The sequence below is a fragment of the Sturnira hondurensis genome, unplaced genomic scaffold (genome assembly GCF_014824575.4).
Source record: "Sturnira hondurensis isolate 20B ecotype Veracruz unplaced genomic scaffold, ASM1482457v3 Scaffold0003693, whole genome shotgun sequence".
NCBI classification, from domain to species: Eukaryota; Metazoa; Chordata; class Mammalia; order Chiroptera; family Phyllostomidae; genus Sturnira; species Sturnira hondurensis.
Window position 1 is genome coordinate 8840724 of NW_028076324.1, and position 529541 is coordinate 9370264.

A 529541-nucleotide genomic window follows, 5' to 3' on the forward strand; every position below is an offset into this window, starting at 1 on the left:
ACAGTAAAGAACATTCCAGATCATGCACTGCATCCTGGGGTCCTGTCTTTCTAGCCGTCTTTGCCTAGGAATCATTCCCCATCTTTCTCGCTCATGACCTTGACATCCGGTAGGAGTCCTGGCCAGGCTGTTGCAGGACGCCCCTTGCTTCGGGTTTCCTGATGTTTCCATATGATTGGGTTCGCTGATGCATTTTCCAGGGGAGGGGTGGGCCTATCCCAGAAGGAAGTAAAAGTGGGGAAGGAGTGTCTTCGCCAGGGCCTTCCTGGGCTGTGAGCCCTAGTTGCGTGGATAATGGGGTGTCTGCGGCTCTCTGCTGGAGTCGCTCTCTTCCCCCAGTGAGCAAGTTGTGGGGAGATCCTTTCAGATGGTGCAGACACCCTGTCACTCCTCAAACGTCACCCTCTGGTTTTCAAAGCCACTGGTGACCCCTGCGAAACCCTGATCGTGCCGGTGGTTGCTGCGTGAGGATGTTTTTCTCACTGTATCCCTGGTTGGAATTATTTAGTACGTGTCTGCTTTTATTTCCAACTTTCAGAGGACAAAAGGGACATGCAGACGGGTGAGCCATCTTGCCTTAGGGTCTCAAGGCAAAAAGGAGGTGCAGTTTGCACTCACACACAGTTGGGCTTTTTTTTAAACAGCTTTATTGGAATATTCACTCACTATAAAATTAACCGTTTTAGGCATACCATTCAGTGTTTTTTAGTGCATTCATAGAGTTGTGCAACCATTACCTCTCTCTAGTTTCAGAACATTCCATTGCTTCAAAAAGAAGCCCCATCCTTATCGGCAGTCATTCCCCAACCCCTCCCTGCCCCCGACGGCCACTGAGCCCCACTCTCTGTCTCTGTGGATTTGCCTGTTCTGGACACTTTACACAAACGGAATCCTACAGTGTAGGAACCCATGCAGTTTTGATAGCAAGTTATGAGAACACGCTGGGGCTGGCTCATTCAGGAGTAATGCGTTCCTCTCTTTCTCACCCTGATGTCGGAAAAAAAACCAAGTTCAATGTGGCACACGCTCAGCTCCAAGGATGGCGAGGCATTCACTCCTCTTATTCCCAGGGAAAGAATTCATTGGCCCTACTGGGCAAGTGTCCCCTTCTGGTCCCATGGGCTGTGACCAGAGGGGTGGAGCCACATCGAAGGAGGGATGTGGAGAAGGGACCAAAACCCCTGAGGATGGAGCATGGCCAGTTCTTGGCCCCTCTAGCCCCCTCCCTCCCTTCCCTCTACCTCCACACTGGCTTAGGGGTGGCCGAGCTGTGCCTCAGGACTCACACAACTCCATCCCATCTGGCGAGTCACGTTTGTTGGGAGCGAGCAACAAGGAGTTGGCTCAGTGAGGAATCCATTCCCTTTCCCTGAAGCCAAGTGGTGGGCCCAGAGACCTGGGACAGGCCGGGCAAAGACTGGGGTTTCCCACTGGAAGATGAATGGAGGGGAGGCGGTGGGATCAGGGTGTGGCAACCAGAGATCTCTGTCTGCTTTGTGTCTGTAGATGTGTGGAGGCGGGAGGCGTCTGGGGCAGGTGGGGACTATGGGCTAGAATTCCCAGGCAACACACCTCGATCCCCTAGGCGTTGGTAGGGTGGGGGTGCTTCGACTTCTGGGAATTCGCTAGAAGAGCTGCAGGCACCCTGGGCAAGGGACTGGGCAGCACAGAGAGGGCAGGGCCAAAGGGCCTCAGGGCTGAGGTGTCAGGGCGAGGCCGCCCATGTCACTCGGGAAGACAGTCAGCGGGCTGTGCAGACCACTAAGAAGCAGAGGCCCCGGTGATGACCCCTACCCCACCACTGACCCTGCCCTCCACCTCCACCCCCACCCCCAGAAGCAAAAAGCCCAGATGTGAGCAGAAGGAAGAGGGGGCTGGGAGGACTCAGAAAGGACCAGAAGCCATTTCTTGTTCCTCCCCTCAGGTCTCAGCCCCTTTTCACACCCACGACCTATGACATAAGAATCTTGCTGTGAAAAGTCAGAACGGGAACAGGCATCTCCCCAGAACCTGAAGACTTGTTAGGAAATGCAGGCCCAGCCCCACCTGGGACCTGCCGGATCAGGCTCTGCATTCTGAGCAGGATGCCCAGGAGGGCACGCGCACACCTGCAGGCGACTCCAACCTCTCTGCCCAGGTCAGCGCCTCGCCTGTCTATGCCAGCGGGTCTTACTCCGGGGGTTCTGCCCCACAAGGGACACTGGGAGATGTCTGGGGACAACTGTGCTTGTCACACCTGGGGATGCTCCTGGCACCAAGTGGGTGGGGCCAGAGATGCTGCTCAACCCCCCACCCAGATGGTGCCAGGGTGAGAATATACAAATGAACTCAGTTTTCCTTTAAGATAAATTTATTCAACTTTGTGTGTTTTGAGAAGCCCTGTTCTGCACTTCTAGCACAGGGACCAGGTTTCCTCTGGTAATAATATGTCAGAAAATTGGCCTCCTAGGCTCCGAATGCTTTCAGGCACACAGCCATGAAAGTTTGCTCGGCCTTGACCTTGAGTTGTGTCGGCTGGGTCAGTTAATCAACCCCAGAGACAAGCATCCTTCAGGAGGAGGGATGCTGAATTTACGTTCCTCAAGGCTACACTCAAGCTAGGCTGAGACCCTCCTCACCCGTTCTCCTCAGTTATTTTGGGTGTTACGTAAGAGTCTGGGGAAATTCATCTTTGGCTCACAGGAGGGCTGGTGGGTTTTAATTTTTATTCTTTTTAACGACTCTCTAGCACATCAGAAGCCCACAGGTCTTGGAGCAACCTGATTGGGTCTCCATGGAGACAGAGGCCATCTCCGGCCCAGCCCCACCATCCCAGCCTGGGGCTGCACACTGAGGGCCAGAGACCAGGGGTGGCTCTGCCCCTCATCTTACCCTGACACCCTGCTCCTGTCTGGGGCTGGGCTGCCTGCAACAGTCACGACAGCAGCCATGCACTGAGTACTAAGGACATCCCAGGTGCTGTGCTAAGCCTCACCTATTAGCTCACCAAGCTCACCTAACTCACCAATTCCACACCAAGGGCTTCATCCTATTCACTCTCTAGTCTCACTTGGCAAACAAGGAAACCAAGGCTTGGCTGCCTGAAGCATGGGGAAGAGGGTGTGAGCTGGTGGGAAGTGTGAGGGCTCCAATGTGAGTGCTGGGCTCAATCCCAGCATGCTCACTCTGTGACCTTGCAAAAGTGACTAGGGCCCCGGTGTGCCCCTCTGTAAAATGGGTATAAGAACAGTACTGACCTCTTAATGGTTGCTATGGGGAGTGGGCAGGGACCAGGGTGAGCACACCTGGGGAGCAAAGTGTAAGGGGGCACCAAAAAACTTCGTCATCAAGATAAAGAATGTTTTAATACAATATTTAAAAAAGATTTTATTTACTTATTTTTTGAGAGAAAGGGGAAGGGAGGGAGAAAGAGAGGGAGAGAAACAGCAATGTGTGGTTGTCTCTCACACGCCCCCACTAGGGACCCGGCCCGCAACCCAGGCATGCTCCCTGACTGGGAATCAAATCAGCAACCCTTCGGTCCGCCGCCCATGCTCAGTCCACTGAGCTACACCAGCCAGGCTTAATGCAATATTTTTTAAAAGTTAAAATGAAATACACCCCAAAGTCATGATGTATAAAATGTCAACATTTTAAATATAATCAGTATTACTGAGTTTTCCTTTGGCTCCACATGGCATTGTTACTGATCATGTCTTTGTTTTAAAATAAAGAAAATAGCCCTGGCTGATGTGGCTCAGTGGACTGAGCGCTGGCTTGTGAACCAAAGGGTCACGGGTTCAATTCCCAGTCAGGGCACATGCCTGGGTTGCAGGCCGGATACCCAGTAGGGGTTGTGTGAGAGGCAACCATACATTTATGTTTCTCTCCCTTGCTTTCTCCCTCCCTTCCCCCGTAAAATAAATAAATAAATAAAATCTTTAGAAAAATAAAGAAAATAAATTAAAAATAAATTCAGAATTGATAGACTGCTTCCCAGTCACTCAGGGAGTACACCACTCTCCCTGCTACAGTTTCCTTGCAGCTCCTCCACCCGTCAGAACTCTTCCTGCCACAGGGCCTTTGCACCTACCGACCCAGTCTTATCTCAGGTCTATGTCACTCTGTTATCAGTCTTCCCTGAATTGCCTCCTAATGCCTTCCTGCCACTCATTTAACTGTGTTTCTTTCATTGCATTTATCATAGTCTAAAAGTAGCTTGTTTCAAGATTTATTTATTTGTAACCACCTCAGGGGTTTGTTGTGTGGAATGAATGAGTTGTTCATGTGAAGAACTTAGCACAGCATATTAGAATTAAATTACATTAAAATAGGTATAAATATTATGGAGGGAAAAGAAAGCCTGAGAAAGGAGGTAATGGTGGCTGAATGATTTTAGATAGGATGGACCAAGTGTTGGGGATTGAGGGAGCAAGCCATGCACCATTGGAGGAAGGATATTCCAGGCAGAGGGCAGAGCTTGTGCAAAGGCCCTGGGGCATGACAGTGCCTGGTTTGTTGGAGGAAAGGCCAGGAGGCCTGTGTGGCTACAGTAGAGTGAGTAAGGGGGAGAGGGGGAGAAGTGAGGGCAGGGAGGGGACAGTGCAGGTGTCGTGGGCCCTTGGGGGCTGCACAAAGACTCAGCTTAATTTTAGGACATTTTTGGAGAGTTTTAAACAAGGTGACATGATGTCCAGAGTTCTTGCCCCAAATGCATCAATATCCTTTGAAATATTCTGAACACTGTGTGCACATATCAAGTGTGACCAAAAAAATGGTTACTTCTCATTGCTCTTGATATAACATGATGGCTATTTCTAAGTTTTAAACCTGGATGTGCTGAGCGCAGTGCCTGGCACGTGATGTAATCAAAAGTGTTTTTTCTCGTTGCTATTATTATTGTCATTATTATTTTGTTAATGCCACTTTATTCAACCTCCCATATGTCACTGCTGCTGTGAAATGCAGCATCAACAGCTACGCCATTTGTAGACAACTAACCAATGTCTCTCACAGACCCAAATATTCAGCCTGTACCTTCCCTCCCCTCACGTGCACTGGAAACCATCGACGAAAGATATATGATAGGCTTTAGATCTTTCTCTAAAATTCTTAGTTTACTATTTTTTAGGGGGGATGAGAATAATTTGAATTTCAATAAAACAAATAAATGACTGATTTCAGTCGTCTTCTTTCAGAGAATGTATTTAGAGTAGTTGAGAAAAGACTGAATTAATCATTGCTCTCAAATGCATCACAAGGGCGCATTGTGGGCCATGGCTTTACCGCTAGTTTACACGCTATGACCACTTTTTAAATTAAATTTGTTGGGGCGACATTGGTTCATATGGTCATATAGGCTTCAGGTGTGCATTTTGAAAAGTTTTTATCTATTTATTTTTAGAGAGAGAGGAAGGGAGAGAAGAAGAAAGGGAGAGAAACATCAGTGTGTTTCTGTTGTTTCAGTTGCCTCTTGTGTGCCCCCTACTGGGGACCTGGCCCGCAACCCAGGCATGTGCCCTGACCCAGAATAGAACTGGTGACCCTCTGCTTTGCAGTCCAACACTCAATCCACTGAGCCACACCAGCCAGGGCACTTGCCTTTTTATTTTGTTATCAGCTTGTTTTTGCTGTGCAGGAAGCTTTTTAGTTTAATACAGCTTCATTCGTTTATTTTTGCCTCTACTTCCCTTGCCTTTGGGGTCAAGTTCATGAAATGTTCTCTACGGCCAAGGTCCATAAGTTTAGTACTTATGTTTTCTTCTGTGTACTTTATTATTTCAGATCTTATATTTAGGTCTGTGATCCATTTTAGTTTAATTTTTATACATGGAGACAAACTATAATCTAGTTTCATTCTTTTGCATGTGGCTTTCCAATTCTCCCAGCACAGTTTATTGAAGAGACTTTATTTTCTCCATTTTTTTTAGCTCTTTTGTCAAAAAATATTTGACCTAGCCCTAGTTGGTATAGCTCAGTGGATTGAGCTCGGGCCTGCGAACCACACGATCGCAGTTCGATTCCCAGTCAGGGCACATGCCTGGGTTGCAGCCAGTTCCCAGCGGGGGACACATGAGAGGCAACCATACATTGATATTTCTCTCCCTCTCTCTTTCCCTTCCCCTCTAAAGATAAATGAATAAAATCTTTTAAAAAATATTTGACCATATGCCTGTGATTTTATTTCTGGCCTCTTAATTCTGTTCCATTGGTCTGTGGCTGTTTTTCTGCCAGTACCATGCTGTTTTCATTATCATAGCTCTGCAATATAATTTGAAGTCAGGTAGTGAGACGCCTCTGGCTTTTTCTTTTTTCTAAGGATTGCTTTGGCTATTCAATGTCTTTTGTGGTTCCATACAAATCCAACTTTTGTTTTGCTCTATTTCTTCAAAAAATGACATTGGGTCTTGGCTGGTGTGGCTCAGTGGATTGAGCATGGGTCCGTGAACTGAAAGGTCGATGGTTTGACTCCCAGTCAGGGCACATGCCTGGGCTGAGAATCAGGTCCCCAGCTGGGGGGTTTGAGAGAGGCAACCAATTGATGTTTATCTGGCACATCTTCTCCCTCTCATTTTTCCTCCCTTCTCCTCTCTCTAAAAATAAATAACTAAAAGCTTCAAACAATGATACTGAGACTTTGATGGGGATTGCATTAAATCTGCACGTTGCTTTGAGCAATATGGCCATTTGAAACTGTGTTGTTTCTTCTGATCCATGAGCACAGAACATCTTTCCATTATACTGTCTCTTTCTGCCTCTTTTAATAATCCATGTGGTTTTCAGTATATAGGTCCTTCACATCCTTTGTTTATTCCTAGGTATTTCATTATTTTGGTCGCAATTACAAAAAGAATGGTGTTGTTCTTTTCTTTTCCTGAAGTTTCGTTGTGCGCACACAGGACAGCGGTGGGTTTTGTGCAGTTGTGTCCTGCAGCTTGGCTGTGTTTGCCTGCTGTTTCTAGTAGTGTGGGCGGAGTCTTTAGGATTTTCTACATACGGAATCATGCCATCTACAAAAAGTGACACTTCTACCTCTTCCTTCCCAATTTGGGTGTCTTTTATTTCTTTCTCGTGCCTGAGTGCTCCGGCTGGGACTTCCAGAACTACATCAAACAAGAGTGGTGAGAGCGGGCGTCCTCATCTGGATCCTGGTTTCAAAGGGAGGCTTTCAGTGTTTCACCATTGAGCACAACATGAGCTGTGGGTTCGTCATACACGGCCTTCAGTATGTTGAGATACGTCCCTCTATACCCATTTCTTTGAGTGTTAATCATACATTGGTGCTATGTATCATTCAATGCTTATTCTGTATCTATCCATCGGAACATATGATCTTCATCCCCTGTTAATGTGGTGTATTACATTGACTGATTTGTGTCTGTTGAACCATCCTGTGCTCCTGGAATGAATCCCACTTGATCCTGGTATATTGTTTTATTTTAATATATTGTTGCATTCAATCTGCTAGGATTTCAGTTTTGTTTAGCATTTTTGCATCCATATTGATCAGAGATTTTGCTCTATGGTTTTATGTTGTAGTGTTGCCCTTGCCAGGTTTTGGTATCAGGGTTGTGTTGGCCTCACAACATGTGTTAGGGAGTGTTGCCTCTTCTTCAGTGTTTTTGGAAGAGTTTGAAAAGGACAGGTATCAAGTCTTCTTTGAATGCTTGGTAAGATTCACTAGTGAAGCCATCTGGTCCTGGACTTTTATTTTTGGGGAGATTTTTAAACTTGTTGCTATAATGATAATGATTATAATTATAGTAATAATGAGAATTGTTATTATTGCCCTGGCTGGTGTGGCTCAGTGAACTGAGTGCCCACCTGCGAACTTCAGGGTCACCTCTTGGATTCCCAGTTGGGGTGCATGTCCGGGTTGCGGGCCGGGTCCCCAGTTGGGGACTTTCAAGAGGCAGCCACATATTGATCTCCCTCACTCCCTCTCCCTCTCTCTCTTTTCCCCTCTCTCTAAAGAAAATTAATAAATAAAATACTTAAAATAATAATAATAATTATTATTATTGATGAGTTGTATTCTTAAAAGTGCCAAGTACAGCCCAGTAAATAGTAAATGCTGGGCTGTACTTTTAGTGATGAAATTTCCTGTTGTTAATCAGTGTGAGGAGCCAGTGACAAGTGAAAGTCAGGTTAGTCCTGCTTGAAGATTCAATGTCACCCACCTAGAAGGCGAGGTTTGCGACCCGCTGGCCTCAGTTTCCCCGCCTGGACTGGAGGCGGGGACGTGGCTGTAGAGTAAGGGATGAGAAGTGCGGGTTGCGCGCGGGAGGAGGGAGGCGGAATGGCTATGCGCGCGTAGGCCGCTAGGGGACGCTGCGGAGCCGCCCTTTTGTGGTCCTGATGCTGGAGCGAGCGGGAGCGGAGGAGGAGGAGGGAGCGGGGACCGGGCGGGAGGGAGGCGGGAGGCGGCGTCCGTCGCTCTAGCTGCGAGTCCGCCCGCTGCCCGCCGCCGCCGCCACCGGCTCGGTCCCGCGCCCGCCGCCCGCCTTCGCTCGCCATGGCCCGCCTCACGGAAAGCGAGGCGCGCCGGCAGCAGCAGCAGCTCCTGCAGCCGCGGCCCTCGCCCGTGGGCAGCAGCGGGCCCGAGCCCCCCGGCGGGCAGCCCGACGGCATGAAGGACCTGGACGCCATCAAGCTCTTCGTGGGCCAGATCCCGCGCAACCTGGACGAGAAGGACCTCAAGCCGCTATTCGAGCAGTTCGGCCGCATCTATGAGCTCACGGTGCTCAAAGACCCCTACACGGGCATGCACAAAGGTGGGCGCCCCGGCCCCCTCCTTCCCCTCCCCTCTCCTCCCCACCCCACCTTCCGGCATCTTCTCTCCCCCAACCCTCCTCTCCTAACCTCCTCCCTCCACTTGCTTCTGCCACGGCATCATTTCTCCCCCCTCCCACCCACCCTCTCCTCCCCCCTCTGGGGGTGCAGCTGACAGATACGATCTGGCCCCCTCCCCTCCTCCGCCCCCTCTCCCTCCCTCTCCACCTTCCGGCATTCATTCTCATTCTCTCTCTCTCTCTCTCTCCCTCTCTCTCCCTCTCTCTCTCTCCTTCTCTCTCCCTTTCTCTACTCTCCCATCTTCCTTTACCTCTCATTCTCCACCCCCTAGCATCTTTCTCTCTCTCTTCCCTCCCATTTTTCCAGACCCCCACCCCTTCCCCCTCACCCACTCTTTCCTGCCCCTTTTCTGGGGGAGCTGCCTGAACACTGCCACCCCTCTCTGCTCGCCCCCCATTCATTTGGCTTCCCCCGGCCCCGTCGGGGAACTTTGCACCTCTGGACTCCATTGCTTTGGTCATTTTCACAAAGCCAGGCCGGTGGGGCAGGTCCAGCTGGCCTCCGGGGACACACGGATGCCCAGGACCCTGGGCTAATCGGTAACTACAAAGAAAGCAGGAGGGGGGTTGGGGGGGTGCAGGGAGCTGAGCCAGGCTGAGGGGGGAGCACTAGCCTCGGGTGGCTCACATGCTACCGTTCATCCTCCCCCCTGCCCACCCTCTCTGTTTGGATCAGCATCCCCCCTCCATTTCTCTGCCCTTCCCCTCCCTGTCTCCACCTTTGGCTCAAGTTAAAACTGGCCGATTCTGTCAGCAGTGTGTTGAGGTCTGAGGCCAAACGATGAAGAGCCTGGGCTGTCCATCTGGCAGAGCCCAGATCCTGGGGTGGACAGAGGGAGGCGTGGGCGGCCTGAAAACCCAGCAGGGAGGCAGGTGGGGTGAGGAGGCCTGCCTGGCTCCCCGCAACCTGATTCTCTCTCTGATGGCATGCTGGGAGCAGGTGCCCAGGGACTGTGGCCCTGGCCCTGGGCTCTGATCCTGCACTGGGGTTGCTTTGACAGCTCTCCTGTTGGGTGTGGGGACTGGGGATGGAGATGGTGAAGGCTTTGTGCTGGACACCCATGGCAGACCTTAGGGGTGGACCAGGGCCCATGACCTATTTCAGACCCACTTACCCCCACGTCCCCTCAGTGTTGCAGGCATGGTGACCGTTAATACATGTTCGTTGAATGAATGAATGAGAGTGTGGTTGGACGGAGCCCAGGCCTGTCACTTCAGCTAGACCCTCAGCGGGCACCCTATGGAGGAAAGAAACCCCTCCCACCCTTGACCCTTTTTTAAATTCTTCCATCACCAAAAAAAGGGGGGTGCCTGGAAAATCTAATTCCTCCATTTGGCCTAGGAGGGCTGAGGGTTCACTCCTGCCAATGAATCCAGCTCAGGGGCCCACAGCTAATGGAGGGCTCTGTCCACACACCTCAACCCAGCCCCCTTGTATGTCTGAAGGGCCCATTTCTACAAGTATTCTGATGGGAGTCGGAGGTGTCCATGTGGCCCCCCAAATGTTGGATTGGAAGACTCCGTAGGGAGCTCCAGATTGGGGAAATGAGTGGGTTGCAGAGATGCCCCTTTTCTCATTTTTAAATGTCCAGTGGAAATCCCCCCAACCAAAAAGAGATGTGGGGGTGCTTGGCTGAGTATTGACCTGGACTAGAGCCTCAGTTTCCCCACTACTGATAAAGTGAGGCGCTGTGCATGTGGGGCTATTTTGTCTGGCTGGAGAATGTTGGGATCAGGGGGCTGTCTCAGGGCTTTCCCATTTCCCATCTTTCTCTGAGGCTTAAAATTAGCAAGCAGGGTGTCCATGACACAGTCCTCGCCCTTCTCTTTGCAGGGATCCTGGGCTGATCTGAGCCCTGGATGCAGGACCTGAGTGTAGCAAGAGGGTGTGTGTGTCAGGGGGGGGGGGGGGGGTGGCAGGTTCCCTTGTGTTCACCCTCGCCCAGTACCCGCAGGTCAAGAATGGATCCCTTTCCTGATCTCCCCTGTTAGGGCCTGAGGGACCTAACCTGTGGGAGGCAACCTAGAGGTGGGGGTGTCTCGAGGGCCAGCAGCTGGGATGGAGGCCTGTGTGACCTGTGGCCAGTGACTATCCCTCTCTGGGCCTCAAGTAAAGGGAGGTAAAATGATAAATGGGAAGTGGGGGGGTGGGTAGGGTATGTCCAGGAACCTCCCCAACAACACTTATCTGGTGTAATTTCTGGGGAGCCAATTAAACAGGGTGCCTGCTGGTGGTGCTGGGGGAGAGTGGGAAGGGTGGGAGGGCCAGGGTGCCCTGGTGGAGAGAACCCCCTCTCCCAGAGCCTTCTGGGCCTTTGGGTGCCGAGGGAGGCTGAGCACTAGGGCAGCTGAGACGGCAGGAAAGGGGTAAAGGTTGGAGTAAAGTCTTGCTGTGGTCCACATGCACCCACCCCAGGGCTATCTTATCCTCGTGACCATCTCACCCTTAATTCTTCCATTTTCACATCCAGGCGTCTGTTTGATTTCTCACCAAAGGGATCGCCACTGAGGGTGGCTTAAGAGCATCACCACCTGTCATACAGAAGGGACTCTGAGGCTCAGAGGGCCAACTAACTACTGGGTCCCGAGGACCAACCAGAACGGCCCTCCCATCGTCACTCACCTGTTTCCCTCCCAGGCCGGGGAAGCAGAAGTATGTGTGTGTGATGAAGGGGTGGCAGACCCCCCCCAGCTGAGAATAAGGTTCCCGAAAATGGCACGGGGGGGGGGGTGTCTGTGACATCTGACAGCCATAGCCAGTGGTGGGCAGGACTGTGCAGGGGGGTCTCCTGGGACCAAAAGAAAGGCAGAGGGTTGAGCAGGTCCTTGGGTCTCTGAGGGTGGGACAGCTATTGGGGGAGAGGGTGGGAAGGGAGGGGCTCTCAGAAAGAGGGCAGGCCCATGGGTGCTGGGGTTTTTTAAGAGAGGTGGAGGTAGAGACAGAGACCGAGAGAGAGGTGGGGGGAGAATGTGGAGAGGGAGTCCTTCCCCCTCCACGTACACAGGGAGAGGCAGAGAGAGGGTGGGAGCCAGGGAGACAGATGAAAGGGGGAGCTGGAGGCCGAAGTGCTGCCTTCTACCCCAACCTCCCAGATCTGGGCCTCGGTGTCCAGAGGAAGGGGACCTCCCCAGTGCCCCCAACCCAGCCAGGGGCTCTGGCCAGGACCTGAGGGCTGGGATGGGGCTCCCAGTGGCTGCTGTCCTGTTATTGCCCTCCTCCAGTCCACTGCTTGGAGTCAGGATCCCCCATGACCCTCGCTCCGAGCGGGCTGGGTGCCTGTAGGGGCCCTGAAGTGGCTCTCCCTTGGTCAGGGCTGAATATTAATGCACATTCTGGTGATAGGGTTCGCTGGCCGCTGCTGCCGCGTGACCCCCCATTTATGGTAATCACATATACATTTGCATGTTAATGACAATATTTATCTTAAAGCGGAGGTTTTGAGGGGGGCCATGCAGGTGGGGAGGGATCTGGGGGGGCCTGTGGTTTCCATGGGAGCACCAGCTGCTCCGCTCAGAGGCAGGAGGGGAGGCTGGAGCATGCTGAGCTCTGAGGCGTGAGATTCCGTGTGTGACGTGCCAGCCCCAGGGAGACAACAGGCTGGGCTGGGCTGGGCTGGGCTGGGCAGCCGGCAGGCAGAAGCTGCCCGGGGTGGGGGACTGTGGGAGGAGCTGCTCTCCCTGAGGCGTCTGAGGGGACAGCAGCTGGGGGCAGGGGCTGAGCAGGAGCCACCAGGGCTGGCTGTGTGGCTTTGAGCTAAGCACCCCACTCTGGGCCTCAGTTTCCCCAGCTTCTCATTCTTCATTGATTTAACAGGATTTTATGAGGCCTATGGGGCCATATAAGTGACTATAACACATTTTCTGCCCTCCTTCAGGCAGAGGACATTGTTTGAGCACCTACTGTGTGCCCCCATTTGAGTAGAGCTGGAATTTCATGAAAATAGGAATCTCTCTGAGAGTAAGCAATATGTGAATCCATCCACCCATATGAACAACATTTATTGAGCACTTGCTGCATACCAGGGCCTGGTCCAGACCTCTTAAACTAAAGAGATAGATGCCCCTCCCCAGACCCCTCTAAAGCCCAGAACCAGTCTGGTTGGGGACACAGTGAGAAACCAGGAGGTCATAAGGTGTTGACGTCAACACCTGGCAGGGACACACTCACTGGCAGGGACAACATGGGGGGGGGGTCTGTCTGCCCTTGTATGCATGGAGGCCAAGACTGCTTCCTGGAGGAGGCAGTCAGTGCGGGAGAGCATTTAAGAGCTTAGTGTTGAGAGGAGTCTGGTTTCTCTGCATCTTACCAGCTACGGGGCCTTGGGCAGGCTTCTTCGTCTCTCCGAGCCCGGTGTTGTCCTCTGTGGAGGAGCCTCCCGTCTCGGGGCTGGGGGAGGCGAGGGTGGGAATGGCAGTCAGAGTCTGAGGCACAGAGTGCGCGCTTGGTCAGCGGAGCGCACTACAGGACTCACCTGAAGGGTGCAGAGGACCTGTTGATGGGGAAAGGCGGTCCTGGTGTAGAGTGGCGTGTGTAAAGGCCCAGGGGAGCGCTGACTCTGGTAGCTTCAAGTGAGGGGAGGATGGCGCTTTCTCCCTGGTGGGAAGGGAGAAAGGGTCTTAGGGGCCCCAGAGCCCCTTGCGATGTGGGGCTAAGTGGGCAGGTCTCCTCTAAAAGGTTCTGGCGTAGGACTTGGGCCCAAGAGCTCTCACTGAAACAGGCTCCTGTCTCCCTCGTTCACCCTTGATATTGGCAGGTGAGAGCCTCGCCATAAGGAGCACTCAGTGGGACCAAGCTCATTCATCCAATCAGTCGGTGACTTAGTTAACGCTTCCTGAAAGCCTTTTGGGGACTCGCCTTTTACTGGGTAAGAGAGGCCCAAGGGTCCTCTATGGATAGCCAGAGGCAGACATTGGCTCCTGCAGCCACAGTGGTCATGTTGGGTCTCAGGGAGGGATATAGGGTTGAGGGAACTAGACAGAGGATCAGGGACTCTGCCTGGGAAATCCTGCTGCATAAAACAGGGGCATTAGAACTGGGGCTTTCAAGGATGAATAGGAGCTAGCCAGGTGGAGAACATGTTTCATTTACTTATTAAGAGAAGTACTGAATTGTGTTCTGGGCCCTATGATGGGTGTGAAACACAGCAGCGAGTCAGCTGGTCTCTGTGCTTACAGATGTGGGGTTTGCAAAGTCCTGAAGCGATGAAGGGGCACAGCTGGAATCAAGAAGGAATTAGGTGAGACATGGGAGATGGGGCCGGAGTGTCAGCATAGACTGGACCTCGAAGGGCCTCTGATGCTGGACTGAGCTTGGACTCTTTCCTGAGGGTACCTGGGAGCCATGGAAGAATCTAGAGCAGGGGCCGATGTCAGACCTGCGTGGAAAGGGAGCTTTACATCTCATTATCTGCCATTGCTACCACCCATTTCTTTCCTCCCAACCTTATTCAGAGTGTGCTCACTTCCTACACAACTGAATGAATGAAATGGAAGCTTCCCCTTGGAGTGAGGCCCCCCAAGGTGGGAAGAATGGAATGAAAAGGAGCAGACATGTGTTCAGGTTCCAGTGGTTCTTAGAAAACCGGGGTCCCCTGCACCACATGGATCAGGTGATAAATTGGGGCGCAGAGAGGGCACCACCCAGCCCCAGGTCACACAGCAATATAGCTAGGCACCGCACTTCCCAGCCCGAGTCTTGACCCACTTTACAAGGTGAACAGAGGAGCTCTAGCCAGTGTGGCTCAGTTGGTGGGGCGTCACCCTGCAAACCAAAAGGTCACCAGTCCGATCCCTGAATAGAGCATATGCCTGGGTTGTGTGTTCTGTCCCCAGTCCCTCGTCGGTTGGGGCACATATGGGAAGCAACCAATTGATGTTCTCTCTCACCTTGATGTTTCTCTGCCTTTCTCCCTGCCTCCCCCCTCTCTCTAAAAAAAAAAAAAAAAAAACCAGAGGAGTCAGAGAAAGAGATGAGATTATGAGGCACAGACTCAGGGTGAAAGACATTCAGGGAGGCTGGCCGCCCTTGGGCTGAAGGTGACCACGGCCAGAGGGAGGGGCTGCTGGGTTTGGGAGACACTGACCCAGCAATAGTCTCGTTGGTCTGGAGTCGTGGTGACCATCACCGAGACGTGAAGTCTGGGAGGGCAGGGACTGGGCTTGTTGGCTGTTTCGAAGTGGAGCACGTGGATAAAGACAAAGTGAGGGAATAAAGATGAATGGGGAGACCAGAGGATGGGAGTGGGGGGGAGGTGTGGGATGCGGGACCGGCTAACAGGTGGGTGGATGAGTGAGTAGATGAGTGTAGGTGGGAATGGATGGATGGGTGAAAAGGAACTCAGTGGACGTGCAAGTGGATTGATGGGTCAAAGAGTGGATAGATAGGTAGAATGCTGAATGGACCGGTGGATGAGTGGGTGGGTGAATGGGTGGATAAATACATAGACGGATGGAGGAATAGATGGATGATAGAGGAATGGGTACATAGATGGAGAGATGGATTAATGATGGATGGATGGATGGATGGATGGATGGACAGCTGAGTGGTGGCTGAATGAATAGATGGATGGGTGGATTGAAGGATGGAAGATGGACACCTCTCCAACATTTACCACCTTCCTCCTCACCTGGTGGGTGGGAATGGCCTTCAGGTTTGTAGGCCAACAGACTTGATTTCCATTTTTTTAAGATTTTATTTATTTGTTTTTAGAGAGAAGGAATGGAGAGAGAAAGAGAGGGAGAGAAACATCAATGTGTGGTTGCCTCTCACGTGGCCCCACTGGGAACCTGGCCCGCAACCCAGGCATGTGCCCTGACTGGGAATCGAACCGGCGACCCCCCCAGTTCACAGACCGCACTCAATCCACTGAGCCACACCAGCCAGGGCTGATTTCCATTTTTGTCTCTGCTTCTTATATTTGTGTGATGTTGGACGAGCCACTTCTTCTTTCCTTAGCACCTTCATTTATAAGAGAGAAAGAATATTGACAGCTGTCTTACACAGCAGTTATAAAAATTAGAATTCACTTATATAATGTGATTCATGTAATTACTTTGAGTAACGTCTGGCATGTGGTTGGTGTCAATAGATAGTCCGGCGGTCAGATAGTCAACAGCTGTCCCTCGCGTCTCTCTGGTCTCCAGGCACTGAGCAAGGCTCTGGGGACACAGAAATCCAGCAGGGCAGAGGGACTGAAAATAAACTTGTAAACCCAGAAATAAGGTTTAGATAGAAATGAGTTGCTATGAAGGGAATAAAACCAGATGTGTGGTAGGTGGTGACAGCTTACTTTGGGTGGCCAAAGATGGCCTCTCTAGAGAGATGGGATGGGGCCTGAATGACAGATGAGAAAACTGTTATTCCAAAGCCAAGGGAAAGGTATTCCAGGAGGAGGACGCAGCATGTGCAAAGGTCCTGAGGTCAGAATGAGTTTGTCATGTTGCAAGAACAGTGAGGAGGCCCGTGTGGCTGGAACAGAGTGAGAGAGGGAGCGAGAAGGAGGAGGGGAGGCAGGGAGATGATGGGGACAGGTTGTTCAGCTTTGGGAGGACTTGAGCTTTTACCCCAAAGGAGATGAGAGCCCTGGAGGGCTGTGGGCAGGGGAAAGACGGGGTCCCTTAAGGAGATTATTCTTCACAATCTGGAGAATGTGGGCCCTGGGTCTTCCATTTACTAAATGGAAAAATTGGAGTCCTAGATGTGGCTGGGTATTTGGGAGGGGTTAGAATTCTAGAGTCAGGCACTTAGAAGCACGAAGGGGCCTACATGTGTGTCTGGGAAATTACAAGAGGATTGATTTAAGGGCATTGGAGGGAAATGTTGAGAGAAGAGGTCATAAGGCAACAGTGATTAGGTTGGGAAGGGCTGTAAAGGCTGACAGTCTTGGCTTTGACCTGAAGGCACTGGGGAGCTACAGCAGGGTTTAGAGCTAGGGAGAGACATCGTTCATGGCTGAGTGCAGGGAAATTCCTTTGGTAGTTTGTGGAAGGGTGGGGACAGGATGAGGTCAGAGAGGCTGCCAAGCTGTGGTTCAGGTGGAAGAGGGTAAGGCCTGAGCTGGGCCTGGACTGTGGGCATGGAGAGGAGGGGATTGCTGGAGACATAGTTAAGATGTCAAATTATTAGCTCTAGGCAGGGGAGGTTTGGTGATGAGGAAGAGGGAGGGTTCTTGAGAAATGGGTATCAGCCAGGGTGACCCTGCTCCCAGAAGTGACTGGATGATGTTTGGAGACATCTGTGATCGTCAGGACTGGGGGTGTTCCTGGCACTGAGTGGGTGGAGCCAGGGATGCTGCTCAACACTCCACAGGGCTCAGGACGGCCCCACAGGGAGTGACCCAGCCCCAGCGTCAGCAGTGCCAAGGGGAGGGACCCTGCTCTAGGGGGAATGGATAAATGGATAGATGGATGGATAGATGTATGGATGTATGGATGTATGGATGGATAGGTGGGTTCAATGATGGGTGAATTACTTGTGGAGCAATGGTGACTAAAACCCTGGGAGGAGTCAAGATGGCTGTGGGCAGGAGATTGGGGAAGGGGGGTTCCAGAAGAGCCCTGAGAAGACTCCAACATGGAAGGTGGGGACAGAGGAGAAGTCTCAAAGAGGTTGGAGAATGGCAGCCAGGGGGGTAGGCAGTCAGCCCAGAAATGGTGCGCCCGATGGAGGGATCCAGGAGTGTGATCACTGAGCCCAAGGCCTTGCCCCTGGGACAGGAGCTGGTGAGTTATAAGCCTGGGGAGGGACAGTGAATATGGGAGAGGGCTGCTAGCTCCATTGTCCTTGGTGAAGCGGGTGACAGCCTCAGGTGGAGAGGAGGAAAGAGGGTGTGGAGAGGGTGACCAGGGACCAGTGAGTGATGAAGAGGTAGTCCCACAGCAGAGGAGAGTGTCTCCTATAATCTTTTTTTTAAGATTTTATTTATCTTTAGAGAGGAAGGGAAGGAGAGAAGGAGAGAAATATCAATGTATGGTTGCCTCTCATGAGTCCCCTGCTGGGAACTGGCCTGCAACCCAGGCATGTGCCCTGACTGGGAATCGAACCACAATCGTGTGGTTCACAGGCTCGAGCTCAATCCACTGAGCTACACCAGCCAGGGCTCTCCTATCATCTTTAATAGATAGCATTATGACTCCTATTTTATGGAGGAGAGAGTGGGAGCTCAGAGAAATTAGGTGGTAGGCCCAAGATCACACAGCAGAAAGGCATTGGCCCAGATTCGAGAGCTAAAGTTACAAATGAAGAATGTGCGGTACAGTGTGCAGGGAGTCTGGTATCAGAGGGGTTTGGAATGAGGGGTTCACATGGTTGGTTATGGCTGGGGCCCTGGCGGAGGAGAGAACGAGATGTTGGAAATCAAAGAGAAAGTCAACAAGATCATCTTTCCTGCATCTGTTGCCTCAGCGAAGCTGGCATTTGACAGGCGCTCAGAAAAATTGACTGGTGGGGGAAAGGCGAGGGCTAAAAATGAATCAAATAAGGTCGCTGCCCTCAAGGACGTGGTCTTCATATTAGCAGATCAGTTTGGAAACAAAATAAATTTATTCAGTCAACAAGCATGTATTGAGCACCTACTGCATGCCTGGCACTATTTAGGTTTAGGGGACCCAGCACTGAACAAAACTCCAGTCCTCATGGAAGGTGCATGTCAGTGGGGGACACAGAGATAAAAGAATATATGGTATGTGAGATGGTGATTAGGGCACTGGGGAAAAAGGACAGGGTAGGAGATGGTTGAAGGCTATAATTTTAAACAGGATGCTCAAAGTTAAGTTTTCACCAAGGGGGTGACATTGGAGCCATTACCTGAAGGAAATGAGAGTGAGCCATGCAAAGATCTGGGGGAAGCACATTTGAGAACACCATGTGCAAGGTCGTGGGGCAGGACCATGCCTGCTATGGTGGGGAAGTAGTGAGGAGGCTTGTGTGGCTGGAGCAGAGTTAGTGATGGAGCAAGGGAGCAGGTGAGGGTACGAAGTGAATGGGGGCAGGTTGTGCAAGGCCATGTGAGCTTCACAGAGAACTCTGGCTTTTACCCTGAAGGAGGTGGGAGCCCTGAAGGGTTGTGGACAGAAGTTGGACAGAACCTGACTCAGGTGCTCACAGTCACCCTCTAATGGCTCCTGAAGGGACAACAGACTAGGTGGCCAGGGTAGAAACTGGGGGACTAGAGTAGAAGCAACTGCCCTGGCCCAGGTGGGAAATGATGGGGCTGGACCAGGATGAAGGCCATGATTAGTGGCCAAATTCTTACTGAGCACATGCTGTGTGCTGGGACCAGTGCTGGGCAGTGGGGACATGTTGGTGACTGGGATGCAGCTCGGCCCTACCCTCAAGGTGCCCACAGTCCTATGGGGGCAAATGACACAGGACTATATAGTCACAGCATGAGTGAGCAGAGCTGTGATGAAAGACACGCAGGCACAGAAAAAGCCCATGAGGTGCCTCACACAACAGTGTTTGGGGTGGGGAGCTTCTCAGAGCAGGGGGTGACTCAGTTGGGACCTAAGCTTGAGAAGAAATGAACCAAAGATGAGCATCGGAGTGTGGACAAGGCAGCATGGCACCCAAAGACAGTCCGTGAGAGGCTGGGCATGGGTGTGGTGGGGGTCAGGGTGCAGCCAGGGACATGGCCAGCAGTCAGTCCCCAGACCTACCAAGCTCCGCAGGAAGTGACAAATCCCAGATTGGTGCATGAGAATAAGGATTATAAATAGTAAGAAGTAAAAACCATATTTTCTTTTTATTTTAAAACATGTTTTAGGCCCTTTGATCAGTGTTACAAACTTCGGCAACTTAATAGTCCTCATTGTGATGGGATTTTTGTGAAACTCAGAAGCCTCTGGTTCCTGTCACTCTGCGACATCGGGCAGATGACACAATGGCTGGTGTCTCAGTTTCCCCATCTATAAAATGGGGATAACAATAGAAACAGTAGTGCCATTCTTTTGGGCTAGTCTGAAGATGTGAAGATTGGCAAGGGTGGCATGCCCGCATAAGGTGCCTGGTGCTCAGTGCACGTCGACTATTATTGTTGTCACAATTTCAGTGTGAAATCCCAGACCAGATCTAAGAGCAGAGAGCAGAGGGTCTTGGCTCGTGGATGGACCCTAAGGATTCCCTGACAAAGAAGTTTCCTCTTTGAGGAAACACTGTGTTCTTACCTTTAGGGGTGGGGAACCCTCTCCTTATTAAGAGACTTGTAACGAGGCAGATCTAGTTACGAGGATACTTTCATACACGGAGGAAGTATCTTGCTCCCCAAGGATCCCCCAATGGTGCTGCTGTGCACTTGGGTCTTGAGAGATCTGTGGACACTGTCCCCCACAAGTTCAGCCCTGGTCCTGGCTTGGACAGTGGCGGTGGATGTAAAGAGAACCGTAGGATTGACGCGTGCTAAGCATTCTGTCTGCAGGTTCTTGCCGGTGGGATTGCCCTCTCTGCCTACCTACATCCCCCCTCAGTTAACCCCTCAGGGTTCAGTTAGTTCGAGGAGGGCTGCTGGATACCCAGCTTAAGCACTCATGTCACCATGGGGCTGGTCTGTGGGGTGAGGCCAACCAGGGCTGGAATCAGGGTGAGAGGCTCACCCAGTGTGGGTATTGGGTGGGCTGAGGTTTCCTTCAGAGGGACAAGTTCTGGAGGTTGGAAGGGTCAAGTTGGTTCCTTCTGAGACTGTGGGGGAGAATCTGATCTAGGCCCGTCTTCCAGCTTCCAGTGCTGCTGGCAATCCTTACTGTCCCTTGGCGTGATGATACATCACCCGGATTTCTGCCTTTGTGTTCACGTGGCCTCCTCCCTCTGTCAATGTCCGCATGCCCAGATTTCCTCCCTTTTATGAGGGCACCCGTTCCATTAGGGCTCACCCTGCTCCAGGAAGACCTCACCGTAACTGATTACATCTGCCCCAACTCTGTTTCTGACAAGGTCACACTCTGAGGTCCTGGGACTTAGGGTGGCAACTTACGAATTGGGAGAGGGTAAAACAATCCAACTCTTTTAGGAACTAAAAATCAAGGCTTTATTTATCCAGAAACAGGTAAATGTCACACATTTTCACCAACTAGAGAAGGAAAACTAAGAGTCCCAGGAGACATTGGGCAAAGAGAACTGGGAAACATTTCAGCACCAGGGACAGCGGCTTCCGATTTGGTCGTTCTCTCCTGGCTCAGCAAAACGCTCAGAGCCCATGGTGATGGTATCCAAGGCTGCTCTGGGGTCCCCCGCTGCCCTCCCGGGGTCATCAAACTTCGCATTCTGCAGGTAGGGCTCCACAGACAGGAAAGGACCCAAAGAGGAAAGGTTTTCCCTCTGTTTTACGTCCCGGTGGCCTTATTTCTTGCTAGCCACGCCCAATGTCTCTGAGGTCTTAGGGTTAGTTATCTTAGCACCTCTCATGTTCCTGAAGACTTTGGTGGATTAAATACACAGAAACACACAGAAAAAAATAGAATGACAGATCATGGACTGGGGGAAGATGTTTGTATCATACATAGCCCCAAATGGATAGATGGGTCTATCCATCTATATAAAGAACTTCTACAAAGCAACAAGGTGCCCAGCTTCATTAATAACTCTCGGAATGCATGTGAAAATCTTAGTAAAATACAATGGCACACTCATCACAATGACTAACATTTAAAAGTCTGGAAAAACTGAGTTGCTGAGGAAAAAAAGCACTAATAGGATTCTCAGACCTCATGGGAGGGAATGTACATGGGTGCAACCCACTTTGGAAGACTGAGAGAATCGATCAAAACTAAACATATACCAACATTCTAACCAGCAAGCCCATTCCTGGATATGCCTTTGTGCATCGAAATACATATGCAAGAATGTTCCACAGTGGCTTTATTCATGATAGCTGCTGACCAGTGAGTGGCTTAAATGCTATCCACTGGGCAATGGATATCCATTTGTAGCATATTTATAGAATAAAATGGTAGGCAGACACAAAAAGGAATTAATCCCAGAGACGTACATTCACCCATTGTTGGGTGGAAGAAACAAGACACAAATTGGACATACACTACAATTCCATTTATGTAAGTTCAACACAGGGAAGCACTCAGCCACATCGACTGGTGATGCCTGTGGTGTGGGCAGCCACAGTGAGAGCGATGACCTGGTTATCGCCAGGGCCAGGGTGGCTCACTTCTTGGGGTGGGAAGATTGTCGCAGTGTGGGAGGAACCTTGGGGCTTCTGGTGGCCGCCAGGTTCTATTTTGGGATCTGTGGAATGGTCACATGACTTTATAATTATTTGTTACATCATGCACTTTCATGTTCTGCACTTTTGAGGGGAGGTGATTTATAATATATTCTAACTATATCTTTTTATTGTGGTACGATGTACAGCTCAGGGCATTACGCACATTCACATTGTTCGGCGGCCGTCCCCACCGTCCGTCTGCAGGGCTGCCTCGTTTTCCCAAGCTGACACTCTGCGCCCATGAAACACTCTGCCCCCTATCCCCCCTCCCTCAGCCCCTGGCACCCACTTAATCTCTTTTTAGATTTGACTCCTCTAGGAACCTCATAAATTGAGAGCACCCAGGATTTGTCCTTTTGCGCCTGGCTTGTTTCCCTGAATATAATGTATATAGGTTCATCCGTGTCGTAGCAGGTGCCAGAATTTCCTTCTTTTCTAAGGCTGAATGATATCTCATTGTACATATACCCCACACTTCGTTTACCCATTCATCTGTGGTTGGATATTTGGGTTGTCTCCCTTTGGCTGTTGTGAGTAACGCTGCTGTGAGCATGGGTGTTCAGACATCTCTTTCAGCCCCTGCTTTCGATTCTTTTGGATATCTACTCAGAAGGGGAATTGCTGAATCATACAGTGATTCTACGTTTAACTTTACCGAGGAACCGCCAAACTGTTCTTCACAGCGGCTGCACCATTTTACATTTTACAAATGTTTTTTAAAATGCTAGAGACTGTCTTCCACTCTGCCTGGTGCCCCCCTCCCCAAAGTTCCAGGTGACCTCTCAGGTCCGCCGCAGCGACCCCTCCCCATCACCCAGCCCAGCTGCCGGGAGCAGCCACTGTAGCCCAGCAGAACTCAGCTTTTATCAGCTCCTGCCAGGGGCAGAGTCCCGGAGCTGTCCCCAAGAGCTCTGCACAGGAGGTCAGGAGTGAAGGGAGCAGAGAGACAGGGACCATGAGTGGGAGAAGGTGGGTGTGGGGGAACATAGGGTTCAGTAGCATCAGAACAGCCAGTGATGGTCTCATTTCACAGGTAGTGAAAATAAGGTCCCCAGAGGTTAGAAAGGCAAAGCCCAACTCTGGGCCCAGGCCTCTGTGTCTGTCCCAGGGGACCTGACACCAACCTCCTGGAAACATCTTTCAAAATGCCTTTGACCTCATTGGTCTTTCTCTGGGCATTTCTCTTTCCTTCTCTTTGTTTCCGTTTCAGCGTTTCTTGCTTCTGTGGCTCCTAACAAGTGGCTTTGGACCCCCTTCAGGGCCAGCCCTGTGCTCTGCCTCTCCTGATTGGCCCTGCTCTCTGCCTCTCCTGACTGGCCTGCCCTCTGCAGAATGACACACCCTCTAGCTCCGTGGACACTCCTTGGCTGGTCCATCTTGTGCCACTCTGGGACCTTCTCTCTGGTGGGGGAAACTGAGGCAAAGACAGGGCCGTGCCCCAATCAAGACCACAGAGCGAGAGGGCGTGAGGGCCCGCTGCTCCTCAGCCCAGTGCTGGGACCTCTTCTGGCTCCTTGGAGCTGCCGAGGCCCTCCCACTTTCCTCCCACACCCCCCCCCCCCCCCCCCNCCCCCCCCCCCCCCCCCCCCCCCCCCCCGGGGCAGCAGCTCTGCCCACCCCCTGACCCCACACAGCCCAGACCACAGTTCTGAGAATCTCTTCATCTGCTGCCAGCCACAGGCTTAATCGACAGCTGGGCTCCCCTCTTCCCTTCACTGTTTCACCATTTGGGAAGTGGTGGGGTGAGGGGCTGAACCAGTGCTACTGCCCCCCCAAAAAGGTGGCTTCCGGGTCCTCTTCTTATTGTTTTAATTACAGTAAAATGCACATAACATAAAACCTATCATTGTAATAATTTTTCTTCTTTTTCCCCAATTTTTTTGCGGTAGTGAATACACATAATATTAAATTTACAGTCTTAACCATTTTTAAGTGCATAGTTCAGCAGCATTCAGTCCACTCACATTGTCATGCAGCCATCCCCACCATCCGTCTCCAGGACTTTCTTTTTTTAATTTTATTTATTTATTTTTTAATTGTTCCGTCTCCAGGACTTTCACATCTTCCCGAGCTGACACTCTGTCCCCATTAAGCGTGGACTCCCCCTCCTCCTACCGGCCCCTGGCTCCCACCATCTTCTTTCTGTCTCTGTGGATTCAACTCCTGTGGGGACCTCCTATGAGCAGAATCATATAATATTTGTCCTTTTGTGTCTGGCTTCTTTCACAGAGCAAAACATCCTCAAAGTCCACCCATGTTGTAGCAGGTGTGAGAATTTCCCTTTTTCTAAGACTGGATAGTATCCCACTGTCTGGCTGGACCACACTGTGTTTGTCTGTTCATCCGTCCATGGACCCTTGGGTCTTTTCCACCTCTTGGCTGTTGTAAATTATGCTGCTGTGGACATGTGGGTACAGCATCCTTTTCTCCTAACACCCCCATTCTGTTCCTTCCAGGCTGTGCCTTTCTCACTTACTGTGCCAGGGACTCCGCCATCAAAGCTCAGACCGCTCTGCACGAACAGAAGACCTTGCCCGGGGTGAGTCTGGGTGCTGTCTGGGGAAGGGGTAGGGGATGGCGGGGGTGCCGTCAGCCCCGGGAAAGCAGAGGCCCTTCTGGGATCGGCTGTGAAACCCATATGTCTCTGGACTCAGAAAGAGGTGTAAGGTGCAGAGGGACAGAAAGGATCACCAGAGTGAGCATTTATTAAGCGCCTACTGCATATCAGGCCCTATGCAGCACACCAGAGTCGTTGCACAGGTGGCACCTTGCCCAGGGTGCGTCACTGGCCTGGGACCTGAAGATGAGGAAGCATTAGCAGGCAGAGGGAGCAGCATGTGCAAAGGCCCTGAGGCAGGACTGTGCCTGGTATGTTAGAGGAACGTTGAGGCAAATAGAGCTACAGTCCCTGGATGCAGGGGTTGCTTGGGCAGTGTTTCCATCCCCAGAGGAGGTGGGCCTGGGCTCTGTTCCTGCCAGGTCTCTCTTGTTGGCCCTGTGTGGGTGGGAGGTCCCTGCCCCCCTCAGTGAAGGATAGGGGACCTCTGAGCCAAGTGAGCCTGTATCCAGGCAGCACCTCCTGATGGAAAGTGAAGGAACCACATTGAGATTCGTGGCTCTGGCGGTGGGGTTTGCCTTTTCCTCTGGAATTCTCGGGGACCCTTCAGCATCAAAAGAATTCAGGGGCTGCTCAGAGCATCTGTAGCCCTCGATGCTAGGAACATGGGCATAGCACAGCCAACAGTAGGAAGTCTGGGGTATGCCTGCCAAGCAGGTTCTAGATAAGCCGGGTGGTTAGGGAAGGCCTCTCTGAGGAGGTGGGCTGATGGAGATGCAGGAGGGAGCAGTGCATTCTCTGCAGCCAGGGCGTTCCTAGCAGAGGACAGAGCCAGTGGAGAGGCTCTGAGGTTGCACGCAACTCAGTGCACTGAGGGGCACCAGTAAGGTCAGCAGAGTGAATCCATGGGAGTGAGGAGGAGGATGGAAGGAGGATGGGGCAGAGGAATGGGGCAGAACCACATACAGAGTTTGGATTTTATTCCAAGGGTGGCCAGGCCACGGGAGTGTGGCAAGCAGAGGAATGACCTGGTTTGATTTTTATTTCATTTTCAAAACCCTCTTCCACCCTCATTGGTGTGTCTCAGTTGGTTGGGCATTGTCCCACAAAGCAAAAGGTCGCCAGTTAGATTCCTGGTCAGGGCACATGGCTGGGTTGCGGGTTTGGTCCCTGCTCAAGGTGAGTACAAGAGGCAACTGATCAATGTTTCTTTTGGTCTCTTTCTCCCTCCCTTCCCCTCTCTCTAAAAATAAACAAATAAAACCTTTAAATAAAAACCCTGTTCTAACTACTGGAGTCCTGAGACTGCTTAACAAACCACCCCAAACTGGGGTTGGGCAGGCGGTGGGGGGCTTAAAGGGACAGAAACACCTGGTCCCCCAGTCCTGTAGGCCAGAAACCGGGAATCAAGGTGGCAGAGGGCTGCCTGCCCTCTGGGAGAATCCTTCCTCTGACTCTCCCAGCTTCTGGTGGCTGCCGGAGGTGCCTTGGTTGGTAGACCCATTGCTCCAGTGATTTCTGCCTCTTGTCACATGGCCTTCTCCTCTGTGTCTGCGTCTCTCCAATGTCCCTCTGCCTTTCTTTTACAAGGACACCTGTCATTCGATTTAGAACTCACCCTGAATCCAGGACGACCTCATCTCTAGGTCTGTCACTTAATTCCATCTATAAAGACCCATTTCCCCAACAAATTCCCAGGTTCCAGATGTTGGACTCGGACCTAACTTCCGGTTAGGATATTTTAGGGGGACTGCTATTCAACCCACACAGAGGGTTACTGCAAAGTGAATGGCTAGATGTAAGGGCAACTGGGTGCAGCATCACCAAGGAGAGCCAACTGACCTGCATGGAGGACCTAGTAGGGAACACACAGGATGGCTTCTTGGAGGAGGGAGCATGTGAGCTGAGTCTTGAGAGGTGGGGAGGACTGTGGCAGATGGAGATGAAGATGGGGGTGGTGCCAGGACGAAGTGTACAAGACTCGGAGGCAGGAATGTGCCTGGTGTGTGTGTTGAGAACTCACAAGAGCCTCTAGTCTAACGGAAGAATTTACATTAGGTTAGGAGGAGTTTTCAACACAGGTGATTCTTCTCTCAGGGGACACTGGGTGATGTCTGGGGACATTTGTCATTGTCAAGACTGGAAGATGCTGTGTGTAGAGGCCAGGAATGTTGCTCATCACCCTACAGGGCACAAGATGACCCCCCACAACAAAGAATTATCCACCCCAAATCAATAGATTCCAGGGGGATGAACCCTGGTTGGGAGAATGAGGAGCTGGTGAGCAGCGCTAACAGAAACATAATGCAAGCCACGTGCAGCATTTAAAATTTCTAGTAGCAACATTTAAAAAGGAGAAAGAGACAGGTAAAGTGAATTTTAATACTACATTTCATTTTCACCCAATATCTCTAAAAGCCCATTTCAACAAGCAGTCGATGCAGTTTATTAATTATAACTAAACAAAATTAGTCACACGAGCCACACTTCAAAGGCTCAGCAGCTGCGTGTGGCTGGTGGCTCCCATACAGGACGGTAGGGTTCTAAAATGTCTAAGCCCAGGGTCAGCAGACTCCTTATGCAGAGGGTCAGAGAGTACATGTTTCTGGCTTTGCTGGCCATACGGCCACTGTCGTAGTCACAGAAAAGCCTCAGACAAGATGTAAAAGAATGGATGTGGCTGTGTGCTAATAAAGCTTTATTTACAAAAACAGACAGGGGGTCAGAATAAGGCTGTAATTTGCCAAACCCTATGCGAGACCATTGCTGTCCAGTTGAAATTTCACCAGTGATGGGCATGTCCTGCCTGTGCTGTCCAATGTGGTGGCCACCAGGTCCGTGCAGCTACTGACCCTTTAAAATATGGCAGGTATGACTCAGGAACTGGATTTTTAATGTTATTTAATTTTAATAAATGTAAATTTAAGCTTAAATGATTGCATGTGGCTGGTGGCTACTATATTAGACAGTTAAAATCTAAAGTGTTCCCCATCAGGGTCAGCTACTGTGTCAGACAGCACAGATCTAGAATGTTCTGGACGGGGCCAGCCACTGTATGGAAGAGCGCAGACCCAGAATATACTAGCCTGGGGCCAGGGACCATACTGGACAGGATAGCACAGACCTAGAATGTGCTAGACCCGGCAGCATGATACGGTGTCACAGTGTGTGTAGACCGCGGGCTCCGAGGTCTCTCTTCGATACTAGCTCAGGGCTAAGTGATGAGGAGTCTCGGGCACCACCCTCTGGCCTCCGTTTCCCCAGCCTCCATGTGGGTCCTGGGGTGTGAATTATCACCACTGCCCACACTTCTGGAGCCCCCCATCTAAATGCCTTGTCCACCAGGGGGCCAGGGCTGCTGACCGCCCTCTTTGACAGAAGGGCAGACTGTGGTTCAGAGAGAAGGGACCCGTGCGAGGTCACCAGCAGGGGGAGGACTGCAGCTCTATCTACCCCACCCCACAGGCCTTGAACTCTGGCTTGTCTGGCTCAGTTTCCTGCAAGCCGGTCCCTGCCCTCATGGAAGTGAGGGCCCATGTTTCATAAATAAGGTAGAGGTGGCTCAGCGCTGGACCCTGGGGATGTAGGGACCCCTGGGGACCACCCCCCAGCTTGGGCAGCATCCTCTGAGAATACAGTCTGACTTAAATACTCATATATATTTCTTAAAGTTTGCAAAATACTATACACTTAGAGAAAAGTGCGTACAATGCAAGTGATTAGAAAGCAAGCACCCCATTATTACTACATAGTTGGCATCCTGGAAACCCCCATCCCACGTCCCCAAGTCCCAGCCTCTCGCTTCCTGTCGGAGGGGCCGCTGTTCTGACTTTCCTGGAACCTTACCCCTGCTTTTCCCCTTGGTCTCAACACTTCCTAAAATATGCTCCTAAAGTATCAGATGGCTTTTGCCTGTTTCTCTATATGATACTAATGGAATCATATTATATGTAGGCTTTTCTTTTAAAATTTTTAAAAAGATTTTATTTATTTTTAGAGGGGATGAGAGGGAGAAGGAGAGGGAGAGAAACATCAATGTGGGGTTGCCTTTCATACGCCCCCTACTGGAGACCTGGCCCATAACCCAGGCATGTGCCCTGACTGGAAGTTGAACCCGTGACCCTTTGGTTCACAGGCCAGCGCTCAGTGCACTGAACCACATCAGCCAGGGCTGTATTATAGGCTTGTCTAGATAGACAAGCCTCAGGGCCTTTGCACATTTTTTCCTGCTTGGTATGATGGTAATGAGAGTCAACATTGCATATATCCGTGATTGGCGCTTTTCACTGCCATATAGTATTCCACGGCATGAATACTCAATTTATTTGTTCATCCTCCTGTTGGGGGCCACTTGGATTGTTTCCAGGTTTTGCTGCTACAAGTGAAGATCCTTGTCTGTGTATTGGTCTGGCAGGCATGTGCCACGTTCCCATGGGGCACATACCCAGGAGTTCCGATGTCTCAGTCTGTATACTTTGGGCTTATGATTAGTGAAGGGGTTGACTTTCCAGGTGAGTGTGAGCCCCGCTCACCTGTGCCCTGAGGACACCCACAGACATGGGGTCAGCCCTTTGGAACCAGAGCTGGAGGCTTATTTGTAGACTGCGCGGCAGGGGAGGGTGGCTGCTCGCCCGTCAGCTACATCGGAGCACCCGCACCTGATCCCTGGCTCGTCCCCCACCGGAGGCGTCTCCACCAGAGGCGGGAGCCACGTATGATTTACCTCGTGCTGGGAAAGCCCTGGCTGCTGGCTCTCACGCCTGCATGGGTTTGCATGCACAGCCAGGGAGTGAGGGGCCAGAGCTGAGTCACTCTAGAGATCAAGTCCGCCACCATCTCTCCTGTCCCTGGCGTCCCCTGAGAAATCCCCATGTGTTTGTTGTGTATGTTGGGGAAGGCAGTATGGAGTGGGCACTTCTGTCTTTTTGTCTCCTGATAAACCAGGAAGAGAGTGACCCAGGTCACTGGCTTACCTTGTGTGCGGCCCCCATGGCACCACCGAGCTGCCTCTCCCCTAATGCTGCTTTCGGAAGTGTGAGTGCCGTCCCCCCCAGTTCCCTCCTTGAGTGTGCCAGCGAGGTCCGTGGGGGACACGGTTTAATCAAATCTCAGCGTTCTGGAATAGAATCCTAAATTGAATAACAGAATCCCAGAACAGAGCCCAGAATGGACCCTGGACCCTGAATCCAGGCTGGGCAGGTGCCTGAGATCCCAGTGGAGAGTCTCTGCTGAGCTGTAAAACCCCGGGGATGGGGCTCCTGGGAGCAGAACAGGTTCCACAGGGTCTGTGGGGGCCAGTGGGGCCAGCTGCTGTCTCTTGGCCAGCAGGGATCTGGACTGTGTAAGACTCACCAGCTCTCATCATGGAGGTCTTGGAGGCTGAGGGACACCCCAGATCTGGCAGCCACCCTGCTGCTCACCTGACCACCCCAGAAAGGGGTGTGTCCCTCTGTTCAGCTTCTTCCTGAAGACCCCTTCTGTGCCCACAAGGGTCTCTGAGGTGGGCTCATTGAAGGGCCCACGCCCACACTCCCACTTGGCTCAGTGTCAAGCAAATCCGCAAATGAGTGAGGGGCCCCAAGGTGTCAACATCCAATGATTCGACTTGCCTGGCCCTCCATTTCCTTACCTGTGAAGGGTATTTTAAGGATTCTGTGAGGCGGTGCGTGACAGGTGCTAAGCAGGCAACCGGGACCTTGGTAAATCTGTGCTGAGGGAATGAGTGAACCATCCAGGCAAGTCAGGCTTCAGGACTCCCAGCCAGCCGTGTTGTGCTACCGAGCCTGCTTGCTTCCAATGGAAGGGGGAAAGTGTAGACACGGCCTGGCACAAACTCTTGGGTTACCTCCTGTGCTCAGCACTCTGCCCAGCACATGTCCAGCTCGCTCTGTGCCCACAGGGACAGGGCCTGGGTCTCGCTTTCTGTGAAGACCATAGGTCTTGCCTCATTTCATTTGCTTGTTATTTGCAGTCCCTGTGCTGGTCCTTTCAGGTAAGGAGACACAGAGCCCCTCAGCTCCTGTCCCACAAGAGGGACAGTATGTGTGTGCATGTGTGTGTGCATGTGTGTGGGGGGCGTGCCGGGATCAAAGCATGGCCTGGGCAGAGCAACCAAAGCAGATGGATAGTGAGGAGAAGGCTTCAGGGGATGGTGGCACTTGAGGGGGCCTCTTCAAGGTGAGGATGGGAGGCAGAGGGGTGCATTCCAAGCCAGTTAGTGCAGCAGCAGTGCCCAGGACCTGGGGGAAGTCCTGGGGCTAAGTGATGGGGGGGGTGGCTCGAATGCTGGCATGAGGAGCTGACATGCTACATCTAATGGGGAGTCATGGCTGCACCTAGACCTGGAGAAGGTGGGAGAGGGGGAGGCTGGAATGGTGCCCTGGGCAGCCCAAATGGGGTGTCCACCTTGCTTCCTTCCTCTCCACACCTTCAGAAACAACCCCGTTGGGGCTTCCCTTGGGGTCCCTATATTTTCTAAAGTCACAACTTTGCAAATCCAGTAGACTCTTTGGGGCCCCGGCCTGACCACTAGAGACTCCTGCCGTCCCTCCCCCTCAGTTGCCTCAGTTTCTTTATCTGTAATATGCAGGTCAGCCTTAAGAGACCCTGTTTTCCCAATGGCGTATGGCTTGGTTGAAGTCACCCAGCAAAAGCTGCAGGGCAGAGCACGGGCTGAACCTCTGCTGCTGCATGCATGCCCACCCCAAAGACACAGGCGGTCCCAGTCCCAGCCCACAGGACCCTTGGCTGGAGGGGGCCTTGGTCCTCAGAGGACCTTGAGGAAATTGGCAGGAGATTGAACCTCTGAGTCTGATTCTTTCCCTTTCTGATGTGCTCTTCCATAAAACGGGAGTATTTACATCTCATAAATTTGTTTGGAGATTAAATGAGTCAGTGGATATACATATTGCTCCAACATGAGAGATCATCTCCCCTTCAAACTCCTATTCAAACTCTTATTCACTTCAAAACCCTCCACATATTTTCACCTTCACTGCAGCCCCAGGATTGCCTTTGGCTCTTCACCGTTCTTTACTCTGGGCTCTCCTAGCCCCTGATTCTGCCTGCTACTCCAACCCTGACCCTGTGTGCCTGGGGGTGTCTGTATCTGCCTCTGTCCCCACCCCCAGACCAGTGGGGTCCTCCCTGGGACTGCAGAATTACTCAGCATGGGACACACTGGGAATGCTGTTGAATAAATGAAAAGAGGAAGGGACAGGAAAGGGAGAGAAAAGGGACAGGAGATGCAGCATTGGGGAGCTAGAGAAGGTAGAGGAGAGAGGGAGGGCACTGGGCAGAGACCTTGGTGGGACAGATGGAGAGAAAGAGCTGGAAGGAGGTAGGCAGAGCCAGATGGGCAGGCAGGGTGAGTGGAGAGGTGGAGACGTGGTGAGGTGGCGTATGAGAGACTCAGCTCCCCCTTCCCTGCACACCTCTTCTGGGCTCCAGCGGGTGGGCAGGGCCTGGCCAGTAGCTGGGGAATTGCCTGGGTGGGAGGCACAGGGAGTGAGGCGCTGGGCCTCAGCTTGTGTATGACGTATGCCCCCCTGTGCACCCAGGACCACTGTGTGATCACAGCGCATGGATGCCAGCCTGGTGTGAGTCTCCAGGTTGGTGGGTAAGGTGGGGTGCGGGACTGTGGGGTGTGGACAGCTAGGCCTTCAAGCCTTCAAGCAGGGGCTGGAGAGGAGGGGACAGCCCACCTGGCTTTGGGGACCAGACCAGGACCTCCTCCCCCTGCCAATCTGACCCAGGATGAGGAAGGAGCCTTCCAGTACAAGGTGAAAGGTCCCAGACTCTGCAAATGGTGAGCAGGTAACCAGGCCATGAGAATGGGGTGAGGGTTTAGGGTGCTGTGATGAGGGCAGGTTCCCTCCCTGTGGCCCCCACCCTAGTTCCCTCTCTTGGCTCATCTATCTCCAGAAGATTATATTTAAATATCTCTTTTGTGCAAGGCAGGAGCTGGTCTCGCCCCTAAGAGGCAGTTTCCATGGCAACAACAATTGCCAGCTTCCAAGTGGTGAATCAGTGTTGCCATGGCAACTCCATCCTCATCTGCCCAAGGTGATGGGAGGAGGGAGGAGCTGAGGGCCAGTGGAGGTGAGGTGGGAAGGGTGGGGGAGCAGGAGGTTGATGCTCAGGTCCCCCCTACCCCCAACCTCCCTTCACCACCTCAATCCAGAATCTGGTCCCATCTGGTTGAAATAATCTACCCTCCTTCCTCCAGCTAGGAGGGTGTGGTACCCAGGTGGAGAAGACTCTGTGTGTGTGTGTGTGTGCGCGCGTGTGTTCGTGTTGTGGGGGAAGGGAGACATGGTTTCCCCTTTTCTCTGAGGGTAAGGTGGGGTGGCAGGAAGGTTGGGCCACAGGAACTGGGGACACTGGGTAAGGGAGACTAAGGCCTTTCTGGTTCTGGAGCTCCCAAGGCTGAGTTCAAATTGAGGCAGCTGGGCCCATATGTGTCTGGGACACACACTCCGAGAGGGGGATGGTATCTGAAGTGGGAAGGGCTCAGATGGGGAGGGGGACCAGAGAGAAGGAAAGAACTCAGAATGGGGTGCGGCTCAGAGCGGGGAGGGAAGCTAGAGAGGAGAACCCACTAGAGGAGGGTACTCAGGCGAAGAGGCTGCTGAGTGAGGGAGGGCATTCAGAACTGGGACAGAGTCTGAGAGAAGGGGAAGGAATTCTGAGGGGAGGAGACATGGGGCTTTCAAAGTTGGGGAGGGGTCTACACTGACGGGAGTGGGGGGAAAGATCTCTAAATTTGAGCTCTAGGAACCCTTAGTGCCTGGACTTATCTACCGTGACCTTGGCAGATACAGTAAGTGACTCCTCTCTGGACCTTGATTTTGAAATCTATAAAATGGGGTGAAAACTGGACCTCTCTGGAGCCTGGTGGGCAGCTGCATTGTGAGGAGAACACAGGCGTTTATCAAGCACCTTCTCTGGATCGGTGCAGAGATGGTGCCTTTCTGTGATGGTGGACTTGGCCACTTTCTTCTGGCCAGCTCAGTTGAGCAGGCTCATTGGATTCTCCCGCATCCTCTGCCCTGTGTGGGCGATGCTGTCATTCCCAGTCTGGAGGAAGAAGAGCAACACAGAGACACGTCTTGCCCTGAGGCAGAAGGAGGAGGGAACCTAGAGGGGTGAAAGGACTGCTCTTGTGGGCGCTTTTGAGTCGGGTTTTGAAAATTGAGTAGGAGTTCACCAAAGAGCAGGTTGGGAATACTCTGTCCTAGGACAAGTGGAGAAGCAAATGTCACCCCCATCCCATATTCCTCAAGTCTGTTGTCAAATATTCACATTAGCTCATATCATGCCAATAGCTGGGTAAGTTTGGGGCCAGAGGCTAGGGGAGGATTTCTTTCACTGAACCTCATTTTCAGTGCTAGGGGTGGAGGATAGAAGTGTTTAGAACACTGAGTCCGTATTGCAGGCTGGTCCACTCAGGTATGATAGTCCTCCCACCTAAGGCTCAGGGAGCTGACTAAATGTAGCAGCCTTGGTGTATTGGTCAGCTACTTCTGAATAACAAACCACTCCAACCATTGTATTTGGTCAGGGTTCTGTGAGTTAGTAATGCTGACCTGGCTCAGCTGGTGGTTCATCTGCTGGTCTCCCCAGGGGCATTCATGCAGCTGTAGTCAGCTGGGGCTTGACTGGGGCAAGCTGGGCCAGGACACCCTCACTCCTAAGTGCTGTGTGTCTGTGGGGCCTCTCTGTGCGTGAAGTCTACCACCCTCCAGCAGCTTGCCTGGGCATATCCACCTGGTCAACTCAGGGTTCCAAGAGCGGAAGCTACAAGGCCTCTTGAGGCCAAGGTTGGAACTCTCACAACTTCACTTCCACCACATTCTATTGGTCAGAGCAAGTCATACAGCCAAGTCCAGGTGCAAAAGGAAAATAGACTCCAGTCCTTGACGAGAAGAACCACAAAGTCATGTCACATACAGGGACTGGAGGAATTGGGCCATCTTTGTAAATAGTCAATCACACTTGGGGAGGCATGGAGGCCTCCTGGAGGAAGGGATGTTGTTACTGAGTTCTAAAGGCTCAGTAAGAGTTTCCCAGGCAGCCTGAGCAAAGCCCCGTAGGTGGGAGCATGTGTTGTTGGGTTTGAGGGGAATGTTAGTGGCTGCCAGGTGGTTGGTGGGATGCTGAGGCTGGTGAGGTAGGCAGGGTTGCCTGGCAGAGCTCAGGCCAAGCCCCTACCCCTACCCATGCTACTCCAGCTGCTGACCATGACCTCCCCATCCCTCCTTTCTCCACAGATGGCACGGCCAATCCAGGTGAAGCCTGCAGACAGCGAAAGCCGTGGAGGTAGTTGTCATCTCTCCCTGACCTCCAGGCTGTGGGTGGGCAGAGGGGGAAGGACGGAAGATCCTTTCACGGAAGGCTGCAATAGTCGCCTGCCTGCTCACACACCTAATGGGTTAGGGACAGGAGAGCACAGGGCCTGTGTCCCCTCTTCCCAACCAAAGAGCCACAGGCCAAGGGCAGCTGCTTCCCCTGGAGCTTACAATACCCTATTCCTCTCAGGGGGCAGTAATGGGACCTTCAGATGCAGAGGGGATGGTGTCTCTGAGGGGCTGTGGATTGATCTGTTCATGTGCATGTTTGCACATCTGAACAAGTGCATCTCTCTGTGTGTAAGCATGCATATTTGAGCACACCTGTGTGCAGGCATGTGAGAATATGTGCACGTGTGTTTGTGCAGCAAGTGTGATGGAGTGCATGCGCAACTACATTCCCAGCCTGTGTGCAGGCATGTATGTTCAAGTGTGTGTGCTTGATTGTAACAGGCTGGGTGATTAGGGGTGCAGGCTGGAGGCTTGGAGTCTGTGTGGGGCTGGACTGTGTGATGGGGGTGTGCCTATGGGAGTACTGGGCTGTCCCCAGTGGGAAACAAAAAGTCTTGGAGATTTTCTCCTCATTTCAGGTGGACTGGGGGCTGAGGGAGAATAGCCAGCCTTGGGGATGGTCTGTGGGGCAGGGCTGTTAGGCCTCCCATGTATGTGTAGGAGCCTAGTGAAGCCCACGTGGGCTGGGAGCCTGTTTTTATACTCTCCAACCTGACTGCCAGTGTGGGCCCTGGATCAGAGAGGTGGGGTCTGCGTGTCTCCATCTCTTCATCCTCTTGCTTTTTCCCCTCTCCCTCCATATCTGTTTCTCTGTCCTTATCTTTTTCTCTCCTGCCTCTCTGGTTCTCTCTCCGCTATTCTCTGTGTCTTTCTTTGCCCGTCTCCATTTCACTCTCATCTCTCTCCCTCCCTTCCTGATTCTCACTCTCTCTGTTTCTTCCTTCCTCCTACCCCCATGAGTGACAGCTGCCAGAAAACTGATCTCCATAGTAACCCAACTCACCATCTCAGGGAGAGGAAGCTACCACATTCCTGATTATAGGGGAGCAGCACAATTACCCCAAGGGCCAGGGCTCTGGGGCCTCACACAGGAGAGGCTGGCCCAAACTGACCCCTGGCCTCAGACTTCGGCAGGTCCCAGCCAGGCATCCAGCTAGGCACCCACTCCAAACCTACCTGAGGGGAACTGTAGGCTCCCCAGACACCTGGTCCTGTGCACACATGTGCTCTCATTCATTCAACAAACATTGATGCCTGGCCCCTCCTGTGCACTGGCAAGGCTGGGCAGGGAGCTCTGTTGGGCACCATGAGGCTGCAGAGGCCATCAACGCTGACCCCTCCCTGGAAAATCTAGATGGCAGGCAGACAGGCTGACAGGGACCTAGGCCAGGTACGGCAGTTCTTAACCCTGGTACTATGTGCAGAATCTCTGAGGCCACAGGGGAGAGAGACCGTCTTTGCCCAGAGAGTGGGAGCAGTGGAGCAGGGGTCCGAAAGGACTGGAGGGAGGGCATTCCAGATGGGGGAGGGGGACACCGCATGAGCAAAGGTGTGGAGATGGGTCTGAGCAGGAACATGGGAGGGTAAAGAGACCCAGGGCAGGGAAAGCACCAGGCTGTGACCTCCCTCGCACGCATGAAACAGGCGGGCTCAGTGGAGAAATTCCAAGGCTTTCAAGCCAGGACTCGGCTGAGGTGGTGTCTCCGCCCACAGGGGACCGGAAACTGTTTGTGGGGATGCTGAACAAGCAGCAATCGGAAGAGGACGTGTTGCGGCTGTTCCAGCCCTTCGGGGTTATAGATGAGTGCACGGTGCTCCGGGGACCTGATGGCAGCAGCAAAGGTGACAGACCAGGATCGAGGGGGCTCTGGGGGAGGGGCCTAAGGCACAGGGGCGGGGCATGCAGGGAGCAGGACTGGGGGTGGGGCCCTTGGTTGTTGTAGGGGCGGGTCCTGCCTATGAGCCTGTGACTACCTGGGAATACCTGTCTCCATCTGACTGTCCATGGGACTGTTTCCGCCTGCATTTGCCTGTGTCCTGTGGATTTTATTTCTGCCTATATAACTGTACCTTCCAGGAACGATTGTTTAATGACTTCCAAAGACTTGCTTTCCTGTCTGCCCACATGACTGAATGTGACTGGGTTTACATATCACTCTCTCTGTATCTCTGAGTCTCTCGCTCTTTCTGCCTGGGTGTCCAAGTGACTATTTCTGTCTGGGTGTTCATGTGTCTGGTGGTCTCTGGCTGTCTGTCCACTGATTCTGCCTGGACGAGTGCCCAGCTGGGTCTGCCCTTGTCTGGTGACTTTATCCCCATTTCTTCCATTCTGGTCACATGAGCCTATCCATCTGGGTCTGAGTTCATCTCTGCCTGAGTGTGCGCACAGGACTGTATCTCTCCAAATCTGTGTCTCATGGTTTGTTACTTTAATTCTGCACATCTAATTACAACTCTGGATCTCGCGGTGTTGGTGGCTAGTATGTGTCCTCTAAGCTTGTCCCCTTCACTTGACTGTGCATTTGACAAGCAGCTATCTGGCTGGCTGGCTTTATGATTGAATGGATGACTGATCGGCTGACTGTCCAACCCCATGGCTGGCTGTGTGTCCCTGTCACTGTCAGATTCTTTGTTGCCCAGCTCTCTGAGCAAACGGCTGGCTGGCTCTGTTGTCCAGATGTCTGGCTTTCTGGCTGCGTGTGTCTGATGCTGATTGGCCATCCAGGGCTCCCAGCCCCTTCTGGTGGCCCCTGCCTGTCCAGAAAGACCCCGTTGCCTCTCACCTGTTCTTCTCTTGGTGCAGGCTGTGCCTTCGTGAAGTTCTCCTCCCACACAGAGGCTCAGGCAGCTATCCATGCCCTGCATGGCAGCCAGACCATGCCGGTAAGTAGGGGCTGCCCTGGGCCATTGTGGTGGTGTGCATGGAAAAGAGGCAAGGGGCCCTCTCCCTTCCATCCCAGCTGCCTTCTAGTCCCTGGCTCTTCTTCAGAGAGGGCATAGGTGGAAAAGGGAACAGTTTCTGATGGTGGTATGAGTGGGTGTATGCATGTGTGTGAGTGTGTGTGTGAATGTATGTGGGTAAGGATGTACTGCTAGTGTGTCTGGCAGTGAACGTAGGAGGGCCTATATGTCTGAGTGCATGGTGCAAACACATTGAGTGCATGGTTGTGCCTGGGTAATGTGGGGGAACAAGTGCATGTGTGTGCCTCTGTAGGTGTGAGGGTGTGCGGATGTGTGTGCAGATGAGTGCATGTGTGTATGTGTGAGTGAGGGTTGTGATTATACGTGCAGTGACTTATGCTTATGTATGTATGTGTGGTTTTGTGCATGAGTATGTGAATGTATGTGTGCGAGTGTGTGTGCCCATGCATGGTGTGTGTGCTATTAATGAATGTGAGCATGCATGGTGAGTGTGTGTGTGTGAGAGAGAGTGTGTGTGTATATGTGTGAGTACACAGGAGGGGTGAGATGGGATTTGCCAAGGCCAGTGGAGGGACACCAGGGCTGGGGAGTGACAAGATCAAAGGCAGTGGTAGGAATGGGAGGCCCCAGAGCAGTTCAAGGCTGAGGCATGCAGATTCCTCCTCTGTCCATGAGAGCCACAGAGGGGTTCCACAGGGAAGGGAAGGAACCAGGCTGGTTTGAAATATCTCCTTGGGGCTAGAGTAGGGGTGGGCAGAAACAAGACTGGAGCCGGGAGCTTGTGGGTCAGCAGCAGAGTAAGGCTGGGCAGGACCACCCCGGCACTGGGTGACCTGCCCCCCTAGAAAGGAAGCTCCAGGAGTCACCTTCACTGAATGTAATGTCCAGATCTGCATGGGAAGATGAGCCTGGAGGAACCAGCTCTTCTCTCAGTTGTTCGTGAAAATGGGTGTGAAGTGCAGGGCAGTGGCAGAAGAGCAGTGCCAGTCTCAGTCCCTGGACAGGCAGGGTTGGCTCGTCGCCAGGCCAGGCTTCCTCCTACTCGGAGCTGTCCCATGATGGGGCTGGCAAGCCCAGTGGGGGGTGAGCTCGTCACCAAACGGGGCATGTCAACCTCTCTGATGGTCCGAGCCTCTGATGGTTCTCAGGTGCAAGGTGCCATTCGCAGGATGATCCACCTGTGCCCCATTATTACTCTCTGGCAACTGGATTCTCACCTGTTCTCAGCTGTGTGGGTGACAGTTATTCCTCCACCCAGGTTGCCATTGTTCCTCTCCAGTATTTGGATTCTCCTATTTTTGAAAGAAAATGTGCCTGAGAGTCAGGGACCTCCACTGTATCCTAAACACACCCCCTGGGCCAGATGCCTGACCCATGTGCAGGGCTGGCTGCACAGTCAAGCGTGAGATCCAGGACTCTGATCTTTAGGTGGTCTCGCTGTGGTGCCTGAGGTCTGCAGCTAGGGGCTCATGGACGGGGCCAGCAGCTGCTGCCATCTAGGCAACACAAGAACCTGAGCTGGTGTGGCTCTGGGGACCCCAGAGTCCTGGTTACCTCCCTCCTCTTTTCCCTCCCTGCCTGCTACTGCCCCTGCAGGGTGCCTCCTCCAGCCTGGTGGTGAAGTTTGCCGACACGGACAAGGAGCGAACGCTACGGCGCATGCAGCAGATGGTGGGCCAGCTGGGCATTCTGACGCCATCCCTCACCCTGCCCTTCAGCCCCTACAGTGCCTACGCCCAGGCTGTGAGTGACCCCAACAAACACACTTTTGTCTCCAGTGGGGTTCCCAAGACCACTCTGATGATCTGGTTCAGTCTCTCTCTCTCCATCTAGTATCTTTGAGATGTCTGTCACTGCCCATCTTTCTGTCTTTTGCCCAGTCTCTCTGACTTGGGGTCCTTTCCTGGCCATGGCTGATTTCTGAGCCCCAACCATGGCTGAGCCCCCAGCCTTAAACTGAGCCCAGAGCCCAAGCAGAACCCCAACTCTGGACTGGCGTGACCTCAGGATGAGACCCCAAATCCAGGCTGAGCCTCAACCCCAAACTGAGACCAAACCCAGAGTGAGCCTCTCAATCCAGGCTAATTCCGAACTGAGTCCCAACCCTGAACTCATGGCTGAGTTCAGTGTTGGCTGATCCCTGATCCCGGACCAAGACCAAATTCCTGACTGAATTCAGATCCCTGGATGAGCCCAGATTCCTATGAACCCTGACTCTAGACCGAGCCCTAACCCCAGGCAGAGCTCCGATTCGTTACAGATCTTTGACCTTAGCCTGAGCCAAGGTATCCAGCCTGACCCCCTCCTAGTTACTGGAGGGCCAGGCCTCCGCCCGGGGAGGCTGTGATCTCAGGGCAGGTGCCACCTTGACTATGCATGTTAACTCCCTCTCCACCCCCAGCTCATGCAGCAGCAGACAACAGTCCTGTCCACTTCGGGCAGCTACCTGAGCCCTGGCGTGGCCTTCTCACCCTGCCATATCCAGCAGATCGGCGCTGTCAGCCTTAATGGGCTGCCTGCCACACCCATCGCCCCTGCCTCTGGTGAGAGTCCCCCAGAGGCCCAAGAATGGGTGGGGAGGGCTGGGGCCAGGCCCAGGCTCCCCATGACGATCTTCTGCTCCACAGGACTGCACTCGCCCCCACTGCTCAGCACTGCCGCCGTACCCGGCCTCGTGGCTCCCATCACCAACAGCTTTGCAGGTGTTGTGCCCTTTCCTGGTGGGCACCCTGCCCTAGAGACTGTATATGCCAATGGCCTCATGCCCTACCCAGGTAACTCAGGTGGTTCCTCAGGGCCTAGGAGAGCGTCAGGGGGCAGGGACGGTATCTCTAGGACAAGCTTAATTTGCTGTGCCTTGGTGCCCACGCAACAGATGCAGAACAAAGGGAGTCTCAGCTGAGCAGATATGTTCTGTGGGCACAGAGAAAAAGGTTAAACATAGGAACTTTGGACCCAGACATTTCTGGGTTCATATTCAAGTTTGGTGGCCCTGGGTGATTCCTTTAAGTCTCTGAGTTTCCCTTTGCTCATCTGTAAAATGGATCAAACAGTCATCTCAGCAGGTTGCACTGACAGTGAATTTAGTGTGTAAAATGCTTAACATGTCACCTAGTACTAAGAATGGCACCATCAATCTTAGTTATTAATCATTACTATTTGGGAAGGTATCAGTGCCCGTATCCATTCATTCATTCATTGATTCATTCACTCAATACTTGCCATGAACTGATTTGAGCTGGGCTCTGCCTTCATGAAGCAGAGGTCCCTCCCACCTTTCCCTACCCTATACCATGAGTACAAGGCAAACATCTTCCAACACCTTGCTGAGGTGAAGTAAGTCATCTGGTGTTTCCACCATTGAAGAGAATTTATTTTTATTTTGAAATGATTGGAGGCTCACAGGGAGTTGCCAAAATAACACAGAGAAGTCCTGTGTACCTCTCACCCATCTTCCCCCATGCTAACATCTTACATGATCAGAGGACACTGTCAAAACCAGGGAACTGACACTGGTATGTACAATAAACTACTCTGTACAATAAACTCCACTGGAGTAGGAGAGCTTATTCACATTTCACTGCTCTCTTTACATGTACCTGAGGCAGGTGTGTGTGTGTGTGGCAGGGGGATTCTATACCATTTTATCACAGGTATAGATTCATGTAACCACCACCACAACCAAGACACAGAACTGTTCTGGCTGTATGAAGGATTCGTTCATGCAACCCTTTACAATCCTCCTCCCGTCTCCCCCCCCCACGCACCACCCTCCAGAGTCTTTTTATTTTTATTTTTTTTATCTTTAGAGGGAAGGGAAGGAGAGAATGAGAGAAATGTCAATGTATGGTTGTCTGTTGTGAGTCCCCTGCTGGGAACTGGCCTGCAACCCAGGCATGTGCCCTGACTGGGAATTGAACCGTGATCGTGTGGTTCACAGGCCTGCGCTCAATCCACTGAGCTACACCAGCCAGGGCTTCCAAGCAGAATATTTTGGCTGAATTTTCTCGATTCACCAGCTCTAGTGGCCTGGACAAACTCTCTCCTCCCTTACCTCCTCCACTAGGGGCAGTCAGGTCACAACCACATAGTGGGTCCATAGGGTGTCTGATGAACGAGGTTTGGGGAGTGAGAGAGGGGAAGGGATGGGGGTGAGTGGTGGTCTGGAGCAGAGGCCTGGAGTCCGGAGAATCTAGAGAATAAAGGGAACAAGTGAGTGGGCCAGGATGGAGAGAGAGATGGGGGTGATATTTCAGCCTCTCTGGAGTCCAAGAAACCTGGATTCCAGGTAGGCTTCTGCCATTTCCCAGTTACTTCACCTATTTGAGTCTTAGTTTCCCCACCTGTAAAATGGGAATCATACCTGTAAACCGTTTACACAGGGGTGAAGCTGGGGCGGATGTCTGTTGCTCTCCTTCCGGCTCTTAAGAATTGGGGGTGGAAAGAAGTCTTCTGCTGCCCCTGCCCCACTCAGCCCTTCCGTCTGCCCGCAGCTCAGAGCCCGACCATGGCTGAGACCCTTCATCCAGCCTTCTCTGGAGTCCAGCAGTACACAGGTAGGGAAGCTGGCCCGCACCGCGGGTGGCCCCACCCCACAAGAAGCCCCGCCCCCAAGGCTCGGCCCCCAACGTCTTTCTTTTTCTAGCCAAGCTTTCCTACTCTGGCCCTGGTCCAATCCCAGCTCTTAGCCCTAGTTCCCTCTTTAGCGTCTGATCCCGCCCCTCAGAACCCACCTTGGGTACCGTCTTGCCTCTACCAAGGCCCCACCCCATCGCTGGCTCTTCATGAGGCCAGCCTTGGCCCTCCCTTAACTCATGGCTCCTCCTCTCAAATCCTGGCCCCGCCCTCTTTCCCTGTTGCCTTGGCTCCACCCCTTAGGCTGGCTCCTCGCTGTGGCCACGCCCCTCCCCCTTCCCAAGACCCGGCATTGACCCCGCCCTTACCTCTGGCCCCTACCCCTGGAGTCAGTCCTGTCCCGCTCACGCCGGGCACCCACCCGCCTCACGCCCGCTTCCGCTCCGGGTCTCTACAGCCGTGTACCCCACTGCGGCCATCACGCCCATCGCGCACAGCGTCCCACAGCCGCCGCCCCTCCTGCAGCAGCAGCAGCAGCGAGAAGGTGAGGGGGCCGCGAACTCCCCCAGGCGCCAGCCCCGCCCTCTGACCGCCCCCTCCACCTCTAGGACTTATACCTGATCTTGCCTCTGGGAATCCGGGGCTAAGAACGCGACCCAGGGGCTAGGCAGGACTGAGTTCAGGTCCTGACGTAGCCCCTAGGTGTTGGGGGGAGCAACTGAATCTCCTCCGAGCCTCAGTTTCCTCCTCCGGAAAGGGAGCCGTTCTAGCTCAAACCCATTGGCATAGAGGAACCCTCTCCAAAATGGAATGATTCTGAATTTTTGGAGAGGAAATTCGTTTTGACTTTGGGGATGGGGTGGTGAGGTATTTCTAGTAAACTGAGTTCACCCCAATAAAGTAGAGGGATGCAAGGGTTAGATTCTTGAGTCGGACAACTGGAGTTCAGATCCACCTAGTTCTGACTTGGGACAAAAGGAAGATACCTCACTACCCTATGCCTCAGTTCTCCCATCTGTAACATAGACAGGTGTCTGTGCCAAGTGATGTTACTGGGAAGTAAGCAGTAGCTGTTCCTGACACACAGGGGGCGCTCATCACCAGGGGCTACCTTCTGTCTTTAATCCAGCTAGTAGGGGTGCAGGAGCTGGGGAGAGGCGGCCAACCAAAAAAGACCCAGGTCACCCCATAGCAAGGGAAGCTCAGAGCCTGGCCCGCAGCCATGTCAAACAAATGAAAAAAAGATAGGACCCTACTAAAAACTGTAGCAGTCTTATCAATGTTAGATGTCTAAGAAATACATGGATACTACAATAAATAGGGCACTTTATCTTGGAAAAGAGCTGAAGTTTACAAATGGGAGTGGCATCAAAGGGTTGCCGCATGTGAATTCCAGTGAAATAGAAACAGCGCTGTTTGAAATCAGAGAGTTGTAACCCCAGGTGGGGACAGGTGTGGCTTGTAACACATTTGCAAAACTGAGGAAGTTGATGGGTGTTAGAGTCTTGTGCGTGAGCAAGTATTTGGTTTTCTTATGAGGCTTGGTTCAGCTGGGTCTGGATTTTCTGCGTTCAGCTGGTGTTAGCCCATAAGCTAATACAGAATTTGTGTTATGCTCAAAATTGTTCTGTAACACATCAATCACATTGGAACACACTTGCATTTTAAAAACACACATTATAGCAGAATTGTGGTCCCAGTCAGAAAGGTGAGGGGTGGGTGTGACTGTGTGATCTTGAATTTTGTATTTTCTGTGATGGGAAATATTCACTCCTAGGGTGGGGGCCGTTCTCGGTGGTGTGGCCATTACCTTTGTTTTGGGAAGCATGGGAGAAGTTTTGGGAAATGTTCATAGCTTCAGATAATCAGGTTTTTATTTCTTATTTTTTTTGAATTTATAGGGATGACATTGGTTTATAAGATTGTAGGTTTCCAGTAAACAAGTTTGTAATACATCATCTGTATATTATATTGTGTATTCACCACCCCAAGTTAATCGGGTTTTTAAGTGGTATTATTTATAGTTTGCATATAAATGATGCACTGGGGATTATATAAGGAGGGGGTGATTTTGAGGGTTAGCCATGCTTTAAAAAAATATATTTCTCATTGGTATAGTCCACCATTTGAAAATGATCTCTGGTTTCAGGATATCTGGGATTTAGGACTGGAGAATTCCCTTTTTATTTTACTTTATTTTATTTTTGCATCATCTGAGTTTTGAAAATTATCCACAGTTAGAAGGATTACCCAAGGCTTTTGGAAAATATGTCTGGTTATTTGGTGTCTGAAGCCAGAGAATCACTTCTCTTGTATTTTGTGATCACCAGAGTTTTTAAAAAAAGATTTTATTTATTTATTTTTTTAGAGAGGGAAAGGGAGGGAGAAAGAGGGAAACACCAATGTGTGGTTGCCTCTCGCGTGCCCCCTACTGGGGACCTGGCCTACAACCCAGGCATGTGCCCTAAATGGGAATTGAACCAGTGATCCTTTGATTCACAGGCCTGTACTCAATCCACTGCGCTACACCAGCCAGGGCTGATCACCAAACTTTTTTAAAAAACAGATATTTTAATTTTATCTTATAACCAGTTCTAGATTTACAGAATAATTGCAAAGATAGGTTATAGTTTTCATATCTCTGTCACCTAGTTAACCTGACTTTTGCAAATAATTTGGAGTTTGAGGCTGAGGGATTTTCCGGGAGCTTGGGGTTCCTGGGATTTATCTTGGTTTGAGGGGAGGGGGAGGGATCATCTGAATTTTGTAAATTATCTGGAACCTGAGGATCACTAGAGGTTTAGAGTATCTGTGTGTGGGATTATATAGACCAGAGCTCAGGGCACCCTGCCTTCCCTATCCCCATTTCCATACCCCTTCTTTCTGGGTGTCACGGGGCACCCCTGTCTTGACAGCTGGAGGTGCCAGATGTGGGTCCGGACCCGCTCCTTCCTTGGGGGGTGGGTCCACCTCCTCTCCTTGGGGGCTTTATGTCTTTCTCTTCCCCACCTGCAGGTCCCGAAGGCTGTAACCTGTTTATCTACCACCTCCCCCAGGAGTTTGGAGACACGGAGCTGACGCAGATGTTCCTGCCCTTCGGCAATATCATCTCCTCCAAGGTGTTTATGGATCGGGCCACCAACCAGAGCAAATGTTTTGGTGAGTACCTGCAGAGGGCACCCCTTCCTGCTGGCCAGCCTGTCCTTCCCGCCTTGCATTGGAAATGGGGACCAGGGGAGTGGTGGGGGGAGGCATTGGTCAGCCATGAGACAGGCTTGGTCCAAAAGAATCACATTTTGCTTTTAAAAGAACCACATTCATAATCAGAGTAAGCACTTATTAGGTATCTAAGTACCTAGTGTGTTCCAGGCACTTGCTAGGGCACACATTCTTTCTAAGACCTGTTCGTTCATTCATTCATTCAACAAATAGATGTATTGTGTCCCTGCTGTGTGCCAGGCTCTGTACTTGGTGCTGGGATTACTGCGATGAAGGAGGCTGACAAACCCTTGCCCTCCGAAAGCTCACAGTCCTCCTGGACTGTTCTGCAGAGCTTTCTCTGATGGTGGAACTATTCTACACCCAGGCTGTCTGAGCCGTCGGCCCCGTGTGGCTACCAAGGACTCGAAATGTGGCCAGTGTGGCCAAAAGACTAGGTTTGAAATTTTATTTAATTTTAATTAACTTAAATTTAAATAACCACTGTAACTAGTGGCTACTGAACTGGAGAGCACAGGTTTAGGGGGAGGAGATGAAAATAAAGAAACATAGGATCTAGGCCAGGGAATTATAAATGATATGAAGAAAAATAGACTTGACTGATGAAGAGCCAGCATGGGGAAATCTGCAGGAACAGATTCCTAGAACAGTGTTCTAGGAAGAGGGAACAGCATGTGCAAAGGCCCTGGGGCTGGAGCAGGCATGTTGGAGGACGCGTGAGGAGGCCTGTGTGGCTGGAACAGAGTGAGAGATGGGGAGAGAGGAAGGAAACAAAGGCAGGTGGGAACAGGGACAGGCCATGCAGGGCCTTGTGGACCTTGAGAAGGACTTCTTTCTCCCCAGAAACAGGAAATTAGGGCTCAGAGAGGCACCAACACATTCAAAGTCACACAGCAGCAAAGGGGCAGAACCTAGATTAGAGCCAGTCTGTTTGACTACAAAATCTGTAATCCACCCTGTCTTCTTTGAAGGGCTAACTCTTGACTATTTATTAAGTGCCTTCTGTATGTACTTAGTATCCAACCATAAAAGGGAAGATTTGTCCCAATTTTCTAAGGGAGGAAAGAGAGGAATGGAATGGCCAAGCAACACACTTGAAGTCACACAGCAAGTAAGGGACTCCTGCCAGTTTTCAGGCCCCCTCTCCTGTATCCTGCTTCCAGAAGAGAGAGGAAATTTCTGGAGGAAAACCTATGCAATCACGTTCAACAATCAGCGGGTCATACATGTTCCGTGAGCCTCAGTTTGCTCATCTGTATAATGGGGGGATTAGAGAAGATAAATATGACATCAATCCCTTCAGCTCTAAATTCTTGCACGGTTCCCCATGGACCTCAGCAAGACCCTTCAGCCCTGTCCCCCTTTATCTCTCTGTTTGACCTTTCATCTACTTGGCCTCTTGGTCACAGAGCTCAGGTGACCCCACCTCCGAGTGTTTGCACATGTGGTCCCCTCCCCCTGGAGGACCCCTGGCCTCTGTGTCCTCCACATAGTCCCCTGTGGAGCCTGTGGGGACCAAGAGGTAAGGGGCAGGAGTAGGGCCAGGTGACCTTGAGGTGACAGATAAAGGGGGCTTGGGCTGATGGCAGTTTAAGGAGGGGGAGGCTTAAGTGTTTCTGATGATCTCAGGAGAGACTGGGAGTAGAAGGCTGAGAAAGACATGGAGAGAGAGACAGGGACACCGAGAAGAGAGACCGAGGGAGGGCGGGAGAGACAGCAAAGACAAGAGAAAGACGGGCAGAGATAGAGTCAGATGGACAAGATCCCACATGGATAAGGGTCTTGGAGGAGGCAGGCAGCCTGGTATGAGAGAGAACATGAACCTCCCAGGAGCCCAGAGATCCCACCTGTCCCCAACTCCACATGGGAAATCTCAGCATGCCCTGGTTAAGGCATAGATGCCCTGTCCCCAGATGCATGCAAACCCAGGGGTGTCGGACCCAGGCCAGGACTGCTGTGTGTCCTCTGGCAAGCCCTGCCACCTCTAGGGGCTGTCTGCCCCCGGCAAGCACAAGCCCCGCCCCTAGGACCCCAAGCTGGGAAGCCGAGTGGAAGACGCCCACGTTGCCCACCATCGCGGGTCCACCCCGGTCTCTGCAGGATTCGTGAGCTTTGACAACCCAGCCAGCGCGCAGACCGCCATCCAGGCCATGAATGGCTTTCAGATCGGCATGAAGAGACTGAAAGTGCAGCTGAAGCGGCCCAAAGACCCAGGACACCCCTACTGACCACACCCACAGCCACCCCAGGGCTGTGGGCTTGGCCCAGGTGAGCCGCCAGGCGGCCCCAACCCTGCCCTGCTCGGTGTTGTGGCTGGTCCCTCCTGGTTCTCCGAACTATCTCCAGTCCTGGTTGGGGGAGGGCTTGAGGAGCCCCCGGGTTGGATGGGCAGGGACAGAGCTAGGTAAAGACACCATTACTCCCGGTGCTGGACTGGAGAGCAGGGTTGGCATAGCGAGGGGGGGAAGCTGGCGCTCACCATGGGGAATCAGGGAAGCCTTTCCGAGGAAGGCTTTGAAGGATGAATAGAAATTTACCTGAGGGGCCAGGTTTGGTCTGGGGTGGCAAATGTGTGGAAGGGCTTCTATCCTATCCTCTGACTCTCCCAGATGACCCACATGCCCCCGGCAGCTCCCTTATTTGATATAATTCATACCAGTGGGTTGAAAGGAAAGTGGGATTTTGCCCCACCCGCTGGCGTGCCAGAAAAAACGTCCCCCCAAACAAACAAATCCCCAAGGGTATTCTGACATCAGAGGGAACAACTGTATCAACTAATCACCTTCTTTGGGGAACAAATAGTGAGCCTGAGGGGCCAATGAGGAAAGCTACTGATCTTAAGCTTCCATGAGACTCATCTGTAAAATGGGCTTATAAAAGTCACCTCCCCCAGAAGCAGTGCGGGGACTCACACGGGAGTGCAGCATTTCCCCCATTGAGCCCAGAACCTGCCACCTGTAAAGTTCTCGATGATCCCTTTTTTTCCCTTTAAAATCAGTTGCCATCATCATCGGGGAGCTTTGCCTGGGTCTGGCACAAAGTGGGTACTCAGTTAGGGAATGGTGGTGCCTTTCGGACCCACTGGGTCGGCCCCGCCAGATCTGAGGGTGTGCCGTCACAGAGTCCTGCGTCTCGGAGTGCGCGTTTGGAGACATCTCGGGGGATCTGCACACTTTTAATACGCTGGGGTAGCACATCCTGCCTGAGCACCTACTATGTGCTAGTCACTGTTTCCAGCACTTGGGGACGCGGCTGCGAATGAACAGAGACTTGGGAGTGGGTGGGGGGAGAAATTGCCTCCCAGGAGCTTCAGTGGCAGGCAGCAGGGGAGAGGGAACACTAACAAGAATATTTGTCCCCAGTTGCCAGATAAGGACATGGGCTTGGTGACACTAAATCCGTTCCAAGCTGAGTTTGTCAGCCTCTGAACCCCAAAATGGACTCTTTCTGAAAAGATTATGAGTGCTGGGGTCCCAGACCCCAACCTGGTCAGGGCAAAGGGGCGGACGGGAGGTGAGGTTGCCTGCCTGCGTGCCTGGCCCGGAGCTCTCTAACGCCCCTCCCTTCTCCGCCAGGTGAGGGGCCTTCCACCCCAGGAGGGTTTCCCCGCTTCCAACTGATCCAGGACTTTTCCGTAAATTACAACCAAGTTTGGACACCAGCCCTCCCTCTCCTCTCCTGTCTCCCCTTAGCCCCCTCCCCAAAATGTGAAACCCTACCCAAGGGGGCAGGGGGTGGGGAAGCTCCTGAGTTGGGGGCTGAGGAGTTCATCACTTCCTCCTGGGAGATTTCCTGGGCACCCCCAACAACCTGGGTGGCTTCCCCAAACGAAATCACAACTTTTCCTATATATATATATGCATATATATATAGAGTTATAGACATATATATTTTTTGAGTATAGATCATGGGACCAAACTTTTCTGACTTGCTTCCATCCAAGAGAAGGTGACCCTAGGCCGGTCACTCAGCAGGGACATAAGAAGGGCTGAGGCTGGCGGGGCAGCCTGGTGTCTCCCCACCCCCGGCTGTCATGTCAGCCCAGGGCACTGGAGAAGCACTGGGAGTCATCAGCCAACCAATATACCTCCAGGACTTTCGGCCGCTGCCACCAACAATTCTCTTGGGCCTACGGGCTCAGCCGGCTTGAGTGTCCCTGGTCCTAGCTGCAGCTTCCGGGACCCCCAAACCCCTTCCCTTGTCCCAGGGCCCTGCCTTCCTCAGCACAAAAGAGACCCCCCTTGCCTCCCCCAGCCCTTTCCCCCCAGTCATAGCCTTACTCATGTGACCAAGAGCCCTTAGCTTTCCGTCGGGGGTAGATGGGGTCTGTGGGAGCCCCCACTCCCCTTGCCCCCCCAAGGGCAGGCAGCCAACCCTCCCTGCCTTAGGATCACCAGCCTGGAATTCACAATCTCATAACCAAGACCGCCACGCTCGTTGGACAGGCCCAACCTGCACTGGCCAAGCACCCCTTTGCCGAAGATACCTCTTCAAAGAATTTTTTTTTTTTAATTTTGATCTTTCTGAGCAGGTACAAAGAAGAAAAGAGAAAAAATGGGGAAAAATCGAACAACAGTAGATTTTTGTTTCCTAGCTGGGGCTGGGAGGGAGACCCTGTGGGGTGCCTCTGTATACCTACCCACACCATGAAAACCCACCTTAAAGCACAGAGTCGAGTTCTTCTGGTCGTCCAGTGGGGGCTGTTGCCAGACGAAGTGCCAGAGAACTTAATAAGCTCAAGAAAAATAATTTTTTGGAAAGGAAAAAAGTGTTCCCTTTTGTTTCTACCAAATGTGTTGACTGACCCAGAAAAAGAAAAAAGAAGAAAAACACATAGTAAAAAAAAAAAAAAGAAAAAAAAATCTTCCGACCAACTTGTTTCGATATTCCAGAGTTTGATAATTGTTCCAAGACATTCTCTAGTGTGCCTGTGTCCCGTGCGTCTGCGTGTGCAAGCGTGTGCTCAGAGGCCGAGAGGGGGCCTCACCTGTGTCTCCGGCACCCACCAAGCTCCCGCCAGGCCTGGCGTGCAGTGGCGTGTGTCCTTCTGGTCCATGTTTACTGGCTGTAAATACCATTTTTATACTCCACACCGAAGATCTACATGATTTGTACAATGTACTTTATTTCTGCTACTAGTAATTTCATGAAGTTGCAACTTGCAAACTGACTTTTGGAAACAAACTGCTGCACACACACACACACACACACAAGAAAGACAAGAAAAGGACTTAGAAGAAACTCTGGGTTGATGAATTTCGTGGCTGGAGAGGTCCTTGTCACTGTGGCGTGTCTCAGGTGAGAAACTGCAAGCATCATCTTTATGTCCAAAACGCCTCTCTTTGGTCTGGAAAAACTGAAAGTTTATTTAATAAAAGTTTTACTTGCTAAAGGACTGAGTCCTTCCTTATTTGCCCTTTCACATTGATAAAGACCAAGTGCATCTGGCCCCATTGAGTTCCGGGGCTAGAGGAGAATCTCGATTTAGAGTTAGGTGATGTGGAGATGTCCCAAGGAAGTAAGTCGGAAGTTTCCATGACCAAAGTTTCATCTGATTCATCCAGAGTTTGAAGAAATGGAGTGTTCTTTCTCGGGAAGAGCAGGCATCTGTCTCTTGATTCCCACACCCATTTATTCATTCAGTCCGTAAATGTTTTTTTCTTAAAAAAATTATTTTTTTAGAGAAAGGGGAAGGGAGAAAGTGAGGGAGAGAAACATCAATGTGTGGTTGCCTTTCACGTGCATCTTGTGCTGGGGACCTGGTCTGCAACCCAGGCATGTGCCCTAACTGGGAATCGAACCAGCAACCCTTTGATTCACAGTCCGGCACTCAATCCACTGAACCACACCAGCCAGGGCCACAAATATTTCTTGAACACTTACTGCATATCTCTCTGCTGGCCACCATGGACACAGCAATGACCAAACGGCTTTGGTCTCCACCCTCATGGAGATAGCCCAGGAGAGGAGACTCTATACAATATGTATTTTTAAAATATATGTTATTGATTATACCATTACAGTTGTTCTATTCCTCCCCCTTCATTCCCCTCCACCCTGCACACCCCTCCCCCACCATTCCCCCCATTAGTTTATGACCACGTGTCTCAATGTCTCAAGTTCTTTAGATTCTATATTTCCCCTACTATTCTTGCCCTCCCTCTATCTATTTTCTACCTACTGTCTATGCTACTTATTTTCTGTACCTTCTCCCCCCTTCTCCTCCTCCCACTCCCCTGTTGCTAACCCTCCATGTGTTCTTCATTTCTATGGTTCCACTCCTGATCTAGCTGTCCTCTTGGTTTGCTTTTGTTTTAGGTGTGGTTGTTAATAACTGTGAGTTTGCTGTCCTTTCACTGTTCATATTTTTTATCTTCTTTTTCTTAGATAAGTCCCTTTAACATTTCATATAATAAGGACTTGGTGATGATGAATTCCTTGAATTTGACCTTATCTGAGAAGCACTATATCTGCCCTTCCATTCCAAATGAAAGCTTTGCTGAATAGAGCAATCTTGGGTGTAGGTCTTTGGATTTCATGACTTGGAATATTTCTTTCCAGCTCCTTCTTGCCTATAAGGTCTCTTTCGAGAAATACACTGACAGTCTGATGGGAACTCCTTTGTAGGTGACTGTCCCCTTATCTCTTGCTGCTTCTAGGATTCTCTCCTTCATTTTAGTCTTGGCTAATGTAATTATGATGTGGCTTGGTGTGTTCCTTCTTGGGTCCAACTTCTTTGGCACTCTCTGAGCTTCCTGGATTTCCTGGAAGTCTATTTCCTTTGCCAAATTGGGGAAGTTCTCCTTTATTATTTGTTCAAATAAGTTTTCCACTCGTGGCTGTTCCTCTTCCCCTTCTGGTACCCCTATAATTCAGATGTTGGAACGTTTAAAGATGTCCTGGAGGTTCCTAAGCCTCTGCTCATTTTTTTGAATTCTTGTTACTTCACATTTTTCTGTTTGGTCATTTCTGCCTTCCTTCTGGTCCACTCCCTTGATTTAGTCCCAGTTTCCTTTCCATCACTATTGGTTTCCTGTGCATCTCCCTTCATTTCAATTAGTTTAGCCTTCATATGTTCCTCCAATTTGTGACTAAAATCAACCAGTTCTTTGAGCATCCTGATCACCAGTATTTTGAACTGTGCATGAGAGGTTCACTATTTCTCTTTCGCTTAAAGTTATTGGCTCTGGAGCTTTGAGTTCTTCTTGAGCCATATTTTGGACTGTTTGTGCCTGTTATGTGTGAGGAGCTGAGCCCTAGGTGTTCCCAGGGCAGGGCAACTCAGTGGCTGGGTTGTGACGCTGTATGTGGGGGCGGGGTCAAAGACAAACAATGGCAATTCCCTCTGCTGCTTCCCACCACTGGGGGCAGCTCGGTCTGTCTCACTGCTCGCTCCTTTGCTGGTTTATCTGCGCGAGAATGTGTGACCGCGGTCAGCCTGCTACCTTGCGCCCTCACTGGGTCCGCCCGATGCTACCCTGGCTGCCTGGGCGCCTGGGGTCAGGGCATCTTTCCTGCCCGACCCTGCTCCACTGCTGGCTCTGCCCCTCTTACTGGTCCCAGTAGAACGGTTTGTTGTTGTTGGACTTCTGTATAGTTCAATTTTCTGTTCTTTGGCTGCGTCTTTATTTACTAAACCTTTGTTGTATTCAAACTTGGTTGTGGGAGAAGGCACAGTGTTTCCACCTGCACCTCCATCTTGGTGGAAGTCCTATACAATACATATTTTTAAAAATTGGCGTAAAACTCACCTAAAAATTACCATTTTTACCAATTTAAAGTGTACAATTCATTGACATTAAGTACATCCACAAGGGTGTGCAGCCATCACCTCTGTCTAATTCAAGATTATTCCATCACCCCCCGAGCAATCTCTTCCCTCTTAGCCATCACCCCCCATTCCCCTCCTCCCACCCCGGCAACCACTAACCCACTTTCTGTCTCCGTAGAGTTGCCTGTTCTGGACATTCCACATACATGGAGTCACACACTGTGGCTTTGTGTCTGGCTGCTCTCCCAGCGCACCACGTGTTCGAGGTCCATCCTTGCTGTGAATGTCAGAGCTTCGCTCCTTTTTGTGGCTGAGTGGTATTCCAGTGTGTGGATGGACCTTGTGTTCATCTACCAATGGGCAGTTTGTTGCCATCTTTGGGCTCTGGTGAATAGTTCCACCATTAACATTCATGAACAAGTGTTGGGTTCTCTTGGGTAGGTGTCTATGAGCAGAATTGCTGGGTCACGTGGTAGTTCTAGCTTTAGCTCTTTGGGGAACTGCCCAACCATTTTCCATAACAACTGCCCCATTTTACATTCCCACCAGCATGGCGCAGGGGCTCCAGTATTTCTGCACATTTTCACCAGCTCTCTTATACAATAGATTTTGAATTGGAATGTCAAGGGGAAAAGTCCCAAATTGGAGTTGTAGCCCAGGACCAAGAAATGTCCAGAGGAGGTGAGGCCTGAAGGAGGCGAGACCAGAGAGATGATGTGGCTTTGGCTCCTGCCCCATTGGCTCCTGCGGTGGCCGGCCAGGAGAGGCCTCAAAGCTCCTAAAAAAAAATCCTGAGACCCAGGGGTGGGAGACATGCTCCAGGGGAGGGCCTAGGATGAGGGTGTGAATAGAGGAGATGGCCACACCCAAGCTGAGCCTCTTGAAATTGATGGGAGTCATGCTAACCACTCAGTTTAATGAGCTACTTAGTATCCTGCCAGGTGCTTTGCAGACCTATGTCTTTTATTGATAGTTCGTCCTGTTTTATAGTCGAGGAAACCAAGGCTCCGAGGCATGCAGCGCCTTGCTCCAGCAACTGCAGAGAGAACAAGGACCCGCTGGGCTACCAGGTGGGACGATGAGTCTGAGTCTGCTTAGAAGGGTTTTCTGGATGGAAGAAATAGCCTCGGCAAAGGCCCAGAAGCTTGCACTGGTGTGGGGGCTGGACAGTTGGCTGAGACTGCAGCACTGCTCGGAGAAACAGACACACGCCCTGGGTGGTGTGGCTCAGTGGATTGGGTCCCAGCTGGTGAACCAAAGGGCCCCCAGTTCAACTCCCGGTCTAGGGTACACTGCTGGGTTTTGGGCCCAGTCTCCAGTAGGGGGTGCACAAGAGGCAACCACACATTGCTGTTTCCCTCTCTTTCTCCCTTCCTTCCCCTCTCTAAAAACAAATAAATAAAAATCTTTTTTTAAGAAAAGAAACAAATGCAGAGATAATAGGGGCTGGATTCCAGGGGTCCTTTCATGATGAAGCACCTACTGTGTGCTGGACTTTGTCCCTCTGGAGGCCTCAGTCAAGTAATTCCAGAGTACGCTGAAAGTTGTGGCCACAGTGAGATCCGCAAATCTGGGACATCACCTTTGGACAATGGGGAACGACAGAAGGGCTTTGAGCAGGGGAGGGGCACGGTCAGAGTGGGGTATGAGGCAGGTACCTGGGGCGGCCTCCAAGCTGGTGAGGTGTAAATATACTCTCTGGAGGATAATTTGGCAGGATACTATTTTTACCAAGCATTTATTAAGCACTTACTGTTTCCCAAGCATTGTTTCAAGCCTGTGTTGCCTAATACAGTACGCACTTTATACATCTGGCTATTTACATTTAAATCAGTTTTAATCAGCCCCGGCCTGTGTGGCTCAGTTGGTGGAGCATCATCCTATAAACCAAAAAGGTCGCAGGTTCGATCGCCTAGGATGCAGACTCGGTCCCCAGTTGGGAGGCAACCAATCCGTATTTCTCTCTCACATCGGTGTTTCGCTCTCCCTCTCCCGCTTCGTTCTTTAAAAGGCAGTAAAAATACAAAATAAATCAGCTTTAATTATTATGAATTCACTTCCTCAGTCATACTGAGCCACACTTTAAGGGCTCAATGACCAGATGCCCATCACTGCAGAAAGCTCTCACAAGCAGCACCGGCCTAGGTGTTCTATGTGATGACTCACGGAGCCTGCGGCTGCAGCCGCCCTGCGAGCATGTTCATTATTAGCCCGCATTGATGAGTGAGTGAGTGAGTGAGTGGGCGGGCCCACGGGCCCACTGAGGTGCGGTGGCCGGCCTGAGGCCACGCCTCGGGAGTCGAGCCTGGGCTCTCAGGCTCCTCTCTTTCCTGCTGCGCTATCCTGCTCCCCTGTGCTGTGGAGCGGCTGGGTTCCAATGTGAGATTACAGTTTAGTTACGTTTTGTAATCTCTCAGTTTAAGCCTTTAAAGTTAACTCAAAGGTGTTCAACATTTAGAACGTGCATCCTCACAGTATAGCCGTTCCCCCTCTCAGGCGGCAGGGATGTGCTTGGCCAGCTGAGTGCTGGCTGTGGTGTGGGCGTTGACCAGCAGGACCCGCTAAGTGACCTCCGGGGCAGGGCACAGCTATTGCTGCTTCCTATCACATTATCTCCCCACCCCCAACTTTAGCAGATTAAAGCAATACCCACTCATTCTCTCACAGTTTCTGTAGGTCAGGAATCCAGGAATGGCAGCAGGTGGAAATGGCTTGGGGTTTCTCATGAGGTCACATTCAGGACATCAGCCAGGGCTGCCTCTTCTGAAGTCTCAGTGGGGGGTGGAGGAGCCGCTCCTAGCTGGTTCCCTCCTGCGGCTGTTGGCAAGAGGCCTCCGTTCCTCTCCACATGGACCTCTTGACCCTGCCTTTTGTGACTTGTCTCCAGGTCACACCCCATCCCCTCCGCCTTATTCTATTTGTTAGAAGTGAGTCCCTAAATTTAGCCTAAGGTCACAGCAGGGACTATACATAGGCATGAACTCCAGGAGGGGCCCCTGCCGGGGGTCATGTGTATGCGGCTATTGGAGGATAGAATTGGCTCCAGGTCACATTGTTAGAGGAAGACAAGAGAGGTGTGGAAAAAACAGCTGGAAACAATCCATGAGGAATGTGTATGTGCATACATGTATGGTTTTTAAAAATACATACATCTTCTCTGGAGTCATATATATGATTGTAAGAATGAAAGGAAGGCCATGGCTCAGCTGGTTGGAACATCGTCCTGCAACAGACAGGTCTCCAGTTCAATTCATGGTCAGGGCATGTGCCTGGGTGGTGAGCTGGATCCCCAGTTCAGGTGCGTGCTGGGGGCAGCTGATTCGTGTTTCTCTCTCACGTCAATTTTTTCCTCTCCCTCTCCCTTCCCCTCTCTCTCAAATGAGAATAAAATAAACCTAAAAAAAAAAAGAATGAAGGGAAGGACCAGGAGTATATTTACCACAGTGATAAAGGTGGTGGCTTTGAGGGGTGAGGACCTGGGGGCCAGAGTTGAGCCTTAGCTACAATCTTTATAGAGTGCATATATTCTGGCATTATTCAGGAAATTAAGAATTTATTTTAAATGCATTTCCAAAAGATAAGTGTAAAAGGCAGGCATGAGAACTACTTGGGGGAAAGTGCCTGCGTTTAACACAACCACCCACTGTCCTGTGGAGAGGCCCATGACGCAAGGGCCAGGAACCAGCCAGGAGTGGAGTCTGGCCAACAACCATGAGCTTGGAAGTGGCCCCTTCCCCAATCAGGCCTTCACATGAGACCCCAGCCCAGTTGACACCTTGAGAAAACCTGTGAGAGACCCTGAAGAAGAGAACCAAGCTAGGCGCCCCAGATTCCCGACCCACAGACACAGTGAGGTAAATGTTTTAAGCCACTAAATTTTAAGATAATTCATTATGTAGCAACGATAACCAACACATTGGTAAAACCTCATCAATTACAGTGAAAAAAACTACAAAGTCCCTGAAATAAACCTCAGGAAAACCTGGAGAACATAGTAATGTTTTGTCGAAAGACCTAAAAGAAAAAGCGGTGAAGTGGATGGTGATGGCAACCAGGGCACCTCATGATTTTAAAGGGTCCGTTCTCTCCTGGATGAACCTTGAACTTCTTCCCAGTTCAAATTCCCACAGCAGTTTCCATGGAACTGGACAAAGTCTTTCTCAAATTTATGCGGATGATTGGATGATAAGGAAAACAGAACTGGAATGGGCTGAAATTCATAGCTGTTTATTAAGCACCTACCGTGTGCCAGACACAGTTCCCAGTGCATCTTATTCGTTTAATCGCCACAGCAGTCCTAGGAGGTAGGATCTAGTTCAGAAATGGGGAAGCACACAGATCAGCTGCTGGCCTGTATGCTCCGCTAACCTTATAAAACACTAAGACCCATTATAAAGCTGTAGTAACTAAAATGGCCTGTCGTCCGGTGCCTGCCAGGACTTACTTACTTTTCTATTCCCTAAAGTCCCGCACGTAGTAGCTACTTAATAAATGTAAAAGTATACTGGTTGAATCTGAGGCCGACTGCCCAGGGTGCGAATCCTGTTTATGAAGTTCATTAGACCAGTGGCTGATGTCTCTGAGGCTCAGTCCCTGCCCACCCCCCCAACACACACCTTCTGGGAGATGGGGCTAGTAGGGCACATGCTTCTGAGGATTGTTGTGGGGGTTGATACTTATAAAGCTTCAAAAGTGTCCAAATAATCCCTTTGAAAAGTGAAAAATGTACTTTCCGGAGACTTTGCCCCTGACCACCAGCAGGGGCCAGCAGAGACCCACACATTCGTTCAGTATTGGAGCCTTCATTTGAAATGCTCCAGGCCCATTTGGTGAGTACTAGACCCGTGCCACCTGCTGGCTGAGGTGGTGAGGGGGCCTCTAGGCTCTCTCTTGGGACACGAAAGCTACCCTATGCAAATTTCCTAGTTCATTTCTCAAAACCAGCCCCGCCTCTCTTCCCTCCCACCCTCTCTCCAGACTGAATGTGGTCTGAACACTCTCCTGCCTGCCCTCCAAGCCCCAACAGCTGGAGTTCTGAGCTGCTAAGCTGGGATGGAGGCACATATTACCTTTCAGGCACAGGGAACAGCACTGGCCCAGGTATAGAGGCAGAAATGATCTGGGTCCTAGTCAGAGAACAGGGGCCTTCAGCCTGGTGGGCTTCAGGGCTGCACAGAGGACAGAAGCAGGGTCTGTGGTGGTTAAACTGAGATTGAAATGGAACACGAGGGCTAGAAGCACAGAGACTGACGTGCTCACCTCTGGGTTCTCAATATTTGCTGAGCAATTCAAGGTTTGCATTGGCCTTGAGCAACCTCGATCTTTCTCCAAGTCTCAGTTTCCTCATCTGTAAAATGGAGCTCACGATAGCATGCACCATCCAGGTATGTTTAAAAGATCCAGGAGATTAATTGGTGCACACAGATAACAGCTTTGTCATTATATTTGATAAGGCAAAACAGGAACTGCTCCAAAATCAGAAAAGACATCACTCCTATTGGGTTCAAAGGGCAATGAACACTTACTGAGCTCCTGCCATGTGTCAGACCCTATGGTAAATATTGGAGAAACAGCAAGAAACAAAATGCACAAAATTCCCTGACCACGTCCCCAGAGCCCTGCCGCTTCCCACCCAGCTCTTCTTTGGTCCCCTCTTTGGAGCTTACCAGAGAAAGTTGGATGTGAGGGTGATCTACATATTCATGAGTCTATCGGCCAATCCACAGTCTGAAGGCTGGCTAGGCTTCAGAGCCTGGGTGATTGTGAAGTCAGCAGTGACGCACACAGTGGTTCTTAAAGGAGAAGTAAACTATAAGTCGGAGTTTGGAATCAACCTAGAGTGATTCCAAACCTAGAAAGACAGGCATACCTGCCTGTCTTTGAGGAGGTCTGTGCAGTGCAGTTTGGAGTGTGTGAGGCATACAAACCAGCGCAACCTAATGGCATCGAATAGCTTTGCCAGCTTGGGTGAAGTCCAGGCAAGCCTTTTGAGCATTTGCTCCTGCCAGCTTAGGGCGCCAGGTTGCAACAGAGAGCTGGAGTTTCAGCACCGGGGGGCGCGGACAGCTCCAGGGTCTAGACCAAAGATTGCTGTATGGGTGGGTGGATGGGTGTGTAGCCGGTCCTAGGAACAGGGTCCAGAAGGAACTCCAGGCCCTCAGCCTGCCCACGGGGGCAAGGACCTAATCTTTCTCTGTCTGTCTGCCCCCACCCCGCATCAAAGACTCCAATGGGCTCGGTCTTCAATCTCTGAACTCATTTGACATCTCCAAGCAGATGTTACTCAGGGTGAGACTGTTCCTGGTTCCCCACCCTGCTCCTTCGCATGGTCTTCATCTCAGCAGATGCCAGTCCCATCCTTCCAGGTGCTGGGGTCAAACAGTACCTTTCATCCTTGCTCACTCCATATCAAATCTATTAGCAAGTCCTGTTGCCTCTGCCTTCAAAATTCTGTCCGGGATCTGCTAACTTCTCCCCACTCCCCTGCCGCCACCTGGTCTAGCCCCATCATCTCCCAGCTTCACCTGTGCAGTTCTCCGTTCTAGTCCCCAGGCTCCCCTCCTTGCACCCACCTTGGTTTGTTCTCCCCAAAGCAACCACCAGAGGGCGCGTGTGAACAACATCTTCTGCCCTGGGCCTATAGCTCTCCAGGGCTCCCGCCTCCCTGGGGCTAAAAACCCAAGGCCTGGGCTCTCTCCACAACGCCCTGCACGACTTCACTCTTATGTCAGCCCTCATCTCCTCTTCCCCTCACTCACTCTGCTCCAGCCTTATGGGCCTCCTTGCTGTTCCTCCAACATGCCAGGCACAGTACTGCCTAAGGGCTTTTGCATGGGCTGTGCCCTTTGTCCGTAACCCTCTCCCCACAGATACTCACCTGCATACTTGTCTTCACCTACTTCTCACTCACATGCGCACCCTGGATGATGGGTGGAAGTGGAAGAATTTTGCAGGGGCTAGCTATGAAGGCATCAGAGGCCCCAGAGGATGGTGATCTCTATCCCAAAGACAACAGAGAGCCATGGAAGGGTAGAGCTCAGTCACATCTGCATTTTTAAGTCTCCCCCTAGCTGCTGAATGGAGAACATGTTGCAGAGGAGACAAGGGGAAAAGAAGAGGTTTGTGCCGGCTTCTAGGTAAGCAAGAGTGTGGTTTACATAAGGCCAGGGCCTCTCAGAATTCCCCCAGAATCTGTCACCTTTGTCATTTGAACATTAAGTATAAAGCTACCTACCTGATGTCCATCTCCTCCAGTATACTGTGGACTCCCAGAGGGCTGGATTGGGGTCTGCCTTAGTCCTGCTCTGTTCCTAGACCTCAGTACAGAACTGGCATGCAGCAGGTGCTCAGTAAAAGTCTGATGAATGAATGAATAAAGAAATGTCTCATGCCCAGAAGTCTGGCTTGGAGACATCTGACATCACATGAAATCTCAAACCAAAGCTGCAAAAGGCATAATTGGACCCAATGCACAGGTGGGAAATTTGAGCCTCAAAGAAGGGGAGGGATTTGCCTGAGCAAACCCAGGCCACATGACAGAGTCCACTTCTGGTCATGGAAGGTTTCCAGGGAAAAGTGGCATTGGGTGGGGGCTGGAAGGGTGAGGATGAAGGTCTAGGGTCAGAGGAGGTTACTCCTGGCTACTCTCGAGTGAGCGAGAGTCAAGTCATGCAATTGCAGGAGGATGAAATCCAGCTGGAAACCCAAGGGGCAGAACGTGTGGGGCTTGGGGGTCGGAGAGATGGTCCTGAGCTGGGAAGGTCTGCAGGGTGCGGAGCAGAGTGCTGGGGGCTACATCTGCCGTGACACCTGCCTGGCGCCGCCCCAGGTCGGCCCCTCAGCTTGAGTGTGGGCAGGGGTGTGACTTGCCCTAATGAACAGAATTTAGTAAAGGTGATAATGTCCCTCTCATGATCTGTTTACATCCCATTTCTCTTATGTTTTTGTCAATTATGATAAAATACATGAAACATGAAACTTACCATTTTAACCATTTTAGGTGTATGGCTCAATAGCATTAAAGTACATTCACATAATTTATCATATAAGCATGTGTATTATATTCCATATAAATAATATAAATGCTATAATATAAGCATTTATATAAAATATATAAAACTAAAAGCTGTAATTTTTCTCCTAGGCACTGCTTTAGCTGCATCTTCTCCCAAAGTTTAATATGTTGTCATTTTCATTTTCATTGAATTAAAAATATTTTCTCAGAAAAAAAGAATTTTCTCAGATCTCTTAAAGATTTCTTTTTTGATCTAGGTTATTAAGAAGCTTATTGTTTAATTTCCAAATATTTGGAGATTTTCTTCATGGATCTTTTTGTAATGAATATCTCATTTGTGTTTTTGTGCTCAGAGAACGTAATTTGGACTTGAATTTTTGAATATGTAATAAGGTTTGTGTTATGGCCTTTCTTGGTGAATATGACTAAAGAGTGTGGTCTGTCCCGGTGGACGTTCCGTGATTAACTTAAGAAATGCACGCACTCCAGTGCTGTTGGGCGGGGGATTTACAAATGTCGCTTCCAGTTGGTCCGTGGTGTCACTCTGTCTGCTCTGTCCTTGCAGGTTTTCTATTTTTCCCATCAATTTCTGAGAAAATAGTATTGAAATCGTCATGAATTCTCCTTTGAGCCCTATCAGTGTCGGCTCTGTGCATTTCAGTTGTATGTTGCTGGTGGGATGGTGTGTGGTTAGGTGCGCACGCACTCACGGTCGGTGGACTGACTCCTCTATCAGCAAATACCCCTTGACATACAATTGCTTTGTCTGACTTCAATATAGCCACTCCAGCATTTTTAAAATTAGTGTTTTCTTGGTATATTTCCCCTATTCTTTTACTTGTGAAAAGGTATCTTTCTGTGGTTCGATCCCTGGTCAGAGCACATACAAGAATCAACCAATGAACACATAAATAACTGGAACAAAAAAATCAATGTCTCACTCTCTCCCTCCCCCATTCTCTCTCTAAATTCAGCTTTAAAAAATAAAAATAAATAAATAAAGTGGATGTCTTGCTAATCATGAAATTTTTCAGCTTTTGTTTGCTGAAATAACCTTCATTTTCAAATGACACTTTCACTAGGTATAAAATTCTGGATTGAGTGTCTTCCTGCCAGCACTTTGAATATATCGCTCCATTGTCTCCTAGTCCACACAGTTTCTGATGACAAGTCTGCTGTTATTCTTGTCTTTGTTCTTCTGAGCAAGGTCTCCCTCCTCCCCGCCCTGGCTGCTTTCATTTTTTTTCTCCTTCTCTTTAATTTTCTGTATTTTGAATATTATGTGTCTGGGAATGTATTTGGGGTAATATTTTTCTGATAGGCATTTTCTGAAGTTCTTGAATCTGTGAGTTGATGTCTTTAATTTTGGAAAATTGTTGGCCATTCTCTCTTAAAATATTCTGCTCTCTCCTCTGTCTTCTCATTCAGGGATTCTCGTTACACATATTTTAGATCTTTTGATCTTGTCCCATAGCACTTGGGTTTTCCCTTAACCTGCCTGTGACACCTCTGGAATTCTTGAGTACCTTTTTAACAAAGGGAGAAGGCTTCCAGCTTGATCTCTGGGGAAAATTAAATAAGATTGACGTTTTTACTGCATTTAACTTTACAGCTGACCTTGACTCGTGACAGCCTGTAGTTGTCCTTTTCTCTTTAAATATGTCCAAGTCTCTTTATGTGAATGATTCAGTTGAAAGAAAAATGTTCAGTAATACCTGGACACAGACGAAATGGGGATGGTGCTCTGTGAGGAACAGACGGTTGAGAGAGGCCTCCCTGGCTAACGTTATCACTTTGAACCTGGGGAACAGGGTGCACCTGGGCCCTCTGCCCTTAGTATTGGGGGGTGGGAACTGGGGGAGGGGCTGGGGAGCCCTCACAGAGACCCAGGCCCTGGCCCAGCTCCACCTTTGCTGCAGGCGTGGGCATTGAGCTGTACCTCAGGGGGTCTCAGTGTCTGCGAGTGGAAAATGTCACTGATGCACAAGGCCTCTCTGTGTGGGAGCACGGCGGGTGTGACCCAGAAGCCCCAGGACCTGCATGATTGGATGGAGCACAGCTCGGTCTCTCTGTCTTTCTTGTTCGGTCTCTCTGTGTGTCTGCCTTGCCTGTGTCACTCTGTCCCTCTGGCTCTCCTTGCTCTGCCTCACCTCTGCCTCACTCCGTGTGCCTCGCTCCCCTCCATCTCCCTCGCGCTTTCTTTACATCTCTCTGTCCCTTCGTGTGTGTCTTTTTCTCTGTGTGCACTTCTCTATCTCTGGTTCTCTCTTTTGATGTATGTCTCTTTCCCTCCTTCCCTCTTCCTCCCACTCTCCTCTTTCTCTGTTTCTACTTGTCTTCTTTTATCTGCATGTAGTTTCTCTGTTCCTCTGTTTCTATCTGTGTGTCTCTGTCTTCTCTCTCTCTCTCTTTCCCCCCTTCCCATTTCTGCCCCCCCCCCACTGTTCTCTTTCTTTCTCTCTCAATATCTTTCTCCCCTGTCTCTACCTCTCTCGGGGTAGTTCTCTCTCCCTCTCCCTCTCTCTTTCTCTCCCTCTTCCTCCCTCCTTTCTCGTTTGAAGGCTGCCTCCCACATCTGCCTTCCGCCAAGGCCCAGGCTCTGACCCACCATCTGAATGCCTCACTCCAACCGCACATCTGTGGGGTAATTGTCTCCTAGACCACAAGGTACTGAGGCAAATTATAGTTACGGGGCGGGGGCCTCCATGTGGGCGAACCGCGTCCGCTGGGCTGGGCTCTGCTGGCCTCAGCTGGGTGAGATGGCCGGGGCGTGGCCCTACTCTGGCCTTGGGAGCAATGCCTGGCTTCTTGCCCCTCTCCACCCCCCTTACCAGACCTGCGTCTTTTATGCCAAGATGTAGATGCCTTTTGTGAAAGTCAGCAGGAAATGCCAGTGTTTGCAAAACCCTAGACCCGTTATTCATTCGTTCGTTCATTCACCCAACGGATACATTACTGAGCACCTACTCTGTGCTGGGTGCAGATCCTGTCCTGGGTACGGGGGCCAAAGCAGTTAATAAGATAGACAGAAGCCGACACTCACCTGGGGGACACTGATGAGAAATAAATAGTAGTAATAAAGACAGATAAAGGTAGAGGAGGTGAATGTATCAGGGGAGGGTGGGTGACGTCAAGCAGGGGTCAGAGCCGGCTTCCACGGGAAGGCCACGTCCGAGCAGAGACCTGGAGGGGGCGAGGCAGGGAGCGGGTGAACACTCGGCCCCCTGCATCCTAGGGGTGAGTTCTGCTCACTGCGTGTCCCCAGGCTCCTCACTAAATGTCTCTGAGCCTTGGTTTCCCTATTTTGATTGTAAAATAGAAACAATTGAAGTATCGACCTCATATGGCTCTCGGGAGGGCTGGGTGTGTGATTGTGCACCTGGCACATAGTAGGTGGTTGGCCAGTGGTTGCTGTTAATAACGATGATTCAAATGACTGGATCTAATCCACACGCTTGCCCTTTGTCAGTGACCATTGGAGCCTGTTGTGGGCACAGGCCTTCCCCGTGTGGTTGGGAGTCCCACTGAGGGCTCAGATCCAGGCCCGTCCGCTGGGAGCCTCGGGTGCTCAGGGCCGGGGCCTGGGGTGGGGAGGGTGGTGTCACACAGACATCTTTTCCCCAAGGGAAGCATGGCTGACAGTCCAGGCCTCTGGGCAGGAGTGTGTCGCCCAGACAGTGGGTGGGCGTGGCTGCGGGTCCCTCTAACTCTCTTGCCATCTCTATCTCTTCCTCTGTCTCTCCTTCTCTGTCTTTTTCTGTCTCTGTGCCTATTTCCCTTTCTCTCTGTCTGACTCTTTCTCACTCTGGGGGTGGGCGGGGATTGTTGGTCTGGGTTTTAAAGGGTGCATGGGTGACGGAAGAGGAAGGACATGCCTGGCAGAGGGATGAGGGGGATGCCAGCCCCAGTCCCAGGGGGGTGGTCAACCTGGAGACACTGGTGACCGAGCAGGGGAGGGAACTAATCAGAACTGTGTTTTTGGAGGACTCCTTCTGGTTGTGGTGGGACAGAGATGAAGGGGCAGGCTTGCGGCAGCCGCGTTCCCACATGCCACTCTGTCTCACTCCTGGTTCCGAGGGGATCAGCCTCAGTCCCCACTTATGTCCAGCACCTGCTGCTCAACATCCCCCACCCCCTCTGTCCACTCCTAATCCATAGCCTGCAAGGCCACAGCAAAAACGGGGGCTGGGTGCTTTCTAGCCATGTCAGAGTTTACGGGCAGGCCCTCACGGGAAGTTCTTCCTGCTGTCTATATTCAGTCCCTCCTGCTGCCTGGTGGGTCCAGGACATGCAACACACACAAAGCAGTGACCAGCCCCTCCACGTCTAGCTTGGACACACCCTCAGGGCTCCGTGTAGGCACAGTGATGATTAGATCATGGAAACAAAAGAATCTCAGCCCTGGTCGAGGAGCTCAGTTGGTTAGAGCATCATCCAAATACGCCAGGGTTTTGGGTTTCATCTTCTGTCAGGGCAACGAGAAACGACCAGTGAATGCACCAATAGGTGGAACAACAAATTGATCTCTCTCCCCTCCCTTCTTCTCTCTCTCTAAAATCAATCAATCAACTTAAAAAATAATAAAGAATCCCCCTGGCTTGCCTCTGCCCAGAAGGTAGGAGAAGGAAAGAAAGAAAATGAGTCCCGGTCAGTGCGACTCAGTCGGTTGGAGCATCAGCTTATAACCTAAAGGTTGCAGGTTTGATTCCCAGTCAGGGCACGTGCCTGGGTTGCGGGTCTGTTCCCTTGTCCGTGTGTGTGTGATCTGGGAGTGTGTGGAAGGCAACCTATTGGTGCTTCTCTCTCACATCAATATTTCTCTCTCTGCCTTCCTCTCTCTAAAAGCAATGAAAAAAATTTCCTCAGGTGAGGAAAAGAAAGAAAGAGAGAGAACATGAAATCATGACAATTACATCCCCTCCTATGAGCTCTGTACTTTGTCTCATCACCCCACCCCAACCTCTCCACTGTTCTCAGTGATTTTCTTCCATTTGTAAGGCAGAGTGAAGCCCAGAGCACAGAGACTTGTCCAAGATCACACAGCCAGAACACTGCACCCCATCTCTTTCCAAATCCAGGGCCCTCGCCCCCAACCGACTCTCTTCACACACTGAGAGCGCTTTTCCCAACTCTCAAGCTCTGTTCACTGTCCCATGGCTTCAGGGCCACACCTGGAGCTAACAAGGCCTCAGGGTGCCTTGCCCAGGTGGCATCCAGGACAGGGTGGTGGGTGGGTTGAGGTCCCAGGCTTTCTCCCCTGATGGAGCTGATGGGGAGGCAAATAGGTGAGGGTGGAGGTGGGGAGAGATGGGACAAGCCACACTCCTTCCGGGGCTGGAGTGAGGGGTATTTCCAATCAGAGCCTCATTCACAAATCCGTGCTCTCGTGTGATCATACTGACTGCCGACACACGCGCGCGCGCGCGCGCACACACACACACACACACACACGGCCTTTGACAGCCTCCTCGGGCTGTGGGTGGCCACTTGCATGAGACCGGTGGCCTGGTGCTGGTGTGTCTCAGATTAACGTGTCTCCATTCCTCCGCCTCTCTCCCTCTCTCTCTCTCTCTCCCCCTCTCTTCCTCCCTCCCTCTCGTCTATGATCTCCAGCTCTGAACGTCCCAGGCACCCTCTTCCGACTCCCAGAAGAAAGCCCCCTTGCCCAGGGCCATGGATGCTGGGTCCTTGCACCCCAGGCAGCCGGCACAGCACTCACTTTTATCTGAGTAAGCTGACACGGGGCCACCCTCCCCCTCTGTTCAAGCATGGAGGTGCCTGGGGCCTCGGTGTCCGGCAAACCAGGAGAGACCTCGGTCAAGTGGCAGCTCTGCTACGACATGACGGCCAAAATGTGGTGGATGGTGAGTGGGGAGGTGCCCACCGGCACCCGAGCGGGGGCTCAGGAGGCCATTCTGGAGGCAGGAGGGGGCGGCGGGCAGCAGGGGGCCTCTCAGATGCGTGGACACTTGAGCACCAGTACTAGGGTGTCAGGCGTGGCTGGCAGTGGCAGTGACCCTGCCCTGGGCATTTGAAAATGGGAAAGGCAGTCAGAAGTGGGGAAACCGAGACCAGACAATGGCAAGAAAGCCATTCCTGAGCCTTGAACTTGAAAGCATAGCTGAGACTCCCCAGATACAATCTGGGGTTGGAATATGCCAATTTCCACGGCCAGGGAGGGCGCCAAGGGCGGCTGCTGTCTTAGAATGTTGGCAGTGAGTTAGCTGGACCTGGAGATCCTGTCACGGCATCACAGGGACTCCTGTGACCCCAGGGCCTGTGAAGGGAAGCTGTGAGGGCAGCAAGGTCTAGAGGACCAGACGGGTCCCGGGGAGCACCCAGGTTAACTGTCCAGGAGGCAAGAGGCTCAGCATCTTAGTCCCCTGACCCCAGGGAGGGAGTGGGCACCCTGCAGCACCCACTCCCAAGACTTAGCACCCTTCCAGAAGCTTCTCAGACCCACCCACAGAGGGGAGAAGCCAGAAGTAGTGCAAGAAGCCGTGAAGTCTGAGGCCACGAGTCCATGTCTTCCGGGCCGGCATGAGGCCACCAGGCCAGTGTGGTGCTGTCTGCTCTGCTGTCTGCCCATCCGTCTATCTGGCCTGTCACCCACAGTGGAACTCTGAAACTTTCTGTCAGCATGGTTCTACAATAAGTCACACATACCCGGGTTTGAACTTGGGTGTGCTGTGTAACCTTGGGCCAGTGGCTTACCCTCCCTCGCCTTTGGTTTCCTCATTAGGGAAATGGTTTGGGGACTAAATGTCTCGGGCTTTGTGGCTAATGCTCTGTGGGTCTCCAAGGAGAGTCAGGCCTCAGGGTGAGAAACAGCTTCTTACGACCTTCTGTGACCCCCTTGTAGCTGTCTCAGGCACCTTGGGGACAGCGGGAGTTGTCCCTCCCAGTCTCAGGGTCCCCAAGGACAGGGGGTCTCCTCATATCCCTGGGGAGTGCCAGGAATTGCCTTCATTCTGCATTCTTCATTCGGTCAGCATCCACTGAACACCCGTTACGTCTCCTGTTCTCATGCTGGGGACACAGCAGTGACCCCGACAGACAAAGATCTCTTTCCTCTTGCGGCTGGTGTCCCAGTGGGAGTGACAGAAAATTAAAACATCAGTGCACAAAGTAGGAGTTAGTGACGCTTGTTTACAGGTTACAAGGAGTTGGGTGGGCTTTGAGACCGGGCAGTCAAGGAAGGCTTCACTGAGGAGGCAGCATCTGTTCTGAGACCTGGCAGATGACAGAATTCACTAGAAGAGAAGGGGGAAGTGTTCTCGTCAGAGGGAAGAGTAGGTGCAAAGGTCCTGAGGCAGGACCACACTAGGCACGGTGGAGGAACGGCAAGGAGGTCTGTGCTGCTGAAGCAGAGTGAGTGAGGGTGACAGAGCAGGGAAATGATGGCCGAAAGGAGAGGAAGGGACACGTGGGGCCTTGTGGGCTGTGGGGACTTGGGCTTTTATGCCAGTGTTTTGGGACCCTGGAGAGCTGTGGGAAGAGGAGGGACAGTACCCGTTTAACACTTGTTAAATCACTCTTGGGTTTCCATGAGGAAAAGGGACAGTCTGGGGCTGACATGGCAGCCAGAGACCAGGGGAAGGTGAGATGGTGTCCGAGTTGGCGATGATGGGGGCCTGGCGTTAGAAGGAAGTGGGTGGGTTTCAGCTGAAAAATGGTGGGGACTTAGTGATTTCACTGGAAGCCCAAATAACAGAGAGACTTGCTCGGAGTCGCACGGCAAGCGAAGGGCAGAGCTGAGAATGGAAGAAGAGGCCTGGGGTTGGTGCTGAGGGTAGCCATTCCCCACCCCACTCTCCAGGGTCCTTGGAGAGTCGAGCAGAACTGGCAATCTGAGCAAAGGAGAACGTTTCTGTGCACACCTGAGGTCTTATCAGTAGAGGAAAAGGCCAACATGGAGGAGGTTATGGATCCACTAATCAGCCGAGGGCGGTGCAAACTGAGGTCTATCCAGAAGAGGAAAGAGGATGGAGTCCGGCGGTCTGCAAGAAAGAACGAGAGACTCAGGCCTTCAGCCCATAAAAGAAGATGCTCCGGGGAGTTTGGTCCAATTCACCCTGCTCCTCCTGACCTTTCTCTGGGCTCAGCTCTGAGCTGTGTCACCTGGGTTCCCCACAGAGGCTCATTTCCAGTCCCACACACGAGGAGCCCCCAGTCACAAGAGCTGAAACTGCCAGACACAAGACAGGTCTTAAATCTTCCCAGCAGGGCTGCCCTTGGGCATAGGAAGCTGATGAGAGTGTGGTGGGGGAGGGGTGTGTTCAACCCCAGAGGCCAGCGCTCAGCCTCTGCAGTCAGTTCAACCTCAGAACAGGACTTCCTCCTAACTGGCTAAAAGGTAATGAGTTCTTCATTACAAGAGGCATCCAAGCTCCAAATGGCGAGAATTTCATTCTCTTACGTAGCATGAACCAGGTGATTCTGAAAAGGTCCCTTTTCGCTCAGAGCACCAAGGATCCCCAGGGGGCTCAGGGGTCCACACACCATTTCAAATGCGGGGCTGAGTCGGGGAGAGAGGGCAGAGGCCCGAGACTGCAGCCTCAGCCCTCAAATCCCAGACACACTCACCGCCTCCCGGAGCCAGAGGAGGCACGGGGCCGGGTCTGTGGGAATTTCAGGGTCCTCCTACATATTTTAACTTTTACTTCTTTTATAATCAGAAGAAAGCAGTGAATATGATATAATGAATACACAGGAATGAATCCAGCCTGGATCGTACTCATCTGTATACTGATGCAGCCCCGAAAGATAATGTTTAATCACTTCCTTTTCGTGGAGGAAGGCAAAAGCACATCAGGCCCTCAAAAGTCACGATGCGGCTGATTCATTCTATGTCCGTTCATTCGTTCAAAAAGAAGTCATGTCCCCTCTCTACGCCTCCGTCTCAGGATCTGTGAAGTGAGGGGTCATGAGCAATAGAACCTCCTGGAACAGGGTCTTGGTGGGAAACCCAGTGGGCTGATGGATGTGGAGGTGTCTTATAAACTGTTAAGGACCGTGTCCAGGTTGGAAACTGTGTGATGTTCATGCAGCTAAAGCAGAAGAGATTGTAGTCAGATTCCAGGAGGACTTTTGTGGCTGCTCCGTCTATTCAGTGAGTGCCTGTTACTTGTCTGTGGTGAACAAGGCCTACCCAGCCCTGCCCTTCCTGGGATCACGGCCCAGCATTGGGAACAGTAAGGGGAAAAGTGAATGAATGCGCAAGATAATTTCTAATTGGGAGAAAGGTTGCAGGGGCTTTAGAAGAGGGTGATGGGAGCTGGCTGGGCAGGGAAGGCCTTTCTGAGGAGGTGACATTGTAGCCTGTGTGATTTCAGTAGACCAAAAGGTCTGGGGGCAGAGAGAATAGCATGTGCAAAGGCCCCGGGGTAGGATGTGCCTGGCACATTGGAGGAACCTCCAGGAGGCCCATGTAGCTGGAGCAGAGTGAGCCAGGGGGAGAGGGAGGAGGTGAGGGTAGGTCGGACAGGGCTTCGTGGGCCACAAGGAGGGCTTGGGTTTTATTCAAGGGGCACTAGGGAGCCCTGGGAGGGCTGTAAGCAGGGGGGGGCCTCCCTGTCTGCCCAAGCAGGATCCTCTGCCCTTCTGAGAGTGCCATCCACCGCCTCCCCCATCGGGTGCCCAGTGTTGGAGTGGGGGGTCGGGGGTGTGCAGTCTCCCCAGCCCCCTCTGCGCCCGCCCATCCGCCGCCCACTCTGCCCACATCTGAGGCGCCAAGGAGCCGGACAGTCTGCTGCAAACCACGGAATGTTTCCCGGAGCGCCCGGGCCGGGAATGTCGGTGGTGAGGAGGGGAAGGGTGGGGAGCCCCGAGAAGAGAGTTGGGGAGACACAGAAAGCGGGCACGGGCAGCACCACAGGTCAACATGAAGTTATTGTCACTGTGATGCGCCCCCCCCTTTACAGATGGGGAGACTGAGGCACAGAGTGGCAAAGGGACTTGTGCACAGAGCTGGAAGAGGCAGCAGTGGGATTCAAATCCAGACCACCTGGCTGCAGAGTTTGGGGCTCAGCCGCTAACCCAGGAGCCAGTGCAGTTCCTTCAGTGAATGAATGGAGGGAGGGGCAGGTGATGGAAGTGAGCAGATGATGGCAGAAAACACCAACTAGCTCAGCCTCCCACTTCAGCCTGACACAACCCACAACCCTGATGGCACCCATCAGACTCCCATTCTCCAGTCCCCGGCACTTCTCCTGCCTTCTGGAAGTCCCTCCTTGTATCTGACCTCAGTCCCTCCTTGATCCTCTTTTCTCCAGGGCAGACAAGCGTGAGGGATTCAGACCCTCCCCTGGTGGCTCCTGTGGCTTTTTCTCCGGGAGAAGGGCAGAACTGGCTGCTGTTCGCTGTAGCAGTTGTCAGAGAAAGGGGAAGCCAGGGCCTAGCAAGCGACGGCCCGTTTTCCAAGATTACACAGCAAATGGTTGTATACGCACAGTCCTGGGCTGAGACCTCGAATAATAACCAAACGGAGTCATAGCTAGCTGAGCCTCCCATGTTATATTTTGCTCCATCCTAATCAGCTTCTGAAAGAGGAACTGCTATTACCACCATCTTGTGGGTGGGGAAACTGAGGCCCACAGAGGGGCAGTCACTGCACGAGGCTGCAGGGTAACATGATGGTTCGGGGCTTAACATGCTGGGTCCGAGCGAGCAGGGGTGTCAGTGTCTGGCTCTGCCCTCTGCGAGTGGATGATATTCTGGGAGGTTGTATCACCCAGGAAGCGTGTGTGTCGCACGCTAGTTTCACACTAAGCACTCATGGTTTTCGTGACATGGTGCCTTGTCCAGGTTTGCACCTGGTGGCCTTGCGAGCCCCCAGGAGCCTGAAGAGCAGAGCCACTGGCGGGGGGGAGGTACCTGGTCCTTGGACAGAAAGTCAGAAGCAGGGAGCTGCCAGCTTCGTGGAGAAGGAGCTACTCGAGAGCGTGGGGGTGGGAATGTGCTGGGTGTTTCAGCTGCAGACCCAGCCAGACCGTGAGGGTCCTTGGACCCCAGGCTGCGGAGCACGGGCTTTCTCCCCAGGGCACTAGGGAGCTGTGGGCGGTGTTTGAGCAGGGAATGGCGTGGGCGGTCTAAGGCAGGTGTGGGAACTCGAGTGGGGACCAGAAGGAGACAGAAGAGCTGTGATCCAGACAGAAAGCAAGGAAACAGGAGCCGAGACCTGGCTGGTCAGGGAGTGAGTGGGCAGAACGTGGACACTGACAGGCCATGGGGAGTGGCAGGCCGTGGGAAGGGACAAGGACGGAGGAAATGAGTCCAATGCTTGGTTCCCTGCCTCGGGGGTGGGGAGCAATGGTAAAATTGTCTGAGATGGGGACACAGGGAGGAGGGTTTGAGGAGGAAGATTGTGAATTCAGGGCTCCTGGGGGATGTTCTGGGGGGGCTGCTGAGTAAGTGTGGAGAAGGCCCCCAGGCCTAAGACAGTGCCTGGTACCTCCTATGTGACCAATAACTGCCTGTCTATGGAATGGGGGAGGAGTGGGTGGATAGTGGAGGGTTGGATGGATGGATGGATGGATGGACAGAGAGATGGAGGGATGGCTACATAAATGGATGGACCCATAGATGGGTGAGTGCATGGATGGTTGGATGGTAGGTGAAGGCTTAAGTGCTTGCTCTCAGTATGAAAGGCAAAGGGCCCAGCAAAGTCCCAGGAATCTCCCACTTCAGAGCTAGGCAGGGGAGATTTGGTGCCCCGGGACACCAGGCCAGCTACCCCCATAACTGTCTCTCAATGAGGTCTCCCCACCAAGTCCCTTCCTCTGCCCTCACTCCCCATGCACGGCACTGCAACTTGATGTTCCTCTGCACGCACACATGGCTCAGCTCTGGGGGGCCCACCGCAGACAAATCAGTGGAAAATTAAAATAGTCCCTGTGTGCTGGTGATCGGCGGCTTCAGCTGGGCCACTTAATGACCCCTTTCTGGGGATTGTTACCAGCTGGAGGTGGCTAGGGGAGGGGGTCAGAGCCAAGCCACCCAATCTGCAAGGGAGAGGGAGGGGAGCTGGAAAGGGTGCTGCCTTGCTGCTGGGGAGAACCATAGGGTGGTCGTGACTGCTGGGGAGGGGAAAGGGAAAAGGTGACCCTGGGCTCTTGGGGGTGGACCCACCCGTGCCCCTGCATGGGTCCACCCTCAGGTCCCTTGGCCATGCATTTTCTTCTTTCAGGGATGCTCCTTCAACCCTAATTTATCTGCCCTGATCACCTACAATCTTAACTTCCTAGATACATAGGAATTAAGAGCAAGAACCCAACTTTGCCACTCACCAGCTGTGTGTCTTTGGGCAAGTCACTTTTTCTCTCTGTGCCTTGTTTTTCTCCTCTGTAAGAAAAAGGGGGGGTGGTAATAATAATCCCTCCCTCCTAGAGCTGTTGGGGGGGTATTAAGTGAGCTATTCAGGGCAAACTGCTATTTGCTGAGCATTTACTATACTATAAGTCAGGCATAGGCCTGTCTGGTCACCAAACCCTTCCAGTCCTGTTTTAGGGATGGGCTCACTGATACCCTCAGGGATTAGAAAAATTGACCTGATAGCATCGTTGTCTGTCTGGACTGATACACATTCCTTCTGGCCTGGTCCCCCGATCCTATGCTGGTCCCCACAGTCTGTCCTCCCAGAAGGTGCCTCTGAGCACTGAATCAGGTCCTGCCCCTCCTCTGCCCACAGCCCGCTGGGGCTCCTGTCGCCCTGGGGTCAAGTCTCAAGTCTTCCCTCAGCTCCTAAGGCCCTGTATAGTGGGCCCTGCCCTAGGAGGTTCCTAGAAGAGTCAGACCGAGAGACAGAAAGCAGAATGGTGGGTACCAGAGGCAGGAGGAAGAGTTGGGGAGTCAGTATTTAATGGGTCAGAGTTTCCATTTGGGAAGACAAAAAAGTGTGCCAATGGATGTGGTGATGCCTGTACAGCAATGTGAATGTACTTCATGCGACAGAACTGTGCACTTAAAAATTGTTAATATGGCAAGTTTTAGGTTACATATATTTAATCACAATTTTAAAAAACAACCCGTGGTGCGTCTATGCAGTAGGCCAATACAGCCATTAACAGGCTTGAGTTTTAGCTTCTGTGATGGGCAAACCACCTGTAAAATAAATCGAGATAAAGGCTGCGATGCTCATGATCGCCACTAGAAGGCAGCACACGCGCGGGAGACCCGCCTGCCTGCTTTGATCTTCCTCTCTCCCGTTATTGAAGGTTTTGTTTTTCCTGTCCCTCCCTTTAAAAAAAATATTACCTAAAAATTTCTGTCCGTTTTTCTCATTACCTTCACTCCACAGACGAATGTTTCAGTGTTCAATGTGTGTCTTTTTTATTTCCATGTGTCCTTGAAAAATGTATTTTGTTGTAGGTTGCTCATGTTCCTAATATGCCTGAAAAGGTGACACATAGGAGAATGTGAGTGGCTGTGTGCCGAGAAAACTTTATTTATAAAAGCAGGTGATGGGCTGAGTATCAGTCAGCATTCTCCAGAGAAACAGAACCAATAGGCTTGTGTGTATATCGTGGATGTAGGTTGTATGTGTGGATGAATAAGCAAATGCAGAGAGATAGACAGAAACAGATTAAGACGAGGCTGGCAGGCCCAAAATTTGAAAGACGGCCAGTGTGTTGGAAATTCAAGTAAGAGTCGACGCTGTGGTTTTAAGTCTGACGTTGGTAGGGCGGGCAGGCTGGAAACTCAGGCAGCATTTTTGCATTATAGTCTTGAGACACAATTCCTTCTTCACTAGGAAATTTCGGTTTCTGCTCTTAAGCCCTTCGACCTGCCCACACGACCGAAGGCCATCTCCTTCACTTAAAGGAAACCCACTGCAGATGTGAATTTCACCTATAAAAAACCTGCATGGCAACATCTAGATGAGTATCAGACCAGATAGCTGGACGCCATGCCCTGGCCGAGTGGATGCTTAAAATGTGACCATCCCAGGCTGGACTTCACCCATGAGTCGTGACTTGCCTTACCTGGCTCGTCCCTTTCCTGGAGCTACTGTCACACAGGCCACATACTGGGTGGCTTCCACAACAGAAACCAACTGCAGCTCCGGAGGCTGGCGGTCTGAAGTCAAGGTGTGGGCATGGCTGCTGCCTTCTGAGGCCACGAGGGAGAAGCCGGCTCTGGCCTCTCTCCTTGGCTTGCAGATGGCCATCTCCATGCTCACACGACGTGCTCCCCGGGTGCACGCCTCTGTCCAAATGTTTCCTTTTTACACAGACACCAGCCACATTGGGTTGGGGCCACTCTCATGACCCCATTTTTAGCTTGCTCGCCACCTCTGTGAAGACCCCATCTCCAAATACAGTCATACCCTGAGGTCCTGGGGGTGAGGGCTGCAGTTTACAGATTTGGTGGGGGCACAGTTTGACTCATGACCCCCTGTTATAAATGTGGATGGTCCTTCCTCATTGCTGTATAATACTCTGTCACATGAATATAACCTTATCTTTTCATCCATTCTAGTATGGATGGGCATCGATGTTGTTTCTAGTTTGAGGTTTTCATGAATGAAGCTTCTGTGAACATTTCTGGACCTGCCTTCTGATGGGCAGATGCAGCTTTTCTGTCAGGTGTGCACCTCTCTGTGTCAACTAGTAGTGACAGACTGCCCTAGAGGGACCCGGAGGGACTGTCGCAGTCCAGACGCGCGCGCACACACGCTCCCACACTCACACAGGCACATGGACTCCTGGGTTTTCGTGTTCCTGCCACCCTTGCCATCACTGACCTTTCTCCTTTTTACCTCTCTGACGGGTGGAAAGCGACACCTGACTGTTGTGCATCACTCAGCAGGCCCCACGTTTGTTTTTGAGCCTGGTGGCCTTTAGGCTTCTGTCCTCTGAAAGTTGCCTGTTCATACGTGTTGTCCACTTCATTCTAGTGGTACCATCTTTTTGCGGTAGTTTTGAGGAGCAGGGTCATCATACAGCACACCCCCAAAGCAGACATTCCCACTGGGACTTCTTGCAACTCAATTACACTAGAGTGAGAATGACTTCCCATATAATACTCAATGCAGCAGCCCTGGGTAGGAGTTTCTAGTGTACTCCAGCTCTCATCTCTGCTATTTCTTTTATCCTGTCATCTCTCTGTTCACTCTGTTCACAGTGTCTTTCATTAGACAGAAATCTTTTTTATTATTGAAAATCAGCAAGAATAAATTTTAATTGTACAACTTACAAGAAAAGAGAAACATTCTTCGATTAACTGGCTTGACATAAAAGTTGAAATAATAGGCAAAGAAAAACAACAGAAATAAATACATTAAAAAGCAGAAACAAAACGCGGAATAAATTTGGGCATGGCAATAAAATGACTTGTAAAGAGAAATAGAGCCCCCAGTTTAAACATAATTAAAATACATATTTCAAACATCTTCAGAATAACTCCATCTGGCTACTACTAGGTTTGGCTAGGCGAGTAAATAAACAAGGAAAATAGTTAAGGGGCACAATTACCCAGGTAAAGATAAGTACGAAAGCCTCATAGGATTAGGGTCTCATATACATTCTTTTTCGATTTCAATTTTGTTTTTAAATTTTTTAAATTTATTCATTTTAGAAAGAGAGAGAGACATTGATTTGTTCTTCCACTTACTGACGCACGCCTTGGTTGCTTCTTGTATGTGCCCTGACTGGGGGACTGAACCCACAACCTCAGTCTCAGCCCCTGAGCTACCCAGCCAGGGTTTCAATTACAGTTGACATTCAATATTATTTTGTATTAGTTTCAGGCGCCTGGCATAGGAGTTAGACAAGCATATATTTTACAACGTGCCCCCACCCCGATATTTCCAGGACCCACCTGGCACCGTCCATAGTTATTACATAATATTACTGACTGTATTCCCTGTGCTATACTTTATTTACATCCCTGGGACTATTTGGTAACTGCCAATTTGTAGCTCCTAATCCCTTCAGGTTGTTCACCCCATCCCCCCACCCCCTCCCCTCTGGCAGCGCTCAGTCTGTTCTCTCACTGAACAGAAATCTTTAATTTTAACATCACTAATTTCACACATATTTGCCTGCTGGGTGTGCTTCAGAAGTTTTGTTTAAGAAGCCCCCCCTTACTCCCGGTCCTAAAGCTCTTCTATACTTTCTCCCGCCAATGATTCCGTTTGATCTTTCCCATTTAGGGCTTTAATCAGGACAGATGGCCTCCACCTCTATAGGCGGTTCTGTCAGGGAACCAGTTTGCGTTTTCTCGGGAAGCCAGCCAGTCTCCCCGACACCACTGACTCGACCACCACCTTTTCTCCATCAGCCTGTGTCCTCACCTCTACAGATGTTGAAGGGGCATCTCTGGGCTCTCGGAGCTCTCATGGGCCCCTCGGTTACTGTGAGCATGTTGCCCCCCAGGATGCTGTTTGTGGGGTTGAGATTGTTGCAAGCTCCACCGACAAGTGGGAAACTGAGGCTCGAGCAAGGAAAGAGTGCTCCCAAGTCACACGGGGCAGGGGGTTGACGTGTGTCAAGGGCCTGGTCAGAGCCCGTTGGAGGAGATGGGGGCGACTGGGGACTGGAGTGGGGGGAGAGCAGAAGATTGAAAGTCGAAAGGGCGGGAAGAGCCCAGGGAGCGGGAACCCTCCCGCCCACTGTCCCAGGGCCTGTGGCCTTCCTAGGAGACGCTGCAGGTCGAATTCAGTCCCGATCAGGAGGTATGAGTTCTGAAGGCTGGGGACAGGTGGCTAAGGTGGGACTGAGTGGATTGTGGAGTGGGTCACACAGGGGCCACCCGTGGGACAGACTGGGGCATATTGGGGGTCAGGAAGCCTGTTGCCTCTTTTCTGCCTCTGGGAACACCTGAAAGGAGCAGGGGGAAGCTAGGCGGGGTGGGGTGGGGTGGGGCTGGGGTTGGGGGGGAGGGAGCAGGGCAGTGGCAATTCCAGCCACTCCCTTGTCTAGTCCAGCTGCTGCCTGTTGGCCGAGGCCGTGACCTTTCTCCTAGATCCCAGAGCTGAGTAATCCTTACTGGAAAAGTAGCTCAGCCTGCTGAGCTGCCCCAGTGCATCCCGCCGTGTGCAAGGAGGGGAATCAGCTTGGTCCCCAGCCTGGTCGCTGGAGACAAGAGTGCCACAGCCACCACCGTGTGACAGGGCAGAGGTTCCTCCTTGGCTGTCTCAAGTGTTTCCTTGCACGTTGGTTCCAGAGGGCCAAGTGTGTCCAGAAGGAACAAGTTGGCAACTTGGTTGGGAGCCTGGACATCAGAAAGGGCTGGGTTCAAATGTCAGCTGTCGCTTTTTTTCAGGGTTACCTTAGGAAGGTAACTCCTCTTTCTGAGCTTCAGTTTTCTCCTCTGGAAAGTGAGAGTGATGGACCCCCCTTTCCGGGCATTGGGACATTCACAGGTGACCTGGGCGCTCTGAGCACAGAGCCCGGTCCTGGGTGGCTGTGCAGTACACGCCACAGCTCGGCCACCTGCGCTCGAAACACGGACAGAGCGCCTCCTCATGCCAGGCCCTGGCCTAGATGCTGGCAACACAGCGGTGACCCAAAGGTGCCTGTCCTGTAGAGCTGGCCTTCCAGGGAGACAGGCAGACAGTAAACGAGAAAACAGCAGGTCACGTGGTGGAGTGCTGAGCTCCATAAAGAAAACTGAAATGATCATGAGATTCTATTATTGCTATGATTGCTCTTGTTGACACGCCATCACTAGTGTGCATAGCCCACTTTCCAGCTTCTGGAAAGGGGTGCAGCCTTTCAAGGGGTGCAGCTATTTAGGGCCAATTGTATACCATGCCCCATATGCATAATCCCACTAGCCCTTTTCCGAAGGAGAAAGCAAGGTCTCTGGTTTGTCAAAGGTCACCAGCTGCTTGTGCAGGCAGAGTCAGGAGTGGGTCTGCCAGGTGTCATGGTTCCTGGACCCCACCCTCCTTCCCAGGCGGCCCTGGCACCCTCCCAGCTGTACCCGCCCCCTCACGTCAATCTTCCCCAAACCGGGGTCCATGAAGGCCGGGCCTCCGGAGGGAAGTGACTAAGGCAGGCGCTGGGCAGGGCAGGGCAAACCAAAGCGGGAGCAGGGCATCTGCCACCCACCCCCAGGGCTGCCTGGGAAACGCTGCTGCCTGATCCTGGCTCAGGAGGACACGTTGTCCTAGAGATTATATAAACCGACCTCTCCCTCTGTTTGTTTAATTCTTGCAGGCTTCCCCTCATCTGTCACTCCTAATCTCCCTGTTACCAGGGCTTGGGGTAGGGCTCTTGGGCCCAGGCACCTTCAAGCTATGGAGTCTGCAACCCAATCTTCCCTACCCTCTGTGCGCCAGCCACCCCCTTTACCTCTTTGAGAAGGCCCAGCGTGTCCAGCTGGGGAGAGGGTTTGGGGCTGGGTGTGGCTGACGGAGCGTGGCTTGGACAGTGGAGCTAGGGCCCAGACTGGCGACACCCAGGTCCCACTCTGGCTCTGCTCTAACCCTGGGCATGCCATCCTCCACTCTGCACCTCAGTGTCCTCCTCCACAAAACGGGGGCCGTAGTGGTCCCAGCTTCTAGGCTGTTGACAAGGCCATGCAAGGAATGAGTGTGGCATATAGTAAGCGCTCGCTTAATGTGGGTCATTTGCTGTTAAGATGAACCCTGCCAGGCATCAGTGCCCACTGCACACACATGGAGCCCTTGGGCACAGGCTAGCCCCAAGACTGGCCCCGGGACACCAGGGGGTGGCCCTCATCAAGATTAGGTGTGCACCTTCCCCCTCATCTGAGCCTCAGGGGTGCCCCCCCCCTCAGGGAGGCCTGGTTCAAATCCCAGCTCCTCTACCACCTGTGCCATCCCAGTCACCTCGCTGCTCTCTGCCCCAGTTTCCCTGTCTGTAAAGTGGGGATCAGATTAGTGTCCCCTCTTCCTCCAGGGTCTCTGAGAAGGTTAAGTTCATTCATTGGTATAAAGTGTTTAGAATGGGCTCTGGCACAGGTGAATAAATGTGTCTACTAAATAAGAGAAAATTAGAACTAAGAACAAAGTAAGCAGCCAAACCAGGCCCATTGCACAAATGAACAGAGCAGGGCTTGGTCCATGTGGCACGTCAGGGGTGGGGCTGGGTGTTGGGAAACCGAGCTGTCTGCCTCCCACCTCTCCATCCTCATGGTGCCCAGTGGACAGGCGCCTGGGTCGGATGATGAGGTGGAGTGAGACCACCGGTCCCAGGGGCCCGGGTCTGAATGCCCACCTGTCAGTCTGAAACTAGAGGCCTCCCTGCCCCGAGCCTCCACTCCCCTCAATCAGACGGACATGGCGGGCAGCGCGGCACTGCTACCCACCCGTCCCACCCTGCCACTCTGCTCCTTTGCATAACCCGGCAGCACAGCCGGAAATCACAGTGCCAACGACTCCCTCCCTCTGTAACCGACTTCCTGCCGTTACCCACCCACCTTGGGTACCAGCCACCCGCTCCCCACACCCCACCCTGGGCCCACAGGGGCAGAAAGGTTGCAATCTCTCACCTCGAGGCTTCTACCCCAGGAATGAACTCTGGCTCCTCCCCCAGCCTCCCCACAGTGGCGCATCTTCCTGGATGAGGCTGTGGGCTGCTGGTGGCCATTACCAAGCTCCCTTCTGCCACTTGGCTGGCAGATTGCTTGCTGCCTGCCCTCTGCTTGAAGGTTAGAGGGCAAAGGCCAGGGGCCAAGAAGCCCCTTTTTCAGATGGAGAGAAGTGGCCCCCCGAAACTTGCAGAAAGGAAACAAATCTCCAGTTCAGCGGGACTTCAGAGTAACTGGCAGGGACAAGGGCCGCCCTCGTGGTGTGCAGGGGGGTGAGCCCAGCCCTGGCCTGGAAGTGAATATGGAGGACATGCAAGGCCATCTCTGGGACACTCCCCCAGCCAGTGGCGCAGCTGACAAATAATTATAGTCACATTCATCATAGCACTGTGCTCATTTTGTAGATGGGGAAACTGAGGCATGGAGGAAGGATGCTACCTGCCAAGGCCATATGGCCTGTAAAAGGCAGAGCTGGGGTTTGAACCTCTGAAGGCCTGGCTAATAGGGAACTTTGGGGGGTTGGGGAAGGAGATCTGGGTGGGCTTTGTGGATGGAAATCAAATGCCCCCCATTTCCTCCCTGTGGCAGCCCCTGCCAGGTGTGGGGGGGTCCATGTGAGGAGGCCTTGGGTTCAGACAACAGTGGGAGACACCCAGCCTGGAAAGTGCCTGACGTGGACAGTAACGGGGACAAGTAGGCAGTGTCCCCATGACCCATATCTTTCAGCAGCTCCTACCCTATGGGATTCTGGTACCCTTGGGCCTCAGTTTCTCCATCTGAAGGGAGAGATTCTACAGAGAAGGGAGTGGGACTTGGGAGGCTGGCCTTGGGGACAGGCATGTGTGGGCAGGCTCCTGAGTTCTGGGTGGGGCCGAGCCCACACCCAGGTTCTCGAGCCAGGCCCTTGGGCAAGGGGCTGAGCAGAGGCCTCCCTATTACCCCCATGGAGTCTGGATTTGGCTCCGGCCATCTCACTGCATGGCCTAGAAGATGCCAAGTTTAGTCCCACCTCCAGACCTCTGCCCAAAGTCCCTCAAGCAAATGACATAACCAGAATTCCACCTCAGCTTAGCCCAGCTCCAAAGCCACGACACCCGGAGAACTGCAAAGGACTCAAGGGCACCAGCTTCCCTGCAAGCTGGGCATCCTCCTGCCCACAGGCAAGTGGCCGCAGCTTCCCGAGCCACAAGCTCCCCATCTCCTCCAAAAGAGCCTTCACTTGCCTTACTTTTGGCTCAGGTCCACTTTCAAGGACTTGAAAGGTATCACAGGGCGGAAAAAGACTAGGTAACTTTCCTGCTCCCCAGATCTGCAAACCTGGGGAGTACTACCAGGTCTCCTGCTGCTTTGCTTCTCCTCCTGACTGTTCAGAGGGTGCAGGAAGTACACCCCTCTTTCCAGGGGGGTGAGGTGAGAGATTGCAGGACACGACTCGGCAGAAACGTGGCAGCGGCCTCCAAGTGTGGGACTGGTTCCCACCAAGATGCCCAGGTGCAAGTCTGAGATGACCTGGGAACCTGTCATTGTACGAGGCCACAGAGCCCCGGAAGAGACATGTGCCTTTCTGTACATGGGCCTCGTTTCCCCACCTGTAAAGTGGGGACTGTAGTGCTACCCTCTCAGACAGCTTTGAGGATCCATGCATGGAGTGTATAAAGGGTTTAGCACAGGGTCTGGCACCCAGTAGGCTCTCCTCAATGTTGGCTATTACAGTACAAGTGGGTCTATCTATGTGTGCCATATGCTGGTGCCACCGAAGCACGTATGACAGTGGGTGGAATGACTGTGACCATAGATGCTGGTTTTAGACACTGAAAACAGCCTTGACTCTTCAACTCTTTGTCCCAGGCAAGTGTTAGGGGACTGGACCACAGGAGACCACCTACTGTGTGCTCTTGTCAAACCAGAGCAGGCTGCAGAGGTGGGTACAGTGGTCACTGGGCAGAAGTCACTAGCCAGCCAGTGGTCACTAGCCAGCTTGGGTAGGGTCAGGCATTGGGGTGGAGGGAGCCTGAGTGGACCTTGGGGTCAGTGTGTGACCAGGGTGCATGCCTCAGTTTGCACATCTGCGAAATGGGGCAAAGAGGGAGGACTGTGTCTGGGTTGCGATATACTCACATGTAGAAGAGGGGCAAGCAGTGCCTGGCACACAGTAGGCTCACAATAAACCTGTCATGTTTTCATTGTCCCTTCCTCCAAAGCTGTCGTGATGATAAATGAAGCTTGCTGGAGAAGGGCCTGGCCCATGACAGTAGCCTGCTAACTACTTGTTGAGTAAATAATAATAACTAGGCAGCCCCTTCCTTGTAGACAGTGTTCTTCAGTCTCCAAAATGGCCAGGCCTTTGTGCAGAGCTTCTCCCCCTCCTCACTGCTAACACTGGGGCCCTTCTGGACCCTGTGGGGTGTGGAACAGCATCCCTGGCCCCACCCACTCAAGGCCAGGAGCACCGCAGTGTGAAAACCACAGATGCCCCCAGATGTTGTCCAGTGTCCCCTAGGTGGCAGAAATGCCCCCCCTGAGAAGCCCTGCTTTATGGCCTCATTAACATCCCTGCAACAGGTCAAAGTTCTTTAGCGGAGGAGAGAATTAGGCTCAGAGAGGAGCAAGGACTTGCTGGAGCACACAGCACGTGGGGTGGAGCCAGCCCCTGCCCCAGGCTCCCTCGCTGCATATGACTCTGGACCCACGTGGGAAGGGGTGGGTAGTCCACATCTCCAGCCACGCCAGGGTTCCGGGAACTGGCAGAAGGAACCCAGAGCATGCCACAGTTGCAACATCCAAGGGCGGCATGCCTGAGCAGTGCCATCACCTCAGCCCCGTGTACACCCCCAGGGAAAGAGAAAGCAACTCAGAACTGGGCACCAGGACAAGTGGTGGGACTCCAGGCCTGGGGGTGGCCGCTGGACAAGGGCTGAGTTAGAGACTGGGCCTTGCTGCTTGGCCTCTTAGGGCACACCCAGGCATGCCCTGGCCAATGAAAAGGCCCCAGCCAGTCAGGCCACACCTCCAGATGAAGCCCATTGGCCTAATGAAGGGGTTGAGGGTGGGTCCCTCAGGTCCCCCAAATCCAGCGCTCCTAGTCCCTCACAAAGAATCCTCTGCTAGTGCTTCCTAATATGGGGATGCTAAGGGTTGGTTTGATGGGGCTCCCTGCTCAGATACATGCCCTTCAGCTTCTATTACCTCATCAAAGCAGTGTTATACTTAAAAGTTGAGTAGATCATGCACCGAACCTTCGTTGAGAATGTGAAGCTGATTTGAGGAAATGCCACATTGAAGGGACAGCTTTTCAGGCAGAAGGCACAGCCTATGCAAAGGCCCTGGGGCAGGACCAGGCCCTGGTGTGTTGAAGGAATGGCAAGGAGGCTCGTGAGGCTAGGGCAGAGTGAGCGAGGGGGAGAAAGGCAAGAAGTGAGGGCAGGGTGAGGATGGGGGCAGTTTGGGCAGGACCTTGTGGGCCACATGGAGGAGAATGGATTTTATCAAGGGCAGTGGGGAGCCCTGGAGAGCTTTAGACAGTGGGGAGATGTGAAGTGCCACGTAAAGGATAGGATTTGTGGCAAGGTCCTTTCTCTCTCCGAGCCATAATCTCCTCATCCATCAAATGGGGGAGTGATGACACCTATTTGGGGAGCTGATGTGAAAGTAAAGAAAAGGTCCAGCAAGGTGGTCGGCACAAAGCAGGTACACCTCCTTCACCTGATCTAGCCCCTGTCATTGCCCTCCTGGACCTGCATAGTCCCCCAGGCCTAGTCCCCTGGCTCAGACCCTCACCCCCCACAGTCTGTCCCCTCCACAGTGGCCAGAGGGCACCTATGAACACCAAAGTCAGGTCCCACCTTTCCCTCTGCACACAGACTTCCAGGGCTCCCACCTTTCTCTGGGTGAAAGCGGAATCCTCCTTGTGGTTCACAGCCTCTGCACTGCGTGACCTGTCTGTGTGACCTCCCCCCCTCGCCTCCTCCCTCTCTCCCCCTCACTCACTCTGCTGCAGTCACATGGGCCTCCTCCCTGTTCCTCCAACAAGGCAGGCCTGTTCCTGCCCCTGGGCCTTTGCATGTGCTGGTTCCCTCTGGAATACCCTTCCCCCAAATACCCACGTGGCTTCTCAGTCACCTCCTTCAGGTCATAGCTCCCTAAAATTGCACCCTCAACCCCGACCCACACTTCCCCTACTCCTCTCTCCTTTGCTTTATTTTTCTCAGCCATACTTACCTCCAGCAGCCCTCAGCCACCTTGTACCTGGACAGCCACTCCTATGTCCACCTTCTCTTTCTGAATTAGAAGGAAGTAAATGTTTGTGTTTCTGGGAAGGTTCCATGATCTGTCCAGGCCTTGCTAAGCTGTTGGCTGGGCCTCAGTTCTGGCCAGCACCTGGTTCCTAGGGGAACTGAGGAGACAGATCTGTGTGGATGTGTGAAAATGTGTGTAGGGGTCTTAACCCCCTACTCAGCCCAGAATCCCACCTTGATAATCAGGGGCTGCTGAGGTCCAGGCCAGCCCTTTCCTCATCCATTTCAAGCCCGGGGCCCTGCTATTAGCTCCAGAGTCTCTTTGCCAACAAAACCCCAGTGCTGAGGTTTTCCACGATGAACAAACAGATGGACTTGGGCCAAGGAGGGTGGGGTGTTGCACGGGTCCCTGGAGAGGACCAGAGGTCCCTGGAGCAGCCCTGCTGCCCTCCCAGAGGGGAAACTGAGGCTGGGGGCCCCTCTGAGCCTCTATGCCCAGGGCAGGGGGTACCACTCTCTCAGGGTCCCCAGGTTTGGCCACGTAGCACTTGGCAGAGGACAGCGTGGGGGAGGGCGGAAACCTGGGCCCGCTGCCATGTCAAATTCCTCCCAGCAGCGGTGGAGGCAGAGGGAGAGACTGTGGTTTTTTTTCCCCAACAGAATCAAAGAGAGAGAGAGGAAGAGAAAGAGGGGGAGAGAGAGAGAGAGAGACAGACAGACAGAGAGACAGAGAGAGAGAAGAGAAGAGAGAGAAAAAACTGTTGGCAGGGGGAAGGTACTGAGCCAAGCCTAGGCAGGTTCCCTCCTGGCCTTCTGCTCAGTGTTCAGCAGCTGGGAGTCAGGTGACGGGAAGAGAGGATGGAGAGACTCATCTTCCACCAACACCCCTGCATTTTGCAGAAAAGGGGTGACCTCCTCAAAGGCCACCAGGCACAGCCTTCACAGCCCCCTGGTGGCAGCTCCCGCCCCTCTCCCACCAGTCTCTCAGCAGTCTTCACTGCCTGTAGCCCTCTTTGTAGACTGCTCACCCTGCGTGGGACGCCATTCCCATCTATCTCAGCATCCCCAGGCCACTTTGGATCTGGGCTTCCATCCCCCTGGACCTACAGGGCCAATAGGAGCCAGGGTGGGGCCTAAGGCCAAAAAATTTTTTTTAGTAATACTGATTATGTCTTTATTTAAACATGATTTGTGTTCGTCATGGATTATCTACAGTCATTTGGATTCTTTAAAAGATGTGTTAAAAGATTGGCTGTCTTGATGACTGAGTTTTGGCATCATCCCCCTGCCCTTAAATGTCGCACCCCTCACAATACGTGCCTCACTTGCCTCCCCCTCATTTTGGCCCTAGGGATCTAGTTTGTGCTAGGGCCATCCCAACGCCTGAGGGAGGTCTGGCCCCCACCCCTGGAGACAGACCCTTGGGGAATCGACTGCAGCAGACCTGGCCACACCAACTCACTCAGTGTGTGACCCTGGCAAGCCATTTCCTCTCTGGGCCCCAGCCAGTGCCGTGTCTATCAAATGAGCTAATAAGGTTCTCCTGCCTGACTAGAGGCTGTGTGTCCATCAAATGGCACCAGAGCCCTAAACGGGTGCCTATGCAGTGCAAGGTATTATTAGGGCCTCAGGGCCACCTGCGGTCTTCCATTTCCTCATCTATCAAATGGGCATAATGATACCTGCTGCTGCTAACTTCCCAGAGCTCCAGAGAATTCAAAGAGTAATGATAATGCTTTGCAGAGGGAACTTCTGAAGGCTGAGAAAGTCCTGCAAAAGTGGGGATGGGACAGTGGCTTCTGTTGGGAAGTCTGGACCCTTCTGCCCCCACCCCAATTATAATGACACCTCCTAGCCCTGGCTGGTATAGCTCAGTGGATGGAGCACAGGCTGCAAAACAAAGGGTTGCCAGTTCGATTCCCAGTCAGGGCACATGCCTGGCCCGCAACCCAGGCCCCCAGTAGGCAGCACATGAGAGGAACCACACATTGATGTTTCTCTCCTTATCTTTCTCCCTCCCTTCCCCTCTGTCTAAAATAAATAAATAAAATCTAATAACACCCCCTGCAGAAACATTAAAAAGGAAAAATGGCCAACAGTATTATTACAATTTTTACTTCTTTCCTCCTTGTCCATCCCTCCCCACTCCCCATTTTTTAAAAATATTTTATTTATTTATTTTTAGAGAGAGGGGAATGGAAGGAGAAAGAGTGGGAGAGAAACATCACTGTGTGGTTGCCTCTCATGTGTCCCCCACTGGGGACCTGGCCTGCAACCCAGGCATGTGCCCTGACCGGGAATCGAACCGGAGACCCTTTGCTTCACAGGCCCGTGCTCAATCCACTGAGTTACACCAGCCAGGGCTCCCCATTTTTTTAAAAATTGATTTTGGGGTGAGGTGTGGAGAGGAAACATCAATTTGTTGTCCCACTTATTTATACATTCATTGGTTGATTCTTATATGTGCCCTGACCAGGGACTGAACCCTCAACCTTGGCAGTATCAGGACAGTGCTCTAACCAACTGAGCTAATTGGCCAGGCCCTGCCCTTTTTCTTACAGCTAAGAGCTAAAAGGTGGGGCCATCTGGGTTCAGAAAGATGAACCTTGTGAACCAGGCTGCCCAGGTTCAAATCTCAAGCTTATCACGTACTAGCTGTGTGACTTTGGGCAACTTCCTCAACCTCTCTGTGCCTCAGCTTCCTCATCTGTAAATGGGAATGATAACAGTAACTTTTATGTGGAGCTGTGGCAATGAGTTAACTTAGAGATCGGCAAACTGTGTTACAGGGGATGGATTTTTTCTTTGGTTTGCACATGAGTTAAGAATTGTTTCTACATTTTTATTTATTTATTTTTGTAATATTCTTTTTTTTTAGATTTTATTTTTTTATTTACCTTTAGAGGGGAAGGAGAAAGGGAGAGAAACATCAATGTATGGTTGCCTTTTGTGCGTCCTCTGCTGGGAGTTGGCCTGCAGGGAACTGGCCTGCAACCCAGGCATGTGCCCTGACTGGGAATCGAACCGAGATCCTCTGGTTCGCAGTCCTGTGCTCCATCCACTGAGCTACACCAGCCAGGGCTGTTTTTACATTTTTAAATGATTGCAAGAAATCAAAAGAATAGTATTTTGTGATATGTGAAAATTACGTGAAATTAAATAAAGTTTTATTGGCACGAGGCCCATTTGTTCACATGCCATTTTTAGTAGATTTTGGCTTTTGAGCTCTAAGGACAGAACTGAATAGGTGGGACAGAGACCATCTGGCTAGCAGCACTAAAATATATAATCTATGGCTCTTTATGGAAAAACAAAAAGTAAAACACCTGGAGCCCTGGCTGGTGTAGCTCAGTGGATTGAGCACAGGCCTGCGAACCAGAGGATCGCGGTTCGATCACGGTTCTCGGAAGCCTGTTTTATTCCCCAAATGTGAGATCTCCACAGTCCCATCCTTTTGGGCATTTAGGTCATTCCTAGGGGCTAAGGCAGAGCTGTGGTGAACGGCATCGCTTCTCCACCTGGATTTTTTAAATTTTATTTTCTTTTTAAAAAGATTTTGCTTATTTTATTATTAGACAGAGGGGAAGGAAGGGAGGCAGAGAGGGAAAGAAACTTCAATGTGTGGGTGCGTCTCACACACCCCCTATTGGGGACCTGGCCCGCAACCCAAGGATGAGCCCTGACTGGGAATGGAACCAGCGACCCTTTGGTTCACAGGCTGTTTCTAGATCCACTGAGCCACACCAGCCACTGCTGGACTTTTTAAAAATGTAACAAATACTGCTGTCACTCACTGGGTGATGGGTCCTGTTCTAAGCATTTTGCAAATAACTTATTTAATCCTCGTTATTACTACTGCGATCCCGCTGTGTTACAGATGGGCAAACTGAGGCTTAGAGAGTTGAAGTGATTTGTTCAAGGTCATGCTGTCACCCTGGGCCACTCTCCTCATTCCTTGAGGTAAAGATCAGAAAGGTGAATCCCTGTAGCAAATGACAAAGATTCAAGGATTTGACCACTGGACGTATATGGAGATCACTTTGTGCCAACCTGAAGTCTATTACTCACGACTCAACTATGGCCTCCTAAGGGCAAGTCCTGTATTCCGTCACCAGGAAGATCGGCCATCTTGCCAAGACGGGTAAGTGGCAACCTCTGGTTAGAATCCAGGTGTGGTGGCCCTGCCCCAGACCTGCAGCCCCTCCTTCCCACTAGGCCTGGGAGGTGTGGCCAGCAAGGCTCTTCTGTGTAATAATGCTCCTGCTGAATTTACTCCTCACTTGGTCCACGACCTCACCCCCACTGCCATCTGATTGGTGCACTTCCCATCACTCACCTGCAGGATTTCAGTCTCAGCCCCCGGAAGTGGGGCAGCTGGAACTCCTGGTCTCCGCTGGTGGGTGTGTCAGATGGTGCAACCACCTTGGAAAACAGTCTGACGGGTTCTTAAAAAGTTTAACACACACCTACCACGGGATCCAACCTTTTACTCCTAGGTCTTTACCCAAGAGGAATGAAAGGCTATAGTCACGCAGAGACTTTTGCATAAATGCACTTAGCATATGAGCCATTCCACTCCCAGACATTCACTTCCAAGGAAGGAGAGCAAGTGTTCCTACCAAAGTTGTGAAGGAGGCTCAGAACCGCTTTAGCTGTAGCAGTATGGCTGCCATTCTAGGCAGCCATAAAAAGACATGAACCATTGGAACATGTGGCAACGTGGATGAACCGCAAAACAATTATACTAAGTGGAAGAAACCAAACAGGAAAGAATGTGATGGACACACAGCCACACCCATCCCTTTACTTACTGTCCCTGTCAGCTTGTGTGCTCCAAAGGCAGAGTGGTGCAGCAAGTAACTCTGGGTAGTGAGTGAGTAACTCGGAGCCTCAGTTCCCCCATCCACTAATGGGGCTAGATGTCTGTCACTTTGTACTGCGCAGCTTTGTTTGTGTTCTTCTTACGCAAATGTTGGAAACATCTCTTTACTGTTCAGTGATTCAGGTTTTCTGTTTTCTTCCTTCTCCAAAACAAAACATGTTGGAGACCAGTTCATACCAGTGCTGCCTTTGAGGAAGCCTGGTGTGTGCATATGATTCTTTTACATGTGTTTATTTATATATGTAATATATGCAATACATCCACATATAGTATATATGAATGTAATATATAATACACGTTGTAGATCTAACATATGCACATTTATATATGTATATATCCTATATGTCATACTTAATACATACTTAATATGCATACACTTTATATGATACATTTTTATGTGTATACATAATACATTTGTACACATATGTGATTCTTTTAAAATGGTATTTACAAAGCCTTTGGTCCCTCTGAGATTTTCATTAATTCCACAAATATTTATTGAGCACCTACTATGTACCAGACACTGTTTTCAGTGTCCTGGGCCCAGCTGTGAACAAAACTGTCCCCCACCATCCCCCATCATGGAGCTGACAGTCCGCTCTCAGGAAATGAGTTAATGATTTCGCTATTTCTCTGGGCTTCAGATGCTGGAATGAATGTAACCCCAGCCTGATTCACAGCTGGCTTTTGTCATTGTTCCATTTATCAGTAAGTGTGAAAGTTTTCTAATAGAATAAGTACCCCCAAACTCAACACCACTGGCATAAACAGAAATTTAGCAATAACTGACACCCCAAAATCCTTTTTCCTCATTCTGCTCTCTGTGCTTCTCTCCCCAAAGTTAACTATGCTACTGAATCTATGCTACCCTTTCCTTGCTTGAAAACAATTGTATTTCAAATAGATTATTTCCCTCCAAAATGTTGTTTCATTTTGGTTACTATAACTTCATAAAAAGAGCATCGCGCTGTGTGAAATATTTGGGAGCTTCTTGTTCCACTCAATGTTATGTTGCTGAATCAATCCATCCATGCTATTTGCTGTAGCTGGGAACACCGCTGTGGCTGCTGATTAACAGACCCTTGAGTGAATTTCCCACAATGCATCTCCCCATTTTCTCAGCGATGGGCATTAGGATTGTTTCTGGGTTTTGGTCTTCCTCACAGTACAGTGATGAACATTCTGGGCACGTTTCCCAAGGCAACAAGCAAGGGTCTCATGACCATGTATCTGGGAGAGGAAAGGCCATGTTATGTGACACATGAATGTTCAGCATTGTGATTAATGTTAGTCTATTTTCCAAAGTGGTTGCAATGTGGAAAAGCCCTGTGTATTTGCAGTCCCTCCAACATTTGCTGTTGTTGGACATTTTAAATTTGGTGCAGTGGTATAGGGGTAAGATGGGGCCTTGTTGTGTCCTGGTTGTGCATTTGTTTGATCCTTAAAGACATCGGACATCTCTGCATGCACCTGTGGGCCGCCCAGGTTTCATTGTTCACAGTATGCCTGTTCCTGCTTTTTGCACATTTTCCTCTTGAGTAGTTGTCTTTTTCTTATTGGAACTTCATTCTTTTTAAGGAGTGTACCATTTCATCAGAAGGCTATACCATTATTCATAGCATGCATTTTCAACTGGGGAAAAAATTGTTCTTGCAGAAGAAAAATAAGTACCCCTTTTTAAAAAAGATTTTATTTATTTATCTTTAGAGGGGAAGGGAAGGAGAGAAATATCAATGTATGGTTGCCTCTCATGGGTCCCCTGCTGGGACCTGGCCTGCAACCCAAGCATGTGTCCTGACTGGGAATCGAACCACGATCAAGTGGTTTGCAGGCCCGTGCTCTGTCCACTGAGCTATGCCAGCTGGGGCTAAAAATAAGTACCCTTTTAATATACAAACACAGATAGACATACAATATGTTAACTGTATGCAGTGTACCTGTGGTATTAAAATTTCATAAGGGGTGATTAGGAAAAAAGTGTCTAAAACTGCTCTGGGAGGAATGATATGAAAAAAGGCTAAGAGACACTGATTTATAGCAATTTTCATAAGTATATGGCAATGAAGATGTTTAAGGGCATATATACCTTTTCCCAAGTTCAGGGTGGACTCCTAGAAGTTGAACTATATGGTCTGAACTTGTCTCAGACCTCCACCATACTTGCCAAACTGCTTTCCTAATCCATAAAGTTACCACCAAGCAATTTATGAAAATGCCTGTTTCACCACATTCTCGCCAGCACTGGGTTTTATTAATTTTTAACTCTTTACCCATTTTAGTAAGTGCCAGAGCATGGTATGTTCTTATTTTTTGTTATCATTTCTTTGCTCTCTGTAAGCCGAACTTTTAAAATATATGTTTGTTAACCAGTCTGTCTTTTGGGAATGTTCTAGAATGAAAGGTCTACAGGCCAACGCATCTGAAGGAAAGGGGATCCTTATTATAGAGGGGCAGAAAGTAAGCTGAGTTGTGTCCCATAGTTGTACCGGAAGCAGAACTTATAAGTAAGTGATAAAGTTGGATATTTAGCAGAGGGGGATTTCCTGGTTCCTTCTTGCTGCTCATAGTAAAATGTAGGCGGGAAGAACTGTTAAGCAAATAGGAAGCCAGATTTGATGATTTGGGATAGCAAAAGTAGCCAAAATCAGGAGATCCACTGTCAGGAAAATGTCTTCCAAACCATCATCACTTACCAGGTGAACTTGAGCAAGTGTCTATACCTTTCTGAGACTGTGTCCTTATTTGTGAAATGGGGGTGGAGGTAGCAGCAACACCTCATAGGAGTGTGAGGAGTGAATGAGGAGGCTTGTGTAAAGTACTATGCCTGCAAGCCCAGCAGCAGCCTCCAGGGGAAAGGATGGGTGGAGGGCTGCTTCTGTGCCCTCGCTCAGTTCGCTTTGGACCCCAATCACCGCCTGACTGCTATTCACTCATTCCTCCCCTCCCCTTCTCTCTTCCCAGGTACCTAATTCCCTGAGGCAGGGGGTGGGACAGAGGATTCCAGCTGGGGATTAACTGGGGCAGATTAGAGGTGCTCTGAGTTGGAGGGGGGGTCTCTATCCTTTTAACCCTTCCCATGACAGAGCCAGTGCTGGAGCACCCACCCGGCTTTCTTTGACTTCAGGTTTAGGAGAGGGGGAGGCTGCTTCCAGAACTTGTCCCACTCCCACCTGTGGAGGACCCTAAAGAAGGCCTGCTGGCTGACCCAAAGAAAATGAGTTTCCCTCTCTGGGCCTCACTTTTCTCTTCTGAAAAATGCCCAGAAGAATGTGCAGATGAAACAGAAAACCTCGTGTCAGAGCGAATGCCCCTGAAGGTTGAGATCAGCTACACGGAGTCCATGCTTAGTGAGCATCTACTATGTCGGCAAGGCTGTGGTCAGCCCATTAGCTTGTGATTTCCCCTTCCCAGGCGGGGGGTGGCAGGGGCAGGCAGCATCGCACACAGAATGGCAGAATCACCTATCAGAAGCCCCCAAAGTCAGCCATGGCTCCAGAAGGGTGGTCCAGTGTCCTATTTTCTTCTCTTGGGGTGCTACCTGCCCCCACCCTAAATCCTGGTGCCCTCCACAGGGGAGCTGTGAACCACTTCCCCAAAGGGGTCCCTAAATTCCTGGAGGGAACTGGGGTCGCAGGCCGGGAGAAACCCAGACAGAAATACTATACGGAATCTTCTCCATCCCACCAGGCCCGGGAAAGCTCCCCTCCTATCTTTCCCCCGCTGCGCCAGACGCAGAGCGGAGAGGGGGAAGGGGGCGGTGCCTACTCTGCGGCTGCCTGAGAAGGGAGGACTGCGGGAGAGCGCTGAGGTTGGGAGGGGGGGCGCTGCGGCACCGCCTCCTAGCCCGCAGCCGCCCAAGCGGCAGTGGTGGGGGCGCTGACCCTTCTCCGCCTGTACCCTCCCCCGCTGCGGGGACTTCGCCATTACTCCTGACTAGGGAGGGGGCTTCCGATTTCCTCCTCCACCTATGGAGCGGCCGAGAGCGCTCCCCGCCCCCCGACCCGCCTGAAGCCCCTGCGTGACCCCCAGGGGACCCCTGCCCCCAGGTCTGTCGCGCCTCCTCGGAGTCTGTCTGTGTCCCCTTATGTTCCGTCTCCCCACTGTACGTGTTTGTGGCTATGTGTATCCCATACACCTGCACTCAGGGACCAGAGTGCCTGGAGCAATGGCCTGGGGGAGGGGTCCTGGGGATCAGTTGTGGGTCAGTCCCAGGTCTGGAGTGTCTTTCCATGATTGTCAATCTCTGTTGTCGGCGTGACACCCTTCAGGCTGTGAGTCCAAGTCAGGCTCTGGGTGTATGGGTGACACCCCGAAGGCTGTGAGCATGTGGGCCCCCGTGTCTGTCTGAGTGACACTCGCAGGGTGTCATTGTGAATCTGTGTTGGTGGCATTCTGCAAGAGGTGTGCATCCTATACACCGTATAGGCTGTGCGCGTGGGTCCCCGTGTGTCTGGATGACACCCACAGGCTGTGTCTGTAACACGCTGCAAGCACCTAGTGTGCCGGTCTGCGCGCGTCAGTGTGCGTGGTAACCGAGTCGGAGCGAAGGAGGCCCGGGCCGCTAGTGTCCTCAGCCCTCTGCGTGTGTGTGTATGCGCCTGTGTGAGCGCGCGCGCGCCGCGGAGAAGGTGGATCCGCTCTGTCCGCCGGGAGCCCGCCCCGGGCCCCACGACCCGCCGCTGCGGCCACTGGCCCGGCCTCCGCTGGCGCGGGCCGGGCAGGGGATGGAGCTACCGCTGCCCGGGCCCGGGAGTCCAGCGGCCTGAGAAGCGGGCGGTGCGCGGGGCCGGGGAAGGCGGGCCGAGGGGAGGGTCCTACGGACCCGGGGGGCGGGCGCGGCGCGCCCCCTCCCTGGCGCGCTCGCTCCCTCCCACGAGCGCCCTCCCTCACAGCCTCCTCCCGCCGCCTCCGGCCCCCCCTCGCCGGGGACCGAGCGCGCTCGCTCCGGCGCCGGCCTCGCCTCCTCGCAGCAGCGCCATGGTACGTCGCCGCCCCCACTTTCGTTTTCGCCCGGGGAGTTTTTGGGGTGGTGCGTGGGCTCCGGGCGAAAGTTGCCAGGTCTTGGGGGGGGCGCCCCAAGGAAGGGTTCGATGCGGGGACACCCCCTTCCACCCGCCGCCGCAGGACCCCCGCCCGCCGGTGCCCCCCCTCGCGGCTGGGGGCGGAGCTGGCGCGCAGGGCGCAGCGGGGGATCCCAAGTGGGGGGCCCCTCGTGGGCGCCGCGGAATTGGCGGGGAGGGCGGGGCTCCCGGGAGAGGGTGCCCCTCAACCAGGCCGGGCCCCCGCCCCCTGTCCGGCACGGAGGGGAGGAGGGAGGACGAGGCCCTGGGCGCACGACCCCGAAGCGCGCAGCCCACGGGGGAGCGAAGCCGGGGAGGGGTCGCCCGGTTGGGCAGGGGTCGCGGTGGCCCCCGGGGGTGCCCCGGCCCGGGTGAGCGCGGCGCGCCAGCTAGCGGAAAATGGCCGCTGCGGAGAGGGGCGGAGAGCGCGCCACGGTCGCCGCCGGGCGCCTTGAACTTGGAGTCCGGCGGGCGGCGGCGCTTGGCGCCACGCAAGGGCAGCCCCCACGGCCTGCCCTCACGCCGTCTGAGCCCCGCCCACAGGCTGACCCTAGCCGGGCCGCGGCGCACGCCAGGTCTCACCCGGGAGGGGTCACCGGGTCTCGGCCCCGAGCGCCCCAGGCCGGCGAGCCTAGGTGCTTGCACTTGAGGATTCCGGTGTCTGGTCTCCGGGTATCGGTGGCATCCGCGCTCTAGGGGTGCATTTGGGGGCTCCAGAGCTCCCTAACGGGTCAGCATGGGAATCCGGGGATGCGTTCTCGGGTCTGTGCAGCTAGGTGGTCTCGTCCCTGTCCGTGGGTACGTGGGTTCCTATATGTCGGGTCCTCTCCTTTATGTGCCTGCGCATCCACGTGGCTGGGTGTGTTGTGTTGCGTGTGTAAGAGCATTGTGCTTCTCTGGGACAGTGTGCTTGTGTCTTTGGGTAACTGGGCAAGTGTGCCGTGTGTCACTGTGTAATGGTGCTGTGAAGCTGTGTGGCTGCGTTGTATATCCCTGGGGGCCGTGATGTCCCTGGGTGACCGTGTGGGGTGTTCCCGTGTGTGCGACGGTTATGGGGTTGTGGGTGAGTGAGGAACGGTGTCGTGTGTCTGCCTCCCAGGGGACAGTTAGGTGTCTCTCTGTGCAGGTGCCTGGTGCTGAGTGACTGTCTTGGGGATGGGTCTACACTTTCCCCCTGGCCCCTCCAGTTCTTTTTCCTGCCACGGGGCTTCTGGAGGGGGGTGGCTGGTATTTCCTCTACCTTGCCAAAACCCTGTTCCCTCATCTCATCCCAATCCATCCCCCCACTGCCTCCCTGCCTCGAGGTCCCCATGGGTGTGGACCCAGGTGGTCCTGGTTTGAGTTTTAGGCTCGAGGTTGCACTGGGATGCGATCATTGGGTGGCAGCAATGTCGCCTGCCAGGAACCGCGAGCGCACTGGGACCAGCCCCAGAGGCGGACAGGGCGACAGGGGTCCCCACCTCTCTTTTGGCCTAGGTTTTGAGGGAGGGTTGGTTACTGAAGCACAGGGGCTATCTGGGCCCAGGCGGTGGCCAAGGAGACCCTCTCACCTTCCAGGCTGGGGGCTGTCCCCTTCACTCCTGCCTCCCAGCTCTTGCTGAGGACCAGGCCAGGGGTGGGAGGTCCAGAGTGTTATTTTCTACCCTCCAGGGGAATCCCTGCTGTACCAACCACCCGCCCCACGGGCCTTTATATAATTTTCCAAATAGGAAAGCCCTAAGGCTAGGCCAAGTCTCTGCTTTTTACTTAAAACCTGCAAGCCATTTTGGGAGGGCTGTTTGGGAAGGGGAGGAAAAGGGACTCCACGTTGACACAGGGGTACATACACACAGTGCTCAGGGTTGCATGCTCCCATCAGCCCCTTCACCCTCACTGAGGCCGTTCCCCACACCAGCTGCCAGCACTAAGCCCTGTCCCAGCACACCCCTGTGCAGCCACATGTCCATGGTCTGCCCTGCACCACACTCCCCCATCCCCACTTTCTCCAGGGGTCCAGGGGTCCACAGTGTGTTCACAAGCATACACCCGAGAGACACCCTCAAGAAGTGCTTGGTCACAGCCACACATGTACATAAATCCCTGCACACACTGGTGCACACACAACCACATGGACCCACAGTGACACACACACAGACACCTACACTGGAGGGAGAGGGAGGATGGGGGGCGGGGACTGCCAGGAGGAAGGAATGGGGTGTGCTGTGCTGTGTGCCACTGTGTGCATGAGTGCTACATTCTGTTGTGGGTGTGTGTGCTGCTGGAAAGCCTGTGTCGTGTTTGGGTGTGATTATGTGATTGTGGGTGAGTGTACCTGTGTTGTATTTGGGACTGTGTGTGCACTTGTGTGGGTGTGTCAGTGTGTAGGTCTGTATGTGTGTACACATCTGTGTGTCTGAGTGTGTGTCTGTGGGTTGTCTTCATGTGTTTCTTTGTCACTCTGTGTGTGTCTGTGTGTGTCACGCCAGATCTGCATGTCGGTACCTGAGTCCATGTGTGTGAAAGTCTGTGTCTGTGCCGGCATGGTTGTGTGTGCACCTGAGACCTGTGTGTCGTATGTCACTCTGTGTGTGTGTGTGTGTGGCTGCACCCGCCCTAGTGTCATATCCCACCTTTACTTCCCACGAGGGAGGAGCCTCCGTTCCTCATCCGCAAAATGGAGACGCACAGACCCTCCCTGGAGTGCACGGGGACGGGGGGTGGGGCACGGTCAGGACGGAGCATTCGTGGCCTGGTTCTCTGGGTGTGGCCGCTGTGGTGTTGCCACTGGGGCTCCTATTACTTGGACTCTTGTCGTCCCTGACTGAGCTACTCTGAATGCCTCTCACCTTTTCAAAGTTTACTTTTTAATTACACAAGCCATTCATGAACATCTAAGAAGAGTACACAAGTGAAAATGGTACCTTCCTCATCACCCCCACCTTGGTGGGACTCCAGTCCAGGGGGGTCCTGTAGTCATCCAGCTTTGTCTTAGCAACTGCAGGTGGGACAGATAGACATTCTTGTAAAGGACACGTGTATATTATTATAAAGGGTAGTTTTTAATCTCATAGAGGATACACGAGTGTTCTTTTTTTTTCTTAATCTCAAATGAGATCTCGAGTCTTCTGGCTGAGTCTACAGCAGGGGTTCTCAACCAAGGGTGGTCCTGCCCCCAGGGGACACTGGGCAATGTTGGGGGACATTTGTGATTGTCTTCATGGGAGTGTTCCTGGAATGCAGTGGGAGGAGGAATCTGGTCCAGACCTTGCTCTTGGAGATGGCTCCATTGGGAGCCCGTGCCCATACCAGCCCCCACGATGCTGAACCAGCCCCGCAGAGATGGACACCTGGAGACTCGTTGGCATTAGTTTTGCAGGGTTGTGTCGACACTGCTGTGCATCTGTAGTTTGTCTACCATGTGTGTGGGACAGTTACAGAGAAGCCAAAGAGCAAGTTCTAGGGAGAATGCATTTTTAATTTTTAACAAATGAGCTCAATTGCGGTCCAAAATGCCAGGAGCTAAGTCATGCACCCCTTTTTAGGCCCTTCCACACACAGGTCCAAATCCACCAGTCACCATGTTGAGAGACCACGATGCACAGGTGCTGTCTGACCCGTCTGCACTCGCTGATCTGCTCACATGGGGCGGGGGAGACACCTTGATCGCCCCACTCCACATAGAGGGAAGCTAGGACACAGGTTAAGCTGCTGGCTGGAGGAGATGCAAATTCAGATGCAACCCTGCAGCCCAACAGGCCTGCTGTGGTCCTACTATGTGCACTCCAGGGGCCTCTCCTGCCTGAACTGTGGGGTGGGCAAAAGCAGGTTTGCAGTTCTGAGTACATGGAACACAGTTTATTCTTGCACTACTTATCAACTATTGCATTATAGCTGTAAGCCCGCTTTTGCCCACTCCTATGTGTGTGCATACATATGTGTGTGTGTACCGTTGCTGTTAGTGAACTTGTAGAAGGTTCTACCGTCCACTGCAACTGCTAACATTAACACAGTCCTCACACACATTACCTCAAGAACTCCGATCTCCCCAACCTTCCGAGATGAGTCCTCATGTTGCCATTTCACAGGTGTGGAAACTGAGTTCCAAGAGGTGCAGGCTGTGCTCTTCAAACTTGACCTTGAAAGGAACCTCACCTGCTCCATGAAGGTTGCAGGCAGGGCAGGGATGGGGGCAGTCTGAGGAGAATGCTCAGAAATACACTTTAACATTTAAATGTCTGAACTAGGGATTCCGCCATCTGCGTTCCTGGCATTTTCTTCAGTGATCAAGTACTGCTTTACGTTGTGTTGGTGTTTGGGCTCCTAGACCCCTGCCTCCCCGTTTCATCCTGGGGTTTGAAGTGCCCGCCGGAGCTGCACAGTGGGGGGTTTCAAAAACATTTTTGAAGTGCTCAGGATGCGCTAAGTGCCCTTCGAATGACTGTCAGACACACACAGTGAGGAGCACATGGGCACCGGGAACTGTGCCGCGGGTGGGTCCTGCTCCCTCCCAGTTGAGCAAGGGGCCCCCGAACAAGTGGCATTGCTTCCTGGGCCTCAGTTTTCTCCGCTGTAATACAGGGAAATATCAGGGCTGCTGGCATCGCCCCAGGCTTGGGACAGCCGCCCTCAGTTGGTGACAATGTCATTCGCCTCAGGATGATCAGAGAAACTAGTCAAAATGGCCAAGCCTTCTAACAGTGTGTTGGGGCACATTTGATAGGAAGTCAAAGCTCTGCTAAGTAACATTGTCCTTATGCTAGCAGACCCTACAGGGTGCGCACTGCTAGGCCACCTTACGGAGCAAAACACCGCCGGACAGAAGCAAGGGGCCACGTCCCCCTGGTCTGTGAGGTGGAAAGGAGAGCTTAGGTAGCCTCTGAGCCAGGCTGGGAGGGGGAGTGAGCCAACCTGGAGGGGGAGAGTTAAGGCCCGGTGTTGAGGCCAAGGTCGTCAGGCACTCTGGGGACTCAGAATGGGAGACAGCAGGTCTGTGCTTAATTCAAGAAGGAGAACCATGGAGCTTGAAGAAGTGGGCTTCTCTGCCAGATGGCCTGACTCCAAGCCATTCACTGTGCCTCAGTTTCCAGATCTTTGAAATGGGCACATGGCTGGGGTTGATAGGAATCTGTGGACAACCAGGATGAGGCTGCGAGGGTTTATCTAGCCAGCCTGAGGTTCTTTCTGGACAAATTCCTCTTGGGGTTCTGCGGAGACTTATGGGGGAGGCCAAAGCCACTCCCTCCCCCGTTCCCCTTTGGTGCTGGCCAACGAAGAACGAGCAGATTCTTGGACGCTCCTGGGTTAGCTGGGGTCCCTGTGGCCATTGGGGGCGTAGTTGTAGCCAAGTCCCTCTGCCTGGGCATTGCAGTCCCTGTCTGGCTCTCGGGGACCAGGGAGGAGAGGGTGCAGGAGACCCTTCTCCTGCCATACACCGCGGGACGTACATCTTTAAGGGCTTTCCGCGCGCTGCGCGGCCTCTGCACACGTCACTGCTTCATTCTCCACCCCGCTCCCCCCCCCCCCACCCCTTGGCTCGTTTCTCCAACTTCCCGGCCAGCTCCGGGCGGGTGGGGGGGTGTCATAATAATCCATCTCCGGCCCCCAAATGTCCAGCAACAGCCTAGCATCCCCTCCCCACCTGACTTGGGAAGCCGGTCCTGGGGGACCCTCTGCAGTCTCATTGAGTATGGCTGCGGGTCCCCATCCGGTGTCCCGAGCCCAGCGGCTAGAAATTCGTAATAATAGCAATAATGGGGTTCTCGAGGCATGAGGGGAGCGGCTCTCCTTCCTCGTTCGCGCTCTTTTTTTCCCTCTTTTCTTTGAAAGTTGGATGTTGAGAAGTGGGAGGTTCGGGTGGGAGGAGAGAAATTGGGGGGAGGGAGGGGAGAGAAATTGGGGGGAAGGGAGGGGGAGGTTGCCAGAGGGAGAAGAGACAGAGACACTGAGACGGAGGAGGGGAGAGGGAGAGAGAAGGTGGGGGGCAGGAAAAGAAGAGAGGGAGTGAGAGACGCAGGAGAGAGGGAGGGAGAGAGCGGGAGGGAGGGAGGGAGACCGAGGGAGGAGGCGGCTAGGAGCGCGCGCCGGCCGCGGCCGCGGGGGGGGGGGGGGTTGGAAAAATGACTCAGTAAGTTCAGCGCGCCCGCTCCGGCCGGCCCTGCGCCTCCCGCCGCGCCCGGGATGTATTCGTCCCCGCTCTGCCTGACCCAGGTACGCCCCCCGCCCACGCCGCCCGCGCACCGGGTCCCGCATTCCCCGCATCCCAGCCCCGGAGTTTTGAAGCCCGAGGAGGCGGGACGAAAAAGGCTGGCGTCCTCCGGCTGCCCAGGCCGGGACGCCCCCAACAGGGACCAGGGACCAGTGGGGGATGGGCTGGGCCAGGACCCCCCTCTTTCACCCCATACACTCACTCGAATTCCTGCCGTGCCACTCGACTCCCCTCCCCGCGACCAGGACCTCCCCCAGTCCCGGACGTTTGGGCGCGGGCTGCAGGTTCGCTTCCCCCAAAGCAGGATGAGCTCCCCCATCCACTCGGGAAGGTCTGAGGGGAGCCCCAAAGACAGGGCTCTGCGTGAATCCCGTGCCTGGACTGGGGACTACCTCTAAGAAGAATTGAGGGGGTCCTGGCTGGCTCCTGAGCTCCCCAGTACTCTTGATGTGTTCCTGGGACCCTCTCCTCACCAAGGCTGCGCCCCGTCACTTCCAGCCCCGGCTGCCTTTTCCCCCATTATTGGCCCACGTGTGCGTGGAGGGGGGAGGGGGCGCGCGAACTTGGAGGTGCCAGCGGTGGGGGGAGGGGTGCTCGACTTCCCGGCTTGGTCTCCTGCTCCCCCCCAACCCCGCGCCACCACCACCATCCCGATGTTTTCGCCGCATCGATTTAGGGGTTATTGAGCCGAAGCCAGGAGGAGCTGAGAGGCCTGCACTCCGGGGTCGGCTGGCACTGCGGTGCTGCTCACGCCCTTGCCCGCCAGCACCTGCCCCTGCCCCCGCTGTAGCCTCTCACCCTTGACCACACTCCCAGGCTGCCCAGGCTGAGCCCTGGTGCAGAGATGAGGTGGGGGGACGTCCCTGCCGCAGGCGGAACACGGGAACGTCCCAGCTCCCTCCCAGACAACACCCACCCTTCCCTTAGTTCTATCTTCCAGCTTCGGGGGGGCCCCCCCCAAGTCCGTGTGTGTCTGTAGACCAGTGGGGTTCCAGCCTCAGTTTCCCTTGAGGTGACATTGGGCTAAGGCAGTTTCTGGAGAGAGATGCAGCATGGCCTCCAAACTGTAAAGTGCAGTGCAGGCTGTCCTGAGGAGCACTGTGTGGGAGAGTGCAGATGCAGGTTTAGGCCCCAGAGACTCAGTCCCTGCCAGGGGTCCCCCGTGCAGGGTGGGATCTTTGTCACTGGCCTCCTCAAGCACCCGCTAAGAAGTTCCTGGCTTTAGGCAGAAACAGTGAGGGCTGGTGCTGACCGGGGGTCTCAGTCTTATCCTGCCCACGACCTCCTGGATGACCTTGGGCAGGTCCCTGCCCCTCTGCAGCCCTCCATTTCCCTCTCTGAGCAACTTTCGGAAGGGGTCCCTCAAAGAGTCATCACTGGCCCATCTCAGTTTCTCCGTCATCCTGAAATTCCTCATAACATCTAGGGTTCTAGTTCAGTAAGTGTGGGACTGTAGGCCTGCCCGACTCAGGCCTTAGCGGGGTGAGTGGCCTGTGTGGCTCTGGGTGCTGCTGCCCCCTCTGCCCTTCTTGCGCTCTCCCTAGATCCATGGTTGGGGGGGGGGCAGGCAGAGGAAGGCTATTCCAGGCGAGGAGGTTGGAAGGCCGCCTGTTGTCACTGCGCCCTGGAATTCCCCCATCAGGACGCTGGGAGACAGGCCTCTATCCACGTTGCAGAGAGGGGGTGGTGGGGAGAGCCAGAGCCCTGGCGTCACCCATGAACTTGGGCACTCACTGGGCCTGGCTTTCCCCAGGAGCAGGGCAAGGATCAGCCAGGTGACTCTTGTGAAGTCACAAAAATCAGGTTGCTGGGCGTGAGGGACCGGGAGACACAGGCAGAGAGAACCAGAGCGCTCCCTGCTGGGGTGGGGAAGGAGCGACCTGAGGGCAGGGGCTCCCCTCCTCTGTTTATTCTCCCCTGTGCCCCCCACCCCGGAAGGAAGCCCCACCCCCGCCAAGCCTCAGTTTAATCCCTGTAGCTCCTTGCAGGCCCAGCGCAGTCTGGCGTCTCAAGCTGGGAGACCTGGGAGGACCCTGACCACCCCTGCAGGACCCCCTCCCCGGTTGTCTGGTTCAGTCTCCCCAATCTGCCCCCACCCCATTTCTCTCTGTCCTTCTCTCTCCCTGCCTCCTTCTCTCCGTGTCTGTTCTCCCTATCTCTCTCTGCCCCTCTCTGTCCTCGTCATTTCATCTTTCTGTCTCTGTCGTCCCTCTCCCTCGCAACACCTCTGTTTCTCACCATCTTCCCCCTGTTTGTGTCTCTCTCTTTGCCCCGTCTGTCTCTCCCTGTGTCCCTCAGTCTCCAGGCCTCCATCTCCCCTCTTGACTTGACTAATTTTACAACCTGAGTCCGGCCTAAAATAGCTCCGTTTTAGCCGATGTGACTGATCTGACCCGGATCCTCCTAGGAGCTGAGACTGGTTTGGGGGCTGCACCTCTGGTGCGAGCTGTCCTGTGCTCCCAGCCCTGCCCACCAAGGGGTGGTGGTGGCCCTGAAGTATTCTGGGAGCCCTGTCCTTGTTTCAATGGCGGTGACTCAAGCGCTTTTTCACTTTTACTCTTAAGAGGAACTGTGTGGAGCAGCCGTTACTTCCATAAATCCTGCCGGCGGGAAGGCCGGCCTCCCTGCGCTTGCCCCACTCTGGGCCTCCCTCCCTGCCTCCCTTCTGCCTGCTGCCACCGCCACGTTAGTTATTCCGGGTTTGGGGCCAAATCTCTCTTGGCTGCAGTGCCCAGGATTCCCCGGGGCCACAGCCAGCGAGTGTAGCCGCCAGGGCCCCCTCCCTCATTCATTCATTCTTTCCTTCATTCCTTCACCTGGGTCCTTCTCAGGGAGGCACTCCCTTTACTGCCGTTTCTCCAGCAGGGAGACTGAGGCTGAGAGAGGGCCCTGACTTTTGTTTCTTTTAGTAGATCTTTATTAAGCACCTCCCATGGGAGTGAGGGGGAGGCAAAATGCAGTGAGGTCTAGGCCTGGTGTGAGGGTCAGGCTTCCCCAGTGCCTCTGGGCCGGGAAGGGGGCCAAGACCAGAAAGGGCCAGGGCCTGCCCAGAACAGCACAGCGTGGCCCGTGCCTCTGGTTGGGTAGCCAGACCTGGGCGGGTGGGGACTCTCTGTGTGCCCACTACGTCCTGTAGAAGGCACAGCCTCGCTCCAGGTCTTTGTGTCTCCCGTTCCCTCCCTCCGAGTCTGTATCTCTCCCCCTCCCTTCTCCGCAGTGGAGGTGCCTCAGCACCAGGGCCCAGTGCCTTGTAAATCTCGAAGCTGGGATTCTGGCCTAGTCAGCGTTCTCTCTCCCTCTCTCCCTTTCTCTCTCTCCCTCTCTCCCTCTCTCCCTCTCTCCCTCTCTCCCTCTCTCCCTCTCTCCCTCTCTCCCTCTCTCCCTCTCTCCCTCTCTCTCTCTCTCTCTCTCTCTCTCTCCCTCTCTCCCTCTCTCCTCCCACCCATCTATCTTTCCCTTCTCCCCCTCCCTCTCCCTCTCCTCCTCCCTCCCTCCTTCTGTCTTATCTGTCTGTCTCCCTCTGTCTCTCTGTCTCTTCATCTCTTCTCTCTCTCCACCTGAGCCTCCCTCCCTCCCTGTCTCAGGACAAAATGGATGGGAAATGCTGAGTCCTGGGGCCTCCTGCCCCAGGCAGCCCCTGCTCAGGTTCACACACCTAGGCGAGTGTTGATCTGCAGCCAGTGCACGGGCACCCCAACACTCCCATGCACACTCACACCACACCTGAGAGGACAGGACCCCCACAGATGGGGGGTGGGTAGCAGACACCTAGGATGCCTCAGATCTGCATGCAAATCTTGCTCAGGAGGCTCAGAATGGAGTCCCCTTTCCAGTTATATGACTCTGGGTGGTGACCAAGCCCTCCATGCCTCAGTACCCTCCCAGTGCAAGGAAGTGGCCAGTGACCCTCAAATCCTCAGGCTGCCTAAGCATTCAAGGAAGCAGGACACCTCTGAGGTGCTGGGCACAGGGTCTGGCACACAGTTGGTGCTCATAAATATTTGTTGCATGAATGGACGGATGGGCGGGGGAATGGATGGACGGTTCTGCCAGTTGAGAGAAGGCACTTGAATCTCTTTGGGCCTCAGCCTCTCTCCCTGTGTCCCCCAGTGGGAGATAATTATGCCTTCCTCCGACTCCTTGCCTTCAAACAGTGACTGGTATACAGTAGACAGCAAATAACTGTGGATAGCATTGACCCCAGAAAAACTGGAGCTTTGACCCATGAGGATTTTTCTGTTGACCATTCCTCCCAGGCCAGCCCTGTCCAGGGTCTCCCCAAGTTTGGCCAGACCAGCAGCCTTTGTCAGCTGGGGTGTGTGAACGGGGCCAACAGGCAAAGGATGAGATTGGTTTTTAAAAATATTTTATTTATTTATCTTTAGAGGGGATGGGAAGGAGAGAAATATCAGTGTATGGCTGCCTCTTGTGAGTCCCCTGCTGGGGACTGGCCTGCAACCCAGGCATGTGTCCTGACTGGGAATTGAACCGTAATCGTGTGGTTCGCAGGCCCACACTCAGTCCACTGAGCTACACCAGCCAGGGCAGGATGAGATTGTTCCTTCACTGCTCTGGACTCTGGGGACACCACAGTGAACGACACAGATCAAACCCCTCTCCTAGAGGGCTGCAGTCTAGATGTGGGGTGGGCAGGAAACATGGGGACAACACAGGACAGTGGGGCCCCCTCCCAGGAGGAGGAGGAGGTGGTGGCAGGTGGTCCAGGATGGAGCAGGGGAAGGGAGCCACACAGAGTTCAGAGGGATCATGGGGAGTGCAGAGTGGGCATCGCTGGGAGCTCCAAGGCTGGGGTCAGACTGCAGCCCCAGCAGTGGGGCTGAGGAGTCAGGAGGCCTGCAGGGGCTCAGGTGCACGTCCCAGCACTGCTCCTTCCTGGCTGTGTGACTTTGGACCAGTGGCTCCAATGCTCAGTGCCTCATTCTCTCCTTCCAGGCAGTGGGCACAGTAAATGCTCAGCCTCCAAAACACATGACCTCCTGGACACCATGCCTTTGGCTCAGCCCCCATCCTCTCCCTGGGATACCAGACAAGAAGTCAGAGTTCCCGGCTCACACTCACTTGCCAGTTTGTTGCAGGGGTTTCACTCTCTGGTCTGTTTATCAGATTCCTCCCAGTGGCCCGGCCAGTAAGTCCCTGCACAACCAGCCTCCGTCCCTTCCCTGCCCTCACCCCTCCACTCTCCCTCTTGTTCACTCTGCTGTAGCTTCACCTGCCTCCTCACTGTTCCCATAAAGCTCTGGGCATGGTCCTGCCTCCTGCCTTTGCACGTGCTGGTGTTGCTCTCTCCACCTGGAAAGCTGCTCTGATCGTCATCCTTCAGGTCTTTGTTCAAGCGTCCTCTCCTATGAGAGACCTCCCTATGAACCCCAAGAAACAGCCCCCAAGGGATTCCCTGGCCCCCTCAAACTCCTTTAACTTTCTTCAAACCACTTTGTTGGACCTGACATTTTATTACACACTTGGTTTGTTTCACATCTCTTTCTGCCCCAGATGCAGATCTGGGTGCCAGCCGAACCCAGGTCACTCCTGGGTCTCCAGCACCGGGCGTGGGGTTGGCACACAGCAGGCACTCCGTAAATGTTCGTTGAACTACAGAGTGACTCTCTCCCTCATTAGATAGAGCTGTTCATAAGCTCTGATGCTCCCAGCTTGTGGGGAGGAGATACCTTAGGTTGGGAACCCTAACCTGGTGCCAGATGAGTCTGCATTTGCATGTAAGCTCTGCTGTCTGCCACTTCACCTGGGCTTCACTTGAAGGGGACGTTGAAATCCGGGCCTTGAAGGATGCATAGGAGTTGAGAATGAGCACTTAGGAGGTGGGTAACATAGTGATTCCTGAATGAACAGAGGAGAAAGAAAATCCTTCCTAGAATACTTTTTTGGTGGAAATTGGAGTTCCATGTGATGGTTTGCTGTCCTGGACTCTGAGGGTGGTAGGGACACCAGAGGGGCCCAGCCCAATGCACAGTTGTCCTGCCCATAGGGCCCAGCAAGGGCTCGGACCCAGGGGCCTGCCTCCAGGCTGCTGCTGCCCTCTCTGGCTGGGAAGTCCCAGTGGGCCAAGTGCGGTTTCTGGGGAAGGCCTAGCCTTGTTCCCCTCCCTCTGCCCTCTGGTTACCAGAGCAGTAGGCAAGCCCCCCAACAGGCCACAGTGCCCCTTTCTGCCCATTTTACTAAATGAGAAACTGAGGCCCCAAGTGGAGCAGTGATTTGTTCCTGGGTCACACAGAAGGTGCAAATGGAGGCCAATATCACCCCGCCTCATTCCCCTCTAGGGTCTGCCTAGTGATGAGCACCTCAGCCCTGGGACTTAAGGTTGAAGGAGGAGGAACAGCTGGACCCAGACCCCACAGTTTGTGTGGTCCAAACCCGGTCTGAGGGAACCCCAAGGAGAGCAGGAAATGAAGGAACACCGGAGATAGGGCTTTGAGGGATGTGTAGGAGTTTGGGAGGATTCTCAGGGTCTAGCTTGCCTTGGCTGTCTCCTTTGCCCTGTCAGCCACTGAGGACATTGGGAGGCACCTGCAGAAGAGGCCTTGGTTGTTACAGGTCTTATGGGACAAAGAGAGTGACTGGCCTGACCTCCCGGGGAGGACAAGAGAGGACAGGGCAGCAGGTCCATGACCCAGTTACAGACTGTTTGTCTTCCTTCCTCCAGGACCAACTAGGGTCACTGGTGACGTGGGCTCCCACCCCTGCTCGCCTCCCTGGCACCTCTCCCCAGAGAGGGGATAGAGATCAGAGAGGGGGAGGAGGGGGGGAAAAAGGGAAGGAGCTGGGGAGGTGTGGGGGCTTAGGGAGGAGGAGCCCAGGCCAAGAAAAAAAACTGAGGGAAAGGGGCTCAAAAGTGGGGAGGTGCTCAGAGAGAAAGGCTGGCGGTCAAGGAGAGGAGGAGTCGGGGCTGTAGCCTGCCCCTGCTGGCTGACACCCCAGCTGCCTCTTCCCAGCTCCCTCTTATCAGGGCCCCAGGAACCACCAGAACTTGGGTGACAGCCACCGCCCAACGTCCACGCCGTTGCCCTGGCATTCCCTCCACAGGGACAGCGACCTGTGCCTCTATTGATTCCCTGCCCCCCACCCCCAGTTTCTCTAGCCAGACGGCCTGGGCGCCAGGCCCAGCTCTGCTGATGGGCTGTGTGACCCTGGACGCGTGGCCGCTTGTCTCTGGGCCTGGCGTGCCGCAGGGTATTCGAGCGCAGGACAGGCAACTCGGGTTGGACAGGGACTGGCAGGAGATGGGCCCCTTCGTCCTCCCTCTGCCTCAGCAGGTCAGCGGGGTGGGGGCCGAAGAAAAGGACCCAAGGTTCAGTCCCTGCCACAGTTGTTCCAGTGACTCATGCTTCAGAGCACATTGGAGTGGGGAACTGGGCGCACAAGCCGAGCCCCGTTCCACCCCACCCTGGTGAGGGCAGAAGGCTATTTTCAGAGACTCAGTAATAAGTGAAATCTGAGGTCATCCCCCTCCCCCCATGGCCGGAGATGGCTCAAAGGAAGATGAAGTACAGAGCAGCGAGGGCAAGCGGGTACCATGTGCGTCCAGGTCTGGAGGTGCGACTGCGCCCAGCCGCATCCACTTGGAAAGCCAACCACGAGTCCACAGCAGTTGCTTCTCTCTGTCTGAGACCCCAGCCTCACAGAGAGCAGGCTGTTCCGAGGAAGGGGCCTGAGGACCGTTGGAGGGGTAGGAGTCCTGGGTTCTTACCCTCACACAGGCCCTGAGAGTGAGACCTAAGCCAGGTCTCCACGCCTCCGTGAGCCTCGGTTTCCACATCATGCAATGTACAGCAAAGCCTCAGGCCTTTCCCTGACCCCCTGGAAGATCACAAGCAACCAAAGTAATCATAACCACATCAATAAGAATAGTGCAGTGGAACTTCGGTTCTTGAACTTAATTCTCTCCGGAAGGCTGTTGGAGAAGCGATTTGCTTGAAAACCGAATCATTTTTTCCCCATTAGAAATACAGTGTCAGCATGAAAGGGTTGTCGGATTGAGAACAGAAGTTCTGTTCCACAATCGAGACATTTTTGTGAAGAACTTGGTCGAGAACTGAATTGTTCAAGATGGGAGACATTCAAGAACCATGGTTTGACAGTCACAGCTAATACAGCCTTTTGAGGACTGGGCAGATAATGGGGTTCATAAGCCAGGAAGAGCTATCACCCCATTCAAGAAGCCTAGCACTGCCCAGGCAGGAGTAGGGAGGTGGGACCGATGTTTTTCTTCTGTCTTCCTTTCTCCTTGAGCGTCTCACTCTTGAGGCTAAGAAACCAGGTCCCGATGTTCTGTGGACTGTTTCCCTTGCTAGATAACGAAGAGAGTGACGCAGCCCTCCTGCCCTCTGAGAAGGGGATGGGGCCTCCCCTGTGGCTCTTCAAGGGGCCCTGCTGGGGCTGTTGCTTCCATGGGGGGAGTCAGATGGGTGTGGGGTCCAGTCAAAGCCCCTCATGACTGGGTCCCTTCTTACAACCTCTGTTTCCTTATTGGGGGCCCAGCAATGCCAATTAGGCATGATGGGAGGGAGATGTTGAAGTCACAGCTCTGGCTAGGTCCCACCCTCCCCAGGCCTCAGTTTCTCCATCAGCGGAATGGGTCTCTGGGGGACAGGGTGAGGTGAACTGGTCCTCAGGGGCTCCTCTCTCTGGCTCTGAACCTCCATGGATGAGCTCCCCAGTCTGCAGTGTATTCTGCCCTGGTGTCTAGAACCTCAGCTTTCCTGGCCCGTACAATGGGCCTGTGCCAGAGACCCCACGCTTCCATCAGCCTCTGACATCCAGGGGTCCTAGTCTCCGTCTGTGGGCCTCAGCCAGTCCTGTCCGTACATGTGATCTTTAGAAACAGCCCGTTGTCCTCATTTTTTTCCCATCAGGGGTGGCCCTGGACCCCCAGCTGGGTCAGCTTCCTCTGCTGAGCAGTGGGGTCTGAGAATGGAGCCCCAGGCACTATTCCCCACTCCTGGTTTCTCCTGCAGTCTCTGAGCACCCACTGTGTGCTCAGCCCTGCTCTCAACCTTGGAGCTCACACAGAGCCTTGGGAGCCCAGTGCTAGCCATCGGTTTTGTCAATAAAGTTTTATTGGAATATCTGGCTGTGCCAGTCATTAACAGCTCAGCTGTGTTGCACTTAACAGTGCAAAATGGAGTAGTGGCAACTGAAATATTCACTATCTGGTTCTTTATAGTACTTTCAAATCCCAGTTTTAGCAGGAAGAGAATGGATCCACCACATCCTCATTGTCTCAATCTGTTTCCCCGTCTGTGCACCCAGTCCTCATCCGCCTCCTCCAGGAACCCTCAGCATGTCCTGTCTCAGGGTTCAAGACAGTCCTCCATGAATGTGTTCCTTGGCCTGGGCTTTCCACCTAGTCCAAGCCTCAATTTCCCCATATGGGCAATGGGTTTTTGGCTGTCCCTCCTGAGCTGCTGGGTCCCTTCCACTTTCCTCAGGAGGTGGAGGGGTCCGCAGTGACCCCCTGCCTATTTCTGCCTGGCCTTTCCCCCACTTACTGAGTTGCCCCAGGGCTTCAGTCTTCTGGTCTGGGCAATGGGTCCCCTTCTCCAGCGCCTCCTGACTTCCCCCCTCTCCCACCTGCCCACAGGATGAGTTCCACCCGTTCATCGAGGCGCTGCTGCCTCACGTGCGCGCCTTCGCCTACACGTGGTTCAACCTGCAGGCACGGAAGCGCAAATACTTCAAGAAGCACGAGAAGCGGATGTCCAAGGATGAGGAGCGCGCAGTGAAGGACGAACTGCTGGGAGAGAAGGCCGAAGTGAAGCAGAAATGGGCATCGCGGCTGCTGGCCAAGCTGCGCAAGGACATCCGGCCCGAGTGCCGTGAGGACTTCGTGTTGGCCATCACCGGCAAGAAGGCACCAGGCTGCGTGCTCTCCAACCCTGACCAGAAGGGCAAGATGCGCCGCATCGACTGCCTGCGCCAGGCCGACAAGGTGTGGCGCCTGGACCTGGTCATGGTCATCCTCTTCAAGGGCATCCCCCTGGAGAGCACTGACGGCGAGCGCCTGGTCAAGGCGGCGCAGTGCGGCCACCCAGTGCTCTGTGTGCAGCCGCATCACATCGGGGTGGCGGTCAAGGAGCTCGACCTCTACCTGGCCTACTTCGTGCGGGAGAGAGGTAAGCTGGGGCAAAATGGGGGCCCCCGGTGTTCAAGGAGGAAAGTGGGCTCCTGCACAGTTGCAGGGTCCGAGGGAGGAGCCAGCATATGTGAAGTCTGATGTGGGAGGCGGGGCCTGGCGTTGTCCAAGGGAGGCGGCAGGCCAAGGGGAAGGGGAAGTCCCAGGGGTCGGTGGGAAGAGGGATGAGGACAGGAAAGAGACTGATGGGAGACAGGTGGGAGACGAACAGTCTGATCCCTCTGGGGAAAGCTGCTCGGGTACTGGAGTCGTATGCTGTGAGCAACCGTGGATTGACTCTCAGACTGCCAGCAGAGGCTTGATGGGGGCACACAGTTGTGTTGTGAGTGGGAAGCTGGGGTGCTGCATGACTCTGGCTAGGTCACCACCCTCTCTGGTCCCGTGTCCCCAGCTTCAGCCCTTCCACCTGGGTGTTTACTGGTTCTGTGGTTAAATGCCTGAGGTTGAGACCAACAGAGTTTCCATGTGTGTGTGGCAAGGGGATCCATGCCAGCTTCCTGGAAGAGGAGGTACGGCTGAACTGAGCTCTGCGGGATGGCTGGGCATTGACTGGTGTGGGGGTATCCCAGGTGGTCCACAGCCTACATGGAAATGTGGAGGCCAGATGTGTTATCCAGCCTTTCAAGGTCACAGGTGCTGGTGGGAAAAACCAGGGCCACTGTTTCCTGCTTGTGTGTCTGTGTTCCAAATGCAGCTTTGGACACATCACTGTACCGTGCCTCAGTTTCCTCCTTTGTACAAGAGGGATAATGGCCATGTTGACTCTTTGTACTAGTACCCTTAGATGAGGCTGTGGAGCTCCAGGTCTCCAGGGAGAAGAGCAGGGCAGAATTTCCCAGCCTTGACGTTGATTTTCGACCTTGACCCCACCTGCCCCCTGCCCCACCCCCAGCAATTCGCCACAAGCCCACTGGGGCTGGCAGTGAAGCAGTGCTGGGGGGTGTTGAGGCGCAGAAGTGGAGGAAGTGACTGTCTGGGGCAAGGGACAGGGGGCAGGGGGCAGGGGCTGCCTTGGCTCATTACCATGCAGGTCCAGGTCTCCCCCTCCGCATTCATTCTCTGCACCCAGCCCCACCCCCACCTCCTCCGAGCTGAGCTGATAAAATTTTGAAGCAGAGTTTTCTGCCAGCGTCAGCACAATCTCTGGGCGCCTCCCCTCCCCCACGTGCCCCCTCTCCCCCTCAGCTCAGCAGGCAAGCCAGGCCTCCAGGCCTCCCCAGACACCTTCGAGCCTCACCGCTGGCCTTTGACGGCCAGTCTGGTCAACCTCTTTGAATGAGGGCCAGGAAAGGTCAAGGCTGCACCCCGCCCCAGCTTCCAGCCCACTCCATCACCCCAGGGGAAGCCCTGCTCACGCTGGGCCCAGCTGACCCAGCCCCAGCTGGCCTGGAGCGAGGGCGCCAGGGCGGTGTGTGAGAGCGGGGCCTGGATTCCAGCCCTAACTCAGCTGTCTGCTGCGGCTGATCTGGACAATCGCTTAACTTCTCTGTGCCTGGTTTTCATGTCTGTGAATTGGGAAGCTCGGAAGTAGCTGCCTGTAGGGGCGTTGGGTGCGCATGGTTGGTGAACATAGATGCCAGGCGTGGGGCTAGGGCTCCGTGGATGGCTACCGTGCATCCATTCTCATTACGGTTACAGTTTCCCACCTCCAGGCTCTTGCCTGTGCTCTTCCCCCTGCCTGGAATGCCTTTCCCCTGCAGAAAACTCCTACTTGTGCTTCAAAACTCCACCTCCTAACTCCACTTTCTCTCTGTCAGGCATCTTTTCTGAGGGCTCAGCGATTTTTTCCCCATTCTCACAGCAGCCCTATGAGTCAGGAATCATTGTTGTGCCTATTTCATTTCACAGAAAAGGAAACAGTAGCCCAAAGAAGGGACTGCCCAAGGTTACACAGCCCAGAGAGGGCACAGGTGGGATCTGGACACAGGCAGCTGCCGAGCTGACACCCCCACCCTCTGCCCCACCACCAGCCTTCCATACTCAGGGGCAGAAAGGGGTGAAGGGAAATGGTCGTTTGCAGTGTGGGCAGCCGGTCGTCACGGCTCGGCCACCTCCGGGCTGTGTCTGTGCTCTGGGTGTCCGGCAGCCCAGGCTTCCTACAGGGTCCCTGGACCAAAGCTGCCCTCCAGGACCCTCCACTGAGCCCCAACTCCCTGCCACTTATCCCAGGACCCTTGTCCTCATTCTAGGCCAGAGTCAGGTCTATCCTGGGCCAGGTTGATGTCAGTCCGATGGCAGAAACAGCCACCAGCTCTGCACTCGTACCCTGTGGGTTTTGGGACTGGAGGGGGCGGGTCCCAGCCTAGGCCAGAGCACAGTGTCCACTTCACTCAGTCTTACTGGGAGGAGTGGATTTGAGTGGGAAAGGACGGGCCTCTTTTGGCCTCTAGAGGAGTGCAGGGTAGATGTTGAGGGGGACACCTGCTATACAGCTGAAAGGAGGGACCACCTTCAACATCAGGAGTGGGGCCTCAGAACTGATGGAAGGACAGACACACTCACAGAGATGCAAACAGAAACCTGGAGAGACAGAGGGACCCAGAGGCACCTTACACGCTGCCTTTTCACTGTCCTCGGGCAAGGCCTGGCTCCTCCCCACTACCCTCTCCACCTCTCCCAAGGGTGTCAGGTGGATTGGTGGGGCCACGTCCCAAAGGGGAACCCAAGGCCTTCACCCTTGGGCTTATTCTGAGGGGTGTAGAGATGAGACTAGCCAGGAGAGGGTCCCTTCAGCACTGGAGCTGTCAGAGCCCAGGGCACCTCTTGGAGCCCAATTTGGGTGCCCCAGGCATCTGTCCAGCGCCACTGCGGCCCTGGTTCCAGGCTTAGACACTGTGTGTGCCCCATGGCTGGCCTAAGGGACCTCTGGCAGTATTGTGATGAGGGGGTGATTCGAGCTTCCCCTCAGGGTGTTGGGGGCTGCCTGCTAAATGAGTGTACTTTTCAGGGAGGGGGGCCACTGTGAGCAGGAGATAAAGAGCCAAGAATTCGAAGTTAAGTGAATAAAGGTGATGTCAGGGAAACAAAGCGGGGGAGGGGTGTGGAGAGGGGCCAGGGGGTGTACTCTAGACTGGAAGGAACGCTTGGAGGAGGTGACTTTTAAGATGAGGCCTGAAGAAGATGAAGGAGGCATGGAGGGACCGAATAAGAATGCGCCAGGCAGGGCACAGACAGTGCAAAGGCCCCGGGGCTGCAGAGTGTATTGCAGAGGGAGGTGATGAGGGTGGTAGGGAGGCCAGGAGTGGGTGAGCCTGGCTCTCTTCAACCTGCCTTGCGTTTGGGAAGGTGCCTGGAGGAAACTGGGCCCAGAGAGGGAAGCCGCCTGCCCAGCCCTGAAGCCCAGCCAGGCTTCCCTGCCCCCTCTGGTGGCCTGAGAAACCTGAGGCTGGCGGGCACAGTGCCAGGGGTGGGCAGGGGAGGGGCTGCCTGGCCCGCCCGCTCCGGGCAGCTGCCAGCCCGCCCCAGCCACCAGCCCAGCTGGTGCCCATTTGCTGACGCTGCCGTGGGCCGGCCTTCTGCTCCCGCCTCATGCAGTGCCAGCCTCCCTGGATCGTGCTGTGGGCCAGCTCAGGAGGCTCAAAGTGGAGATGGGCTGCCCAGGGTGCCCCAAGAAGGAGGGCAGGAGAAACTGGAGGGCTCCCACCCCTCCTAGGTGGGACCAGGAAGCAATGATGACAACAAAGTGAACAGTAACTGTGAACACGAGTGCCCACCGAGCGCCCTGTCTGAGCCCACTCCACATCTCAACTGGTTCAGTTCTCTCCGCTGCCCTGGGAAGGAGGGGCCTTCTCCTATGTTTTCCATAAAGAAGCAGAGGTTCAGAAAGGGTCAGGCACTTGCCCAAAGTCACACAGATAGTAATAGGTAGAGCAGAAGTAGAACGCATGGATTGTGAGTCCTCAAAACTCCTAAAAGAGAAAAACTAAAAAACACTTTTGAGGTTATCGGGTGGGACTGTACCCCCAGTTGTATGGGTGATACAGAGGGCAGGTGCTGAGTACCCTGTAGACAAATGAATGAGGGGGGCTGAACCGTATTAAAGGGCCTGCTGTGCCCAGACCTGGGGCCAGGGTCTCCATAAAGGGCACCCTGGGCTGGGATGGCAGGAGACAGGGCCCATAGCCTGGAGTGAGGGGGCCTGGGTCGGCCACAGCTCTGCCCCTGGCTTGCTGTGTGACTTAAGGCAAAGACCTGCCCTCTCTGGTCTAGGGTTGGAGGTGGGTGGGAGCTGAGAGCAAGGAGATCAGCCTGTGAGCCACAGAGAGAAGCAAGCCAGGCCCCGACTGAGGGTCTCCCTGTCTTCTGGCCCCTGTTAACCTTCTTCCCAGGTTAACAGCACTGGGTGCTATGCTGGGGAGACAAAGGGGTAGACAAAAGGGTGCATGAGGGTGCCTATTTCTTTGTATAATGGACACAACTTGTGTCCATACTTGCTCCAGGCTGTGTGAGATACACCCCCTTTTCTGAGCCTCAGTTTTTCCATCTGTAAAATGGGGTGAATTCTAACTGTTCACTGAATGGAGGGCTCAGAGTCAGGGATCCCAGAAAAGCATGCAGGAGGCCCAGCCCGGAGTCTCTCCCAGCCACAGGACGCAGAGGGGAGACCTCAGTTCTGCTCTGAGACCCTGAACCTCATTCTGCCCACAGTGAACCCCCAGGGGCACCTAAGACCCAGGACAGGCACCCTGTCACCTCTCTGGGTCCCTGGGTGTGGAAGGGTGAGGGGCTCCTGGCAGTCTAGATTTTCCCAGGGCCAGGCAGCCAGGTGTGCCAGCCGTCTGCCTGTGCAAAGAAGGCAGCTGCGCGAGTCCAAGGCCCGGACGCCAGCTGACGACGTATTTATAGTGATGGCGAAAGGCCTCTGGGCTCACGGTCGGCAGCCAAGAGGGACTAACAGGTGAGGATGTTGCTAAGGCAGCAGGCCCCCCAGAGCCCATGGCGGGAGCTGCACAGCGTTGGGAAGTGAGGGGCTGTGAGTGGACTTAATGCTGCGGAACTGTGCACTTAAAAATGGTTAAAGCAGTAAATTTTATGTTACCGTGATTATAGCACAATTTAAAAAATTCTTTGGTTTTAATCAAAATACTAGATACTGGTGCCTCTGTATGTATATGATGATAAATAATTCATAAATGTGATATCAGTGGTGGTAATATAATAAATTATTACTATCACAGCCACTGGCATCATCATCCTGAGGTTCTAGGCCCAGCTATGCCTTCTTGCCCACTGGGCAGCCTTGGGCAAGTTAGTGCTCATCTCTGGGCTTCTACTTTTGCGAAATCAGCACAGGGAGTATCCGGAGAAGAGAATCCAGATAGCATCTAAGAGAAAGAAGCCTTTTAGCACGTGGCGAGTGCTCAGGTAGGAGAGCTCTCGGTGAGTAAGTCCTGCTGCAGACGCCCCTGCACATGTGCCGGGGTTACACGTGTGCAACCGAGTGCAGGGCACCGAGGCAGCCCACGAGGGTGCCTAGTTCGCACAGGCCGGGCCCAGCCCTTGGAGGAGCCAGCAGAAGTGGAAGGCATCACATTGCACCTGTGGCGGCCATCCCGGCGTGGTGGGGCTGCAGTTGGCACCCTGGCCCGTTGCCCAGGGAGTTAAGGGGCAGCCGAGGGCAGCTAGGGACATCTCTGGGCCCCCCCTCCTCAGGCAGCTGCCAGGCCAGCCCCCTCCCTCCAGCTGGGTGTGGGCAGGAAGTCACAGATGGTTAAGGTTGGCGAGGGATGAGGGAGGGGGCACTTGCGGACGTGGATGTCTTGTCCCATGGGAAACAGAGGCCCAGAGAGGGGCAGGGCACTGCCAAAGGTTACCCAATAAAGGCCGTTCCTTTGGTCCATTCTGACCCATCTTCTGTCCCAGGCCAACTTGTGGGGGGGCCAGGCAGGGAAAGGAGGGGCCCTCGTTCCTCAGAGTGGATGGAGCAAGGGGGAAGGAGTTTTGAGGCTGGGCAGGGGAGTCTGCCAAATGCCAAGAGCTGAGGCGGCTTCTAGACCTGCCAGGGTGCAGGTTCTAGAATTCACAAGGCCCGCTCTCTAGAATGTCCAGAGCTGGGGTCTTTGGCCTCCAGGTGATTCTAGAATTCTCGGTGAGTTTCAGAACAGCACTGTCCAGTAGAAATACAATGTGAGCCACATACTTGACCATTTTTTCTGATATCTATACTTCCAAGTGTGAACCTGCAGGGGAAATTCATTTTAACAACCTATTCTGTTTAACCCAGAACATCCCAAATAGTGCCATTTTGACACGTGGTCAACATGAAACAGTTGTGGAGATGTTTTGCATTCTTCGTCCGAAGGCCGAGGAATTCACTGTGCGTTTCGCACTCATGCCTCCATTCCTACTGACCACATGTTAGGCCCTTGGCTCCACGTGCACCAGTGGCTGCCATGTCGGGAAGCTCAGCCATAGAATGTCTGCGTTCTGGAGGATTCCGAGGCATATCTCAAATCTCTCACGATGAGCTATGAGAGTGCAAGGAGTGGATTCTAGAAGGTCTCGCCTTGGGGCTTTTGAATACAGAACGACAGGGTCTCAGCCTCAGCACTGCTGACACTGAGGCAGGGTCACCGGTGGTGGGGGAGGGGACTGACCGGGGGTGTTGAGCAGCATTCCTGGCTCAATGTCAGGAGCAGGTGACAACCAAAAAGGTCTCTGGACATCACCCATCACCCTTGGGGAGCAGAGTCACCCCAGCAAGAACAACCGTTCTAAGGGAAGCCTCAGAATTCTTTGAAGTTAGGTTATTTCGTTACCCAGGAAATGGTTCTAGAATCTTGAGAGCTGTGTCATTGATCTAGAATTCCTCGTGTGTATTCTTGACCATCCAGGAGCAGGATCAAGAATTTCCTGAGGTGGGTTTCTGGGTGTCCAGAAGCAAAGTCCAGAATTTTTTGCATTGGGTTTTTGCTCACCAGCAGACAAGCTCCAGAATTTTGTGAGTTGGGTTCTAGAACATCCTGGGGTGGGTTCTGTCATTCTTCAAGGTGAGTTTTTACAGCGTCTGGGAACAGCTTTCACATCTCCCAAGCCAGGTTCTCAAGAATGTGAGGGTAGATTCTCAAACGCCCAAATCTGTCATCAGTTACCTAATTCAATATGGCTTTAGCGATATCCAAGAAACCCTTGTATTCTGGACCATTAATGGCTGGTTGCAGAATTCCTCACACTGGGTTTTTGCATGCCCAAGGACCGGCTCTGGGATTTTCTGGAGCTGGTGTCTAGAACATCCAGGGGGCAGGTTCTAGAATTCTTGCAGTCAGGGATCCAGAAAGTTCAGGTCAGAGTCGAATAAGCCTGTCCTAAGACATTGGTGACTGAGTAGACTATTCCAGAAGAGATGCCTTCAAAGGGGAAGGAGGTCGATTTTAGTTCCTCTGAGGTCCGTCCAGACTGGCTGAGGCAGTAGCTGCCCTCTTGGGGGCAGCCAGGTGAATGCGGGCCCCTGCGTAGGGTGAGGTATTTGGGAGCAGGTGGTGGGAACATGTGGTTGTGAGAATGTGGGTAAGAGTCTAGACTTTATTTATGCCTGTTGTTTATTAGATTTGGGACACAGAACCCTGGCTGCATTTCCAGAGGTTGTTGTAGGGCCACGAGTGCTTAGTAGGTCCTCAGTCAAAGGCAGTAGCTGTAATAGGTGATGCTGACATCTGGCAGGAGGCAGGGGTTGTCTGCCTGAGTGTGTGGGTGCTGGGGGTGCTTACAGGGAATTGCAGGCACATCGAGGGCTTATCTAGTTAAACTCTCAGTAAGTGTCAGGAACTATTAGCACCATTTCATTTCACCATAATTTCACCAAGGTAGGGACGATTACTTAACTGCATTTAACCAGTGGAGAAACTGAGTCCCAGGGAGGCAAAGCCAGTGACCCAAGGTTGCACAGCTAAGAGGCAGAGTCAAGATTTGAACCCAGGTCTGATATCTCTGAGGGCACACAGTTCCCTGGAAAGGGGCATTTTGGGGTGCATCAGAGACCTGCCCAGAATGTCCCAGGAGTGCCCCTTGGAACTAGAGTTCAGCTGGATCAAGGAGTACCTTTGGGGGTTGCAGCTTGCCTAAGGGGTTGGGTGAGTCTCAAACCCTCAACCTGGGAGAACTGGGGAGGCTGAGGTACACCCTAGGCCAGCCATCTCCCCTTCTGTCTGGCTGTTTCTCTCCCAGTCCCTGTCTCTGGTCTGCCTACCCCTAGTCTCTCCCTGCCTTTGTCGGTCTCCTCCCAGCCTCCCACCCCAGCCTGTGGGCTGCCCGGAGGCAGCAGCAGTGCTGAATGGGCCCCTTGTTCCTGACCACACCCGCCCCTTGGGGTCACCCCGGGACAAGCCCTGGCAGCCTGCTGCCTTAAAGGGCCAGCTTCCAGAGAGAAGAGGGAGGAGAGGGACCGCCTCTACACCCAAGCCCCACCCCTCCCCAAGATGGAAGAACTGTTGTGCAGAGTGGGGTGGGAAGGCATCACGCCCAGACACCCCAACCCCATGTGGTCAGAGGGTTGGACCCTGGGCTGGGTAGGCCTACCTGGGGGAGAAGACAGCGCATGCATGGCAGGGCTTGGATTTGACCTTGGACATATCCCTTCTCCCCTCTGTGCCTTGATTTCCCCATCTGTATCTGAAGGTCCTTGTGCCCTCCCCCAGGGTTTGGGGGGCAGATGCAGTACAATCTGGTACACAGATTCGGTACACAGTCAGCATTCTCCCCTTGCGCATCGTGCCATTAATTATACAGCACTGGCTGGTGGGGCGTCTTGTGAGTGGGCATTCACTGTGGCCAGGGCAGTGACCGCTTTTCTCTGTGCCTCAGTTTCCTCAAATGTAGAATGAGTTCAACTAGCAAGGATGAAGCCAGTTAACAGAATTAAAAGGTTTAGAGCAAGGCCCAGTGCCAAGTGTAAGGCTTCATTTATGGAGCGCCTACTGTGGCACGTGTGGCCCCTGGATTCCGTGCCCCGCCCCACTGGTGCCTTGCTGAGGAAGGCCCCCTCTGAAGCCTTGCTGTAGAGGGAGGAACTGAGAGGTTAAGGCTAGGGCTGAGGCTACACACAGCCCGAATCTCACCCTGCTCCGCCACCTCCACCCTCCACTCCGGGCTGTGCAGCTCCAGGCTGCTCGCTTGCCCTCTCTGGGCCTCAGTTTCACCTTCAGAGTAATGGGAATAGCCCCTGTCCAATCGCAGGCTGGAAGCCTTTCACTTTCTCCCACCCAGAGGATGCTGTGTCTAGGAGTCAAGGCTTCCCCCAGGCCAGAGCTGCACCTAGTGGCCACTCTGGGTGGCCTCAGCTCTCCTGTGCCCCAGGCTAGCCCCACAGACAGCCTGGGACAGGTTGCTGCCGGATGGACAAGCCTGTTCCCTGCTTTCTTATGTAATCAGGTTATGCAAGGGCAGCTGGCCTGCTTACATAAAAGGAGGCGGGCCAGAGCCTAGCAGGGGAAGGGGAGGCTCTTAAAGGGACCCGACTCCCCCCACCAAGTCTCCCTTTCAGGACCTGACATGAACCCACAGAGGGAAACTTTATAGACCCTGGCCAATTCGGCACTCACCAGTGCCATCGTTGTCATCATTATTATTATTGTCACTGATTTTTGTTGTCACACTATTTTTTCCCAATGGCATTGAGATGGTCAAGTTGCTTCCCCTACTCTGCTTCTGGGGCTCAGTTAATCCCTTTTCTCCCTGAAGAGCAGTTTCCCATCTGAACCATGGGGGGCTGTCAGTGAAGAAAGGTGGGGGGTGTAATGGGGTCCTGCCTCTGCCATCTGCTTGCCACATGACTTCAGGCAAATGGTATCCCTTTGGGCCTCTGTTTCCCCACCTGAAAAATGTGCCCACCTCACGGGCTACTGATGGGAACATGAGTGGAACCACGCAAAAAAGTTAGGACAGCCCTGGGCACACACGCTCAGTGCTCAGCCAGTAGGACTGCTGTGTTGTCAATAAACATTAAGCACTTACTGTGTGCCAAGCACTTTTCTAGGTCCTGAGGACACCACAGTAAACACAGCAGACAAAAACCCAGCCCTCCTGGGGCTCACAGTTTGTTGAGGTAAATGAGCAAAGAGCAAGAAATAAATGAGTAAGAAACTAATATCAGTCCCTGATAAAGGCTATGGGGAATATAAAAGAAGGCAAGGGAATAGAGAACAATGGGCTCTTTGGGGGAGGTCTGTCTGCAAACTTCACATTGCAGCTGAGACTTAAGGGTTGAGGAGGAACCAGCTGTGTAAAGAATTAGGGGAAGGGCATTCCAGGCAGAGGGCACAGCCTGTGTAAATGTCCTGGGGCAGGACCCGACTTGGTGTGTAGGAGGAACAGCAAGGAAGTCCATGTGGCCGGAACAGAACGAGCGAGGGAGGGAGAGGGAGTTAGGTGAGGGCAGGAAGGTGATGGGGCCAGGAAGGACTCAGGCTCTTACCCAAGGGAGGTGGGAGCCCTGGGGGCTATGTGCAGAGAAGAGACTGGACTTGATTCAGGTGCTCACAGGCGCCCTCTGGCCATGGCAGAAAGGACAGACTCTGGGGGACATGGATGAGGGTTCAGAGGCTCAGGCCGGGGCCCCTGCACTGATGCAGGCCAGGGATTATGGGGGCCTGCGGGGAAGAGGCAGATTCCAGAGATGTGAGAATTTGGTGGCGATTGTTGATCTTGGCCTAGTGGGAGAGTGGAGATTAGTCACCCAAATCACATAACATAGCTCCTTCTGAGGCTGGCACTGGCCCTCCTGCCTCTTGCCCCCTGTCTCCTGCCTGGAGCAGCATCTGCCTGGAAATATGCAAGGAAGGAAGGGGCAAGGCAAGGGCATGGCACCCAGACACACCCGGGACACTCCTGGATCAGAACGTTGTTAGCGGGCAAGTTGGGATGTGGCTCTAGTGCCCAGGAGGCCCATGGGCTCTGGGCGGGCCTGGTGGGCAACTGCCAGCTGCCCAGCCCACAGCTGGGTGTTCCACCTGCACAGGTACTGTTATTTACATTTTTATTCCCAGTTTTACCAGGTGAGCTTGGGCTAGCTTCTGTCCCACCCTGCCATTCTGTTTCCCCATTGGTGAGGTGGGGGTGATAGTCTATAACTGTTCAGCACGTATAATGAGCATCTAGCAAACAGTAGGTGTCGATTCAGTGATTGGCAGCAGTAAAGCAGGAGGCTGCGGGGAGGGAGCCCCCTGGCATGGAAGGCATGCAGGCAGGAACCCAACATACTGGGATGGGCCACTGGGTGACTGACTTTGCCTCTCTGAGCCTGTTCTGATCCTATAAAATGCGACCACAACCACGGAACCCCCATGGTGTCAGGCCAAATTCCTGCTCAGAAAGGTGTCTAGGCTGACATTTTGCAGTTTCAGCCCCATGTGGCAGCTGGGGAAACTGAGACTTGGAGAGCTGGAGACTGGCCTGGAGTCACACAGCCAATCAGGGACAGAGGGAAGCCATGAGCAGTCTTGCCACTCACGAGCCAAGTCTTGCCACAGTGGTTCTTACACCCCAGGAACAAGAAGGTGGCCCTGAAACAGCTGGCCTGGCTCCAAGCTGTTCCTTGTGCCTCAGTTTCCGTGAAATGAGCACGTGGCTGGGATCAGTGGGAATTATGGGAACACCCAGGAAGAAGCTGCAAGGGTTTACCTGTCCAGCCTAGACGCCATCCTCTTAGGATATTGGGGAGACATTTGAGGGAGGCCACCCCCCAGTTTCCCTTTGGCATTGAGAGAGGAGAAAGCAGATTTTCGGGGGCTTTCAGGTTGGCTGGGCTCCTTCTGTAGCCAGGCCCCTCAGCGTGAGCACCGTGGCTCTGAACTGGCTCTGGGGAAGCAGGCCTGGCCTCACCTGCCCAGTAGAAGGGCTGGAGCCAAACACCTCAGACATTCGCTGCACAATCTTGTGTGCCAGCCCAGCCCCTGCCAGACCCGGACACATTTAGCGAGGCAGCAGGCAGTGCAGCTATCTCTCACACGCATGCCAACGAGTTGCCCAACTTCCCCAGGACTTGATCTACCCATCTGTACATCGGTATGCAACCTCTGCGATTGTGGGTAGCTCCTGGCATATAAACACTCAATAAATGAAAGTCATGATTATTGCTGTTATTTTCACACACTATTCTCTCTCCCCACAAGCTCATTCTGTGCCTGGCAAACTCCTACTTACATATCAATACCTCGATTCAAAATGTCCCCTCCTCCAGGAAGTCCTCCTTGTCCCCAGGCCAGGTTCCTGTTACTTTCTTGGGCTCTCCCTGCCATTCCCTCTGATATTCAGGACCTGGAGCAGTTAGTTTCGCTTCTCAAAAGGTGATTTGTGCTGATTATCAAAGGACCAAGGGGTTGGGAGATGGTCAGTGCTTAGGTTCCATTTCACACCTTGCCCTGCGCTTGTCAGAAATCCCTTGTGTCACCATTGGTTGCAGTCTACACCCCCCTAAACCTGGTCTTTCCCTCCGAATATCCCCCAGTTTTTACAGCGTTTCTCAGATGCCCTTGTCCAATAAGCATTTATTTTGCACATGTTGTATGTCAGCCTATGTAGGGATAAACCCAATTATTCATTCAGTGAGCATGTACTGGGTGCCTACTGTATGCCAGGCTCTGCTGAAGTAATCACACTGACTTGTCTCCGAGCATCTATTGAGTACCAGCTATGTGCAAGCATTTATTGAGCACTAACTGCATGCCAGCGTCCAGGAAGAGAGGCCACAGGGGCAGGGTCTCCCACTAGCCCCTCTTCCTTCAGGTTTGGGCCTTCTAGTGCCCAACCTCACCCTGCGTTTGAGGCAGCAGGTTAAAAATGTGGGCACTGGCACTATAGCAAGGACTCCAATCCATTTGTCCACGTGCTGCCCCTTCGGTCCCTGCCCCTTCATTCCTTCCTCTGTAAAAGGAGGCATCCAACAGTCTTACACGTGTGCAGTTCAGCATCTGCTTTCTGCAGAAAGGGAAACTGAGACACAGAGGGGGGGTCACAATGTACCTCTTCCCGCTGCCTCCTCAGCAAAACTGGGATGGGATCCCTTCTACTGACCCCACTCCAAGGTGGCTGGGCCCAGGGAGGGGCAGGGCTTGCCTGAGGCCACACAGTATGGAGCTGACTCTGCCCTGCCCTGGAGCCCTCTCCTCGGTGCCTGCCTCCCGTGACCAGACTGCCAGCCTCGGGTGTCCCAACTCCCTTGGGCTGCTGGGCCAGCAACACCGCCGCAGAAACGTCGGAAGGAAGGGGAAGCCGGGTGGGGCCGCAGCCACCCACCCAGCCGGGCCACCCCCACCCTGCGCCCGGACTTGGCAGACGTCCTCTGGCACTTCCGCCCGCTTTGTCCACCATGTGGCCACAGATGGCTTCCGGGGCTGGCCTGCCCCCTACCGTGGGCCCGCACATATGTGTTCAGCCTGCGGGCACATGTGGCTCCCGGAGATCCCCCCTCGGTTTGCCCCATCTCCCCCTCAGCAGCCGCGGCACCAGGCGGGCCTGCCAGGGAGGCGGGAGGAGGCCTTGGCTTAGCTGCCAGAGAAGCCAAGAATTTGCTCCAAATGTAAACAGCGAGTTATTTTAAGTCAGCCCCCCTCCTGGGGGGGGGGGTGTTGACACATTTGACATTGGGGGGGGCCAGGGTGCGCGTGTGGGTATTTTTAACCTTGTTTTTCACATCCTTGGTGCCACCCGGAGTTTGGTGTGCGCGAGTGGCAGTGGCTGGGGCAGCGGCGGCGTGGAGGCCCGGGCAGGCATGCGGGAGGCCCCGGCTGGCAGCGGGCGGGCGCCTGGGGCCGCCCTGTTGGCACACGCGTGTTTAACCCCTTGGAGGCCGCAGAGGACGACGGGGGAGGGGGAGGCGGGACACTCGGGCGGCGTGCGGGCAGGCCCCCCACGCACCCCACCCGGGAGGGGTGGGCCCGGCGCTCGGCCGTGCCAGCAGCATCCTGTGCGCACAAAATGGCCGCCGAGGCCGAAGAAGCGTCTGGAACCCGGGAGGAGGGCTGAGAAAATGGCCGCCGCAGCGATGATGTCATAAGGTGGTGTGGCCGCCAAGAGCGGGACGAGTCCATGCCTGCGGGCCTCCGACTGGGCCCTGCAGTCTCCAGGGGTCTCCCCACTGGCTTCTCGGGCCCAATATCCCCAAAACAGCCTTTGCAAAGGTCCCCGTGGAGCCTCCCAGACACCCCAAGTCCAGCCCAAAGCCACCAGTTGGCACAGCCCAAGCCCAGCGCTTGAGGACTCTGGGGACTGTGAAAAGCCATTACCCTGACCTGCTGGTCAGAACTGTCCACCAGCACCCAGCGGGGACCGCAGCCAGGCCAAGGAGCAGGCGGGGGCACAAGCCTGCTGGGTGGGAAGAAAAAAGAAACTTTTCTTTGAAAGTGACTCCCAAGCAGGTTGGCTCGGGCCCAGGCGGGGCCGGAGGCGGGGGAGAGGGAGATGGAAAGTGTGGTCCAGACTCGAGGAACGCAGCGGTCAGGAAGGACAAAGCGGGGGAGGCCCTGGTGGAGGCCCGCATCCAGGAGGTCACCTCGGCCACTCCCTCCTGCCTCTTGGGTTCACCACTTCTTGTCCAGATTTCCCAGAGCATTCCCCAGGGGCAGCTTGGTGCCGTGAACCTCTAGCGTCTGGCTTTTTTCCTTCGATGTGTCCAGACAGCCCCGGGAGAAGGGCTGTGGTCGGGTGTTGGGACCTCCGCACTAAGACCTTCGGGCCCAAAAAGGGAAGGGCATTTGTGGAGGTCACACACAGAGGGGGATACTTACAGCCACTTGTCATTGCTACTGGCCATGAGGGCCCAAGCTGTTGGGGCTCTGGGGGCAGAGTGGGGTGTCTGCAGAGAATGCCTGACGCCCAGGGCAGTTTTGGTTCTGGCCCTCCTGCCACACTAACAGGGAAGTTCAAGTTCAGTCTAGTCCAGTGCCTTTATGCTACAGCTCAACCCCTGGCCCTCCTCAGGGGCTAGGAGGAACCCCATGACTGTGAGCCTCATGGGGCAGGACTTGGTGTCTGCTTTGTTCATTGCTCTGTCTCTAGAGCCTAAGCACTCAGTACAAGTTGAATGAAAGAATTACAGTTTCCCCTTATGTTTGGCTTTGCGCTGACACTGGGGTTGCATGGGGGTGTAGGCTTCGGGACACAAAGCAGAAGCAGTTTGTAACATAACTGGACAGACATAGGCTCCGCTGTCACATTTCATGGGAGGAGCACATGGAGGTAAATTACCGAACTTCCCCAATGTTAAGCTCAGACCCGGTCAAACCTGGTCCTGCGGACGCATAAACCTTGTTTGAGCAGACACACATGAGTAAGTGAGGGAGTGAGCCAGGTAGGCATTTTCAGGAAGGCCATTTCAGCACATGCAAAGGCCCTGTGGTAGGACTGCGCCTGGTATGTTGCAGACACGGTGAGGAGGCCTGTGTGGTTGGAGCAGAGTGAGTGAGGGTGAGAAAGGGAGAAAGTGAGGGCAGGGAGGGGCCAGGGGCAGGTCACTCAGGGCCCTGTGGGCCTTGGGGAGGGGCTTGGACTTGCATGTAATTCTAGGTCCAGACTCAGTCCAGTGTCATGGGGGCTAGGACAGAGGTTCAGACAAGGGGCCAAAAGAGGGTTTTCCAGAAAATACGTTAAAGTGGACTGGGAAAGGTGGCTAGAGTTTGCCTGAAAGAGAGAGGAGCAAGGAAGGTGCCTGGGAGGAGTGTAGTGAGGAGGATGAAGGCCAGGGTCATGTGTACGGCAGGGCCTTCCAGTTGAACCTTAGCCTGCTAATGTTTAAAAATGGCTGGTGACACTGGGAGCTGGGAATTCCAGGGCCTGGCTTTGGGTCTCTCTCTAGCTGGCCAGTGCTGGGAGGCAGACGTGGCAGCCCAGCAAAGCCAGCGACATTTGGAAGGCCACTGAAGTGGGAAAAGGAACCAGGTGACCTCACTGTGGCAGCGGATGGGAATGCTAGGCTCCCCTGTATCCTGCCAGATTTTAAATAAGTGTAATTATGGTTTCAGCAAGTCCTGTCCTTTCGACATCCCAAAGATTAACTAAATGTGACCCCTCAGCCTGTCCCCAGGCCATCACCCTGGGCCAGGCTGCTGTGCCAGCTGGGATGCCTGCCCACACCTCCTCTCTGCCCTCCCAGCACCCGAGAGTCCAGAATTCACTCAACAGCCAGAGACTGTGTGTGTATATTTTGGTAAAATATATATAACATAAAGTTCACCAGTTTAGCCACTTTTAAGTGTTTAATTCAGTGACGTTAAGTACATTCACATGGTTGTGCGGCCACCCCCATCATGCATCCTCAGAATTTCCTCATCGCCCCAAACTGGTGGTCTCCGTTAAACTCTAACTGCCCATTCCCCCAGCCCCAGCCCCTGGCACCTACACTACCTTTCTGTCCCTGTGGACCTGGCTCTTCTAAGGGCCTCATGTAAGTGCTGTCACACTCTGTCTGTCCTTTTGTATCTGGCTCATGTGACTGTGCCTAATGCCCTCAAGGTTCAGTCACATTGTAGCATGTGTCAGAATGCCCTCACTCTCTAAGGCTGAGTACCAGTCCATTGTCTGGCTGGGCCACACTGTGTTTGCCCGTCCATCCATCGATGGACACTTGGGTTGTTTGCACCTTTTGGCTGTTGTGAATAATGCTGTGAGCACAAGTGTGCAAATATGTTTCAGCCCCCGCCTTCGGTTCTTTGGTGTATGTACACAGGTCTGGAATGGTTGGGTCATAGAAATTGTACGTTTAACTTTCTGCGCAACCCCCGGGCTGTTTTCCACAGTGGCTGCACCATTGTACATTCCCATCAATGGCACATGAGGGTTCTACTTCCTCCACGTCTTTATAGCCAGACATTGGAAAATATAACATGGGTCGAGTCATTTCACTCCTCTTCGTGCTTGAGAATAGCACCCGAGCTTCTTGCTGAAGCCCACGTGGCCCTGAGTGGTCCGGCTTCTCTCTCCTGATTCCCTTCGCCTTACCATGTTTGAGCCGCGTGGTCTGTCTGTTCTTCAAACATCCTGTGTTTATTCCTGCCCCAGGACCTTTGCACTTGTGGTGCCACCTCTCTCTCCCCATGGCTGGCTCCTTTCCATCCCTAAGTCCTCAGGGCTCATGTCACCTCCTCAGGGAGATTCTGCCTGCCTTCTGTGTTGAAAGTCTCACCCAGAGCCACTCTCTGTCCCCTCACCCAGTTCCATTGCCTCCACGGAACGTAGAACTACGTGGAATTATCTCAGGCTTCTCTGTTGGTTCTTTTCCTGTCTGTTGCTTCTCTCTGGCTCTCTGCCATTTCCCCCATCCCTGGCAAGTAGTAGGTGGCCAGTGAGCATCTGCTACATGAGTGTGAGGCGGCATGTTGATCTCCCAGTTGTGGATGGACAGTGGAAGTGGGGGCCACCAGGATGAAAGGGGCTGTCAGGCTCGGAGGGGTGGGTGCTCCAGGGCAGGAAGGCCAGCACTGGAGGCCACGGCAGCGCCTTTGTCATGGGCTGGGACAGACCAAATTTGGGCTCATGGCCACGGCCAGGAAAGAACAGTTTGTACACTCTTGTCAACGGAATCCAGGTTACATTTCTATTGTCTCCATGATCACGTGTTTGTTTGAGCAGAAGGCGACTGGGGGTGGTGACATTCCAGCTGCACGTGAACACCCCACGGGCCTGGGAAGTAGGGAGAACTGATCTCCAGCCAAACGAGGTCCTCGGTCACTCAAAATACAGCTGCTGTTGAGAACCAGACTTTCACTTATACTAGCAGGAGTGTGGCGTGCTACGTTTCATGCGTGGTGCTCAAGGGCCTTGTGTGTCTCTGAGATCACTGAGGAAGGTCCCAGAATGCGGGAAGAGTGGGAACTATGTAGAGAATCAGGGAACAGAGTTCCACACAGAGGGAACAACCAGGACTGAGGGGAACAGCAAGGTTCTCAGGCGGGCCTGTGCCAGGCATGTTGGAGACCAGTGAGGGGGCCCATGTGACTCTGGAGCAGAGTGAGTGAGAGGCAGAGAGGAAGAAGCAAGGGCAGGGAGGGGGTGAGGGCAGGCCGTGCAGGGCTTTGTGGGCCACGGGGAGGACTTGGGCTCTTACCCTGAGGGCAGTCGGAGCCCTGAAAGGCGGTGGACAGAGGAGGGACTGCGTTTGGCAAAATGCTCTCACCAAAACAGTTTTTATCCCCTAATCTTTGATTGTCCTCTCCCCTCCCTGACCTCTAAAAACCTCAGACCCATAGAGCCAGGAAACAGTTGAGAACACCCACTGGACAGATGGGGAAAACCAGGACTTAGAGGGGAGAGACACAAGTAGTCCAAGGTCCCCACGCCAGGCTGTGCCAGAGCTGGAACTCAAACCCAGGTTTGGGGATACGGCTGCAGCTTCCAGAAGATGCCCCAAGTGCAGGTGAATTTGGGGCCTACTGCCTCTTCTTCAACACCCCAGTGCATTTTACAGTTCCCACACTTGCCCTGAGAACTCCATGATGCCTTTTGACTGTGGAACCTCGTGCTCAGGTAGTGTGTTCACGTCTCCAAGCGTCCCCACAGGAACCCCCTGCTCAGCTGCTGCCCACATACACCTGGGTCCACCGGCCTCCACGGTCCCGCTTTAGTTTTCACAGTGTGACATTTTCCTCATGTTGAGAATACATGCTGAGCAGCACCGAGAGCCAAAATGAATGAGCTGGACTTCAGAAAACGGATTCGGGGTGGGGATGAAGTGGACAAAGTCAGGAGAAAACTCACGAATAAGCAAAGTGATGTTCAAGTTCAATGCAATGTTCGTTTTTATGTTTTTAAGAGAGGAGCAGATAAAACCAGGTCGGTGCACATTTTTTTGTTTTTGTTTTTGCTGTGTGGCTGTGGATAACTAACTTACTCTCTCTGGGTAAACCAGAATTGTCAGTCTGAGTCAAGGACTGCTGCAGGGCACATCAGTTTCCTCCTCTGGAAAATGGGCATGATAATGACATGCCTCTCCTGGGAAAGTTTTGAAGATTAAATGAGCTGATGGAGGCAAAACTTGCAGCCTCACATAGTCAAAGGAATGACTCAATAAGTGTTAACTATTGGATGTACTGTCTGAAAAGGAATGACCTTGTCAACCTTCCCAGGAGCCAGTCTCAGCCTCTCATGTGCCAGGAGCCGCCACTAGAATCTCAGGGTTGTGTGACGTCCCTTGCACGAGGCAAGGCCTGAAATTGTCCTCCTGGTGAACACGATTACTTGTTCATCACCTTTGTTCCCCCCATTAGGAGTTCAGTGCCCCGAGGGCAGGGATTTTTGTCCCTGCCCATCTTGGTCACCACTGTGTCCTCCAAGCAGCTGGTGCCCAGGAGACACTGAGTGATGACAGGAGGGAAGTGGCCAGTAGTGCGGCTCGGCTCCAGTCTGCGGTCAGGACACGGAGGCTCTCGAACATTAAAGAACCTGCCTGAGAACGCGCAGCTAAGGGCCGGGTAGAAAATGCAGTGTTTTGGACCTGGAGGGTCCCATACGGTTTCCATCTCATGTTCTTTCCTTCTTTTTACAGCCCTTTAAAAATGTGCATGGCCCTTTTTATATCATTATCCCATAACACTTTAATACCACGGTGTATTATGCACCTAGTTCTGTGGTGTGTATCTATACATAGGCTTTATACATTAAAAAAAGCAAAATTCTTTAGCCCCTTTACTACCTGGCAGAGAACCAATGTTTGCCCCATTGCTGAAATTTGGGCCAGGTCGTTCTCTGGGGCCATCCTGGACACTGGGGTGTTGAACAGCATCCCTGACCCCACCCACTTGATGCCAGGGGCAACCCCCATGTGACAAGTATAGATGTCCCTAGACATCATCTCAAGGGGCAGAATCATCCCAGTTAAGAACCTCTGTGAGCCCTGGCTGGTGTAGTTCAGTGGGCTGAGTGCTGGTCTGCAAACCAAAGGGTCACCAGTTCAATTCCCAGTCAGGGCACGTGCCTGGGTTGTGCCCTGACTGGGCACAGTAGGGGACACTTGAGAGGCAACCACGCACTGATGTTGCTCTCCCTCTCTTTCTCTCTCCCTTCCCCTCTAAAAATAAATAAATAAAATCTTTAAAAAAAACCCAATAGCAAAAAAACCCTCTGTACTAGGCAGACAACTTCTAATTGACATCAGCTTTGGGAAATAGACACTGAGCTGGACCTCAGTTTACCAATATCATCAGGTGGGAGGATTTCATCAGATGGTGTCACAAAGCTCTTAACAGAGTGAGAACTCAGCAACTGAAAGCCATCCACTTGGAGGCTGGGGCATCTTGGGCACTGGACACCAGCGACCTTTAGACATTATCTGCTGTGGGTGCACCTGTTCAGACTGAGGGAAGATTCGTTTTCAGTAAGATGGTAAGATGTCTGAGTACATGGGGGTAAGAATTAGCGGAGCCTTTTTTCCTGATTTTTCAGGAACTTCAGTTCAGCCCAGCAGAACTTTTGGGGATGATGGCAGTGTTCCGCACTGCCCACTTCAGTCGCCACCAGCCATGTATGGCAATTATTGAAAGGTGACCAGGGCAACGGGTGTCCTGAAAATTTAACTTAATTCCAGTTCAGCTCACTTCAATGCGAAGTGACATGTGGCCAGCCGCGCCCATACCAGACGACAAGCTCTAGAAGCTGGGGAGTTTTCAGGAGCCAAATGACAGGCAAGTGGTCAGCAGGTGGATGAGAAATGTTTTAAGGTCTTAGAGATGATGAAAAATAAGATGGCATAATAAAAAGGAAGAAAATTTGGACACATGCCACAATGTGGATGAACCTGGAGGATGTCATGTTCAGTGAAATAAGCCGGACACAGTAGGACAAACACTGTATGACCCCCCTCAGATGAGGTCCCCAGAGGAGTCAGAGTCGCAGAGACAGGAAGTAGATGGAGGGGGCCGGGGATGGGGGAGGAGGAGAGAGAGTTAGTGTTTAATGGAATTAGAGTGTCAGTTTGGGAAAGAGAAAGTTGTGGAGATGGACAGTGGGGAGGGTTGTACAAAACCTGTGAATTCACGTAATGCTGCTGAGCTGTGCACTTAAGGAATGGTTAAACAGTACATTTTATGTGATGTGTCTAACCACAATCTAAAAAATAAATTTTAAAAAAATTTAATGAGGGTGGGATGGGATGGGAGTAATAGACAGAAAACTGTACTTGAAAAATAATTAAATAAAGAAATTGAAAAAAAAATTTAATGAGGTGAGGGGTGGAGGTGAAAGAGGGTATAAGGGGAATAAATGGTAAGGGAACAAATACAGTAAAATAATTCCTTAGTGAAAATGAAGTAAAATAAGAAAAAAATAATGACATGGCAGGTAAGCACAGCATCGTATTATTTAGAAACTACTGATTTAAATGGAAAAATATTTCCTAGGACTATGGAAAAGGAAGAGGTCTTCTTTAACCCAATAAAGGGATCTGTAGAAACTCCCAGCTAACGTCAGACTTAGTGGTGAGAGATTGAAAGAGTTCCCTAAACTCAGAAGCAACGCAAGGACTCCTGCCCCCTTCCCGTCTCTTTAACATTGCTCCCGAAATCCTAGCCAGTGCAATAAGGTAAGAAAAGGAAATCAGAGGCATACATATTGGAAAGGAAGAAATAAAACTGTTCCTATTTTATTGCAAAGGACATCATGGTCTACATAAAAAAAATTCCAAGGAATCTGAAAAAAACAAAAACACAAAGCTTTTGGAACTAAGAAGTAAATTCATCAAGGTTGCAGAATACAAGTTTAATGCACAAAACCAATCACATTTCCAAATGCTAGCAATAGACAATTAGAAACAAAAATTAAGTTAAAAACATAGTATTGTTTATAATCTGTCCCCAAACTCACCATGTGTGGATTGTCAATTTGGTGCACTCCTTTACAATTAATCTTAGCTAAGTAGGAGTCTCAGCAAACCCTGAGAGGGGGAATTAATTATCCCCCCCCATTTTACAGATGAGGAAACTAAGGCCCAGAGAGTGGTTGTGCTGGCCCAAGGACATGGAGCGAATGAACAGTGAGAGAAGGGCTCCATCTAGGACCAGCTGTAGCCTAGTGCAGTTGCTTTTAATGGATCCGGAACAACTGAGGCACAAAAGACAACGGAGATGGTAATGACAGTAATAAGGTTCCTCCTCCAGGTGGTGAGGTACTTGACTACACTCCAGCCTTTGTTTCAAGTACTTTATTGCATGTATTACCACCTTTTCCCTGATGAGCAGCCTTCTAGGGAGGTGCTGTGCCCATTTCACAGATGAAGAGAGTGAGGCACAGAGAGAAACGAGGCATTGCACCTGAAGCCCTCAGCCTCGTCTGTCTGGTTCCAAAGCCACAAGCACAGAGGCAGTGCGCAAGAAGCGTGCCCTCTTCCCGAGTGCCAGCTGGGCACTGCTGCCTGCTCAGTCCATGTAGGCACCAGTTCCGGAAGAGGGTCCTGTGCCCGAGGCCCGGAGCCCAACGGATGACTGCCCAGGCTGGGTGCTTCCCAACGGAGTGGCCACCCGTGCCCAGCCGTGGAGCCATCCAAGCAGGACTGGCCGGCTCTGAGGGGCTGCTGGCTGCCCAACCTTGGAGTGGCCACAGGGCTCAGGGCCAAGCCGGGCACGCTACCCTCTGCTGCTGCCCAGTCGGCCACAGCTGGGGCTGCAAAGCCAAGTCAAGAAGCAACTGCCCCCATCCCACTCCTGGATGGGAAACTGAGGCACGGAGCCTTGCACAGGCCCCACCCCTGTGCTGTTTATGGTACCCTCAGTCTTGGCAGCCAGTAGGTGTGCAATGCACAGTGTGTGCGGAGCCACTAGCACAGCACCAGGCAAACAGCAAGGGCTCGTGACCGTTTTAGGAAGTATCATCATTATTATTATCTCCATGACAACACTGAGGGAACTGAGGCCCCCCAGAGGGGAAGTGACCTCCCCACAACCACACCTCCTCTGAAGCTCACAGACACTGGGAACTCAGGCATCTGATCCCAGAAGCCAGATGGCTCACGCACGCGCAGTGCTGGGTGTCTGGCTGCCTGCCCAGACACAGGAACGAAATACAGTTGACCCTTGGGCGACATGGGTTTGAACAGCGCAAATCCACTTATACGCAGATGTTTTTTCAGTAAATACTGTAAAAATATATTTTCTATTTCTTAGGCTTTCTTGAATAACCTTTTTTCCTCCCCAACTTACATTATTGTAAGAATACAGTATATAATACATAGAATATACAAAACATGTATTAGACTGTTTGTGTTAGTGGTGAGGCTTATGGTCAACAATAGGCTATCAGTTAAGGTTTTGGAGGATCTTTACCAGTGCTCCTGACCCCCACATTGTTCAAGGTTCAACTGTGACCCTCATAACAGTGCAAGTGGCATGGGGCAGGGACCTTTTCATCTCTCCAGTCCTGTTTTTTTTTGCCTATAAAATGGATACGACAACGGTGCCAGTTTTGTGGCTCCCTTTAAGGATTCAGGGGAACATAGAAAATGGGAACAGTAAAGTGCCACATGGGCGGTCATCTTAGGGATTTAAAAATAACAACAATAATAATGTGACGGATATCACCATGCGTACGCTGGAGCGCTTCATATGCGTTACCTTCTTGCCACCTTCTGGCAACCCCATCAGGCCTGGGTGATGCTCACACCCATTTGAAAGAAGAGAAGACTACAGCTCTCAACAGCCAAGTGACTTGCCTAAGGCCACACAGTGATCACTTCTGGCTCTGGGGTATGGCGGGGCTGGTGTGGGGATGCAGTTCTCTCTCTCTCTCTGGTATTCAGTGGTGATTCCCACTACCTGTCTGTTTGACCTGAGAGACAAAACGGGTGGGCCCTGGGCTCTGTCTAGTTGGACTTGGCCATGTGCCCCCCTTAGCCTGGTCCTGGGTGGATGTGAGGGCTGCAGAGGGAGCTGGCGTGATCACTCTCCATCCAGGCTCCTGGAGCCAATAAGAGCTGAGCTCAGCGTCTGTCTGCTACACTCGTCTGCCAAGGAGCCTGATTATTTTTAGATAAGATGGATGGGCGGGTGCTGGGGCAGAAGGGAGCCCTCAACCAGGCGGGCGGGGGGCATTGCAGCTGCAGAGAGACACCTCTTGGCCCTTTTTCTGGAGGTCTTGAGTGGCACCCCAAGACTGAGGCTGAACCCTCAGGACCTCAAGGGCAGAAGCCAAGGGGAGAGGGTCTGTGGACTAATTTCTCTTGCCCTCGGTTTCCCCATCTGTAAATTGGGCATGGCAGCCTCTACTTCCCAGGGCTGAGGCAGGACTGAATGAGCTACCCCATTTCACGGATGAGGAGACTGAGGCTCATAAGGGAGGAGCTCTAACCCTCTACTGAACCAGCCCCTGCACATAGCTTCTCGCCTTGTGTGTGAGACCACATTCCAGCACATGGGTGCACATGAGCCCTGGAAACCTGTGCTGATGTCTGCAGGTGCCCGGCCAGACAACCGTGACCTTCTGGGGCAGCAACCAAGGGAGGGGACCAAGCAGAGACGCCAGGGCCTCACGTGTTCAGGGGCTATCCTGCATCACCGCCTCTTCCCTCTCTTTGCAGACTCGGAGCAGAGCGGCAGTCCCCGGGCCGGGATGGGCTCCGACCAGGAGGACAGCAAGCCCATCACGCTGGGTGAGTCTGGGGAACGTGAGGGGTGGGGCGAAAGGCCCCTTCCCCATCTTTTATTTGGAAGCTAGAGCCTGAGCAGCCCTCATGCGCTCTGGCGGCTCTGTGCAGGCGCCTCACACACAGGAATGGTGCACTCCTCACAACCCTGCCATGGGGGAGCTGCTGTGCACCAATTTGCCAATGAGGAAGGTGAGATCAGAGAGGTTAAGGTGCCACCCAGGGAGCGTCAGGGCTCAAAGGTACACCTCACCAGAGAGGCCCTCTAGAGGGCCCTACGTCCCATGGGACATTTAACAATATGTGGGGCAAGTCCGTTCTATTTTGGGAGGTGGGAAGTGGGGGAATTTGCTTGAAGCAGGGCAGGGAGCAGAGCCCCCCAAAGAATGGGAAGGATTTGGAAGTTGCTTCTGCCCTGCCCTGTCCCCCATCCTGACCACTAGTCTGTCTCGCTCAAAGTGACTCTGTCTTGCTCAAAGTGACCAGGGGATGCCTGGGAACACCCAAGGTAGGTTACACCCCTCCTCTGCCCAAAGCCCTCCAGAGCTCCCACCTTCAGGTGAGGTATGAGCCCAAGTCCTTCCCACAAGGCTCCGCACAGCCTGCCCCCAACTCTGTCCTCCCTGCCCTCCTCTTCCTTCTCTCCCTCTTGCTCACTATGCTCCAGCTACATGGGTCTGCTTGTTCCTTAACATGCCAGGCACGGTCCTGACTCAGGGCCTTTGCATGTGCTATGACCTCTGCTTGGATGGGTATCTGCTGTCTCTCTCTCCAGATCTCCCAGGTCTTAGCTCAGACGTACCTCTCTCAAAGAGCTCTTCCCTGAGCCCCCTCAGCTCAAGCAGCCTCAGCCACTATCGACTGATCAGTGCCCTCTGTTTTTTATTTCCTTCAGAGACAGTTAGTGGTTGCATATGTATTTGCTTGCCTTCCCCAATGGAACATGACCTCCTTGAGGGCACAGGTTTTTGTCCGTCTTGATTATTAGTGTGTCCTCAGTGCCTAAAATAGAATCTAGTACACAGCAAGTGCTCCATAAATATTTGTAGAAAGAAAGAAAGGAGGGAGGGAAACATGAAGTGGAGAGAAAAAGAGAAACTAAAGAGATGGTACATCAGGGACAAGAAAGGAGGAGAGTTGCAGAGGAAGGAAGGAAGGAACGGCTGGTGTGTGAGGGCGTCCTGTTGGATGGGCTGGCACAGCCATGTCCAGGGAGGCTGGCTGGTTCCAGGAGATTCACAGGCCCCCAGGCCACTCCTCACTGGCCACCTCTGACCGGAGTCCTCCTTGGCCTCCTGAGATCCCTGGGAGCCTCCCTCTAAGCCAGATGTTCAAGGAAGGAGGGGTCAGCTGTACAGGGTTAGCCTGGTCCCCTGGGGAGCTCCAGTGTCTGGTGGAGGAAATCACTTCCTCCCTGGCCCGCCAGGGAGTCCCCTGGAGATGGAGCTGGGCGAGTGCTGCACAAACAGGAAACACCGGTGGGGGGAGGGCAGAGGGGCCTGCTGACACCAGCTGGTCAGTGGAGTCAGCAGGAAGCAGCCATGGCCACTTGCCTTGGATACTGGGGGTCCACCACCCTATCCTCCCTGGGATGTTGTAGCCTTGAGCCTCCCAGCATGAACCTGGGAAGATAGTAAGTGCTCAATAAATGGTGAGCACAAAGCTTGTAACCAGGAAGACGGGTTCCTGGACTGTCCAGGGTGTCGGACAGCTGGGGAAGTGAGCATTACGGAGTGCGCTCCCTGTGGCCAGTGCTGCCCCCTAGGGGCCGTAAGAACTGCTCCCAGCACACACTCCGGCCCAAGCCTAGAGATTCCCGCCTGCTGGTCCCCTCTCCTCTCTGACCACTCTCCCTGAAGCAGAGCTGGGAGCAGAGCCCGAAGAATGGAAAGGAATCAGAAGCTCTTTCCACTCCAGCCCTGTTGGCCTCCAACTTGCCAAATGTGTTCCAACCCCTGGGCCTTTGCACAGGCTGTTCTGGCCACCAGGAACTTTGTGGCCCCCAGGCCAAACATCACATTTATGATCATCCTAACTAGAGTAGCAACACTCACAGGGCCATTACCCTGTGCCACATGTTGTCCTCGGCACCTAACAAACGTTCACTCACGTATTCCTGCTGTCCACCAGAAGCAGCCTGAGGTCCTGGTGAAACGTTACTCTCTCAGTGGGGCTTTCTCTGAGCCCCGTGTGTAAGACAGGCCCCCTTCCCAGTAGGCTTCCCCAGCCCTGCCTGCTTCACCCCAGCCTGATACACCTCATGTTGGACTTCCCAAGATTGAAGTGGTTTTCTGTATTGTGATAAAATACACATAAGATAAATTGTATCACTTTAACCATATTAAAATTGAACATTCAGTGGTAGTAAGTACATCCACAATGTTGTGTGACCATCACCGCTATCTAGTTCCAGCACATTCCACCACCCCAAAAGAAACCTCATTCCCCCTTAGCAGTCACTTCCCAGCCCCTGGCAACCACAAACTAACTCTCCGTCTCTGTGGATTTGTCTGTTCTGGACATTTCACATAAATGGAATCACACACAGTGTGGTCTTTTGTGTCTGGCTTCTCTCCCTGAGCACCATGTGTTCAAGGTCCATCCACGCTGTAGTGAGTGTCAGTGCTCCATTCCTTTTTATGGCTGAGTAATATTCCACTGCCTGGAGAGACCACAGTGGGTTTGTGTATTCATTCATCCACGGACACGGGGTTGTTTCCAGTTTGGGCTTTTGTGAATCACGTTGCTGTGAACACTTGTGTACAAACCATCCCAGCCCAGAGAGGAGAGTCCCTCTTCCTTTGACATTAGGTGGGAATGGTTCTGGGAACACAGGATTTTAATTGCTACCTGTGAACCATCCATTCAGCCTGTGGTTCTAAGCCTTTCTGTCAGGCTTTGGTCTAGGCACTGAGGACAAGGCATGGCCTAGACGGAGACAGCCCTGCATCTGTGAAGCTCTGTCTGGATGGAGGACACTAAATGGCAGCATTGCCTAGGGTGATGATTGATGCGAGGAAAGCAAGCCTACCCCTCCTTGATATTTTGGTTTGTATCTCACAGCTGCTCAGACAACAAGGTATAGGTTCCCATTTTCGAGATTAGCATGGAGGGGAAGGGATTTGCCCAAGACCACTACCAAGTGGATGAACCAGGATCTGGCCTCTGCTTGCAGTCTGCTGCATCTTGGGGAGCCCCAAATCCCCAGAGAAAGGGAGGCTCATTGCAAATAATAGGAACATCTGCTTTAGAGGTGTAAGAGCACAGGGACCCCCATCCAAGTGGAGGGGCTTGGCTGGATAGCCCCACCATTGCAGGGCTTCAGGGGTCGGGAGGTGACTGCCCAGGCTGGGTCCCACTCCTGGATTCTGGGCAGCGCCAGGGTGTTGACTGAGGGAAACAGACCCACTGATCCCCATTCTTTCCCTGTTGCAGATACAACTGACTTCCAGGAGAGCTTCGTCACCTCTGGTGTGTTCAGTGTCACCGAGCTCATCCAAGTGTCTAGGAGTGAGTGCTCCCACACACCCTGGGCTGGGACCCAAGAGGGAAGGGGCTTGTTCAGGGGGAGGGGTGTTGGAGAGCAGAAGGAGCTTCAGGATGGAGGCTCCAGGAGGGAAAGGTTCTCAGGGAGAGAGGAGGGGCTCAGGGAGGAGGAAGAACCCATCACCCTCCACTTCTCCCCCTCGTTCTCTCCAACTACCCTGTCATCAAGCCAAGGTTTCTAGGAAGGGCAGTATCCAGGCCCTTCCCAGAACTCAGGGTCAGGGTAACATGCTTCCTCCCAATAGACTCCAAATGTTGGGTGGAGGGGCTGAAAAACCTTCCCAGAATCCCTCCTACCTGGGGTCTCCCCCTGCCCTGTCCCAGGAGGGGACCCCAGGAGGCCCTAACCCCCATTTTGCTTCCTGCCCCCTTGCCTTCCCTATAAACCTATTAGGAACTCACTTCATTCCCTCAGACAACCCCATTTGAATCTCATCCCAGGGAGTTCTGCTTAACCTTGACCATTGTCTTCCTGTCCAGATCAGCCTCTGGATGTGTTGGAAAACTTGGGCTCCAGCTGTGGCTATGCCTCTGCCTCATAGCATGACCTTGGCCTCTTTTGATGGCCTTGGTCTTTTGATCCATTGAATAAAACCAGTTTCAGCCAAATTAGGAACAAGGCCAATTTGAGAAGGGGTTCTCCCCACTGCTCCAGGGCAAATTGCAGCCCTGGACTTCACTCCTTCCTTCATTCTCCCTTCTCTCTCTGCAGCACCTGTGGTGACTGGAACAGGACCCAACTTCTCCCTGGGGGAGCTGCAGGGGCACCTGGCATATGACCTGAATCCAGCCAGCACCGGCATGAGAAGAACGCTACCCAGCACTTCCTCCAGTGGGTACGTGCCTGGGTCCTCATCTCTGGGCATTTCACGACCCCTTGCCTACCATCACCTGGCCACAGGTGATTGATCCCTCTCCCTGAAATGCTTGTTTTCATGGTCCACTTAGGAAACACTTACTCATCCTTCAAAACCAAGCCCCAAGTGAGCACTTCCCCAGCCCTGTCATCCCACTCTGGGCCCGAGTCCTGCAGGCCCAACCCTTGAGACTCCATGGGAATGAAGACACCAGTTTTTGCTGACACGTGCTGTGTGACCATGAGCTGGTCACATCATGTTTGCCTGTTTCCTCATCTGTAAAAAGGGATCATAATCCTACCAGTTGTTCCGGGGATTACAGTAGGTCAAGTGACCGGCCAGGCCTAAAGTCTTTAGTCAGCACTCCGCTCGCTCGTTGTGTGACCTCAGCTGAGTCCCTCCCCGCCTCTGGCCCCAGGTGTTCAGTCCAAGCAATCGGCAGGTTGAAGCAGGTGTTAACAGCACTAGAGAAAGTCTGTGGTTGCAGGATGTCTCGCGAGAGCACCCTTCTCGCCCCGCCCTGTAAGGATCGGAAGTTAGCAAAACCCGCCGCCTCCGCCCACGTCTCCGTGGTAACCGGCTTGCATTTTTCTTTCTTCGCCCCTCAGGAGCAAACGGCACAAATCGGGCTCGATGGAGGAAGACGTAGACACAAGCCCTGGCGGCGATTACTACACGTCGCCCAGCTCTCCCACGAGTAGCAGCCGAAACTGGACGGAAGACATGGAAGGAGGTGGGGCTGGCGGCGGGAGTGGAACCGGTTTTCCGGTCGGGGTAATGCGACCGGGACTACGTATCCCAGCAGGCACTGCGCGCACGCCAGAGAGCGGGAAGCGGGTCTGGATCCGTGAGGCCCCTTGGGAATTGTAGTCACGCGCTTGCGTCCGGGCTCAAGTTTTCAGAGCTTTTGGGTTCCGCTCTGGGCAGGGGGGCGGAGTCTCTTCCCCTTCCGACTTCCTGTCCTCTCCGTGGCAGGGGCTAATCTCAGTGGGGTTATTGATTTATAGAATTGACTTTATAGTGATTCCAGTCAGCAGGGTGCTTCTCTCTAGAGTCTACCATAGACTTCATCTAGAGGGTCCTGAGGTGTAGGATCCCATCTCAGTGGGGTCCTTCGTGAAGTTCCTGCGTTTACGAGATCCCCGTCTCCATGGGATGGATCCCCGTCTCCATGGGATGGATCCCCGTCTCCATGGGATGGATCCCCGTCTCCATGGGATGGATCCCCGTCTCCATGGGATGGATCCCCTTTGTGATTCCAGTTCTGTAGGAGCCGCGTTTTTCTCATAGCGGCCTTTTCCAGGAGAATTTTGTTCTATTGCTCTTCTGTCTTCACAGGGTCTTCTCCAGACTCTTTCTCATGGGCAGCAGTTCTGAAGTGTCTCTTTTCTGTTGAGTGCTGACTCCTGGGGATTCTTTGTTTGCGTATCATCTCCCCCAATCTCCACCACCGTTCTCATCTGAAAATTCCTTTTCGCCTTAAGGTTTTTTCTAGCGGGCCGGCATCCGTGACTAAAGAAATGGTGTGCAAAGTGGCCCTCAGGCATCATTCTATCTAGCCCCTTATCCCTTATCAAGGGCTCACCCAACAGGATAACCTAGGGGTTATGAACGTAGACTCTCAAGTCCACCAATCCTTATAGCTTCCTACTGACCCTGCCTCTCTGAACGTTGGTTTTCTCACTTGTGAAAAAGGGACGTTAATACCTGCAGTACTCAGCTTATAGTAGTGTTGTGGGGATTAAGTAAATCAGTACATCTGATGTCCCTAGAACTGGCCTGTCACATAAAAAGCACCCAGTAAACTTTAGGATCTGTTTTCTCCCCCTTTCCTCTCTCCCTCCCTATCCCTGTACATCCTGCTTTTTTACAAAGATCTGTCTGCACAAAATGCACTATCTACAGGATTCCTGAAAAGCAACATTACAATGAAGAGGGCAGGGTCAGGCATCAGAGGGACCTGGGTTCTACTCCCAGTTTTGCCCTTGACTCACTGTGTGGGCTGTGTAACCTTGGGCAGGTAACTTACCTGAGCCTCGGTTTTCTCATTCCAAAATGGGAATGATGAGACAACTCTTCTCTCAGAAAGCTGGAAGGACCAAGTGGTAGAATGTGGGTAGAGCATCTGTGTGGTGCATGATAACTACCCAGGAAACAGTAGTGTTTATTGTTGCTCATATCTTTATAAAATTCCCATCTCTCTGAATTGGTCTCTAATGCTTCTGGTTGTTACTTTTGAGGTCTCAGGGGTCCTCTCTCTTCCGTGGTGTGGACTCCCAAAGCAGCTACCTATTGTGGAGGACCTGTCTGTATTCATCACGTTCTAATTTATGGGTCAGAGGGTCTCTGTGGGTTCCCTGTCTCCGCCAGGCTTGTCTCTATAAAGACCCTGAATTCAGTCCTGACTGGTGTGGCTCAGTGGGCTGGGCATCATCCTGAGAAGCAAAAAGTCACGGGTTCGATTCCTGGTTGGGGCACATGCCTGGGTTGTGGGCCTGGCCCCTGGTTGGGGGCGTGTGAGCTGATGTTTCTCTTTCACTCTTTCTCCTTCCCTTTCTCTCTAAAAATAAATAAAATCTTTTTAAAAGTTTCCCTTTTGGGGAAAAAAAGACCCTGTATTCAGTAAGCCTTAAATTTGATTGTGAGAAACAAACTCAAAAGGACAATGTATTTCTCTTACAAGAAATGTCTACCCATCAGTAGCCCTGGCAAGTGTGATATAAGGGAGCTCCTACCTTTTATTTCATGGAATGAGGTTTTCATTTCCACCTCATGGTCCAAAGCAACTGTTTCTGCCTTCCGGCCAGCAGGAAAGAAGGACCAAGACTGGGCATGTCCTCTCCCTTTTTCGCAGAAGATGCACTTAACCACAACTGCTTCTCTCTCTCTCTCTCTCTCTCATCCCCCCCCCAGTCACATGACCATACTTTACTACAAGGGATACTGGGAGCTGTAGTCTTATTGTAGTCAATTATGTGCCGTTCTAACATTTAAGGGTTCTGTTACTGAGGGTAGAGCAGATATTGGAAGACTTCTGCCCTGTTATTTACTGATTGGGAACTCGGAAACACTTCTCAGTAACTCTGTGATTGAAGTATAAAATATATACTATTTAGACATGAAAGACAGCCTCTGTGATGTAGCTGTAGCAGCCCTGAGAGGTAAAATTATAGCCTTAAGTATTGATTAGAGCAAGGTCAGAAATAATGAACCTAGCTTTCAATTCAGGAAGCTCAAAAAAGAAAAGCAAAGTTTTAAAAGGAAGTAAATGTTAGAGCAAGTCACTGTGGCTTGGTCTGACCTTCCTGCCCTGAGAGCTGAGTGCAACCAGTGGAGGAACAAGAAGGAACCCTGTGCCAGCCTCTGGTGTGGAATGGAGGAATTAGGGAGCTGGAAGAGCACATCACTCCAGCTTCCATTGGTTGTCTCTGGTGATGGCAAACTCACTCCCTCCTATGGAGCCTCACTAAAAACCCTGCTGTGTGTCTGTCCCTGCCCTTCAGGTGCTCACAGCCTAGTAGGGAAGATGGATACGTATGTCCCCTTTCCCCCCTCCTCCTCTTTCTCTTCTCCTGGTTTCCTCCAGCTTCCTGTCTAGACAGCCCCCACTTAGCTGCTCATTAAGGGGATTAAGCTGATTGGAGCACTCTCTCCCTTGTTCTGTTGTGGCTGCCAAGGGCGGTGCTCAGCTAACCAACTCCAGGGGCCTCACTCTGGTCTGAAGGAGGTCATGCCAGCTCCGCCCAGCCAAGACCCCCCCCCCCCCGGCAGCCACATCNACCCCCCCCCCCCCCCCCCCCCCCCGGCAGCCACATCTTTCAGGCTCGTAAGTCAGCCTCCAGGCCATTGCCCTGTCTATGCTTGGGCCAGGAGTGCCCTTTCTCCTGGTCACCTCCTCCAGAGGCCTTCCCTGATTACTCATCCAAGTGGGGCAGAAAGAGGGCACTCTGCTCAGCTTGCAGGGTGCTTTGCTTTTGCTGCTTCTATGTCCCTTCTGGGGAGTTAGGCCCTTCACATAGGTGGTTATTACAGGGGTGAAGCAAGCAACACCCCCATCCTGGCTCTCTGGCTTTCTCCACTGCCCCCTACAAGGCAGAACATGGCCTATGGAGTTACAGAGTTGGGTTTGAATCCCCGCTCCACCACTTGTTGACCCTGTGGCCTTGGGCAAGTGACCTCCCACCAGGCCTTAATCACCACATCTGTGGAATGGGGATGACTCCTGGAAGCCTCACACAGGGTAGTTGAGAGGATGATGTGAGAGGAGGCTCAGAGTGCTCTGCCTGAGACCTCCGAAAGGGATGCTGGGCAGCGTCTGAGGATGTCTGTGGTTGTCCCCAGTGTCCACAGTGCCAAGAGAGAGAGGCCTTGATGCGTAGTAAATGCCCCTGAATGATGGCTGGTCTCAGCAGAATCAAGCACTCCATCCACCACATACTCTTGTTGACCACCCTGTGCGTTCTGAGGCCCTGGCAACCCCGCACTCAGCTAGAGTGGACGCCCCCACAGCCTGCTTCCCTTACATCACACTCCATTAACCCACAGTGGAGCTGGCAGTCTAGTGGGGGTGGCCTTGTTTGTTCTACAAACGGATGCTCGGATCGGAGATGTGCGGGTCTGCCTGCTCTTTGATGAGTGTGTGCTTCAATGGGACGGACGGGCACGTGTGTATCTTCAGTGGGGCATACAGGCTTCTCCAGTGGGGACTGGTAGCTGTGTGTACTGAGAGGAAGATGGCTGCTCAGATGAGGGAGCTATTACAGGTTAAAAGGATGGGCAGGAGCTTAGAAGGAGGATGTGTTAGCTGACTGCAGTAGCTCAAATGGGAGCATTGCAGGCCCGTTTGCTCAACAAATGGGGAATGCCCCAGCATGGGGATGCATGCTCAGGGCCCTCTGGAGCCTGCCCAGGAGCACGAATGGTTATTCTTGCAGCACCTGCTGGGCTCCCCCTCCCATGCCCTGCCCTGGCTTCCACAGGCCCTATCTCAGGAAGCTCAGGAGGGGCGGGTCCACGCCAAGCTATTTCCATCCAGGACAGGCTGTTCTAGGAAGTCCTCCTAAGTGAGCATCTGACAGCACTAACCTGGTTCTGCCACAGCCCTGCGCCAGCAGAAAGCACGCCACCGCTCCTACACACATACACACACACACACACAGCCTACAGAGCCAGCCTCCTGTCCTGTCCTCAGCCCTCCGTCCCACTAGCTGCAGGAGCATTCCCTGGGAAGGGCCAGGCTCTGGCTCCCAAGGCTCTACTGGCCCATGTGCCAGGATTTCCTCATTCAGACAGCATGGTGCGTCCTCAGGGCCATCAAGGGCAGGAGGGATTTGTAACAGCAAAAGCAGGTGACAGCCTGAGTGGCCATCCAGGGGCCTGGTTCCTATATCTGGTTCCCCCCAAGCTATGCTGTCAGAGAAGACAGGACTCTCCCTGCGTGGAAATGCCCCGGGGAAAGGGTGCAACAGCATTCTGGGCAGGGCAGGGCCAGGGAACATGTGCAGATGCCCACACCCTGAGCCCTGAGCAGCAGACCCCAGAAACAGTGACGGCATGCCTCAGGGGAAGACAGGGCCTCCGACTGGGTTGACTGTGCCCATGGGGGACACTGGGCGATGGCTAGGGACATACATGGCTGGCACATGGGGGTAGGGAGGACTCCTGGCATCAAGTGGGTGGCAGCCAGAGATGCCGCTCGGCACCCCGCAGTGCCCGGGACTGGTGCTGAGGAGCAGTTCTGGAATGGGCCCTTGTGCTGGGTGGCAGGAAAGTCAGACTGCATCATGCTCTCAACGGGTACATTTTACTCTAAGATACATTTTAAAAATAATTTCTAAACATGTCCATCTCCTGGCCCCACTTCTTTGAGATCCCAATGCCAGGGATGGGGCCGGGCCCAGGATGCTGCATTTTTTGAGGGGCACGCTACCACTCTTAGCTCTCACATTCGGAGGATGGCAGAGGGGGGAGTGCAGGAAGGAAAGAAAGCGAGAGGCACTCACATTTCTTCTAACATCTAAGACCACACGGGCTAACGTGAGCCCGGCCCTGGTGTGGTCTGTCCTATGTATCATGATGACAGCAGCTTCTTCCTGAGCCAGTATTTGCTCTGTGCCAGCATCTGCATGGATTCTCCATGTGCCTGTTTTACACCATTCATTCACTCATTCATTCATTCATCGAGAAAGTGCAAGGGGCTGGATTGTCAGGATTCCTGAGGGCCAGGGCAGGGGAGGTGGTGAGGCCTTCCGTCTTCAGGGGAATGACAATAAGCAAGTCATTCCTGAAAGTGGGTATGTGCCAGGCGCGAGTCTAATGGTTTCATACGTTGTATCTCATGTGATCCTTGCAATGACTCTGCAAGGAAGGGCCTTTTCTGTCCCCTGTAAGGATTAGAGAGCATAAGCACAGCAGCTCCGGTGCTTGTCCGTGTCCTCTCAGCTCACCAGGGATCCCCCCATTTGCTCACCCTGCTGCCTTCTCCAGGGCTCTGACGTCCCCTGGGAGGACCTATCTCTGGAAGGAGAGAAGGGGGGGGGCCGGGTTGGGATATCAGGGACCCACATTGGCATCAAAGCTGTGGACCCTGGGTGGCTCCCTTCTCTGCTCTGAGCCTTGCTTTGTTCCATCTGTAAAATAGCTCCCCCAGCCCCTTGCCCACAGACTGCTGGGAGAGAAGCAAGGGGTCCGGTAGAGAGGCTGGGGTCTTGGGAGTACCCTGCAGCCCTGTGACCCTCTGACTCCCCTCAACACAGGCATCTCATCCCCGGTGAAGAAAACAGAGATGGACAAATCACCTTTCAACAGCCCGTCTCCCCAGGACTCACCACGTCTCTCCAGCTTCACCCAGCACCACCGGCCCGTCATAGCAGTGCACAGTGGTGAGCTCCTGGGCCCTAGGTGGGGAGGGGGCACGGCACTCTCATCAGCCCCCTGGAGGCCTGGGAACCCCGACTAGGACCAGCCATCTGAGCAGGAGTCCGTTTGTTACAGCCCCCCTGCCAGGCAGGGGCGCCTGGAGCTGCCATTCGGAGAGCACCTGGGCCTGACTCTGTCTCCTTGGGCCTCAGTTTCCCCTTTTGCAAGAGAAGGAGGCACCAGCCTGTGGCTTGCCCCTCAACCTGCTTCCCTTACGATGCACTCAGCCCACGGACAGGTGATGGTGTTGGGTGGTCACAGGAGGTAGATGCTCCTGGCACGTGGCCAGGCACAGGCCATGCAGGCGATATGGGTGCGCTCCCGGCCACACAGACAGGAACTGTCACCCCGATAACAGAGGGAAACAGACTCCTGCAGTCCTGGGGGATAAGCTGGGCACTCTGCACTGGGCCCTCCCTAACATCACCTGTCAGCTGGGGCTCCCCCTCCCAGAGCTGTCGTTAGGGCTGAGTTAAACTGCGGTGAACTCTCAAACGTTGCCTGTCACTTTGCCGTTAGGATAACGGTTTAGCCCCGTATTAGGGCAGACACACACACAGGGAGGCGGGAAAAGTCCCGGCACAGCAGTTTGGACCAGCAGCTGGCAAACTGCGGCCATCAGAGCCTCTTCTTATGGGGAAAGTTTTATGGAGCCACAGCTGCGCTCATCCTGTGGCGGCTTTCGGGCCACAAGGGCAGTGTCGAGGAGCTGCAGCAGGGACAAAATGGTAAAAAGCCGAAAATATTTTGTCTGGCCACGGACTGGGGACAGAAGGGGAGTGACAGAGAAGGGGCACAGGGCTTCTTTTTGGGTGGTAGGAATGTTCTGGAATTAGAGTGAATATATGAAAAGTTGCCCAATTGTTTAAAAAAAGGAAAAAAAAGCAAACACTGCCATGAAATATTATTCAGTTATGGAAAGGAGCGAGGCTCTGATACCCGCTACTCATGGATGAACCTTGAACACGGGATGCCCGGTGAGAGGAGCCAGACACAAAGGCCACAGGGTGTGTGTGCGATTCCGTTTGTGCGAAATGTCCAGAACAGGCACAGCCACAGAGACAGAAAATGGTCTCCAGGGGAGGGTGATATTGTGGGTAACTGCTGATGGAACAGGGACTTCTTTGGGGGATGATGAGCATTTTCTACAAGAGAGTGTGGTGACGGATTTGCATAGGCTGAAAAGGTGAACTGGACAGGACTGGGCAGCAACAGGTCTGCAGTTGTTTGCATGAAAAAAGACATGCAGGTTATTATCATTACACGGTAGCCTTACTCACTCAACAGAATGTCACAGTGGTCCTAGCTGGTGTGGCTCAGTTGGTTGGAGCACTGTCCCGTAAACTGGAAAGTCACGAGTTCAACTCCCAGTTGAGGCAAATTCCTTAAGTTGCAGGTTTATCCCCAATCCAGGTGCTTATGACAGGCAATCTATCGATGTTCCTCTCTCACATCAGTGTTTCTTGCCCCCCTTAAAATCAATCACCATGTCCTCGGGTGAGGATTAAAAAGAATGTCACAGTAGCACAGTGCACTTAGGTGTAAAATCTTGTAAGTCCTCCAATTGCCAGCCTTCATTATTTACACATTCTTGTAGTCTTTGAAAATCAGTAAACAAACCCAAATTTCAGTGACCTGCTTGGGTTAGCACCACTGCCTCCTGAGGTAACTCTTGCCCACCCCTGTATAATATGCAAATTATATCTCAATTGAAAAAAAATATTGACCACTCAGCCCTTTACAGAAAGAGCTAGCTAAGCCCAGGGTTGGGTGTGGGCCAGAGGGGCCAGACGGCCTGGGCTCGAACCCGGGTCCACCGTCTGCCTGCTGTGTGGCCCGGGGCAGAGGACAGACCATCTGAGAACCACCGTGTCATTCTCTGTTTCAAACGAACAAACAAACAGAAAACAAGGATGACACCAGAACTCCAAGGGTTTTCCGTGAACGTCAGCAAGTTTGGGCTGGGAATGGACCCGAGGCCTGGCCCTCGAGGGTGCCGCTGGGTCCTGCTGCCCATTATCATCAAATGCAGGTACAGGTACCAGCGCAGCCAGAGCGCAGACCCCGTGAGCCGGGGCCCCAGTGACCGCCCCCTTCTGTCTCCGCAGGGATCGCCCGGAGCCCTCACCCGTCCTCAGCCCTGCACTTCCCCACCACCTCCATCCTGCCCCAGACGGCCTCCACCTACTTCCCTCACACAGCCATTCGCTACCCACCTCACCTCAACCCCCAGGACCCGCTCAAAGATCTCGTCTCACTGGCCTGTGACCCAGCCAGCCAACAGCCTGGACCGGTGAGTGTGGAGGGTGCAAACCGCCCCACTGGCGCTGGGCTCCAGGCAACCTCCCTGGGGCCCTGGGCTGTCTCAGGCAGCCTTCTGACGTGCATCTCCATGTCAAGTGGTTTTCTGACGATTGGAGGTCCACAGTTCTCTTCTGAAGCTCTTGGAGCTGGGCTGGTTCAGAATTCGGGCTTTCCAGGTGTTAGAGCTGACAGCATATATTTTATGAAGTGCTTCAAACCTGGTCCTGTGGCTGCAGCTCAGGGCTGCTCCTGCCAGACTTCCACAGAAAGCTTTTGTTGTTGAGCTTTTTGGATTTTGGAACTGCTGGCAGGTGGTGGATGGCTAGGTCCTGGTAGTGAATGAGGAAAAGTATAGGGACCACCCATGAGGTCAGCCCGTGTTGCTGAGGATGAGGCGGCATCTTGTAGAAGGAAAGCGAGTGGGTACAAAGTGGCTTAAGGAGGAGCCGAAGGGAGCGCAGTCTCAGGAGGCTGGAGGCCTGCGGGCCCACACCCACCAAACTCGTCCAGCCCTGATAGCCTTGTCCCCCAGCAGGACCGCGGACAGCAGCCTGAGGCAGAGGGGTGCCGCCACCGTAACCACCTGTCTCTCTGTTCCCCCCAGTTAAATGGAAGTGGTCAGCTCAAAATGTCCAGTCACTGCCTTTCTGCTCAGATGCTGGCACCCCCGCCCCCTGGGCTGCCGAGACTGGCGCTTCCCCCTGCCACCAAACCCACCCACGAGGGAGGAAGCACGTCACCGACCTCACCCTGTAAGCACTCGGGAAGTGGTGCCTGTGGCAGGGCGGGCGTCCCCAAGGGGCCCCCTCCACTCCCCTCCCCGACTGCTGGGGTTGGGGGCTCAGGCCCAGCCTGGCAGGTACTGGCAGGTTCTGTGGGTTCCCAGATACAAGCCTTAGGAGATGGCAGGGGCAAGTCTGTGGTCTGCCCCAAATGGCCAAATGGTCTGGGGTTCCCATGTGCCCACTCTGGACCCCTAAGCCTTCCTCCGTGCTATAAGCCACTGACAATAGACGAAGACCTCCAAATGGTGGCCGGAGTGCCAGACCTGGCCCCCAGCTGCCCTTCATGGAAAGTGAGGACCTGTTATCATTGTGTTAACATCAGGACATTTTACATAAAAATTCCAAAGTACCAAATTCCTGAGAGAGAAAAAACACAATGGACCCTGTTCTTGCCAATGATCTGGATGAGCCATATGCGTGGATGGGACAGTCCCCACCTACTTGCCTGACCCCCGAGAAGGCCCTGGGTGAGCCACTTTGCCTGTAGAACTTGCTGTTTTGGGTGTGGCCCCAGCTGGTAGGTAGCTTGGCAGAAGCCGCTGGGTTGGTCTCCTCACCTTCTAGAACTTTCTACCCTCTGGGTGTGTCTCCAGATTACAGGTCACTGGCCTCCCCTCACACATTCCCTTGTCCCATCTGGAGCTGCGCCAGGCCTGGAGGCCGCGCCCAGATTCCCCGACCTGGGTCTGCCCGTCAGCGGGGACCTGTCCAGATCCCAGAGCAGGCCTGGGTGGGCCGTGCACACTTCACCAGGCTGCCTCCCTCAGAGCCGCCGACCCCTCCATCCTCCCAGTGCCCCCAGAGCGTCTGACCTGCCTCCTCCTGGGCCGAGCAGCCCCAGTTGCCCAGGCAGTCGCAGAGCCCCAGGCTTCTCCCCGGTGTCTCATTCTGCCCCTCATCCCCCCTTTGAGTGTCTCTCTTCCTCACTCCCCAAATAAGACTCCTGACCTCACCCAAGCAAGAGGGGCCAGCAGTTCCATCTGGGCCCCATTGGCCCCCTTTCTTCCGTGAAGTGCCCCCTGCCCCCGGCAACCACTGCCTGCCAAGACCCAGGGCAACTTCAGGTACAGACAGGCTTTGTCTGAACGCCAGATGCGGTGCGGGACCTTGGGTTCAAATCCTGCCTCTGAAGCTCACTCCCTGTGTGACCTTGGGCAAATGTCCTCCCCTCTCTGAGCCTCAGTTTTCTCAGCCGCAAAATGAGTCAGTCACAATACTGGACTTGTAGGGCAGTGGGGAGCAAGTTAGTGAGAGACCAGGGAGAATGTCAAGTGCAACGTCAAGGGCAGGGTAGAGTCAGCATGTGGTGACGGTGGTCACCGGCTGCGTACTTTCTCATCTGTGAAATGGGGAAAATAATGTTGGTTTCATTGAGGCCACGGGGGGTTAAATGGGATTATTATGCCCAGTGTCTGGCATACAATAGACACTTAATAGTGGCGGAATAAACATGGAGTTCCTCTTCTTCCTAACACTGGGTTCTTAACCTCAAGTTTAGCCTGCTTCCCCCCAGAGCCTCCCAAACCTCACTGCCTCCCACTTACTTTCACCCTGGCCGAGACCATGCAGGGACCCTCCAGCACCCTAACCCCAGCCTGACTGAGGTCCCTGACCCACAGTGGTGCCCAGCCGTGAATTATTCACTCGCCCACAAAATGTGATGGGTGAAATTAAAATACAAATATATATATGCATGTGGATGCAGATACCCAGCCTTTCCCATGCCTCTCCAGGAGGAAAATTAATAAATACAGTAGCCTCAATAATTGATGGCGCCCGTGTGGGATGCAGGCTGCCGTTGCAGGATGGGCCAGGCAGCAGAACGCCCTGAATAATTCACAGGCGGTTTCTGAATTATGAGTCTTTCATCCTGCGCCTTTGTTCCCAGCAGACACCCCTCCCCAGCGACCCCAGGGGCCTGCAACTGTGGGCTTTTCTGGGTGCCCAGATTGGCCGAGGGAGGGCACTGGGTGCTCTGTGACCCTGGGCAGCGGCCACCCTCTCTGGGTGCTCCCGTGCGGCCCCCTTCGCTAACGGGCTCTCGGTCTCTCTCCTCCCCGCAGCCTACTCTACGCCCGGCACGTCCCCTGCAAACCGTTCCTTTGTGGGATTAGGACCAAGGGATCCAGCGGGCATTTATCAGGCACAGGTAGGGGCCAAGAGGCCGGCTGGTGGCGGGGAGGGAGGGCTAGGGCAGAAGGGCCAGCCTGGGTGTGCAGGGAGAGGCCAGCCTGCTGGATCCCATGCCACCCCTCCCTCGCTGTACCCGTGGCATAGTGGCCATTAAGCATGGCAGGGGGGACCAGCTTCCCATACCCTTCCAGGGCTTCCAGTATGGCTGGAGCCCCAAATGCTCCCTGCAGCTCCCTGCCGGGAGACCCTCCTGGGCTGCCACCACCCCAGGCTCATCGGTGTAGATGAGGAGACTGAGGCCACAGAGGTGAGGGATTTGCCCAGGATCACACAGCATGTCAGCCGGAGCTGGCAATCCCCCACTGTCGTCTTCACCCCTTCCATGTCATAGGCCAGAGGGACCAGGGGGGTAGAGGCAGGGGGTGGCAAGGACTCCAAAAAGCCAGGGACAGGTGGGAAACTGAGGCAGCCTGTGACAGGTGATGGGGCCTCCCAGTGAAGCCTGCACACATCCACCTCAGGCTACTGCCTGCAAGGTGGGGAGGGTGGCCGCCGAGGCAGAGTTGGCAGTACTGCAGCTGCAAGTGCATGGGGTTGGGGCGGGGGAGGCTGAGCACAAGACCAGGAGGCTCAGAGAGAAGGAGCAAGTTGCCTGAGGTTGCACAGCAGTGCAGGGCAGGGTGGGTCCCAGTGGATCCAAAACGGGGATTGGCTCCTGGCTTCTGGAGGAGTGGGGAGTGGCCTCAGCCCCACTCCCATGTATTCTGACTCCAGCCCTCGGGTCAGGGTTCAAGTCTGTGCTGTGTGCAGGCCAAGAGTGTGTTGGCAGAGTGTCCAAGAAAGGTGGCTAGACCCCAGAACCTCCAATTACTGGCGCCTGTTAGGGAGGGTGCCACAGAACGTGAAGTGGCCCAAGGACAGCGCCAGCTCCCACAGGCCCTCTGAGAAACCCGCCCAGGGTTCCCCAGCTGCTTCGGACCACCAGAACCACAGACAGTGGAGGTGTGGGGAGTCCTGCCAGTTTCAGACCCTCCAGCCTCTGTCGGGGGAGGGGGGGTTCTATTGCAACTAAGTCCACGAGCACAGGTGAGGGCAAGGTAGCCACATCTTCCATTCTCCACTGATATCAGAGCCATGCTAAGCAGGCCCAGGGAGCCACCCAGTGCAGCCTGGCCTCCTGGGGACTCCAAGGCTGGCTTGGTTATAGCTCAAAGGGTACGGGGAGGGGGAGGTGCTGTCCCCCCCTCCTCCGCACACCCAGCCCTGCTTCACCCCCCTCTGTCTCTCTTTCTGGCCTTGGGCACCTCCTGGGGAGCCTTTGAAGGGCCTGAAATGTCAGGGGACCAGTTTCATCCAGAAAGAGCCCCAGAAGGCCAAGGCCGTCCCCCATACACTTGCACACCCACATGTTAAGTGTTCTGTCTTGCAGAGCCCCAGCAGGGATCCAGACAGAGGACTCACTTGATTAGGGTCACTCAGCAAGCTGGGGTGATCCCAGGACTCCCTGCTTTGAGCTTGGGCCCCCCATGGCCACCCTCTCTTAAGTTCCAGCAGCGCGCATACCCCTCCCACAGAGTTCCGGCAGCCAGGCCTTTCCACTCCTGCCCCACCCCACACCTCTCCCCACAGGAGGCTGGGAATGTCTGATTGCTTCAGAAACCGAAGTTAAAAACAGCAGAGAAGGGGCCCTGCCTGCCTCACCCTTCCCCAGCCACCCCCCACCTCAGTTTCTGCACAGGGGAGCCCACCCCAGGCGGACAGCCTAAAACAGGAGGGAAACTGAGACAGGCGCCTTTGCTTCTACAAGCTTCTCATTGCACCCTCTTGGTCAGGGGGATGATGGGGGTGGGGATGATGGGGGTGGGGCTGGTGCAGCTCTGAGGAGAGGGCCTTTGGGATGCTGCCTTGGTCGTGGGGGCGGGGGGGGGGTGTCGCGAGATATTTGGATCCCAGTAACAAAGGCCAGCCAGGCAGAGAAGGACGAGGGCATCTCGGCCAGGGCTCAGCACTGACAAAGGCTGGAAGTAATGGAGAAATAGCTGGAATGTGGAAAACCCCAAACATGGGCTTTGGCTGGGGGCTGTGGGGAGCTATGGAAGGGTTTAGAGTGAGGGAGGAACACAGCCAGGTCTGGGAATGGGAAAGAATTTTCTGGGACTGATGTTGGTGGGGGGGAAGCACAGAAGCGAGATGGCAAATTGACTAGAGACTCCCTAGGGATCCTAGGTTATGGGGGAGACAAGGCCCCCAGTCTGAGTAAACAGGGAGTGCAGTTCTGGTGGGGGGCCCCCACTGGCACTGCATGGGCTGGACCCTGGGTCACTGGACTTAGGGCCCCCTGGGTGAGGTCAGGCTTCCCTTCCGCCATGGAAAGGAGGGAAGGGAGGAGGAGGAAGCCTGAGTGAGACCCTGCTCCCCCGTCTCGGAGCCCCTGTGCAGCGGCCTCGGAGCTTAGAGGCCTCTGGTTTCTGGCCCTGTCAGCATTTCTGCCTCCGCCTCCATTATTCCTGGCAGGTTGGCTGTCCTCGGCCCCCGCCCCATCCCCCCACCCCACCCCGTCTGCAGAGGCTTCTCTCCCTCCCTGTGCACCGTCCTGCCTTCCACCCCATAGTGTCCCCTCCCCGATCAATATTTCCTTCCCCATCAGTGCCCCTACCCCTTGATCGATATCCCCTCCCCTGATCAATATTCCCTCCCCTAGCCTCCATCAGTGCCCTCTTCCCCTGATCAATATTCTCTTCCCTATCAGTGCCCCCTCCTGAACAATGTCAGTCCATCTCCACCTGGTCGATTGCTCACCTTCTCCATACCCCCACACTCCCTGTGTTTCACCGTCAATCCCCCCAGTCCTGAGCCAGCCATCTGGCTCCCAGCGGGGGTTTCAAGGACTCTGACACCTCACTCCCTCTCCTGAGTGACAGGTGCCCCCTGGCTGAGCATTTTGCACCAGCCCCTTTCGGCTCTGCAGCCCATCACACTCCTTCAGCAGATGAGTAAACCGAGGACCAGAGGGGTTAAGTGACCACGTGCCCAAAACCATACTGGTGGCTCAGCCAGCCCAGGGGGGTGGCAGAGCCCAGACCTCACCCCTGGCACTGTACTGCCTCAGTCTCCCTCTCAGCTGAGGGGAAGGATGTTGAGTTGAGGGTGCCACCCCCTTTGCTGGGGCCAGAGCAGGGCAGCCAGCATGGGAAGGGAGGGAGGAGGGAGGAAGGGCCAAAGGGAGCCGGCCACCACTGAAGAGGGCCACGCCTAGAGTCTGTCTGGTTGCCAAGGGAAACCAGACATGAGGTAATGGCCAAGATGAACTTGAACTTGGTTGGAGGTTGGGGGCTGGGAGCCCCAGCGCCAGTTTGATGGGATGGCCCAGCCACTGCAGAGCGGTCTGGTTGAAGGGGTTGCAGTTGATTCACAGCAGGGGTGGGGGCCAGCACTGCCCTGATCTCGGGGAAGGGGCAGTTGTCCCCAGGCCCACCCCATGTAGGGAGGTTGCATTTCCAGGGGAAGGGTCTGTGTAGCAGCGCAGCCAAGCCGCCCTTCCAGGAGCCTCTGTCTCCCAGGTTGCCAGGTGGGGGTCTTGATTGGCTGCAGGGCCATGCTAAGGGGTCAGTCCGAGGCAGAGGGAGAACAGAGCACTGGAGCTTCCAGGCCTGAGTGTACATTCCAGCTTCCCGTTTCCCCGTGCTGGTGGTCTTAAACAAATTACTTGACTTCTGTGACCCCCAGTTTTCTCCACTGTGAAACAGGGTGGTCCCTCCTTCGTAGGAGTTGGGGGGAATCATTAAATGGAAGAATGTTTTTAAAAAAAGGAAGCACCCCTGGTCACAGTGCCCGGCGGTGGTGGAGTTGCATCAGAGTGATGCAGAGCGAAACGGCACGTCCCCCGTTTCTCACGGGGGGCACTGAGGGTCAGGGCATTTGTTGCCCGATTCAGTGGAAGGGAAAAAAACCCTGTGTGTTGCTCAGGTAGATTCGGATGCCAGATAAACAAAGAGTTAAAAGCGAGTCTATTTTGGAAGTTGCTCAGTAAATACTTACACTATAAGGTTTATAGGAAATTCCGATTTCACTGGGAGTATGGTGTTTTATCGAGCAGCCCTGCAGAGGGGAGAAGTCACTTGTCCAGGGTCACCCAGCAAGTGAGGACAGGTCCGGGTTGGGGGTAGACAGAGCTCTCAGGTGACAGGGAGGTGGGTGCAGCAGAGCCTGACGTCTGTCTCTTTCTCTCCCTCTGTCTCTGCGTCCCCCTGGGGCCGGCTAGTCCTGGTATCTGGGATAAGGAAGACCTCTCCCCACGCCCTGCTCCTTCGTCTGGGGTGCTGCACAGCCGGCCCCCAGCCCATGTTTTCGGTGGAAAGTTAGAGCGAGCAAGAACATCCCGCCGACTCCCAGCCCAGCTGAAAAGACAAAACACACAAACATATACACACAGGAGGAAGAAAAAAGAAAAAAAGGCCAAAAAAAAAAGACAAACGGGAAAAAAATCATAAAAATAAACCCACCCAAGCAAGAAGACAAAGGTAAAGAAGACTGCAGACTCCTGGGACGTCACAGCTGGACCTGCCGCCCGCCCCTCGGCGGACCTGCCGCCCCTCGGTGGAGGGCCTGAGGATGTAACAGTGCCACGGGGGTCTCCCTGAGTTACTCATCTCTCGCTGCTGCTCGGGAAGGGCAGGTGCCTGCCTCCACCTCCACCAGGACCAGGTGAGCACAGCCTGGTGTCCACGACAGTGCCCAGGCCCCATGGGGCAGGACACCCAGAAAGGCCACCTCTCCCCCTGTACCCCCATCGTCACCACCGCCAGGATGTCGGCCAGGCCTCCCACACTGGTGTTGGTGTTTCTAAGCAGGAAGGCAGGCACTGAGGAGGCCAGTGTGGGCAGGGAAGTGACAAGGGCAGAAGAGGGTTGTGGGAACCCCTGGTCATCACCAGGGGACGAGGACACGTGGCAAATTCTTTCTCAGGAGTGCCCTGCGGTCAGCCATGGGATGTCTGCCTGCCCCAGAGCGTGCATGTGCTGGGCTGGCTTGGGACTCGGCCTTCCATCCCCACGCCTGTCTGTTTGGGAGGAGAAGTCTCTATGCAATTGCCCCCCCGGCCCCACACCCAGCGGCACAGAAGGCCACCCCCCACTGCACCTGCCTGCGGCTCCACACCCCCAGGGTTGGGGTCCACGTTGCACACACTGTAAGAAATGCACTTTCCAAGGAAGGGGCTGTGGGGGCGGAATGGAAAGACCCAGAGGTCTTCAAGAAAGGGGGTCATCTGGAGTCTCCATCCACTGAGCCCTGGGAGGGGAGGACCCCCCCGTACTTACCCAGAGGAGGTGGGAGGTGACAGTGAGTGGATTAAGTGCCTGATTCCCACCGCCCGCCCCTCTTTGTCCAGCTGAGACGTGAGAGTGGCCGTGGGCAACCCCATCCCTCCCCCACAACCCTGCCACCTCCAGTCCCCAACCCCTCATTGCTATGCTCCCCTCAGAGAGATGGGGACCCCCAGTGGGCCCGAGGGGCAGAGCTGGGTGTCCCCCAAGCATCCTGCCATGCTGAGGCGCAGGGGGGCAGGGGCGAGGTCTGGGGAAACCGGTGTCCCCTCCCCCCCACGCCTCCTCTGCCAGTGCCTTACATCCTGGAGCGACACCCCCTCCCTGGTGCCTCTCAGCCCAAAGGGGGACTACAGTTTGCACTTTCATTGGCCCCCAGAGTGGGCACAGCCAGGGGGTGCATTGCAGCCGGGCCCCCAGAAGGACTGCAACTTGTGTGACCCTGGATGGGGCGGGAAGTTCTGGCGGAGGGGGCGCCAGTGCCTCTGGGCCCCTGCGCTGCACAGGGGGCCTCCCATCTGCTAAGCGTTTCCGTTGAGCCGCTCCAAAAACACTAAGCTGGGGACACCGGGTGACCCCTACCCCGGCTTCCCAGCCCCATTCCTGCCCCCACCCCAGGATGGCCATCTTGGGTGGGGGCCTGGGAGGGAGTGTTAGGTGTTCTAGGGTCACAAGACCCAAACACAGGGCCCCTCCCAGCCCGTCCATCTGAGCCCCCACTGGCCACCTCCAGCCTCCATGCCTGGCGCTGAGGAATATGCACCCCACCATGACCCCTACCCTGGGCCTAGGCCAAAGCTATTGCCCTGAGCAGGGCCTCCGCCTCATCTGCTCCCAGCCTGGCCCTCTGCTCCTTCTCTTGGTACCCCTGGGCCTGGCCAGCCTCCCCCCACCCCAACACTTCCAGAAACCAGACTTTCCTCCCAAACCAGCCCAAGGGGCTTGGTGAACCCATCTGATCATACAGGGAAAGGCCCAAGGCCCTTCCCCATTAACACCCCCCTCCCATTGTCCGCAGGGGTTCAAGAACCCTTGGTCTGTCCATGAATTCCCAGGGCCCCTCCAGGTGGCCACTGGGGACCAAAGCACGGGCCGCTCTTCAGGAGGGCAGGAAGGGAGGGCAGCTAGGGTATCCGGAAACTTCTCAGCCGGGACCCTCAGGGTGCAGGTAGGCGTGGTAGGGGAGGGGGCACCTGGCAGCCCCCCCCCGCGATCTAACTTTGCATGGTGCTTAGTCGAGGACTTTTGTGACCTGGCTCCTGCCGTCAGCTCACTGAAGCTGACACTGCATGGCAAATCGTACCCAGCTCTATCTCCTGTCCCCAGCCTCCCAGCCCCCCAGCCCCCACTACTGCCCCCTCCTCTTTAAAAAAAGATACAAAAAAATACCTTGAAAAAAGTCCATGTTTCCTAATTTGCACGAAATTTTTTACCACATGATGTGCCTTGCCTTCCGAAAGTAAGTATTACCTTTAAACAATATCAGCGCGAAGGCAGCTGCATGCCCTCTGCTCGTGTAGTTAAAAAGAAGACAAAACAATGACATGAAATAAAAAGTAAAAATGGAAAAGGGATGTATTTCTATTTGTAAAAATAAGAAGAAGAATAAGCAAGAAGAGCTTTGAAAAAATACATGCTAAAAGAGCAATTGCCCCATGATCGGTCCCACCACCCACGCCCCACCAGCCCTGGGCTCTGTCTCCACGGCCCTGCTGCATTGGGGTGCTCCCTGGTGCTCCGCCACCCCCAGCCCGGCCCCTGGGCTCCAAGGGGTCATTTCTGAAGCCCCCACCCACAGCAGCAGGCAGACCTCAGGCCTTTGGGCCCCTGGCCAGGCCCCTGATGGCAGGTGTGCGTGCGCCACCCCAGGCAGTGCCCTCAGGGCGGCTGCCCGGCTGCCCGCCGACAGCCAGACCCCCCCGTCCTGCCTTCCATGCAGGCTGGCACCCCTCTGGCTCAGGGTCCGATTGCTCTCCCACCCCAAAGAGGCTCCCTCTTCCCCAGTGCACCCCCCTCCTTCTTGCCAAAGGACCCACTTGTCCCCCACCCCTGGAGACCGGCATTGGGTATCCGTTCCCTCCTGCCCTCTCCTTACCCCCCAGCACCCACTTCTGTGTCTTCCAGCTGTGACTATGGAGGGTGTCTGGTATGAAACAAAAACAAAAAAACAAACTCGATATATGCAATGCCTGTCTGTCTGTACCTGTAGGCCTAGCCCAGCCAGCAGAGGCCCAGTTAGGGTGGCCAGAGGGGTCAGGGACAGTCGGGGACACCCTATCACAGGTCTCTGCCTGAGTGGCTGGCCATGCTGTTGTCTTTTTCTTGTTTTTTATTTTCTCTTATTTTCCTTTCTTTAAGTTCCAACTTCCTCTACCTTTAACTCAACCACAGGTGAGAGAATAGCAGGTGGTTAGTGGGCTGGCCCAGCGGGGGGACCAGAGGGCTGGTGTTCCACCCTCAGGCCCCAACCTGGGGGGCACTCCGGTTGGACAGTGGTCCCCATTTATTTGCTGCCACCCCCTTGGACTTCAAAATTGTCTCCAGAGCAGGGTGGGACTTTGTAGAAAGGTCCCAGCTTTCATCAGCCCTCATACTCTCATCCCACGTTTTCTGCCCAAAAGACACCCCAGCAAGCCCCAGGGGGTGGAGGAAAAGCCCAGAGCTCGGCCTCGGCTGCCGGGACGTGTCCTTCAGACCCGTCACTTGGCTGGAGAGCCCAGGGCCACGTGAGTCAGTTTTCATGTGGCAGATTTCTGCTTTTCATGCTCTCTGCCCCGCCCCCACCCAGCCCACCCTTCCTGCCCCCAGTTGTGCGATCTCACCCTTTTGGCACCATTGCTGAGTCCTGCAGGCAGTTCCTCCCCAGCCAGCGCGTCATCCTGGGGCTGTTTGTCCCCATTTCTCGGGAAAGCTGTAGGGTCCGTGTCGGGCAGCCTTCCCAGGCGCCGCCCTGCAGGCAGAGTAAGGCAGGAACACCAAGAACCAGAGCCCTGACCCCACTCAGCAGTTCGGATCTGTGTTAAGGGGCCTTTGTTGGGTTGGTCTTTGTAGGGTGTTTTTCTTACATATATGAAACTGACGTCTGCTCAGTCCCCTCCCAAACTCATGTCGCTCACCACCCGTCATCCATCCCCACCCATGCTGACCCCCCAGCCTGCCCCTGGGGTCCAGCTCATGCTGTAGAAAAGAACAGGGGGCCTCCCAAATATATGCAGACTGCCCCCATCCCGCTCTCAGTTGAGGGTACCGGACACCCACCAGGGTAGCGAGGGAGGTGTGAGAAGACCTGGCCTATCTGACTGGAGACAGGGCTCAGGGCCCTGGTGCTGGTCTGGAACCCAGGTTCTGACTGAGTTCTGAGTCCTACCCTGAGCTAGACAATCAGACTTGAAAGGAGCCCCAAAGGAGACTTGGGGGTGCCATAGCTCCCCAAGCAGCAGACAATTCCAGGCTCGGCCCCGCAGATCCCCTTCCTGCTCCAGAGCCTTCTGTCCGTCCCCAGTGACAGCAGCGTCCCAGGGGCAGGCAGACCTGACCGGACAGTAGCCACCTGTGTAGGACCCCAGGCCTCGAGCAGCCGTCCTGCCCACTTCGGAAAAGGCAGCACACAGGACCCTCCCCTCCTTGTTCCGGCCTCTCCCACGGTACTTTGGCCTTCAGTGGAGGGATATACACACATATATATATATATGAATTTTTTATTATACAGATTATACAGTGGCTACTTTTTGTTTTGGCCTGGAATCTGTCTCTGAGACTCTGGTCTTTACTCTCTTTCTGGAGGGTGTTGGGAAAGGGGTTCCAGAGATCCACCCTCAGATCTGGCTTTTTCCATGTCCTCCCATCTTCTCCATTTCTGCGCCACTGGGCACTTTTCTAAAGAGTCCCACCTCCAAGCTGACAGCCTCCCGCACCATCCACCCTTTCCTAAGTGTTTCACAGTGTGTGGGGCCCGAACTGACCTCAGAGGCCTGACCCTTGCCCCCAGCAAGGCAAGGAGACAGACCCAAAGCCATACCAGCAGGACTTGTTGCCAGAGATACCAAAACAGACTTTTCCCAAGCAGTGCCTCACATGTCTGCTGGTGTGGCTTTGGGGTTCTCCCCAGCTCCCCAGGGGTAGTGGGGGGAGCCAGGCCTCAGGAAAGAGGAGGCGTGATCTAACAGGAAGAACGGCTCCAGGAGGGGAAGGAAGTCACACCCCCAAGCTGCTGCCCTTCCCCACACCCCTCCATTCACACCTCCTGGCTAGAAGGGGACCCACTTGAAAGGGGACGGGAGCTTCCCCAACAGCCCTCTAGTTGGGAACCCCAAAGCCCATTCCCAAGCTGTATCAACACTTCTATTTGTTGATTCTCCTATCTAGGGTCCCAGCCAGGCCCCCCAAAACCAAAGCCCCTTCAAGTCCAGGGGTCCTGGCCCCTGCCTCCCACTTCCCGCCTTCCCACTCCCAGGACCCCACATGGGGAAAGGACAAGCAGAGTGTAGATTAAGGGACAGAGCCCACAGCATGGCAGGGCCAACAGGAAGGAGGGGAAGAGACCCCTTTTCCTCTGATTTTCCTCCCTCCCTCCCTCCCTCCCTCCCCTAAAGTTTTTGGTGGTGTTGCTGTTCATTTTCTTTTTCCTCCAAGATATTTTTGAGTTTTTTTTCTCATTTTATATTTTACTGATATTACCAGGATAGTTTACTCTGTTTCTTGCTTTCTGCTTCCTGCACACGCCGGGTGACACACCCACACCCCCCGCGCTCAGAACCCAGGTCAGGAGAGGCTCTGGCTGGGTCTGCTCCTCCTCCCCAGTGTGGGGACCAGATGGGGGACACGGGGACATCTGGGCAGACTGGGCCCAGCCTGACCCCTCTCCTGGCTCACCCACCCTTCTCCCTCACATCATACTCCAATCATAACCTTGTATATTATGCAGTCATTTCGGTTTTTGCAGACGCGCCTAAGTACCATTTACAGAAAGTGACTCTGGCTATTATTATTTTGTTTGTTTGTTTCCCTATGCAAAAAAAAAAAAGAAAAGAAAGAAAAAGAAAAAGGGGGATTCCATAAAAGATTCAATAAAAGGCAAAAAATAAAAAAGAAAAATGTATAAAAATTAAACAAGCTACGCTTCGACTCTTTCTGGCTGTCTTGGGTCCTTTCTGTGTTCAGTGCAGACTGTTTTGTGTTGTATCAAAGTGAAGGAAAGAGGCTGGAAGAGGGGAAGGTGGCCAGCGGAAACAAGGACCCCAACACTTTGGGTGAGCCGGCAGGTGTCCTGAGAACCTTATATCAAATGTCCCCAGGGGACTCTGCAATGGCTGCAGACATCTGTGGTCACGACTGGGGGAAGCCATTGGCATTGCATGGGTGGAGGCCTGGCTTCTCAACACCCCACCGTGCCCAGCACGGCCCCCCACAGAAGAGGATCCAACCCCAAATGTCAGCATTGCTGAGGGGGAGAGACCTGGTTTAGATGGTGGGTTTGGGTGAGCTCTTGGTTCTGGCCCTTCCCAGCTGTGCTGACAGCTCCAACCCTCTCCAGTCCAAGGAAGCAGGGCTGCTCCTGCCATCAGCAGTGAGGTTCTGGCGCCCCCTTGTGGGAAGACTGTGGACCTGGACCCAGAAACCAGGTTCTGGGCGGAGTGGTCAACAGGAGACCCTCACCCACCTCGGTCCCTATACCCACTCTCTGGCCCCTCCCTGCAGCAGGAAATGGGGCCACTAGCAGGAAATTCTTCTGTGGGGGACACATATGGGATCAGGGGCTCAGTAGAGGGTAGGGAGTCGGCTTGGGTAGGGGGCTCAATGGAGGGGGCTTAGTTGGGCTGAAAGGCCCAGGGGGCCTGGGGACTGGGTCTGTTCTTTAATCTCAAGAGAAGCCTCTGTTCTTCAGCAGCTGGCCCCTAGGATGAAGCGGTTGCTGGCTCTGGGGGACTGTCCCAGCACTGCAGACCGTTTACCACCCCTGGGTCCCCACGAAACGGTGTGAAAGGGAGGCAGACTCGTGAAAACCAAAAAAATGGACCCGCCAGTTGGTAGATGCCCCCTAGTGGGGAAGTTCTGCAACCTTCGGACAGCCCCTCCTTTCTCCCTTCCCTCCCTCCCCAGTACCCCACCCACTGTGAACCCCCAGACTGTGCACAGAGGAGACTGAAGCAGAAAACTCCTGCACTTCCAGGCTGCAGTCAGGAAACAGACCCCTGACCTTCAGAACGCCCCCTAGTCCGAGTGGGAAGTCTCATTTGCGCTGCCCTGTCATCACCGTGTCAGCGGAAGGAGCTGACATTTGTGAGATGCCCTTCGGGTTCTGGGCTCAGTGCTCAGGAGTTTTGAAGGCATTATTTCATTGAATCCTCACGAAGGCTTAGGAATGATCGAGGTATTTTCCTGCCCCTCACAGAGCGGGACACTTCAGCACAGGGACATAAAGTCACCGGCCTGGGGCTACACAACCAGAGTGTTGGGGCTCCAACTCTCTCCGTGGAACCAGACGGGAGGAGTGGGGTGACGGTGGTGTGCAGTCTCACACCCCAGCTCCTGGGTGTCACAGCTTCCAGGACAGGGCATATGGTGGGGAGGGGCCTCATCTCCCAGGAAACAGTCCATGTGCTGAGCCTGCTCAAAGTTCAGGTTCAGGAGCAGCAAAAGCAAGATTACAGGAGGAGGGTTGGCTCTGCCCTGGGTCATGCAAAGATAGTACCATCTGCACAGCTCCTTTTCACCCTCCCTTTTGCCAGAGAGAAGTAGACCTAGGCAGCTCGCATGTGGCAGAGATGAAAACGGAGGCCAGGGGAGGGACTGGAGCCAAGCGGCTTCTATGAACTCATGGGAGCAGGGCCTCAAGATCGTGGAGGAGGGAGGGCAGGAGGAAGAGCTGGCTTTGCTGATAAAATCCAAAGGGCAGCAGAAACCAGAGGTGAGAAAAGATCAGGCAGTGGGTAAAAAAGATTCCTGCGATGCGGATGGGGTAGAGGTATGAGATGGTGGGGGTCATGGGGATGTGGCAAGCTCCTTGTCCGGGGGTGCCCTCCGAGCTTAAGAAGAATTATCAGGTGGAGGCCAAGTTTGAGAAGGGTATGTGCAATGCCCAGGGGACTGCAAAGGGCCCTCTAGAAGGACTTTGGGTGCATCCTGAGCCCTCTTCTTTAAGGGACACTGCACCCTGATGGAGTTGTTTCCCTGGCCCCAGAACCAGGTCTTTTCTTACAGGATGCAGAGCAGGCATTTGAGCAACCTTGGGTGCTGCGTGGAGGAGGTGAGCAAGAAGCCTTCGTGAGGAAGAGTTCACCGTTATTCTGTGGGCTGGAGGCTCCGCCTTCTCCTCCAGCTCCAGTGCCACACTCCCTCTCCTTCCTTCTCTCCGTTGTTGTAGAGACAAGAAGGGCCCAGATAACCCAATTTAATACGGACTTACAGGCCTTGTTGGCCTCTTACAGTCCTCCCAGAGACCGAGCCCGGAACTCTTTTTGTTTCCATTGTCCAGAAGGGGATGCTGAGGCTCAGGCAGGTGAGGACATTTGCCCGGTTTGAGCAGGAAGGGAGTGCTAGAGCCCAGGCTGGCGCTACATGACCCCAAGTCTGGTCCCTCGGCTTCCTAGATCTCAAAATGGTGGGTGAGTGGATGGGCAAAGACCAGGAGGAACAGACCAACAATGGGTGCGTGACGAATGAGTGGGTGAATGGATGGATGAGCAGATGGACATGTGAATAGGTGGTAGGAAGGTAGATGGGTGAGCAAATGGTGAGTGGCTGGATGGGTGGATGGGTAGACAAAGGGGTGGACACAGAGGAATGGATGATGGAGGGGAGAAGGAAGGAAGAAGGGAGGGATAATGGATGACTGGAAGGAGAAAGGGTTGGATGAGTGGATGTGAATAAATAGGTGGGTGGATACATGAATGTGGTAGGAGGGAAGGCAATGAAAGACTGCAGATCCCCTTGGAAGTGCATCAAGGGGGGCGGTGCTCGGGAAGAAGCCACCTCACTTGGCAGGTGGATAGTCAGGAGGGAAGTCAGTGAGGTTATATGAGGCCCCCACGGATTCTGAATCGAAGAATTCCCCCCAAACCCCTTCCGGTCTCCTCAGAGGAGACTGAAAGGAGAAGGGCTTCAAGAGGGGTGGGGCTCAGAGGGGAGAGGGTTAGGGAGGGTGGAGCCAGGAGAGGGTGGGGCCCTCCTGTACCACATGACAGACCACAGCGGGGCTGAGGTGAGGAAGAAAAGGCCAGCGTGGCTCCCAGCCCCACCAGCTATGGTTTCCTCGGGGCCACTGTGGGCAGGGTCAGTGCAGGGTCAGCAGCCTGACCACCCGGTCAGGGGCCTACCCTTCTTACTTTTCCTTCCTGCTCCCCAAGGCCTTGCAGGGTTGGGCCTGAACCTGCAGTGGGACCAGAGCCGCCTGAAGAGTTTGCTGGGGGTCGTCCAGAATCTGTCCATGTGGTCTGTTCTTGCCTCTCTCCGGGGGGTTCTGGGGTGCAGCCCTAGCTGCAGGAGGAAGTGGACTGCCCAGGGCACCCCAGTGCCACAGGAAGTGGGAGGTGGTGCTCCCTTCCCTGGGTTCTGGGCTCCCTGTGGAAGGGACCAGGGTCCCAAGCATCCTGGCACCCTATCTCCCTTAAGTTCACCCTGACACCCTCATTCCCCACAGCCAGAGCCATGAGACGGGGAGGCTCAGGGAAGGTGGGGAACTCATTTTTTGAGAACCTACTACATGCCAGGCCTTGCAATGGCCCTTAAGCCCCGGTGCCTCCTTCAAGTCTCAGACTCTGGGGTCTGAGGGTCAGAACTTCTGCCTTCACGTTGCAGAGGAGTCGACTGGAGACTCAGGGAGGTCAGGCCATCTCCCCTGGGCCACACAGCACTGCAGAGAAAGTTCTCCCAGGTAGGAAACAGGGCAAAGAAAGAACACCCTCCCACCCCAAACCCCACCACCACCATCCTAGGACCCGAACCCCAAGATCTGACCTTAGCCACAGCCAAACACTCCCATATTTGGGGCAGCTCTGTCAACAACAGCCAGGGACACCTACCCCAGGGCCTCCCACTTTCAAAGCCTCAGTACTTTCAACTAGAAAATGGGCTAATTAGGTACAATGGAGACAAAGAGGATTAAGATGCCAAGTGTTCAGTAGGAGCACCTATTAGGGCATTTATTTCCTTCCTTCATTTACAGTTTTCCTGCCCACCTGGCGGGTAGTCCTGGCAGTACTCTTAGGAGCCTTTTGGGTGATCCTACCACCCCTGGGGTACAGGCCCCAAAACCGAGATCCAAATGCCATACTTTGTCAAAGTCCTCATTAGGAATGTCTAACCATGAAGAAATAGTTAACATCCTGGGCTGGTCCAGGGCCCAGAAAAAGTGAGAAGGGAAGACTGGAAACTATGAGGAGAAAACGCTTGTTCCATCCCTAGAAAATGCAGGGTCCTGGGCCCTCCTCTGAGACCCAGTTCTCAGAAATTGAGTTACAAAGTTATGTGACCCAAAACATGGGTGAGGAGGAAACAAGCACTACCCAGGAGACCCCCCCCGGGGGCTCAAGTCCAGGCCTCAGGGCAGCCAGACCACTGACCAGCCGGGGCACCTGTGCTGCCAGAGCTTCCCTATGTACCCGCCCATCGCCCCCAAACTAACAGCTGACTCTCCCAGAGGAAACAGTCCCAAGACACTACAGGAGCCCTTCTGAAGGGCTCTGATCGATTTTTTAATGCAGGTCCCCAACAGACAGCCCCTGGCCCATAATGGTTCTGAGAGAGATTCTGACCAAGAGATGTCAGGCGGAGGGAGGGGAAAGAACCAGGCGGTGGGTAGAAGCAGGGGAAGCCATTTGATTGTGGGGCTTTGGGGGTTTCTTCATAACCAAATGCAAGAAGAATCACAGGGCAGGGCCAGTCAGGAGGGGTACACAGAGGCTGCATGAGATGCAAAGAGCCCTCCTGGAGGGGAAGGCAGGTCCCAGGCCTCTTCGTTTGGGCCCTATATTTACAACCCAGATGGAGTTATTTTAGTGGTTTCAGGTCCGGGTCATTGGTTAGAGTGTGGAAGGGGGCATCTCTGGGGGTCTGACTAGAGGAGGTGAGCAAACAATCTTCACATGGTCGTGTCTTTGGCTTTCTCCTGGTCTCTGGGCTCCTCTTTCTCCTCCAGTTCCATCCCCAAGTTGCTCTCTCCTTCTTTTGCGGCTCTTTTCTTCTCTTTCTGCTTCTCTGTCTTCTCCCTCTTGCCTTCCCTTCTGTAGAAACACAAAGGCCCCGGGCCACAATAAGAAACACAGTTGCACCCATTCAAGGGACACTTTGAATGTGTCCAGGCCTCGTGATGAGTGTTTTACAGAAAGCACCTCCACCAAATCCTCAAAACAACCCTAATGAGGCAACATTGTTGTTTCCACTTCACAAAGGCAGAAACGAAAGCTCAGTTGTCCCACAGAGGAGCAGGTGGATGGGTGGGTGGGTGGCACATCTGGGGCTCAGCTGAGAGTCTTTCAGCCAGGCTGGCCTCCTCCCAGCTCCTACACTCCTGTCCCCAAGCCTTTACCCCCTAGTCCTGACCTTATGGCTGTGGCACAATGGGTTGGGGGTCAGGAGGGACTTCTGAGAGGAGAAAACATCCGAGCAGGGACTGAAGGAGAAGGAGCCAGCCAGGAGATATGGGGAAAGGGGTTCCCGTCAGAGCCCACAATAAGTGCAAAGGCCCTGGGGTAGGAAAATGCTTGAGGTGTTCAAGGACAGAACGAGGGCATTTGTGTACACCTATTTCCCCCAGGAAGGGGCTCGCATAGACCCCTGAAGCACACTCACACACACTCACACATCAATACACACTCACAGGCAGTACCTTGGGTCTGTGTCCTGGATCACACGGGGCTCCATTCCAAACGTGGATTCCTCATCGGCATTTCTGCAGGAGAGATGGAGACAGGAGGGGTGAGGGTGGGTGAAGGATGGGAAGTGCAGACGGCCGAACGCCAGTCTCCCCAGGGTTAGGGGTCGTGAACTCCAGGAAGCAGGGAGCGGTGGGCAGCGAGGCAATCCTGGTCTGCGGGTGGAGGCCTGAGCAGGGAAACAGGGAGAAGGGGAAAGGCACTGGAGAGGCTCAGGAAGTGGGAGGAGGCGGCCGGCACTCTAGGGAGGGATAAGGGCGAAGGGACGGGTGGTGTTGGGGGTTCCCACCTCCTTTTGGAGCACCAGACGTGGTTGACCAGCAAGAGGATGAAGACGATGAACAGAAACCCCACTACAGCAGCCAGGCCTATCAGCCACGGCTTCAGGCGACGTCCTGTGGCTGTTAGAAGGTAGGGAGGTGGGACTCAGAGATGGGCGAGGGTGAGGCCCCCACCAAAGATGAGCAGGAGAAAGGAGCCAGGGCTGCTTAGACACACGGGGTCTTGGAAAGGGACTGGGTGTCAGAGACGGGCCTGAGAGAAGGGAAGCAGGCTAGGGACTCGGCCTCGGGAGGGGCTCCAAGCCTGGCCCCTTTCCTCTTCTGCCTGTCCCTTCTTCCCAGGGGATGTGGTGAGCTCATCCCCGGGACCCCTCCTCACGCCACCCCCCAGGGTGGGACCCCTACCCTGCTGGGCTTCCGCGGGCAAGAAGAACAGGGCGCTGAGCACGAGAAGGGTCTCCAGGGTCTCCATGGTCGTGGAGGAGCCAGCAGCCAGAGTGCGCCGTCCAGGTGAGCACAGCCCTCTTTGGCTGGGCGAGGCCCTGCCCAGCCCCTGATAAGGCGCAGGTGGGTCCGGGGCAGGGGCCCTCCCTTCACCCCACCTGGTTGGCATCCCCCCGCCCCCAAGGAGGGCAGACTCTGGACCTGGTGTAACAATTAACCCGGGGAAGCTGGCACCTGTGCCCTATGCCCGCCCAGGACTGCCAACCCTGAGGTCACGCAGGCTCCCTGCCTCGGGGGTCAGGCAGAGGTGGCCCTGACCTTCCCTCCTGGACTGGGGCTCAGTGCTTGTATGTGTCACGTTGGTTCCTCCCGACACCCCACGAGTTGGCCGCCTCCATTTCATAGCAGCTCAGGGAGGCCGGGAGCTCAGAGATTGTGCAGAAATAGCCAGAGTTGGCATGCGACCTGGGGTCACCCTCACCACTGACTTATGCTGCCACATCTGGCCCCCTGACCCTTGGGGACCCACAGTTACTGACCGGGTGAGTACCTGGACTAGACAGGATAAGCAATGTGCCCACCAGCCACCACCAAACCCAGCCACTCCCACGTGACCAGAGAATAGGGCACCCCTGGCAGCTGATGACTCAGGCTCAGGGCTCTCCTGCCCATCAACCTTGGTCCCGGGTTGATCAGATACAGAGCCCTGCCTGGGTGGAGGCGGGCCCCACCCTGGCTGCCATGGGGCAGCCACAGCCCAGGCACGTGGCAGGAAGGCCAACGGGATGGGGGCCCCACACTTCTCAGGGCTCTGTGAGATATTCATGGGGTCCCTGGGGGGCTGGAGAATGCCAGCATCATTGCACATGCATTCATGGAGTGCCTACTGTATACCTGGAGCCTCCTCCTTTCCTGTGGTCTGAATAAAACCACCATGCAGATGAGTCACTCATGTGACATTGCTCAGACACCCCAGCCCTAGAACAGGCCCACTTCATCCAGCCAGCAGGCATATATGAAGCTCCTACTGTGCGTCCTGTCCTGTGCAGTTTGGAAGGGAAGGAAGCCTCAGGCACTGTCCCCCAGGAGTTCTCAGGCTTATTGGGAAGTTAGGACCCCCAGAGACAGGTCCAACAGCATAGCAGCAGAGCCGGGAGTGAGGGGTAGGGTGGGGGTGCAGGCGGAAAAGATTTGGAGGTAGGGGAGCCCAGCAGAGCGAGTGGGAGAAGAACCCTGACCAAGTCATTTCTGGGCTGTGTGCCTCTCTTTTTCCATCTGTTAAATGGGGACAACAAGTACCACTCAGGATTAAATAATACCTGGAAGGGGTTTAGCATAATAGCAGGCACATACGAAGCACTAGGTAAGGGCTAGCTACCATTATTGTTATTTTTAAAATCTCCCTGGCTTTCTTGATTTACAGGTCACCAGCAGCTTGTCAGAGGCTGGGTGGAGTTAAGCTCTGGGGGATTGGGGGAGCAGGAGTGCAGGAACGGTCAGCGTCCAGCCCCCAGAGCCTGCCGGCCAAGAAGAACGGTCTCTGCAGAGACAGGGCAGGCCACAGGGGTGGGCATCCGGCTCAGCTCAGCCTCCAGAAGGAGCTTCGAGTGGATGGTTCCTTGAAAGCAATGGAGGGACAGTGGGGGGCAGGGGCTACAGCAGGGCTCTCCTCGCCATGCCTGCCAGTGTCCTCGTCACCTCTCCAGGCCAGGGCCAGCTGCAGGTCTAGCTCCTCCAGATCCTCGCCCTCCAGGCTTGGGCACAGCTCCCGGGGGGCGTCCTCCTGGTCTGGCTTTGGGCCAAAGGCCCAGTCTGTGGCAGGAGGCAGGTGAGAAATCTCCCCAGACCCTGCCCACCTCCCACCCCCTTCCCTGAACCTATAGAGACCCTTAGCCCCCCAAGTCCCCTGTCACCCTCCTGGCTGGGTGGGACCCTTGGACCCCTTCCCCCAGTGGCCAGCACTAGCCTAAGCCAGGCTCATGGTGGGTTGGGGCTCACCGGCCAGGTCGTGGGCGAGGTCCTTGATGAGATGCCCAACAATGGCGTAGGCCACAGCCACCACCAGGAGCGCAGCCAGCAGCAGGTACAGCACATACCTGGGCAGGCGGATGGCATCCAGCGGTGGTGGGCGGTACTCCTCATACAGCGGTGGGGCCTGGCTCCCGCTCTCCGCCCCCTCCTCACCCACCAGTGCCGGCATGGCAGCCACCTGGCGCAGGAGAGGCCCAGAGGTGACCTGTGCATCGGAAGTATTAAGGGGCTTTGGGTAAGAAGATTGGGGCTTTCCTACAGCCACCATCTGCCTGGATGAATCACAGCGCAAATCACTTCCGCCCGCTGCCCCCTCCCTCACTGGTCTCCAGTCATACCTGCGGGAGGTACATCTGTCTCCATCTCAGGGCCTTTGCATGGGCTGTTCCCTCTCCTGGGAAAATCCCTGCCCTCCTGAAGGAAACATTCAAAGTGGGAAAATGGGGTGAGGAAAACATAACCTTAGAGTAAGTGATGGTGTTGGGGAGGGGCAGACAATGATCCAAGGGGCCAGTACTGCTAGGAGGGGAGTTAAAGTTTAAATAAGGTTTCCAAGGCCACACTGAGAAGACATTTGAGCAGAGACCCAGAGAAGGAATGTAACCAGCTATGGAAGTACCAGGGGGAACCAGGGGGTACCGTGGAACCAGGGGGAAGAGTGTTTCAGGCATAGAACAGCCTGTGTGAAAGTCCCAAGACTGGACTGTGCCTGGCATGTTGGAGGAACAGGGAGGAGGCCCTTGTGGTTGGAGCAGAGTGAGCAAGGGGGAGAGGGTGGAGATGAGGGCAGGGAGGGGCTGGGGCAGGTTGTGTAGGGCCTTGTGGACCTCCCGGGTACTTGGGCTTTTCCCAGGAGGGAGGTGGGAGCCCTGAAGACTGGGCAGAGAAGGGGCCGGCTTCAGTGCTCAATGGCGCCCTCTGGTGGCTGCTGTGGAGAGGATGGACTGGGGACCAGGGCTGAGGGAACTGAGCTTGGTCCAGGTGGGTCATGAGGGGGCTGGGCCCGGGTGGAGGTAGAGGAGAGGAGGAAGTGGGTGGATTTGCGATAGGTTTTAAACTGGTCACACCTGAATGTTTTTCGGCTGAGAACCTAGAATGATGGAGTTTCTATTTCCCGTGGGAGGAACAACTTCAGAGGTACTATGAGGAAATACAGGGACACACTGGGTTAGCGGTGCCTCATCGGTATCGAAGTGGAGATGTGGAAGGGCAGCTGGACCTCAAGTGTGGAGCTCAGGGGAGCCCAAGCTGGAAACAGAACTCGGCACAAACGAGGTTAGATCCCCTACAGACAGTGGACTTGGCTGCCCTTGAGGGATGCAGGCCCAGAAGGAAGCAGGCCCAGAGCATGCTGCCGGGATGGGAAGGGTTCCCAGGACCCAGCCACCAAGCCCTGGGCCATGAAAAGCCTGAGGTGGGGGGACTGAGGGGTCCAGAGCTGGGGAGAGAATCGGGGCAAATACAGGGCCTCTGAGGAGGTCCCAGGAAGAGGGGGTGCCCGTGATGCTGCGATAAGAAACTTCTACTTGGTCTTTGTCCACGTCCAGGTTCGGCACTGAGTGATGAGCGTGAGAGGGCCCCTCGGTGCTTCTTAATCGACCCCGCCCACTGTTCCTGAGCCAGGTTAATGAGGGTGAAGCTGAGATCCAAAAGCCAACCACAGGTGAGAGAAAACCTTTAGCCCCACCCTCGGCCCTGCCTGCAGCCACCAGCAAGGATTTCATCAAGGTGCCTCAGGCAGAGAAGACCTTCCATAAAACCCGAAACAAAGGGGCTCAGGGAGCCCCTATGTGCCAGGGCAGTGGTACACCTCAGTTCCACGGGGACAGAAGCTCCTGCGCTTGGGACCCTTCTGGACCTAGCCCTGTGTCTCTTCTTCCTCTGTGACCTTTGCAATGACTGGGCAAGTCGAGTCCTTTCCTGAGATAGTTCTGTGAACTGTTCTAGCAAGTCCTCCACTGTGAGGGGCTGGAAAGAACCCTGGTGGATCTAAAGCACAGGAGGCCCAGAAGCAGAACCTGTTTAGAGTGGGGGGCAGTGCCGAGCCTGGAACCTGTGGGGTCAGTGCTAACTCCGAGTCGTGCCAGGACCAAATTGCAGGACACCCGGCTGGTGTCCAGAGGAACGGAAAACCGCCTGCTGTGGAAAACCCATGCATTCAGGGTTGGACAAGTAGTGGGCAGAGATCCTTGAGGAAAACAGTCAGTCCTGCCCCAGGACCACACCTCCTGAGGCCCGTGCCCTTGGGGAGTCTCCACCACCCACAGTGGGGCTGTTGCTGGCCCACAGAGCAGTAAGCAGGCTGTTCAAGGTTGCACCTGGAAGGGCCAGATGGACGGGAAGCTGGATGAGGGTCTGGGGTGGGTAAGCTGGGGGGTGGGTAAGCTGGAGAGCGGTTTCCCCAGGCCCTCTCGAAGGGGGCCGAAGGAACAGACATTCTGCTGGGGAAGTGAGGGCACAGACCTGCACTGGCCACTCGCAGTCTGGCACGGGGCAGGTTGCAGGGCCGAGCTTTCCAAATGCCCTGCACCCTGCACCCCACACACCCTGAGATGCTCCTGAGAGTAGCCAACCTAACCCCTACAGCGCCCTCAACAGTCATCACTTGGCAAAATTTGTTTAATCCTCACCAGAGATTATGTTTATTTGAGAGAAAGAGAGGAAAGGGGGAGGGAGGAGGGAGAGAAACATGGACCTACTGGTTGCCTCCTGTACAACTGCCTCCTGTACATGCCCCAATCAGGGGGCAAACCCGAAATCTAAGTATGTGCCCTGACAGGGAATTTGAACCCGCAACCTTTTGGTGCACCGGATGATACTCAAACCAACTGAGCCAACCCAGACAAGACAAAAAAAATAATTTAATATTCCACTTGAGCAGTGACCTAGGGCCTGTTTGTCCCAGTCCCCAGCCTAGCCCACCCAGGGCCAGGGTGGGGAGTTAGAGACCCAGACCCTGCCCAGGCTCCCTGGGCACAGGTTTCCCCACAGTGCCTTTCCCTGCACCCCCACCCCACTCCTGAAGAAGCTGGGCCACCCAACCTCCCCAGAACACAGCCCCACCCCTGCCCCGCCCCCAGGTCCACCCTCCCACACTGACATCCTGCAGGGCACACCGAAGCCCTGAGCTAGGCCCCGAGATTGGAGGCAGCCTAGCTGGCAGGGGTGGTTACTCAAGATTCGAAAGTGGCTGGGATCTAGCCAAGCAAACAGGCTGAGGGAGCCAAGGAAGCAAGATCCAATTTGTACAAATTCAGTTTATATGCCGGGTCCTGCAGGGAAGAGACCCCAGCCAGTCCGGCAGTAGATCTAGGAGGCGTGGGGGCGCAGCTGCTCCAGCCCATCAGCATACTGGAAGGCCGGCCCCATCTCGTACTCATACATGTCCAGGGCCACCTCACAGCTCTCCCGCACCACACGCTCAGGGTCGGCCATGTGGGCCCGAAGGGCATCCAGGCAGGTGGGCCGGGCAATGGCTCCCAAGGCTTCAGCACACTCATGTCGCACCATGGGGCTCTCAGTCCGCTGAGCCAGGGCTGCCGCCAGCTGGGGCACAGCCGCCTCATGCTGCAGCTGGCCCAGAACATAGCCGATCTCGTGGCGAAAGAGGGCACTGCCACAGCTCAGGCCTGTGGGAGGGAGCAGGGGGGACAGAGGAATCACTGGCTGGGCGGTGCCATTGAGGCACATGAGGGCATGCAGGGACACCGGGCTGGGCACCCAAGGAACAGAGATGAGTAATAACAGGAAAAGGTTAAGGATGCTGGAGCCAGGCTGCTGAGGGTCAAATCCCAACTGTGTTACTGGCTGTGTGACCTCACCCAAGTCTCCTTGCCTCTCTGGGCCTGAGTAAACTCCGTGGATAATGGGGGTAATGAGAGTGCTCACCACCTCTGAGTATGAGTTAATTTGTGTAAAACCCACAGGGAAGTGCTGAGGGCCAGGCCCAAGATGCAGGTCCCCTCAGACAAGTTACTCCATGTCACAGATGAAGCCACTAGGCCTCACCCAGGTGCCCCTCCTTACCCTCGGCCAGTGCCAGGGCCGCCTCCTCGCCACCTGCATCTCGCAGGGCAAACATGGCTCGGTACCGGTCAAAGAGCGGCCGGGCCTCATCCAGCAGTGCTTCCCGTAGCCGACCCACATCATGTTCCTTGGCCGGCGGGGCGGGGTCCACCGAGAGGTAGGGCCCTGCTGCCACTGGCTCCCCGCTGTGCTGCTGCAGCCACTCCAGCCGACACACTGCCAGCTGGCACGTCTCGGCCACCTGAAGAGAAAGGGGTGACAGGCAACCACTGAGGACATGGTGGTGGGTTTGACGGGTCCCCTTCTCCATCCTCCGGGGGTAATTAGAAAGGGATAAAAGAGACAGAAGGCCAGGGAGCAGTTCAATGTGAAGGTGACATCAGAACCAAATGAGAGATGGAGTCAGGTGGAACCAGTCAAGGCAAAGGCCCCGAGACAGAGCCTGCTGGAGGGGGCAGGGCGGAGCTGAAGGGGAGCTGGCCACAGAGGGGACCTGACTACAGGTGGTCAGAACAGACTATTTAGGGCCTGTGGGTGCCAGTGAGGACTTGGGCTTTTATCCTAAAGGAGACGACAGGCCATGAGAGGGACAGATGCTGGAGGCACTGGAGAGGTGAAGACAGCTCCTCAGTGGCTCAGGGCCCAGGACAGGCTGGCTGAGCAGACTGGCTTTGATGGAAATGAAGCATTAAGTTTTGCCTGATTGGGCAGCAGCCCACACCCATCCTGACTGCTGCCTCTCTCCAGAATCCCTGGCCAAGTAGTCGCCATGGCAAAGAGACCCAGGGTTTAGGGTGGTCCAGGCAAAGGCAGGGAGGGGGAGGGCCAAGCCAAGTTACCTCGACAACCGGGTCGGTGGAGTACTGCTTCAGGATCTCCAGAACTTCTAGGTCACCAATGGCCCCCAAGGCCTCCCCTAAAAAGAACCAGACAGAGAGAGCTCAGTGCTGACTGGTGGAAAGGACCTGGGCACCCCAGGAGACACTCACAACAGGCACTCAAAAAAAGTTTACCCAGTGAATGAAATGAACAGGTGAAACAGGTGTTGGTAATATATAGCCCACTATTGTTTTCAAAATACGTGTGTGTGGGATAGTTTTTATAGTTAAAAACAAAACAAAACCTTTTTTAGTCAAAGGGATAATATTCCATGGCATGTGAAAATTATATGAAATCCAAATCTCAGCATTCACAAAGCTTTACCGGCATGTGGCTACACCCATGGCTGACTGGTTTATGGTGGCTTTTATGTTATGATGGCAGAGTTGCATTGTGGCAACAGCCTGGCTGGCCAGTGGGACTGAAAATACTACCCACCCCCTACAGAGAAGGTCTGCTGAGCCTGGGTTTGGACCATGCACGAGTGAGAGTGGACCCAAGTGGCAGAAGGGTGCCCATGCCCTCGCCTCGCCACTCACCTGCCTCGTGGCGCACCATGGGCTCCTGGCGGGTGTCACGCAGCACATCCACCAGCACAGGGACAGCCCTGCGGTCCTGCATCTGACCCAGGCAGTAGGCCAGCTCGTGCTTGAGCAGGGCGGAGTCATCGCTGAAGGCCCGGCTGATCCAGGCAATGGCACCCGGGCCACCGAGACCTCTAAGTGTGAAGAGCGCCCGGAAGCGGGCCTGCAGGGGCTGCTGAGGGTCTACCAGTGTCTGCCCAATGGCATCCACCTCCTGCTCTGTCACCATGGCACACGCCTTTTTCTTTCTGCGGCTCCTCTCAGGCACAAAAACCTTACCACAGAAAACCAAAAAGCCAGGTTAGAGGTGTCCTTCTGCTCACTGACTTATTTATTTAATTTAGAACCTGGTAAAGTGGTTTCCTACCCACTGTCCAGCCTGGGTATTCAGGGTGAAAGTCTGGCTCTGGCCCCATCCACTTACTGTGCGGACCTCCCTAAGACAGACTCCCTCTCTGGGCCTTTGGCCTATATATCACCAACAACCTCCGCTGGTCTGCTATCCACACAGTAGCCAGAGGGACTGGTCCCCAAGATAGCCTTCAATGACCCCCACCTCTTGGTATCTGTGCCCTGTGTGGCCCTTGACACAAGGAGGACTCACCTGTGTAAACAATATGAAGAAATGACAGTGTGACTTCTGAGGATAGGTCCTAAGAATCACTATACCGTATTTTTTCAGACCATAGATGCACATAGGTTTTAGAGGGGGAAATTTTGAAGCAAAAAATGTGGTAAAATACTTAATAACATAAAAAACATAATATTTCACAAATGTAAACAGAACTCAACAGCAGCATTAACAACCATTATTCCCCCCAAATGTGGGAGGGGGGTTGTCTTATAGTCCGAAAAATACAGCGATTTGTTGCACAGCACAGGTAACTGATACAGGAATTCTCTCAGCATAGAAACCTGCCATGTGGCTCCCTTGCAAAATCTACCTATGGTGTCTCATTACTCCGAACTCCTTGAGAGTCCCAAAGGCCCCGTGTGGCCTGCCCCTTCCCCTCCCCACCCTCACTTCCTCCCTCTCCCGTACTCATTCCATTCCACCAAACAGGCCCACCCCCTCACTGTCCCCAACACCAGGCACAGTCCTCGCCATCAGGAACACTCTCCCCAAAATGCCCCCATGCTCACTCTTTCACTTCCCTAAGTCTCAGATGTCACCTCCTCAGGGAAGCCTTCCCTGATCACAATCTTCAGTGTTACTCCTCCATCTCTTTTCCCTTGTTCTCCTTTATCTTTCTTTGAAGCGCTTACTACTACTAGATACCATATTGTATATATATATTGGTTTAGCTGATTCTGATCCCTCACCAGAAAAGGAGATCTCTGAAAGCAGGGATCGAGTTTCTTAGTCACTGCTGTGTGTATCCCTGGCACACAGGAGGTCCTCAATAAGAACAGTAACCCTAACAGGAACAGCAGCCGACATTTAGGGCATGTGCTGTGTGCCAAGCTCACTCAGTCACCACTCATTTAACTTTCACCATAACCAGGTGAGACAGCCACTAGGACTGTTACCATTTTATAGGAGAGGAAACCGAAGTGCAGAGAGATTAATGACTTGCTTAGAAATAACGTGAAGTTATAAATCCGGGGGACTGGTTTAGGGCACCAAGCTCTAAATCAAAGCTGTGTTGAACACGTGAAATAAGATGAAACGACAAAAAACCTGGTGGCCACGTCAGAAACATGACAAGCAGGCTGCAACATGCCAGTGGCCCTCTGGTTCCCAGCAGCATCAGCAGGGCCCACCCGGGGTTTAATGAGGGAGGCACACCTGCTTGGGCACAGGTGTCCATCAAAGGAAGTGACTCCTGAATCATCAGAATCCACAGAAGCCAGTAGTGAGCCACGGCGAGTCAAGGGCAGACAAGATCCAGGACTCCTGGGGCACTGGCACTTCATAAATATTTGTAGGATGAACTGAACATCTACTACCTGCCAGGCACGCTACTAAAACTTTACACACAGTAGAAGCCCTGTACAGTGCCAGGTACAAGCGCTGACACCCAGCACGAGGACAGCGAACCTAAGCTGGTATTAAGTATTTCAGCAGGAAGCAGCAGCGACCCCACGCCCGCCTCCGTACTCAGGAGATCGAAGGAGGGTCCACTAACACCTGGAAGCCCGCAGCGCACACCTGAGGCCCTTGTTTTGGTGGGAAAGGGGCCCCGGGTGTGGGCGTGGGCCTGAGGGGATCAGCCCCCAACGAAGGCGGAATGTGGAGATGCGCGCATCCCTGTGACGGTCTCTGAGACACAAGATGAATTAGTAAGGGATGGAAAGGAGAACCTGTATCCCTGAAATCCCTTCCCCTCCTGGAGACCTCTCTCATACCAAGAATTCTCAACAAAAAGATTTCCAGGACCTAGACTGTCCCCTCCCCCGAGGGATCGCCCCACACGGAATCCCTCACGGCTGCTCGCTGGATCCCTTTTCTTGGAAGAGACTCCTAGGAACCAGACGACTCAAGATCCGGCTACCCGGGTTCCTGACAAGTTCTCCACGGCCCCGAAGGAGTCGTCTCACATGGGACACCCCCAATACGCGCTGAGTTCCCAACAAAGGGCTCCCTGGACCCACAGGGTCCCCAGAACCCGAGGGCAGGAGCTCGCCGGGACTCGAGACCCCTCTGGAGAAGGGACCGCAAACCACCGGCCAATGGATCCCAGGGCCAGGAACCCCTCCAACGGGGCGTCCTCCCCGTGCCCGCCCGCCAGGTCCGGACCCCGTACCGTGCTCCCCGGCGCCGAACGACCCAGCGAGCTCCACGAACGTGGAACCCGCACAGCTGACCCGCTTCCGCAGCCGCGACCGCCTCACACACCGTGACGCTTGCAGTGTGCTCTAGGGGCCACCATCTTGGCGCCCACGTGACCTGAACGGACAGCACCAATGCAGCGCTGGGGGAGAGACTCAGTTAAACGCTCCGCGGCAGAAAGCGGCCCGGAAGCGCGCGTGGGCACCACTGCCAAAGGTCCCACTCCCACACCAGTCGGCCTTTAAAAAGCAGTCATCAGGAGTGGGGAGTGCAACGCCCATCATTTCTCCGAAAGAGTCTTACGGTCTACCCACCCGGTACGATAAGTGGAAATGGCTTGTGCCAATTCAACCCGGGGCAGGGTCGGAGGAACAGGTGGTTAGCTACAGAGTTTGCGCAGCGTCTGGGAGGCGCGGTTAAAAGGCGTGGCCAAGGGTTCCTTGGAGATTGGGAGCGCAGGGGATTAAGAAATGGCACAATTCTTTTACCGAACGGGCGCTGAAAACTAGACGTCCTGCAGGCTCTACCCTTGGGAAGACACTGAAGTGTCACAATCTGAGAAACGACATGCCCTGGCTTACCTGGGGTAACCCTCTTAACCCCAGGTGTGAACAGGGTCATTCAACCTGGTGTGGGGGGGTGGGAAACGCAACAGGCTTCTTCTGGGTTAATTTTGAATGTGGAACAAACAGGATTTGCATATGGATTGGTTATGAAATTTGGGAGAAAGAGTCTTACCCTGTCGAGGGTAAGTACGAGGATGTTGACATAGTACACAGTCTGTTGACTCTACCTGTGAAATGGTCTGAATCTAGCCACTCCGCTCATTTTTTCTGCCCCCGTAACCATCCAAGCCACCATTGGCTGTCGCCAGGATGCTGCTGTCCACACAAGAAAAAGAGTTTTTAAGCGACTATGTCAAATAAGTATGGTGGTTCCTCAAAAAAGTTAACATAGAGCTACCATAGGTATACACCCAAAGGAAACGAAGGCAGACATTCTTAACAGTTGTACACCCGTGTTCACGGCAGCGTTATTCGCAGTGGTCTCAGGTCCTGCAAATCTCCATTATACATTTTCCCCATCTCTATGATTTTGACACCCTAGGGGCCTCATGAAGTGGAATCACACAATATTGTCCTTTTGTGTCTGGCTTATTTCATTAAGCATAATGTCCACAGGGTTCATCCACATTAGTCAAAATTTGTGAGAATTTCCTTCCTTTTCAAAGCTGAATAATATTCTATTGTACTGGATGGGTTACATTTTGTTTACCTATTCATAGATACAGGTCATTCCCACCTTTTGGCTATTATGAACCATGCATCAGTTAACGGGCATGCAAGTATCTATTTGATTTCCTGTTTTTCAGATCTTGGGGGTAGATAACTAGGAGTAGAATTATTGGATCATACGGAAACTCTATGTTTAACTTTTTGAGAAACCGCCAAATTTTTCCACAGTGGCTGCACCATTTAACATTCCCACCAACAGTGCACAAAGGTTCCAACTTGTCCACATTCTTCACCAAGCGTGTTATTTTCCAATTTTTGATAGCCATCCTAATAAATGTGGCTTATGTTGAAATTAGTAAAAAATTGATATAGATAGGTATAAATGGAGCAAGTATAGAAAATGGCAATTGGAGAAAGTAGACTGTGAACATATGACAGTTCACTGTAAAATTATTTCAACTCCTATACATTTGGAAATTTTCATAAGAAACTGTTAGAAAAACTGGTAGTAGGAAAGGAGGGCCACTTCTATTCTCAGTATTTGAACATTTCAAACTTAAACATTTGACCTGTGTTTTAACTTTTAAGTGTGAAACCTTTGAATCTGAAAATCCATTTTGATCAATTCATGGCAGCAGTGTTTTTTTAAAAAGTAAAAGTGGCTCTTTGCTTCTTGCCCCTTGCTGTGAGAGCCTCATGGGCAGTATGTGGGGAACTGTGGGGTAACCTGAGGTGCCAGCCGCACACTGTCCAATGTGCCTTGTGCTTCATGGCCATGCTTTGAAAAACCGAGGAGCTCTGGCTGGTGTGGCTCAGTGGGTAGGAGCATTGTCCCGTAACAGAGTTGTGTGTTCAGTTCCCCATCAGGGCATATACCCAGGCTGCAGCTTCGATCCCCATTATGGACATCTATGGAAGGCAACCAATCGATGTTCCTCTCTCTCTTTCTCCAAAGGCTAAATAAATAAAGGAAATCAAGGACTTCCTGCTCACAGTAGCCAGTAGTCCTTGGATGCCAAGGACAGGCAAGATAGTTAAAGGTAAGATGCCAAATCTGTCAAGATAAGAAAAAATAAGGATAATGTGAAGTTTAAAGTCCAGGGCAGCAGATAACTTTCTACCTTGGTCATCACAGATGAAAAGAAGGCTGAGAAACTGAAGCAGTCCTTGCCCCCAGGTTTGGCAGTGAAAGAACTGAGATGGGACAGATATGCTCATCTGAACTGTATTAAAATGTTAAAAATTCATAAAAATAAAAATGTGAAAATTAAGCACTTGTTGCAACATTATTTGAAATGGCAAAAAAAATTTTTTTAAAACACTAACGGCCCCACCTCTGCCTCCACCAGGGTCCAGCCCCCAGCATCATTTACTTGAACCAGGGCAAATCTTCCTGCACCCCTGATCCTCGGCTCCTACCCCTCTCCTCTGTCTGTATGCTCTGCAGCAACCATCAGAGGGCGCCTGTGAGCACCCAAGTCAGGTCCCTGCTCTTCGCTGCCCACAGCCCTCCTGGGCTCCCAACTCCTTTAGGGTAAAGGTCCAAGTCCTCCCCACATGACCTTTCCAGCCCCTACCCCCACCTGCTCCCTGCTCTCAACTTCCCCTCTCTCCCTCACTCCCTCTGCTCCAGCCACACGAGCCTCCTGCTGTTTCTCCTTTGCCCAGGCCGTTCACTCTACAGGAAACGTTTTTTTCCTCCAAATATCACTCCTTCACTGAATCTTTGCTCCCTTGCTCAAATGTTACCTCTTCATTGAAGCCTTCCCCGAGCACTTTAATTCAAATTATAACCCCACCCCCAACATTCCTGTATCCAGTTCCCTGCTTTATTTTCCACATAGTGTCTATATTTTCTGGTATGTCCTTCTAATTATTTTGGTTACTGTCTATCTTTCCCACTGAAGTACCACAAGAGCAAGGATTTTTGTCTGCTTTGTTCTCCATGATATGATACAGTCTGATTGGAAAATAAAAATTGGCCCTGATTGCCATTTCCGGTGGTGGAAATAGTCCTACCGTGGTCCACTCATGAAATTTCTGACAGTGATTCTTTTTTTTTTTTTAATTTACCTTTAGAGGGGAAGGAGGGAGGGAGAGAAACATCAATGTATGGTTGCCTTTTGTGCGCCCCCTGCTGGGAGTTGGCCTGCCGGGAACTGGCCTGCAACCCAGGCATGTGCCCTGACTGGGAATTGAACCGTGATCCTCTGGTTCACAGGCCTGTGTTCAATCCACTGAGCTACGCCAGCCAGGGCCTCTGACAGTGATTCTTGGAAGTCAATACACATGGGCTCCAGTACCTCATTAAGTGGACCACCAGCAATTATGGCACACCTGGCACATAGTAGGTGCTGAATAAATACTTGAGGAAGGCATAAATGGATCATCCATCAATAGGGGGACTGATTTAAAAAATAATGGATTCAATATGCCATGCATAGCAACAAACTCACTTTGATAGGCTACCTAGTGGTTTAACATGTTCAGTCATTCATGTAACAAATATTTACTGAACACTGAGTGTGTAGCAGGCACTGTCCCTGTGGAAGACAGAATGGATCATTGTCTCCAGCTTCATGAAGCTAACCTTCTGATTATTAGGATTATTTCATTGTCTTCCTATGTATTCTAAAGCTAACCCTGGATAAGTAACTGGCTTTGTGGCCCACCTCTGCTGGCTTGCAAGAACACAATCCAAATTACGTTTTGTGGCTCAGGCCAATGGTCATGCCTGTTTTGACTCTGGAAGGCTACAAGGCATCGGGCCAGGGGTGATCAGCCCCAAGGCTGCTCGGGGGGAAGGAGATAGGCCAAGGGGTGCAGGACACAGATATGGAAGCCACACCCAAAAGCAAGGTCTGTGTCTGTCAGGGAACTTGGAACCTTGGACCTGCAGACCTGTGAGAACCTGATAACAGGAGGGAAAACTGCACCTTCCTGCACCTTCTATTCTGGGCCTCCCCTTCGCGTGAGCAAGGTCATGGAGGCCAGGAACCCAAACCCAAGTTACTGGCAGGGCTGTGCGCCCTCAGAGGGCCTCAGAGGAGGGTCCTTCCTGCTTTTTCCAGCTTTGGGTGACGGCTGGCAGTCCTTGGCTCATAGATGTTGCACTCTAGTGTCTGCCTCACATTCCTGTGGTTGTCCCCTTGTGCTTGTGCCTAAATCTCCCTCTTCCTATAAGGACACAAGTAGCTGGGCTGGGGGCCCACCCTATTCCAGTGTGACCTCACCTTAACTTGATTCTGTCTGCAAAGATCCAGGTCCCACTTCCAAACAAGGTCCCACTTCCAGGTATCAGATGTCTGGATATGGACATGTCATTTTGGGGAACACAGTAGAATCCGTAGCAGTTCTATTACTCACCTCAGCTTGGGTCTCCAGCCTGGCCTTCTGCCCAAGCCCAGATGGAATGAGAGACTTCCTCTAGGCTCTGGTCACCTGTTCTCTTTCTGCACCCAGTGCAAAACCCAGGAACAATATATCGAATGTTTACTGGGCTCTGTCACCCCTCTGGACTTCTAGTTTGTCAAAATGTGAACCTCTGCTTAAAAGGGGCAAAATAAATAAGAATCAAATGATACTCTCCACAAGTGAGACCAGAGAGAGGACATAGTTTTTGGCAGTGTGGGTAGGGGATGAGCACAAAATTGAAAATTGCCTACAAAATTCAGTAAATGAGATCAATAACATTTTAATACAATTTTTAAATCTTTTAAAAATTGACATTTACATTGAGATCGTTGTAAATTTATTTGCAGTTGCAAGAACTAACATGGAGCCCTGACTGGTGTGGCTGAGTGGACTGAGCGCCGGCCTGCAAACCAAAAGGTCACTGGTTTGATTCCTAGTCAGGGCACTTGCTTGGGTTGCAGGCCAGGTCCCCAGTAGGGGGTAACAAGAGGCAACCACACATTGATGTTTCTCTCCCTCTCTTTCTCCCTCCCTTCCCCTATCTCTAAAAATAAACAAATAAAACCGTTAAAAAAAGAAGAAGAAGAAGAACCAACATGGAAAATGCAGTGTACCCTTCACCCAGTTTTCCCCAATGCTAACTGGCACAAAACACAGGCAAAACATTAGTAAATATCCTGGCCAAGATACTAACTTTGACACAACACACCAATCTTATTCAGATAACTCCAGTTTTCCTTATACTCATTGTATGTGTGTGTGCATTAAATTCTGTACAATGTTGTTACTGTGTAAGTTCCTGTGCCCACACCGCAGCGATGATATAAAAATAGTGGCAACACCACGAATGTGGCAAGCTGTAGAATGCCCCCCAAAGGATGTCCGTGCCTGCATCCCGAGAACCTGCAAAAATGTTATTTTACACAGTATAAAAGGGACTTTGCAGGTGGGATTGAGTCAAGGATGTTAAAATGGAGATGGGGTGATCCTGGATTACTCAGGGGACCGAGTGTCATCACAGGGTCCCCATAAGAGGGAGGCAGGAGGGTCAGAGTCGGAGATGGAAGAGGTTACGCTGCTGGCTGTGACGATGGAGGAAGAGGCCACAGGTCAGGGCTGCGGCGCCTCTAGGAGCTGGAAGAGGCTGGAAATGGTTCTCCTTGAAGCCTCCAGAAGGACCAGCCCTACCCACACCTGGGTTTAGCTTCATGGGTCCCTTGTCTGATTCCTGACTTCCAGAGGAGAGTAAATCTATGTCATTTGAAGCTAAGTTTATGGTTATTCGTTATAGTGGCAATCAGAAACCAATGCACAATATCTCCTGTGCTGTTCTTGTATAACACATCTGTCCCTCATCAATGCAGTATTTTCAATAATTCAAAATTCACGCAAAAACCCCATACTTTCAAATAAAGACAGGATCCACTTTGGCCTGTGCATAACTCAACCCAGCCCTGTCCAATTCTGTTTCTTTTAAGGATAGAACAACCAAGTCAGATGGCAGAGGTGAGATTCTAATTCAGATCAAATTCACTCACTTTCTTTTGCTCCCTGGGTGTGCATTAAGTTTTGTTTGAAATGAAATGAAGAAGTATTATGGATTGGACACTTTTTCATCACCATCAGAATTTTTTTTAAGGTGCAGTGCATCTAAATCATTTTGTTTAGTTCTACATGTCACGTTTTAGCTGTTGATCTGAATGTTGATAATTTTGGTTTGGGGTGAGGAGCAGTAAATATTAGACAAGTGTTTATCGAGTCTGGTACTGAGCCTGAGGAAAGAGATCAATCAGACTTAGACTGGAGGAGCGGGTAGTCAGCAGTTTCTTCATCTGACATGTATTGATCTCCTAGTCTGTGCATGGCACTGCCCTGGACCTTGTTTGTCCAACAGGATTTTCTATAACAGACACATTCTGTATCTGCACCATCCAATGTGGTAACTACTGGCCAGCTGTGTCTACAGAGCATTTGAAATGTGGCCACTACAGAATCGAATCTTTAACTTTTAAAATTGTAAGTACTTTAAATGGAAATGGAAAAATCTGACATTCAGTTCAGTTTTGGGAAACTCTTAAGCATTCTTGGAACACCTAGGGTCTGTGAATCTAGGTTTCCAGTATAAAATTTTATAAAGCATAAATAGAGATCAAGTATTTCCGGTGAAAATTAGCACCCAAATTGCAATAAGCTGTAAACATACAACACACATTGGATTTTAAGACCCCATAGGAGAAAAATCATTGGTAATTGTTGGTTTTGATTTCATGTTGACATATTGAGTTGATAAAGTATGTTATTAAAATTAATGATTCTGGTTTCTTCATACTTTTTAAATGTGGTTACTAGCAAATTTTAAATTATTTATGTGGCTCATGTTATGCTTCTATTGGATGGCATTTTTCTAAATCCTACAGTGGTTGTGGGGTTCCCTGAAATCAGATAAATGAGTATTTATGTTATGTAATTTCATACCAAATGAACAGAAGTTATTCACCGCGGTGCGCTCTCTCCTCTCCAATCTTTGCCCAGAGGTCATCATTGCGGTGAGACCTTCCCCAATCACCGTATTTGAGACTATAACCCTTTACTCTCCACTTTCCTGTTTTTGTTATTCTCCATAATTCAGGTCCAGCATACAGGATTTTTTTTTACAACAGCTTCACTGAGATCTAATTCACATACTGTAAAATCCACTAATTTAAAGTATATAATAGAGGTATAGTATACAATGAGGTATAGTATATTCAGAGTTGTGTGACCATCACCACACAATTTTAGAACATTTCATCACCCCAACAAGGAGGTCCCTAAAAGCCACTCCCCTCCCCATCCCACTCCCCCTGACAACCACAAAGCCACTTCCTATCCTAGAACAAGATTTGTCTGTTTTTGACATTTCATGTAAATGGAATCACATACTGTGTGGGCTTTTGTGTGTGGCTTCTTTCACTGAGCATCGTGTTTTCAGGCTCATTCACTTTGTAGCAAGTGTCAGTGCTTCACTCCTTTTTAGTGCCAAACAATTTGCCATGATATGGACATGATATATTCTGTTTATCCATAATTCGTTCACTTGTTGATGGGCTGTTTGCAGTTTTGGGCTATTATGTATAATGCTGCTATGAACATCCGTGTACAAATATTTCTGTGGACACGTCTTTAATTTTCTTTGTTATATGCCTAGAAATGAAATTGCTAGGTCATATGGTCAGTCTATGTTTACCTTTTTTGAGGAACCACACCAGGCTGTTTTCCACAGTGGCTGCAGCATTTTCCATCCCTACCAGCCATGTGTAAGGGTTCCCGTTGCTCCACATCTTGCCCGACACTTGTTAATGCTTGGTATATTCTGGGGTGGGGGAAGGTCCTTTTTTTTTTATCATTGTCACTCTAATATGCATGAATTGGTATCGCACTGTGGTTTTCATTCGCGTTTCCCTAATGACTAATGATGGTGAGCAAGGAGCTTTTCATGTGCTTGTGGGCTATTCATTTATTTTCTTTGGAGAATTTCCTGTTGGGATCCTTTACACATTTTTGGAGCAGAGATTTTTATCTGTACTGGTTCCTGCTTGGCGGGACTGGCGGAGCACTCAGTAAGGAGCAATGTGTTTATTGAATGAAATATGAAACGTCCGTAGGCAGTAGGGTTTACTGTCCCGCGTATACACTTGTCATAGGGTCGCATTCCTGGTGTGACTGCTTCATCGCCGAGTAGGTTTAGTTTCCATCCACCCTATGGAGGGCCTGGCCTTGAGCGCCGCTTTCTGCGACCAACCCACTACTAAGAACCACGCCCTAAACTAAGCAGAGGCTTTTTTCTATATTCCAGGGAGCCAACTCCACCCCGCCCCAGGTCCTCTTCCGGCCGCGGTTGCCCTTGGCAACGCGTGGCCCCGCGCTTCCTGTATTGATTCGAATCGTCGGCTACGTCACGTCCTCCCGCGATGCCAATCGCACGCAGGCGCAGTCCTGTGAGGAGGGCGTGGCCCGAGCGCGCGGGGGCGTGGCGACGGCACGCAGCGCGCCGGCGCGGGGGCGTGGCCGGCCGCGGGAGCGCGCGCGGCTGTGGAGGGCGCGGGAGGCCGCGGAGCCGCGGTAGCCGCCATATTAAGGAGCGCGGAACCGGGGACCCCGTCAGTGGCGGCCGCAGCCGGACCCAGCGGGGCTGCGGACAGTGGAGGCGGCGTGGCGCGGTGCGGCACGGCGCCGGAAGAGGCGGGGCCGACGGAGCCAGCGGGTGACGGGAGCGAGCCAGGTGAGGTGGCCGGAATCTGGGGACCCGCCCCCACCCCCCAGGCCCGAGCCGCGTCCCCCGAGACGGGCAGACGGCGGCGCGGACCAACTCAGAGCCCCCTGGAACCGAGCCGACGGGCCATGCTGCGACCCCCCAACCTAGGGCCGTCCAGGAGGCGGCAGGACCCCCGAACGTCACCCCCTAAGCTAACCTAGGCCAAGGGTGATCTCAGCATCCTACTACCGTCTTGACTCCCAAATCCTAGCCTCACCCCCAAAAACCCGTCCCTGAATGACCTCCCCAACTCAGGCCATCTGCAGCTCTCTACTCCACAACCCTTTTATAAACATGGGACCGAGTCCTGCCCCCCAAAGCCAAAAATGAGGGAAAGCCTCCCATCCCACGCCTAGAACGAACAGTGGGATCTTGCCCTGATCTGTACTATTCATCTCTGGCTTGTCAAACCAGGGTCTTCCAAGTTCCCACCATCCCAGCCCAAATTTAAACAGTCTCCCATAGCTTTTGCGACTCATTCAGGTTCAAATCAGCCCTCGCCCCACTAAAATTCAATCTGAGTTTTGTGGACCCTGAGTTAAGCAGGCTGAGGTCTGGAGACCCTGTCTGTATGGGCGCCCGTTGTATTCACCGCACCGTCTCCGCTCCTGACACACACAAGCACTTGGGCAATGCGGTTTGAATGCATAAGTGCTCCTCGCACTCCCAGCTCCTCTGTTTTCTAATCCTCTACACTTCCAACTTGACCCATTGCAGCCACCCAGAATCAAGCTCTCCCATTTTGGCTCTGAAATCTAAGGTAACCTATCTGGGCCCAACTGCTCTGAGATCCAGACAGATCTGTCTCTTCCTGCAAGCACAAGTCAGCCACCCCAGGCCCCCCACAACCCCCAATCCTGCCCCAAGGGTGAACTGCTCTTCCCTGCTAGAGCTGTTTTCTCCTATTAAAAACTGTACCCCGCCTGACCCCTGCATTGGTCTTGCACCTTCTAGACCGGCCCCCAACCCAAAGCTTGAGATCACCACTGCAGATGTCCAGCCTAAGCCTGTTTTTCCCTGTTTTCCCTCCAAATCATCCTTTTGTTTGGGTACTTGGCAGGCTGGGAACTAGATCCCCTTATCCCAGTCCACCAAGAGATGTCCTCATGCCTCTTGCTGATGAGGCTGTATCTACCATTTACCACCCCCCCCCAATTTTAATATAGGGTTTTTTAAATAGTTGGCATACAGTATCATTACTAGTTTCAGATATACAACATAGTGATTAGACATTTAAATACCTTGTGATCTTCCCATATCTGAACCTCCTTCCCAAACCTGGCCCTGCATGATCTCCCTGACCTGAGCCACCTACAACTCATGACTTCCCCCCTCCTTCCCCTACTCACCCTCCACAAATGTTTAGCAAATACTGGGTTGGCCAAAAAATCTGTTATGTTTTTTTCCATATGATGAGCCTAAGGGAGTGCTTAGTTTTACTTCATTTGAAACTATTCTGTTAGATTGTATTGTGACAGCTGTCATATCATGTGCATTAAAAAAACAGCAAAATTGGTGAATTTTTGTGCAGCCATTTTAATATTGAATATGGAAGAAAATATGCAACATTTTCAGTGTATTATGCTTTATTGTTTCAAGAAAGGCAAAAATGCAACTGAAACACATAAAAAGATTTGTACAGTGTGTGGAGAAGGTGCTATGACTGATAGAACATGTCAGAAGTGGTTTGTGAAGTTTCTTAGTACCATTGACAACATTTTGGCTGGATAATTTTTTGCTGTGGGGCTATCTTATGCATTAAAAGATGTTTAGCAGCATCCCTGGTCTCTAACCACTAGAAGCCAATAGTGGAAGATAGCCAACATACTCAAATATCCAAATCAATAAAGTTATTGGTAAAAATGAAAAATGTGTTTTATTTTGAAGAAAAAACATAACAGACTTTTTGGCCCACCCAATAGCAGGTCTGGCTTTGCTTGCCAAAACCAGGCCCCACCCCATACCCTAACCTGTGATTTTTAGGAACTAGCCAAATCTAGTACCCATATGGCACCACCCATAGTTATTACAGTATTATTGACTATATTCCTTGTACTGTATGTTACACTCTGTTAGTATTTTTATAACTGCCAATTTGTGGTTCTTAATCTCTACCATTTTTTACCACACTTTAAATGAGGACTGTTCACCTAAAGAAAAACCATCCACCCATGGCATACCTAGCCCAGCCTCCCTGGAGTGGAGACAGGTGTGAGGAACTTTGAAAAGAAGGTGGTTGGGTGGTGTCCCCTGGAGGTGGGAGCAGGATTTGGATGGTGTAAGCTGATGAGATCCTGTGGGGACAGTCGCTAGAGTGGTACATTGTCCCCTAGAACACCTCCTAGACTGCTCATTGGACAGAATTTCTCCCGGACTGTTGGGGCCTTTGGTGTCGAGGGTCCCTTCTGTGTTGGCCCTAGTGTGCTGGTGTTTCCTTTTGAACGAAGAGTGAGCACGGGTATGCCGGCCACTGCCTTCTTTGTGTAACATGTGAAGCTGGATTGCCCCAGTAGGGTTTTGTTAAGGAGTCTGGCCCTTCCCCTCCAAAAACTAGGGCTCCAGGCTTTGGACAGCTTTTGGGTCAAAAGGACAGTCTGTGGTGGGGGCAGTGTTTCAGGTGTCTGTACTGGCCAGTTCCCCGCCCTGCCCTGCCTAAAACTCAGAGCCCATGGGCTGGCTGGTGGTGGTGGTGGTTTGGGGCTGGGGGAGGAGTACTTGGAAGTAAACAGGAAAACCTAATGAGTCTTCAGAAGTGGGTCTGCATTGATTTCACACCATCTCCTCTGTCTCAGCAGAACTCACCCACCAGTGCTAATTATTGGGATCTCTGTCAAGCAGGTTTTGTATACTTGGGACTACTGAGTTTGGGGAGATCCAAAGTGGGTTTAGTTGTGGGGACCTTTTGCTCAGTGTTATTGAGAAGAATGAAGATCCAAAGTCACTCTGTCTAGAGGGTCCACTTGGGGATTTCTGGTTGATATTGAGATCAAGGGACTTGGTTTTTTAGGAACCAGCCAAATTGCAGGTCCCCTGCAGTTTTTCTTGAGAGCAAAGGTTCTCAACTGGGAACATCTGTCATGCAGAGGGTGTTCCTCACAGTGAATGACCTGGCCTCAGTGTCAGCAGTGCTGAGCAGGGAGACCCTGGACTAGAATCCAGACTGTGAGTCCTGGGAAGGCAGAGACTTCGTCTCCAGAGCCTGCACAGTACCCCCTCGAGGCTGGAGCTGGAGCCGGAGCCCATGGCTTGAGCGGGTGCTGAGGGCCAGACCCATTCTGGGGTTAGTACAGGCAGCCTGCGGAGCTGGGAAAGGACTGTTTGGTGGCCGCTCTTCTGCCCTGAGAGCTCCTTGGGGTCTGGTTTCTGTCCAGTCACCAGCCCCAGTGGCCCCCTGCTCATCAGCTCCACTGGTAATGGTCCTGTCCACCCGTCACTCGATCTCTGAGGGTCTGGCCACTTCAGGGCTTGCCCATGCATGCAGACAGGAGCTGGGCAAGTCCCACAGTTCCTCATCCAGTGCAGACCTCTCTCGAGCACTGGGACTGAGCACATGGCCAAAGTTCCCCCTTATGTGGCACTCTCGCCAGAATGCTTGTGCCCTTGACTGACTTGGGCGAATGACCACTTTCTCCTGTCCCAGTTTCCTCACATGTGACTGGAATGACAGAACACAACTGTGCATTGCATCATTTAAGCATTACATATATATGGTAAGTGGTGCCCCTGCCCAGATAAAGTAGAGTGTGGAATCCACTCTCCTGGCTCTCTGTACGTTCTCTCTGCCCTCCTATCTCCTTCACCAGCCGTTTTTTATTGTGTTTTTAATTTTTGTTAGCAACAGCTTTATTCAGATATAATTCTCATGCCATACAACCCACTCACTTAAAGTGTACAATTCATGGTTTTCAGTATGTTCACAAAATTGTGTACTCATCACCACTATCTAGTCCCAGAAAATTTTATTATCCCAAAAAGAAACTCCTTCCCCACCAGCAGTCACTCCCCATCCCTTTCCCCCTGCCTCTGACAACCACAAACCCACTTTCTGTCTGTCGATTTGCCTATTCTAGATATATCACATAAATGGAATCACACGTGTCTGGCTCCTCTTACTGAACATCGTGTTTTCAGGGTTGTAATGAGTCAGCTCTTGGTCCCTTTTCATAGCTGAGTAATATTCCAGTGTGTGGCTGTGGTGTGTTTTGTTTAATACTTGAGCTTCTTCCACCTTTTGCCTGTTGTTCCTACAAACAGTCAGGAACGGGTTCTTGTGTGGTGGCTCTGACTGATCTGGACTCAGACACCTCTTTGCTCCTGGGCATGTGCTCATCAGTGGCCTGCCCCTCACCCTCAGCTTTCTGTCCGTGTTTGCTGCTAGTGCCCAAAGCTGACTCCTAAACTCTAGGTCCATGTAGACAGTGACCAGTTATCATCTCCTGAAGGTCCATCTCTCCTCTGCACCTCAGGTTGAGTGTGTCTGGAAGAGATCACTCTCTCTTCAAACCTGTCCAACCCCTCCTCCCTTACAATCCTAGCCTTACAAGACGCCCTTTCTCTCCATACCCTCCATCTTCTCAGGGCTACCTCCTTTTTCATGTGGACAGGCAGACTTCGGCTCCCTGGTCTTCACACTACACCACTCTCCCTGACCTCTACACTGCACCACAGCCAGCCTGTAAACCCGTATCTGATCGTGGCCGACCCCTGGTCCCTTTCCCACCTCCAGCCCCCAGCCCCAGGAGACTGCCCTTGTGGCCTTTCAACTTGTCCCTCTTCCAGCCCTGCATGCTCTGTGCACCCAGCCTCCCCAAACTGCTGCTACAGGGTTCTGTAAAGCTGCAGGCCACTCCTTCTGGACCCTTGTGCCTTTTTGTGCATGCTCTTCTCAGATTGGATTGGGGAACCTGCTTTGTGACTCGCAGGGAGGTCTTTTCCCTACAGGGCCTGTCAGCTGCTGCAGAAAGGACCAGGGTGCATTTGTGCTGTCTCTCCCAATAAGGAGAGGCCAGCTGGGTGGAGGAGAGAAGAATGGGGAGTGTAGGGGGGAGGGGTAGATGGCTGGATAGAGGGTATTTGTCTGTCCGCACTTTGGAAGGGCTGAACAACTGAGAGAGGTTAGCACTCATCTGTGGAGCCTGCTGGTGTGTGGAAGCAACTGTTTTTCCAAGGATTTCCCCTAAAGCGAGGGGTCTCCACCCGGGACCACATCTGGAGACTTTTGTGGTTATTACAATAGAGGGTGCTTCTAGCATTGAGTGGGGGCATTGAGTGAGGATTGAGTGAGGATACTACTCAACTCCCCACAGTGCCCAGGATGGCTCCACAGAGAATGACCCATCCCCGATGACAGCAGTGCTTGGCGGAGGAGAGTGGGGGAGATAACCCTGCCCTAAACATAGTAGGTTTTTTCTGCCACCCTCACCTTGGACTCATAGATGAGAATAGCAGTGAGACAGACTGAGGAAGGGCTTTCTGACATTCAGGCTGCTTGTTATGGGGTGAGCTCCCTGTCTGTGCAGGTGTACAAGCAGATGCAGAGTTGTGAGAGGGTTCCAGGAACCTGATGGGGCTTAGTTTGATCCCCTCTAAGGCCCCATCCAGCCTTGGGAGTCAGTCCTCTGACATCAATCACAGGATCACGTAAATGATCATAAATTAACAGGGTGTCATGTCCAAGTTGACATTCTTCCTTTATGTATTCTTCCTTATGTTTGCATCCTTGGGGCTATAGCAGACCCAAACAGCCTTTGGGTCTGAACATTTCACCAGACTAGACATGGGAGTGGGTGCCCTGCGGAGCGAGAGGTGGGAGACAGAAAGGTAAGGGCTTACTTTCAGGCATTGTTCCCAGGGCTTAGAACAGCAGTTTTCACCTGGGGTGGGTGCGGCCCCTCCGCCAGCAGTGTTACCGTGGGTCCAGAGAAGAGATGTCGATGGCATTCTCAGTCTCTGGCCTGTGGGCCCTGGGGGGTCAGCGACTGCAGGTCTCTACTTTCCAGCTCCGTGGTCAGCTCCTAGGACCACCTGCACATGAACACGTGCATGCTGGAATGTGCTCCTCAGGGGCCCCCACCACAGCATCCCAGAGTATCTGCCTTGTGGATTACATCAGCCACCCAGGGAAGGTGTGCCAGCTCCGCTCTGTGGGCTTTTTGCTTTTGTTAGAGGTAAGGGGCCTCTAGCTTGTGTTCTCTCAGGGTGGGGCCACTCCCCTCAGAAGTCTCAGTTTGTGCCTCATCTGTTGTGGGGCCAGGTACACTGGGTGCCGGTCCAGAGTCCACATCTATAAGGCCACAGATCAGGCAGCCCATTTCCTCCCATGTTCTTTATTTATTTTTTAAGATTTTATTTATTCATTTTTAGAGGCAGGGAAGGTAGGGAGAAAGAAAGGGAGACAAACATCGATGTGCAAGAGAAACGTCTATTGGTTGCCTCACACACACGCCCCAACTAGACAGGCTGGCAACCTAGGCATGTGCCCTACACCGAGAATCAAACCACCAACCCTTTGGTTCTCAGGCTGGCGCTGATTCCACTGAACCTCACCAGCCAGGGCTGAGGGCAGACTCCTAAGAGCAGTTGTCCTTTCCACCTTTGTCAACAGCATGGAAGGAGATAGGGCCCCGTTTGGCCACCTGGCCTGCAGCTGTGGCCAAGAAGTCATTGGGGCAGCAGCATCTGTGGCCACCAGGGCACCTCCCATGTCACACAGCCCAGGTGCACTGTGATGGAGGAGCAGGAAGCAGGCATGTCTGGGACCTACAGTGCACCTTTCACTGGGCCCATGGGAACTGTTCCCACTTCTAGCATCTCCTTTGAGCCAGGTACATGCTTCACAGAAGTTGCGCCTGGTTTCATAGCAACATAAGCAGTTTATCTCCTTATCCCCACTTTCTAGATGAAGAGGCAGGTTCAGAGAAGAGAACTTGCTTATCCAAAACTATGCAGCCAGTAAGGCGTAGAGCCAGGACTTACAGCCAGGTCTGTCTCTGCAAATCCTCCCCTTTCTCTGCTACACACTGTGTAACTGACTGACTGACTGGCTGTACAGTATTTTGGTTTGCTGTAGTGGAAATGAGGGGATCCTCAAGGGCTGCACACAGGCTTGCCTGAGCCAAGGCAAAAGAACAAGGCCAGAGACTCGTTTCCCAGCCTCCCAGATCCAAGGTGAGCAGAAAATTGGATAGCTTCCCTGTTTCTAATTGGGTTTTTATCATATGGGACTTCACCAGCCTCTTAGACAATGGCTGGGAATAAAACGATAGCTCCTGGGCTCCTGGCATGACCCCCCCCCCACTGCCACCTATCCCAAGAGGAAGGGCCTCATTCAAGGGCTATGGGTGGCCTGGGGGTGCCTAGAGCCACCTCCTGGCCTCCCAGTTCCTCCACCTGTGTGCCTGTCAGATGGGAACACTTCTCTGGAGGTTTCAGGGCTCTGAAAGCCTGCCCCTAGATGACAGACCCACAGGGAGCCCCTAGTCATTTGTCACAGTGACCTCCAGTTGGATGACTCCTGCAGGAAATGCCTGGTAGAGATTCACACGTGGTGTGGCGAGTCATCCAGGGCAGTCCTTTGAGCTTTAGGCTACTGGCATGTTCCCTGCCGAGCCTAGAGACCCCCAGCGGGGGGAGCACTGACCTGAGCAGTCACGTCAGGTGGGTCTCCAACCCCAGCTGCACCTGCTGCCGGCACCCCGAGTTCCTCAGTATGAGAAATGGAGAAGGTCACAGCTGGGGACAAAATTAAGTAAAGCCTGTTGAGTGCTTTGAGCTGTGCTGGTTCATGGAGGGGTACAGGTGGGGTTTGCCACTGTCATTGTCATTTGTGTTCTGGTGGTCTCCCTGTGTGGCCAGGACCAGTGTCCCATTCACCTGGGGCCCTCATGCCTGCAAAGGACGTGGCCAGGTGAGTTATCACAGGCTCCTGTTGGCAGGCTTTCCTCCCTCACCTTCTCTATATCCCTTGTGGATAGCAGGTGCCACCTGGCCACTCTCATTGTTGGCTGGTGTGTCTTCCTCCCCAGAGGGACAGTTATCCCACTTCCACCTGGGACAGTTCTGCCCCCAGGGGACAGTGGTGACGTGTGGGGCATTTGTGGCTGTCATGGGTGCTTCAGGTGTTAAGGGTAGGGCCAGGGATGCTATTCAACCCCCAATAGTGCCCCAGGTGACCCCCACAGAGAATGACTAGACCCCAGGGTCTGCGCTGCTGGATGGTAGACCATGGTATAACCCGTTTTGTAGTAGCACATCCGGACCACAGTCAGCCTGAAAATACCTGAGTCATGGAAGATGTGTCACGGGAATGTCTCATTTCCTTTGGCTCCTTTAAGAGCCTTACAAGCCCTGGCTGGTGTAGCTCAGTGGATTGAGCACGGGCCTGCGAACCAGACTATCGAGGTTCAATTCCCAGTCAGGGCACATTCCTGGGTTGCAGGCCAGTTCCCGGCAGGGGCCAGCTCCCAGTAGGGGATGCACGAGAAGCAACCATACATTGATGTTTCTATTCCTCTCTCCTTCCCTTCCCCTCTAAAGATAAATAAATAAAATAAAATAAAAAGAGCCTTACAAACTACGAAAACAGTGGGGACCAGTTTTTCAAGATAAGCGGCACCTCGAAGGCCTTGAAATCTGGCTTCAGGAAGTAAGAATGCTCTGACCCCAGGGGCCTCGGGCCTGCTGCAAGCTCACAGGGTGTGTGCTTGTGCCGTGCCTAGCCAGACTGGAGGCCCTGTGCTCCTGCTGTGCTGCCCTCCATGGCCAAGTCCAGCTTGAGGAAGCCTCAAAGACAGTTTGTGTCACACTGCGTGCTTTGTCATCAGTTGTGCCTAAACAGGCCCATCCATCTTTTCTCATCTGTAAAGGGGGGGGGTGGGGTAGTGGGTAACTTGGTGGCATTAAAGCTTGCTTGTCCTACTCTTCCTTACATGGGACCCAGCCCACCACTGGCTTCAGCTGGAACAGAGACGCACAGGTGTTGGCATAGGATTGCCATCAGGCCCCTGCCTGGGCTGACTCCAGGGTCAGCCCACATGTGTGCAGTTGTCTCAGCCAGCAAGTAGCCTCTGGGGCCTGGCTCTTGACAGGTGACACTGGGGCTGGGTCATCCTCTGTGAGGGCCATCGTGGGCACTGTGAGAGGCTTGAGCAGCACCCCTGTCCTCTACCTACTCCGTGCCAGGAGTATTACCCACCCTGAGACTGCAGATGTTCCCAGGCATTGTGCAGTGTCCTTTGAGGGCACAGTCACTCCATTGAGAACTGTTGATGTTATACTCAGAGCTATCTGTCTTCATTAAATATCTAGTGAGTGAGAACCACATCAGCCCTGCAGGACCTGTAAGGTCAGGGTGGCCAGGAGCAGCAGGGGCAGCCCCCTCAGGAGATCTCAGTGGGCCAGTGGGCAGCTGGGTTGAAAGCAAGACCCCTGCTCCATTGCCGCTTGAGTTGGCCCGGCCAGGGCGCACATGTGGTCTCGCAGGAGGGCAGCCCACAGGCTGTCGGGCAATCCCTGACATGTCGCCTTAGCCACATGGGGACCTCATTGCAACCTGTTCAGGTGAGAAAGATTGCGCCCCTTTTCCAGAGGAACAGATTGAGGCTTGTCTGAAGCAGTGGCAGAAGGCAGGCCTCCGTGCCCTTCATTCTAGGGTACCCAAGGGACAGAGGGGCTGTCCTCTTTAAGTCTGGCTCCGTGGGTGAATGATGCCCATTGACAGTATCCCGCAGAGGGGACAGTGGCAGTGGGAAACGGGGCAGCCAGGGCTTTGGACACTTCACCCAGCGAGGGTCACCAGTCTGCACTTGGCACCCTTTAGGGCACAGCCTCCCAGGTCAGCAAGGCAAGTACCTCTCCAAGGCCAGGATTCTTGTGCCGCCACGGGCCCCGTCCCCAGCCCCTTCTTCCCCAGTCATGGCCTTGCAGATTGTGCTCAGTGACTGACTACTCATTAACAGACAAATCATTACTTTCTCTAACATTCATACCGCAAAGGTAGCAGAATGCTCTGGTGCATAGCCAGTTGCTCTCTGACCACTGAGACTCTTCCTGTCACATCATGTGCTTATGCAGTCCCATCTTTTCCCAGCTGGTTTACATCTCTGAATTGCTGGCACGTTCTCATGACACAGAAAAACAAGACTTCCTCCATCCTCTGACCCTGTCCTCTAGTTCCTCTTCCTAGAGCAACCTCTGCTACAAGATTGTTCTCCAGCCTTCCAGAACTCTCCCTGCCTCACAGTGCTGCTCTCATAGGCAGTGGGTCCCCAAGACCCTGAGGCCTGTCCTTTGTGCTCCAGTGTCTCCTGCTCTCTAGGCAGCTGCCGAGGTCATTTCTCTTGGCCTGCTCTCACAAGCTGCATGGGGTAGCTCTGTGCATGGGGTTTTGCATGGGGTTTTGCATACACGCGCCTGGAGTTGCTGAGGGCAAATTCTTAGAAGTAGAAACATGACATTGAAAAGATGTGCCTTTTTTAGGTTTTGCAAGCAGTTGCCAAACTGCCTTCCTTAGAAGTTGTGCTAGTTTCAGCTCCTGCCAACAGCACAGGCTAGCAATCCAGCAATCCCCTTGCATTAGTGGCAAGGGCGTGTCCCCTAATCTCAGAATCACCGGAGGCTGGCAGGTGGAGCTCCCTTCTCCAACAGTGAGTGAGGGTGAGTGCTTTTTCCAGGAGCAGTTATTCATGTCTTGTGCCACTTTGGTCAGTCCTCCGGGGGATAGATATTTTTCCTAGTTGTCTTCTATTAAAACGTTGTATGTGGTGTCTTTGCCTTAGGGACACTTTTTATTTCTCTGGTGATTAAGTGACCAGCCTTTTCTCTTAACAGCTTTGGGGTCTTTTGTTCTTCTGTGATGCAGCAAGCAGCAATCTTAGAGGAAGTGGAAGGGGGTGGTCCCCAAGCTGATCCCGAGGTGTGGGTGTCCCCTGAGGTCCCAGTCCTTGGACTGGGATAGCCTTCAGTGCTCTGAAATTAGGTGGTCTGAAGAGTGGCGGAGCTCTAGGCCTTGGCTCCGCAGTCAGGCTGGAGCAGGGTCTCTGGGCTGCTGGGCAGGTCTGGTTGTGTGTGTCTGTTCCCCAGGGTTGTGTGGTGTGGGTGTGAGTCTGTGGCTGGTTGGACCTGCTAGTGTCGTTCTCATGAGATCTTGGTCTGTACTAATCTTGTCTGTGCCCTGCTGCACTTCCTTCCTCATCAAGAAAACCTGGTGAGGGGTGTTGGGGGCAGGGTGCTCCCGAGGGTGGAAGGAAGGCTCATTCTGTCAGAGATGTTACCTGCATTTACCAGGTCAGAGCCTGGGAAGAATTAGTTCTAGAGCCCCGCCACCATGCCTGAGACCCCAGGGGTACCTGGCCTTGGAGAGATCCTCCCAGGCTAGGTGTTGGGATCTAGTGCTCTATCCCCACCCTCTCCAACTTGGCCTTTCTTAGATAGCTGGATGTTAGAGCTACTTTTTAAGTGAGCTCCCCGGTAGCAGGTGCCACCACCTGAAATCATTCTCCACTTAGTTCCATGTTTCTGGCCTGCTGCCTCTGATTCAGAAAGAGCTCAGGAGGGTGGGACCATGTCCATCTCCTTGCCTGCTCAACCCTGGCTCTTGCCCTAGGCCTCTGGGCAGGCACTAAGAAAATATGTGTGTTGGTGAAATGAAGACCCAGTGCCTCTTCGATAGACACGGGGATCTTGGAAGTTGGGGGAGTGGGGGTTACAGAGGGAAAAGTGAGACAGAAGATTGGCTGGCCGGCCGCAGTGGGCCACACGTGGCCAGGCAGAGAGAAGGCCCTGAGGGCCTGTGTTAAGCACAGGCACCTCAGGAAGCCTCTGGGCAGCACCCCTAGAGAGAAATGGGAAGGAACTCCATAGTGTGGCCACTGCCTCCCTCTGCCCTACTCAGTGTGTGTCCTGCAGCTGCTGTAACAAGTCACCACATACTTGTTGGCTTAAAACAGCATGAACTTACCTCAGTAACGGAGGCCGGGGTCTGACGTGGGTCCCACAAGGCTGAGACCCCATCTCGGGTGTGAGAAGGGCAGGCCCTTCCTGAGGCTCCAGGGGAAGTTTCCAGCCGTTCCCAGTTCTAGAGGCGCTGCACCCCTGGCTCGTGGCCCCTTCCTCCATCCTCACAGCCTGCAGCGCTGCCTCTTCCGTCTCTGACCCTGACCCTCCTCCCTCTCTCTTACAAGGACCCTGTGAGGGCATGAATCCTTCGCCTAATCCAGGATCATCCCCCAGCTCAGGGATCTTGACTTAATTCCATCTGCAAAGTTCCTTTTGCCCTGTGAAGCAACATGTTCACAGGTCCCAGGGACTAAGACTCTATACATGTGGGCAAATTTCTGGAAACTCTCTGACCCTCTGCAGCCAAGTCTAAGTGGTGAGATGCTGCCCACTGCATGGGCTTCTGTAGGTAGCCACATCCAAATGTAGCAGGCAGGCAGGCAGAGGGGCAGCTGATGTGCTGGTAACAGGAGAGGACACCACGCTGGACATATGTTCTGGACTCAAACAGATGTAGTGTTCAGCTAGCTGTATGGCACTGAGCTTCTTAACTCGCCTTGGGAAGCCAGTCTCTTACTCTCTGTCTCTGAGGTGACTACAACATTTTAGACTCTGCCTAATTTCTGGTGTGCGGAGCGCGTCCCAGCCATAGTCTGGGGCCTGCTGTCCTTTTTGAAGCAGACCGGCCCCACTGGCCTCAGTGTGGTGCCCTTGGTCTGTGAATGGAGGTGGTCTCCATGGGAACGGAGCTCATCTGAGCCAAGAAGGTTAAATAACTGTCACCCATAGTGTAACCGGTCCCTGCACTGAGGCCCCTAGGTCATTTCCTGGGGAGGCCTCTCACTCCTTCAGACCCCACTGACCCTGAGCCTCCCTGCCTTGGGAAAACGAGCTGCTTGCTCTTTCTGGAACAATTCATTTTCAGTAGCAGTAGCTTGGTGGCTTGCACTGTGTTTGAAAGACATGGAGAGGAGTGGCTGCTGACCAGAGGGACCAAGGCATGATCGCCTCCAGCCTGTCTCCTGAGGGCTCACTGTATGGTGGGTGGCAGATGAGGTTCCAGGCAGTGCCAGCAGGGGAAGTTAGCCAGCCACTCTGAGCCTCATTTTTTAATCTGCAAGGCGGGGGGAAATCAACTGGCCCACCTCTGGGAGAGCGCCTGGCAATGGTCTGAACTTAGTAAAATAGGGCTGTGGCAGCTCCTTTTTGTGTCCAGCCCCTGTGGACCCCACTGAAAGGACACTTGGTCAAGGTGGACCTAAAGCTTGGCTCTGGTTTCCACACAGCCCGGTACAGTGGTCATCGAGGTGATTTGGGCCTGCCCTTGGGAAACTGTCCTTTGAACAGGTATTTCCACCTGGGACAGACACAGGCATCTCTGTATCCCACATATCCCTTCTGTGCTGCGACAGAAGCTGTCAGGTGTGGTTGAGGGCACACTTTGGGGAGTTGCTGGGCAAGGCCTAGGCATTTGGGGGAACATGTGGGGTGAAGGAGGAGGCAGGTACATCCTGGGGCAACCCAGTGGACTTTGAGCTACACAGAGCTGGGCTGGGCTGGGCTGGAAGGAGGAGGAGGAGGTTGGGAGTGTGGCCCCAGCCCCTGAAGAGGTAAGGAGGGCCCAAAGGAACGAGACAGCCATCAGCCCTTTCAGGAGACTTTGTTCTGTGGCCACAATGGACTGAAATGTGTCTGGGGACCTCTACCAGGGCAGGGTAGGTGAAAAGGATAGAAAGAATGTAGCCAAGAAGGGGTGGCTGCTCCCAAAAGTTTATCCAAGATGGAGGGGGGCTGAAGTGCCATGGTCCCACTTTTCTCACTAAAGCAGGAAGCCTGCTGTCTGCTGAGGTGGGGGACAATGGGACTTGGGGCTGCAGGCTAGTGCAGGCTCAGAAGGGCTCTAGACTGTGAAGGGAGGGCCGCAGGCACACTGGGGTGTTGCTGCCCCTCGGTCTTCACATCCTGATGTGCATGAGGGTGTGGGTACCCGGTTCACAATACCATGCAGGGGGAGCACGAAATAAAAGGTGCAAGCCCACTAACATGGGGTATGGCAGGCACAAACTATGATGACCTGTGGCTTTGTGCTGTGTTCTGACCAAGCATCTGGCTTCAGGATTGGGCCACATCAAGGCAGCCCCATGTGACCTTGTGTCCAGTGAAAGTGAGAGACAAGGACCTGGCAGGCTAGAGCTGGTATTTGGCCACACAGTATCCGTGGTCTCTGTGATGGGCCCAGGAATCCGTCAGACCTGCCTCAACATCTCACAGCCTTCAGGCTCCAGCTGGAAGAGCAAAGGAACAGTGACTGCGAGGGGATTCCGGGGTACAGAGCAGCCCACAGCAAGAGGCTGCAGTCTGCTGAGCCCCTTCTGTGCCAGGCTCTGTCCTGGAAACCTGCTTCACCCTCCAAGCTCTGCAGTGCCTTGAGGGGACTCCTCCCCTCCTGTTTGCTGAGGTCTCCACCACCTGGTGGAGGTCCTTCCAGACTGGCAAACATTTTCTTCTGAAAGCAGCCAGAGGTGTGGCTGTGGGTCTGGCTTATGCCTGGTTCCTGATTTGCCATCCTCGCTGTGGAGAACAGCCCTTCTCTCTGAGGCTGACACTCACCTCTGCCCCATCCTAGAATGCATACAGCCCTTCCTCACACCTGCTCTTTCCTCTCTAGAATGATGTTTTCCAGCCTCCTTTTGCTGGTGAGCCTTCCTCTTCTTCAGAGCTATCCCTGGTTTAGGTGGAGGTCAGCGGGAACTGGAGGCTGATTTCTTTGGTCTTCATCAGCCCGGCAAACTCTTGTGGCACATATTGACCCACATCTATTTTGTACGTCAAGACACACAGGCTGCCCTGCTGAGAAGGAACCCTCAGTGGTACTGCCCAGCCTTGTACCCCCGTCTCAGGCCACGCAGCCCTTGGGTGGCCCATAGCCTCAGAGGATCTGAAACAGGAAGGCAATGAGATGGGGAACCTGGGTTGGAGGAGGTGGGGACCTGGGGCAAGGCCTAGGGGGCAGGGATGGGGGAGCCTTGCCCTTATAGCCAGGACAAAAGTAAAGGGTCCTGTCAGGATGGCCCTGCAGGGGACACAAAGAGAAGTCCTTTTTGTCTCAGTTGCACCTTCCTGTGACTTCCAGGGCCTCTGGGGTAGTCAGGCCTGAGCTCTGGGCTCCTGGGAGGGAGGACCCTGTCACATGGTAGGGGGCCTCAGCTGTTCCAAAGGAGTACCCTGTGATTACCAGGTGGTGGTGGAGACCACTGCCCATGATGCTGAGCTGTCCTGTCCTTCCTGCCCCAGGCTGACTTTGACTGGCAGAACTTGGCAGGCTGACTTGGTCAGCAGCCATACCTGCCCTGCCTCGTCATGGACCAGGACTATGAGCGGCGTCTCCTCCGGCAGATTGTCATCCAGAATGAGAATACAATGCCCTGTGTGAGTACCTGGCAGTCAGCCCTACCAGTGCTGGCCTGGCCTGGCAGGAGATGGGGTGGGGGTGTGGTTAGCCCCTGAGCTTCAGCCCTTAGCAAACAGAAGGAGGTGCTGTGCAGGTGAAAAACATCCTCCCACTCTGGCCCTGACCCATGTAGCTCAGTTGGTTGGGTGTCATCCTGCAAAGTGAAAGGTCACTGGCTCAATTGTGAGTCAGTCCACATGCCTAGATTGTTGGCTTGGCCCCCAGAAGGGACACATACGAGAAGCAACCTATCGATGTTTCTCATGTGGATGTTTTTCTCCCTCCCTTCCCCTCTCTAAAAATAAATAATACCTTTTTAAAAATCCCCCCCAGAACTCCTCCATGATGATGCCACGGCCAGCCTCGGTGTGAATTTCCATCAGTGCTTCAGTGTACCTCCCTGGCTGCTTATTCTAATAGCGCCTGTGCCTCCCAGTCCTCAGGGGGTACTGGTGATTCCTGTGGGGCTATAGTTAGGACTGACTGGGGATGACAGAATGTGAACCACCTTCCCATTTTCCAGACTGGACATTGAAGGGCCCGGCATCGCAAAGCTGGGGTTTAGCTCCAGCCCCACAACTTGTGCAGGGGAGTTGGCCTGGGGGTAGCCAGGATGACATGGGAGGGGACAGGGTGCTGGAACATGGAGCCTATAGGGTGGGAGTGACAGGGCTGAGGAGCCTGGGGAGGATCCGTCCTATCTCTTCAAGCATCTGGTGTTGCTAGAAATCTTGACTTTTAATTTATTGGAAGAGAAAAAAAACATCGATTTATTGTTCCACTTATTGATGCATTCATTGGTTGCTTCTTGTATGTGCCCTGACTGGGGATCAAACCCACATCTTGGTGTATCGGGATGATACTGTAACCAACTGAGCCACCCAGCCAGGGCTAATCCTTGGCTTTTAGACCCACCACTTAGGTCTCTGCCTCATTTTCACATCCCTTCTCTGTGTCATGCCTCTGGCTCTCATAAGGACACCAGGCATTCATTTTAAGAGTGCACTCTGCTCCAGTGTGACCTCATCCTAATTTGATTCAGTCTGTAGACACTATTTCCAAATAAGATCTCATCCCAGGTACCAGGGGTTAGGACTTCAATATGCCCTTTTGGGAGAGACAGTTCAACCCACAGCAAGTCGATTATAGATTAAGAACATTCAGCCTGGCTGGTGTGGCTCAGTGAATGGAGCGTGGGCTGCAAACCAAGGGGTCACTCGTTCAATTCCCAGTCAGGGCACATGCCTGGGTTGCAGGCCAGGTCCCTAGTATGGGGCACATGAGAGGCAACCACACATTGATATCTCCCTCCCTTTCTTTCTCCTTGTCTTCCCCTGTCCCTAAAAATGTATAAATAAAATCTTAAAAAAAAAAAGAACATTCGCCAGCCAATTAAGTGGGATCAGAGGGTTGGCCAGAAGCAATGCATCACCTTCATGACTTGGTTCAGGTGGTTGGGTGATCATTCTGTGGAAGAAGATCCTCGTGTGGGAAATGGGGTGGTGGGGCAACATGCTCTTGGTGCTTGGGGAGTAAATGTTTAACTGTCTGTTCCCTGTGGTTGCTTAGAAACAAACAGAGCCACCTTGTGTGCTGATGTTTTGCTGTTGAGAAGCACCTGAGTACAGACTGACCTCTTCTGCCTCACGAACCTGCCAGCAGGGTCCTGCATATGAGTTATTTACCCAAATGTTTTGCTTCTGCCCCTTGGGTTTCTAAGAGTGAACCCTTCATTCAATAGCCAGAGGACAAGTGCAGCAGGCAGAGTGGGTCAGGCTGGAAGCTCCCATTCAGCCTCACCCTGCCTGCCATCCTTTCAGGTCTCGGAGATGCGGCGGACCCTGACACCTGCCAACTCCCCTGTGTCCTCCCCCAGCAAGCACGGGGACCGCTTCATCCCCTCAAGAGCCGGTGCCAACTGGAGTGTCAATTTCCACAGGATCAATGTGAGGGCAAAGGCTGGGGGGAGAAGTACCACTGACTCTGCCACCTGGGGCAGGGCCAGGCCGGTCCAGCTCAGTCCTCCCTCCTCTTCCTCCTTCTCCCACAGGAAAATGAGAAGTCTCCCAGCCAGAACCGGAAAGCCAAGGATGCCACCTCAGACAATGGCAAAGGTCAGGAGTCAGGGTCCCAAACCCTCTGTTTCACCCCTTACCTGGTCCCACCCAGCCTCTCAACGTGATTGGTACCTGCAGATGGTCTGGCCTACTCGGCCCTGCTGAAGAATGAGCTGCTAGGGGCTGGCATCGAGAAGGTGCAGGACCCACAGACAGAGGACCGCAGGCTGCAGCCATCCACGCCTGAGAAGAAGGGCCTCTTCACGGTGAGCCTGCCAGCTGTGCCCACACTGACCACAGCTTCCTGCTGGGGACAGAGATCCCTGTCCTCTGTGACTGACCTAATCTCAGCCCTCACCCCTAGCTGCCCGTGCTGTGTGGCAGCTCCTTCACACCGCACAGGCCCAGCCTCCCTTGGGCTTCTCCTCTTCGACCACCATCCCAGCTGGGGCCCTTAAACCCCAGAGAGGGCGGGAGAAGGCAACACTAAGCCCTTTTAACCCCAAGGTTTTCCCTGTGGCCCTCCTGGATGCCTGCTGAGACAAAGGTGACCCTGGGGCAGGTACCCAGGTGCAGGGTGAAGAGGCATTGGCCTCAGTAGAGCCGCCCCACAGAGCATGTTCATGCAATCCCAGGTCATGGGGGCCCCTGGCAGTGTTGGAAAAGGCCTGGCTTTGGTCCCTTGAGGTGGCTAAGGGGCTAGTGGCTTCAAGGGTGCAGGAGCATGCTGGCAGTCATTGCCAAGGGGAGGCCTGGTTTGCTTCTCTGAGTTCCTGGAACCTAGGACACCCCAATTAGAGGTCCTCCTGCTTAGGATGAGCACCAAGCCCCACTCTCCCACCCAACCACCAGGAACTCAGGGTACCTAAGCTTTGGGGTCTGAGGTTCCTGAGCTCTGGGACCAGGGTATCCACTCAGTAGGTATGTACCCCCCACCCAGTATTCCCTCAGTACCAAGCGCTCAAGCCCTGATGACGGCAATGACGTGTCTCCCTACTCTTTGTCCCCTGTCAGCAACAAAAGGTAAGTCTGGATCTTTGAGAGCTGGGGACAGGGCTGGGTGGGCAGCTGGGCAGTATGTGAGAGCTGCAGTTAGTCCTAAGACCCCTTTCTGGGGCACACTGTTGGCCCGAAGGCTTTAGGTCCAGATTGGGGAAGGGGGAGTCAGGGAGACCCCTCTGTTGGAGGTGCCAAGCAGAAGGGACAGTGTGGCTCTTTAGATTTGGGGTGGCCAAACACCTGAGGGTAAAGTGCTGTGTCCATGGGGGCACCCACAGTTTTGGGATCACGTGGACAGAGGAGCAGGATGAACAGGAGGAGATAAACTAAGGACTAATGTGAACCAGGGGTAATAACATTAGCCAAGGAGTATTGCTAACCATGTGGCTGATTGACATAAAATCACTGTCTTGGCTCTCCCTACAGTCAGAAGTTACTGCGGTCGCCCCGGAAACCCACCCGCAAAATCTCCAAGATCCCCTTCAAGGTTCTGGATGCACCTGAGCTTCAGGATGACTTCTACCTGAATCTGGTGGATTGGTCATCTCTCAATGTGCTCAGCGTGGGGCTGGGCACCTGTGTGTACCTGTGGAGTGCCTGTACCAGCCAGGTGGGTGCCCCGGTGCCTGCAAATGTGTGTACAAGTACTTGCATGTGTGTGCCTTGGGGTTGGGGGCACAGCTTCCAGTAGCTGAGCCAAGCTGGCCTATGTGAAGGATGAGTGTGGCTGGTGCTCCTGAGCCCAGAGAAGCACTGCACTGTCCTCTCATCCCTGAGGCCTGCCTCCAAGTACAGACGGGAACTCAGGAGTAGTCAGTCAGCAGGTGTGAGTGGAGCCCCCTCTGCCCCTCTTGCTGTGGGCAGTCTCCTGCGATGATGTGGAGCCCTTGCTCCCCCAGTTCGGCCTCTACCAGTGTCTGCAGAGGAGGGGAAGTGGGTGTTGGGGCCTGGCCGAGCCTTGGGGCTGCCCCACCCCACTCGCAGCACTAACTCTGAGCTGCTTGCTGCCAGGCCCACCATAGGCTCAGACCTATGAAAACACCCTGGGGCAGGGGGTGCATTTCCAGAGATTAATGCAAGTGAGTCAGGAGAAGGTGATTCCCCCTAGGGAGGACTGCCACCTGTTGGACACACCCCTGGGTGTTTGATGCGTCTGTGTGAAGCCCTCATCACCTGAGGATCCTTCCCTAGACTTGGCAGTCACTCATCCCTGTGCTGGCATGTGTCCCCTTGCAGCCTTCAGCTTCCTGGGCACCCCAGCTTCATTATCTCAAGTCCCAGCACTGACAACAGTGTCCATGGGCCTGAGGTGTGACTGAGTGAATGAATGAATGAACAGATGGATGAATGGACGAGTGGATGGTCAGGACCTTGAAGGATCAGCAGACAGCACAACAGCGCACACCAACTGCTCTCTTCTTCCCACAGGTGACCCGACTCTGTGACCTTTCTGTGGAAGGGGACTCGGTGACCTCCGTGGGCTGGTCTGAGCGGGTCAGTACACAGGGCTTGTGCCCTGGCTGGGCAGGGCCGGGCAGGGCCAGGCAGGGCCGGGCAGGGGAGGTCTGACTGAGCCTTGCTAGCAAGGGCCCTCCACAGTGTTTGGGGGTCTGGACCTAGAGTAGCCAGAACCCCGCCTGGAGGTCTTGTGTAAGCCCCAGGGTGATGTCTGTACGCCACCTGTCCCCAGCCTGGTAGAGAATGTTACAACAACATGGTTATTGGCAGGGCTGCCAGACGGAGAGACAGAGGGTTGGCCACAGCCCCCACAGAGCTCCATCCCCTCCACGCCAGTCAGCAGGCAGCCCGGGTTCGGGCAGGCGAGTCCACACATTGAAGTGCATGGGTCTTAAGTGTGTGTTGGCTGGATTTTGACAAATCCATGCTCTCTGTGACCATCTAACCAGGAGGTTGGGGGAGGGGAGAAGGCAAGGGCTGTCCCCTTGACACAAAGGGACATGTATTAAAAATCTTCTAAAGAAATGGCCCAAGGTCCTGCAGCAAGGAGGGAGGAGAGGACAACCCAGGGAGTCTGTCTCCACACCATGGGCTGATGCCTGCTCTCGCCTGGGTCCTTGGTCCTAGGGGAACCTGGTGGCTGTTGGCACGCATAAGGGCTTCGTGCAGATCTGGGATGCAGCTGCAGGGAAGAAGCTCTCCATGCTGGAAGGCCACACAGCACGTGTCGGTGAGGAGCATAGGGTCCTGATGGGTGGCTGTGATCCCAGGGGATGGGAGTAATGCTAGGCACAAGAAAGTGATGAGTATACTGTTCCCAAGAGGCCAGACCTTGGCCTCACCTCACCTTCCGCCTGGCCTCTAGGGGCACTGGCCTGGAACGCTGACCAGCTCTCGTCTGGGAGTCGGGATCGCATGATCCTGCAAAGGGACATCCGCACCCCACCCCTGCAGTCGGAGCGTCGACTGCAGGGCCACCGGCAGGAGGTGTGCGGGCTCAAGTGGTCCACAGACCACCAGCTCCTCGCCTCAGGAGGAAATGACAACAAGGTAGACTCCCTGAGCCCCTCACTGTCCCGGCCTCCAGATTGACCCACCCAGCTGGCCAGCCCCCATCCATAGAGCAGGGATGACAAGTGTATGCCCCCAAGGGAGGACCTTGATGGGTTGGGGTGAGGCCATTCATCTTCCCCTTGGGGGTTTGCCTACGGACCACAGCCGCTGGGGGCCTCACAGCTGCTGTACTCCCCCCCCCACCCCCCCACAGCTGCTGGTCTGGAACCACTCAAGCCTGAGTCCCGTGCAGCAGTACACAGAGCACCTGGCGGCCGTGAAGGCCATAGCCTGGTCCCCACACCAGCATGGGTTGCTGGCATCTGGCGGCGGCACAGCCGACCGCTGTATCCGCTTCTGGAACACACTCACAGGGCAGCCGTTGCAGTGCATCGACACAGGCTCCCAGGTGTGCAACCTGGCCTGGTCCAAGCATGCCAATGAGCTGGTGAGTATTGGGCACACCTTGTGGCATGCAGGAGAAAGTGTAGGGGCCCAGCAAGACCTCCCTGGGGTCCTGGGGTAAAGTCTGGCCCCTGCCACCCAGGTCATAGAACCAGACCACAGTCTGGAAGTGGCCGTCCCTGATCCAGGCACCCATGCGTGCTGACCACCAGGAGAGGCTGCCTGAGCTTTGGATGCAATGTAGCTTCCTGTCACCCTCCACTCATCAACCAGAGTCTGGGGGCAAGGGGCTGGTCTTTGCTTTTCAACAGGTGCATCAGGGGTAGTAGACAGGCTTTTGTGTGAGCCCTGGGGTCATGGGAGGCAAGCCCTAGGCTCTGACAGCGCCCTCTCCATCTCCCAGGTGAGCACACACGGCTATTCACAGAACCAGATCCTGGTCTGGAAGTACCCGTCCCTGACTCAGGTGGCCAAGTTGACTGGGCACTCCTACCGGGTTCTGTACCTGGTGAGTCTGCACTGGTGGGTCCCAGACTCGGCGCTAGACCCCGGGGAAGGCAGGGTGCAGACCTAACCGGCAGCCTCCCCGGCCTAGGTCTGTGAGGTAAGGGACAGGGTCATCTAGGCCAGCTCCTGTGTCTGGACCCAACAGCAGGACAAGTTCGTTCTGCTTTCAAACATTGGTTATATCTCATCACTTTTTGAGTCTCCCTTCCTGAACTTGCTGGCCCTGTGAGGAAGGGCAGCTCTGCCCTGCTGGCCTCCACACATTCATTTATTTTTACCAAATTATGTATTTGAGGAAGTGCAATTAATCCCCATTAAACTATTTTCTGAATGGTTGAAAATCTCTGAGAACAGTTCATCACGTACTTACTTGGATGTGCTGAGGAGGGGAGCTCCTCCTCAAACACAGTCCCTCCTCAAGGGTTTTTCTTTCTTTGTGGAAGAAACGTTATGTGCTTAACTTGTATCCTTTGCCTGAGTGCACAAACAGACTTGCCTTCCTGGGTTGGGGTGGGGGTGTCCTGTGTTTTGGCTTTGGTGGGAACCCAGCCCCCAGCACTCCCCTCCCGTCATTGATACCATCCCTGGGGCCAGTTGCAGGACACAAGTACACTGAGGGTCTCCTCCCACAGGCCATGTCCCCTGATGGAGAGGCCATCGTCACTGGTGCTGGCGACGAAACCCTGAGGTTCTGGAATGTCTTTAGCAAAACCCGTTCGACAAAGGTAAAGTGGGTCGGTATCAGTGCCAGGTGTTTTCCCCATGCACGTCCCCTCGGCCCTATCCTGGGGGCTGTCTCCACTGCCACCTGCGAAGCCTTGTTCACCACACTTTGCTAAAACTTCCCCCTGGGACCCCTGCACCTGTGTCTCCCCTCCTGCCCCACTCTGCACCCCAAGCCTGGTACTCAGGGCGCCAGGGAACAGTGGTGCCTACTCAGCTCCTCCTCTGGCCCGAAGCCTGCTTCCCGGAGCTGCACTCAGCTTTCCCTCCTGTGTGCCCTGCAGGAATCTGTGTCCGTTCTCAACCTCTTCACCAGAATCCGGTAAACCATGGGCCGAGCCATCAGGGCAGCGGAGCACCACCTGTCATCACATGCATGACTCTCCCTCCCCGCACATGTCCCCGGAGGACGCAGCCGGGGTGGGCGGGAAGCCGGGCCCAGAGAGACCCTGAAGATTCATTCTCATTAAAGCCTGATTGCGAACCCTGTCGGCGGTGTTTGGGGCGGGGATGTAGTCGGGCACCGGCAGGCACAAGCTCCAGCTGCCTCCAACTGGGTAGCTCCATGGCCCCGGCTCTGACACTAGGGTGGGGATGGACGCCTCTCTGGACACCCGCCTGCTTCCCTTCGTGTCCATCACCACCTTGTCAGGCTGCATGCTCTTCTCAGAAGCATGCGTTCGCCACTACTGCCACCACCCACGCCTGCGACAGGACAGACAGCTGGATGCCAAGCTGGTCAGCCAGGGAAGGGCCCAGCAGTAGGACAGTCCAGGTCAGCCCATGGATCAACAGGACACTCCTGCTAGGTCTCTCTGTGGCCACCTCTGCTGCCCCCGTGCTGGCAGCTGTCCCGGTGACTTTGCTAGGCGCCGGGTGTCAGGAGCAGGCCCCAGGAAGGCTGTGCACCAGAGCAGGTCAACTCGAGATGGACTCATTCAAGGAAAACTGAAGTTTGGTCCACTTGCCGTCACGTGCTTGCCCTGACCCTGTAATGTCCTCGTCGCTAATGAGGTCACAGCTGAGCTGTCACCAGCAGGACTGGAGTGCCGGTGCCTTGTTGAGTGTACAGATCCAGGCACCCTAAGGGTGGTGCCTCCCCCTCCTCCATCAAGCCGTCCCATCGTGTCCCATCTGTGTCCACAGCCATGGGGACGCCAGGGAGGGGGTGCTCGCTGGCTGCCAGAAGCTCCCAGATTTTCCCTGCCCCTCCCCCCACCCTGTTGTCCTCTGCCCAAGCTGTACCTGAACACCACCTCATTCCCAGACCTGGAGAAATTGGAGGGAGAGCAGTGGACCCAGTTATAGGGTGAGGTGGGGGTCACCCTGGCCCTGCTTCAAGGTCCCCCTCCTCCAGTGTCCCCTTCCCTGCAGTCAGCCACACGTGTGCATGTGTATATATGTATTTGTGACTTTGGTTTGTGTTTTGTAGATGGGTTTCAGAAATGTTTAAGGCTAGCTGGGGAGGGCACAGCCCACCCACTGTGCCTGGGGGTGACAGGTGTCTCAGCTTTTAAAACCTTCATTCAGGAGGGACCCCGCCTCTCCTGCCCCATCCCAACACCCATGTGCCACAGCCTCAAGCAAGGACATTGTACATAGATGTGTGTTTTGTTTCAATCGGTCGTCGTTTTTTGTTTTTTTTGTTTTTTTTTTTTTGTTACAAGAAAACGATCCTTTTTCTCCCACGCCCTCACCCTGTGCAGCTGCCGAAGATCTCGCCACTGGCTGAGTGAAGGGCCCATTGGCCTGGGGAGAGCTGTCTGAGGGATGCCAGTGTCCCTGACTTCGTGGTCCAGTGGGGGTGAGGATGGTGCGCACTCACACCAGTCCTTGCAGCCCAGCTAGGGAAGAGGTGCCACAGATCAGACGGGTGGTGGACACATGTTGTGAGGTGGGGGAAGGCCTACTTGGGGGCTGCAGGCTGTATGGGAGCTCTCATGCAGGGTAGGTGCCGGTACTGCCACCACCTAACAGGACCAAAGCCAGCAGTGGGGGTGTCCCATCCAGTGTCCTCCCCTGGGGGAGGTTGATGGGGGAGGCAAGTTTTCTTGTGTCCTTTGATCACTGAATGTAGCTTTTTTGGGAAAGTGGTAGGTGAGGCAGAGGCCAGCGCAGCAGTGAGAGACCAGTGGGCCTTGTGGCTGCTCAGAACTAACAAAGCGCCCTAGGCCCTTCCCTGCTGGTAAAGGTCTCTGTCCTAGGAACTAGGGACACAGAACAGACCGTATTCCAAAGCCTGCCCTGGTGGAGTCTGTTGGGTATGAGGGAGCTGTGTGCTGTGTGACAGAGGTAGGAGGCCTTGGGAAGGTGCACCTTTGACTCTGGGCTTGGAGCAAACCTGGCGCTGGAGCAAGGGCTTGAAAACGATTGGGAGACATCTGGGCAGAGGGCTTTCCAGGCAGTGGGCACAGCCTGTGCAAAGGTCCTGGGCAGGGCAGTTCCTGATATGTTGGAGGAACAGGGAGGAGGCGCACGTAGCTGAAGCAGAGTGAGTGAATGGGGGGAGCAAGTGAGGCAGGGAGGGGTCTGAGCAGGTCAAGCAGGCCCTCGTGGGCCATTGGAAGGGCCTGGGTCTCTACCTTGAGGGAGGTGAGAGCCCTGGTACTGTCAAGAAAAGATTGCTGTGTGGGGCCCGGAACCCTGGTACAGGGACACAGGCCATGGAGGAGGTTCTGCCAGGCTGGTGATGTGACTGGCCAGGACCAAGTGGTTAATGGAAGGCAGATTCTGGATTTTATTTTTTAAAATCATGGTAAAATGTGCATAACTTAGAGCTTACTGTCTTGAACTGAACAATTGGGTGATGTCTGGTGCATTCACAATGTGGTGCAAACAGCACTTTTTATTTCATTTTCTAAAAAGATGTTATTTACATTTTTTTAAAGATTGTATTTCTTTTTGGAGAGGGGAAAGGAGGGTGAAAGACATGAGAGAGAAACACCATTTGGCTGCCTTCTGTACACATCCCAACTGGGGACCAAACCTGCAACCTCCAACTGGGAATTGAGCCGCACTCAACCCACTGAGCTGCACCAGCCAGGGCACAGACAGTACTTGTAGTTCTAGGATGTTTCCATCCCCTCAAAAAGAAAACCCATCTCTGTCAGCAGTCACCCCCAGCCCCTGGCAACCATGAACCCACTTCCTGTTTCTGGAGGTGCCTGCTCTGGACATATCGCATAAGTGGAATCACACTCTCTGGTATTTTGTGTCTGGCTTCTTATTACTGAGTTCAAGGTCTCACAAGTTCTCATCATGTGTTCAAGGTCCATCCATCCACATTGAAGCATGTGTAAGCGCTTCACTCCCTGAAATGGCTCCGTAATATTCCAGTGTGTGGAGGGACTTCATTTTATCTAACCAGTTGAGGGGCATTTGGGTTTCCACTTCCTGGTTATTTTGAATTGTTGCTGGGAACATTTGCTTGCAGGTTTTTCCTCCAGTGTATTTTGGAAACAGGTGAGAACCGTTGAGGGTGAGGAGAAGTCTGAGCACCTGGAAAGGTGGAGCTGAGAATGCGGAAGTGAAATTCTGAAGCTTCATTTGGCTCCGAGGCCCCATGTGGAAATGCAGAAAGGGGGCCAGGGGAGCCCTGAGCCCCCAGCCACTCGGGTGTGGCCCCACCTCCTTCCTTCAGCCTCAGCTAGGGTGGGAGGGAGCGGGCTGGCCAGGAGCCAGGGCCACCAGCAGCATTGCCAGGACACAGAATGGCCTTTGTTGCTGTCAACAATGGCCTCACAGGCCTAGGCAGGAGCACCCAGGAACCCAGAGGCAGACATGCAGACCCTGAGGCGGGAGGCTACCCAGCACTGTATCCCCCAGGGGACCCTGGAGGTGGACTTCCCGGCACCTCTCTACGGGTGAGTACTGCCCTGTGCCAACATGGCCCCTCTGGGTTTGCCCTTGGCTTCTGCTGAGTGTCACTAATAATTCATTGAAGACACTGCTGCTGTCCCTTCAATTGTCTGCTCCCTGCATCTCCTCCCACCCACCTGCACCTGGGTACCCTCCTCCCCACTGGTACAACACACGCATGTAAGTGCAGCAAACGGAGAAATCAGGTGCCGAGGGACTTCCTGGGGCTGCTGTAACAGAAGGCGCGCTGGGCCCAGGAGTGTACTCGCTCCTAGTCTCGGAGGCCTGAAGGACGAGGTCAGGGTGTCAGCAGGGACAGTTCCTTCTGAGATTGAGAGGGAGAATCTGCCCCATGTTGTCCTAGCTTCTGGTGACTTACTGGTAATTCTTGGTGTCCTTTGGCTTGTAGACACATTGCTCCACCTATGCCTCCATCATCACGTGCCCTCTTCTGCATGTGTGTCCAGGTTCCCCGCTGCTTACAAGGACACCAGGGCCCACTCTACCCCACCATGACCTCATCTTAATGAATTCTCTCTGCCAAGATCCTCTTTCCAAGTGAAGTCATGTTCTGAGGTTTAAGGTTGACATGAGTTCCAGGGGACACAACCCAATCAAGTATCCATTAATAAGTGACTTTCAATAAGTTACTACTCTTAAGCTTAAAAAAAAAAAAGCATGAGTGACCTTTGTGCTGCTCCATTTCCAAGAAGATTTTAAAAGTACAGGGAGTCCCCACATTTCTGTGCCAGTAGGGACACGTGGGTACACCACCCACTTCTGGAGGACGGCAGAAGAGATATGGCTGGGGTAAGGCGGTACTCGGTGTTCATTACTTCAGAGCATTTTAATTGCCTTTCACAAGGCGTATGCATTTTGCAGTTCAAAAATCTTTGTTTTAAAAGCATTGGGCACCCCAGGTGATCTTGACGTACCCTTTGGATGGCAGTGCCAGTCTGTATCAGGTTCCTGAGACTGATGTCCCAGAACTGACCAAGCTGGTCCCACCTTGTACAAGACATGCGCTTCTACTTTTGATTCTCTGATTAGATCTACTGGAGTGAGAACTCTGAACCGGGTTGTCTGTGTATTGCAGGGATAAAAATGCTTTGTATGCTTTGTCGGTGGCCCTTCTGGGGCTGTCTTGGGCAGCCAGCCTCATTTATGGGTGAATTTCCAGGAGCCCAGGAGTGAGCTGACCATGTCAGAGCACATGCGTGCGTCTGTCAGGCAGCAGTGCTACTAGGGTACAGTCAGTCCAAAAGGAATCGCTGTTCGAGGGTTTGGCTTTAGCAAGTTTCCCTGCCGCTGCATGTGAACAGCTTCAGGTTTTTCTGTTTTTATTTGTAGGGTTTTGTTTTAAGATTTTATTTTTAGAGAGAGGGAAGGGAGGGAGACAGGAGAGAAACATTGACTGGTTGGTTGCCACTTGCACTCACCCAACTGGGGATCTGGCCTGCAACCCAGGCATGTGCCCTGATGAGGAATTGAACCGGTGATCGTTAGGTTTGCAGGCTGGTGCTCAATCCACTGAGCCACACCAGCCAAGGCTATTTTTAGTTTTAATGGTACCTCATTGCAACTTGACTTTCACTATTATTAGAATATTAGAATATTTTCACTAACTTCTCTGCACTGCAGCCTTTGTTCCTTAACTGTCTATGCTGCCCCAGGGCCTTTGCACATCACTCCCTTCACCTGGAGTGGGTCTCCTCCTCCCCCTCCCCCCCCCTCCGGGAAGCCCTCCCTGTGCTCTTAGCCTCAAGACTCTGGCATGAGAGATGACCCCTGGAACAGACATGAATGTGTAGCTACACAGTTTATTCTTTAAATGTAAGCTCATCATCACATCCGGCTGGTGACAACACAAAGGTCCCTCACCAAGGGTCTTCCCAGGAACCTGGGCACCCTCACCTGCTCTCCCTGGGCCACTCAGCCCACTTCATCCTGGTGTGCCTCCAAGCCAAGGGGCTTCCTAGGGGAAGGAGTCTGCATCTGGAAGGGTGGACAAGGACTTAAGACCCCAGAGAGGGCTAGAGATTTCAAATCCCACCTCCCTGGTGTCCCCTGAAGGGAGAGACCAAAAGTGAAAGGTTTAGTGAGGGTCCTGAGGAGGATGTGGCAGAAAGGAGGGAGCGTCTAGTGCTGAGACACAAGCCACCTGGAGATGAAGGCCCTTCACACTGTGGGCCAGGCCTTTGCCCCTCCTTGTTGCAACATGTGATGAGATGGCAGCTGTGGCCCAGGACAGGCCAGGGGACAGCCATAAGCTTAGCCTCTATCCCCAATCCTTAGTGATGACTACCTGTCCCTCATGGGGCCCTGCTGGCCACCAGCCATCAAGCAGGCGGCACGTTGGGCCTACACACCCATGGGATGTGACGCGGCCAGCCAGCTGTGGTATACTGGCCTAACCAACTCGGATTTCCGCGAAGCCTGGTATACGCTACCAAGGGCCCTGGACATCCCCTACCGGGAGGCTTATGCCCACTGGCTTGGATGCTACAGCCACCGGAAGCACAGCATGCCCTCAGGTGAGTGCCTGGCCACCTGCCTTGATGCAGGCCACCCCAAGAGGAGATCAAGGGCCAGAGATGACCTTCTCCCCCACTACACCCACTTCTCTCCCTGCAGCCTACACCCAGCACCTCCGGGAAACTGCCTGGTATGACCCCATCGTGCCTGCCCAGTACAGGGTCCGCAATCCGCGGTGGGGGACCATGCTGTGGAAAGACAGACCCATCTGGGGCAAGGAATATGGTAAGGCTGACATCATAGCAGCCGGGGGCTAGGGGTAAAACTGTCCGGGTCCAGGAAGCTGGACCCAGGCAGTGACCTGAGTCCTGCCCCACAGTGGTTAACAGGCACCAGTATGGGGTGGAGCCGCTGGGGCCAGCCTCAGACTACGTGCCCTACCTGTCGGCACTGCAGCGCCCATGCTACACGGCCCAGAACTACCGGCAGTGGGACCTGGAACCTTACTGCCCATCCACTGGCCAACGACCCCAACCCCTCTACACGTCTGCAGTCTGATAAAGACTGACCCTCTGTGGGGGTATTGCACTGTCCCTGGATGTCTGTTCACGTCTGGGGATCGGGGCGCTGGTCAGTCAGGGAAAGGGAGTCACTAGCCAGAGGCCCAGGCAGGGGTCCCTGCTGCCCTCAGCTTCCCGGGGCCAGGCAGACAGCTGGGGCGTGGCCTCCCCACGAATGGCTCTTTATTCACTGTCACCAGTGCCCTGGAAACCCCAGCTGTGCCAGGGGTGAGGTGGGGCTGGGGCTGAGTTCGGGGCAGCCCTGGGGCCCCAAGACCTTCACAATGCAATTTGGGGCACCTAAGTCATCCATTAGAGTTAGGCTTGGGCACCCCCAAACTCATGAGGACCCATAGGCCCCTGGATACCAGGGGGCCCAGCTAGGCGTCCCATCCCAACAGAGATGAGTCCAGCCCATCCTATCCTCACCCACCATCCCTGCAGCAAGGCAAGGAAGGGGAGGGGTGGGGACCGGAGGAGCAGGGGCTGGAGCTCTTTTGCATAGGGCAGGAGGCCATGGAGGAGTGGCAGGGCTGGACTCCAGGGGCTCCTGCAAGAGAGGGTAGGGGTGGGGTTAGTGAGAGTGGGGCCTGTCCCAGTGCCCCCACCCCACCCACGGCCAGGTTGGGAATGGCAGAGGTCGTGTGTAACTCACAGCTCCGCAGGCGGATGGGCCAGATGAGGAGACTGCACACAGAGAGGGTGGCGGCCACGCCTACGCCGCCTGTCACAGCCACCATCACCCAGTGGTAGAAACTCACGCAGGCCCTGCAGCAGAGCTCCGAGCTGGGGCAGCGGAGAACAGAGCAGCTGGAGTGGATACTTGTGCAGACCCTCCTTCCTCAGCTTGGACCTCCCACTCCTCCCACCTCAGCTTTGGGCAGCCCTGTCTTCCCCAGCATTCAGGCCAGAACCTATGGGTCACCCTCAACCCCTTTTCCTCCCGCATCTAACACTTCAGCCGACACTGCCAGCTCTGCCTTCAAAGTCTATCCTGCATCTGCCCACTGCTCCCTCCTCCCCTACCTCACCTGGTCCAGCCCATCATCACCCAGCTGAACCAGTGTAGATGCTTCCACCCTGGTCCCCACCTTCCCCATACTGTCCTGGGCACAGCCAGAAGAGGGCGCCTGTGAGCTCTGGAGTCAGGCCACCCCCTCCTCTGTCCACTGCCCTCCAGGGCTCCCAACACCGACCAGACCCCCCCTGCCCGAGGTAAAAGGCCAAGTCCTCCACAAAGCCCATCACAACTTGCCCTCAACCTCTCCTCACCCTCTTACGCCTTGGTAAATTAACTAACAAATGAGTCACACTCACGAACAGGGATGCAGGCTCTGAATGACCATGACCGCCAGCCCATTGGCCACCTTATCTGAAAAGCTCATGGCACCGTACACAAAGGCTCCACTGTGCTGGGAGGGACACAGGCAGGGGCATCAGCACCCATGGTCTGGGCCCTGGGCCCCGGGCCCCAACCCTCACCCAGTCCTGCCCACCAGTCCTACCGTGTGGGGACCGATGAGGTCGGCTGTCATGGCCAGTGAGGTGACGAGGATGGTGGCACAGCCCAAGCCCAGCAGCACCGCTGCGGCATACACGGCCATACCCAGCTCATGCGCCAGCGCCACCCAGGCCGCAAAGACCAGGATTACCAGCAGGCCAGCGAAGTAAGTCATCTGCAGAGGAGACCGGCGTCAGGCCCGCCTCACTGGGCAACTCCCAGCCTGGCACCTGCCCTCTCTGATCTTCAGTCCTCCGACCCCAGCCCCTAACCCCGGAGAGCGAGGGGGTCAAGCTGGACCATTGCTAAGGAATCCCCACCTCTGACTTCATCAGAGATCTGAAGTTCTAGAAACAGGTGGCTATTTACATCTTAAGTGCAAATCCATTAAAATTAAATAACATGAAACATTCAGCCCTGACTGGTATGGCTCTGTGGGTTGAGTGCCAGCCTGTGAACCAAAGGGTCACCAGTTCGATTCTCAGTCAGGACACATGCCTGGGTTGCGGGCCAGGTCCCTAGTCGGGGGTGTGCACGAGAAGCAACCACACATTGTTGTTTCTCTCCCTCTCTTTCTCCCTCCCTTCCCCTCTCTCTAAAAATAAACATCTTTTTAAAAAAATGAAACATTCAGTTCTTCAGTCGTGCCTGTCACATTTTAAGTATTCGGTGGACACCCTGGTTGGTGCACTGGCTGGCACAGAAATTTCTAGAGCTCTGTAGTCCCAACACTCAGAAACCAGGATTCCAGAACATGGGTTGGAGACACAGGGCAGCTACAAGGTATGGAGGCCAAGGTATGGAATCACCTGGGTTCTGTGCATCTGAGTTCTGAGGGTTCCCGCCTGTGGCATCCCCCACCCCTGTCCACCACTGATCCCCACACTCACATTCCTCCCAATCCACTTGTTGACGGGTTTCATGAGGAAGGAGGAGAAGAAACCACTGAGATACATCACCAGCGGGATGGTGGCGATGAACTTCTGTTGGGGCAGAGGACACAGGCACGTCAGGTAGGGCTCCTCAGGCTCAGGGCCCACCCCACAGCCCTGCCCGCCCTGCCCAGCTCACCTTGGGCAGGTTGAGGGAGTAGGTGAGGTACATGGCCATGTACGTCTGAGACAGGTTCACAATGAGCCTCGTGCTCATGTACAGCACGCCCACCTACGGGCAGACAGGGAATGACTCAGGAACCAGGCAGGGCCCTTCTCTACTGCCACCAGCAGGGGACACTGGGGGCCTAGCCACAGCTGTCGTCTGGTCCACTAGTAATGACCCTAGCTGGTCAGGTGGAGAAGAGCAGTAATTGATCAGCAGTGTCTGCGCTGCCTGCAGGATGGGAAATCCACTGTTGGCTTGTCTATTGGACATCCCCGCTCACCACCCCACGTAGCAGGGGCCAGGTGGGAGACGGGCATCCGCTCCAGCCTGCCGTGCCCCATGACATACCTGGTAAAACGCCGGCTGCCGAAGCCAGTGTTTCCAGAGCAGCAAGGGGCGGGCTGTGGTGGGGGCCAGCAGGGGGCTGTGTTCATCTGGCTCCTCCACCAGTGGCCGGCGCCCCTCCCTGGTGCCCAGGTGAAACAGCAGCGAGAAGACGGCTCCGACGCCCACCACCAACAGGGAGAGGTTCTGAGGACCCAGCAGGAGAGGCGTCAACAGTGGCTCTCACAGGCCAAGCCCCGAGTTCAGGACAGTGGTTGTGGAAAGATAGGACCCCAAGTAGGGGATGTCCCATCCTGCCAGCAGCATCCTTGCCCCCCATCCTGGCCCCAGCTCACCCGAAACACTGGAACATCCTGAACCCCCAGCTGATCACTGACATTCCCATGTGGAGAGGTCTGCAGGTGGAGCAGGAGCCAGGCGGCACCGTAGACGGCAATGTTGGCCACCACGGTGAAGGCGTACCTGGCAGGGGCAGGCGAGGCCTCAGCATGGCAGCCCGGGAAACAACGTGGCCACTTCCTCCCCAGGCAGCCACACAGAGCTGCTTGTAGAGTCTGGGGAACTTATGGCTAACGGGTAAGTTCAGCCAAACCTTGGGTGGCCCCAGGGAAGCCCTCGCCAGCCCTACTTCCCCAGCCTGCACGTTATCTGATAAGTTACGACTCTGACCACTGACCACCACGCCGGTGTGGGCTGGGATGCAGAGCCTCAGCAAAGCAGGGCCAGTCAGGACTGCGGTCCAAGTCTGAGAACTCCAGGGGTTCAGAAGCAGGACTTGGGAATTCTTGGCACCCAGATCCTGGGCTTCAGCAGGGCAAGGTCTAGAATCACCTGGTCTGCTCCTGCCTGCAGCCTGGGAGCCAGGCCTCTCCAGGGACTGGGAAGGGCGGGCGGGGGGCAGCCTCTGGATCTCACCAGGAGTCGGCTTCCCTTCTAAAAGTGAGAACCAGGCTAACCCAGAAGCCACAGTGGAGATGACATGAGGTTGGCAATAAAGTGCTTGCGGGCAGAAAGCACATCAGAGCTTGGCCTGACCTATCCTGTCCCTTGTCATCTAGGGCCCTCAGGGGCCCATGCATTGAGCAACCCCTGTCGTTAGTGCTTGTGGCTCTCAGTCATAATAGGGAACTCAAAGGCAGGGGTGTGGAGGAGGCCAGACTGGGGCCAGACAGGCTGCGCTGGAGATAGGCAGGTGCTACCCCCACAGCAAGAGTGACACCCACCCACCGGGTGCCAACTGCGAGCCAGGCTCTCTGAGCTCCAGCAACTGGTCCCCCTCACTTGTGCTCTCCCTCTGGGTGAAAAAGGTCGCCTCCTGGACCTTTTTCCTACCTCGCACGTCCCAGAAGTACATGGGTCTGGACCTGGGCACGTGACAATACGGGTTGGTTATGTGAAGGGCCAGGAACTGTGCCAAGCATACAGCAAGCTCTCCATAAACGCTCCTGTGACCTTTGAAACCAGAGTAACCTCCTCCAAGCAAGCTGGGTGCCAAGTGTACCCGCTTGCGGCAGGCGGGATTTTAAGATGGCCCTGGAGACTCCCATACCCTGGTCCTGCCCTGCCTAATCCCCTCCCCTCAGGGATGGGACCTATGAATATGGGGGACATCATTCCCATATTTAGGCAACTTCTTTGGCACAGGGAAGAATTTTGCAGATGTCATTAAATGAGCTTATCCTGGGCGGGTCTGACCTATTCAGGTAATTCTTGGAAAAAGGGCTTAAGCCATCTCTGGGATCTGACTCTCCTGCTAGTGTCAAAGAATCAGCAAGTCACCCGAGCTCTCCATCTGTAGGAAGGTGAATTCTGGCACCAACCACATGAGCAGGGAGGAGGGATTCTAAGCTTCGGATGAGACCAGCCCTAGCCAATGCCTTGACTGAAGCCTCAAGACTGATACTGAAGCCAAAAATCCAGCTAAACTGAGACAGAGTCTTTTTTAAAAAGATTTTATTTATTTATCTTTAGAGGCAAAGGGAAGGAGAAAGGGAGAGAAATATCAATGTATGGTTGCCTCTCATGCGTCCCCTGCTGGGAACTGGCCTGCAACCCAGGCATGTGCCTTGACTGGGAATGGGACTACAGTTGTTTAGTTCGCAGGCCCACGCTCAATCCACTGAACTACACCAGCCAGGGCTGAGACAGAGTCTCAACCCACCGAAACCATGACATGATAAACACGTGCTGTCTGAAGCTTCTCTGTGGTCATTCACACAAGCAGCAGCAGGTGGCTGACCCACCGCATTGCAGGAGTATAAGCCGGGGCTGAGAGACCCAGAGCCACACGACCAAGCAGAGACAACACAGAGTGGGGACCCAGGTCCCGTGCCCTCACCTGCTGTGCGTGTGCCCTCCCCATCCTGTCCCACCAAGGTGGTACCTGAGAGCCGTGAGCTCCACCTTCTCATGGTCATTGGTGACAAGCTCGGGGATAAGGCTGAGGTGGGCAATCTGCGTAGCGGCCCAGCCGAACTGGAAGATGACAATGAAGGGCGCGTAGTAGAGGAGGGCAGCCCACTCGGGCGTGGCTGCCCCACAGCCCAGGCAGGGGCTGAAGATGAAGGGGAAGGAGAGCAGGACGCAGGTAGTGCCTGTAGACGGGCAGAGCAGGGACAGGTCACATCGCCAGACCTTTCCACAGTGGCCCGGAGCTCCCGGGGGTGTGCCCCAGTGGGAAGAAAACAGAGACACAGAAAAGGCTAGATCCCTCCAAAGTCACACAGTGGGGTATGTGGGGTCAGCAGCTCTGGGTGCCCCAGGCTTATGGCACCTGTGACGAATGGGGTAACTGAGGCAGACAGGTCTGGGGCCCACCAGAAGTCACACAGCCAAACAGGACAGAGGGGCAAGGCCTCCACCCACCAGTCCAAGCTATATGTCCCTTTTGTCCAACTGAGACACAGAATAGGCTGCAGTGGTCCTGAGACCACACACCATAATAGGTGGGCAGGCAGGACCAGGACATAGGGCCGGGGAGTAAGAGGGAGCAAGAGCGTAGCCTCCCCATGCCAGTCCAGGGCCCCCTGAAGTTGCCCCTGACAGGTGGGGAAACTGAAGCACAAAGAGCCTGAGGTCACACAGCAGGTTTAGAGGGGGCTGTGGGGATCCCCTGAAAAAAGACCCACTACAGACACACCATTTACACCCCCACAACTTCCCTTTTTCGTCTTGCCCAGGGAGTGAGGCTTTTCCTCCCCAACTCCTATCAAGGATCTGGTGGAGCCAGCAGGACTCAGGAGGCCAAGTGATGATGCTGGACCCTGCCCTCCATGAACCCCAGGGTCCCCATCAGCCGACAAGAAAACCTCTCCCTGGCAAACATTCCAGTATCTCAGAATAAGCCCGAGTTCTCCCCAAGGCTCACAAGACCCTTCGTGACCTGCCCCATCCCCTCCCTACCCACACCTCCTCCTCTCCCCTCGTTCACTCTGCTCCAGCTACAGAAGGCTCCTGGCTGTCTCTCCAACACACCAGGCACAGTCCTGCCTCAGGGCCTTTGCACAGGCTATGGCCTCTGCCTGGAACGCTCATCTCCTTTCCATTCCTCAGGACTCAGCTCAAACACCACCTCCTCAAAGAACCCCTTTCTTACCAGCTCAGTCCCCAACAGTCCCCTTTTGCCTCCAAACATTCTATTCTGGACCCTGATTTCTTTGGGGAATTCTTGTTTGTCGGTTTGCTTATTTCCTGCCTGCCTACCCCACCAGGCTGTGGGCCCTGTTGGGGTGGATACCCAGTCTTTTCCTCCCATCCCTGCCCCTGGAAGGAGTCTGGCAGCTGGACTTCCCTCCTCCCCCAGGCTCCAGAGGTGACCTCATCTCCAGACCCTGGGCCCTCCCCTGAAGCTCTGGAATCAGGAAATGAAACCAAAACCAGCCAGCCAGTTTCCTTCTCTGGAACTGGGAGGGGCATCCTGAGCAGATGCCTGGGGGCCAGGCACCAATCAGAGACACTGGTCAGAAGAACATGCTGCCCTGGCCGGACTCCGCCCTGCCGTTGCCCAGGCTAGTTAACCATTACAGGTGCTCAGCTGTCTGGCTGGAGGATCTTGGGCATGTGACTTTGCCTTTTCGGGCCTCAGTTTCTAGGAAATGGAGAAAATGGAAATACCTGCTTCCTGGGGTATATGTGGGGATTGAGAGCTAATGTATGAAAGCGGGCGCTCCTGCTACTCCGAGCTACTCCTCATCTCAGCAGCTCAAAGCCATGATGGGTCACACTTTTGCATGAGCCTTTTCATCTTCTTGGAATGTCACCCCACCACACGCATGCTCCTATTCATCCATCGAAACCCCAAAGGCAATGTCTTGTCCTGAGCACCTGACAAACCTGAAATCCAGCCTGCAATGTAGTCACAGCAATGTCAGCCACCCTCAGGCTACTCAGAGATGTGCTGCAGCTGGCAAAAAAAGTCACTCACAAGGTTCCCAGGGGAAATCACTGCCTCCCCGATAATGTTTCCCAAGGACAGCAAAATACCAGACACCCCTTCCAGCCTTCTAGAAAGCTGCTGTCCAGAATTCCCTGAGTGGCAGGATTCCTGGCCCTGCCTCCTGAAATGCCAGGCAGGCCCCCAACGCCAGGGTGTAGGCACTCCTGCCAGGGTAGGAACAGCAGGGAATATGGCCAGGGCTAATCTCCAAGCCCAGGGCCTGGGCGGGAGAGAAGGGATACGTGGACGCAGGCCTTATCATCCGTGCTCACAGGGCAGGGCCCCCCGGCCCCCTAGGACCTGCCACCTACTCTCCTGACAGCCCTCTAGGCAGGTAAAGGTCCCAGGCCAGAGTGCAACCCCTTCATCTGCCCTCAGACTCCATCCCCATTCATCAGGCACAGACCCCCAGCCCTTCTGTCTCCCCCACCCCCAGCTGCCAGGGTAGCTCCTCCAAAACACCTAAGGTTGCCTGAGATGGGGGACAAGGGATACACAGAGGGGGCTCTAGACCAGGGGTGTCAAACTCATTTTCACCAGGGGCCACATCAGCCTCGAGGTTGTCTTCAAAAGGTGGAATGTAATTTCAACTCCTCAACAGTGAGGGAGTAGTTACATTTACACAGTCCTAAAATTATTTCAGCCCTTTGAAGGCAACCAGAGACTGATGTGGCCCCCGGTGAAAATGAGTTTGACACCCCTGCACTAGACAGTCTGACTCTCACTCACACAGAGTTGTCCTGATGGTCACCCTGATACAGAGATGGACAGGTCAAGCTAGACAAGTCAGATTGACAGACTAGCCACTGGCCAATCAGACCTAACCCGAAGGTGGTTCAGGGAACCCCCAGGGGTCAGAGAGACAAAGGGAAGCAAAACTGCAGAAAAAAACCAATAGTCAGACGAAGGGGGCTTGGCGGGTCAGTCAAGCAGCCATGAAGCAGACAGACTGAGGTGGGGAGACTCAGAACATGGGGGAGACAACGAGGGCAGGTTCAGGCCATGGAACAGAGAGACAGGAGGGGAGAAGGGCAGTTAAGCAGCGGGGGTTGGCTCAGGCCCTGGGGCAGACATAGAGGGGGAGGCTCAAGCCACAGGGAGCACTGGGCAGGCAGATGAATGAGGGCGGCTCGGCTGCGACTTACCAACCAGGTGCCAGGCCTTACGCGGCCCGTAGCCGGCGCAGCGGCCGGCGGCGCGATCGGTCTCGTAGCCCACCAGGGGCGTGCAGAGGCCGTCGGCCACCTGGCCAAGCAGTAGCAGCACCCCAGCGCCGCGAGAGCTGTAGGCGCGCACCGAGTGCAGGTAGAGCAGCAGGTAGGTGAACCACATGGACGCGCACAGGTCGTTGAGGAAGTGGCCCACGGCGTAGCTCAGCCGGGCCGCCAGGGATAGAGGCCGCGGGGGCACCCCCGCTCCGTTTGCCGGGGGCCCCGGGCCCATGACTGAGCTCCGGATTCGGGCTGGGCCGTCAGGCGCGTAGAAAATAGGATCCTGAAACCGGCTGTTGGCGCCCCTCTTTCCCTGACAGACTGGATCCAGCCTCTCCACCCCACCCGGCGCGCCAGCCGCCGCAGGGCTGGTGAACCCTTTGAACCCTAATCTACGGATTTAGAGGAGAGGGGCGGGGCATCCCAGGAGCAGCGGCCTCCTTCGCCAATCCGGGCTGCATGCCGGTGCAGAAAAGCCAATCCTCGGGGAAATAGGCGTGGCCTCGGGGTTAGCCTAGCATCCGCCCCAGGCGGCGACAGAGCCTCTCGGTCCTAGCACTCTACGGGCCTTTGGATTTGCTGGACCTTTCACCACAGAAGTTGGGGGTGCCGCAAAGGTTGCCCCCACCCAGACTCCGGCTGCCAGGTACTCCCCACAGCAGCCTTCTCGCAGCTTTACAAGGCCTAATGTGGGCTGAGGGGTACCGGGTGGGCAGAATCGTGCGTTACGGGGAGGTCTGAGCCCCAGCTCTCCTCTCCCCGGGGTCCGGTGACTTCTTGGCCCGGAGAGATTCAATCGGACGCGAAGAGGACGCATTAGTTCTAATTAATTAGTTATTGAGGATAATAATGGGGATAATCATCATAATAACACCAGCTGGCATTTAATGAGCTTTGAATGTGCCAAGCGCCCCAGGTGGAATTTCTCGCCCAGCTGGGAAGGAGGCACAGCAAGTTTCTTCTAACTCAGAGAGCAGAGAGCGGGCTCAGGAGCGCACTATGCTCACCTGACACGAGTCAGGTGTATGCACTTGGGTGGCCAGTGTCCTGGACGCTTCCCCACCCTCCTCCAACTGCCCTCCCAGACTAGCTGGGTTACCACACAAGCGGTTTCAAGTTTGAACAAGCGCTGGATGTAGTTCCCCCACCACCACCCCTGCCCTGGCCTCCGGGCCTCCTCCAGCAATGGTCTTAAACCTGCATGGCCAGAATCATGGGGGCTAGACCCGCACCCCTCCTAGCTGACCCAGCTGGGATAAGCCCATTAATTTCATGGGGCCTCAGTACCCCCAGCTCTAGAATGGGTATATTTTAACAGTGATAGAAGTGTTAGTTATTAATATTCTCAGCCAGAAAGTCTTCTCAGCACCCCCTGGGTCCCTGTCAGTTGTCACTCTGGACTCCCACAGTGCCCTGGTCTACCCCATCACAACCTTGATGTCTGCTCTCTCCCCCTTGGGGCTGTAACTGTCTGCCCTGCTCACCTGTGATCCACATGGAGGCAGGGATCAGGGCAGTCTTAGTCACTGCATTGTCCCCAGCAATGCCTGGCACATGGTAGGAGCTCAAGAGATATCTGAGAGAATAGAATGGTAGTTACCTGAGGGAAGGCTATTGGGGGAGGAGGAAGGAGGCAAAGAGAGTGAAATACATGGTGAGGGAAGGAGACTAGGCTTCGGTGACAAGTGCACAATGGAGTACATAGATGTCAGATTATGAAATTGTACACTTACTAGTTATATAATGTTATTAACCACTGTTACCCCAACACATTTAATTAGAATGAAAATAAATATCTGTCAAACACTTGAATGGTGGACATACAGGCAGAGAGTCAGAAATTCAGATAGAAACTGGGGAATAGACAGGACTTATAAACTTGAGGTTCAGGCAGCTGAAATGGTGCCAGCTCAGTCTCCACACTGACATAGACCACCCACCAAAACACACACTCTTTCTTGGAAAGAAGCCTGAAAACTGGGTATGGGGGGGCCCATGGGGGGAGAGAGAGAGAGAATGCAGCAAAAGAGCGGAGATAAGGCTAGACCGCTTTGGAGGAGATAAAGAGATAAGGACAGATAAGAACCTCAATTTTTTCCTCCCTGCGAGTCAGGCTCCCTTTAGATTTCGCCAAGGGAAATGAAAGATGACTTTTGAAAATACTCGCTTAAGCTTTTCATTTCCATTCCTCACCTCCTTTCATCTCATCACACCCTTAGGAGACTTAACATCACTTCATTGTTCATTTTCCAGAAGAGAACACTGAGGCTCAGACTGGTACTAGAGGGCTCAGCAACGTGTGACCATTATCTTTGAGTTACATGTATCCCCCAGCAGAGGAGTTGCCTGAAAAGGAAAAGGCGGCTCAGTATTCACTCTTCCATCAGCTTCCTGCCTGGGGCAGGAACCCAGGAAGAACATCCAGGGGAGCAGCCCTGGGGGGGGCAGACAAAGCACCAGCAAGAGGGGGTAGCCCAACACCTCTCTGGGTTCTGGTCCTGCTGGAGCCGGCTTCCTGGCCCTGACTGTGGGGAAGGCAAGAACAAGGCTTCCCGTGGTACTGGGGCCCAGCTGGGGAGCTGCCCCAGAGTCATGTCGTGTCATACATTCATTCATGGAGTCTTTCATTCAGTGGATCTGGCCTTATGCGAAGCAAAGCTGGGGCCCTAAAGATTCGAAGCCCCTAGTCTGAGGAACAAGAACAGAGCTAGACCCTCCCAGTCTCCCACAGTCAGGGGCTCAGCGAAAGAAATGAGACCTGGAAGGCTGATGAATGGCAGATGAGTCAGGACTTTAGAACCGAGGACCCAAAATAGGATTTTGAGAGAAAATAAGGTGGGGCGGGGTGGGGGCCATCAGATCAAAAGTCCTATGGAGGTGGGGATGGGGCAGTTTATTCCGAGGCAGGCCTCAGCTGCAGGTTGGGCAACCAGTGGAGGGCATATGTGCCCCAACTAAGAGGGGGTATCCGATTTGCTGAAAGATCAGACACGGCTCTGCCTAGAGCTCAGGTGGCAAACACAAGGCCTGCGGGCTGAATCTGGCCTCCACGTTGTTTTATCCGGCCTGGCACCTTCTAGCCAGTAGCAGCGCCGAGCTCTCGATTAACTTTAGGAGTAGTTACATTCACGCAGTCCTACAGTTACATTCGACCCTTTGAAGGCAACTGTGAGGCTGATGTGGCCCCGGTGAAAATGAGTTTGAACCTCCTGGAGAGGGAGGGAGGTTCGGAAGGAGAGATCCATGCCCAGCACTTGGAACAGGACAGACAGACAGGCTTGGAGTCAGGAGAGACGCAAACAGGCTCCCATATGCCCAGAGCATCCCCAGCTGCCCCTGACGCTAGACCAGCGTCCCCCGCTCCCCTGGCCAGAAATCTGATGTCCTGATGGCCCCAGTCCAGCCTCGGACCTGGGGAGGAGACAGAGGGAGGGGGTGGGGGTTTTCCCTTTAATCTTCTCTCTCTGACTCAAGCCCAGGATGACTAGGGCTTGGGTGTGGAAGGAGAAAGGGGAAGGAGGATTTTGAGGTTGAACACAAACGTCCTTAGACCACAGGGTGGCTGGGGGGCGGGCGCGTGACATTAGATCACTTTGTGTGAGAGGCAGCTGTCCTGTGCATTGTAACACTCCTAGCCTCCACCCACTCCATGCCAGGAGCATCTCTCTTTCCCAGTCATGACAACCAAAAAATATCTCCAGACATGGCCCAGTGTCCCTTGGGGGACTGAATTGTCCCATGTGGGAACCCGCTGCACTAGAAAATTCTTCGTTTGATTCTTAGGGAACAATAAGAGCTAAGGCTTCATGTAGCAGGGACCGGTCAGGTCTGGTTCTGAGCACCAAGCTTGAATTAAACTTACTCAGTCCTTCCAATGACCTCACTACTTTCATGAGGTCGTTACTCTCCCACTTCACAGAGATGCAAACTGAGGAACAGAAAGTTTTGGTAAGTTGCTCAAGCCACACAGCTGGGGCTCAGCACTACATCCCTGAGCATCTGGGAGTACCCTCTTCTCAGATACTTGAGGTCCCTGTCCCCACACCTTTTCATTTCAGCAGCTGCTACCCCTGGGCTTCTGTGCTTCCCCTTTCCACTCTCAGTCTTTCAACCTCATTAAAGGGACCCCCTGTATTGAATTCATTCTGCAATAAAGCCCCAGGAGCCCTGCCTACACCCTGACTCTTCCTGGGGGTGGAGAAGAGTTGAACCACCCATGTTGGCAAATAGGCATTAAAATTTTAAATGGCAAGGGCCACAACCCATCAATTTCATGACGTTCTCTTTACCCTGGCCCAGCAGTCCATGGGCCCCTGAAAGCAGGTCCAGGACGTGTGTAGCTGGAGCTGTGATGCTGGGAAGGACCCTAAGGTGCATCAGCCAGGACTCGCTAACACGGGCTGGGCCAGTTCCTTGATGAGACGTTACCCAGTGTCAGAGGGACTGAGGCAGGCACTGTTGCACACCAAACATATAAAGGCACTCGGAGAAAGGGTACTATGTGGAAGGAGCAGATATGCAAGCTGATGTTTACAGCAAGAGGGCAGTGTGATCACAAAAGCAAGATCTGCCCTCAGAGCTTTTAATATATTTCTATACACATGCACACGTGTAGGCATGTGTTGGGCTTTGTATTGTGTCCCTCTAAAGTTAATATGAGGAAGTCCTAACCCCCAGGACCTCAGATTTTGACCTTATTTGGAAACAGAGCAGTTGCAGATGGAATTAGCTGTCACACTGGAGTGGGCTGGGCTGTCACACACAAGATGACTGGTGATGTTATATGAAGGGGGAATTTGGACACAGACTCACATGCACAGGGAGAACGTCATGTGACTACAGAGGCAGAGACGAGGTGATGCTCCTACAAGCGGGAAATGCCGGAAACTGCCAGCAAACCACTGGCAGCTGGAAGAGAGAATGGAACAGCTTCTCCCTTACAATTCTCAGTAGGACCCAATCCAGACCAAGTCCTTGGTCTTGGAATTCCAGCCCCCCGGAGCTGCAGGACAATAAATTTCTGTCGTTTAAGGCACCCACGTGTGATGCTTTCTTCATGCAGCCGTAGGACACTGAAGCAACGTGTGCATGTGTTTAGTAAGAAATGTAACAAGCTGATGAAGGGGACTATAGTAGACTCAATACACTCCTTTATTTTATTTTTTAAATTTTATTTATTTATCTTTAGAGAAGAAGAGAAGGAGAGAGGGAGAGAAACATCAATGCATGGTTGCCTCTCGTGCATCCCCCACTGGAAACTGGCCTGCAACCGCGGCATGTGCCCTGACTGGGAATCGAACTGCGATCCTTTGGTTCGCAGGCCCGTGTGCAATCCACTGAGCTATGCCAGCCAGGGCTACACTATTTTAATTTTGTGTGAATTAAATTGATTTGGGCAATATTTGCATTAAAGGATTAATTTCAGAAATAGCCCTGGCTGGTGTGGCTCAGCGGATTGAGTGCAATACTGCGAACCAAAGCGTCATCAATTTGATTTCCAGTCAGGGCACATGCCTGGGTTGCAGGCCAGGTCCTCAGTTGGGGGCTCTCAAGAGGTAACCACATACTAATGTTTCTCTCCTTCTCTTTCTCCCTCTCTTCCCCTCTCTAAAAATAAATAAATAAAATCTGGAAAAGAAAAAGAAATAAGCCCTGGCTGGTGTGGCTCAGTGGGTTGAGCGCCAGCCTATGAACCAAGGGGTTACTGGTTCGATTCCCAGTCAGGGCACATGCCTGGGTTTCGAGCCAGGTCCCCAGCTGGGGGTGTGCAAGAGGTAATTGATCTCTCACCATCAATATTTCTTCCACTTTCTTTCTCCCTACCTTCCCCTCTCTCTAAAAATAAATAAATAACATTTTTAAATAAGATAAATACAAAGTTTACGCCATCCTGAATGGATCTCATATTTCTAGGGTTACAAATTGGGATATTCTTCCTGGTTGGACACCATAAAAATTTCCAAATGAAGCATAGAAATGAGGGCATAGAGACTAACACAAAATTATGTGCCTCAGACCCATAACAGTCATGTGCCTATGGTTACTGGTTATACTGAGAGGTACGAATTGAGAGAACTTTACAATGCCAGGAAAACCAATTTATAATTTGGGGGAAAAAGGATATGCTTTCAGATGAATGTGTGAACAATGTAAAGTCAAACACAATAAACTCTGCTTGTTGGGGATTGTGGTGTGTATGAATGGTATGAACGGGACTGAATACACCTGTTTCTCTAGAAAATATAGCAAGGCACTTTCTTTCCCCAGAAAAAACACAGGGTGGGGCAAAGGTAGGTTTACAGTTGTGAGTACTTGAAAAACAGTATTTATTTTCATATTACTATGTATTAACTATTGTACTATTTTTGCATATGAACAGCTGTAAACTTACTTTTGTTCCACCCTGTATTTATCTTTATCTGATGCATTTATGTTGTTAAGATATTATTAAACATAATGAAAAGGAGAGGTGCTTTTTTAAAGTAGTTTTTTTAAAGATTTTATTTACTTATTTTTAGAGAGAGGGGAAAGGGAGAGAAACATCAGTGTGTTGTTGCCTCTCATGCACCTACTACTGGGGACCTGGCCCACAACCCAGGCAATCGAACCAGTAACCCCTTGGTTCACAGGCCGGTGCTCAACCCACTAAGCCACACCAGCCAAGGCAAGAGGTGCTTTTTTTAAGACTACAGTTTACATTTAATATTAGTGTGTACTAGTTTCAGGTGTATAGCACAGTGGTTAGACAATATATATCTTACAAAGTGTTCCCCTGATATGTCCAGTACCCAGCTGGGACCACACGTAGTTATTACAGTATCATTGACTGTATTTCCTGTGCTGTACTTTATATCCCCGTGACTGTTCTATAACTACCAATCTGTACTTGTCAGTAACTTCACCTTTTCCACCCAGTCCCCCACCTCCCTCCCCTCTGGCAACCATGAGTCCGTTCTCTGCATTTAGGAGTCTGTTTCTGTTTTGTTTGTTCATTTATATTGTTCCTTAGATTCCACATACTAGTGAAATTGTATGGTATTTGCCTTTCTCTGACTGACTTGTTTCACTTAGCATGAGATTTCTTTCTTTTCTATGGCTGAGTAATATTCAATTGTATACATTCTTTACAGCTTTTTTATCCACTCGTCTGTTGTTGGGCACTTGGGCGGCTTTCACAGCTTGTGGATTGGAAATGACTCTTCAGTGAACATCGGGGCGCATACATTGGGTTGGCCAAAAGTTCACTTAGTTTTCTCCCCGAGATGACTCTAGTGGTGCTTAGTTGTCTTTAACTTCATTCAAAACAATGTTGTTAGATTGTGACAGCTGTCATATCAGCATTCATTTAAAAAACTTAGCAAGCCCTGGCTGGTGTGGCTCAGTGGCCCGAGTGCCAGCTTGCAAACCAAAAGGTCACCGGTTCCATTCCCAGTCAGGGCACATGCCTGGGTTGTGGGCCAGGTCCCCAGTTAGAGGCAACAGATCACACATCAATGTTTCTCTCCCTCTCTTTCTTCCTCCCTCCCTCTCTCTCTAAAAATAAAATTTTAAAAATCTTTAAAAAAATTTTGTAAAATTGATGAACTTTTGTGTAGCCATTGTACTACTGAAGATTGAAGAAGATACACATTTTCAGCAAATTATGCTTTATTATTTCAAGTAAGCTAAAAACACAGCTGAAACACACACACACACACACAGAGATTTGTGCAGTGTGTGGAGAAGGCTCTTCGACTGACTGTGTCAAAAGAAGGTGTCAGAAGTGGTTTGGGAAGGTTCTTGATGCTATTGACATTTTGGCCAAATAATTCTTTGCTGTGGGGCTGCCTTATGCGTTAGAAGATGTTTAGCAGCACCCCTGGCTTCTACCCACTAGAAGCCAAGAGCAGGAGATAGCCAACATACTCAAAATATCCAAATCAATAAAGTTACTGGTGAAAATGAAAAATGTGCTTTTATTTTAGGGAAAAAAACATATGGACTTTTTGGCCAACTCAATATATTCTTTCATATCAGTGTTTTTGGTTTCTTCATATATATATATATACCCAGAAGTGGGACTGCTGGGTCATAAGGCAGTTTGATTTTTAATTTTTTGAGGTAATCCCTACTCCTTTCCAAAGAGTGTGGCTGCAGGAGTCTTCATTCCTGCCAACAGTGCACCAGGGTTCCCTTTTCTCCACATCCTCGCCAAAACTTGTTCGTTGATTTCTTGATGATGGCCACTCTGACAGGTGCAAGATATTTTTCTTGATGCCAGGGAGCTACAAACTGCTTTCGAAATCGACCTTAAAACCCTTCATTTCTGAGCTCCTACCCTTTGCGATAGCATGGATGGAACTGGAGAGCATTACGCTAAGTGAAGTAAGCCAGGCAGTGAGGGACAAATACCATATGATCTCATCTTTAACTGGAACATAATAAACAAAAGAAAAAAGCAAACAAAATATAACCATAATCATTAAAATTAAGAAAAATCTAACAATAGCCAGAGGGGAGGGGGAGGGGACAGCAGGGAGAAGGGTTTTCAGGAACTACTATAAAGGACACGTGGACAAAACCAAGGGGGAGGGTGGAAGCAAGGGAGGGAGGTGGGTTTGGAAAGGGTGGGGGGAGGGGTGGGGAGAAAATACAGACAACTGTAATTGAACAACAATAAAATAATTTAAATTAAAACAACAACAAACCCTGGCTGGTGTAGCTCAGTGGATTGAGCCTGGGCCTGTGAATCACATGATTGTGGTTCGATTCCCAGTCAGGGCACATGCTTGGGTTGCAGGCCAGTTCCCGGTCCCCAGCAGGGGACCCATGAGAGGCAACCATACATTGATATTTCTCTCTCTCTCTCCTTCCCTTTCCCTCTAAGATAAATAAATAAAATCTTAAAAAACAAACAATAAAACCCTTCATTTCTCTTTGACGTGCAGGAAGAGTCCTGAATTCCTTGCCTGGACCTTGGGAGGGAAAAAACAGTTTCTATGGCAACACTGAACTTGTCCATGGAAGGAAAGAGGCCAGGCTCAGGGGGCGGATCTTCTCCTGTTTTCAGCTTGGAAATCTTACCTAGATTTTTTTTTAATATGCTGATTTATACTTTCAAAATTTTAATATTCAGGATAGACAACATATTTGTGTGAAATCTGCTGAATCTGGAACGATAAAAGCCACTTCTAACTGGTGACTATATTTCTGTGTGCAGTGTTTTGTCATCTTCATATTTTAGCAATAACGTTCGGAGATAAGAATGTATGGCCTGGCCTGCCGCTTTTTTTATGTCACATGTATCTCTCTAGCCAATGAGTACAAAGGAAGAAGAAGGGGGTTTGTGATAAGTGAACAAAGTGAAATATGTATGCTTAATCTTCTGGGAATTTTCACCTGACACATATTTAAAAATTGAATGAAAACCTCAGTTAGAACAATAACAACAAAAGAAATATTATAATGTGAAAAGCAACAAAAGATGTCATTCAATTGCTCGACGTCATTAAAAGTTGGGACGCACTTAAGAATGTGATTAGAATTCTGAATATTTGTGTTTGCTGTCACTCTCACCTGGATTGCTTCTGGTGGGGCAGAGAGCGGAAAGGGGGCCCGGGAGACCACAAGGCTGGTGAGGCAGCAGAGCAGGAATTTGGGTGTGTCAAGATTCTGGGGCACAGTTATCCTCTTAGTCAGATGTAAATCATATCATAAAATGTACTATTTAAATGTATAGTTGCATGGTTTTTAGTTCATTTCCAGAGTTACTAGAACATTTTGATTTCCCAAAAAGACACCTCATCCTATCAGCAGTCCCTCCTATCCCCCCGTCCATTAATTCTCCTTCTCCTCTCCTCTCCTCTTCCTCCTTCTTCCCCCGCCTCCCCCCTCCTTCTTATATGGTGCCAAAACCCAGGAACAAATTACCAAATTCTGCTGCTGTGAACACTGTTGCATACCTCCTAACTAATTCTTTATCTCCAGGCAGCCATGAATCCACTTCCTGTCTCTCTGGATTTGCCTGTTCTGGACATTTCATACAAATGGAATCTTACACTATGTGGCCTTTTGTGACTGGCATCTTTTACTGAGCATCATGTTTCAAAATTCACCACTTTTATAGCATGATTCAGCAATTTATTCCTTTTTTGTGGCCAATAATATTCTGTTGTTCGTATCATATTCTATTGGACGTTATTTTGGCTGTCTAGTAATCAATTGATGGGCACTTGAGTTGTTTCTACTTTTGGGGTATTGTGAATTCTGCTGCTGTGAACACTGTTGCATAGGTTTTTGTCTTCTCTTGGGCAGATACCTAGAAGTGGAATTGCTGGATTGAATGGTAACTCCACATTTATTTAACCTTTTGAGGAGCTGCCAGACTGTTTTACACGCCAGCTGTACCTGCTTGTTTGGAAATGTACAGGATTCATTCATTCATTTAGTTAATGAAAATGTATCAAGCAGCTCCTGTGGGCACTGTTCTATGTGCTGGGAATACAGCAATCAACAAACAGGCAAGTCATAAGGAGGAAATGGATATATGGAGGAAAATAAGACAGAGTGTATGGGGTGGGGTTCAAGCCTGGGAAAGCCTCACTCAGAAGGTGACATTTGAACGAAGACCTGAAGGAGGTCGAGCAGTGAGCCAGGCAGATAGCCATGGCAGGTGGAGAGATCAGCGAGTGCAAAGACCTAGAGATGGGAATGAATGAAATGGATGGATGTATTGGAGGAACGTGGAGGAAGCCATGTGTGGAGTAAGGACGGGGAGAGTGGAGAGAGTTGAAGGCAGAAGATGATGTCTGGCAGAATGTTAAGGATCTAATGGGCCTGTTGTGAGCACCCAGTGATTGCTACTGGCATTCTGGGAGCAACAGCAGCCCTAGCCCAGACCATGAGAAGACCAGGCTACTGCCTGGGGCTCCCCAAGATTCAAGGGCAGAGCCTCCTGCCCCTCTAGCTTCACGAGATCCTAGCAGCCTTCTTGTCCCACCACCTTTCCCCAAATGCTTCCGGCCCAGCTCCTAATCCCAGCCCCAGCCTGACCAGGCTCCTGGTCTCAACTTCACAGAATCCCAGACTCCTGGTCCTGGACATCGTCAACGTCTGCACTGTACAGCGGGGAGAGCAGCTCCAGCCCAGGCTCACAGTAGGACCAGGCACAGAGGGGCGTCCAGGGCGCCTAAATCCGGTCAAGAAAAGGGAAACTTCTCTGCCAGGTTTGCAGAGTGCTAAGAACCTGTTCCACCTTGCCCTGAGGCTCCGGGCTGCCCCTAAGGTCTTTAACCTATTCCTTAGCGACCTGCGCCCGTTCCTGTGGCAACTGGGGCGGGGCCAAAGTCTGTCAGACAGGAGCCAGGAACCTCTTCCTCGGCGGAGTCCGCGTCGTTCCTACTGGCCCTTTAAGAGGCTCCGCCCGGCGAGGCCTCAAAGCTCCCTGATTAGTCCCGAGAGCGGCCGAGTGCAGCCGAACTTGACGCACCGCCTGCAGCCTTCCCCGTCCACCTCCCACGCGGCTAAGGAGACGCCTCAGCCAATCGCAGACCGGCGCGCCGACCTTCATCTGCATGGTCACACCCCAGGGAAAGGATGCACCCCAATCCGACCGCTGATGGAGACCATCATTAGCTTGCCGGGGGCGGAGTGGGGCGGGGCGGATGGCAGGGGCGGGCTCCGGGCGGTTGGTTGGAGAGTCGCAGCAGCCGAGAGGTCCGGGAAAGTTTCTTTGGAGGTGAAAACAGCCGCGGAACTCGGGGCCCTGTGAGGGGCCGGGGGCGCGGGGGTCTCGGTGCTGGGACGGGGCTGCTTCCAAGCCAGCGGGGGAGGACCAGGGCTTCCTGGGGGCCGGTCGCCCAACAAAGGATCCCTGGGGCGCCCTCTCTGGAGGCCCTCCCAGCCCTGGGATCCGGCCCCCCCCAGCCGCTTCGGGCCCCGCATTCCTGGTCTCCCCAGCCGGGCCCCGCCGTAGGCGGCTCGGGCGCCCCTTACTCGGTCACATGTCTGCGTTCCAGGTGCGGCCGGGAGCGGCCATGTCCCACGGTCCTAGGCAGCCCGGCGCGGCCGTCGCGTGAGTGCGACTTCCCCTCCCATAGTCCACTCGGGATTGCAGCTCAGCCCCCGCCCACCCACTCGGAACTCCTCGAATCTGGCTCCCGTCTTCACTCCCTGCCACCAGGGCAGGCCCTCCCCTAGGGCCCCGTCTGGCTTCTCTTCCTCCCCCGGGCTCCAGTCCCTCGCAGGAGTCCCTACTGGCTGCCCCCATCAGGGGTCGAGCCTCCTCGCTTCTGCCGTATCTGCCGGCAGGGATGTGGGTGACCTGGGCGTCCTGTGTCTTCAGTCTCTCCCAGGAGTCCCTACTGGCTCCTTTAGTGCTCCTTATCCGACCCCCGGACCTTGACCCCGAGAGGCCCCTGCTCCCAGGACTCAGGCCCCCTCTCTGCCAGCTCCGCCGTCGGGGTTAGGGGTGAGGGTGACTTTGGCGTCCCGTGACTCCAGGCCGGCGGGTGGCAAGGCTCCTGGACAGCATGGAGGCTTCGTGGTGGCTGTCAAACAAGAGCGCGGGGAAGGCCCGCGAGCCGGCGAGAAGGGGTCCCACGAGGAGGAGGTGAGAATCCCTGCATTGTGATGGGGGAGGCTCTGGGTCTCATTCCCAGGCTCCAACCCTCACTTCAGACTAGGTTTGAATTCGCTATGACTCCGCCCACAGACCAGATTTCCCTCCTGAAGGTGAGACCCCGCCCCGTACTAGATGCCACGCCCCATAAGGTCCACAGCTACTCTAAACTCAGGCCCCACCCACCACCGAATGCCAGCTCCTCCCACTATTCCACTTCTCAGGTGAAAGCACCTTTTGGTGATCCTGTGGGCCCTTCCTCCGTGGCAAGGATGCCACGCTCATAATTACAGAGGCCACACCCAAAACGCTGCCCAGCCCTGAACATCTATTCCCAGTACTTCTGATACTCCTCACTTGGGTCCATGGTTCCTCTAACACTCCTTATAATCCTAACTCCTAACCTGGCCACAACTCCAGATCTTCCGGGTTCTACCTCCTAGATAGCCCCGCCCACGTCTTCCAAGACCCCGCCCCTCTGGCCCCGCCCCAGCCCTCCAGGCCTCTCCCAATGGAGTTGTTCTGGTTCCGCAGCCAGTGAAGAAACGTGGCTGGCCCAAAGGCAAGAAGCGGAAGAAGATCCTTCCAAATGGTCCCAAAGCACCTGTCACTGGCTATGTGCGCTTCCTGAATGAGCGGCGTGAGCAGATTCGCACGCGCCATCCGGACCTACCCTTTCCTGAGATCACCAAGATGCTGGGTGCAGAGTGGAGCAAATTGCAACCCACAGAGAAGCAGGTGGATGGCAGGGGGTGGCGGATGGGGCTGGCCTGAGACCACTGACCTCCCATCAGCCACTCAGATACCCCTGCAGCCACATCCCCAAAAGGACCTGTGTGGAAAGGCTGTCTTTCCTCCTGGAGAACTGTGGGGAGGATAGCAGTAGGGAGACTAGACATAAAACTTAATCAGTGTGGTCACCCAACATCTAAAGAAGCAGGGGTGGAGGCTGGTTTTTATTTATGTGAAACCCGATTTTCAAATCCTGGTGAAAAAACACCAAGTGTTTGCACCCTCATAAGTAGGATTTCAACGGGCAAAATAGGTGAAGAAGGGCAAGCATAGGTGTGAGAGCCTGCAGTCACTCAGACACCATGGGGTAATTTATAAAGGCTGAGGGTGGAGTGGGGAGCCAGGAGGTACCCTGTGCAGTAGGCTGAAGGACCAGCTTTTGTCTGGAGGGTAAGCACGTAACTCGGAATGTGCAGCAGTGAAATGAGTGATGGAGATGGGGGCCTTGGCCTTGGGGACCTCCCCTGCCCTAGGGCTGGGCCAAGCCTTCTCGTGCTGCCCTGCCAGCGGTACCTGGACGAGGCCGAACGGGAGAAGCAGCAGTACATGAAGGAGCTGCGGGCGTACCAGCAGTCAGAAGCTTACAAGATGTGCACTGAGAAGATCCAGGAAAAGAAGATCAAGAAAGGTGAGAAGGGTCCCAGCCCACAGGCAGCTAAGTGCATGCTCTGAGAAGGGTGACCCTGGAGACTGACCCACCCCCTCCATGGGGCTCCCATGGGGGGAGGGGAAGAAGGGTGTTCGGGCAGGGGGAACAACACATTCAAAGCAGAGCAGAGTCAGAGGAAACCTGGGAGGCTGACCCTGCCCTCCTCCCTCCCCCACCAGAGGACTCGGGCTCCGGGCTCATGAATACCCTCTTGAATGGACACAAGGTAAGTGCCCCTCCTCTAAGGAGAGCACCTAGGTGAGAAAGGTCTGGAAGTCTTGAGGTCCCTGGGTGAAGCCCCTGGGTGAGCCAGCTCCAGTGCTCACAGGAAGTGAGTAGCCCTCCTCCATCCTGTGTGAGCAGAGCAGGGGCAGCCACACTGTGGGAATGTTGTTAAATGGACTGTGATCTGAGTGGTTCAGTGGGGTCTTCCAAGCTTGGGGGATGGCCCAGAGGGTGTTTGCATGCTCCCTAAACATTGCCACCTGTCTTGTCCCAGGGTGGGGACTGCGATGGTTTCTCCACCTTCGATGTCCCCATTTTCACTGAAGAGTTCTTGGACCAAAACAAAGGTGAGCACCCACTAGGGGTTCCTGGGGAAACAAGTGTTGGGAGAGAAGGTGGGCCAAAAGAGGGCTTCAAGGCAGGAGGCAGTGAGTGGGCTGTGTTTACCCCTAAAAACCGAGCCATATTCCTTTCCTGCCCCTCAGCCCTGGGAGCTAAAGCGGGGGCGGGGGGGGGGGCTGGTAGCGGAGCACTGGCTGGCTCCGGCATTGTCCCCCGGCAGAGAGTAGGGGGAGGGAGCCCTAGGCTCTGACCTGTCTCCACACTGCATGCAGCACGGGAGGCGGAGCTGCGACGCCTGCGGAAGATGAACGTGGCCTTCGAGGAGCAGAACGCAGTGCTGCAGAGGCACACACAGAACATGAGCAGCGCGCGTGAGCGCCTGGAGCAGGAGCTGGCACTGGAGGAGCGGCGGACGCTGGCGCTGCAGCAGCAGCTCCAGGCGGTGCGCCAGGCGCTCACCGCTAGCTTCGCCTCGCTGCCTGTCCCGGGTGCGGAAGCCCCGACCCGCCCGCACAGTCTGGTCGCGCTAACCCAGCCATCTACTACCTCGAGCCCCACCCCCGGGTCACGGGGAGTCTTGCCCCTGGTGGCCCCACCTCCCTGCCTTGACCCGGGACACAGCGAACCCATCCTCCGTGAGCCTCTACCCCACTGACCCTGCTTCTTTTCACAAGTTGAGCCTGGCTCCGTTTGACCACTTCCCTGCCCCAGCATTGTGTACACCTGCCTCTGCCCCCCTCCCTGCCCTCGTTGACCTCTTCCCCAGTTACCCTAAGCTCTTCCAACCCCCCAGTCCTGCTCCACCTCTTGTCAGCAGCAACCCCCCCCACCCTCACTGACCCCAGCAACCCCATCCATCCCTGCCTTTAGTGATTGTCTTGCACCAGCTTTAATTTCCTCTCCCTCACTAGACCCCATGCCCCCCACCGCGACCTCCTCCTGACCTACTAACATCTTCTGACTCCACCTCCCCACCTTCTCCCTCAGCTGACCTTTACTCAAGTCCAGATGCCCTGACCCCTCACCCGACTCCTGACATGCGCCAAGGGCCCCTTCCCCAGGACCCTTCCTTTACAGACCCTGATCCTCTGACCTTTGCTCCCGTGGAACCCCAGTCACCGAGCCGACTCCACAATGGGCTAGACTGACTGGCCCCCTGCCATTCCCAGGCACAGGGGAGACGCCCACACTCAGCACTCTGGACTTCTACATGGCCCGGCTGCATGGAGCCATTGAACGCGATCCTGCCCAGCATGAGAAACTCATCATTCGCATCAAGGAGATCCTGGCCCAAGTCGCCAGGTGTGTGCCTGGGTGCCCCACCCCTCGCCCACCTGCTCAGCCCAGGTGGGGCAGCCCTGTATGGGCAACTGCCTCAGGCTAGGCCTGCTTTGGTCTACCTCTATGGAAATGTCTGCATTTCACCCTCCAGTGGGTTTCCCTGAGTCTGTAGGCACTGCCAGGGTGGGATCCAGCAGCTTAATCTTTCTCTGAGGGTTTGGTGCATTCGGGAGTTACCAGGTGGGACTTATCTGATGCATCGGGCATTAGCCAAGTGGTGGGGCCACTGGGAGGTGGGTGCCGAGCATGCTGGGTGCTGTATTAACGCTGCTGGGTGAGCTCTTCCAGCCCGCCTTGGCCAGTTAGATTCATTCTGGGGGGCTAGAACTTCTCCAAGGCTTGGCAGTTAATTCTGGGTGACTTCTGGCTGCCCAATATAGATGGGGTTAACTTCAGGCCCCCCATCCTGACACCCGTGTGGAGGAGCTGGGGTGGCCTCTAGAGCCCCCCAGGATCGTAGCGGGACTGAGATGATGGAGTCCGCCATCATAACTGCCCCCACTTCTGTTGCAGCGAGCATCTATGAGAGTGTTGGTCGCTTCAGCAGCAGATCGGGAGAAGACCAAGCTCTGGTGGTGCCCCTCCCCCACCCCTCCTCCAGGGAGCAGGGGTAGGGGTCCACCCTTTGGGGCCAGGCTCAGTTCTGCACCTTGGGAGCTCCAGGCCCCTAAAATTATTCTATACCACCCCTCTAGCTTTCAACCTCCCCAGTACTCCAAATCCAGAAGAGTCACCTGCCATGACACACACAGCCTCCCAGGGCATGTCATACTACAGGGATGTGGGGACACCATACATGGGCAGCACAACCTGGGACAAGGGGACCCACAGCAGTTCTCCCACTGGGGGAGGGAGAGTGCCACAGGCTACAGCGGCTCTCCGGGATTTGCCCCAGGACACAGGGCAGAGCAAACCCACACCTGTTACACCAGGGAGGACCCGAAGGTGCCGACCACAAGTGCCCACATCAACAGGCACTGGCAGGGCACGCTCATGCCTGGGCAAGGGCCCTCTACCCACAGCCCTCGAGTTCCTACACCCAGAATGGGGGGGCTGGTGCTGACTCCCTTGCCCTCATCCAGCTAAGGGACCCTCATGAAGGTGGCCCCTGTGCCACTGCTTAAATCTGGGCTTTTTAAATTAAAAAATAAAGTGGAATTTGAATTTCAAGCTTGTGTGTGTGTGTTTTATAGGGACTTGGGCCAGAAGATGCCAGGACCCCTCAAGATACCCCTACTGGGGGTCTCAGGCCTGTCCTCCCCCAGCCCCTGACAACCAAGAATCTACTTCCTGTCTCTCGGGATTTGCCTTTTCTGAACACTTCATATAAATGGAATCACACACTGTACCTTTTTGTATCTGGTTTCTCTCACTGAGCCTTTTGTTTTCAAGTTCCATCGGCATTGTAGCAAGTAGCAGTGCTTCACTCCTCACGGCTGAGTAATAGTCCAGTGTGTGGCTAAGCACACTGCGTTTCTCCACTGATGGACGTTTGGGCCGTGTTCCTCTCTTGGCTGCTGTGAACTGAGCTGCCACGAGCATGCGTGCACAGGTTCTTGTCTGAGCTCTTATTTTCAGTTTTCTTGGGTCATCCCCAGGAGTGGACTTGCTGGTTCATATGGTAATTCTACACTTAACTTATTGAGGAAACAGAGACTTCTGCATTTGATGGAATATTTAAAGTATCCTGAAACTCCTCAGGTACAGCCTCTGCCTGCCTTTCCGTCTGAGAGAAAGCTGTCCCTCAGGTCCTCCCTGTGTGCCACTGGTGCCTTTCAAGCTGCTACCCCAGTGGAAAAAATACATATATATGCTGAAACTTTCAGAAACAAATTTGACCAGCACCCATGTTACAGGTTGAATTATATCCCCTCAAAAGATATGTTGTCCTGATTGGTGTGGCTTAATTGGTTGGGCATTGTCCCACAAAGAGAAAGCTCACCGGTTCGATTCCTGGTCAGGGCACAGGTTGCCTAGTTTGCAGGGTCAGTCCCCAGCTGGGGACCCATACACAAGGCAACTGATCGACATTTCTCTCTCATATCAATGTTTCTCTCCCTCTCTTTCTCCCTCCCATCCCCCCCCTAAAAAAAAGTGTCGAAGTCCTAACCCCCAGAACTTCAGAATGTGACCTTATTTGGAAACGGAGTCATTGCAGACAGGAGTTAAGATGAGGTCAGCTTGGAGTAGGGCAGCCCCAACATGACTGGTGTTTCTATAAGAAGATGGAAATTTGGACATGGTCACAGAGGAGACAAGGAATGCTAAGGATTGCGGGCCACCACCCCAAGCCAGGAGAGGCAAAAAAGGATCCCATCCAGGGTCTTGCAGCGTGGTGTTGCTGCCAACCTGATCTTGGACTTCTGGCCTCCAGAACTGTGAGAGAATAACTCTGTTGCTTTAAGCCACCCAGTTTGCGGTACTTTGTTATGACAACCCCAGAAGACTGATACGATGGGACATTGTCACCACACCCCAAGGAATGAGCTTCCTAGTCCTGCCACCTCCCTGGTATCTCCAGGTTTTTGGAGGTTAGCAGGTCTCCTTTAAAGCTGTTGGGGTTTTTTAAAGATTTTATTTATTTATTTTTAGAGAAAGGGAGGGAGAGAGGGGGAGAAACATCAATGTGTGGTTGCCTCTTACACGCCCCCAACTGAGGCCCTGGCCCCCAACTGAGGCCCTGGCCTGCAACCCAGGCATGTGTCCTGACTGGGAATTGATCCCTTGATCCTTTGGTTCACAGGCTGGTGCTCAATCCACTGAGCCTCACCAGCCAGGGCTGTTGTTGTTTTTAATCCTCACCCAAGGATATGTTTATTGATTTTAGAGAGAGAGGAAAGGGGGGGTAGAGAGAGAGATCAGCGTTTGAGAGAGAAATATTGATGGGTTGCCTCCCGTACACACCCTGACTGGGTATCAGACTTGCAACCTCTCAGTGTACAGGACAATGCTCCAACCAAATGAGCTACCCAGCCAGGGCTCCTGTGCAGGTCTTTACATACTTTTAGCTCATGAATATGTCTTCTAAAAGACCATTTTGATCATTTTGGTTTCCCCCCCCCCAATTTTTTAATGTGCACATTTCTGTGGTTTCTAGTGTATTTACAAAGTTGTGCAATCATCGGCACAACCCAATTTCAGAACATTCCATCACTCCAAAAAGAAGCCCTGTCCCTCTTAGCGATCACCCCCAACCCCTTCTCCACAAATTCACTTACTGTAACTGAGGATTTCCCTGTGCTGGACATTTCATGTAAATAAACCACACACTGTGGCTCTTCGTGCCTGGCTCCTCTCAACGAGCACTCCATGTTGAAGGCTGGCCCACGTTGTGGTGTGTGGCGTGTTTTGCAGCCTTTAAACTTCACATCTATTTTCTTATACCTGCTTTTTCCATCAATGTCTGGCTTCTGAGTCTTCCAAAGTGGAGGCCCCTCTTACACACCGCTGCCTGGCATTCCATCGCTGTTTACTGAGCTGGGTTTCCCAGTGCCTGGTATTATATTCCCAGTGAATTCTCACAGAGCATTCTGGGTGCAGAAGCCTCCTTCTTCATCTGTAAGTTGGGGGATCCATTTATTCCCTCACCGAATATTGCCGGAGGGCCTCCTCACTGTGTGCCAGGCGCTGAGCACCCAAACACAGCAGGGGAACAGGAGACCAGGATCCCTGCCCTCCTGCAGCTGAGATTCCTGCTGGGGAGACGGGAACCAAGATGGATAAGTAAAAATACCTGATTTGTCAAGTGCTGCTCAATGCTAGAGAGAAAAAGAAAGCTGGGAAGAGAGATTGGCAGAGGGAGTGACATTTGGGCAAAGGGCTGAGAGGAAGTGAGGGAAGGAACCACCTAGAGAACTGGAAGAAGGTGTTCCAGGCAGAGGGCATAGCACATGCAAAGGCCCTGGGGCAGGAGTGTGTCTGGCATGTTAGAGGAATGACTGAGGCCCCTTTGGCTGGAAAGCAGAGCCAGTGAGGGGGAGAGAGAGGGAGGATGAGGGCAGAGTGGGATGGGGGTAGGTCTTACAGGGCCACGTGGGCAGCTGGGAAAGCTAAGGCTTTTACCCTGAGGGAGGTGGGAGCCCTGGAGGGCTGCGGGCAGAGGAGAGACAGGATGTGGCTCAGGTTATATCAGGTAACCTTACTCCTTCCTACCTGTTAAGGCTGTCGCAAGGATTAAATAAGAGCGTCTAGGCGAGAGAGCGCTCGGGCGCGCTTAGCTGCCCCAGTCCTTATTTGTGATCCACGTTTTTCCCGTGCTACAGCTCAGGACCCCGCAGACTGCCCAGCGTCCCTGGGGAGCGCGCAGCTGGCCCTGGCAGAGCCGGGACACCTGGGGCCGTCCTCCCCCCTCCGCACCCCGCGGTGTCGCCTTCCTAGGCGGCTCGGGTTCCTGGATCCCCTTACCCGGGCAGCTCGGCTGTCACGCCCTGGGCCGGGGGAGGGGAGGCCGCAGGAAGCAGCGGATCCGGCGGCAGCGGAGGAGGTGGCCCGGGTGGCCTAGCTCCTCTGGCCATGGAGAGCGCAGCGGCCCGCGAGACCCCGGGGGCAGAGGCCACGCGCCCGCCCGCGCCCCCTCCGTCGCCCTCTGAGCCCCCCGCGGCGCCCCGCGCCCGCCCGCGCTTAGTTTTCCGCACGCAGCTGGCGCACGGCAGCCCCACGGGCAAGATCGAGGGCTTCACCAACGTCCGCGAGCTCTACGCCAAGATCGCCGAGGCCTTCGGGATAGCACCCACGGAGGTGAGGACCCCGGACCCCCCACTCCTTGATGGGGAGCCCTATCTCCGTATCTCAGAGAAGCACTTCTCAGATCCAGTGGTGCCCGTACCCTGGGGACGCCCCCTTTGACCACGCTGCACAAAGATGAGCAGATCTTAGCGTGGTGAGTCCCCAGATGGTTCGCATCCAGCTGAGGTGGATACCAGACCTCAGGGAAGCGCATGCATGGTTCCCGGGCGCGGCTGTGGGGCTTGGGTTCCTGGCAGCTGCTTTCCAGGTGATACCTCGGAGGTGCCCTGAGTAATAGGCTGGGCTGCAGAGCGGTGCGTCTTGCAACTCCCAGGGGGCGCTAGCGGATGCAGAACAGCCTGAAAAAGATGGTGGGAGAAGGAGAGTGAGGGCGCCAAAGGATTCAAACTGAAAGGCTGGGGTCGGGGAAACGGTGGTTCTTCCGGCCCACAGCCTCCTTCTCACCCTGCTCCTCATTCTGGCGTTCTGTTTACTTGTCTCCCACCGTATTCTGAAGATCCTTCGGGCTGGATTCCTGGGCACCAGGTGACTGGGCCAGTTCCATGCCTCTTTGTGCCTCGGTTTCCCTATAAGCCGAGGGAGCCCATACCCCATGAGCCCATACCCCTGGGGATTCTGCGCAGACAGTGGGAAATAAGCGCTCTCATTAATTCTGGGCTCCCCCTCCCCTCGGGACAGATCTTGTTCTGCACCCTAAACAGCCACAAAGTGGACATGCAGAAACTCCTGGGCGGCCAGATAGGGTTGGAGGACTTTATCTTTGCACATGTGCGCGGCGAGACCAAGGAGGTGGAGGTCACTAAGACTGAGGATGCGCTGGGGCTGACCATCACGGACAACGGGGCCGGATATGCCTTTATCAAGGTGCTCGAGGTGGGGGATGGGGGCAACTTTCCGGGTGCTCAATGACCTGGGGTGAGTGACTGGTCTAAGTGGGTTCTGCGGAGGTGGCCCCTCCAGTGACTCTGGGTTCCTGCAGAGGATCAAGGAGGGCAGCATCATCAACAGGATCGAAGCCGTGTGTGTGGGCGACAGCATCGAGGCCATCAACGACCACTCTATTGTTGGCTGCCGCCACTACGAAGTCGCCAAGATGCTCCGTGAACTGCCCAAGGCCCAGCCCTTCACCCTGCGCCTGGTGCAGCCCAAGAGAGCCTTCGGTGAGGGCCACCTGTGGCCTCCGGGACATGAGTGGGGGTGGGCGGAGCTCTTGTGGAAATGGGTTCTCTGGATGCTGGGGACAGTGGAGAGTGGGGGGATGGAACAGGATAGAAGATTCTAGATGCCTCTGGTGGCATGACAGGAAACTTCCGGCACCGTGTCAGGAACGGGTAGGTGGTTTCTGTGTTGTTACCGTCTGTCTGGAGGTGGGGGAAGTACAGGAATATGGGGGAAGGATGAGGGGTGTGTAGATCTATTTTGTCACATGGCTGGGAGCTTTTAAAGTGCTGTTTTAAGGCCACTGACACAAGGAGGCCTTTAAAGGGTGAGAAAGTTCTATGTAGAAAGTCTCAGCTCAGGTTTTCCAGTGTTTACAAAGAATAGATCTTTCCAGAACACATGTCCCTCCACCACTCTGTCCCCTCCAGATATGATCAGCCAGAGGAGCCGTAGCAGCAAATGCCCCGTGGAAGCAAAAGTGACCAGCGGGCGGGAGACCCTGCGGCTTCGTTCTGGGGGGGCTGCCACTGTAGAGGAAGTGGTGAGTGAAAGGGAGGGGTGTCTTCAGGGACTCTTGTACCTAGAGCTCCACTGCTCAGTCAGTGTGACCTTGGGTAAGATCTCTCTTGCCCAGCCTCGGTTTTTCCACCTGAAAAATGGGTCTCCGTGGTGAGGCAGGCCAATAGTGGTCCGAAGAAGCATTGATACGTGAGGTCCCAGCCAGCTCTCACCCAAGGGGTGGTACTTTGGGAGGAGGCTGGACAATAGGGATCTGAGGTTCCCCTCTGTTTGTGCCCTGATGCCCCCAGCCCAGTGAATTTGAGGAGGAGGCCTCTCGGAGGGTGGATGACCTGCTGGAGAGCTACATGGGCATTCGGGACCCAGAGCTGGGTAAGGGGCCAGGGTAAGCCGGTCGACCCCGGGGGGAGGCCAGCCCACGGGGAGGAGGTGGGGGTCCCAAGGGGAAGTTGGGGTCCCAGAGCACCTTTACTCACTTTCCCTCCTGCTTTGGCAGCGTCCACCATGGTGGAGACGTCCAAGAAGACAGTGAGCGTTCAGGAGTTTGCACGCCATTTAGACTCCGTCTTGGGCGAGTTCGCCTTCCCGGACGAGTTTGTGGTGGAAGTGTGGGCCGCCATCGGCGAGGCCAAGGAGGTCTGTGGCTAGTCTGCCCTGGGGCTGAGCGCAGCCCCAGTCCAGAGCCCAGCCCCCCTCCCCAGCCCTGCCGACAGATTTCCGAAGCCCAGCCCTGCTCCAGAGCCCAGCTCAGATCTGAGACCCAGCGCCCCTCTAGAGCCCAGGTCATCTCTGAGACCGAGGTCACCTCTAGAACCCATACCAGTTCTGAGACCAAGCCTAGTTCTGAGACCAAGCCCTGCTCTAGAACTCAGCCCTCCTCTAGAACCCAGGCTAGCTCTGAGACCAAGTTCAACTCTAGAACCCATACCAGTTCCGAGACCAGGCCCAGCTCAGAGACCAAGTCCTGTTCTAAAACACAGCCCAGCTCTGAGGCCAAGCCCAGCTCTAAAACACAGCCCAGCTCTGAGGCCAAGCCCTGTTCAAAAACACAGTCCAGCTCTGAGGCCAAGCCCAGCTCTGAGGCCAAGCCCAGCCCTAAAACACAGCCCAGCTCTGAGGCCAAGCCCTGTTCAAAAACACGGTCCAGCTCTGAGGCCAAGCCCAGCTCTGAGGCCAAGCCCAGCCCTAAAACACAGCCCAGCTCTGAGGCCAAGCCCAGCTCTGAGGCCAAACCCAGCTCTAGAACCAAGCTCAATTCTGAGACTAAGCTCTGTTCTAGACCCCAGGCCAGCTCTGAAACTAAGTTCATCTCTAGAACACAATTCAGTTCAATGACCCAACCCAGTTCCAGAACCCAGCCCTTGTCTAGAATCCAGGACAACTCTGAGGCCAAGCCTAGCTCTGGCATTAAGTCAAGTTCTGGAACCCAGACAAGTTTTAAGACCCAGCCCAGCTCTGTGACTGATGCTAGTTTTGGAAGCCAGTCTAGCTCTGTGACCAAGCCCTGCCATAAAATTCGACCTGACTCTGGGCTGCAAGACAGCTCTGTGATACAGCGGTACCCAGACACCCAGCCTAGCTCAGGAACCCCAGTCAGTTCTGAAATCCAGATGAGACTCAAGAAGCAGCCCAGCTACAGAAGCCTCTCCAGCTCAGGATCCAAAGACAGCTCCCAAACCCAACCCCATTCACAAACCCAGACCAGCTCAGGAACTTGGGTGCACGCGGCAGCTCAATCCAGATCCAGACCCCAGCCCTCCTCTAAAACCCAGTTTTACTCAAGCACTCACCCCCACTCTGGGGCCCAGGCCAGCTCCAGTGATGAGTCCAGCTCAGACACTGAGCCCAGCTCTAGATCCTGGCCTAGTGGTGCAACTAGGCCCATCTCCAGAATTCAGGCAAGCCCTGGAACCTCATCCATTTCTGAGAGAAGGCCTGGCTCCACTGCTCAGCCTGACAACGGACCCCACTCTCACTGCAGTGCGCAGACCAGCATTAGAATGCCGTCCAGCTCAGGGATGCAGACCGACCTCAAGGATGGGCTGATTTCCAGAGCTTATTCCAGACCAGGGACCCAACCCAGCTCTAGAACTCAGCTCAGTTCTGGAGGACAGCCTGGCTCTGGAATGTCATCCAACTCCAAAACACAGTCAGTTGCTGAGACTCAGTTGGGTTCCAGAATACAGCTCAACTCTGGAATCCAATCTAGTCCTGGGACCCAGACCAGTGCAGCAACAGACCTAAGCTCCATGGCGCTGTCTAGCTCTAAGAGCAGACTGAGCTCCAAGACCCAGCCCTGCACTGCTCAATCAGCTTCTCGGACTCCACTCATCTTGGACACCTTGCCAAGTTCTAGATACCAGCTCCAGGCCACAACCCAAGGCAACTCTGGTATTGAGCCAGATTCCGTGAAGCAGACCAACTCCGCAACTCAGCTCACCTCTAGAGTCCAGTTCAGCTCTGAGACTCAACTCAACTCTGAATCCCAGACCAGTTCAAGAATACAGCCCAGCTCTGGAACCCACCTTAGTTCCAGAACCCAGCCTGTTTCTGGAGCTCAATCCAGCATCAGAACCCAGGCAAGCTCTGGAACCCAGCTTGTCTCTGAGACCCAGCCCAGCTCGGGGTCCCAGACCAGTGCAAGCATTGAACCCAGCTCTGAAACCCAGCTCAGTTCCAGAAGGCAGTTTAGTACCAAGATTCAATTTAGCTCTGAGACCCAGACCAGTTCAAGAACGCAGCCCAGCTCTGGAGCCCATATGAACTCCAGAACCCAGCCGAGCCCTAGGATTCAGTTTAGCTCTGAGATGCAACCCAGTTCTGACACTCAGACCAGTTCAAGAACACAGCCCAGCTTTGGAACCCACCTCAGGTCCAGAACCCAGCCTGTTCCGGGGACCCAAACCAGTTCCAGAACCCAGACTGGTTTTGGAATGCAGCTCAGATCTGAGACTCAGCCCAGCTCTGGAGCTCAGGACAATGCAAGAATGCAGCCTAGCTCTGGAGCTCGGCTCAGTTCCAGAACCCAGACCAGCTCCAAAATTCAGTTCAGCTCTGAGACCCAGCCCAGTTCTAAAAGCCAGACCAGTTTCAACACTGAGCCCCACTCTAGAATCCACCATAGTTCCAGAACTCAGCCTGCTTCTGAAACCCAATCCAGCTCCAGAACCCAGACCAGCTTAAGAATCCAGCTCAGCTCTAGAAATGGGCTTTGCCCACAGACCCCTGCCCTTGACCCTAGAACCCAGTCTGATTTCATTCCCCCAACTCGACCTCAGCCCCCAGGCCCACCACCCAGAGCCTCTGCTCCAGCCCCTAGCAAAATCTCTCAGCCTGAGCCCCAGCCCCATGATCTGGTACATGGAACCCAGGCCAGCACTGGCCAGGGCAGAAGCCCACCTCCTTCCCACCTGGCTCCACCATTACAGACCCCCTTGGCTCCCAAGAAACCAGCCCTTTTCCCCAAGCCCCAGCTGGGGCCCCATAAGTCCACTCCACCCACCGCATCTGTCATCCCTAGTTCTGCCTCTAGGGTGTCCCTCCTGCGGTCCCAGCCCCCTGCACCCCCAGGTCAGGAGCACGCCCCCTCCCCCATACATAGGGAGTCAGGAACTGCTCTGTGGGGGTCAGAGCCCCTTTCCCATGATAGGGAGCAGTAGTCTGGTGGTTACGTAGTTTTGGCCCCTGGTGGACCCCACCCACTCTCCATCCTCTCCCAGTTCAGGTCCCCCAGAAGCAGCAGGTGACCTCATTCCCCCACAGGTGGTGGGAGGGAGAATGGAAACGGGCTTCAGTTTCATTGGGCTTGGCTCTGGGAGGTGTAAGCAGATCCCAGGCCTGTGGAGGGGAAAGGGAGGGGGCAGGGAATGGTTTGCTCTTCATGTACCTCGAGGGCTCATGGGAATAAAGGCACATGCAGCCAGGTGTGTCATGTGGTGTGTGTTTTTTTTTTACTTTTAATCTTTTTAAAAAAGATTTTATTTATTTTTAGAGAAAGAAGGAGAGGGAGAGAAACGTTGATGTGAGAGAAACATCGATGGGTTGCCCCTGTACACGCTCCGACTGGGACCAAAAGCACAACCCAGGCATGTGCCCTGCCTGGGAATTGAACTGGCAAACTTTTGCTTCCTGGGACGGTTCCAACTGAGCTACATCAGGCAGGGCCAGGTGTGAGGTTTTTGAGAGAGTTTGGTGGAAAGCAGAGGAAGCAACAGGCATGAGGCTCTAGGGAGCTATGACAACACTGGCTACTTCTTAAGTACCTACTGTGTGCCAGGTGCTTTACAAGTACTCACTGTGCACATATTCATGTACTTGCACATACATGCTGCTCCTCAAAAGCTCCATTCATTTGTCCATTTAGTCAGTCTTTATTGAGCACCTACTGTGGGCCAGGTGCTGTTTGTTCAAGGCACTGGTAGTCTGAGTGTTAGGTGGATGAATGGCTGAACGATAAGCTTATGAGGGAATGATTCCATCCAGAGTGGAGGAAGCAGGCATCATCTCATGGTCTTGCGTGTGTCTCTCCCTTTCTTTCCTTTTTTCTTTTTTTTTTTTAAGATTTTGTTTATTTATTTTCTAGAGAGAGGAGAAGGGAGGGTGAAAGCAAGGGAGAGAAACAGCAATGTGTGGTTGCCTCTCGTGTGCCCCCTACTGGGAACCCAGCCTAAACCTAGGGGGAGAGAAACAGCAATGTGTGGTTGCCTCTCGTGTGCCCCCTACTGGGAACCCAGCCTAAACCTAGGCTTGTGTCCTGACTGGGAATTGAACCCTTTGGTTTGTAGGCCGGCACTCAATCCACTGGGCCACACCAGCCAGGGCTCTCCTTTTCTTTTCCTCATGTGCAAAATGGGTTTAAGACCAGGACCCTCTCTAGGGGCTTTAGGGAGGGTTCCAGGAGATCCGACGCAATAAAGGATACGGGGAGAGGAAACTGAGGCAGCCTCTGCCTCTCTGTCCAGTTCTCAGCTGCTGGACGGCCGGAGAGCAGCATGGTTCACCGAACTTCAACAAATGCCAACTGACTTCCAGACTCAAAGGAAAATAAAGCCGGGCTTCATTTTAGAGCTATATTTTGGCAAAAGACGGGGTGTCCTGCCCATTTACATTCAATCTTTTCTAGACAGAGCCTTCTTGGGTTGAGGTGTCAAAGGGGATCAACTGCTCCTCAGAGAATAGGTCATGTTTAGTGGTCAGAACCCCCAATTTCCTGAGGACTTCTGAAGGGAAGGCTTTCAAGTCTAATTGCCTCCAGACACTCTGTTACATCCCCCCCTCACCCTTCCTGGAGTTGGGAGGGGGCTGAGAGAAGGGAAGGGCCTTGGAAAAGGGGATCAGGGAAGAGCTGGGGGTCCTCAGGGCTGAAGGAACATAGCTCACAACCCTGCCACTCGATCCCTCTGTCCATCCTGCACTGCCAGCTCCTGGACTTCAGAATGGGCAGACATGACTGCCAGGGAGGATCGAGGTTGAATGGGGGATGCGCCGGCAGGGCACTCTGTCTGGCTGTCCTTCCAGAGCCACCACTGATGTCTGCCCCCGGCCCTATGCCACGGTGTGCCTCCGGTTGAGCTGGGGCTGCAATGACAGTGACCTGGCCTGGGCACCGAGGCCAGGGTGCAGGCGCCGGATCACAGCCCGGCGGAACAGGATGTATACCCAGGGGTCCAGGATCTGGTTCCAGGTGGCCACACGCAGGTAAATGAGGAGCTGTTTCTCCGTGGCTTCAGAGAGCTGTCCAGCTGTGTTCATGGCTGGCGGGCTCCGCAGCACCGTCTGGGCGATGAAGACCTGTCAAGGGCCAGAGCAGTTAGCCAGGCAGCAGGCCAGCCTCCGGCCCCGCCCCTCCACCAGCACAGAGTGAGTACTGATTCTGTCACTGCTTTGCTCTGTGGGGCTGAGGGTTTTTGGTTTTTTTTTAAGATTTTATTTATTCATTTTTACAGAGAGGGGAAGGCAAGGAGAGAAATATCAATGTGTGGTTGCCTCTTGTTCACTCCATCCTGGGGACCCTGCCCGCAACCCAGGCATGTACCCTGACTGGGAATCGAACCACCCTTTGGTTCCCAGTCTGTGCTCAATCCACTGAGCCACACCAGCCAGGGCTCTGAGCTTGTTGATGTGGCCACAAAATCGCACTCTTTTCCAGCTCCTCCCCTGGCACAACTAAATGTGGTGGGAAAAAAGGCTTGCAGGTGCGAATAGTTGGAGTTACCATCACAGCCAGCATTGTTCTAGTAAACATTTAACATTTTATAAACATTTCATAATATATTATGAAAGTATAGTATTAAAGTGTGTATGAAATTATTTAATTTTATATTATATATTTTACTTTAAGGGATCTACATACATTAAATTTTATATTTTATACATTTTATAAAAATAATTTTAGGCCCTGGCTGGTGTAGCTCAGTGGATTGAGCACAGGCCTGCAAACCAAAGGACTGCAGTTTGATTCCCAGTCAGGGCACATGCCTGGGTTGCAGGCCAGACATTGATGTTTCTCTCCCTCTCTCCTTCCCCTCTAAAGATAAATAAATAAAATTAAAAAAAAATAAAATAAAATACTTAAAAAAGAAATAATAATTTTATATTAATTTTATGTTAAATTCTTAGATTTAACTATTTTATTATATTTTTTATTATTTTTTTAATTGGGGATAATTCTTTTTTTTAAGATTTTATTTATTTATTTATCTTTAGAGGGGAAGGAGAGAGGGAGAGAAACATCAATGTATGGTTGCCTCTCGTGAGTCCCCTGCTGGGAACTGGCCTGCAACCCAGGCATGTGCCCTGACTGGGAATCAAACTGCAGTCCTTTGGTTTGCAGGCCTGTGCTCAATCCACTGAGCTACACCAGCCAGGGTTCTATTTTAATATAGTATATTAAATATTGAATTTTACACTTAATATTACGTGATATATCATTTAAGTTATGTATAAACAATTGTATAATACAATGTAATTATCTAATAATTAATATATTAATTCTTATATATAGTTAAAATTGTATGTGTAGTTATATAATATGTAATATACTTATGTAAATATTATATAATTGACATAACTATTAAGTGTTAATAATGTGTGATTATAATTATATATTAGATAGTGCTTAATTAGATAATATAAAATATGTAACCATATTATATGATAACTGATATAACTAAGTATTAATTATACTATAAGAATTAATGATAATGTATATATAACCATTATAATAAAAATTATGTTGCCCTGGCTGGTGTAGCTCAGTGGATTGAGCATGGGCCTGGGAACCAAAGGGTCACTGGTTCAATTCCCAGTCAGGGCACGTGCCTGGGTTGTAGGCCAGGTTCCCAGTGAGGGGCTTGCGAGAGGCAACCATGCATTGATGTTTCTCACCCTCTCTTTCTCCTCTCCTTCCCCTCTTTCTAAAAATAAATAGATAAAATCTTCAAAGAAAAAGAGAAAATCCTTTACAAAATAAATAAATTATAATAATATTGAAATTCTAGTAAAAATGGTTTCCCAAGTGCCGTTGTGTGTTGGACAAGGCTGGGGCGCTGCTGGGGACAAGCCGTCTGGCCCGGCCCCAGCTTAAGGGTTGCTGTGTCTGGCTCTTGAGCTCCTCCAGGGAGGTTGTCCCAGTGTGGGCCCTGGGACACATGTCCACGTTTTCTCCGATGGACAAGACTCTGAGGGTTGAAATTCATTCTGGATGGATGGAGGCCCAGTCACCATGCATGGTGGGAACCCAGGGCAGACCCTGCAGGGGCCACTCACCAGCAGCGGCATCCAGCAGACACTGGCTACCACCATGATGCCGGTGAGCTGAGCCATCATCTCAACCTCGCAGTCCCGTGGGCGCTGCTGGGCGGCCTCCTGCCCGTAGTACACGTGGCACAGAGTGGCTACACTGATGGTATTGAGCAGGAAGGACAGCCCCACAGAGAAGCTGCCAAGGAGCGCAAACAGCAAGCCGAAGGCCACGTCTCCGGGCTCGGGGCCCAGCGTGAGGAAGCACCAAGAGCCCGGGTACTGCACAGTGTAGCGGCCCACGCCCAGCAGGGGCAGCAGGCCCAGCGCCAGCGCCGCGGCCCACACCAGCCCTACGGTGGTCCAGGCACGGCGCTGCGAGGCAGCCGCAGGGCGAGAGAAGGGTCGCGTGATACCCAGGTAGCGCTCCGAGGCCATGGCAACCCCCAGCAGCAGCGGGCACAGGCCGAAGAAGACCATGACCACACCCATGAAGCGGCAGAGGTGGCAGCTAGGGTCCACGGAGTGCCAGTCAGAGAGGTTGGCATGCTGGGACACCACGATGGCACCGGTGATGAACAGCCCCATGAAGTCGGTGAGGACGAGGCCACAGAGGAAGGTGAGGAAGGAGGATCGCGTCTGGGAGCTGCCCTGCCGGGCGCCTGCCAGCACGGTCAGGGCCAGCAGGTTGGAGGCCAGGCCCACCAGGCAGAAGGAGGCGGCAAACCATGGAGAGGCGATAATGCGCCGCTCCTCCAGCGTGATGTTAATGGGCCGGAAACAGGGCCCCAGAGCACTGCTGTTGGGCCACATGGCGCTGGAGCAGAGTCGGGGGGTCACCACCCCATGGAGCCGAGGCTGCAGGAGGGCAGGTTGGCACTGCTTCTGGCACACCTGGTAGGGGCAGAGAGATGATTTGCTTGTGATTCATTCTGCATTTTTTAAGTTGATTTTTTTTAGAGACAGAGGAGGGAGAGAGAAAGAAAGAGAAACATCCAATTTGTTGTTCCACTTACTTATGCATTCAGTGGTTGCTTCTCGTATGTGCCTGGACTCGGGAATCGAACCCACAACCTTGGCACATGGGACGATGCTCTAACCAACTGAGCTACCCAGCCAGAGCTTCAGTCTGCATTTTAATCCGAGTGGCCCTGGTGATCTCCTATACAGCCTGCAATACCCCACCTCAAATAACCCCCTTTTTAAGGAAGCCTTTCCTGACTTATCTTACTCCCCACTCCTGAGTTTCACTGTTATTATAGTACTACCTCCTGCTCTGTCCTGCCCCTGAATCAATAATCTTCAAGGTTAGGACCAGTGCTGTCTCCCTGGAACCCCTGGAGGACATCAGTTAGCATCTGCTGAAGCGAAGGGCCAAGAAACTCCAGGGTGGAACTCGAGCCCTGGCGCCTGCTATGTGACCCCAAGCAAATGATTTATTCTCTCTGAGTTTCTGTTTCCCCACCGCCAGTCTCCATCCAAACCCATGGTGGACTACAGCATCCAGGACAGATTGCAGCCACAGTAAAGACAGGATGTGTCCAGGGAGACAGGGGGCTGGCTGCAAGCCAGAGGTCGCTGGCCCCCGTAAAGGCCCTGAGCTCAGTTTCGTAGGTCACAATTTCCTGTGGGTGCCTGAGGGTGAGGCCCCACCCACTGGTGTTTTAGGGAGACCCTTCCTCACATATGTTGAAATCATATTCTTGGTTTTAAATATTTCTTAATTTTCGGAAATCATGTGGATTCTTTTTTCCCTATTTCATGGCATTGCTTTTTTATTGTTTTTATTCCTCACCTGAGGATATGTTTTATTGACTATAGAAAAGAAGGAAGAGAACGCAAGAGAGAGACTTTGATTTGAGATAAAAACATCAAACGGTTGCCTCCCATAAGCACCCTGACCAGGGATCGAACCTGCAACCTTTTGGTGTGTGGGAGGGTGCTCCACTCAACTGAGCAGCCCCAGCCAGGGCTCAAGGCATTGCTTACAGAATGAGAAACAAACCCAGAAATCCAGTTTCATTCTAGGAACAAAAACAGCTCATTTGGAGTGACAGGTTCCCCAGGGACGGGCTATACAAAGGCAACAGCAGGGACCCACTACTCAGTGTGGGGCTGGTGGAGAAAACCAGAGAGACCTCTGGGCTTGGCTAATGCAAGTGTGGACAAATCGGCCATTGCAGAGGTGGGACGTTAAGTAGCAATAAAATGAGGACATTAAAAAACAGCTCCCAGTTCCCCAAATGGGCAAACCAGGGAAGGCGGAAAGCCACCCCGGGAAATGGGAGTAGCACCCAGCCCATAGCCTTCCACCCTAGGCACACCCCACAGGTCATCCTTGTGCTGGCCTCGAGGGTGCACCCAGGGGAGGGATCAGAGTGGGCAAGGGTGGGGAGGCGGGACCATGGGAGGAACAGGGATGGAGGGGCCAGGCAGTTAAAACTCACAAAGGCAGTTAAAGGTCCTATGATGATCTGGTTTTTGCAGAGTGAGCAAACTGAGGCACGGTGAGGTTAACTAACGGTTCAAGGTCACACAGCCCAGCCCAAGCTGACTGGAAATTTACACTCGGGGCTCATTACACATAATGGGTGTCAGTGATTTGAAATCCTGCCCTTTGGATGGAGGCCCACGCCAGGTGGGTGTGGGGTTCGCAATCATTGGAATTTTTTCTAAGGGAGGATAACATTTTTTAAAAAGTTCATCAGACCTGATTCAAATCCTGGCTGTGCCACATATCCTTTCAATAACCTTGGCTCCTCAAGTCCCCACTGTGAGCTTCAGTGTCCCTTCCTGTAAAATGGGGCTCATGGTAGAAGTGAGTTCATCTGCGTACAGGGCTTAGTGCATTAGTGCATTGTAGGTGCTCAATTCCTGCAAATGTGCTCAGCAGGTGGCCTCCAGCCCTTACTCCCCGCCCCCCACCCGGCCTTGCAATCCGCTCCTTGGCCCAGCCCCTTGGCTCCACAGCTCCTTATCTAGTCTCATAAATTATCGAGCTCCTGACGGCTGCCCTGAACTTCCATCCCAGGCTGAGTGCCAAGGCCACAGCCGCTTTGTGGTGGCAGGGCCTCGAGTGGGATAACTGAGGCGTGGGGAGATGGAGCGGGCAGAGGGAGTGCCTTCCATGGTGACCGGTGACCTTAGCCTTCCACTCCAGGCCTGGGTGCGCTCTTCGCCATCTCTGATTTGACCTGCACTTGAATTCCTCCTGGAACAGGGCGCTGCCTCCCTCGAGAGCTGGTATGTGCCGTTTTGGAACATTTCTGGGGACATTTCTGTGTCTGCAGCCACTTCCCTGGCCTCTGTCTGGAATGACCAGCCCCTCTTGTGTCTCATGGTCCCCTTGTCCCTGCCTTCCTGCGAGAGCTCCTGCATCATTTACTCACCCGAGACACACCCCCCTGAGATACCCTCATGTCTGGGAACAAACCTGTGACTCAGAGCCTGTGGCCTGGGGGAGGCTGGAAACTGGCAGGAATCCCTCTGGCCACAGCCTGCGGTTTCCAGTCCCCCCTCCCACGGGTTTAGGTGATAGGGGCTATCTCAGGTTTCCTAGGCAAGCCGGCCAGTAGAGGCACCTGGCAAAGCCTCCCTTCCCCTCCCACATTGGCCCTGAGAACAGGCAGGGCCCCTAACCTACAGGGGACCTGTTTGCATCCTAGCCACAGGTGGTAGAAGCAGCATATTGTGGCCTTTGGGGAAATCCATCTTTCTCTCTGTGCCTCATGGGAGGCATGGGCTTCAGATTCCCTGCCCAGATGTGCTGGACAAACCCGGGGTTCCATGGCTCAGAGTGAGGAGGTTTAGACTTTGAAGGGCCGGGGTTCTGGAATTTGAATAAGCTCCCAGTTCTGAAAACTGGAAGGCCTCCAGAGTCCAGAATCCCAAGGGGCTGAGGTTCCAGAACTTCAGCGAGAGTTTGGCTGGGTCCTTGGTTCCAGACATCTGTCTCTGCAACTGTCTCCTTACTGGAGGCTGAACAATGGACAGGACTCCCCACGACCCAGTGGGATGTGATTCTTCTTTGTTTCCCAGGTATCAGTCCTCGCCTCTGCCCCATCACCGTTACTGCCCTCCCCATGCTCCCCCCCCATCAAGCTACCCACCTCTCTACAGGCCCCTCGGCCACTCAACACCCCGCCCCCACCCCCCAGCCCCAGCCTGTCTGGTCTGCCTGTTCGCACACCCTGGGCCCACCCAGCCTTCACAAGGGGCGATGAGAGTCTCAGACAAGCTCAGCTGGAAGTCCCTGATCTGCCATTGCTGAGCGGGGGAGGGACACACACACACACACACACACACACACACACACACGCGCGCGCGTGCACGAGCTCGAGGGGGACTCCACATTGCTGAGCTTGTTTCCCCCTCTGTGAAATGGGAAGAACGAGGACACTAACTCACCCGCTGGCATTCTGCAGTTTTCCCAGGCCTGCTTTGCTCCAGCCGGCCGAGGAGCCTCTGCCTCAGCGGTGCCTAGGGTGCCCTTCCTGCCCCTGGCTGTGTTCACACGCGTACCTCCAGGTCAGGCACACAGGGCCCGATACTGCGTGTGACCTCGGCCAGCCCTGCCCCTCGGCCTGTTTCCCACATTTCCTGTCTTCTAATTGCTAGAGAGTCCAGGAGACCAAGGATGACACCCCTTGGCATGAAAGTGCAGGGGCCAAGCCAGTACCTGCATCAGTCAGTTCCAGCCCAGCCCTGAGGCACATCCAGCTGCCCGTGGACCCCCTCCACACCTCTGTGCGGCCACGGACAACCATACGCACACACGAAAAGGCGGAGCCCGCGGCAGACACCCACGCAGACACACATGTAAAGGCAGAGCCAGCTGCAGTCCCCAGGCCCATCCCCAACTCCCCTCACCACAAGGCTTAGTTTCCGGGAACTTTTCCTGTTTGCTACACTAACCAGGACCCCACCCAAGAGAGTACAGTGAGTGTAACTAGATAAGAGCTGAACCTGGGCCCAGGTGCATGGGGTTCCTCTGAACCTCAGTTTCTAATTTGTTCAATAGGTTTCTGAGAAGTGCTCACCGCTCAGGGCTGTCAGGAAGGCCAAAAGAGGGGGGGCGTGAGATGGGGGGCACCCAGCCCTCTGGCCAGTGGTTACTGATGGACACAAGAGTTATGGTGATCATATGAACCCATCACTGCATGCACACACACACTCACTCCCAGCCACACCCTCCCTGTGGCACCATAGGGCCCTAAATGTCCCCGTACAGACTCAGAAGAACCCACACCCAAGCACACGCTCGACCACACTCGGCTGCACACTGGCCAGGGCAGGCAGCAGAAGTGCAGGGCCACCCTCCAGACACAGACCTGGTCTCAACTCCCCAGGACACCCAGAACCTGGCTGCTGTCACCGCTCAGGGTGACACACCCACAACAGGGCAGGTCACCGCAGGAAACACTCCAGCAACACCTGCCCACTCTCGCGCCCCGCCCCTAAACTGGACAGCTGTGTCCTCACCTGGCGATGATGAATGGATGGGGCCGCTGGGGTCGCCGCGCTGTCGGGGAGCCCGAGCCGGGAGGACAGGCGTGCGGGCGCTAGTCCGGCCCGGGGTCGGGGAGGGATGGACCGAGCTGGGCGACCTGGCCTCCCGGGGAAACAGACTCACGGTGGGGACGGGCCCAAAGAGGCCTTGGGATTGCCACGTCTCCAGAGGCACAGGACGCCGGGGCAGAGGGTGCCGTGAAGCAGGAAGGGCTAGGTCCCCTCTGATGCTGGAGGGGGTGGTCCTTGGGGCTAAAAATAGTCGGTATCTGGCTCTGCTCCACAGACAGCAAGCACCCTGTGATCGCTAACCTCCTCTCTCACGTCTCCGTCCTTCCTTTCGCGTGCTTCTCATCAGACCCTCCCCCCTGCTGTGGCCACGCCCCTCAGGCCCGGGTTTGGCTGATGGGGGTCAGCGGGGCTTCCCCAGCACCGGAGGAGAATGCACAGCCTCCTGGGGAAGGGACATCCGAGGGACACCAGATCACAGAGGCAGGGGTGTAGTGGCCTGCCCCAGCTGGGCCCCCTCCAGGAGTTCTTGCGGCATTATTCATGGTCTGGGAAGCACCGGAGGCCCTGAGGGGGCGGGCATGTTCTGTGTAAGGCAGGATCAGCTTCCCAGGGTGCCCAGACCCCCACTCAGGCTGAGAGCTGGTGAACGTGCTGGGGTTGGGTCTGGCACAGAGTAGGTAGGTTTGAGGTCCCTGCTAGGGCTGGGGGTTGGGGGTGCAGGCTGTTTAGAGGGGAGGGGCGACAAGACTCTCCAGCCAGCAGCTTGGTGGGCAGCCTCCTGAGGTAGGCCTTCCTGGAGCAGTTGAGCGGAGAGGGCTGTGTTCGACTGAGGAAGAGGTGCTGCTGAGCCCGGCCAGTGGGACAAAGGCTGAGAGATGGTGCTGGGGCCAGGTGTAGGACAGCCTGCAGTCTGGGTGGGGAGGCTGCTTGCCCACCCCCGCCCCTTGCGGGCCCCCAGTGCAGAGAGGGGAAGGCCCGGAGTCTGTCACTGCAGGGATGATTCCAGGTTGAGGCTGGGGAGCAGGAACAGGGCTCCAGAATGGGCTTCCCAGGTCGGGTCGACTTCCTTGAAGGCCACAGACACACTTGGGGCTCTGGGTCTCATCGGCCCAAAGTGACCAGGCTGGGCCCAGCCACAGTACACGTGTGGTGGCTGGGCCATGCTGCAGGGAAGTGAGAGGCTTCTTGAAGGCCTTTCCTGCCCATAGTCCTGGGCCTTCGGTGGTTGAGAGGGTCCAGAGGCCTAGGCATGGAGGGGTGACCTTGGGCCTTGTTGACCCAGAGTTAGGGCCTAGAGTGGACCGAGACCAGCTAGCTTGGCCTTGAGCCCACCCCACCCAGTCCTTGGGGCAGGGAGGGGCATACAAGTGCAGGCTCCGAGTAAAGACTGACTCTAGCCCTGTAGTCCCCTAGGCACTGGCGGGAAGTCCCTTCCCCGGCTTTCCTGCCCACCAGGCTTTCCTGCCCACCCCCTAGGCACTGGCGGGAAGTCCCTTCCCCGGCTTTCCTGCCCACCAGGCTTTCCTGCCCACCAGGTTCCGGCCTACAGGCCTTGGCTCACACCCCTTTCCTCCAGGGAGCCCCTCCCCTGTTCCATCCTACTGACTGAGTCCCTGAGCCATTTAACCCTAACTTCTCTTGATTGGCAAATCTTCCAACTCCCAATGCATCTGGCAGAGCCCTAGTTCAAGGACCCCTCCTCTGTAAAGCTTGGATCTCCCAGGCAGTCTTGCTCCCCTTCAGTCCCCCCTCAAGGGCAACTCTCTGTCCAGCCCATTTGGTGGGACAATTATGAGCCCCAGGTAGGACTGGAAGCAAGACCTGCTCTCAGAGACCCCCAGGCTGGAGAAAGACAGGGCTGGACACAGTCCTAAACTCGTGCAGTCACGGGTGGGCCAGAGAAAGTAACGAGACATAGGGGATCCCAGAGGTGAGCCAGGAAAACGCCCTGTGGGGAGAAGGCCTGAGAACTGGTGCTTTGTGGGATGAGCAGGAGTTCCCCAGGTGCAAGAGACTGGCAGAAATCACACATGCAAGACTAGAGAGAGGAGATAGCGTGAGGCCTCGGGGAGCTGCAGTGAGGGTGTCGTGGTGGGGAGAGGATGTGGGGTTGGGGCTGCAGATGGCGGCGGGGGTGGGGAGAGATGGAGGGGGACTGTTTCATTCCCACTTCCTCTGCCCAGAGATAAGAAGGACAATGCTCCTTCTGGGAACAGCCAGGGCAGGGTTCAGAGATGCACACTTGACTCGACTTCAGTCTGGGCCTCACTGCAGCTCTGCACTGAATGAGGTCAAGATGCTCATTTTGTCAACAGGGAAACTGAGGCCCAGAGGGAGGAAATGACAAGTTCAAGGCCACATGTGGGTAGGATTCAAACCTGAATCCTGAATCCTGAATCCTCTGGGCTTCCTCCAGCCTCCAGGGCTGGTGACTGGAGATCTAACCTCTGTTTACCCCGCTCTTAGCTCAACCGGCACATGAGGCTTGAAAGGCACTTGGCCTGAAGGGGGGGGGAGCAGATGTCAGGAGCAGAGGCCAGGCTCAGGACGTGTCCCCCCCAGTGGCTGTGGTTTCCGGTGGGGGACCAGGCAGGGGGGCATCTATTTTTAGATTTGGATACAGCCAAAGGCAGGAAGAAGCTGGTGGGGGTTGGGGGCAGCTTAGGCCAGGGTGGAGGTAATGGGGCAGCTGGGTGGGTGTGGTGCCTCCAGTCTGCCTGAGGGGTCTCCTTGACAGCCAGCTCATGTCCCTGCTCAGCTCTCACCCCGTATGGTTCCACAGTGCCCTGGGGAGTCCAGCTCTGAGCTTGCATTCAGCTCTGCTGTGCCCCTGCTCTGGGCGAAGCTGCTCCTTTTCCCCCTGTAAGAGAGGCCCCGCCCTCCTCCTCTGCTCAGCAGCCCTGCCCCAGGAAGTTGTGTTTCTTCCCAGCCACCCCCCCTCGTCGGTGCCTTCCCCACCTGGGCTCCAGCCTGACTCCCTGGGCCCCTGGCATCTGAGCCCAGCTCTCCTCCCTCCTAACCAGGGGCTCCCGGCTAAACACATCCAGTAAGTCGGTGGACAGCCACCTTCTCCCTTGTGGTGAACACACTTCCTGGACCGCTGGGGGGACACTGGGGTTGGGAGGATTCTCCTGGGGGCAGGCAGGGAAACTGAGGCTGGGACATGGGCGGTGGTCTGGGAGGTGGGGTTCCCCAAGTTGGAGTCCAGGTTTGAACCCCATCTGCCACTTTCTAGGCTTGAACACATGGGCCTCCACAAGCCTGTTTCCCCCAGTGGACATTAATCCTGCCCCGTGGAGCTGGCACGAGGTCAGGGCTGGGCTGCAGCAGCCACACAGTCCATGCTGTGACAACAGAATGGGGCCTTGCCCATTTGAGGACCAACCCCTGAGCCAGGCACAAGAATGCCTCCACGGCCTGCCCTGCACTCAGTGACAGGAAGCAGGCTACAGGTCAATTGGTAGTGGCTGCTGCCACCAGGGATCCTGAGGTTGCTCTGGCAGTGATCGATTAGTGATGTCTGCCCAGGGCTCCAAAGGGAGCAGAAACTACCCCCTCGCTGCCTTAAGGATATTCTTCCTTCTGGATCGAGACCAGTGGGTCGGCCGGGGACTGTAGTGTGGAGAGGGTGCCCACTGTCTAGTGAGCCCTTGCCCGGAGGCCTAGATGAGCAGCTCCTTAGCGCCCAGCGCTCCTCACCCCATTATGTGAGACAGTAATGACGGGGCAGCTGAAAGTGGCTGCCAGCGGGGCAGGCACTTGGGGCTACCTTTACAGCGTTTCTGAAAATCTTAAGTTATTCTAAAATAAATTGTTTATTTTTAAAAACGTACTCTCACGAGTAGATCAGTTAAATGAAAATAAACAAGATTTTCCCCTCCCCACCTAAAAAAGTCTTTTCAGAGAAACCACCTGAAATGTTTCCAGATGAAACTGGGTGCTGGTGGGGGGGACTGTCCGAGGAGCTGGTGCTCTGGGGTTCGGGGTGGGCTTGTCCCCCTCTGGGCCAGAGCTGTCTCCATCCGGGAGCCTTGGTTCCTGGGCGTGGTGCTGGAGGGCAGCGTGCCCTTCACCCCTGCTCGAGGGGACTGACCCCACAGCTGGAACCAGGGTGAGGGGAGCGGGATGTCCCTCCAGAGATTTTGGAAATGGCACAGCAGGGTCCGGATTCCACTGGGGCAGACTCTGAGGGAGGCTGGCTTGGAGACAGCCAGGAGGGTGGGCCCTGTAGCAGCTGGCTGTGTCCAAGGGCCAATCAGGGCTCTGAATTTGGATTTCCTGCCCTCAAAAGCTTGGTATCCCATGTCTGGGCCTCATAATGCCCCCAGCCTAAGGGCCTGCACTATAGGGCTTGTCTAGGGCAGGCCTTGGGCCTTAGCATGTCCACACGGACAGTGAGGTTGTCTGATACCTGCTGGGTTCCCTGCACTCAAAGAGTCCTGCCATCAGCCCCCCAGGCATGTCAGAGCCCTGGACCAGCCTGTCCCAGTCATTCCCTCACTGCTCAGAGGCAGCTCCACTGTGAGTTGCTAGCTGTTCTCACAGAGAAAGTGAGGCTGGTGAGGGGGAGGCCCAGCCTGTGCACCGGCTGGGGAAGGCTGCTGGCCTTGCCACTCCTGTCAGGTGGTTGGGGGGGTACAGGGCCATCACCGCCGGTAACGGTAGCGCTTGAAGTGGAACCAGAGCTGGAAGATGCCATTGGCGAACTGGCAGCGGAAGCCATGGCGGTGTGAGTATTCCCACTCGCGGTTGACGATCTTGAAGGCGATGTCCTCGTAGGGCGGACCAGCGTGAAAGCGCAGGGTGGCAAAGTCCTTGTTGTCAGGGCAGGCCTCCAGGAAGTACTCAGGCGTGGAGCGCTTATCTATGAGGTCAGGGTAGAAGATGTTGAACTTGTAGCCCTGCACGATCTTAGGCGGTGGGTTGTCGAAGTCATAGTGTGTCTGGTTGTACTTGTTCCACTCGAACCCTGTGTGCACTCGGTTGAAGAAGCGTGGCTTTCGTGGCCGGTACTTGTCAGCCCACAGGTAGGCCTTGCCAGTCAGGGGCATCTCCACACTGAACTGTGCCTCGTCCTGGCCCATGCCCTCCTTGGCCCGCCGGAAGAAGATGTCCTCCGCGCTCTCGCTTGCGTCACCTGAGGGCGAGGCAGCTGTTCGCTGGGACTGAGGTACCCGTGGGCCTCGGTTTCCCCTGTCACTCCCAGGGTGGTGGGAAGGGCCCCCGAGCCTACTCCGCCCTGCCAGGCCTCTCCCAGAAGAACTGAGGCTCAGGGTAAAGGCACCAGGTGGGACAGGCCCCAGCTCCCAGCTTCCCTCACCTGCCTGGTACCCCATCCCTGGCCATCTATGCTCACTGTTCTCCCCGTGTGGGTACCAAACACCATGTGTCTCCTGCTGGGTGGCCAGAGAGCCTGCTGGTTAAAGATCTCCCACGGGACCCTGGGCAGGGGACTTTCTGACACCATTACCCATCTACACCCAGGACAACAGAGCCCAGGGAGGCCGAGGTGCATGCTTGTTCCCCAGCAAACAGCATGAGGAACGCACAGCAGGGCTGGGCACAGGAAGTGAAAACGACCCTCTATCCTTGGGGCCAGCCGGACACAGAACCCGACTGAATGAATGAGCAAGTGAAAAAGTGAATAGATGCCCAGAGACAGGGAGGGAAGGGACAGAGAGGTTCACCTTAAGCCCCTTGGCTGGCCCTGGACCCAGGAGCCTCCTGCCCCAACCCTTTTGCTGTCCACCCCCAAACAATGGCCTCATTCGCCCCAATGCTCACCTGTGACCTGGAGCTGCTGCCGTGACAACTGCAAACGCTGCAGGTCCTCATCAGGCTCCAGCACATGCGCATCCAGCGGCAACTCATGGGCTGTGAGCAGCCGGGGGCTGTACTTGCCAGCGTCGTAGTCGTCCAGGCTCTGCTGGATCAGGTCCTCCTCCATGAGCACAGCCTCCCCCTCTGCTTCGCCCTCTGCTGGTGTTTCCCCTTCCGCCTCAGCCTCCACAGGGCCGCCCTCCAAGGAGGGTCCAGGTGGGGTCAGGGCCGGGACCTCAGGCTCCAGGCTTTAAGGAGATAAGGCTGAGTGGGCGGCTGCCCTGACCCCTCCAGAGGTAGGTGGGGCCCTGTGGGGTGGGGGAACATCCTGGGCCTCGGGGTGAGGAAGGGGGGCTTTTGGGTTGGGCCTACCTGTGGCTGGGAGACTGGGGCTCCTGCTTGAGGATGGGGAACAGTGGCTCGCTCTCCACACCCTGCTCCTGCTTCAACTTGTAGAGCTTCTGCCGCAGCACGTCCTGGTGCCGCTCTCGGAGCCTAGAATGTGGCCAGAGGTCACCCTAACTGGGTGGGGCAAAGGGGCCCCATTTTCCCTCTGGCTTTCTCAGGACCACCCCCCCACCCCCCAGCTGCAAGAACACACAAGGCTGAGAGAGCAGTAAGTACAGCACAGGCTGGGCCTCTAGCCTAGCATAGTCATTCCAGGGTCAAGGCTTTGGCTATGAAAAAAATGGGACTTGGGGTCATAGGCCCCAGAGAACTATCTCTTGGCTGGGAGGGGCAGGTCCCAGTACCAGGATATTCACATGTGGTTGTAACCTAACGGCCATACTGGGCCAGAACAAGAGGCGGAGCAGGGAGGGAAGATAAATTTAGAGGCGAATAGTTAGTGGCCAGCAGACTGTATTTACACAGTGGTGCCAAGCATGCTGAGAATTTGTACACAAGGAGCGTGGGGCCAGCAGAAGGCTGGGGGAGGCAGCCTGAGGCTTCCTGTGATGCCTGCTGACCCTGTGGGAAGCAAAGGCCAGGTGGTCAGTACAGGCCATGAGGAAGGCGGCCACTACAGAGGCCCTGCCTAACTCCCAAGGCCCAACTGCACGTGGGAGCACAAAGAGCACGACAAGGGCCTTTGGCTAGGGCACTGGTCTATGGTCCCCAAGGTCTATTAGGGGCCAGCCTCGAGTAGCAGGAATGTTGGAGATGGCTCCTGGCTCCAGGCAAGATGCCAAGTGGGACAGGACCCACCCAGGACAGTTCCTGGGCTAAAGTGATTGAGGCCCGCTGCCCACTCACCTTGCACGTGCCATGTGGGCACGCAGCTGTTGCAGCAGGCTCTCCCAGTATCCCATGTCTAGGTTGGGGCCTCCGGCCCGGATCTTGCCCTCGATGCCCTGAAAGATGACCTGCAGCTGGCTGTACGTCTTCCCTTTGAAGACCGACTGCACATCGGAGCTGACCGAGGTGTTGACGCCCTCTCGCCGCTCGCCTGCAGGGAGGTGGGGGCCACTCAGCACCAGGCCGGGACCCAGGTGTCCGGCCTACCAATCTTGCCCACCACTGTCTTCCCCAAACCATGCAGGAGAGCCCGGAGGGGTGTCCCAGGAGTCACGCTCTTTGGAATTCAGCTCCTGCTCTGCCAATCCTAGCTGTGAGCCTTGGGCAAGTGGCTCACCCTCGTTGGGCCTCAGCTTTGCCCTCTAGGAAGCCCGATGACACCATGTACGTGAGCAGTGTGCTGTGCCTGGCACAGCAGAAAGAGCTGCTTACTTTCCAGGTGCTGTGGGAAGTTCTGACACCACCCTGAGACAAACAGGCCCCTCTGTCCTACAGAAAAGTCTATCCGAACACCTACCGTAGAATGGGGTCCCAAGAACACATTCCTATCCTCTAGAGTGAGAGGCCCCCAAGGACAGGGCCGAATACTGCTTACACCTACGTGCTTGGGTGCACCAGCCTCTCGGCTGCTCATCAAACATGCCAAGCCCACCCCATGCCCCAGGGCCTTTGCACATGCACTTTCTATCAGCAATACCCATTCTCAGCACTCAGCAAGAACATAACCTCTACCCGAAGTCTTCCCTGATCACCAGATTGGCCCCTTAGGCTGCACACCTGATACATGGCCTCCCAAGGCAGGGACCTCCCTGGCTTCTCACTGCTGTGTTCCCAGCACTGGCTGGTCCACAGGGAACTCTGTACGCAGCTGCTGGGTGAATGGGGGAGTGGGCGATCAGCTCACGCTCCCTGCTCAAAAGTAGGATTCAAGAACCCCTGCCGCTGGACATACGGTCACAGTTGACCGGACAGGAGGAAAGGGACCCAGGCCCTTGGCCCAGTGGTCAACCTACAGGCTAGTAGCCTGGCCCTGGTTTGTGACAGGTGCAGAAACATCCCAAGACCAAAACCAAATTCAGCAAGAATCCCCATTCCAGGCCAAGCAGAGGCGAGTCCTGCTCTCGCTCAAACAGATGGAGCCACCAAGCGAAAACTTCCAGCCCAGACAGACAGCCCCGTCAGTGCTGCTCCCAGAGAAGCCAAGAGCTGCTAAGACATGTGTTAAAGGAAGCCACACCTTAGGCCCGGACGCCACCCAAACGCCCACTGAGAGAGCTCTGGAAGTGGGCAGACACATGGGATGTCCCTTTAGCCACGGGGTCAGGGGCCTCAGCCTCTCAAGAAAACGCCCTACTCCCAAAGTCTGTATCTAGCCCCGCTGCCAGTAACCGGAGGGAGAGCGGAACGTCCCCAAAACACAGGACATCAGAGAACCGCCTGCCCTCCTCCACAAGTCACGGTGAATGTGCCCCACCAAGATGAGCACACAAACCACAAAAAAGAGATGTGGGGTCCCACAAAGGAGGGCTCCCTCACTGAAGAAAATGAAGGGAGACCCAGGAGGTGGCAGAGGCCAACTGGGAGAGAAAGGGCTCGGGCATAAGAAAAAGGAAGCCAGATGGGCTTTGGAAGGAAGCCTCAATGTGCTGAGCACCTCCACGGTCCAGCTGGGGGGCTGGGGGCGGTGGCAGACAGCAGTGTCGTATGTGCAGACACTGTCCCCAGCATCTATTTACTCGTTTCTTGTCACTAGACCCTCCTTGAGAGGTTTTATCATCCCTGTGCTACAAAAGGTACAACCGGGCACCAGGAGGTGGCCAGCCAGCCAAGGTCACTGAGCTGCCCGGTGGCCTGGAGGTGCACCCAGAGCCATGCTCATACCTGTTGCTCTGCCCATCAGCCCCACGACACCCTTCCGACCAGTTCTATACCCAGTCCTACTGCCACCAAAGGAGACTGCCCAGACACACATCTCTGGCAGCAAAGCTTCCCTTCCTCTCTCCGGAAGTTGCTCCAGGATGTAGCTGCTAAGAGGACGTGAGAAACAAAACTACACTTACAAAAACAAAAGACACTCGCCCTTTTCGTTGCGAGGAAGGAAGCTGTCCCGATCTGTGTCTGAGCTACAAATGACACTCATACAAGCCAGGAGGAAGGGAGGCTCACATCCTCAGCCACCGGGGTGGGTGCTGAAGGATGAAGCTTAGCAACAGGGACATGAGGCTCACAGAAGCTGAAATGATTAAAGCCGGTGGCTTCAGGGGACCGGAGGGGTGGGCATGTTGTGGCTGATCTGAGCGTTCAGAGCAGTGGTTCTCAACTGGAGCGATTCTGCCCCCGGGCGACTATGGCCTATGTCTGGGGAGTACCCGTCCCTTGCAAATGTATGCATGCAACCATTTGGATGAAAAGAAAATTGAGTTAAAAAAGAACACCAGGTTGAACACACTGAGGTTGCACAGGGTTTCTGACCAAGCAGACTGCACCCTGTTGTCACTCAGACAGGCTGAGCCTCTGGAGAAAACCTGAAATCCACACAAAAAAAGCCCTTGCTGGTGCTGCTACCAGGGAAGCCCAGCACTGCTGAGTGATTATTTAAAGGAAGGCCCTGCCATCCCATCAGGAGAGCCCCGGCCCAGGACCTGGGGCTCACACTGCCCAGTGCTGCCCCCTGGTGGCTCCCACAGACGTCTACAGAGGGCTGTTGAGAGCCCAAACCGAAGTCTGCAGAGCACCTGAGGCTAGCTTCCCGTGGAATCATCGGCAATTGACAATTCCCACCAATGCAGATATGTGTCCCCAAGAGCACACCCTGGTGTCTTTCTGTTCAGCGGGCTCAGGGTGGGGGCTGATCCTCTGTTACCTGGACCCTTGCCCGAGGCCTCCAGCTTGCGGAGCTTAGAGATCTCATCCTCAGTGATGATGGTCATGTCCCGCCAGAAGTCCACGTTCTTGCCCTGCTCGAGTTCCATGTATACCTGGAAGGAGAGGCACAAAGGTGTGCAGTGAAGGCATGTCTTGGGGAGGCCAGGGAGGTGGGTAGTGGGGCCTGGCAGTACCTGGATGTCCTCTAGCAGGTCCTCCATGTCAGCCACTGTGAGACCATTGAGGAAAGTGTAAGGCTCATGCATCTCCACAGCCAGGTCGTCATCCTCGGCACTGATATACTTGGCCAGCAGGTCAATGGGCTTGGCCCGTCCGTCCCGGATTCGAATCTTGGAGCTATTGGGAGGAGAGGGGTGGTGTCAGAGCTCAAGCTGTGACCTCCCTCCCAAACTCCCACCCATGTGGGTGACAGGCATGGGAGCCAGGAAGGAGCCTGGCCTGCAGGGGTTGGTGGTCAGGGAAGGCTTCCTGAGAGTAGAAGAATCAGGTGAAGACAGGCTGGCCAGGCGGCCCAGGCCCAGAAAGGGGCAGGGACCGGAGTGAGCATGGGGTCCGAAGAGCAGTGAGTGGGAGTGGGGCCAGAGGGTCAGAGAGAACTGCCTCTTCTCAGTGGACGGGCTGCCCAGACTGGAAGATCTGGAGCCTCAGTGCTATGCCCACAGGGACACATCAGTGGCTGACCCTAGTCTGACCCTAGGGGCCCATGACCAGGGAGGTCTGAGGTGCTGGCCAGAACCGGTGTGGCTGGCAGGAAGGAGGACCAAGAAGGGGCCCCGGGGTGGGCTCCAAGTGCACACATCTTTGGCTGCAGGCTCAGATGCCTGCGTGGCCTCACACAACTCACAATGCCCAGGGGCCTCATCTTCCTTGTCTATAAATGCAGCCGATGAGCAAACACCCCTATGGGTGAGGGGCTAGCAGAGTCAGCGCAGCCCAGGGCCCAGCAAACTCTACTCGGCCTGTGCAGTTCCACCACGTGGAGCTGGTGCATTGGGGTCTCCTTTGTATCCAGCCTACTGGGGGAGATGGGGACACCCCAGCAACAGGTCTAATGCCAGAAAGAGGGGAAAGGCAGAAACCCAAAGGGTGAGAGGGGTGCAGCTGAGACAGTAGGTTGTGGAAAGCATGAACAGAAAGCGCAAAGGCCCTGGGGCAGAAACAGGTTCCATGTGTTTGGGTCCAGAAGCAGGCTCGTGGGTGAAGGTGGGCAGATGTAGGGTGGTGGCGGGTGGCCCCATGCCCCGCTCCCCTTGCCCCTGCACGGCACCGAAGTTTGGCCTGCTGGAGATGGAAGTTGTCCTCTTGCTCCTCCCACGTCTTGAAGTGCTCTGCCTCCTTTTCCCGCTGCAGCATCTCCAGTTCCTGCTCACGCATGGCCTTCTCCCGCTCCCGCTCCAGCCTCAGTTGCTTCACCTGAGGAGTGCACAGAGAAGATGAAGGTGAGACAACTGGATGACGGGGGGCCTGTGGAGCCTGCCCTGTGCCCTCTCAGGCCACAGGGTCCCCTAGGGTCGGGGCTGGGACTACAACCCATGCCTGGCCCCAGCCCACCAGCCCTAGACACAGAGATTGGTCCAAGACTGCCTGAGATTTCAGACAGACCCTGGGGGAGTGTTTGAGAGTAAAGCCCAGGCCCTGGCTGGTATAGCTCAGTGGATTGAGCATGGGCCTGCAAACCAGACGATCGCGGTTCGATTCCCAGTCAGGGCACATGCCTGGATTGCAGGCCGGTTCCCTGCAGGCCAACTCCCAGCAGGGGACGCAGGAAAGGCAACCATACATTGATGTTTCTCTCCCTCTCTCCTTCCCCTCTAAAGATAAATAAATAGACTTCCGCCAAGATGGAGGCATAGGTGGAAACACTATGCCTTCTCCCACAACCAAGTTTGAATACAACAAAGGTCTGGAGAACAAAGACACAGCCAAAGAACAGAAAACTGAATTAAATGGAAGTCCGACAACAACTAACTGTTCAACTGGGACGGTAAGAGGGGCGGAGCCAGTAGCAGAGCAGGGTCGGGCAGAAAAGATCCCCAGACCTAGGTGCGAAGGCAGCCCGGAACCAGTCAGGGTGTGGGGCAGACTGACAGCGGTCGCACATTTGCGCACAGTGAGACGGACCACGCAGGCCCCAGGGGGCGAACCCAGTGGAGGGCTAACGGCGTTGGTGCACTCGCATGCAGTGGGATGAAACGCGTGGGCCTGGTGACGCTGGCAGCTGCGGCACCGGCCACCTGTGGGGACCGCAGTGGGAGGTGGCAGATGGGTCGCCATTGCTCCTCTTTGACCCCGCCCCCACATACAGCATCACAACCCAGCGACTGAGTTGCCCTGCTCTGGTGAACACCTAGGGCTCCGATCCTGCTACGTAACAGGCACGAACAGTCCNAAAATGAAGGAGAGAATCCTAGAAGCAGCAAGGGATAAGGGGACAGTCACCTACAAAGGAGTACCCATCAGACTGTCAGCGGATTTCTCAAAAGAGACCTTACAGGCAAGAAGGGGCTGGAAAGAAGTATTCCAAGTCATGAAATCCAAAGACCTACAGCCAAGATTGCTTTATCCAGCAAAGCTTTCATTTAGAATGGAAGGACAGATAAAGTGCTTCTCAGATAAGGTCAAGTTCAAGGAGTTCATCATCACCAAGCCCTTATTATATGAAATGCTAAAGGGTCTTATATAAGAAAAAGAAGATAAAAAATATGAACAGTGAAAGGACAGCAAACTCACAGTTATTAACAACCACACCTAAAACAAAAGCAAATCAAGAGGACAGCTAGATCAGGAGTGGAACCATAGAAATGAAGAACACATGGAGGGTTAGCAACAGGGGGGTGGGAGGAAGAGAAGGGGGGAGAAGGCACAGAAAATAGCATAGATGGTAGGTAGAAAATAGATAGGGGGGAGGACAAGAATAATGGGGGAAATATAGAATCTAAAGAACTTGAGACACGCTGTTATAAACTAAGGGGGGGAGAAGGGTGGGGGAGGGGGTGTGCGGGTGGAGGGGAATGAAGGGGGGGAATAGAACAACTGTAATGGTATAATCAATAAAACATATTTTTAAAAAAAGAAAGGGGAAGGGGAGAGAAAGGGACAGAGAGTTAGAGGAGAGCCTGAGTTCTGGAAAAAAAAAAGATAAATAAATAAATAAAATCTTAAAAAAAAAAAAAAGACCATGACCTTAATTTTAAAAAAAAAGAGAGAGAGAGAGAGAGTAAAGCCCAGAGGCCAGCAAAGCCAAGGTGGAGAGCAGCCGTTTACTGGAGACATTGCCCGAGTCCCCAAATCTGGCTGCACCTAAAGCCAGCATCCCCAGGACTTTCCACGAGAGCCAATCAGGTCCTGTTTGACTTAAATAAGGACAAATCAGCCTTGGGTCCCTATTAAAGGCCTTCTGACCCCATGTGGATAGGGCAATGGCACCCCGACCTTCTGCAGCTCCAGGCGATTGTCCTCCTGGATCCTCTTGTTCCGCTCCTTCAGCTCCTTCTCCTCCAGGTGGCTGATCCCCTTCTTCTCCAGGGCCTGGAAGATCAACCACAAGCCTGCTGAGCAGAGGTGCCTCCCTCCAGCTGCCCTCCCTGGAACCCACCATGAGGGAGCTTGGGGGCACTCGTGTATATGACTGAGATGACTGGACCACAGCATCTGCTTTGCAGGTGAGGAGAGTGAAGTTAAAAGCGACTTGCCCCTGGGTACACCTCAATGCCTTCCACTAGAAGACGCCCTCCACCCCTGCCTACAAAATCAGTTTGATACAATCCAAACTACGAAGCCCCCTCTGCTGTGAGTGAGATGAGTGCTGAAGCAGAGAGGAGGCAGCTGGGCCCACTCCTCTGAGGCTCCCAGGACAGTCTCATTGGGGACCTGCTGACTCGTCTCACAGACACCAGGCTGCGCCAGCTGCGTGTGTGGTGAAGCACTCCCATGGGGGGAATCCCCAAGGCCGGGCTAGGCTGAGAAAGACTGACTGGGAAATGCCTGAACACCCATGTGTACACACCAACCAGAATTCCCCCGCACTTAGGCAGTGCCTATTGTGTGCAGGCCTTGGGACAGAGCTTGCCTGTGAAGCTCACAGGTTGGCAGGACCTACACATTATAAATTAGGATGTGCATTTATTCATTCATTCATTCATTTCTATCCTCACCTGAGTACATTTTTTTCATTGCTTTCAGAGAGAAAAAGGGAGAGAGAGAGAAACCTCGATCAGTTGCCTCCCTATGTACCTGGACCAGGGATCACAGGTGCCTAGATGGGGGATTGAATGTGCAACCTTTCAGTTATGGGATGACGCTCCCACCGACTGAGCCACACCAGCCAGGGCAGGATGTGTATTTGGACACCACCTTTGCAAGGAGGCCTTTTCGGGCCTGCTTATTGCACTGTGGTCACCGCTGCATCCCAATGCCTGCCTTTTTTCTCTCCTCTACGAACTTTGCTAACTTACTTATTGCAGCTCCTCTACCCACAACACTGCTGGTCTCCCAGGGATAGGGATCTCTGCCTGTAGGTGTGTGCCCAGGGCCCACACAGAATCTAGCACCCAGCAGGTGCAGAATCAAGTTTGTTAGCAAAGTGCTAGGAAAGCAGGGGCTGTGTTCTGATAAAGAATACCAGGGGCCCTGGCCGCTGTGGCTCAGTGGATTGAGCACCAGCCTATGAACCAAAGGGCTGCCAGTTCAATTGCCAGTAAGGGCACAGGCTGGGTTGTAGGCCAGATTCCCAGTAGGGGGCACTCGAGAGGCAACCACACATTGATGTTTCCCTCTCTTTCTCCTTCCCTTTCTCTTGATCTAAAAATAAATAAATAAAATCTTTAAAAGGGGGAAAAAAAGAATACCAGGGGGACCAAGGGGGCCAGGAAGGCCTGTAAGAAGGGGAACCATGTCAGCTGAGATCAGAAGGACGAGAAAGTACCGGCCATGGAAGAGGCAGGGTGTGTTCTAAGGCAGAGGAATGGCGAGCACAAAGGCCGAGGTAGAATGGGCTTGGTGTGTTCCGGACAGTGGCAAGAAACCAGGCCTGAAGTGTGGGCGATGGGTGGACACCCAAGCTTCTGACTTTGCCCACCCATCCTCACCCTCCCTCACCATTGCTGGGAGCTGTGTTGCGTTTAGCTGTGCCCCCCCAAAAGAGATGCTCTTGTCCAAACACCTGGAGATTGTGAGTGTGACCTCGTTCAGAAACAGAGTCTCTGTAGAGGTAACCAGGACGAGGTCATATGGAGTCAGGCAGGGCCCCCCAATGACTGGTGTCCTTACAGGAAGAGAGAAACTCAGACACAGGCATGCAGAGGACAACGCCAAGTGAGGACAAAGACACAGAGGGAAGACGACACAGAGGCAGAAGCTGGAGTGACGTGGCCACAAGCCAGGGGTGCCAGCAACCAGAAGCTGGGATAGACAAGAAGGGCCCTTCCCCAGACCTTCCAAGGGAGGGCGGCCCTGCCAACACCTTGATTTCAGACTTCTGGCCTCTGGAGCTACAGGAGAAGATTCTGCTGTTTTCAGCCACGTGCAATAGGCCATGACTGCAGGGTAGGGGGTCAGCATGGAATTGTCATTTCAAGAGTGAAATGACAAAGTGTAACTGTGGAATCCCATCTGGTGTGTGAATCCAGGAACCTGTTCTCCAGTCTTGTTGAGGTTAGGCTGTTTTGTTTTTTGTTTTAATTGCCTTATTTTTTAAATCCTCACCTGAGCATATATTTGGTGATTTTTTAAAAAAAAATCCATTTTAGAGAAAGAGGAAAGAGAGAGAAATATTGATCCGCTGCCTCCTGTATGCACTCATATGCACCTTGGCTGGTGACCAAACCCGCAACCTAGGCACATGCTCTGACCGGGGATCAAGTCACACCCTTTTTGGTGAACAGGACAACGCTCCACCCAACTGAGCCACCTGGCCAGGACACAGAGCCTGGCTTCTGGGGCAAAGCATGCCCGAAATATTACACTGCCAGAGACAGTCACTACAATAAAAGCTGCCAGAACTGGTGTTTGTGCATGTGCACTCACGTGCTCACGTGTGTGTACTCCACATGGCAAGGTGCCGTCTGGGAAATGTGTGCTGTGAGTGCTAACTAACATCTCTTGAAATAAAAGTTGTAGAGAGTATATAAAATAAAATGATCAGAAAGTTCACGAAAGGAAGGAGAAATGTGCGAAGGACACAAACACGGAACTAATCACCAGGCGCTTCATAAGGCTGGCTCTCTCACCTTATTCCAGATGAAGGTACCCAAGAGGTTGTTGTCGCCAAAGGGGTTGTCGGTATTGGTGTAGCCCATGTACTCCTCCCCCCAGCCCATCTTCTCCCGCTTCTTCCTCTCCTTGGCCTCCTTCTTGGCCAGGCGCCGGGCCCGCTTCTCCTCGGGTGTCTCAAAGGCCTTCATCAGCTCCGCCTGCTGCTTCCGTTCCTCACGGAGCCGCAGCCGCTCCTGCAGGCTCTGTTGCTGGCTCAGGGCTGCAGCCACCTCCCGAGGGCTCTGGGAGCGGTCTGGGGATGTGGAGCTGGATGAGGAGGAGCCCCGGAACCAGGAGCGTGTTCCACGGTGGCGGTCCCGCTGCTGCCAATGCTGCTCGTTGCCTGAGTCAGACTGAGAGGACTGGTCCTGTGAGTGCCATTGGCGTGGCTGTGGGCTCCGGCTCTGCCGATCTCGCCGCTGCCAGTGGTCTTCCTCTGAATCTGACCTGGGGAGGGAATCCGAAAGGGTCTGTTCACCGCCTGCAGGCCAGTCATTCGTTTGGCCTTTGTTCAGTGAGCCCCTGTGTGCCACCCATTGCTGTAGGTACTGAGAACACAGCAGTGGCCAAAACACTGATGGTCCCTTTCTTTGTGGGGCTCGCACCAACAAGTAAACACACAGTGTGACACTGGATAATGCTTTGAGCCACAAAGAAATCACATAAAATTAGGGGACAGAAAGTCAGAGAGGGTCTCCCTGAGGCAGTAACTCTGGAGGAAGCTGGGGAAGAAGCCACAGAGAGATCTGGGTGGTGGGTGATCCAGGCAGAGGGCACAGCAAGAGCAAAGGCACCGGGGCAGCACTTTACCTGGCGTGTTCAAGGAGCATAAAGGAGGTCCACGTGGCTAGAGCAGAGGGAGCGTGAGGGGATGCGGGCACAGAGGTGGAGCTGGACGGTACAAGAGCTATACGGGTGTTCGAATCGGAGAATCTGAGCTCTCCAAGCTGTCAAGGGAGGGTGTACAGAAGAAGGTGGTGGGTTTTTTTTGTTTGTTTGTTTGTTTTAAAAATTTTTAAGGAATAAACTATAGACTTTTTAAGTATTTTTTTGAAGATTTTATTTATTTATCTTTAGAGAAGAAAGGAAGGAGAGAAGGAGAGAAACATCAATGTATGGTTGCCTCTTGTGAGTCCCCTGCTGGGAACTGGCCTGCAACCCAGGCATGTGGCCTGACTGGGAATCGAACCGCGATCGTCTGGTTTGCAGGCCCATGCTCAATCCACTGAGTTAAACCAGCCAGGGAAGGTGGTGTTTAAACTAGTCACACAGAATGGGCAGGAGTGAACTGGAGTAAAACTGGCAGCAATAAAGGGCCAGGGAAGGGCACTGGGAATAGGGAACAGAATGGCCAAGCCCCTAGGGATAGATTCTTTAGTGTCTAGAGGCCTTTGAACAAGGAAAGGAAAAACTATATTTGTCTTTAGTTTGTTAGATGTTCTACCTATTAAGCTCATGTCAACAAATCTGATCTATGAAATCCGATTATTTTGCAGCCCTTGAACATGGACAATGAATGTGATAAAATTTTTATAAATAACATTAATTACATATCTAGGGTGATTGACTCTTGTGCATAGTTCAAATATTAGAAAACAGTACACAAAAAAATACAAAGATGATAATAACAAAACATTTTGCTCCATGAGAGCTAAAGTATCAACATTAGGGCCTTAATCTAGGGTTAGTGACTTTTAAAAAAATTTTCTTTCTTTCTTTTTTTTAGAAAGAGAGGAAGGGAAGGAGAAACAGAGGGAGAGAAACACCATGTGGTTGCCTCTCACACGGCCCCCACTGGGGACCAGGCCCGCAACCCAGGCATGTGCCCTGACTTCGAACCATGACCCTTTGGTTCACAGCTCATGCTCAATCCACTGAGCTACAGCAGCCAGGGTGGTTAGTGATTTTTTTCAATGCAAAAAATCAGCTCTGCTCTTTAGTGCAAAGCAGCTGTGGAACGTATGTGAACAAATGGGCACGGCTGTGTGTCCAAGTAAAATCTTATTTTGGGACACCAACATTTGAATGTTATATAATTTTCACATGTCACAAAATACTTTTTTTTTAAGTTTTCCTTACTGTTTCCAAATGTAAAAACTATTCTTGCTCCTAGGCTGTAGTGACCAAGCCCTGGTTTAAATCGCCTCTGCGTTATTTCTTCTGCTCTTTGCAGCTTCCTGGAATTCCTGGGTGGCAGTGGTCCTAGGAGGCTCTACTGGGAAAGCCACTTTCTCAGCCTAGACGGCCATCAGTGGGTCTGACTACAGCTATTCTGGTTATGGTGTGGAGAACAGTCTGGAGCTGCAATTTGCAACCCATGTACTGCAAGAACTTTTTAAAAAATATTTCATTTATTTATCTTGAGAGGGGAAGGGAAGGAGAGAGGAAGAGAAACATCAATGTATGGTTGCTTCTCGTGCATCCCCTGCTGGGAACTGGCCCCTACGGGAATTGGCCTGCAACCCAGGAATGTGCCCTGACTGGGAATCGAACCTCGATCGTCTGGTCTGCAGGCCCGCGCTCAATCCACTGAGCTACACCAGCCAGGGCCTTGCAAGAATTTTTAAAACATGCAATACCTGACTATTTTGTCAGGGGCTCTGACCTCTTTTCCCTTAGAATGTCAAAGAAAAGAATGACGACAGCCCTGGCTGGTGTGGCTCAGTGGATTAAGCGCTGGTCTGTGAACCAAAAGGTTACAGGTTCAGTTCCCAGTTAGGGCACATGCCTGGGTTGCAGACCAGCCCCCCAGCTGGGGACTTGGGAGAAGCCACTATTCGATGTATCTCTTGCACATTGACGTTTCTCTCCCTCTCTTTCTTCCTCCCTCCCCCTCTCTCTAAAAATAAATAAATACAATCTTTAAAAAAACGACAAGAGCCAACACAATAGCCATCCAGTGTGAATGAACTCAAAATTATACCCATTTTTGGGGTCAGATCAGCAAAAAGTGTATTTTTTCCGGATGGTGCAGAATTTTCGTAGTTTGTGTGTGCCACGAGATGGAAAGGGTGAAAATCGCTGGGCCGGAGGAGTGGGGACAATGAATGTCTGGAGAGGCCCCATGGAAATCTTGAGGGCACAGATGGCCTGAGTGTCACTGTTAGAGGATGAGTCAGCACTGGGACCAGGTCTTGTAGTCAGTCCCCACCACTGTGCTGGTTCCTATGTGCTGAAACAGACTCCAGCCAAGTCTGGCAACGTGCCCCACATCCAGAAGTAAAGGACTACGGGCCATGGGGAAGCTGACACCTAGGTCCTAGGCAGGAGTCAGCTGAATCCTGTCGCCTGTCATCAACAGTTTTCCCCTCTCACACCCACCTCCCTGAGTCAGTGATGTCACCTCTACTTCTGACACCCCACTCGAATTTACCCACCTCTCATTGTGCCTCCCTCTCGTGAAAGCCACAATCATCTGTTGCCTGGACAACCGTAACCTCCACCTCCTCCTCTTCCCTGGTGTCACTACTGCTCATCCCCTCAGTCAGTCCCTTCTCCACGAAAGCCAGAGGGAGTTTTGCAAAGTCAGACCGCGTCACTCTCCCGTTCAAAATGCTCCCATGGCCTCCTACTTTCCTACGAATAACGGCCAAACCCTCACCACGATATGCAAGAATCTGCACGCTCTGGTTTTCCATTACTTTTGTCACCTGCCTCGCTCCCCTTGATGTCCCTCCAAACATCGGGTGCCCTGCCTGGAATACCTCTCGCTGTCCTTTCGCTATCTGACGACCCCTTATCTAGAACGCCCTGCCTAACTCCCCCTCCCCAGGGCAGGAGACGGATCTCAGGCGCTGCTCACGCAGTGATCCCACCTTCGCTCCCGGCTTCGCCGCCTCCGCCGCCCCTCGCCGTCTCGGCGCCGCCTGTTTCGCCGCCCATGGCTCCCGCTCCGATTTCGGCTCCGACTCCCGCTCCGGCTCCGCTGTCTCCGGCCCTTGCGACCCCTGCGACACGCTGAACGCGAGCGCGAGCGTGTATCTCGACCCATGGGCAGGGACGGTGGCGGCGGCGCAGACGCAAATATCCGGGGCTTGCTTCGGGGGCCTTCCTCAGTCACCGCGCGCGCCAGGCTGCCCCATCCAAGCCTGAGCCAGGGGGATACAAACCCATCCCGCCACCCTACCCGCAAGGACCCTGATGCCTCGTAAACCTCCCACCGCCTGCAAACGTGGTCTGCGTTATAGACTCCAGTCGGACTGTGGCCTCCAGGGTCTAGGACTCGCCCTTCAGGCATACTAGGGGCAGTTCCAAGTGGGTCCTCCTTTCTTAGGATAGGAAGCCCTACGAGATACGCGCGCGCGGAGAAAATACGAAACAGTAACTGTCAATGGGGCGGGGCCTGGGAAGGCGGTAGCAGGAAGGGGCGGGTTCAGGGAGAAGGTGGAGCCTTTCGAGCAGCAGAGGAGGCCTGTTCTGAGAGTGCGAGCCCTTCGCCTGAGTAGGCAGAGAAGCACCAAGATCGTAAGTTCGAGTCCCGACCTCTCAAGAGGGCGAAGAGTGGGAGCTGGGACGGAAACTGAAAAGCCTCACATGTTGGGCTGACCTTTTGTGAGACTATCATGCTCCACCACCCACCAAAGAATACCTATGTATTTCAGGGATTAAACTTCAAAAAAAAAAGATTTTATTTAGTTATCTTTAGAGGGGAAGGGAAGGAGAGAAGGAGAGAAATATCAATGTATGGTTGCCTCTTGTGGGTCCCCTGCTGGGAACTGGCCTGCAACCCAGGCATGTGCCCTGACTGGGAACCAAACCTCGATCATTTAGTTCCCAGGCCCATGCTCAATCCACTGAGCTACACCAGCCAGGGCTAGGGATTAATCTTTTTAAAAAATCTTGGATGACTCTCTTAGTTTCCTTTCAACCCATTCTACAAATGAATAAACAGGCTCAGAGTGGGAAAGTCTCTTAAACACCCATTCTTCCCCCCAAAGAGGCAGCTACGATTTGAACTGGGCGGTCCAAGCTTTGTTCTGTGGGAAGGATACACATGGGACTGGCCAGTAGGGGAGTCCCTCTGGGACTGGTTGAGAGGATAGACCACAGGGCACAGGACAGGAGGCCCAGAGACCTGGAGGATCCCGAAGACCTGCTCCGAGTTGCCCTAGTTCACCAGAGGATGGTACTTAATACTTTAAGCTGGCTATTTAAATCTGTTTTAAAATATTGCTTCATACCACCACCCTCAATGCTGGCTGTGTATGCTCTGCTTGTGCTTGGTACCAAGGTGCAGGGTGGGGCGGTGGCACAGAATGAGTCTTCCAAAGGAAACAGAAGACCACCTCCCTTCACCCTAATGACAACCCCACTACTCACGGGACGTGGGTTGTGCTGCTGAGCGGATGGCCCAACACATGAGTGGGCCTGGCCATCAGACCTTCAAAATGCAGGCGCCTCCATGACAGCATCTGCCTTGTAAAAAAGGCACCTTCCAGATCATCTGCGTGTCTAGTTTATACACAAGCAGAGGCGCCCTGCCTCTGCATCTGTGATTGTAACCGGGTTTCCGAGGCTTGCTTACAGACAGGATCTGACTTTCGACTCAGTTCTTAGATTGGGCATCTGGGAGAAGTACTTTCCCCTTACATGGGGTCCATGCATTACTCAACACACACCTTCTGGCAGAAAGAATACAAACTTTGGGGAGTGTTTGTTCCTTTGAGCTGGACTGCACTGATATCAGAACTTTTAAAAGTTTTTTGTGGCTGATCTGGAATCCAGGAGGCCACAGCTAGTGATCAAGGCAATGAAGACATTTGGGTCCTGTTATTTTAAACCTTTGAGGGTTTCTTTTTGTTCGTGTTCACAGCCAGTCCTCAAGCTCCCCACCAGACCACAGGCACACAGAGAGGCAAAGAGGTGGTGGGTGCTTATTACCCAATTTATTAGAGAGATCTTTCTACATAAAAAGAGGAAGGGGAGGCAGGGGCGGGGCCTGGGGCTGCATATGAGTGTCATCAGGGCCAGCAGCGGCTGCAAGGCTACAGAGGCACCCACAGGAGGCTGCACTCCGGATTGTCACATACCAGACCGGGGGCTGAGCACGCAGAAGCCCCGGTGACAATTAAGACACACAAGGTTTGCAGTCACATTGTGTTTCGAAATCAGTTCAGCCATAAAAACAAAGTTGGGATAGGGACCGAGGGGCTGCGGCGACAGTACCATGGCAAGAGACCCCATCAGGTATGGGAGTATTGCACTGAGCCAGGTGGTGGAGGCAAAGGGGTTGAGAGAAGGCTGGCAGGGGACTCACAGAAGGCTCCCCCTTGTCAGCCACGGGATATGCCTTTTGTTTTTACAGTACAGCAAATCAGACGCTGCTCACATTCTCAGCGACAGCGGCCATCAGAAATGAGCCTGGAGGGAAATGGGGAAATTTACAGATTTCCATCTGGAGGACCTCATGGGGGTGGGGGTGGGGCAGGATGACAGCTGGGTGAGTCCAGGGCCTTCCTGGTCAGGGGTGTGAGGAAGGCCATGGGTTCAGTACAGTTATAAATAAGGTCTTGCCTTCCTGCTCCCCTGCCCAGTCCTGGGACAAATAGTACAACACAAAATGGGTTTCCAAAGGGTCTTCCTGACTTAAAACAAAAACAGAAATGTTATATCCAGAAGGTTTTCAAATTACTCCTATGAGTCAGCATTTGACCAGCACATTTGTCCTGTGATTCACTCAGGAAAGCCCAAGGGACCCAGCAGGGACTAGGGAGTCGATGGGGCCATGCAGGCAGCTCCCCTCCTCGCTCCTATAGCTCCAGATACCCTGGCCAAGGATGCCCTGGATGCAGAGCCCGCCGCTCCAGAACTGGGCTGCTGCACTGCTCATCCCCACCAGGGCTCAGGATGTCTCTGGTCCTGGTCTCTGAGAGCCTGGGTGAGGACTCTCATGTTGGTATTTGGGTGACACAGCAGTCCCTGTTCATCTTCCAGGTCTGACGTGTGACTTTTGAGCTCTGCCTGCCTTCCCTCTTGGTGGAACTGGTCAGGGACAGACTGGTGACTCGTAGCATGTGGCCATGGCGCCTGCAGACAGGCAGCAGTCTGAGGCCCAGGTGAGGGTGCTCCCCAGGGCCTGGACAAGCACTCTTCAGGCAGCAGGGAGATGCTGTTTTTGCTTATTTGGGCCACCCACAAGCTTATTCTGACAGCTCCTCTGGGGGTACCTTTCCCCAGGCTGCATGGAGTGTCCCCCATGGCCCTGCTCAGAGCTGGGGTGCTGCCCCCATGCTGATGGTGAGAAGAGAGCCCTTGGGGTGCAGCCTCACCGTCCAGAGAAGAGCCAGACTAGCAGGTTCCCCCCCACTGGCTGTCCGAGGTGGGACAAAGGACCTGTATGGCAGGGAGGAGCAACAGCTTAGGCAGCTTGCAGGGACTGAGAAAATCAGACTCCCGGATCAGCGTTGTCTGGCTGACTCAGGCTCCACCAGGGAGGCAGAGTCTGGAGAGACTCTTCCAAAAGGTGTGGCTTCGCTCCCAGCCCATCCACAGCTCCTCCCATATGGGACCGAGGTGGTGTGGGTCTGCAGAGTGAAGAGGGGACAGCCAACACTGCTCACCTCAGGCGGTGGGAGTGTGTCCAGGTGGGGGAGGGAGAAACCCTGACAAACCATTGGTTCCAGCAGCCCCCTCTGGACACAGCAGGATGACCCGGTGGCCACTCACTGGAGCTCTGAGCCTAGGAATGGCTGCCTCTGCTGAAGATGACCCCCAAAAGTCTTGTTTTTCATAAAGAATGTCTTCCCCATCCTTTAGTCAGTGCAGGCATCATCATCTTTTAAAAATGAAAGAGGCTTCCCACCCAGTCAGGGGGAACTCTTACGGGACAGTCTGGCCCCCTAGGCCCTGTCCCTGCACGCAGGAGGGCCCTGCTCTGGGACACGAGCTCTCCAGGAGTCCTGTGGCTGAGGGCCGGTGCCTCCTCTCAGAGTCGGGTGTTCTGTAAAGCCTGCTTTGAAAGGCCGTCTCCATCACCTGGGCCCTATCTTCCAGATGCTGAGCAGTCCGTGTGGATGAGACGCCCGCAGTCCTGAGATCCACCAACAGGGGCAGTCACGTGTCTGCATTCTAGTCACTGCCTGGCTACTTCTGCCCCCGTCGCCTGGGAGGAGGGCATGGTGGGAAACAGATGCCAAGAGACTGAGGGGTCAGCAGGGTGTTGAGCCACCACTGGACCACCAGTTGCCCCCCACCCCCCGAGGACAGGTGTCCAGCTCACAGACCTGAGCCAAGAGCACCTGCTGAGTGGGTGGCCTCCAGAGGTGCCCTGGGTACCAGGGCGGGTCTGGTGGCTCTGCCCTCCTAGGCGCCCTATCCGAGGCAAAGGTGGAGCAGGGCAGCACCTGCGGACAGTCAGAGAGGGGTTGCAGCAGATGGGTCTTGTTCCCTCAGTGAGACACATGCAAGCGTAGCAAAGAACTAAAAAGTGCTTAGAATGGAGCTGCTTCTTTTTCCACTGTGGCCTTTTTTTTTCCTTGTTCCGAAAAAGCACTCATGTGCTGCCGTCTGTGTGCAAAGAGTAAGGACCCAAAATAAATATGTGTTTGGAGACTCAGGGAGGTTCACAGTATCACAGGCGCAGGTGGGTGACGGAGCCGGGGGCGATTGTGCTGCAGCCCGGAGCGTCAGTGACCATCGCCAAGGGGAGGACGTGGGCGAGCGACATCCAGTGGCGGCCAGGTGGCACCTCCTGTGCTCTGGGCCGAGCTGGGCTAGGAGCGTGTGCCCCATTCCTGTGGGTTGGTGACTGCATAGAAATTACTGCAGAAAGCAAAAGAGGCAGGTGAGGGCTAGATGGGTCAGGGCTGGACCCTTCTACCCCCTGGGCCTCCCATGGTGGGGCCTGGCCCCACCATTTGATGCCTCAGGCCAGGGACCCCATATGCCATGAGGGCCAGACAGAGGCCCCAAGATACTTACCCCACGGGTCACCACACAGCAAGGGCCCAGGCCTGCCCCTCCCATCCCAGATCTGTTTCCCCACCTGTCCTCGGGGCATCTGGGGTCTACACTCTTAGCCCCAAGCAGGCCAAACTGGAGGACTGTGGGCACACTTACTGTGTCGCTCTCGCCGTCGGAGGCTGAGTGGGCCTGTGCACTATAGTGGAGTGGGGAGTACACCCAGCTCCTCTCATCGGTGGGCTGGAGGGCAGGCAGGCGGCACGTGCAGGAAGGGCGAAGAGAGCAGGGTGTGAGGAGGCACGAGAGAGGTGAGAGGGAGGAAGGAAGAAACAGCAATAAAAGAGGCGGACCCCCAACACAGGACAGGTGGGCGGCTCAGCCCCTTGCTGCCATCTCCCTAATGGGGACCTGCCCCCGACCTGGATGGCCCTAGAGATGGGCAGGGCTGGGGCTGAGTGGCCGGAGCGGGTGGGGCAGCAGCAGGAAGCAGTGAGTGCAGTCAGGGAGGGCCGGGCATAGCAGGGTGGGGGGGAGAGTGGCAGGGGCTGGTGTCCTCTGCTGTCCTCTCTCCTCCTCCTCTGCCCATCCACGGCACCTGAAGCTCCGTCCTAGCCCAGCAGCACCCCACCCTCAGACCCTGCCTGTTCCATGGGTTCTGGGGGGCACTCGGCAGCACAGGGTGGTGGGGCGGATTGGTATCCTTCCAGCTATGTACGGGGAGGGTTCCCCATTCTGTCATATGATCAAGGGTGGGTGCACTTTCCTGCCAGGTCTGCTCCCATCTCAAGAACCTCCCTGGGCCCTGGAGGCCTCCTCTGGGTTCTCCCCACCTGCTTTCTCTTCCTCCTCCCTCCCAGGAGTCCCCCACCCCGGCCTTTAATGCCCTGAGGCTTGAGGACTTCTACCCCAGCTGAAGCCTCTGTGGTGAGCACCAGGCCGAAGTACACACCCACCCTGGCTGTCCCAGGGCCCCTAAACCTACCATAGCCACAACCAACAAGCCCCCAGACCCATCCCTCAGAGCCCACCTGCTTCGTCTCCCAACCTCTGTTCCTACTCAAGCCCACCCTCCTGGCAGCTCTGAGCATGATGCCTGCTCACAGAGGCCGGAACCCTGTGCTTGAGTGGGACACCCAGGCTGCTGGGCACCGTGCGCCTCATCCCAGAGGCCTATGTCCATCTGTGGACTGGCACAGAGGGGCGTGGGGCAGCAAGGCAAGGCACCGCTCTAGGCCCTGCTTATTCCTTCAGCCGGTTATGGCACAATAAAAACCCCTGCCCAGCTGGGAGCCCGGAGGCCCCGCCTGGCCATCTGGGGCCTCTCATGCCCAGTGCCCAGCACAAGGCAGCTGCAGGGGAGCTCAACGCTGAGGCAGCTGCCCTGCTTGGGCTCAGAACTTGGGACGACGGAGCCCCATCGGATCCTCTGGAGAGAGCTGGGTCTCAGGGAGAGACCCAGAAACGAGTGATTCCATTACTGTCAGGCCAAGGGCACATCTCTGCGGGTCTGACAGTTTCTCCTGCCACTCATCCAGCCTTCTTCTCTTCCCATCCAGCCCCCTTGCTCCATTTCCACTGTGTCCCCCATGGAGATACCCTTTCCTCTTCCTTTCAAAGTTCAGATCAACCCCCTCCAGGCATCTTTGCAAACTGCTCCCCCGGGGGGCTGCTGTGTATCCCCGGCTGTTGGATCATGCATCGCCTCTGGGTGACGGCAGCCCCATCTTGGGAGGACAGGGGACTGGGGAGGTGATCTTGACATGCAGTGATGGGGAGAGGGGCTTGCTGTTGGGGCCAGGGTGTGAGCCCCTGAGGGGCTTTCTCTTTAGAACAGAAACTCTCACTCCAGTTCTTCACCGTGTTCCACTGGTTTGCACTGTGCAGCTCTGGGCAGGTTACTTGGCCTCTCTGGGCCCTTCATTTATTGCTCATGATGGCAGTAACAGGACTGCTGCATGATATCCATGTAACGTCCCAAGCACACTGGATAGATGAGTGTCCACTCAGGGGCTGCTTGGGAGTCTGGCCTCAGGTTTTGTTTGAACTGTGTGCTCTTGTGGGCTCCTTTGGAGCTGAGGCCTTAGTTTCTCTGTCTGTGAAATGGGTATGAAGATACCAGCTCTTCTCTCTTTCAAGAGCCCAGCTTTGCAGTCAGTCCTTCACTGACCTATGTGACTATCCCCATCAGAGGGCAGATGTGCTTTTGGGGGGCCGTCAGCAGCAAGGTCTGAGCATACAAGGCGTGTCCACCCAACTTACCGCTTGCCTGGAAAGGCTGGGGAGGGGCAGAGGCAGACTGGGGCTGGGACTCAAATGGAAACTCTGCCACGACCAGGCCCGCTGAGTGCCAGCCATGTGCCTGCCGGCCACTGATGCTCACCTCACAGGGGACTAAGTGACATCCCTGCAGGACACACACAGCAGGGCACCCTGCACAGCTGTCGTGACTACTTTCCCCAGGTCCCTTCTCAGAGGAAGAGGGACGGCCAGGCCCTAGGGCTCCCGGCTGCCCCGGGTGGCAGCGGGGCAGGGACTCGGCTTCCTGGAGGCCTGCTGTGGTCACTTACAGTCCCCGAGGAGCTCAGCGTCATGGCCCGCAGTCGGTGATGCCGGGGAGAGTAAGTCCAGTACCTCCCATCCGCGAACTGGGTGGGCCAGGTGGGCGGAGGAGGCAAAGAGAGGACAGGGTGAGGGGCCAGGAAGGCGGGATTCCGCTGAGGTCAGGAAGGTCGGGTGGGGCGAGTGCTCGGAGGGGGCAGGTGAGCCGATGGCAAAGCAGCAGGAGGGTCTGGTGGTGTCAGGGTCACACGGTGGCCTCGACTGTCGCTGCTGCCCTTGTGGCCCAGCCACCCACTCACAGGACAGAGCCTGGTCGCCTCACACATGATGCGAGAGAACAGGACAAATCAAGCCTCTGAGGATGGGAGATAATGGCAGGTGGATGGGACACACACACAGTGTGCCCACTACGGTGCCTGGCAGGAGCCCCGCGACTCAGAAGCACTGGGTCGGGACAGCAGGGCAGTGGTGGTTACGGAGCAGCGGTGGCAGCAGAGGGCCAGGCTCACCCACACTGTCCTGAGGCCTGGAGATTTGGAGGGCAGGTGCCAGGACCAAGGCAGTGAGCAGCCCCGAGCTCCCCTTCCGCTGGGGGCAGAGATGAAAATGAAGGTCTAGGAAGAGGGCAGACAGCTGGGCTGCAGTCCAGCCCTTCCATTGCAATGGGGGCCATCTGGCTCAAGACCCTCTGTCAGGTGCCAGGGGACTAGACTTCGCAGGTTCCTTGGCCACCCAGCACCTACCTCAGCAGGCCCCTGGCTCATCTAATCTGCCTGCCTACAGGAGATGCAAGGGGGAAGGCGACCCCCAGCTTTGGGAGGGAGGCCCTGGCCCCCAGGACATCTTGTTCTGACAAACCCTTCCTTGTCCAGGGGTAGCCTAGTGTCCTCGGCCAGTGACATTGGCAGTGTGAGGCCCACATGTGCCTTGCCACAATTCCCTCGCCCCCTGAAGGCTGCAGCCCACCTGGCTGCACCCACCCCCAGTGTGAGGAGATCCCTAGCACTTCCAGTCCACCTCAACCAGCTCGGCACAGACCGAGGAGGACACAGGTGCCCATCAGAGCTCAGAGTGTGAGGATTCAGATGATTCCCAGGGGGACAGGGTGGCACACCTGGGGCCTTGGCTCATGCCAGGCAGTAGTCACAGGTCTGGGGAGAAGGGTCCAGAGCAGATTCCTGGCTTTGGAATGGCCTGGCCTGGGTGACACCAGGCGAGACACTCACATACCATGTGAGGGTGCATGTGATCGAGAGCATACCACGTGGGTATCTGCAAATATGCAAGAGCATATCGTGCTTGTGCCGGTGGGCATGCAAGAGCACGTGCAGGTGTGGGTACCTCTCAAGTGTGTGTCCATGTGTCAGTGTGAAAGTGCAAATGTGGGAACATGTCCATGTGAGCACATGTACACATGTGGACAGGCACACACACGCAGATGTGATATCGTGTGCCACGTGTGTCGATGTGTGGGGGCATGTCAGTGCATGTGCACATGTGAGCACACTTTGAGTTGAGGGTCTGGTGATGGGAGAGAGCCCCCCGAGGACTTACAAAGTAGATGTCAGCAGCGGGTACGTCCTCCTCATCTGAGGCCTGGCTGGCAGGCTCTGAGGCCTGGCTGGCAGTTTCTACTTCAACAACAGCAGCAGAGGAACAGGCTGGGGAAGCTTCCACCCTGGGGACAGGAAAGGACAGGGGAGTCCTGGGGCTCGGCTCTAGGCAGCACCTTCGTTTCCTAGCCCACGCCCTCCCACCCTCCTGTTCTCTCCTCCCTCCTCAGTGTATCACCATGGAAAAAAAAATCTCAGGAAGCCAAAAGAAACTAAACACCCCCAATTCTGTTGTGGCCCAGGTAATAACTGGCCCACCTGGACCCCTTCCCCAACACAGGCACACGCACTGTCCTGGCCTTGCCACTCGCTGCTGTGCAACCCTGAAGCCTCACTTTCCTTCCCTGAGCCTCTCGGTTCCTCATCCATAAAGTGGGAACCCACAGAACTGAGCACTTACTATGTGCCAGGCCTGCCCTTGTGTGAATGAACCCACTGAATCTCCCCTGGGGAGGGGTGCTGCTGTCTTGTGTTACAGAAGACATGAGACATCTTAGGAGACTAAGATGAAGAGATGGCAAGGGTCCCGAAGGCCTTGACTGATGGCTATGTGACGGCTGCACAGCTCTCATCTCACGAGAAAGACGCCGAGCTCGGAAGTGACAGGGCTGCCCTCTGGGAGGAGCTCTTCTCCAGTCACGCTCAGGTCGGGCTGCCTTGCTGGGCAAAGACTGAATGATGCCTTCCTTACACTGCAAGACTTGGCTCACAGCACAAAAGCACAGTGGCAGAAATGCGTGTGCACCCGTGTGTACAGCAAACACTTAATGGCCAAGTGCAGCCTGGGAATGCTGTAAATGCTAAGGAAGGTCCCTTGAAATAGAACAGAAATTCTAAATTACAGAATTAAATAGATGAAATAGACTAGAAATAAGTTAGAACATAAAGGAACTAAATGAAAGCAATCAATACCTTAGACAGTAGAGATTTCTAGAGAATGTTCCGTCCCCTGACAGAAAATGCACATTTCTCCTATACTTCCATGGACATTGGAAAAAAAAAAACAACACCTGACATTGTAATTGGCCATAAAGACTTACATCTGGCCCTGGCTGGCATAGCTCAGTGGATTGAGCACAGGCTGCGAACCAAAGGGTCGCCAGTTCGATTCCCAGTCAGGGCACACACCTGGGTTGCAGGCCAGGTCCCCAGTGACGGCCACATGAGAGGCAACCACACATTGATGTTTTTCTCCCTCTCTTTCTCCCTCCTTTCCCCTCTCTAAAAATAAATAAATAAGAATCTTTAAAAAAAAGACTTGTATCTGTGGAAAAATAGCATAGGTTTTTTTTTTTAGGCTACTTTCTTCAATTCAAAGCCTAGTAAAATTAGAGATGAGTACTAAAAGGGTAAAAAAAAATCCCTGGGCACCCAGAAGTGGGAGAAACTCCTAAAAAGCCTCAGAGAGGGTCTTTCCCCTCTGGGCACTGTGGACACCAGCCCTGCGCCACTCTCTGTGGGCTGTTGAGTGGCATCTCTGGCCCCCACCCACTCAATGCCAGGAGCACCCCAGTCCTGACAACCACAGATGTGTCCCCAGTCATGGCCCAGTGTCCTCAGAATGCAGGACCACCCCCAGATGTCTGAGAGCCTCACTGCCTTGGAGCAAAGAGGACATCAAAAGGAAATCATTAACCATCCAATAAAGAGCCAGCACAATAAGGAGTTGCTTCATGTCAAAACACATAGGACACAACAAAAGCAGTACTCAGAGGAAAATTCATAGCCTTAAGTACTGCTTATAGAAGAAAGCAAAAAGGAACTTAAGTACTCAACCTATGCTGGAGAAAAAGAAATAAGTGAAGAAAACAAACCAGAACTTAGAAAGAAGAAATATAACTGATGGGTTGAAGCACATGAAACAAGAACAAAACATGATGGGTAAAGGGTTACTCAGTCCAAAAGTGGTCCTTTGAAGAAACTGGCCAGCCCTGGCTGGTGTAGCTCAGTGGATTGAACGCAGGCCTGTGAAGCAAAGAAACTGGCCAGTCACCCTCTTGTAAGTGCAGGCAAGAGTGAGGGCAGGGAGGGGAAAAGGAACCACAGATCACCAGTGAGGTACAATCCCCGGACTCACACATGACCCGCACCGCTGCCAGTGAATCTGTGGTTCCCAACACCTCAGTGCCTGAAGTTTTATTCCCATGCCTCTGCTTCCAGGATTTTGGACTACATTTCCCAGCCTGCCTTGCTGCTGGGGGTGCACATGACCGTGCTTAGCTAATGGAATGGGGCAGAAGTTGATCACAGGAACCAGGCAACCATAAAGCATGGACAGAATGGACCGGATAATCACTCACCCCTCTTCCTCCTCCTTGGGGACTACTATTTCCACACTGCATGTGGGCTCCACCTGCACCGTGATCTGCTGCAGGTCCTCCTCCACTCGTGCCTCCTCCTGGGGCCTGGAGGCAACCAGATGCCATGCTCAATTTCCCTCCTCACCCCACCTCCACTTCCCAGGAACTCCTGCTGAGTTCCTCTGGGCAGGTGCTTAATTTCAGTCCACAGTGTGTATAGGGTGGGAGGCTGAGGTGCTGCTGTCTCTGGGCACCACCTGACCAGTACCCCACACTGGCCCAGCTCAGGCACGGTCCTTCTGGCTGCCATGCCTACCCGGGGGTTTTGAGGGGACAACTGACTGTCCACATAGGGGTTCTGGGCCTCTGGCACCAGCAGGGGCATAAGAAGTGAGTGGTGACCTGGGTCTTGTCCCTGTTCCTGGGGTGGCTGGCACTCCTCTGGGGCCTGAACTAGGAGTGGGTGGCTTGGGGGCCCAGAAGTTGAGGTCCCTGGTGTAGGTCACCTCCCTCCTGGCAGCTAGCAGGCAGCTGAAGAGGGAGGTGTATGTTTATCCAAATGTGCTTTGTACCATGACTGTCTTTTCAACTGGAAGGAATTACCACCCCAGAAACTAATTCTGGAGAGCAACCTCCATTCACTACAGTCATGTGACAAGAGCAAACAACTGAAATAACCCAAGTGCACCCCAAGGGCAGGAAGAGCCTGTTAAAAGGAAGAGAATCAGCAAAGGCTCACAGCGGCAACTTTCATTTGGAAAGTGACAAAGTAAGGCCCGGGGGCAGAGGGCCAGAGCGTGTGTCAAATGTAGGGGAAACACAGGCCAGAGTGCACGTTTGCTGGCATATTCATAAAATGTCTCCAGAGGCCTGGCTGGTGTAGCTCAGTGGATTGAGAACGGGCCTGTGAACCACACGATCACGGTTCGATTCCCAGTCAGGCCACATGCCTGAGTTGCAGGCCAGTTCCCAGCAGGGGACTCACAAGAAGCAACCATACATTGATATTTCTCTCCTTCTCTCCTTCCCTTCCTCTCTAAAGACAAATAAATAAAATCTTTAAAAAAATGTCTCCAGAGACAAAAATCCCACCCCGGTGGGGGGCTCCCAGGGAAGAGACCAGCATGGGGCAGGGCTGGGCATTTCCTGATGGTCCTTTTTGTAGCTCTTAGAATAGAAAAGAGAAAAAAAGGGTCAGCAGGTACAGGGGAGGGAGCCCCAGGTGGAAGAGAAACGCAATGTGACTTGAGATTCTGTGTGGTTGTAGGGCCTGAAGATTGGTCCTTACCATAAATCTACTCCCAGGAAAAAGGGGCCCTGGGCGGAACTGTGGAGGGGACAGCTGTGCGGAAGGAAAGGGGAAGGGGAGAGGGAGGGCTCTGCAGGGAGGAGCTGGAAAGGCCACAGAGCTGTGGGGACCACAGAGAAGACTGGAGAGGACAGGGCTGGGGTCGTATCTTACCGGCCATCCTGTCCTGAGGACTGCGTGCGCCGCCTTCCGAGAGAACACAAATAGGTGAGTGGGTGGAAGAAGTCCCGGAGGCCTTCTGTCTGCCCCGCCCCACCCCACCCAGGCCCTGCCCTGGGCCCTGCTCTTGGGAATGCAGCCCTACCCCTGAGGCCCCTTCGGGGAGATGCTCCCTTCTGCTCACCTGTACCTTGGCTGCTCTGAGGTCTCCGAGGGGGACCGCTCTGGGATGGAGAGGGACGTGGAAGACAGGGTCGTGGCGATAGATGCAGTGGTGGCCTCCTCAAAAGAGGGTGGGGTGCAAGGCAGGAGGTCGGGCCGACCTGCAGAGAGGAGGCAGGGGGAGCCTGTGGGAGCCAGGCTCCCGGCTCTACTGGGGCTGCCACTCATCATCCACACTGTTCTCCCCAGCACAAGGGACTCCAGTAGCTTCCTGATGCTCTCAAACGAAAATCCAGACTGCCTCCGGAGGTCCTGCCCTACCTGCCTTTGTCCCCTCCCTGCCACAAACCCCCCCCCCCACTCTGCTCCAGTCACATGGCTTCTTTGCTGTTCCTTCAACACCCCAAACACAGTGCTGCCCGGGTACCCTAGATACGCAGTTTCTCTCTCCTTTATGCTATTCCCCCAGCCCCTCCCTGCCTGGCACCTGTGATCCTAGTTGCCTGAAGGAACTCCCAGAAGGTCACGCCCAACCCCGCTGACCACTTCATCCTCTGTCTCTGTGCACTTCTAGCGACGTGAGAGGAGGTTGTGTCCGCCTCACATGGGGCTTTCTATGCTGTTCTCCCTGCAGCTCCTCCTAGGCCTCGTCTCGGCTGTTCCCCGCTCCCCAGGTGGCTGCACATCCCAGACTGAAGGCAGGGTGACTGTGACCCAGGCCCTCCCACCCAGGCCTGGTCCAGCTTCAGAGGTCCCCTTCGCCCACTACACTGATAGTATCGCTCCCTGCGCCTCACACCTACTAGCGCCCCAGGGACATCGTCTTTCCTCAGCAGTCCCCTCACTTCTCTCAGCACAAATGCACCACTCCCACTGCCCGGTCACCTTCGTCCTCCAGCGTGGGGTAGCTGCGGGCCCCCCGCAGGTCATACTGTGCGTCCTCCCTCTCACTGGGGATTTGGCTGGCTGAGAAGGCAGCTGTGGGCCCGAGGGGCTTGACTGCCAACAGGGCACCACGGCCCTTCTTGGATGGCGACGACTTCAGGGCTGGGGAGGGAGAGTGGTTGGCATGCTTGGGGTGGCGACAAGGCAGAGCCCCACAGACCCCCATCCTTCCTTTGCATAAGAGTGCGGTGGGCACCAAGGGGCCCACCACCTGCACGTATGGCCCACACTGCCCCAGCTCCAGCCTGTTCCTCAAGCCTGGGCAAGAAGTAATGCTCTTCTCAGACAAAGCCCTGCTCCGCTGTCCACCTGGCTCTGTCCACCAGCACAGATGGGACCTAGCGCCCCCACCCTGGGCCCTCGGGAAACAGTGGCTGAATCAGCAGCTGCCGGTGTTTACTGAGCTGGATGGGGCCCCATACCCTTTGTGGCAGCCCACTACAGCTGGGGCCCAATGGTCAAACAAGGAAATGGAAGGCCTCGGGGAATGCAGGGCTCAGCGCCAAGGGCCTGGCTCCCAGCCAGGCTACACAGCCTGGGGAACAGAGCTCAGCCTTTCTTGGCCCCAGCAACCTCGTCTGCAAACAAGGTCAAGTGAGGCAGGTGAACCCTGTGACACCCTGCGTACCAGACCTGGCCTGTCAGCACCTGCCACCACCCTCCCCTTGCTTCCCACTGCGACCTCTGCCCCCAGAGTGGCCAGCACAGCTCCTGGCACACACTAGGTGCTCAATGTTTCCCATGCGCCGCCATCCAGCCCGCAGTGGTCAGCAAAGTCCTCTGGACTGCAGTGGGAATAGCATCCTAAGAAGGTTCCAGGAAGTGGTGTGCTGCTAAAGGTAACAAGCATCTCTCTGGAGACAAAGCTGGGTTTGTGGTGTTTGCTGATTTCCATGCTGTCAATGTTCCCACCAGTGGGTTTCAAGCTACTGACTACACGTCACAGGATGTGGGGCTGTCATGGCTCTATAAGCCAGCTCCAGGTGACTGGGGCCGGCTAGCAGCCCATGGAGGCCTGGTCCAGGGTAGTAGAGCACCCCACAGGTTCAAGACCTGGGGAGTAGGGCACACACAGACTCTTACTAAGTCCCTACTACCTAACACAACCTCAAGCTGGACACTGGGGACAGTGACAAAGGCCAACAAGTACCTTACATTTTGGAGGAGGGGCCTGGGGAGCAAACACACAGACATGTTGGGAAGAAGACTCTTTCGGGTGGCACGTGGGATCCCAGCCTGGGGTATGCACTGGGTCTGGGACTCTGGAGGCCGATACACATCAGGGACCTCCCGAGACCACCCCCAGGGCAAGGGCCACTACGGTGCACCCACACCCTCCCTGACATGTCTGGTTAGGCGATGACTATCTCAGGGCCTGGCAAAGCCCACGTCCTTGGCGACAGAGCGAGGCTGTGGGCAGCCCCGCTGGTTGCTGGAGCTGGGCCAAGCCCGCCTGTCTTGTGTGAAGCAAACGTTGCCCTCACAGCTTCTGTCTAGTAGAGAGCTGAGGCCCACGTCCTCCACTGGCTCGAGGTCAAACAGGCAGGACGAAACAAAGCCAGGACTCAGATTTGGATGTGCTGTCCTGTGTGGCATGACCCAACTATCCTGTTCGTGAGACCAAGGCCCTGGCTGAGGCCCGAGGAGGACCAAGCCACAGAATGAGGTGTGCTAGGTTACCCCACTGGAGGCCACCCACCCCCTCTCCACACCCCAGGTCCTTCCCGCCCAAAAGGTCAGGGCAACTCACAGGAGTTCTTCCGAAAAACCGTGTTGCTCATGAACTTGAAGAAACGCTCCGCATAGAAGCTCGGCCGGTGGACAGAGACAGTGTCCTGGGAAGAAATGTGAAGGCCCAAGGGCAAGCAGAGGCATGAGCACGAGGGCTCCCTGTGTCCCAGAGGACAGCCCAGGACAGGCCACTGTGGGGGTGCAGTGCCGTCTCCTCTGTAGAGGGGGAGATGGGGTCACAGCACAGGGCTTCGTGGAGGGGACCCAGGGATCAGGGAACAGTGGCAGGGAGACTGTTACATTATAACCACATTTAACTCTTTGAGCCATGTGAATAAAATACCAATTCAAAGAAGTAAGCAAACAAACAAAAAGAAACTGTAGGGGTCCTATAAAGCAGGGCTGGCTAGCAGAGTGTGGCCCAGCACCTGTTCTGCAGGTCAAGTTTTATAGGCACGAGGCCGTGCCTGCTCGAAGGGCAGAGCCAGGCAGCTGGGACAAGGGAAGGCTGGCATTCCTCTGTGCCAGGCAGACCCAGCTGTCCTAGCTATACTGCCCCTCCTGGAGGTCACTTCCTTATGTGAGCAACAAGGTGGATGGGAGGCTGCTGTGCTGACCAGGATTTACGCAAGGCAAGGAGCCAGCACACACTAGGTGTTCAGTAAACATTGGGCCCTAAAGCAGAGACTCCTTGCTGCTCCCCAGGATCCAGTCCCCTGGCCTTCTACAGCAGTCTTCCCCTCAGCACTGGGGCCATTGGGGCTGGGTCACTCTCTGGGGCTTGGGGCCCTCCTGGGCACTGTGGGGTGTTGAACAGCATCCCTGACCCCCAACCAGTCCAGTGTTCTTCCCCTGTAGTAACAGAACAGAACCTGTCTAGACACATGGCCTCCTAGAATGAAAACTACATTTCCCATCCTCCCTGTGTTGAGCGGGGCCCTGTGACCATGGCAGAGGGTGAACTAGCCAAGACAGAAGTCTCTCAGCCCTTAGAGGGAAACGCCCCCTCCCCTAGCTGCTCCTCAGCGCCTCCTTCTGGCTAGAGTGTGACTTGGGACCAGCTGCCTGGGCCAGGTGCGGAGGGTAGGGGCTGGGAGTGTGCGGCAACAAACAGAAGGAATCTGGGCCCTTTTGCTCACAGCTGGATGGTTACTTTGACCAAGATCTGGAGTCCTCTTGGGCAGACACAATCTTATTCTGGGGTCACAGCCAGCCGGCCTCGATGGCTCTCCTGCCCACTATGGGTTGGTAACACCACAAAACAGCCTCCACTGGACAGCTCCTCCAGGAAGGGGAGACATGGCTCTTTTTAGCACCTGTGCCTGGCCCAGGGAGATGGCCACTGGGTTTGTGAACTGAGGGATAGGATGAATGAATGAACGAATGAGTGAATGACGCTCACCCCATCATGGACAAGAGCCTTCCAGGTATGTTCCAGCTTCTTAATGAACCTGCAGAGGAGAAGCATGCAGAATGTCAGCCAAATCTTCAGGCCCAGGAGCTCTCTCCCAGGGCAATCCTGTCCCCAGGAGACATCAGGGAATGTTTGGGGACATTTGTGGTCATCATGACTACAGGTGCTCCTGGAACTGAGCAGGTGAAGAAGCTCTGGTTTAGAAAAAGTGAGGCTGCCTGCTGCATCAGCCAGAGGCTACCTACCCTCTTTCCTGTCTTCCCTCCTTGTCTCCTGCTCAGCCTGCTGGCAGCTCCCACTACCCCTGGTGTGGAGGAAGAAGTGAAAGGCCGTGGTGGTTGGCCCTCTGTGAGGGAGAGACAGCTAGCGCCTCCTGGAGCCTGCCTTTACTCTCCTCCTGGCCTAGACTGAGCCTGGCTTCTCTCTGCCAGAGTCAGTGCCATGCGCAGTGGCCCTCAACCAGGACCCTGCAATATGCCTGGGCTGGGGACAAGGTCATCTCCCCCAGGTAGCCTTCCTGGACTCCTCTCATCTGTGGCAGGGAAGAATTCCTCCTTTGGCACACATCCCCTTATGACACCCCTACCCCCCGCTCGCTGCTGTCATGTATGGCCCCCTCTCAGCCCTGCCTGGGCCGAGGCAGAAACCATGGCTAGCTGCTCTGAGAGGTGCCTAACCCTGCTGCAGAGGGACCTGCAGGGACCAAGTCAGCCCTCTGGTGGAGAAAAACACAGCATGAAAAGTTGATGGGCAGGCGCCGATTTTTTATACAGTAAGTCCACACTTACGGAACAGAAACATTGTATCATGGAATCAGCTTTACTGTAGTCTGATACAAACAAGAGTTACGTTCCTAAACATCTCAGCAACTTTATAATGAAATAATTGTTCAAGGGCCTACTGTATTTAACAAAGAGAAACATGCAAAGAAGAGAAACCCCATGCCAGGTGGGTTTCCCGGAGGGGTGTGGACGGGAAACACGGGCTGCCGCTTCTACAACTTGTCCTGTTTAGATCACGTAAAACTGGCATACATTGTTCTTACAATAAACACCTAATGCCAGCCCTGGCTGGTGTGGCTCAGTGGATTGAGTGCCAGCCTGCGAACCAAAGGGCCGCTGGTTCAATCCCCAGTCAGGGCACATGACTGGGTTATGGGTCAGGTCCCCAGTAGGGGGTATACGAGAGGCAACCACACATTGATGTTTCTCTCCCTCTTTCTCCCCCACTTCCCCTCTCGCTAAAAATAAATAAAAATTAAAAAAAATTTAATGACAATTTTAAAGTGTTCACCGCAGAAAGCTCACAGAGAACAAGGCACAAACAATGGAGTTGCCTGGAACCCCAGCTTTAAGCGCCAAGTAAAGCCTGGGTGTCTGCTCCTTCAGGTTTTGCCACATTCATGTCCATGCTGGAAACCACAGGGTGGGTGGCACCGGCCACATGGATTTCTTCACACTGTGGGAACTTTCCAGAGATGTCGCTCTTCACAGCGATGGGGCATCTCTGTCTTGCTCTCATTAGCCCAGAACCTGACACGCTACGTTTTCAACAGGCAGGGCCGGGTGGGAGGCCAGCTCGCAACACCCCACTCACTCCCCATGCCTTGCGCCAGCCTTGACCTGTCTCCAACATCACTGGGTCCCTGGGATGAATCTAGATTCTGCGGGCGTATTCCCTGGGTTGGGGACCGAATGCCTCCTTTTAGGGATTGGGAGGGCAGCCGAGCAGGAGCCTTCCGGAAGGCTAAGAGAGACTTGCAAGCAGACAGCACCTGGCTTCCCTGGGCAAGTGCACCTGCGGGGCGAGGGGCCCACCTGTAGGACTGCAGGATGTCGATGATCCCAATGTGCAGAAGCAGACGCTCTCCTCGGCCATTCACAGCTGGGATCCCACCCATCCTGTAGACAGAAGAGTCCAGAGCGCCATCACCAAAACAGCCAGGCAGGGGACTGGGGACTGGCCCACCCTGCTGGGGGCCGATCCTGGTCTGGGACTCGGGAGGAGCGGACAGGACTGAAGGAGCCTGGGGCTCAAGAATCCACATGCCCCCTGTAGGTGGCAGCTTGGCTGGACCTTCAGCGTGGGTCCCAACATGGGATGGAGCAGCTTTCCCAGCTAGCTCACAAATTCAATGCTGGAGGCCCAAGAAGCTGAGGGGCCCAGGCGCACTCAGCACACTCACATGCACTCGTGCAACTTGCACACATATGCACACATAGTTGTGCACACACAGGTACACTCAGCACACACCCATACTTGCACACACATGTGTGTGCACACACATGCTCCCAGGCAGGGCCATGAGGCCTCTCGGGTGCAATCTGGGGAGTTAATTACCTCACACAGCCCCGGCCTGCACATGCCCAGCCCAGCTGGTTAATGAGGTTACACGATGCAGCAGCTGTCCCGAAGCCACCGTGACCCCAAACCCATGAACCCCAGGCCCTGTGCACTGCACTCCATGCACTGCTGAGCTCACCTGCATGCCCTGTCATCCCCCGCCAGGCCCTGTGCAGATCCTACAAATATGCCAGGACGGTCTGAGGTCAGGGTCTGCTGCACAGGGCCTTTGCACGTGCCGCCCCCTCCCATCTTGCTCTAGTCGTAGCCCTGCGCCTGGTTCCTCCTCTGCCTCCTGCGTCTGGGGGCCTAGTGCAGTGGCTGGGCTGGGGTCAAGCCTGGGCCCCATGACCAGCTGGCTGTGCACATAGGATACCTGACCTCTGAGCCTCTTTCCAGATGAAAATGGGGGGATGACACCCTCCTCCTCCAGGGCCCCCATTAAGACAGAACAGGGCAACATAAGTAGAGAGTCCAGCTGGTTCTAAGCATGGCCAGTGCATGGTGATGAGGGGCAATCCTGACCTATCTGTAGAAGCAATTCTCATCCAGGAGGACTCTGCCCCTAAGGGACACTGGGACATGTCTGGGGACATCTGTGGCTGTCACAACTGGGGTGTTCCTAGCATCAAGTGGGTAGGGGCCAGGGATGCTGCTCAGCACCCCAGAGTGCCCCCCACAGAGAATAAAGCCCCAGTGTTCCCAGTGCCGAGGGAGGGACACATGCCCTGAGTCCGTCTCCCCGGCCAAACCCTGCGCCGCCCCCCCTCCCCAGGGCAGGACTGGGTTGGGAGGCCAAGGCTCAGTGAGTGCAGTCAGGGGTGTGCTCCTCTCTCTGACCTCATTATTTGGCATGGCCGCCATTCACTTTTGAGGAAGCCACACTCTCAATCCCACCCCTTGGTGGGTTCTGGATTAGGTATCTTGCTGTAAAGGGCTCCCTCACCCCAGCCACCTCTATCTCCTGTGCCGCCTTTCAACTCCTGTCCAGCTCTGCTTCCTGCAGTGCAGCCTAGTGGGAGGGAGGGGACCTCTATTTCCCAGGTGGCTGGCCAACGCTTCTACCCACTGACTGATCACTCTGCCATAGCTGTGTGCCGTCCACTTGACCTTCGTGAGGCCCGGTGCACAGACACTGCTGTCCCCGTGACAAACCAGAAACTGGCCACATACAGGTTTCTGGCTTCATTTGCTTTGTCATTGCTTGCCTTCCATGCCAACTCCCCCTACCCATGTGCACGCCTGGCAAGAGGGTGTGGGCAGAAACAAGAGCCAGCAGCCCCAGCAGCCCCAGCACCTACGTGTCATCTGTCTCAATGGCCTCCCCACACGCGGCGCCGCCCTGGATGGATTCCATGGCTGTGGAGTAAAGTGCCTTCTGGCCCAGCGGCCGCTTCTCGTCCGCTGTGCTCTGGGCACCCTCGGCCTGCCGCTCCCGATCCTGCTGGTCGATGTTATGCACGCCCAGGAGCAGGCTGTAGTCCATGATCTTGAAGCTCTCTAGCACCTGCCCGGTGTAGGGCAGAGGGTGAGGAAGATGCAAGTCCTGTCCCCATCCTCCCGCCCTTAAACCTGGTGGTGGCTCCAAGCTGCACGCTCTGTACCTATGTCCACTCAGTCTCCACAGGCAAGCGGGGAGACCCCATTTCACAGATGAGGAGACTGAGGGATGAAAGGCCGGGCTGTGTGGCAGGGAGATGGGGGCAGAACTGGGACTGGCTCCTACGGGGTGGCCTAGGGTATGGTGTGTCACTCCAGACCAAGCTGCCTCTTGGTGACAGGACAAAAGGCTTCCTCCCGAGACGGAGCAGCTGGCTCTGCACTCCTACTTCCTGGTGCCAGCAGAGGAGCCTGGGTGCTGTGGATGTGATGCCCTCTCCACGCCCCACGGTGGAGCCCAGGCCCAAGACCACCTGGGTTCCGGGGATGAGCTCCCAGAAGCTGAAAGGCTCTGAGATATGTAAGTAGTTTTCTGGTGACACTGTGTCAGGTTTTTCAAGGAGTCTGTGAGCTGGGGGCAGTGGACTGAGGGGCCAGAGACGCAGACCAGCCCGACAGGCTGGGGACCCAGTGCGGGGACACCCCTGGCCAGGCCTCTGCTTCCTCATCGCTACAGAGGAGAGTGGCCCGAACTTCTAGGCTGCAGGGGCCAGACGGAGACTGCAAGGGCTAGTGAAGAGCCTGGTGAAACACTCTTTACCCCTAAACTCACCTATCCGTGGAGGAGGGCCACATGGAGCTAGTGTGTGCTGTGAGGGCGGGGCAAGGGGCTCGGAACCTGAGGCACCCTTTAGGTTCAGGGCCATGAGAGTGCTGGGCTGCCTCTGTGGGTTTGGGCTCTACGGCAGGAGCACAGCCACCGCAGGACACAGGGACAAGGGAGCAGGAGGGAACCCTGGGCTGGGCTGCACTAGCTTTCACCAGTGTCCCAGTTCACGGAGGGGAAAACTGAGGCTCAGAGAGGGGAGTGCCCCCAGCAGCCCCACCCTTAACTGGCCGCACTTGCCCAGGCAAGGGGGCCTGTCCGCCCGGAGCCCCTCTGAGCAGTGGGGCTGGCGCCAGAGGCTCACCAGACAGTCCCGCTGCAGTGTCTTGACCAGCGCGGAGAAGGTGTCCGCATCGAGCAGGAGCCCCTCCGGCATGTCCTGGATGAAGTCCAAGTCCTTGTAGGTGGGGCTGCTCTTTTCCCGTTCCTTCTTGCTGGCCCGCCGCTTGTACGTGGAGCCCTTGAGGTCGAACTTGAGGTGCATCTTGACCATGCGCGGCAGGATGTTGTTCATGACAACCACGCGGATGTTCTTGCCCCCAGACTGCACGCAGTACAGCCCGTAGAACTTGGGCAGCAGTGTCCGCGGGTTCTGGTTGAGGTTCTGGGGGGAGCAGGGAGTGGGTCAGCGGGCAGCAGCCAAAGCGCCAGGCTGTGCCTGAGAGCCACCCCCACACCTGTCGGCCTTGAATGCAGCCCCTCAGATCTCAGGCCAGAGGCCTTCTCCACAGGAGGGCCCCCTGACCATCCCCTCCCCAGAACCCCACTCGACACCAGCCAGTTTAATCCTGATTCTCCAGGAGGGTCTGTTTCTACAGAGTCAGGCCCAGAGTCATGGCCTTTCCATAAAGAACCCTGTGAGACACTCCCAAGGTGTCTGGGCCCAACTTCCCACCACGTCAGACCAGGTGTCCCTCTTCCCCAGCCCGCCTCGGGGGGACATGCAGGGCAGGGCCTCCGGGCATTTCCAGGGCAGGGGTTGGCAAACTCCAGCCTAAGCATCAACTCCTTCCAGCTGCTGTTCTCATACTAAGAATAGTTTTATGTTGAGGAAGTTAAAAAAAACAAAAGAAAAATAGCATGTGTGACATGTGAAAACTTTGTCAAATTCACATGTCAGCACCCACAGATGAAGCTCAGCTGGCCCCTGGCCCACCTGGCCCCGGTGCCATTTGTGCATCCGCTACAGTGGCGGGGCTGAGGTGCGCAGACGGCCTGTCCACTTGGAGCTGACTGGCTCCGTACAGGAAGTCTGCTGATCCCTGATCTAGGGGAGCCAGGTTCTCCCAAGATCACACACAGTGGATGAGGGACACCCTAAACAGAGACAGCCATAACCTGGGCAGAGCACCCAGAGGGGCCCAACCCCACGCCTACCAGGTGGGGCCCTGCGAGGCAGACGGAACTCAGGTGGGGCAGCTGAGTATAAAGGCCCCCACCCTCACCCCTGCCCAGGGGCCTGACGTGCCCTTTTGAGTCCCGAGTCACACCAGAATGGGGGTGCCCAAGCAGCCAGTCTTTTTTGAGGTGCCAGCTGGTGGTCTAGTCCCTCCTCTCCCGTACCTCCGAGTCACCAAGTGCCAAGACACTCAGCCCATAAGCCACAATTTCTAGACCCATGACTAAGGGACATCAGTGGGGTGGACGGTGGTGAGCCAGGGCCTAAACAGCAATTCCTGCTACAAGTGTGGGGGCACCGCCCAGAGAGGACTGTGGGGTGAGGCCCTATGGTCACAGGAAGGCTTCTCATGGCCACCTAGAGGGTGGGTGGTGCCCCGGGAATCTTGGGGACTTGTCTGCTGGGGCCCTGAAGCCTGTGCTCCTGCATGTCTGTGAAAAGCAGCAGAGCAAAATGTGCTGGGAGGAGGGGCATGAGGATGGGGGGGGGGGGTAGATGGGGGCTGGAGGGAAGCCCAGGGCACTGCCCCCCACCTCCGGAACCTTCTAGGAATCCATGACCCCTACCATGTAGTAGCCAGGCAGCAGCTTCTGCAGGAACTCTGCCTCCTTGTGCATCACGGTCTTGATGATGAACTCGTCATCGCTGGTGACGTAGAAGAGGGAGCCGCTGGCGCCGGGGTTGGAGAGCTCAATCAGTGGCTCATTGCACAGCGAGTACTGGAAGGGGGTGGTGAGTGGGTTGGGCAGGTCCCATCTGTGATGAGCTCACAGGAGACGGTGACATCTGCTTTGCTGGCAGGCTCTCCCCCTCCCTCCCATGTGGAAGGAAAGGAGGCCCCGACCTATAGCCAGCAAGGAACTGAGTCTGCCAATGACAACGGGAGCTTGGGTTTGGCCCCTTCCCCAGTCTAGTCTTATGTGAGACCCCGGCTGCTGCCCGCCTCTTGATTACAACCCTGAGTAAAGAACCTGACTAAACTATACCCAGTTCTTTTAAAATATTTTTAAAGATTTTATTTATTTATTTTTAGAGAGAGGGGAAGGGAAGGAGGAGAGGGAGAGAAACATCAGTTGGTTGCCTCTCGTACACACCCTGACCAGGACTGAACCCACAACACAGGCGAGTGCCCTGACTGGGAATCAAACCAGTGACCTTTCGCATTGTGGGATGACACCCAACCCACTGAGCCAAGCCAGGGCTGACCCAATTCTTGCTCCACAGAAACTGTGAGGTTACAGCCAGGTGGTGTTTGAGCCAGTGAGTCTGTGCTAACTTGTTATAAAGCAACAACTGACTAATACACTTACCAAGTAATCATCTGGCCGGATCCCAAAGAGTTCCCGGAAGTAGCGGAAGGCGACAGGTGCATAGGTCTTGAACCTGAAGTCCTGGAAGTGGTGGGCGGGAGTGAGGTTGCTGCCTTCGCTGTAGAGGAAGGAGGGAAGAAAGCCTGTAACGGATGGTGCCTCTTGGAGCTGAGCTCCAAAACCTTCCTTAAGTAGCTGATACGCAAGGCAACTTGAGATTCCCAATGGGACCAAAGGCTGTGGCTCCCAGTATCTACTCTCCCTTCCTTCGTTAGCAACAGAGTCCATAATGTTGACTGAGCACATGACCACCTGGAGTAAGACCTCTGCCCAGACTCTCTTGCAGCTAGGTATGGTCAAGTGATTGTACCCAACCAGTGAGCTGTGAGTGGAGTGACACAACATGTGTCATTTCCTGGTCGTGCCCCAAAGGAGAGGGGAGCAGACTCCCCTTCCCCTTCTCCTCCCTGTTATTGACATTCAGGTATGATAGCAGGAGCCTGGGCAACCTGGGACTGTTGTTAGAGCAGATGCACAGTGAGGGCAGTGGAACAACCAGAAGGAACCCAGGGCCCTGTGATCAGCCCAGGACTGCCTACCAGTTTTTCTGTGTGTGAGAGAAAGAGAGAAGAACAAACTTCTATCTTTTCTCCCATATTAAAAAAAAGCAACTCACTATTACATTGGCTCTCTCTGATTCAGCAGCAAACTAATATACTAATAGACCTTAAGTCAGGCCTCAAAGTCACATAGACACCAGCAAAGGCCTGTGCAGTTTGCTGCAGAGAAGGGAGTACAGAGAGGGGAAGGCTGTTCGGTAGGACAATAGTGTGCCTGTCAGGTGATGTGCCGGAGGCACGGGAGCCGGGCCTACCTGGGGAAGAAGATGCTCTCTACCACATAGAAGTCCTGCATGAGCACATCGCGCTCTGGCTTGGAGCTCAGGTTGCCCACGGTGTAGCCAATGCCCAGCTGGATGGCCCCCTTCAGGGTGGAAGACGTGGTCTGTGTGGAAATGCAAGACACTTCAAGACCTGCCCGTGGGCCAGCCCCTCCCCCACCCTGGGCCCCAGGGTGCCAACTAGCACTCAGCATGGATTTTCAGGCCTCAGCTGGGCGCTTGGCCTGCACAACCACACAGCAAAGTGGCGGCTTGTCCGAGAGTCCAGCACCACCTCGTGTGACTCCAAGGCCAATTTTCAATCAAGGTTCTAGAACATTCCAACATCTCGAAACCGCCCTGATGTAACAGGAGTCTGTCCGCCATCAGGGTTTTTTGGGGTGGGGGAGACACAACTTAGAGTGGCACCCGAATTTCATTTCCACAAACCTGGGTTCCTTCTACCCATCTTTGGAGGTGACTCACACTGTCATGGCCAGAGAACAACACTGCCCCCCTGTGCCTCAGTTTCCCCACCAGGAGCCAGGACTGGAGATGACAATGTGCCAGCTCATGCTGGCGGCCGGACCCAAGACTGCTCATGTCTGAGGAACACCTGCTGTTCACGCTCTTCCCATCGCGGCGGCGCGCACCATCACTGTGAGCTTTAAGTGGCGTGCGCCCCGCTGTGGGACGGTGCCTCAGCCCTCAGTCTCCAACTCTGGGCCCCAGCACCCCGTCTGGGTGCATGTAGCAGGGGGGCAGGAGCGAGCCTCTGCCCCGAGCAAGCCCGTGCTCCTGTGGGAGGGCCTCACAGCCTGCAGCCGCCTCTTCTACTGAACCCCTCCCTGGGAGGGCCTGTGCTGCCCACCCTCCACACTCAACTCCCTCACACCACTGAGCACACGGCTCTCCAGGGGAGACACACAAATGGCCAGGGAGCACAAGAGAAGGTGCTGACCACCATTAGCCATCAGGAAAATGCAAATCAAAGCCACACTGAGAGATACTACATCACTCACACCAGGATGGGTGTGATTAAAACCACAGACACGTGCTGGCAAGGACGGGAGAAGCTGGAATACTCGTGCATGGCTGGTGGAAACAGAAAATGGGGCAGCCACTGCAGGAAACAGTTCCTCAAATGGTCACAGAGAGAGTTTCCCTGTGACCCAGCAACTCCACTGCTGGGTGTGTGCCCCAAAGAGATAAGAGCATGTCTACAGAAACCTGCACACGAATTTTCACGGCAGCATGGTTCATACGAGCCCCAAAGTGGAAACAACCTGGGTGTCTACACGCCCACACATGGACCATCACTCAGCCACGAAAAGGAGCAAAGATCTGACACCCGCTACAGTGTGGATGGACCTCGGGCCATCCAGCGAGAGAAGCCAGACACAGAAGGCCACACCATGTGTGATTCCACTTATGTAAAACTTCTGGAACAGGCACATCCACAGAAATGGGAAGTAGGTCCATGTTGCCAGGACCAGGGAGGGGGACGGGGAGTGACTGCCGATGGGGGCAGGGCATCGTTTTGGGGAGATAAAAATAGTCTAAAGTTGACTGTGGGATGGCTGCACAACTTGGCAGACACCCTGGAAAGCGCCTGACTGTGCACTTCAGGCAGGGGAAATGACACGGTGTGTGTGCTCTCCCTCAGCAAAGCCACTGCACCGGGAAGCAGGACTGAGAAAGGCAGGACGAACAGCGGTTGGGTCAGGCGCCCTGTACACGCCCCTGGCTGGGCCTGCCTCATTTCAGCCCTACTTTCTGAGGAAGAGGAGGGGAGCTGTAATTTCCTCTGCCTTTAGAGGAGCCAGCAGAGCAGGGAACTGAGGGCTCATCCAAGGTCACAGGTGACTCCTAGAGCCAGGCAGGCCATGCAGCCTATGGGACCTCAGCACATGTCACTCCACTACCTAAGATGATGACATGCAGCAGGGACCTTGCTGGACCCAAGGGTCCTGCACACACAAGCCTATGCCCGGAGCGCGGCCATGGCCCATGCCTGGCCTTCGGTGAACACTGTGTGGCACATGGGGGTCAGAGAGGTCCCCGGCACTGCTGAAAGCCCCTTCCACTCTGTCCCAGCCAGTTAAGGGCGGAGAGAAACCTTTTTGTAAGTGGTTTCACCAGATGCGTCCACACCCCGATGGCCCAGCTTCCTCCCATGACCAGGACCCGGCTGTCCCGTCATCATTGAGGCCTAGAGAAAAGAAAACAGGAAGCATTAAAAGTCAGCAAGCAGGAGCCACCACGGCCATAACACACTTCAGAAATCCTGGCAAGAGAGGTGCTTAGTCACTGTGTCCAGCTGGAGCCCAGGGCTGGGCTGTATGGGGCAGGAGGGGGACAGAAAGCTGCGTGGGCAGGCCGCACATCCAGCGGACACCACCTGATACCTGTAAGGGCCCACACCTAGACCAGGACCCCCAGCTGCCCCAGCCACCCAGCCCCAGTTTTAGGGTCTTCCCTTCAGCACTGCTGACACTGGAGCCAGGTCATCCTCTGGGGGGCCTTTCTGCGCACTGTGGGGGGTTGAGCAGCATCCTTGGCCCCAACCCATTCCATGCCAGAAGCAACCGCAGTGGGACAAGTGAAGATGCGCCCAGATATGTCCCAGTGTCCCCTGGGAGCAGAATAGCCCTCTGGGCTGAAATGATTGCAAACAGCATCGCCTCCCAGGTCCCACTGGCCTGGGAGCCAGCCCATGTCCTACAAGCTCTAGGGAACAGCTGTGGCAGCTGTGACATGAACCATTCCAAGAAACCCATGTAAAAACCACTAGCCTTTATGTGTGACGTCACTAGAGGAGAATGGTAGGAGGGGCCATGGGAGCCTGGAGGGACACAAAAGCCAGCTTAGAACAGAGGGCCAAAGCCAGCCAGCACACAGGAACTGAGTGCTCCTCTGGTGGCTCCACCCATCGCTGATGTTTAAGAAGGACCCGCTGTGTATCTGCCACTATTCAAAATCCTACACAGCCCTCTGGCCACCAGCTGGACCTTCACTGCCTCCTCACAGGCTCCCAGGCAGGCCGTAAGTGGCCCTCATCTGCCTTCATTCCTCAGCTTGGCTCCCATGTGTTCTGCATACTGGCCACCAGGGGGCAGGGCCCCCTCAGTGAACTTTTCTTGCTGTCCTTTCTCCACACCTCTCACTGGCTCCCTATCGCCCTTGGTGTGCCTGGGCGCACCCACCTCCCTCCTACTGCCCTGTAGCCTGAGTGCCTGCAGGGCCCCAAGAGGTGGGCAAAGCCCTCCTTAGAAGGACCTACATGGCAGGTGGCATTCTGGGATCCGAGACGAGGCTCCAAGGGGACACAGGATGCCCAGGTGGGACTCCTGCAACCACTTGGGCTGCTCCTCCTATAAAACAGAGCTCAGACACGCCCCTCACAGGTCACCTTCAGGAGTGACAGGAAACTCTAACCAGGGACAGTAGTGACCCCACATGCATCAGCTTAGCTGAGGACAAGCAGCAGGGCCCACAGGGCAGCGGGGTGGCGGGCATGCATGAGAGTGACTGTTGCCAGGGGAAGACCTTTAGAAACATGACTGGGAGAAGGTAAAGACAGTGGGCTTGCAGGTGTGGGAATAAAAGGGACCTGGCGCTCCTAGGTGGGGTACCTAGGAACACCGCCCCCTGGTAGGACCCCTCCTCCTCAGGGACTGCACCTGCCCAACTTCCCTTCCCAGCTCCCTCACTGGCCCAGGGCTGGCTCCTTGGGCCTCTTCCTTCCCCCTCCTACACCCCTCCCTGACACTCCAGACACTGGCCTGGGGACGGGATTTTCACCCATCTCACATTTGCCATCATTTGGGGCCCAGAGAAGGACAGTGAGTTGCCTGATGCCACAGAGCAGGACCCAAGCAGGACTGGGTGCTTCCTTGTCTGTCTGCCGGAGGAGGCAGGTCAGGGAGAGTAAGATCCACAGGACACTCACCTCACTCACGGCCATCTTTTTCTGGGTCAAACCTGAGGGAGAGAAGGGAAACTTCAGACTGACAGCAAGGAGTGCAAACCACAGGGCCGAGCCCACCAACCTGCGCCGGCCCATGCCAGGGGCTCCAAGGTAGTTTGGGCTGCTGTCAGCAACTCCTTCCCTCACACGCGGGTACCTACCACCTCACTGGGTACCCTGTGTCCCTAGAAAGGGTCACAAGAATCTGTCATGGGAAATGGGAGCGTGCAGACGAGACAGAATGAAGATGGCAGGACTGGATACTGGCACCCCTCCAGGAGAGAGCAGCAGGGAGAGGCCAGCCTCCAACTCTGACCCACCATTTTCCCCAAAGGGACTTCGAATTCACAAAATGCCATCTTTCTCTGCTGGCAGGGGCAGGGATTAACCAGGACATGCTTAGGTCATGAAGAAATCAGGTGACCCAGAGGGTCGGGGTCGGGGTGGTGTTGGGGGAGGGCCCAGGGGAGCTGGCTAGCAGGCAGTGGCTGAGGACCCAGGCTAGAGCAACGCTGCCCCCTCTGGAAAACCTGCCAAGGACTTGGTCCCTTTCACCACAGCCCCAGGAGAGCTTCCCTGACATAGGGAAGGAGGGAGACATAGCTCATGGTGAGAAGGTGGGCAACCCTCCTCCTCAGGACCATCCTCTCAGCCCTGGCTCCCAGCAGGAGGCCTCAGGCCCACCACTGACCTCTCTGAGCCCCAGTGTCCTCACTGGGAAAGTGGCTTCTGCTGAGGATTATCTGTTCAATGAGGGTGGTCAGCAGATTTGCCCCCTCCTCCCAAGAGATGTCTACATTCTGATCTCAGAACTGGCTTTGCAGATGGAACTGAGTTAAGGGCACTGGGATGGGGGTGACCCTAGATTCCCTGCGGAGCCAGTGTCATCACAGGTCCTCATAAGAGGGAGGGAGGTGGGTCTGAGTCATAGATGGACAAGGCTGCAGTGCTGGTTGTGATGATGGAGGAAGGGAGCACAAATAAGGATGCAGTGCCTCTAGAAGCTGGAAAAGGCCGGAAATGGTTTTCCCTGGAGCTGTAGGAAGGACCAGTTCTGCCCACACATGGGTTTAGCCCAGTGGGACCCATGTTGGACTCCTGACCCCAAAACTGTCAGAGCGTAACTGTGTGCGGTTTTAAGCCAACTTTGCAGTGATGTTTCAGCTGCAACAAGAAACTCATTCACGAGGAGTCAACCTGCAGGGAAGCAAGTGATGACCATAACAGACCTGGCCCCTGACCTCAAGGGCTCAAAAGGAATGGGGGGGGGGCATGGCACAGAAGGGCCTGTACAGTAGGGTGAGTGTGAGAAGTACAAGTTGGGTGCAGATTATCGAGAGAGGTCTCAGCAGCCCTGGAGGGCTGTGGGCAGAGGGTGGACTTGGCCCTGACGTAGGTGCTCACAGGCGCCCTCTGGTGTTTTCTGCAGGGATGACAGATTGTGAAGGTGGGGGCAGGCAGGGCAGGTGCCAGGGACCAGGCTGGGCAAGAGGCCTGCCTGGTCTAAGTGGGCGTTAATGAGATGGACCAAGTTGGGGGTTTAGAAGTGGGGAGAAACGGTATGGAAAGATCTAAAGTTAGGACAGGCTGTGTTCACTGGAGGCGGAGTGAAGAACAGCAAAGAATCAGAAATGACTAAAGATTACGGCTAGAGCAATTAACAGAAAGAATGGCCAGCTGAGGTGGGGGATGGGCAGGAGCAGGTCTGGGGGAACAGTCAGGTGTGTTGTGACTGTGTTGACTGTGAGACCCCCATGAGTCCTCCGCAAGGAGATGTCCAAGGCAGCTGGACCCCAAGTCTGGAGTGCAGGGGAGCCCCGGCTGGGGACAGGACTGCAGATGTCATCATGCTGCAGACAGGGCTGGAACTCGGAGAGCAGACGGTCTGCCAGGAAGGGTGTGGGTCAGACAGAGGGAACCCCAGGGCCCCCGGAGACAGGCAGGCCCAGGTGAGCGGTCAGGGGTCCATCTTCCCCCACCGAGGCAGGACCTCTCTAGTCCAATAACTGACAGTTGCACAACATTCTGAAGATATGAAAAGGGCTGAACTGTACGCTTGAAGTGTGACTTTTATGGTATATGAATGATCTCTCAACAAGAAAAACCTAAGCCCTGGCCAGTACGGCTCAGGATGCTTAACTGAAGCATCACCTGGTAAACAGGTCACGGGTTCAATTCCAGTCGGGCACATGCCTGGGTTGCAGGTTCCATCCCTCATCTGGGCATGTACGAGAGGCAACTAATCAGTGGATGTTTCTAATCTCTCTAGTGGATGGCAACTAATCTCTCTCACACGTGGATGTTTCTCTCCCTCTCTCCCTCCCTTCCCCTCTCCGTAAAATCAATATGCATGTCCTCGGATGAGGACTTAAATATATACATAGGAAACAAACACGAGACAACACAGCCACAGGCACAACCAGGCCAGCAGGGGTGGGGACCCACGTTCTCTTTGGGCCTGACCACCACCCCAGCTACCAGCACAAGTGCCCGCCCGTGTGTGAACCAGGTGCTGAGCCCCCTGGGGGGCGGGCCAGGCCAGTGCCTGGGGCGATGAGAGCCCTGGGCAGGCAGGGCCCTGCTGCTGTGGGAGACACCACAGGAAGTGGAGCTGCAGACGGTAAGGACACTGACCCCTCTGGATCTGAGGAGGAGGAGGAAAGTGAAGAAGCGAAAAGGCTGAGAGAAGAACATCTTGCACAGTGTGAGTCAAAGAAAGCCAAAAACCCGCACTTGCTGCCACGTCTCCCCTCTTCCTGGGTGTGAAACCCGGGGACGGTGAGATGGACGTGGCGGAATCAGAGGAGTGTGTCAGGAGCATTCAAGAGGATGGCTTGGTCTGGGGTTCTTCTAACCTGGTTCCGGTGGGACATGGAATTAAAAAACTCCCGATACAGTGTGCAGTGGAAGACAGTAACGTTGGAACAGACATGCTGGGGGGGCAGGCCACCGCCTTTGAGGACTGTGTGCAGCCCTTGGACGTGGCTGCTTTCAACAAGATCTAAAGTCCGTCCTGGATCATTGCCCTTAAATAAAAGCTTGAAAGATTAAAAAAAAATCCCCTATAGGCCAGGGTCCAGATGGGGAAACTGAGGCTGGGTGGGGCAGCTGGCTGAGGCTAAGGTCATGGCTGCAGGGCCCACCAGAGGGGACCCTGGCTTGCAGGACTCAGCAAACAGACAGAGTCACCACCCAGGGCACCAGGAAGGGCAGCTGGACCAAGATACACCAGCCACGTGGGGACTACACCAGACCCTGGGTGCTCCCTGACAGGCGTCTGAGGCTCCCTGCCCCAGCATCCTAGCTCCAGGGACGAGTCTGGGCTTTGGCACACCCCAAGGCCCAGCCGGTGGCAAGCAGGGGCCAGAAGGTGCTGGAAAGCTGACATAATATTTTCATTGGCCGCCCAACAGCAGAACAATTCATGGTTTTGTGTTTGGGGTGTGGGGAAGGAAGAGGAGAGAAGGCAGGAAGCCAGTGGTGGACCAGGGAGGAACATTCCAGACCATGGCCTACCCAGTGGTGACCACCTGAGTCTTCTGCAGCTTTAGGCTTCATCCCAGGGCCACTGCCAGAGCAGGCCCAGCGTTGGGGTCCCAGCCTCCTCCACAAACCACACCCCCTACGTCCTCCTGCTCCCCACCAACCCAAGGTGTAGGCATTCTTGTGGGCCTATGGGGCCGGCCGGTGCAGGGAACAGACACACATACTCCCCTCAGGGCCTTGGCACGTGCCATTCCCTCTGCCCAAAACACTCTCCCCCCATCTTCTGAGGCCGGCCCCTCAGCTTTGCAGTCTCTCAGTCCAGCCTCCTCTCAGAGCAGTCACCCTAGTCACCCCCCTGTCCTGTCACTCGGGCTACACTCCCCAGTTCTGCCATCTGCATGCCCCCACCAGCGCTCTGAAACTCCTTTTTTAACCTCATCATCTGCCCCAGCGCAGCACGATGCCTGTGAGGGGCGGGCGGCCACCCTGACACTCAGCCTCCACGACCTTCAGAAAAGAGCTGCAGCCCAGGGGGCACGCGGCTACGGGAGGTGCCCAGCCCCGCCCCCCCGCCCCCGCCACTGGCTGGGCCAGGCTGGGGTGGCAGAGACCACACCAGATGTGGGGCTCCTCCCAGCCCAAGACAGGACCAGTCATATTCTGAAGGAGCCACCCCATTTTTTCAAAGAATTAATTTTTAAAACCAGCCTGGAGGAGGGGAAGAGCCTGACCTGGAGGGCGGGGAGGGCACCCCCTCACTGCCCAGTCTCCCTGGGGGCACAGCCTTGAAGCCTGAGGGTCCATTAGCAGACACCTTGATGCCCGTTGACCTTTGACAGATGGGGGGACAGACAGATGGAGGGACAGACGCAGTCCTCTCCCCTCTGCATACACACAAGCCTCAGCAGGAGCTGCTTCTCCACGTTCCTTTGGTGTGGAGACCAAGGCAGAGACAGCTGCCAAAGGACTGTGGACCCCTAGGACCCTGAGAGGGGACCTTAACATATGTCCTCAGCACTAGGTTCTACCTTTAGTCTGTCCAGAATGTGCTCCCCACTCCTCTCAACGCCATCATCACCCCCCTGGACCAACAGTCTCGCCTTAGCCCTTGCCCCCCCGGTCTGTTCTCACAGCAACCACCAGAGGGCGCCTGTGAGCATCTGAGTGGGGTCCCGCTCTGCTCTTCCCACAGCTGTCCTGGGCTCCCACGGGTAAGAAGCCATCCTCCCCTGGCCCACAACGCTCTTCTCAGCCTGCCCTGCTCCTCCCTCTCTCCTCCTCGCTCACTCTGCTCCAGCCACACGGGCCTCCTCTCTGTTCATCCAACACACCAGGCGTGGTCCTCTTTCAGAGCTTTACATGGGCTTTTACACCTAGGCTGCTGTATCCCACGGGCCTAGAACAAAAGCCGGCCCACAGGAGACACTCGAAAAACCATGGATATGACTGACTGAATGAATGAAGAAGGAATCAATGACTAAACTGGCACAGCCTGAGGGCAAGGCCAGTTTGGACTCTGCCATCAGACCAAAAGTAAGACTTCGAAGGAGAGGTGTGGCCTCACCAAAAAAAAAAAAAAAGAAAGGAAGGGAGAGAGGAAAGAAAGGAAGAAGGAAGAAATTAAAATTTATCAAAGGAATTTGCTAAACACAAGAAATTTGCTAAACACAGAAAACACAAGCCAGGCTGATGGGACTGGGGCTCTGCCTGTCGAACTCCCAGTGAGACCAAATTGAGTGCTGGGTGGAAGCTGGTGCCCGGTCCCCACCCTCAGGGAGGGAGCAGCCGGTCCACTGCAGTGAGTGTCTGCAGGGCACCAGGACGTCAGGGTGCACCAAGACGGCAGAGTTGAGCCTTCTCGCTCCAGACCTTGGCAGGCACAGGCCCCACCCCAGGGTGGTGGGCCCGGTCCAGGTGGCTTCTCGAGGAAGGGAGACCCACTGCCTTGGCTCAGAGTGTGGAAGGCCCAGCTCCGTGGGTTGGGAGGGAGCAGTCACCGTGGGAGGGTGTTCCGAGCAGAGGGGTGAGCAGGGCCCCAAATGAGGGAGCCCAGGAGTCAGCGGGAACCAGAGAGGAGCAGGTGAGGTTGAGGGGCGGGGGCACAGGCAGAGTGACCAGAAGGGGAACCCAACATGCCCTGTCCTGTGACAAGGTCTCACTCAGCCCTACTATGGCCCTGGGGAGCAGACATCATCACGTCCACTTACACCAAGAAATCCTACACAGATTGTGTCACCTACCCCCTGGCCCCCCATCCTCTCCCTCTCTCCCCCTCACTCTGCTCCAGCCACACAGGGCTCCTCGCTGTCGCTGTTCCTCCAACACACTAAGCCTGGTCCTGCCTCTGGACCTTTGTATGTGCTGTTCCCTACACCTGAATCACTCTTCTCAGACCCTTGCAGGGTGTGCTTTGCTCCCTTGCTCCATCTAAGAGCTGGCTCGAGTGTCACCCCCTAAGAGAGGCTGTCCCTCAACCACCTCCACCTCACCCCAAAGAGTCCCTCCCCCCACCTCCCCAGCATCCTCAGTCTTCCTGGAACTTGGGACCATGAGGCACTTTTGTTGTGCATTCCCCGTGACAGGCAGACCAGGTCTACTTTGCCATCTGCTGACAGACACCTTCAGAGATCCCTGAGAGCGGGAAGAGCTGCTCCTGGAAAGGGGTAGGAGGGGACGTGAGGCCTGTGGGATCAGTGCAGGGACTTCACCCCCAGGGTGGAGCCACCCCCCTCAATGGAGTCTGCAACCCTGCTGAGCGGGAAGCGGCCCGGAGCCAGCTACAGGCCCACCTCCTGATTGGCTGGAGTGGCCCAGCCAGCCTTTAGGCACAGGAGCAGAGGCCCAGGACAGCGTATGGGGGGTGGCACTGAGGCAGCACAATGGGCACAGCAGGGAGCAAAGCTGGGGCACTCAGCGCCTGAGCCAGAAACCACCTGACACAGTGATCTCATCTCACTACTGCATTTTACAGGCAGGAGAAACGCGGTTTGGGGGAAATTTAGGAAGTAACCCAAAGGTGAAAACCCAGATGATCACAGCTCAGGATCCAGAAAAGCCATCAACAAAATTCAACATGAATTTTATATTCAAAATATTACTAAGAAAATGGAGAAAGAAAAAAAAGGAGGGTCGAAGGAAGATGAATGCCTTTACTTCAAAACAAGCGCAAAACAAAACCTCATGGCACACAAATTAATTTCAACCACAGGACGAGGGGAGTGGCTGAGAGGGTGGGGGCACTCACCAATGCAGTAAGGCAAGACAGAAGAGAAGGAATGAAGATTGCAAAGGAAAAATACACAATTTTAGAAAACCCAAGAGAACCGACTGGTGAACTGTTAGAAAGAAATGGGGTGCAGCGAGGTGGCGGGCAACTTCCCCAAAGTCACAGAATGAGCGTGTGAGGAGAGTGCAACGTGGGGTTTCTGCCCTTTGCACCGACCCCTGCCCTTCACAGGCCCCCCTCCCTGGTTTAGTGTTCAGGTTAATTTTTATCTGTGAAATGCAGGTGCCTTCTCCCATTAAGACACAGATGCTGAGGCCCCAAGTGCTAGACACTCCTCACCGGGTTCATACCAGGTGTGACACTGAACAGGTGTGAACCTGCGGTCAACACGACGCCACGGCAGAAAAAAAGAACTTCCACGTTTTCCAGTATCTCGGACCTTTACCACCACTGTTAGGTCGGGAAAGGCTGAGCATTCTAGAGTTAACAGCTGATCAGAGTAGTTAAGGTTGAGAAAACAGGTTGAAATATATCAAACTATAGTTAATGATACACACACTGACGTGCTCACAGGTGGGGTGTGCTGATGTCTGCAGTCCTGAGGTGCATCCACCATACTGGCTGGAAAGACGGAAGGATAGAGGGGGCGTGGGAAGGGGAAGAGGAGGGCGAGGGACGAAGTAATCGGCAAAATGTCAGTTGTAGGTCCAGGTGGTAAGTAGTGAGTTTCCATTTTTTCAATTCTTTCACCTTCTCAATGCAGTTGAGAACTTTTATTAATAGAATCTTTTCCCTCCAGGTAAAAGGTAAATTGTGATCTTTGATGCAAGGTGCTTTCAAGCTTTGGAGAAACACGTTTTTATGAGAGTGGTCCCACAGGAAGCAGCGGGCATGGCCAGAGTGCCAGTGCGCCAGGCTCTGTGCCACAGGTCTCACACGCACTGGCATCACAGCCCTACCACAGGGCCTTTGCACGTGCCATGCGCTCTGTCTAGAACATGCTGTCCCTGCATCTTCACACGGATCAATCCTGTCCTCTGTCACTCGGGTCTCAGATATTCATGTCACTTCCCAGAAAGACCTTTCCTGACCACATGTACATTCATTCATTTATTCTAAACTCATAAAGTATTTCCTAGGTGCTGGGACGTCTTTTGGGGATAGAATGTATGGAGGGGACTAGCTATTTCTCTAGATGTAACATTAGTTTAATAAAAATATTTTAGCCCTGGCTGCTGTGGCTCAGGGGATTTAGTGCCAGACTGCAAACTGGAAGGTCCCAGGTTTGATTCCCAGTCAGGGCACACGCCTGGGTTGTGGGCCAGGTCCCCAGTTGGGCGTGAGCGAGAGGCAACCAGCTGATGTTATCTTGTATTTTGATGTTTCTCTCTCTTTCCCTCCCTTCCCATCTCTTTAAAATAAATAAATAAAATATTTAAAGAAAGATTTTAAACACTCAGAAAAGCACAGAATAATATAAAAGACACCAATATACCATCATGTAGGTTAGTCAGACCTTTTTTTGTTTACCCTTTAAGTCAGAGGTCAGCAGACATTTTCTGAGAGGGGCTGGAGGAGACCTGGTGGAGGCAGGTGATCTGCAGGGGGTTCTCGACTGGGGTGATTCTGCCCCAAGGGGACTCCAAGTGGTGTCTGGGGACACCTGTGGTTGTCATGACTGGGACTGCTCCTGGCATCAGGTCGGGGCCAGGGATGCTGCTTGGCACCCCACAGTGCCCTGGGCGGCCCCACCGGAGCAAAGAGCAACCCAGCATGACGTCAGCAGTGCTGAGGGAGGACCCTGACGCTCATGCAGCAACACAAAAATGGGGGGGCAGGAAGTATGAGGGGTTCCTTGTACTGTTCTCTGGGTATTTACAATGTTTCACAATAAAAACATATTCAATTGTGCTATCCTGTCTAGTTTTGTCTTCTGTTCCAAGTTTCCTGTAATAAAAAGCTATCTTTCCTGACAGCATGGATGGAACTGGAGAATGTTATTCTGTGTGAAATAAACCAGGCGGCGGAAGACAAATACCATATGATCTCACCTATAAGAGGAACCTAATGAACAAAACAAACGAATGAGCAAAATAGAACCAGAGCATGAAATAAGGAGCAGACTGACAGGGACTGGTGGCGGGGGGGGGGGGGGGGGGTGAAAGAAGGGGAAGGGGCCAGTCAGGAACGGGTGTAAAGGACCTGCTGACGCGGACAGCGGGTGGCGACTGGCCGTGGAGGGGGTGGGGTGGGAGAGGGCAACGGGGGAAATGGGGCGCTGTCACAGAAAACAATCATGGTTTTTTAAAAGCTACAACACATGCACATTCCCCACACAGCCTCGTGCCCCACCAGTCCTGTCTCCGACCCTCCCAAAACCCCCAGCGGGTAATCGCCCCTGGACCCACTTTATAGCTGGGGCGAGGGCGGCTGAGGGGCCTGGGGGTGTTCAAGGCTGAAGAGAGGCCGGTCAGGGTGAGGCCCTGGTTGCGGCAGAGTCCCCAGTTGGGGGCATTCGAGACTGATATTTCCTTCTTTCTCCTTCCTGTCCTGTCTCTCTAAAATAGATAAAATCTTATTTAAAAATATTTTAAACACCCAGAAAAGGCACAGAATAATATAAAAGACACCAATATACCACTATGGGGGTTAGTCAGACCTTTTTCTATCCTTTAAGTCAGTGATCAGCAAACCCCGCCACCAGCCCCCCCCCCCCCCCGCGCACCCCCACCCCCACACACACCCTGGCTCCCTACAGCCCCAGCTGACCTGTCTGAACAAGCAACCAGCCTCTCCCTCCAGAAGCCCCTCAGAGGTCACCCTGATACCCCAGGTGGAGCTGCTGCTCCCCGTGTGCTTCCAGGCACCTGGCCCAGCCTCCTGCAGCCACCTGGTCACCTGTCCCCATCTCAACTGGGCTCAAGGACAGGGTCCCTGATGGGCTCAGCACTGGCCCGGCATGGAGAGCTGCTGGCTTACTAAAGTTTGTTGATCAACTTTTGCTCCGTCCCAGGTAGAGACGTGCCCAGTTGTGCACTATCTCTGGGCCTGGGTGACCTTCTGCAGAGCCCTTGCCACACAGTGGACACTGCCCAGCGTCACCCACGGCATCACAGCCGGGGAGACTGGTATTCTCCTACAGTTTTGGACGCTGGGGTGAGGGGAGCCTGTATCCATTCACAAGGGAGCCCCGGGCACACTATCCTGGCCCCCACCGGGGAACTGCCAGGAGTCACTTGCCTACTGCTGACTGCCCCCAGGTACCCCCAACCTCCTCACTCCCCTTGCCCCCCAGCCCAGCCTGGCCCCCACCCACCCCTCCAGCCTGGCACCCCTCTCGGGACTCTTCCCTTAGGCCCTCCACTGTTCAGGCTACCTTGTACCCCTAGGCCCTGGGCCCTGCTGCTGACTGAACCCCTCCCTCCCCACCACCCCTTTACTTGGTGAATGCTCCCCACTGTCCTCGGACCTAGGGTGTAATCCTCCTCTGGCCGCCCTGGCCTCTCCCTCTGATACTCCCCCCTGACATCCTGCCCTCAGTGGAGCTCCACAGGGAAGGCCTTCTCTCCGGCCCCTCAGTGACTCTGCACCAGCCTAGTGCTGGGCCCAGGGCAGACCTCAGTGAGTATTCCCCGAGCAAGAAACCTGGAGGGCTGCATGGAGGAGGCTGTGGGTGAACGTCATTAGGAGCCTCAGGGGAAGCGCTCACCCACTCATCTTGCACACATTCCCCGGAGCTGGACGTTTGACCACGGGTGGAACGCACACCAAGGCCACAGCCCTCAGTGCCTCTGGCCTGCCCTGTCCCGTCCCAAGCAGTGCCTGTCTCCTCTCTTGTCAGAGGGGAAAAGCTCAGAGAAGCGGTATGAGGATGTTTTGTGTTGAACAGAAACTGACCCACGCTGCCTGAAGAACAAGGTATGTGTTGCGGGGATATTTGTTAACACAACTCAGGTCAGCAAACCTCCCTGTAGACCATACCCACTCACCACCTATTTTTATAAATAAAGTTTTATTAGAAAACAGCCATGCCCACTAACGTACAAATCTCCACCAGGGCAGGATTAAACAGATGTGACAGAGGTCAGCTGGCACTCCACATAGACGCTTGCCTAAGTGCCTAAGTGGAAAAGTCAGAGGTGGTGGGCTGCAAGCCTGGCTGGACCTGGGGGGCTTCCAAGTGCTCTGTCTTACAGCTGCTGCCCTCCCTGCTGGCTGCCTCCCCCAGGCAGATGCTTGAGTGCCCCCCACAAAGTCCAGGGCATAGCTTCACGGGTCACATATGGGGCATGTGCAGCTCTGGCTGCTAGGCCCGGGTCCCCCCATGCCAAGAGCTAACACCGCTCTGCCTGGCTGTGGGGAACGGGGGCTCCCCAAAGGGACTCTAGGTCCCAATGGCAGATAGGCAACTGCACATCACCACTGGGGAAGGGACAGCAGCCTGGAGCCAAGTCCCAGGATGGCCGGACAGAGCACATGAGGGAGAGGGCTCCCCCAGGAAGCGGCTCCCCCCCCCCCCCGCAGATGCCTGGCAAGGATCATGCGCTATCCCAGGACCCACGTGAGAGGTTTCTGGCCCAGTTTTCCTCCCAGATATATTTTTACTCTCCAGCAGCCGGGCTGGGCCGCAGACACTGCACCTGGATTCCAGAATGCCGAGGGCCCCAAGGGGCCACTTGGCTGGAGGGCCCCTAGGCCTGGCTCTTGTCATTCACAGGGTGGATGCCCACCAGTCAGACTACAGGTCAATGGGAGCCCGGGGCAGGCACTCCCTCAGCATTCCGGTCCCAGGCCCCAATTCCCAGCAGGGACTGCGGAACTTCAGGAAACCTAGGAGCCAAGCTGGCTCTGCTTCACCCCAAGGCTGAGGGGGCAGGGCTTGCTCAAAATCCCACAGAAAGTTGGTGGCTGAGAGGGGCTGGAACCAGGCCCCAGACACCCATCTGGGCCCTGGGGTTATTGTAGGACCACCTGCACACAGAGGGTTCTCCTGCGCCAGGCACGTAGGAACCCCGTAGCTCACGCCTCAGCCTGCCCATGAGGCGAGGACACAGCCACCCAATTGTACAGGTGAGAAAGGGAGGCTCTGGGGCCGAACGAGCTGTCTGATGCAGTGGCCCCTGGTATCCACATCCTGCTGCAATGGCCGGTGGGTATGACCCACTGAATATGGACGAAATGCCAGCGTGTGACTTCTGACACAGGGTCATAAAAGATGCTGCCACATTCACCTTGCTCTTGGACCTCTCATAGGGCAGAAGCTGCCACACTCAGTGCCCTGAGGAGCCCCGCCACCCCGACAGCCATGTGAGTAAGCCCCAGCCAGGCCTTTGGATGGGGCAGCCCCAGACCCCAGCTTGCCCGCAACCTCGTGAGAGACCCCAAGACAGAACCACCCAGCTCAGCCACCTCTGGATTTCTGAACCATAGAAACTATGAAATAATAAATGTTTATTCTTGTTTAAAGCCACCGTGTTTGGGGGCAACTTACTTTGCAGCAATTGCTACAACCTGACGTTTCAACATGGTGTCATCCACCTAGACATCTCTCCATCTGCTTCTCATCTGTGTCGACAGGGGCAAGGCCTGGACCACCTGGTGCTGACTGACCCCTACCCAGCCTCTGCCTGTGCTCTTTCCAGGCCCCACTACCTACGCTCTTCCCACTGGGCCGGGCACTCAGCAGGTGCCCCGTAAAGAGCTGGTGCACAAACTAAAGGAAGGGCTGGAATGCACAGAGAGGAATATTACACAGGTGCTTTAAAGGCGGCGGCAGTGCTGAGCTGCACTGATAGAGACCAAGAACCTGGCCAGACTTAACATACTAAAAGGCAAAATGCACAACAGAGTTGGGAGATGCATGCTTCCCCATTTCAAAACTTATGACAAAGCCACAGTCACTAAGACGGCACAGTGCTGGCACAGAAACAGGCACAGAGACTGGCAAAACAGCCCAGAATAGGTCAACTTAGAGCCCAGAACTAAACCTGCACATTTATAGTCAACTGATTTCAGCAGGTGCCAAGACAATACGGAGGAGAAAAACATCTCAACAAGGAGTGTGGGGACACCCGGATCTCCACACGCAGGGAATGGAGCTGGGCCCTACCTCACACCATGCACAACATTAACTCAAAGCACATCACATGGAAACTGGACTTTCCGTGGTGAGCATGCTATAGTAATACCACCAGTGAATAATAATGTTGTGCACCTGAAATGTATATATTATTAACTAACATTATGGCAATTTAAAGAAACACATAAAACAGCCCTGGTTGGTATAGCTCAGTGGATTGAGCACAGGCTACAAACCAAAAGGTCGCTGGTTTGATTCCCAGTCAGGGCACATGCTTGGGTTGCAGGCCAGGTCCCCAGGAGGTGGTGTGCGAGAGGCAACCACACACTGATGTTTCTCTCCCTCTCTTTCTCCTTCCCTTCCTCTCTCTTTAAAAATAAATAAACAGGCCCTGGCTGGTGTAGCTCAGTGGATTGAGCATGGGCCTGCGAACTACATGATCGTGGTTCAATTCCCAGTCAGGGCACATGCCTGGGTTGCAGGCCAGTTCCCAGCAGGGGACTCACTCGAGGCAACCATACATTGATATTTCTCTCCTTCCCTTCCCCTCTAAAGATAAATAAATAAAAAATATTTTTAAAAAAACATGATGTGCGGCATGGTGACTATAATACAAATGTTTAAAAAATAAATAAACAAAACCTTTTAAAAAACACATAGTAAATCTAAATGAATTTAAGAGCTGAAACCGTAAGACTCTCAGAAGAAAACAGAGGTACATCTTTATGACCACAGGGTCAACAGTGGTGTCCTAGATATGACAACTAAAGCACAGAAAACAGAAAAAAAATAAGATAAAGTGGACCTATCAAAACCGGAAACACCCATGCACCAAAGAACACCACCAAGGAAGTAAGGAGGCAGCTCACACAAGGGGAGAAATGTTGCGAATCACGTATCTGGTAAGGCACCTGTATCTAGGACATATAAAGAATGCTTATGATTCAATAACAAAAAGAAAAATAACCCCAATTGAAAAGCAACCAAAGATTCTGAACAGACATTTCTCCAAAGAGGATACACAGATGGCCAATAAGCCCATGAAAAGATGTTCAACATGATTACCATCAGGGAAATGCAAATTAAAACCACAGAGAGAGTCTACTTTACACCTGCCAGGACAGTTGGAATAAAAGAGATGGACAAAACATCACCTGGCTGATGTAGCTCAGTGGATTGAGCGCGAGCTGCAAAACAAAGGGTCATCAGTTCGATTCCCAGTCAGGGCACATGCCTGGGTTGAGGGCCAGGTCCCCAGTTGGGGCCACATGAGGGCAACCACACATTGATGTTTCTCTTCCTTTCTCCTTCCCTTCCCTTCTCCCTAAAAATAAATAAATAAAATCTTAAAAACAAAGAAGATGGACAAAACAAGTATAGTGAGGATATGGAAAAATCAAAGCCCTTGTGCAAGGCTTTTGGGAATGTATAATGGTGTGGCCATCAGAAAACAGCCTGGTGGGTCCTGACTGGTGTGGTTCAGTGGATTGAGCACCGGCCTGCAAACTGAAAGGTCGCCAGTTCGATTTCCAGTCAGGGCACAGGCCCGGGTTGCAGGCCAGGTCCCCAGTAGGGGGTGTGTGAGAGGCAATGGATTGATGTTTCTCTCCCTCTCTTTCTCCCTTCCTTCCCATCTCTCTAAAAGTAAATAAATAAAATCTTGAAAAAAGAAAGAAAATATTCTAATAGTTCCTCAAAATGTAAACACAGAGTTTCCATGTGACCCAGCATTCCGCTCTAGGGCATCCACCCAACAGAAAATAGAAACACACAACCACACAGAAAAGCCATATAAGCAGGTTCACAGTAGCTGAAGGCTGAAAACACCCACGTGCCCATCAACTGGTAAGTAGATAAACACAGTGTCCATACACGCACATAGTGGAATATTATGCAGCCCTGAAAAAGAATGAAGACCTGACACTCACTACAAAGTGGATGAACCTTGAAAACATGACTCACAATGAGAGAAGCCAGACAGAAAGGTCACACAGTGATTCTATTTCTATGACATGTGAACAGGCAAATCCAGAGACAGAGTGGGTTTAGTGGTTGTTGGGGGCTGGGGAGGGGACTGGGAAGTGACTATTATGACTGCTGACGGATGTGGCTTCTTTTCAGGGTGCCAAATGAAATAAGCCAGTCATAAAAGGCCAAATAGTGAGTATTCCACTCACATAGGAACCCCAGAGGAGTCAGATTCACAGAGACAGGAAGTGGATGGTGGGGAGGGAACTTGGGAGCGATGCTAACTGGGACAGACTTCCGTCAGAGTGGGTGCGAGGGTCTCAGAACTGACTGTGGCGATGGATGCACAGCGCTGTGAAAACAGTAAGAACCAACGAATTACACACTTTGGACAAACCGTGTGGCGTTTGAACTGTATCTCAATAAAGCTATAACCCCAAAAGCGTGTTTAGAAAAGAAGCCAAAGTGCAGAGTGACGTGTATTTTACAGACACAATGGGAGGAGGTGTGTGACCAGGGCACTGGTGCATGGCCCAGTACCTCGCAGGGAACGGAGAAGCTGGCGACAGATGTGCCTGGGGGTGGGGCCAGGCCTGCATTTTGTCCTGAACACGTGACATTGCTCCACAGGAAGGGAAAGAAAAATCTCAAGTGAGCGCTGAATTCTAAGTGGGAGGGCAGCCCCCCCAACACATGCAAGGGCCCTGTGGTGACAGGACAGGAGGCTTCCGGGAAACAGCAAAGGGCGTGGTGTGGCGGGAGGGAGGGTGCGCTAACGGACGGAGTAAGGGGTGGTCCCCGAGGGGCAGAGCCCTGACAGAAGCCCACCCTGCCCTTCCTGCTCCACACGGAGCTCTGCCCAACTCCTTCTGCCCCCTCTGCTCCTCACCCTCCCTTGACCCCCCTGCTCAGAATGAGCGCATTTCCAGAGTGGTAAACAGGAAGCCCTGCAGAGGACGTGGGGTGGGGGAAGGACTGCAGGCTTTAAGCTGCTAGCTGGACAGTTTTCCAAAGTCCCGGTGTTCAAGAAAAACAGAAAGAAGGTTCCAGAACATTCACCACTCATGGTACAAACACGGCCAAATACCTGTCTGTGCCCAGCACAGCCCTGCTGCCCAAGTCCAGGGCCCAAGGCCCTGGGCAAAGCCAGCCTACAGGCTGATAAACAACCACCACCATGAGGTCCATGAGGTCCATGAGGCAGGGGGGAAAGGCTGGGTGGGGCAGGCTTGATTGGGGGAATTGGGTGGGCTTCCTGGAGGAGAGGGCAGAGGTCCACAGGTGCACAAGGACAGATGAGGTGGGCAGAGTGAGTCATTGTCAATGGTGGGTCAATACCCAGGTGGAAGGGTTTGGGCAGTGGGGTCAAGGTCTGCATAAGACTTATCAGACCAGGAAGGAAGCCTGCCCAGTCACGGGTGCTCAGGTGGCCCCAGGGCCCCCAGGTCTCCAAGCACTGTGTGGTCCTGGACCACATCCCAGAGAGGGAACCAACCGCCCCAGCTCAAAATGACTCCGGATCACCCTCTGAGACAGTGACTCCCACCCCCACATCCCACCCCCTTCACTCGGCTGCACTGAGCCAGGCGAATGCCTTTGCTTATAAGTTACACAGACGATGCTCATTATTCACCAGTCCCACAGCTGCAACTCACCTTCTGGCTACAATTTACTTGTAAGCCCACATCAGCCCCCATGGGGCTTTCACCCTCATGCACCGACACAGGCAGGCAGTGAAAAATGTGTGCGCACCCACATGTACCTAGCCCGGTTCAACCGCACGATGCTCTGCCTTCTTGTCTCAGCTCTTGTAGTGTAAATATAAGTGTCCTTTTCACGGTCTAGGAAGTGCCACTTCTTTTGCATTTTTGTGCTTTCTCTTGGTGATTTTGCTGTTTAAAATGTCTCTCTAGCACAGAAATGGAGCGCTGTCTAGGATTCCTAAGCCGTGTCTCACAGAGCAGACGCATGTCAATGTCACAGAAGCTTGGCTCAGGCGCAATCAACAGGGCCGGGAGCACAGTGTTAATGAAGCAATGATGCATGCTAAGTAAGGTGTCTTTAAACAGAAACACACACAAGGTTACTTATTGATCAGCTGAGAACTGTGTGACCAGAGACGTGCAGGAACCGAAGCCCTGCATTTCCTCAGGAGCAGAGGTCAGTGCCTGTGGCAACGTCACAGAGCAGAACTGCAAGTAACGCCGGCCAGCTGCACTCACACAGGGACAGGGGCACCGTGTCCGACTTTCTAATGGCCCAGCAGGACAGCGCACACACACAGACAACACAATGAGGCAACCGGAACAGCTGGGGCACCTCAGTGAAGGATGTAGAGGTGTTCACCTTCACATTCTTGTAACTTTTCTGCAGGCTTGGAAGTTTTTGAAATAAAATATGTAAAAAATAATAATACAGGCAAAGACAGGCAGGTTCAGGCACAGAAGAAACGCCCGGAATGGCGGCCATCACCTCTGTAGAAACAGAGCAGGAGGGACAGAAACGTGCACGTCCCACTGTGCGCAGGTCCAGCAGTCGCTTTTTCACAGCAAGCTTGTGACTGCTTGTAGTTTAAGACACGCCCGTTGCATGAGACACAGGGAGACGTGCGGGACAGAGGGAAGGTCCAGAAACAGACCAGCTGCATGCAGGAGTCTGGTGTAGGGGTCGAGGCGGCATCTCAAAGGGTGTGGAGAGCGGACTCTCCAGGACGCGGGGCTCAGACGACACCGAGCCACCCGGAAAAGCCCGAACCAACTAAACCCTCACATGCCTTATGGCAGAATAAATTCCAAATGTAGTGAGACTTAAATGTTTTAAAAAAAGGTGAAACTATAGAGGTACTAGGAGAATTTAATTATAACCTCAGAACAGGGAAGAATTTTCCATCTATAATACTGAACTGGGAAACCATAAAAGGAAAGACTGATCAATCTGACCATGGAAAGACAAGACTACCTGCCTGGCATTAACAGGCATCTTAAGAGAAGGTAGGAAAAAACAACTTGCAACTTATACTGCAGATTAAAAGAAAAAACTCCCATAATATATAAAGAGTCCTACAAATCAATAAGATGGGTAATTCAATTGAATATGAGAAAGAAACAGTTATACAATTCCCAGAAGATGAATTAAGGGCACTCAGGAGTGTGTGATTAAATGCAGAAATGGGGTAAAGAGGGGTCTGTAAGTGCAGGACCAAGATGGCCGGGAACAGGACTCCCAGAACTTGCCTGAGCAGAGACAACAAGATGACTGCCTCCATGGTGGCCCTGACTCCTGATTCCCTAGGGGTGATGCTCCAACCCCCCAGCTCTGACAAAACGACAGAATACTGCAGGGGTGTGCTGTCCCCGTCCCGGTGTGACCCGGGGGGCAAGTAATTCTGTCTCAGGCTTGTCTTTGCTCCTTTTGCTGGAATACATTTTTAATAAAACAAAATTGACACAGAAAAAGGAAAAACTGTATGAAGAGCTTTCACTTCTATTCACAAGACAAACCCAAATCGCAACTATGCCAAGATGTCGCTTTGCACCCACAAACCCGGCAAAGATCGGAGAAGAGGATGGGCACAGGCACTCACCTACTGCCGAGGGACTCAGGTCGCTCCATGTCTCCAGGTTAATCGCCATTTTTTAGTTCCCATATTTGATGATGCTCTGGCATCTCGGGGCCGTGCACCTGGGAGACTGTTCTGTCCTGGCATTGGCCAGCTCGGAGATCACACTCAGCTCCCCGTGAGTGCACCTTCCATGTACAAACCAAGCAATCCATACACACATGCCCACCTCCTTATCTAACACACACACAAGCCCCCAATCCCCTGCCCCAGTCACCGAGGGCCAAGTACTGGCGCCCCCATCAGGCAAAGCAACTGAAATTATTCAAATTGGCCAATTATTCAAAGCTCATTCACAATGAGCTTGCTCAGTGTACCTCCCCTGCCTTGTCCACTGTGTCCTAACAAACTCCCCCAAAAGGCCCATGCTTTCCCCTCCCCCCTCTGCTTCCTGGCACTCCCCCACATGCCCTGCATGCCCCCCGCAACTGTGAGTGACACACCCTTCCCCAGCGGTGGTCATCTCCTGATCTGCGGGCCTCCCCACCCCTGACTGAGGTGCACCCCGGGCACACCAGAGTATAGGTGGCACCTTCTGAATGGCACAGGCATGGAGGGAGCCTTTACTTTTGGCAGTTCTGTCTCCTCCGGGAATTCAGCCAACAGAGACAACCCTGCAGGTGACACTTGCGGAATTATGACAGCATGAGACTGGCCATGACCAAAAGTCTTCATCTGTCCAGCACCTTCAGAACGTATTACCCAAGCCGGGCTCCTCTGAGCCTGACTGGAGGCCCTATCAATAATACCACCGAAACCGTAGCCGTGGCCTAGAGTTTGCACGTGCACGTCTGCCAGGTGACAGCACCTTCAGGGTGACAACAGCCCCCATCGCCTGCATCTCTGGGTGACTACAACGAGCTCACTTCCCTGCTGACCTGCCAGGGACACTGGGCCTTAAGTGAGAAACGAGCCTCGGAGACAGTCCACTGAGCTACAGCAATGTCTGTCACACAGTGGGTCCTAAGCCACCCTGACTGTGAGAGGCCCAGGGTCCCCGACAGAGACGTGGCCCGGTCACACAGCCGAATGGGCTCATACCAAGCCAGCAGGCCAAGGGGCCCTGGGGGCAGAGTCCGGGCTGACCACGCTGCCCTGCACGTGGAGGCAGACAGCGCTGGCCCGGGCTGCCCAGCCTAAGTCATGTGCCTTTGCTCCCCGCTTCCTAAGCGGCTGGGCTCCGTCCTGAGCATTTCCTGGTCACTGATGCATCTGATCTTCATGTGAGCCAGAGAGGAAGGCATGTCTAGGATGCTGCTTTGCGAATGAGGAAACTGAGGCACAGAATAGCTGAACAATTTCCTCCCATGGCCGCAGGGACCCATTTCTTGGCTCTCCTTCTGTGTCTCTTCCCTTCTCCATCTACTTCTGCCCGCCCCTTGGTCCCCACAGTGGCTCATACACTGTACCATCTCCAAAACACTTCATGCGCTTCCAGCTATGACAGCTCCCAGTAGGGGGCACATAAGGACATGTGTGGGGAACATCACCCACAGAATGAGACGAAGCCCAAACCCCTAAAGCTTCGACAGCAACCCCATGCCCCCCTATCCAGGATGAAGATCACCACACATGTGCGTAATTCATGGGCAAGAGAAGGCAGACAATTATGACAAAATGTTCAGATTCCTTTCTTCAGTCAAAGACAGAGGTCAGTTCTGAAAACTTTTCTTTTCCACTGGTTTGGGCACCTGGGGCCACTTGGGACAGCCCTGCTCCCTCTGGGCTGGAGGTGCAGAGCCAGCAGGCTGGCTGGCTAACCCCTGGGTCAGTAACCCACCGGATCAGTAATCCCCGGATCAGGGCGGCCCCGTGGTTGGGGCTGTGAGTCCAGCTGGCAGCAGAGGGAAAATCCCCAGCGGGGTCTCAGCCTGCCTTGTCACATGCAGTGACGTGCAACTCGGTCACAGTGGCAGGATTTAGAAACATAAGGCCTGGGGGCCCAGGACCCCCCCAGAGCCTGGCCCTCCCCCTCTGTAAATACCTAGGTCACATAGGTGTCACTTAAAGAGTGCCACCGGGGCCTGCGGGCCTCACCTGTTTCTGTCCCCCTAAATCCTCGGGACCTCACTGCCCTCATCTACAGAAGAAACACCAAGGTGGAAAGTGGGGACCTTAATGATCAGGGGAACACTGTCCCAGATCAAGGCAGCACCCCCCAGGCCAAGCCCCAGGCCACCATGCCGAGTCCGTAGGCTCCACAGGGCAGCAACCCCCTCACCACTCCTCCCACATCAGTGCAAGCTCAGCTCCCCAACCTGCTCCTTCCTGGGCCCTCTCCCCACCCCCCACCCTGCACCCACACTCCCACCCCCATCCTCTGACCAGCCACCACCAACTCCAGGGTACACAGACCAAAACCATCCTGGGTTCCTCCTCTCCCTCACCTCCCTCCACCCCCATGCCCCACCCCTGGCCCAGACCCACCCCACCCTACCCCGAAGCCCCTCTCCCACCAAGCAGCCAGAGCACACTCCATAAACCTGACTGTGCCCCCTGCCCCGCTTCAACCCACCAGTACCACCAACTGAATGCAGAACAAAACTGAGGCAGAGCCAGGGCCTCCAGGGCTGTGTCTCTGGCCCCGCCCATCTCAGTCCCTGCCCCACACTGAGTTTCTGTTGCACAAAGAAATCACATGCACTCAGGCCTCAGAGCCTTTGCACGTTCCCTCTGCCTGAAAGCTCCACCCTCAGCTGCTGTTTCTCACTCCAGTCGCCTCCTCTCCTGCCCACCTACAACAGGCCCTGGGAATCCGCACGCCCCTCTGTCCCGCACAGTCTTACTCAGGGGTCGGCAAACATTTTCCATAAAGGACCAGAGAGTGAATATTTTCCACACCGTGGCTATAAGGCCTGTCTTGAGACTCAGCTCTGCCATTGCAGCGTGACAGCAGTATGGACAACGTGTGAGTGAATGGGCGTGGCCATGTACCAATAAAACTTCAGTGACACAAGCCAGCACTGGCCAGGATTTGTCCAGGGGACCACAGACTGCAGCCCCTGGTCTAATCTGTGTGCCCCACCCCAGCCCCACCAATCTGAGAGGCCAGAGGGCAGCAAAGGAATCCCCTGGTCAAGGGATGTGACTGCCCCAGGCACCCAGAACCCCTGGGGCCCACAGCGGGCGCTCGATGAATGTCCAGTAAGTACTAGTGAAGGACTGCGAGGCAAGTACAAGCGCTCATGTGCTCACGTGCCCTGGGCCCCATGGCATACCCCAGCTTGTGTCAGGCTCCACAAGAAGCAGTTTATGGCGTGCAGCCCCTTTGCCTTGCGTGTGGACCCGGGGAGGGAAAGCCCCAGCACTCACATGGAGTGAGGAACCCTTCTAAGGGCTCTGCACCTCCATTTACTCAGTCCAGCTCACTAGGAGGGCACAATTATCAAGTCCACTTCACAGATGGAGACACTGAGGCAGACTGTCCCCGCTGGTAAAGATGGTCCAGCCCCAAGGCCTCTCCACAGGGCAGACCAATGCTGCCAGTCCAAGTGCCTTAGGTCACAATTCCTAGAAAGTGGCCAGGGCGAAACTCACACTGGGAGCTTCCTGTCCCGTAAGGCCACAACTCACTCTCAGTGAGGGTGTTGCAATCCCTGGCTACCGTTTGCCCACAGCTACAGAGGCGGCGTCTAGCGGGGCTGGCTGCCCCACCCCAGGCATGCTAGCCCTCACTGTTCTTCAAGTATACCAGGCCCTTGCTTGCACTGTGCTGTCATCCTACCCCTCTCCCAGGCCTCCTTCAAATATCCCCATGCAGGAGGAGGTATTTCAGCAAAAACTTGAAAGAGCTAAGGAAGCAAATGACACAGATGTGAAGGACGAGTGTTCCAGGCAGCGGGAACAGACCATGCAAAGGCCCTGGGGCAGGACTCTGTCTGGTGTGTTGGAGAAGTGGTGTGCCATGTGTGGCTGGGGCAGAGGACGTGATCAGGAGAGAGGGAGGAGGTGAGGGCGGGAAGAGGATGGCAGCATGTCATGCAGGGCCATCTGAACCATATGGCTGTGAGCAGAGAAGGGATGGGATCTGAGTCACTTTTTAAGGGGAGCCTTCTAAAGTGAGCTGCCAGGAGCATGTGAAGTGATGGGGACCAGGCCAGCAACAGATGATGGGGCCGGACCAGGTGGACGCAGAGGAGGGGGAGAAGTAGGCAGATTCTGGGTCCATGCTGAAGGCAAAGCAGACATAACCAGCTACCACATTAGATGTAGGAGGGTTTGGGAGGCCTGAGAAGAAGCTGACTGTTCCGAGATACCACGGGAACAGGAAGAACAGGCGGGAAATGGCTCTGAAATGGAAGACCACAACTCAGCCCCAAAGTCCACAGTTTGGCCCCATAAAAGTGTCCAAGCCCCCAGGAACGAGGCACCCACACAACCCCCAAAAGCCAATGAAGAATCCCATCAGGCCTTCTCTGGACCAGGGCTCGGGAGCCCAGGCATTTAAAGTAACCAGATTCTAAACACCAACGAGATATCCGTTTCACCTCCCATCAGATCAGCCAAAATGATTGAGCTGATAACACCTGAGGCTGGCAAAGCCATGAGAAGACAGACAGTCTCTCTAGGCCCCTGCTGCACCTTCCTGGGAAGCCATCGGGTATCTGTGAGTCATTTTTCAATCTGCTGGCCCCTGACCCAGCCACTCCAAGTTGAGACTCCAACTTGTAGGGACTGAAGCACCCACATTCAAAGACAAGCCATTTACTGCCTGTAGCAGCAAAAGGCGACTCCAGAAACAGCCTGAATGTCCCTCAGCAGGAGGCTGGTGAATCAGCGATGGCTGGTGCCTAGGGCAGCTGTCGCTGACGTTCACCAAGCTCTCTCACCCCATGTCACAGATGGAGACACTGAGGGCTCAGAGAGGCTCAGGCATTTGATCTTCAGGGGAACCCAGGCAGTGCGACTCTGGGGTTCCCGCCCTCCGAGCCACAGTGCAGTATTCTGTCTCTGAAAAACTAATTGATACCAGCATGGGGGGAAAATCCAGACTATTACTGATTAAAAGCAAGCAAGTTACAAAATAACAGGTAAGTGCAGTGGCTCTCCCTCAGGGTGACTATCTCCAGGGGACACCGAGCCATACCTGGGATGCTCAGTCACAACTGGGGGAAGAAACTCCTAGCATCGAGTGTGTCAGGACCAGGGATGCTGCTCAACACCCTCCAGTGTCCAGTGCAGCTCCTTAAAACAAAAACTTTTCTGCCCGAAAAAGTCAACAGCGCTGAGAGGAAAGACCAGGGTGCAGCATGAGCCATCCCAGCGAAGGACGTGCAGACCCGTTTACATGTTGACACATTTATACGACAGTAGGAAGAGCATGGACAGCTATTACCCAAACGTCACAGAACTTAAGTCAAGAGAAGTGGGATTGGAGGGGGAGAGGCAGCTCTTTAAGGAAAGTAAAATAAGTAATTTGCTGGGGAAGGCAGATTTCTGTGGCTTTCAGTGACAGGCAGGGAGGGCCAGCCAATATCTTCCAGGCTGCATGTTCAGACCCAGCAAGAGCCAGGGGCTGGGACTTGATCTGTCCCAAATCAGCTCCCCTGGCCCTTGATAAGACAAATGTTTGCTCTGCAGCCTTCCAGTGGTCACTTAGTCTGCGGCTATTTTGTCTCTAACCAGCCAGACCAGAGGGCGGATGATGGAGGTTAGCAGGCTGAGAAAGAACCTCGCTGGGGCCTTCAACCATACGCGGTGCTAGTCTGGCAAAGGCAACAGCTGAAAGAAGGCGAGGAGACTGGATGGTCGGAAGGAAACAGGTCATCTACCAGACGGTTCCAAATGGCAGTGGGAAAGGAAGCAGTGGGAGTCTTCCGAAGCACAGGATTTATATCCTCTCTCTCTCCCTCCCTCTCCCCCCACCCCCTTCTCCCAACTCCCAGGCAGCAGAGCATCTCCCTGACTGCCAAGAAAGCTTCTGGAGGCCTGGGGGAGAAGGGGGATGGATGCCCATGTGGGTGTCTACAGGGCTCCACCCACAAGGGCTGCTTGGGAGGAGCACAGGGTTCTTTAGATCAGGAAACTTCCTATTTGGAGAGCTTGTGACCTCAACTGAGAAGGAACCGCAGTGGCTCTGAACTCCACCCCAGGGAAAGGCACGACGGGAGCTGGTGGGTATAGGCAAGGCTCGCTTGCTCCCCATACCAGCTCTGCTGGAGGGCAAGAAAAACAGGCCAAGAAGAGGGACACCACGAAGCAACCGCCCTACATGGCTACAGTAGACCCCCGTGTCCAGGGAGAAGGATTAGAAGGGCCTACTCTTCCCAGGTCTGCTTAAAAAGCCCCAACATGAAAGGTGCCTTGAGATGACATGCCCTTAGCCCCCTCCTGAGAGAGGAAGGTAAACTAAAACTCAGATAGGGAAGAAAACGACAGCACCCCAGAAACTGGGTCTAGTGACTTCCACAAAGAGAGATGAGACAGTCAGGAGGCTGACCCAGATGCCACAAAGACCCTCCCTCCTCCAACCCACTTGCCCCTGGCCTTCCTAGCCAATAAGATGTGCCCATAGGGCCCATTTATGAAGGGAAGGGGTGAGGCCAGGAAGCTGACACCAGCAAGGTGTGTGGCCCAGAGAATGTGTCCAGGCAAGAGGGCACATTTGAAACAGTGTCACCCCGTCATGCCCCACCTTGGAGACACGGCCCCCTCAATGGAACGGGAGTACTTCACCATTCCACACTCTCAGAGCAACGCAGCCACACCAAGACTGAAGGGACGTCGTCCCCAAACGCCCTCAGCAGGAGGCGGAACACTCACCCACCATGCGTCCTAAGTGAGGGGGGGGGGTCTTCCCCGCACGCTTTCAAAGCAGGATGCTCCACCTATAGCCTCTCAGAATAGGGCCCTGCACCCACTCCTGCCCCCAGGCCAGCGCCCCCAACCAAGGGATGTCCGAAATAGGCGGTGCCACTCCAAGCCACCAGGTGGAGCGTTCCAGCCTCCCTCCCGCCCCGGGCTGCGAGGCCCCCAACCCGGGAGTAGGGTGTTCCATCCCCCCGCGAGCACCCTGAGTGGAACGTTCCGGTGTCCCCGTAGCGGGTCTCGACTAGCCCCCAGCAAATGGACGGGACCACAGGGCCCCAGCAGGGGGGGCAGGCGGGTCCATTCCGTGAGAACTAAGGGACGCGAGGTCCGAAACCGTTACCTGACGCCGCGCTGCTCTCCGCAGCCCAGGTCACCTCCGAGGTCACGGTCCCCTCCTCGGCGCTCTCCGCCTCGTCCGGCACTTCCAGCTCCATAGCCACGCGCGCGGACCGACTAGCGAGCGGGCGGCCGGAGGTTACGACCCAAGCAGCGGCCGCCGCCGCTGAACAACAACCGCCGCCGGCTGCAGGGCGGAGGGAGGGAGCCAAGCCCAGGGACCAGGGGGAGGGCTGGGGACGCGGCCAGTCGCTGCGCCACGGCGCACCGCGCCTGCAGCCTATTGGAGCTCGGGGGCGGGGCCTAAGTGCGCCCGCGGGAGTGCCTCGAGCGCCCCCACGCGCCCATGGTGTGGAAGGGCAGCGCCATTCCAGTAACATTGCAATAGTACTATTATTATACATGAGATAGAAATACTTACAACTAATACATTATTTACCACTACATTATAAGCAACACAAACTACTGTTAAATGTTTTAATATGAGCAGTAATTGTAATATAATAGCGTTTGGTTTTCATTGTGCACAATATATAAATTATATGTGATATTATTGATAAAAATATTGTTAAATAAAATGAATGTATTATTATATAAATCATATTGATACTTAGTCCTGGCCGGTGTGGCTCAGTGGATTGAGCGCCGGCCTGCAAACCAAAGGGTCACTGGTTCGATTCCCAGTCAGGGCACATGCCTGGGTTTCAGGCCAGGTACCCAGTAGGGGGTGTATGAGAGGCAACCACACCTTGATGTTTCTCCCCCTTTTTCTCCCACCCTTCCCCTCTGTCTAAAACTAAACTAATAAAATCTTTAGAATATATAATGTACTAATATTATATATAATGTTATTTATAGTATAATGATAAGTATACATAATAATAATATTATTAAGTGCTAGCCTCAGAGCTAAAACCTTTGCATGGGATATCTCCATAAGTTAGGGATCTGTTTTCTTACCACTACTATATTTCCAGCACCTGACACAGAACCTTACACCTAGAAAACAATAAATATTTGATAATATTAATCAAGCAGATGAAAACTATTATCATCCCCAACAGGAGCTTAGAGAATCATGCAAAGAACCATGCTGTGAGTCAGTGTTGTTTATATGAAGAATAATTGTGTTACTACTGTTATTAAAGTCTACTGGTGAATTTATTAATGGCATGATTGGGTAGTTATTAATTGTGAAGTCATGATTTGGGAAGTAATAGATGCTGCTAATTGTAGTTTTACTCATAACTAATGATCTCCTGTGTGGGGGTGCTGGGCACCCCCCTAGTGAGGGACAGAGCTGGGAGGTTTTTCACCCAGGCCTGTCTAGTTCCAGAGACATGGCTCCTCATCACTGTCTAGGGTGCTGGGGAGGTGTCGCCTGGGAGTTTGGTAGAGATGCAGAATCTCGTGCCCTACCCCAGACCTCCTGCATCAGCAACTCTGAGTGAGGCCCCATCATCTGGGTCTCAGTGAGCCCCTAAGACAATCTGATGCCTGGGAGAGTCTGAGAAGCACCAGTTCAGACAACCAGAGAAGGACTGGGGGTTGGGTCAGTGATACGGGTCACAAAAACGAAAGAATTTTTTTTAAAAATCAACTTCAGCATTGATTAAATCTCTCCTGGTGGGAAGTCAATATAAAACTGAAAAATCAAGAAGTGGCAACACAGGCATTATTTGGAGATGAGGAAGTGAATGTCAACATGATTTAGCTTAAAAGAAGTTAAGGGGACAGAGCCTCCAGGAAGGGAGAAATTGGGAGGTAACAATGCCACTTGGCTGATTTTAATAAACCTGAATTAGAAGTCGACTTTTTATTTTTTATTTATTTTTAAAAATATTTTATTTATTTATTTTCTGAGAGAGGGGAAGGGAAGGAGAGAGGGTGAGAAATATCAATGTGTGGTTGCCTCTCATGTGTCCCCCACTGGGAACTGGCCTGCAACCCAGGCATGTGCCCTGACTGGGAATCGAACCACGATACTCTGGTTCACAGTCCCGCGCTCAATCCACTGAGCTATGCCAGCCAGGGCTAGAAGTCGACTTTTTAAAGTGCATGTGTGCAAAAATTTTACTTGAAAAATGAAAATGTAAAAAAGACCAAACCAAACCAGTACCAGAGTGTGAAACAGGAATGTATAGGCAGAGAATGGGGAGGAGAGGATGGGGCCTGAGTGGAGCCCCGGCTTCTGGATCTCTCTCTTTTTGTTTTTTAAGATTTTATTTATTTATCTTTAGAGGGAAAGGAAGGAGAAAGGGAGAGAAATATCAATGTATGGTTACCTTTCATGCATCCCCTGCTGGGAACTGGCCTGCAACCCAGTCATGTACCCTGACTGGGAATTGAACCGCGATCCTTTGGTTTGCAGGTCCGGCTCAATCCACTGAGCTATACCAACCAGGGCCAGATCTCTTGATTCATCCTCCCACTGCTCCTTTGTTCCAATTTTACAGGGTGCAAAGCTGAGGCTGCCTGGCTGGAGCAGGTTGCCTGGTTTCTGGCGCCCTCTCGTGGGTCTAGAGGCTGTTACCATCATCACTAGGTACCAAGTACAAGAGACCCAAGTGTCTTCCATCCCCTTTCCTACATTCCTTTTGTTCATTCATTCATTGATTCATTCATGCCACAAATATTTATTGAGGACCTACTGTGTACTAGACACTGTTCTAGGTCATGGGGATACAAGAGTGAGCAAGACAAAATCCCTGACCTCAATAAGGTGACATTCTAGAAGAGACAGATAAAGGAGCACCACACAGCAGGTAATTTCAGCTGCTCATAAACACTTTGAAAATAACACAGATGTGTTCAAAAAAGACAGGCTCGATATCTACCATGCATTAAGCACCTATTCCAGCACTGCCCAAGAGCACTACAATGCAAGGCAATTTAAATTTAAAATCCAAAATGTTATTTAAAATTTTCCAGTAACCACAATTTAAAAAGCAAAATAGAAACAGATGAGACTACTTTAACAATATACTTCATGTAACCTGACATATCCAAAATATTATCATTTCAACCTAGAGTGGAGATTCAAAATAACAAGCTGTCTTTTGGGGGGGCGGGTACTGCATCTTGCAAGCCCAGCATGTATTTTACACTTAAACACATCTCATTCATTGGAACCAGCCACCTGAGGGTAGCAGCTAGAAGCTAGAAGGTGCAGACCTACTGTGTGCCCTGTCCTGTTCTAAGCACTTTATGGACCTTCACTCATTTACTCAACTCTTCAAACCTTCCCCCCACCTAGGAGGTAGACACTAGTGTTTCCTCCATTTTTTAGGTGAGGAAACGGAGGAGACCCAAAGCTACCCAGCTGGGAAATGATTGAAGATTCTCCACATAGGAATCTGTCTGGTCACTCTGTAGCACAGAAACAGAATTTGCTCTCAGATCTGCAGAGCAAGAAGAGGCCAGCCCTGCCGCAACCTACCAGATAGCACTCCTGGTGGAAGGCACGGCAAAAGGCTTGGCAGTTCTGGCTATAATAGGAGCAGAGGGGAGAGGGGGGGGCTAGCTAGGAGGAGCTTCATTTATTTATTCCTTAATTTACTCAACAAATCTTTCTTAAGGACCTGCTTCCATGTGCTGGTTCCACTGTGGACGTCAAGGGCCCGGGGGTGAATGGCACACGCAGGGCAGGACCCAGCGTCCCTGGCCTCTGGGTGAGCAGGGGTTAAGGCCAGCTGCTGCCACGTGAGAGCACCTTACGACAGAGCCACACACCCAACCAGCCTCCCTGCCTCTCTCACACTGCCAGTTCGCCTGTGCTTGTCGTGCGTTGCATGTTGCCGCGCTGGTTCCACCTGGCAGGGGACCTGCTAGCCTGTTGCTACCACAAGAGAGGAAAAGTTGAGCAAACAGGTGGGGAGGCCGGAGCTCAAACCTCAGGTTCCCTCCCCACCCCCATGACAGGCGAGCACCCAGGCCTCGACTCCTGCTGCCTGCCCAGAGGCAACTCAGCCTCCTAGACAGGTAAGTCCCTGCTCTGCTCACCATCCCGAGGCCCTGGCTGGGACCAGAGTCCCCTCTGTGGGCACCCAGGATCCCAGATCACCTCCCCCCAGCTCCCCGGAAAGCAGGAAACTGACCCTCCTGTGTGGGCATTTGACATAGTTTCTAAAGGATTATCTGGCTGGCAGTTACGGCCTTTGGCAACCAGCCCAGGATGCCAGAGCCAGGACCTAAAAGGGTCATTGTTGGCCCAGGTGGTGCCAGGGGGCCGAAGGGGCACAGGCTGGCCTCTTTGATTCTCCAAACCAAGGACAGGAAGTCGGGCAGGGAGGTGGCAGGTGGGCAGCCTGGCATTTGGTCAATGTGGGGGCTCCCTGGAACTTTTGAAGAGGCCCCGATTCTTCTGACAACTGCATGGGCTTCCCACCACCACCTGAACCTGCAGGAGCTGGGGAAGCGGTCAGGGAAGTGGGTCCTGGGGTCAGCCGCCTTACCTTGTTTCCCTAGATTCCTTCTCTGGGTAAAATCTCTGGCACTGAAGTGCAGGAGAGGGTGGGGCGGGGTCGAGCCAAAGGTTGTCACAACAGTCCCCAGAGTTGTCCGCAGGCAAGGAGCCAGGATGGTCTCTGGGCGTAGGAAGCCTAGAACTGGAGAGGAGAGGGGTCAGTGGCAAGACATTTTTCTGGGTCATTTGCTCTCAGAAGTACAGGACAAAGGGAGCTTCCTGGGAGCAGTGTCTGATTGCACCTCAAGTCTCTTTGTCGGGGACCAAGTGGGTCCCTGGAGGCTGGGGCTGGGAAGGCATGGGCACCTGAGGTGAGGGGCCCTGGGCAGGCCTGGCATTTGGGATCACCCCAGGGCACCATGGTCATGGAGCTCTCAGGGAGGAGAGAAGGTTGTGATTTGGAGGGTTGTGGGGTTGAGGGGAACACATCTCAACTGAGACAGCCTCTGGCCATTTCTCCTGCCTGGACCTCAGTTTTCTGCTCTGTAAAATGGGTGTAAGACCCCCACCGTGTAGCAGGGCTGCTGAGAACAGTATATGATAGGGCTGGTAATAGATGCTCAGTCCTGTGAGGGTCACGGGGAAAGGCGTCCCACTCAAAATCAGGTCTCAAAATGTCGAGCCAGCTGCTTCCCTATTTTACAGAGGTCAAACCCTGGCTCAGAGAGGGTCAACCACTTGCCCAGGGCTGCACAGTAAAGTAGGGCCGTGGGGAGGTAGACATCAAATGTAGACAGCAGGGAGGTCTGGGTGCTGCCCATGCCCCCTGACCAAAGCCCCAGGCTCAGCATCTTGTAAAAGTCCTTCCTGCCTCCCTGGTTCAGTGCTCAGTGAGGCCCTCTGAGTTCTGGGGAAAGTTCACAGTGGAGAGTGTGGGTGCTGTTCTTCCTTCTTGGCCTGGCCTGGTGCCAGGGGAGTGGTGTTTGCTCAGAGTGGAGCCTGACACCCTTTGGAATGGACTGAGATTGGTGGGAGATGTGACTGGGAGGAGGAACTGCCCAGGGCCTGAACCTGCGTTAATGGAGCAACTACTGTGTACCTGTTCTGGGCTTTGGGGATTCAGCAAAGGTCCCTGATCTTGTGGTGGAGGAAGATAGAGAAGAAGCAAGAGACATAATAAGGACAAACTATATTCTAAATTGTATCCTGGGTCAGAGGAAGGTCACTCTGAGAGGAAAAAAGAAGTAAAAGAGGCACAAGTAGTAGAGATGAAACAGGCGGGAAGGTATTTTACAATTTTTTTTAATCCTCGCCTGAGGATATGTTCATTGATTTTCAGAGAGAGAAGACAGGCAGGGGTTGGGAGAGAGGGAGAGAGGAAGAGAGAGAGGGAGAGAGAAAGAGAAAAAGAGAGAGGGAGAGGGAGAGAGAGAGAGAGAGACACCGACATGGCGCCTCCTGCAGGCACTCCAACCGGGATCCAACACTTTAGGGCTTGGAATGACACTCCAACTTATTGAACCACCCGGCCAGGGTTTTCTTTACAATCTTAAAGATTCGGGAGAATTCATTTGAGCAGACTCAAAGGCAGCACTTGGGGCTTTCCAAGCAGAGGTAACATCCTGTGTAAAGGCCCCGGGGCAGGACCTTGCCTGGAACAGCGAGGAGGAACAGTGGCTGGAGCAGAGTGAGTGACCCAGGGAGGAAGTGAGGGCAGGGAAGGGGTGGGGGCAAGACAGGGCCCTGTGGGCCTTGGGGAGAACCTGGGCTTTTACCCCCAAGAGGAGGTGGGAGCCCTGGAGGGCTGAGATCAGAGGAGGGACTGGGTTCGTCTCAGGTGTTCACAGGTGTCCTCTGGTGGCCGTAGGGAGGACAGACTGTGGAAACAGAGGGCAGGAGCCCCGGGACCAGGGCTGAGTTGACTGCGAGGGTCCAGGTGGGGAATGATGAGACTGGACCAGGTGGAGGCAGAGGAGAGGGGAGAACTGGGCAGATTCCGTAAAGGTTTGGGTAGAACCACAGCCTTTGCTGATGTGTAAGAAATAGACTGGGGTCTCAGGGTGATTAGTAAGAAAAGTGGGAGGAGTGTTCTGGGGCTTGAAGACTTCAATGGGTGAGTAGAACAAGTAACTGGGAGGGAGGGAGGACTCTGAGGGGGGAGCCTTGGGTGCCAGTATGGAGCCTTTGGGTGTTACAGTGTTAAAGGATTTTTTTCAAAAAGTTAAAACATGACTTTCACACTAATATAAAACAAAGAGGTGACCTTGGTCAGATAGCTCATTTGGTTAGAACGCCGTCTGATACGCCTCGGTTGTGAGTTCGATCCCCGAGTCAGGGCACAGACAAGAATCAACCAATGACTGCATCGATAAGCAGAACAGCACATCAGTGTTTCTCTCTCTCAACCTCTCTTTCTCTCCCTTCCTCTCTCTCTCAAAAACCAATTAAAAACAAGGTGCTTTATGAGTTTACTTAACTCATCAATTAATGTGGGAACCAGTCAGCTTTTACAGCTGGTTCAAGGAAAAGTGTAAAGAAACATTCCTGACGCAGGGCATCGAGAGTGCTGAAATGAATTTACAGATAAATTCAAAACTGGTCAGTAGTCACAGGGCAGTCATCTGTGGTCTCCACGGGGCAATGTTAATTTGCATTTCCATGGACAAGAACCGTCTGCAATACCACTGGTCTCCTACCATTTACAGGGCTGTGAAATAGTTTGTAGTGATAACAAGCACAGAGGACTTGGGAGGGTAGCCGGAGTCTGGCATTAATAAATTTCTCAATAAACATGCTTTGAACGGATGCCAGGGAGCCGTGGAAGGTTTTTGAGCTAAAGCCACAGCTCATTCACTGCACATTCGTCGGTGGGGCTATTTGTTGCATGTCTGCTCTCCCTGCTGGTCTGTGAGCTCTATCGCTGTAGCATCCCTAGTGCCTAGAACAGTGCCTGGTATGCAGCAGGCACTCAATAAATGAATATCGTGAGCAGAGTCACCTAATATTCTGGACAGTGTAGACAGGCAAGTGCTGTGTGCTCTAAGAGGACAGGTTCCCAGGGTGTCAGGTTCAGCCACAGAGCAGATAAAGACTGTCACCGTGGGGGCCACGGGAGACCTTTAATGGGAGAGGTCAGAGGGAAGCTGTCCTGGGGTAGCAGTGTGGAGGCCAGACTGAAAACACAGACTGTAACAAAGTTGTCAGGGGCCAGGGTCCTTCCTCCGGCAACTGCACNACAGGCAAGTGCTGTGTGCTCTAAGAGGACAGGTTCCCAGGGTGTCAGGTTCAGCCACAGAGCAGATAAAGACTGTCACCGTGGGGGCCACGGGAGACCTTTAATGGGAGAGGTCAGAGGGAAGCTGGCCTGGGGTAGCAGTGTGGAGGCCAGACTGAAAACACAGACTGTAACAAAGTTGTCAGGGGCCAGGGTCCTTCCTCCGGCAACTGCACAGGACAAGTCTTGCTATAGACAGTTTCAGGGGCTCTCCCTCCAGCCCCGGGGACCCCATAATTCACCTTTGTGTTTTCCCACTGGGGCTGCGTCCCTCCTCCTGGTCCACAGTGGGGAAGGAGGCACGAGGAGCGCCCAGGCAGACCTCACCGGGCGCCGGCTGCATGCCGGACGCATGAGCATCCGAAACTTCCTAAGGACACCACTCAAAGTCGGAGCCAGGCTGCCATTATACACATGGGGAAACTGAGGCAGGAATCAGAAGGGCTGGAATTCATGCCAAGCTTAGCAGCTCCCTCTCCTCAGAGCTTCCTCCTAGAGCCTCAGCACCCTCCCTGAGCTCCGTCTCGCTGTGTACTCTATTTCAAGCTTCTGGAAAGGTCTACGGGCACTCCTCGCTTTCCCTTTCCTCCTACATCAAAGTGCTGTCACTAAGGCACACCAGGACCCCGAGTTACCAGCCTCTAGGGCATTGCTCAATCCTCTCGGGCTGCGGCGCTGCCTTGGGGAAGTCCACCACACCCAGAATCTGCCCTTCCTGAGACCCCAGCACCCTCCTTCTCTTCCACACTCTCCTCAGACCCAAGACCCAGTCCAACCACGAGGAAAACATCAGAGCAACCCCGTGAGGGCGTTCTGCTGAGTCTCCGGCCATTCTCACCCAGACAGCGAAGGTCGTGGGACAGGGGGATGGAGCTGGAGGACACATGCTGGCCAAACGCAGTGGGGCACCCTGGAGGGGGTCCGGGGCGGCAAAGGGACTTTAGCAGAATCTGGTTACAATCTGGAGTTTACTTAATGGTGAACTTAAAGTAGCAATGCTGCTTTCTTAATTTTCACAAGTATGCCAAGGTCATGTACAACGTTAGCATTGGGGAAACCGAGTGAGGAGCATATGGGGACTCTCCGAATTATATCTACAACTTTTCTGTAAATTTAAAATGGTTCCAAAATAAAATGTTTATTCTTTAAAAAAAGAGGCGACATCTTACTGGGCCTGCTGGTCTGACCTTCCTGGTCCTCCAGCTTCCGACTCCCCCAACTAGTTTGTTTTCCCTCCCAGAAGTCACCAGAGGGCGCCTTCGAGCACCCGAGTCAGGTCCCACCCTGGCCCCCTGAGATATATCTCACCCGCAGCAGCAATCAGACAGTGCCTGTGAGCACCAGAGTCCCATCCCTCCTCCATCCACAGCCCTCCAGGGCTCCCTACAAGGGAGCCTCCTTACAAGGCCCACAAGGCCTTGCATGACCTACTCTGTCCCCTCCCTGCCCACACCTCCTCCTCTCCCCTTCACTGACTGCTCCAGCCACACAGGCCTCCTCTCTGTACCTCCAACATGTCAGGCATGGTCCTACCCAGGACCTTTGCATGCACCATTCGCTTCACCTAGAACACCTTCCCCCAAATCTCCCCATGGCTTCTCCCTCACCCCCTTCAGGTCTAACTGTTTCTCTGTTCTCACCTAGGTTCCTCCTACTAAATTCAGTTCTCATCTCAAAGGCCACCTCCTCAGAGAAGCCTCCCGGTGCCGCTAGCCTAGGTCATGTCTCCCTGCCAATGCTCTCAGAAGTCTACATTGTACTTTTTACTCAGGATTTGTGATGATTCCATTGCTATCTACCTCCCCTGAGGATCCTGGGCTTCCTTTAGAGCAGGGACTGGGTCTGTGTTGTCAGTCTTGTGTGTATACAGTGGGCACTCAACGAATGCTGGTGATTGAGCCATAGCCCAGACAGGCTGCAGAGCTGCTTCAGGACATTCTTGGGTTCTGGTTTGACCTGTTAGGCCACAGATGACCTCAGCCTCCTATAGCACAGCAAAGCAGCCTCCACCAGGGAAATCCCAAGCCTGGGAGTAACGACTTCTACCCCTCTGGGCAGCTGACATCCGGAGAACCTCAGCCCAGCCTCTGCCCTCTCTAGGACTCAGTTTCCCCACAGGTGCTCAGAAGGGGCCACGCAGTTTCAACCTGCTGGCACTTCCAGGACCTTGCCTGTCCCTGCATCCTTCCCCCACTCCTCACGCCACACCTGCACTGCCCTTTTCTGGTTGAAGTTGGCACTGCAGTTTCAGGTGGGAAGTTAGTCCCCATCACTGCTTCATACACTTAGTGTAGTAGGGGCTTGAAACATTTTTGTAGCAGGAATGACTGAATGAATGGGAAAATGAAGACCTGGCTGAGGTGAATTGATGAAAAATGGGAATGGGGGCCTCAGTGTCAGTGCCCTTCTCCCATTTGAGCACAGGGTCATCTGATGGGTGCTAGGGAGCTATTGAGGGCTCTTGAGCAGGACACAAAGATGTGAGATCAGAGTGGTGGGTGGCTGGAGGAAGATCATGTGTCCTGAGATTGTTGTCCTCTCTTGAAGAGGGGTTTAGAGTGGAGTTTCTTTACTCCAGTGCTATTGACATTTGGGTTCAGTTCATCCTCTGTCGGGGGGGCATCCTTGGAACTGTGGGGTGTGGAGCAGCACCTCTGGCTTCCACCCACTTGATTTCAGGAACACCCCCGATTGTGACAACCATAGCTATCCCCAGACATTGTCCAGTATCTCCTGAAGGCAGAATCACTCTACAGTGAGAAGCATTGACAGTGAAGGGTGTGGGTCAGACAGCCAAATCCAGCTCTTGCTGGTCAGGCTGCCACTTGACCCATCTGGCCTCAGTTTTCTCAGCTGCAAAATGGGCACATGAATATCACGCATAGTAGTGGCTGGAGTAGAGCAAGCACTCAATAAATGTGAGCCAACCATCTCATTTCCATGAATTCAACCCATTCATTCTATAAATAATGGCACTGAGACCTGGCAGCACTGAGATCTGGTGGCACTGAGTGCAGGAATTCAGGATGTCCCCCCCACAGCTTCAGTCACCTCCAGGCCACTTCTCTGATTTGCCAAACTTGTGTACCAATCAATAAGTCCTCCCAAGTAATTGCAGTCACAAACTCTTATGTGTGTGTGCCAGTGGGTAACTTATTTATAATTTTCCTATGACTCATTAAAACAAATACACAGCCACTTTAGAAATGTTTGACTTCATTCTACCTAAAATCATTTTGTTTCTGTGCCCTGTGTGCTAGTCTCTGAAAGTAACATTGAGAAAGGCTGGGCTTTCCTCTCCAGCCCTGAGGTACCAAGTAGGTCTTCAGAGGGGACTTCTGCTAAGGTTTATTGCTTCGGTGGCATATGGGACCCTTGAGGGGCCAATTCTGGCTGACTGGGGTCTCCAGACTAGTGTTTTTCGAGAGAACTGAAGTTGGGAAGTGTGAGAAGTCAGGCTTGGAAGCCTCAAAGATTTTAATTTTGTTGTCTGTCTTTTTCACTTGACAAACTCTTATCCAACATTCAAAACCCCAGCTGCAATGCCCCTCTTCCAGGAAATCTTCCTTGATCTCCCAATTTCTTCCGTGCCTTCCCCTTCCCAAAGTCTGGTGTTTCTTTCTACACAGTCTTGAGTGGATGAGGCTGGGAGGGGGCCCTTATACCTAGATCTGCCTTTTCAGCCTTGGAATGAGGTGGTGTTCAGGATGAGCTAAGCTTCAGGGCCTCAGGAAGTTGCTTTTTTTTTTTTTTTAAATCAGAAAGGAATGTGGGTGGAGCCACTGCCAGCTCCACCCTTCCAAGTGATTTCCTCCCTTACTCTCCCCTGGATGGAGGATTTCGTGCCTTGGGGAGGTCCTTCCTAGACCTTACCTTAGGCCCCTGGGCCCCTGAGGGTGAGGCATATCTAGGAGAGAAGGAGGAAGTCCGACCTTTACACCCTGGAGCCTGAGGAATTTCCTCCCGCCCCGCCCTTTTCTCTTGGGGGCCCAGCCCAGTGTTGGGTGTGAAGACAGAGCCAGGCCCCAGTGGGGGCAGCTTTGCATCTTCAGAAAGTCCATGCTGATGCCCTCTCTGGGCCTCAGTTTCTTTCCCCTCTGTGAAATTGAGTAAGCCTCCCAGAGATGGGGTGACTCGAGAAGGAACAGCCCTATGCTCTGGGGGTCTCTAGTTCTCAACTAGCTTCGGATCTATTAGGCCTCCCAACTGAACCTCAATAAGTGTCCCTTCCTCTGGTAGAAAACCTACAGAATTGCAGCACCATTCCGAACACGGCCATCATTCTTGCCGGGTCTTCCCTGCAGCCTTGCCAGGCCTGTCTTTGGCGTCGACCGCTGGCTTGTGCTAGGCTGGATGGAAAACCCGTTCCGGTATTCTCACATAGGGCCTGGATTCTGTGATAAAGCGGCAGGGGTGTGGGCGGGGGAGAGGGTCGGGGAAAAGGCGGCCTCAGAGGCGTCCAGGAGGCGTGTCGGGGCGGAGGCGGGGCAGGTAGAGGACGCGGAGCAGGAAGGCCGGCAGGTGCAGCCCGGAGCGGCGAAGCGGGCGGGAGCCCGTGGAGTGCCGGACACCTGCTCCACTGTGACCCTCCCAGCCTTCTCCCTCACCCCAGGGTGGGGACTGACTCGTGTTTCCCGGCTCCCCTGGGACAGGGGCTCGGGAGAGCCCCGGAGTGGACCATGGCGGTGAGATTCCAGGCGAGTAGCCCGCCGAGAGTGGGAGGGGGAGGGAATCGAGTTGAGGTGGGGCTGGGGCTTGGACCCAGGAGCCCTGATCACCCTCTGCCTGTGTAACAAATGGGGAAACTGAGGCCCAGAGGCCTACGTTGGCTAGCCCGAGGCTGCTCTGCGAGGCGCGTCTGCACCCCTCCACCCCAAAAGCTGCCTTCATTACCCAGTAGACCTGAGTTCAAATTACTACTTTTCTGTGTAACTTTGGGCCAGTGAGCAAACTGCTCTCTGTACCTCATCTATGGAAGTGGTGATCGTCATTTTAAAGAAAGGTGGAGAGGATTCTAAGAGGAAAATGTGTTTTAAGCTCCTGGCATGTAGTAGGTGTTCAGTAAAAATGTTTACTACATTCACAGTAGAACTGTTGGCAGTGACTTCATGTGGGCTTGTGGGTTTGGTGAATGCAGCCAGGCTGCTGGACAGGGAACCACCATTTGTTGCTTGCTTACTGTACACAGAGCTGGCAACCTGCGTGACCCTGTGGAGACAGAGGTCAGGGATTGAGAGCCCTCTTACACTGGAGCAAATTGATGGGGTTGTGGGGAGGGGATCCCCGTGTCTCTCTTTTAGGGAACTTTGCCTTCGAGGATGGAGCTTGAATTGAGTCCCACACAGTGTTGGGTTTTAGATTGGCCTGGAGGCGTAAGCTGAGGCTTAAGGAGCTACAAGGCTTCGAGGCCACACTACCGGAAGCTTTAGGGTGGGGCAGTTCTGGTTCTCTGCACCGCCTTGCAGCCTTGGGTAGCCTGAATCCCCTCACCCACTTGAGTACCACCCCCCTACACTCTCCCCAACCCCCTGCACCACTGCCCTACCATTGTTCCTGGAGGTGGGGACTGAGAGGGAAAGAGGACCTCAGCCTGGGAGCCGCTTGCCTGGGGCTGTTTGACTTGATAGGACCTGTCCCTCCGGTTGTCTCCCCTCTCAGGTATTTGCAGTGTTTGTGTCCAGCAGCAGCATGTAGCTGGAGTGGGGAGGGAAGGACAAGATGAGAAGAAGGCCCAGGCCCCACCCTCTTCTGAGCTGGGGCACTGAGGACTTATTTCCTAGAGGAAGAGGCCGTGGCAATAGGGATGTGAAGGATGAGTAGGAGTTTGCTGGGGAGTCCAGCATGTGCAAAGGCCTCAAAAGGAGGGCGTAGGAGGTGCTCACGACCACTGCCATGGTACCCAGAGAGACAGCCGGAGAGGAGAGACCAGACACTCCCAAACTGATGCTCAAATAGGATAATTTCAGATGGTTTTGGATGCCATGAATAAAACATTATAAATAAAACGGGGAGGAATGACAGGGTGCTAGGGAAGATTGGCCGGGGCCCTTCTTTATCCAAGACCCAGGTGGCAGAGGCCGAGGGTATGCTAGTCCTGAGAGGGTGTCCCAGGCATAGGTGACAGGCAGGGCAAAGGTTTGGAGGTGGACCAAGCTGTGGCGGGCTGAGGGGTTAGGCTTGACCCCCCGAAGGCCTCCAGTATCCACGGTGAACCCACACGACAAGATGGGGCAAGGCCAGCCACCTGCACCTGCCTCCCTCCAGGGGCTCTGGTTCCCTGGGGGCTGTTTCTCCAAATAAGGCCGAGAAATACAAATTCTGGGGGGAATTGAATAACACAAAGTATAAAATCAAAGCAAGTAAAAAGATTCTCTGTTTTGAAAAATAAGTTCAGAAGAAAAAAGTCTAAGAATGCTGCAGCCAGGTAGTTAAGAGCCAGGGTGTGGGCAGGCTGCCCAGGTTCGCCGGTAGGTTACTGAACCTCTCTGGACCTGTCTTTCACCCCCTGCAAGGTAGGAAGTGCAGCAGTACCACTTCCTAAGGTTATTCAAGATGAAATGGGTGGGCAAATGGACAGTACTCGGTGGCAGCCATTACTGGATAGTGTTGCTTATTAAAATGATACAGAGGACTTCCAGCCAAGATGGAGGCGTAGGTGGAAACACTGTGCTTCCTCGTACAACGAAGTTTAAAGACAACGAACTTTTAGTAACAAAAACACAGCCAAAACATTGAAAATTGAACTGTATGGAAGTCCGACAACACAACAAACCACTCAGCCAGACAGGTAAGAGGGGTGGAGTCAGCGGCGGAGCGGGGTTGGGCTGGAAAGACCCTTCAACCAACCAACTCAGGAGCAGAGGCGGTTGGCGGATCCCAGGCATGGGGTGGCAACAGGCGGACCCAGTGAGGGCACAGGGTGGCTGGCTGGCTGACTGCAGTCACACATTCGCACGCAGGTAAACCAAGTGAAGGAGTGAACAGTGAGACAGATGGCTCAGGCTAGGGCCCCAGTGGGAATTAGAGCCTGAAAGCATCAACTGGAAAGACTTTCTCGGGGTTGAGGGGCCGGGAGAGGCTCCCAGGCCCACAGAGAGTTTGTTAGAGAAACCCACAGGGTCCTGGAGAGTACACAGGCCCACACACCCGGGAACCAGCACCAGAGGGGCCCAATTTGCTTGTGGGAAGCCGCAGAGGGGACAGAAATCTGAGAGAGAGCGAAGCAGAGCAGAGCGCCATTTTTTTCCCCTCTCTGACCCCGCCCCCACATAAGCGTCACAACCCAGCGACTGGGTCGCCCGGCCCTGGTGAACACCTAAGGCTCCACCCCTCACACATAACAGGTGCCAACAAACCAAACGTTATGACTCAAGAACAGCTCAAAGCCCCAGAGCCTATAATTCTAAGTGACCAAGAAATAGCCAGCCTTTCAGATGCACAGTTCAAAATACTGGTGATCAGGATGCTCACAGAATTGGTTGATTTTAGTCACAAATTAGAGGAACAAATGAAGGCTAAACTAATTGAAATGAAGGGAAATGCACAGGGAACCAATAGTGATGGAAAGGAAACTGGGACTCAAATCAAGGGAGTAGACCAGAAGGAAGAAAAAAATGACCAAACATAAAAGAATGAAGAAACAAGAATTCAAAAAAATGAGGAGAGGCTTAGGAACCTCCAGGACATCGTTAAACGTTCGCTCCAACATCCAAATTATAGGGGTACCAGAAGGGGAAGAGGAATAGCCACGAGTGGAAAACTTATTTGAACAAATAATAAAGGAGAACTTCCCCAATCTGGCAAAGGAAATAGACTTCCAGGAAATCCAGGAAGCTCAGAGAGTCCCAAAGAAGTTGGACCCAAGAAGGAACACACCAAGGCACATCATAATTACATTAGCCAAGATTAAAATGAAGGAGAGAATCCTAGAAGCAGCAAGAGATAAGGGGATAATTACCTACAAAGGAGTTCCCATCAGACTGTCAGCTGACTTCTCAAAAGAGACCTTACAGGCAAGAAGGGGCTGGAAAGAAGTATTCAAAGTCATGAAAAGCAAGGACCTATATCCAAGACTATATCCAAGACTATTCTATCCAGCAAAGCTACCATTTAGAATGGAAGAGCAGATAAAGTGCTTCTCAGACAAGGTCAAGTTCAAGGAGTTCACCATCACCAAGCCCTTATTGTATGAAATGTTATAGGGACTTATCTAAGAAAAAGAAGATAAAAAATATGAACAGTGAAAGGACAGCAAACTCACAGTTATTAACAACCACACCTAAAACAAAAGCAAACCAAGAGGACAGCTAGATCAGGAGCAGAACCATAGAAATGGAGATCACATGGAGGGTCAACAGGGGAATGGGAGGAAGAGAAGGGGGGAGAAGGTACAGAGAATAAGTAGCATAGGCAGTGGGTAGAAAATAGACAGGGGGAGGGCAAGAATACTATGGGAAATACAGAATCTAAAGAACTTGTGACACATGGACATAAACAAAAGGGGGTGATGGTGGGGGAGGGGTGTGCAGGGTGGAGGGGAATGAAGGGGGGGAATAGGACAACTGTAATGGCATAATCAATAAAATATATTTAAAAATAATAATAAAATGATGCAGAGAAAGGCCATGGTATTATTACGCCTCACAATAACTGCCAACTCCTGAGTCTCTCAGCTCCCTCTGACTTGGTACTCCCCTCCTGCACCTCAGCCCCGAGCGATGCTGGCGGGGGCCCAGGCACCCATTTTGCAGATAAGGAAGGTGAAGCCAGGAGAGGCAGCACAGCAGCCAGCAGAGGGCAGACAAGGGATGGGAGCCTTGGCTGTGAATGGTGACCTGGTGCTGCAGGCCAAGAGTGAGGCCCCTTTCTTGTCTTCATTGCTGTCTCCTCTGGCCTGTTTCCCACTCTCGAGAGCCAGGAAGGCTGCTTTCCTGGGAACCTATAAGAAAAGTCACTGGAGTGCACACGTGGAGGGGGTCATGACCTGCGCTGTGCCAGACTGGGGAGTAATTTTTACAAGACCCCCCAGAGAGCAGGGCTGCCTGGCAGAAGGTAAGGGATGGGTGGGGGCTGGCTTCTGGTCAGGTTCCATGTCCCCTCTTTTCCCAGGGTCCTACAGCCTGGGAACTTGCTCTCCAAGAGCCCCACTCTCCATCAGCTCTGTTTTGACAGGTGACATCACCTCTACGTGCCTCGGTTTCCCCATCTGTGATACGGGATAAAAGCAATTCCCCTTCAAAGAATGGATTAAATGAGATAGTACATGTAAACTGCTTGGCACAAAGGGAGCACTTCATTCATTCACTAAATACATTCATTCACTGAATCTCTGCTGTGATCTAGGCACTTGGGACACCATCGTAAGCAAGACAACAATCTCTGTCCTTGGAGCCGGTATTCTAGAGGGGGGCGATGGACAGTGAACAGATAAAAATAAACCTAGGAATCACAAGTTATGGCACAGAACAATGTATCAGAGAAAGTGGTCTGCTCTGGGGCGGTGGGGTCACAGTTCCACACAGGGTGGTGGGGAGGCCTCCCGAAGGAGGTGACATTGAGCTGAGACCTGAAGGAGCTGAGGGAGGGAGTCAGGCGAAGAGCTGTAGGAAGAAAATTCCGGGGGAGAGAACAGCAGGTGCAAAGTCCAGGGGCAGGGGTGTGCCTGGCGTGTTGCAGGAACGCAAGGAGGCCTGAGTGGCTGGAGCAGAGTGAGCTCCCTTTGTCTGACAGGTCTTGTTAGATCCCCTCAGGGACGGAGCCAAACCTTCCTCGGGGAAAGAGGCCAAGAATTCACCTTTTTTTGTTTCCAATACAATTTGGTTCACTTAACCTGGGGTTTCTCGGTTTTGGCACTATCGGCATTTGGGTCTGGACCGTTCTCTATGGTGGGGCTGCCCTGCGAACTCTGGGGGTGTTGAGCAGCATCTTTGGCCTCCGTGCACTTGGTGTCAGGGGCATCTCCAGTTGTGACAGACACTGATGTCTCCAGGCATTGCCAAATGTCCTCTGGAGAGAAGAATTATTTCCAGTTGAGAACCACTGACTTAAATCCATTTTGCAGATGGAAAAACTGAGTTCTCAAGAGACATAGCAACTTGTCCACAGGCTTAAATCATGGGGGTGTCAGATTGGGGCTCCCCACTGAAGGCCGGGCACCCCCAGATGCTCCGGTGAATGTGCCATGACCTCACATCCACCACCCCTGTCCCCTTCCTGCCAGGTGTTGGACATGGAGGAGCTGACCATCTGGGAACAGCACACAGCCACGGTCTGCAAGGTGAGGCCTTCTCTCCCTGAGGGGCTGGTTGCTCATGGAAATGGCAGTTGGTCCCCATGGGAGAACTTCTGTCCTGGAGGGAAGCAAAAGCTCATTCTGCCTCTGACTCCCCCGCAGGACCCCCACCGGGGCTTCGGCATTGCAATCTCTGGTGGCCATGACCGACCTGGTGGGTCCGTGTTTGTGTCCGATGTGGTGCCCGGAGGGCCCGCTGACGGCAGGCTGCAGTGAGTATCGTGCAGCCTGGATTTGGGCACATGGAACGAGGGACCTACATGGGCCAAAGCTAGGGGCCTGGGAAGTGCCTGGTGCCTTCCAGCTCTGCCAGCACAGGGCTTGGGGCTGGCAGCGGGACAGGGCCACTGATTCGGGCTTCCAACACAGTTTCTGGGCCAGAGTGGCCCCAGCGAGCTCCTGGACCAAAAAGTCCTGGAAACCACTTTTTAGTGTTTAAATTACAGTTGACATTCCATATTATATTAGTTTCAAGTGTACAGCATAGTGGTTATACAGTTGTATCACTTACGAAGTAATTCCCCCAATAAGTCTAGTACCCGCCTGACAACGTACATAGACATTCAATACTATTGATTGTAATCCCCGTGCTGTGCTTTCCATCCCTGTGACCTGGAAACCTCTTTTTGGCCAGAAGGGAGGAGAACCAGTGTTCTGAGCCTGTGGGGGCAAAAGGCTCTGGGAGGTGTTTGGGGGAAATGGTTCTGGGCCTTGAGTGGCTGATGGGTGATAATGGTTCAGCCCAGAATCACGGACCAACTTTGGAGAAAGAAAGCTATGAGGCATAGGTGGGGAGAGAGAAAAGTGAGGGAGTGACAGAGGTGCCAGTTTTAACCCCAACTTCCCTTCCGTGGTTGCATTGCTATGATTATAGTGCATTCTGTGAGCAGCAGCCCCATTTTACAGATGAGGAGACTGAGGCCCAGAGGGCTAACTCTCTTGTGAGCCTAGGGGCACTAGGGAATTAGACCAGGCGGTGCCTTCCCTGAAGGTGGGCACTGGGAGGTGCCAGGGGTCCTGAGGGCAGGCCTGGGGAAAGGGGCTTCTGTGTGGGTCCTTGTCCTGGAGACCTGGCCTCTTCCCTCAGGGTGGGGGACCAGATTGCCATGGTGAATGGTGTGTCCATGGAGAGCGTCAACTCCGCCTTTGCGATTCAGATACTGAAGACCTGCACCAAGATGGCCAACATTGTGAGTGGGGCCGGGCGGGAGGGGCAGCCCTGGCTCGGGGGCACCTGTGTTCCTGGCTGAGCCCCACTGGCCCCGCGGTGCAGGGATGATATGAGTGTGAGCAGTGGGATCTTTTTCCCGATTCCCAGCTTGGATGTTGAGCCCAGAGTGGCTGGGGTTCCCCAGGGCCACCCAGTGGACGGGACAGAGCAGTGAGCTGGTTGCCCCTCCAACTCCCCTAATAGACAGTGAAGCGTCCCCGGAAGGTCCAGCTGCCCACCACCAAGGCAAGCCCCCATGGCCCAGGACACCAGGACTCAGATGAGGACCGGCCTTGGCAGCATGAGGAGGCTGACCACGGCCGGGGCTACGAGGGCGACACATCCAGCGGCTCTGGCTGCTCCTTGGGCAGGCGCTCCCACCGGCCCAGAACAGGCTGCCGGAGCCGGGCTGGCAACCATTCGAGTAGGAGCCTGGATGGGGGCTCCGAGGTCAACGGGCTGGCCCTGGTGTCCGGCTTCAAGCGGCTGCCACGGCAGGATGTGCAGATGAAGCCAGTGAAGTCGGTGCTGGTGCGGAGGAGGGAGAGTGAAGGTGGGCCAGCGGGTGTGTTGGTGGCAGTGGGGCTTGGCATCCCCACAAAAAAGGGCAGTCCATTACTGGGTGTGGTCAACCAGATGACGTCCCCAAAGACGTCCCCATCCTGGTCCCAGGACCTGTGAACATGTCAGCTCATGTGGCAAAGTGACCTGGTAGATGGACTGTCAAGGCCCCTGAGGTGGTGGTGACTTTGGATTACCCAGGGGGCCCCATGTCCTCACAGCGTACTCATAAGAGGGTGGCTGGAGGGTCAGAGTCAGAGATGGGAGAGGCTGCGCTGCTGGCCGTGAGGACGGAGGAAGGGGCCACGAGCCAGGGATGTGGCGCCTCTAGAAGCTGGAAAAGCGAAAACAGTTCTCCCCGCAGCACCCATGGAATGACAGCAGAATCCCTGCAGTGATACTTGTGTCCCTTTGAGTTGTCAGTATCGGAACAGCCCCTGCGTGACAGGGAGGGAGCCGAGCCTGACCCCTCCCTGTGGCACAGCGGACTGGACAGTGGGAAAGGCTGCGAGCTCGGAGAGGATCCGGCAGCCCCGATCCCAGGCCTTGCCTCCCGTTCCCTTCTCTCCCCACAGAGTTTGGGGTCAAACTGGGCAGCCAGATCTTCATCAAACACATCACAGATTCGGGCCTGGCTGCCCGCAACAGTGGGCTGCAGGAAGGAGACCTCATCCTACAGGTGAGCCCAGGCTTCCTGTCAGGGGCGGGACAGGAAGATTGAGGCCAGAGGTAATGAGTGCCACTGAGTCATAGGTCAAAGTCGGCAGAGCTGGTCCTGACCCGTTTGACTTCTGCATTGTTGCCGGTTCCCACAGGGTTAGAAGTGGCTTTCCCCTCTTCTCCCTCATCCCCTCCTCTGCTGCTAATCCACTGCCAAATGTCAGTTTCTAGTACCCCCTTTGGGTTGTCTGTTTCTAGTATCAGAATCACTGGTCAGCTGGCTTCAGGTCTTGTTCGAGGACCTGCCCGAGATGGATGGTGCTGATGGGAGATGAGGTGTGGAGGAGCAGCTCTGCCTCAAGAGCTGGTCTCTGTCTAGATTCCGCTCCTGAGAATTTGTAGTGACTCCCAGTGTTTGATTTCTCAACTCTTTCCAGTTGATTACTTCTAGAGCTTCCTCAGAATAATCTATTTCTAGTGACCCTGAGGACTTGTCTGTTTCTAGTAGTTTGGGGCCAACACTAGAAACAGCTGGGTGGGGGACTGGAACTCACAATTTCCAGGGCTACCGAGAACAGAATGTTAGAGGGTTCCTGGTGTGAGTGGAAGTGATGTAAGTCCTTCCTAGAAATTCAGTTTCTGATCTGCCTCTTAATGCTTTTTCCCCAGTATTTCCTAGTTTCTGGTATATTTAAGTATCCTTTCCCTCTAGTTTAATTAGGCCCATTTCTAATATTTGTTCCTAATATCTCATGAGAAATTTCCCCTCCTAGGGAGATAAGTCAATTTGTTTCTAATTCCCCCTAGTGTTCCCCTCCTTAGAGAAGTGTCTGTTTCTAGAATCCTTGTAAAAGTTAGTTCTTGGTATAGTTTCCTCTCACAGCAGGAATCCAGTTCTATTGTTTTCTTTTTAGATGTCTGTTTTTAGTAACCCCAGGGGATTGTGTGTTTCTAGTCCCCCCACCAAGTGATGTTTCTAGTGTTCCCCTATATTTCATTAACTCATGTCCTCTCTTCCTTTCTGTTTCCTTTGTAGATCAATGGTGTGTCCAGTGAGAATCTGTCGCTGAGTGACACAAAGCGACTGATTGAGAAGTCAGAAGGGAAGCTGACTCTACTGGTGCTCAGGGACCGAGGACAGTTTTTGGTGAACATCCCACCAGCCGTCAGTGACAGTGACAGCTCCCTCCTGGAGGGTGAGGGAGGGGCCAGGAGGCAGGCCCTGGGGAGGGAGTTGAATGAAGGGAAGGGGAGGTGGTAGTACTAGGCAGGGCCAAGTCAGAGTTGGTGACCCTGTCCCCAAGAGGTTCAGAGGAGGACATAAATTTGCTGAACACTACACAGCAAATCAGGGTTGGAGTTACCTGGCTGAACCCGACTCTGGTCTAGGTACCTTTGCTTAGAGGGGCCTTGATGTTCCCCACTGTGAAATGTGTCCAGTCTGGAAGACAGGACTGTGGCTGATGGGATGCCCTCTCCCCTGCAGACATCTCAGACCTCGGCTCAGAACTATCTCAGGCGCCACCATCCCATGTCCCACCACCACCCCAGCATAGGGAGTGGAGTCCCGATGCCAGCCGAACTGACTCCCCCGCGTACGTACCACCATTGATCAGAATGGTTGAGCAAGAGGGGAACCAACTGGGGGTCGCCTTGAGGGTGCAGTCCTGGTGGCCTACCTGGAAGAGGCTTCCCCATTCATATATAGTCTTTCTTGCCCACAGCATGTGGCTTTTGGTTCTTGGGTACTGGGAGGACCAGATATGGATTGACAAAGCAGAAAGAACTGAATTTCATAATGCATCCCAGAAGACTTTAAAATACATATGCCCTTTGACCCGGCAAGGCCCTTTTAGGGATTTCTCTTGGGGGCAAAATAGGCATGGATGTTTGCTGGGACTGGAGGCTGCTGGTTCATTATGATGATGTTTTATAAAAGGAAAACATTGGAATTACTTTGTATTAGTTTCCTGTGCCTGCTGTAACAAAGTGCCACAAATTTGGTGGCTTAGAACAATAGAAATTGTCTTGGTTTTGGAGGCCGAAGTCCCAAATCAGGCTGTTGGCAGGGCTGTGCTCCCTCTGAAGGCTCCAGGGGAGAATCGGCTCTGGGCCTGTCACCTGGTTTCTGATGGCTCTGGCACTCCTTGGCCCCTGCACAGTTGTCTCCTTCCTAAGTGTCATCACGCTGTCTTCCCCCGATGTGTCTGTCTCTCTGTGCAAATTTTCCTGTTCTCTAAGGACACCAGTCACGTTGGGTTAGTGGCCCACACTGCTCCAGTACGACCCTTCTTTACTAATTGATCTACAACAGTCTTATTGCCAAATACCATCACATTTTGGGATATAGGGGGCTAGGACTTTGGCAGATGAATTTTAAGGGGACAGAATTCAATGCCTACAAGACATAAGTTGTTCAGTACTTGGGGTTTGTTTAGATAACGGGCACATCACTTAAGCTTTCAGCATCCTGAGAAGCGGAGTTTGTATCTGTTATCTACGTAAATTATCCCCAAACCTAGTGGCTTGAAACAACAGTAAATATTTGGTAACTCCCATCATTTCTGAGACTTGGGAATTGGCGGCGGCTTAGCTGAGTGGCTCTGATTTGCAATCTCATGAGGTCACAGTCGAAAGTTGTCTGGGGCTGTAGGCTTTGGGGGCAGACGACCCACTTCCACGCTCACTGCCATGGCTGCTGGCAGGAGATCTCAGATCCTCACCAGGTGGGCCTGTCCTTCTGGTTCCATAAAATGAACGGTGAGAGAGTAAAGGTGAACCCAATCTCAGATGTGTCGCACCTGCACTGCCTCTGTAGTCTTTCGGTCACACAGGCCACCCTCGGTTCACTGTGGGAGGGGCACCGCAGCGTCGTAACCACCAGAAGGTGGGGGTCTCTGGGGCTATCTTGGAGGCCAGAGGAGAGCTCACCCCAAGGCCCCAGCCTTACTCCCTTGTTGCCTCTTTAGGGCGCTAATTAATGCTGACAAAAGGAGATGATGTGTGTGCTTAGCCCATAGTGAATGCTCACGGTGTGAGTGTCTCTTCCGTTCATTTTTTCAAAGATTTTATTTATTCACTTTCCAGAGGGGATGGAAGGGAGAAAGAGAGGAGAGAAACATTAATGTGTGAGGGAAACAGCAATCAGTTGCCCCTTGTACACACCCTGACCGTGGAATGCATCAACAACCCAGGCATGTGTCCTGACTGGGAATTGAACCCGTGACCTTTTGCTGTGTGGTTCGATGGCCAAACAACTGAGCCACACTAGTCAGGGCTCTTTTTTTTTTAAGATTTTATTTATTTATCTTTAGAGGGGAAGGGAAGGAGAAAAGGAGAGAAATATCAGTGTATGGTTGCTTCTGGTGTGTCCCCTGCCAGGAACTGGTCCGCAACCCAGGCATGTGCCCTGACTGGGAATCAAACCTTGATCATCTGGTTCGCAGGCCCACACTCAATCCACTGAGCTACACCAGCCAGGACTAGTCAGGGATCTTGTGTTTCTTAGAAGGGCCCTAACCCTGTGGTGGGGCCCCACCCTGATGACCTCATCTAAGCCTATTCGCCTCCTAAAGGCCCCCACCTCCTAACTCAATCCCACTGGGGGTTGGGCTTCAACATACCAATTTGCTGGGACTCGAACATTTAGTTCAAGGCAACCACTAGAACTTTTCACTAATATTAAAACAGTGAAATGACTATTTGCCCAAGCTTATTTCATCTCAGTCCAGCCCTGACTGAAGCCTTGACTCCACCCAGTCACCCCCAGGGCTCAGAGGGAACCTGGGGCTCAGAGAGGGAGAGCGATGGGCTTGCTATCCCATGGCTGCAGAGGGCAGAACCAAGACTTGAATCTGAGTCCAGATAAATGAAAAGTTTAAAAATCACCCCACCTCAAATCTCTTCCCCACCAGGGAGAGCGCCCAGCTTCGGCAGGAAAGTTCCATGGATTCCAGACCCATCTCGGAACCAGGTGAACAGAGAGTGGGGGTGGGGGTGACTCTGAGCTCCTCTTCTGATAGTTCTAATCCCAGCCCGTGTAGCTGTGCCAGGCAGAGGGGGAGAAGTTGGCATGGGCCTGAGAGGTCAGAGACAGCTCCCTGGGAAGGGCTAAGGGCTGGGTGACGGCATCCACAGGGTAGGGACACCCCATAGCAAAGGTTTGGTGGGTGGACTGGCCAGTGTGCTTCATAAACAGACCAGCCGATCCCTCTCAGACACCCCCAGGCAAGGCAGCTATGACATCTACAGGGTGCCGAGCACTCAGAGCCTGGAGGACCGTGGGTATGTGCCCCAGGGCGAATGCCCACCAACTGGAAACCCCCCACATCTCTGGGCTATCTTCCCAGTCACCGGACTCCCGCCTTCCTGCACCAGTGTGTTGATGGGACCATCACGGGTCCCATGTGGCTCTTTGGGAAACCAAGGCCCAGAGTGGGTGGGGCTCACCTCTTCGCCCTCAGTGGACTGCCCTGCCTCTGCCTTCCCTCAGGTACAGCCCTGACTCGCGGGTGGTCCGCTTCTGCAAGGGCACCAGCATTGGGCTGCGGCTAGTTGGAGGCAACGATGTGGGCATCTTCGTGTCAGGGGTGCAGGAGGGCAGCCCGGCGGAGGAACAGGGCATCCAGGAGGGAGATCAGATTCTGCAGGTAACCTGGGGACGGCTGGCCGTGGGTGTGTGGGCATGCAAGGTGGCACTCCCGGGTCTGTTACAGCCTGTGTCCCCCACCCCACTGGGTCTGCTGAGAGCAGGTGTGACTCACTGTCCATGTCTGTTGTCCCTCTTATGACCCTGAAGGCTGGTGTCTCTGACCTGCTGTCTGTGTCTATATATTGTTGTCCCTGTCACAACCCTGTGACAAGCCTTGACTTGGAGTGTCACATGACACTTGTTGGAGTGTCAGGATCTTGTTACCGCTGTGACCCCCACTCCCAGGCCTTGATGATGACAGCCCGCCAAGTCTCGGTTATTCATGTACTTATGGCAGGTCCTGTGCCTGGGTTCTGTCTGGGCCAAGATCTTCATGTATCTGTGATGCCCGTGTTGCCACAGGCTGATGCCCCTGTTCTGTCCCCAGTCACTGGGGCCCTTGAAAGCAGATCTGGCAGCAGTTGTGGGTGGCCTTTGTCCAGAGGGAGAGCTGGGATCTCGTGACCAGAGCTTCATCCATCCCCTCCCCCTTCTCCGGCAGGTGAATGATATGCCCTTCCAGAACCTGACTCGGGAGGAGGCCGTGCAGGTCCTGCTGGGGCTGCCACTGGGCGAGGAGGTAGAGCTGGTGATGCAGCGGAAGCAGGACAGTGAGTCGGGGAAGGAAGAGGGAGCCGTGCGTGGCCTAGCAGTGAGGCCCACTCCCTGGGGACGGGTAAGGTCTAGGCGGCAGCCGTCTGGTTTAGAGCCTCTCCCTGTCCACAGTCTTCCAGAAAATGGTGCAGTCCCGCGTGGGCGACTCCTTCTACATCCGCACACACTTTGAGCTGGAGCCCAGCCCACCTTATGGCCTGGGCTTCACCCGTGGCGACGTCTTCCATGTGCTGGACACGCTGTATTCAGGCCCTGGGCAGAGCCACACCCGTGGGGGCCACTGGCTGGTGGTACGCATGGGTCGTGACCTTCGGGAGCAGGAGCGCGGCATCATTCCCAACCAGAAGAGGTGGGGACCACTCCCCACCCTCAGTGGGGCTGCCCCGTGGCCTCAGTTTTCCCGTGATGTCACTTCTTAGAAATGTTGAAGGTCCAGCCTGAGGAAATGTGCAAAGACTTGGGTGGTGCAGCTGCACCTGCGTGGGTTTCCCGAGGCTGCTGCAACAAATCACCCCCGGCCGAGTGGGTTCAGTCTGCACACATTCTGGAGGTCAGAGGTCCAAAAGGAACCTTTCAGGGCTATAGTCCAGGTGTGGGCAGGGCTGGTCCTTCAAGAGGCTCCAGAGGAGAACATTTTCAGCCTTTTTGAGCTTCTAGAGGTGCTGCATCCCTGCCTTGTGGCCCCTCCCTCTGTCCTCACAGCCAGCAGTGCAGCCTCTTCCATCTCCGACTGACCCTCCCGCCTCCTCTTATGGGGACTCTGTAATGACACCAGGTTCCCTGGGCAATCTTGGGACATCTCCATCTCAGGGGCCTTAACTTAATCCCATCTGCAGAGTCCCTTTACCATGGGAGGTGACAAGTACACAGGCCCCGAGACTGGGATGTGGTCATCTTTGGGGCTGTGACTGTGCTGACCTCGGGGTCACTAACCTCCCTTCTTCCCAGGGCAGAGCAGCTGGCCAGTCTGGAGGCCGTCCAGCGAGCTGTGGGGCCCGGGCCTGGCGCCTCCGTGGGCTCTGGTCGGCGGGCAGAGTTCTGGCGACTGCGAGGTTTTCGTCGAGGTGCCAAGAAGACGACCCATCGGAGCCGAGAGGACCTGTCAGATCTGACCAGGCAGGGTCACTACCCACCGTATGAACGTGTGGTGCTGCGAGAAGGTGGGACCCAGGCCGAGGGGGCTGTGGAACCTCAACTAAGAGCTAGGACTGTCTAGTATAGCCTTCAGAAGCCACAATGCCTATCTCTTTCCTTCCATAAAAATACTTACTTTTGGTTATTTTAGGGCACAGAGGGGACAGGAAAGGGCTTCATTCCTTAAAAAATAATTCCTAGCCCTGGCTGGTGTGGCTTAGTTGGTTGGTGCATCGTCTGCTAACCAAAAGGCTGTGGTCTCGATTCTGGTCCTGGTGCGTTTCACCCTCCGTGTGTATGGGAGGCCACCAATCGATGTCTCTCTCTCGCTCTTCCTCTGTAAAAGCAATGAAAAAAGTGTCCTTGGGTGAGGATTAAAAACAATTAATTCCTATATCCAATAGAAATATGTAGCCACATGTAAAATCTATAAAAAGAAATGGTTGAAAATAATTTTAATAACATGTTTTTTATTTTTACTTAATCCTCACCCAAGAATAGGTTTATTGATTTTATGGAGAGAGGGGGAGAGGAAAAGAGAGACAGAGAAGAGAGAGAGAGAGAGAGATGTCAATTGGTTGCTTCCTGTACACGTTCCTTCCAGGGATAGAACCTGCAACCTAAGCATGTGCCCTGACGGGATTGGACCTCAACTGTTTCGGTGTATGGGACAACACTCCACTTGAGTCACCTGGCCAGGGCGATGATTTATTTTTAACATGCTCTATCCAAAGTACTATTTCAAGAGATAATTCATATAAAATTATTTTTAAAAAAGATTTTAGTTATTTATTTTAGAGAGATGGGGAGGGGAGGGAGAAAGAGAGGGAGTGAGACATCAATGTGTGGTTGCCTCTAGCACACCCGATACTGGGGATATGGCCTGTAACCCAGGCATGCGCCCTGACTGGGAATCAAACCAGCCATGCTTTGGTTCGCAGGCCTGTACTCAATCCACTGAGCTACACCAGCCAGGGCCTCATATAAAATTATTAATGAGTTTTCTCACAACTATTTTTTTTGCACTAAGTCTTAGAGATCTGGCATATGTTTTGACTTAGCACATCTTGGTTTAGTCAAGCCCCATTTCAGATGTTCAACAGCCACACATAGCCAGAGGCTGCTGCACAGCAAAGGGGCGTTAGTCATTTAATAGGTGGTGCTGACTTAAAGGTGTCAGCTGGAAGTAAATAACACCCTAAAAATATGTGCCTACTGTGAACAGGTATTCAGACCAAAATGTGTCCATACACACTCACAGCAGAATTATTCCTAACAGCCAAAAGGTGGAAATAACCCAAGTGCCCATCAGCTAGCAATGGATAAACACAGTGTGGTCCATTCAAACACTGGAATATTACTCAGCCATGAAAAAGGTGTGGAGTGCCAACACTCGCTACAATGTGGATGGACCTCGAAAACATGAGGCTCAGGGAGAGAAGCCAGACACTAAAGGCTTTGCAGTGTTTCCATTTATGTGAAGTGTCCAGATCAGAAAGATCCACAGAGGCAGAAAATGGGGAAGGGGAATGGGGAGTGATTGCTCAGGTAAACAGGGTGGACATGCGAATGTTCTAGAACTAGATGGCAGTGCTGGTTACATCAAACAAAATACACACGTCTCCCTAGGAGACCAAAGATGAACAGCTTCAGAAACAAGCTAGAATTGGGGTCAGCAAATTACATCTCCCAGGCCAAATCTGGCTCACCAGCTATTTTTTGTACAGCCTACTAACTAAGAATGGTATTTACATATTTTATTAAAGATTCTTTTTTTTTAAAGAGAGAGGGGAAGGGAGGGAGAAATACAGGGAAAGAAACATTGATGTGAGAGAGAGAGAGATTGATCGGCTGCCTCTTGCATGTCTCTGCTTGGGGACCTCGCCTGCAACCCAGGCGTGTGATCTGACTGGAATTGAACTAATGACCTTTAGGTTCCCACGCAGGTCACCACTCAATCCACTGAGTCACACCAGCCAGGGTGGTTATTTGCATATTTTAAATGGTTGAAAAGAAGTTATAAAATATTTTGACATGTGAAAGAACGGAAAGCTGCAACTTGAAAATGAAAGTTCACAGCAGTGTTATTCACAAAAGCAAAGAGGCGGAAACAACCGAGTGCCCATGAATGGATGGAGGGAGAAACACAATGTGGTCCACCCAGACAATGGAATGTTATTCAGCCTAAAAAAGGAACAAAATTCTGCCCCGTGCTCAACATAGATGAAACTTGAGGACATTACACTCAGTGAAATAAGTCAGACACAGGACAAATGCAATTCCACTCATAGGAGGTCCCCCTACATTGTGCACGTGCTAAATGCCACTGAATTATACACTCTACGATGCACAGGTGAAAACATTAAATTTCATGTTATCTATGTTTTATCCCAATTAAAAATAAACACACGGGCACAAAACCAGCACATAGAGCCTTTCCCTGCTTGAGAAGGGGGGAGGGGGAACAGCCTTATCCAGAGGTCAGGAAGGGAAGAGATTAAGCTCTTCCCCAGTCTCAGGGGAGAAGGGATTAAAACCAGGTGCAGAGGCCTATAGAAATAAATTCTGCAGGAGGATGGGAAGAGCTGCTTGCTCAGGATAAGAAAAGGCTGAGCTGCGGTCAGCGGCTGCACCAACATCCGGACAAAAAAAAAGAAGAAAAAAACCCTTAAAAATCAGAGGCAGTCAGCTTCATTTCTACACCCAGGCAGTGAAAGTTTAGAAGTATGAATGTATTGAGCTTTTAAGAGACAGAGACCTGGCAGGAGAAAAGGAGAAGGCATACAGAGGGGATTGGCTACTCCCTTTCCTCCCACCGAGATGTCTCCTGCGCCCGTTTCTACATTGGTGAAAGCGTCTATCAGTTTAGTCCAGAGGTCTGCAAATTCTTGCTGCAAAGGGCTGGAGAGTAACAGTTTTAGAGTTTGTGGGCCAGTTTCTTTCAAAACTACTCTACTCTGCAGGAAGGCAGCCAGAGATAGTGCGTAGGTAAATGGACATGACTGTATGCCTCCCAATAAAACTCTAAAGAAACAAGCAGCAGGCCAAATGTGGCCCTAGAGTTGCATCGATAGTTGTGTTGACCACTGAGTTAGCTAGGTTCAGCTGCTGCAACAGAGACCCCAAGTGACAGCTGCATTAAAAGTTTCTTTTTTAAGTAACAGCTCCAGTGTAAGCAGTTGAGTGTGGCCTGGCTCCTTCAGTTTCAGGGATCCAGGTGCCTGGTCTTGTTTTTCTGCCTGTGTAGTCCAAGATGGTGCACTGGTACCCACATTCCAGCCAGCAGGAAAGGGGAAAAAAAGACAGGGACAGTTCACCCCTTTCCTTGAAGGATATAACCCAAACTGCACACATTAATTCTGCTTGTACCTCATTGGCCAGAACTTAGTCACATGGCCATCCCTAGCTGCAAGGGAAGCTGGGAGATGTAGTCTTTAGCTGAGCAGCATGGGCCTGGCTAGCTATGAAACTGTAAGGGAAGTGGAGAGTGGTTGTGGGAGAACCTAGCTAGCAGTGTTTGCCACAAATGGGATCCTGATTCTTGTCATTATTTCTTGGTCCCTCAGCCAATTTCAAGCGCCCAGTGGTGATCCTGGGACCCGTGGCAGACATTGCTATGCAGAAGTTGACTGCTGAGATGCCTGACCAGTTTGAAATTGCAGGTGAGAAACCAGGTTCCTTGGCAATCCTGTTGGTGAATCATTTCATAACCCTTTCCCAGCCCCTGGGACTGAGGCAGCTTGAGAGGAGCTGCTAATGATGTTGTTTGGGGTAAGAGTTTGAACTTGAATCACTAGCACTCATTCTAATGCACAGGCCAGACATCCTCAATCAGTCTTAGTGTCTGGCCAGATAGGGCTGAGTTTTTCTTAACACAGTTCGCCAGTCAATGCCCAATGAGCCAATGTGCTTGCTGTTCCTTCCTTCATTCAAGAGACTTGTTTACTGAGCTGTGGACACAGCGTCCAACAACATACACAAGTCCCCCAGGGAGACCAAAGATGAAAAGCTTCAGAAACAAGCTAGAACTGGGGTCAACAAATTACATCTCCCAGGCCAAATCTGGCCCACCAGCTATTTTTGTACAGCCTACTGAGAATGGTATTTACATATTTTAAATGGTTGAAATTAAAAAACTTTTTGACACAAAGAACTGAAAGCTGCAAGCTGAACATGAAGGTTCACAGCAGCACTATCCACAACAGCCCAGAGGTGGGTACCACCAAGTGTCCATGGACAGATGGAGGGAAAACACAATGTGGTCCATCCAAACAATGGAATGTTATTCAGCTTTAAAAAGAAAGAAAATTCTGACCCATGCCACATTATGCTCAATGAAACTTCAGACACAGGACAATACTGTGTGATCCCACTCACAGGAGGCCCCCAGAGGAGTCAGATCCACAGAGACAGGAAGTGGTTGGTGGGGCTGGGGAAGGAGGAGGGGGAGTTAGTGTGTAATGGGGCAGAGTGTCAGTTTGGGAAGATTAGAAAGTTCTGGAGATGGATGGAGGTGATGGTGACACAGTAATAAGAATTCTACAGCCCAGGCAAAGGCCCAGAGTCGGGACCAGGCCTGGGAGAACAAATGTCTGGAGCACAGACTCTGCATCAGGCTCCTGACCCTGTTGGTTGTTGGTTCCGTGACTCTGAGCTGGTGACCTTATGATCCTGAGGCTGTTTCCCCATCTGACAGATGGGACGTAACAGCCTCGCCTCCTCAGTAGGAGTTGAGGGCTAATGTCAGGAAGGGACACAAATCAGCAGCATTGGGCACAAGTCCAACGGGAGCTCCTCCTGCTGCTGTTAGGATGCCTCTCAAGGGCAATGGGGAGCCATGGTGGGATCTTGAGTAGGGGAGGGACAGGTAGACATGAATTTGAGGGGCCAGGAGACTGCCCACCTAAAAGCTGCTGGTTGCCTCTCCCCTCCACAGAGAGCATGTTGAGGACCAACAGCCCATCTAAGATCATCAAATTGGACACTGTGAGGGTGATTGCGGAGAAAGTAAGTGGGGCTCTGCTGTGGGTCCCATTTCATAGATCAGGAAACTGAGGCCCAGGCATCCAACCTGTCCTCTCCCCATGGCCTGCAAGTGTGGTCTCCCATGGAGCCCCCTTTGGAGGCTTTGTGATATTGGGGCTTGAGGGGGACAGAGGCTGCCGAGTCACACAGCAGCACACCAGGCTGCAGCACACCAGGTCCTCAGAAAAGGCAAGGAGACTCAAACTGGGGCTCTGGGGCTCAAGACGCCGTGGCCTGGGTTATCACCAGCCCTCACTCCACATGCTGGCCTGTGGATGTGCCAGGCTGGGGTCCACTCCAACCTGAGTCCTTCTCTCCAATTCCTTGTCTCTTTTGGCCTGTCCTGGGTGTGTTTCTCTCTCCACCCTCTCCCTCCCCGACTACCCCCTGCCCAGGACAAGCACGCGCTCCTAGATGTGACACCCTCAGCAGTCGAGCGCCTCAACTACGTGCAATACTACCCCATTGTGGTCTTCTGCGCCCCTGAGAGCCGCAAGGCCCTTAAGGCTCTGCGCCAGTGGCTGGTGCCGGCGTCCCGCCGCAGCACCCGCCGTCTCTATGCTCAAGCCCAGAAGCTGTGGAAGCACAGTGACCACCTCTTCACAGGTAGGGCAGGAGTGAGGGCCAGGGGAAGCAATGGTTCTGCCGGAGTCTCTCAGCCCACACCGATGCCCCCGCCCCCCTCCCCCAGCCACCATTCACCTGCAGGGCACAAGTGACAGCTGGTACCAGGAGCTCAAGGCCATTATCCGAGAGCAGCAGATTCGGCCCATCTGGACAGCTGAGGACCAGGTACCTGGCCAGGGTTTGGAGACTCTATCTGGATTTAGGGCTAGGTCAGGGGTCAGGGGCATGGCCAAGACCAAGATTTAACCGGAGATTAGGGCCTGACTCGGGTACCTGAGGTGAGATGAGATTGGGGGATAAGGGGTAGATCCAAGGTTTGGGGCTCAACTCAGACTTTGGGGTCTCAGCCTTGAGTCAAGAAAGGCTGAGTCAATGTTCCAAACTCATCCTGAGGGTCAATGGTCTTACCTAGTTTGGGACCGGAGTTTGAAGGTGGTATTCTGGGCTGGGGTTTGGTCTGAGGTCCAGGAGGCTCATCCAGGCCACCCTGCCCCACAGCTAGATGGCTCCCTAAAGGACAACCTGGACCTCCCTCACCGTGGCCTGGCCGACAGCTCTGCGGATCTGAGCTGTGACAGCCGGGTCAACAGTGACTACGAGACAGATGGCGAGGGCTACACAGACGGTGAGGGCTACACAGACGGTGAGGGTGGGCCCTACACAGATGTGGATGAGGGGCCCCCCATGCCAGCCCTGGTCCGGTCCTCGGAGCCTGTGCTAGTGGACAAACCCCAGAGCCTGCAGGATCATGGCAGATCCCCGGATCACGGAGGGCCCCAGGTGAGCAGGGTATGAGATGGGGCAGATATCCAGGGACCCTATTTTCTGCCAGGATGGCAACAAACTTCTTGCTCAGACCTGTCTCTGGGACCCGGATCTAGACTATATGAACCACTGAATCACTTCTAACAAGTATTTTAGCCTATGTGCCCGACGTTTCCTTATCTGGGGCACAGGGCAGGTGCTGAAAGTCTTGACATCATAGGGTGGTTGTTTAAAATGAGCACACTTGACCCAAGTTTTGGCTTATAGTAGTTGGACATTTAAAAATAATGTGTGTGTGTGTGTACTAGTTCTTATTCTATTTGGGGCTACATTAGCCCCTGTAGTACCTGTCTGTTAATTCGACACAGACACCCCTTCCTCCAAACCCTCTCTATAAATGTGAAATGTGCAAACCTGTGCTGCCTCTGGTTGGAGTGATGCTCCGTGGGGCTGTGCAGCACCCCGCCTGCTCGGCCCTCACAGTAGCCTACTTACCGGGCAGGCTCTATCCTAAGCACTTCACATATGTGAACTCAAGAACGCCTGACAGCAGTTCTCTGAGAAGTTTTACAGACAGGAAACCTGGGTCCCCCTTTGCTAATAGGCTAGGAGATAGCCAAGGCCTTCCCCTGTCCCAGCCTATTTTCTCACTTAAAATTGGAGATGAACCCTGGCTAGTGTGGCTCAGTGAACTGAGTGCGGGCCTGTGAACCAAGAGGTCACCAGTTCAATTCCCAGTCAGGGCATATGCCTGGGTTGCAGACCAGGGTCCTGGTTGGGGGGAGGTGTGAGAAGCAACTGAATCTCTCACACACTGATGTTTCTCTCCCTTTCCCCCTGCTTTCCTCTCTCTCTAAAAGTTAAAAAAAAAACTAAAAAATAAAAATAAAAAGGAAAGTGAGGATGAGCCGCAGTCTGGCCATGGGGGCAAGGAGACGGCCTGAGGGTAGCGCTGCTTGGGCAAAGGTGGGGAAGTGGGGTGGGGGTGGTACCTTACCCTAACTTATTGTACTTCTGGGGGACAAATCTGCTTTCTCCCTCTCCAAGGCGGACAGCCACCACCCACGCGGTCAGTCAAGACAGGACAGCATGAGGTAAGAGCTCCTGTACTCCAGGTTGGGGCCCCTCAACCCTTTCCCTGGGACTCGGGTTGGATGGGGCGAGGAGACCTAGAACCAAGCCGTCCTTCTGTGGTGCTACTCTGGTAGGTAAGATGGAGCCAGGAGAGGCCATCTAAGCCCCGTGTAGTCAGGCCATGGGAGTGGGAATCCTCTTCCTGGTAATACTGGTAATACTGGGAAGGCTTCCTGAAGGAGGGGACATTGGAACTAGGGCGTGGAAGACTATGAAGGAGTTCACTAATAAACCCAACCCCCTAATGCCCAGTCTTGCACCTCTCTGCCCACACCCAGTGTGCCTAGCACAGAGCCAGCCTCAGTGAGTGGGGATCCACACCCTCCCCTCTAACATCTTCCATTCTATTTCCCAATCCCCAGGACATATGCGCGGGAAGCTGTGAGGAAAAAGTTTACACAAGCCCGAGATGTGGGGTCCTCTGACGAAGACGGCTACGACTGGGGCCCAGCCACTGACCTGTGACCACCTCCCACGTGGCCAGCGAGCCCCTCCCTTCTCCTCCCTGGAGCTGGGTCTCCATTTCTCATACAGAACCCCAAACCCTGCCTCCTTTGCCTGGCCTTTAATAAACATTTTCACGGCACTGCTTCTAGGGGCTTTCAGGAAGGCCAGGGTTAACTCCTGTTTTTCCTGTTAGTCCCCACCACGCCCTGATCCAAGGCCCATTTGATAAGCTTTTAATTTTTCACATCAGAAAATATAGAACCTAGAATCCTCTGGGGCCCGGCCAGCCAAGGGGGCACCTCTGACAGGAGTTCCAGGGCCAGCGGGGCTAAGGCACCATGGTGGGGTGGTGGCCAGTCACAAGTACACAGGTTGCTCCTGGCCCGTGAGCAGGCGATAGGTGGTGGCCGGCATGGTCTTGATGTGGACCTGGGGGGTGGAAAGGAGATGGGGGCTCAGGGTGGGCTTGGGCTAGTGGGAGGGCACCCCCAACCCCATCCACTGCCCACGTACCTCAGTGTGGGCCTCGGTGAGCAGCTCAATGACACGGGCATGTGGTGTGGCCACCACACTGTGCCCATTGATCTCAATGATTCGGTGTCCCACGCGAACGCCCCCACGCTCGGCGATGCCACCACGGAGGAGACTGCAGATCTGATGGGACAGGAAGGAGCCGTGCTGCTCAGGGGTGCGTGCTCAAAGCTGCCCACCCCCAACACGGTGCTCGGGGCTGGGGCCTCACGATGCCGTCCTCCACGCAGAAGCCCAGCTGCTCCCGGGCGTGCGGCCGGTGGATGATGGCTGTGGTGACTGGTGGGCAGTGGACGATGCTGAGGGTCACCAATGTCTGTGACTTTACCTCCTGTGCAGGACAAGGGCTGTTTGCCTAAGTGGGCCTTCAGGAGGCTGCTGGACCTCTTGGCAAGCTGCAGCCTCCTCTGGGCCCCAGTTTATCCACCCGCAAAATGGAGATTTGGAGTCAAGGCTCTAGACTCCAGAAGATCTCTCAAGAAGCAGTTAAGGACACAGGTGGGAGTTGCACAGCCTCAAGTTTGGAGCTGTGTGACCTCTCACCTCCCTGACTCCCTGGGCCTCAGTTTCCCATGGTCAAAAGCAAGTCTCTAGCAGTGTCTGCCAGGCAGGGTCATAAACACTCAGTAACATGCTGTGCGGACTGTGTCAGAACCACTCTTCTGACCCGACTGGGTCCCTCCTCATCCCTGGGCCTCACTTTCCCTATGTGGGCAACAAGGGTCAAGTCTCAAGAACACACTGCTGAGGTCACCCTGGATGGGTGGCATCCCCTCTCCTGGCCTCAGTTTCCCTAAGTATATAGGAGCTGGTAGGATTCTAACATGTCCCTTATGGGCTGGGTCTCACAGACTTGTCCAAAGAAGGTGTTTCTGTGGCCTTGGGCACCCCTTCCCAGCTCTGTGGAGAGGCAGGCCTACCACCTGGGGACCCTCAGGCCAGCCCCTCTGACCCCTGCCACCCCAGGACTCACGCGGATGGCAGCCTGGACAGTGGCCAGGGGCAGCCCCACGAGGCTGGTCCCGTTGATGGCAGTAAGGCGGTCCCCGATGCTGAGGGCCCCCGAGCGCTCCGCCGGACCCCCATGCAGCAGGTTGGCAATGACAGCTGTGGGCAGCAAGGAGCCCCAGCCCGACTCCACCAGGGCCACGCCCAAGCCCTCACCCCGGCGCTTCTCAATGACCACCTGGAAGAGGACATGGGTGGGGCATGAGGGGCACTTGGTGGGGGGCTGGCAGGGGGTGACCCACCCACCTGCTCACCTCCCTGCAGTTCTCGCTGTTGGAGAAGTGGTCGAGGTCTGCATTGTGGAGGTAGCCAGAGCCTGTAGCCCCCTCGCTTGGCTGGGTGCCCACCTGGCGGGGGTCAATGCCGCTTTCCTGCAGGAATTGGCTATATGCCACAGTGAAGGCCTGGCCAATGGCCTGAGCAATGAGCTGGGCCTGTGGAGGACAGGCAGCATCTTCCTGGGGGTGTCACACCCTCTTCCTCTGGTCCCCCAAATCTTCTGACATCTCAGAGCCCAGCCCTCCCGCCCCACCCGCAGCAAGAGTCCCAGGGGGTAAGATTTTGGGAAAACAGTCACTGTCTTGGGGAATCTGTGGAGAGAGGCAGGACCGGGACAGGGAAGGTTTTGGGGATCTGGTGCCAGTCTCACAGTCTTATGGAAAAAACTGGAATGTGTGGGACCCATTGGAGGGATGGAGACAGCTGCCATCACTGAAGACCAATGGAGGACAGTGAGGCCAGGGAAGTTTTAGAGGAGGGTGGGGGCTGGTCCATGTCCCCCTTAGCCGCAGGACACCCAGAGCCCAGCTGCTCACGTCATCTGAGTGGAAAACATGGCAGATCATCTTGTAGAGCCGCTGGCCGTGGGCCTGGGATGTGGGCCGCCGGGCCACCCGCCGGCGGGCCATGATCACCAGCACACTGCCAATGTCGGCAATGTAGGAGATGGTCTGCAGGGCATGGTCCATCATGGCCTCCTGGAGGAGGTGGAGATCAGGCCTGGGTGGGCTGCAGAAACCTCAGCAGAGCCTCCCATACCCCAGAGACCAGGCCTGGATCTCATACCTGGGAGTCAACCATCAGAACCTTAATCCTCTTGGTGGAGATAAAGAGGTCCACCTCTGTCATGGGCTGGGTCTCCCCATCAGGGGCCTGTAGGGGTGGGGTGGCAAGTGGAGGAACCCAAAGACCTGGGAGGCCTGGGAGCCTTTGCCCTATCAGGCTCCCAGGCCTTAGAGGGCCCAGTCTATAGCTTGCCTGCCCGCCAACCCACCTGCCAGCCCCTGGCTTCACCTTGATGCGGTCCACAGCCTCCTGGGCCTGCGCCATTCGAGTGCTGGGGGGTGGGTTCCGCTCGGACACCAGCTGGGTGGAGCCCAGGTATTTGGCCCCAAATATGACACCATCACGGAGGTCTTCATGGTCACAGGGACCTGATACTGAGGGCAACAACGGGGTCAGGTCAGCCCCCAAGAGCCACGGCCAGGCTTGTCCACCCCCATGGGTTCGGTCCAGGATCTTGGCTGCCTGAAGTCTGGAAACACAGAGAGATCTACCCTCTCATGACTTGATCCTGTTGACCCACATGCGTTTGCCCACGTTCCCAGGACTATCCCACCAGCAGGAGAAACAGCCCAGCAGCTCGGCCCTGTCTAAACCCATCTGTTCTGGCACTCTAGAGTGAACTCTGTCCCTGACTCGAGGTTCCCAGGCAGAGGAACGAGTTAGTTCCAGGGGCTTTTGTGAGTCCAGAAGCACAGCTAGATCCAAAAACAGCACTAGTGCTAACAGACACCTCCACCCTGTGTTTCTAGGGTTCCACGACTAGGTTAGAGCAGATGGTCACTCCCATTTCTAAAACTGCGACACTACGGAACTGCAGTCAATTACACCCAATGGTTCTAGAATTCCCCCTGAATCAGTCTAGAGGCAATTAGTTCTGCCCACTGTTCTAGAATTCTCCCCTATCCAACCAGGGAGAGACAACTGTCCACGTATCTAAAAGTCTCACGCTATCCACAACCCCAAATGGCTCTGAATTACGTCTCTAGAACGCCCTGGCAAGTTTCAAATCACAGAATTCTGTCAGGGGTTCTAGAAATCTACATGACTCCAGAATCAGACTTTCCTGCTCCGTGATTCCAGAATTTCTTAATCATAAGAGCATCAGCCAGCTCTTCCTATGGTTCTAGAATTCCCTCAGTAATTCATGACCACAGAATCACCCAGTGAATCACTTGAACATTTGGAAACAAACAACTCTGGTCATGGCTCTAGACACAAGCTGGCCCAGAACCACATAAAGCTTTGTCTGCATGGCTCCAGAATCCCCTGAACAACAAACCAGACAGCTCTGCCAGCAGCTCTAGAGTGTTCTAATCAATTGCTATTGCTTTTTGGTTTAGAACCACAAGTATAGGCCCCAGTGGAATAAACCATACTCCTGTCTGTGAACTTAAACCACAGGCATCTCTGCCCTTTTCCTTCGTGATCTAAGCACTCTGGACCAACAGACAACTCTGCTCTGGGGTTCTGGAACTGTGCCACCCAATATGGCAGCCACCAGGCCCATGTGGCTGGTCTAGATTGAGATGTGCTGTAAGTACAAAATACACTCTGGATTTTGAAGCTCTAATATGAATAAAAACTAAAATAATTGTAAAATCTTAATTAGATGTTAACATATTCCTTTTAAACATATTAGGTTAATTAAAATGTGTTATTAATGGTTCAAACTGTATCCTCTTCTCACAATCATAGAATTTGCTATTTGACATATAGCCTCAGATACTTTTGGGGAAAATTCTAGACCATTCCAGGTGACCAGAACTGGTTCTTCCAATGCCTTTAGAGCACAGCTTGGCAAACTTCCATGCAAAAGGCCAAACAGTAAATTATTTTTTATTTGGTGAGCCAGGTGGTCCCTGTCACAACACAAGAGCCACCATAGGCAATATGTAAATGAATGGACATGATGGTGTCCAATAAAACTTTATTTGTAGACACTGAAATTTGAGTTGCATATTATTTTCAAATGTCAAGAAATATTTTTTCTTTTGCTTTTTTTCTGACCACTTACAAATAAAAAAGTCATCATAGTTCACAAGACATACCAGGACAGGTGGTAGGCCAGAGTTAACCCGTGGATGATAATTTGCCAATACCTGCTAGAATGGCGTGCTACAAATACCTAAGCCTCCCTTACTGCCCTTTACTCATTCTAGAACATTCCCAAGGCTGTCTCTCTTTTTCCAGGGTATCAGGAATCCACCTGAAACCATTCTTCTAGAGCCTCTCTAGAAGCAACCCCTTACTGGCAAACTTTGACTCAGACTTCGGGAGCCTGATTCAGAAATCCCTAGGTTCCTGGGGCCAGGGTGGGCAGGACACTCACCCTCCTGGAGGGCAGGGTATGAAGCCACAGTCTTGGGGCTCTAGGAAAAGACAGAAGAGGGACAGGACTGAGTCCCCCTGGTGTGGCTCCTGGCAGCAGAGCAGCTCTGGAGGTTGGGGCAGGCGCTACCTGGGCACTGGCAGGCCGCTCTTCAGGAGCAATCAGGGGGACTGTCTCCAACCAGGGTTCTGGGGAGCTGCTCGAGCTCTTGCTGTCACGCTGCTCAGCAGAGGCTCCCTCTTCCCATTCTGAGGGGCCAATATCCCCATTTGGGTCCTCAGGGGGCTGCAACAGGCGAGGAGCAGGGTCTGGAGGCTCCTTGGGACAAGACTGGGAAGAAGGGCACTCCTCGAGGTGCAAAAGGCTTAGCAGGTCGTCCCTCCCAGCCTCAGCAGACAAGAGCCCATGGGCATCTGCCACGTCCTGGGGAGCCAGGCCGTGACCGGTGGCAATGTGCAGGGGGCAGGGGAGTCCATCTGGGGATGGACCCACCAGATCACCCGGCAAAGCCTCAAACTGTTGCACCAGGTCTGGAATATTTGGCTGGTCAAATTCCATTTGATTCAGGCTGCATGGGTCTCCTGGCACCGGGTCCCACTGGCAGTCAGGGGTGAGGTCCTGAGAGGGCACAAGTGTGTCCCTGGGCTCTTCCAAGTCCATGGCTAGAGGCCCTAGAAGGGGTTGGGGGGTTGTCAGGAATTCAGTGCCTGGACCCCAGGCTCAGGACAGCATATGAAAGACATTCAAAGATTCCCTGTACCAACTTGGTGCCAGATCCTAGCTGGGAGCTGTTCATACAGAGCACACAATTTAATCCCACCATATCCTGCAATAAAGGGTCTGCTGTGATCCCCATTTTACAGATGACAGAACAAAGGCACAGAATAAGCAGTTTTAAGTCTGTGGCATTCTGAGCTCCAAACACGCAGGGATTCCCCGTGCACCTGTCGCCCCAGACCTCTCCCCACTATGGATCCTGTTCACCACCGTCCTTACTATTCCAAGCCTTCTTCCCCCGCGACGTGGTACCCAGGCTGCAGATACATCCTTACAAACAGACCCAACAGGTGCAGGTCCTCAAGACGTCGGACTTAAGAACCCAGCCTTAAACTTTAGACCCAAGACCTCAGACTTAATGCTAGAGATCCAAGACACCAGAAAGCCCACCATAATCTTATAACCTCAATGCCACGCTCAAAATGGACCCCGTACTCAGACCCGACGTGAAAATACAACTCAAGCCTAAAGCTACGAGTTAAGAGCCCAATAACTCAGGCAGACCCAAGACTCAAGACTTCAGACCCGTAGCCTCAGGCGCCGGTCCCAGATCCCGCTCTACCCTGCCAGGACACTCACTCCCCAAACCGAGGTGGCCTCACCGCGCGACCTCCAGGACCCCACATCCAGGGCCAGCAGGATCTCTCCAGCAGGGTTCGACCACCATTCCCTGGCCGGCCAACTTATCCTCCCCGGCAAAACTATCGGCACTGCGCTCTCGGCCTACTGAGCATGCGCACTCTTGCGGAGCCTGCTGGGAAATGTAGTTCTCCCCAGCCGCCTCAACCAGCGGGGCCTCTAGGTGTGGAAGCCGTAAGTTCGAATCCCAAGCCTCTCTACGCTGCGTGGGAGTCTGGACTGACCTCTGGGCATGTTTCCTTAACTGCAAAATGGGACTAATAATCACTTCCGGTCTCCGAAGGCTGTGGTAGTTATTCCAAGGAATGGGAAATGGAAGGATATGGGACTGGGAAATATTAAGGGAGAATGATAGATGGTTTGTTTCCACTGCGGAATAACAGAAGCAGAGCAAGGACACGGACTTCCAGTTTGAATTATTGTAGGGATGTTGAATGGCGCGTCTTGGCTTAACGTTTCCTCCCTGAGCCTTGGTTCCTTCAATTATAAACTTAGAATTGGAGGGATATACTAGGAATAATAGGAGGGATAATACCTCATAATTGTGAGAATTAAGCAAAATCAAGCCACTTAAGGGTTTAGCAATTGGGGTGGAATATAAGTCTAAGTGTTAGCTTTCTAATAACTTTTAGGTTTGAGTAACTAAAAGGTTTGAGGTTCTATTAACTTCTAGGCTTTGAGTAATTGCATATTGGATCAAATCAGGAATGTATAATATGTGATCTTTAAAGTAAATAACTGGCCCTGGCTGGTGTGGCTCAGTGGACTGAGCACCAGCCTGTGAACCAAAGGGTCACCGGTTCGATTCCCAGTCAGGGCACATGCCTGGGTTGCGGGCCAGGTCCCCAGTTGGGGCCAAGAGAGCCGCAACCACATACTGATGTTTTTCGCTCTGTCTTTCTCCCTCCCTTTCTCCCTGTTAATAAATAAATAAATAATCTTAAAAAATAAATAACTCACCGAAGTCAAGAAGTCAATGATATACCCTTGTAAAATCTCTTCTTACAGTAACTGTTATACCTATAAAGGCTTTATATATCACAATGTAAGCCTAAGCCTGGAGTACTACATTTCCCAGGAATCCCTAGGAGCCTCTGTCTCTCAAGAACCCTTAGGCCCCTTAGGCCCCTTAGGCCCCTGGCGCCGAAAACGTGTACGTGTAGGCAGCCGGCGTACGTCATGGCGGCCAGAAGCTTATTCGGGGCTATCCGGACCTGGGCCGGCTGGAGGGCTCGGAAGCTCCCGGACCCTGCAGTTCGAGGAAGACTCTTTCTACGGAATTATGCCAAGAAACCGGGTGAGCTGGGCTAAGAGGGATCAGGATGGGAAGAGTGAAGACATTCGGTAGTTTGTATTGCGCAGGCGCTGACAGGCGCTGCTTGGGGAGGAGATTCTTAGAATCGAGGCGCAGGCGTAAAGAGGCATACTGTTAGGTTTTACATGCAGGCGCAGTTTGAGGGACCTAACTTCGGGCGCGATCGGAGTCAGTGCGCAGGCGTCAGCCTCAAGCTGAGTGACCAGTGACGTGTGTAGGTTACGTGAAGCAAACGCACTTCACTGCGCAGGCGTGGGTTTGTTTTGGGGTGGGTGAGAGGAGTTCAGGAGCTTGTGTCCAGATCCTATTTCTGCCCTTAGGTCACCGCGCAACTTTGGCAAGTCACCAGAAATTTAAGGATGTCGTGGGGCACATCTAAGTATTAACCACTTAAGCAAAACCAAGAGAAGGTTATTTGAATTTTAGCTGGCTACAGCCTTGCCTGTTCTTTATTGAAAAGAGAATTAACAAATAAATGTTAGGTCTTGGAGACATAGCACCTTCTCTGTGAGGTAAACAGAAAGAAAATAGAATTGAAAAGGAGTGACTCGGTCACTCAGCATCAGTGGTGTTTAATGCAGTAGTCACCTCCAACTTAAAGTCTTTCGAGTGCAGTAGATAGAGGCCAGCCAGGGCCTGGGGCCACCCTGAGAGGGCAGGAAAGGAAGGTTGGCTTCTCAAAGGCTAAACCAAGCTGAACTGACTTTATCCCTGCTCCCCAGTCATTAAGGGGGGCAAAGGCGGCAAAGGCGGTGTGGTCAGTGATGCACTGAAAGACCCAGAGGTGTGTACAGACCCTGTTCGGCTTACTACCCATGCCATGGGCGTCAACATATACAAGGAGGGCCAGGACGTAGTCCTGAAGCCGGATGCTGAGTACCCTGAGTGGTGAGTGGGCCAGGCTGGAGAGGGGGGGAAATCAGTGATGGGGCGAGGAAGAGCCTGGTGGATCAAATCTGAGGTTTCTGGGAGGACTTCTCTGGGGAGGTGATGCATGAGCGAAGACCTGAATGGGTGAAAGGAGCTTCAGTTGAAGAGGGAATAGCCAGTGCAAAGGCCCTGGGGTAGGACTAAATCCAGTTTTTAGGGAATGAGGTGAAGAGTAGGAGTAGATAAGATAGGAAGGTCATAGAGCCCAGTCCTGGTAAAGCCTGGGGGCTGCAGGGATTTGGATTTTGCTTTTAGCCCTGAGAGCATGAGCAGGCCATGGAAGCCATTGACTTGTGCTGATCCTTAAAGCTGGGGAAGATGCAAAAGGTTGAATGGGAGGGGAGGGGTTACAGGCCCACAGCATGGACAGTGGCCAGGAGGCAGAAGAAGGCTTGGTGTGTGCCCACCTCAGACATCAGCACTACTGAGATGGGAGTGTTCCCTTGCTCCATAGCCAGATACCTGGCCCGGGGAAGGTGAAGGACCACCCCGAGATCACTCAGCCCCCCAGACCCAGTCCTGCCAGTGCCTCTGCCTGCCTCTGCCTGCCTCTGCCCGAAGTACCTGGCAGTTATGGAGGACTGATGGGAAGCCCTGATTCCTGCCCATGTCCCATCAGGCTGTTCCAGATGAATGTGGGCCCCCCTAAGAAGCTGGAGGAGCTGGACCCTGAGACCCGAGAGTACTGGCGTCTGCTGCGAAAACAAAACATCTGGCGCTACAACCGGCTGAGCAAGAACCGAAAGTTTTAGTAGAGGCTGGGCCAGAGCACCCTGACCTGCCAAGGACTTTGACAAGCTCCAGAGGACCCCAGAGGGGCATGACACCCCCCTGCATCCTTCCCCACAGAAGACTTTATTTTCCTGGAGAAAACAGACTTTTCCTTACCTGCATTTTGTGTGGCCTTCATAGTGAGGCTGGATCAGGGTCCTGGGAACCAATAAAGACCTGTTAGGGTTGTCACTGGCAAGTCCTGGGTGTCATTGGGTGTTGTCTGATGTTGGGCCAGAGTGAGGTGGGGCAGGTGGCAGGGAGGTAGGCACCTCCTCGGACACAGTTGTTCCTGGTGATTAGCTGGGCTCCTGTAGGTCCATCTTCACCCCCAGGCCTCAATGGGGTTCTTGCCCTGATTCCTGGAATTCCTCCTAGCACTGCCCAAGAGGCCTCAAGTTCTCAAGTGGGAAGTTTTTCTAGCAAAACCCTTGGTCAGAAGGGACTCGAATCTGACTGAAGCTGTGTGAAACAGAACAGAATCTGCAAGCTTTAGGAACTGAAGTATCTAATGGTAGGGCTTCTTCCAGGCATGGCGGGATCCAGATGCTTCAGTATTCAGCTCTGTGGCTCTCTCCATCTCTGAGTCCTTTTGGCTTCCAGTAGGTAGTTCTCTAGGGCAGGAGTTGTCTGCAGGGCTCCTGGCTGACACCTCCTGCACCAGCAAGCCGAGCCAGATGGAAGGGACTTCCCTTTCCTTCTTCCTAAGGTCATAGGAGTTATCCTCATTGAGCCCGGGGACATGGGCCTACCAACCATCCTGTCCCCCCCGAGGTCTGACCAGAAAACATACCCTGGAGCGTACGTGGGGCAGCATGAACATGATCTGCAGCCCCAGGGAGAACCCCAGCTCCAGGTGGTCCTGACACCTGCCCTGCCTGGCTGTGAGGGAGGGGTCTTGAGGATCCCAGGAACAAGGCCAGTGCCTACCACTGGAGGAGGCTGGGGTGGGGCACCAACTGAAGAGGTTGGGGTAGGGGTTGGGCACCACCCTCCAGGCCCCTGGGTCCATATGCTCGCTGGCTGGCCAGGGTGGGGTCCCCAGAGCTAATTCTGTCTGGTCCCAGGAAAACAAGGGTCTTTGTCAGCTTAGGAGGGGTCTGCCTAGGGATTATGGAAAACCTGCCCTCCCAGGTGGCCAGCCCTGGGCAGGTGTCACCTCTCAGCCCTCCCACAACGCTCAGGGTGAAAACCAAAGTTGTAAGCACCACAGGCCCTGCCTGACCTGCCCCCGTGCCCTTCCTGCGCTCCCCTCCTTCCTCGCTCTACCCAGGAGTGCCCAACCTTTTGGCTTCTCTGGACTACACTGGAATAAGAAGAGTTGTCTTGGGCCACACATTAAATACACAAACACTAATGAAAACTGATGAGCAAGCAAAAAATTTTTTAAGTAAATTTATGCTTTTGTGTTGGGCCACTTTCATAGCCATCCTGGGTCACATGTGGCCCACGGACTCCTCAATGTCCCTCCAACTCCGCTGGCAGGGTCCTCCCCAGGGCCTTTGTACCTGCTACGCCTGTTGCCTGGCTGCCCCTCCTCAGGTGCCCCACGGCTCCCTCCGCCTCCTCCAGGTCTCCAAGGTCACCTCCACGAGGCCTCCCTGACCACCACATTGAACTGCATTGCCTGCCACACACTCACAGTTGCTCTCCCCTGTGTCATTCTCCCTGGCATTTACCACCAGCTGGTATTTTATATTTTATTTATTTTTTTAAATTTGCATCATGTCTCTCCCACTGCAGTGGCAGCTCCATTAGGGCAGGGATTTTTGTCTGTTTTGTTTACTGTTGTGTCCGTATTGCTTACTGGCTAGACGGATGGATGAATGAATGGATTGGGTTGGACAGAACAAATGCTGGCCTTGCCACCAAAGGCCCCGTACCACCCTCTCTGGGCTGGAGATGTGACAGTCTCTGGTCAGTGGGGACATAAGCCACGCTTTGAAACATGGAGGGAGCAGGGACAGACAGCATTCACCTAGCGTCTGCCTGGTCCCCCATTAGCCCTGGCCTGGGTCCAACTGCTGCCAGAGCCAGCAGGGACCCGGCTGCGCCTGGCGTCACAGAGTCAGGCGGTGAGTGTGAGAAACAGCTCCACGCCGGAGCTGGCTTTTTGGCCTCCGGAAACTGGCTTTCCACCTCTGGGCCTCGGTTACCTCCCTGTAAAATGGGGCTGGTGGCTTTGCCTGCCTCACCTGATGGGCTCTGGCTGGAAGCACAGCTTGAGAGGAAGCAGCTGGGCTGGAGCTGCTCTGCGGTTATTTCTCAGGGAGGGAGGCCCTGAGAGCTGGGCAGCTCTGCTGGTGAAAGATTAGCAGGGATTTAGACTTCCTGACTCCCAGACTTAAGTTCCTGGTGGCTCCCAGTTACAGTCTTACAGTCTTACAGTCCCAGAGCCTACGAATCTACCCAACCACCTACCCCCATTTGACAGATGGGGGCACTGAGGTCCCAGGATGGCAGAAACCTCCAAGGCCACCAAGGGCCCTGCACCCCTTGGTCTGGGAATCCTATGGCCACCTCCTTTCCAAGACTGGGTCCCAGTCTCCCTGCAAGGCAGGGTGAGGTGGGGTGGGGACCTGCCATGGGTGGCCACGGACAGGGAGAGTGGGGATGGGTAGTCTCTTTCGGTGTCAATAGTCTGGCCTTTATCTATCATCCCAGGCCCTTGGGACAGGCCAAAGAGGGAAGCCGTGTAGGCACCGGGCTCAGGCTGGCGGCCAGGCCCTGTCCAGGGCCTGTGCGTGCTCCCTGGCCAGCAGCCGGAAAGACGCCTCCTCCAGGGTGAAGCCTTCCATGAAAGCTGAGCCCAGGGCATGAGGCCCAAAGGACGCCTGCAGCCCTGGGGTCGGGCCCAGGAGGTGAGTGAGGCCTGGCCTGGCAGGTGGCCCGGGGCCCAGCCAGGACTCTAGGGGCAGTGGCATGGCTGGAGGGCAGGTGAACGGCAGTGCTGGGGCATCAGGAAGCCTTGGGGCTGCCACAGCCCCTGAGCCAGTCTCCAGACGCTCCTGACGCCGCCACTTGGCCCGACGGTTCTGGAACCACACCTGGAAGTAGCAAGAGGGTGCTCTCAGCTCAGAGCTGGGGGGTGGGGGAGAGCAGCGCTTCCTCACTCCACTGCACCCCTCTGTGGGCCTCCCGGCCTCCCCGCCTCAGGGCTCTGCCTGCGGTCGGAGCTGCCTCCCGCCTGCTGCAATGCCAGCGTGTTTTGTTATTCCACCTCAAGGCCCTTTTGGGAGAAGAACCCCTGCCTCATGGCCCCCATCACATCAGCCTCTAAGTCTTTCCTGAATCTAATTCACCTCATCATTTTCTTTATCCAGGCCCCTCAGCCTCCTCAGCCTCCTCAGCCTCCTCCCTGGTCTTTGCTGGCCTTCATCATGAAGTGCAAGCTGCTCAGCGTGGCTGTCGAGTCCTCTCACAGGTTCCTTCTCCCCTTCACTTTCTGCCTCTCCTTCCACCCATCTCTCACCCAGCTCAGTGGAAGCCCCTCTCCTGTGACCCTGCACACCCTTGCACGTGCTGTTTGGATCCCTAGAAACATACCCTTTCTTGCTGGGAGAAGTTTTCCTATTCAGAAGTCGCAGTCCCAGCTCCCCATCCCCTCCTCCAGGTGGCCTTCCCAGTTTCTCTTCTCCCCATGCACTGGGAAGGTCCCTATCTAGCTCTGGATTCCTGCCTAAGTCATTGAGGGGTGCCCTTACCTGCACACGCACCTCTGGCAGGTGCACCTTGGCTGCCAGCTCCTCACGGCTGTAAATGTCAGGGTAGTGGGAGGCCTCGAACGCCCGCTCCAGCTGGTGCAGCTGGTAGGTGGTGAAGGTGGTACGGTTCCTGCGGTGCTTCTTCTTGGGGGCCTCCTCACAGGGTGCTGGCCCCCCACCCTCAGCCACGGGCCCCTCGCCAGGGCTCAGGAACATGGCTCCCCTCACCTTCACCTGGCAGCACAGCAGCAGGACGGATGGTGGTAGGACAGCAGGAGGGACTGTCAGCTGGGGCGGGCAGGGGAGCCTGCTGGGTCCAGAGTAAGATGTGAAGGGGCTTTTCCCTCGTAACATCCTGCATTCATTCTGCCTCCCCCACTCTCTCTCTGATGATCTCAGATTATCTCATTTCTATCTCCCTGTCTCCACCTCCTTCTCTGATTCTTTTGTGTGTGTCTCTGTCCCCCAGCCTCTATTTTCTCTTTCCCTCTGGAGCTCTCCCTGACTGCCGCTCTCTCCCCACATCTCCGTCTTTCTGGTTGTCTCCCTCTGGGTCTAGGACCCTCAGGAAAGCAGGCTGGGACCCTGCTCCCATGTAATGCTTCCTTGCCACCGAGTCCTCTGCCCTAGTGGGCTCTCTGCACCTGCAGCCCCCACCCAAGGCTCGTTTCGCCCACTTGCCCAACGCTTACCGCCCCTAGCAGCCCCTCGTCAGCCCAGGTAGCTGGCCCAGTGGCCTGGCCCAGCCAGCCCCGAGGGGGTGGTGTCAGATGGGGGAGGATTAACACAAGGTGATTAATTGAGCTGGCCTCTCTCAAGTGGCTGCCCTGAGCCACTGAGGGAGGGCCAAGCAGGCTGAGTGCTGGGGGTTAAGGGGGTACTGTCTGCCTGAGTCCTCCCCCAGTACCCCCGCCCCTCAGTAGGACGCCAACAAGGGCTTCCCCGTCTCTGGGCCTATGTCCCTGGCTGTAAAACAGGGATACCGGGACCTGCCCCGTGGGGCTCTCACTGGGGCTCAGTGAGGTGACGAAAGGAAGGCACTGCTCAGTGGTGGGTGCTGAGAGTTCTCGGTGAAGGCCCGCAGTTGCTTTCATTGGTGAGGGGCACCAAAGGCCCTCTCAGGGTCACAGATGTCAGCGGGGCTGGGTGTCAGCCTGAGAGGTAAAGGCAATCTTAGTTGGCTCCTCTGGACACCGAACAGGGCATGGCAGAGGGGGCATTTTCGCTGAGTTTTGAGGTATGAATGAACATTTACTGAGCACTTAACATGCACCAGTGAACAAAACACACAGATCTGGGAGTTCATGTCCTGGCTGGGGGGGACAGTCAGCAGCCATGTGGGTGAAATGCAGTGTCCGGTGATCAGAGGTCCAGTAAGAAAACCTGGAGCGGGGAGGGAAGGGAACCCAAGGTGGAGCTGCTGGTTTGAGGAAAGTGATCGGAATGAGGGACAGAGGGTGAGGCTGCAAGTTCTGGACAAGATTCGGGTAAGAAGGGGAAGGTGCTGGGGAACCATGGGAGACTATGGGGCAGGGAAGGGGCACAGTCAGGTGGTATTTTGGATGAGCACCTGTTGTGAGTGAGATGGGAGGCGGGGAGGAGGAAAGAGCTAGGGCAGTGGGCATGGTGAGGAGTGGGGGCAGGAAATCAACTGGGGGGGATTCAGGGAGGAGGGAGGAGTTGTCCCTGTTTGGGGGACAGGTGGATGACGGGACTGTCACAGAGGAGGTGGCCCAAGAGCTGGAGCAGGATCTAGGGGAAGACTCAGACTGGTTTGCCAACCCCCCAATCCAAGAACTCGATGGCTCGGTCAGGGGGTGCTCTGAAAACCAAGAGGAAGGGGCTAGGGATGGGGGGCCAAGGTGAGGCCTGAAAACCGGTTGCTGGATTTAGTGCAGGGAGATTGTCCAGGTGGGGAAGACCCAGGTCCTCAGATGGCCTGGGGAGCGAGTCCAAGAGAAAGTAGAGATAGATCCTTCTTGAAGGTTGGCTTTGCAGGGAGAGAGACACACATGGAGAAAGAGAGAGAGAGTGGCAGGCACACGCACACACACACACACACACACCCAGAGAAGGCGTACCCAGGCCCCTGAGGAATTGGCCCGCTGTAGAGGAGGGGCCAGCTGGGGCCCCACTGTCCTGTGAGGGTGGGCTGGGGTCAGGAGGCTGGGGAGGCCGCAGATGTCCTGATCACAGGTTGGAGGGGCAGCTAGTGCTTCCTGGTTCCTGGCAGACAGCAGCTGCCCCAACTATAAGGCAGGCTTTGGGCTCTGTGGCCAGGGGGAGCCAGCCAGGCCTATGGGCCAGGCAGGTAATTCCCCTAATTACTTCATCACTTCAAAATGTTAAAAAGCTGCTCAATTTCTCAAGCCCCAATTAGCTAATTGACCCCACTGTTTAAGAAGCCGCAGAGGGATCCGGGTCAAGTGTAGGGGGCTTTCAAGATTTAGCAGGATGTGGCTGAAGGTGCAGACGCTGTGTCAGCTTAGAGGGCTGGATTAGGGGCAGGGTGAGGCCGGACCCAGGGAGAGGCGGCCCCTCCAGCTGGATCAGTCAGCGGGGCGGCTGTGTGTGCATGCACACATGCAGGAGGAATTTCTGCCCCAGGAGGAATCACTGAACCCCTTCAGGTGCTGTGGGGAAACAGGCCAGGAGGTGGGCCAGGCTTCAGGAGGCACTCCAGGTCACTCTGACCTTTGGGCGTTTGTCTAGCTCAGGGCCAGTTTAGGCAGGGTGGGTCAGCAGAGGTGATAGGGTGTGTCGGGCCTGGTGTCCCCTCCCCAGCTTGGGAGGCCCTAGGGTGGGACAGCATCCAGCCTGGCCCAAGCCCCCCTCCAGACACCCTGGAGGCTGCCCGGAGAACACCATGGACGGAGATGGGGTGGCTGAGTACCAGCACCAGCTCTGCGCTTGGCTCCTCACTTCCTCCCCTCTCTGGGCCCTTCCACCCCCCATCCCACCTCACCAAGGTCCCTGATAGTAGAGGAGACTGGTGACCCAGGTAGGGGAACCAGCCCCACTGGTTCGCCTGAGGCTGTCCCCGTGCCACACAGCTAGGGGGCAAGTGGGAATTCAAACCTGGCAGCATGCCTGGAGCCCAGCCCCCGTCACCTGATTGGACAAGAGGGGAGGAGCCTTGGAACAGGCTGTTCAGGGGGCTTTTATTTTTTTAATCCTCACTGGAAGATATGTGCATTGACTTTTTTGAGAGAGAAAGGCAGATGGAAACACCAATGTGAGAAACACCCATTGGCTGCTTCCCATATGCTGACCAAAAATTGAACCCATAAGCTTTTGGTGCAGATGATGCTCCAACCAAGTGAATCACTCAGTCAGAGCTCAGCTGGCTTTTCCTGAGTCTCCTCTGGAGTCACTGGGTCAGGCTGTTGGGCTGTGTGACAGCTGGAGAATGTGGGTGGCCACACTGGAACATCCTTCACAGGGACACAGCTGCAGCGGCAGAGCCTCCCTGGCTCCAGTGCACCTGCTCCGAGGGACAAGTCTCCCATAATCCTTTGTGTCTGGGACCCCAAGGGTTGGGTACCCACCCAGAAGTTGCAACTTTGAGGACTGAATGTGGCACCCACAGAGGACCAAAGTGGGCACCTGTGGGTGATGGCAATGGGTGCACGGATGGCTGTGGCCCCTGGCCTGGAGTCTCCGCTCCATCCCACGGGTCTGCATCCCCACAGTGGCTGCCACTGGGTCACGGCTGGGCAGACGACTGGCAGGTGGACTGTCCAGAACTGGATGATGGGGGACAGTGTGCACCCCCTGGGCTGAGAGGGTATTGGGGGTCGCAGAGAGAGACTCAGATGCCCACAGTTCTTGGGACCAGTCTTTATCAATGTACCAATCCTTCTCCCCAGATCTGTGGTGGCCAGGGACTGCCCTGAGCCCCCCAGGAGGGCCTGCTTTGTGCTGTGAGCCAGATGGGCAGCTTGCTGGCCCTGACCCTCCTTAGGCCTGCCTGTGTCCCCACCCTGAGCCCCCTACTCTCTCCATCTTCTGGGGCCTGTGGCCCACCAGGCAGTGTCAAGGCTCTTGGCCACAGGGCAAAGTGGGGCCATCAGCATCCTGCCTTTCAACATGGCCAGTGGCCCCCACGCTGCGCAGCTCCCGGGCCAGCTTCTCGGCCAGTTTTCGAAAAGGTGGCCGGCGGGTGGGCTCTGCCTCCCAGCAGCTGTTCATGAGCGTGTGGACAGCGCCCGGGCAGTCCTCCGGGGGTTCCATGCGATACCCCTTCTCCACAGCCTCTGTCACCTCCTTCAGTGACTGCGGGCAGAGGATACACCAGTGTGGGCTGGGGCTCAGCACCACCATCCCAGACTCAGTGCCTCCCCCACCCAGACCACGCTCACCATCTTGGGGTATGGAGCACGGCCATACGAGAAGACCTCCCACAGCAGCACCCCGAAACTCCAGACATCGGACTTGCTGGAGAATTTCTGTGGGCCCAAGACCAGGGTGAGGAGAAACCCTTCAGGGTTTCAGCTCCAGTCTCTGATTCCTCCAAAGAGTCCCCCTGGCTTGTCCTTCCCTCTGGTCCCTTCCTACCAGACTCCAGTCCCCGAGTCCACGCCCCCTCGACTGAGTGGAGCTCAGGCTCAGTGCAGGGAGGAGGTCGGCTATTCTTGCCCTTAGCACTGAGCCCAGAAATGGGGAAACTGAGGCCCAGACAGGGTCACACACAGGAGAGAGAAGACGGGCACCAAAAAGAACAACTACAGGCCAAGAACTCACTGGGGAGGCAGAGCCATTTCCTTTGGAGGTTCAGAGAGGCCAAGACACGTGCCCAGGATCACAGAGTGGAGCTGAGGCTCCAAGGTCTCTGGGGACAGAGAGTAACTCACCCCATGTTTGAGCGCCTCGGGCGCCGTCCACTTGACTGGCAGCCGGCTGGAGTCTAGCCCCTTCCGCTCAGCTTTGGCCAGGCCAAAGTCGCTGACCTTGGCCACCAGGTCCTCAGAAATGAGGATGTTACGGGCAGCAAGGTCTCGATGCACCAGCTTCTTGCTCTCCAGGTACTCCATGCCCTCAGCCACGTGCCTGGGGGGGGGAGGGGCACAGGGGCTCCAGTGGCCAGGTAAAAAACTCCCAAGGCCAGGCTCCTTTCTGCTCTGTGCCTTGGTTTCCCCTTGACCTTGGAAAGTTTCCTCCCTGCCCTCCAAGGGCCCTACTCACAGGGAAAACTGCAGGAGCTGTGGGGTGTTCACAAGGGCCCGGCCCCGAGTCCGTAGAAAATTCACCAGGTTGCCCTGCGGCAGCGGGGAACATGGGACTAGGGTGTGAGGCTTCTTGGCTGCCTCCCCACGCCCTGCCTGCACCCCGGCCCCACCGTACCTTGCTCACGTGCTCCATGACGATGTAGAGCCCCTGGTGCAGAATCACACCCAGCAGGCGCACCAGGTTCTTATGCTGCATCTTCCTGTGGGGGACAGTGGGAGTGAAGGCACAGCCAGAACCCCCGCCCCCAGTGCTACTGGCCCCTACCAAGGACTCACGTCATGACTGCTGTCTCATCCAGGAAGGCCTGGGCCGTCACGTCGCACTTGATGTTCTTCACGGCCACCTTCTGGCCCAGGTACTCGCCCTGCAGGACCGCTGCGGGGTGGGATGGAGACCAGGACGCAGCAGAGATGGGGACAGTCACAGGGACATACCCACTCACACGAACCCCCATGTACACCAACTCCAGGCCTGTGTCCCCCAGCCCTGGACACCCCCTGCCCACACAAGCTCCAAACCCCTGATCAAAGAAAATCTAGGGGTCTGTAAACTCTGGTCCTAGGGCCAAATCCAGTCCACTCATGTTTTTTGGCAAGGTCCATGAGCTCAGAGTGATTTTTACATTCTTTTTTTTTTTTTTTAATTCTCACCTGAGGGTTTAAGGGAGAGAGGAAGGGAGAGAAACATCAATTGGCTGCCCCCCATATGTGCCCCAACCAAGGCTTGAACCTGTGACCTAGGTATGTGCCCTGACTGGGAATGGAATCTGCAGCCCTTTGGTGTATAGTACGATGCTCCAAAAAAATGAGCTACCCAGCAGGGTGGTTTTTATATTCTTAAATGGTTAAAAAAATCAAAAGCTCCCTGGCTGGTGTGGCTCAGTGGATGGAATGCTGTCCTATGAACCCAGGGGTTGCCAGTTCGATTCCCAGTCAGGGCACATGCCTGGGTTGTGGGCCAGGTTCCCAGTGGGGGCACCTGGGAACCTGGTGAGAGGCAGGTTCCAAGTGAGAGGCAACCACACACTGATGCTTCTCTCCTTTTCTTTCTCCCTCCCTTCCCCTCTCTCTAAAAATAAATAAATAAAATCTAAAAAAAATCAAAAGAATGTTATTTCACAACACATGAAAATTATAGAAAATACAAAATTTGGTGTCCACTAATAAAGTTCTGTTGCCACGTAGCCACGCCCATTGGTTTACCTATTGCCTGTGGCTGCTTTTCTGTTGCACACACAGAACTGAGCGATGTGACTGACTGGCCTGTAAGGCCAAAAATATTTGCACTTTGGCCCCTTACAGAGAAAGACAGCAGATCTGAGCCCCAGAGCCTTCCAGAATTACCATTTTAGGAAATGGCATTCCAAGCAGAGACCAGCATGTGTAAGAGCCTGAAGTGTGAGGGACTCACGTCTGCTGGACGCCCACCTGAGTTACTTCGCTCCTCACGACAGCTGTTGTCAACCCCTTTCCCAGAGCAGGAAACTGAGGCTCAGAGAGTGGAACGGTTTGTCTTCAGCCGCCCAGCAAGTAGGTATTAAATATGGATGTGAATTCATCTCAATGATTCCAAATCCTGAACAATGCCCCACCTCCTTCAGCCGACCCCAGCGTACGCCCCCACTTACCTCCAAACTCCCCCTCTCCGATCTGCGCTCCCAAGGTCAAATACTGCAGGTTCAGTAACCAGCCAGCTGTGAGGCAAAGACCTAGTCAGAGGGGTAACAGGCTCTCCCAGCCCCTCCCATCCAGGGCGCCACCTGGAGAGACACCAGGTGGTGTCTCCCACAGCACCCAGCTGTGGGCACACATTTGGTGGCTGCTGTTCCCAGCCACGATCCAAGGGCATGTCTGAGGCACCCCACTCCTCACACCGGTTATCATCTGGTCGAAGGCAACACAGCCTGCCCTTCGGGGCTGCCCATCTCTTCTACCTGGAGACTGTGTCCCTCCAATACCCCAAGGGCTCTTCCTTTTCCAGTGCTTTACCTCTGGCCTCCCAGGGACACACACACACACACACACACAAAATACAAGACATAGAGGCCAGTAAAGCTTCTGGAACCTTTAGAAAGTTTCCAGTACTCTACGTCATAATCTGCTCTGGCCTCCCAGACCCCCCGTCTCAAGCCGGTGTTCTCCCCCACCTTCCCCTCTAGCAGCTTCTGGAGGCCTCTTCCCGTTCTAAGTCAGGAGCCCTTAGGCACAGCCCTCAGGCAAGGGGACATTGGCCTCCACCCAGGTGTCATTCCCAAGGTGTCCAGGTTTTCCCAGGACAGACACATGCTTCCACAGAGACAGCCAGAATCATCAGGTTCAAAAGACTGTGGGGGTGGCTAAGGTTGGGGACCTTTGCCTCAGGACTTCAGTCCTGATGATTTCACTACACGGAGGTTGGAAAGGCCTTTCGGGTGAAAGGAACAGAATGCACAATAGACTGGACACATGAGAAGAAATGAGTCACAACCAGGGGGACTTGTGAATGAAGGAGGGGCCGTGTAGATGAGGCAGGAAAGAAGTTCTCAGCCACAAGGGGAAGTTCTGGAAGGCAGTGGAGCTGCAGGGTAGCAATGCGGGGGGCGGGGGGGGGGGCTTTCATGTAGCAGGTTGCCTCTGGGGGCACAGGAGCAGGGGTCAGGAGGAAGAGGAACTGCCCCCCTGGAAGGAGGTGGTCTGACGGGAGGGTCTGAGGCCAGGCTGGAAGGCGGTGTGAAGGGGATGTGGGAGGTGGGGGGGTTGAGGTTGGGCCAGGTTTCTAGCTCAGGTGACAGGGCAGATGGTGGGGACAAGGAAGAAGCAGCAGGTGTGGCAATCCACTCAATTTGGTACTGATTGGCATCTATGGGTGTCCCCTGCCTGACCCAGGGGCAGCCTGGGCCTTCCACTACAGTGCCAGGTACAGTGCCAGGCACAGGTGCTCTGGCCTCGGCCGTGTGCCAAGCCCTGGGGCACTCCCTCCCCAGGTGGGGCAAACATGGGCAGAGAGGGCACAGACTCCTACCCTTGGCCAGCTCCTCCTCTGCCGATTTGGTCCCCTGCTTCCTCTTGGGTTTCCCGAGTTTCGTGCAGATGGCCCCCTTGTCCTTGCTGTAATGCTGCAGGGTAGGGTGGGCAGAGGTGGCTGTGAGTCAGACCCCTTTAAGCAGGGGCACCCTCGCATCTTGTCCCCTTCCTGGGGGTGGGCTCTGGATGAGATGGACATGAGCTCGTAAGGAGAGGGGTTTGGTTCCCCCAGGATGTACTGGGCTGGTTTCCATGAGAATGGGAAAGGATGGGGGCCGTGTCTGGATTGCTGTCAACTTGGGGGTCCCTGAAGGAGCCACCTAGTCCTTGCAGGTGGGACCCGGAGGGTTCTGACCAGCTCTATGGTGGGTGGTCCATGGGGACCAGCTCCTTTTCCACACTGGGGAGCCTGTGGCCCTGTGGGTCCCTATGTCATTACAGCTGGGATGGAGCGGGGCCTGGGGAACATGCAGCTCCAGAGTCCAGGGTCCAGGGTCCAGGTGCACCTCCACCATATCCATGAGGTTGCAAAAGCAGATGGCCTCATCTATGGTCAGGTGGCCGTCTCGGTGCAGCACGCGGTAGTGGAACACTTCTTGCAGGAAGCTCACGCACAGCACGTAGTCACCAGGATGCCGCACTGACTCACGCACCAGGAACAGCCCATCCTCCGGCGGCTGCAGCAGCTGCACCGCCTCGTGGCCCGAGATCTTCCCATGGAACCACCTGCAGTGGCAAGAGGGTGGGTTGGGCCCAGCTGGCCAAGCCCCCCTGAACCCCCATCTCAGTGCTCACCCACAACTCACGGCATGAGGCTGAGTTTGGAGTCAGCTGAGAGGGCTTCACGTTCCCGAAGAGCGCCAGCAGCCAGCAGCCCCTCCTGCCCACTGGCGTGGTGCTTGGCTCTATACCAGCTCTTGCTCTGCCAGGGAGGGAACCAGGGGTCAGTATGGTGGGGGGGGGGCGCGGGTTACTCCTGGCAGAGTCCCATCCCCAAACATACCCAGGCCCTCAGGTCACAGCTCACCTCACAAGCCTCCAGGATGGTGACCACGTCGCCCTTGTGGAAGGCCAGCTCACCAGGCTTTGGGCGCGTGTGCTCACATTTGGTGATGCATTGGGTGCCTGGGGCCCAGCGCCTCTGGGTGTGAGGCATGGGGGAGAGGGCCAAAGGAGGCATGAAGGAGGTGCCCTCCCCCAGAGAGAGATTGGACAGACAGAGAAAATACAAGAAATGGAGAGAAGAGGAGAGAAGACAAAGAAGGGAGCAGCCAGCAGGGACACATTAGTCACAAACAGCGCACTCAGAACAGGTCAGGAAAAAAAGGCGAAGGAGATCCAACACCAAGTGACAGAGGAAGACTAGAAGACACCAGCTAAAGGGGGCCTGGGTCGGAGTATTACACCCCCCCCACCCATGGAGCCCAGGCCCTGTGGGTGTGGACTGAGCTGAGGAAGGGCCAAGGACCCAGGAATTCATGCCGGGGGTACTCACTGTGGGCATCCTGGCTGGACGGGCAGGGGTGCCCAGTGTGGAGAACACGAGGGTTCACCTGGGGAGGGGGCAGAGACCAGCTGGAGAGCACAGATTCAGGCCAGGCCAGAGCTCTGGGGCCATCACTACCACCACCAGCCCAGGCCGGGTAAAGGCAACAGCCAGGGGCATCCCCAGGGGGAGTCCCAGACATCGGTTCTCCAAGCCCTTTGAGAAGGTGGCCTTTCCCCAGGGGAGTTCCTTCAAAGCCATGAAACATCAGTGAGAAAACCACGGAGCCTAGCCCCACCGTTGTTCCCAAAGGGAAACTGAGGACAGAAATGGACACAGAGCAAATGGTCACAGGCTGGGGAGGGGGACACCTGGCTCAGGCCCCAGTAGCCCACACGGCACATGGGGAGCTTGGTGCCACCTAATCTAGCCTTGTTCTTCCTCTTTTTGATGAGTAGGCAGCGGCCAGACAAATACAGAATGACTCAAGGTCATTCCCAAGAAACTCTGACCCTCCAGTGGGACGGTGCCGCCCTGCTGTGCTCATCTGGCTGGCTAGCTGAACCTTTCCAATCCCCCCACCCCACCCCGCCCCACCAGAGGATGGACACACAAGACCCCCACTGCTGCCTGGGTGGGGACTTTTTCACACACCCCCACCTCCCCCACTGACCCCACCACAGGTGGCTGGGCAGTGGGACTTGTTCGGGGTGAGTGCACCCTCATAAATTCCCACCCCTACATGTACTCACACGCATACTGATCCACGTACACATGAGCACACAGAAAAACACATGGGACTCGGACACAGGTAGCCACAGGCACGCAGGTATGCAAGCAAAGGCACCTAGAGACAGGTGTGCACACGTGTCTACGAGTGTGTACACACACACAGATGCTCAGACATCTGGAAACCTATCTGTCCACCCCCTTCCCAACACATACAGAACCACATTTGAACACCTGGGCGCCATACGCTGGGCCCCCCGGGCACTAAGAGCTACACGCAGGGCCGCGCACACGCATCTCGGTCACACGCGCACATCCCTCCACGTGTACGCGCGGGTACACACACCCAGGCACTCGCAGACGCGCACACCTCCTATCCAGGAAAATACCCCCCACCCGCGCCTGAAAGCCTCTAACCGTCCCCACCCTAGCCTCGTACCCGCCGCCACGCGTTCCGGACGCATATACTTCTGCGCACACCAGCTCCTCTCACACACGCCTGAGCCTCCCCGGAGCCCTCCGGTTCTCCACGCCCTGCGATCTCTCCCCATAGCCCCGCTGCCCGCTCACCTGTTCAGGGGGCGTCACCGGGCCACGCTCCGCACCCGCCCCCAGGAGGGCCCCCGCGCGCTGGCTGCGCACCCCGAGGCTGCCCCGGCTGCACAACTTGGAGCAAGTTCCTCCGTTTCCTCATTTTGGGCGGGGGGTGGGGTGGGGGGAGGTGGTTTGGGGTGGGGGAAGCAGGAGACGCTGCGGCCTGAAGGCCCTCGCGGGTCCTAGCGCCGGTCGCACTGCGGTCTGCTCTGCGCGCTGCCGCTAGCCCCTCCCTGCCCCGCCTCCGCGGTTCCAGGCTCTCTCCTGTAGCCCGGGTGGGGAACTGGAGGTTCTCAGGGGTTTCTTGCCGCTCCCTGGCCTGGAGCCTCGGGGCGAGCACACCGCCCCCTGCGCATCCTGGAAGGCAGAGGCCTTGGAGCGTGGAGCAGGTGCCGCAGGATGCGAGGAAAGGGGGGTGCTTGAGTGAGCTGCCTGTCGGGGAGGTAAGCAAGCCGCAGAGCCCAGACAACACAGTGGACCCTCTGGTTCGGCATTCCAACGCCCTGGTTCAGCTTCTCTGCCAACGGGGACTCATTTAACGAATCACCTGTTGCAGTAGGGGGCTGTTGGTGCCTGATGCAGAGAAACCACCTCCAAAATGTTCACCGCTATGTCAGTATCATCATCATCATTAAGGGAAAACTGGGGCTCCCAGGGACAAATCATGTGGACCTGGAGGTCTCCAGGTGGAGCAGCCTTCCGTTAGAAAATAAATGTGGGGCCTGACCCAGCTGTGCCCGAGGCAGGACCACCCCTCACTTGGCCTCCCTTTCATCCGCTGTAGGGCCAGGCAGCGCTGTCCTCCTTCTCAGAGGACAGCTGGGTGAGCCCTGGATGGCCAGGGCACTGGGCACCAGCCCCCAGCCCTAGCCCCAGCCCCAGGAACAAATCATGTGGAACTGGAGGTCTCCACATGAGACCTCCGTGGCCTCCCTCACTGATCCTTCTAATGCAGGAATGCACTTGATCAACGAGGAAGCTGACCTGGGAGGGTAATGAACCAAGGTGCCCGGACAGCATCGGTCCTGAATTGATCTTCTGCTACCCCAAAAGGTTTAGGGGCTGTGATTCCAAAGCACCATGGGATTTCGGGGAACAGTGGCCCAGTTCTTAGAATCACAGAATATCCATATTGTGGAATATGATATGACAAAAACTAGAAAACTGTGTGTTAAGGTGATGAAATCTACAGCTGTTGAAAAGCACCACCACCAGGGTGGGACACAGTGCTCATGGCATGATCCCATTTTTGTTATATAGGAGAGGAGGAGAAAGTACATTGGTGGGGAAAGTTCCAGAAGGGAACCCTCCAATGGGCAGCGAGGTTGTCTCCAGCAAGGGAGGTGGGCTGGAGAGAGAGGGTGGGAGAGTACCCCTTTCCTGCCTGGCGGTGGGATTTATCAGTGGTGGTAGTGTGTGCACAGAGGGTCCTCTGGGGACATTCCTGCTGAGCAAGGGCCCCCTGAGAGTCCCAAAAGTCTCAGAACAGCTCCTCCAGGGACCTGTGGGACAGCCCCCGCCCCTCCCCACAGTCACCAGCATGGGGCTGGGATTCTGCAGCTGGCATTCCATCAGGTGATGAAGGCCCACCATACATGGCAAACCATGTTCGCTTGTCAGAAATAGGAATTGGGCCTGAAGATAGCCAAAGCGGAAGCCCACAGCATCGTTAGGTTCTCTCCAGAGACCCCTGTGGCCTCAGCCCCAGCAGGAGCTGACGTCTAAGCATTTAAGATGCCCTGGCACCTGGCGGAGACTCTCTTGGATGCAGTCAGAGACAGGAAGACAGGGCTGGCTTTCTCCCTCTGTGGATGGGTACTCAGTGTCTGAGTACCTACATCCTGCCCAGGACCTGCGGGGGTCCTTGTCCCATGATCAGAGGAAGCAAAGGTGGTGAGACAGGGAAAGGACAGACTTAAGGAGACAGCATCAAGTGCTGAGTTTCAAAGGGCTGGCCCAGTGTACAGGAAGCCCTCCAGGGTGTGGGCACAGGGCACCGAGCGGTGCCTAATTCTAAAGGGGTAGATCTGAGTTCATGGTTTATTTGGGTCAGAACTATGGAAGAGGCAAGCTGCCCATCCCTGAGGCAACCAAGAATTGGCTGCTTTGAATTACAAAGACTTGATGGGTCTTCCAGTCCCCAGAGGTGGCAACACGAGTTTCTCCTGCCTGCTGCCAAGAGCCGGGGGACTCACTAGCTCTTGCTTGAAGCCACATCACTGGATCAGGTGCCAGAAATCCCTAGTCCCAGGCTCCTCACCCTCCACATTTCAATCCTGTCTATTTGATTCCAGAAATTCTTTGACCTTCCCTGGGCCACACATCTGGTGCAGGATGGTGACACAGTAGCCCCCTCCCTCATCTGCAGGCTGCCTCCAGTTTTTCTCCTTGCTACCATTCACCTTCCACTTCGTCACTAAGAGAGGAAAATGTGACTATGGTCCCTCCATGCTCTAAATCCTCCCATAGCTCCCGCTGCCTGCAGGACAGAGCCCAAAACACTCAGTCTGACATCCAGAGCTCTTCATGTTCAGGCTCCAGCTACCTCTGTGGCCTCGTCTGCTTCTGCTCCCACCAAGCACCAATAGCCTGGCAGCTCCGAACGGCAGGAGTTTGTGTGCTTTTGCACTGTGGTCCTCTGCCTGGAATGCACTTCCCCCACCGGCCAGCATCTTCATCTCACCCTCCTGTGCCCCTCTCAACTGGCCTCACTTTTCAGACACCTCACTAAGCCTTTTCAGACACCCCTACCCTTCTCGGAGCCAGACCTCATTTCTATGCCCTGAAAGGGTCCCTCACTGGAGGTACTACCTGTCTTGTCTCACTGTGTGATGGGGCAGGGGCCTGGCCTTGGTGACTGAACCCATCAGCCTACCTGAGAAGGAGCCAGCCTGGAGGAAGCAGAGCTGAGAAACACAGAGACTGAATCTTGAGGGAAGAATTCAAATCCCTGGATTTAGCCACCCCTGGAGTTCACTCCAGGCCTAATGTAGGAAGCCGGTCATTGCTTTCTGATTGCTCAGGAGGGGGTTTCTGCCACTTGCAACCAAAAGAATTCCTAAAATGGGACCGGAGTCGGGTGCTGAAATGGACAGTCTCTGTGATGTAGAATCTGGGAGTCAGATGAGGGAGATGAATTTCTTGGATGTCCCTTCTATGATCGGATAAATCTGCCTTCTGTGCACTAGATCAGGTGGCTTCTGACACTTGCAACAAAGGGACTGGGAGGGACCCACCTTGTCCTTCCCCTGAAGGCCTTTCTTTTGCTCACCCAAGTCTCCCTGTTCTTCATGCTTTATCTCCTATTTTGACTTTTGTGATGTGCCTAACCCTCTGCTCTTCAAACTCCTGGAGATATGGGGAGCAGGGTGCGGGCAATCCTCTCATTCTGAAAACTTTTAGAGAAATTTTATTGATTTGAGAAACACTGATTTGTTGTTGCATTTATTTATGCACTGATTGATTGATTATTGTATGTGCCCCAACCAGAGATTGAACCCGCAACCTTAGCACATTGGGACAACGCTGCAACCAACTGAGCTACCTGGCCAGGGCCCAATTCTCTCCTTTCAGAACTGGAGCAGCTGACATTCAGAGAGGCAAGGCTGCTTGATTACAGCTGACTGGGACTAGATGTACAGGCCTGCGGGCTCCTCCAATGGGATAGTAAACTTCTCAAAGGCAGGACATATTTCTTTTTTTTCTTTAAGACTTTATTTATTTATTTTTAGAGAGACGGGAAGGGAAGGAGAAAGAGAGGGAAAGAAACATCAGTGTGTGGTTGTCTCTCTCATGCCCCCTACTGGGGACCTGGCCTGTGACCCTGGCATGTGCCCTGACTGGGAATGGAACTGGCGACGCTTTGGTTCACAGGACCGTGCTCAATCCACTGAGCTACCCCGGCCAAGGTAGCAGGACATATTCCTTATTCTTCTTTACAAATGTGGATGAAAATCACTGTAGGCAATTAACAAAGGGAGTCATGTCACAGGCACTTTACATTAATGCATCAGTTAAGATTAGGATTGGCTACAGGGCATGGAAGACAACAAGTGCTGGAGGCTTCAATTAGACAGAAACCAATGCTCTCTGAGAAAGGCAATCCTGGGAGTGTCAGGGACCTGGCAGGTGCTGCTCTGCCTGGCTCACCACTCGAACCTCCACCTCATGATCAAAGATAGCTGCTGGGGCTCCAGCCACCCCACCTCCATTCAGCCAATAGAAAACAGGAAGTTGGCAGAGAAGGGTACATCTCTTCATTTAAAGACTTTTCTAGTCAAATACAGAAGCAAAGAAAGCTGTGGTCTTTGCAACAGAAGCTAAAGAAGACAGGGAAGCAGGACCCTGGCTTCCACTTTTTCAGAACTCTCAGGCTCATTCCCACCTCAAGGCCTTTGCATTAGCTCTGCCTTCTGCCTGGGACACTTACCCAGCAACTGCAGCAACCCTACAGAATGTTCCAACCTGCTGATACTTCACATCCCCTCTCCTGTAGCTCCATAGAGCTGCCATGGTCTGACAGAACATATATCGTACTTGTTTATCTTGTTTCCTGGCTGTGTGCTCTGTAGAACATCAGCCCCCCAGTGTAGGGACTTTGGATGGTATTGTTCACTGCTATGTCTCAGTACCTGGCACATAATAGATGTGCAGAACATATTTTTTAAGCCAATGATTATTGGAGGGGAAAGAATGAGCAGTGTCTGTCACCTGTGAGGCAAGCACTCTCATCCCCATTTCACAGATGGGAAAGCTGAGGCTCAGAGAGTGCTGAGGCTCACCCTAGGTCACAGGACGTAAGTGGGCTGGGCTTTGAACCCAGGCCTATCCAGCTCCACGGCCCATGTGCTGGTGCATCATAAGGTGTGGAGCACATGATAAACTTCCAAAGAGAATGTGTCCATCATCTTGTTTTCTGGATCTGGAAGGCAAGCAGGGCAGGGCAGCTGCAGCCAGATGTGGGGATGGCTCAGCTGGAGCACACGGCCAGATCAGACTGTCCCAATTAGCACATCTTTAAATTTAGCTTTCCCCATTCTGCCAGGGGACTCAGGGATTCGGAGGAACTCTCTGCTCTTTCTAGGAAAAATGCTGCATTACTAGCTTTGCAACCAGAGCAGGCTGGATCATTCTCAACTTGTGGAACAAAGGGGGCCTGCAGGCATCCTGCAAAGGGTGCCGGAGGTGATCTGCTTTTGATGTGGAAGGCTGTCTGCTCTCCCCCCACACCCCTCAGCCAGCCTTCCTGGTATTGCTGGTGGACCCAGGCGCACCATTTCCCAGACACGCTTGCAGGTGCACGCTTGTGTGAGCTGAGTCCATGTCACTTTCTGGCATACAACCTTCCCGTGGCACTGCCGCTGTGCTTAGGATGAAATCCAAGCTCCTCACTGTGGCCACTGCCTGCCTGGTGCGGCCATAGCCACTATCACCTGTCAGCTCCCTTCACTTCCCTGGCTCACTTGTGGTCCTCAACTGCTCTAGGCACAGTCCAGCCTCCGGCCCTTCACAGGTACTGTTTTCTCTGGTTACATCCTTTCCTCAGCTCCTCTCAAGGCTGGCCCCTTCTCAGCATTTCCGCTCCACCAGGAGACCATTTCTGAGCACCCCTAGTGACCACCTGCCACCCAAGCCCAAACCACCGCTGCCCTGCCTCGCTCCCCTTGAAGAACGCGTGCTCCGTGAGGGAGGGCAGGGCCGCCCTGGCTTGGACAATTTATCTCTAGAGCCTGGCACACAGTAGACCCTCACAGAGCAAATGCATAGAATCCCATGAAAGAGCAAAGGCCTAGGAAGGAGAGTGGAGGACCCACAAGGTGCCACAGGCAAGATGTGTCTGCCAGAAGACGTCCCCAGGCCCTCCCTGGTCCTCTCCATCCTCTGTCTCCTGACCCTTGCCCTCTGACTCAAGAGCTGGCAGATGCTCCCTGGGAAGGCCCAGTGCTCTCTCGCTGGGCAGCTCAACTCTGCTTTTGTAGTGCAAAAGCTTCCACAGATAACATGCATGTGACAGGCGTGCTGTTACAATCACACTTTGTTATGGGTGCTCAAATTCGAACTTCATGTACTTTTCACATGCCATCCAATATCATGGCTCTTGATTTTTTCCAGCCATTTACAAATGTGAAGAACCATTTTTAGCTCACAGAATGCATAAAAACAGATGGTAAGTGGGCTGTAGTTTACTAACCTCTAGTCTCTCTAACTTTATTTTCTTCTGAATAGGCACACTTGAAAGTTTACTTGACCTCCCAGGTGCACCTCTCCATCTGAGCGTGCTGGTATCCACGGCATGTGGCAAGCTCTCTAGTGCTCTTATAACTGTGGTCTATAAAGCTCCCTGACTTGGCAGTGAGCCCCTCAAGTGTATGTGTTTTCTTATCAAAATTAATAATAGCAATATTTGTAGTGTTTTGCTGTGTACTTAAGACTGTGCTAAGCTGCCCTGGCTGGTGTAGCTCAGTGGGTTGAGCTCAGGCTTGCAAACCGGAGTATCGCTGTTCGATTCCTAGTCAGGGCACATGCCTAGGTTGCAGGCCAGCTTCCAGCAGGGGACTCATGAGAGGCAACCATATATTGATATTTCTCTCCCTCTCTCCTTCCCTTCCCCTCTAAAGATAAATAAATTTTTAAAAATTAAAAAAAAAGACTGTGCTAAGCTTATAGAGCTGGTTTTTAAATATTTATTTATTTAGAGAGAGGAGAAGGGAGCGTGAAAGAAAGGGACAGAAACACCGATGTGTAAAAGATACACCGACTGGTCGCCTCTTGCACACCCCCAGCTGGGGACCTGGCCCACAACCCAGGCCTGTGCCCTGGACTGGGAATCGAACCGGCGACTTTTTGGTTTGCAGACCAGTGCCTAATCCACTGAGCCACACCAGCCAGTGATAGAACTGTTTTTAAACAAAGCATGTCTGCTCCACTCCCAAAGGGCTTCTATTGCTGCTTCTTTTGGATATTTCTTTGGCATTTGCTTCCATATTTCAAACAATTTGTTTACAAATCTCTTGTCAGTTGGACGTTGCCCATTGACTTCTCACTCCTGAAGGCAAAGTATTCGCTTTAAATAAATATTTAGTGCTTATATGAAAGTATTGTTCACGCGGAGCAACGTACACTAAGAAACACTTATGTTCTAGGATTTAGTTTTTTTCTCTGGAGTTACTTTATTCTGTGTGTCTGTGGCTCTTTCACCCCGAGCCTCCCCAGTGGAAACGACTTCTCCACTCTGGACTGGCTGTGCCCCGTGGGGGCCCTGGCCTCTCCCTCACTATGCAAGGATTCCTGGGCTGGAGCACCTATTTCTTGAGTTCAGGTCCCCGTTTCTCGGTTTGTGCCCTTGTTTTGAGAGGTGCACCCCTTGAGCCTTCCCAGAGAAAGCGTCTCCTTCCACCCTCCTGTGAGATAGGCTGCTTGGCTGAGGACAGCGTGCTGGGTGCTGGGTGGTCTCTCTCACCTCACATACTCCAGCTTCCAGTCTCAGGCAGCTAGACACCCGAAACTGTCCTGCTCCCTCATCCTCTGCTTCACACACGTTTGTGCTTCCTTCTCTCTCTCTCTCTCTGAAAGCTTGCAGAGTCTTCTCATTCTCCACATCCTGCACGTGGGCAGTGTGGTTTGGGGGGGGGGTCTCTTTGCACGCATTGTGCTGAAGCCAGTGGGCTCTGTTGTGTCTTCCACTCCCAGAGAACTTTCTCGAAGGACGTCATCGACGCCTTCTTCCACTTCATTGTCTCTGTTCTCTCTTTGTGGGACTCTCCTTTGTCACATACAGGCACTTCCTGGATTGCTCTTTTAATGTCCTTGCCTGCATTTTTTTTTCTTTTTGTCTTCTCATTCTTTTTCATCCAACCCTTCTGTTGACATTTTGACTTTCAGGTTTTTAATTTCCAGGGGCTCCCTTTGGTTTCTTTGAATGTTCCTGTTCAAAAGGCAGCCTAAAACACGTTTCCTGGCTTCTGTGTCTTCTGTCAGCTCTCGGAGGTTAAATAATATGCACAAGGGCTTTCCTGGAATTGTTTTCTGTTGTCTCTTTCCTCCTTGTTACTTCTCTCTTTGGGTTGTAGTCTCCTCACTGGCTAGTATGTATGTATGTATTTTTAACAATTTAATTTATTTATTTTTAGAGAGAAGGGAAGGGAGGCAGAGAAAGAAGCGTGAGAGAGAAACACCATTTGGCTGCCTTCTGTGCACGTCCCAACTGGGGACCAAACCCGCAAGTGGGCTTGTGCCCCTACGAGCAATCGAACCAGAGACCTTTCACTTTGTGGGGCAATGTCCGACCAACTGAGCCACACTGCTCAGGGGTCACTGACTAGCATGTATGCGGAGAGTGCTACAGAGCGACAGGAAGCTCCTTGCCATGGGGGCGGCTTCCCCCAGGTGACGTTGTGGGGGTTGGCCACTGTAGGGGATCCTCCCAAACGACAGCTGCATCTGCAGGGCTTTTCTCACGGCCTGACGGCCATAGTGCTAGAAACTGAGACGGGGAAGGCATCTGGGGTCACTGTTCCACGTGTGACTTTTCCTTCAGTCACTGGTTCTCGCCTGCACGACTGCCCTCCATCACGTCCATGACCCTGAGGCTGAGCCTTTCTCTGCAGCAAGAGTTGAAAATGCATTTTATTACTAAGTTCTCCCCACTGCTCTGTAAGGTTGGTGCTACTAATTTTAATCTGCTTTGACAGAGTCTCAAGGAGGCAAAGTGAGCTGTCCTGACACCCCACAGCTAATACGTGCAAGGGCTAACCTGGGCCCGGGGCCCAAAGTTCCCCTCACTGCACGAAGTAACAACTTCTGGTTCATCTTTGGCTTCCCCAGGGAGGATGGTGTTTGCTGACTGCACAGGGAACAATTCCCCACATCCCTATGGGGAAGACACGAATGCCCACAGCATATAGCAGGTGTCCCACAAACACGGGCTGAGTAAGAGAATGGAGGAAATGTAAATGTCACAGAAGAAAACCGGTTAAACTTATGTCCATGTGCAGGAAAAAAACTTTGAAAGTGAGAAGGCACAGCGTTGGGGGCAGTGCATGGGGCGCCTTCCTTTGCAGCATGGAACCGGGCAGAGCTCTCACGGGGCATCAGCTTCCACCCAGGGGCCTCAGATGCCTTCCGAAGTCATGCCTTCGACCAGAAACTCCATGCTTGGGAGGGACGGAATCCCCGCTGTTCAGAAACATTTTGCCACATTATAATTGATAACTTTTGGAAACAATCTAAATGTCTGATAGGAGGGGAATGTTAAACAAATCAGCATGTATTCATTTGGTGGAATATTATGCAGCTATTAAAAATTACATCTCTTCATAGTAGCCAAAATAAGTCTGGCTTATTTTACGGAGCACGATGTCCTCCAGGTTCATCCTCGGTGTAGCACAGGTCGGAACTTCCTCCTGTTTAAAGGCTGAGTGTTCCACTGTCTGGATGGACCGCCTTTTGTTGATCTGCTCATCTGTCAGTAGAGGCTTGGGCTGTTTCTACCTCTAAGCTTTTGTGAATAATGCTGCTGGGAACATGGGTGAGCAAGGGTCTGTTTCCCAACACGTTTTATTTCTCCATGCTTGGGCAGGTATCAACAGGGTGCTACTCCCCCCCCGACAAGCCCCCGGGGCTGCCCTTCCCACCTTGAGGAGAATCATAGGTCCTCAGCGTGTCTCCTCAGCAGAGCTTTAGTCTACTTACCCACAACATCTTCTCAGCCCTGGAAGCCAAGCTAATGGAGAACCAAGGAGAAGATGGAGCCAACATTTTCCTAAACAAGCCACTGGGACCAGCCGAGCCTTGGAGATGCTCCCGCTAACCAAGTGTGACTTATTTTTGGACCAGGGTACATGGTGCATTTTCCTGGCTATCTTTCTGTATTATCTGTGACTTTGCAGATGAAGCCAACAGATGTGCCCTTCCTTTTTTTGTCTTCCCAGGACTGCCTGCCAGGTTCAGCTCCAGCCCTGCCCACACACCTCACGTCATCTCGCCCACACGCAGGCTGCAGTCTCCTAGCAACCAGGCTCACAGCTAGCATCCTGAAGCCCAAAGTCCTGCTCGCTGTCTCAGGCTGCTTCTCCCCTCGAGGCAGTCAGGCTTCTCAGGAGCTCGGCACAGTGCCTTCTCGCCGGCCTGTCCCGGAGTCCTCTGACAAGCGGAAAGAGGGCTGGAGAGATTAGGAAAGCCCACTCTTCAGGCCTCAAGTGAGCTTATCGCCCAGACGTTTCATCCATCTGGACTGAATACACAGCTAACCCACCACTTGATTTGCTGTCACGTAGCCTAATTTCATTTATTTATTTTTGGAGTTACTGTGGGGGCAGATTTAATTTTCTGTCAACAGAACTGGTGTTAAACTACCTAGTGGCAAAGACAATATCCATCTTCCCCGGGAGCTAGGGAGGGACTGGTGAACGGTGGTGGGTGGTGTGTTTTCCAGGAGCTGCCCCTGGCAGGATGTAAGGGAGGAAGTGAATCTGAGGGTGCTCGTGTGGTGCACAGCGGCAGGACGCAGGGCTCCGCACACAGGTGCAGCTGTGACGCACGCCTGCCAAGTCTTATCTGGAAGACAGAGCCATTCTCCCATGCCCTCATCACACCACCACTGCCCTAATTGAAGACTCTCACCCGGGCTGTCACAGTAATTTCTTGGGATGAGACAGAAACAAATGGTGTCTTCCTAACTGCCAGGAGGCAAATTCCTTTTATGAGACCTGTGTTTGGGCATGGCTTCAAGCCTTTATCGTATTTACTGAGCTACTATGTACTTGGTGTGTTCTAAACCTGGGGACAGCATGGTGAGTGAGGTAGATACATTTCCTGTCCACAGAAAACTCACATCCTGGGGGGCAGATAACAAATGATTTTTTTACATTCTTTTTTTTAACTTTAAAAATGTTTATTGATTTTAGAGAGAAAAAGGGATAGAAACATCAGTCTGTTGTTCCACTTATTGATGCATTCACTGGTTAACTCCTATACATGCCCTGACCGGGGATGGAAGCTACAACTTTGGTGCATTGGGACGATGCTCTAACCAACTGAACTATGGGCCAGATGTAGATAACGGGTGACTTTAGTCAGTGATGTGGCAGGCTGAAGTGGTCAAGGAGGCCTCTCTGAGGAGGCAGTATGTGAGCTGAGACCTGAAGGCAGGGGGGAGTTGATGGCCACACAGGTCAGGGGAAGAGCTTACTACCCAGTGGGAACAGCATGTACAAAGGCCCTGGGGGCGGGAACAAGATGGGCTGGCCTGATGACAAGCAGCGACTGATGAGTCTGCAGTGGAGTTATTGAGGCAGAAAGCGGCAGAGTGACAGTGTGGATGGAGCGTAGAGGCGGGAGTTCCCCAGCACAAAGGAACCCAGGTGTGGTGGTGGACAGCTTGCGCAGCTGGGTCAATGGCAGAGTCGCCTGCCAGGATCAAAGGGAGAAAGCGGGTGTAGGGGGTGAAGCTCCTCCCCCTGTGAGGTGAAGGATGCCTGGACCCTGTCCCTGTGCTTCATCTGTGGGAGAAGTGCAGCAACTGGAACACCCCTGCCCAGAGACCTGAGAGCCCAGCAGGGTCCCCTGAGCAAAGGACTGAATGGTCCCCATGAAAAGAAGCATTTATTTCCCTGACCTCCAAGTTTCCAGGTAGCTCTACACAGACATCAGATGTGAAGCTGCACAGAGACCATCCCTTAAACACAGACACAAAATCAAAGGAATCAAGTGACTCTAGACCGAGTTGGCATAAAGATGAGCTTTTCTCCTTTAATGCCAGCCAAGAAAACTGGTTGCCAAAAAGGGAGGTTTGGACAGAGCAGGACAGGGGCTCCGTAGGGGCCCCGCCCATGCCCACCAGTGCCAGGGCACTGCACTAGGTACAGCCCCCAGACCTGCTCCTAAGAAGCGAGCCCTGGACTCACAAAGGCTGGACCTACGCAGGGAGCACGGAAGACAATGGGTAACGCCTGGCCCCAAATGAGGTGTTACAGAGCAACCCCCCTGCAGGCAGAAGGCACTCGGTGGTCGGGGTGGGGCGGGAGTCCCGAAGTCAGGGCAGATTCAGGTCACAGCTGCTCCAGGGCAGGGGGGGCGGGGGTCCAGGAGCACTTAGCCCTGTTGCCCTCCCCACAGCAGGGATGGCAGAGGAGTCCAGCTGAGGCTCAGCAGACCCCGGGATGAGGGGCCATTTCCAGGATGGTGAGTGGGAGGGGTGCTGTGTTTGGAGCAGGCTGGGCCCAGGTGTGCCCCTGAGATTGGCCCCCACCCCCGACTCTCCCTAGCCTGCCTCCCGGGCTAGCTTTCAGGATGACGGGTCGCAGGTGGGCATGCCCTGGTGACTTTAAGTCCATGCATGTCTGGGGCAGCCACAGGAAGCAGTTTATAAACCCATACCCGTAGTATCCCCAGGTGAGGTTAAAGTCAGCAAGAGAGCCAGGCCTCAAGGTCACTGTGCTAGAGCGTCAATACTTTCCATTCAGCACTGGGGACACCAAGCAGCTGCCCCACCCAGAGGTTTTCATCCCCGCGTGATGCAATTTCACTGCTGGTCAAAGCACAAGCACTTTCAAAGAAACCCGTGTGTGAGACATTACTGGGAAGAAGAACACAACTGTCCAACATCGGGGATACAGTGTCCACTCAGTGGCACGTCAGGACCCGTTGTGGGGGCGAGGCCACTCACACAGCCCCTCTCCACCGGGCTGGCCTGCTTCCTTGGGCCTCCCTCGGCCTTGTCTGCCTCTTGCAGCCTCTTCCTGAAGCGCAGCCCTGGCCTGCTTTTGGGTGGTGGCAGGGGCTCCACGCCCAGGACCTTGTGGATCTGCCTAAAGGCCAACATGCGCAGGGCGTGCTGGGGACAGACAGCCGGTCAGAACCCTCCTGCTTGTGCTTGGCTCACCCAGCCCCATGGCGTGGTGGCACGCCGGTCCTCCTGTCCCTGACAATATGCTTCTCACCTGACGGTGAGCTCAGTCACCATCAGGCCTGAAGGACTGCATGGGGAACTGCTCGGCCACTAAGGGCAGGACTTCCCCAGGATGGCCCCCGGAACGCCAGAGCTCTCCTGCCTCACTGCAGGTACCCCCAATCCTGCATTGCCCAGTTTGGCTCTGATCATAAGAAATTTGATTCTTTCCATTCAGATAATTTCTGAATGTCGGGCCCAATGTAATTTTTGTACCCCTGGGAGACTTTCTTTTACACTTACAAACCAAAGGGAAACCACAGATTGGGGCTGTTTTTTCGCTTGAGGCTGGCCAGCCACAAGCTGGTATATTTATGGAACATGGGGTGGCAGGGGGTGGCGGGGGGAGGTGGGGGCACCATACCAAGGGCCGGTGAGGCCCCAGGTCTGTGCCTTATCACTGTGGTGGCTTCAACTCAGCCAGGCTGGGTGTGCCCCCAGAAACAGTCCTGCCACCCATGACCACCCTCCCGCAGGCCACCTATCTCTGCAGGGACAGGGAAAGGGAAGCCCAGAACATTTCCTGGGATGCTACGTTGCTGGAAATGGACTGGGACCAGCGCGCTGTCCACTGTGTGGCTGAGCTGGACCCAAGTTGGGGAGCCACAGGGGCCGGTGACCCTACCTGGGCGCTGGCTGTGATGTCTTCCCGCTCCTGGAGGGTCATGGGCATGAGCACGTCCGTCTGGTCTCTTTCACAGGGATCCTGGAGCCCAGGCCCATCTTTGTGAAGTGAGATGGGGGTGGCAAAGAAGACAGAGCACCCTCATGAAAGATTGCCACCACCAGAGGCCTCAGAGGATTAAAGAATGGGGTCTGTGACTGTACCCCTCAGTACCCACAGCCACATGCCCCAGGCTGGCGCAGGCTCTCCCCTGGGGGCTTCTCCCCTGGGCCACCCCTCCTATACCCCCCAAAGCACACTCAGCAGAGCCCCTTTCTGCTGCTGTGGGTGTGTGCCTGAGCACGTAGCTATGTCACACCCAGGGTGTCTGTTCAACTTTCACTCAACATGAGTGACATGACATACCATCCCATGTCACTAAACTGGCCAGAAAACACTGTCTCTGTCCCTGCCACCTCCTGAGCGTACATGATTTCTCTTCCCTTCTGCTACTGGGAGCCACGCCGTGGTGAACCTCTCCATACGTAGGCCATTTTCTGAGTGTCTGCTGGTTTCCCGGTGAAATACTCCCACCAAGGCCATCACCTAGTGACAGCCAGGGCCTCTAGACAAGGAGGGTTGCCATCACAGAATGAGTGCCAGGCCTACAGACGGGGCAGGGGGGGCTCCCCCCACCTGCTCTATCTGCACTGGACCCTTCCTCTCCTTTGCAGGTGAGTGAGTTCCACTCGCCACTGAGCCATTCCCTTCTTCCCCCTGGGGATGTGTGCGCATGTCTGGGCCCCTCCTTCCCCGCCCGACCCCCGGGTTGGACGATGTTCTCGAGTGTTGGTAAGAGGCTCCCCCTGTACCTCAGTCTGCTGCATGCCCAGTGGTGTGGGCTCCCTGCCGACGGGGACTGACCTGTCAGGAGCATCCCAGAGGCCACACACTCCAGCACCCGCCGCACAGCACCCCCCGGGCTCAAGGGCCCCTTGGCGCTGCTCACAGCCTTCTCCACCAGCAGCTCCATGGCCTGGGCCGGGCAGGGGCAGAAAGGGAAACGCTGTGCTGGGGAGGAGAGTGCCTGGGCCAGCTTACCTCCTGCTGGAGGGGCTCTGGTGGGCTTGGCTAGAGGTCTCCGGGGGACCCCAGAATAGGTGCCCCTCCCAGCTCTTTCTCTAACTCCCATCCACCTCTGAGTTCTACAGAAGGTGATGGTCAGTGAGGCTTTACCACCTCCTGGTATGGCCACGGGCAGGTTTCTTCAATCTCTAACCCTCAGTTTCCCCATTGGCAAAATCCCATCAATCGTAACACTAAAAACTAGCGCTTCAAGGGTTAAAAGAAACTTGTTTTCTGTGACCCATGGTGCATTTAGCCTGGGTCACAATGATTCCACAAGGGTCACAATGACTCTGAGGCTTGCTCAGGTGTGCCTCCTCCTTCAAGGAGCCACCCAGTCCGGAGGGGGTGGTGTTCAAGGGCAGGGAATGTGTGCTAGTAACTCAGCACGAGGCTGACCCCTATGCTGTCCACGGTGCAGGGGTGCTAAGAGCCACGGCCCCTGGACACTGGGCAGGAGGCAGAGGTCCTGGTGGGTACTGGAACCCTTGGTTTTGGAGATGGCCCTCATGAATAAGGCCAAGGGTGACCCAGGGGCCTGGCTTTGGGAGCAGGAGGAGATGGCAGGCAGCATTAGGCTATGCACAGAATGCAAATGGCTCCCAGAGTTCAGGGGGCTCTGGCTCTTTCCTGAGAACGTGAACAACTAAAACCCCTACAGGTTGTTCCACCCAGCCCTGGCCAGGGGGTTGGCAGTTGGGTATGTGAAACAGGAGCGGAACATTCTGAGGCAGACCTACCGAGGGACAAGGTGTAATCCCACAGAAAGACAGGATGGGGGATCCCAGAGACGGTGGAGGCTAGGGGTCTCACAACTCAGCAGTCTGGATGTTCAGGAGGCATGGGGAAAGCTTGCACTCTCTCTTCTCTGCTCTTCCCCTCACCCCATGGGCTCTGGGGCCTACAGGTGGTAGGGGGATGTGGTGTCAGAGCTGCAGGGAGTCTCCCCTCCAGAGGAGGTAGGGGTGGTCCAGAGACCAGGGTGGAGCCAGGGTGGACAGTGGGCCCCTGACCTGGCCGGGCTGTCTGTGCTGATAGCGCACCTTTCCCTGGCACCCTCGTGCTGATGATACGGAAAGCCTTTGTTCACCTGACCCCCAAGCACCCTGGGGAAGAGCTAGCCGGCTGTTTAAGAAAGCAAGTAACAGGATGTTCCCAAGGACTAAGATAAGCCCCGTAGCCAGAACTAACTTCTGCATTCCGCTTCTGTATCCCGCTTTGCCACGTAGACAGGAAGACCCTGAAGACTATATAAACCCCAAGAACCCTTTGTTCAGGGCTCAGAATTTGGAGGCTGACTCCTCTGGGCCCGTGCACATAATAAACTTCTCATGTTTTCCGCTATCTCCTCTCAGTGTGAGTTTCTTTTCACAACACTGGCAGGCTACCTAGTTCTGTCTGTGAGGTGGAAGGTTTAAATATGGACAAGTGAGGCTGTATCCAGAGCAGGCCTCTTCCTAGTGCCAAGAGACCCCAAGACACCCTACCATAATCTATTGCTCCTGCACACGCAGGCTGATGCCAGCCCTTTCTGGGAATGCCAAGTGCTGGGAGGGGGAACGCCTGCCCAGGAGGAAATAAGGCCCTCGTGGGCCTCCCAGAGCAGGGCTGGCTGTCGGGCGCTGCCTTACCCAGTCTGGCAGAGCTCCCCAGGGGGCCACACGCCGGCAGAGGTCTCGAAAAATCCTGATGACAATTACACAGGGATGTAGGCCACTGGCTCGTGCCTTTGGGGGAAGAAGCACCAATTAGCTCTGGAAGCTACATGCACATGGGTGTGTGTGAGGCCAAGGGAACAAGGGCAGACCTTGGGGACGGTGAGCTGGGCCAGGCAGGGGTCCTGTAGAGGCGAGGGAGCGCAGCTGGCCAGCCTGGAGGGAGGTAGCTACGGGCAGGTTCCACTCCCAGATGGGCATGAGCCACACAGCTAGCCAAGGAGGTGGCTAAGGGCGTATCAGACAGGACAGACACGTGTGAACCCCCTCCCAATCCCACGCCTCCTAACCTGGAACCACTTGGCATGGCGGAGGGCGGCCAGTGACTGGAGACACTTATCCAGGTCCAAGACATCTCTCCGGTCAGGCACTTTCATTCCTTCTAGAAGAAAAGGGCGTGTGGGCAATGCCCTGTCCCACTTCACTTCCTCCCTGGCCCACATGGGCTATGCCTGTCAGTTCTCCAGAACTCATTTACTTATCTGGAAGACACACGCTTCCTCCCAGATCTTCTTTCCTCTGGGGGACTACAAGGATTAGAGAAACCATCTCTGTGAAAATCCCACCATCTCTGTGAAAATCCCACCTCCTCTGAAGTTTGTGCCCACAAGGAAAGCATTAGAGCACCTTCCGCACCAGCTCCCTCGGTTAGCAAACTACAGAGCAGACGGAAACCTAGGAACTAAGCCAGATTTCCAGAAACTTCCAAATGTATAATTAAAAGGGAGGAAGTGGGTCCGATTTGAACCCATCCCATCGTTGATGACAAAGGCCTCCGCGTCTGAGAGAAACGCAGAGCCGTTTTTTCGTTCTTACTGTCAGTGCTTCAAGAATATTCTCATCTCATTCGAGGACACCTGGCTTCCTTGGGTGGCACGGTGAGTCTCAGGTTTCGCTTTCACCCAGAAATATCCCCAGGGATCTCGTGCCTCCCATGGTGGCAGGGGTGTGTCTTTGAAGAGGGGTTAGAAGCCACCCTCCCAGCAACCGCCAGGCTGGGGTATGGACCCCTGAGTGAGGCTGACAGGTTCCTGGTGGTCACCGTCACAAAGGGGGTTTGTGTCTCTCAACCTTTCCGGTCGGCCTGCATCTAGCGGCCACAGATGTTCAACACTGTCTAACACTCCCAACCGCCACTGTCCGTGTGTCTGAGCAAACTCTAACCAGGCCTTCAGCTAGAATTTAATGGTGCTGTTCTTCGCCCCCATATCGATTTTTTTAGCTAACTATTTGTAACAACTGACAATGGCTTTCCATTAATAGTCAAAGGTCTCTTCTTTAAAAATGTGTGTTAAATGAACTGATTCAAAGAAAAATGTTGGTAGTTGGTGGCTCTCAGACAGCAATCATGAAGGGAGTTCAAGGATGAATGGAGTCCTGACACATGTGGCTCGGTTGGTTATTGGTCTGCAGAGGAAAGGTCGCTGGTTCGACTCCCAGTCACAGTACGTGCCTGGGTTGTGGGTTCAGTTCCTGGTTGGGGCATGTAGGAGAGACAACCAATGTTTCTCCCTCACATGGATATTTCTCTCCCTCTCTTTCTACCCCTTCCCCTCTCTCTAAAAATAAATAAAACCTCTATTTAAAAAAAAAAGAATGAGTTAATGGAATTTGAAAACTCGTCCTACGGGGGTTTCCAGAAGGTTCCATGGCTCAGTGAGCCACAGGGTGCCTCCCTGTTGGCTGGCCTTCACTGTGTGGTGGTGAGTGGAGGCCCTTGCTGCCCTCTGGCCTGGCCCAGCACCCCTTCCCACTCTCTCAGGCAATGCCAAAATGCTTTATGCCCCCTGACCCCCCACACCCCGCACAAGCAGTGTCGGGACCAGCAGGGTCTGCTGTGACCTCTGCTGTGGCCTCTGCCATGGTCTGATGGACAATGTGAGCTTCTGGGCCCATGGCTCAGCCAGTTTCCCTCAGGTAGGGCGCAGGCGTCTGCACGAGCCTGGAGGCAAGGGTGGGGCATGGTGCTGTACAGGGAAGGCCCAGGAGCATACACACAGCCCAGTTCTGAGCCCACCTGACATTGTCACCAGTTTTCCTCCTCCACTGCTACAGGCCCAGCTCTTACCTGACCAGTGGCATCCAGGGCTAACAAAAGTGCCAGAAGGCCTCACCCCCAACCCTCTGCACCTGCCCAGAGCAGAGTCAGATGCTTCCCTAAGACCCTGGAGTATGTATGGAGGGGGGCTGGACCGAAGGGCCTGGCTGCACCTCTATCCGTGGAGGGGTCCTCCCGCATTAGGGACGAGGTGACAGACACAGTGACCCGTATTCTGGGCTCCTCACAAGATGAAATGATGATGTTGGCTTCCAGGTCAGAGGAGACCTCGTACTTGTCCTCTGTCACCATCTGTGGGTGCAAACACAACACAAGGCCATTTTACTCCAGCTGAAAGACAGGTGCAGACAGCAAGGACATGTCAAGTTGCAGGCCCTGTACCAGACGTCTGGAGCCTCCATGGAACTGAGACATAGGCCCACCTTCCAGAAGCACACACACACAGAAATGCCTATATTCAGGACTGGCTGAGTAGCTCATTTGGTTAGAGCATCACCCCAGTATACCAAGGTTGTGGGTTCAATTCCCGGTTGGGGCACATCTAAGAATCAACCAAGGAATGCATACAGAAGTGGAACAACGAATCAATGTTTCTCCCTCTTTCTTGTCCTTCTTCTCTCTAAAATCAATAAATAAAAATTCAAGCCCTGGCTGGTGTAGCTCAGTGGATTGAGTGCAGGTTGTACACCAAAGGGTCACCAGTTTGGTTCCCAGTCAGAGCACATGCCTGGGTTGTGGGCTAGGTCCCCAGTAGGGGGCGTATGAGAGGCAACCACACATTGAAGTTTCTCTCCCTCTCTTTCTCCTTCCCTTCCCCCTCTCCAAAAATTAATAATTCTTTTAAGAAATGTAAAAAACAAATACATATAGGTGACAAACCTGGCATATAAGGTGCCTTCATATGTAAAGAATGCCCTTAACAGATAGTAGTAATAATAATAATAATAAACAGCCACTAACAGAAGAGACAGTTGGAAGAAAAGGAAACAGAAGTGTCCCTTTTTCACAATGACACAGATGACCCGCACAGTAAGAGAGAAGCAAATTAAACCTATAATGAGGTCCCATCATCACCTGTGAGAAGGACCCAACTCGAAGCCTGAGGCGCAGCTGGGCTGGCGAATCCAGGCATCTTAGAAACTGCTGGTGGAAGCTGACCTGGCAACACTTACCTGGAGCCGCAGGCTCATGCCTCCGACCCCGTGACTCTGCCCTAGGATGAGCTCCCACACGTGTGGAGTGGCGTGTGCGCAAGGTTACTTATTCTGTGTAGCCTCAGTGGTGACGCAGAGCACTGGAAACAACCCGAATGTCCTCAGAGGGACACACACCTCCCCCTGTCCTGCTGGACCTGACTCACTCCTCCCTGGTGCTCTTGCCTGGCATCAGGCTTTAACTTCCTCTCAGGACATAAACTAGCGCTAGCTTGCTCTGCGTTTGTTTGCTCCTGACCGGGGCAAGAGGGTGGCCCGGGTCTGTGCCCTGAGCTCACTAAGCCAGTAGTAGGAGGAACAATCCAGAATTTTCACAGGGACAGGGCCAGACCCATCAGGAAGAAACCGCCCTGGGGACCGAATGCTTTAACCAAGATGATCAACTTAAACTGTGACATGGTCTCACTGTTCCCTAGCCGTCATGAGAAGAGCGCCATGACAACAGAAGAAACGCTCTCCGAGAAAACCCAGCTGATCTCCCACAATCCATCTTGCCTCACAGCTGGTGAGGCTCCCTCCTCTCTGCACCACCTCTCCCGTGCTGCCCTCTCACCACAAAGCCTTTTAAACGGCGGGTTCGGCGGGTTCACATTCTCCTGGTGGGACATTTACATTTTCCCAGGTTGCCCCGAACTCACTTCATGCAGGAACTCCGAAGTTCCCACTTCTTTCTCCCTGCAACTGTTTACAAAACAAACAACTGGTTTGTATCTAATAATGACAACCTCTCTTGTTTCTTTATTTTTAAAGATTTTATTTATTTATCTTCAGAGGGGAGGGGAAGGAGAGAAGGAGAGAAGTATCAATGTATGGTTGCCTCTCCTGAGTCCCCTGCTGGGAACTGGCCTGCAACCCAGGCATGTGCCCTGACTGGGAATCGAACCGCGACCGTGTGGTTCTCAGGCCCGAGCTCAATCCACTGAGCTATGCCAGCCAGGGCTCTTGTTTCTTAAAATCCTGTGGAAGCAAAGTCAACCCTGTCAGGGAGGGAGGGCGGGCAGTTCCACTGCGCCCCCCCCTCTGGGAGGGAGCCGCCCTTACCAGGAGTTGCTGGGGCAGCTGCTCAGTGACCCTCTGCAGCAGGGCGCGGGTGGGCTTCTGGGAGCAGAGCAGGGTCAGCTGCACATCCCTGTCTCCCCGAAGGAGGAGGCCTTTCCCCAGGAGGCCGACCCGCACCACGCCTTTCAGGACCCGGGCAGAGGGGCTGGCACCGCTGTGGAGACAAACCCGAAAACGCATGTGTGAGAAGAGGGGTCAGGGAAAAGGGAGCCTGCGGCTCTGCCTTGGGTCTGGGCTGTCAGCAGCTTGCTGGGCCCTCTGTGCCTCAGCTTCCTCATCTGTGAAAGGGCCCTTTCTGAGCCCCATTTCTCAGAATGCACTTGACGAAAGGAGACATAAGATATATTTGAGAAAAGCACTGGGAACCACAACGGGTATATTATATGTGGTCAGTAAGGGCTGGTGGTTACTACTTCCTGCTAACTTGCATTCTGAAAAAGGCCAATGATGGCATCCCCCTGGCCCCTGGTCCACAGCCAGTTGGTGCCACCCTGGTCAGCCCGTGGGTTTGGGCATCTTCTAGGCTGTCCCTGGAGTTGTTTCACCCCAACCTGGACATTCTACAAGCAAGCCCATTGGAGGACTCAGGCCATGGCACCCTAAGGGAGACCCCTGCTGCAGTCTTGCCTCTGCAGGTCAGGGCCAGCTTTCTGCGGTGCATCCGCCCCACGCCTCACCTCCTGGCCCTGGCCCTCTGCAGGACAAGGACACCCAAGTTCACTCCCTGGCCCGACGCCCAGCCCAACCCACCGGGCCTCCTTGCCGCCATCCTCTTCCACCACTGCCTCTTGGGCCGTGTGCTCTAGCCCAGCGATTCTCAACCCTTTTCATCTCATGGCACACATGAACTAATTATTAAAATTCTGTGACACATCAAAAAAATTTTTGGCCAGTCTGACAAAAATAGGTATAATTTTGATCACTCTGTTTGCTCCAAAGTGACTTTAAAAAAAATCAGGTGCCTACACTTGTATATAAGGATTTCTGGTACCAAAAATTACCAATCAGATACAACCTTATTACATGACATGACCAGTCAGATGCAACTCTGTTGTATGACCTATTCATATGTATTTATGGTTCAAGACAGGGCATCCCCACCGGGTAGGCGGCTACCCCTATGTTGGCTGCTGTCTTTTCTTTATTTGACACTGAGGGAGAAGTCAGTGTTCTGACTAAACAGCCATGTTCTGCACGTTTGACAAATTCTTGCAGCATAGCAGTTGAAAATCACCGCTTTGGCCCAAGCCCCTTCCTATTTCCTCCAGCCCCAAGAGGCTCAGCCCTCCGCCCGAGTTCCCGGGACTGGGGCGTGGGTGCCCTCACACGAGGGCCCACACAGATGTCCCAGCCCCTGCTCCAGAAGCTGCCCCCTCTCCTGTTATTCTCTAATCACCACTTTGTTTTCTTTGGGACTTTTTTTACATTAAAAACATTTTATCATATAATAATACATTATCACTGGCATATCCCAGAGATGTTTGTACATCTTAAGTTGTATATTTGCAATGATGAATGTCATTGACAACTAAGAGGACCAATACATTGTTATTATATCTTTTAATGGGGGAAACCATCACTTTTTTTCCCTGAAGAGAAAGGAGGAAGAGAGGGACAGAATACTTGTGACATTTCTAAGGATAGGAGATAACTTTTTTTTAAACATTTTTTATTGATTGATTTTTGAGAGAGAGAGGAAGGGGGAAGAGAGAAACATCAATTTGCTGTTCCCCTTATTTATACATTCATTGGTTGCTTCCTGTATGTGTCCTGACCAGGGACTGAACTGACAACCCTGGCGCATTAGGACAATGCTCCAACTAACTGAGCTGGCTGGCCAGGGCAGGAGATAACCTTTTTATAAAAACCATGTTGACATATTCTTACCCATTTGGGGACCACAGAGCTCTAAAGCCCAAGGCCTGAGGGGACCTGACTCTGGAGGCCACTGGAAAAATCCAGAGCAGGGACATCTGGATTAGGGGGCAAGGACCAGAGTCTGCAAGCGAGACTCATGAAGGCAGAGAAAGCAGAAAATAGAGGATGGGGGAACCTGCAGATACACAGACTCAGAAGTCTGCCAGCCAATCTGAACCCCAATTCACACAGCCCATAAAACAGGAACACCAACCCTAGGACACCAAGAAAGCACATTGTGGCGTCTGCGGGGCGGCCGGGAATTTCAACACTGACTGGACATTAGATGGTGTTAAAGAATTCCTGTTAATTTTTTTCCTAAAGATTTTATTTATTTATCTTTAGAGGGGAAGGGAAGGAGAGAGGGAGAGAAATATCAATGTATGGTTGCCTCTCTTGTGTCCCCTTCTGGGAACTGGCCTACAACCCAGGCATGTGCCTGGCCTGGGAATCGAACCGCGATCATCTGGTTCACAGGCCCATGCTCAATCCACTGAGCTACACTAGCCAGGGCTCCTGTTAATTTTTTTAGAGAGAGGGGAAGAGAGGGAGGAAGAGAGGGAGAGAAACCCATGTGTGAGAGAGACATCAGTCGGTTGCCTCTCCTACTTCCCCAACCAGGGACCTGGCCTGCAAGCCAGGCATGTGCTCTGATGGGGAACCGAACTGGAAACCTTTCAGTTCACAGGCCGGTGCTCCATCCACTGAGCCACCCCAGCCACGGCTGTTGATTTTTTTATGATAATGGCACTATAGTTTGTTAAATAAAACATCCTTAATACTTAGAGATAGGTACCCACTAAACACTCAGTAAAGAAACACTGTGATGTCTGATAGGATCTCCTTTTAACCTCCAAGGAGCGGGCAGGGGGGAAGGGCCAAGAGATCAAGTGCAATTGCGGGAGCTGGTCGTGGTATAGTAATGCTCACATGATGTTCATCGTAATTTTACTGTTCCACCCACGTTTGTGTATGCTAGAGGATTTCCATATTCAAGGTTTTAAAACCCAAACATTAAAATGCTCTTTCCAATGGTTCCATAAATAATGGAACACCCACGGGATGGTTTATTGTGTTGCAATTTAAAAAAAACACACTTCCATGTTTTTCAAAAATAATGTAAAGGCATGTTGACTTCCTGCCCTGACACATGTGAAGACTGCTTCCACGTCCACAACGTGGGGAGCTGGGGGCTGTTCTGTGGACCCTCTCTGTGCTCTTTTGTTATGAGTCCATAATTATTTCAAAATGAAAAGTTAAAAAACAAATAAAAAGAAAAACAAGTGTACAAGGAAAATACTAGAGGGAACTTCAAGGCATTAAGAGAGGGGAAGGTTTCTGTTCAGAAAACCTGAATGCAGGTTTTGAGGGTGTGGCACCCCTTTCTGTCTGCAGTGAGACGCCTCCGCGTAGCTTCCATGCAATCGGCCCCTCTGCACGAGGCTCAGAGGCTCAGAGGCTGCGGCGAGTAAGCCTGCAGGCACTGTCACGGCTCATGGCCAGACCATCTTTCCCACTCATGAGCAAGCACAAAGCCCCAGGTAAACCTCAGAGCTGGAATGGCTCCATCTTTCAAAGACTTCTCCCATCAGACTTTGCAATCCTGTGGTTTGGATTCATGAGGGTGCCAGGGGAGAGCTGAGAAAAACGTCTTCTTGGCACCCTTGTTTTCCCTTCCAGGTGGGTGAAGAAGGCTTACTTTCCCAAGCAGATGCAGCCTATTGGGAAGTTTGCACGCTTAAGCTGAGGGGCTAGTTCATTTAATCGTGTCATTTTATTGTGAAACTTTGTAACTCACAGTGGTATATGTTCTTTTCTTAGGACCAAACACTATACTGAAAAGAAACTAAAGTGGCATCAGCCAGACACAAAAGGACAAATACTGCATAATTCCACTTACATGAAACGGCCAGAACAGGCTAAGCCATAGAGAGAGGAAGTGCAGTGACGGTGCCTGAGGCTGGGGCAGGGGCGGGGCGTTAATGAGGATACATTTCTGTTTAGATGATGCACAAGTTCTGGAAATGGATAAGCAGTGGGCGATGGTTGCACAACCTTGTGAGTGTACTTAGTGCCACTGGACTATACACATCAGAATGGTTAAGATGGTCAACTTCGTGCTGTATTTCGCCATAATGAAAATTAAAAAAGGAAATAAAAAAGAAGCCACCCAGAGAGAAAGGACGTGGAAGAGCTAACTACCTCTGGAATTATTCCAGTTGGGTAGTGACTCCTCACAGGGCCCAGGGGCTTTTCTGCCTCCCCGTAAGCACAGGGCCTTGAGCAACGACTCGGGCCGGCACTACAGCACTACGTGGCAGCCTCCGCTCCGTGAGGTGGAGGGATCGGGGTAGAATCACACTGTCTCCGTTCTGCAGATGAGCAAACAGAGGTGGCTCATGTTTCATGAACTATGTTTCCTGGTGCACCTTTTGTGAGAAAATAAATTCTGGTATTGGAACAGCAGCTCTCACCAGCTGGGACTAAAACTCCCTTTGAACCTCGGGGCTCCAGCCCTGACACTAGACTCAGTGAGCACGCCACCCACGGCCTGGAAAGCCCCTGCTACTGCAGGGGCTCAAAGTCAGTGAGAGGAGGAGCCGCCTCCACCCCTCCCAGCAGCCACATCCTGTGAGAACACCTGCCTCCTCCAAGCCATCCTCTGGGCCTAGGGAAATGACGATGACCTCCATTACCTGTGCTCCCCGCCCTCCTGTTCTGGACTTCTGGACTTGCCCTCCTCCAGTGTGTCGGACACCAGCTTGAGGGCACGCTCCGAGTGGGACACAGCCCTCTGGACAGCCAGGAGCTCCTCCTCTGTGGGGTAGATGGTGGCGTGCTTACACAAGACGTGGCGGTCGTCACTGGATTCTGGCCTCTGTGTAGGCTGCAAGGAAAGGTGCACACGTTACAGTGGGCTAAGAGGCCCCGGGGACCCAGTGGCAGGGGACAGGAGCAGTGTCACCTCTGCAGAGCTGCAGCACAGGCGCAGGAGGACACGAGGAGTGGAGCCAGGCTGAGGAATGACGTGTACCCACGGATGGTGACCCAGTGAGGACCCCAGGGCCTCCTGAGGGCTATAGGAAGCTCAGGGCTGAGGGGGCTGGGTAGTGACACCCTTACATTTTCCAAGTCAGAGGTTTTTCTGCCAACTCAGTGGGCCTGCTCCCCAGCAAGGTGCAGGTCAGAGGTTCCCATCCAACCACGGCCTGTGCAGACGGACGAACACCTGAGGATCCCTGAGAAATGTGACAACTTGGGTCTCAGGAAACTAAAGGGACTGCTGTGGTGGGTGGAGGGGCCAGGGCCGGGAGCTCCCACTGGTGACCAGCAATGAGAAGTGGGCACCTGTTAGGGGTCTTGATACAAAGTCTTACTCCTCATTCCTGGAAGATCCCGGTCTTTCAAGTACAATGTGAGAAAATCACCCACCCCATGGTGCCAGTGACATGGGAGGCATTTCAGCGCAAGACCACCACCTACCAGAGGTGTGGCAGCAGGCGCCCCTGGCCTGCTCCCAAGGGGAGGAGAGTGCTGGTCCGATGGGGAGTGTCCCGGGTGCTCATCCTGGGCCTGTGGCTTCTCCTCCAGCTGCCTCCTGCACAGATCATAGCGCCTGTGGGAAGCAAGAAAATAAGGAGCTGTCAGCAGCTGCAGGACCCTGGGCTTGTCGCATCGGAGCCAGCAGCATGTAACAGCCATGTAGCCCCTCTGCCTGGTCCTCGGGCTGAGCCAGGCTGAGGCTGCAGGACCACTACAGAGTTGCAGCAGCTGAGTGGAACCTCATAAGAGCCCATGAAGAGCTTCTGTGCAAACACTTGCCATATGCCAGGGAGACCAAGGTTCCAAGGCCAGGAGGACGCAGGCTCAGAGAAACTGCTAGGGAGGGAGAAGCCAGCTGCAGTGGCCACCGCCCCCAAGCCTGCCCCAGGCCTCACTCCCAGCTCAGAGGCTGCTTTGGATCTTCTGTGAACTGGACACCATGTCATGAAGTGCTTGGGAACAGCTCTAGAGGGTGAAGGAGGATAATGACAAATCATCCTTGCAGTCAGGAGACACCTGACTGCAGATTGGGGCCCAGGGCCACAGGAGGCGAGAGGACACCAGGGATTGGGTGACATGGGGACAACAGGGTGTCCCTGTGAATCAGGCCTGAGAGTGCCAGCCCCTTGGTTGTCAGGACCATGCCATCCCTCATTTGTTATGTAACCCGTGCTGACTGAAGCAGATCTAGAGAGTGACGTGTGCACAGGGGCTGGGCTGGCTAGCTCTAAAATGCTCCACATCCCCACAAGTGCCACGTCCCCTGCCAACTATGCAGCTCATGAGCATCTGGGTTCCGAGGCCTAGAAGACAGAGCTGATGTCCCCCCCAACTCAAGTGAATATGCGAGTGAGCAAAGAGACATTTGGTTCTCAGAGCTGCCCTCTGGGCAGGGGGTAGTCAGCAGGGGGAGAGGAAGGGACCCCGCGCCTCATCTCTGCGTGCCAGCGCCGCAGCGCCTCCAGCCGCTTCCTGGTCAGCTGCTTCTGCTTCCTCTTCCTCGCTTCCAGGAGCTTCCAGACTCTGTTGCTGAGCTTGATGGAGATGGGGAGGTCAGGATCGACTTTTCTCTGGAGAAGAAAGGAAGGGTTGTAACACGGGAGATCATCTCTGGGGTGTCTCGGGGACACAGGGATAGGCCCCCTCTGCTATATTTAGACAGCAGTGAGTTTCGGTCTCCCAGAGTCTTAACACTCCTTGTCCCCAAAAGCACTGGCAGGAAATGAAACTAGCAGGAGGGACGAAACACGACTGACATGCAGAGTAACAAACGTGACAGTGAAAGCAAAACCCTGTCTGCGTATCCGACAGAGGAGCCAAACAGAGGAGCCAAACGTGTTGTTGCTACAGCATCGGCGAATAACTGTTGGCCATCACAGAACAGTCACCAAAAAGGTCCAATGACAAATACTCATTCCCAATCAAAATAACTCAGGGGAAACAATATTTGTGTGAAATCCAGCAATATATATTTCAAACAACATGGCTAATTCATTTGCTGACCTTGGTTTTTAGCACTTAATACCTTCACTCAGAGTGTAGTGGTGCTTGGGGTGGTGAACACACAGTACTATATACAGATGCTGTATTATGGAATTCTACCTGGAATTATACCTGAAACCTATATAATTTTGTTAACCAATGTCACCCCAAAAATTCATTTAAAAAAAAGTTTAGTGTTGTCTAAGGATTTTTCATTGGCAGAAACAACCCAGATGTCCATCAACAGGTGAATGGATACACAAGATATGTCCACCCACACACCGGAATATTACTCAGCCATAAAAAGGAAGGAAGCTTTGACACTCACTACGACATGGATGAACCTTGTAAACATGATGCTCAGTGAGAGAAGCCAGACCCAAAAGGCCATACTGTATGCAATTCATTTATGTGAATTGTCTAGAACAGCCAAGCCACAGAAACAAAGTGCATTCGTGGTTTTTAAAAAGAGATTGAGGGGTTGGAATGAGGACTGACTGCTAATAGGGTTGAGCTCTTTTTTGGGGTGATGTGGACGTTCTGGAATTAGGGAAAGGTAGAGGTTATACAACTGTGTGAATACAGTAAGAACCATTCACTGCACAGTTTGTGTGGGCTGACTGAGATGTGTGAATGACATCTCAATGAAATTGCTAAAAAGAGAGGAACTATCTGGAAGCCACTGCTTACTGCCCCGAGGAGAGTTACATGTGGGCTCTGCACAAGCATACTGGAGGCCCAGAGCCAGGTGTGTTTAAACACACACATGTGCACAGGTGTGCTCAGGTTGAGCCCAGGGTGTTGAAGGGCCACCGGAGCACCTTGGCCACACAAAACCTCCCCTTGGGTGGGAGAAGGAGCCCCCACTGGTGCTGGAAGGCTCTTAGCATTGGAGGCCCCGGGATCCCTAGGGATGGCTCAGCCTGGACAGCCCAACACCCCCTGCAGCAGCAGTCCCTCAAGTCAGAACCTCTCAGCACCAGGGCCCCGGCCTCACTCCAGCTCAGACTCAGTCCTATGCTGGTGCTCATATGCCTCCCCATGGGGACACAGTTCAGACAGAGTATGGTATCTAAATCACAGTGTCCATCTCAGTTAGCACACGCCAGCCTGGAACACAAGCAGAGGCCCCAGAAAAGAAAAACGTGTGTCAGATGTGAACAAAACAATACCGAATGTCTGGGGAAAGAGGCAGTATCTGTGAGTCTTATTTTGTGCACACATCTACAACCTGACCATGTACCTGAGCACCTCCTCTGGCAACAGGTGGGTGCAGTTGTACAACTAAACATCCATCTGCAACAGACAAAATCGACTGGCAAATGCAAGCCCATGGTTTCTGCCCTGGCCCTCCAGGCAGTGGCAAATGCAGGTCTGGATGCGCTTGAGAGGCTTAGGGGTTGGGAAGCTCCTGTCAAAGCTCTGTCTCCCACAGGGAGAAAAATGTGTTTTGAGACATGGAGCAAGATGTAGAAATCATGGAAGTTCTTACACACACACACACCCCCCAACCCTGAACTAATCGGGATCCTACGAGGCGTACCTTGTACTGCAGCCGATGCCGCCGCCCTCTGACATGCATGTCCCTGGCGTTGGGGTCGTTGAAGCTGCACTCACAGAGCTTGCAGTGGAACTGGATCACTTTGCCTTCGCTGTCACACACCTAAGACACAAAGCCCAGGTGAGTGCTGTCCCTTGAGGAAGGCTGCCGCCCTCCACCCTGCAAGGGCACTGGGCCTTCCTGGGGGGCCCAAAGGAGTGACAGCAAAGCCTCTGAGGCCAGTGTGCTGGCTTCCTGTTAGCTGAGCTCTTCTGAAGGGTGGATTTCAGGAGTCTCCCACGCTGAGCTCACCTCTGCCACCATCCAGAGCTCTCTCCTCCCAGCTCAGCCACTGCTGGCCCATGCCCTGCCCTGTGGTGATCCCGCCTCGCCTTCTCGATTTTTGGCCACTGTGTGCCCTTCTCTTTTTTTTTGCTGCAGCTTCTATGGATCTTATTGCCTTAATTCTTAAATGATCAGGTCTGTAGCCCAGGAGTTCTATCCGGTGGAGTATTTTGCACAGGAGGAAACAAGATGCTAAACTGGTTGAAAACATAAAAATGAAAAGAAATGCTGATGCTCACATTTCCTTTTAGCCACATGAAGTCTTTAAACAAACTCCGGAAGGCTGGGGACTAAGGAGCAGCCAGAAGAAGCTCCAGAACTTGAGTTCTAAAAGGCTGTTTGAGAGAAACCCGCAGGGCCTCCTCTCAGGCTCTGGGTGATGACCCTGAGGAGCGCACCCTGGCTCCTAATGCCCTGGAATCACATGCCCTGGGGTGATGCTCAGCAAGAAATGCCTCTTGCCTTCTTCAGGCCTTCCTTCTAAGGTCTGAAACCCAACACCTGCCCCTACCAGCAAGTTCTGGAAAACTCGCTGAGGTCTGCCTGGGATGGGTGTGTACATGTGAAACGGAGAACTGGACTGAGGACACAAAACTTGACCCTGGCAAGGTCCTTCCCCACCAGAACCTGGAGATGAAGCAGGGCACGCACCGAGGGCCCGAGGAGGAGGTGGAGTTACCGGAGGAGTTACCTCTTCCACGTAGCCTGGGCCCACTGGTTGCAAGTCACAGCAGCTCCCAGAAGCTTCCACAGAGTCCCCTTGGGTGGGTGGTTGTCCTGACCTCTTTGACTTTGGGTGTGCCAGTTTGCTCCCTGTGGGTCTGCAGCCTGCTGCCTTCGGCTCAGGAGGCCCTGGAAGAACTGCAGCACTTACACAAGCTACTCCACCCAGAAACCGTGGCCGGCTCTCCCTCAGCCCCTTTCACCTCTGCATGACATCAGCCAGTCGGATACAGAGTCCTGCTAGACCACGGTCAGTCAGTTTGGGGCATGGCTGAGAGAAACCCACACAGAGCTTGGTGCCAATCCGCATGCATCCACAGAGGGCCTGGCCATAGGCCCCCACCTGAGGAGGCCCCCACCTGAGGAGGCCCCCACCTGAGGAAACCCCCAGCACAGACTCTGCTGCCCTTCCTTAATCGACAGGGAGCCATCAGCTGGACGAAGGCTCACGGGCAGGCCAGCCCCATTGGACAAATCCATGGGGATTTGGAGGGCAAACCCATGGAGGGCGCTGTTTCTTTATTGTCAAAAACTGCTTTATGATTTTGTCTTCAGTATCATGTGATTATTCAAAACATAGTACTGCTGATGCTAAAAATAAAATAAAATAAGCCCCCTCTCACAAAAAGCAGGGGAGGGAAGAGCAGAGATGGTCAGAGACCTGGCTTTGAACCCTGCCCCCCACCACTCATGGAGTGGCCTAGGTCAGGTACCTCCCCACCCCTCACCTCAGTCCTCCCATCTGCAAACTGGGACCAATGATAAAACCTATTGTAAAGACTCACACCAGGCAACGCGTGTGCAGTAGGTGTGGGGTGCATGCCTGACATCCAGCCCCGGTTGTGACCCACTCAGCATGTGTCATGTGGCAACCATTACTTCCCTCAGGTACCAGCCGGTGTGTCCCACCCTCGACCCCGAGGGAAGCAGGAACAGACATGGGGCTGCAAGGAGCCCACCGTGACCTCCCAGGACCCATGCAACTGTGAGAGCCCGCACGAGCACCAGGGTGCACAGGAGTCTGCTCCCAGAGTGTGGGAGGACGCAGGCTGGGAAACTCTCCAGGCCTTCAATGGCACTTCAGGGAACCCACAGCATCTCAGTCTGTCCCGACCTCCATGGGAAGAAATGGTGCTGTTGTCCCATTGGTTCTACCAAGGTTTCAGGGCAATGGTCTCCTGTCAAAGGTTTAGAAGGTGTGGACCAGAGGTAGTGGGGCACCTGCTGCCTGGCAGGAATATGGGAGAGAAGGCATGCTCCCTTCACACCCCTAGCCCCAGGCACAGCTTAGTCCCTCCTGAGACGATACGCACGCACGCACGCACACACACACACACACACACACACACACACAAAGTTAACTGGCCAAACACTTCTCTGAACCTGGAGTCTGTTGAGTTAGGGCATGGCGAGAGGGCTGTGAACCACAGTCAACACATACCTGTGCATGTGGCCTTGGAGACCACCAGCCTCTTGGGCGGCTCTAGTCCGCCAGGGGTGTGCATGCTGGAGCCAGCAGGTTCCACGGGCTTGGCTGAGGTCACAGGAGGACTCTCAGTGTTGAGGGGGGCTGGCTTGCTGGTGCAGGTGGTCGGAGCTGAGCTGGAGTTCCCTGGCACGGGTTCTATGGTGGGGATGGGCTTCCCCAATTTGGCATGCAGCTTGAAGACCTGGAATGGCCCCAGGTTCCCCCGTCAAAATCAACTGCAGGCCTGACTGACCTTCTTCATAAGGAAGGGAGAGCACCTTGGTGAGTGTGGGAGGGCTGGCAACCCGTGGAAGTGAGAGTCGGTGGTCTTGTCCCAGGCCCTGGGGACCCTGCCCACTCCCCAGCAACCAAGCTCTCTCAGGCACCACTGCCTCTGGAAGGCCTGCCTACATGGTCTCCGGCTTCTAGGCCCTTACTAGACATGCACACACGGGCCCTACTAATACAAAAGTACCATGTGCTGGCTAACACTGACCGCATACCTCCGAACTCCACTGCTTTGCACTAAGAGACAGGGATGTTCTCTGCATCCCAAGCACCAGTTCGGTGCCCACCCGATGGGGACACAGAATGTGTGCATGGATTCATAGATACAGGCCACCTGCTAAGACGTACGTGTGTATTTGTCCATAGACACATGTCTACTTTCTGTAGGACCACATGTACACTAGGGTCCAGTAATACCCCATCCGTGATATCCTCCACGTTAAAACTTACTATTTTAATTTTATTTAATTTGGTTTTTAAAAAGCATGACCCCACATGGACTATATTGCCTGATCTTATCAATGTTCAAATTCTTGTTCATGTAAACATCTAAACATGCCTAATGCCAAGAACAGTTCCTCAGGGGCCTGGGTACAACCCTGCATGGCTTCATGCTTTTGTCCAAAGGCAGACGGGACTTTTATAACTGGGACAAGGTTGGCTTCTAAGGACACACAGGCCCTAGAGGGAAAGCTCCTCTCACCGGTGCCCCCTCTGATACACTGGATGCCCCTCTGGGGCCTGAGTGTGGGAAGCCTGGCTATTCGCAGGGCTGCCTTGCCTAAGCCCATGTGGGCATCCTACCTTCTGGTGCTTGGCACCCTGGATGTGGGCGGCATAGGCCTCTGCCCCAGTGCAGGACACGTCACAAAGGCCGCAGTGCAGCTGCGCCCGCACCCCACACGGGCTGCTGTTGGGCTGGATGCCCATCTTCTCAGCTGCCTCCTTCTTTTTGTGCTTTTGCCCTTCCAGGTGCTCGCGGTAGGTCTGCTGGCAGAGAGTGAGGGCGGCCTGAGGGGGGGGCGTGTGCTCATGGGCACCACATTGTCCCCCGAAGCTCACCAGCAGGGTGTGCGTGAACCTGAGCAGAAAACACAGGCCCACCAGCCCCAGCCCTCCACTCTCAGGCACCTCTTTATTTAAACCCGGTCAACAGACTGAGATGCTTGACTCGAAAAACATCAGGCTTCCCTGGCTGGTGTAGCTCAGTGGTGGATTGAGCGCGGGCTTGCGAACCAGAGGATTGCAGTTTGATTCCAGTCAGGGCACATGCCTGGGTTGCAGGCCAGTTCCCTGCAGGCCAACTCCCAGCAGGGGACGCACGAAAGGCAACCATACATTGATGTTTCCCTCCCTCTCTCCATCCCCTCTAAAGATAAAGAAATAAATAAAATAAAAAAAGAGAGGAAAACATCAGGCTTCTTTTTTTTTTCCTTTTTCTTCTTTTTTTTCTAAAAATCAATGAGTTTCTTAAGCCAACATTCTCAAAGGATCACACATTTGGTTTTGAGGGTTACTCTGAAAAAAATTCTGACTTTTCAGAATCTGACCTCAGAAACTAAGCAAGGACACATGCTACACTTCTTGTTAGAAAACTGCTAATACTGAGGGGCTCCACAAGAGAGAGGCTGCAGGGTCACAGACCTACCTGTTACGTGCCACTGAGCCTAAAATATCTGACTGCATCTGGCAAATGACCAAGCTCTTAGGTGGCCTCCCAGACTCCTCTCCTGGAACCTGGAGACGAGGTACTCAACAGCAAACACACAATAAGTGGGCCCTAAACAGCACCCTCTGCCCATGCTGAGAGTCAACATTCATGGAATAAAAATACCTCTGGAAAATACACAAGGTGGCACAGGCTGGGCCTGGGGACAGATGGGAGGCAGGGGCAGGAGTCTGAGGGAAACTTGTTGGAAGGCAGGAATCTTGTGAACATTGTACCTAAGTCACAGAGCACACCGCCCTTGACCCCCCACCCCAATGTACAAATCGGTCTGAGTAAAGGGTGTATATGAGTAAGAGCAGACCACGTCAATCCAACACCCTGACTGCAATTCGCAAACCGTTACCTCTGGGGGAAGCTGGGGGAAGGGCACATGGGACCAACCTACATTATTTGTTTCTACTACATGTGAACCTATAACCATCTCAATAAAAATTCTAATTAAAAATGCTAATAAATATTAGCAAAACTGGGAATAATAAGAATTGACCTTTCCAAGCCACATGGAGGACGTGTCACATGCTATGCTGAGTGTGGTGCTCAGGCAAATTCTGCCCCACAGGGAGCCTGAGGCTCAGGAGAGGCTATGACACCTGCTGGGGGGACAGTGTGGCAGGGCCGGGCTATGAGCCCGGGAGGTCAGCTCTGGAGCCCACACTCCTTCCACTGAGACGGCACACATGCTCATCCGTGCCCCTTGTCACCCCTGGGGCCCTGCCAAAGCAGCCCTGCAGCAGAGGCGCGCCACAACTAGCTGTGTCTGCCTAGGTCCTTGCTGCACAAGGAGAGAGCACTGACTGCCTCCCCTACCCCAAACCAAGAGAAGCCCCACTTGCCTTGGAGTTCAAGACCACCCTTTGGTGGCCAACAGTCAGTGCCATGCTGCTCTCATTTATTCCACTCAACCACCAACAGGGCAATCAACAGGGTAATTCTGACCCACACTTGACATTGCAAGTTTAATAACATGTTGACTTCTTTTGGGCAGGCCATGATCCTGACCTCTAGTAGGCCACAGGGCACAAGGGAGGGGCAGGAAGGTGGCGAAGCCTGCCAGGCATTGCGTGTGGGGTGCTGACCTGGGCACCAGCACAGCTGATCTTGCAGAGGTCGCAGTAGTGAAGCGGGGGCTGCCTGGGCCTGTCTTTGGGTTTCAGCAGCCCGGTGGGAACCTGTGGCTTCTTGGTGAAGCTGCCAGAACTGGCACTGGAGCTGTTCCCTGAGGCACCCCATGGGGACAAGTCCTCAGGCTTTGGGGGTGGAAGATGGTAAGGACCAGCTGCTGGGTACACCGATGTGTAACAGCCCGGATAGCTTGGTCCTAAGAAGCAGAGAGAAGAATGAGAGGGAAATGGGTTGGTCTTGAGGGCAATACTTATTTTGGCTGCAAACAGAGTAACAGGCTTCACGTGCATTCACGCTCAGGGAAACCACTGCCTCACCTGTGTACGGGGTGGAGGCGAAGCTGTAGGAGGATGAGGACGAGGTGTAGGAAGGCAGAGTGGACATGAATACTGAGGCCTGCTGGATGCTGGACGCTGGAGAGTAGGTGTAACTGGAGGATGGGACGCTGGCTGGCTGTGCTGCCTTAGTGGTGGGCGCCGGTTGTAGGGGCTGCGTTTGGTTGTATCCACTGCTAGACTGACAGTAAGCTCCTTTGGCCTCTGGAGAGCAAACACAGTCCCTCTGAAGTCACACTTCACCTGTCCCCTGGGAGCACAGAGCGAGAGCCACACTCCCTATTCCCATTGGAACCAGCCTCCCCAGCTGCCAGAGCAAACACAGGACCCCACTTGCAGATGAGCTCAAAGCGCAGTTGGCCACGGACCACCCCCAGCCCCAAAGGCTGGAACCCCACAGGCCTCCGATCCTGAGCTCTGATCTGGCTGGGAGTCATTTGTGACCTGTGCCCACCACTCCTTTCCAAACGCCTCTTCCTCTGTGTCATGAGTGTAACGGGTATATACTCAGTGTGTTCCTTCTCCCTTCTACTTCTAAGACACAAATCCTCAGTAGCACTTAATGCCCTCCCACCCTGGGAAGGCTTCCTTGGAAAACTGTTAGCTTCATTTTTACCTTTCTCTCTCTCTCACACACAGGCCCCTCATTGAAAAGATAGCCCTGACAGCCACATTACTCCAGGCTCTCCTATGAATCTGGAGTGTTCAAGTGCGACTTTAATGGGGTGACTCCGTGCCCTTACTCCCACCTGCAGACCCTGCAGAGACCCACCTGGCTGGCAGAGCAAAGCCCTGGTGGGGAGCTGAGGTTGGCCCACTGCAGGCAGCTGATGCTGTTTGTTCTCATAGCTGCTGACGGCCGTCAGTGGTTCGTAGCCATAACTGTCCTATGGGAGGGTTTCCGCAGGAGAGACACAGAGAGCAAGCACAGAGGAAGGGTGAGGTGTGTCCTCAGTAGCCCCATACACGGGCAGGGGGCTCTCAAGGATCTGGGTGCTGTGCCAAGGGCGGCAGGGAGTACAGCTGGATTTTGGCTCACAGTAGGGTTTGGGCTGCTGGTAGATCAGGGACTACGTGGAGGCGAGGACAGAAACACAAGGCTTTGGGAGGAGGCAGAAGCATGGGAGAAGTATGGAGGGAGAAGTCCAAGGCCTTGGAGAAACAATGGCAAGAGAGGGAGAGAGGGAGGAAGGGAACAGAGCAGAAGTGTGAAGCTTGGCTACCCAGGTGGCCTGTGGTGTCACAGGACTGACCCAACCAAGGACAATTTGTGGGTGGCAGAGGCTGGAGAGTTGGGGGATGGACCACGTGCAGCCTGGGGGGCTTTGGCAACTCCAAGTGGAAATGCAGCGGCCAGATCTATGACCTAGAGCTCCGAGGTGGGGAAAGTGGCATCATCCACAATAGAAGGGCCCAGGAAGGAGAAGCCCATCCCCAATCACCTCTAGGGACAGGGGCATAAGGAGGGTGAAGGTGTATCCTGGACTGTCTGCTAGTACAGGCTGCCCACATCACTCTTCCATTCAATGCCATCCATGTTTTCGAAGAGGGACAGGTGCGAGATAGATGGGCAGAGAAAGGTGGGCAGATACCTGGCAGGAGGAAGCAGTGGTGAGTGCGGGGGTGGTCTCCGGGAGTCGGCTGCTGTAGTCAAAGTCCTGGATGGAGTGGGGCTGGTACCCGCCATATCCTGCTGGGCTGCCAGACCCGGGTGGCCAGGTGGCCGTGGAAGTAAATGGCAGGGTCACGGCAGGGCCCATTCCAGGCATGGGGCGGGAGGTGAAGTTGGCTCCAGAGGCAGGGAGGGGAAAAGCCATGGGAGGCTGAGCACTAGAAGCACAACACACACAAAAGCCCCGCTGCGTCAGATGGAGCTCTATGCAGAAGTTGAGTTGGGCGCATAAACCACTGGACCAGGGGCTTCAGGTGCCTGCGTCCACATGGTACCTTTTGATGATGAGTTCTAAGTGCTCTTCAGGAACAAACGCAATGCCCCAACAACCCTGTGAGGTAGGGACCATCGTTGCCCCATGTTACATAGAGGAAACTGAGGCGTGGTACGTGGTGAAGTCAGGCCTGGATCATCTGAAGACTTCTCAGCTCATTCACCTAAGTTGTAGTCTTTTTTCCAACATCAAGATTCCACAAAAAAAGTTGAACTTTAGTGGTATTTTTAAACCAAAGGACAAGTGGATCCACCCGGTTGTTAAAATACGGAAGACTGGTTACCACTAAACTAAAAACTTCACGAACGGCAATGAGCCTGCACTGACGCCCTGCTCTGCGGGGAGCGCGGCTCTGAGGCTTTGCCCACAGCATCCCCTTCATGCCTTACCACCTGCAGAGGTGCCAGCGCCACACGTCCATCCGTTTCGTCTGCCCGTCTGTCCACGTTGTCTAGCTGAGGAGACCATCTGAGGGTCACTGACACATGTCAGGTGCTTGATTTGAACCCCCATCTTTCCGACCCCAGTGCCCCAGGCTCTGCCAAGTGTTGTCAGCCACCAGTAGGTGGGCCTCACATTTAAAAGCCCATTTAAGGGGGAAGTGGGATATAAAAAATAATAATAAAATTAAAAAATAAGTAAAAGCCCATTTGTTGGGAAGGGCACCATCAAAGATGTTAGCCCAATACTGATAAGGGTCATGTAAGAAAATTCTGAAACATATCCCTTACAAATAAGGGGGCTACTGTACTGTATTTAACTTTTTGCCATCTTAATTTATAATGTTAAAATATTTAGAAATATAGTATATAGGCTTCCATTTGTACTTTTACCCTGAGCCTCCCAAACTTAAAGGCTGATTATTTATTTGCTTGAATGTATCACAATTCACTGGCCTAGGTTCCTAATGGTAGACATTTATATATTAGTAAACTACCCCCAACTCTGGCCAGGTGGGTCAGCTGACTGGAGCATCACACCATACACCAAAAATGTTGGGGGTTCGATTCCTAGTCAGAGAGAAACTGGGTCTGCTCACATACCTAGGTTTTGGGTTTGGTCCCTGGTTGAGGTGCACACAGGAGGCAACTGATAAATGTTTTTCTCTCCCCCTCCCTTTCCCCTTCTCTCTCCCTCTCTGCTTTTCTACCTCTCCCCCACTGCCATCTCTCCCTTCTTCTAAAAAATCAATGAACATCTAGTCCTCAGGTAAGAACTAAAAAAAATATCCTCGCCTTAGCTCAGTGGATTGAGCACAGTCTGCGAACCAAAAGGTCACCAGTTTGGTTCCCAGTCAGCGCACATGCCTGGGTCGCAGGCCAGGTCCTTGGTTGGGGGTGTGCAAGAGGTAATCGATCAATATTTCTCCCACACATTGATGCTTCTCTCCCTCTCTTTCTCCCTCTCTGTAAAAAATAAATAAAATCTTTTAAAAAATCATCCTCAATGAAAAGGCTTCAGACAACAATAACCATTTCTCATCTCCACAGTTTCCATTTCTGGAAGTCAGGAATTCAGGACTGCTGTGGTTGGGCTCTGCCTCAGGATCTTTAAGAGGCTGCAATCAAGCTGTTGGTGGGCTCCGTCACCTGAAATCTCAACTGGGTGGGGTGGGAAGCACTTCCAAGATGTTCCTTCCCAAGCAAGAGCACATCAGGGAGAAGCTGTCCTTGATATGACCCAGCCTCAGGCATCACATGGCATAAATTCTGCCACATCCCATTACAAGTGAATCACTAAATCCAACCTACACTCAAGAGGAGAGGATTAGGCCCCACCTTTTAAAGGGAGGAGCGTCAAAGAATTTGCATGAGCTTTGTGCAATGGCAGTATTGCAGCCAATGAGGTTTATCTGAGGTGTGATTACTACTAATTGAAGAGAAAAAAGAATTTGTGGACTTATTTTTAAACCACTGCATGTTATTTCCAACATTCCAGTGTTAAAGCCATACTGCGAGGTATGTTCCGTGTAAGTTCTACATGTGCCTTCTCGTGCCAGCTTCCCCTCGGGGCTTCTTGTCCAGCCTCGGTCCCACACCACCCGCTCCAAATGGGCACAGATGAGAGGAATGGGGCTAAGCCGGATGGCTTAGATCCCTCTGCATTTACCTGGGAGCTGGGACCATCCTCTCCTAAATCACACAGAAGTGTGAACCCAACCCAAATTGGCAAGGGAAGGGATGGACACTGGGCAGACACCAAAGGCATGCCACTACAGCCACTGGAAGGCTCAGCAAAGGAGTCTAGTCTGCCCAAGCTGCAAGGGTAGGGGCACTCAGTCCAAGGGTGAGCACAGACCTGGGGCTCTCTGGACTGAGACCTGCTGCTGCTGCTGCATGAGCCACCAGAACTGCCAGCGACGCTGAGTAGCTAGCTCCGTGGAGGCTCCCTTCTGCCCCGGCTTCCTCCCATGCTGACGGCCTCTACCTCCAGCAGGGTTTCCCATCTATTCCTGAAGCCCTGGCCCACAGTGGTGTCCACTGAGGGCGCAGAAGCAAGTATCTCTTGGGGTGGAAGGGTGTCTTGTCCTTCAGCCAATGAGGGCTCTGAGGAAGTAGAGGCAGCCTATGGAGCTTTCCCCACCTTGCTCCCACGGTGACCTGCCTCAGGTCAAAAGCATTGTCTTCACCTGGAGCAGGGCCCCACTTGAGAAAACCCATGGAGGTGGATGGTTAATGACCTTGTTCCACACCAGAAAGAACATGTATGTGTACATGTACACACACACACATGGTGTATTTAGTCTAGGGCAGGGGCAGGGTTTCTTGATCTAGGCACTGCTGCCATTGGGCCAGATCAATCTCTGCGGTGGAGCCATCCTGGGCACTGTGGAGTGTTGAGCAGCGCCAGTGGCCTCTACCCACTCGATACCAGGGGCATCCCCACAGATGTCCCCACTGTCCATTTGAAAAGGCTACTGTAGGACAAGCTCAGTCCCAGGACACCAGCTGGGCAGCATCACAGGATGGTTTATGCTTGGTCCAGATCCTAATCCGGAAGGATCACAAGGACACTGTGAGCTGCCTGACAGCACGTTTCCAAGTGTAAATGTAAAAGGATATGTTTTTGTGGTACATGACCCTGAAGTTTGAAGACCACTGAGCTAGATTAGAGCGAGGGATGGAAGGAGATGCAGATGGCTAGGCATCCAAGCCGCTATGCTCTGACATAATTCCGATGCTGCGGTGTAGCATCTTGGGTGTTCTGCATGCCTGCAGGATGACGCCTACTGGTGTTTATTTGTTTAGGGCACAGAGGACAAGCTGATTTGGTGAATGCTGATGGCAAACATCATTCAAGAGATACAAGCTGGGGAAAGTGCTGTGACAAAAGACCTAGGAAGCCCGCAGGGCGACGTGCAATCTCCCACTGGGGAAGGCACAGGGCAAGGGGCACACTGGGGGCAATGTCCAGCCATTCGGAACCGTGCAGATGAGCTCTTCGGAGCTGATACAACCATTGCTGGATTTGTACTCTGCCCCCAGCACCTCTGCTTCTTCCTGTCATGTTCTCAGCCAGTGTGATGGAACATGTTAGATGTCAGCACCCATGATGGAGGTGTTCCCTTCCTTGTCAAATACCACCCTAAGACCTTTGACACACTCCTCACAGGTGCCCTGTCCTTGCTCTTGGTCGGTCTGCAGCATGGGCAGGAATGCTCAAAGTGCCCACCTTCACATTCATCTCATCACTCTTGGGGTTCCCCAGGACTTTTGAGCACCTCAGTGTGGGTGGGGTTCTGACCCAGGGATCTGACCACATCTCCACACTGGCTGTACAGGATCTTGTCCTCTCCGGTTTGGTCAAATAGCTGGAAGGCCTCCTTGAACTCTGAAGGTCTGGTCCTCAGTGAAGTCACATATCTTGACTGCTTGGCTCTACCAAAACTTCCTGTAGTAATGGCCCCTACTGGTTTTATGAAAAGTCACAGCTATGAGCAGAGGCTGTGAGGAGTACAGGGTCACAGTCAACATCAGTTTTCAATTCAGTGTGAGATAGGGAAATGCCCTTGACCTCACTGTAGTTCACCCCTGGAGCACCTCTCCACTGCAAACAGTGAGATATGCCACCTGGTGGAAGAATGGATGCACTGACAGCCCAGCAGGTAACAGCGGGGGACCCCTGTCCCTGAGGCTGAGGATGACTGAGACTCCAAAGGGTTAGGGCTCAAACCAAGCAGAGGAAAGGGCCTGGCACAGACACTGGGGTGGGAGAAAGGCACGAGGCAGGCAGGGAAACTGCCCTGTGTGCTGGGGGACAGAGGATGAGTGGGATAACAAAAAGGCAGAGGGTGGGCTTGGGGCTCTCAGATGCTAGGCTGAATCAGGTTTTATCTAGTAGCAACAGCGAGTCACCAAGAAGACCCTTGGCAAGTTCTGAGCTGTTTTAGGATGCTAAGATGGGGCTATGGACTAAGTTGTGCCACCCTCAATTCACTGAAGCCCTATTCCCAACGTATTTGGAGATGGGAGCTTTAAAGAGGCATAGTTAAACGAGGTCATGGGGTGGGGTCCGTATCCTATAGGATGGGCATCTTTGGAGGTGCACACAGTGGGAAGACCACATGAGGACATAGGGAGAAGGCACCCATCTGCAAGTCAAGGAGAGAGGCCACAAGAAAAACCAACCCTGCCAGAGCCTTGAACCTTGATCTTGGGCTTCCAGCCTCCAGATCAAGGAGGCTGGGAGAAATTTATTTCTCCCATAACTGGGAAAAATAAATTTGTTGTTTAAGCCACCCAGACTGTGATATTTAGTCATGAAAACCCATGCTAACCAATACATATAATGGCTGTTGAGGGCAGAAGCTGAGGGCAAGAACTGCTAGCAGACATGAGACGCGCAGGGGCCTCAAACGAAATGGCAGACACGAGAGAACATGAGACATCACATCTGCTGCAGAGTCTGGCCAAAGCTGGCTCCCTGCAGTCTAGAGCTGTGCAGAGCAGTCAACTGTCGTGAATGTTCGATAACAATGATCGAAGTGGTGGTCATGACCCAGAAAAGGAGCACTTAGGCTCACCTTACCCTAATTGCTCATGACCCCACAAAGCCACCAACACACAGCTGTTTGTGGTCTGGGAGGAGAGTGTTCCTCACTTCTATTGAGCTAAACAAGCTCTCCGAGGTAGTGGAATGTGGAGTGTCCCTCGAACTGAGGGAGTGCATGTACTGAGTCTCATGCCCATTCTCAAGAGAGAGCTTGGCATGAAGGAGTCCAGATGGAAGAGATGAAGGGAGAAATGGTTTTTAAACATGGCTTGGCAAAATTTGGCCACGTACTTCGTCTTCTCCAGCGGTATCCTTGTCTGCCTGAAGGGGCAAGGAAGCCCCCTGGAGTCTCCCTTATAAAGGCACTAATCCCATTCATGGGGACTCCACCCTTATGACCTAATTACCTCCCAAGTTTCCACCTCTTACAATACCACTGCTTTGGGATTACGTTTCAACATACGAATTTTGGGGGAGACGCAAACCTTCAGTGTATGGCAGAATCAGTTCCACTGCAGTCCAGTGGCCAAGGCAAGGTCCAAGGGCCAGTTCAAGGGCCAGAGAAATAGATTTCATTTTTAGATGGGAGGAGCTGCAAGATTTCAGTGGAAGGGTATGGAAATAAGGAGTAAAGGTCAGACATCTGGAGTCTGTCCTTTATCAACCCACCATATCCTGGTTTTAGGAGCTGAGCTACCCAAAAATGGCTCATGGGAAAGATTTTCTGCAGGCATTGCCCACATAGTTGTCACAACCTAGATAGTCTAGAGCAGGGGTTCTCCCCAGGGGGGTTCTGCCCCAGGGGACACTGGGCAGTGTCTGTCTGGGGACATCTGTGGTTGTCACAGCGGTGGTGGGGTACTCCTGGTATTCAGTGGGTGGGGCCAGGAATGCTGCTCAATACCACAGAGTGCTCAGGAGGGGCTCACCTCAGACAGTGACTCCGCCCGCAAGTCAGCAGTGCAGCTGCTGAGGAACTCAGATCCACACGGAGATAGTTGGGGTCCCTGCGGCTGGGGATCTGGGATTAGAGTCCAGAATGGGGGTGGGAGGGAAGCAGCCGAATTGGCAGCAGACCAGGCTCCTGCCCCAGGTCTGAAGGGAGAGCACCTCACACACTTCTTGGCCTCCCTGTGGTGGGAGGTCACTGGTTACTTTGCCTTTTCTCAATTTCTAATAGCTTTTTCTGAGTCCTTTTAACTATCAGAGGAAAGCTGTTGACTCCCTGCGCTCTCTTTATTCCTGCAGACAGTTTTGCCTGTAATTCCCTGGGGCTTCACAGGCCCCAAGTTAAGAATCCCTGCTGGAATGGGGGCATCAAAAAGAAATCATTTAAGTTAAACGCCCTGAAGATAAATCAGTTGGTTAGAGTATTGTCTCTTACACCGAAAGGCTGCAGGTTCAATTCCTGGTCAGGGCACATATCTACGTTTTGAGTTCGGTCCCTGACAAGGGCGCATATGGGAAGCAGCTGATCGATGTTTCTCTCTCCCCCTTCCTCTAAAACCAATAAATCATATCCCCAGGTAAAGATTTTTAAAAATCACTCTGGCTGGCGTAGCTCAGTGGATTGAGCGCGGGCCTGCAAACCAAAGGATCGCAGTTCGATTCCCAGTCAGGGCACATGCCTGTGTTGCAGGCCAGTTCCCAGCAGGGAGGGAACCATAAGAGACAACCATACATTGATGTTTCTCTCCCTCTCTCCTTCCCTTCCCCTCTAAAGACAAATAAATAAAATCTTTTTAAAAATTTACGTTTAAAAAAAAAGATTTTTAAAAATCATTGAGGTTAAAGGGCAAACTTTATGCGGCCTAGCCTTGTATGAAGACACATGTCCTCCTCTCTCAGGAAATGTAATCAATTCTTTCAAAGGCGTTGACTTCTCTGTGTCATCATTTAGGCACCTCTACAGACTAAAATCCTGTGGATATAAATGAGACACTCTCTTAAGAGCAAGAAGATGGAGAAAGGTTGAGGATGAGAGTGAGCATTTTGCACGAGGACAGACTTGGAGTTCAGAAGGGACTGAAGCTTAGGAACTGAGTGGAGAGCTATGGCCAGTGGGATGGGCCGTGGGGTAGGCAGCCAGACCACCTGACTTCCAATCCCAGCTCTGCTCACCAGGGACCCTGGATGAGTCGAGTATTCTTCCCTAGCCTCAGTTTGCTCACCTGTAAAATGAATGCACCTTACTTCTTGGGATGGTATGATAACTAAACAAGAACTGACGTGTTCCAGTGCCTCACACGTAGCAGGAACTTAAAATGTAGTCCAGGGTTGCCAGATCTTCCGATTTTAAGCAATGATAGAAATTGGGGTTTTGTAAAGTCTCCCAATCTTTAAATGCTTGCAATTAATTCCAATAAAGCAAAAACAAAACAAAACAAAAAAACGCTGCACAGGCCAAAGAAAGCTGGTGTGAGAAGCAAACACGGTCTGCAGGGCAGACTGCCTGTCAGAGGTTGGCTCTCGGTAAAGTCTCCCCTTAAGCACCGAGCTCTTTGCCTACTTGTCACTTCTCCTCCCAACACTCCCCCAGGTGGTGTAAACCAGGCCAGACTGAGATCAAATGTGAGTGCCAAGCAGTTCAAAATCACAACACAGACCACCGGCTACCCCGCAGTGCTGAGACAAAGGCTCTGCTCAGCATCCTGACCTCAGCTCAATTTTCCAGGAGCGTCTGTGACCACTCTCGGGTCAAGTAACACTCGTAACTAGGATGGCTCACTGTGAAGTGCGACACCCATTGCTAAGTATGGTCACTAAGGACATACATCAGGGAGGATGTTGTCAAATACATTTTATCGGCTGTAAAATGTTTAATTATTTCAAATGCACACACACATACACACCAACAAATTATTTCATTTTCTGGTTCACAAGGGTTTTATATTCAAAACATTTACATATTATACATTCATAACCATAATACTTCTGTTTTTTTAAGAGCAGATTTTTATTTTTTAACCACGAAAGCCCATGTGCATTCTCCACATGAAATGCCCATTTCAGATCCAGAGAGCCCAGAAAACACCCCGACATACTGGAAAGGGGTTCAGTGAACTAAATCCTTGGGCTCTTGAGAAGATGACAGGATTTTATTCCCACCCACACCCATTCACGACCTTATTTAAAATGCAGTCAGGAGTCTCCAGCTCCAAATCAGGACCACCCGGCTCCTCAAGACAGGGCCACTGGGCTGCCTGGTGTTCCTGAGGCAGGGATTCCAGAGACTGGTGACAGGACTTTCCTGAGCCTTAAGGGTGAGCCGGATCCTGTCTGGCAGTGAAATCCCTAGAATTCTCTTCCATCTTTCTAAACAGAAATATGGTCCCCATGTGGAGGGTGGCTATATATGAGCCCCACTGGTCAGGTGCTTAAGAACTCTGTCTTGACGGTATTATGCTGGTTAAACTAAAGAGAAGGCATTATAATACACACGCCCTCCTAGAAGCAGGGAAAGCGCTCCCAACCAGGAACGATGTGGCCATGCCCCTTCACCACCATGAACCTCAGCCAGCTGACGGAAGGCCAATGTTTCGGAATGGTAAGGGGTCATCTGGGGATCTCCTGCTGCTTGAAGGGGGAAAAAACCTCCACAGTCACATACGTCCGCACTGGTCGACCATGTGCCTCTCTAGTGTCAACAGAGGGAGGCAGGACTAGATAGGCAATGGGAAGTTCTCACAAGCAAGTACAACAGACATCGAATCGCCACCACAGATTCAAACATTGACATGCAAAAGTAGAAAGAAGCTGCTGGCTTTTTAAAAACAATCATCCCAAGGGTCTTAGATATTATAAGCTTAGTCTGCTCCCAGAGAGCAAAACTCATCAAAGAGTAAATCCTCAATCAACGGAACTGACTTTCTGAAGTATAAAAGGCCACAGAATCAAATTGAAGCAATTCTCAATTTTCAGTCAACAATGTCAAATGAGGAACTCGGGATACATTAATTTAAAAGCCAAATGGACAGTGATATACCACAAATGCAACTTACCTGTAGGAGAAAAAGCCTGCCAAAGCAAAATATCTACCAAAAAAAAAAAGAAGTCCAGTTCCCCAAAATATTTACAAATGAAGTTTCCAGCTAAAAGAAATCTAGCAACCTTAACTAACATAACACAAGTCCAACAGAAAAGAACAGGCAGAGAATTTCTGGCTGATATCTCGGTATAAGAGACAAAACAAGAAAACAATTCCCAACCAATGAAGCCTTGGGTGGTGCCAAAACCTTTTCCTACCAAGATTCTAAATACTGTATGAGTAAACAGTACACTTTAAATGTGAGATCTCATAAACAAAGAAAAACACATGCAGAAAGAAAGAAAGAAAAAAAGAAAGAAAGAAGCAAAAACTCTCTGATTTGTCAAAGCTCTCTAATTTTGTTCTGAATTAGGCAACATTACTTGGTTTTAATGATTAAGCTGTCTTACTGATACAAATAAAAGCTAGTATTAATACAATAAAAATACCCAAACCATCTTTAAAAAAATATGTTATTTATTTATTTTTAGAGAGGGGAAAGGAAGGGAGAAAGAGGGAGGGACACATCGATTGGTGGCCTCTCGGATGTGCCCAACTGGGACTAAGCCCACAACCCAGGTGTGTGCCCCAACAGGGAATCCTACCAGAGACCTTCCGCTTTTCGAGGCGATGCTCAACCAATGAGCCACGCAGGGCCTGGGCCTCAGAACTACTTTAATCGACTAAAGCCAGTCAAAATGGAGGGCTCCTCGAACTAGTTGGGAAATGTAATATACCTTTTAATTATCAAATGCATCTACACTATCTTGTGCAGTATTCTTTCATGATTAAACTTTTTTTAAAATTTAATTCTTATTCAAGTACAGTTTTCTGTTTTATATTCCCTGCCCTGCCCCCCCCCCCGGTGCCATGATTGAACTTTAAAAAACACGAAGCACCCTGGCTGGCGTAGCTCAGTGGATTGAGCACGGGCCTGCGAACCAGATGACTGTGGTTCGATTCCCAGTCAGGGCACATGTCTGGGTTGCAGGCTGGTTCCTTGCAGGCTAACTACCAGCAGGGGATGCACAAAAGGCAACCATACATTGATGTTTCTCTCCCTCTCTCCTTCCCCTCTAAAGATAAATAAATAAATAAAATCTTTAAAAAAAAAAGAGTATTTAGTCCAACCTTTAAAAAAAATAAAAAATAAAATAAATAAATAAAAAACACGAAGCAGAAATCATAAAGTGGAGCCAGGCATAATTTGATCTACAGTCTGAATTTGGTGCTGGTACTTAAAACCTGGAGAATTCACATAGAAAAGGGATACAGGTTCTTTAGGGAGATGGGAAGACCCCCCCTACTGGGTTCCGAACCCCACGTCAGTGGCAGGTAGGGTGTGTGTATGGGGGTGCAAGCTCTGTCTTGGTTCCCTCCACCCCATACACCACGTTAGATCTGATTCATTTATGTAGAGAGATCTGGCTCTTAGANCTGGCTGGCGTAGCTCAGTGGATTGAGCACGGGCCTGCGAACCAGATGACTGTGGTTCGATTCCCAGTCAGGGCACATGTCTGGGTTGCAGGCTGGTTCCTTGCAGGCTAACTACCAGCAGGGGATGCACAAAAGGCAACCATACATTGATGTTTCCCTCCCTCTCTCCTTCCCCTCTAAAGATAAATAAATAAATAAAATCTTTAAAAAGAAAAAGAGTATTTAGTCCAACCTTTAAAAAAAAAAATAAATAAAATAAATAAATAAAAAACACGAAGCAGAAATCATAAAGTGGAGCCAGGCATAATTTGATCTACAGCCTGAATTTGGTGCTGGTACTTAAAACCTGGAGAATTCACATAGAAAAGGGATACAGGTTCTTTAGGGAGATGGGAAGACCCCCCCCTACTGGGTTCCGAACCCCACGTCAGTGGCAGGTAGGGTGTGTGTATGGGGGTGCAAGCTCTGTCTTGGTTTCCTCCACCCCATACACCACGTTAGATCTGATTCATTTATGTAGAGAAATCTGGCTCTTAGAGGGACATCCACGATCCCTGATCTGAAGTTTCACAAACTTTAATTTACTAATATAAGACAAAAAGAGAACAAATACATGTTTACAAATACCCTTTCTACACTCTTTCCTTATTTTTCCAGGACTACTCAGTTACTTATCCAGATCAACAGTTGTTGGCCCCTTACCTCTCTCTATAAGCACACAAAAGAACAATTACACTATGTGATAAAATAATTTTAAAAATCATTTGCAAATGCTTTTAAATTTGATTTATTTGTTCTGATAATTCCAAATATACACATTGGTAGATATACACAAAAGACCAAATGTTAAAAATTCAGGAAAAAAAACAGAGTATGTTTGGGGGGGAAATCTCTATTAGAAATTTACTTATCTTCCAAAGTTACTTTGACTTTTGGTTCTAAAACAGAAAAAAAAAAGAAGATTTAAATTCCAAACTTCAGACATTTGCAATGTATCAAATATATTTGTAATAGGGTCTAAGACAGCATAGTTCTGCCATCTGAAAGGTTTTCCTTAAAATACACTTAGCATACTAAAATACACTTAAGCCAAGTTTCTAGCGGCAGTCCGGAGCTGCCTCTCAAAGCTACCTGCCAAGAAGTTCCCTCATTCAAGCCCTAACATGCTGTTTTCGCCTCACTGAGGTGGGGCTTTAGAGAAGCAACTACAACCACATTCTAACAGGAAGACTTGTATGCCTTACTCTTCAGGGTCAACTTCCTGCCAGTCTGGAATAAATGAGGTGCTGCTTAGACGCTTACTTACCAGGACCACTTCAAACTCAGCTAGAGGTTCCCACAGGCCCAACCTTCCTGGATGTCTAGTGCAACATTGCTTTTGGGTGAGGTAGTGGGAGTCCATTTAGAGGTGTGCACTTGGCTCCTGAGAGGGACACTTCTTCTCAGCAGCCCGTGCTCATCCCACCTGAGCTCAGGGGACAGAAGGGCCTTGGCAGGTGATGTTCCCTCTGGAAGGATCTGAAGACCTGGTGGGGGGTGGGGGAGGTGTGTGGCAGGCAAGGGAGGCTGGCCTGGGTGCACCAGGACCACTCTGACTCTGGTTGCAGCCACACCTGACAGGACAGGGCAGGGGGCTCCCAGTCAAGGGTGTTACAGGCAGCCTCACGTCTGCTAGCACTCCCCGCTGTCGGTGTGGGCTCCAATGCCTTTCCCAAGCTATCCGTTGCCTCTGGCAGAGGTTTTTGACTTAAGGATTGCAATGTAAGAAATATTCCTATCCAGAGCCATGGTTATCAACGTAAAAGACAAGAAAACCTACTCAAAGTCCTATAAGAAACAAACTGTTGTCTACGCTTTGGCAATTCATGAAACGAGCTTTGTAAATACTGTTGTCCAAATACTCCCATAAAGTTAGTACTTCAAAACCACGTTACCTAACCAGTTTTTCCATGGCACATCATATGAGAAACGTGCACTTTAAAAAGCTGCTGAAGGTTCCAAGCAAAAGTCACTTCCCTCAAAAGAGAATGTCTAGTTAACTTAAAATCACTCAGATAATCTCACTTCAAGGTTTTGTGAGACTGGAATTTATTATGCTATGATTCTCATATTTTAGTTTTAGTTAAATCTACTCTTAAAGAACAAGACACACTCCCCTGGTCAAGACTAAAGACCAGACTAATGCGGCATTCAGTGAATGGCAGTTTGACAGTTAGTTACATGTGTGTATACTATATCACCTAAGTTATCAGAACACAGACAGCAGCTGCACTAAAATGTATAGGTTCAGTAAGACAAATTAACAAAAACATCTACCAAAACCCAGCTTACAGGCATACTTTGTTTTTACTGTGTTTCCCAGACATTGTATTTTACAAATTGAAGGTTTGTGGCAACCCTGCATCAAGTAAGTCTATCAGTAACATTTTAGCATTTTTTTAGCAATAAAGTATTTTTAATTAAGACATACATTGTTTTTATATATGTTTTAAAAGATTTTATTTACTTTTTAGAGAGAGGGGGAGGGAAGGAGAAAAAGAGGGAGAAAAACATCGATGTGGGAGGGAAACATGGATCAGCAGCCTCTTACACACCCCCAATTGGACACCTGGTCTGCAACCCAGGCATGTGCCCTGACTGGGAATAGAACAGGCCACTTTTCTTCTCAGACCAGCACTCAATCCACTGAGCCACACCAGCCGGGGCTTATATTGTTTTTAGATACAATGTTACTACACACTTAATAGATTATAATATAGTAAAAACATAACTTTTATATGCAATGGGAAACCAAAGAAATCATATGACTAGCTTTATTGCAATATTTGCTTTATTGCAGCAGTGTAGAATCAAACCTGCACTATCTCTGAGGCATACCTATACCTTTCTTAATATTGTAAATGCTCAGTTTCTCTTCTGGAACATAATCTTAATAGAAAGCATAACATTAAAGTCATTTCCCATTGATTTTTATGACCGAAGAATGCACTGGAGAAAGAAAAAGAGAGAAAGTAAAAAGAGAAAGAAAAGCCCTCAAGCAGGCAGAAGGGTGGAGCATTTCCAAAAGTGCATGGTCTCAAAGCCTAGAAGACTAGAAGACCAGCCGAGTTCTGCTTCTTGAAGCACTGACAATCAGAAATCCACCGAGGACAATGGAAACAAGGCAGGATAAAATAAAAACCTAACACTCTGTTCCAGAAAACAGCAAGCTATACATTCTGTCCCTAATGGGAAATCCATTACTAGACAAATGCTACTACACTCTGGGACCACACTGAGGGCAGGAAACACTGGTTAGCACTCCTAACGTCCACAACCCTTGTTACAAAGCCCTGGTCTTGTATCACAGCCAGGATGAGGGGCTGGCCGGAACTTCCCACGAGCCTCATCTATTTGCAACATGCTGAAACAGAGTATAAACACCACATGCAGCAAAGGCCTCTAGTGCAACAGACACATATCTCAGCTGCCTAAGGGATGGCTGGCCCCAAGGTTGGCTCCTCAGCGTCTGTGAAAACTGGCCCAAGAGGTTCTGCCAGGCTACCAGTTCGAAACTTACGCAAGGCTGATAAATGACAATGATGGGGAGAGGACACTTCCTCCTAGGGATGCTGGTCCTGCACCTGTGCCTGGGACTTGGTCTTGATTGCTAAAGGAGACAGCAGAGATACTCCAAGAATGGTGTGTGTGTGTGTGTGTGGGGGGGGGTTGTACATTTGAGGTATAAGATACCCATGCGTCCCTACCCATGGATCCCTCCTTCCCCTGAGGCTTCCTATGCCTGCCCCTACCCTCTGCCATCTCTTCTCTAGATTCCTTTCTCTCCTTCCCCTCCAAAACACCTGGGTCCCTGTCCTTTACTAGATCTTAAATATCCAAACACCTACTCCATTGAGTTGCAAGGTTCCAAGTCCCTCTACCCCTCCTGTCCCAGCTGTACCCTTTCTGACTATTCCCCAACCCCTAGAAACCCCAGGTGCCACCCTCCTACTGGCTCTCGGGACTTTTCCCCAAGTCTCTGCCCAACCCCCCAGTCAGGTTCAATCCCCCTCCCCCTCGCCCTCTGGTAGCCTCCCAAGTCTCTGTGTTCTCTCACGGCCCCCCTACACCGACCTTCAGGAGTCGGTACCCCGCATACCCCTGTCTGGCCAGGTACGCTCCCAGATAGGACTTCCCTCCCAATCTGGGCAGGTCCCCACCTCCACTCCTCTCTCCCCGCCCCCGCCAAGGTACTACTTCACCTTCTGCCTTGCCAGGAACGTTCCGAGCGCAGCGCTGGGTCCATCCCCACCTCGGGCCCAGGGCCCTCTCCCACGCCAGGAGGCCCCCAGTTCTCCCCTGGACAGACACAACCTGGCACCTCGGCCTCCGCGGCTCCGCTGCCATCTTAGCCGGAGCAGGGCCCCAGCCCGCGCGTCTCGCCGGGTTCCGACCAAGACGCCGACCCGCGGGTACCCGCGGCGCGATCTCCCCGGGGCTGCGTAGAGCGGAGGTCGTTACCTGTACTTCGGGCCGGCGCCCTGAGCGAAGCCGTAAGAGCCTCCCGCCGCCATCCTCGCATCTCAACAGAGCGCCAGTCCAGCGAGAGGTGAGAAGGGGCAGGGCCTCCGGCGCGTGACGTCCCTGAGCTACGCTTCGCTCGCGCGGGGCCACGCGACTCAGGCTCCGCCCCCCGCTCGAGGCTCAAGCCTCCTCGCTTTCTATTGGTCTGGCCCGCTCGGCCTGGAGTCCCGCCTCCTCATCAAGCCCCTCCCCGTACTCGGAGCCCTGCCTTCCCTTCGACTTCTCTGCATCCTCTGCATCAGAGGGCTCCGGCTCGATCCCTCCCCGCGCCCAGGCCCACTCCCAGACCGAGAGACCCTCATATCCTGCTCCACATCTGGAGTCTTTGTTTGAGCTCAGCTCTGTGTCCCAGACCTGAGCCCTTATTTAGAGACCCGCCTAGCGTTTTACGACCCCAATGTGGGGAGTCGGGGCTCAAACATCGCACCTTGCTTCAAGTCCTGATCGTTCTCTGAGTCCCGCCCTCCCTTTAACCACTCAGCTTTGGGTGTTCTCTTGCACACGCCCCCTCGGCCTCTCATGTTTTAGGATGAGAGGACACCGGCCTGGAAGTGCCTTTTTGTCCCAGTTGGGTGGGTTTGGGAGCCCCGCTGACAGCACCTAGCTGGGTAAATGTGACCCTACTGATCCAACCAAGTCCTGCTTGTTCCTTCAGCATCACCCTAGGTGCCAGCCTTTAACTGGGGCCTTCTAAGGGCCCACTCAGCACCTACAATTCTATGGTTCTAAATTAGTGGTTCTCAAATGGAGTGATTTGCCTCCAGGGGACATTGGGTGGTATCTGGGGACATTGGTCGTTGTCATGACTGAAGCATGGAGGGAGTAGGGGCCAGGGATGCTGTTTAACACCTGACAACGTCCAGAGTGGCTCCCTAGAATGGGGAACAAGGTGGCATCAAATGTCACTAGTGCCAGTGTGGAGAAATCTACTTAGAGTGGATTTCTTGACCCACCTATTACAGGTATGGACCCTGAGAAAGAAGGTACCTACAAAGAAGGGCTCCTGGTAGGTAACTGAGCTCAATTCAACAAACATACATAAACAAAAAAGAAAACTGAACCTGCAGCCTTTTCTTCAAAAGGGCTTCTCACGAAAACTCCACTTCAGGGAGAGGCCTGGACCTACTCCATGCTGAACAACCTTCCTGCATTATTTCTGTCAGCTGAGTGAGCCCTTATCAAGGAGTTCCTGGAATCCTACATTAACCAATAGGACTGAGGCTTTCCCCATCCAATTGGAGCTGCCCAGCTCTGACCAAACAGAATGGCTCTATTCAGACCAATTAAGACAGTGTCTTTTGGACCAATTAAACTGAGGATTTGGAGTCTCATTAGCATGAGGACAGACCAATTGGGAATCTGGGGTGGGAACATCTGTCCATATAACCCACCTGCCTTCTAGCTCAGAGAATGTACCTTTCCTTTCTTCAAAAGGTGGTGTCTGGCTGGGCTAAAAACGTAGACGGTGTCTCACTGGGCACCCCAGTAAGCACAGCAGAACTTTCTAGCTAGAGAGAGGCCTGGCTCTAGGGCTGTCTCACAGCTGTGCTGTTTTCACAGCCCCATTGTGTAACAACTGAGCTGTTTTGCACCAAATAGTTTTCTTCTTCACTGCACCCTAATTGGGGATTCCTGTTGCTGTTGGATTGGTGCCAGCAACCATTGGCAGATGCAAGCCAGGCCATCTTGGGGTGCGCAGCAATTAGCCAAACTGACATGGTACCAGTCCCCGGGAACTTAGAATCAGGAAAGCAGATCATAACCAAACTATTAATTGCAAGTATGGTAATTTTTGGTGAATAACAAATTTATTGAGATGTAATACACATACCATACAATTCATCCATTTAAGGTGTGCAATTCAATGATGTTTAGTGCTTTTACAGGGTTGTGCCACCATCACCACTAACTCCAGAACATTTTGATCACCCCAAGAAGGGACCCCATACCCATTAGCAGTCACTTCCCATTCCCCTCCCCTAGCCTCTGGCAATCACTAGTTTGCTTTGTTTACTGTGTATGGATTTGCCTGTTCTAGACATTTCATAACAATGGAATACTTGGCAGTTAAAAGAAAGGAACTCTTGATATGTACAACCATTTGGTTAAAGTTCTAAAGGATTATGCTGAGTGAAAAATGCCAGTGCTAAATGGCTACACTCTATTGTTCCATTTACATACAATTCTTGAAAGGTCAAAATTATTTTTAAAAATGAAGACCATATTTGTGATTTCCAGGGGTTAAGGACATGAGGAATGGAAGTGGCTATAAAATGGCAACATGAGGGATCCTGGGGTGAGGGAAATGTTTTTAATCTTGACTATGAAAAGCAATAGTGATATTGTACTATTGTATAATTTTGTAAGATGTTACCACTGGGTAGAAAGGATACACAGGATCTCTCTGTGTTATTACTTTCAACCACATGTGATTCTAAAATTAGTCCAAATTTTTTTCCCTGGCTGGTGTGGCTCAGTGGATTGAGTGCTGGCCAGCAAACCAAAGGACTGCCAGTTCAATTCCCAGTCAGGGCACATGCCTGGGTTGCAGGCCAGGTCTTCAGTTGGGGGTGCATAAGAGGCAACCACACACTGATGGTTTGTCTCCCTCTCTTTCTCCTTTCCTTCCCCTTTATCTAAAAATAAATAAATAAACAAAGCACTTAAAGACCAAAATAAAATTAGTCCAAATTTTTTAAATTTAACTTTTAAAAGGACCCCCAAAAGCACACCTACTGACTGTGATGGAGTGGTGTTCTTTTGCCCCTTAACTTAAGCAGTCAGGAGGCGAGTTAATTCTTGGACATAAACATGGCTAACCCAGGGTACCAAGGAAATCCGTATGGGTGATTTAGTGGATGGCATTCTTCCATTTGTGTTTTTATGACCATGTGTGGCCTCAGGCAATAATCTACGGAGTCTGCCAAACACAGCTCACCTGCCATGAACTGGCTAAAGTCCAGCGTGGTAATTACCCATGGCCTCCCTCCAGTTCTCTGCAGCTCTGACTAGATTACATGGGCTAAATGCTTACTTGCACAATCTCACCTAGTCCTCACAATAGTCCTTGGAAATAAATACAGTCAGTTCTCATTGTCGACGGCAGTTCTGTTCTCTAAAATTGGTGCAGACACTGAACATCAAACACTGAAGCACTGCTCCTAGGGGAAATACAAGGTTGGGTTCCTGTGTGCCTCTGGTCACATTTTTATCAACTGGTCAATACATCACCTTGTTTTATGTGTATGTTTTGCTTAAAGAGATCTTGTTAAATGTACATCGTGATGCCTTAACACGAATTCACAGCCCACAACACCATGACCCATGCCATAAAAAAGCTTATCTAATACTCATATCTTTTTTGTGAGGTACACCCCAGTCTGCTTGTGCTTGGAAATGTTAGACAGCACTTCAACACCATGCGTGCGGGCCATTATAAACAGCGAAATCACCAACAAGAACAAAAATGCAAAAGCATAGCACTAAATAAACCCTGAAAAGGAAACAGTCTGGGTGGATTGTTAACAGTCTGGACTGTGCACTGTAGGGTGTTGAGCAGCATCTCTGGTCTCTATTCACTCAATGCCGGTATCACTCACATCCCCCAAGTTGTGATAATAAAAAATGTCCCCAGACATCACCAAATGTCCTAGGGGTGAGGGGTGAAAGCCGAATTGCTTTCCAGTAATAAACACTGGTCTAGGAATTAGAGATTCAATAGTAACAAAATGCAATGTCTCTGATTTCAAGAAGCTTGCATTATGGAGGACTGGGGAGTGAAACGGGATTAGTATTTAACAGAAACAGAGTTTCAGTTTGGAAAGATGAAAATGTTCGAGAGATGGATGGTGGGGATGGTTGTACATTGTGAATGTAATAATGCCACTTCTCATTATGCTTTAAATGATCAGAATGGTAAGTTTCATAGTATGCATATTTTAACTGCGATTTAAAATACACCAGGCAAGCGCCAAGCTCGGTTCTCCCGCGGGGCTCCGGGGCGGTGGTGCAGCACCACGGACAGCTCCCAGTTCCCTCTCCGGAGAGAAAGACCTGGATTTTCAAACAGCCCTCCGTCCAGAATGCCTCCCTCCCGCTTCTCCATCCACCCAACTCGTACTCAATCCTCAGTGTCTAACTCACATCACCACACCACGGAAAATCTTCCCATTCTTCCCCCCAGCCATTCTGCTTCAAAGATGTCTCCAAACCAGCCCAGAGTCCTTTGCCCATCTGTTTTTCACAATGGAAGTCCTATGAAAGCAAAATCTTATTTGCGTTTTGAACCCCAGTGGCCAGCAGAGAACTGGTCTGGATTTCCTATTTAGTTAACACAAAGGTCTCTTTCCAGAGCTACACTTCTGCTATCCAGGAAGTGCGAAGTCCGGATCTTGTGCTGCAGGCTCTGAGGCTTCCCCGCCTCGGCTGTGGGGCGGCGCCTTTGTGCCTTTGGCTTGGAGGGGTGCATATCCTGATGCTGTGATGGAGGGCAGCCACACAATCAGAGCCACACAATCTGGTTGTGTAGTATCCACAACCAGAACCAGCGTTCAGTGCATTCTGCCTGCACTCCCCAAACACTGCTTTGTGCCAGGTGTGGCTGTCCTCTGCAGAGAACATTGACGTGAATAAGACCAACTAAGTCTCATTTCCCTTGAAGTTTATAGTCTAATAAGGGGCAGGGGAGGCACACAAAGAAACAAATAAGTCATTTCAAATAGTGGGAAGTACTGTGAAAAAATTACTGTGTTTTCCAATAAGTCCATATACACCCATATGGATAGTAGCACTATTCACAATACCCAAAAAGGTAGAAACAGCCCAAGTGTCCAATCACTGGTGAGTGGATAAACACGACGCAGTTGATCCACGTGCTGGAATATTACTCAGCCCTGAAAAGGAGTGAACCTCTGAAATATGTTATGTATGGATGAAACTTGAAAACATCATGCTCAGTGAGAGGAGCCAGACTCAAAAGGCCGTAGAGTGTGTAATTCCATTTATATGAAATGTCCAGAACAGGCAAATCCACAGAGACAGAGAGTGGATTTGTGGGTGCCAGGGGCTGAGGAAGGGGCTTGAGGGAGAGCATCATGGGGATGGGATTTCCATTTAGGGTGCTTTAAAAAGTTCTGGAACTACATAATGGGGGTGGTTGCACAACAGTGTGAATGTACTTAACGCCATTGAACTGTATCCTTGCAAATGGTTAAAATGGCAAATTTTATGTGTATTGTACCACAATTTAAAAATATATACTTAAAATATCAGACTGAATCCTGGCTAGTGTAGCTCAGTGGATTGAGCGCAGGCCTGTGAACCAAAAGATCGCGGTTCGATTCCCAGTCAGGGCACAGGCCTGGGTTGCAGGCCAGTTCCCAGTGGAGGACGCTCGAGAGACAACGATACATTGATGTTTCTCTCCCTCTCTCCTTCCCTTCCCCTCTAAAGATAAATAAATAAAATCTTTAAGAAAATATCAGACTGAGCAATGGGATAGAGGGTGATGGAATGAGAGGCAAATGGGTGATAAGGTGAGGCCTCTCCGAGGAGATTTCTTTTATTCAGAGCTGACACCTGAATAAAGCGAACATTTGTGGGAAGAGCGTTCCTGGCAGAAGGCACAACACATGCAACGCACCTGTGCTGGGAATAAACTTGATGTGTCCACAGAAGAGGCAAGAAACCACCAGAGTGATGAAGGGGCTAGAGAGAAGAATAAGCATCAGTTCCTATTTAGGGCCATGTATTAGTTTCTTGGGGTTTCATAACAAAGTACCACACACTAGGGGGCTCAAAACCATAGAAATGTACTCTCTCACAGTTTTGGAGACCAGAAGTCCAAAATCAAGGCGCTGGCCGGGCTGGCTTCTCCTGGAAGCTGTGAGGGAGAATCCACGCCAGGTCCCTCTCCCAGCTTCTGACTAGCAATTCTTGGCTTGTAGATGCATCATCTCAGTCTCAGCCTCCACTGGCACAAGGCGTGCTCCTCTCAGGTCTTCTCCCCTTCTCTTCCCTTGTAGACATTTACCATCGGATTTAGGGCTCATCCTAAATCCAGGATGATCCCATCTGGAGATCCTTAACTTAATTCCATCTCAAAGACTCTTTTTACAAATAAGCCTACATTCAGAGGTTAGGACATGGCCATATCTTTTTTGGGGGGAGGGGCACGCAGGACACTAGTCAACCTACAGGTCTAAAAATAAAAACAGTAAGCAAGAAATATGTACAGAGCCTTTCTCCTGCTCCTGCTCCAAGTGAAGCGCTCTCAGTGCGTTATCTCATTTACTGCCAGAACACAAGAACCATGTTCCCATTTCACAGATGAAGAAACTGAGGCTGAGCCAAGGCTCAAACCTACTTCTGGTCTGATTTCAGAGGCTTCACTGTCAACTCCGCACCATTCTACTGCCCTCCCGGAGTCCTCCAGGGCAGGGTCGCCGAAGGGCACAACGGCAAGCAGCGCCTTTCCCTCGGCAGCTCTGAGCAAGTGTACCCGGGGAGACTCTCCCCGGCATCCATCCCGGTCGTGGGCCCACGGCCTCATCAGCAGGGAGCGGCCGGCTGAGGGACCGGTGAAGCGGGGTCCTGAGGTTATCGTTTCCTCCCTCCTTCCCTCTTAATCGCAGAAATGAGGCCATCGCCACCATTTATTTATTTATTTATTTGTTCCTTGTTTTGTTTTTTAAATCTGTGATGCGCCATCAGAAAATCATTTCCGCTTCTGTCGCTGGTAAGGCGCTTGGAAATGCTCCCTCCCAGCCAATGGAGAGGCCCGGATTCTGGCAGGGGGCTGTGCTTTTTGGTCAGCCCTGCCCCCACCGACCCACCCCGCACACAAAAGCAGCGTAATTAACCATCTTAAGGAAGCCGAGCCTCTGACAGCTGCGAGCTGGAAAGAGGAAAATACCTAAGAGGCACAGGCTGCGACAATGACAGGGGACGCAGCTGCCACGGAGCGAGAGGGAGCCGACAGCTAGCTGCAAACCGCTCCCCACCCTCAGACAAAAGCGCCCCTCTGCGCCGGCCACGTTGCTCTGGGTGACCTTGCTTGGATGCAGAGTCCACCCCTGCGCGCATTTTCTTCTGTTACCCCGAAGGCCCGGAGACCCGCTCGGAACACCGGGGATGCCGGGCAGCAGCCGCGCGGGGCTCGCCTTTGTCTGCGCCTAATCAGGAGAGGCCGCGGAGGTAACCAGCACTCACCGCGGAGGTGAGTCCACCTTCCCTTCTCCCTCCCCTGCCCAGGAAGGGTGCCCCAGGCATCTGCCGCTGCAAACCCCCTCCTGGCTGACGGGGCTGGTGGCGGCAGAGAACCCCAGCCCTGTGCCTCTCTGGGTGGGAACCCACCCATTTTTGCGTTCACTGGCATTCACACCTACTCTTCCCCTCTCATGCCCACCGCTCACCTGGAAGCAGAGAATCGCACGATTTTCAGGACGTGTTTGGAGATTAAGCAGATAAAACCCTGAGCCCTTCTCTGGGACGCTTCCTAAGAGACAAAATGTCCACGTCCCACCTCCGTGCCTTTCCTATTTATAACAGCGGGAGCGATCCGGAAAGAGGGTTTGAGAGATGTGTACATAAAGGCTTGCCTTTGGGTTGGGAGGAAGGGAGATGATGGTTGAAGACAGATTCTTCCTTCTCTATCTGAACTTGGATGTGATGTGCTGATGATCCAGCATCTCAGTGCAAAGGAACACTTAGCTGTCCCATCCTTTGCCTTAGCTGCCATTCTTAAATGTGAAGTCGGGGCGGGAGAATGGGAGTGGACCGGGCACATGGGGAGCCTATCCACACCCACATCTAGAGGATCTTGGGGTGACATGTGTGGCTCCGAGGTTTAGGCTGTCTGTGATGTGTGTGTGGGGTGGGGGGGGTCCTTCCTGGGGGCTGAGTTCACACCCAACTCAGGATAAAGAAAACAGACACAAAAGACCACTCCCTTTGATAGGAAAGGAATTTTCATTGATGTGAACTTCCACTTGCTGTAAGGTTCTGGGTGGTGGCAGTTGCCTGTGCTGTCAGGAAGGGATTTTTTTTTTTTTTTTGGCATATTGCGTCTCACTGTCCCTCCTCCATGAATGAATGACGACATTGAGGACAGTGAAAAGAAGCAAGTGAGAAACTCTCACAGCAGTAGGGCAGGGGTTCTAATCCTAGCCACCCCCTCCCTCCCTGCCTGGCCTCCTCACCTGTCTCTGCTCCTTCTGGGCCCTCCCTCTCTGAGCCAGGGTCCCAAATGCAGACCTGTCCTCTCCAGGGCCTGTGGCCCAGTGCAGGCAGGGCTTTGGCTATCACACCCGAACTGCTGGCCATGCACCAGCTCTACAGAGGGACAGCTGGTATCAGGGAAGGCGGAGGGCTGGCTGGAGGCAGGGAACTTAGATGCTGGCGGTGAAGGTTAACACCACAGGACCCGTGTGGAGGACGGGAGGATGGGGTGCAGTGACACAGTAGGCCTTCTATAAGGACAGCCAAACCCATGCCTGAAGGCCTGTCAAAAACCTGCAGATTAAGGCGGGGTTGGTCAGTCTCAGATCTACAGATGTCTGGAGCCAGGTCGTAGCACCCCGGGCACTGTGGAGTGTTGAGAATCATCCCTGGCTCCCACCCTTTTACTCCCACTCCAGTTGTGACCATCATAATGCCTCCAAACACTGACTCTAAGTGTCCCCTGGGGATGGGGTTTGTGTGGGGGTGCAGGGTTGCCCCCAGTGGAGAGCCGCTGGTTTAAAACCACAGAACCTGTGCTGTCAGTCGAGTCATAAAATCCTGGAATGTTATACCCAAAAGGTATCACGGAGATTATTTCTAGCACAACTCTTTCATTTACAGATGGGGAAGCTGAGGCCTGGAGGGATGAGTGGCCTGAGAGTCTGTTCTGCGCTGGGGTTTACCCAAACTTAATCTCACTCAACAGCTGACTCTGCCCCCAGACAGCCCAGTGCTTAAGCCATCATCTAGAGCGCCACGACCACCCCACCCCTGCCCCTAGCCAGCTTCTAGGACAGTAAAAACAAAACTAACATTTTTTGGTTGGTAATAATTATGATCCTGACTTCCAACCCCAAACACTTTCCATAGTGCCTCCATTAGCCCTCAGGTCAGCAAGTTGTTGGGAGTTGCTTCTTTGGGGTGGGGGTGGGGGGACAAGATAAAGGTGCAGAGCAGGTGGCCTGGAGCAGACAGAGGTGGGGTGGGATTGACCAGGTCAATTCCAGCAAGGAAACTTAAGTATATCAGTCATTGACACTTTAGTATAAATGAGTTTAATAGCTTTATGGCTTCCCAGTTGAAGCCCACGATAATAGAGGGATGGGGAGCCCTGGAGAAGATGTATTTCAGAACTTTAGTGGGGAGGGCTTATAGCTGGAGCTTCAGCTTCTCACGTGGGTTCACACTCCAGACCCACATGGGTGTTCTTAGTTCTCTCTGCCTGTTTTCTCACCTGTGAAATGGGAAGCCTCCTAGAGCTGAACAATGATTCAGTAAAACAATGGCTGCGAAAGCTCTTTGCAGATGGATCTGAAATGCTGCACGTGGGTGAAAGATTGTTATTATGATGATTGTTCAGTAAAACCTCCATCCATTGCTCTCCTTCAGAAATCATCCTTGTTTCAAGGCTGGTGCCTCTTCCCAGATCCCATGGGAACAACAGAAGCCACACTCCGGATGGAAAACGTGGATGTGAAGGACGAATGGCAGGATGAAGATCTTCCCAGGTACAGGCCCCCAGGTCTCCAAGTGAGCCGTGCAGGGAGTGGCACTTCTCCAAGGCGGGGAGCAGGAGACACTGCCAGTTGAACAGGCCAGGCCCATAATGGATATTTGCTGCATTATTTAAGATTGATTTCTACCTTACCCCCTGCCCTCCCCCCAAACTCTCATTTCCACACTATTTTAAGAATTCTAAATATTCTTGAAAACTCATCTCATGGACTATTACAATAGTTTTACCTGGGTTCCCACAAATTTAGGTGACAGCATATTTTTACCTGCAGCAACCAGAGGGACTGTGTCATACCCTGCTTAACCCCCTGGGGCAAATGCCTGTTGCACAGGGAAGCCGAGTTCAACCTCCACCTGCTTCTTTGAGCTCACTCTCATCACTCTCTGTCTGCTTCATGCCCTTCCAACTGCTGTAGCTTCCTTTCCCACGCCCAGCTGCTTCTGACTTTCTGGCTTTTCACTGCTTGCTCCTTCTGCCTGGAACACTTTTCCCCAAAGATTGATGCCTCCTTCACCTCCTTTAGGTCTGTCCAGAGGGCACCCGCTCAGAGAGGGCCTCTGGGCCAGTTCATTACCACTCCCCTAGTTCCTGAATAATGGCACCCAAAGGTATTCACATCCTCACTACTGGAACCTGAGGATGTTCCCTTAATGGTGAAGGGCACTTTGCACAAGTGATTAATTTAAGATTCTTTTTTTTAAAACCTTACTCAAAGATATGTTTTTATTGATTTTTATATGTTTTTATTAATGGAGAAAACTGCCTGTTTTCTCCCTCAATTCATTCCAATGATCTGCAAGAGAGAGGATGGGGGCGAGAGAGACATTGATCAGTTGCCTCACACACACACCCCAACCAGGGATTGAACCTGCAACCTCCATATGTGCCCTGACCAGAAATCAAACCTGCAGCCTTTCAGTGCACGGGATGATGCTCCAACCAACCGATCCATCCAGCCAGGCCTAGGTTAAGGATCTTAAAATGAGGCAATGGTCCTGAATTATTCGAGTGGGTCCTCAGGGTTATCATGGCGGGGGGGGGCGCTTATAAGAGGGTGACAGAAGAAGTCTTAACTACAGAAGTAGGAGCTATGGTGATGGAAGTAACAGGTTGGAGTCATGGGAGAAAGAGGTCGTGAGCCAAGGGATGCAAGCGCCTCTGGAAAAGCAGAGAACAGATTCTCCCCTGGGGCCTCCAAAAAAAACCCAGCCCTGCCCACACCTTGCTTTCAGCCTAGTGAAACTGATTTTAGACTTACTTGTGGCTTCTGGAATCATAAAAGAATACATTTGGGTTGGGGTGAGCCACTAAGTTTGTGATCATTTGTTACAGCAGCTGTAGGAGACTCATACTATCTACTTTGCTAATGTATACATATTTTAAGATTTTATTTATTTATTTTTAGACAGAGGGGAAGGGAAGGGGAAAGAGGGAGAGAATCATTAATGTATGGTTGCCTCTTGCACAACCCCACGAGGGACCTGGCCCCCAATCCAGGCATGCACCCTGACTGGAAATGGAACCGGTGACCGTTTGGTTCACAGGCCGGCCCTCAATCCACTGAGCCACACCAGCCAGAGAATAAGTATTTTTATATTTATCTTGTTTAAAGTCTATGTTCTCCCAAAGGGAGCCCCACAAGAGCGAGGGCCTTTGGTTTGACCACCGCTGCATGCCAGCGTGAGGACAGAGCCTGGCATACAGTTGGTGCTCAATAGACAGAGTGAATGAATGACAGTCACTGGAAGGAGTAAAAACTTAAGCAGGAAGAAAGCCCTGAGCATCCACAGCTGATATGAGTGAGCCACCGGGTCTCTCCCTCCCTCTTCTCCTCCAGTGAGGCGTTGCTTGCTTGCGTAAGAGAAAATGTCTTCAGCACAGGCTCTCCTCATTTATTGGTTGCATACAACCACTCGTCTCCTTCCTCCTTTAACGCAAGGACTTTACCCCTGGGAGATGATGCCCGAGAGTTCCTTACATAACCATCTGGGAAGGAACAGTCAGAGGGACGGAACATGTTCACCCTTGAAAAGAGACTTTGAAGACGATCCCTACCTCCAGAAATCCCAGCTGGAGAGGGCACTGAGGGCAGAGACTAGGTTGATAAACACCAGGCATGAAAGGGACGCAGGTCTGAGTGCAGCATAAAATATGTAGACTCAAATAATCCAATATATGCTTTATACAAGCAGTGCCGGTCAAAAGCTAAGTGGGCTGGTGGGAGAGGTCCCAGGCTTCGTATCAACTGCGTCCAAGTAGAAGCTGCCGGTGGAGGGAGTCAGCCCCGTTAGGATTTGAACTTAGCTCTCTCCCGAAGCTAGTCATTTTCAGTCACGCTTCGCACACGTATGTGTGCTTCTTTATAGCAAGAGGTGCTGATTCTCAGAAGAGCTGGGAAGTTCTTGTCTACCCAGTACCATCGTCTTCCAGTGATACAATGGCTGCTGCGTTGGGGCCAACCTCCTGTCCTTTCACCTTTAGAATGTTCTTTTTTTTTTTTTTTTTAAGATTTTTTTTTATTATTTATATTTAGAGGGGAAGGAGAGAGGGAGAGAAACATCAATGTATGGTTGCCTTTCGTGCATCCCCTGCTGGTAGTTGGCCTGCAAGGAACCAGCCTGCAACCCAGGCATGTGCCCTGACTGGGAATCGAACCGCAATCCTCTGGTTCGCAGGCCCGCGCTCAATTAGAGTGTTCTTTTATCTCCACATTCCCGCTATAAATCTTTCCCTTCAACTCTGTAAGACAGGGAGTGCTAATGCCTGGCTAAGGGGTCTTGCAGCACCCAGACTTAGCAGCTTAGGCAATAAAGGATCGTTTTCCAGCAAGGAAGTCCTGGGAGTCAAAGATGCTCTAAAATGGACAAGACCTGGCTTTGAGTACAGTCACTTGCTCCTGGTGTTGGGGGAGGGGGAGGGGCATTGTTTCCTCCTATGTAAAAGGTAGAACGTGAGGGGGTGATTTTGGCAGGTTCCTTCCAGCACTGAACACCCAGAGTTCCAAGGGGTCTTCTCTGGCCTCTGCTGAGCCCAAAGCAGTCCTGGGTCTGGCCTTTGAGAACCTTCTGACTCAAACCCCAACAGGCTTGGTTGGCCACCTTGGGCAACTCTTTGAGTATCTTCGTACCTCAGCTTTCCTTTCTGTAAAATAGGAGCAATCATCCCTGGCTCATGAAGTTGTGAGAACTCAAGGAGGCACGTGGGACTGTGTAAATGATGAAGGCTGCCCAAAGTCATTGTCATTCTCAGTATTGTTCCTTGTATCTTATTCACTGCAGTTTCTTTATCTGTGTGCACCCCCCACAAGCATTTTAAAAGATAGCCCCTCTCTCAAGCACCCTGGAGACAAAAGCGGGGCTGGCAGCAGCTGCAAATGTGAATTCCAAGTGAGTTTCCCCCAGCTGCACAGGATCCCACTCCCTTTTTAGTAGCTCAGTGTTTGCAAGATAGTGGCCTTGCTGTGCAGCCCCGGGTTGTGTGCGCGGCTTTGCCAAGGCTTCTGTCTTCCTCATTCCGGAAGAGACGAGTGCAGCTCCTTGATGCCACGTCCAGCTGCATCTCAACATAAGCGCCTCTGTCTGGTGCCAGACAACCCACAATTCTATTCCCTCCAGCTCGGCGAGCCCTTCCTGGGGGCATCTTCAGGTTTCTTGCTGGGCGTTGGAGCACTTGCCCTGTGTCCACAACCCCCTCCTGCCGCCATTATCTTGCAACCTCTTCCTTCACTTCCTGCCCTTCTGTAGATGCCTATGGGGCCTGAGCTGAGGGCAGCCTGGAGAAAACGGCCTGGTTTCTCCATCAATTCATTCTAATGATCTGCACTGACTGTATGCCAGATCCTGCGCAAGATGCTGGGGACATATGGAGAACAAGACAGCTGCCCTCATGGGACACTCCCAGTCTGGGGCAGAGATAGGCTGTCCCCTTTGACCTTACAAGCCAGCGTGCAATTGCAGGTGGGTTCTTGGCACTTGGAGAGTTCCTGGGTGAGGTCTGACCAAGCAAAGGCCAAGCATTCCAAGCTGAGAGAGCGACCCATGTAAAGGCCCTGAGGCCAGCAGGAGCAGGGGGAAGGACTGAAGGAAGATTGAGTGCAGAAACTGAGAAAGGGCTTGACCAGTGTCTCATAGCTAAGGAGACACAGGTTCAAGATTAGATATCCGACTTCTAACCAGCCAAGTGGTTCAGCCGAGTGACTTGGATTTTGTTTCCTTGTTTGTTTGTAAGTTTTTTTTTCTACCATAGTCCCAAACTTAACAGAATATCTAAGAGCAGGAAGTAATGCTCTAGGCAGAGGGAACAGGATGTGCAAAGGCACTGGGGCAAAGATTTTGGCATGGTAGGGAATGCAATAGGAGAGCCCAACCACATCCTCGGTATGGGGTTGGAGGGTTCACAGATGCCACATCCCGAGGGATGCCCAGGGGGGAGATTTCAATTTCATGCTGAGAGAGTGCGTGAGATTCCAAGAGCTGCCATAGCAAAGCACCACAAATTGGGTGGCTTAAGACAACAGAAATGCGTTCCTTCACACTTCCAGCGGCTAGAGGTCTAAAATCAAGGTGTCTGCTGGGACATATTCCTTCCAATGCCTCGAAGGGAAGGTTTCTTCCTGCCTCTTTCAGCTCCTGGTGCCTGCTGGCAGTCCTTGGCATCATCTGGCTTGTGGACACATCACTTTAACCTCTGCCTCTGTCTTCGCATGGCCTTCTCTTGAGTGTCCGTGTCCAAATTTTCTTGTCCTTCTAAGTACACCACTCATTGGATTCAGGGCCCCCATATTTCAATATGAGCTCAACTTGATCACATCTGCAAAGGCCCTCTTTCCACATTCCCAGGCATCGGCAGTTAGTCATGGAATTACCTTCCTGCGAGGACACAGTCCAACCCACTACAGAAGGGTAAAGCCACGGTGTATGCCTCGCATATGAAGGGGAGCCCCACCTTTTCCATGGGATGCCCATTGCTGAGAGTAAGCTCTACAGAGAGCTGTCAGGACCCACCTCAAGTTCATGGCAAGGCTTTTTAGCTCTGCATAATTTGAGGTTGTCCTGGGACTTGGGGAAATAACAAGGTCTCACTTGGACTTGAAAGCCACAGCCCTGTGGACTGGCAAGGTAGGCAGGTATTTGCTCTGCCTTTGTCAGGAAGCTGTGGGCTTTCCTCCAAGGAGCCTGGAGTCCTGCTGAGTCGGCGTCTCCAGTTCTCCAGCATCATCTGGAGCATTGATTGAATATCCATTGCATTCTGGGGGCTGTGCCAGGTGCCTCAGCCTCTAGACTTCCTCCCGCTCCCACAGCAGCACCTCCCCCTGGCCCCAGCTCCCTCCCCACCCATAACCTCCATCCAATACCCCTCCCCCATTGCTCCCTCTGCTCCTGGCTCCCTGGTTTGCTTTCTGATCTGTTCCTAGAACTCATCAAGTTTATTTGGCCTCAGTGTCTTTGTGCCTGCTTTTCCCTCAGTCTTCCCATGATGCCAGCCACTTGCTTTTCAGTCTCCACTCAAAAGTCACCTCCTCAAAGAGGCCTTCCCTGTTCCCTGCCCGCCATGTAATTGCACCCTGCCCCCTTCCTCCTTCACCTTGCTTATTTTCTTTGTTGTAAATATCACCATCTGCTTTGCTCATCCACTTGTTCACTTGATTATCATCTTCCTCCCTTCCTGTGTTAATCAGGGGTTAACAAAATTTAGAACCAGTTGGTTTTCATTATATATTATAGGTATTTGCATTATTGTATTTATCATTGTATATATCATTAACTAATATATAGCATTATTGTGCTTATTTATATTATTCATATACAGTTATACAAATAAGTATGTATAGTTTATTTCTAATATAGATATATTATATTTTAATATATTATTTTGCATATGTGATTGTGTATATTTTGTGTCTACATATATATGTTCCAAAGAATTGTCTCACTCATTTGTAAGGGCTGTCCAGCCTAAAACCCGTAGTGCAGGCTCGAAACTCAGGCTGGATTCAGTGCTGCAGCCTTGAGACAGAATTCCTTCGTCCTCAGGCAAACCTTCAGGCCTTTGTGTGAGGTTCACCACATTGTCAAGGACAGTCTCCTACTTAATGTCCATAAATTTTAGGTTTGGACTACATCTACCCCATACCTTCCTAGCAATGCCTGGGCTAGTATTTGATTGGATAACTAGGTCCGAGAGCCTGGCCAGGTGGCCAGAAATCTGCCCACAACCCCCTCCAAACTGTGTGTTGTATCTCTCTCATTTGGCCCTATATGTTTCCCAGTACCCAGACATCTAGTATACTTGTGAAATTAATGAAATCTAGGTTCCACCTCTATTTCCATTTTACCGATGAGGAAAACTGAGACTCAGAGAGGGAAGGCACCACCTAGATACAGCGCTGCACAGCGGCAGAGCGGACGTTCGCTTCCAGATCTCAGACATTTGAGCTGTTGTACTCAGCTCCTTGGCTTCCCAGTCTGTGCTGCTGAGCAGTTGTCCGCTTTCCCCACCTGGATGGTTAGGCAGCAGTCTGCTGGACTGGCAGCCAAGTAGGATCTTCATGCTCCATCCAAGGTTGGGAGGCTGAATCACCTCCTGATGAGAACTGAAGACAGTGCTGGCTTCCTCTGGCAGAAGGAGTTGGTGACAGAAGAGGACACCCAGCTCCCCCAGTGAGAGGTGCTCCTCAGGCGGAAGGGTTTCTTCACCATGTTGTCCCCACTGGGATTGGTGCACATGCGTTGACTGGGCACAAGGGGGCAGTAGAGAGCAATAATTGAATCAGCTCTGCCAGCTTGTCCATTTCTATACTGGAGTGGTCCCCTAACCCAGCCTCAGTTTTCTCCTCTGTGAAATGGGCTTCTGTTTGCCTCATAGGGCTGATGTGAGGAACAATGACATAGTACCATAGACATTCCAACCTGGCACACAGCGATGCCCTGCCCACAGGATAAACTATGCTTCTAACTGATTTTAGAATAGGAATTGCAACCTCAGATATTGAAGGGCGCCAGGCAGGCAGCATAGATGAGAGAGGGAGCTGGAAGAATATCCCAACACCCACATGAACAAGTGTGGTGGACAGTCAGCTCCTGGTGGTGGTTGCCACAGGTGAAGGGCAGATATGACTCAAGAAAAAACAGAAAGCTGAAATTTTTGTGTCAGATCTGCAATTTAACAGCAAATTTGAAGTTTTAAATGCCGTGGGGGCAGGACAGAACCAGGGGTGGTGCATCAGCCATTAGTCTGCAATTTGGGGTAATCTGCACACGGGCAGTGTATATCCTGGACCCTGGACCTACCTATTCATGAGTCACCAGCACTGCCCCCACCCCTGGTTGAGAGCAGGTGTGGCAACTACAGAGAAGAGGGACAGAGCAGTGTGTGTATAAAGTGAGCATGTGAGTTCACTCTTCAGCCCCCTGTGCCTCTTTAAAACCTTCTCCTGACTTTATTAGACACTTGCCTTTATAAAAAAAATTGAGGTGAAATTCACATAAGATTAACCATTTCAAATACACAACTCAGTGGCATTTGGTGCGTTCACATGTTGTGCAATCATCACTTCTGTCTAGTTGCAAAACATCTCTATCACTCCAAAACGGAGCCCTGTCCCCCTTAGCAGTCACTCCCCCACTCTTCCCCAGCTCCTAGCAACCACTAACCCACTTCCTGTCTCTGAATCTGCCTATTCTGGACGTTCTACATAAATGGAATCATAAGTAGGTGGCCTTTTGTGTCTGGCTTCTTTAACTTAACATAATGTTTTCAAGGTTCATCCACGTTATAGTGTAAGTCAATGTTTCACTTCTTTTCACGACTGCATAATATTCCAGCACATGACTGGGCCACGCTTTGTTTATCCATTCATTGATCGATGGATATCTGGGTTGTTCCCCCTTTTTGCCTCTTGTGAATCATGCTACTGTGGACATTTGAGCGTGAGTTTTTGTGTGGATGTATGTTCTCATTTCCTGGAGGCCTCTGCTCTAGCTGGACCTCCTTGAGAACAGGGCAACATCTGAGTCAGCCTTTACCTCCAAGACCCATCAAAGCACCTGGAAGGGAGTAGTTGCTCAAAGAACACTTGGTGCGTGGTAAATAGGAAAAGGTGGGAAGGAGGAAAAGGAAGAAACATGGATAAGTTCCACCCTGTCAAGGGTACCAGCTCATCCCCTCTGAGGAACAGAGGCAAGGGAATAAAGAGTTTTTGAAAAGGAAGGAGAGAGCATCCTACCGTCCTTCCCAGTCTAACTAGCGCCCTTTCGGCTGAACCGGCACTGATGAGTGGCGGAAGTGAATTAACGCTGGAGTGCTTCCCTGAGTCAGCATGCGCGGCTGGAGCCTCCGGCAGCCCCAGGCACTCTGCAAACTCTCCGGCCTGGAATTGAATATTCCCCCAGGGAGCAAAGAACTTGGAGCTCATGGGTGGAGCTCAGGCAGTGGGAGCTGTTACTTCAAATAACAGTCTGGTCATTACCAGAGAGACAGGTCTTACCCTGCAAATTTGTGCCTAACAAAGCATAAAGTGGCACAAATGCACAGTTGGCAGCATTTTAAATTTTTTTATTTATTAATCCTCATCTGAGAGGACATGCTCATTGATTTTAGAGACAGAGACACATCGATGTGAGAGAAAAACACAGACCGGCTGCCTCCAAGTGAACACCCCAGCTGGAGATGGAACCTGCGACCCGTCGGTGTATAGGGCAACCGCGAGCCACCCAGCCGGGCGGCAGCGTTTGGGTTTTTTTTTTTTTGTATACAGAGAACCCTAAAGATTCCACCAGAACAAAAACTGCTAGAACTAATTAATACATTCAGTAAAATAGCAGGATACAAAATAAATATCCAGAAATTGGTTGTGTTCTTACATACAAATAATGAACTATCAGAAAGGGAAATTAAGAAAACAACCCCATTTATAATTACATTAAAAAATACCTGGGAATACATTTAACCAAGGAAGTAAAAGTTCTGTTTTCAGACAATTATAAGACATGAAGAAAGAAATTAAAGAAAATACAAATAAATGGAAGCACACGCTGTGCTTGTGAACAGAAAGAATTAACATCATTAAAATATCCATACTATTCAAAAGCAATCTATATGTTCAACTCAAGTCCTATGAAAATACCAATGACATATTTCATAGAACTAGAACAGATAATCCAAAAATTTATACAGAATGACAAAAGACCCTGAATAGCCACAGCAATCTTGAAAAAGAAGAACAACATTGGAGGAGTCATGCTACCTGATCTCAAACTATACTACAAGGCCACAGTAATCAAAACAGCATGGCACTAGCATACAAAACACACACACAAGAACATGAATAGAGAGCCCAGAAATAAACCCATACCTACATGGTCAATTAGTAATATTTTAAAATGAAGGCAAGCACATACAATGAAGTAAAGGTAGTCTGTTCAATAAATAATGTTGGGGCCCTGGCTAGTTTGGCTCAGTGGATTGAGCACCAACCTGTGAACCAGAAGGTTGTCAGTTCAATTCCCAGTCAGGGCACATGCCTGGGTTGCGGACCAGGTCCCCACTTTGGGTGTGCAAGAGGCAACCAATCATTGTTTCTCTTGCACATCAGTATTTCTTTCCCTGTCTTTCTTTCTCCTTTCCCCTCTCTCTAAAAATAAATAAATAGAATATTTTCAAATAAATAATATTGGGAAAATTAGACGGATACACACATATACAAAAAGAAACTAAACCACCTTCTTCTATACCATATATAAGAATAAACTAAAAATGGCCCTGGCTGGCGTAGCTCAGTGGATTGAGCGTGGGCCTGCGGGCCAGACGATCACGGTTCGATTCCCAGTCAGGGCACATGCCTGGGTTGCAGGCTGGTTCCTTGCAGGCTAACTCCCAGCAGGGGGCGCACGAAAGGCAACCATACATTGATGTTTCTCTCCTTCTCTCCTTCCCCTCTAAAGATAAATAAATAAATAAAATCTTTAAAAAAAAAAAGAATAAACTAAAAATGGATTACAGAGTTAAATGCAAGGCTCAAAACCATAAAACTCCTGGAAGAAAACATAGGCAGTAAAATCTCACACATTTCTTTTTTTTCTTTCATTTCAACATTTCTCATAGTAATATTTTTTCTGATATATCACCCCAGGCAAGGGAAACAAAAGAAAAATAAACAAATGGGACTATATCAAACTAAAAAAAAAACTGCATTGCAAAAGAAACCATCAACAAAACGAAAGACAATCCACTGAATGGGAGAACATATTTGCCAATGATATATCTGACAAGGGGTTAAGATCCAAAATTTATAAAGAACTCATACAACTCAACACCCCCCAAAAAATCTAATTTAAAAATGGGCAAGGGACATGATAGATACTTCTCCAAAAAGGACATACAGATGGCTAATAGACATATGAAAAGATGCTCAAAATCACCAGCCGTCACAGAAATGCAAATTAAAGCCACAAAGAGACATCACCTCACACCTGTCAGAATGGCTGTCATCAGCAGAACAACAAACAAGTGTTAGTGAGGATGTGGAGAAAAGGAAATCCTTGCAGACTGTTGGTGGGAATGCAGACTGGTGCAGCCACTGTGGAAACCAGTGTGGAGGGTCCTCAAAAAATTAAAAATGGAACTACTTTATGATCCAGTGAATCCACATCTGGGATGTATCCAAAGAAACCCAAAATACTAATTTAAAAGAATATATGCACTTCTGTGTTCATTGCAGCATTATTGACGATAGCCAGGTATGAACGCAACCAACTCCATCAACAGACGAGTGGATAATGGTTCATATACGGCATGTACAATGAAATATTAGTTGGCCATAAAAAAGGATGAAATTTTACCATTTGCAGCAGCAAATGGACCTAGGATGGTCCATCCTCTAGGATGGACCTAGGGGGTATTATGCTAAGTGAAATAGGTCAGTCAGAGAAAGACAAATATGGTATGATCTCAGTTACATATGGGATCTAAAGAACAGTATAAACAAACAAAACGGGAACAGACTGACAGTTGCCAGAGGGGAGGAGGCTGGGGAACTGGAGGAAAAGGCGAAGGGATTGAGAAGTACAGACAGGTATTAACAAAACAGTCATGGGGATGTAAAGTACAGCATAGGGAATATAGTCAGCAATATTGTAATAACTCTGGGGTACTGGAAATATCAGGGGGACACTTTGTCAAGTATGACTGTCTCACCACTGTGCCACACACCTGAAACTAGTGCACAATGATATCGAATGTAACTGCACTTGACAAAAATACTTTTGAGAAGTTTTATATGTACAGAAAAGCTGCACGCATATTACAGAAAGTTTCCATACTCGGCACCCAGTTTCTCCTATGATTAATATTTTAAATTAGACTGGCACACAGGTTACAATTAATGGACCAATATTAGTACATTATTAATGACTTAAGTTCACAGTTTATTTAGATTTTTACAGTCTTTTTCTCCTGATACCATTCGGCCCCAGGATGCTGCCCCCCCCCCACACACTGAGGACCCCGTGTATCATTTAGTCCTTGCGTCCCCATGGGCTCCTCTGAGCTACGAGTTACTCACACTTTCCTTGTTTTTGGTCATTTTGACAGTTTTGAGGAGGACTGGTCAGGGATTTTGTAGAACATTCCTAAACTGGGAGTTTGTCTGGTGTTTTTCTCCTGGTTAGACCGGGGAGGGGTGGGGGGAGGCGGGCTCTGGAGGAAGATGCCTCAGTGAAGGGCCCTTCTCGTCCCACCGTGCCCTGGGTCCAGTGTCACCGTGACTTCCACTGTTGACGTTGACCTGACCCCCCTGGAGTGTGCTGGTCGGGCCTCTGCGCTGTGGAGTCACTCTGTCCCCCTTCATGCGGTTCTCTTTGGAAGGAAGCCACTCTGTCCAGCCCACGTTAAAGAGTGGGGAGTTATTTTCCGTCTCCCGAGGGCAGAGAATCTACATACATTATTTGGGATTCTTCGGTGCAGAAAAGTTGTCTCTTCTCTCCTATGTTTATTTCTTCAATCATTTATTTATACCCATATAGTCTCACGGACATTTTATTTTACACTTTAACTTACCATCCAATACTCCATGACTTTTTGTCATTACTGCCCCAGCGTTGGCCTTGGAGACCTCTTCTGGTCGACCACTGTGTCCCTTGGGTAACTTCTTCCTGCATTAACAATGACAAGTCCACCAGAGACCGAACCCTGCAGAGTCACCTCATAGAAAATGTGGCTCACATCTCAGAGTGTGTAAAACTGTGTGATGGGAAGAGACCCTCCCTCCCCCTCAGCTTTGGCTTTCCCCATCACAAAAAAAAACAAAGACAACGCACACTAGGTTGTCTGCAGGGAGCCTCTGGCACTGGTGCTACATGGTTTTCTGTGCTGACGCACAGACGTATTTTGTCCCAATTCCCAGAACTAAGCGAGTTTTGTTGCTTTTGTTTTTGTTGTTGTGTCTGAACTCCATGCTCCAATGGCTGGATTTCCGGTGCCTGGTAATGTCCCCTCCTGGCTGGGTTCGCAGGCCATTACGGGAAGAGACGGGGATGGACTCACTTGGCAGTCCAGCGGAAGACACATCCTGTGAGTTTCTATGTGCGCAGAAATGGGGGCGCTCTTTCCGCGTCTCAGCGGGCCCAGGACTGCAGAAATCCCAGGGGCCATGACTCCTGGGGAGAATGTCAGGGAAGGGGGTTGGGTTGTTCTGATCTGAGGTCTGCAAGGCAAGCGGCTATGCTGGGCGAGAGACATGTGGGCACCATCATGAAGTCAGCACAGCAGTGTTGCTGTGTGTCCTTGGGCTGGTTGCTTAGCCTCTCTGGGCCTCCAATTTCTTATCTACTAAATATAGGTAGTGAGCCTACCACACAATGGGGTACAGCTCCCACCAAGTCAGGAAATAGGAAGAAAAAGAAAGAAGAAGCACCTGTTTTGTTTGGTTTTGTTGTTTCTGTTTTCCTGTTTCTCTGCAGCCCCTCCCAACACGTTGAACTTTAACGGAGCCCACCGTAAGCGGAAGACACTGGTCGCTCCAGAGATCAATATTTCCCTGGATCAGAGCGAGGGCTCCCTGCTGTCAGATGACTTTTTGGACACCCCTGATGACTTGGACATCAATGTGGATGACATTGAGACCCCCGATGAGACCGACTCGCTGGAGTTCCTAGGGAATGGCAATGAGCTGGAGTGGGAAGGTGAGCTCGAGGGTTGCCCACAGCACCTGAGTGGCCCCAGGCTGCACTCAGCACCCCAGGCGGCTTCCCAGGCCAGCCTCCTACAGCAATCCTGCCATCCCCACAGGCTCAAGAGGGGCAGGTGTCCTAACCCTGGGCTCACAAAACAGCCCCAGGAGGGTCTGCCTGCAGCTGCAGCTCCATGCGTATTATTCTCGAGGGTGACCAATACCAAAAGGAAGGGCCTCCAACTGATTCCACAAGTGTTTGTGGAGCATTTACTCGGGAGCAGGTCTCAGCTGAGATGGGATGTGGAGGGAACGTGGAAGAAATAGATGGTGGTGCCCACCTGTGCACATAGGGGTCAGACACAGGTGCTAGATAATACATGTGCATGAGGCCACTGCAGCTGGTTGTCACTGGGGAGGTGATGGCATAGGGTGGGGAGGGCTGTCTCCCAGAGGGTTGATTCTGCCCCCTAGAGAGCCCTTGGTGATGTCTGGTTGTCAGGACTCAGGGTGGAGGCCAGAAATGCTGCTCAACACCCTGCAGTGCCCAGGGCAGCCCCCTACTGAGAGTGATCTAGCCCCAAATTCAAAAATACTCAGGGTGACACACCTTGAGATGGGGTCACTGGGGGTGGGGGCTCCTCTTGAAAGGTGGCTCAGGTTTCGCTGAGTAGGTATTAGTTGATCTGACAACTCAAGACAAGAGCACAGTTCATGGGAGAAAGACTATGGTGCTGGTGGCCATGGGGATGGAAGCAGAGCCACAGGCCTGCGGGTGGGCTTGAAAGAGAAAGGGAAGGGGGAGGGGTTTTTTGTGTTTTTTTAAAATATATTTTATTGATTATGCCATTACAGTTGTCCTATTCCCCCCCTTCATTCCCCTCCCCGCTGCACACCCCTCCTCCACCATTCCCCCCCTTTAGTTTATTGTCCATGGGTCACAAGTTCTTTAGATTCTATATTTCCCATACTATTCTTGCCCTCCCCCTGTCTATTTTCTACCTACTGTCTATGCTACTTATTTTCTGTACCTTCTCCCCCCTTCTCCTCCTCCCACTCCCCTGTTGCTAACCCTCCATGTGTTCTTCATTTCTATGGTTCCACTCCTGATCTAGCTGTCCTCTTGGTTTGCTTTTGTTTTAGGTGTGGTTGTTAATAACTGTGAGTTTGCTGTCCTTTCACTGTTCATATTTTTCATCTTCTTTTTCTTATATAAGTCCCTTTAGCATTTCATATAATAAGGGCTTGGTGATGATGAACTCCTTGAACTTGACCTTATCTGAGAAGCACTTTATCTGTCCTTCCATTCTAAATGAAAGTTTTGCTGGATAAAGCAATCTTGGCTGTAGGTCTTTGGATTTCATGACTTGGAATACTTCTTTCCAGCCCCTTCTTGCCTGTAAGGTCTCTTTTGAGAAATCCGCTGACAGTCTGATGGGAACTCCTTTGTAGGTGACTGTCCCCTTATCTCTTGCTGCTTCTAGGATTCTCTCCTTCATTTTAATCTTGGCTAATGTAATTATGATGTGCCTTGGTGTGTTCCTTCTTGGGTCCAACTTCTTTGGGACTCTCTGAGCTTCCTGGATTTCCTGGAAGTCTATTTCCTTTGCCAGACTGGGGAAGTTCTCCTTTATTATTTGTTCAAATAAGTTTTCCACTTGTGGCTGTTCCTTTTCCCCTTCTGGTACCCCTATAATTCTGATGTTGGAGCGTTTAAAGATGTCCTGGAGGTTTCTAAGCCTCTCCTCATTTTTTTGAATTCTTGTTTCTTCATATTTTTCTGTTTGCTCATTTTTTTCTTCCTTCTGGTCCACCCCCTTAATGTGAGTCCCAGTCTCCTTTCCATCACTATTGGTTTCCTGTGCATTAGGGAAGAGGGAGTTCATGGTGATGCCTGTGTCTGGGGGCCTGAGCAGCTAGGAATGTGGCTGAGCCATTTCCTAGAGCAGGAAGCCTGCAAAAGGAAGGTTGGGAAAGAAGCGGGCCCTCTCAGAGTGGCTGAGAGCCCTGCGAAGGACAGATGCGCCCAGAGGAGAAGCCGTGTGCGAAGTCACAGAGCAAGTGCTCCACAGAGATGAGCTCCACCTCACCGGTCAACTGCCCAGCATCCACCCAGAGCATTTTCCTGGATTTCATGGCTTGAAAAAAATTCTGCAGGAGTGACTTTTTGTCTCCCCGGTCCCCCATTTTCCCCAACAGCCTCGGGCTGACACTGTTGTGAGTGGAGTGTGGGATGAGTGTTTTGCCTGTGGCCCAGGGAGCGGTGCAGGTTCTGCATCCACAGGCAGCAAAGGCGGCTGGGAGAGCCTGGGGCGAGACATCTGACTCAGGTGTCCCTTCTACTCACCCCCTGGCCCACTTCCAGATGACACCCCCGTGGCTGCTGCCAAGAACATGCCTGGGGACAGCGCGGACCTGTTTGGGGACGGCTCGGCGGAGGATGGCGGTGCTGCCAACGGGCGCCTGTGGCGGACAGTGATCATCGGAGAACAAGAGCACCGCATCGACCTGCACATGATCCGTCCCTACATGAGGGTGGTGACCCATGGAGGTGAGACCACACCCCAGGGCCCCCTCTCGGCTGCAGCTGAGCCACCAGAGCCCCCCAGACAGCAGGCCTCTCTGAACTCCAGGCTCTCCATGAGCCACGGGATGTTAAGCACACATCTCTGGGTGGGCGAGGGTGGAACTTATATAGGTATGCGTCTTGGGTGCCGGGTGCATGCAGGGGTGTTGATGAGGGTACCGATGAGAGTGGCTGGTGTTCCCTACCAAAGGCAGAGCCAGGTCAGGGGCATGGGGCAGTTGGAAGCTCAGAGAGGGCTCTGCCCACCTCTGCCTGGGGCCACTCACTGGCTGCTTCTCCCCAGGGTACTATGGCGAAGGTCTCAACGCCATCATCGTGTTTGCGGCCTGCTTCCTCCCAGACAGCAGCTCCCCCGACTACCACTACATCATGGAGCACCTCTTCCTGTAAGTGGCCCATCTGCTCCGTGCCAGTCACCGGCATTTCCGAGAGTCCCAGCAGTGGGCTGGACCAGCCCGCAAGAACCATGCTGGGAGGGGGCACTGCCTGCCACCAGGGAGGGGCTGGGCCACCAGCAGGCCTGGATCTGAGTCCCCTGCTCACCCACTGGGCCTCCTTGGTGCAGCTGTCATCATCACTGTCATTTATTGAGTATTTCTATGTGGCATCCACGAAGCTAAGTACTGAGTATGCGATAATGCATTCCACCCTCACCACAGCCCTGTGGGGTAGGGTCGTCCCCTCCTCCAGGGGCGGAGTCTGAGGCACAGAGAGTAAGTCACTTGCCCAAGGACACAGGCACGGTTTTATTAAGACAGAGAAAGATAATACATACAAAGCACCTGGCAGATAACAGTAAGAGCTCAGTAAACCATGATTCCTCATTATCATTACCATGACAATTTCCTTCTTACACAGTGGGGCTTGGGTGCCAGGTGGACCAGAGGATGAGGAGGTACCTGTGGGAGGTCGAAATGGGAAGTGGCCTGAGATATGGGAGAACCCAGTCTCCCCAGTTACAGGTGGAAAAGTAGAGGCTGAGAGTAGAAAGGATCTGCCTGAAATCGCTCAGGGAGAGATGGAGCTGGGATGGACCCCAGGTCCCTAATGTCCGGTGCAGTGGACCATCTGCTGTGGGTGCCTGTTCCCCAGCTGTATCTGGGGCTGTGGAGGCCCACCCCTGGAATTAGCGGAGGCATTAAGCGAAGTCATGCATGTAAAGCATGGCATGTAGTAAATGCTCAACACAACTGTTACACCCACTGACACAAATCTGCGGCAGGCCGGGTTGTTCACATCCACCCTGTCCTGGGTGTGCCAGGACCGCCAATGGTTCCTGAACAGGTGTGGCTGGCACAGCTGGGGCACGGGGTGGCAAAGGGGGCAGGTGCCACAGGGGTTCGGTCCCAGGACCTGGGGCTTTCTAACCCTGGGCTGCTCTCACTGGGTCCCCTTTCTTCCGTGCCCTGTGACCAGGTACGTCATCAGCAGTTTGGAACTGCTGGTGGCAGAGGATTACATGATTGTGTACCTGAACGGCGCCACCCCCCGGCGGAGGATGCCGGGCATCAGCTGGCTGAAGAAGTGCTACCAGATGATCGACAGAAGGTGAGCAGGAGGGCTGGGGGCCCGCCTCAGGTGCAAGGGGACCCGGAGCCGAGCTGTCAGCAGGGCTGGTTCCTCCGAGGCCCCAAGCGACAATCTGCCCCGTCTCTCCCAGCTCCTAGTGGTCCCTGGCAGTCCTCGGCGTCCCTTTGCTTGTGGACACGTCACCCCAATCTCTACCTTCATTTCCACGTGGCATCTCCTTGTGTGTGTCTGTGTCCCAATGTCCCCTTGTTTTAAGTACACCACTCATTTTGTGTTGGAGCCCCCCCCTGCTCTGGTGTGACCTCAGTTAAGGTCATTACTTCTGCAATGATCTGTTTTCCAAACAGGGTCTGTCCTGAGGTCCCGGGGGTTAGGGCTGCAACATGTGTATTGGGGGGGAACACAATTCAACAAGACCACACAGGTGGTCAGAACAAGGGTGCCCCTGAAAAACTTTCAGGAACGGGAGATGGCGTGGCCTTGCAGTCAAAAGCTCAGGTTCTCACGCAGGACAGAGCCAGCTCTGCCACTTGCAGACCCCACCAAGGGGCTTAGCTTCACAGAGACTTGCCTCCCCTGTAAAATCATGGCACCTACGGGGGTGGAGAGGAGGCAACACCAGTGAGCCCCTCCCCCCAGGGCTTGCCCCTGGGAGCCCACCTTGCTTCCTCTGCCTTCCCACACAGATTACGGAAAAACCTGAAGTCCCTAATCATCGTCCACCCTTCCTGGTTCATCCGCACCGTACTGGCCATCTCCCGCCCTTTCATCAGGTGAGAGTGTGACCTGTGTGTCAGTCTTTTTTTTTTTAATCTGCATTTCCCAGCTTCTTTACACTAAATACATATTATTAGGGTGCCAGGAGGGTCTGACCTACTCCTGGCCAATAAAATAATTCAGTGAACTGACGCGTGAACCCCCTTTGGGATTCATGACTCACCGGGAGGATTCACAGAGCTCAGAAAAGCTGCTACACTCACAGGTACAGTTTATCACAGCGGGAGGGTGGAAATGAAGATTGGCAACAGAAAAGGGTGCGAATGGGGGTCCAGGAGAAACCAGAAATGAGCTTCCAGTTGTCCCCTCCCAGTGGAGTCGTGCTGAGCCCTTAGTTCTCCCAACAGGGACGCGGGACGGCATGTGGAAGTGCCACCCGCCAGGAGGCTCACCGTGGCATACAGGGATGGAGGACCAAGTGGCCCACCCTAGTCACTCGGTCTCCAGCCACTACAGAAATCACACTGGCATTACATGGCCCAAGGCCCCCACCATGAATAGCACAGACTAGAGGGCAGCACCCCAGGACCTAGGTGACCCAAGGCACTCTTACCAGGTGGGACAATTCTAGGCTTCCAGGTAATCGCTCACGAGCACCGGGAGCCCAGGTCTCCCCTGCAGTGTGCAGGGGCAGCACACGCCGAGCCCGCGGGCTCCCCTTTTACGGAACAATACAGAAGCCCCTGGAAAAGCAGATCAAAGAAAACAACATTTGGCATGTTAAATGTCGTAGTCAATCACATAAACGTTGAATGTGCATTTAATTTAATGTCACTCCAAACACTGAATTGGATCAAGATCCTTCCTTTCCACATTCCCAGTCAAGAATCTGTGATGAGTTTAAGAGTCAGTCAGGGCTGTACTTGGCTTTGAAAGACACTCACAGCAGGAAGCATTTGTGAGAAGGCGAATTCAGGGTCTGTGCTTAAGGACTCCTAGTGTTAGTGAAAGCAGGTGCATAACACACTGGTTATGGAGCATTTGTGCTAACGACAAACCCACTGGGCAAACGGTGAGCATGCACTTCAGTCTAACAGAATTACATTCCGTCCTCAATGTCCCCTCATTCAAGGCAGGTCATTCACTCACTCTTGGTTGCTATTCCCATGATAAATTTTGAGGGCCTTGTTTTGAGCTTTCAAACTGAAAAAGAAGGGAGGTGGGGAAGTGAACCTCTCTGTTAAAAAGCCAAGGGAAGTAGAGACGGATTCTGAGCTGCAGTCAGTCTGGTCCTGAGGTTCTGCAACTGTATCTGCAAGAACACCCGTGTGTGTTCCAGGCTGATCAGAGTTCGGGAAAGTGCCGCCCGCTGACCTGGAGTTCTCCCTCCCACCCCCGCCCCCTCAGTGAGACAGAAAGCTCCGTGCACAGGCAGACAGCACGGTCACAGCAGATTCATTCGGGTGTCTCTTCCCACTGATGGGCGCGGTGGGTGAGACCACAATATCATGATGTGGTTTTTGCCTCTATTTATAGACCAGTGCTCAGGGCAGCAGGTGCCGGCTCTGAGAACCACAAAAAAACCTTCCTAACAAACCCCATCAGTCCCCGCTCAGAGCCTGCTGGACCTGGACACATTCAGGTACGGAGTGGACAACCCGACTCACTCCCTGCCTGTTTGCAATTTACCCTTCTGTCATGCCAGCCGGAGGGAGGCCTTGGGCTCTGAGAATAATTTTTTTACTAAAAAAATAAATCCGAACTGCATGAAAGCAGTTGGACTTGTTTGTTCCGGTGCACATGGCCGCTCTGTGACTCCCCGTGGGAAAACGTCTCTGTTGTCCCCTCGCCAGTCGCCACCGGCCTCTCCTGCGGAGCCGCTCTATTTTTCCCTGCTGTGCGCCGTAAGCTGCGGAGCTTATCACTGGGTACCGGAAAGCTTGAGCTGAATTTTTGTCTAATCCCTAAAAACAGATACAAAACTTCTTGACACACCCTTGTAGACATCTCACTCTATCTTACCTTTTTTTACTATTACTAGATTGCTTTCTTATGTATTGTACTGTTATATTCTCTTGGCATGACTTTTCTCATTGTTACAAAATTTCATTTTTCCTTGGAAAAAAGGGTGTATTTTATGTACACCAAAATTGGGTTTCAGTTAAAATTAAAAAATAAATAAATAACTGTGAGTCCAAAGCACCGCCTGGTGCCAGTCAGCCTGAGTCCGGGTTCCAACAGCGAGACGCCGTCCCGAGAGATTGAAGGGGAGTCAGCAGCCCCACATTTGCTTTTCTGTGCTCAAACGGTGACTGTGGTCCCCAGTGGTGATGAGAGCGCCAGGAAGGCGTTCTTGGAAAATTGACACAGCGGGGCACTTCTTAGGGTGGGTGGAGAGAGACAGCCTGGAGTCTGGTAGGACCTCTTGCTGCTCTGCTTCCTTTAAACAAGTACCTCAGCTCAGCAGGGGTCGGGGTCAGACACACAACCCGGGATCCTTCTCCTCTAGTGTGGGGGGACCCAAGGCTCTGCTCTGTCCACTGCAGTAGGGGTAGGTGGTGGGGCAGGGAGGCGATTTGAGCACAGGTGCTCAGGGCATCCTCAGATCGGGTTACGTGTGCCTGCCTGTCCACCACCGCTCCTCCTGGCTCTGGACCACAACACCTCCTTCTCCTCCTGGCAGCGTCAAATTCATCAGCAAGATCCAATACGTGCACAGCTTGGAAGACCTGGAGCAGCTCATCCCCATGGAACATGTGCAGATCCCAGACTGCGTGCTACAGTAAGTGTCCCCATGCCCTTTGAGTGCCCCCACCGGCATCCTCAGTGCTCCCAAGCACCTGAGGTCCCCACTCAGCTGAACACGGCCACCCAGGAACCAGATATGAGTGGCGGAGCAGCAGGACAGAGGGAATCAGTGAAACAGGAGCATGTGAGGTTAGAGAATAGTGTGTGCCTGGGGATCTAGTGCAGGGCAGGGCCAGCAAGCCATGGCTCATGACTTGTTTTTATAAAGTTTTATTGGCACACAGCCACACCCATTTTTTAACAGATCATCTATGGCTGTTTTCAAGCTGCAAATGAATTGTGTTAGTACAACCAAGACTGACCTGCAAAGCTGAAAATATTTACTCTCGGACCCTTTGCGGAAATACTTTGCCCTGGTGGAGGGAGGGGTTTGTAGACCAACCCATGTCAATGAGTGTGTTGCTTTATAACGGCACTCTTCAATCACTAGATCAGGAAAAAAAAATGCCTGCTGGTTGCATCTATACCAGATGCTGGAATATGCCAACAAAACAGATATTCCCTGCTCCAGGGGGCTTGCAAAGCAGCTCAGGAAGCGTGGAAAGGCCAGCAGACTGTCAGCTCTGGCTGTACTTGCTGCTCTGAAGCCCAGTTTATACCCAGAACTCCCCAGGCAGTGTGCCTACTGGGAAAGAAGGGCTGTGTCTCACATGCGGCTCCTTCTCTCTTCCAGGTATGAAGAGGAAAGGCTGAAGGCCAGGAGAGAAAGGTCTGTGCAGAGTGGCCCTGTCAGGGTGGGTGGGGGCTGGCGCGGAGCTGGGCTGGCATGTGGGGGGCAGCCAGAGGCTTTGGCTCAGCAGGGACTGATGTCACACCGGAGGCCCTGCTCTTCTCTTGAGGACTTGGAGTCTTCTCTTGAGGACTTCTCTTGAGACCCAAGTTCAGATTCAGGCTTCCTTACTTAGTCACAGAGGGACACTAGGCAAATAAAAAGTTCACAATGACCTTGAGGGTTATTGTGAAAAATCAGAAACAGTGTAGTAAAGTTAAAAAAATTGGTGGGCTCACAGCAATGATGACGATGATAAGTTCTCCCCTTACAGAGGCAGCACCAGCTCCATACTCACCCTGAAAGGCCCAGACACGCCCCTTTAAAACCTTATCACCTCCCTGTCCGTGATTGTCACAGACCTTCAGGGCTAGTCTGGTCCCACCCAGTTATGGAGTCCTTGTGCCATCTGCTGGATACTGTCACATCCCTCCCAAGAGCCGGGCAGGCCCAGGATGCTGACAACATCTTACAGCCTGGGTATCCGAGGCTCAGAGAGGGCCAGGCACCTGCCCACAGCCACACAGCAAGTCTGTGAGAGAGGTGGGGCTCGCAGTGGGTAGACAGTATGTATCACTGTCTGGCCCCGTGAGAGAACACAGGGTCACAGAGGCAACTAAGATAGAGTCCTAGACCAGAAGTTCCTTTAAATGGCAAAGGAGAATGACACCTCACCTGGTGAGGAAAGCAGGCCCTGGGGACAGGGAGGGGTGATGTCGGCAGATAAGACAAAAGTAATGAGCAAAAGTACAGCGGGCTCACAGTGTCACTTAATGTGACAGAGGGCAGCACCAGGGAGGTGGGGCTGAGGTGCAGGCAGGGGTCGCCATCCCTTGCTATTCGGGAATTTGTCCTCACTCCTCTCCTAGCTCTTTGCTCCTTCTTGCCTCCTCCCTTCCTTCCTCCCTCCTTTTCCTCTTTCCTTCTGCCCTGTAATTTAAAACATTTTTTAACTAAAAAAATTTTTTTACTTGCAATAACATTTACATAACGTCAAGTTCACCATTTTATCTATTTTCTTAAGTGCACAGTTCAGTGGCCATAAGTACGTTCCCACTGTTGTGCAGCCGTCCCCACCATCCGCCTCCAGAACCTTCTCACCTTCCCACACTGACACTCCGTCCCCATCACACACTGACTCCCACCCCTCCCCCGCCCCGGCCCCCACCGTCCACTTCCTGCCTCTTGTGGATCTGACTCCTCCAGGGCCTTCCTGTGAGCGGGACCATGCTGTTTTCCACAGTGGCTGCACCATTTTACGTTCTCACTGGCAAGGCACGGAGCTCCCCTTTCTCCCCATCCTTGTCGTTACTTTCCGTTTTTGTAATATAGTAGCCATCATAATGAATGTGAAGTAGTAATAACTCTTTCCTTGTTCTTTTTCTTTCCTCCTCCCTCCCTCCCTCCATCTCTCTCTTCCTGTTTCTTTCTGCCTCTCTCTCTCTCTCTCTCTCTCTCCCCCTGAGTCATGCTTCTCCTGACTCCCAAGCTGCGGCTATGAACAGGCACAGAAATATAACGCAAGCAGGGCGCCCACCTTCTGGAGTCCTAGCACAGGGGGCGACAGCATCCCTGGAACACACACAGAGATGCCTCCCAGGTTGATGAGCTGAGATACATGCTCCAAGGAAATGGTTCTTGGACTTTCCCTCTCCCCTGTCCGCCCCCACGCCCCTTCCTCACAGCTGCCTCATCTTCATTAACCTCTGGGCGATCAGGTCTCTCCACCCTCCTGGTCCCAGCAGTTGTTGGGGGCAGCAAAACCCTGTCCAAGCTGCCCTCGGGAATGGTGGGCCCGGGCCAGAGAGGCCAATGGGAACCTTGATCCCCTTCGCGCACACCACCTTGTCATCCCTAGTCACCTCTCTCTGTCCCCAGTGCAAGGCCGCAGCCGGAGTTCGTCCTGCCCAGGCCAGAAGAGAAGCCAGAGGCGGCCCCCGCAGAGCACAGGTAAGCACGCAACTGACCACACGTGGGGGCTGACACCCAGCGAGGGGTGCCGAGCCCACTGGAGTGCCCAGTAAAAGCAATCCTGATGTCACCGTGTTTTCCTGATGCCGATGTTATCAGGATGGAGAGACACAGACACAGGTGTGAGCCAGCCAGCGTGATGCCTGCTCTACTGTAAATGCTCAATGTTGGGGTCACTCTTCCCTGCACCCTGCGCTGTCCCACAGGGGCCCACCTCAGAGGCCACTATTTCAATTTGAAGAATTAACAATAAATAAAATTTAGAAATTCAATCCTCGGTCACCTGCCAGGTTTCAGGGCTCAGCGCACCTGCGCTGGACAACGTGTAAACAGATCTTGGTAACCGCCCGGGAAAGGTCCATGGGGCTCATGCTTCCAGAACCTGCCCGCCTCCTGGGCTTGCCTCACTCACTTATTTATTGTAAAATATACATATGTCATTATTGAAAGAGTTGTTTCTCTTTATTATTTTTAAAAGATTTTATTTTTATTTATTTTTAAAGAGAGAGGAAGGGAGAAAGAGAGGGAGAGAAACATCAGTGGGTTGCCTCTTGCACGCCCCCAACCTGGGGACCTGGCCTGCAACCCAGGCCTGTGCCCGGACCGGGAATTGAACTAGTGGCCCTTTGGTTCGCAGGCCAGCACTCAATCCACTGAGCCACACCAGCCCCCGGGTTGAAAATAAATACAGGCTCTTGTATTTATTTTTATTTATTTTTAGATTTTATTTATTTATTTATCTTTAGAGAGGAAGGGAAGGAGAGAAGGAGAGACACATCAATGTATGGTTGCCTCTTGTAAGTCCCCTGCTGAGAACTGGCCTGCAACCCAGGCATGTGCCCTGACTGAGTATTTTTATTTATTGATTTTAGGGAGAAAGATGAAGGGATAGAGAGACAGAAACACTGATTTGCTTTTCCACCCATTTATGCTTTCATTGGTTGATGCTTGATGGGCCCTGACTGGGGATCAAACCCACAACCTTGGTGTATCGGGTCAGCACTGTAACCGACTGAACCACCCAGCCAGCGCCCCTCACTCACTTATTTTTAATTGAGGTAAAATTCACAAAACACACAATGAGTCATTTTTTTAAAGATTTTATTTACTTATTTTTAGACAGAGGGGAAGGGAGAGAGAAAGAGGGAGAGAAGCATCAATGTGTGGTTGCTTCTTACACAACTCCCCACTGGGGACCCGACCCGCAACCCAGGCATGTGTCCTGACCAGGAATAGAACCTGTGACCCTTTGGCTTGCATGCCAGCATTCAATCCACTGAGCCACACCAGCCAGGGCCATGCAGTGACTCATTTTAAAGTATACCATTTAGTGCATTCACAATGGCAGTTCCTCTTTCTGGTTCCAGAACATCCCTCTTTCTAGTTTAGCCCAGAAGGACACCCTGTGCCTCTGAAGCAGTTGCTCCCATTCCCTCCCTCCACCTTCTTTTTTTTTTAAACCCACCAAATACCTACTGAAAGTCCTTCAGAGTGTAGACAAGCAGCAGGGCTCCACCCCCGCCCTCGCCCTGGGAAGACCCTCCCAACTTTCCTGTCTGTCAGGTCTGCCTCCTGCATTTGGTCCCTGTCAAACCCTCCTTCTGCCCTCAGGCTCCCACGGGCATTGGCTCTATCTTGGGACCATCCCCTCCTCTTCCCAGCATTCAGCACAAGCCAAGCACAGGGACCAAGGGCAGCTGGTGCCACCGAGAGACCAAGCTGTGGTCTCAGGTGAAGGTCCTCGTAGGTGACCTTTGTGCGAGTCCTTGTGGGTGTGTTTGGCTTCTCCAGGCCTGGCGGGTCCTGAGCCACATTACTGGCTTTGTTTTGCTTTAGAGAAGGGCCATGGCCAGTCTCCTATGACTGCCTGCCCTGGCTCATGTGTCTCTCAGAGACACACGCTGACACTAGCTTTGTGCCAGATAAAGACGAAGCTGTGCCAGCCATCATGGGGCTCAAAGACAAACGCCAAGCCTCTCAAAAGTGGGCAGATGATGTTAAGACTCCTCCTCTCTTCCACAGGTCTGCTCCAGTCGCAGAAGATCAGGAAACAAGGTGGGTAGGGAACAGAGAGATCTTGGAGGCTTTTTTGTTTGACATGTCATAAGTGGAGCCCACCCTAGCCAAACCCAGCCTGCCCACAGCCTGTCTCCGCGTCTCTGTCTGATTCTCAATGCCAGGAAAAGCCTTCTTGTGTGTTGAGGGCTCTGAAGACTTGCCTTGAGTTCAGTGATTTGCTGGAAGGACGGACAGAACTTGGCAAAGCTGCTATGCTCACGATTATGGTTTATTACAACAGGAGGATGGATTCGGGTAAAAATCAGCAGTAGGACAACCCCTAATTCCCCCAGCAAAAAGGCGGGCAATACTCAGGAAGTGTTGCCAACCGGGGGTGCCACTCACCTCAGCCTTGGTGTCCAGGGTACTACTGGGGTCAGTCACATATGCAGGGCTGACAGCCCACGTGGCTGACTTTTGTTCTAGCCCCTCAAGAGGCCAATCCGACGAGGCCCACCCTAAGCCACCTAACTAGCATAGCCTATCTAACGTAAACCAAAATCTCAGGTAAACAAAGTCACTCTTATCAGGCGGGACATTCCCAGGACTCTGAGGTGGCCTCCCAGGAGCTGGGTAAGAGCCACACCTTTCTTTGGAATGTGCAGCATTAATCCTTGACCACACTCTCTCCTACAAATCTGCAACACGCCTTAATACTACCCACGTGATGCAGGAAGCCCCAAGCTACAAAGCAAACATCAGAAACAGTCTTAGACCAGTACTGCCATGGGGATACTGAGCAAACACAGTTCTCAAGGCATTTTTGAAAAGACCATCTCAATCCATGCTTTCTGGCTATGAGTTTGCATCCAGGCGAAAAACACACCAGGGGATCATCCACCCTGAGCAAAAGTCAGCAGGTGCAACAATCAACAGAATTAGACCCCCTCCTGGGTATCTTCAGGTAGAAATGATTAAAGGCACAAAAGACGAAATTGTACAAAATGATGGACAGATGGGAGTTGGATAGATGGCTATGTGGATGGATGATGAATGAGTAGGTGGAAGGACAGATGGGCAGGTGGACGGAGGGATAGATAAGTGGACTGGTGGGCGGGGTGTGGATGGGTGTGGATGGGTTCCCTCCAGTCTGACCGAGGGCGCCAGCCCTGAGGCCTGTTCTGCGGGGGCACCAAGACAGAGGTCCCCTTCAGAACCACACCTGGAAGGTGGGTGGCAGGTGGCAGAACTTGGAGGGCAGCTGCCACCCTTGCTGCTAAGGGTGCAGCAAGGCTGGATGAGACCATGCTTTTGGATCCCACACCCATGGGACACTAGTTTCCACTTTCTTTAGAAAACAATAACAGGGAGCATTTCAGATTGTGCTTCCTGGCATATGTCATTAGTCTGACTCTGGTAAACTCTCATAAAAATTTCAAATAAAGGAAAAATGAAACCAGTAATAACTTGGCCTGTACTTTTCCCTCTCCAGCATGTCCTGAGGTGATGGGACTGCAGAGAACACAAAACAAAATGCCAGACGCCAAGGAACCTCTGTCAGACGCCCTCTGGCCCTGGATCTCGTCCCCACCTCACCCTGAACCCCAGCCTTCGGAGGGTGCCTGTTTCCTCCTCCCATCTCTGAAACCCAGCATCCTGTTTAGCTGCTTGAAAACATTTTTTAAAATGATGCAGTAGTCGTGCATTCTGGGAAAGAATCCAGCTCTCAGCCTTCACCCTTCCAGACTTGTGAGCTCACAGCCGAGAAGAGAGAAGCATGGGGCCTGTGTGTCCTGGGTGGCCTCAGAGTCCCCTACCACTGCACAAAGTCCTGGTTTAAGACCCTTCTCTTGCTTGACACCTGGCGGAGGTTGGAGCCATAGACGCCCACCAGCTCCCTGGCTGGATCTGGAACTTGTTCTTGTGCCTTTCCTCCCAGAATGGCCCCCGCAATCCTGGGCATCTGGCCAGGAAGCTTGGCTCCCCAATAGGGCTGTGCCCTGGGCACCTTCAACCTTATGACTTCTCCTCTAACTGGCCCCCTTTGTCTCTGAGAACACCCACATCTGATGGGACAGCACGAGCTCACAGCACCAGCGAGAGCTGCCGCTGCTCATCCTTGTCCTACACTCGCAAAATCACAGACTCTCCCAACCTAGAACATTCTCAAGCCCCTTTAACGCAGATGCCATGCCACAGGGCAATCCGATCAATACCTCATAAGGGAATGAGTTGTCCCCACTTCTCCAAACTCCCGATGCAGGGTTGGGATGTACCCCTTGGGTTCCCACCAAGAGCAGAGGCTGAGGAGCTGGCTCTGAAATAGGTTCATTTCGGGAACACAGACCAAGAAAAAGGAAGATACAGGGTATTGGATGTTTGTTTGTTTCAAAGGCCACCTAGAAACATAAACCCCAGTGGAATGGACGCTACAGCCACCTGCATTCAAAGGAGACAAACTTTCCTAATGTGGGCTAAACACCAATCAGGTGGCCTCTAGAGGTAGTGAGTGCCCCCTCTCCAGAGGTATTTAAGAAAAGACTGGACAGTGCTTGCAGAAACAGGTCCTCTGAGACCACTCCAATCCTAACAATCTGTTTCTATGAGTCTGAGCAAAAGTTGAGCAGGCACACACTCCAGGCCCCTATCTCTGTAGCTGGGTGTCACCAAGACTCAGTTTCCAAGCATGAGGTTCTTGGCCTCAGTGGGAGCGCCGAATGCCTATTGACCTGGGACAACAGTGGGCTGTATTTGGAGCTGTCCCAACAACAGGGGGGATCTAGTGGCGTTTAGTGCTAAGAAAAGGGATGCCCAGCGCTTTGCCGCGTCGAGGAACTGCCCCAATGCCAGTACCTCCCACCTGGAAAACTGCCAGGTTTCTGAGCTGCTCTGGGCCTGCATATGCCGGGACCTGGCATTGCCCCCACGAGGCTAGGACATTTGGGGGCCAGGAGGGGTTTTTGTAATGTGTAGTTCTTCTCTCTTTCCCAAATGTCAAATAAGGACAGGGACCCTGTTCTGGGCCCAGGTGAGTCACCTGGAGCCTAAGGCAGCCGAGTTTGGTGGATGGGCCTCTAGGCTGCCTCCGAAAGGCCTCTGTCCCAGGCCCTAAACTCCAGGTTCAGGTGGCCTGCTGTGCTCACCTGAGACCTCATGGTCCTGAGAGGCCCTAACTCCCACCGCAGTGACTGCAGCAACCCCTGAAAGGCTGGCACTTCGCTGCAGGAACCAGTTCGTTCTATTCCACCCAGTGACTACTAAGTGCCTGCAGCGGCGATGGACGATGGACTGACAAAGGTGCTGAGCCCATTCGGCCCACAAGACCCTGCAGGCTAAAGATTCTGGTGGCACAAGAAATTACAAGGTGTTCAATGAGGCCACCGTCCCTCCCGACCACCAGCACCACAGACAACCAATGGGCAAGCAGAACCAAGGACCCCGCCGGCTCAGCCACAGCGGCCCTTCCCGAGCAAAGAGAGACCCTGCCCCAGGAGGCTGTCTCCCGGCCAGCCACCCATCACAGGTGCAAGACGTTCTGAAGCACAGCTGCCTCCAAACGGGGCCACTGCATCTGGGCAGGCTGCTACCTGCAGCCTCTGACATCGGCTTTGTGGAAGATTTGTATTTGTGGGGCAGTTTTGGCCAAAATGCAACAGACCTGGATCCCTTGTCATGAAGGAACGTTGGGTTTTCCTCTTGTGACACACGGGGGCATCCTAAGTCCTGCCCCAAAGTCAAAGTTCACACACCCATCCTTCCCATGGCGAGTTTTGCGGTTTTTAAAGACAAAAAAAAAAAAGCAAACAAACCCACAATTCATTATGGTTATTGTTGTGATGTGAGAACATCATTTCCATAAACTTTGGGGGGGTTTTATGTGAAATAAACTATAACTGAGAACAGAGGGTTATTACTTTTGTCCATCTCCAAGGGCTGTGGCCCTCGCTGGTCTGGGGTGACCTTGGCTGACCTTGGGCCATCACCTCTCTTGTGTGGCTTCCATCTCTCAGCTGCAGAGAGGGGGCCTGAGGAGTTATTCCTGAGGCACTTCAGACACTGCCTCTTTGTGTTTCAAGTTCATTTCCCGACCCTGGCCACCAGCCCCCATCCCATGGTTATGGGGCCTTTCCAAAGTCACGCCATCAGTATAAACTCAGGTGTGTTTTAATGGGCTTCTTCCAAAGAGCAAGTTGCTTCTCCCATCTTTATCACTCTGGAACTATTTCAGGAACAAAGGCTGAAAGTCCAAATATGTAACAGCAGAAACTCCCTCTTATGACTTAGGAAATTACAAAGGTCTTAGGAACCGTGTGCTGGCAACTGGGACTAAGACCAAATAGATACTTATTATAAATCATGATATCACAATAATAATAAAAATAGCAATAATAATAACAGCCTGTGCCCAACTAGAATACTGAGGGGGAGACCGAGGCACAGAGAGATGAGGTGGCTCACCCAAGGTCACACAGGTCAGTTGGGAGACTATGCCCCTCACAGGGGGGGTGGAAGATTCAGTCTGGACATGCTCTCCAGCTCCACCAGTACGTAAGCAGTTGTTTGAACTTGGGCAAGTGTGTCCCTCAGCTCCCAGGGGTCCAGAGCAGGGACCAGCAAGGTCACGGCCCATCCCGCCTCATCCCCAGGCTGCTGAGAGGCACCGAGCCAAACCCGGTGACTCCTCCCGGCCTCACGTGGGCACTCAGTGAACCACCCCTGGTGTCACGCTGAGATTTTCTGGAGAAAGCCCAGGTCACTGGAGCACAGCTATCCTGGCACTCACCATTCTGACCTTAAGCCCGTCTTGGCACGCAGCCCCTTTGGAAAGGAGAGGTTCCACGGGGTAGGGAGGGCTGGTGGGAGGGGGCCTGGCACTGGTGCTGCTGCTACAGCGGGGATGGGGTGGGGGTGAGTGATGACTTCTCTTTCCTCAGTGTCACCAGAACCAGCCTTAATGTCAGGGTCAGGCTGGAGGACACACGGAGTGGGATATTTTTAGGAAGGAAGATGTGTGGCCTGTTATCTGCCCCGTGGGCGGTCTGGCTAGGAGGGGGAAAGAGGAGGGGAGAGAGTGGAGGGAAGAGGCAGATGGGGTGACATCTACTCGTAACCCCACCCAGCTGGCCCATGACTAATTTAGGCAAAAGGCAACATGCAGCTATTTTCATCCAGTGGGAACAGGTGTGGGGGCTGGGGGGCAGACGTGCCCCCACCGAGAGAGCCATGCTGCCAACAAGCCTCGCGGCCTCCCTCGTGGTGGCCTCTGGGCTGCCTGGGCCTATAAAGGTGCCAGGTTTTCTCAATGAAGTAGGGACGCTGTGCACCGTGGTGTTGGACCCAACCTAGTGCCCCGGCATCCGCAGGCAGAGCGCGATTCCCGCCGACCCTCCGCATGGAGATGAAGTGTATTGTGGGCATTGGAGGGTGAGCCGCGGGGCGTAGGGGCAGGTGGGAGGCCTCGTGGGGCAAAGTCACGGAGGAGACCACAGAATGAATGGAGGGCCACCTGGTCCCTGGTGTCGCAGGGCCTGTAGCCCAAGGTCTGAGTGTGGGTCCTGTGCCGTTGGAGGCTGGGTGCTGCCCTCAGTGGGTTAGGCCCCAGCCCTAATTTTAAACTTCCAGTCTACGGCCTTACCATCCTGAACGTGCCCGATCTCATCTGATCTCGGAAGCTAAGCAGGGTCAGGCCTGGTTAGTACTTGTATGGGAGCCCTAATTTTAAACTTCCAGATGGAAATCACTTTTCCCCTCTATGCTCAGTATAAAACCAAAAACCAGTGGGGAAAGTAGGCCTTATGAGGCTCAGGAAAACCCTCCTAACAGTCTGGGGCAGCCTTTGGTGGGGGACACCCTGCCTGGAGGCAGACACGTGGGCAGGCGGGGCGGGCCCCCAGAGTGGCATTCTGCTGTGACTGTGTGTACGCCTGCCAGTCAGGGCCCTCCCTTCCCAGGGGATTTAAATTTTCCATTTTATTACCAATAACCAGGCCTTTTAAGATGATGCTAGGGAAGCATTTTGCCTAAACAGGGTGGGCTCGAGGACAGGAATGTCCTGCCCGGGGGGTTGCCCTGGGCCCTCTTCCCCTACTTGCTTTAATGCTCTGTTGCCCAGTTGAAATTCCCAGTATCTTTGAAGGACGGCGCCGGCATTTTATTCTGTGCCGGGCGGGCCCTGCAAATTCTGTAGCCACCTTGAGGGCGAGGTGTGCCTTTTAGTGACCACCTAAATTAATGTCAGGGCTTTCTAAACTGCTCCCCTCGACGCATGGGGGTCCCCTTTCCCATTGTCCTTTTAACTGGCTTCAGCTTTCCCCTGCTCCACACCTGGCTTCCTGCATCTGACTCCTAGAATAGGACACCTTGAAGGTCAAAGGGACATGCATTTCCAGAAAGTCCTGACAGCTAGGTTTCTAGGTCCTTTGTCAGCTTTGGGAGTGCATTGTCTCGTTCCCTGTGCCACAGGGGACCCCACCCTGGTCCCCTGGCCCTGCGGCACTGAAGGGCCTCCAGGACTGGAGATTTGCGGTGCTCAAAGCAGAGACATCCTCAGAGACGACTGCTTTTTTCTTTCTTTTTTTTCCCCTTGGTTACAATCAGTTCATAAAGTTGAGTTCCTCTTTTGGTTTGGCAGTGAATTGCTGGTTTTTCTATTGCAACTGTTTTTCTCTCTCTCTCCCAGTTTGTACTTCTTTTAACATTTGGCCAAAAAATAAAAATAAATAAAATTAAAAGCCCCACTAGGGCTAAATCATGCTTGGATTCCAGTTTCCTCACCTGTAAAAATGAGCTCCTGGCCCCGCCTCCTGAGTTTGCAGCGATGCTGAATGGGTGCCCGAGCTCTGCACGGCCAAGGCTGTGTTAGCTGCTTATTTGCTTTCATCCTTTCTGCCCCTTCTCTCTGCTTAGAAAGCCTCCTCTGAGCCGAGGCAAACAGCAATGTCTCTTAGCTCTGAGGCTTTACAGTTCTGTGTTTATATTTGAGTCCAGTTCTGGGAGGACCCCCCAGAGCTGGCCAGGCAGCCTCATGTGTACGATGTCCCCACAGCGTGACCAATGGTGGCAAGACCACACTGACCAACAGCCTGCTGAAGGTGCTGCCCAACTGCTGTGTGATCCACCAGGATGACTTTTTCAAGGTAGGTGCCCTCCCCGGGGGGGTCGGGAATGGGGGAGCCGGCCCAGGCCACCCTGCCCTTTGCTGCTTGCTGCCCATGTGGGCCAGGCAAAGACCCTTCACAGGTCTCCCTGGGCCAGGAAAGTGAGGGATGAACGTTCTTATTTACTGAGCACCTACTATGCACCTGGCACATTCTCACTGGACACCTGCTCCCCATTGGATGGTGGGGACACTGCACTTCCCAAAGGAGGTGTACCACCAGGCCAGTGCCACTGTGGCCTTCCAGGCCCTTTCTCCCTTTGCACTTCCACTTTCTCATCTGCAGAATGGGCTCTGAACCTGCCCTCCATGCTTTGTGGAGGGTGCGGGGTAATGAGTGGATAGATGCAACGTTCCTTCCCATCTGGTCCCAAGAGTCGTGGGGCGAGGGAGGGAAGTATCCCAATGCCAGACAGCGTTGCCTGGAACCTCGGAGCCTGTAAGCACCAACTACAGAGGGTCAGGGCAGGCAGTCCAGCAGACCCTGGGCCCCTCACTGTGGGCTCTCTAGGAGCCTAGGGACCCACTGAGATTCTGTCACCCCAGCGAGGTGGGAAGGCGGGCACTGAGCCTGGGGTTTGGCCTCCTCTGTTTCAGCCCCAGGACCAAATCGCAGTTGGAGAGGACGGCTTTAAGCAGTGGGACGGTAAGGATGGCCGATGGCCCCACAACCCTGCCTGCACCGTCCCTCCTTTCCCCAGCTCTGCCAGCTCTGCCGGCTCTGCCGACACCCACTCTCCCTGTCCCCAGTGCTGGAGTCCCTGGACATGGAGGCCATGCTGAGCACGGTGCAGGCCTGGATGAGCAACCCTCGGAAGTTCGCCCGTGCCCATGGGGTCACTGTCCAATCAGACACCTTGGACACCCACATCCTTGTTCTGGAGGGCTTCCTGCTGTACAGCTATAAGTGAGTGTGGCAGGTTCACACCCCAGTCAGTCTGGGCCCTCCAGGGGTTGGGGGTAGAGCCGGGCTCAGCTCAGAGGTCTGGGGTGAAACCCCTGCTTCTTGGGGAAACCGAGTCCTTCTAGAACTTGGCCCTGTCAGGCAGAGCAGGTGACTGGGCTGGACCCCCAGCCTCACTGTGTGACCCTGGGCAAGACATAGCACCTCTCTTGGCCTATCTAAATTGGGGGGCTGCTATAGGGATGTTCCTAGGCATAGCAGGAGATTGGCTGATACTCATCCCCTCCCTGACCCCTACACTAACCAGCCCAGGCCCCACCCCCACCCTCATCACCCAATAAAGTCCCTGGAGGCCAAAGCTGTGGGGCTGTGTACCTTGGACCCCTTCAAAGGAAGGCCCATGGCACTGACTGTGTCCTCCACCCCTGCCAGGCCCCTGGTGGACTTGTACAGCCGACGATACTTCCTGACCGTCCCCTACGAAGAATGCAAGTGGAGGAGGAGGTGAGCCCGGAGGCCCTAGCTGGCTTCCCAGGTGGGCCCAGGGAACCAGTGATGCCCACTAGACACAGGCCACCCTGAAACCACAGGTTGGCAGCCAGCAGGCACTTCGCTGGCCCCTGCTCTGTTCCAGAAGCTCCAGCCGGGGACCTGGAGGCCTGGCCCACCCCTGTACTTCCCTAGGCATCTACCAGGCTCAGGGGGTGAAAATGGCAGAAGCAGGGGTGCCAAGACCCCAGCCCATGGCCCCTGAGTCAGTGGGCTCCCCTCTCCCAGTGGTGCTATCCCTGACCTATTTCACATCCCTCAGGCTCTGCTTGTGGTACCATCCTCCAGCGACATGGGAGTCACTTATTGTTGCCAATCTCTCTTCCTAGTACTAGAAGATACGAGGTCCCCGATCCCCCTGGCCTCTTTGACGGCCACGTGTGGCCCATGTACCAGAAGTATAAGCAAGAAATGGAGGCCAATGGCGTGGAAGTAGGTAAGGCCCTGAGTAGGATGAGGCCTGGCCCTGGGGGGACCCTGAACCCAGCTGCTCCCCATGGAGACCACTTGGGAAACCTAGGAGTCCCTCCTCAAGTCTCACTGCCAGTCCCTCTTACTTTGGGCCCCAGAGGTTATTTTATTCCAGCCACCTGATTCTGCAGGTCAGCTTCCTCCTGATCCATCAGCCTGCCTGTCTCACCGAGAGCCAGCTGTCTGACCCTTGGCGGCAGCCTTGATGGCCCAGCAGTTTCGCCACTGACCAAGGCCTTTTTGATTTCAGTGTACTTGGATGGCATGAAGTCTCGCGAGGAGCTCTTCCACCAGGTCCTAGAAGACATTCAGAACTTGCTCCTGAACCACTCCTAGTGTGGCTAGGGCAGGAGGGGCATAGCCCCAGACTAGAGGGACCCACATACAGTTCTGGCCACAGTGCGGCCAGGCTGGCAGCACCCCAGCAGAGAACTGTGCGAACATCTCCCCTGTGGGCGTCTGTACATGTGAGAGTGGAGGCCCCACTCATCGCTCAGCATCTCTGGGCCTCGGGATCCCGCCCCAAGATGCCACTGTAACCTCAGAGCAGCTTAAGTATTAAACCTGATCCTGTTTTTTTTAAAAAAACTGTTGTGGTTCAGCCTTTGTGTTTGAGGTGCTGAAAAGGACCCTCAGGTCCCCTCTCCTTGGTTCACTGGTAGCCTCCGGGTATGGCACTGAGAGCTCTGAGCAGTTAATCTCCGCCTGTTGGACCCACACAGACATGACCCTGGGGGCTGCTGCGGGTCCTTGGGGACACAGGTTCCCCAGAGGGGAGATTTTCTGCCAGCTTTCAACAGAAGGCATGGCATAACCCAGAGCAGGGGCTGGGACATCAGCTAAGCCTGAGGGGACCCCAGTTCTTGGCTGAGTCCTGCCCTTCCCATGCCCCTACCAAACCCCGGCACCTTCTCTGCGGCTGGAGTGGACACCTACTGTTTAGGGTTATTGAGAAGTTTTCATGATCCAGGATGCTCACGAAGGACACACTTCCATGTCTCCCTGAGCCCTCCCCAAAACCTCATTGAGACAATTTATTATTGACACCCATTTTGAGGGTGGGTAGACTGAGGCTCAGAGACAGTGGCTTGGCAGAGCAGGGATTTGAACCTACTTCCCCTAGATGCTGTTCTCTTTGCTCAAGGGAGTCTGGAAGGTTCAATGGGGACCAGAGTCTTGGTGGAGGGAAGGACAGGGTCACCCTCTGACCCGAGGGTGACACTCCATAGCCAGCTGTGGACTTGTAGCTTCCCATAGCACTCACTCCAAAATGGCATGGGAAACCTGCAATTCAGATGGGTTTGGACAAAGCCAGTGAACATTTGGAAATTATGGAAGGGAAAAAACAAATTACTGTATAATGAAGCAGTTCCACTCATAGGAATACCCAAAAGAATTTAGAATGGTGCCCTGGCTAGCGTGGCTCAGTGCATTGAGTGCCGGCCTATGAACCAAATGGTCACCGGTTCGATTCCCAGTCCGGGCACATGCCGGGGTTGTGGGCCAGGTCCCCAGTTGGGGGTGTGCGAGAGGCAACTACACATTGATGTTTCTCCCTCTTTCTCCTTCCTTGCCCCTCTCTCTAAAAGTAAATAAATAATTTTCAAAAATAAAAATAAAATAAAATGGTGTTCAAAACAACCTTGTATATAAAGGTTCTTGGGAGCACTGTTCACAGCAGCCAAAATGCAGAAGTGCCCCAAGTGTCGTGGGTGTGTCAATAGATAAACGTGACGTGATTTACCACACAGAAGAATGTTGCTCAGCCGGGAAAAGCGGTGAAGCTCTGACACCGGCTACGGCGTGGATGGACCTTGAAACCGTGGTGCTCAGTGAGAGACGCCAGACACAAAAGGCCACCTAGTGTGTGGTTCCATGTATGTGAAATGCCAGAACAGGCACATCCACAGAGACAGGAAGTGGGTTTGTAGTTGCCAGGGGCTGGGGGAGGGGGAGGGAGAATGATTACTGATGAGGATGGGGTTTTGTTAGGGTGATGAAAATGCTCTGGAATTGGATAGAGGTGGCAGTTGTACATTGTAAATGCACTACATGCACTGAGCTGTTGACTTAACCTTATGTTCTGGGGAGGAAGGAAGAGAGAGAGGGGAAAAGGGAGGACCGCATCTGGACAGTGGCATGATTCTGGGAAGGGGCATCAGCCACAGGCCAGCACTTGCAAGAGACATGCAGGGCAGAGGTGGGGAGAAGGTCCCATGGGCTTTCTTGCAATATTTGCAGTTATTGATTAAAGGCAGTAGGGTGAGGAGTCCAGGTGCCCCGAACCCTGCCCATCACTCACCGTCAGGCTCAGACCCCTCATTTCTCCATCTGTGACAGCCCCACCACCCTCCAAGCTCCCTGCAGGGGGCCCATGGAGTGGGGCCTCTGTGGGCTCGAAGGCCCCCTGCACAGAACAGGCTGGGCAGTGGGTGGATGCTACAGGCTCTGCCCACCCAGGTCTGGGGCCCTAGTTTGACGCTCACTTTCATGTCCCAGCCCAAAGCCTCCCAACTGGCCCGGTCTACAAGGCCACTGCCAATTCTAAACGCAGCTCTCCTGCAATAGAAATCACCCGGCATAGCAGTCACTGTGGCCCTCCTTCCCCTCTCTGGCCTCAAGACACAGCACAGAGCAAGACACAGAGGAAAACATGCTAAGTGGACAGGCAGGTGGACAGATGGGACAAACCGATGGACGGTGGCAGAGCCACCGGCAGCAGAGCCAGGAGAAACCACGTGCTTCGAACCTTGTCCTTATCCCTTGCACTCATTTCAGCAAAGGCCTCCTGGGCCCTCTCCCCTGCCCTGAGACCCCATCTGGGCCACTAGGAGAGTGATCGCTTAGTCCCGATTTGCAGGGGACTGCCCCAGTTTTAGCACGGAAGGCCCTGCACCCCCCAGGAATGCTCAGAACCAGGCAGACCAGATGGGTGTTACTCGTGCCGCTTGTCTCTCAGGGGCCACAGAAAAGAATAAAGGGGCTGTCGGGCCAAAGGTCAGGAGGGTCTGAGTTTTGGTCCCTGTTTAGCCATTGAGTCATGTCCCTAATGACTCAGAATCCAGGGTTCTTATACCTTGGAGTGACACTTGACTCTGTTAAACCTCTCCTCACTTCAAACAAATAAGAAAAAAACAAAAAATACTGCATGGGCTCAACTGTGTCCCCCAGTTTTGTAAATTGAAGCCCAACACCCAGCACCTCAGAATGTAACTGTGTCTGGGAGTGATGAAGGAGGTGACTAGGTTGAAATGGGGCCTTAATCCTTTGTGACTGGTGTCCTACAAAAAGAACCTTGGACACACAGAGGGACACAGGGGCCCACATGCACCGTGGGGACACGCAGAGAAGATGCCCATCTGCGAGGCAGGAGGCCTAAGGAGGAGCCAGCCCTGCAGACCCTCAAAGCCTGACGGCTTGGTGGCTGCGGGGGGCTGGGCGCGGGGGAGGGGAACTGACTGCTCACGAGGACAGGGCTTCTTCTGGGGAAAGGATACAATATTCCAAAATGAACTGTAGCTGAGGGTTGCACAACCCTGTGAACACATACAAAAAATGGAAGCATATGCATTAAACAAATAAATTATATGGTATGTTAATACTATCCCAAGAAAGCTGTCTAAAAATCCTTTAGGACTTAAGGGAAAAAATCCAGTGTGACTTTTATTTATTTCAATGGCATTTTCAACATCTGTGAGTAGTAAAAAAATATCATGAATGCCCATTTGCTCATCAACAGCACATCACTGTCGTGCTGATTAATTGGACGTGTGTTTTAATGGGACACCAAACGTCAATTCTTTCAACAAAGGTTAATGGGTGTGGAGTGTGTGGACTGACTGACTGCAGCCTGTGGGCCAAATCCTGCCCACTGCCTATTTTTGTACAGCCCTTGAGATGAGAGCAGTTTCGCATTTTTACATTATCAGGAGGGGGAAAAACAGAAATAATGAAATCTCTTGACATATGCAAATTACGTGAAATTCAAATTTCAGGGTCTATAAAAAAAGATTTATCGGCGCAAGGCCAGGCCCATCTGGCTGCCTTCACGGTGCAATGGCAGGGCTGCGTAGCTCTGACAACGATCCTCCAGTCGGTGAGGCCGAAGAGAATTACCTTCTGCCGCTTTGTGGGAAGTGCCTGCCGCCTGGTGTGGTGTATGCGAGTGGAGTGGAGGGCCACGGAGAAAGGCAGCCTCAGGGACAGGCTGTGACCGAGGTCGCCCTGTCCTGGAGCACAGACGGGACCTAGAGCAGTGCCAGGGGAAGCACCTGGTGGGCCTGCCAAGGCTTCCCAGAGCGGATCCCCTGTCCCTGGGCCTGAAACAATGCAGGAGGGGACAGGGCAGGCAGAGGTGGCTGGGGGCAGCCAGAGCCCTGCCTGGCCTTCCAGGCACCTCAGTAACTATGAGAACAGTAGCAATAGGGTAGGCAACTCCAAAAAATCAGGAGTTAAGCATCAGCAAGGCTGTGGGGAAATTGGGGCCCTCAGGCACGGCTGATGGGAATGAAAAATGGGCAGCCGCTATGGAGAACCATTTGGAGGTTTCTCAAAATATTAAACATAGAAATACCATGCAATTCAACAATTCCATTTCTGATGGAAGTAGAAGGATTAAAAGCTAGGCTTCCTCAGATATTTGCATGCCCATGTCCACGGCAGCATTATTCAAAGTAGTCAAAAGGTAGAAACACCCAAATGGCTATCAACAGGTAAATGGAGAAACAAAATGTGGTCCGTCCAGACAATGAAATATTATTCAGCCTTAAAAAGGAAGGAAATTTCATTCTGGCTGGTGTGGGTGAGTGGATTAAGCACCAGCCTGTGAACCAAAAGGTTGCCTGTTTGATTCCCAGCCCAGGCTCATGCCTAGGACCCAGGCCAGGTCCCCAGTTGGGGATGTTCGAGAGGCAACTGATTGATGTTTCCCTCCCTCTCTTTCTTCCTCCATTCCCCTCTCTCTAAAATAAGTAAAATCTTTTTTTAAGGGAAGGAAATCCTGCTGCCTGCTACAATGCGGATGAACCTTGACATTACACTGAGTGAGAGCAGCCAGACCCAGAAGGACAACACTGTGTGGTCCCACTCACGGGAGGCCCCTGGAGGAGTCAGATCCACAGAGACAGGAAGTCGGTGGTGGAGCCAAGGGCTGGGGGAGGGGGAGTTAGTGTTTAATGGGGACAGAGTGGCAGTTTGGGAAGGTGAGAAAGTTCTGGAGGCGGACGGTGGGGACGGCTACCCAACAATGGGAATGAGCTGAATGCCACAGGGCTGGACACTTAAAAATGGTTGCTATGGCAATTTTTTAGATTGTTTGTATTTGTTATTGTTACCACAATTAAAAAGAATGCTAACAGGGTAACCACCTCACCCTGGTTGGCCCAGACCTTTCCCAGTTTTAGCACTGAAAGTGCGCTATCCTGGAAAACCCCAGTCCGGGCGAACTGGGACAGCCGGTCACCCCGAGACGTCAGGTTGCTCTATGCCCTGTCTCCCTAGAGCTCAGAGGGAAACCACCCGCCCAGGTCACTGACTCAGCAACGCCGAGATGTGAACTCTGCCTGTCAGACACTGACCCCACGGCCTCCTGCAGCCGAGGAAGCATGGCCAGTTCACTCACCCTCACCCCATCTAGCCTTCCATCTTCTCACACGCATCCCCCAGAGAGTTCTCTCCTTCCTCCCAGAGCCACCAGAGGGGCCCGGAGAGCCTGGCTCCGTTGCTGCCGACGCAGCTCTGGGCACAGCGATGGCATCGCTAACCTGTTCCTTTTCTGCGGCATCTGCCCTCCCTGGACAGAACCTGAGATGAACCCCATGCTCCCCATCTTGTTTCTGCCAAGTGCTCCACGGGGCATTCTCTTGATTGTGTCTCTCCAGGCCCCTGGACTGGACACCCGAGACTGGGCAGCCCAGAGCATGAGTGGGCGGCTCCACAATCCGCTGCCTGGAGTGATGCAATGTGCCACCCTCGTGACTCAGTTTCCTCACCTGTGTGCTTCCTACGTTTGTCACTGCAGTGCCCGCCCCCTAGGCTGGCCTGAAGATGGGGGTGGGATAGTGGCACCTACTGGACACCTGTCTGGTGATCAAGAGGTCCTGGAATTCTGTCCACCACTCTAACACAAAGTACAATATATTCTGGCTTGCAGGTGGGAACACTGAGGCTGAGTCCCCTGCGTGAGGCCACACACAAAGGTGGAGGCAGGGTCCAGGCCAGGGTGGCGAGCCTGGGCACCCAAGCTGTGTCCACTGTGGGTCCTGCAGAGGTCCCTTCTGAAGCTACCCCTTCTCCTCCCTCCCCCACGACAGGGGCCAGAGCTGAAGACCTCCAGATGAATACTCTTGTATTTATTAGTTTTCCTTCCAATTTTATTTTATTGACTTTTAACTAAATTTGTTTGCAGAGGAGACTTTGTGGTGGCATTGGTACTGCCAGGGAAACCTAGGCTTCCTGGTTGTATCAGATGAAGCACCGAACGACTAAGTTAGAATGGCTGCCCGCTGATCACCTAAACCAGCCCCAGGAGCGCCCAGCACACAGCACAGCACCCGACACCTTTATGGCCAAGAACCGCCTCAGGGCAGTGGTTCCCAGCTGAGCGTGGCTCTGCTCCTGGGAACACTAAGCAATGTCTGGGAACATCTGTGTTTGTCACACTGGGGTTACTCCTAAAACCACGAAAGTGGGGGCCAGGGATGCTGCTTGACACCCCACAGTGCCCAGGATAGCCCCTCTCAGAGTGACCTGGCCCCAATGTCCAAGGGCGGAGGGGAGACACTGTCCTATGGGAAGAGAATGGGCTCAAGCCCTGTCTCCTAGAGGTGCCCCAAACAGCGTGACTCACTACGCAGAGATGGTCCCGGGAAGGGGCTGAGAGCCTAGGACAGAGACACACCAGGCACACACCTGCTGTCCCCTGGCTGACACCCTCCTAGGCCAATCCTTCTCCCTCCTGAGGAACCTGGCCTGGCCATGCCTGCCCTTGGCCCCCCTTCCTTAGTCCCTGCAGGGCCCCAGGGTGCCAGCAACCCCACCACATGGAGAGGCGCCTCTGCCTCAGGGATGCTGAGGGCTGAGCGGGGTGGACAGGAACCGACTGGGCCCTTCCCTGGAAACTGGCCCCTCTGTGGCTCCCGAGTTACAAAGCGGATCTGAAACTCCACCCCAGCCCACCAGAGACACACAGGCGACCTTCCAAGGGCCCCAACTGGCAGCCCCAAGCCCCACGACGCTCATCCCACCAGCACCCTGGGCCCTGCCTCAAATGTCCGAAGAGCCGCGAGAGGAAATAACTGAAATGCACAGCACAGATGGACGCAGAGGCCCCGGGAGGGGTAGCGAGGCTGCAGGGCCCAGATCCCCACCCCTCGTTCTCACTCTATTTCGGGAACCCCCCACCCCAACCATTTGCCACTCACATCAAGTATCACTCAGCCAGCCCTCTTAATCAGCAGTTACTCTGAGGGCACCCCCACCCCCACATATGTCCCAACAGAGCCAGAGCAGTCACCTCCAAAGGCCATCCCTACTGCCCATCCTTCCAGCTGCCAGGCCCCTGAGGGGGTGTCCTTGAGGCCAGCTGGGAGCTCTGCCAGTTCCTGGGAGGGGCTGACAAAGCCAGGCAGGGGCGGTTGACAGCCTCCACCACCACACGCCCTCCATCACGACCCAGGAACCCTCCAATCTGCCCAGCACAATCTGGTGGTCTGGGGTACCCAAGAATGACTTCATCACCTCTCTGTTTGCTTGAGGCTTCTCTGGCATTCAACAAGGCCACCGAACAACTGAGTCTCAGGGAGGGAGGGGCAGCGGGCGGCGGGACAGCTCCTGGAGCGGAGGGATTCGGTAGATGGAAACCGGCTCATTCTGCATAGGCCTGTAAGGCCCCTTGTAAAGGGACCTTTGAAATATAAAACCCCACGGGCTGAGTGGACACCAGGGTGTCTGGGGACCGGCAGGGTTAGGGGCAGGAGAGTGAGGGAGCCCCAACCTCGATCCCTGTCCTTCACTCCCCAAGGGCAGCCAGTGCTGTGGCCACATCACCGCAAAACACACATGCATTCCGGGGTCACCTGTCCCAGAGTCACTGGTTCTGTTCCCTCTAGGACCGGAGAGTAGATGAGGATGAGGCCCAGCCCTCTCCTCCTCCACTTCCTCCTCCTCCTCCTCCTCCTCGCTGCCCTCTTCCCCACTGGGATGGGCCCCCAAACCGCCTGGAACAGTTAAGTGCCCCCAAGGCTGTGTCTCAGACGTCCTTTGCACGGGGTATGTAGTTTTACCACTGTTCTGTGTCTCACTTTCAAGGCGGCCGAGTGGGGTCGGGTGGAGGGAGGGGAGATGGTTGAGGTACTTACTTTTCTTTTTCTCTCACAACAGTGGGGGGCTAAAGGTCTCAAGGGCTGGAGGAGCCGCTGCGGGCAGGCAGGGCTGGCTTTATAGGAGCCACCCCTACCCCATCCAAGCCGTGCACCCTGGTTATTAATAGCAGCCCAGCTTCTTGCCCAAGTATGGTCAGGAGGACAACAGCTGTGGGCGTTGCTGGCACCTCCTCCCTGCCACTGAGCCCGGGGAAAGGTGGCACCTGACTGCCCTCTGCCCTATGAGACACTGGCAGCCCCCCGCCAGACCCAGTGTGGTGTGCTGATTCCTATAACTCAGCCCCCCAAATCTGACACGACTCACACTTGGGGGGCAGCCAGTGTGTGCGGGGCCCTGATTCACTCTTTCCGCCCGTTAGGTAGGGTGGATTGTAAACCAAAGGTGGGAGGAGGAGGGAGACACGTCTCACCCACTAACTCCGCAGTCCTGAGCCCGGTCCGATAAGATTGCCAGGTGTCCCCACATCACAAGCAAAAGTATGATATCGCAGGAGGAGGGGAGCCCTTGAAGTTCTGCATGTGTGGTCTCCACCAGCTGGGAAAGGAAGCCTTTGTAACTGTCCCAAGGTCTGGGAGGGAGAGGAGGAGGGGGAACCTAGAAACTGACTGAGGTGTATAACCCCTGAACCCCAGTAGTTGGCCCACTCCGATTAGCTGGGTGCTCACTTGGAGCCTTGGCCCAGGTGTATAGAACAAGCTTATCAATGAACTTACTACCTTATTTCCTCTATATTTCATAAATAAAAATTGCTATCTCATTTCCACTATTCTCTTGTGAGCAAGGCCAGAATGGAGGAGCGGGAGCCCCCTTGGGGGCCTCCCCAGGAACACGCCCACCCTCACCGTCATGCGAGCAGGCAAACAGGGGCACTGCCCTGAGGCAGCATGAGACTGGCACAGCGAACGGTGGCATCTCCGCTGAGAGCAGGAGCCCACAGCCTGCATTTGACCCCAGGGCCGCCTGACTCATCTCACAGGCAGTGCGTGAACAACCCAAGCTGTGATGTGAGGCCTAAAATTAGGGTCCCCACCTTATGTGTTGGTAAAAGCAGGAGGTGGCCTCCCCACTGGACCTCCCATGGAGGAGGTCTGCTTGCTCAAAGCCCTCCTGATTGAGGGATGGGACACACGGCCCCTGACGCCCAAGTAGCGTGTCCCACATCTCTGCCAGCAGCAGGATCGTGTGCAACGGTGACTGGGATCCATGAGCCTGCCCCTCCCACCCAGGTCTTGCTCTGCAGCCAGAGTATGCTGATGTCCGCTTGGAGAACTTGACCTCCCCAGAAATGCCAGCCCCCGTGTTCTCTGAGCTTGGTTTGGCTCTGAGACTCTGATGTGATTGGCTGTACTGTGAATATTTATGCAGCACTTGATAGTTATAAAACCCCTCTACGAGTTCCCACTAATCCTCATGGTGTCTCAAGTAGGGAATGGAGAAATTACTACCATTTTGCAGCTGGGAACACTGAGGCCAGGAGAGGACAACTGCTGCCATTTACGGGTGGGGCCAGCAGCAGAAGCCGGGCCCTCTTCACTCCCTCTGCTGTGCATGGGCTTTGCTTGGAGATAATCACCTTCCAAAGAGGTTCACACACAGCCAAATCCTAAGCCAACCTACAGGCAGGTCTGAGCTGACTCCAGCTGGGACGGTGAAACTCAGGGATCCCACAGTTCCTGCCTCCAACCCATCTTAAGAAGCAGGCAAGAAGACGTGCCCACTTTGCAAAAGACAGGGAGCCCCTGCTCCACAGATGTGCTGAGTGGCCCACTCTTCCCAGAGCAGAAGGAAGATGATGACCCAGCACTAACATGTGCCCCCCTCCCATCACAGTCCTAGAAAGAAAAGGGAATGAAGGCACAGCAAACAGAAAGTGGCCCCCAGAGAGGAAACAAGCAGAAGTCAAACAGTGCGGTGAGCTGGCGAGCGGCTGTGGTGCACCTTTATCAGCGTGTGAGTCAGCTCCTGCTGCAGAGCAAACCGCCACATGCTCAGTGGCTTGAAACAACATGCATGGTATCTCGCAGATTCTATAGAGCAGGAATCTGGCCATGGCTTCCCTGGGGCCCCTGCAAGGTGTCTCCAGAGGCCGCAATCCAGGTGTCGGCCAGGGCTGGGTTTCATACAAAGGTTCACACGGGGAAGGATCTATCTCCTTTTGCTTTTTCAGTAAGAAAATACCATGGCTTTATTTTGTTTTCTTATAAAGATAGCCCTGCCCTGGCTGCTGTAGCTCAGTGGACTGAAGGCAGGCTGAGAACCAAAGGGTTGCCGGTTCGATTCCCATTCAGAGCACATGCCTGGATTGCAGGCCAGGTCCTCACTGGGGGCCACATGAGAGGCAACCACACATTCATGTTTCTCTCCCTTTCTCCCTAAAATTACATAAATAAAAATGTTTAAAAAGATAGACCCGCTTGTTGGCTAAGTAGAAAAAATGTACACAGTTTTCATGAGTAAACAAGATTTACCTGCTTCAGAAGAATACTGTAATGCCAGAGAAGTCATATGAAGAGATAAAGGTGTAACACTCTCACCTTCACAGCAATAAAATGCAAAATAGGACAAAAAGTAAGACAACTTAATTAGAGCTGGACATTCCCACAGGGACAATCAAGAGGACTGTAAATCAATCAGCAGGTTTTCATATGTGGTTTTAAAAAGTCAATTAGGCCCTGGCTGGTGTGGCTCAGTGGATTGAGCATAGGCCTGTGAACCACATGATTTCAGTTCGATTCCCAGTCAGGGCACATGCCTGGGTTGCAGGACAGTTCCCCTCTAAAGTTTAAAAATAATAAAAATAAAAATAAAGTCGATTAGTCTGAGCCACCCTCCCCTCTCCCCCCTGCTCTCCCCTCCCGAAGTATACCAATTTGGACCCCACAAAGCTGGCAGTCAGAAACTTTGGCTTTTGCTTTAGAGATAAGAAAAGTCACCAACAACCAGGAAACCTGGCTTGGGTGAGGCACCTTCATGCAGCGGTGTCACCTATGGAAGTTGACAGCAAACTCAGCACGAGTCCTCTGCACAGAAGTTGCAAAGAGCTGGTAAAGGTGAAAGGTGGGGGCAGCGAGTCATTGTCCTACGTGGTTGGCAGGGAGGCCCCGTGAGCCTGCGTGGACCTGAAAGCTGAGCAGACCAGAGTCCTGGGTGTAAAACCTGAAACGGTGATCTCCACAAGTCTCGAGCTACTCCATGACTGACACCCACTTGTCGTCATAGCTGAAGAGAGACACCTCAAGGTAGGGGCTAAGTCCTGGGAGACTGGGCACTGGCGGGGCCCCGACCCAGCAGCCCGTGTGCTGCCTCGGTGAGCCCTCTGTACTTGGTATTTACAATAGAGTCTTTAAGCCAGCGCTGGGTCTGCCTCTCGAAACTGATTCTGGAAGCTGAGCAGGGAAACTGGACTTCACTGTGCAGGGCGGCACTGCAGAAGGGGTCACAGAAGTTCCCAAAGCTCAGCTGACATATTCTCAAACACAGCGATCGCCTCTGTTGTCACCATACTGTACCCCACAAAGAAAGATGCCTGTGATGAAGGTGAGTGGGGTTCCCGCCGCTGATCTTTGGGGGCCTGCCAGGAACAGGACTGCTACACGGACAAACACGTCTGGAAGGCGGTGGTCCGAAGCCACTTTTGCCGGCTATACACGGGGTCTCTGGAACCAGAGGGAGCACGCGGCTCCTCTTAAAATTGAAAACGTTTATGCTCGAGATGAAACTGAACTCCACCTAGACAAGAGATGTGCTTCTGTGTACAAAGCAAAGGCCAACACAGTGACTCCTGGTCGCAAAGCGAACAAAATCAGAGTCATCTGGGGAAAGGGAACTCATGTTCATGGAAACTGGCTGGTTTGTGCTAAATCTGAAGCAGCCCTCCTGCCAAGGCCATCAGACACAGAATCTGTATAATGCTGTGCCCCTCAGGGATTTAAACTTACTGAAAAGTAAAAAAACAGCCCTGACTGTGTGGCTCAGTTGGTTGGGTTCCTCCGGCAAGGCGTAGGATTCCCAGTGGGGCACATGCCTGGGTTGCAGGTTTGGTCCCTGGTCAGGGCGCAAAAGAAAGCCAGCTGATGAATGTTTCTCTCTCACGTCCATGTTTCTCTCCCTCTCTTTCTCCCTCCCTCCTCTCTCTTTTAGTAAATAAAGTAAGTAAATAAAATCTTTTTAAAAAACTAAATAGAAAATAAAAGATGCCTGTGATGGATCTGGGACCCTCAGGGTTGCTACAACTCTCACTAGCGGACCTGACACACAGATGGTTTTTGTCCAGAAGCTGCGTTTCCTACACGCACAGCTGCCAGTTGGTCCAAGTGTTAGGAGAAGCGCCTCTGGGCCACTGCGCCCGTCCTGCTCTGCGCAGCGGCACGAGTATACGAGCAGACGATGTTGCAGGGAGTTGGTGAAGGGGTCCCTGAAAAAATGGCCACGCCTGTCTGACCATCCCACTGTATCTCAGAGAAAACAGCTGACGCAGTGAGTGGGCCGTCCTCACAGTCGAAGCAGCCAATGGTTTTCACATCAACAGAAGTGCCTTCGCCTGAAGGTGTGGATGGTCTGCTGCCGCATGATGGGGTGGCCAGGAGCTCTGCACGCGCACAGCCCTGGTTGTGTGGCAGGACCACCTTATCACCCTGCAAGGTGTGTGCACCACACGAGCAGCCAGTGTGGGGGTCTGTGACATGGAGGAAACAGTCCTCCAGAGGGGACCATGGGCTGGGGCTCACAGGTTCACTGTTCCAACACAGTCCTTGACCAGGAGGGTGAGGCTGGTCTGGGATGTAAGCAGCTGAGCCCATGATGACACACTGGCACCTGCCAGAGAAAAGGCAGCACTCCCGCTGCAGATGCTCACCATGGGCCGCCATGTGGGTAACATCCAGCAGGGCAAAGAGCTGACAGCAAATGCGGACAACCGCCGGTCACTGCCATTGCACAGGACCTCCCCTCATAGCCCCGCAGGAGGGCCTCAGCTGCGTGACAGCCCTGGTACTCACAGATTTTGAGATGGCTGGTCTGAAGAGGAAGCAATAAAATTGAGTGAGAATTTCCATGAGGAACAAGGAGGGTTTTTAGTGTTGACAATGCTGCAGGAGACATTCTGGGGGAACACCTGGACCTGATGCCGGTGGGTGTCTGCCTTGCCTAAACTTGACATGCACTCAATGCTCCAAACATTGGACGGAACTCTGGTTCCTGACTTTCTGAGGTTTGATGGTAAAAACATAATGGCCCATTATCACATCTCCGTCAGTCCCCGCTCAAAGGGCTGGGACCAGGGATCCCCCAGCCACTGGGAGATCCCACTCCTCGGGACCTGGTGCCTGCAGCCACAGCACCTCCAGCCCCCAGGGAAGGGTCCACTTCTAAGACGACTTCTGCAGTTGGTGAGCTCCAGTCCTTGCTGGCTGGTTCTTCCATGTGGGCCTCTCCAGCATAGCAGCTGGCTTCATCTAAGTCAGCAAAGGAGTGTGCCAGCAAAATGGAAGTCACTAGCAAGGTAGCCTAACCAGGATGTGACCTCTATCACCTCCGCTGAATCCTGTTAGGTAGAACCTGCCACTAGGCCAGGCCACTCTCAAGGGAGTGAACAGCAGGAGGCAGGGGTTTTTGGGGGACATCTCAGAGTCTGCCTGTTGCAGTCCTGATGAACAACAGTGTACTAGACCAGCAGGCTTTGCAGTGGGCAGTGCTATTTGCCAAGTGCTTATATGGGCAAGACACTCTGGTGCGGTGCTTTATGACCCCACAGTGGCTCTGCATGCCCTCCACTGGCAGACTGAGTAAACTGAGGCTGCACTAAGCCAAACCACTGAAGATAACCCAGGTCATGAGAGTGATGCAGAAATCATCTCCAGAGCAAGGTAACTGCCCGCCAGCCCCTGAAAGACGCTGCAGATTGAGCACTGCATCACGGTGGACCCTGCATGCTGACTCCGGGTGAACTCTGGTTTCGACCCAGTCTTAATCAGAAAGGCTGGATGGCTGAATACCCACCCTCCACTCTCAAGACGGACATGGTCTCCCAGCATCTGACATACTGCCCAAAATGCAGTGGGACTTAGCGAATCATGGCTGGATAAATGCCACTTACCGGTCCCCTAAGGAACTCCAGTCCCCGGGTAATTACTCACCTCGGGGTCCGGAGACCCCATGGCACTAACATGAAAGTTCCTGTGTTTCCATGCAAGCAGATGGCACAAGCACACTACGGCCTATTGCTCTTCCACAAATTATACACACCTGGGTGCCCTTTCCCACCATGCACTGGCTGGTGAAGTCTGGGAATTTGCTGCTCAGAGCCCGGCCTTGCAGCCCCGAGGGACCTAACAGCCAGGTACCATGTGCAGGCCACCCTGGCTCCTGGACTGGACAAGCCAGCGCTAAAGACAGGTGTGGACCGACTGGAGAAACCTGAGTAAGTCTGAGAACACGATGAGCTGAAATGTATTGGAGTTTTAAACGTGGAAGTTGTCCTGGCTCCAAGGATGAGCACCAGACTGGGAACCGTAAGGTCACCGGTTTGGTTCCTGGTTAGGACACGTGCCTGGGTTGTAGGCCAGATCCCCAGTCAGGGCATGTACAGGAGGCAACTGCTCTCACATCAATGTTCCCTCCCCCTTTCTCCCTCTTTTCCCCTCTAACAAATAAATAAATACAATCTTTTTTTAAAAAGTGGAAGTTGTTGACCCCAAAAAAGATTAAAAAGGATGAATTTCATAGTGTTATTTCAATATTTTAAAAAATAAAGTCTAAAAACAAAAACAAGGAGAAACATGGCCCTTGGTATAATGAATGAATCAACAGAAGGGGGATCGAGGGCTGCCAAAGGCTTGGAACCTTGGCTCCTGGGAAGAATTTAAGGGTCTTAAATTTGGCCTCACAGTGCAGTGTCTTGGGAGCTGTGAGGGACAGAAACCCCTGAGTCCATACTTCCATATGACTGCAACGAAGGAACAAGAGCCCCAAGACTGGAGCAGCTTCTGATGTTACACCCCAGGTCTGCCCTCCTCCTCCCAAGGCACACCAAGACAGGTAGCAGACTGGGGAGAGACAGGACCCAGACAGGCCATGGCACCAGGTGACCCAAGGCTGCCTGCCCTACCGAGCCCAAGCACAGACTACAGCTGATGTCAGAAAGGGGCTTTATTTCCTTTGGCTCGTGGCAGGCATAAACTTGCGGAGACGGTATACACTATGCAACAGAGCTTGTGGAGGAGGTACAGGGGATCCCACCCCAGCCCCAGAAGACAGACCTGCAATGTTAAGATCCCTCTACCAGTGCCTCAGCCCTGGCAGTGTCCTGGTAGGAGCTCTGGCCAGCAGCCTCAGCAGGAATATAAGTCTCACCTGCCTGGTTCCTTCCTGTACTTGATCTATAGAGGTGTCACTCACTTAACCTAACCTGCAGCAGAGAATTCCCAGCTCGGTGTGGCCACCTGATAGGGACCCACATTTTGTTGGAGCCTGAACCTTAGTGCACTCCAGGCACGTGGTACAAGAGCCTGCTCAAGGGCGGCCCCTAGTGGCACATGAGAGCACTGCTCACTGCGACCCGCTTCGCACCCTATACTGATAGAGAGTTTCTAGCCACATGCGTTTGGGAACCAGCAGAGGCAGGCAGTCAAATGGACTTCTCCCTTCACCGGGCAGTGAGGAGTCTGAGGGGCTCTCTGGGGAGGATGATGCTGGGCCCATGAGCCTTTTGTGACTACTCCCTGTAGTCCCTCCTAGGGGATTGCTGGAGCCCTAACATTTCAAAAGGCAGCACTGGAGAAGGAAGCAGGCCAGAGGCTGAGGGGCAGGGCCAGATACGCAGGCAGGTGGGGACCCCTCTGGTGGCCTTGGCACTTCAGAGACTATGTGTCACGAGATGCTTGCACCTGGAGTCATGAGGGAGCGGAGAGGGAATGGCTCCAGTCTGCCCCACTGGGGAGGACTGCGGGTGGTCGGCAGCTCTTTTCTCCTGTCCCCAGCCCCCAGCAGACCTGTTCACTTGGTGCCCAGGGACTTCTGGGCCTCAGGGAAGAGAGAGAAACTCAGCTTCTGCAGATGCTTTCTTTACTGTGTCCTGGAAACATGCTTAGCCACAGGCCCTCCCACCCCCATACTACCTCCAGATAGACACCTCCTTGAGGGCTAGGTCATCTCCTCGCCTCTGGCTGTGGTGCCCAGTTCAGGGACTGGGGTGCCCTAGCAAGGACCTGGGGAGAGCAGGGCTCAGAGGCCCCCTCCACCACTGACCCAGCAGGAGCTACTGCCATCTCTAGAAGAGGAGGGGCCAGTGTCCAGCAGAGGCCCCTCCAATTCCAAGCCCTGGGGCCTGCAGGGGCCCTCAGAAACCCTCCCTGAGGCTGCGTGTGCTTAGACCCACAGGGAGGGCCTGAGGGTGCTGCCCAGGCCCTGCTGCGAGTTCTCCAACTGCCCTTCAGCCCCCTGACCCAGGACATGAAGGCTGTCGCTCTGCCACTTGGCTGGGCATGAAGCACCTGTCTCCGCCATGGCCAATTCCATCTCAGAGGTACCAACCCCTAGCAGAGAGCTCACAGAGTTCTGGAGGTAACACTAGCTCAGAAGCACCCCCCACCAGCCACCACTGCTGAGAGAATGAGAGAAGGAGGCTCAGCCAGAGGGAAGACAGGCTGTGTGGAGGAGGCCCAGGTCCTGCCAAGCCCCTGCCCTCAGCAGGGAATTCCTGGGCCCCAGGGAGCAGGTCCCAGTCCAGCCTCTTCCCACCTCAGCCCCAGCCCAGGAACTCTCTAGGTAAGGGTGACAGGCCTGGCCCCAGGGCTGTCGAGGGGGCACCCACCACCAGAACCCTCTGGGCCAGCCTACCCGAGCAGCCCTAGCGGAGGCCGCATTCCACACCCTGAAGCTTCTCCTGCTCCAGGGCACGCACTAGATCTTGCACAAACCGCATCTCAGAGGCCACCTGCTTAGCCAGGGCCTCATAGCGGTTCTCTAGGCGGCTGAAGCGGCGCTTGAGCCCGCTGGCCCCCAGCAGGGCGCCCTTGGCCTCCTCCTGGGCCTGCCGTTGGAGCGCCTCGGTCTTGTGCAGCTCCTGCCGCAGCCTTCGGAGGTCTTGGCCAATGCTCTCGTTTTCCTCCCTGTACCAGGCCTCCTTCTCCTCATAGATGGCTGTCAGCGCCTCAATGTCCTCATGAAATTGCCGCCGGCTGTGCTCCAGCCCACGCAGGCCCTCCTCGGCTGCTGCCACCTCCTCCAGCACCTTGGAGAAACGCTCGAAGTTGATGTAGGTATTGTTGGGGGGCATGCTCGAGTGGGACTTGATGGTGTACTCCTTGAGACGGGCCGTCTTCAGGCGCCGCCGCTCCGGCTTGCGGCCACTGTCTTCCCGCCGTACATTCCGCCGCCGGATCGCCTGCAGGAGAGAGGACACAGCCTGGAACAGCGGGTAGGTGGAGAGCCATATCCAGCTATTCACTGGCTTTTGTAAGTAAAGTTTTATTGGCACAGATGTGCCCATTTGCATATGATGGTCCTGGTGTTTTGCTGCTACAAAGGCAGAGCTGAGTATTGATGCCAGGGACCACAGAGCCAAAAATACTGACTAACCAGCCCTTTAAAAAAGGCTGCCCCCTGACCAGTATGGCTCAGTGGGTTAGAAAATGTTCTGTGAAACAAAATGTCACCTATTCGATTCTCAGTTAGGGCACACACCTGGGTTTCGGGCCAGGTCCCCAGTAGGGGCACAAGCAAGACGCAACCACATATGGATGTTTCTCTCCCACTCTTTCTCCCTCCCTTCCCCTCTCTCTAAAAATAAAGAAATAAATTTTTTAAAATAATAAATAAATAAATAAACAAGTAAAGAAGGCTGCCCACTCTGGCCTAGAGGCAACCCTTCTACAAGGTTCCTGCGAGAGAAAGCCCTGCTGCATGCACAGAGGGACCAAGGGCTCCAGGGGCGTCTCGGTCAGAGGGCTCCAACACCACCCCAGGGAGCACCCCACCCCCGCCACCCAGGCCCACAGCTCTGGGGACCCACCCTGGATGCTGAGGGTTCATCACATCTACCATCCCTCAGTGGGAGCACCATCCCACCTCACCTTGATCCAGGAGTGCTCCAAGCTCTGGGAGATAGTCATCCTCCTCCTGGAAGAGCCCCCGCCCCCCGCAAGCCCTGGTTAGTCACATGTGCGTCACCTGCAACACCCTCCCCAAAATGGAGCAGAGGGCAGGGAAGGGGTTTTCCAGGCTCTCCCTGCTGCAGTTCCACTCTCAGCACCCCACCGAGGGCTGACTCCGATACTGCCCCTGAGGACCCCCAGCCTCTAAAGCCACCCTCCAGCCTGGAAGCGAGTCCCTGAAATGACCTGAAATGACCCACACAATCCAGAGCATCCATTCTGCTCAGCCAACCACAAGGCACCTTTGGGGCTGCAGGCTCTGGGGTCCCATGTTCCCTGAGAGGTTTTGTTAACAGGGTCATCAGGATCTAATGCTGGGGTCAAACAACTCAGGCCCCACAGGCGGGCAACGCCAGTGTGGCTCAGTTGGTTAGAACGCTGTCCTACCACATGCAAGGTCGCTGGTTTCATCCCCAGTCAGGGCACATGCCTGGGTTGCAGGTTTAGTCCCCAGCTAGGGCGCTTAGGAGAAGCAACGAAGTTTCTCTCCCACGTTAATGTTTCTCTCCCTCTTTATCCCTCCCTTACCCTCTCTCTAAAAATAAATAAATAAAATCTTAAAAAACAAAAACAATGGGCGGCACAGATCAGGGGAGGGCAGTGGCCCTGAGGGCACCTCCCCATGCACAGAGGCTGTGATGCTAGGATTCTGAGAATTTAAAACAAATGAACAAACAAAAAAGTAGCAATCTGGAATTTTATCTAAAATCCCAATTTTTAAAGTTGGCAACAGCCCTGGCCGAGTAGCTCAGTTGATGAGCACGTCATCCAGATACACCAAAGTTGTAGGTTCAATCCTCGGTCAGGGCACATTCAAGAATCAACCAATGAATACATAAATGAGTGGAACAATAAATCATTGTTTCCTCACTCTTTCTTCCTTCCTCTCTCTAAAATCTATTTTTTTAAAAAAGTTGGCAACAGCCCTGGCTGGTGCAGCTCAGTGGATTGAGCACGGGCCTGCGAACCACACGATCGCGGTTTAATTCCTAGTCAGGGCACATGCCTGGGTTGCAGGCCAGTTCCCAGCAGGGGACTCATGAGAGGCAACCATACATTGATATTTCTCTCCTTCTCTCCTTCCCTTCCCCTCTAAACATAAATAAATAAAATCTTTTAAAAAAAAGTTGGCAACAAATTAAAAGTTTCTTAAGACACAGTATGGGCCAACTGAAGCCATTCATTACTATCTCCAGCCCAAAGCAGAAGCCAGTTATGGGGAGGTGGTAGCTTGGAGGGCTGTCTCCATGGCCACACCGCCCATCCAGGGAGACGCACTCAGCTTTCCCTGCAGGGCTGCCCCTGCCCCCGCTGGCCAGCCTGTGCTTACTTGGGGTCCTTGACGAGCAGCCGGCGGATAAAGTCCTTGGCCAGCTCACTGGTGTTGCTGAAGTACTCCTCGTCGAAGTCGTAGTTCACAGCAGAGATGTTGGTCAGCGTCTCCTGCTTGGTCTCTCCCAGGAATGGGGATGCACCACTCAACCTGGAAGACAAACGTGGGGCTCAGTGTCCTCCGCGATCGCTCCATCACCAGGCTGCTACCTGGACTACCATCAAACTCTGCGGAGCCCACGAGGGGCCACACACTACTCTGGGCCCAGCCACACTCAAGATGCAAGCATTCCCCTGGAGCCTCCAACCAGCCGCCCACTGGCTACCAGCCAGAAGGCCACGGGCAGTCGTTGCTCGTCCAGATAAGCACTAAAATCAGTGGGCAAAAATCCTCGTGAAAACTCAAAGCATCTCCCCCAGAACATTCAGAGATTCTGGAGGAAACACCGGTCACTTTCCAGGGGAGTCCTGGCTGGTATCACCCAGCACACAGCTGAGGTGCACATCACTGGTGATGACACCCACATCGCCTGCCACCTGATACTCTACACTGAGTGGGCCACACCACCACCCATGTGGGGCTCTGAGCACTGGACACTGTGACTTATGGTGGGGAATATTCATTTGGTCTTCAACCCGGTCCTTAGGCACATGGTTCCCAAAACCCTTGGCATTTCCTAAAACAAGAGCTAAAAAGGTGAGAGCAGCCCTGGCTGGTGTAGTCCAGTGGATTGAGCACGGGCTGTGAACCAAAGGGTCGCAGGTTCGATTCCCAGTCAGGGCACATGCCTGGGTTGTGGGACAGGTTCCCAGTGGGGGCCACTTGAGAGGCAACCACACATTGACATTTCTCTCTTTCTCCCTTCCCTCCCCTCTCTAGAAATAAATAAAATCTTTAAAAAATAAAAAGGTGAGAGCATCTTTTGTTGTAATATTCTTGTCCTCAGTGCTTGAAATGGTTCCAAAAAATAAAGATAAAAAAGCATCCTTCATAATTCATAATAAGCCCCTTCTAACCTCAGAGTTCATGCTAATGAGGTGACTTTTGGAAAGCACCGAAGGATAGGGGGCTGGTGGCCTAGGGAGCCGGCAGTGGAACTGGGGGGGTTGGAACCTTTACGCTCACCCCTGATCTCCAGGGAGGAGAGAGGGGCCAGAGGTTGAGTTAATTACTGATGATCAGAGATTTAATCAATCATGCTACATGATAGAATCTCCATAAAAGTCCCTAAAGTCGGGGGTTTGAAGAGCTTCTAGGTGAGTGAGCGCATTCACCTGCGAGGAGGAGAGTGCTCCCCAAACTTCACAGGAGTAAAACCCAGCCCTTGCCCCGCAGACTCTCCACCTGCTGTTCATCTGCATCCGTATCACCTTTGGGATAAACTGGTAAACCTAAGCCAGTGCTTCCCTGAGTTCTAGCGAATCATCACACCCGAGGTGGGGGTTGTGGGAAACCTCCAGTTCACAGTGAGTGGGTCAGAGGACAGACGACGAGCTGGACTTGCAACCGGCATGTGAACACAGGGCAGTCTCGTGGGTCCGAGCACTTAACCCGCAGGATCTGACGACATCTTCAGTGCAGGACACCCCGCTGGTGTCACAGACAATTGCTTGGCGTGGGGAGAAACCTGCACACACTGGTGGCCAGCGGGGACAGAAGCATTGAGAGGAGAGTAGCAGAGAAAAGGAACTATGTTTCTCTCCCCAGGGCAGAAAGGCACAGCCCATCCAATTACGAGCAAGGCTTGGACCAATAATGAGGGACGTCCTAAATCATCCCCGACCCGCACTCTTCAAGAACACCTACTTTCAGCTTCAAGTGCACCAACATTCACATCATGGGGGTGCCATTAGGAAAAGAGAGAGAGCAAGAAATTGAAAACCTATTTGAAAAAATGATGGAAAACTTCCCTAACCTGGTGAAGGAAATAGATATGCAAGTCCAGGAAGAGCAGAGTCCCAAACAAGATGAGCCCAAAGAGGCCCACACCAAGACACATCATAATTAAAATGCCAAAGGTTAAAGACAAAAAGAGAATCTTAGAGGCAGCAAGAGAAAAGCAGTTAGTTACCTGCAAGGGAGCTCCCATGAGTCTTCCAACTGATTCCCAACACAAACTTTGCCAGCCAGAGGGATTGGCATGAAATATTCAAAGTAATGAAAAGCAAGAACCGACGACCAAGATTGCTCTACCCAGCAAAACTATGGCTTAGAATCAAAGAACAGATGAAAAGCTTTCCAGACAAGAAAAAGCTAAGGGAGTTCATCACCACCAAATCAGTATTACAAGAAATGTTAAAGGGTCTTCTTTAAGAAGATAAAGAAGAAAAGATTAAAATATGAATAGTAAGGCCCTGACTGGATAGCTCAATGGCTTTGAGTGCCATCCTGATATGACAAGGTCGTGAGTTTGATCCTTGGTCCAGGCACACCTAAGAATCAACCAATGAATACATAAATAAGTGGAACAACAAATTGATATTTCTCTGTCTCTCCCTTCCTTTAAAATCAATAATTTTTAAAAAAAATTTAATTCAAAAAAATAAATAAAATGGTAATAAATACATATTTATCAACAATTACTTTAAATGCAAATGGATTAAATGTTCCACTCAAAAGACATATGGTGGCTGACCCTCACATATGGTATCTACAAGAGAATAACTTCGTATTGAAAGACACACACAGCCTTAAAGCAAAGGAATGGAAGCAGGTATTTCATGGAAATGAAAACAAACAAAAGGCTGGGCAGCAGTACTCGTACCAGACAAAACAGACCTTAAAACTCGGGCTGCAACAAAAGACACAGAGGGACCCAGCAATGCCACTTCTGGGTATTTTTCTGAAGAAACCGACACCATTAAATCGAAAAGACATACACATCCATGGTTACTGCAGCATTATTTACAGTAGCCAAGCTGTGGAGGCAACCTAAGTGTCCATCAGGAGATAAAGAGATAAGCCCTGGATGATGTAGTTCAGTGGATTGAGTGTAGGCCTGCGAACCACACGATCGAGGTTCGATTCCCAGTCAGGGCACATGCCTGGGTTGTCAGGCCAGTTCCCAGCAGGGGACACACGAGAAGCAACCACACATTGATATTTCTCTCCTTCTTTCCTTCCCTTCCCCTCTAAAGATAAATAAATAAAATCTTTTAAAAAATAGATAAAGGGATAAGGAAGTGGTACATATATACAATGAAATAGGATTCAGCCACAAAAAAGAGTAAAATCTTGCCATCTGCAATATGGAGAGACCTAGAGGGTATTGTGCAGAGTAAAATAAGTCTGACTTACTTTACTCTGCACAAGAAAAAGAGAAATGCCAGATGATTTCACTTATATGTGGAATCTAAAAAAACAAAGTAAACAAACAAGGAGAACAGACACGGACTCATAAAGAGAACATTTTGACGGTTTCCAGATGGGAGGATAGGTGGAAACGGTCAGGGGATTAAGAAGCACAGACTGGTAGTTACAGAACAGTCACGTGGATGTCAAGTGCAGCAAAGGGGACACAGTCAGTAACATTGTAAGAACTGCGCATGGAGTTAGATGGGCACTAGATTTATTGGGGTGATCATTCTGCAAGTTATGGAAGTATCTAATTACAGGGCTGTATGTCTGAAACTAACACAACATTGTATATCAACTGTAAATTAAAATTAGCATCCAGGTTGTGACAGACGAGGAAAGACGAAGGAGCCCCCCGGAGAGGAGGAGGCTGAGAGCAATGAGCGATGCTGGCTGGGGTCCTGGTCCAGAAAGGTGACATGGCGGGAAAACTGGTGGCATCCGAACAACTTGGGGACTCACTCTGCTTGCTCATGTTGTAAGTTACTTTCTCAGAGTTGACAAATGCTGTTTGTACAACATGGTACAGGGCCACAGAGCTCTATGCCGTTTTTGCCACTCTTCTGAGAGTCTTAATCTATTTCAAAATGTAAAAAAACTCTTAAAACTATTAAAAACCCACCTCCCCCAAACTTCAGGTCTTGGATTGCTACACCCGTTTGGTAGGCAAGGCAGTGAAGAAAGGAGGGAGCACACCTGACGCAGGAACAGACGGGGCACAGTCGGAATCAAGGTCAAGTCCTCTTTTCACACAGTGAGCAGGGCCAGCTGCAGGCCAGCGGACTAAGGGAGGGTACACATCCTGTCCTGGCACAGGGTGCCACGTTACCTCCAGGAGGGTGCCGTGCCTTCTGAACTCTCCAGAAGCCAGAGACAAGAACCACGGTGTCTCTCCTACACAAATCCACTCACTCACTCCTTCATCCATCCACCCAGGGCTTGCTGGGCACCTTGACTCTCGGTCACGGTTCCTACATGAAAGCCTCCCTCCCTGCCCACATTCCTGACTAGGCAGGGGCCTGGGCGGGGCGAAAGGAAGAGCTGACTCGGTACTCACAGGATGTAGGTGATGACGCCGATGCTCCTGGAAGAGAACACAAGAGGAAAGTCAGCTCAGCCTTGGGTGCAGCAGCCTGACTCCTCCACAGAGCGGGGGCGCAGAGCCCACACGGGGAAGCTACATGCCCAAGGCTCTTGGGCCAGGAGGGCAGTAGATGTGCCAGCCCGCTCCCCTACTCTTGCCCTGGGGGTCTCAAAACCGGGCATTTAAACACCTCTTGCCCTGACTGGTGTGGCTCAGTGTGCTTGGGCATCATTCTGCAAACCGAAAGGTCGCTGGTTCAGTTCCCAGTCAGGACACACACCTGGGTTACAGGCCAAGTTCCCAATTGGTTGAGGGGCATATGAGAGGCAACCAGTAAATGTTTATCTCATACATCAGTGTTTCTCTTCCTTTCTTTCTCTCCATTCCCCCCCTCTCTAAAAATAAATAAATAAAATATTTTTAAAAAATAAACACCTCTGGCCACACCCTCCTGTCAAGGCTCAAAGGAGGGAGAGCGGGGACAGGGCAGACGGCACTATGGCCTCACAGACCCTGCAGATCTGGGATCTACTGAGGGGCCTGCAGGGCTGGCAAACTCTTTTCACACAGGGTCAGACAGAGATTATTTCAGGCTTTACGGGCCACTAACGATCTGTCATATATTTGTATGTCTTGCTTTGAACAACTCTTAGAAAAAACAAGGCCACCACTCCAGGCTCCCAGGTCTGCTCTGGCCAGTGGGCTGCAATCTGCTGTCCTGCTCATGCCCACAGCACACCACCACCACAGGATGGGCTGTGTCCGAGCCCGCAACTCCAGGGGATGACCGAGGGAAGGGTTTCCTGAGAAGTAGGTACGTATGCTGGACTCAGAACTGGGCAGTCCTGGCTACCCCGACTCACCACATGTCCGCCTCCAGTCCCAGGGGTTCGTAGTTGACAATCTCAGGAGCTGTGGAGACAGGGATTTGGGAAGCGCAGGGTCAGAAGCTGGGTGCATCTAAAGGCCACACTGGGGACTCAGCCAAGAGCAGCAGCACAACACCTGCCCCTGCCCCCAGAAATAACTGTTGTTACTTGGATGAACACGCTCACACACAGGCCAGGCCAGCCCTGGGGCAGGGAGGCTGGGATGGTGATAGCACCAAGCCCAGGTCTTGAGCTTTCCCTTGCCCAATGCCCACACAGCTGAGGGCAGTGAGTCAGGCATCCAGGAGCTGGCCTGACTCACCCTATACTGCTAGAAACCCTCGAATGCCCCCTACCTAAACCCCAGTCCCTGACACACGAGACAGGGCCTTACCTACAAACTCTGGGGTGCCAAAGATGTTCTTGAACTCGTTCCCAGCCTCAATCTTATGAGCGATGCCAAAGTCAATGAGCTTGATCCGCGGGTTGGGCACATTCTTGTCCAGAAGCATGATGTTTTCTGGCTGGGGTGGGGGAGAGTGGGGTGGTGGGAGGGGGATCTGCTGCTTCTGCTGGCTGGGTATTTCCTGGAACAGCATCTGGAATCCCTTAGGCAGCCCCCACTCCCAAACTGTGCGGTGTAGGCAGGCTGATGCCACCCCGGGTTTCCGGGCCTGAACAAGTCTGTGCCTCTACTCCCAGAGCATCAGTGCATCCAGGGGATGTGCATTCTGTGCCCACGAAAGCAGAAGCCTCTCTTGGGCCCCCATCCTCACCTGCACCAGCCTGCCTAGCTGGTCTCCAGCTCCTTCCCAAGGTTCCCAGTGGGGCTTACCTTGAGGTCAAAGTGGGCGATGCGCTTGGAGTGCAGGTAGTGGACTCCATCCAAGATCTGCTTCAGGAACTGCGTGGCCTCATCCTCTGTCAGTGACTCCTTCTCGGCCAGGAAATCAAAGAGCTCCCCACCGGAGACCAGCTCCAGGATGAGCACCACGTCAGTCTTGTTCTCAAAGATGTCATGCAGGGTGATGATGTTGGGGTGCCTGATCTCCCTCAAGATGTTCACCTCCCGCTCGATCTCCTCCCGGCTGACCCCCCGCCGGCTGGATGACAGGCGGCGCTTCTTGATGAACTTGGCCGCGTATTCCTTCCCAGTGCCCTTCTGCCGGCATTTCCGCACAATTGCAAACTGGCCACTGCAGGGGCAGAGGGCGTGGAAGGTGATCACAGCACCAAGAGGGACCTAGGCTGGCCACCATCACTCCCCCAGCTCCCGGCGCCACGGAGATGTACCACCCCACTGCATCCGAGATGCTCCCAGTGGGTATGCTGCCGTGTTAGTGCAGATCAGTGCTGACACAATGGATGCCCAGCATTTTTGCAACAGTAAACAAACAAAAACAGCTCAGTGCCTACCAAGAGGGAACTGGAATCCATCATGGAAATGAATCCAGTGGAAGTTTACAGGATCATGAAAATGAATGAAGGCAACTCTCTAAACCCAGTAAAAAAGCAAGCTACAGAATGACTCATAGAATATCTTCTTCTTTTTTTAACACTAAGTTTGAATAACGGCTTGTTCCATGGAGGAGAGAGTGCCGGAATAGGTTAGCTATAGCAAGCTCAAATTGTGTCAGACAGAGAATACTTTTTTGTTTAAAAAAGGTATATATTGTGACCATAAACAGATATACTTATGTACATATATGTAGTAAAAAAGGCCTGAAGGACATACACCAAGTGGTAACAATGTCCATCTCTGAGGAATGGGATTGAGGAAATAGGGGCAGCAAAGAGGGGTTCTTATTTATTTGATACAATTCTATACTAATTCAACTTTTTACAATGTATTTCATCATTTTTTAAAAGATTTTATTTATATATATATGTATTTATTTATTTATTAGAGAGGGGAAGAGAAAGAGAAAGATCACTGTGTGGTTGCCACTTGAGCGCCCCCTACTGGGGACCTGGCCTGCAACCCAGGATGTGCCCTGACTGGGAATTGAACTAGCGACCCTTTGGTTCCCAGCCTGTGCTCAATCTACTGAGCTATACCAGCCAGGGAGTATTTCATCATTTTTTTTTCTAAATCTAGGAAAAAAGAAAGAAAGCCTTTGACTTCATAAGAGCTTTTTGCCCTGGCTGGGTGGCTCAGTTGATTGAGCATTAAATCATACACTAAAAGGTTGTGGGTTCAGGCCCTGACTGGTTCAGCTCAGTGGACTGAGTGTGGGCTGTAAAGCAAAGGGTCGCCAGTTCGATTCCCAGTCAGGGCACAGGCTTGGGTTGCAGGCCAGATCCCCAGTTAGGGGGAGCTCAAGAGGCAAACACACAGTGATGTTTCTCTCCCTCTCTTTCTCCTTCTCTTCCCCTCTCTAAAACTAAATAAAATCTTTTTTAAAAAAAGGTTGTGGGTTCAATCCCTAGTCAAGGGTGCATATGAGAGGCAACCAATCAATGTTTCTCTCTCACATCAATGTTTCTCTAAAATCAATAATGTCCTTGGGTGAGTGTTTGGTAAAAAAAAGAGCTCCTTATTCAATAGGCAGAGTGAAAAAAATGCACACATTTTCAAAACAAGAGAGAAAAACCTTCAAACATGGCTAATGGGAATAAAAAATAAGGAAAGTCAGGTGGTTGCTCCAATGATTAACAGAGAATCACCATCTAATGCAGCACTGCCCCTCCCAGCATGCATCTAAGAGAAAGAAAAACATGTGTCCACACAGAAACCTGCACACGAACATTCGATGCAGCATGATTCCCGACAGCCCAAAGGTGTAAAGAACCCAAATGTCTGTCCATCAACACATGAATGAATATGGTCCCTCCATACGGGGGAACATTACATGATCATGAAAAGGAGTGAAGCTCTGGCACTCACTACAATGTGGGTGACCCTTGAAATCATGATGCTCAGTGAGGGAAGCCAGACACAAAAGGTCACAGAGTGTGTGATTCCATGTATGTGAAATGCCTAGAACGGGCACATCCACAGGGATGGGAACTATGGTCAGTGGTTGTCAGAGGCTGGGGGAGGGGACTGGAGGTGACTGCTAATGGGGACAGTGTTTCTTCTGGGGAGATGGAATGTTCTGAAAACAGTGGTGGTTGTTGCAGAACCCTATGAATATACTAAATACCATGAAATTGAACACTTTAAATGAGTAAACTGTACCGTATATGAATTATCTCTCAAGATAGCAGTTACTTAAAAGAGAGAGAAATTCTGTGCATTGCACTCCAGAGAGCTATCCAATGTCCAAACTCTTGCTATCTAGGAACTTGGTCATATTGACTGACTAACTCAGAAGTTGACTGATAAAGGATAGACAGTAAAGATTTTAAGGTATACAGGCCACACAGTCTCTGTTACAATCCCGGTGTGTTCTTATAACCCTTTAAAAATTAACTGGCTGGTGTGGCTCAGTGGATTGGGTGCTTGCCTGTAATCCAAAAGGTCATAAGGTTCGATTCCAGGTGAGGGCACATGCCTGCATTGCGGGCTGGGTCCCCAGTTTGGGGCGTGTGAAAGGCAACCAATGTCTGTCTCATACATGGATCTTTCTCTCCCTCTCTTTCTCCTTCCCTTCCCCTCTCTGTAAAATTAAATAAATAAAATCTAAAAAAATAAAAAATAAAAAATAAAAAAGCATTCCAGGCTCATGGATGAGCTACACTACACTAAGTTTGGGATAGGTGTGGTCCACAGGGCATAGTCTACTGAGCCCACTTTGAGAGGTTATGTGGATGTGCATCTAAATGGAGAGATCAAGTCCAAGACAGAAAGCACAGGTTCCAGGCAGGAAATCTGAACAAGGCCCCACCAGAGGTCAAGGAAAAACAGACATTTCAGGGAAATAACAGCAAGAGTGGGTAGAGTGCAAGAGTTCCTGGTCCCACAGGAACCAGCCCTGCAGATCCATTTCTACTCCTTATTATCAAACCTTTAAGATAATAACACATATTCATCTAAGCCACTAAATTGTAGTAATTTGTTACGGCACCAATAGGAAGCTCAAATACTAACCCAAAAGCCAAGGGCACAGGTAAAGTGTCCCTGATTAGGGACCTGTCCCTGATGAGACAAGTAAAGTGTCCCTGATTAGGTCATGCCCGGCCCCTGAATCCACCACAACAGTCCCCTAGCTACCTATGCTCCTGCCTCCCACCTGAAATGCACCCCCCACTACCAACATCCAGGCTCATTCTTCCAGGCCCACGTTCCATCCCACAGTGAAACACCGATGATAATGACAGCAAATGCCAAATATTCACTGCATACTGGGGATGCTGGGCTAAGCACTGAACATGTGGCCTAATTTTCAAACACAAAGGTTTTTTTCCTTTAGCTTTATTCCAAGCTGAACTAACAATAAAGACAACAAAGACACCTCATAGAAATAGGTTAAAAGAAACTGATACGGTATTTTAAAAAAAAATCCAGCCCTGGCTGGTGTGGCTCAGTGGTCTGAGTGCTGGCCTGCAAACCAAAGGGTTGCTGGTTCGATTCCCAGTCAGGGAACATGCCTGGGTTGAGGGCTAGGTCCTAGTTGGGGGCATGTGAGAGGCAACCAGTCGATGTTTCTCTCACATATCCACGTTTCTTTCCCACTTTCTAAAAGTAAATAAGTAAATAAATAAATAAGAGCAATGGCTGGCGTGGCTTAGTGGATTGAGCTCTGGCCTGTGAACGGAAAAGTCGCTGGTTCCATTCATGGTCAGGGCACACAGTTGGGTTGAGGGCCAGGTCGGCAGTTGGGGGTGTGCGAGAGGCAAAAGACAGATGCATTTCTCACACACACATCGATGTCTCTCTCTCTCTCTCTTTCTCCTGCCCTTCCCATTCTCCAGAAACAAATAAATAAAATCTTAAAAAAAAGAAAGAAGAATCCTGGCTGGTGTGGCTCAGTGGATTGAGTGCTGGCCTGTGAAAGGGTCACCAGTTCGATTCCCAGTCAGGGCACATGCTTGGGTTGCAGGCCAGGTCCCCGGTAGGGGGCGCATGAGAGGCAACCACACACTAATGTTCTCTCCCTCTCTTGTTCCTTCCCTTCCCCTTTCTCTAAAAATAAGTAAATAAAATGTTTTTGTTTTTGTTTTTTTAAGAAGAGATTAGGAAACAGGCACACATAGGGAAAAGACAGCCATCTACAAGATAAGAGGATGGACCTCAAAGGGAACCAACCCTGATGATACGGTGATCTCAGACTTCCAGCCTCCAAAACTGGGGAACGATAAATCTCCGTTATTTCAGCCACCCAGTCTGTGGCACTTTGCATGACAGCCTGAGCTGACCAACAGAAATGCACACACCATTGCATGACCTGGATGCCAGGGTAGAGGTCTATACACACTCATCAACACATAAATTAACTTATTTCCTGAGATGATTTGATGTGAATTAGGAAGAAAGAACCCCGTCACACTCAAGACACTCCCTCCTCATTTATCAAGCCCCATGGCTCCTGGGACAGGAAAATGTGGGCCTGCTCTACTCACAGTCCCTCTCACCTCAGTGATTCCTACAGCTAATTCCCTGAAGACAGTCAATAACTAGACTCAGGAAAGACAGATCTGCTCAAAGCTGAATGCCAGTGCCATGCCATTCCTGTCTCTGAAACAGAGAGATTATGGTGGCCAACTTCAGAGTTGGGAATGAACACCTGCGGGAGGCTGGTATTTGGGGCCTAAGGACACACTCACTTCCCAACACACGGGTCTGTCTTCATCTGGATGTCTAACGGGTCCATTACCAGGACCTCCGGTGGAGGTGGCTGCTGGACAGGTGAAAGCCAGACGCCCACCTCTGGTTCCAGCATACCTGGGCTCTGGAGCCAGTGAAGCTTGGTCTCAAGATCTGACTCCTGCTTGGCCATTTACAGTCTGTGTGACATCCCTGGCACATGTGGCTCAGTTGGTGGGAGCACTGTCCCATACTCCAAAAGTCTGGGGTTCAATTCCTGGTCACAGCACATACCTAGGTTGCAGGTTTGATCATTGGTCAGGGTGTGTGTGACAGGCAACCAGTCGATGTGTCTCTCTCTCCTTTCCTCTCTCTCTAAAATAATAAACATAGTCTGTGTGGCCTTGGGCAAGCTGCTTCCCTTCTCTGTCTCAGTTTCTTTATCTAAAATAGGGATAATAATGGCACCTGATTTGTGCTTCCATTTATCTACCAGGTGCTTTAGTAGATAAATGGAAGTAACATAAAGACACTCTAGCCCTGGCTGGTGTGGCTCAGTGGATTGAACACTGTCCTGCAAAACAAAGGGTCACCAGTTCAATTCCCAGTCAGGGCACATGCCTGTGTTGCTGGACAGGTCCTCAGTAGGGGGTGCAGGCAACCCACACATTGATGTTTCTCTCTTTCTCCCTCCCTTCCCCTCTGTCTAAAAATAAATAAATAAAATCTTAAAAAATAAACTTAAGGGAAAAAAACCAACACAGTAGAACACAGATGTCCAAAGGACATCTACAATTTATACAAACTACAACACAGTATGCACAGTGTTCTATGACATTAATCCTTCACTTCATGTATCTGAGAATGTTCCAGACCATACACAGAGCAGTGCTGTCCAAGGTAGCAGTCACTGAACACATGAGAGCTGTCAGGCATGTCCAAACTGAGATGTCCTGTGTGTACACAGTACACACCAGATTTCAAAGACCTCGTATTAAAAAAAGTGGTAAAATATTTCATTAATAATTTTATAGTGATTACAAACAAAATGGTAATAGTTCATCTACCAGATTAAATCAAATACATCTTAAAATTGACACAGCTTTTAAAATTTCAATTAAATTTCAGTAAATTTCCTATGTGACTCACGTTATACAAGTTGCCTGGTTGCCTGGCAGTTTTAGTAGCTATATAATATTCCACACATGGATGCAGGGTGCTGTCATGACCACTGTAGAGGCTTCTTATCTTTTGCTTAAAAATTTTTTTAAACTCCTGGCTGGTGAGGCTCAGTGGATTGAACAAGGGCCTGTGAACCAAAGGGTCACCACTTCGATTCCCAGAAAGGGAAGATGCCTGGGTTGCTCTCCAGGTCCCCAGTGGGGGACACATGAGAAGCAAACACACATTGATGTTTCTCTCCCTCTCTTTCCCTCTCTCTAAAAATAAATAAATAAGCCCTGGCTGGTGTAGCTCAGTGAATTGAGCGCCCGCCTGTGAACCAGACAATCGCAGTTTGATTCCCAGTCAGGGCACATTCCTGGGTTGCAGGCCAGTTCCCAGCAAGGGCCAGTTCCCAGCCGGGGATGCACAAGAAGCAACCATACATTGATGTTTCTCTTCCTCTCTCCTTCCCTTCCCCTCTAAAGATAAATAAATATTTTAAAATTTTTTTTAAATAAATAAAAATAAAAATAAATAAATAAAGTCTTTTAAATAAATAAGAAATAAAATCTTTTAAAAGAATTCTACCACACGATCGCGGTTTGATTCCCAGTCAGGGAACATGTCCGGGTTGCAGGCCGGTTCCCAGTGGGGGACCCACGAGAGGCAACCATACATTGATGTTTCTCTCCCTCTCTCCTTCCCTTCCCCTCTAAAGATAAATAAATAAAATTTAAAAAAAAGAATTCTAAAACTATTTTTTCTGATTCTAAAACTTTCTTAAAAGATTTTTTTTTTAGATAGAAGGGAGGGAGAGAGGGAGAGAAATATCACGTGTAAGAGAATCATGGATTTGTTGCCTCTTGCACACCTCCCACTGGGGACCTGGCCTGAAACCCAGGCACGTGCCCTGAGCAGAAATCAAACTGGAAACCTTTTGGTTCGCAGGACCACACTCAACCCACTAAGCCACACCAAACTATTTTTTTTAATTGATTGATTTTTTGAGAGAGAGAGTAACATCAATTAGCTGTTCCACTTATTTACACATTCATTGGTTGCTTCTTGATTGTGCCCTGACTGAAGATCGAACGTCCAACCTTGCTTGGCATGTTGGGAAGAAGCTCTAACCAACTGAGCACCCAGCCAAGGCCATTCATATAAACTCTTTATCGCAACCATCCCTCTCCTAGGTCATTGGTCCATGTGTGTATGTATTCCCAGTGGATTAATTCCTAACAGTGGAATTGGTGAGTTAAAGGTAACATACATAAGACATTTTGCTCTTTATTTCCAAACTACCCTCAACAAGAGAGCCTCATACATTTTCAACAATAAAGTTGAGACCTGGGGAGGGGTGGGGAGCAGCATGCCTGCATTCACTACCATTCTAAACAGGAAATTCCTAAAGGAGAGACTTCAGAATCCCAAAGAAGCCTAAAACACTCTCTCAGCAAAGGCCTGATGCAGGGCTCAGTTATTTACATTCCCTTCTGGTGACATCATGGGGCCTAGCCAGCAGCAAACTCTCCAAATAAGGTTTCAGGCTCCGCAAAAAAAAAAAAAAAAAAAAAAAAGATGCTGCCTGGTTGGCTTGGTCTGGGGTGGGTGAACAAGCTCAGGGAAGTGTCCAAGGCCCAGCCAGGCAGGAAATCAGCTGCCTGGCTGAAAAGGGAAACCTCCCCTCTCTCCCATAAGAACAGTACACAATTGACAGGAATGTGGGCTCAGACAGGAGGCCTTCCCTGGAAATGTCAAAAGCTGGGGAGATACAAGTGCCTCTCATAAGAGAGGATAAAAGAGAACAGACCTTTACCAACAAAACTGGCTAATACCTATAAATGCCAGACACTGTATTAGGTGCCATATGTGCTCAACTATGTTTCTCCTCAAAGGAAATGCATAAAGGATGTCACAGCATGAACTCCCAGCTGGGATGTCTCATTGCAAAACCCAAGCTCATTCCACCAGCACATACTCTGACTCACCCCTTCTTGCATAGTATGATAAAGAACAAGAGGGGAAACACTGCCCCGAAAACCTTGAAGTGGCTTGCTCCCACCCTGGAGCCTTGTCACAGGGTCTTGCTCACCTGCCCAACTCCTCCCCCATCTCATAATGGTCTTCCACGTCTTCCTGCCTGAATGTGGACATGGTGGCCGTCTGCCTTCCAGCACCTTCTGCTCCAGTGAAAGCCCAGTCACTGCAGCCTGGGGACAGGACCTCAGGAAGTCCCCTTCCAGTGACCCTGGAGGAGACAGGGTCATAGGGGAGAAAGAGTGAGATGTTAGCCATTATTCCTAGCAAACAACGCAACTTGCTCACCAAAAATAAGTTGCATATCACTCCAAGCTGAAATTCCATGGTCCTTGGGAAGGGCACTTGCATTGCCCTTCCCAAGTACTTTTGGCAGTCTCAGTACTTTCATGTCTCATTTCATTTACACACCAAACAACCCAAAGCTCCGCGATAGCCGCACTATGCTACCTTGCCCCCCTAACTCCCACCAGCCTCCACACATCTGGGGCTTCACCCACTGCCCCGGCCTTTCTCTGCCTCTCCCTCCTAGCTTCTCCCAGAACCCCCCACATTCCTGAAAGTTCCCCCACATACTTCAAACCCCCAAACTCCAAAGTCCGTCATTCTCTGCCCAAATTCCTAGCTCTAGCCTCAACACACTTCCGACTCCCTGCCCATCCGCAAGCTCAACCCCTCTTCGCCTTTACCCATTCCCCTCACACCTGAGCCAGTCTCTTAAAACCCTCCTTAGCGGTGTGCTCCCTCCAATCTTGAAGTTACCAAGAACTGGACAATGGCTTCCAAGCTCTTGCAAGTCCCTTACCCATTCTTACCTACCCCTGACTTTCACCGTCCCGGGAAGACTAACCTCTTCCCTCCTCTCAAGAGTCCACCACCCCAGTCTCCCTCATCCCAAACGGGTCTCCATAATGGGCCAATCTGTCTTCTACATTGTTCCTCGCCCCCAACCTTCGCACAACCTCCAAGGCAGACTCCGACAGGACCCTTCATAGACCCCCGTAATGTCCCAGCTCAGGCGTCCCGGTGCCCACCACGCCCCTCACAGGCCAGGGCCCAAACCCTTCTCCTGCTGGGTCATGCCAAGGGTCCCCAAACTTCCTCCCAGATTCCCCCAAGCACCCCCGTCCGCCACTGACACACAAACACACACACACACACACACACACACACACACACACACCCGCCGACCTCGAAAAGAATACGCTCTCCACCACCCACAGCACCGCGCCACGGGTATCCCTCCGCCGGGCTGACCTGCGATGACGTCACCGCGTCCGACATTTCCCTCCCGTGGAAGGAGGAGTCTATAGCCCATTGGTCAGCGCACCTGCCGCTCGTCATGAGAAGACAGAGCCGCCCCCTGCTGCCTTCCACGCCTAGACCCTATGGCGTTAGGCATTCCGCATCCGCTGCTACTTCGCCTTTGGCCTACAGACTCATGAGGCAGGTGATTGGCTGTAATGGGCGCCAGTCAAACTTTCGCTCTCTTCTGACGGGGATCCCGAAGCTGGGAGGCGGGATGCTGAAATCCTGCATCCTTCTTCCTGTCTTTCTCAGGTGCCAAGGGCACGAATCCAAGGCCCTAGCTCCCTAGCTCCGGTAATGGCAGCTACTGGGATGAACCCGGACCATGGGGCTGCTTTAGTTCCTGAGCGGTAATAGAATGTTATCCACATTCCAAATACATAAATAAAAACACATATGAGGTCAGTCACATGCTGCCTTTATGCTTGAGGATCCTTCTGTAACTCTTGTTTGTCTCAAAATATATGATAAAAATACCTAGCATTTACTGTGAGCCTTAGTGTGTACCAATCAGCAACCTCGGAAGATAAAATATATTAAAATTTCCCCTGTCCTACATATGGGAAAACCGATACCCAGAGAAGAAACCCACCCATAATCACATAGGCAGTTGATGGCATAGCTGAAGTTCATTCCCAGGCAGACCCAAAGCCAATGTTGAACCACCTAAGATACCATCAGACACAAGATCCTGTGTCTTTTGACCTTGGACGACTGCCCTAACATTTTGGCATTCTCCCTTGTCCACTCCATTCCAATTCTATTTGCCTTCTGACCTCAAACATTTCATTCCTACCCGTGGCACACAGCTAAAGCAGCACCCTCTCCCATACCCAGTTTCCCCCTATTATTACATCTTCCATTCATACATTTCTTACAATTAATGAACCAGTATTCACACATATTTATTAAGCAAAGTCCACATTCATTTAGATTCCTGGTTTTCCCTGCCCTATTTCCGTCCCAGGATCCCATATGACATTAGTTGTCACAAGTCCTTAGGTTCCTCTTGGCTGAGTTTTCTCACTTTCCTGTTTTTGATGACTTTGACAGTTGTGAAGATTAGTCAGGTTATTTTGTAGACTTTTTCTCAATTGGGATGTCTGATGTTTTTCTCATTAGACTGGAGTGATAGGTTT

General features: G+C 53.2%; 21 protein-coding genes, 1 long non-coding RNA gene and 4 pseudogenes across 58 annotated transcripts; 13 read left to right on the top strand and 13 right to left on the bottom strand.

The window, feature by feature from the left end:
- The first annotated feature begins 8479 nt into the window (after nucleotides 1–8479).
- On the top strand, nucleotides 8480–51068 carry CELF5 (CUGBP Elav-like family member 5). Of its 4 annotated transcripts, none has more exons than XM_037042500.1 (13): nucleotides 8480–8753; nucleotides 24499–24581; nucleotides 34871–34922; nucleotides 36674–36802; nucleotides 37764–37843; nucleotides 39479–39625; nucleotides 40284–40425; nucleotides 40510–40656; nucleotides 42376–42438; nucleotides 42915–43001; nucleotides 45473–45616; nucleotides 47777–47944; nucleotides 49252–51068. In XM_037042500.1, exons 1-12 carry the CDS (start codon nucleotides 8495–8497, stop codon nucleotides 47902–47904), a joined length of 1461 nt encoding a protein of 486 aa, XP_036898395.1. In that variant the 5' UTR covers nucleotides 8480–8494; the 3' UTR covers nucleotides 47905–47944; nucleotides 49252–51068. The 4 variants fall into 4 exon arrangements, with proteins under 4 accessions (XP_036898395.1, XP_036898396.1, XP_036898392.1 ...); XM_037042497.1 differs by lacking the exon at nucleotides 49252–51068 and adding an exon at nucleotides 49039–49245 and having other exon boundaries at nucleotides 8495–8753; XM_037042498.1 differs by having other exon boundaries at nucleotides 8558–8753; nucleotides 34871–34919.
- A 43585-nt stretch (nucleotides 51069–94653) lies between these two features.
- On the top strand, nucleotides 94654–161940 carry NFIC (nuclear factor I C). 4 transcript variants are annotated; one of them, XM_037042503.1, is made up of 11 exons: nucleotides 94654–95058; nucleotides 110939–111470; nucleotides 135975–136046; nucleotides 139476–139550; nucleotides 140299–140422; nucleotides 141052–141176; nucleotides 147199–147324; nucleotides 149470–149654; nucleotides 150270–150417; nucleotides 152514–152599; nucleotides 156845–161940. In XM_037042503.1, the coding sequence occupies exons 1-11, from the start codon at nucleotides 95056–95058 to the stop codon at nucleotides 156860–156862; spliced, it is 1494 nt and encodes a 497-aa protein (XP_036898398.1). In that variant the 5' UTR covers nucleotides 94654–95055; the 3' UTR covers nucleotides 156863–161940. The 4 variants fall into 4 exon arrangements, with proteins under 4 accessions (XP_036898398.1, XP_036898397.1, XP_036898399.1 ...); XM_037042502.1 differs by lacking the exon at nucleotides 94654–95058 and adding an exon at nucleotides 101206–101324; XM_037042504.1 differs by lacking the exons at nucleotides 94654–95058; nucleotides 150270–150417 and adding an exon at nucleotides 101209–101324.
- A 5066-nt stretch (nucleotides 161941–167006) lies between these two features.
- SMIM24 (small integral membrane protein 24) lies at nucleotides 167007–171734 on the bottom strand. Its single transcript, XM_037042506.1, has 5 exons — nucleotides 171600–171734; nucleotides 169465–169612; nucleotides 169068–169179; nucleotides 168733–168795; nucleotides 167007–168127 (listed from the first exon to the last, which is right to left on the bottom strand). The coding sequence occupies exons 2-5, from the start codon at nucleotides 169529–169531 to the stop codon at nucleotides 167986–167988; spliced, it is 384 nt and encodes a 127-aa protein (XP_036898401.1). The 5' UTR covers nucleotides 169532–169612; nucleotides 171600–171734; the 3' UTR covers nucleotides 167007–167985.
- A 2641-nt stretch (nucleotides 171735–174375) lies between these two features.
- DOHH (deoxyhypusine hydroxylase) lies at nucleotides 174376–200877 on the bottom strand. Of its 4 annotated transcripts, none has more exons than XM_037042515.1 (5): nucleotides 200696–200877; nucleotides 176979–177297; nucleotides 176400–176476; nucleotides 175561–175801; nucleotides 174376–175163 (listed from the first exon to the last, which is right to left on the bottom strand). In XM_037042515.1, exons 2-5 carry the CDS (start codon nucleotides 177250–177252, stop codon nucleotides 174844–174846), a joined length of 912 nt encoding a protein of 303 aa, XP_036898410.1. In that variant the 5' UTR covers nucleotides 177253–177297; nucleotides 200696–200877; the 3' UTR covers nucleotides 174376–174843. The 4 variants fall into 4 exon arrangements, with proteins under 4 accessions (XP_036898410.1, XP_036898409.1, XP_036898407.1 ...); XM_037042514.1 differs by lacking the exon at nucleotides 200696–200877 and adding an exon at nucleotides 179863–180104; XM_037042512.1 differs by lacking the exon at nucleotides 200696–200877 and adding an exon at nucleotides 179771–180103.
- Nucleotides 180422–182302, top strand: LOC118984485 (uncharacterized). Its single transcript, XR_005065934.1, has 2 exons — nucleotides 180422–180544; nucleotides 181987–182302. It is a non-coding gene; the product is annotated as an uncharacterized LOC118984485 (long non-coding RNA).
- Nucleotides 188492–213008, top strand: FZR1 (fizzy and cell division cycle 20 related 1). 3 transcript variants are annotated; one of them, XM_037042507.1, is made up of 14 exons: nucleotides 188492–188706; nucleotides 204028–204162; nucleotides 206005–206130; nucleotides 206235–206298; nucleotides 206380–206507; nucleotides 207182–207264; nucleotides 207667–207850; nucleotides 208669–208734; nucleotides 209326–209428; nucleotides 209564–209748; nucleotides 209966–210199; nucleotides 210560–210664; nucleotides 211296–211397; nucleotides 211671–213008. In XM_037042507.1, the coding sequence occupies exons 2-14, from the start codon at nucleotides 204094–204096 to the stop codon at nucleotides 211710–211712; spliced, it is 1491 nt and encodes a 496-aa protein (XP_036898402.1). In that variant the 5' UTR covers nucleotides 188492–188706; nucleotides 204028–204093; the 3' UTR covers nucleotides 211713–213008. The 3 variants fall into 3 exon arrangements, with proteins under 3 accessions (XP_036898402.1, XP_036898404.1, XP_036898403.1); XM_037042509.1 differs by having other exon boundaries at nucleotides 188493–188706; nucleotides 211296–211388; XM_037042508.1 differs by lacking the exon at nucleotides 188492–188706 and adding an exon at nucleotides 189477–189499.
- Nucleotides 213009–214385: 1377 nt separating this feature from the next.
- Nucleotides 214386–218292, top strand: TEKTIP1 (tektin bundle interacting protein 1). Its single transcript, XM_037042516.1, has 4 exons — nucleotides 214386–215249; nucleotides 217540–217778; nucleotides 217879–218004; nucleotides 218099–218292. The coding sequence occupies exons 1-4, from the start codon at nucleotides 215167–215169 to the stop codon at nucleotides 218275–218277; spliced, it is 627 nt and encodes a 208-aa protein (XP_036898411.1). The 5' UTR covers nucleotides 214386–215166; the 3' UTR covers nucleotides 218278–218292.
- MFSD12 (major facilitator superfamily domain containing 12) lies at nucleotides 217049–227254 on the bottom strand. Its single transcript, XM_037042510.1, has 10 exons — nucleotides 226807–227254; nucleotides 223610–223820; nucleotides 221562–221688; nucleotides 221230–221412; nucleotides 220852–220944; nucleotides 220671–220763; nucleotides 219785–219955; nucleotides 219597–219691; nucleotides 218935–219065; nucleotides 217049–218829 (listed from the first exon to the last, which is right to left on the bottom strand). Coding segments are annotated over exons 1-10 (1404 nt in total). The 5' UTR covers nucleotides 227105–227254; the 3' UTR covers nucleotides 217049–218827.
- An 11260-nt stretch (nucleotides 227255–238514) lies between these two features.
- Nucleotides 238515–243708, top strand: HMG20B (high mobility group 20B). Its single transcript, XM_037042517.1, has 10 exons — nucleotides 238515–238588; nucleotides 238869–238924; nucleotides 239353–239461; nucleotides 240005–240208; nucleotides 240770–240890; nucleotides 241091–241137; nucleotides 241411–241483; nucleotides 241751–241966; nucleotides 242648–242780; nucleotides 243333–243708. Exons 2-10 carry the CDS (start codon nucleotides 238887–238889, stop codon nucleotides 243343–243345), a joined length of 954 nt encoding a protein of 317 aa, XP_036898412.1. The 5' UTR covers nucleotides 238515–238588; nucleotides 238869–238886; the 3' UTR covers nucleotides 243346–243708.
- Nucleotides 243709–247316: 3608 nt separating this feature from the next.
- Nucleotides 247317–250485, top strand: GIPC3 (GIPC PDZ domain containing family member 3). The gene is made up of 6 exons (XM_037042520.1): nucleotides 247317–247556; nucleotides 248244–248429; nucleotides 248545–248725; nucleotides 249155–249267; nucleotides 249536–249617; nucleotides 249742–250485. The coding sequence occupies exons 1-6, from the start codon at nucleotides 247332–247334 to the stop codon at nucleotides 249891–249893; spliced, it is 939 nt and encodes a 312-aa protein (XP_036898415.1). The 5' UTR covers nucleotides 247317–247331; the 3' UTR covers nucleotides 249894–250485.
- Nucleotides 250486–254289: 3804 nt separating this feature from the next.
- Nucleotides 254290–262851, bottom strand: TBXA2R (thromboxane A2 receptor). Of its 2 annotated transcripts, none has more exons than XM_037042518.1 (3): nucleotides 262467–262851; nucleotides 257013–257879; nucleotides 254290–255035 (listed from the first exon to the last, which is right to left on the bottom strand). In XM_037042518.1, exons 2-3 carry the CDS (start codon nucleotides 257796–257798, stop codon nucleotides 254790–254792), a joined length of 1032 nt encoding a protein of 343 aa, XP_036898413.1. In that variant the 5' UTR covers nucleotides 257799–257879; nucleotides 262467–262851; the 3' UTR covers nucleotides 254290–254789. The 2 variants fall into 2 exon arrangements, with proteins under 2 accessions (XP_036898413.1, XP_036898414.1); XM_037042519.1 differs by having other exon boundaries at nucleotides 257013–257906; nucleotides 262467–262609.
- A 3476-nt stretch (nucleotides 262852–266327) lies between these two features.
- Nucleotides 266328–282818, bottom strand: CACTIN (cactin, spliceosome C complex subunit). 2 transcript variants are annotated; one of them, XM_037042522.1, is made up of 11 exons: nucleotides 282575–282818; nucleotides 278735–279206; nucleotides 275940–276035; nucleotides 273775–273920; nucleotides 272681–272843; nucleotides 272485–272599; nucleotides 269580–269772; nucleotides 268698–268820; nucleotides 268290–268573; nucleotides 267138–267642; nucleotides 266328–267103 (listed from the first exon to the last, which is right to left on the bottom strand). In XM_037042522.1, exons 1-10 carry the CDS (start codon nucleotides 282748–282750, stop codon nucleotides 267152–267154), a joined length of 2259 nt encoding a protein of 752 aa, XP_036898417.1. In that variant the 5' UTR covers nucleotides 282751–282818; the 3' UTR covers nucleotides 266328–267103; nucleotides 267138–267151. The 2 variants fall into 2 exon arrangements, with proteins under 2 accessions (XP_036898417.1, XP_036898416.1); XM_037042521.1 differs by having other exon boundaries at nucleotides 266328–267642.
- Nucleotides 282819–284622: 1804 nt separating this feature from the next.
- PIP5K1C (phosphatidylinositol-4-phosphate 5-kinase type 1 gamma) lies at nucleotides 284623–337762 on the bottom strand. Of its 12 annotated transcripts, none has more exons than XM_037042531.1 (19): nucleotides 337549–337761; nucleotides 312003–312034; nucleotides 310170–310262; nucleotides 308045–308175; nucleotides 307171–307288; nucleotides 306427–306579; nucleotides 304766–305065; nucleotides 303497–303702; nucleotides 301670–301753; nucleotides 299841–299889; nucleotides 298458–298542; nucleotides 296648–296809; nucleotides 295785–295923; nucleotides 295595–295627; nucleotides 294133–294237; nucleotides 291774–291897; nucleotides 290228–290305; nucleotides 287817–287900; nucleotides 284623–287519 (listed from the first exon to the last, which is right to left on the bottom strand). In XM_037042531.1, exons 1-19 carry the CDS (start codon nucleotides 337640–337642, stop codon nucleotides 287517–287519), a joined length of 2073 nt encoding a protein of 690 aa, XP_036898426.1. In that variant the 5' UTR covers nucleotides 337643–337761; the 3' UTR covers nucleotides 284623–287516. The 12 variants fall into 12 exon arrangements, with proteins under 12 accessions (XP_036898426.1, XP_036898424.1, XP_036898428.1 ...); XM_037042529.1 differs by having other exon boundaries at nucleotides 295785–295947; XM_037042533.1 differs by lacking the exon at nucleotides 290228–290305.
- Nucleotides 313775–315067, top strand: LOC118984577 (elongation factor 1-beta-like; annotated as a pseudogene).
- A 3523-nt stretch (nucleotides 337763–341285) lies between the features above and the next one.
- TJP3 (tight junction protein 3) lies at nucleotides 341286–372521 on the top strand. Of its 2 annotated transcripts, none has more exons than XM_037042538.1 (21): nucleotides 341286–341525; nucleotides 355443–355499; nucleotides 355617–355726; nucleotides 356602–356704; nucleotides 356929–357277; nucleotides 357861–357964; nucleotides 358982–359141; nucleotides 359432–359540; nucleotides 361860–361918; nucleotides 362163–362229; nucleotides 362438–362594; nucleotides 363138–363246; nucleotides 363362–363599; nucleotides 364199–364410; nucleotides 367951–368046; nucleotides 369321–369391; nucleotides 369805–370015; nucleotides 370101–370201; nucleotides 370535–370816; nucleotides 371849–371895; nucleotides 372298–372521. In XM_037042538.1, exons 2-21 carry the CDS (start codon nucleotides 355452–355454, stop codon nucleotides 372398–372400), a joined length of 2736 nt encoding a protein of 911 aa, XP_036898433.1. In that variant the 5' UTR covers nucleotides 341286–341525; nucleotides 355443–355451; the 3' UTR covers nucleotides 372401–372521. The 2 variants fall into 2 exon arrangements, with proteins under 2 accessions (XP_036898433.1, XP_036898432.1); XM_037042537.1 differs by lacking the exon at nucleotides 341286–341525 and adding an exon at nucleotides 349733–349920.
- A 78-nt stretch (nucleotides 372522–372599) lies between these two features.
- Nucleotides 372600–378801, bottom strand: APBA3 (amyloid beta precursor protein binding family A member 3). 2 transcript variants are annotated; one of them, XM_037042540.1, is made up of 11 exons: nucleotides 378695–378801; nucleotides 377445–377986; nucleotides 377316–377355; nucleotides 375215–375360; nucleotides 374987–375073; nucleotides 374737–374898; nucleotides 374176–374355; nucleotides 373887–374099; nucleotides 373125–373244; nucleotides 372896–373036; nucleotides 372600–372811 (listed from the first exon to the last, which is right to left on the bottom strand). In XM_037042540.1, the coding sequence occupies exons 2-11, from the start codon at nucleotides 377973–377975 to the stop codon at nucleotides 372740–372742; spliced, it is 1692 nt and encodes a 563-aa protein (XP_036898435.1). In that variant the 5' UTR covers nucleotides 377976–377986; nucleotides 378695–378801; the 3' UTR covers nucleotides 372600–372739. The 2 variants fall into 2 exon arrangements, with proteins under 2 accessions (XP_036898435.1, XP_036898434.1); XM_037042539.1 differs by having other exon boundaries at nucleotides 378672–378781.
- A 1058-nt stretch (nucleotides 378802–379859) lies between these two features.
- On the top strand, nucleotides 379860–381949 carry MRPL54 (mitochondrial ribosomal protein L54). The gene is made up of 3 exons (XM_037042541.1): nucleotides 379860–380028; nucleotides 380769–380934; nucleotides 381596–381949. The coding sequence occupies exons 1-3, from the start codon at nucleotides 379911–379913 to the stop codon at nucleotides 381726–381728; spliced, it is 417 nt and encodes a 138-aa protein (XP_036898436.1). The 5' UTR covers nucleotides 379860–379910; the 3' UTR covers nucleotides 381729–381949.
- A 1472-nt stretch (nucleotides 381950–383421) lies between these two features.
- On the bottom strand, nucleotides 383422–386208 carry RAX2 (retina and anterior neural fold homeobox 2). 4 transcript variants are annotated; one of them, XM_037042552.1, is made up of 3 exons: nucleotides 386144–386208; nucleotides 385452–385758; nucleotides 383422–384794 (listed from the first exon to the last, which is right to left on the bottom strand). In XM_037042552.1, exons 2-3 carry the CDS (start codon nucleotides 385665–385667, stop codon nucleotides 384456–384458), a joined length of 555 nt encoding a protein of 184 aa, XP_036898447.1. In that variant the 5' UTR covers nucleotides 385668–385758; nucleotides 386144–386208; the 3' UTR covers nucleotides 383422–384455. The 4 variants fall into 4 exon arrangements, with proteins under 4 accessions (XP_036898447.1, XP_036898448.1, XP_036898446.1 ...); XM_037042553.1 differs by having other exon boundaries at nucleotides 385452–385685; nucleotides 386144–386191; XM_037042551.1 differs by lacking the exon at nucleotides 386144–386208 and having other exon boundaries at nucleotides 385464–386124.
- A 3068-nt stretch (nucleotides 386209–389276) lies between these two features.
- On the bottom strand, nucleotides 389277–396774 carry MATK (megakaryocyte-associated tyrosine kinase). 2 transcript variants are annotated; one of them, XM_037042548.1, is made up of 13 exons: nucleotides 396468–396774; nucleotides 395178–395235; nucleotides 394710–394823; nucleotides 394489–394604; nucleotides 394189–394408; nucleotides 393681–393774; nucleotides 392308–392373; nucleotides 390956–391055; nucleotides 390795–390879; nucleotides 390636–390709; nucleotides 390305–390500; nucleotides 389813–389899; nucleotides 389277–389726 (listed from the first exon to the last, which is right to left on the bottom strand). In XM_037042548.1, the coding sequence occupies exons 2-13, from the start codon at nucleotides 395184–395186 to the stop codon at nucleotides 389487–389489; spliced, it is 1401 nt and encodes a 466-aa protein (XP_036898443.1). In that variant the 5' UTR covers nucleotides 395187–395235; nucleotides 396468–396774; the 3' UTR covers nucleotides 389277–389486. The 2 variants fall into 2 exon arrangements, with proteins under 2 accessions (XP_036898443.1, XP_036898444.1); XM_037042549.1 differs by lacking the exon at nucleotides 396468–396774 and adding an exon at nucleotides 396337–396359.
- Nucleotides 396775–408111: 11337 nt separating this feature from the next.
- Nucleotides 408112–448738, bottom strand: ZFR2 (zinc finger RNA binding protein 2). Of its 5 annotated transcripts, none has more exons than XM_037042547.1 (19): nucleotides 448608–448738; nucleotides 433298–433535; nucleotides 432478–432592; nucleotides 431688–431909; nucleotides 431325–431566; nucleotides 429324–429506; nucleotides 428205–428433; nucleotides 426732–426892; nucleotides 425699–425818; nucleotides 423604–423743; nucleotides 422614–422746; nucleotides 421827–422017; nucleotides 417196–417367; nucleotides 415093–415231; nucleotides 413172–413263; nucleotides 412798–412893; nucleotides 410966–411077; nucleotides 410063–410160; nucleotides 408112–409323 (listed from the first exon to the last, which is right to left on the bottom strand). In XM_037042547.1, the coding sequence occupies exons 1-19, from the start codon at nucleotides 448658–448660 to the stop codon at nucleotides 409063–409065; spliced, it is 2997 nt and encodes a 998-aa protein (XP_036898442.1). In that variant the 5' UTR covers nucleotides 448661–448738; the 3' UTR covers nucleotides 408112–409062. The 5 variants fall into 5 exon arrangements, with proteins under 5 accessions (XP_036898442.1, XP_036898438.1, XP_036898441.1 ...); XM_037042543.1 differs by having other exon boundaries at nucleotides 426732–426901; XM_037042546.1 differs by having other exon boundaries at nucleotides 429324–429509.
- On the top strand, nucleotides 435464–435590 carry LOC118984655 (uncharacterized; annotated as a pseudogene).
- On the bottom strand, nucleotides 436987–440066 carry LOC118984611 (myosin light polypeptide 6-like; annotated as a pseudogene).
- Nucleotides 448739–455358: 6620 nt separating the features above from the next.
- On the top strand, nucleotides 455359–487180 carry ATCAY (ATCAY kinesin light chain interacting caytaxin). Its single transcript, XM_037042555.1, has 13 exons — nucleotides 455359–455886; nucleotides 458280–458398; nucleotides 470915–470973; nucleotides 471363–471584; nucleotides 473937–474122; nucleotides 474442–474544; nucleotides 475575–475706; nucleotides 476375–476461; nucleotides 479089–479187; nucleotides 479887–479922; nucleotides 481861–481932; nucleotides 483976–484008; nucleotides 485444–487180. The coding sequence occupies exons 2-13, from the start codon at nucleotides 458322–458324 to the stop codon at nucleotides 485451–485453; spliced, it is 1116 nt and encodes a 371-aa protein (XP_036898450.1). The 5' UTR covers nucleotides 455359–455886; nucleotides 458280–458321; the 3' UTR covers nucleotides 485454–487180.
- A 2054-nt stretch (nucleotides 487181–489234) lies between these two features.
- Nucleotides 489235–493594, top strand: NMRK2 (nicotinamide riboside kinase 2). 2 transcript variants are annotated; one of them, XM_037042739.1, is made up of 7 exons: nucleotides 489235–489375; nucleotides 490997–491087; nucleotides 491705–491753; nucleotides 491858–492014; nucleotides 492444–492515; nucleotides 492890–492996; nucleotides 493282–493594. In XM_037042739.1, exons 1-7 carry the CDS (start codon nucleotides 489344–489346, stop codon nucleotides 493365–493367), a joined length of 594 nt encoding a protein of 197 aa, XP_036898634.1. In that variant the 5' UTR covers nucleotides 489235–489343; the 3' UTR covers nucleotides 493368–493594. The 2 variants fall into 2 exon arrangements, with proteins under 2 accessions (XP_036898634.1, XP_036898635.1); XM_037042740.1 differs by lacking the exon at nucleotides 492444–492515.
- Nucleotides 493595–504262: 10668 nt separating this feature from the next.
- Nucleotides 504263–506656, bottom strand: LOC118984500 (DET1 homolog; annotated as a pseudogene).
- A 1886-nt stretch (nucleotides 506657–508542) lies between these two features.
- Nucleotides 508543–528434, bottom strand: DAPK3 (death associated protein kinase 3). 2 transcript variants are annotated; one of them, XM_037042556.1, is made up of 9 exons: nucleotides 528352–528434; nucleotides 527150–527305; nucleotides 519040–519400; nucleotides 518599–518728; nucleotides 518199–518247; nucleotides 517309–517335; nucleotides 512895–513047; nucleotides 511484–511529; nucleotides 508543–510795 (listed from the first exon to the last, which is right to left on the bottom strand). In XM_037042556.1, exons 2-9 carry the CDS (start codon nucleotides 527209–527211, stop codon nucleotides 510259–510261), a joined length of 1365 nt encoding a protein of 454 aa, XP_036898451.1. In that variant the 5' UTR covers nucleotides 527212–527305; nucleotides 528352–528434; the 3' UTR covers nucleotides 508543–510258. The 2 variants fall into 2 exon arrangements, with proteins under 2 accessions (XP_036898451.1, XP_036898452.1); XM_037042557.1 differs by lacking the exon at nucleotides 528352–528434 and adding an exon at nucleotides 528286–528349.
- Between the last annotated feature and the right edge of the window lie 1107 nt (nucleotides 528435–529541).

Bases quoted from the DNA above. Each gene is read 5' to 3' on its own strand.
- CELF5 (XM_037042500.1), top strand. From the start codon at position 8,495: ATGGCCCGCCTCACGGAAAGCGAGGCGCGCCGGCAGCAGCAGCAGCTC. The intron at 36,803-37,763 runs GTGACAGACCAG...CTCTTGGTGCAG, and splicing joins ACCTGATGGCAGCAGCAAAG to GCTGTGCCTTCGTGAAGTTC. The intron at 43,002-45,472 runs GTGAGGGGGCCG...CCCCACCTGCAG, and splicing joins GCAGCAGCAGCAGCGAGAAG to GTCCCGAAGGCTGTAACCTG.
- NFIC (XM_037042502.1), top strand. From the start codon at position 101,295: ATGTATTCGTCCCCGCTCTGCCTGACCCAG. The intron at 139,551-140,298 runs GTGAGTGCTCCC...CTCTCTCTGCAG, and splicing joins GCTCATCCAAGTGTCTAGGA to CACCTGTGGTGACTGGAACA. The intron at 150,418-152,513 runs GTAAGCACTCGG...TCCTCCCCGCAG, and splicing joins CACGTCACCGACCTCACCCT to CCTACTCTACGCCCGGCACG.
- SMIM24 (XM_037042506.1), bottom strand. From the start codon at position 169,531: ATGGAGACCCTGGAGACCCTTCTCGTGCTCAGCGCCCTGTTCTTCTTG. The intron at 169,180-169,464 runs GTAGGGGTCCCA...ACCTTCTAACAG, and splicing joins GCCCGCGGAAGCCCAGCAGG to CCACAGGACGTCGCCTGAAG. The intron at 168,796-169,067 runs GTGGGAACCCCC...TCTCTCCTGCAG, and splicing joins GTCTGGTGCTCCAAAAGGAG to AAATGCCGATGAGGAATCCA.
- DOHH (XM_037042511.1), bottom strand. From the start codon at position 177,720: ATGTGCATCTATGGTCTGAAAAAATACGGTATAGTGATTCTTAGGACC. The intron at 176,477-176,978 runs GTGAGTGGCGAG...GGTTCTTTTTAG, and splicing joins CATGGTGCGCCACGAGGCAG to GGGAGGCCTTGGGGGCCATT. The intron at 175,164-175,560 runs GTAAGGAGGGGC...TCCCTCCCACAG, and splicing joins GGCCCTGGCACTGGCCGAGG to GCCTGAGCTGTGGCAGTGCC.
- FZR1 (XM_037042507.1), top strand. From the start codon at position 204,094: ATGGACCAGGACTATGAGCGGCGTCTCCTCCGGCAGATTGTCATCCAG. The intron at 204,163-206,004 runs GTGAGTACCTGG...CCATCCTTTCAG, and splicing joins ATGAGAATACAATGCCCTGT to GTCTCGGAGATGCGGCGGAC. The intron at 208,735-209,325 runs GTCAGTACACAG...CCTTGGTCCTAG, and splicing joins CCGTGGGCTGGTCTGAGCGG to GGGAACCTGGTGGCTGTTGG.
- TEKTIP1 (XM_037042516.1), top strand. From the start codon at position 215,167: ATGCAGACCCTGAGGCGGGAGGCTACCCAGCACTGTATCCCCCAGGGG. The intron at 215,250-217,539 runs GTGAGTACTGCC...CCCAATCCTTAG, and splicing joins TTCCCGGCACCTCTCTACGG to TGATGACTACCTGTCCCTCA. The intron at 217,779-217,878 runs GTGAGTGCCTGG...CTCTCCCTGCAG, and splicing joins GAAGCACAGCATGCCCTCAG to CCTACACCCAGCACCTCCGG.
- MFSD12 (XM_037042510.1), bottom strand. From the start codon at position 227,104: ATGGGCCCGGGGCCCCCGGCAAACGGAGCGGGGGTGCCCCCGCGGCCT. The intron at 223,821-226,806 runs GTAAGTCGCAGC...GCCCGTCTACAG, and splicing joins TAAGGCCTGGCACCTGGTTG to GCACTACCTGCGTCCTGCTC. The intron at 220,945-221,229 runs GTATGTCATGGG...GTCTGCCCGTAG, and splicing joins GGCAGCCGGCGTTTTACCAG to GTGGGCGTGCTGTACATGAG.
- HMG20B (XM_037042517.1), top strand. From the start codon at position 238,887: ATGTCCCACGGTCCTAGGCAGCCCGGCGCGGCCGTCGC. The intron at 241,138-241,410 runs GTAAGTGCCCCT...GTCTTGTCCCAG, and splicing joins CCCTCTTGAATGGACACAAG to GGTGGGGACTGCGATGGTTT. The intron at 241,484-241,750 runs GTGAGCACCCAC...CACTGCATGCAG, and splicing joins GTTCTTGGACCAAAACAAAG to CACGGGAGGCGGAGCTGCGA.
- GIPC3 (XM_037042520.1), top strand. From the start codon at position 247,332: ATGGAGAGCGCAGCGGCCCGCGAGACCCCGGGGGCAGAGGCCACGCGC. The intron at 249,268-249,535 runs GTGAGTGAAAGG...TGATGCCCCCAG, and splicing joins CTGCCACTGTAGAGGAAGTG to CCCAGTGAATTTGAGGAGGA. The intron at 249,618-249,741 runs GTAAGGGGCCAG...CTGCTTTGGCAG, and splicing joins CATTCGGGACCCAGAGCTGG to CGTCCACCATGGTGGAGACG.
- TBXA2R (XM_037042518.1), bottom strand. From the start codon at position 257,798: ATGTGGCCCAACAGCAGTGCTCTGGGGCCCTGTTTCCGGCCCATTAAC. The intron at 255,036-257,012 runs GTGAGTGGCCCC...GGCCCTTGACAG, and splicing joins TCTGCTGGATGCCGCTGCTG to GTCTTCATCGCCCAGACGGT.
- CACTIN (XM_037042522.1), bottom strand. From the start codon at position 282,750: ATGGGTCGAGATACACGCTCGCGCTCGCGTTCAGCGTGTCGCAGGGGT. The intron at 272,844-273,774 runs GTGCCGTGCAGG...TCCTCCCAATAG, and splicing joins CTCCAGCAGGCCAAACTTCG to CTCCAAGATTCGAATCCGGG. The intron at 268,821-269,579 runs GTGAGTGGGCAG...GCCACATTCTAG, and splicing joins GCCCACATGGCACGTGCAAG to GCTCCGAGAGCGGCACCAGG.
- PIP5K1C (XM_037042523.1), bottom strand. From the start codon at position 337,642: ATGGAGCTGGAAGTGCCGGACGAGGCGGAGAGCGCCGAGGAGGGGACC. The intron at 308,176-310,169 runs GTTTCTCTCCGC...ATTTCCACACAG, and splicing joins GTGAAACCACTTACAAAAAG to ACCACGTCTTCCACCCTGAA. The intron at 298,543-299,840 runs GTGAGCGTCATT...ATTTCTTCCCAG, and splicing joins AGGCTCTTGTCCATGATGGG to GACACTGTCTCTGTCCACCG.
- TJP3 (XM_037042537.1), top strand. The intron at 364,411-367,950 runs GTGGGACCCAGG...TTGGTCCCTCAG, and splicing joins ACGTGTGGTGCTGCGAGAAG to CCAATTTCAAGCGCCCAGTG. The intron at 370,202-370,534 runs GTACCTGGCCAG...CCTGCCCCACAG, and splicing joins TCTGGACAGCTGAGGACCAG to CTAGATGGCTCCCTAAAGGA.
- APBA3 (XM_037042540.1), bottom strand. From the start codon at position 377,975: ATGGACTTGGAAGAGCCCAGGGACACACTTGTGCCCTCTCAGGACCTC. The intron at 375,361-377,315 runs GTGAGTGTCCTG...TGTTGCCCTCAG, and splicing joins ATACCCTGCCCTCCAGGAGG to TATCAGGTCCCTGTGACCAT. The intron at 375,074-375,214 runs GTGAAGCCAGGG...CCACCCCTACAG, and splicing joins AGGCTGTGGACCGCATCAAG to GCCCCTGATGGGGAGACCCA.
- MRPL54 (XM_037042541.1), top strand. From the start codon at position 379,911: ATGGCGGCCAGAAGCTTATTCGGGGCTATCCGGACCTGGGCCGGCTGG. The intron at 380,029-380,768 runs GTGAGCTGGGCT...CCTGCTCCCCAG, and splicing joins GAATTATGCCAAGAAACCGG to TCATTAAGGGGGGCAAAGGC. The intron at 380,935-381,595 runs GTGAGTGGGCCA...ATGTCCCATCAG, and splicing joins GATGCTGAGTACCCTGAGTG to GCTGTTCCAGATGAATGTGG.
- RAX2 (XM_037042550.1), bottom strand. From the start codon at position 385,805: ATGTTACGAGGGAAAAGCCCCTTCACATCTTACTCTGGACCCAGCAGG. The intron at 384,795-385,451 runs GTAAGGGCACCC...TGCTACTTCCAG, and splicing joins TGCCAGAGGTGCGTGTGCAG to GTGTGGTTCCAGAACCGTCG.
- MATK (XM_037042548.1), bottom strand. The intron at 394,605-394,709 runs GTGAGCTGTGAC...CCTCCCTGGCAG, and splicing joins CCATCCTGGAGGCTTGTGAG to AGCAAGAGCTGGTATAGAGC. The intron at 390,880-390,955 runs GTGAGTCCTTGG...TGTCCCCCACAG, and splicing joins GATGAGACAGCAGTCATGAC to GAAGATGCAGCATAAGAACC.
- ZFR2 (XM_037042542.1), bottom strand. From the start codon at position 448,660: ATGGCGGCGGGAGGCTCTTACGGCTTCGCTCAGGGCGCCGGCCCGAAG. The intron at 412,894-413,171 runs GTTAGGAGGCGT...CTTCCCCCAAAG, and splicing joins GCCATGCCAAGTGGTTCCAG to GCACGAGCCAGTGGCCTACA. The intron at 409,324-410,062 runs GTAGGGTCACCG...GTCTGTCCCCAG, and splicing joins ACATCACAGCCAGCGCCCAG to CACGCCCTGCGCATGTTGGC.
- ATCAY (XM_037042555.1), top strand. From the start codon at position 458,322: ATGGGAACAACAGAAGCCACACTCCGGATGGAAAACGTGGATGTGAAG. The intron at 474,123-474,441 runs GTGAGACCACAC...GCTTCTCCCCAG, and splicing joins GAGGGTGGTGACCCATGGAG to GGTACTATGGCGAAGGTCTC. The intron at 479,188-479,886 runs GTAAGTGTCCCC...TCTCTCTTCCAG, and splicing joins ATCCCAGACTGCGTGCTACA to GTATGAAGAGGAAAGGCTGA.
- NMRK2 (XM_037042739.1), top strand. From the start codon at position 489,344: ATGGAGATGAAGTGTATTGTGGGCATTGGAGG. The intron at 492,015-492,443 runs GTGAGTGTGGCA...CACCCCTGCCAG, and splicing joins TTCCTGCTGTACAGCTATAA to GCCCCTGGTGGACTTGTACA. The intron at 492,516-492,889 runs GTGAGCCCGGAG...CTCTCTTCCTAG, and splicing joins GAATGCAAGTGGAGGAGGAG to TACTAGAAGATACGAGGTCC.
- DAPK3 (XM_037042556.1), bottom strand. From the start codon at position 527,211: ATGTCCACATTCAGGCAGGAAGACGTGGAAGACCATTATGAGATGGGG. The intron at 519,401-527,149 runs GTGAGCAAGACC...CTGCCCCTGCAG, and splicing joins ATGGGGGAGGAGTTGGGCAG to TGGCCAGTTTGCAATTGTGC. The intron at 517,336-518,198 runs GTGAGTCGGGGT...GTTCTCTTCCAG, and splicing joins GGACTGGAGGCGGACATGTG to GAGCATCGGCGTCATCACCT.